Source organism: Melopsittacus undulatus, chromosome 5, assembly GCF_012275295.1.
Source record: "Melopsittacus undulatus isolate bMelUnd1 chromosome 5, bMelUnd1.mat.Z, whole genome shotgun sequence".
NCBI lineage: Eukaryota > Metazoa > Chordata > Aves > Psittaciformes > Psittaculidae > Melopsittacus > Melopsittacus undulatus.
Genome location: NC_047531.1, coordinates 44,740,565 through 45,317,280, shown reverse-complemented (window position 1 = coordinate 45,317,280; position 576,716 = coordinate 44,740,565). Strand labels below are relative to the sequence as shown.

General features: G+C 41.5%; 9 protein-coding genes and 2 long non-coding RNA genes across 19 annotated transcripts; 6 read left to right on the top strand and 5 right to left on the bottom strand.

Moving 5' to 3' along the window:
• Nucleotides 1–62,655: 62,655 nt before the first annotated feature.
• GRAP2 (GRB2 related adaptor protein 2) lies at nt 62,656–104,582 on the top strand. 3 transcript variants are annotated; one of them, XM_031050015.2, is made up of 8 exons: nt 62,656–62,693; nt 88,424–88,526; nt 91,703–91,794; nt 94,424–94,543; nt 96,215–96,383; nt 98,027–98,158; nt 100,282–100,398; nt 103,389–104,582. In XM_031050015.2, the coding sequence occupies exons 2-8, from the start codon at nt 88,449–88,451 to the stop codon at nt 103,566–103,568; spliced, it is 888 nt and encodes a 295-aa protein (XP_030905875.1). In that variant the 5' UTR covers nt 62,656–62,693; nt 88,424–88,448; the 3' UTR covers nt 103,569–104,582. The 3 variants fall into 3 exon arrangements, with proteins under 3 accessions (XP_030905875.1, XP_030905874.1, XP_030905876.1); XM_031050014.2 differs by lacking the exon at nt 62,656–62,693 and adding an exon at nt 69,807–69,877; XM_031050016.2 differs by lacking the exons at nt 62,656–62,693; nt 88,424–88,526 and adding an exon at nt 88,646–88,682.
• Nucleotides 104,583–123,393: 18,811 nt separating this feature from the next.
• Nucleotides 123,394–146,115, top strand: FAM83F (family with sequence similarity 83 member F). The gene is made up of 5 exons (XM_005150335.4): nt 123,394–124,066; nt 127,776–127,943; nt 135,317–135,438; nt 136,027–136,739; nt 142,225–146,115. Exons 1-5 carry the CDS (start codon nt 123,611–123,613, stop codon nt 142,287–142,289), a joined length of 1,524 nt encoding a protein of 507 aa, XP_005150392.1. The 5' UTR covers nt 123,394–123,610; the 3' UTR covers nt 142,290–146,115.
• Nucleotides 146,116–182,595: 36,480 nt separating this feature from the next.
• Nucleotides 182,596–296,968, top strand: TNRC6B (trinucleotide repeat containing adaptor 6B). Its single transcript, XM_031050078.2, has 23 exons — nt 182,596–182,618; nt 203,743–203,810; nt 250,461–250,548; nt 254,166–254,187; nt 255,403–255,747; nt 260,625–262,955; nt 264,229–264,387; nt 267,623–267,801; nt 268,992–269,066; nt 270,331–270,376; nt 277,244–277,392; nt 280,940–281,065; nt 282,062–282,193; nt 282,702–282,797; nt 283,040–283,214; nt 284,623–284,757; nt 284,955–285,131; nt 289,837–289,983; nt 290,234–290,329; nt 292,438–292,662; nt 293,164–293,234; nt 295,029–295,168; nt 296,117–296,968. The coding sequence occupies exons 2-23, from the start codon at nt 203,743–203,745 to the stop codon at nt 296,505–296,507; spliced, it is 5,373 nt and encodes a 1,790-aa protein (XP_030905938.1). The 5' UTR covers nt 182,596–182,618; the 3' UTR covers nt 296,508–296,968.
• A 13,236-nt stretch (nt 296,969–310,204) lies between these two features.
• Nucleotides 310,205–326,134, top strand: ADSL (adenylosuccinate lyase). Its single transcript, XM_005150332.3, has 13 exons — nt 310,205–310,451; nt 313,200–313,403; nt 314,527–314,571; nt 315,329–315,408; nt 317,734–317,905; nt 318,210–318,256; nt 318,663–318,753; nt 319,561–319,630; nt 320,625–320,772; nt 322,728–322,818; nt 323,385–323,474; nt 325,496–325,672; nt 325,990–326,134. Exons 1-13 carry the CDS (start codon nt 310,296–310,298, stop codon nt 326,074–326,076), a joined length of 1,458 nt encoding a protein of 485 aa, XP_005150389.1. The 5' UTR covers nt 310,205–310,295; the 3' UTR covers nt 326,077–326,134.
• LOC115946707 (uncharacterized) lies at nt 325,310–327,593 on the bottom strand. The gene is made up of 2 exons (XR_004080753.2): nt 326,642–327,593; nt 325,310–325,538 (listed from the first exon to the last, which is right to left on the bottom strand). It is a non-coding gene; the product is annotated as an uncharacterized lncRNA (long non-coding RNA).
• SGSM3 (small G protein signaling modulator 3) lies at nt 327,458–361,134 on the top strand. Of its 5 annotated transcripts, none has more exons than XM_031050005.2 (23): nt 327,793–327,886; nt 338,212–338,287; nt 339,321–339,404; nt 341,069–341,154; nt 342,332–342,398; nt 343,522–343,730; nt 343,877–343,984; nt 344,589–344,732; nt 345,112–345,307; nt 345,535–345,680; nt 348,844–349,071; nt 349,984–350,038; nt 353,602–353,729; nt 354,030–354,185; nt 354,714–354,768; nt 355,230–355,279; nt 356,522–356,674; nt 356,778–356,848; nt 357,189–357,237; nt 357,536–357,621; nt 357,965–358,087; nt 359,511–359,571; nt 359,926–360,009. In XM_031050005.2, the coding sequence occupies exons 3-23, from the start codon at nt 339,398–339,400 to the stop codon at nt 360,007–360,009; spliced, it is 2,262 nt and encodes a 753-aa protein (XP_030905865.1). In that variant the 5' UTR covers nt 327,793–327,886; nt 338,212–338,287; nt 339,321–339,397. The 5 variants fall into 5 exon arrangements, with proteins under 5 accessions (XP_030905867.1, XP_030905865.1, XP_030905863.1 ...); XM_031050004.2 differs by lacking the exon at nt 327,793–327,886 and adding an exon at nt 337,242–337,597; XM_031050007.2 differs by lacking the exons at nt 327,793–327,886; nt 338,212–338,287 and adding an exon at nt 327,458–327,531.
• Nucleotides 361,135–365,737: 4,603 nt separating this feature from the next.
• On the bottom strand, nt 365,738–434,333 carry MRTFA (myocardin related transcription factor A). 2 transcript variants are annotated; one of them, XM_031049915.2, is made up of 14 exons: nt 434,293–434,333; nt 392,380–392,445; nt 378,132–378,187; nt 376,519–376,594; nt 375,711–375,872; nt 374,149–374,324; nt 373,527–373,682; nt 372,809–373,059; nt 372,319–372,490; nt 370,940–372,055; nt 369,655–369,786; nt 367,232–367,399; nt 366,764–366,824; nt 365,738–366,324 (listed from the first exon to the last, which is right to left on the bottom strand). In XM_031049915.2, exons 1-14 carry the CDS (start codon nt 434,315–434,317, stop codon nt 365,825–365,827), a joined length of 3,117 nt encoding a protein of 1,038 aa, XP_030905775.2. In that variant the 5' UTR covers nt 434,318–434,333; the 3' UTR covers nt 365,738–365,824. The 2 variants fall into 2 exon arrangements, with proteins under 2 accessions (XP_030905775.2, XP_030905776.2); XM_031049916.2 differs by lacking the exon at nt 369,655–369,786.
• An 8,077-nt stretch (nt 434,334–442,410) lies between these two features.
• LOC115946693 (uncharacterized) lies at nt 442,411–460,007 on the bottom strand. The gene is made up of 4 exons (XR_004080740.2): nt 459,882–460,007; nt 458,323–458,394; nt 451,543–451,606; nt 442,411–442,483 (listed from the first exon to the last, which is right to left on the bottom strand). It is a non-coding gene; the product is annotated as an uncharacterized lncRNA (long non-coding RNA).
• Nucleotides 460,008–491,952: 31,945 nt separating this feature from the next.
• Nucleotides 491,953–517,750, bottom strand: SLC25A17 (solute carrier family 25 member 17). Of its 2 annotated transcripts, XM_005150329.2 has the most exons (9): nt 517,592–517,750; nt 507,401–507,461; nt 506,294–506,360; nt 502,394–502,545; nt 499,824–499,940; nt 498,992–499,137; nt 497,730–497,825; nt 492,993–493,075; nt 491,953–492,542 (listed from the first exon to the last, which is right to left on the bottom strand). In XM_005150329.2, the coding sequence occupies exons 1-9, from the start codon at nt 517,718–517,720 to the stop codon at nt 492,395–492,397; spliced, it is 999 nt and encodes a 332-aa protein (XP_005150386.2). In that variant the 5' UTR covers nt 517,721–517,750; the 3' UTR covers nt 491,953–492,394. The 2 variants fall into 2 exon arrangements, with proteins under 2 accessions (XP_005150386.2, XP_030905827.1); XM_031049967.1 differs by lacking the exons at nt 507,401–507,461; nt 517,592–517,750 and adding an exon at nt 506,447–506,571.
• An 8,043-nt stretch (nt 517,751–525,793) lies between these two features.
• ST13 (ST13 Hsp70 interacting protein) lies at nt 525,794–544,940 on the bottom strand. The gene is made up of 12 exons (XM_005150325.3): nt 544,728–544,940; nt 539,988–540,045; nt 538,691–538,760; nt 538,512–538,582; nt 537,927–537,993; nt 537,254–537,338; nt 535,696–535,806; nt 534,241–534,343; nt 533,319–533,435; nt 532,579–532,642; nt 531,318–531,418; nt 525,794–527,627 (listed from the first exon to the last, which is right to left on the bottom strand). The coding sequence occupies exons 1-12, from the start codon at nt 544,835–544,837 to the stop codon at nt 527,499–527,501; spliced, it is 1,086 nt and encodes a 361-aa protein (XP_005150382.1). The 5' UTR covers nt 544,838–544,940; the 3' UTR covers nt 525,794–527,498.
• Nucleotides 544,941–545,285: 345 nt separating this feature from the next.
• Nucleotides 545,286–565,056, top strand: XPNPEP3 (X-prolyl aminopeptidase 3). The gene is made up of 10 exons (XM_005150328.4): nt 545,286–545,395; nt 547,030–547,146; nt 549,729–550,136; nt 551,911–552,113; nt 552,969–553,031; nt 556,434–556,547; nt 558,914–558,999; nt 559,655–559,838; nt 561,323–561,443; nt 562,276–565,056. Exons 1-10 carry the CDS (start codon nt 545,332–545,334, stop codon nt 562,440–562,442), a joined length of 1,527 nt encoding a protein of 508 aa, XP_005150385.1. The 5' UTR covers nt 545,286–545,331; the 3' UTR covers nt 562,443–565,056.
• Nucleotides 565,057–576,716: the final 11,660 nt, after the last annotated feature.

Sequence of the window (576,716 nt, the reverse complement as noted above, 5' to 3'; positions counted from 1 at the left end):
CATCTTCCTCCTGCTGTTGTAGAGACTACTGTAGCACATGCTACAGTATCTTCCGAGAATTTTGAGGATGAGCGCTGAAGCAGTAGTAGCAATGTGGGCTTTTTTTCCCAAGCATTATGTGTGTATGACCAGGATATGGGATTGTTGTGCTGGGACTGTCTTTTTAATGGGGTAAGAGGGGACCAATCCCTTGCATGTGTGTTTGTGCCAATGGCCTCAGAGGGGTTTAGAGGTGGGGATGCCTGAGCTAGTAGGGCTGAGAGTGAACATTCCAATTACTCTTATGTATTTGTTGACCTGTGCTTGTGATCCTGTGTGCCCTGGTCCTGGAGCTGGAGATGCTGTTACCAGCCCTCCTGCTGGGGCTTGCTTTGTGATGCTTGCTGCAGGAGACGCAGCATCCCCTAAAACCCTTCCAGCAGCCAGTGTCAGCTCCACACCTGAGCAACTAGCTCAGGAGTGCAGGGGTTGTGCTGATAAGTAATTGATAATGAGGAAAGTTTGTCTTTGCTGCCGTTTTCCTGAATGACAAGAACATAAACAAAGTCCTGTTTCCCTGAAAACAGCTGCCCAACACTCTTAATCTGTCTCCTAGTCTGTGCTCTGCAGCCAAATCTCTCCCTTAATTTGCTGTTCATTGTGTGGGAAGTGCTTCCCTGGCTTTTTGCCTGCCTTTCCCATCCTGCTGCCCCTGCCTTTCTCTGCACCCTTGCATCAGAACTGCCCATTTGCTTTAAGCTCCTGGTGGAAATGTCTGCCATGGAAACACAGGCTGACCAGTCTTGGTCATTGTGAGATTGATTCAGACAGTTTTTTTTCTGCATTTGCCTATTCCAAAATAGCTGAACAGCTCCTTTCTCTTTCCTCCCAAAACAATAATGGCTGCTACCACCACCAGCTTAAAGAGCTTTCACCTGATCCTCCCAGCAGCAATGGTTTTGTGACTCTGTGGAGTTCTGGGTCCTGTTCTTCTCTTGTGTGTATTGTGATTAAACATATTGAGGGCTGGTGAGTAAGTTTCAGGCTCTCACCGATTGGTCTCAGTAGCCTTGAACATCTCCTTGGACTTGTTATACTTTTTACTAGGTATAGATTTTCCACCAGAGGTCTTATTATTGTGATTATCAAAAGACAAAAGTGTTTTAAAAGACTCTCTTCTCTTCTGCCATGCCTTATGCTTTTCCTCATGTGAAATCCTTGCCTGTTTGCAGCTTATCAACAGTGCTGCTGCTTTAATGAAAGCAGACAGCATTCTCCCACTCACTTGGATAGAGCTAAGGCAAATGAGCTGACTGACGGGGACAATTCTGTGCTTGTACAGCTCTCTCCCTTTGAGGAGAACTCTTCCAAGACACTAAGCCTTTGAGAAGGGGTCCTCTTCATGCTCAGCCACCCTCCCACCCACAGCCATTGGCTTCCATTGGCATCCATTAGAGGCTACACAAAATGCCTGTGCTCACAGAGAACTCCACAGCTGGAGAGAAGGTGGAAAAACCTACTGGGTGATGTCCAATGGGGACTAGGAAGTAGGGGAAGTTGTTTGTCAGTCACAAGGTAAGGGTGGGAATTTGAAAGAGCTGTGTTTCAGCCTGTTGGAGAGTTGTTGCCACCCCCACATGGGAGAAAAGTTACCCTCAGGACTAAGGCTTTTCTAGCTCAGAACTTGTGGAAGCCTCCCAAGAGCAGGTGCCTCACCTGTTCCTCCAGTGGGAGCCTGTCTTCCTCCCAAAACCCAAATATCATGGTAGGTATTGAGGACAGAACAAACCTGTGGCCTGATCCTCACTGTTCAACAAAGTAAGCTTGCCTGTGTCTTCTCCAGACCACAGGGTTTAGCAGAGCAGGCTGTGCAGCTTTCCGCTTGAGAACTGTTTCAAATGTTTGGCAAATGCAGCCTTGCCATCAAGAACATGCTTCTGTGTGCGTAACCTTAAAAAAAAACCCAAGAAAATAAAGAGCTGTGCAAGGGAATGTGCAGCTCAGAAGAGAAGGAGCAAAACAAACTCTCATGTGTTTTTCCCCCCCTTCCTGAAGTGGGTGTCCTGGTTTCATCTGGGATAGAGCTAATTTTCTTTCTAGTAGCTGGTGGTGTGGTGTGTTTTGGCTTTAGCCTGAGAATAATGCTGATGGCAACAACTAAGACATCTGTGTGTTAAGTAATGCGCACTCTGATCAAGGACTTTTCAGTCTCTCATGCTCTGCCAGTGACGAGTGGCACAGGAAGCTGTGAGGGAGCAAAGCCAGGACCCCTGACCTGAACTAGTGAAAGGGGTAGGACATATCACATATCTCATACCATACTGCACAGCATGTCGTGCTCAGTATAGAAACTGAGGGGTGTTGGTAGAAACTGGGGGGAGTTGGCTGGGAAGGACCTATCGCTGCTTGGGGACAGTCTGGGCATTGGTTACCAGGTATTGTGCATCACTGTTGTTTGTTTGGGTTCTTCGTTATTTTTCTTATTTCCCTTTTAATTATTATTATTTTTAGTGTTAGTATTATATTATACCTTATTTTAATAATGAAACTGTCTCTTTCTTCTGAGAATCCATTCTGGCTCGGTCTTGCTTCAGTTGTGCCACATCTCAAGGTGCCCTTGCATTATAGATATGAAGCTCTGCAAGTGGAACTGAACAATAATGAGGATGATAGTTCATCTAGCTTGGACATGTCACTGAGGTTTAGTCAGCCTATGTCCTGTGTCAAAACTGCTTCCATCTAGAAAAAAATGATGTCTCATTGCTGTAGCAGGCTCCCTTCTGAAGAGAATAGAAAGCCCAACATGCAGACTGGACTCACTTCTTAGGGAAGTCTCTTGCCTCCTTGGGGCCTGAGTTAAAGATGTAAAGAGAAAGCTGGCAGCCAGTCACAAGTGGTGTTCACCAGGGATCAGTACAGGGATCAGCTCTGTTTGATATCTTTATCAACGATCTGAATGAGAGGATTGAGTGCACCCCCAGTAAGTTTACAGATGACACCAAGTAAGGTGGGAGTGCTGATCTGCTGAAGGGTAGGAAGGCTCTGCAGAGGGATCTGGACAGGCTGGCATTTTAGGCCAAGGCCAAAAGTATGAGGTTCAACAAGGAAAAGTGTCGGGTCCTGCACTTAGTCTATGCAACACCACAGGCATGGGGAGAGCACCTAGAAAGCTGCTTGGTGGAAAAGGACCTGGGGTGATGATTGACAGAGCTGAACACAAGCCAGCTACCAGGTACCCAGGTAGCCAAGAAAGCCAATGACATCCTGGCCTGTACCAGCAATAGTGTGATGGCAGGGCCAGGGCAGTGATCATCCCCCTGTGCTGGGCACTGGTGAGGCTGCCCCTCAAATCCTGTGTTCAGTTCTGGGTCCCTTACTACAACAGAGACATTGAAGTGCTGAAGCAGGTCCAGAGAAGGGCAACAAAGTTTGTGAAGGGTTTGGAGGACAAATGTGATTGTAGAACAGCTGAGGGAACTGGGAGTGTTTAGCGTGGAGAAGAGAAGGCTTGGGGGGAACATTATTGCTCTCTGAAACTACCTGAAAGGAGGCTGTAGTGAGGTGGGGGTCAGTCTCTTTTCCCAAGTAACATGCAATAGGACAAAAGAACATGGTCTCAAGTTGCATGAAGTGGGGTTTAGACTGGGTGTTAGGAAAAATTTCTTCACTGAAAGAGTTGTCAAGCATTGGAACAGGCTGCCCAGGAAAGTGGTTGATTTGCTATCCCTGGAAGTATTTAAAAGATGTGCAAATGTGGTGCTTAGGGACATGATTTAGTGTTGGACTTACCAGTGCTAGGTTAATGGTTGGTCTTGATGACCTTAAAGTTCTTTTCCAACCAAATCATCCATAAGCTGAGGCTTACCAAGATATGGTCCCTCTTGGCCAATGACTGGGGTGGAGGTGAATGCAAAGCAAAGGCAGATTTATTGCATGGCCCCTGGGGAGTGTGCTTAATGCAGCAGGTTGACTGCTAGTAGTGAAGTGTCAGATGGTAGCAATCTTTACAGTGGAGGCATTAAGCCTCTTGGGCTTAGTTACCCTGTAGGTCCAAGCCCAGGTCAGCAGTACACTGAGTCATGAACACCAGGCTGAGATTTGGGAGTGGCCTAACACCTTTGGCCTTCAGTTTGGATCTGCCAGTGCCATGTCAGAAAAATCAATATAGCATTGAGCAGTGTCTTCATCAGCCTTTGACTTCTCTGATCTCCTCCTTTAGCCTTCCGAAGCTCAGAGCTGAGATTTGTGTTTACATGCAAACTCGCAGTGCCTCTGCCAGCTGGGGATAAACAGGGTGCTGGAGGCCACCTGGGTGGCTGTCAGACCATCCTTTACCCTGGAAGAAAACCTGCTGCAAAAAAATAACAGATAATTTCATGATTTCTCCTCTCCCTTCTGTAAATACTCATCATAAGTGGCTAAAAGGGACCAGCTGCAGATGATGAATCCTGGCTTGTCATTGCCCTTCATCAGGAGGATGGCCTAGTCAGCACTCAAATATCCTTCCCCTCTGGTCCCCTGCTGCTTCTGTACACTGCATCCTCATGCTGCTCTGAGATCATAAAGAGCATATAGACAGGGATGCAGCAAACATATGCTATGCCTGTGACCATAATCTCAAATGAGCTAGCTGTGTGCTGAAGGGCAGAAGCTATTACCAGTGTACAAGCAGTTGGATAGATGCAAGGTGGCTGTGTGGAGGGGTTGCCATCAGAGGCCTGGTCTCTTGGAGGGAGGAGTGGGCAGTGGGGTCATAAGAGGTCACAGCCTGAATTTTACATCTTCAGACAGTGATGCAGCAGCATGGCTCCATCGCAGCCCTTGTGTTCTGTCCACAACAGTGCCACCAAAAACAGGCATGTCATCTTGAGGGCCAACAGGTAGCTGGGAGCTCTGTGGATGGAGCTGTCAGGGTCCTGTGTGCTTGGCAGGGAAATGAAAGATGTGGCAAATGCTCCTCATTGCAGGACAGAAGGAAATAGTAGTGTGTAGGAGGGATGCAGCTGGCTGATGAATTGCGCACCTGCTTTGGGATCCAATGTAATTGCAGTGTTGATAAGCAGGTTATCAGCTGAAGCACAGCAAATAGATGGCAACTTGGGGGTGTTTTGGCATTTTTGCTTTGTTTTTCTCAAAAGCTGCGATATGTTGTGACGTCCCTTTACATCAGATGCCTGTGCTCCCAGATTGTCCCAGGTCACCAAGGGAGCAGAGGCAGTGTCCAGTTCCCATGCCCTGGCTGGCAGTCTGCTTCTCTTCTGCAGTTAGTCTTTTGGCAGCTGAAATCAAACCATAAATTGCCTGGAAGTTTTAATACCTAGGGCATAGCTTGCCTGCCTAGATCTTTGCCTTTGTCTAAGAAGTCATGACTTCTCTGAGCTTGGTGCTGAGAGTGCTGGATAAGGCTGCTCTGATCACTGCAAGGGAATGTTTGACCCTGCAGCTGGTGCGTTCCCCATGCTCCCTCCTTCAAACCTGTGGCAAATGCATGTGCACCTATTTTTCCAAGCTCAGTTTTTCCCACTAAGTTTTTCTTCTCATATGTAATAGATTAAAGAAGCGAGTGTTTTCTGTTTGATTCTCTTTGGCTGGAGATAAAATATTTTGGCTGGAGGTCTTGTGCCTGGGATTTCATCTGCAGGGGCAGGGCTCCTGCTGTGGCTGAGTGCTAGTGACCTCTAATGGACAGCTCTGAAAAGCCTCACTGGAGGCATGGAGGCCTTTTAGACAGGAGGCTTTATTGTTACGGTAATTTTTATACACAGACACTGTGAATGTGGCATTAGAGATGTCCATCCCTGGATCCCATGGATCCCATTAGATGGATCCAATTAGAGATCCACCCCTGGCAGTGTTCAAGGGCATGCTGTGCAGAGCCTTGGGTGACATGCTTCAGCATGAGGCATCCCTGCATATGGCAGAGGGGTTGGAACTGGATGATCTTAAGGTCCTTTCCAACCCGAACCATTCTATGAATCTATGTCTTGCACATCTTTAAAGCAGTCCTGTTTCTTATGGCTTGTGTACTTGCTTTTGCATTTCTCTTCCTCCTTAGCCAGGAGAAATGCAGCAGCTGAAACACCCCAACCTGTTGATCTTCACAGTGTCATTTTCCTTGGCATCTGAAGAGTGGGGAAGATGAAAGGGATGCAGGAAGGACAGAATGGAAAATAAGCACTGTAGTCAGCTTCTCGGTCCCCTTTAAAAAACACTTTATCAACCGGGGCAAGCATTGCAGCTCCATTGTGTTTCACAAACCTGTTTGTGATTTGAAGCACACAGATCGGTTTAAGTGCTGTTTTTGTTTTTTTTTTTTAACTGGAGTAAAGTTATGTCCATGTGGAAGATGAGGAACCTTTCTTTTCCCCTAAATCAAGGGGGAAAGATCATGACTGTGTGACAACCTACACAGTAACGTACCCTGCAACTCATTTTGCTAGTAAAAGCGTTTGACATCCTGAGATACCTGCTCAAAGCAAGTAATTTGTGCTTACAATTTGATGTGTGTTGGGAGCATTTGATATATCTTTTTCCTATATCCTCTTAAGGCTCCTATTTTCTTTTCTCTAGTACTATTGCTCTTGGTGTGAACTCTAGAGGTGGGCCATAGGTGTGCTTTTTCAAAGGTGGGAAGGAAACAGCACTTCAGCTTTTCCCTATCCTCTTTGGGATAACTAAAATACAGCATCTTATTCCAAGGACAACTGATTAAATTAAAAAATGGCAAGCTTGGACCTAAGCTCCACATCATTGCTAAGTGAAAGCACACTGCAAAACTAAATCCCATCTCCAGAGCAGCACCACAAGCAGGATGTCTGCAGGATTCATTTGGGCTTGACATGCAAGAGGTGACTGAGAAAATCTAGAGGTTTTGGAATAAATAACAATATTTAATTATAGTATTTTAAACCCTATGCTTTGGTTCTTCAGCCAGCTTCTAGTTTTTGGTGCATGACAGGACTAACGCAGAAGATCAATGCTTCTGCATCACTTACCTTCTCTATAGCATCTGGTAGTGGCCACAGGGAGGCCAAACTGAGTAAAGGGATTTTCCTGGGACAGCAGCCCCATGTTTGTCCAGGGAGCTGCACATCTCCTTCCTTTGCTCCCTCCTTACTTGAGGCCGCCAGCAATGTTTACAGGAAGATTAAGTGAACCAGAAGGTTGTTTTATCTTATTGAAGGTTGGCTTGACTTAATGCTTCCCATTCCAGATGAATGAGTAAATGGGGGCTGTTATGTTGTAACCAGAACCTCGAGTTGACTCATTTTTAAACCCTGTACATCAGGTTGGGGGTTTTGTAGGTGATGGTGCTCTCCATATTGGCCCTCAGCAGCTCCCATCCTGCAGCATCAGGGGCTTTTCTGATACAAGTTTGATTCCAGCAACTCAAAAAGGCAACAAAATAGCCTGTGCTTTGGGATAGCAATGATTCAGGAGACAAGGCTGAAATAACTAAAGATGAACGACTCTGTTAGGTGGTTCCTCAAAGGCGGCTATTATCACTTCACACTTGAGGATGTCACAAAGTGAGGGAGCAGGGAGAAAAAGGAGATTGAGGGTGGCGAAAGCAGATATAATCCAGAGTAATGACATGGGGCTGAGCACGGGAAATGGAGCCTGTGGATCAGTAAGGGATTACTGCTTTATTAGCCTCTGGATTAGTGTCTTAGGGCCAGAGACTGCAGAATAGACTGTATTGAATTATTGCTTATCAGCTGGTGCTGACTGACTGACTGATTCGGGTTTGTCACAGTAAGTTCCCCAGTTTGGGGAGGTATTTTCTGTGTTTAGGCTGGTATACCACAGTAAATAGCTTGGAAAGAGGTGGATTTTAGGAACAAAACAGCCATGGGGAGATGAGAAATTATAGGAGGACTCTGGTGAAACAATCACACAGTAGTTGTTCAGTACTGTCCTTTTTCTTCCTTAAATTGTAAGGACTCTCTTATCTGTAGATCAAGCCTCTTAAGACATAGCTGGAGATTTCCAGTCTTTGCTTGCAATATTTTTGATTCCAGCACCTTCCCATGTCCCTATTTAGTTTTCAAAGGTGAATTCAGATTAGTAAAATCTATTTTGGCTACAGGTCTAAAATGTCTGGGGATATAATTTTAACCACAGAAAACTGTCTCTTTATTGATACATGTGTGTGAATGAGGAAGAGAAACAGACGGTGTAAAGAAAATAATCAAGTATGCCTGCAGCCTTCTTGAAATTGTGCTGTGAAGTTGGAGAAGGCAAGGACAGAGATAAAGGTGGTGGAAAGTCATACTTCTTCTGCAGGGGATGCAGCTTGCTCTGAGCCAGCAACAGCTCTCTGTAATAAAGGTAATATCCCTGGTGCAGGGGTATTACCCTTGGTCTGTGGCATAGGTTTAGGCTCTGTGGTATCAAAGATGGTGTTACACTGATGTTTCTAGCCTTTATTTGCAAAGGAAAGTTTCCAGTCATGGACCAATTACAATTTCATGCACTTTGAGGCTTGAAACAGCAAACAACAGGAATTAAGGCTTTTGAGCAGAGCTGATTCCCCCAGGCATCCATCACCAGACATTTCTGAATAAAATGCTGCTCATTTGAACATGTGAAATTTGCTATGATGCAAGCAGTGAAACCTGGGCATACACAGACAAAGAGGGAAATGAAGAGCCACCTAACAGCAAGGTCTGTAACATGCATATTGTGATGTAGAATTGAAGGGAGTTTCTGTGTGAATAATAGTAATTAAAACTGTAGCTCCTGGATGAACCTCTGCAAATTTCCAAGTGTCAGCTAGTGTGGTCCACAGCCAGAAATACAATCCCTCCAAGCTCCATGCAATCACACTGGCATCTGAGGGACTTCACTTCCATAATGCTGTTGACCACAGACTTTGGAGTAAGCGAGTGCATCCTGGGGCTTGACAGACATCTCTCAGAAACCCTACTCAGGGCTCCTGGTCTAGCAGAAGTGTTAGGAGCAGTTTTGTGCTGAGGCTATGATCATAGTGGCTCTTGAGAAGTATTCACTGAGCTTCACTAATTGATACTCATCTTGGAGACCTTTGAGGAAGTGCAGGTGATTGATGAGCTTATGTTGATGACTTACTGACTAACACCAGGGCCTAATATGATAAAGGCATTTGGCTACCAGAGGTACTATATTTTCATTTAGAGATAAACCTAAAGACTTAGTTGTTAGTGATGCCATAACATCTTCCACATGAGTCTGAATGCAATCCTCAATGTTCCACTAAATTTCAACTAGAGAAATTCTGCTGACTTGGCATTTGTTCTATAATACAGCTAGACCAGTTACTCCTTATTTTCTCCTCTCTGACTGTACTATATAGTTTTATTATGTGGTAGTTTACAACTTAGTTGTGATGTGATGCCAGCTATGTCTCAGAGTTAGATTAATGATCCCTGTATAATATGCATATATGTCTGTAAAGCACTTTGGATGAAAGATGCTAAAATGCAGGTTATTATTTTGCCCTTCCCTGCGTTTTGCTTTGTTGCATGCTATTTAGCAGCTTTGCTGCTGCTCTGTCTCAACGCCTCGTTGAATAAAGTGTCCTGAACAGTTTGGGGAGCACTGGCATATTTTATTAATTGCCTTTTACAGATTGGTTTTGTGTCTCTTTTGAAACTTGCTATTTCACAGACATAATGAAAAATGAATGTTTTAAGCTAAAGTTCTAGAAACCAAGGAGGGGTGGGGAGGGGGGGAAGGGGGCTGAGAGGAAAGCTCAGCAAAGTATTTAGCCAATTTTAAGCCAAGCTTTGGATCTGATGTGGTACCAGAGACTCCTGTCAATAGGGATTTAGGGTACAGGAATAATAATAACTGTAAAGGAGGAGAAATGGGTGCACAGTGTTCCAGGCAGGATAAAATAAACCAGCAACCCATCTGGGTCTCTGACGACTTCTCAGAGAAGGGGTTTGTACTCAGAGATTTGTTCTGACAGCAGTGTTTTGAAAATGTTTAGGACTCATGCCATCACACTTCTTTTAAAGTCTGATTACCTTATGTGACATATCCTCGGCTGCTCTAAATTGATACCACTTCATCAGCTTCAGCGACGTCTTGTCAGTGTACATCGGCAGAGGATTAGAGCTCTGCATCAAGCATGCTGCCTTGAGCTGGGTTGGGATCTCATAATAAGTCATTACAAGCCTGTTGAGAGAGTGCTGAAGGGAAGACATAGGTTATGATATAGGTCATGGTGAAGACTGACCCAGTAAATTGAACTTATTTATTTTTGAATTCTTACTAATTCCAGTTTTTCTGCATGATTTTGACTCCAGGACACATTGTCTTCTGAGACAGAAAAACTTCTAGCTATGAAGATCTCTGTTCCATCCTTGTAAGAACAGCATGATATTGATTCTGATGTTCTGACCAGAACCAATGGGAGAAACTGCATTATCAATACCATTATTCCCCTTGCAGCTATCTTTGATACTCATCTTTGCTGCTTGTCACAAGGCTACTGTGCGATATCTTTGTGCTGCAGTGTTTTATCATAACTTGGGCATAAGACTTTCTCTATGAAAGATGGTTTGAAGTGTCCTTTGGCATCCATTAATGTGCAATGTGCTGTAGAAATGTAAATCATGTCACTAGCTGTCAGGAGCACCTGGCCTTCAAAGAGTGTCCTTTTGCATTACTGAGGGAGGGGGTGAGGAGTTCAGCAGGACAGGGCAAAGAAGCTGAGTTTTTAATTTCACTTAGTGGACTCTTGTCTGCAGGCTAGCTTCCAGGACCTGCCCTGGGACTACTGAATGTAAGGGCCACAGTGCTGCTCAGCTGGTGGATATGGAGGAGAACATATCATTGCCCTTGCTCCTGTGACACTGCTTAGGCAGTGCTCTGTCCCGTGGTGGGCAGATTATTCTCACTGTGAGCAGTGCTTCTTGCAAATGCAAACACATTTCATTTTCTGGACTCTGGCACTGTCTTTTCTTGTGGTTTGGGGATCTGAGCTGGAAAGGCTTCCCCACACTGGCAGCACCAGGGAGTGGCATGCTGGGACTCTCAGCCTGGCTTGGTAGGAGTGGGTTCAGACACACACCTAACCATCATGGTGGAGTTCTTCCTGCATTATTTCAGCCCTGAGTGAGCTCAGTTCACTGCACACCATAGTACCAGTCTGTCTTCCAATGAGAAAGTAGTCTTTTCAGGGACTATTGATTTTCTGTGTAAGGCCATTGGCTTACTTGCCCATGCATATACCTCTGGTTTACCCTAAGGTACCACTGTCCAAGCCGATGATGGGCAAATACACCTCCTGTGATGATCCAAGGGCAGCTCACTGTCATTTGGTTGGTGCTACGAAACAACCATGGAGAGCTTCAGTTTCAAAGTATTATGACTTGGGTTTATATGCAGTTCAATTGGCAGCTTGCAAAGGTCAGGCATGGGCATCTCTTAACTCATGCCAGAATACTCTGAGTTTTTTTGTAATTTCTATTTTATTCTTTTAAACTTAAAATACAAATGTATCACCTTCATCCAGTCTGAACCCCAACCCATCATATTCACCCAAGAAGTGCTATTTCTAAGATGTAAGCTTTTTTGTTTTGAAAATCTGTATCTTTCACTGAATGATAACCTTCTTCACATCCCTTGACCTCTTTTGAATCTGTGGCTAGCTGTAGGCCAGGTGAGTAGATTTGCTTCTCAGAACTTTCAGGTTCCTGGTGCAGACACCAGTTTAGTCAATATGCATTACTATTATCTACAGTGAGTCTGGTCATAACTAAGAAGGCTCTGTGAACAAAGAATATTTGCTATGTGGTCCCAGAAAACAAATTGTAGTTTTCTAGGGTAGACAAAGGCTTCAGGCTGTCCTTAGGCTTAAGGAAATAGATTTGAGTCTTGCTAAATGGAGCATTTCTAAGTGACACTGGGAAAGCAAGTGTGGACTACTTCGCCTCTGTATTGTGTATGCCTTGAGCCTACCAATGCATGTATATCAAACAGATAATGTGCAGGTCTTTAGGCAAGAATTCTGAATCACTCAGCCTTGCAAATGGCTCCCTAATGGACTTTGCTTGAAGCCATACAACCTTGAAAGTTTGCTCCTTAGACAGGAATTAAACAGTACGTTTTAAAGGTTAAACTTTAAAGGTTAAACTTGTGTAGACGGGGACAAATGCAGACTGTGTTATGACTGAGGGTTTCTCACCCTGTTAGAAGTAAAGCTCATCAGAAGAGCCTCTTCCCTTAGCAAAAAGGTTTACTACCAGTATTAGCGAAGTCTATTTTGCAAGGAGATGACACAGCTGAGAGAGAGGATTTGAAAATATTCACATTCAAATACATGAAACATGTTGTATTCAGATTTTGCTGCTGTCCATCTGCAACTTCTGCTCATTGACAAAGCTACATAGATTATTTAGCAATGACTGTCACACTCTTGCTAATACTGTATGTGCTACTAATAGGCCAAGTGCTTTGAAATAACTTGAATGTTGTCAGAGACCAGCTTTTATAAGAGCTGCAATATCCAAATTCTGGTATAGCGAGAGATGTATGGTATAACCCTTCCTTGTCAGAGGAACATAGTATGATTCTGAAGTAAATATTTCTGCAAAACTGGGATATTTTCCTATACTCTCCCTCAGCAAGTAAACCCCTGTGACTATACAACTTGCGTACATGCACATACAGCACGGAGAATGGCAATGTCTATGTGGTAATGATTTTAACCAGCTTTGCATCCAATTTTGAAGCCTTCTAAATCTCCTCAGTAACAAAGTCCATTCTCTTGATTGTTTGTGTGATGTGTGGCCAATAAACCGTATTTCTGGCAATTTAAAGATGTTTTATTGGAATGAAACTAATAGCAGCTGCGTTATTTGTTTTCTGCAAATGCTTCTTTATCTCTCTAGAAACTGTGTTTTGCCAGAATCCTTGATGATAAACTGACATAAAGTGTGACTTCAGATCAAATTAGGAAATGTTTTTTAAGCATCTGGCAAGGTCTTTTAGAACTTCTGCAATATTCGCTGTCTGAAGACTGTAAAAGTAGAATTTTCCAGAACATCCAGCACTTACCTAACTTTTCTGATTCATGCCTGACTCGATTTCTACAGAACAAAGTCTGGACCACAGTAAAGCCCATTTCAAGATTCTATCCAAAAAGTGCACCATAGTCTGGTGGTGCTGGGCTGAGGAAGAGAGACTGAGGTTCCCCAACTGCATAAGCCCTGCCACTTAGGTTAAGAAAGCTGGCACTTGTTTGGACTGCACTCTTGCACATAGCTGATGTTGCACACCAGTATCTGAGCTACTTGGGTCCAAACTGGTTATGTGCTCTCCTAGCATTTCCTGTGAATTTAGTGAGCTCTGGCTGAACCCTTTTCCCCTGACAGGGGACTAACGGGCTCTGCCCAAGAAGCCAGTGGATTTTGTAAACCCCGTTAGCCAAGCTGTTTGCTTTTATATTCAAGAAACAGCCTTCTGACCCAGCCTGTGCTCTTGGTGATTGCAGCATGCCAAAGCAGTCCTGGCAAGATGAGGTGCTTGTTTCAGAAGCTTTTGCTATTTCTTTAACTTTTGGAGCATATTTTGTACTTTGTAGGATTGACCTTTTACCTTGCAGAGGTTAGAACTGCTCACTCGGGCAACAGCTGGGGTTTCTTTTGCTGATGCCTGCAAAATCAAGGAGCCTGTGCTTTTCTGTTAGCCTGCTTGCCTTGGTTATTCTGATCTGAAATCAATGAGGGTTTTTTTCGTGTACTTCGCAATCTGAGGTACGAATAATTCCAGACAGACAAACTCAACTTGCCTTTTCTGCTGATTAAAACTGGTAACAGGCTTCAGTTTCGAAGTAAAGGCATGTGATGGAAGAGTACTAAGCATGACGGGGCCTCATCAGGGATGCTAGATTGCTGGAAACTGCCCCACGGTTTGATGGAACCACCTTGGACCTGTGACATTGCTAACACAAGTCTGAGTCAAAGCCATCTGAAATCCATGAGGGCTTGTCTGCCGTACTCTATGAATCACAGATCTGGCCCCCCTATGGCAAGACTTCCTGAGGCAAGACTATGGCAGATTTTCTTTCTTAACCTGCCCTGTGCATCTTTATAATATCATCAGCTGACCTGGGAACCTGACACTCTTATACAGTAGAATATATCTCAATAAAACACATAGGTAAGCAAATGCAATTTAGCTTTTTAAATGAATTTACTTCAAGCTACAGAAAGGCAGGAACTGCCCTTCTAAAAGATCAGTTACCCTTTGTAGAGCCAGCCCTGGGGTAGTGACTCTAAAGAAAAAGGGTTTTCTCTGTCCTTTGCAGAAAGGCTGAAGTGGGAATATTTTTGGTGCCACTGGGAACAGCAGCTGGCCTGTTCCAATTGTAAATTATATCCTTTCTGCACATAAGAATCAGTCTTAATCAATATCAGTGATTTCTTCTAAGGAAAAATGGAAGTCTAAATGCAGACCCCTCCAGATCTCTAATGTCCTGCACATAATTTTCCGTCAAAATGGATTCAGGAAAATGTTCCTTGTGCTTTAACAGTCTCAGAAATAACTTCAACTCATATTGCAGTTCATAGGCCAACACATGGACCTGCAATGTCATGAAAATACTGTCTTTTCATAAGTGTTACTGAGAGGTACATCTTGTTGATGTTGCTAGTCCCCAAAAGCCATGTTATTTTTAAAAAGGAAGCCATACTGCAGGAAATCAATCTCCTTTCCACTTACGCACCAGCTTCTAGCCAGAAATATATTGGCTAGGCTGCAGAGAGAGGGTTAGGTGAGTGCAGAGAAAGTGAAAGTATGAAGGTTTGCAGATTGTATTCTATATCTCTTGTGTCTCAGATGTTGCCCTTCACAGCACTGCATCACATCCCCTGCTGCTGTGCTCTGAGCCGAATCAGAAGCTGTGTAAAAGCTGACTGGAGTACACTTTCATTTAGTAACAGCTGAAGTGTATCTAGCCTGCTTTTTTCTTGCTTTCCCTATCTTCTCTTCCAGAATAAGAGAAAACATGAAATTCAGTGGGTTGCCCTCCCCGAATAATGCCCTGCAACCTCTGTGGATCTGACTGTTTTGCCCACCCAAATCCTAGTACTGCAGTTTAGATGCAGAAAGTCTCCCCTTCCCCCAAGAAATAGGAGACCACAGAAAAAGCTTTTGGTACGTGAGCCAAAGGCAGTGACTGCAGATGTCTCCAAGTCAAGAAACAAGAGGATATCCCCACTGGCAGCGTCTGCACTGGCCAGTTCTTAGTGCTTCTTACTGATGCATTGCTGCTGGTGGAAGTGGTTGGTGCACTGGTGTCAGAAAGTCACTGGTGTCTCTGGCATCACCACCTCTCAGTTATGTTACAATTGATTTGTGTGCACTGCAGTGTAACAGATTTCTCTACCCAGTATGAGGAAGCCAATCTGCAGCTTCTACATATGTAGCCTAGGCAGATTAAACTACAGAGAGAAAATATCTGTGAGAACATGGAGGCGCAGCCACCTCTGCAGGTGTCCACACTGATGTCACTGCAGCCCGACTGCCTGCAGTGGTTATCTCTGTTTAAGTTAGCCTGTGAGAGCTGCAGTCACACCTGCTGCAGGTCAGGCACACCTGGAGGAATCAGAATGTGAACAGACCTGTGCCACATCTGCAGATGTTGGCTGGATCAAAGGCAGAGAGGCTTTGTTCTCCTCTCTGCTGCTGCTGTCACCCTCTGTAGGGGGCACAGTCACCACAGGTTGGCTGGTCACTGATCTCCTGTTGCAGCAGTGAGTGTGATGTGTAGCATAACATGGTCCTTTGAGCCTGGGAACTGGGAAACAGGGATCTGAAGGGAAGGCAGAACTAGGGCTGAAAAAAATGCCAGAATATGGCAATCCAAAATATGGAAGAGAAAAAGAATTCCTTTTTCATTGTTTGCCAGGAGATGATGCGGTTCCAGTGTGGGTTGCCCTCCAAGAGAAGGTGATGTCAGTGGGATCTAGATATGGTTCATTCTTTGCCAAGGGATCCTTCCCCTTGTGGTTCTTGGACCTATTCTTTCAGCTCTACTCATCTCCTATGTTTATACTCTGAGATATACTTCTCACATGGAAGTGTTTTGTCAGGCTAAATTTAATGAGCTATCAGGACAGTGTTGATGGAGGCCATTAAAAGGATACAGTTAGAATCCATCAAAGTCTGTGGAACACAGGGGAGTTCAAGGGAATGCCCGAATGCATTGGAAAATCACCCTGTTGCACTTTCATTAGTCTGAATTGCATTCAGAGTGGTATGTTGTTGTGGTGCAACTGTGTGTGTATATATATTTATATGTATACATATGAATTGTTTCAACAGTGTGGAAAAAGGCATAATGTAGCTGGATATATTAAATATCTATATGGATTTCTGTATCTTTATAAAGTGAGAACATTTGATTTATTTTTCTTTTTTCTGTCTTTCCTAGAATGTGACTAGTGGTAATCTTCCACTTGTCATCTAATTGCAAATGAATTTTTGGGTTTGCTTGGCAACTGAAATTGACATTTTTGCATCTGCTTCTAGGCAGTGCACTGCAGGAATCAATATCGCATGTGACAGTAGCAATTGATTTGTAAGCAGTGGCACCCACACTGAGGATCTTGGGCCTCAGGGATCAAATACCTCAAGAGAGCAGAAAAGTAATTTTAAATCAGGAGGAATTATGTGGAGAGATGATACGCAGGCTAGATTTTGAAGCCTAGTACAACTAACAAATCAGTTCCTTGCTTTGTCATAGACTTTGTGTGTGATCATATACAAGTACTGAAAATGATCACAAGTGTGACTTAATTATGCTGTAAATTTTGCACCATCCAAAGCAGCCCCTTGAATGGCCCGTGCCTGTGGCTTGCATTGGTACTACAGCTGAGGGTTATAACCAAGGCACATCCTCACTGTAAACATGTAAAACAGGCAGTGGTGATTTGGAGATAAACCTGAGCTCAGTGCTGAGCTGTTCGTTTCTCAGTGAGTTGTACCAGGGTGAGCTGTCAGGGACAGGACAGCCCAGCGTCTAAAAAAAGGCTGAAAGGATTGGGTAGAAATTTCCTCAGTTGTCCCCTTTTACTGAAACAACATGTGAAGGTCTGTCAGCAAGGTGGTTCTTGACTATTATTAATGAATGAATGCCAGTGGCAAGGTTATTAGATTTGCAGATACTTTGATTCCTTCCTCCTTTGTCCAGGTGGAAGAAGCTTTCTCTGACAATGTGCAACACAGGGCTGTTCCTCATACTTCCAGTTCTAGTCTCAGTGAGATTGCAGCAGATCATGGAGTTTGGTGGTATGCCCTGGGCTTCAGATGTCTAGATAAAAATCAGGCAATGCTTCTACTGTTCCCAGCACTTGCAGCCCAAGATATTCCTGGCATGCTATTCTCTTGCATACATTGGTACTATGAAGCATGGCCTCTTCAGTTGAAGAGGCAGGGATTAATGAGCCACATGGAAACACTAATTTGCCTGAGTTAGAGAAGATTAGTTTTGCTTAGACCATTAACATAATTAATCTTGAGTCTAGAAATGTTAATTTTGTATTGAAGACTCGCTGTTTTTTTCTGAAATTGTAGTGCAACACTAATAAATGAGAATTTCAAAAATACATATTTTATTTGAAAATGTGATGTCTGTTCTTTGAAAGCATATGGAAGCTACACATATGTAGAAAAAAGATACCTCATTGCTGTAATCATTTTTCCCACTATAGTGCCTTGAGGGAGCCCAAAGTGGTCAATTCCTCTGAGATCTTCAAAGCAATGGCTGCAAACAAGGTTTACTATGCTAAAGAGCAGAAGGGAAGGGAACCCTTCAAACAAGTTGCAGAGCTGGAATCCTTGCTTGCATCCGTGCCTTTCTGTCCCATCACACTGTCTGGGGAAATATTTCTGTCTTTTAGCTTTTCCTCTTTTTCCCCATTTATAAGTCTTTTCATATTTCCTCACATCAAAAAGGAACTGAAGTTAGGCCATAGGAATCATTTGCAGGCATCAGAAGAAGGTTTCTATGGATCTCAAAGTATTCATAGTGAGAAAACTACTGCCTTTCAGGGGACAAGTAGTTAAGAAATACAAGTCTCTTGTTCAACTGGGGAAGGCCATTTTCCTTGCATTTTGTGGAACTGTAACTGGCTTGGACAAGAAACCAAACAAGAAGTGCAATGAGTTCATCTCCACCCCATAAGACTCCTAAGAATGGGTATAAAGTGTTTCTGCAGTTTGCACTTACAACCACAAAATTGTTTTCTGAACTTTTTCTGAACTAACTACAGTTAGTTCAGCTTGCAACCAGATTGATTTTAAAAATCCTGTTTCAAGACTTCTACAGTTACAAATCTATCTGAAAGAACATAAAACATTGAAGGACAGGAGCTAGAATGAATGTGCAGACTTGAAGCTGTTATGGCAAAATCATTTGTAAAAACGGTACTGGGATATTGCTTGTGTTGTTTGGTTTGGTTTGAGGGAATTCAGAAACTCTTCTAGAAACATTTGTTAACATGGAGCTGCTACGTGAACTTGTTCTAGCCATTTTCTAAAATGGAGCATTAAGCTTTATAACCTTAGACATGGGGTTTATTTCCAGCTCTTTGAGAGTGATGGGAGGAGCAGCCTTCCTTCTGACATTGACTTTAATTCATAAAAATTACAGGCATCTGCCAAAAGATCCTGAATTGTGGAGGAGGTGGAAATTGGGTCATGGAGAAAAATTAACATTGAACAAAAATATTTGCCAGTAGTTGAAGATGAGAAAGGGAAAACTGTGTGTGCTGAAGAACAGGCTGTCTGAGTGGGTTTTTTGCACAACCATGACTAGCTCATTACTTCAACAGAGAATGAAGGGAGAGGTCTAACATCAGGGTAATTTTCTTTCTGCTTGTTTGCTCTTCATCTTTCATACATCATCAGATCCCTTTTGATGGGGGTTACTTGAATTTATTTTGCTCAGAGGGAGGCAAGACTGAATTCTTGTCAGACAAACTTTCCACAGGTGCTGTATCTTATAAATGAAAAAGCCTTAGAGAACTTGCTAGCAGCAGCCACAGCAGAAACCTTCTAGCTGCTGCTCTGGGTGGAAGAAGGGAGTTCTGCACTTCACAGGTTTCTTCAGACTGATGTTCATAATCTCCAGGGTGGAGTATGCAATTTGAGAGGTGGAGCTGCTCCACTGACTGGTGACAGCTGTGGGATTGAGGGACTGTCACTGGAGAGCAATGAGACATCCACCTCTTAAGAAGGGAGCCCTGGGGCTATCAGAATAGGGAAAGAGGGATGAGAATTAAATGGGAGATGCTGTCAGCAAAAGTACCTACAGATTTAGTGAGGATTTGGTTTCTGTTTTCATATACAGAAAAAAGCACCCTCAAAGTCTAAGCGCAATATAGTCTTACTTGTCACAGAGTGCCACACTGTCCTTGGCACAGTCCCAAGTTTGATGATTTCCTGATCTATGTACCAGAAAGCACTTAACAGCCCACAGCATACTAAACAGCGGCATATCTCAGTGCAGATTTACAGGCAGAGCAGCTGCTGATTTCAAGAGTCACGTATGTTTTTTTCTCTCCCTCTCCACCTGTGGGTTTTACCTTCTACTCCATTCCTGTGAACACTGCTTTGCAACTCAACAAGAAGATTACACTGAGGAGTAACTACACAAATGGGAATGCCACCTTTATATCCTTCCTCTGCTTCCTAGCGCCAGCTGGGGATGTGTTCAGCCTCTGAGCTAATTAATTATGCTGGTTTGAAATAACCCTGCAGCCATTTATTTCTGTTCGGTATAGTCCTTCTTTGGGATGCAGGAGTGCATCTGGAGCTGGCATAATTCCCCATCTGTGAAGGAACGCAATGATGTCTCTTTTAGAAAAGTTTTACAGCTCTTTTTCACTAGGAGACATGACAAAGAGTACTTGTGGGCAATGATCTGCCATTTACTTGTCACATAGTAACATGTTGCTGTGAGATACCGGTGCATAACTAGGCACTGGTCCAATTTACGTGAGAATTCAGATAAGATGCAATCACTTTGTTATATTAAGTATTTTTAAATTACATTATACTTATGAAAATAACATTAATATTTTCACAAAATAGAAACCAGTTTGTTAATTTAAAAGCTATTTTGGAGATACATATATTTGAACTGTTGCATGTCAGCTTCTCTCAGCAAGCTGTGTTGGCTTTCTGACCGTATCCTTCCAAGTGTCATTAACCATGTGCAATGCATAATTTATTATAGGTGGTCCATTTGAGATCAAAACTTCTCTGCTCTCCCATGTCTGTGGCTTCTCTTTCATTCTGGAAATTCCTAGTATTTTCTTTTTGGCAGTAACGTCTCTCAATTGGAACGCAGTGCATCTTCCAGCATCTTCACTGTGGTCCTTCACCCTAGGGTGCTCTGAAACAATTTTCTACATGATACAGAATAGTCATGTGTAGGACACAAAAATTTAGCTGGCAGAGTGGCATCTCCCCCAGGAACATGAATGCCCTGAGTACCACTGCCATTCCCCAGCAGTGAATGAGTGTATGGTGTGTCATGATGAAAGCAAAAGTCACTTCTTCAGGTAGGCTAGCAAAATAAATGCCTTTTTGTTTCCATGTGGATCAAGAACATCTCTCTATGGACCTGCCCAGAAAATATTTTAAACAATAGTTTTTAGTCTAGTAATTGTTCAGTGTCTAGGAAGAACTGTAAGATTTGAATTCCCTCAAGGCCAAGGGTCTGACAGAGGCAACTGGGTCAAGCAAAAGCTCGCTGTTTCCCTGATGAAGCTGCTCATGTTGTATGAGGAACTGAAGAGTTTTGGTTTTGTGGTTGGTAAGCTGGAGACTCTGTAGAGCGCTAAAACCAATTAAGTGACAATGCACAATGTGTTGCCTGATTTTGAGATGCTCTATTAAAGATGATTGCTACTGGGTTTTATTATTAGAGTTTAGCTTTTTAGAAGGTCTATTGTTGAATAATGATGATTTAAATTATAATAATTACTTAAACCCTGGACATCCTGTATTCTGTTGAAGCAGCTTAGCATATTCAATATTGTACTCATGGTGACGGTAAGAATAGCCTGCAGCACAAAAGGTGATGCTGATAACACACACTGAATTGTGAAGGGCTGATGTGCTTAGCTGAGTGATCGGGGAATTGTCATCCATCAAGCACTGGGAGCAGAGAGAATGAAGAAATCTGAATGTGCAGCATGGACTGTGTATACTCACTTGGCCTTGGAGGAGGCAGAGTAACTTGCCAGCTGCTGCACACCATCCTGAGGAAGGTGCTGGCTTGAGATTGCATTGCTCACTATAGTGTTTCCCAAAGATTGAAAGGCATTGAGTATAGAAGTCAGGTAGATGGTCTTCGCAGAAGCTTTGCTCCTGGGTGAAAGAAGATTTGACTTTGAGTTTTGATGGTGACTTGAGACATCTTTTGTGACTAGCACTCAAAGATCAAGACAGATCTTTATTTTTTTTTTATCTTTCAGAGTGCTTGCACCTAACTGTTTGATGGAAGGAGGTTTCAGGCTGACAGAGGAAGCTGGGTTTGAGGCAATATTATCTGCTTTCCTGTTTAAGCCCCCTGTTTGTGAAGTAGTTTGGCTTGTCTTTAGAAGGCAGGAAGCAACACCTGCTAGGCAGCACATGAAGATAATGTCACAAAAAAGGAATGTATTGCACATAGGGGAAGAGGATGCTCTAATCATGTTGGTCAGAGTGGAAATGGCTCAACATAAACATGATCGTACATTTCAGTGTGCTCTACACTGGGGGTTTGCCACAAGGTAGACAGACCAGCCAGCCTGAGTGCTGCTCGGGGACTTCATCAGCTAGAGGTGATTCTTTTAGATTTGGTGATATTGAACAGATTCTTTTTCATGAATGTGTTCAGATACTTTTTTGCATCTTGGTAAACTTCTGGTATTCATAACATCCTTTGACAAGGAGTTCCACAGTTCAACTATGCCTTAGTTAAAGGGCTACCATTTTGTTTATTTTTTTTGTTACTTTTATTTCTTTGCTTTTGTATTCAAGTCGTTCCCTATCCATTCTCTTACTATTTTACCTGTGATTTTTAGGAGTCTGATGCCCATATTTATCTTTCACAGTTCTGTTATATGATTCTGGTGATGGGGGCAGGATGGGAGAGTGGACAGGCAACAGCAGAACATGATGTAATATTCAAAATGTGGATGTATCATAAATAGTAGAGAGTTGCATAACAATAATCCATTTTGGTCTCTATTCCTTTCCTAATTGGTTATGCCAGTCCACTTGCTTCTTGCTTTTTTGGTTGCTGATGAGCAATGAACTGACATTTTCACAGTTCTTTTGCAATGGTAAGACCTTTCTTCAAAATGGTGATTGTCATATCAAAACTAATCACTGTGTGTAAAGTTGCTCATTTTCTCCATGGATGGTAATTTACCTACACTGTACCCCCTCTGCCTTTTTATAGCACATCTGTTCAGTATTTTGGCAACTCTTTGTGGTTTATCTTTGTCTTTAATAATCTGACTAATATAGGCTTCTCAGCAAAGTTTGTCATTGCATGGTGTGTTCTAGATTGTTTCAGAGTATCTTAAATGGGACATGTCCCAGTGCAAATTCCTAAGGGACTTTTTGATGACCATCTACTGTACAGCCTCTTTTTTTCCTTTCTCTTACTGTTACATGATCATTTGAGGACCGTTGTCCCATGGCAGGTAATTTTCTTTAAGAATCTTGACTGAAAATCTTGAATTACTTTTGAATTTATAGAGAAGGAAGGCTTGAGTTTCCCACAGAGAGTAACTGCTCCAGCTGTGCCATGCCACAACTGGAGAAGAATTGACTGCTATCAAGTAGTTCTTTAGAATAATTTAAGGGAAAATGTGATGAATTTCAAGCTGCAATCACTACAGCAAATTGCACATAAGCATAAGTTGCTCAATCAAAGTTTATTTTCTATTAATAGAGCACCAACAATCAAAAAAAGTTTTGATCTTATTAGTCTGGTGCTGCTGGATCAGCCAAGGAAAGTGAGATTTGTTACTGGAATTTGTAGGACAGTCCTTCTGATGTACTTAAATGGAGAGAGGTGGTGGCTCATCTGTAAACGTTAACTACTAAACTACTTTAACTGATCAGGAACATAGAGTTTACACAGTTATAATCTTAATGCTTGTTCTGTGCATTCAGAATGGGCTCTGCATTTTAATATCATAAACTTGTAGTGTCCTATTTCCTCACTAATATGATCATTCTTTAATTAAAAAAAAATTGTTGAATCATAAATAAGATGAGCAGAGGATAAAGCTTGACCCGCTGATAAACATTACACTATATGGTAGTGTATCACATTTAATGATGGCACTCCTTTCTCCCTACAGACACAGTGTCTGTAAAGCACTCATTTCTTAATACTAATGAACCCAGGTGGCATTGTGAGTGACCCAAGTTTCCTTCTTGGTCTTCTCTGTTGATGCGTGTTAAGATCACTTAGATGCTTATGTGGTATGAAATGTGTGACTGGAATAAAACTGCACAACAGACTTCCAGCCAGAGACACTGACCCCATGGGGGGAAAATTAAAATATATTTAATGAAATAAAAATTAATAATTATCCCCTAGTATATTACTGGTTTGCTCTAATGACAGTCCTATCCATAGAGAATTCTGTGTGATTTTGCTAAAAATAAGCAGGTAAATGAGTGTTGTTGTCTGACATCAGAACAGTATATTGCAATTAACCTCAGTGTGTTCAGTAATTTAGGATGCTGAGTCTCCTCTCTTGGCTAGATAAATTACTTGAAGGCCATCTCCTTACCTAATAAAGAGAAATCATGTAAGTCTTGTCAGTTATGGCACAATTTAGGAAAGTTAGAAAGGCTTGAAATGTATTCAGACTGCTGTATGGTTCAAAGAAGGGCCCTGTTTTGAAAAATTTACCCATAAGAAGTAATATCGATGAAAGAGTAATGTTAAAAGAAAAAATTTAAAAAAAGTGGTGTTATGGGACATGTCACTTTCCAACCCACCTTGGCAATCCATAACGATACAGGAAACATTGTGCTGAGGTGATTGTTACAGGTTCTCAAGATAAATCAATCTGGCAAAATTAAGTGCTGGTGACATGAAGGCAATAGGAGCATTTTATCATGCCAGCACTCTTGTTTCGTTCTGAAACAAGGCACTATAACAAAAAGGCTATTTTCAGTGAATTCTGATGAAGTTGAGAATGACTTAGCACTCCCTGAGTGCTATTTATTACTGAATCAAAACCAAACCAAACCAACCCCACAGCTGTATTTGAGATAATTAAATTCTCACTGATTAGAACATCTTATTCTACTGCTACATGACTCTGTTTATAGAGTGGAGACTTCTTTCTTCTTGTAAGGAGCTAGAGAAGAGTTAACAGTCAGAAAGAGCCTGATGGCTTCATTACATTTGAGACAGGTCAGCACTGTGCAAAGCTTATGTCCAAGATAATGAGGGTCTCTTTGCTATGAGAAAATTCTAAATATAGTGTAGAAGATGGAAATCTCTTAGCAATTTTAGCTAACTCTCAGTAACTCAGTAAGAATGGTAATAACTGAATTTATCAGAACTATAAAACACGAGTGGTAGAACACTTCTGAAAAACATCTTTTAATTGCCTATTTTTCAATACTTTACAACTGTTCAAGTTGATTTTTATAGTCCAGCATCAGTATGCTACTGTCAAGATAAGGAAAACTCTTTATCCATTCATGATGTATTAAGATGTTCTCAGACAATCTTTTTGATAAGATCAGCAGATGGCTTGATGCTAAAAGTTCCTAACCACCAAAACTACGAAGAAGTTTACTTGCAATGGCACTTGGCAACAAAATGAAACTTTAACCCAGTTCAGAAATAGAAAAGATACTTTCCACAGGGCTGACAATCTAGTATCCGTGTGATAAAAGCCCTTTATGAATCACATTGCCTTATTTTTCATTAGCTGTTGAACCAGTATTGCCATTATGGTATTCTAATACAGTGCCTGATTCGCTGAAAAATATTTCACTTGTGTATCTCTAAATGAAGTCTGAATCAGCAAGTCCTCAGTATGAAGAAAACTAAGCACTTGCGTGACATCAGTTTGGGGATATTGTGATCTGTGCTCTAGGAACTGATCTGAAAGAATCAAATTATTTTAAATTCATCTTCAGCTTCTAAACACAGGCCCCTTCATGTTTCATCATCCTATGTTCTTGTGGAATAAACAAGTGAGTTAGATTTGGTCAGACAACTGAAATGACAGCTGATTCAGTTCTTTTTCTTATCAGAAAGGGAGCAACAAACCTGTCTAGAAACTTTGGGAAAAATAACTTTGTTGTGAGGTTTAGTGCCATTTATGCTATATATTGCAAACTGGCTTAAAGCCATTAGGTAGCCTGAATCCCAGGAGAAGGTAAAAGTCATAGAATCATAGAATAGTTAGGGTTGGAAAGGACCTTAAGATCATCTAGTTCCAACCCCCCTGCCATGGGCAGGGACACCTCACACTAAACCCAAGGCTTCATCCAACCTGGCCTTGAACACTGACAGGGATGGAGCATTCACGACCTCCCTGGGCAACCCATTCCAGTACCTCACCACCCTAACAGTAAAGAATTTCTTCCTTTTATCCAATCTAAACTTCCCCTGTTTAAGTTTGAACCCGTTACCCCTTGTCCTATCACTACAGTCCCTAATGAATAGTCCCTCACCAGCATCCCTGTAGGCCCCCTTCAAATACTGGAAGGCTGTTGAAAGCTGGTTTATTTCCCCCCTGGAAACATTCATGATAAGATTTGTATGTACCCATAGGATAACAGAATATGTTTTACATTACTTCCCAAAGAAAATATTTTCTGCTGCTCCTCTAGACAATAGACTTGAAACTTTTTTAGGAAAATATTTCAATGTTCATTTCTGACTTATGACACAAGAGGAAGATATTATGCTTCTCATGTTTGTTCTCTCTTTGTAAGAAGGTAATTCCAATGCCCCCACTGAAAACATCTGCAAAATGGCACGTTTCTTTGTCCATCCACATCCAACATCCAAATGTTGGCTGCCATGGCTTATGTGGCTTGAGAGGAGTTTGGAGGCAGAATTAATACAGAGACTTTGTCATAGGCTTAACAGATCCATTATGACTGAAAATATATAAAATACATTTTCTTGCTAATTAATAAAATGCACTGTGAAGTGACACGGAAGCTTTGTTGGTTATCTGGCTGCTCCTACTGCTGACTATCAAAATGTAAATGCTTTAATACATCATGATACAGGTGATCTACAGAAACATTTGGCACAAAAGCAAATGCCCACCTTAGTTTGAAAATAATGAACTAAAATCAGCCATTAAAATTGACTTTATACAGACTCTTGCAAAGATGTCATTCTGTTTATGATATTGTGGTTCTTACTGGAGCAACTCTTATCAGTGCACCAGGTCTCAGAGTACTGAGGATTATATATTAGCAATGAAGTAAACTGTCAAGATTCAGGAACCTGTTTGTTTATAAACTAAGCCACAAGCATCAGTGCTTGAAGTCAAAGAGAATATGTGTGTATGTGTATATATAAAATATCCTGAACAGTTGACATTACCACAGATGCACAGAATGTAGTTGAAGAGCGTATGCCGTGAAATCTGATGAGCAATCTTGCTGGTGCTGATGAAGATCTTGTGAAGACTGAGCAGTTTATTCTTTATCACTGTGGCCATACCAGTGACAGCACAACTGTTAAACCCGCCAGATTATTTCTATTTTCCCATAAAAAGTAAAACAGTAGAAAACATTCCACCCACTCATCCCACATTGATAAAGCATATTCACTGAGCAGCCCTAAAAGTTAGCTGCTGGCACCAACTGGTCTTAAATGTGAACATTAGCAAACTCAGAGCCATGTGGAGAAGGAAAGGTAAAGAGAGATTTCTAGCCTGCACAGAAAACTCTCCCAAAGCAAGAGTTGTTGGAAGCTGCTTGCATAAAAAGACTAAAGAACAGCTTATATAATCAGAGACTGCCTCCCAGCACCATGTTGTCTAACTATGGTAGAGTATAATACACAGTGTGCAGCTTGTAGGTATGCAGAGAAAGTGTGGTAAATTAAAAAGAGGGGTAAAGATACCTACTTGGTGTACATGGGATGTGCACAAATTTTGTAGGATGTATGTAAAAATTGAGTAAAATCTATTTTTCTCTCAACTGTGCAACAGAAGGTACCATCTGCAGGAATCTCAGAGTCATTATAGCATATGGTAATATTTTTTCCTTCTTTTCTTTAAATGGTAGGAAAAGTCTTAACATGGTTTCTCTCCCTTACTAGGTTCTCTTGGGCACTTTTTCATGGCAGATTTCTGACAACACAGCTATTCTAAGAGATACACGACTGATGTGCAGAAGGACCTCAGTACAAAAAGTTTCTCAGATCTTCCATTGACATCTCTGAACCTGGGGCATGCCCTTTCAGCTTACAGACACCTGCAATAGCAAAACTGCATCTACTGTGGTACAGTTTGGTTGTGCCCACAGGGTACTCTGGCTACTGAACTACAAAATGCAGATTTGCATGTGCCAGAGATACATTCAATTTAAAACTGCTTTAATAGCATGAGAAAGAGGTCCATGTGGGGAGATGGCTTTATTTGACATGTGAGAGGCTCCTTCAGGTGATCCAGAGTGCCATTTCTTCTAATAGCTATCATGTAATTTGGGGCTGCACAAGCTAATGTCATCTAAATTCCTGCACCTGTGGTTTAGACAGATGTGTACTACTATTTCCTTCTTGACTGCTGATTTACTTTAGCTTCTCATTGTAGGCAAACACTATTGTTCTTCATGCACTGCTAGCTGGAGCTTTTTTTGAGGGAAGCGAGATTTTTTTTCTTGTCAGAGATTGCCTCTAAAAGCAATTTCTTCAGTAGCTTCATATGCCATATCCCATTAGAGATTACAGACCAGAGTCAACAAGCATGGCAAGGGATTTGAAGAAAAAAAAAATTTAAATTTATCTCTGGATTTGATACTGTGAAGGTGAAAAAAAATTTGCCTTTGATAATTATGTTGCTGAGAGAAATAGAGCTCAGATAATAGAAAGGCCAATGTAGTAATTGCTTGTAGTACTAAACAGTTGATACAGTGAGGTGTTTGAATTACTTAATGAACTGATTTAAATGTAGCTATGTTTTGTCCTTTGCCTGCATATGTTCTAGCAGAGAGTCCATTTGAGACCAGGTGTTAATTCTTCTCTCTTTTCCTCTTTCTTCTACCACTTATACGAAAATGAGGCTATAATATCCCTCCAGTAAAGTCATTACATTTTTGCACAAATCTATACAGCTTGAAAAAGCTTTGAACATGATAAATCTGGGTAGGTATTTTCACTCAGGGCCCTCATGTTATAGTTTCAGCAGAAAACGCATCCAAAGGTCTCCCACTGTATGCTGGCTGATGCCTTCTGTCTTTCTCACATTGTATCCTGGTGTGAAGCTGATGAGCAAAGCTGAGCTCCATCTGAGAAATGTCTCAGATGCAGGTCTTTTTCCTCTCCTTTTTTTGGGTGGCTCTCATTCTTCACTGGACTCTAGTACTTTTTCACTGCAATGTACACGCTGGCCTATTCACCCAAAATTCTCCCACAGAAGATCTGATACAAGGAAATGCTGCTTTTATCATTCACTTAACTCATCTCCTTCCTCTCTCCCCTCTCATCATCTTCCTTCTCCCTCTCCCAAACACCCATTTCCTTTGATATCAGAGAACAGCACACACACTTAAGCAGGCAAATATGCTATCAGCCAAGCTTCTGCCATTCAAAGATGCTCTATAAACCTACTGAAACAAAAATAGATTGTGTGAAGGGCTGGCTATGTCTTCGGTGCAGGACCTTCCTGAGCTTTGTCTTCTAAAGGAGTTGCAGCTGTCAACTTCTACAGCAGGGGAGCAGGCCTGCTGTGAAAATATCAAGGTTATTAAAGATCAAATGTTTCAGACCTGGGGTGCTAAATTCTTCTGTGCATTTTCAGGAGACTGCGTGGCTTTCCAGAGTGCTGGTGGTGCTTGAATTCATCATTTTTGTCAAAGCTCAGGCATGTGGGTTCCACAGCATTTGTAACCCTGCTTTGTGTGCCCAGACCCCTGTTCCAGCTGTGCATTCAGATTTGTATGCCCAGGTAGGGAGGGAGCCAGGGTGTGCTCTGATCTCAACATCTGAGGGACCAGATTGTGCAAAACCCTACAGGTTGCACCAGCTTCACCATGGAGACACAGTCTGAGACCTGCACAGCAAAGATGAGCATGCCATGCATGCTGTGCTGAGGAAAACATCTGGCTGCAAATTACCCTTGAAAAGTCAGGGTCAATTTATTCCTGGTTTTGTGTAAACACATAGGCATCTAGTTTTAGGCTGTGATAGCTGGGGCTGGGGGGAGGAGAAGCACTTGGAGGAGATACTGCTCATTTTGTTCTGCAAGTCTTCTCAAAAAGAACAAAAGTTGTGTTTTAATTCAGTGCACGAAGCTGGAAGTATTAGGACTTGATACATTTGACTTGAGTGATTAAAAATTTGGATGGTAGCTGGGGGAACAGCAGGGTATTCTGCCATTCTTCCTGGTACCCTCTAACCCTGATTTTGTAGTGAGTGAAGAAGCTCTGGGCCGGCCACGTGGAACAATTAGGTCACTTTTCTTGTGCAGCACCTCTGGGAATACAATTCTAATCAGAGACTCAATGAAGCAGACCTGTATTAGACTAATTGATAGCTGAGCAACAATAGTACTAGGAGTTAAATGAAATTTAAAAATATCCCAAATGGAAAAATGGTTCAGTTAAAAGCCTCATCTGAGATGATTAATTTTTTTTTCTTCTTTTCTTGAATTACGGAATACAGTTGGAGAGGATTTGAACAGAACTTTGTTGCTGCAAGGAATGGATGCCAGAAAAGGAATGCAAGCAGAACAGACCTTTATTATATGACAATAGATGGGTTTAAATCACTAGATGTATTAAGTAGTTTTCTTTTAACTCAAATGGTAAACCTCAGCCATAAAACCATGTAACAGCAATTTGTACAGTATTTCATTTATATGAAGACAAAGTCTGGGAGATCCTAGGATAGATTGTAAATGGCTTGAAGAGGTGAACCATGTTTTCACCTATTTCTTGCTGTCTCTTGGTGTCAGTCATGATGTTTCAAGCCCAAGAAAAATACAGCCACTGGAGAACCAAACTTAATGGTTGGAAAGAAAAGAATTTGCCAAACAGAAGTTTGGCGGTCCATACAACTGCTGATGGACAATATACTTGAGATGTTGATTTTATATGGTTTGAAAGGGGGATCTACACGGGTTCAAACATACACCTATGGGGCACTGGAGCAAAAAACTGCTCTGTTATGCTTTATGTATGTAACAAGTAGTTGTAAGGTTAATGCCTTATCGCTAAAGAAAGTGTAGGCATTCCTCTTCTAGAAAATTCAAAATGCTGTAAGAAAAGATATCAGAGAGAATGTAAAAGGCAGACTCCACAAAAAAACCCTCTCCACATACAAAAGTATTTATGTTGTGAAAATCAGCCAAGACAATCGCATTGCATTTAGAGCAACCATGGTTCTTACAAATTCCATGGTTTGGCAGAAGTTTAACTTTGGCAAAGCATATTCAGCATAAACAAAAAATGCGAGAAGTACTATTATCTCCCTGGGACTCAGTGGGCAGTGCTGCAGTGGAAGATTAGCAGTCTATCAGAATGAAGTGTATTCGTTTTTGGTTAAAGGCAGACACACAAGCCAGCTAAACAGGGCATTAAAAAACAACCATAGGCAGTGAAAGCAAAAACAACTGTTTGCAGCAGTGAGCACATCCTTTTTAACAGAATGTGGGGTGTATAACAAAGCAGGAGAGAGGTTTATTTTATAGTATTGAGGAAAACTATCATCTAATGATCTGAAGGTGTTCAGGCATTTGGTCCTGCAACCAATATCTTCTTCTGGGAACATTAAATAAGTGAGTGAGAATATAAGCTTGTTTCAAAGGGAAGCAAGAGCCTCCCACTGAAGAAGCATGTTTTGCCTCTCATAATAAAATGTCTTCTCTTAAGCCAGAGGTGGAGCTGGCAGACACACTGTTCTGTGAGCTGTGCAGCAGACAAGATTGCAAATAGAATGGGTTCTATCAGAGCCTCACTAAGTGCTTGTGGCTGGCTTTGGGGCAGTTGCTGTTAGCCTCCCACTGCATGTGAAGCCTCAGATGCTATTTTCAAGTTCATTCACATGTTCCCTGTTTGTGAGAAACACAGGTTCATTTGTTTATCACAAGCCAGGAGTGTTAAAGTGTTTGTAAATAGCACTCTGCATCTCACCCACACAGGGCCCTCCCTTTTCTGGGCAAGGACCTCCCCAGTGTTGCTTCCTTCCCTCTAACTGCTATATTGCCATCATCTACTGCTTTAGCACTGCTCCCCATGTGGGCCCTAAAAGCAGGCACCACACTCAAACAGCCTTTGAAGTTGTTGGAGGTACAAACACTAGTGGGGCTCCAGCAGAGGCTCCTGGCAACTTCTGAAGTGTTCAGAGTCGCCTACCTTGGTCTCGGCAAACAAAAATATAAACTCGTCAACTGCAATATAGCTGAAGTTCTTCAGCAATACACTTTGCATTAACAAAAAGGTCAAAGTGATTGTTGATCTGTCTTCACTCACAAACAAGGAGTGAAGGCAAGGCTCCCTGGATTGCTGAACTAAGTGGCTTTCTGCCCAAGTTAACAGGAGCCTGACCTTGTAAAACTGTCTAATGGGCAGAGGGTTAGAAATCATCATAAAAAGAATCCCTTTCTGAGGTAATAAGTGACAGTTCAGCTGTATTTGCACCTCTTTAAGGTGAGCAGAAGCCTTTGTAACAGTGTGGTTAATTTTGGAATTGGTAGTGTGTACATCACAGGCACTAAACCTGACTGCATGTGTTCAAACAAAGCAGAAATCATTGATCATAGTCCATAGGAAGAAAGGGTCATATATTTTTGTCTCAGAGTGATCACTACCTGAAACCAACCGCAACATATGGCTGGTATCTTAATAGGCATGAGAAGCCTGCCACAACCTACCTATCCATGTCCAGGAATAAAATTTACTCTTTACCATACTTGTGTTATTTGAATATAAAGCTGAATGTCTACTGCATAAATGACAGATTTTTCCTACAGGTAGTATCATTTTTACCAAAAGCATACATTACAAATGTTAGCTCCTGGATTCTTTTCCTTTTTGGTGACTTTTCTTGTCTAGTTAGTGGAGAGAGAAAGGTTTGGTGACTTCTTTACAGTAATTTATTTAGTCTTTTTGAAACAACTTGAGACTTAACATTAAATTTGTTTGGGAGGGAATTTGCAGGAATTAGTTCCTTCCATTTCACCTGGGATCATCCAAAAAATTAAAAATCCCTTTCTACCTGAGAAGACCTAAACCTACTTTCCCTACCTACCAGACCCACAGTGAAATCCTGGATGCAAGTGAGAGACTCTGAGATTGGCACATAAACATGTTTCAGAAATCTCTTGTTGTAGCTTTTCAGCTTTGCATGGGACAATTTAAACAGTTGCTGAGCTGATGACAAGGTATGAATTGCTAGGCACTCACCTCAGAAGTGGGATATCTCTTGTCATGAACACTTAACTGTTTAATTCAAACTGAGCAGCATTAATGTGTAACTCATCACTATCTTCTCTATGCGGGTGTTTAAAGCATTCTCTTACAAAAAATAGGTGTTTAAGTGATAGCCTTAAAACTACTGCATCTCACTGTTTTTGGCAAACTGCTGTTTGGTAAGGTTTCTAGTCACTAACTTGCTTTGCTTTGTTTTTGATTAAAGATGCCTGAAACAAAGAAAAAATTTGGATTGAACGGTTTTTAATTTTTTTTTTCTTAATTGGAAAAACTTGGTTTGGATGAGGCAAAGAAAAGTACTTTTGTTTTGCATGCTGAAGCAGCTGGGGGAAATAGCTTCTACAGTCCTGATGCCAGCCCACTGCAGGGAGGAAAAAAAAAAGGAAACAGGATTTATCCATGTTCAGTGGTCTAAAGCCTCTGTGACTGTAAGATCCTTAGCTAGCGGTGACTTAGCGTGATCCGTGGCATCAAATATATTTCAGGAGCCAGGCCTGTTCCAATGGCCTGCTACTTGTGCAGCAAAAATTCACTAAAGCAGGGGAGGAGATTATATAGACAAATCTCACTTGTACTTACATTTGGATTTTATTTACTAATTGCTTTCTTATACCCAATGTTTTGTGAACCTGCTCATATCCAGAAAAGGCAGAGCTGTGCACAGCGGATTGCATTGAAAAACCTGGGCTCTTTAGCCCTGAGATAGCTTTCTGTGGATTTGACAGTGCTGCTTCTGGACCCTAACTAGCTCATCTGCAGTGCAATATTGGAATCAGTGAACTTGCCCTGCCTTGGCAGCAGTTCAGGGCTCCCTGCAGCATACTCTGATGCAGATATCCACTCACAGGAAGTTGGCAGGGCAAATGAATGCTTTCTGAATACCAGGTCCTTACATTTAAGAGATCTGTTAACACTAAAGGAAGATTTAGCTCTGTCTTTGGCCATGAAGTATTTCCCAACAGTTATTTTAGATTTGTTTTGTTTTATTTTATTTTATTTTATTTTAAGACAAAAGGGTTATCTGGGGAAGAGTTCTTCTCAGAGAAACACAGTGCTGTGGATGTGATCTGAAAACACATCTTCAGCCCCAACACTGAGGATGGAAGCATTTGGCTGTTTACACAAGTTATTCTCAGTTCTGCATCTCAAAGGTACCTGGAAATCATTCTAAATGCTTCGTAGTGCAAGTTGCAGAGCAGTTCATTCTGCCTAAACTGTCAGGAAGTTAATGTTTAAAAATCATTTATTTTCTGTTTTCATTTCTGTACCTCAGAAGAAATATATTCTGTTTTATCTAAACAGAAATAGATCTGACTACTTTGCTTGCAAAAATTGCCTGTAATGTAGTTGAAGGGTTTGTTACTCGCCTTTTTTCATTTCCAAAATGAAATAAAAAAGAATTAATTGCTCAGCTGCTACTCTGACATCAAGGAAAACTAACCCATAGAAATCATTCTGACATAGCTTAGAGATGGGCTGGATGCCAGCAAGGGAACATGGGAAAGCTAAAAGCAACATAATTTTGCTTTATGCAGTTATCTTATTGCTGTAACTACTGCAGTAGAGCCTGCTAGTTAGGGCCTGAGTGTCTCAATTTTTTGTTTCTTGCTCCTAAAGCTGTGATCAGCTTTGGTACATCTTAGACAAGGGAAAATTAAATTGGTACTCACCTTCATAAGAGACTTGAGCATCCTTAATATCTCCTGAGGTGGGAAAATGAGTTAAGAAAAAATTGCATACTCAAATCTCACAAATTGTCCCAATAACACCAAAAATCTCCACAAATCCCTGGCAACTTTTAAAAGGACAGAAAACCAGAGCATAACCAGGTCAAGAAGAATAGTAGGACAGCAGGTTCATTTAGACTACAAGTTTCAGTAGTCAAATATGGTTTAAGCCAGAGAGAAGTTATGTTGCTCTAGACAAAATCTTATTGTCACTGCCTACTTGAAATGAACAGCACAGAATCATCACACTTGTCTACTCTTGGAGAAAGCTTGGAAGACTATGCTAGTGGTCTGACTACCATAATTCATCTGTTCTAACTATGGGTGGAATATTACATGAAAGGCTGTGGGTCTGACTCTCACAGTAGGTACAAATCAGACACTCAAACACAGAATTGCTTCTTTAGTATACTGGTACCTAAGAAAATTGCATCTATAAATGCAGCTGAGAGAATGATTTTTCACTGTAGCTCTGTATCCAAGGCCCATGCCTTTGGTCTATTCCTCCCTTCAAAGCAATGCCTACTGGCAAACTCAGGGCTATATTTACAGAGCAGTCACTGAGGATGCTAGTAAAAAAAATAAAAATTAGAGGCACAGAAGTCTTCTCTTTAGACAGAGCAAACCGAACAAATGCCATCTCTGTACTATGCCTATGGACTGAGACAAGAAGGGCTGACTCTGGTGCTCACAGTACTGTGGCAGGGCAGTTTAAAAGGAAGTAAAATTCAAGGACTCTTGTGGCTCTTCTTGTATTAAGGCAGGGGAACCTGTGTTCTGGAGCCCTGTGTGACTGCAGCTGGTGCCAGAGAAAGGCAAAAGTAAGCTGCCAGATCTATTTCAAAAGTTGCCACAGGAAAATATGGCCATCTCAGTCATAACCCATCTTCTGTTTCGTTAAAGATAATAGCCTTGAACTTTACTGCAACACACCACAGGTAGCCAAGCTTCCAGTATGGAAAATGTGGACAAAATCAGTTTTGCTTTCAAAGAGGAGGAATGTCAAGAACAAAAAATGAAGATTTCTTAAGTCTCAGATTACTATAGTTGTACCTTGCTTACAGTGTATCATGAGAGGCAATTAAACCTGCAGGTTTTTTGGCTGCGCTCCCAATTCTCAGTCACTATCTCTTTGTGGTTTTGACTGTGGTTTAACTGCCATAGCTTTATCTAGAGCTAAGCAGCTTGCACCAATTTCAGGTTGCTGCTGCGTATTAAAATTGAACTATACCTTTTCTCTGTTCTCAAGGGACATAGCTAAGGTTCTGAGCAGCTCAGAAATTAAGTTTGTAAGAGGGAAATACACATGGCATTTACCAGACCTCACAAGCAAGATTAACATCGGGGGCTGCTGTGCAAAACTAGAATTACTTTAACTGAGAGTATGGCTAGTTTTCCAGCATTTTGGCAGGAAGAAAAACCCTACTGAAGAAGTATTCTTGTTTGTAGTGTTCTTGTTCCTAGAAATCAAATCAAGTACTTGCAGGTAAGCTGCAACTCAGGTATGTGCAGCTCAGGCAGCCACAGACAATTCTGCTGCTTATTAAGCTAATCAGAATTGTCACTTGCTCCCTTCCCCCACTCATGGCTTGCCTGTTGCCTTCTCACAAAACAAAATCAAGCTCCTCAAAGACTGTTATTTAAATCATGGCTCATAACAGAGTGAAGACCTCATAGGAATTTCTAGATGCTACCACAGTACAAGTAATTATTTGAATAAATGCATTTCCTCATTGATGGCATTTTTTCCTACGATTTTTGCTCTCCTTCTGTAATGGTAATCATGAATTAAATGTATAGAAAAGAGTTTACTGAAGATCAGGATATAAAGCCAAGACCAATAACATAATTTATAATAACCTGCTAAAATGCAAAAAAAAAAAAAAAAATAAAAGGTTATTGCCAGGAATGCAGCAATACCTTTACACATTACAAGTAGGAATATTTATAAGTCAGCTAATTTGCCTTAAAACACCACCATCTAGTTACGCTAATGAGCTGGCTTCACACTGAAGCACATGAAAAGTATTCATGTGCTTTATTTTACAAGGTTCAAATGTACAGGTCATAATCACCACCAAAAAGACAGTAACAAACAGTTTAGAGAAGATAATGTCTTGATTTAATTGAGATTAGTGCCAAGTGAATATGATTTTAGCAATTAGATACAGAGCTGTTTGCTTTCTAGATGCTAGTAATATAAATGGTAGTATGTGAGACTGATGATTTGTTGTTCAATTAATACCAAGTGATGGTAGCTTATAGAATTTGGGATGTATGAGAAGTATAATTAATGCAGATGTTCAGTTACTGCTTTGCTTTTTTATTATTTTGTTAGATTACTTATGCTGAGTTCCTTCCTCTGGCTAGATCCTAGTCTATACTTTTCATGCATGTGTTGAGAGCAAGAATGTGCTAGTCAAAATGACAAATAACTGAGGTAAGCAAAAACATAAAAGTTTTCTTTTTCTAATTTTCTCCATTAAATTCACTGCATTTTAAGATATGTGTTTGCTAAGGCCATGTTACAATGTTTGTGTCCATTACACCAAGGTTTGTGGGACAGAACCCGTATTCATAGGAATACAAGTCTCTCAAACTTATCTGAGGCTTTCTAATATGATATAATGATTATTTCTTTCTTCAGGATAAGTGTAAGGAGACTGCAGTCCTATGTATAGTTAGGCTTTTTCCATTCTTTTGGCTCTTTAATTATTTTTTACTGCAGCAGCTTTTGCTGTGACCTATTGCATTTACAAGTGTAAAAATGAACCTTCTTGTTGCATTACCACCCCCACCCTGACCATACCTTTTTTTTCACAGGCTTTTGAGAAAGAAATTTATGGCGTGCTTTATATGGACAATTAATAGTAACACATTCTCCTATGTTTTTATAGTTGAAGGTAAGGAATAAGATTCAACAGGGTTTTTTTCTTCTGTATGCATTTCCTATATGCATACCTAACCACAATTTTATAGCTAGACTAAGCCTTTAGTTTTGTGTTTTCAATTCCATATCTTCATTAAGAATGTAAAGAGTTACTGAAATCGCACTGAATACATAAAAAACCCCTAAGCTTAATTCACTTTCTAATCACTGAGATTTCCTTCATGTGACTCCTCCTCAATTTTCATCTCTAAGGAGACAAGCATTGCCATGAAAATAGTCTCCTGGTTTCTTGACAGTTGACTTGTTCCCACTACAAATTCTTCTTTCACCCCCTGCCTTATATTTACCATCTTAGTCCTCTGCTAGTGACATCAATGGTGACGTTACAGAGCACTCTCATTGGAAGTGCAGGAGACGAGGCAGCAGAAGGAAGAGGTGGACTGTCCTCCGAGAAGCTGATTTTAGTCCCAGTGAAATAGAAGGCAGGAAAGCACAGAACATACTGGGGGGAAGTTGAACTGCTCCTACATAAAAAGATATTTTAAGCTCATGTCAGCTGTTAGAAATCTATATACAAAAAACTCAGCTTCTGGGACTGCTTCCATTACACTAGCACTATGCAAAATGCATCTTAAAAATATTAATAACTTTTTTTTTCTCTATAAACATAAGAACTTTCCTTTCAGGCTCCCTGGCCTGAAATCCCCTTTCATGTCAGCTGGATCTGATCTTCATTTACATTCTTCTGCCCTGTCTTACTCTCTCCCTACTCCTGCTTGCTTCCAAAAGAGTTCCCCTACTACGCATCCTTCCCAAACCACTCTTCAGCATCTTTTGGAAATGTCCTCCTTGCTGTATTCAAGATCTCTAGAGGCTGAGCTTGGTACTCCACTGTATTGTTCTGTAATATGTAATGTAACAATATACTACTGAGCACAAAAAGCTGGAAAATGTAAAGGATGCCTATGGACAAGCAAAGAGGATAATAATCTGTATACAGCAGACTGCCGATGTGGGACTTTTAACACCATGGGGTAGAAACTTGAAGAACAAAGGTTAATATCACAGACACTTGTGAATAATTGACTGAATCAAACCAAAACTTTTCTGACATCCCTGTTTATACCATTTCTTCCTGGTGGACGAGACTTTACTTTCAAGTAGATATCATAATACATACAGCAAGACCTGGTTTGCTATCTTTACTAGTACTTTATTAAGCAATAACTATCAAAACAGACTTTATAAACTTCAGGAAATTGAAGATCCTGTGTTAACCAGGATATATGCCTTGTTTAAGCTGTGTGCATTTTAAACATCATGCTTTTGCTCTAGGCATCACTGACAGCATTGTTTACCACTGGTGGCTGCTTAACTGCAGAGTTTCTAGAAAAACAGCATGATGATAAAGTGATAATAGAGGGGATCTGCTCATCTTCCCGGAATGCTATCAAGTCACCATGAAAAATAAATACAGAAATGATAAATGGAAGCTACTCTGATCGTTATGAGAATGATGTTTTTCATTCATTTGAAGTTGGAGGAGGAGAAAGGGCAAGGTGGTTACAAACTGCAACCCGTTTGTCTTGTACTGGTGTGTAATGAACCTGTCGGCTCAAGTGCCAATATTTTAAAAATATTTAAGACAGCAGATGATTGCATGTGTAACCATAAGGAATTCAGATGATTAGAACCAGATATTTAACACAAAAAATAATGGAATGTTGGTTTCTCTCCTCTGCCAAAGGGGGTAAGGGAAAGCAGGATATTTCCCCAGCTGCAGGTATTAATAAAACCAGTGCTGCTACTGCAACTAGAGCTGCTTCAGCTTTGAGTTTGTTACAGCAAGAAGACAGCAGACAGCACCCTTCAGTGAACACTCACAGGCTTCTCTGATCACCTTTAAACAAAACAGAGAACCTATTTAGTAGACCTGATCTACTAAAAGGTAACTTTCATGCCTAGACCAAAATTTGCTCTCAAAAAAAGTAAAATCTTTGTACTGCATTTCCATACCTGTTATTAAAAAGATGCATTTTAAGAAGAGCTGTCTTTCATCCAGTTGACAGTTTTATTTCTGATGATAGGACTTCTAATACTTTGTTTTTTATCATATCTTTTGTGCTAAAGCACTTATGGATTAAATTAAATAAGCTGCACGGCACTATTGTGTAATAGGCTATGAAAGGGCTAGACACATCTGAAATGAGAGAAGACACTCTGCAACCACACCCAGAGCATCCCAAGTACCTAAGGAAGGGGAATATAGCCTGTCTGGACATAGCCCTTATTAGGAAACTCATACTTTGTATACCTTCCTAGGTATGGAGACTTTGACACAGATCAGTGAAATACATCTGAGGCCATGTGAAGAGAGGTTTTATATCTCTTAGCTCTGCCCAAGTGGTAGGCTAGGTCTTCATGTGCAGTGAGTGGGTATTGCCCCAGTGAGGTCAGTCAATTCATGGCTGTTTTCATAAGGCGAAGTTCTATCTGACTTCCCCTTGAGGTTGTTGGGTGCTTTGTTTTGGGTTTTTTTCTTTGTTTTTGTTGGGGAAGTTTTTTGCCTTTTTTTTTTGTTGTTTTTTTGTTTTTTATCAGAAATCAGAAACTGATTCCAAAGGCTTCTCTGCTTGCATGCTGGCTGATAACACACAAAGTAGTACCCGAGCATATAATATTTGAGAGGTTTATCTCCCTTTACAGAAAAGATTTAAACTACAGCAGAACACCAGTTGTTTAAATAGGTTGGATGCGCTACTGAAAGCAGCTTCACAGGGAACTAAGGCTTTTTTCTGTAATAGGAAGAAGTTCTGTACTGTAAGGGTGATGAGGCACTGGAACAGACTATCCAGAGAAGCTGTGTCTGCCCCATTCCTGGCAGCATTCAAGGCCAGGTTGGATGGGGCTTGGTGCAACCTGCTCTAGTGGAAGGTGTTCCTGCCCATGGCAGGAGGTTGGAACTAAATGATCTTTAAGCTCCCTTCCAACACAAACCAGTCTATGATTCTATATTAGAATAAAAGTAACTTGTTTAAAGGAGAATGGTGGGAAGAAATAAATTTGAAATAATGCTGAATAACATTCAAGCATGTCAAGACAGGTCCCTTTCACCCAAACTATTCTGTGATTCTATACTGCTAACACCTGTTATTAGCAGAAGATATTTCTGTACTACAGACATGATGAAAGACATACATTCTTAGAGCAGGTGAAAGTGATTCTGCCCGGATAGAAGATTGACAGCCACCCAGGGTAGACAAGCAGTAACTGTGATTGACATATGACTGGAAGCAGTGAGTCACGTAAATGTGTATGATCATACAGGATTGCAATGTGGGTGGGTTAACAGACACAGACATGTAGAAGTGGAAAACAGTTACTTGATGATGCACAAGATGAGTTTGAACATAAAGGTCTTCAGGAAGAACCCTGAAATTCATACTTCCCTTGTCTTTGTTTATCTTTCTTCAAGACAATTATAACAACAATTAGAAAAAGTAGACACACAAACAAAAAGAATAGTCCAAATCCACGTTTTCTCCTTTTTTTTCACAACAAAGAGCATATCAGAGAAGTTCAAATCCTTTTATGGTGCTCAGAACTGGCACAACTTTAAAGTCTTTGTAGTTTAATTCATGTAAGCATCCAAAAGTTTGTCTGATGTTTGTTCCCCCCCCCCCCCCCCCCCCCCTTAGACTTGAAAAACTAGAATAAATCTAGTTTTTCAGGTTGGGGGGGATGGGATGGGTAGCATGGCGGGCGGGTGGGTGGGTGTAAAATCCTTTCAGCATTTCTGTGTTTTGTTTCACATTGAAAAGAAAATGGAAAACTTTGAAATGAAAAATTACTGGAAAAACTGACAGAACATTCTTGAGTCTCTAAAACTATTTGTTTAGGTTCAATTCCAAATTAAGACAATGGCTTGTTATTCTGTTTTGTTTTTACATGAGAATCAGGCTTCACTTGATAGATGCATTATTCCGATAACCCTGTCTGATCATGTCAGGATTAGTTGGGAGAAAAAAGTGAAAGGAGACTGCAACTTTTTTTGAAAGGCAAAAGAAAGTAAATTAACAGTGTTTGGGATCTAAATAGCATCGTATTGTATGGTCTGTCTTAGTGGAGTTACAGGATAGTGGAGTTAAACTAATAAAAAGAACTGATGTAATAACAAAGTGATGGGTAGTAGACATTTTAAATTGATACTTTGCTCAACATCCATTTTCTTATTTGCTGTATGTTTGCAGTTTAACTCTCTAGATTTTAAGTCCAAACTTCTTATTTTTTCCTCTGACCTGATGAATTCTTAGAAGCCAGCAAAAGGATTCTTAGAACTTTTTAAGTGTGCAGAAGCTGTAGAGCCAGTACAAAATTCAACAGTGAAGATCAATAGCAATGTGATCTCCCATGTTTAGAAGGACATCTTCCTGCAATATCAGTAGTTCTTTCCAAGATCTTGTAAAGGAGTGAGAAGGTTGTCAAGAGTTGTAGAGTGCACTCTTGCCCATTAACTACCATTGCCTTCACTTAGACTGATGCATTTGGCAGCAATTGAACTATTTGAGTTCAATACTTGTAGTTTGTTTTGCCTAGACTTGGATGTGTCTATTGAAAGTCTTTATCTGGTCACTGCTTGCATTTCTCTCTTGCTCCAAAACTTTCTTGTGTTCTTCCTTTTCTTCTGTCTGAAGCCTTCCTACTTGTCCACTCTGGCTTATTACATCCTCTTCAGGCTTGAGAACATAAAGTCTAAGCTCCTATTTCTGCACGTCTTCCCTCTAAATCTAGGTGGTGCATACATGCAATAAATAACTGCAAACCTGCAAATACTATTTCAGCATATGTGGAAAAATAATTTTCTTTTCTGGTCTAGCATTACAGCTCAGTGTGGAAGCCATCTTCAGTCAGAGTTAATAAGGAGATATATTAGAACTTACACAAAGCACAAAGGTGAATGAGAGTGCTAGATTTACAGGAGAAAAAAACTGAGTGCTGGCCCTGATCAACAGAGAGATTCCAAGCCACTTACTTTTGAAGGTTCCAGCAAGAAAGCAAAGGCATCTTCAAGAGAGTAGGGAAAAGGGCTAATGTGCTTCAAAATTCAGTATCTGCACGGGTGATGTTGGAGGTCTGGCACTGTGTGGATGAAATGCTTTGCTTAAAAAGTGAATGATTAAGCTGAAAAATTTGGTTTGCATGTGACATTTGTTATGGTTTTTTTCTCTCTCCCAGTTAATCTCCTGAGACCTGCATTGTCTGGGGTGAAATGGGGATTTTATGCTAAATCAATATGTCCAGGATATTAAAAAATGTGTATTTCATGGCTTAGTGTTGGTAATTAGGTAGCGTTATGATTTTGCTCACTCATGCTCTGCATTGCTTGTATATCACTGTTCCAATAAAATATGCTTCAAACTTTATTTCATGCATTAAACACCAAGAAAAAAATAACTCTTGGTACAGAAGAATAGCTAATTAGGCCCCCTATATGATGCATATATTTAAAGGCACAATGTCATGGAAACAATTTTGTCCAAAATGTCCTTCCTCTGTGTTATTTCTTGTAACAATCTCTTTCTTCTCTTGAAACCTTTCCCACCATGATTTCTTTATTTCTTTCTCTAACCTTCCACCTCTTCCTTTGTCAACACTTCTAGCCTGATCATGAATCAGTCATGGAACATCCGTCTCCAGTGGTCTATGTTACAATATGAAACTATATACCTACCATCAAAAAGGGTCTTTTGCCCCCAGATTCTTAAGTCCCCTCCTTTACAACTGATGAGGATGTAGTTTCCATCTCTACTTCTAAACACATATTCAGAATCACTTAGTTGGATTCATGTTTGACTGATCCATCTGATCCAGATCCAGAGCTCACCTACCCCCTTATGATTGTGCATAACACAGGAAATCTCAATGTCCTCTACAGCAACTAAGACTATGTAAGAAAGTGACTCACAAGAAATCAATGCATCTTATTGTAAAATTACTACATTGCTAGTTTTCACTGATTTTGCTAGAACTGTCACAACCTTGCTCCTTTCAGACCCTAAGAATCTTATCTTCTCAGTGTTCTTTGCCATTCTGTGAAGGGTTCTGTATTAGCAATTAGATCTTGCAAAAGAGATCTTACAGTTATCTTATGTGTATGAAAACATCAGCTAAGCATTGCACATAGGTGAAAAAGGCAAAGGGAATGTTAAAAGTTACTGAAAAAAGAACAGAATAAAACAGAAATCATCATTGTAGTACTGTAAGAATTCCTGGTGCATTTTTGACCTTGACAATTGCAAACAACTAGAAAGATTACCTGGAAGGAGAGCAAGTGTAGTTTAAGGTCTAGATTGGTTTATAGAGGAAAAAGTACTAAATGGTTTCATTAGCTTGGAAAAAAAAATTGAGATATTACGCAGATCTATAAAAGATGTGGAACAGATAAAGTATTTGTTATTTATTGCAACACAAGAATTAATAAGCAGACAGTGAATTTATAAGCTGTAATAAATTAGCTTTAATACAAACTGAAAGCAATACCTTTCCCCGCAGCATATAATTGTGAAACTCAACATCACAGGGTTTTGAGGAGGCCAAGAGCAGAAACAGGTTAAAAAATAGACTGAACAAAATAAGAAGATAAATACATTTGTGGCTACTGTATGTGATGCTATACATACACCCTCGGTGTCAGTTCCTCCATGCTATTACATGACCTGAAGCTAGAATGCTGTTTCAGGAAAAGGCCACCTAGAATTTATCCCGCTTCAAGATAGTACTTACGTTCTTCTATTGCTTATCAGAGGATACTGAACTAGGGGAACCTTTGGTCTGATTTTATACTATTCTTATATTCTCTGAATAATTTTGACAGTAAACACATGTACCTATTCCTTGGAGAGCAGCAGTCAGTCCTACCAGGATGGTGGCAAAATTTTTTCAGTCTAGGTGTTGTAGGCTCGTAATGAGAGCATTTTCTTCTGTTTCATTTTAAGGTTTTCCTTCCACTTTTCATTTTGGTAAGGAGAAACTGATCTCAGCCATTTCATCAATAAAATTAATTATTATAGGTGTAAAAGCTGGCACCTACAAATCAAAGTGAGTCTTTCAGCTTTTCTGCTATGCTCAGAATGTCTGCCTCTTCCGATGCTCTGTGCCATATCAGGAAAGACTGTCAGGACACATTAGAATAGGCAGCTCTAGGCATGGTCTACCATCACATCTGTAGTGTGTTCAGGCTTCCTTACAAAGAGAACTTCTGGATTTGCTTCCAGCTAGAGCTCAGGAGTGTTCTGACATTCAGGCAACTGGGGAACATGGCACAGTATGCAAAATTGGAAATGAAACTACTTGGTAATATTCAAATACCAGAAAACCTCTTTACGTTGCCTTACACTAGTGCTCCCACCAATAAGAATTAGGGTCCCTAACATGAGAGAGTACTGCTAATGTCATTGCTGTTAAAAAGTCAGTGTTTCCCTGCTGCTACTCTATTGCAAGAAATCACAGCAGCTCCTTATTTTTAGAACAGAAGTGCAAATTATCAGATATCATTGTGCAGTGCTATGCCTGAATAACTGTTATCTTTTGAGGGGAATTAGTATCTTACAGTGATATTTAATTAGCTAGTAAGTTGAAACAGTAAAGTGCTTCCTAAGTGCTAAGTACTAGTATTACAAAGCATGAAAAAGTACAGAAAAGGAAGCCCTGCTTTCCTGAATTCCTGTAGGCTATGCATGGAAATCAGAAAGGACTGAAGCAGATATCTCAAACCATTTTAAAAAACAGATGTGCAAGCTTTGCCTGTGCTGACTGAGCAACCATAGAAATTAATTCTTTACAAAATACCCTTTTGCAATCAGACTGCACGTCTTCCTTCAGCATCTGCAGATCACACACAAGCCCTTGCACAGCATATGTGGACATCACTAATAAGATTTGCTCTTTATCCATGCCAAGTTTCATTATTCACTGAGAAGGCAGCTTGCTGAGCAGAGGGACAAGTTGGATTGTAGTGGATGCTGCTGATACTAATAAGAAACTTGGCAAGAATATGGTGTAATATTGCCATAATACAATAATGTTTTTAAAACAAGAAAAATAGTTTCCTAACCTCTTTGAAAAGCAGGGGGCACAATTTATAGGAAATTATTTGTGTTCAAGAAGGTGGCAAGTCAGTTACAGCAGGACTTCACAGAACCCACTGAAATAATCATCACAGGCAGGCAGGAATAAAAGCTAAGGCTCAATTTCCTCGTAAGATATCATAAAATATTTGGGAGCATATTTCTCCCCTCCTGAGTGCACAAAGAATTAGTTGTCTTGGCTGGAGAATATGTCCTCAGAGTCTTACAGTGTAGAGTTATAACTGGTTACAATTTGTTTTAAAAGTGCTTCTCTGAGGATAGATAAAGTCTTCTGGGTTTGAATTTTCTTCTTCTTTTTTATTTCTCTGTTCTGCTGCTCTGCAATTCAATTGCTGAAAATCTCATTTACCCAGCAGCTGCATACAGATCCAGCCATGGTCTGTATTCTCTACTGTAAACTCTAAGGAAAGAGTAGCTGCTTGATAATTTCATAGATTTTTTTTTCTTCAGTTTGCCAGTTTCATTATAGATTGTCCTTCCCTATTTCTGATATTAAGGGAAGAGCACAGACATGTTTGCCTTACCTTGAAGATGACTGGTTCTTCAATGCTTTGATTTTTTTTTGAGTAATATGAATGGTATATTTATGTATAAAACAGCTTCCAACATAAATATTTTAACTATCCAGCTGAAATATTTCTTACACTTGACAGATATAAGACATTGATAACCAGATACTAATTAAATAGTTCAAAAATAGTCTTTTTGTGCAGAAACGAGCAGCCAGGCATCCAAAGTAGCATTAAGGGGTTCTTCCCAGGAATGCCCACACAAGTTTATAAATATACATTATTATGCGTTTACTATTAATAGATATAGTCCTGCAAATTACACAGTAATTAACATTTTATGGGGGCTTCATTTCTGCTGGCTGGTAGCCAGGTGCCAGACCAATTCAGTCAATAAGGCCAATCCCCTGTGTTGCTGAGTCAAATATTTTTATTTTATATTTTTATTCATATTAGGAAGCACCTGATAGATTTAAACAGGATTACCCATGATGTAAGACAGTATTAAATGTGAGTGAGTACATGGTACAATTCAAAACAGGTGTCTCAGTGGGATCTCAGAGCGCAGTTTTGCAGTGTGAAATAAAATTTACTGTACCCCAAGGTACCACAACGTCCCAGTAAAAACTGTCCCGAAGTATTCAGAGCTGTATATCATTCTTTGCATATCCAGCAGATCAGCAAAGGACCCAGAGAAAGCTTTAATGCCCAAACTGTGCAGTTTTATCTCTAATATAATTGTTAAATGGCAGTTTGTACGCTTGTTGCAATAGATGTTTGTTAGTGAAAGCCAGGCAAGAAATTACCATGGCCCCTTGTATATGGGAATTTGGTAGACACTCAGCAAGACATGGTCAAGTCCAAGGTCTTTACTGAATTTATACCAGAGGGAAAAGATGACAGATAAAATTGCTACCTTCGTTTCAGTTGATTAGGTCCCACAATTCTGCCCCTGAGGTAACATCCTCATTTGGAGTATCTGACTGCTAACACCAGCAGTTAGCTATTTATTAGTTACTTCAAAGGTGGGGGAATAGAGTGATGACTAAAAATGTATCTGTTAGATATCCATCAACTCTTCTCCTCTACGTACATCACTGTTATCTATAAAATAGGTCTCTGTTGATTTCACATTTTCGAAGAACTTGTCTTTCTTGGGCTGCTGCTGCTTGCCTGGGTGCTGGAAAAGCTGATTTTGATGTGACATGGATGCTGCCTCACAAAAATATTCTGCTGAGATTTTTTTTAATTACTGGGGGGAGGGGTAATACTTTTTACACAGGTGTTAAATTTCCTGGAGTTAATCGGATAGAAAAATGCCTATGAGGCATCATTCAGTCCATTAACTGCAATGCCAACTGCCAATGCCTGGAGCTGAATACTAACAGATTTTATAACTCTTTATGATAATTGACAAAACCAGACAGATTCACAGCTAGGCGTAGCCCTCCTGTTCTTACCTGCTGTCTTCTGTGTTTATATCCCCAGTTGTCTGAAACATGCTTCCTTTTTTAGCAGGGGAGATGTGAATATAAGAAGCTGGGTAGTTTTGCTCATTTATGTGAAAAAGATGCAGATGAGCAAACACCCAGCAAACAAGGATTAGCAACTCCTCCCTCATTTCTACTTACTGCTTTAAAAGGAACATTATTGCGACATTGTCAGACATGCCCCATAGCACATGGAGCAAAACAGGAGAGTAGAGAGTAGTTGAAAAACTAATTTTTAGGATTGAGATTTCCTGAGAGAAATCTTTATTCTTAAGACAAATGTGAAAAAATGCAAAAGGAAAATGAAAAGATTATGCTGTTATTTCGTGTGTGTTCTTCAGCTGAGTACTTCAAATTACACTGTACGAAAGCTTTTGATAGTTTTTCTCATATAGGCAGTGTCCTGAATCATAGTGTCTTTCCTAGAGAAGGTAGCAAACCTTTGTATCTCCTTCACTGCAGAATCCAGTTCAGCAGAGAAGTGTACAGCAGTGTAGAACATTCTCTAAACTGATATAGGTTGTATGTTCACCCACTTTGGATTCTTACCTCCATATTTCACTTAGACTATTAGGACCGTGCCTTCTTAGTTCTCAGCAAGGAGTCTCCAAGAAGATGTTTGTTGAAAAGGGTCATGAAAACTTAGTATACAGCATACTTCTCTGAGTTTCTATTATACCAATATCCAGAAAAGCTGCTGACCTTGCAACTAGCTATGAACGAGATATAAACCCCAAAATCCTTATTACTTGGAGTGGTTATTATCCTAAATTACACTTTAAAGAATAGGAGGTTAATTTTAGTGACTTAATCATATTACATTATATATTAACTAAAAGCTCTTCCCTGTACTTCCTATATAATATATGGTATTTTTCTCAGATCTCCCATGGTGGGTGTTTAGATATGATCATAAAGGGACGATATAGCTAACTATTTAATAGCTTGTTTATCTGTCTGCTGTGTGGTACCCCTGCAGCAGTCTTATTTCTTTGTTTGAAGCTTTTTTACATGCATGCATTTATAAGGCACTTGGGAATGTGAGGATATAAAGCAGCAAATAAGTATGTTTGGAAAGGATATGTTATACTAAATCAGCAAAGGGTAAAGAGCTCCAAAAAGGAGAAGGGAAGAAAATTGGCTCCACCTTAGAAAACTAATATGAGAGCTGCTGAGTAAAAAAGAACAGCCATCCAGCTGGGATTTATTAAGTAGAAAGCTTTTTTTAAAAAAAGCTGTGGAAGACCAGAAATCAAAGATCGCTGTATATTTACTGGCTTTTTTGAAGCATCTGTTCCCTAATATCAGGGTGTCTCACAAAGACTAATCAACTGATCTTCAGAATGTCCTTATGAGTTTGAGATGTGTTAGCCTCGTTTTACCATTGGAGGAATAAAGAGATTATTTGTCCAAGACTACACAGGAAATCTGTGACAGAAATAATAATGTAAGCCTGTATCTAGTGGAGTGACTCAGCCATAAAACTATTCAAACTTTTATCAGGGTAAGAAAGCAGTAAGGGAGGACTGTTGGTATAATTCATGGCAAAAGGAGAGAAGCTGATGAGAGACCCCCCCACCTAAACAGATGGAGAGGGCTACATCATTTCTGGTTGTGGTGGAGAAAATCTACCTTTATTCTTGAAATTTAATTAAAGGCATATAGAATACTATATTTTCTATACCTAACCCTTGCTGGGCATCTCAGATGGTGGGTCAGCTGAAAAGCCAGGACTCTTAACAATAAAATCTGAGGCTGTCTTTTGAGCTTTGTTCACATGTGGTCATCTTATGAAAAGTCAGAAGACTTGTTTGCCAGGGGAAACACCTACATTACAGAAAGTTAAAGCCTTTTAAATTGATAAAATACAGATATAGCTGACATACTAAAGGAAAAAATGTTGTCTTTATTGCTCATGGGGAGTTTAAACTGGAATGTCTAATATTTAAAAACAAAGAACAACAAAAATCATGTTGTTTAAATAAAGCTTTCACACTTTGTGTTTTCCTTCAGCTTTTAATTATACATTGTTAAGATTATATAACTAAATACATTCTCTCTTTTAAAACTTTACTCATTGGGATGGTTGCTGGGTGAGCTGACCGCAATTTTTTTTGCCTAGCTCCTAAGGGGACAGTTATCATGCATTATTATCTGAGCACATTTCATTATCTCTGTTACTGCCACTGTGAATGTCTTTATAACCACATTCAATCTGGTTAAGTGAAATTTTTATGCTAGGTCTTGCACATCCATATTGTAACTGCTATAGAATACTGAAGAAAGCTGATGCAACTTATATTAGCTATATTAACTGTAACAAAGGGTTCTCAGGCCTCCATCCAGATTTTCAAGGTACATCTACCAATTGCATCATCTCCTTCTAACGTATCTGAGAGCTTGGAAAAGCTAAGACTACCATCATTATGCTTACTTTTTGTGTGCAAAAGACTGCAACTAAACTGTACAATCTTTAGGGCTCCACTGATCAAAAAGGTTTAAATTCACTACCTTCTAGAACTTCTCACTAAATAGAATAAAATTACCCTCACCCAGCGCATTTTCTACAGACACAGTTGATCAAAGCTAGCTACAGGTAACTTGTTCATGTATTTGGTCTACTTCTTATTTGCACTGCAGTTTTTCACATAGTCCTGGCAATGTAAGATGTTCTTAGAGTGGAGGCAAATGCAGAGCAATTTACATATGCTTTCAAGTACCTCATCATTTCCAGAGTTGTGTAAAAGGGTATGATTTTGTACTACAGATAAATGCATCCAATTGTTGGCAGTTGTTGAAGTGGACAATATCACAACTTCCTTTCTCCTGTTTTCCCCAGCATGTTTCCTGCCCACTTTTCCCTAGAGCTTCAACCATGAGATTAAGGGAGCTACACTGGAAAAAAACAGTTCATGCTTCTAAAAGTTAGTAGGGTCTCCACTGGGTTTACATAATACAACTTCCTCCACAAGTACATAGCTGGAACTGAGAGGAATGAATCAATTATTAGATTAGGTGTATCTTTCAGCATCTATTTGCTTTGAAAAGAAAAGTTAAAGGGCTACAAGTGAAAGACACATTTTCTTTAAGACATTGTGTAGCACACACTGGAAGCACCTTAATTTTTCAGGTTTTTTTTAGTTTTGGTATGATTATTAATTTTTCCCACTTAACTATAAACAGAATTTAGTGTGGGGGAGAAAATTTAATCATAGCAAAGATTCTGGTGATTCCCATGCAAGTCTGTTTTAAGCTTTACATTGCAATATGGAATTACTGAAATGCTCGTAGGAATTTCTTTTACATTAGGATGATTTAATCTGACATAGAAAATTCGTTTCTGAAGTATCTTCCGTTAGGAGCTACATGGTGTTCCAAATACTTGAGAAATAGATCAGATGAAACTATTTGTTCGAAAATGTTTTAAGTTTCTGGGAAGGGAGAGAAGGCTACAGCTCCTATATGGTGAGGAAAAAGCAAGCTTGGGAGGTAGAAAGCAGAAAAACTGCAGATTATAGTGCCTGGCTGTGCTGAAACATTAAACCCAACTCCCATGGTGATTGGATATCACAGTGCACATGGTATAGAAGCATTAAAATGTTAAGCCCTGTTTGAAGACCTCACAACGCCTAAACACGGCATGGCTGCCAACTGTTGTTTAGAACAGTATAGCTGACATAACCGTGGAGTTGCCTCTTGCTATCCTGCACCTGGATACTACACAGATAAATTTTAGACATTATTGCAGAGGAAGACCTAGCAAGGATTTCATATACTTTTTCTTCAGAATAGCTGCAGCAAGTAGACCATACATCCCCACCAATAAAAACAGATGTAATCTTCTGTCTGTTTGAAATTACTTTGTCACATCACACAAGATTTGTTATCACCTTGTCCAAGAATCGCAGCACTTCTCTTTTTCTCTTGGTGAAACTAGACACCATTATATCTGTTATGTTATACTGACTCCATCTACAATGCAAAGTGTTTAGGACTGATGGGTCAGGATGAAAGGTGCAACAATAGACTAAATTCTGTACCAGTGACTTTGGTTGGTTTGGATGGTATGCCAACTTGAATAGCCATGTCCTGTAATTTTGTATTCAATGTCTGGCATTTAAGTCTTAGAAAAACAAGCCAGAAATTCTGAGGAGGTTTTTTTCTGCTATTAAGCACTGGCTTCTTTAGTGAAGTTTCCTACTGTGACTTCAGTTCAAATGAGATTTACAGCATTTTATTTGAATGCTGTAACAAAATTAGCGCCTAGCAATATTAATTATTCACACGTTTCCCCTCCTTTCATTTTACAGTGTAAATGTTACGTAGAATTATTTACTCATGTTTTTTAGACCTCTGTAATATTTGATATATGTAAAAGCTGTACAAAAATAACTGAAAATGCGCTACCAGTGGGCAATTTCTCTTTGTTTTGTGGCACAGAGCCATACTGATTTAGTTAATGGTAGCACACAGTCATCTTATTCCCATGTTATTTCACAGTGAATACCATCTGACATTTTATTCTGAATGTAGGGATCCATCTGGAAAGTGGAGGACATTTCTCTGAGTCTTGCCTAAACCGGAAGCATTAATTTCTCCTTTTACCTATATATCCTATATAGTTTATATGAATAATGGTAGTTTCTAAACTATGCAAGACATCTGTAGCTAGGATGAAGCATAAAGCAAGCTGTGTTACAAATCTACCATAATCACTCTACTGATCTCTACCCACTTTTTTAGAGTATTTAATCTACAGTTTCTATAGCATGCCTATTCTCCTCGCACTGATCTCTGTACTTTTCAGTCCCAATGTTATTACACAGTTTGAACAAGAGTGCGTTATTCCCTTACTGATGTTCTCTTCTTAGTTCTGCATAGATGCCTCAGTCTTGACCCAAAGCAATTCCTTGTTTTCCTCATTGCGGAATCTCAATGCACTTCCTGTCAAGCTATTTTAAGACTAACCATCAATAGACCCTGCTGTTCCAGTTTTGAATTAAACCTTTCGGTCAAACCAAGTTGTTCCAAACAGTGACTAAGTCAACAGACAAACAGGTTGAGCCAGAGAAATGTTTGCTAGATTTAAACACCCACAATGGAACCCTTTTTGTGACTACACCAGAGAGTCCTAATACAGCAAATTACTTTATTGCTTCCATTTTCCCCTTTTTCAAAAACTACTGACCTATAGATTTTACTTTTTGTATTGTATGAATTTTAACATTTATTTTTAGCAAACAGCATTTTTTTAACATGGAAAGCATTTTCATTTTTAATCAACTAAAGTTTTCAGCACATATATTCTTAAAATTTAAGTTTGAAGTGTTTAGGTTTAAGCTTGTCTGAACCAGGAAATTCTGGTAGGAGCTGAGAGAAATTGATGGCTTGGCTTTGCGAGTGAAGATTTTGGGAAGGGCTTTAACCACACTTATTTCAAGCACGATGACCAAGGGCGAGTGGGATATGCAAATCTGGTTCAAAAAGGGTGCCTTAGGCAACCAGGGAGTGTCCGACCAGGACTGTCATCTCCTGAGTAATCTCGAGCTACCCATGCGCTGGTCCGCCCACATGCAAGGTTGGATCTGCAGCTAACCATGCACCTTGTTACCTGCCAATTCGACCCTCACCTGTCCATACTGACAAGTGAGAGCAAGCCCTGCCAGCCTGCGCAGGGGATTTTTCAGGTGAGGCACAGCTTGGGCAGAACTGGCCCCACCCTTTACACCTGAGGTTTAACTGCCACAGCCTAGCAAGCTAGGACGGTGACAGCAAAGTCCGCAGGTTGTAGGTTTTGTAAGTGTCCTTCTCTTAGATGGAAGACTACACAAGGCTGGATGAGCTCCATCAGCCTGGGTTTGAAGATAGGAGTTTTCCTTCTAAATTCTGAGCAAGACTGTGATTTCCTGGCTCAATCTCGAGCAACCGCTATCGCGAGCCCACCGAGGTGCTGGCAGCATCGCTACGTCTAGGCGGGATTATGACTTAGAGGCATTCAGTCATAGGCCTGCAGATGGTAGCCTCGTGCCAGTGGCTCCTCAGCCAAGTGCACACACCAGGGGTCTAAATAGGGAACGAGAAGCTAAGAGAAATACAGTGTTGGTGAATAGCCATTGATGTGTAAGCCTCTTAGAGGACAGAATAATATGGATGATACAAAACCTAGTTATGTTTTAATTATCTTGATGCCTGTTTGTAATATTTCTACTTCTGATGCTGTCAAGAACTATAGGAAAGGGAAGATAAGGCGGTTTTTAACTGGTTTTGGCAAGCTGAGCAGAGACATTAACATATGCTACAGAAGGCCTCAAGAGACAGGTTGCAGACACTGAAAGACCTCTGGCTTCCTCCTCTCTTAGAATTATAAACCTAAAAAATTAGTATTAAGATCCCTTTCTCTGTGTGTTACTTTTTCATTCCTTATTTCTATTGCTGTTAAGGTTTTGAAGCACTGAATCTGATAAGGCCCTTAGTCTCTTTGTAGTATCACATTAATGAATTCTGGTCCGGGGTGCCCTAAACAGACTGACCTGATGGGCAAATTAACTGGAGTTGCAGTTGGTAATTCAGGTAATTACTTTCGATCATTGATGGGTACAGGGCGTTCAAATTGGTTTTCAGAGGGCTTCTGAAGTTGAGGTATTTTCCTTCACGAATGGGAGTAAGACTTTATGCTACCAAAACTCAAGTGAAGGGCCGTAGCTAGCTGAGACAGTGACAAACTTCTCAGAACTGAGTGACCAAATGTTAGTTGGTTTTTCAGACTTGTTTTGAAACCACATTAAACCACATACTTCCTTCAAGTTAAACAGGGATAAGGTGGAAGCACATGCTACCTTTTACTGAAGAGGGAATAAAAAAAGAGCATTGAAATGCAAATTCTCATGGTTTAGTCAAAATTCTCCTTGGTTTCATCTCATAGTCCTCAGATTTTTGTGCAATCATTAAACAGTCTTGAGTTTATCTCATCTATCAGTATAAAATTAAGCAAAATCATTATGCACAGCTGTACTATAGAAGCATCAGAATGTGATCATTTCATTGCACAGAACAGATGCATGCTTTGGCACCTTAGAGCCAGCAAGAGCTGCATGGATCTTGTATCAGCAGGAATTCACTTCCATATACATCACTTGGGGACATGAATGTGCAATGTGACAGACCCATCAGTACCAATAATTTATCTAATTTACTACAGCAAGGTGGATACTTGGTTCTCTCTGAAAGTCAACGGTCAGTGGCTTCATCAAGCAGCTCATACTGTTCCCAGCAGTGCTACGTTCTTACTAATAATTTAATCTTGTATTTGCAGTTCAGTTCCTAGCAGTTTACCTCCTCTTTCTCATTTTCTCTCACTTCTACTTAAAAATATAATGGCCCATTTCAGCAAAATTAACCGCAATTTCATGGATCACTACAGCAGGAACAAGTTTTATCCGTAATCCATCTATTTGTTCCCCAGAATGCAAATTGACTTGATGAACAGTTCTGTGTCCTATGTAAATAATCCTAGTTCTAATTGAGTGTGCTGTATTTTCAGTGAAGAAGGGGGAAGGAAAAGAAGATTGTTTCTCTGCCTTTGACTTTCTGGTAATTGTTCCAGGATATTTCATTTAAATTTTAAAAAGGTCTATCATAGAAAATACAGGCAATAGACCATTGATTTCTTTTTGAATTAAGATTATGGTGCTCTGCTTGTGCTTCCTTCTTTCTTTTCCTTAGAAAAAGTACTATTCATAATCTGGATTCTCATATAGCATGCTAGGTTACTACCTACAATACACGATTCCTCTATCTAGTAGATACCAGTTATCATACGGGCAAAAGCAGAACATGACTCTTGTTCCTCACTCAGTGTGTCACTAATGTGCAAAAAGAAACATTCCACAATAGGATGAGCAACTGGAAGTTCATTTTCTATCACACCTTTTATGTTCAGATTCTCTTCAGGGATTGCCAGCAGGTGGGATAATTCATATGAACTGGATATTTGCCTCTGTAGTGTGGATACATTTCCAGCATAGAATCATAGAATAGTTAGGGTTGGAAAGGACCTTAAGATCATCCAGTTCCAACCCACCTGCCATGGGCAGGGACACCTCACACTAAACCATGTCACCCAAAGGCCCGATTCAACCTGGCCTTGAACACTGCCAGGGATGGAGCATTCACAACTTCCTTGGGCAACCCATTCCAGTGCCTTACCACCCTTGCAGTAAAGAACTTCTTCCCTATATCCAATCTAAACTTTCTCTGTTTAAGTTTTAACGCATTACCCCTTGTCCTATCACTACAGTCCCTAATGAATAGTCCAGCCCCAGCATCCTTATAGCCCCCCTTCAGATACTGGAAGGCTGTTCTGAGATCTCCATGCACCCTTCTCTTCCCCAGGCTGAACAGCCCCGACTTTCTCAACCTATCTTCATACAATTCCATTTCTTTGCACTATAGAGATGTTAGATTGTAATAATCAAGGATTCCTTGCAGGTTTAGAGCTAAAAACAGTGTCTGGAGATTATGTTGAGAATCAAGATAACAGCTTTTATATGCTGTTACAACTTCCCTAAACTACAAAGTTTCTCAAACAATTTGATTAATTATGAAATAAAAAAAGTTTCTTAAATGCCATTGGTAAAGATGTGGTAGACACTGAGTCTTATTGGACTGCTGACTTGAAGCCATTAAGTTAGCATAACTCAACCTCTTCAGAAGGAACAAACTTACATTATCTAAATTACCACATAGTAGTTGTAGACAAAAAGAAGGAAGTATTCTTCCATACTGTGCATTAAGTAAAGTGTGCCAGTTATTGCCATAGAGTGTAGTGAAGGGCAAAAGCATAAACAGACAAATGTACAGAAAACAAGTGTCTCTTAAACATAATTGCTCAAATATAATCTCTAGCTCAACAAGTCCCTAGATTGTTGCAGCAAACAGTTCCTGGAAGGAATGTAAAGATAAGGCTCACTTTGTTTCTTTTCTTTTTGACCATTTTCTATAAACAGATATTACTGTTACTCTCAGCTAGAGGACACTGGGCCAGGTGAGCATTTTGCCTTATTCTACTGTTGCAGGGCTCTTAAGTGCATTTTATGGCATCTTTAGTATGATTTCTTAGCAAAATCAAAATCCAAAACCAACTTGTTTCTACCAGTGGTATCTGTCAGAACTGCAGGATGAGCAACGCTGCTGGCTGAAACTGCTTCAGCACTTGCTTCCTAACTGATACACACCTGAGGTGCTGCTTAGAAACTTAATTTCTCTGGACTGTCATTGCACCAAGCAGTCACGCTAATTACCCTATTCTCATATTAGTACTCACATAACTAGGAAGTTGTATACACAGATTCTAACTGCCTTCTCCAGTGCAATTCCCTTCATTTATCTAGGATAATATAGTATATGAGTGGTGTTCCCCAGGGCTCAATATTGGGGCCAGTCTATTTAATATATTAGCGATCTAGATGAGGAGATCAAGTGCACCCTCAGTAAGTCTGCAGATAACACTTGGATGGGAGTGTTGATCTGCTTGAGGAAACAAAGGCTCCACAGAGTGATCTGGACAAGCTAGATCAATGGCAAATGCCAACTGTATGAGGTTCAACAAGGACAAGTGCTGGGTCCTGCATTTGCTCCATGCAACGCCACAGTCTTGGGGAAAAGTGGCTGGAAAGCTGCCTGGCAACAAAAGACATGGGTTTATTGGTCAACAGGCAGATGATTATGTGCCCAGATGGCCAAGAAGGCAAACAACATCCTGGCTTGTATCAGAAATAAGTATGGCCAGCAGGACTAAGGAAGTGATTGCCCCCCTGTACTCAACACTGGTGGGGCAGCACCTTGAATACTGTGTTCAGTTTGGGCCTCTCACGACAAGAAAGACACTGAGGTGCCAGAGTATGTCCAAAGAAGGACCCGTGAAGCTGACAAAGGGCCTAGAGCACAAGTCTTATAAGGGGCAACTCAGGGAACTGGGGTTGTTTAGCCTGGAGAAAAGGAGGCAGAGGGGAGGCCTTACAACTACTCGCAAGGAGGTTGTAGCAAGGTGGGTGTTGGTCTCTTCTCCCAAGTAGCAAGCAATAGGAAAAAAGGAAATGGCCTCAAGTTCCATGAAGTGGGGTTTAAATTGGGTATCAGGGAAAATTTCTTCACTGAAAAAGCTGTCAAGCATTGGAACAGACTGCTCAGGAAAGTGGTTAATTTGCCATCCCTGGAGATATTTCAAAGATGTGTAGATGTGGCACTCTAGAGACATGGTGTAGTGGTGGATTTGGCAGTGTTGGGTTAATGGTTGGACTTGATGATCTTAAACATTGTTTCCAACCTAAATGATTCTGTGATATCATTCACTTAAAATTCTGGAGGGAGAAACAAAGACAGAAATAATTTAATTTTCCATTTTTCATCTGTGTAAGACAGCCAGCATAGGGATTCCATGGTAGCAAAATTAATGAACAGGAAGATAGAAGAGACTGCTTTCTGCCATAACTTTTTGGTCCCATTCAACTGTCCTTAACCAAAAATACAGCAACCACGAAAGACCCAAAGGAAAAATGCAGAGAGTAAGAGTAGCCTCTCTTTTTAGTGGGACTACAGTTTGACACCAAACTAGAAGGAAAGTTACATGCTTCTACTCAATAATAGCTGCCACAATAGTTAAATGCTTTGACACTTACACATTGAAAACATCATATTAGGTGTTTTACAATGCAAAGTCTACCAAGAACACATAGAGCACTAGCAAGTAAAAGAAGAAATTAATATTTTTTTTCCAGTAAGCTTGTTTAAACATAACCTAACACTTTCAACTCCTAAACCACAGTTTCAGTTGACTTATGGTGCTGCTGTGATCACACCTATAATGAGATCCAAATGCAAATGTCAGATCCATTGAAAGTTACGTTACAAGAAAAGGACAATATCTGCAGCTAGGGAGAAGGAAAGGAAATGTCTCATGTCAATCATGTCAACCCTTGTGTTCACAGATTTGTTGAAGGGCTCTAAACAATAGAAGAGAGGTGAAACAAGCACAGAGGTGAAGGAATTAAAACAAGAGCTTCCATTTGTCTGTAAATTCCTCTGCTAACTGTATACTCAATACAAGGTGCATTTTAGTCAATGCAGTAATAGCACAAAAAGGGAATGCAACCTCCAAGTGATTTTGATTATGCTTGTGAATTGTTACTTCACAGCTTAATGAGATGTTCCTGCTCCCCTCCTTTCCTTTTATTAGTTAGCATCAGGCTGGGTAGATTTCTGTGCAATTCTGAGCTGAGTCATCAGAGAAGGGTCTGCCTTCATCATGTATCAATTTGATCTCAAGCCCTGACAAACACCCAGCCTCAAGAAGGGAGACAATCTATAATACACTTTATGAGAACAAAAGGTAAAAATATTAAAATTCATAAAATGTGTTTGTTTTCCATCTAAGCCCCCTCCCCACAGCCCCACTTATGCTGCTTCTCTCTGCTAGCTACTACAGTACAGATGGAGGGATATTTTCTTTTAATGCAAAGATAGGAATGAATTTTAAGCAAAAGATCAAAATGGTACCTTTTAAATTTTTTAAAGAATAGAGCTAATTAACCTTTTTATCAAACTACACACATCTTCAAATGACTTAGATGAGAAATATATTGGTTTAATTAAGATTTCACAGGGAGAGACAGTTGCAAACACTTGGAACTGAGAGAAAGTGGGATCTTTACAAGGAGGATGCTTTATGTTTTACAACTCTTTGTGTCTGTTTGTTGCTTGCACTTCAAATGGAGTCCATTTTTATCTGTCTCTCTCCTGCTGAGAGAAGCCAATTTTATAATGTGTTTCAATGAACCTATTAAAAACTTCAATCATGAGATTCCTCTTTTGCCTTTGTATGTTTCTCTCTCTCCCTCACTCACGGAGTTGCACTGTGACATCCGTTATATAGCAGCATACATTGATTTGCTTTGTTTTACAAGGCGATTAGATAATCCTTCTGCAATCATAACCTTCTTTAACACAAAACTTACTACAAGTTTTCCTTTGCTGGGTCCCCACTCAGATTTTTGTAGGTCTAGGATTTTGATGGGGAGGCTATGTTTGATTTGATTCTATGATTCTTTCTTCTGTTTGTTTGGTTTTAGTAAATGGTGAAAAGTTCAGGGGTGACAGCTTGAAGTTCTATATGCATAGAAAAGAAAAAACAACATGAACAATACCAGCATATACTTCCCCCTCACTGGGGGAGCTCAGGAATATTTCAGAGGTGAAAAAAGAATATACTACAATGACACAGCATTACATTAGAAGCATTTGGGGGTCAATACTACACAGGACTTCTACAACAACAAATCACATATATAGGTTCAATTGCAGTTATTTATCCAATACTGCAAGACATTAAAATGGTAGGATGCGCTAGACATAAAATATGTCAAAATAATTGAATTGTAACTAAAACAAGTTACTAGCCTAAAAGATACTCCTCTGACAAGGGGAGGGGAAAAAAAAAACAAAACCAAACCCAAACTGAAATAAAAAATTATGTTTACATTTAAATAATATTCAAATTGAGCCACTGAGACTAAAACGGCCTGAAGCCTCGATACAGTCATGCATTAATTTCCTTTTGCTTTTGTTTGTCAGTTAATGTCAGACAAATCATGTCATAGAAATGAATACTGTTTAGGTCTTAGTTTTAGTTGACAAGATATCAACATTTGATTCCTGCATTCTTTGTTTCTGTTCTTGAGCCAATTCTGTGTGATTAGTGCTACAATGCTGCATATATAACTGATTTTCAGTTTGTCTGCAAGATTGACATCTCTAATGCAAAACAAAAAATGTTCTTAGCTGAAAAGCATATTTTATCTTAGGCCAAATGGAAAGTTGTGTTTTGCCCCAAATATTTTTCATTGTTTTAAGGTGGCTTTACCTTTTTCCATCTAAGACCTGGTTTAAGCTGAAAAATCAGAGCATTTCTTGTTCAAAGCACTTAGACTATTAAAAATGGCAAAAGACTAATCTAATAGAAATTCACAAAACAGCTGTATCCTTTTCTGAAACTTTTTGGATGAAATGTATTATTAACAATACATCTTTCAATATTAGATATTTCACTATTAACAATAAATTTTTTTCCTATTTCTATTTATAATATCTGTGCTCTTTTGAGGGCCACAGATAGAACCCAAATGATCTGGCTGTGTGTTCTTCAAAGTCATCAATAATTAGGATTTGAAACTTTTTTCAGCTGCTTTTGAGCTGCAGGTTGAAAAAATAATGGACCGTTTGGCCAAGATCTGAACCATACTCAAGGAAAAGGAATCTCATCCAGATCCTCAAACAAGGAAGAAAACTGTCTTCAAGAAATCAGGACAAGTGGATCTCACTGACCCAAGAACTCAGTCATTTATTAATCCATTTCAGCCACAGCAAATGGTCCTTTCCTGGCTTGCAGTCTACCTGACAGAATTTAGGTTATGTTTCTAGGCTATAATTTTAACTGATCTGAGATTGATGGCTGCAGGGAAAAATTTCACTTGATGTCAGTTCTTTTCTTTTTCTCTGAAATGCCTGGTGCTAATGGCTGAATCACAGTACCAGGCAGCCCACGGGCCAGGGCTAGGCCTGTGTTTCCTAAGGGGACCTCCTGCTCTCCAGTAGGCACCGGTTTTCCAATTGCCCATGTCCCTTCTACCCTAGCAGCCCTCAGGCAGGAGGAAAAGACTGAAGCTCTGAGGGCAGGGAGAAGGTGGGAGGAAAACAGCTTTTCAGAAAGCCAGCAGCAACAGGATGAGCATAGGGCAGGATAATTCTTGTCCCAGTGTAATTAATGTGTGGAATTAACAATAGGGTTAACATACGTGAGGACACAGGGGAGGACACCCACCACAAAGACCTATACCCCCTGCTTCCTCAGGGACCCTCTGCAACAGTGACTACTGAGTAACCTTTTCCCTGGGAAGTCAACAGTTGCCAATCACCTGCAAAGCACCCACCCCCTTTCTCTTCTCATCCAATCAGAATGCTTTCAACCAACCCTTCCTTCACCCATAGGGTGTTTACTTTCAGAGGGGCTGTCAATCACTCTTCAAGCACCACCCCTCCCTGGCTTCCTGCCCCTGCTGCGAGGGACGGGAGACCCCTGCCATTTTTTGGGGGGGTTGTCAGAAGGAGGTGCTGGCAGGTGCGTGACGGGGAGCGGGTGGTGTGGGAGCAGCAGCATCTTTTCAGCCTTTTTTTCACTTGAGGAGAACACCGTAATTACAGGTTTATTTTCGTGTTGATGGCAATTATGTGATCCATTAATATTTTGCCATCTGAAAGAGCTGTAACACAGCTGTTGACCAGACAAATCATTATTGCTTTTGGTGGTAGGCCATAGTCACTCTGTCCAGGCCACCGGCTTCCCGTGGTGAATCCGTGCTAGTGATAAGGGTGATGCAGTAACTGAATAGGCAAATGTGCCTTTTTTTGTATTCTTGTAAGAATCAGGTTTTCATACCTCCTTTCTCAGATCTTGAAGACAGCACCTGAGATAACACTAATCACAGAATCTGATGTAATCTTGGAATCTTTCTTGTATCAACTCCCCCTTGGCCTGTATCTACACAGGCAGAAGGTGGTATTTGTATTTGTTTGTGTTAGTATACAGAGATACAAGCACATCTTCGTGTGTGGGTGTACTGTATGTATACACCCATGGACTCCAATCACATCAAACAGGATGTGTAGCAGTAGAGGTGCCCCACAAGTTCAAATGCAGGTAGCTTATGACAACTGTCACCTTCTATTAGAGAAGAAGGCACATTTTAGGAGACCTTTGATGGCTTCCTCCTGAAGATCACTACTTGTGTCCAAAGGGGCCAGTGCTTTCCAAACAGACATCTTAAATAACTGAGTGTGGAGCAAGTTATGGGGTGCCCCAGCACATGACATGCAGCTGGAGCAGCAAACTGCTGTAGCATTCAGAGAAACTGCTCTAGAGCAGCTGTAACCCTTGCAGTAGTGGAGTAAAGCCACGCTAAGCAGAGTCCCACACCCAACTTGGTAAGCTGCTGTGCCTCTGAGTTCCTGCGTGGTTTGTGGTTTGCACCCTGCTGACTCAACTACCAGCATTTCATGAGGGAAAGACAAAGATGCCTTGGTGAATACTTGTGTGCCCCACATGGCTCTGCAGACTTCAGCCCTTGCTAAGCTCTTGCACTGAAGACAGGAGGCGAGTTGGTTATCTTGTTATGAGACTCATGGCATTTCCCACTGTTTTGTCTCAACACAGATCCTGAAACAGCAGAGTGCAACTACCTGCCTCAAAGGTACAGATCTGCTTGGCTGCTTGGTTCTTTCATTTTGAAGTTTTAAGGGTAGATGCATTGGCTAAATTAGCATCACGTTTTCTGCAGAGTTAAGCAAGTAAGAGCTTAGCTGCAAGGCTCAAGATTTATTGTGTTTTCCTTTCCGATGGAGGTGCATCAAGTTTTAATCCTTGTCAGTAGAGTACCAGGACTGTGCTCAGAAGGCTGGTATTTATTGGAACAGAGGAAAGAAGATAATAAAAGGGTGGGGTTTTGGTTCTTTTTTTTTTTCAGTCAGAAGCACAAAGCAAAGAAAGATCCAGATTTCCCAGAAACTTTAATGTTGCTCTGACAGAGATCAAACTATTGTGTCTCTGAGACACCTAATATGATCATTCCAGCTGAGGCAAAATGCCTAGAAAGAAAAATGCTTCTGGCAACTGTAGATCTGGCATTGCTAACCCTCCTTTTGAAGTTTCCAGTGGAAAGTGGTGGGGTCAAGAGGGGTCAGGCATGAATGTAATTTCTCCTCAATTGCTTTTTAATGTTCTTGTAAAGCTTTTTCATGTGTTGTACGCATAATACGCGATATTGTTATGAAGCATTTCCTTAGAATGGAGTGCTATAGACCTAAGTTACTTGTGTGTTTGCATGCATAGAAAAAGTTCATAATACTGGACTTGTCTTGTAGTTAACCTGTAAGCAAGGTCTCCAAACATGGTTTAGTAGCACCCTATCAAGACAAAATTTTCTTAGAAAAAAATTACAATCTAAACTCCCCTTAGCGGTAGGAGAAGCTGTCACATTTATATTTGTATGGAGAAAAAACGTTTTATAATGACTGAGTTTTTAGTAAACAAGGCATGACAGGAGGAGTTGAGTTTTGGGATGTGTTGCACCCCAGTTATGTTTTAGCATGGAAGACTGTAGCTGATGCATCTAGAAATGCCAGTCTTAAAATTGTAAGTGGAAGGAGAGAGAGGCCCATGCTTTAGCCTCTGCTCCCAGGTTTCTGAATATGACATAAGCCCTGGTTATGATGTGATGGTGAAATGAGTTGTGGAAAAGTTATGGAGAAAAAGTGTTCCCTTAGTAGTGGCTCAGTGAAAAAAAAAATGCTGGTGGTGTCGCAGTGAAGCAATTCCCCTTACTTTCCTATCTAGTGATACTTAGTCCTGTTTCTTTCTTGCACCCAAACTTGACAATCCCACAGATAAGAGATTAAACACAAAATAGCATTGTGCATCATTCCAGTTTTTATCAAGAAAGCAGAATAACCTGGAGATGGATTGGTAGACAATGTGAAATGCGCACATCTAAATTCAGATTGGTTTTGTTGTCTGAATTTTGAAGTTTTCGTCTTTACCACTCCCCTTTGCACACATCCTGAAATTGTTAAGATTGAGAGATCTGCCTGAGAAACACAAAATGGTTCTTTCATAAGATATAATTTTGTACAGCTCCCAGAGAACAAAGGCTTTTCTGCTCAAGTTAGCTGTGTGTCCTGATCTCTTACACCTTCTTACATTAGTTTGCAGAAGTTACAGTGTGTCTTCAAGCTTGTCTGGTTTTTGTAAGTTACAGCCGTTACTATAATAAAAGACATCACTTTTCTATTCAAGCTTTGTCATCTTCTACCTATTTGCAGTTTCTTTTTTTGTTCCCACACTTATCTTCTACACTTGCAACCATATACCAGTGCCTTCTGTTTTGCAACAGCAGTGCAGATGTAATGTCCTCTGTACAATGTTATACTTTGTCCTTCCCATCAATTTGCAGCTTGACAGTAGCTCTCTGGCCACAAACACAGTATAGAAAAGTTTGGCAGGCAAGGGGTTCCTATTAAGCCACACGTCTGGAACTACTGCTGTAGGCATTCTCTTCTGGTTTACTTTTACTGCGTGACATAATGAAAATTATCTTAATTCCTTTCACTATGTTTCTTCCCTTAGCAGTATTTTCAAGTTCAGTATCTAATATTAGAAGGGCCTACCCACTGTGGCTGAGAAAATGCCATATGTTTTACCAGTAATGAAGTATTGCTATCAACACTTGATATGCCTGTGTCTTTGGGGCTCATTTTAGTTTCTTTAGTTTTTACAATATAATAAGGCCCTGTCTTCCTCTACCTGTCTTCCTTCTCTCCAGAGTCTGGTTTTGGTTTAAGAGTAACATAGCTGTTCTGTCTTCTTTCAGTTCCTCAAATTGTTATACAAAATATAATGATTATCACACACTTGATCTGAAGCTCAGGGCTGGCTGTAAGCCATATTCCAGTCAGTGCAAATGGTATCCATACATCCCTTGATGCCTTTCAAAAATCTTTATTTTGCAACTCCCTTGAAGGAGTCAGTCTTGTCAGCTTGGCTTTCCACCATTCTTTGTACATTTGAGCAGCAGCAAAGGAAGTATATAACCATCTTGGTTAAACGACAGTAATGCTGCCTTTCCTGTATAAGCATTACATCCTAATGTCTACACACTTTTTTGCCTATTGAAGGTCATTTTGCCCATTTGCCCTTAAGACAGGTGAGTATAAATACTCTCACTTTACAGTTATAATCAGTTCTACATACGTGAATGTAATGACAGATGTAATAAGATGATAGAAGGACTAAAGCCATACTACCTTAACTAACTTGACAATCCACAAAAATGAGCAGGCCTCCTGAGAAGGCAACTTTTGGGCTTTCAGTACTCCATCCATTTAAATATCTGTATTTTCTAGGTGTGTCCTACAGTGCAGAGAAGTGAAGTGACTTGCCAGGGATACACAGCAAATTTTTAGCTGAGCTGGGCTTGAAAACTGAATTCTTGTTCTTCTTTTTTATCACTAGACACGGCTACCTTGTTTCTGCATTTTATAGTGACAATTTAATTTTAAACACAATTTCAAGTAAGTGCTTCTTTAAAAGAGAGACAGGGGAGAGAGACTTGCACAAACATCAATTGAATTGGTAGTGATATTAGCTAGGCTAATGAGTGTATTTACTAAAGCCTTCATGCTTCAAGGCACAAACTTATTCCCATAATACAGCCATTCTAGTGGGTTGAAGTCTTTTCTCAGATGCTTCTGATGTTTGGTCACTACTGTCCCATGGATTTTGGACTTACCCAGCTGATTAATCTGGGTGAAAGGAAGGGCATCTTTCCTTTATTTGGCTTTTAGCCCAGGATGCTCTCTCAGAAGTGTAGTTACTGTAAGTATTGTTTCTAGAAGGATTTCCAACAGATGAGAATAAAAAAAGGGATCTTGGAAGGGTCTGAGTTCTTTCAGTACATTAAACTTTTTAAATTGTTCTGCTGATTAGAGAACTGTGCTAAAGTATCATTTAAATAACATCTAAGACTAACCTTTGAGAAATAAACTTGCTAAAGAATGGACAGATTACCCTGGCTCTAAGATCGCAGGTCAGTACTGTGAAGTATTATGGGATGAAAGAAAATTATTTGAATGCCTAAATGAACAGTATCTGCCAATACATGATGAAATTCTTTTTTCTCTCTCTTGGAGCTCCAAGATCCATCCTTCCTTCTTCCCCCGACTTTGTAATCTTTTATACATATGGCTTTATCTTTTCAGAGCAGTGTACAGTACTAATTACATACGAGTTTTTCCCTGAGGCACTGTATGCCTTATGTTCTCTAGACTTTCTAGTTCCCCAATTTATTTTTTATTATCTCATTGTGACAAATTCACCAGTAACCTTCAGAATACAAACTTTAACGCTCATCACTCAGGCATTTCTTTCTTATTTTTAAAAACTAACTACATAAATAACATCATGTTTCCAAGTCATAGCCACTCCAGGCTACAGTTCTGGCACAGGAAAAACATTCCATAACCCTTTAGTCTAAATTAGGATTACTTTACGATGTGGACAGACTTCTAAAATTGTCTCTGTGCATGAATATGCCCTGGTAATGGTTTTTCAAACAGAAGTGTATAGCATATAAAGATGGCATACTGGAGGCATTTCTGTCTGACCGTTTGTATGCGGCATTTGCTGTACCAAGACTATTCATCTGTCACATCCAGTATGCTACCCAAATAGTGGTCAAAATTATTATGATATAGCAATATATCTATTTTATACACAGGCACACATATATATAAATATTGATTCTGAGAAAGGTGACTAAACACTCTATCAACCAAGTGTGCAGATCTCTACATGGGGATAGAACAAACACTTTCTAACTCTGACAGGGTGGTGAATTTACTGTTTTAAGTTGTATCGTCAGGTTTCAAGCTGTATTGCCATTACACTGACAGAAATAATACCATTGTTGAACCATTATGTGCCCGGGTTCTCCCTTCTTGGTAATCCTAATAGCATAACAGATCTCTGAGATTAAATCCATCAAAGCAAACAAAAATCCTGGTGTACTCTACTGTCAAAGAGAACTGAATCTGATCTGAAAATAGTTCATATTGAACAGAAGTTGAATCTTAATTCATCGAAGTCATCAAGTACTTTGACATTCTTAGTAGAAAGGCACGCAATATTACATTGCTGAAAATCATGTAGGCCTTGTCATAATCATGTCATTACCTTCAGCAGCGGCCATTGCAAGTGCAGCACATACATCCTTTGCCTACTGATTTGATACATTGCTATCTCCTGTATCCCAAGTAATTACACCTGTACTACATGCCTAAATGGTTTAATGCTATCTTCTCCTTTTCCTGTAATGAGCCCATTCAATAATCAAAGCCTTTGAATGTTTTTGTTGTCAGATTAACTTTAAATGATGTTCAAGAAAATATTTTTCCTTTCCCATAACATCACAACAAGGCAATTCTCAGTGAGGCTGGTACCACTGCTCACAGTTAGAGTTTCATCATTCAGAGCAGCAGCTGCTTCCCTCTGTTCACAACAGAAGTGAAGGCAAGCATCCCTGCTGAAAGATGGCCAAAGCTCTACTGTCTACTGAGGATCTTGGTGTGAAGTAATAAACACTTTGAAATGGCAATTCTATAGCTGTGGGCGACTCAGGTATCTTGAAAGCTCAATTTGTAGCATAATCTGAAGGAATAAATTAAACGTGGTGAGGTGGGGGGAGGGTTGTTCAGGGATTTTTTTTTAATAAAAAGTATCTTAGAGGTAAATAAAGTCTTGGAAAAATCTTCATATGCTGTCAGTGCAAAGTTTTTGTGATCTTTAAGTAGAATAAAAATCTGGATTAATCAGTCCATTATCAAAGCAATTGAAATGAAAGATCAAACCCAAACTGTCAAGTTTCTTAAAGAACTCATATTTAAGAAAATTTTACTTAATTAGTTAATAGGCTTACTTCTTATTTCCCAGGAAATACATTATCTGCCCTGAAATTAGCGCTGTAATTCTTAATGTACACCGTGCTTCTCATGCATAGCAAAACCACTGAATCCTTACTTTAAATGCAAAACTCAGACCAGCTGTAAGTACACAGACATGACAAGTAACTCTATAGTATATACTAATTAATTTATTTTTTTTTCCAGTGTTTTTCAACACTGTTCTGATTTGCTCCCCTTGACAGTTGAGGTCACTGTGGAAAACAAAGTTGAAGCAATCATAAGATGATGTCTGTAGAAATTAATAACTCATTACAAAAAAACAACTGCAGAATGGGTTTAAAATCTTTTCTTAAATCTCCAGGGCTTCTGGGAGTCAACTCTTTAAGAATCCTGGGTTTTATTATTAACTAGTTCTTTTACAGAAAGACTTCAACTCACTTTCAGGTGCCGTTGACACTGAATGCTTTGCACTGACAGAGGTTATGTCCTCATTGTGAAAAACAGGCAGTGCTTTAACATGCAGGAGATTTACTCCAGGTATATTCATCAGTGTGGAATCTCAGGAATGAGAAAGCACAGGTGACTCTATGGCAGTGTAGCTAGCTGTGGTCAATACAAGACACCTGCCTGGAAAGCACCTCAAACAGACAGCTATATCAAGGTAATAATCCATTGGGAATTTACTATGCAGTAGCTGTCCTAATTAAAAAAAAAAAAAAACACAAACTAACAAAACCAAACAAACAGAAAACCACCCCAAAACCAACCAACCAAAAGAAAACCGAAACACATCAGTTCTTGAGGGGCTGGCAAACTCATAGCAGAAGAAAACCCAGGCATCAGCAAGTTCTCATTCTAAAGAGAAAGGTAAATGAAGAGTGGGAAGTAGAAAGGAGAAAAGTTGAATGGCTTGTTTGAATAACGAACTCTCCCAGTGTATTTGTACCAGGGCATTTGTTTCAGAACAGTTCTTTGGGTAGCCATTGGTACTCCAGAAGAAGAGGTATTTTTCTGGCTCAGTTTCTATCTCTTTGGTAGTGCCTCAAAGTTTCCCACACCTGCTTTTACCTGTGTTATTACTCTCTCACTGTAATAAATCATCAGGGGTACCACTCTCAACTGAAGGATTACTCTCCTCTTCATAGCCACCTAAAGAGCTTTTACCATTCTTTGTATACCATAACTTACAGAGACACTAAGAATGGTAGCACACTTGTAGCCACTGCTTTGAGCATTCTAAGCAGTTTATGATTTCTTCAGTATTTTAGAGGAGACATTAAGGAAACAGGTGATGGGGTAGGTATATCAGAGAGACTTAAGTCTTTTCCTCTTAGTCAATACTGAATGATACGCCCTAGCACATTTCTTGCACGAGAACCACAACTGTAGGTTGATTGCTTGTGGTCATCAAATATCCTTCAGCTAACTGCGTAAGTCTAAAGGCATTTGCCCTGGTAGCCCAGGCAAATTACAGTTTGCTTTCTGCACATCTGACATTTTGATTTTAATTGGGCAGTTGTTGCTTCTGCTCCTAACCTGCTGTGCACTGCTGAAAAGGGTGGATTTCATTGTTAAGTGAAGGGAGAGATACACAGGGAAAGCAGCAGCCAAACTGGAGGTACTCTCCAGGGTAAAGGTGGGGTCAAAGGACACAGTCATCATATTTTAACATCCAGCCTTACCAGCACACCTAACCCATACCAGAGGTGTCCAAAGAAGTGTTATTCTCAGTGAGACACTGGCAAAAAGAAGAGTTCATAATAGGGCTTCTTAATTAAAGTGTTGTGCAGTTTTAGCAAGAGGAGCCGAAGGACCAGCTGTAATCCTTTATTTGGGAGAAACACCAGGAAGAAACTACAGCAGTGTGTGGCCTCTGCCAAGCACTGCTACATGAAGGTTATCAGGATACCAGATACACAGAGTGAGTTTGAATTTAATCCATGATTTGTCAAATACATTGGGAATCCTATGGATTAAAGTGGTTATTTTCTTAATGAGTTACTGTACTTTGAAACAGTTTTCTGTTTGGTATGTTTAATTTTACTTTGTTGTTGTGGTTGGTTGGTTGAAATGGGTTTTAGCTTTTGAGCAGGATGTTCTTTTGGAATATTGTTCCCCTCTTCAGTCTAAACAATCCTAGCATGGAATTTCTAAGGGGGTGGTTTTGAATGCATCAACTTCTGCTATGCCATCTCAATATGCCTAATTGACTTGAGCTTTGAAAGGGCTGAACGCATTTCCCTTGGCTTGCAGAGATGATCAAAATCTGAGCACTTTCAGACAGAGCAGCAAATATACCAGTATCCCAAAATTCAGTGAATGCTTTGGGAATATTTTATTTTACTAAGACTATCACTTTATTAAATACAACTAATTTTGTAAAGCTAAATTAAAAAAGCAAGGCTCATCTTCATCAAAAGGGACAGTCTACTGTAATTAAATATAGCAAGATATGCAATAGTAATGAAACTGAACACTGCAGTTCCTTAACTCTGATAGCAAGCAAAAAAGATCTGAGTAGGAGAAACTGATGGAGAATGGCATAGAAAATGGAAGTGCAATGAGCATCATAAGGTTATGTTTTTTTCATATGTAAGCAGAATTGCAGCTTTGAGATTTTTTTTTAGATGCATTTAGTTTGGATAAAATTAATCCCACTGATCGTGGAAGAAATCACACTAGTCCCTGTTTTGAACAGTTAAATCTTGTCACAGTGCACAGGCCTTGTTTAAGTCTTTTGACAAGTTGTTCTTGCCACTGGCAGGTTTCTCTCTGCAGAGCCATTACCACATTCATGATGCCTCTTGAAGGGTGAGTGCTGCATGGTTTCAACACTTTGCAGCTCTCAGAATTTTCTTCTTCAGACTTCCTAAGGTGTGTAGAAGAGAAGCACCTTCCTGCAGGCTGTATTAGGTACATCACATACAGTGTTTTCCACAATGCTTAGCCATGGGTTTTGGTAGGGTTTTTTTTTTTTTTCATTCTGGAATTTTCTCCTCCTTTCCTCTTTTGCCTTATTTTCTGAATTTTGTCTACGAATAATCATTTTTAAAAGTTACATAATGAGAGTATTAAGCACACAGAAGTCAGCAGATGATTGTAATGCTAGCCTCCTTTTAGTGTGTGTTTTGATAATATGCAGCTGTATAATTGGAGTGTAACACTGAATTCAATATCTTATGAATGTTTATTGAAAGGAAATCTGAAATCATTTAATGCAGATCTTCTACCTAAATGATTTTTCATATCTCTTTGATCTAGACATGCACATAATTTATATCATTGCCTGAATGAGGCTGGCATTCCATTAGAGTAGTCACTGTAGAAAAATCAGGTTATATCCTCATCTTGTATAATTTCAGTTAACCCTGAAATGAGCAAGGACTTGAACTAGACGATCTCCAAAGATCCCTTTTAACCTAATTATTGTATGATTCTATTAACAGCTCTAACCCATTGGGTTTTGTTAAGTTGCACCATATGGGAGAATACTGTTTGCTTCAAGTAGTTTGCCTTATTAATAGGAAAGACAGTGAAAAGGTAAGGAAAACAGATGTAACATAGAAACACAATAACCAATCCAACAGACTGTCAGTATGATATCAATTTGCTGGGAGGGTGGTGGTGTGATTTTTTTTTGCTTTCAACTCTTTCATTGGGTTATTCTTATATGATGACACTATCAGCGCATATATCGTGGAGCATAACTGTAGGAACAGCTATGAATGCAGCAGCTGGCTTCTTTAAATATGTACACACCCATTTCTCAGCCTGGGAGCAAAGTAGAGGTAGAATGATTGTGCTCCCAAGTTAAGTGAGCTGGTGGGACCAAAGAAATTCTCAGGGGATCTGTGGCCTAGTTTGTAACTGTTGTAGATCATTCTTAAAGGTCTCTTCCAACCTAAACAATTCTAAGATTCTATGATTCTGTGCTGTGCCTCTGCCCTTGTTACCTGTGCTATGGTATCCTTGGCATGTCCAGAGTTCACACTATAACCTCATGGGTTATACAGAGCCCTTTTGTGTGGAATCTCCCCTCATTTCACCAGTTTCAATGGCTGCTAGACCTCTATGTACCTCAGTGACTGTGCCTTGGAGTGGACTCACTAATACAAATTGGATTTCCATTTCATTCCTTTTAATCTTCTATGCAAAGTCAATCCAAGCACAGTGGGTGTGCCTACAGTTGCCACCCAAACAAATATAAGAATATATTTTCTCTAAACTTTTTGAACCAGAATTGCTCTCACTTCTTAATAGGATAGAATCTGCATAGACTAGACCCAGGCTTTAGGCTTTCAGGTAATAAAGCATATGAGACTTAACATGACTTACATTAGGGACTGTAGTGATAGGACAAGGGGTAATGGATTTAAACTTAAACAGGGGAAGTTCAGGTTAGATAGAAGAAGTTCTTTACTGTGAGGGTGGTGAGGCACTGGAACAGGCTGCCCAAAACAGTGGTAAATGTGCTATCCCTGGCAGTGTTCAAGGCCAGGCTGGACAGAGCCTTGGGCAACATCAGCACAATATATTGTGTAGCATAACTACAGGAACAACTGTGAAAGCAACAGCTGTCTTCTTGAAATATGTACACACCCCTTTCTCAGCCTGAGAGCAAAGTAGAGATAGAATGATTGTGCTCTCAAGTTAAGTGAGCTGGTGGGACCAAAGCAAATTCTCAGGGGATGAGAATTTAGTGTGAGGCATTCCTGCCCTTGGCAGGGAGGTTTAAACTAGATGATCTTAAGGTCCTTTCCAGCCCAAACTGTTCTATGATTCTGTGAGTATGGACATCATGAATATGTACTTTTTGTCTTCATTGAAGCAATTTTACATGGAGATTCAAGTACTGCCATTCAGTGGTTTGTATGCAAATTGTGGCACTGAGTAAAATGACAAACTGAGAGAGACAGCATCCTTCCTATATTCCCTCACCAAATTTAATTGAGTATAGTACCAGTAACTTACAGAATAGAGGTGCAGTGCCTTATGCAGTAAGCAAATCTTAATAATTTAAAGGACAAAGTAATTTGGACATTAGCAAAGAAATAAAAATAATAATGAAGATCTTGGCAGTGCCCTTTACCTTTGCAACATGCTGAGAGTCTCTTCCTCTGGATGCAGATACATTGTCAGCTCTGTGCAAAACCAAGATTAGCTGGTTTTATCTTGAGGTGAGGTACCAGAGCTGAGTTTGCTTCACCCAACTGTATTCCATCTTCTCAAGAAGTGGTTCATTTGTGGCCCACTGATTCTGTAATCACAGGGAGATGCTCCATACTTCAGTTTAAAGCATCGTGTCCTTGTGACATAACCTTGAGTAAGTCATGAAGTATCTTTTATTTGCCTCTTCACTTCTGGAAAATATTTCCTCTGAAGCATTTCACTGAGATCTTTGTCTACTAGCTATTTGTTCTTAAGAAAGCGAAGTCAGTGTCTTTGTCTAGAGTTCCAAACCCATGTTCTTGAACTGAGGCTCCTAAGCCTCTGAGGGGAGCATGTACTTTGAAATGGCTTAACACTTAAGGATGCTAAATATGTATGAATCAGACTTCAGAGCAAACTGTAAGTCAGCCACTCTGCAAATTTGAGCTTTAAACTGGAAGTATGACCAGAAGTGATGAAGCATAGTGTTAGGCCAGATCATACTTTGAGAGTTTGCCATGTATTCTTTCTATGTCAGTCTTTTAGTAGGTGGTTCACTGTTAATGATGTTTGACTGACACCTACCTGCTCATGCTCATGGGTGCTCCTTGCCACCCACATGTGCACAACACACGTACCTACCCTCCAATTGTACAGAGACCAGCTTATTCACAGCTGTTCGGATTTGTATTTGCCAAAGAAAATGCAACACACGCATCACTTGAAGTATGCTTGTGGGACCTCTGTTCCTCCATTCAGGCTTACTGCAAATGAACATCTTTCATTTATAATCAGATCCCTAGACACGCACATATTCAAACATACTTTTTCTCAGATATGTTCAGGATTGTATGCAGAATGCCCATTCCTGTACAAGGGTAGAAAAAACACTTCACATGATGCTGCATTCAATCAGTCATGCATGTAATCCCATATTCACACACATGCAGAGTCTGCTGTTTTCCAAGTGTGTATTGTAGCAAATAATTTAAATCTCTTTCTTCCCATCCTGCTTAACATGCAAATGTGGATAACACATCAAGATTAGAAATAAATGTAGCAGAATGACTTCAGTCAACCTGAAATGTCGAATGACTCATTCACACCCTTTGCGCAGTGCTCCCTTTTTGCCACATGCAATCTATTGAATAGTCTGAAGGCTGTGCAGTTCCCTGCTGCAGAGCAGCAATCGATCACTTGCTCATTGAAGGAGTGGGACCATTATTATTTTTACAGTGTGTACAAGGGTCATGGAGTGAGGTTTCAGTTAGCCTCATTGCCACGAAGGCACCCACACTGTAGGAATGGGAAATGCAGGATGCCAGGTCCAGTCTATATGTAGGGAATTCTATGTGTTTAATTGAGTCTTAGTTTGCACATTAGTTCGGTAACCAGTATTCCTACATGAGGGTTTGACCTGGGTATTTTTTTCCAGATGATGAGAACTATTCCAATGTGATATAACTCAATTTTGCATGAAGATAAGAAAGTGTTGTTCCTACTTCAGAGTTAGACTGCATACATGTTAAATCATTCAGGAACTGCTGCTGCACCTTAATTTCAAAGGTATCGAAGTCCAAATGAACTAAAAAGTGCCCAGACAAACATGAAGTATGTTCCGCACTTCTACTTAAAATGGTACAATTGCTGTGCAGAGGCAAACCCCAGGAACAGTAACAAGCTGGCATTCACATTTATCTTATAATGAGAAGAAAAGTTGGACTGACTGTTAGAGTTTCATCTTTAAATGTATGAATTATTGTAATTGATTGCTTTTAAAACCCTTTCTGAAGCATTCCCAAATGAAGATGCACATGGGCTGACTTTAATTTATGGAAAGGCTATTTTGTAGCACTTAGGCCTTGTGTAAGGGGTTTGTGTTTAAATGGCAGTTGAGCCTGAAGACCCATTAAGCAGAAAAAACATAGTTATTACAACACAGAGGCTCAGAAGTTAAATATGCAACTGGTGACATTATGCAATGAAGATACCACAGCAGTGCTCATTATACCACATGGCAGGTACCACTAGTAGCATTTCTGTTTCTCTGTCCTTACTTAAACGTGAAGAACAAAGATGGTCATGAGCTGAAATTACATATAACGTGCAAGATAAGAGGGCTCTGAGAAACTAATTACCAGATTTCCTATGTTTGTGTGTAGGTTATCATATCTGAATAGAAGTTGAGCTAGACTTCTATATTTCATTCTTCCATAAAAGCACAAAAGGAGAGGAAAAATATATAAGGGAAAAGAAATGAGGCAAATGTTTCAGTAAACATCAGAACTTGTGCAATTAGAAACGATTTTGTACAAATATAGATTTATGGTTAAAAGAACAAAGAAACACTACCTTTTCTTACCAAGCTAACTGTAGTTCTACTTTTGTGCAAAATCACATCTGCTAGCACACGATGTAAATTTAGGACTACAGAGTTAGCACAATTATCTGTGCTGTCAGGATTAATCTGACACACAAAAAAACACACAAGAAAAATAGTAGTTTCGTCACTGATCTTGCTCTTCTTCCCATTTTACAGAAAATTTTGTCAGCTGGCCCAAATAAAGAAACATGCAGTAGCTGATTTAAAACATAATATTATGTACCCAGAAGAATATACTTGCAGATTTTCATAACATCTTATTCACATATCCCACTGAAATATATTGCTGTAAGTAGAGTCCAATATAGATTAAAAACTGGTTTTACCAGGTTGGGTTAATGTCTTAATGTAATGAATTCACATGCACATGCAGTGTGTATTCATATGCAGACCTGCATGAACAGCAGAATTGCTTGAGATCTTAGTTACAGTACAAGAGCTCAGATTTACAGAACAGTTGGATACCATAGGTTTTTCTGGAAATCTCTCTCGGGCAGTCAAAGCTGGAGATAATGAATTTAGAGTATTCTTACACATATTTAGATACTCCAAAGTGCTTTCCTTGTATGTGGGTATCTGGATGTAATTGTAAGTGGGTTTTATTGTCTGTGGTTATTCAGTTGTTTTTCATCAAGTCTCATAGTATCAGATTCTTAATTCTGCTTGAATTCTTTGCTTTGAAAGTGATTTCTGGAAAGTCCTTCCTGATAGGAAATGTGTCTGAAATATAACATCACTCCACATCCCTGTCTTTTGTATAACTGAGAATTACAATTCTCCATCCAACTTGCTGCTAGCAGAATGGTTCCCTGGAGCTGTTCACAGCTGGTGTGATTCAGAAAGGCGTTGAAGGTCCTTGTAATTATAATGAAGACCAGTTTTAAGATGAGTAGTTCCAGGATTTCAGAGTACAAACATCATCTGACACCCCCTTGGTTCCTCTCAACTGCAGTCTTTCACTAAGAGTAGGTCTTCTCAGTGGGCAAAGATCATAGACAGCCATATCTGCATCAGAGCAGATATATGGACACATGCATAGATTCCAGAACAAATTCAGAGGTGTACATTCTCACATTTGTTCTGATCTATATCCAGTTAACCTCCAATGAACTTCCTATATTAGTGCAAACAATGCTAAACACAGTTGGTATATTTATATATTGATAGGCTATGTATAACAGTTTGTCACGACCCTAAGTTCTGTGAATCCAAAAAAGTACAAAAGCAGATCCCATGCATACATTATGCACATTCACAGAGGAAAAAGGATTGTTATTCTGATAACCACACACTTGCATATTAGCAACACGTATCAGGCAGTGCTGAGGCTTACCACAAAAAGATGAGAAAAATTGAGAGGCAGTTAGATAGATAGGTAAGAGATGTTTTAAAAAGTAGCATGGAAGGAAGTGGCTACATTTTTCATATTTTAGTTGTTTGTCTGGAGGGCTTGAGAAGGAGCTGCTCGACAATTGTGCCAAAAGAGACTGTTCAAAGCAACTTCCCATCAGGCGGCATTCCTCAAGTGTCTGCTCTTTAGGAGCAGTCAGGGAAAATTCATTCTGTGGGAAGCAGTTAATGGAGCTGTATTACCGACCCCTTATTGCTCTGTCTGATAGAGAGACAGCAGGTTCACTTTGGCAGCTCCGGAGCCCTGATCAGGTCAGATCAGGGGCGCATCATCTGTCTGGCTTAATCAGGCATGTTTAGATACATTTATCATGATTAGAGGGGTGCAGCACAGGGAGGGGGAAGAAATAAAGAATGAGATTACTTTTCTCTAGCTTCAAATGTAGTCACTAGGTGCTCATCAAAGGGAGAATTTAAATCCTGGAAAGGAATGTTTTGTTAAACACTCTAGCACTGAATTCAAATCACTGAAGAGGAGTATATTTTTTTCTTTCTTTTGCTTCCTTCCCTCCCTCTACTGCTTCCATGCAGCAAAGACAAAAATCAGCAGCTCATGCAGCCCATGTTGATTTTGGCTTGGTAGGCATGCAGCCCCTGCTTAGCTTATCTGAATTCAAATTCTAATAATGTGATGACAAAATTAGCTATCATCATAGTGGCCGAGATGTCTGACTCCTGTATTTTTGTCATGTTCATCTTTCAAGGCTGCACAAGGTACCGTTCCAATAGCCTCTAGGACTTATTTTACTACTTGCTAGTGTTCAGAAGGAATGCTAATAAACAAATTGTAAAGACTTGGAAGAGGCTCTTTTTTCTGCCCGTAGCAGCACTTCTCTCTCTGCCTTCACCTGTCTGGTTTTTTATTTGGACACTGTACAGAAGAATTAGCCCAATGTCTTATAAAGGCAGATGTACCAAATTTGCTGCTGGTGTAATTTGGAATAGTTTGTGATATAAATGATGGTGAAGATCAACTGATTGTTTCTTAGGAGTCTGAAAGATGTAGTATTGACTCCCAAGAGAGCAATAAGGAGAAATGTGGTTTAGATCTAGCTCAGTGCTGAGGGTGATTAGAGACTAGTCCTACTGGGGGAAGGCTCCAGAACATAGCTTGAGATGCGGGATCCACAGTTTCTTGCCCTGAGAAGCTGATTGTTTTTAGCTCTTAGGCAAGGTAAATGTACTACAAGATTTCACAGCAAAGGCACAAACTGCTGTGTGGTGCTGTTCCTTTACAGTGTCTCGGATATTCTTTGGTCTCATCTGCCAACCCTGAAGAAGCAGTTTATGGATCTAAGTTGAGAACTTGTGACACAGAGCACTACACAACACAGGCATTGCTTTGGCTATGTGTCCTCAGAGCAGCTGGTAACACAGAAGCTGTAAGGTAGTTTCTGTCTGGACTTTTAGGCAGCAATGAAGCAGTTAAAGGGAACCTATGGAAATTCAGGAGAATTGTTTAGCAGTAAAGGAAAAGAAGTCAAAACTTCCCTTTCTCCATTGTAATCTCCTTCCTCCTCTGCAAATCCAGTCAGCTCTCTGACTGCTCAGTTCTTGTGATCTTGTAATGGCTGTCAAGATGATAATCTGGGATGTCACAAGCACGGCTCAGTGTAATCACCCTACAAAGCAGGAGGTAGAGAACCTAACTGATTAGATACAAAAAGCTGCTAGTGAGACACCAATAATTCAAGAATCAGGAGTTATGGGGTGGGGAACATAAAAGGGAAAGCTGGCAGGTTCATAAGGCTTTGAAGGAAATACTAAATATCATTGAGTTTGCCAGTACTTTTTTAAAATAGGAAACTATAGGATCATAGCAATATATTCCTAAGAAAAATAGAAGTACAGAGGTGCTCGTCAGCTGAAATGGTAGGGGGTATCTTTGGAGATGAATTGGCAGAATGATATGAAAAGTTATATGAATGAAATAAATACTAAATTAGCATTGTTGTTCAGGATTTAAGCCACATCTCCTTGTAGTGAATGGTGCTGCATTGAAGGTACCAGGCAGTTGCATGCTCTCCTAGTGCATAAACTGTAGAATTAGAACACTACTTGTACAGTTAAAGCTTATTCCTGTAAGAGAAATGACTTCACACCTTTGGCTGAATAAGCTATATCACATGTGCAAGCACAATAGGCTGTAGTCATACTAGCTAAACTGAATGTGGTTTATGAGGGTAATGGTGACAAGACCAGCACTAGGATAGCAGCAGCTTTGCAGCTAATGCTGTTGACAGAGCTGTTTGAAAATCCTAGGACATAACCAAACAGGACTGCTGCAGGTGAGCAGCAAGGTGTAGAGCTTTCAAGATAACAGCTTTCTTTGCTAACAGGAAGCATAGTAAACTGGGACAGAGCTCTGCCTGGATCAGTTCATGGAGCTCTGCAGAGAAGCTTTTATAGCACTGCCACTCCTGTGCGCCCAGTCCTGAAAGAAGTAACTGCCCACTAATGACCTGTCACTGTGGATAGCCTGAGCAGCTGTTTGGAGAAAGCAAAGTGGCAAGAAAGGATTAATTGCTGTATATGGAGCTTGTCTGAATGTGGGAACATGAATAGATGGGAGATTAGGAAAGACCAGACAGCTTCCATTCATAACATTCAGCTATATGTGGATTTATAGCCCTGATGCTTCTGAATCCACAGATGTTGAGTTATTACTTACAACAAAACATAACAACTGAAATTTCCTTTGTTTCTACACTTTGACTTCTGTTTCCCTTGTTGGCAATGATACTTTCTGGAGGCAAACTAATTAAAAACACAGGGAAGTAGTTTAAATTGAGGACAAATGAAACATAGCCACTTAATCTTTCATATATTTTCAACCCAAACAATTCAGAGCGGGATAAATATTTGATTTGTATATTTGATTGGAAACAACCCTTTTTCCTTTATTTCCTTTTCCTTTTCTTGACATTTTTGCTTTTCCCTTTTGTTTTCTTTCTGGCTGCTCCCATGCTTCCCAGATAGAAACTGAAGGGAATAAAATGCCTTGGAAAAAAAGTATTTTCTTTTGAAAATTCCAACCCAGCAAGAAATTGCTAAAATTTTTTTAAACATGGTATTAGGCAGTTTGCAGAGATGTTTCCGGAGACAACTACTGGGGGTCAGTCACCTAAGTGTCAAAGCAGGTGTAAGTTTATCTGCATCAAGCTTTTTCATTCCAGGGTTTCCCAGACTCTATCACAGCCATGGTTCAGCTATCCCATCCAGATTGTGCCAGTAGTAGATGGTGACATAAGACATATGCAGCAGGTAGATGTGTAATAACTTGTCTGCCTGGGTTGGGCTTTATTCAGTTGTGTAATAGAGATTGGCTAAAACATGGAAGCAGGGGGTCTAATGCCCTTCCCATAAGGTTTGTTTCCATTAATTATGGCTGAGATATATGGATGTTTCTTAATATTTTTCAACAAGCTGTGACACATGTATTACACATCATGAGGAAGTTAACATGCTACCATACCTGTGACAAGAGGAGTATACAGAAGAAAGAAAAGAGTTATTTCCTATCCTATTCTATTTCCTATCCATTCTCATTGTTGGAGCTTGCCATTATTGAGTGTTTTTGTTTAAGGTATAGAAAGCCATGTCTTTTATGGCTCAACATTAAATAGATTTAGTATTACCATGGAATAGTTCTGGATACATAGCAGGAGTCAGACAGTGTTTTGTGACATTGTCAGGCAGCAAGCATTGGTGTCAGCTTACAGCAGCAGTCTAGCTGGGGGGCCCATTAGATCACATCATGGTAGAAAAAGAGAAAATAGGTCATTCTAATGTGTAATGTAATGTAATGCATTCACAAAGCATGAGAATGAACATAGCTTAAAACCAAAAAGCTTTTGAGGATTGGTGTCTCACCTACCTGTACAGAAGTTTATATTCTTGATGTGTACAATGATAGCCACATGTAAAACTTCTCACAACATGACAAGGGTTAGCTGCTTATACCTCTTCTTATACCTCCCTGATCTCTGCACCTGGATGTTTTTTTTTTCAACAAAATATATTAGGAATTATCTTCTTTTTAGAGGGAATTCTCATTGTTTCTACCCATCACTGGTTTGAGTGCTTCATAATTTACAGCCTGTTTTAACTAACAGGTGTTCTAGGGAAATTATTGCCTCAGCAAAGGGTGATGGGTGCAGGAAACACTGCCACTGTCTTCTGCTGGACCGATTGTCTTAGACTAGCACATTGGGGTGATTTTTGTGAAGTACTGTGGTTCCTAGGAAAGGATGTCAGGTTACAGTTCCACACAGTCCATGATGCTGTGCCCAGCAACACCAGTTTGGGAAAGGAGGGTTAGAACAAGGCAGGTACATAGTGAAGCTTTTTCTACTAGGGACTCCCTAATCCTGACACTCTTGAGAATGAGCTTTTAGTGCTTATGTTATGAGAAGCAATAGATAAAAATTTCCTGTTTGCCTTTTCCATGATTTTCATTATTTTCTATTCTCATTGATTTTCCCTTTACCCCCTCTCATTTTTTTTTTCCCTACGGTGAAGCTTCTTAGTCTGTTTAATTTGGTCCTTGTTCAGGAATTTCCCATTCTTTGGTCATCCCTAACTACTTTTTTTCTGCTATTTCTAATGTTACTGTCCCTATTTTTGAGATGGAGGGATGAGAACTAGCTGTTGACTTCCAAGCTACCAGTAGTCAAACAGACACCCCAGGGATTTGTACAGTGACATTATGTTGCTTTTTGGTTTGTGCTCTACCCCTTTCCTGACATTTCCAAACCTGCCTTTTTCTCTTCCACTGAGCTGATGCTTTGATGGAACTACCCACAGCAACTCAGAGGTATCTTTCCTGAGTGGGAATTGCTAATTTTAATTTCATTGCTGTGTTCATGTAGTTAAGGTTGTTTATTCCCGTGTCCATTACTTAGCAGTCATCAGCACTGAGATTCATCTTGCATTTCAACAGTATTTTGAAAACCATCTGCAAGTCTGTGAGCAGTTTTAATTTTTATTACCGTGATTATTTTTCTCATCAGTAAGTTTTGTCATTTTTCCCAGATCATTATGAAATATGTTTAACAGCTCATTCAAGTTGTTCCCTAACTTTTAATCAGTTGTTAATCCTCTATAGGACCTTCCCTCTTATTCTTAGAGGTTTTAGCTTAGGAGGTTTTTTTAAGAGTCTTCGGTGAGATATTTCATCACAAATGATTTAGAAATGCATGTTTTATATAAAGTGATCACCTATATGATCACCACATGCTCAGCTCCTTCAAATGACTCAACCAGATTTGTGCATTATGGCTTCCTTCTACAAAAGCTATCCGAGGGGCAATTGCTATGTTATTTCTCTCTTATGGCCAGTAATTCTTTTATTTATAGTTGTTTCTAGCTGTTTCAGGCATGCAGAAGTTAGATGTTCTGCCCCCTGCATCCCCTCAAAATGCTTTTCGAACACTGGCACTGCATTTGCTGCTTTTTCTGTTACTGCCGAGACAAGGTTAGGTCTTTCATTGTATGCCACAGTTTAATTGCTCAACCTTTACTATTTCATGTTCAGTTTAAATTTCAGTCAAGATTTCTAAAATATTGAACCCTTGGATTTACTCGTGTTTGTTTACCGGTTTGTCCTTAAACCATGTCTTCCAGTTCTTCAGCTTGAGATAGTTCCCCTGGCTCTTCTCTGCCAGGAATACCCAAGTGTAGGGACCTCCTTACGTCCTCACAGAAGATACATAGATGCAGAGAATTAATTTAGCTTTCATGCTTCATCCTTATCTTCTTTGAGCACTCTCTTTACATCTCAATCATCTGTCAGCCTTACAGACACTCTGGCTGTCTTCCTGCTTCTGTTGTCTTTGAAAATAATTTTATTACATGTCTTTATGTCTTCAGCCACTTGCTCCTCAAGATATGCTTTTCAACGGACTTACTATGGTTTCTCATTTAACTCATTTAACAGATCTGTGCTCTTTTCTGTTTTCCTTATTTGGGTAGAACTTGCACTTTTTGTGGGACAGTACCCTCCTTTATTCAGCTGTTAAACCAGCCTGGGCTGAAGCAGCAGCAAGGGCAGGTCCTTTTGAACTGACACCATTGGAAGTATGGAGTGTACCAAATATTTCCAACATTAGAGACTGATAATTGTCCATACCCCACTCTGTCCTGTGAGAGACACTGTTCTGTGCCTCTCCCTCTGTCCCCATGCCCACTCCTGACTGTCCTCGTCCACACACATGGACACATTACTGATGTGGCACACTGTCACTGCAGGGAGGAGCCTGATACAGGTTGAGCTCTCTGTCTCTTCCTTCTCTTGGATGTTAACGCACCTCCTGCTTTCTACCAAAGTGTCAGAGGAAAGGAGAGCTGCTACAAGGTATGGAGTGAGTGTGGCTCTGAGACTTGAGTGGGGGGAGCTGTGTGGGAAAGGTATTAAGGAGCAAAAGGGGTGTTGAAAGGTCAGATAAAGTACTGCATGGTAGAGGAAGAGCATGAGAACCCAGTGCCATCTTGATCGTTACCTGAAACAACAGGGCAGTGATTTTGCAGAACAAATCACTGTACCTCAGCCAAATCTGACCAGCTGGAAACTGAGGGAGGAGATGGGCAAACAGAAGGAGGTGCTTCCCCCCACCCTAGTCCTCCACACCAACCCTTGCAGCCCAGAAAAGATTTGTGATTTTATATTCTCACAATACTGCACAGTATCATGCTACTCTTCTTGGGACTGCTGTTGCACAGGCTTCCCCTTGTGCTGCACAGCTCTGTCATGTTTGGAAGAAGACCCAGGTTCTTCAGGGAGATTAAGCACCATTCTAGTCTGGGGCATTTCTTACCAATTGTTGTTGGTTAGAAAGTCCTGAAAGTTTGTTTGTTCTGTGAATCCAGTTCCTAAGAGTTTTATTTTGTCTGCACTCAGAGGCTTAGCCAGACTGCTATGCATTTCTCTGGGTGGCAGGGTAGACAAAACTTAAAAGCTACAGTGCCGAGTGCTTTAGTGACTTCTTGTCCCTTATAAATTTTACCATCTTATCACTGACAGTCAGTGGAGCTGCACTGTTAATTCCGTAATAAGAGGTTTGTGTTTTTGGAACGAAATATTCCCATGCCCCTTGTATGTGGCTTAGCTGCTGAAAACAAAGCTTTTATCTGTCACAGCTTTTCTAGATAGTGAGTCCTTTTTCCATTGTTTCTGCTGAAATGTCATCTGGAATTTTTGTACAGATGTTCAGGGTTGAATTCAGTCCCTGGTTACTCATCAGTCCAACAGGTTGTTCTTGCAGAGCTGAACAAAGACACAGTAGTTTGTGCTGTATATCTTGATGAAAAACCTCACTGGATTGAGCTGCACACTAGAGATGTGTGTGCTGCAGGCATAAAAACTTTTGTTCACATGGCTCCTTTAAGTAGGCATGTTGTTGCAACTATGCCCTCTTTCTGTGATGATAATTTATGAGATTGAGCAGGGCTGAGCCTGAGCAGTCCTTGAGTGGTAAACTCTTCATAGGTGGTGACCTTCCCTGGCACTGTTATTGCTGAATTTTGACCCAAATTGGTGTAGGGTAATGGTGTTAAACTCTTTTGAGATGCTGCTGTCAGACTGTACTGCTTGCTGACATGATTTAGGCCTCATCTCTTTTAATCTGAAGAGAGATTCTGATGTTCTTGCTCAGGGAATGGCATTCTGCCAAACTTACATACCTACTTAGTGCTCTCAAAGCCATGCTGCTTTTAATTTCTCCTTTTATGAATCTTTTTCAGTCCCACAGAATTGCAGCAGCCTTATACCTATTGGGATCTGCCTTGTTAAAATGGGGAACTGCAGAGAAAATTCCCCTCCGTGCAGAAAGCCATCACAAAATGGAGGGTACTGGTCAATTCACACTCAGCTGAAAAATCGTCCTTTGAACATTGCAGATACTTTATGGTAAACTCTGTACAAAGGTGATTTTCATGCAGAGCATGATGCACAGTTTAAAATTGTCATTGGTTACTCAAAAGCTGAAAGGATTTGAAACAGGCAGTTAAAAGTGGAATCTGTCTCTGTCTGCAAACTGCAGTGCTGTCATTTTGGGATAAAAGGTGCTTGAGGAAGGTACTTATGACAATAAGGAAAAAATTCCTGTCGGTCTCTGTCATGAGGTGGTGCTCGAAGTCATGCACATGCAGAGAGGGAAAGAATGGGCCCTGGCAGGGGAGTTTTCATGAGGCCCCAGCACTGACCCGTGCAATGTGAGGATTTCTGAGTTACAGATAGAGGAAGGAACAGGATCAGAAAAGCAGAACTGATTTGAAGTTCAGGTGATGAAAAGTGGTAGGCTGGAGTTCAAAGACAGGGTTATTGGCTAGTGTTGCTTTTAGTAGTTGGTGGGGGAAGAGCTTAAGGCCACATCATTACTGCATTGCTGATTTATCAACACAGCCAACACTGTATATGGTATTAGAGTCACTTCTAAATCCAGCCGCTAGCAATGAAAAGCACATTTAATCCATGTGTTAGATTGTTTGAAGAGGTATCTCTCTCCTGGTCTCTCCCCAAGGCTGGGATTGCTGAAATTGAAAAGGAAGCAAGAAAGGAGATTTTAACTGTTTCACAAACCCCTCTCCTTTTGAGGGAGACATCAAAACACATCTCCGATAGCATCGTAAATGTTTGGGATATTGAAAAATGAAAGGCTTTCTCCCCTCCTGCGCCCTACAGAGAGAACTCACACTGTCGCTTCTGTGAGTAAGGGGCAAAAATCAAAGACAGAATTTGTATTTAAACAGTTTATTGTTTTTAAGTGTGATGGGTTTTTTTCTTCTCAAACTGGGATTAATGCTCTGCACTTAGGAGTTCCAGGATTCATCCGCAACTGTTGGATCTGATCTCTCTGCAGCAGACCACAGCTACAAGATAAAACACTGGAAAACATCCCTCATGAAAGTAATTCTCCTTTAGTCTTTTTCTTCAGTTCTCTTCCATGAAAGAGTATCATTATTTAACTAGTTCCCTCAATGGTTAATTCCTTTTCGGTTTAATACCCATGTGCTCCATTAGCATGCAAGGGGCCCACACTGGCTGTGGGAAGTTACAGACTGAAGCTTCAAAAATGTCAGTGCAAGAATAGAGGACAGTTCTCAGATCAGGCCTGAGCTGCACCTGCAGTTACACCAATGCCTGGAATAAGAGTGGGGCAATCAGAGGACAAAACTACACCATATTTGCAATCTGAAAAGGTACCCAAAGTAAGAATTAAAGAGCATCAGTAGGCTGACAGAGAGAAAAAGGGGTGAAAATGTTTAGAATAGCTGGAAAGCTGAACACTGAGAATAAAGCACATTGGTAAAACATAGGGTGTTATAGTATTGATGAAAATTGACAAAAACCTAAGGCAGTGGACTGGAGTAGCAGCTGTATAGCAGATCAATACTAAGCTATGTGTTCCAATGTACATGGGAGGCCCCAACACTGAAACTACACCAATTGCTGTAGGACAGGTTCATGCTGAGCGAGCAGAGCTGTCTATGGACTGCTAAAATACTTGCCTTGATGCCGCATAGCTCACATCAGGCACATGAATACAAATTCAACTCTAAGCAGCAAAAAAAGAGGGTGCCAACAATCCAATAGGAAGCATGTGGAAATCTTTTTGTAGTTAAAAATGAGACATAACAAAGCTTAGAACTAATCTCCAGTGATGTTATGGCCCCTCTTGTGGATCACTTTATCTGGGCATTTTCAGTCAATCAAATGTAAAGTGACTCTGCAAGCAGAAAACAGACAACTTAGCCAATAAATACAGTTATACAGTTAGCACATTCAGATGATAGCTAGGATTTAATGAAATATTAAGTATTTTAGTAATAGTTCTCACGTGTGTAAAGGCACCCAAAGAGTCTTTGCTGGTGAAGCAGGCATCAGTCTGTAGGGAAGAGTCAGCCTCCATGGTTGCCATCTACCATCAGCTGGGTCAGGACTGATGCACTGACAGCTCAGTGATCCCAATGATTTGTGATTGGTCCTCAGCTAGACTGAGTACCCCAACTAAACCTATGGTTTTGTTTTTCATATCTGTTTCCATGTTGGTGTCTTCCACTTGAATCCCTGGGCTGCTGCTGGTGCCATCTCAACAGCACTACCTCTGTCTATAATTTTTGCCCCGAGGACTTTCTCCCCACTCATTCCCAGCAATTTGAGTCAAGTTGCACTGTATCAGAGCTTGACCGTGGATCCTTGGTACACATCTAATTAAATCATTGGGGTTGTATGTATAGCAGGTATCACAGAGAAGGAGTGTTACAGTCACCTGTTGATTTTAAAGTGGCAAAAGTTTGGAGCTTGCTCAGTATAAGCACTTTGTATTTCAGGGATCTTGTCTCAGTTCTAACAGGAGACAAGAAATAGCTCCCTAATTAGAGCTGTTCATACAGTTTCTTTCTAAGGCTTTCTGATTAAGAATGCTTTGGATGAAGCAAATTGGCACTTCTCAAGCTGTAAAGTCTGGGTGTCTTTGTGAGGGGTGAGGTTAGGTAATGGAACCTTTGACTTCAGGATAATTTTTCCCAGATAAACCTAGTTTAGTAACCACAAAAATTACTCTTACACTGGAACTGTCTGATGGCCTTCACAAGCCAGGCTGCAGGAGCATCTGTCCACAGTGCACTTGTTTAGTGATGCACTACTTTGCTATTTCTTGTCTTGCCACTGGCAGCCTCACCACCGGGGTGCAGGATGGATGATCCAGCCATAGGAAATCAGTAACTCTTGAGTATAGAAGTGGTCCTGCTGGGGTACATCTGAGTTACATAAGCAGGAAGTGGTGAAGAAGCAAAGCTAGTGTTGCTACTTCCCCTGCCACATCTGCTCTGCTGATGAAAACTGGGCTTTGGTTTGCAGGCTGTCTGGTACATTTCAGGTTCCTTGGTTCCAACACTGAGGTAGGGTAAGTGCATGCCTTAAATTTGTCAGTGCTACAGTTTCACTCTCTGCCTGCTCCAAAATAAGGGAATTCAGCCTTTCTGCAAATAGTTTTTCCAAGCTGAAAGTTGTGGTCGTCCACGCTAAGCCATCACAGATGAAAGACTCTTTCAACCCGAGTATTGCAGCCCCTGTTGAAGAAAAAAAGTTGTTTTTTTTTCATTCTGTCCACAATTTGTCGTACTCTTGAGATAAATAGTAAGTCACTATAGAGAGAATTGCACAACAGTCACTTGCATTACTTGGAACTGTGATAGAGTAGTGGTTAGTCTATGCAGAAAGTTTTTCCCTGCTACCAGTGTATTTGGGTGATGTGCACAAACTTCTCCATGAGATTGCTACAGAGAAAGAGATCTGTTAGAATAAGCATGCACAATAAGTTGTTTGAACCACTGACTTGAGCTAATTATAGTCTCTTAGCTGTGCCATCTCTTTTAGTTGCTAATGTCTTTCCATGTCTAGTAACTAATGTCTACCAAAGACTGGTGCATGCTCATCCTTGTACAAATCACAGCATTGCCTATGAGCTCTCTAGAGGCTAGATTCAGCAGTCCCAGCTGATGCTGACAAGCATATACTTCTTCCAGCTTTGCTCTGCCACCAAGACATAGTATGGAAGCCATCGCCAAGTTTGATTTCAGTGCTTCTGGAGAGGATGAGTTGAGCTTCCAGGCTGGAGATATGCTGAAGGTAAGTGGAGCCCTAGGTATTTCTGAGTGTGCTGACAGATCTTTCAATGCTTCCATTTTCCTTGACAAAACAGATGAAGACATCTATAAACCGGGATAAAAACGCAGGATACTTGTCTCCCATGGGGCTCACTATAGGTCAATCAACAGTTCCCAGGTAATTTGATTCTGTGTCTACATCATTTGATTTTAAGTCCATAAATTATGGATTTAGCTGCCCTGCAGTCGTCCAATACTCAGCAGGGAAGGCTAAGTGTCTTTGCTGGGGCAGAGATGCAGTTCTTCTGTAGACAGATTTTGAGGGTCCTGTCTGTTTTCATTGACTGTATAGGTAGTCTAGGGTGACTACATTTAGGATGACTATGTCTAAAGGCAGGCAGGATGAGTGTGGTCCAGAGAGATTGCTGTCTTCCTTACTTCCAGGTCTTAAACTGTTTGAAAGATAGTTACCATGCATTATAGAATTTACATCTAACTTTTCACTGTAATTACTATTAGTTGCCACAGGGGTTTTAGACAATTGCAAATGGAAGTCCATGAAACAGTCTATTACACACTTAACGGAAGAGTTTAAGAGGTTTTGGGCTGATAATATTATATACACCCTTGTAGGAATTTAGCAGTGGGGGAATGGCTGAAGTAGGGTTCATCATATACAATGCAGAGCATGTGAGAGTCTCTTTAAAGTTGATTTACATGTGTTATGGTAGAACAGTTCTTGTTAACCCTAACGAAGTCCCACAGATGAAGCCACACACACCTCCACCCTCATTATTCACCCACTTCTTGGTCCCAGTATAGCTGTCCTGTTTCGGTTGAAAATGCCTGAGTATAACCGTTGAATACTATTGAATATAACCACCAATTCTAACCATTTCATGATTCTGTTCTGTAACTCCTTTCTAAGGCTTTAACACCTTCACTGTCTGAAGGGATTATGTACAGCAATAGGATCTAAACTCTTGTTTGGCCAGGGATCATACAAGGACCCTCCCTGTATGGTCCCAGCTGTTCCAGCTAATAACCAGATACTGGAGTTCAGCCTTGTCTCTTCCATCACCACCATTTTTTATTTTATTGGCCTTTTAATACTTGAAGCTTAGACAAAGCTGATGGCACCCAGAACTCACGAAGAAAAAAAAGTAGCAGCTTTTTCCAAAGGGTTAAGGGAAGGTTCTGGATAAATCTCTGACTCTTCATTCTGGCTGAACACTCTCATTCCTAATTCCTCTTTACGTCAAAAGTAGTCTCCATGTCTATACTGTCCTGTGATCTTTACCTGATATCTTCTTCATCAGGAGACTATCCACAGGAGACTTCCATCAAGTCCCTGGCTGGGGTGATAGTGTTGGCCAGATCACTTTTCCTTCTGTTCCTCAGTTTCCCTTCCTGTAAAATCATTATAAGCTAGAGCTTCCTTTCAAAGTATGTTGGAAGCTGCTGATGAAAAGTGCCCAGTAGCAGCACAAATTGGTATTCTTATTAGTTGTCACAGAGACTCCACTAGCAGAAAAGTCAGACTGTCTCTTGCTTTAACATCCTTTAGGTAAACAAAATAACACCATTGACACCCAAGCCATAGTAGCAGTAAATTAGCCTAACATCTCTCTTCTAGCATATACACACATTCATACCCTTCCACGAGCCCCCTCCTGCTGCCTGCACAACCTGCCAGCTGTCTTTTCTGATTCATAAAGCAGATAAGATAAACAGTATCGATGTAGAGATTAGAAAACAGGAAACATGAGGCCCTCAACTGGCAGTGACAGGAGGAAATCCATCCTCTCAGCCCCCCCACATCCTTCTCTGACAGGATGACACACTGAGAGAAACCTGCCAGCCCTGCACCGAGAGCAGCGGGTAGGTCTTTCTGGAAACCTTGCTGCCACTGAGGCTGAGCATCATCAGGGTGCAGCTATCAGCTTTGGTTGGCCACAGCAGCAAAAAGAGCCTCAAACTGACACCCAGGGATGGGGAAAGCAATGACTATACAGGTAGGAAACTTCGCAGCTTTCTATTCCCCAACCTTCCAGTATGCAAATGCATTAAAAAGACCTATGTGGCAAGCAAGGCAATGGAGAATCATTCCCAGAGACAGTAACATCCTGTTTCCAACACTAAGAAGTTAGAATGTGGTTAGGCTCCCAAAAATTCAAGATTCGCTTACATAGCAAGTATTATCATTGTTAACAATAGATTTTAAATTAAGTCTTTTCCACTTGCTTTCTCCTTTTAAAACTGTCACAGCTCATGCTCTCAGGCTCCTCTCCAAAACCAGAGAGAACAGAAACATGTTCTATTTCATAAAGCAGAATTATGTCCCAGGAGTTGGAATGTCAAATGAAACACCAAAACCCAAAACATTTTCAAATCACAATGTAAAATCACAATGCAGTTGTATTCCTGTCCTCTCTCCTCTAGCTTAGGGGTATATCAGGGCCATCAGTCAATGAATGGTGAATTTGAGCAGTCCCTGGTCAGCAGTGCAGTCCCTAAGGACCATTAGAGTCAACATTAATATAAGCACACTTGAAGCTGCTCCAGTGTGCACTGAGGACTGGCTTAATGCAATTTTACAGCCTCTTAAGTGTAATAGTGGCTTTAAAATATCTTTTGACTCCTTATTTTATCTACCTTGACAAAGCTCAGGGCAGCTGAAGACTTAACCCACTGAATAATCTGTTGCAAAATGGCATGTGTAACGTCTGTGCAGCCATAACACACACCCGCAGAGATACAGCTGTATATCACTCCATACCCATACATGTCAGAGGAGTTTTCACAAAATTTTTTTCCTCCCTTGTGAAACTGAGGTGCTCTCCAGTACCAACAATTAAACCCAGCATACAGAACTCCTTGAACCCCTGTTAAATCCTTCAGAGATTAATTTCACAGACATCAGAGACATGCAGATGGCATCCCCAGCCACCCGGACAGGCATTCAGATGAAGGGATAAACCTAGCAAGCAATCTGTCTAATTCTGCTTGGCCTTCTCTATTGCTTTGTTCAATCTGAAGTGGTCATCAGCTACTAACCTCTCTGCACAGTGGGTGGGAAGTAGAGGATACGTGGAGTTCTCATCTGTTCTTGGAAGAAATTCTAGGTTTCCGCCAGAATCTTGATTACTTTTACCTTTTTCAGGAGAGACATTTATTCCATCCATCTCTCCATTGCAGGTGTTGAGCTCCCAGGAAGACTGGTACAAGGCTGAGCTCAGAAGTCAAGAGGGCTATGTTCCTAAGAACTTCATTGATTTTCACGTTCCCCTGTAAGTGTCACAGACCAGTGCACCACCACTTCACATTTCCACAGCATGCAGTCAAGAGCATGTGTGCATGCATGCACAGAGGAAGATATGACAGAGGAAGTCCTGGTTATAACATAACACAGTTTAAGGCTGGCAAAGATTGCCATAATGCTATATGCAGTTCTGCCAGCACGCCTTATTTCTACCCTGAAGCATATTCTGTTCTTTCAGAGCTGAATGGCTCTTGGTGCTCTCCATCACTCCCAAGTGACTCCTTTGTTGCTGTTGCTCAGAGGGATGTGGCAGGACCTGCATTTAGATCTCCTCAAAGAGGAGAACAGTCGCTATGTGAAGTCTCGGCAACAGACTGAGGCTGAACACAAAAGGAAGAGTAAGAGACCTCTCTGAAATGAATTATAAAATGTAATTCCCTCCCTCCCCACCCCCCGAATCCTAAGGACATTAACTCCCTTTTCCGCACCCTGCCATCCGCATTTCCACCCCCCGGAAAGTGTGTGTGTTTCTCTCGGTACACTAGAGGTCAGTGCAATGCTACATGAAATGTGACAGCTGGTGTTACTCATGGATTGACAGAGATGATAGACCAGACATGAGGCCCTGCTCCCACACACATGCAGACACACACACAGACACCCAAGCACCCTTCCCTACGTGTCGTGACTGCACACCCAGACGTAGTGCTGCCAGAGGACAGGCATACCTTCAGTTCTTTCTTCCCACTGAGTAGATGGTGTTGTACTTTCAGAAAGGACTGATAGGTGTTTAAATGCATGTTAAATGTGCTGTCCGGCCCTGTGCCAGAAATATGATAATGCATGGCGTTTTTACAACCTTTTCCTTTCAGTTGGCAGAAATGCTTCCTGAAGCCACTCTTATTGTCCTCCCTTGAAAAAGTGCTGCAGCATTTCAGGAGCAAAAAGGCAGAGCATGCACCAAGCGCAGTACTGAGAGCAGTAACACACAGGTGCCCTGAGCAGCTGAACTGGGAGTCACAGGGATTTTGAGGGTCCAAGTAAGTGTCCCCTTTGGAGGTGGCACTTACTGTCCTTTTTGGACATAAACCAGCCTGCTTGGCTGAACTGAAGGATAGTATTAGTCTGCTGTGAAATATGGGCTTCTACTTTAGAGCCTCAGGGGGATGAGGTTGCCCAAGTCAATTGTTCTTGTTCACTCTTTCAGAGGGCTGTAGCATCATGCAGGGACAATAGCAGCTTCTTTTTTCACACACTTTTTTTTCATGATGCTTTTTTTGTGGAAGAGCTGTGAAGAGATACTTCCACTTTGGCACTTTTGTAAGAATAGCAAGTCTGCACTTTGAAGCACTTCAGTCCAGATGCTAGATAGAACCAGATATAGGGAAGAAAGCTGTCTTCTGTTTTTGATGGGCCATTTTTTCTGGTCTTTCTCTTGTCAAGTTATTATTGAGACCAATCAATGCTGATTAAAGTCTGATTTTCCTTTGCTAATGACAGATGCTGGGGAGGGACTCTTCATCAGGGACTATGGTGATATGACAAGGGGTAATGAGTTTAAACTGAAACTGGGGAAGTTCAGGTTTGATATAAGGAAGCAGGTCTTTACTGTGAGGGTGGTGAGACACTGGAACAGATTTCCCAAAGAAGTGGTAAATGCTCCATTCCTGTCAGTGTTCAGGGCAGGTTGGACAGAGCCTTGGGTGACATGGTCTCATGTGAGGTGTCCCTGCCCATGGCAGGAGGGCTGGAACTGAATGATCTTAAGGTCCTTTCCAACCCGAACCATTCTGTGATTCTATGATATATAAGTAAACTGTGAGGGTAGTAAACAGAAGCATAATGAAACTCGAAAGTGGAAATGGTACAGATTATGAAACTATCAGTCCTTAATTTGAATGCAATACAGGCAATGAAGCAATGCATAAGAGCAGAAGACTGCAGATTGTAAATCTTATTAGCTGTGGAACGGACATATATAAGTGTACATGATGACTTTTTTTTTTCTACTGAAAAAATCCTCTTGATGCTGTATTATTTTACTATTTATGGTGACTTTCTTAGTATTACTCTAGTGCCTTATACTATTGTTTGTCTAAATTTACATAAGTATGCTTATGTATTCTGTGTTTCTGGGATTTTGTGATATTATAACTCTTGCAAGAACTAATTTATTAGTACTAAAATTTTCATGGCTTGCTTCTGGTAAAAATTTATTTGTGTCCCTTGCAATATATCCATCACAGTCCAGTAATTTTAATCAGTTTACCTAAAGCAATTTGATATATGTCTGAGAATTATGTGTGTATGTATACGTACACATTTGTAATTTAAAATGGCTTTGACTAACACCTTGCAGTACTGTGTCTCTAATTACAGTTTCAGCTGTGGGTTGCTTTTTAGGAGGTCAAAGCTTACATTGTTCTCTTTGCATCTGCATGTTTTTACTGCTCAAAGAAAATGGTCTGCACCCATCAAAACCCTGTACCTTAGCATGTACAGGGCCACTGGGAGTAGTCATGTGGGCTCCTCTGATCCTTTTGTTTTGTCTTTTCTCCACCCTGCTTATTCACGTTCTCCTTATCCTCAACTTCTTTTGTTCCTCACCTTAAGTCACGTTCCTTATTCATGTCTCCATGATTTTTCCCACTTGGCAGCTGGTTTGATGAGAGGATATCCCGCCACGAAGCAGAGAACATCCTTATGAGCAAAGGAGTTGGCTCCTTTATTGTCCGAGCCAGTCAGAATTCTCATGGTGACTTCTCCATCTCTGTCAGGTATCTGCTACTCACAGTATTTTCCTGCTTCTTTTCCAGTTTAATGGTGTCTTAGTCTCCTTTTGACAGGACTCCTAATGTGGCGTAGCCTCTCAGGAAGTCTGCATGCTGCCAGTCACCGGCAGTGCTGCTGTGTTGTGAATGAGAACAAATTAGGCATCTTATTCCCAAATGTTTCTGCCTCTTTTCAAGTGACACAGTGAATGCCCCATTCCAAAAATGCATCCACTGGTGACCAGCTTCTCTGAAAGTGCTGCAGCAAAGCAGAGTGGTATATAGGACGTACCCCACAGTGCAAAGCATGTGCCTTCCATTTGTTTTAATTCCCTAATATCTCTGGTTACTGAACCCAAGAATTCCACTAGTACCATTAAGAGATTACTATTAAATTGTTAACTTATTTCCCACAGGTCACTAAACAGCCATTGGACAGGAATGGCTTTTAGTTCCTTGCAGCCCAGCTGCATTTCAGCATCTTGTTGTAGCCTCATCCTTCTCAGACCATTTGCTTCAAAGCCAAGCTCTTAAATGATGGCCAGTTTCCTAATTTTCCATCTAACAATTGATAACTAGTTTTAAATTAGTGATTAGCAGTGTTTTTTCCAAGCAGTGTGCACTTTCCGATTCAGGGAGCTCAAAAAGTATTTGTGATGAATGCAGGAAAACATTCTGGTTACATCTACATCAGTAAGCATCAATAAACAAAGTACAGTCAGGGTCTTCTTCTGGCTCTGTTGTCAAGCAGTGTGGCAGATCTCTAATGCGTATGGTTAAACCCTCTTCACCCCACAGAACAGAACAGCTGTATTCAAGCAACTCACTACGAACAGTTCCTGGTCCACTTTGTCCCCACAACCGTGGCCCTGCACTATCTATGTGAGGACTTCTGGTTTAGACCAAAACCATCATAGTACTTAAACAGTTTGTGTAACTGCAACACTTCAGGATAGCATTCAGTCCCTGCCTGGTCATCCCCATTCAGTTTGTGCAAATATAGCCCTCTGAGATGCACATTTTAAGTTCGTGGTATTAAATTACCAGGATGTGCAGGTAATAACTGTGCAGGGCTTTTTTGGGGTTTTTTTTTGTTTGTTTGTTTTTTTGGGGTGTGTTGGTTTGTTGGTTTTTTTTTGGGGGGGGGGTAGGAGGAATGACCAGTAGTAATGATATTACACTAGATACTATGCAATTATAAAACTCAGCGTATGGCTTTATGTGACTGTGTCTGCATGTAATGGTAATGCCCATGGTGTGAATCCAGTGCAGACTGTTAACAGGATGTTAACAGGAACCTGCAGAGACTAGTGGGTAGACTAAAACTGCACTTTTGTCTCCCATACAGAGTATGAAATAAAGCTATTAGCTATTTGTGGCCCTGAAAGCGCCTCTGGCCTTTATTTCAAAGGAGAGGCTTTAAAACCTTATACTTTGTTCTGATAGTGTTTTGTGACTGGACAGCCCTGCAGCACTCAACGTTTGTAACTTGATGAGTCTTTTGAAATACAGAGCTACAGTTAGGCCCAATACACACAAGGACTGTCATTGCTTTACTTTCCAGAAGTCTAGATTTGGCCAAGCAAGAAGTTTTGGTACCCTTCTGGAAAAGACGTCTTCAGAAACAATGTAAGTGCAATCTGGTTGATGAGCTTTTACTTTTCCAATTGGATCCAGGCATGAAGATGATGTGCAACACTTCAAAGTGATGAGGGATTCAAAGGGTAACTATTACTTGTGGACAGAGAAATTCCACTCACTAAACAAGCTGGTGGACTACTACAGGACAACTTCCATCTCCAGGCAGAAGCAGATCTTCCTGAGGGACAACAACCGAGAAGAGAAGGTAAACACAAACTATCCTTAGTAGTTTCTCAGTAAGAAACATTTCTGTAGAAGGAACTCAGCCCATGACAGTGTCTCAGTGTCAGGGGAGAAAGCCTGTCCTTGGAAACCCAGTCACATCCCTACCCTGGTGGGCTCTGAAACATATATTTTTAGTTGATTCAGTAGTAGGTACAGTTATATAATTGAGCAGAATTTTCTGATTCTGTTTTGGATAGCAACAGGCAGTGCTGCAAATCTGCACAGAGACACTTTGCTAAAGCTGTGCTAGGGCCCCAGAGCTGAAATTCTAAGGCACCATAACATCCATGGGAAACAGGATTTACCTTATTAAAATGACTAAATTTTGCAAGAGCAACTACACAGCTGACTGGTAGGTTGTGTCTGAGAAGAATTTGAGTCTGGTTTCCTAGTGTTCCCTAATGCACCCAGAATACAGCTGATTTTACAGTTGAAAGTTTGTCTACTCATAAGAATCATCCATCTTCTGTTACTGAATGAAGACTATGGAAGAACCAAGGGCAGAACCTGGAGCAGTAGCTGGTAGGAACTGAAAATACTGCTGAGAATAAGATAGCAGATATGGAAACAAGCTGTGCTTGTTCAGGGGAGATGTAGTATTTGTTTGAAAAAGCAGGGAAATCCCAGTCCAACGAATGACTGGTTTTGTGCCAGGGGAACAAGCAAATGACATAGTAGAGACTGCTATGCATTGCACGCACTGTACTGGGAGTGAACATGTCCGGTCGCTGCAGTAAGCAAAGTCCTGCTTTATGGGAAACGGATTCTGGTATTAAATTACCAGGGTGTGCAGGTAGAGGCAAGGCAAAAAGTACATGACTTGCTGACGGCAGCATTAAAGTTTTATGGGCTGCATGTGGGTCATTCTTGCTGACTCTGAAAGGGTGATGATGTATTTTTCAGTCTGAAGAAGGGGCTTGTGGTGTTGTTTCCTTCTAGTCCACTTATGCAGAGCTTTAAAAATGCATTAGTAAGGTATAAAATAGAGGCTATGGAACCTATGAGAGAGACATCACAGTGAAGGATTGTCTGGGGAAGAAGAAAAGAAGAGTGTATGCATGTATATCAGTAAAACAACCTGTTTGGGCTGACTGTGAGCAGGAAGAGAAGAGAACAGTGTTTGCTCTGAGATGCAGACAGGCAAATGAAAGAACAGGAGTCAAGTTTGCTTTGGCAAACACTCTGTACATTTGTTATGGTGATGGGCTCAGCAGGGTATGTTTAGCACTTGTCACAGTGGGGTTTCTGTTCACAATTCAAATTTCTAGATGCTGCAGCCATATGACAAAATGATAGCAGTATACAGATTTCAGTGCAGAGACAAATGAAGTCTAAGGGCAATAATTTCAACAAGAGCTTGGGTCCTGTGACAGTCCTTACATCAGTGTCCACATTTTCAGTCCAGCACCTCTCATTACTACCTTGTCTTCAGATAGAGAATGGCTATGACAGAGATAAAATACAGGATTCCTGAATTGTCCTTCTGTTCAGAGGGGCAGGATATTTCCTTTGGAAGAGCCTCCAAGGTGGAGGGTAGTGTTCATGATCAGTGTACAATGATTCAGTCAAGGATGTGGCTGGAAGCAAAACCTGACCTCACTTCTATGATCTTTATTCCATCAGGAGAGGCATGGTAGTAGCCTGGAACGGATGAGCCGGGAAGGATTCCACCTGGGTGGAGCAGCTGGAGAAGATAATTCTTCTACACCCAAGAGATATGTAGAACATCCTATCCCCACACCGCAGCAGCAACAGGTACTACCAAGAACGAGGAACTGGAACGTCAAGCCCTGGCACATGAGACATTGGCCTTAATTGCTTGGTAGCAAGTGAATAGTCACTTTGTCAGAAATCTTCCAACTGAATCTGCTTTAGGAAGCAGGGTCTTCGTATGGGAGCAGCAGCAGAGATGGTGTTGGCTGGGGAGCTCCTTTGGTGTGTAATAAGTGGACTTTCATTTAGCCCTGTAATTTGTGACTGATTGACACCAGTAAAAAATAGAAGTCAGTATACAGTGGCCCTTTCGCTGTGAACCTGGGAGTACTCCCAGGGAGTTTTGGGGCTCCCTCCCAAAAACTGGAAAACAAGGACTGGTGTCACATTTTTGCTTTGCTTAGGAAAGGACATAAAGTATCATCCAGTGAGAGTGCAGAAAAACACTCCCAAATCTTGCAAGCACACACATACATATTTTCAGGAACTTGTCTCTAGTTTGTCATATAAATGAAACCTGCTTCTTTTATTCTGAGTTATGCTACTGACATACACACCACAAAATGCATCACAGGGATGAAAAATAACTATGGTAACCCTAGGAGATTTTGGTTTCCTTCAGAACATTCCTCTTCCCCATTCTATGCCCTTTCTGCACACTTTCATCATGTTTCATCCTTGATGTATGAGGTTTCTTTATTTCTTATCCTTGCATAGGAATGGAGAGGATAACTGCAGTGCTCTCTTCAAAGTTCTTCCTGATTAATTTTAGGGGAAATAGTTTTTGTAGGGTTGGCCCATGTCTCTGGGTAGAGACAGCTAGCATCATCCAAGGAGAGGTCTTGTCCTACGGAAGGGAAGAAATCCCAAACCATCTCCTGTAAAGCATGAGAGCTCCTACATAGCAAGGCCGGAGACAATTGTGAAATGGCTGTTCTCTCATCCGACAAGCCATGCTGCCTGTCAGGGGACTGCTGATGGAATAATGCAGCTTCTGACAAAGCTGAGGGCCTGAGCTCTTCAGAGCACATTCTGTGCATGAGTTACATTTGATACGGAGCAGAAACACTATAGGAGTGAAGTGTCTATGTAATAAGTCTTACAGCTGCAAAGCCAGATGGAGTTCACTCACTTTCTGGCAGGGACAGTTGAGGTGCAAAGTGTGCTCCAGTCTCAGGCAGCCTCAGCAACCTTTTAGGCTGACAAAGGCACAACTGATACCAAGGGAAGTTTTGGAAGAGTGGGTGCAAGAAAGGAAGCAGCAAGATGAAGAGGATGAAAGCTGTTTACAAGCAACAGCAAGCGCAAGCTGTTGTTCTTCCTCCCCTCTGTTGACACAACTCATGAGGCCCTGTGTCACTGAAGCACTGCTGCAACCTGAGCTATCATGATAACAGATTCTGTCACACTGTTATCCTATAAAAAAGCTTAGTGCATTCACTAAGGGCATGGAGGGATGAAGACAATCAGCACCCCTCAGCTGTGCACACAAAAGAAAACTTACTCCCTAGATGTTGTCTGCTTCCTCTCTCCATCTTTCTGGGCTGATCTGTGTTGATATGACTTCAGATGTGTAATCATAGGGCTTTTTTTTTTTAACATGATTTTGTCTTTCTTTTTTGGTTAATTGGGTTACTGGATTCTCAGGCTTGCTCCCTGCACTTTATAGCATGGAGCAGACCAAGAAAAGTAAAGTAATGAGTCCTCAGATAATGAGTTAAGTGCATCAGCATTGCTGCCATCCCATCAATATATGGGACAGAGAAAGAGCAAGGAGTGGGCAGGACTGGGGCATAATTACTCCAGATTGGCAAAAATCCCCTTGGCAAGCATGGTTTTCACCTGTGAGTTACAACAGCCTTAGGTTTTCCCCGGAAGTCCCAGAGGCCAAGAAGTCCCTCTCTGACCACTTTTCCCAGCAGCTGTAGAACACGGCTGAGGACACTCAACTTTCAACTTCTAAGAAGAAAAATACAAAATAGAACAGCCTAAGGTGACCTCTTCAATGAGAGGCATTGCTTGCTGGACTGCAGCACAGGGAAACACATCTAAGATGACTTACTTGAGGGTTGGACCCTGATTCCCTGGCCACCAATGACCCTGGAAGCTCCTCATTTATATATCTCAGCACATATATGACTTTTCTCTTGCTGTTTTCTTTCTAGGATAGATATGGTGGGAGTCTGGACAGGAAAGATGGGCTGCATGGACTAAGGGACCACAGCCATGGAAGTGCAGCAGCTATGCAATGGAGACACATGGACACCTACCAGCAGGCACCGGTAGGTGATGCACCTGAAAGGCCCCATTTGTTCAATTCAGTGGGTCCCTTAGCAACGGCCAACTCTTGGACAATGTCACCTGCACAGAGATTACATCAGGAATAGAATCATAGAATCATAGAACAGTTAGGATTGGAAAGGATCTCAAGATCATCTAGTTCCAACCCCCCTGCCATGGGCAGGGACACCTCACACTAAACCATATCACCCAAGGCTTCATCCAACCTGGTCTTGAACACTGCCAGGGATGGAGCATTCACAACCTCCCTGGGCAACCCATTCCAGTACCTCACCACCCTAACAGTAAAGAATTTCTTCCTTATATCAAGTCTAAACCTCTGCTGTTTAAGTTTGAATCCGTTACCCCTTGTCCTATCACTACAGTCCCTAATGAATAGTCCCTCACCAGCACCCCTGTAGGCCCCCTTCAGACACTGGAAGGCTGCTATGAGGTCTCCATGCAGCCTTCTCTTCTCCAGGCTCAACAGCCCCAACTTTCTCAGCTTGTCTTCATATGGGAGGTGCTCCAGTCCCCTGATCATCCTCGTGGCCTCCTCTGGACTTATTCTAACAGTTCCATGTCCTTTTTATGTTGAGGACACCAGAACTGCACACAATACTCCAAGTGAGGTCTCACGAGAGCAGAGTAGAGGGGCAGGATCACCTCCTTCGACCTGCTGGTCACGCTCCTCTTGATGCAGCCCAGGATACGGTTGGCTTTCTGGGCTGTGAGCGCACACTGTTGGCTCATGTTCATTTTCTCATTGACCAACACCCCCAAGTCCTTCTCCACAGGACTACCATGAATTTCCTTTTTGCCCAACCTGTAGCTGTGCCTGGGATTGCTCTGACCCAGGTGTAGGACCTTGCACTTGGAATGGTTAAACTTCATGAGGTTGGCATCAGCCCACCTCACAAGCATGTCAAGGTCCCTCTGGATGGCATTCCTTCCCTCTAGCGTATCAACAGAACCACACAGCTTGGTGTTATTGGCAAACTTGCTGAGGGCACACTCAATTCCATTGTCCATGTCAGCAACAAAAATATTAAACAAGACCGGTCCCAACACCGATTCCTGAGGGACACCACTCGTTACTGGTCTCCAGCCAGACATTGAACCGTTGACCACAACTCTTTGAGTGCGACCATCCAGCCAGTTCTTTATCCACCGAGTGGTAGTGTATTAAGCCTGTTGGGACATATCTTAGAAGATGTTTCCGAGTCTCAAGACTATTCCAGCCACTTGAATCTGCTTCTGGGGCACTCTGAGGGTAGGACTATTATGTTCTATGAGCATAGTTCTAGAACTGCTCTCAAGGCCAGTCTTGTTTTAAGTTCTATAGAGAGTTGCTTCATGATACTGTGCCATTCTACAGTGCTCCTTCTGTCTTGCAATACATTTGTAGCCACACTGTCTCTTCCACTACTTTTGCTTCAGTCCTGAGAAGATCTGTCATCACTCAGTTCTGCTAGTCACCACCTGGCACAATCTTTTGGACCTACTATGCCATCAAAGTGGGACTCACCTACCTGGCACCCTTACCTGTCGAGCCTCTTAGCACAGTGGATGTAGGCTTATCCAGATATGTCTGCAGACATCTCAGACTGCTCCCCTACCTGGATCCACACCTGGCAGTTGTCCTTAAGTAAGAACCTGCTCTGCAAATTCATAAAGCATGGTGTCTGTCTCTGCCATAGCCCATGATTTCACTGCCGTCAGCTCCTAAGAGTGTGACCTAAGGCACGCTCCTCTTCCTTGAAGAAATGTACAGCTCAAAACAACCAGAGAATCTAGATCCAAGGAGAGAAAGAAAGGACAGCAGACCTTTCTCAAGTGTGAGTGAAAGAAGACAGATTGGATCAGGAAATTCGGAACAAACTGGGAAACAGGGACATGTTTTCTTTTGGCAAAACCCCCAAATTTTTATTATAATCCAGCTCAAAATGTAATGGCTTTTATCCCTCAGAGGCTGTGGAAATGAGTAACAACGTGCCTTTGCCTGGCATACCCCATCAGAGATCTAGAAGCTATAAATCCAATTATAGGAAGGTCTTTATACCAAGCCAAATAACAAGAAGCCATGTCTAAGCAGAGCCCTGAATAGAAGATTTAGCAAAAGTTAGTCTGTCTTCTTGCAGATCTCTTCATCTTGTGCCCAAAAAATATATCTCCCAAACTGTCCATGTCCATGGTGTGGGTGCCAACAGTTTTCCCAGAATAGAAGCCGCTATGTCATTTAAAACATGATTTCCAGTAAAATCTGGAGATTGACTGCAAAGTCTCTTACAAATAAATTCTTATAAGAAAAGAATCTGACCATAATGCTCATTAAAGTGCAACCCTGTAATAAACTGATATACCCAAACACTTCCTAAATCCTTTTGATCTCAGGGAGCTGACCTTGGGCAGAGCCCAAGACCTGCCCCTATGACCCAGAAGTGCCTGAAAGAGCAAGTATCATTCTTTACAGTGTTCACTAGACTCACCTGTGTGCTGGTTCTGTTGATGTATCCCTCATACTCCTCTGCTTGCTGAGGACACACTTCTATATCTGTACCAGCACCAACTCACCATGTAGAGCCATTCACTGAGAGTGTACAGCCCAGCAGGAATCAGGCAGGAGCAGCTCTCTGTACTCCCATACCTGAATTCGAACAAGGCTACTACAGCTAATCTTACAGGGTGAAGGAGCCATGTGAACACTATTTTCTAAGACCTGCTCTCAGTCTGACTTTTCACCTCATGATGCAAACACCCATGAATTCAGTGAGGCTGCTGACGAGCCAAGCACCATCCCTTGGGTGTACCAGTAAATTGATTCCTTCTTCCTGGCATCTTGGCCACTTCATGGTTTAATTGCCAGATGGTCTTAATTTCAATGTAATTTGTCCTCTCTTAGTGAACATATGTACTGGGGCATAAAAGAGGTGACAGGAGGATGATCTTTAAGAGTTCTGGCTCATTTTTTCCTGTCTGTTTCTATCTCCAGAGAACGCTATGGGTCCGTGCCTTGTATGACTTTGATGCTGTGGAGCATGACGAGCTGGGCTTCCGTGCTGGAGACATCTTAGAGGTCCTGGACAGCTCCAACCCATCATGGTGGAAAGGACGTCTGCGTGGGGAACTGGGTCTCTTTCCTGCCAACTATGTCACACCGGTGCCCCTGTGAGGGCGCAGAATGCCCCAGAGGGCCATACTGGAGCTGCTTTTCTGACATGACATGGACAGAGAGGGTGTGCATCCTCCCTTGCCCTCAGGACATATGGTGGTTTTGTTTTTGTCTTAATTTATTTGCAATTGATCCTTGGAAATGTTGGTATGAAAGGGAACTCTTTGAAGAGGGTAGGATTTTTTTTTTCTCTATTTTTCACATTCATGAAGGGGAGGGACCAAAAATCCATTGAGACCAGTTGGATCCTCCCTGTCCTGTCACTTCTTTAGTTAAGTATTGTTAACTTCCCGCAGTTAGGTTTGTTCTGTGGAAATGCACCTCAGACAAGTCAGGCTTCAGTATTCAGGTATCCCTACCTGTTATTTTCAAATCTGGTAGCACTCAGAGTCTCTTAAGGCTCTATTTTGCCTTTCTTTCGGAGGCAGGAGGAATGCTCAAGGGAATGAAACGATCATTGGTAATCACATTAATCCTTCAGGTGGAGGAGGAAAATGAGGGGGGGTCTTAGGCTGAGGTGCAAGGCAGCCTTGACTTTTCTAAATAGTTTCTGACTTACCCCTGCAGTACTTTCTGTGGGTGTGGACTGTATGGATATACTAGATGAAGGGAAAGGATCCTGTAAGCTTTTGTACAAACAAACCAGTGGTGAAGGTATGGGAGAGTGAGAAGCTACTTGCTTTTCTTCTTCTGATAGTCCTGCTCTACTTTCTGCACCCCATAACAGCAATTTGTCCCATTTTGAAGCTGCTCTCTGAGGTACCTAGGCTTGTGTTAGACATCCTGGTTAGAGCAGGTCAGGCCCTTCAACTAAATTAATATCCACTGGATTGAATATCTTCCACTGATTTCTTGTATAAAACTGAACTGGGGAGGCTTTGGAGAGATTTGGTGGCAGAAGTTCTTTCCCTGAGAATGTGGGGTGCTCGCGATCACTGTACACAACTCTGACTTGCTAGGGAAATGCCTTGTCCAACAGGTTAAGCTGTTACTTTACAGTATGCAGAGAATAAATTTGTGACCATCAAGCAGTCTGTTCTCTGTTCCAGTTTCTTTTGAATGAAACAAGGGAAATTAATAGGTTTTCAAAACATTGCTGAGTGAATGCCAGACGTGATACAAATATACTGCAAATGCACATTTAAAATGATCCAAACCCTGTGAAGAAGACACTGCTGCATAACCACTGCTCAGACAAGTTGATACTAAATAAGCTGCCTGAATTTTTCACAACATGTGAGACCTTGGCAGTCAGCAAGGAAGTGATTATTTATCATTTGTGTGATAGAAAGAAAAGGCAAGTGAAAAACTACAAAAAAAAAAAAATCAGACCCAGCAAGAAAAATGTTCTTACCTTTTGTTAGTCCCAGTAGGTGAAAAATAATCCAGGAAATAGGGTCTTGGTAAAGTCCAATTCAATGAAGCTGGCCTAAATAAAGCTGCCAGCTTGACAGAGTATTAGCAGAAAAAATCCATTGCCAATTTTTGAGAGGACTATACTAAAAGCAGATTATTCGTGGGTGAAGTAAAATGAGAATAATTAACAAGGCATATAAGCTCTAAATAGAACAGAATACTTTGAAAGACATATTAAGAGTTTACTCAATGAAAAGATGCCATAGACTTCCTGGGCTGGACTTGGTCCTGTTCCCTGGCAGGAGCTCTGTTATGGAACTTTAGCATCTCCTTTTGAAGTGAAGTCTATGAGGCTTCTTTTGGAACAAGCTACCTTATTACTGCATTGGTGTGAGGGTGTAACCTCAGTACTGCACAGTTTGAAAAGTGGTTTGTTGTGATTCACTCTTTTTTAATTTTTATTATTTATTTTTTTTACTAAGGCAATGTCAAATTTGGAAGAGAGAGGGTTAATACTCAGTGAGAGAGGATTAAGACCAGGGGAAGATGGAAGCAAGGAAACCAGAAAAGGCAAAGGAGGGATATGAATTAAATCTTTCATATTCAAGTTTGGCTGAAACAGACAAAATGGTATGTTCACAATTATTCCCACCATGTCAAATTATCTTTCAATTATTATGTTTTTTCTTTAAAAAAATACTTTAAAATTGGAAGCAATGTCTCATTTTCCTTTCCTCAGCACTCTAAAGACCCTCTTGGTAGTGAAGATGTAGTTGCACAAAATTAATTGAAGATAACGCACTTAGCAGTTTAGTAGCTCTTCACACATCTGAAACCCCTTTGCAGAGATTAACTAATTAAGCACGTCTAAGTAGTACATTGTAAGTACCCCCATGTTACCTCATGATTCGTTTGAGGAAGAGGTAAATTTTCACGTGATTTTTTAATTGATGTTTAAGGAATTAATACTTAAAGTAATTAGCATTAAAGGACTGCACGCTAATTACGGACAACATACCAGAACCACAGTAAAATCGTGATTTCCCATTATGAGCAGTACCTAATGACAGCAGAATTACTAGGATGCAAAGGTGTCATGGCGTCTGTGATAACTATACTAGTGCCATGTTCTGCACTGCCTTGTGCACCTGGCCAAGCTTTGGTTGCAATACCCAGTCTTGCTTGCCTCTGCTTCTTTCCTTGACTGCTCCCCACAGCAGGGCCAGTGCATTTACTGTATGTGCCAATAGCTGGGAGGCTCAGGCATCAGACTGCATTTTTTGTATCCTTCCCACAGCAGAAGTTGTTTCCTCCAAGCAAAACAGCACAGAAAAGAACCATGGCCCTTCACAAACCGATGGAGTCTCTGGACAGAATAAGAAGTGTAGGCAAAGAGGGGAGTTTTGCTGGGATAAAAGTGGTTTAGCCATAGGATGGAGATATTTTCCATGCCCAGTGCCATTTTCTGCTATAGTCCATGAAATAATACCTCCCATAGATCACATCACTTAATAAGGAAAAAGAGAAAGACACACTCCTCTCCTCTACCATATATCCTGCCAACCTTCCTGTTCCTTCTTCCAACAAGTTTTAATTGTAACACAGTCTTTACTAATATTGTGGTGCCTCACACCTGTGCTGTGAAAACCTCAGATGCTATTGCCTATGCAAGAGGCATGTATTAGCAACATATGACAGGAGCCTTAAGATGACAGTGCGGTTTACTGAGGTTACCTGCATTTGTCATTGTTTTGTAAATAACTAACCCTCCAGAACACATCCTGAGAGAGCCCACTGTGAAACCAAAGCAGGAAGGATTAAAGAGGATCCCAGATAAGTATATTTTTGGTATTTTTCTTAAGTAAGAAATTCAGTTCGTGAGAAAAGAAATTGTAAACAGAGATAAATGTAGGAGAAGCATGTGGGAAGGCAAACATTATTATAATAAATGAAATAGAGGAAGCTGGACTCGCACATAGAAAAATAAGTTTGGGCACAACTGAGCTGTGCTTTTTCCTGTCTGAATGAACTTTTAGCTTACATTCTCAGGTGAAAGGTGAGCTCTGCCTTCAGTGGGAAGCAGCAGGTCTTTATTTATGCCAGTGTCACATCACAGGGACAGCAAGGATGTATGGTGGGACAGAGACGTGGCAATGTGGGCTAGGGCTGTACTCAGACTCTTGCTCTGCTTCTGCAGCTCTCTGTCAAGGAGCCTGGGTTATACCAGGCTAGGTATGAGAAGTGTTTGACAATGGTGTTCCTTCTGATGCTGCCCATCTGTGCCCAGTGTAGCCAAGAAGCCATCCCACAGCCACAGTACATCACTTTGCAGTCCTTGGATACACTAGAAAGTCCATCACCCAGCTTTGCCTCTATGCTGATGGAAATGAGATGTCTGCAGACATCTCATTTCAAATACTCATGCAAAGCAATTGGCTTAGCTGCTTTTAAATGAAACCCCAGAGAGATCAGTTGAAACCATTAGTGTTCCCTAGATGATCCAGGCAGTAACATTTACTGGTTAAAGCATATGCATTGACTAAAGAGCTTCTGACACCCAGCCACTCCTGGCTGCTGAAAGCTTTGTATTTCCGTGGGGAGCCATGAACTGAAGGTTTGATAAAGTCTTTAATAGCGCTGAGGAAGAGGGCAGAGCATTGCCAATTTCTCCAGTTTTTAGAGGCAGCTTTCATGTGACAGAATTCAGGGGCCTTAATCTGCATCAAACGCAAAAGAAGTTTCTTATGTAAGCAGAACTGACCGTAGAAAACAGCCAGTGACTTATCTGTGAGCTACAGGACAGCAGGGAAACAGGCAAGTGAGTAGAAAAAGGTCACTGGCCTTTATGCAAAGGGAAAATTCAAAGCACATTGTCTGCTATAATTGTGTAAGTGAGAGCCACCTGGCACACGTCCAGCCTGCTAACATGAAAATGCAAAATTTCACAAATGGTGGGCATGCAGGGATCCTTGTAGCCATACGGGAATAAAACTGGCTCAGGCAACAAAGGGAGGAAGAAGAAACAAACAGAAGATCTCAAGATATCTTGTGGCTTCTCCCTGCTAGTCCAAGCAGGCTCATTTCCACCAGGATTTATGAAGGATAAAGACAGCCACAGCAAGTTTGTTTGTCACAAAAATGGAGAGCAAATCTGTGGGGAAAAAAATGAAGTTTAGGACATGAGTCTGCTATTATGCACTTAAAGCTATAAAACGGTGAGAATGGGAAACCATTCAGTGATATCCTGCCACAGATAAACGAGGGGAAAAAAAGAGTAATAGGTGGTACCTTCTCTACCGATCTAGAGGTCATTTGCATTGAATTGTTTATGCCTGTGCTCTTCTGAGTGTGTCTGACACTGGCTGTAAGTTCCTTGTGGTACTGGCCAGTCCCTCTCCCTTGTCAAATTCCAAGAACAGCTCTTCTGCAGTGGCTCCAACAGACAATAACAAACAGCAGGAACCAGCCTACAGTGACCCTCCTCATCACTGAGTGTTTTGTGCCAGATGCAGCACACCAAAACTTTGGCTGCAAATGCTGGATCAGACGCACACTGAATCAACCTTTTTTTTTTCTTCTTCTTTTTGTCTCCTCAAAATTTATGGGAGGATAAGAAAAAAAAACCAAACCTTCACATTTGCTACCAGCACCAAGGGACTGGGGAGCTGCCCTTTGCTCTGCCCCTTCTCAAGTGATTTCCATCAGAGCTGAAGGCATGCATACCATAGCTCTTTCTGAGCTAGCAGCTTTTTACGTTCACTTGGCAGAGATATGAATAAGAGGGATATGTTCAGCAGAGAATCGGCTCTCTGTAGCTGCATATCTATATATCTGAGCTTGCCATTGTGGTGGCAGGTATTTGCCTGTTATCGGATGAAGATGGTCTGCTAACAACAATGGCCACGATTTCATCAGAGCAGGTGAGTCAATCTAACAGCTCACTGCTACCCTGCAGAAAATGAGCCACTTGGTATCTACCAGGTTAATGAGTTGAGTCAGCTCACCAAGGGCAGCATAAGGAGGGCCAGAGCCAAGGCAGGGTGAGCAGTGGGAATGCACAGCCAGGAGGAGAAAAGATAATAAGACAGAACCTCCCAGTCCTGGCAGCAGGAGCTAATTAGATCACCCCATCCTAGGCTGCAGACTCAGCAAAATGAAAACTCAGTTGGCTTCGAGTTTGCCAAAATGCCTTCACACTAGTAGGGGATATTTTCTTAAAAGCTTGATTGGAAAATCAGTGTGGGGCAGGAAAGGGGGAAAGAACTCAGATCTGCTATAAACACTATATCACCTCCATGGAAGGTCACAGAAAACCTTCTCATTTAAGCAACAAAGCTGTAAGGGTTTTTTCTTGTTTGTGTTGTACATTAAAGCAGAAAAAAACCTAATTCCTAAAATAGTCACTAATAGTAAAATTCCCAGTCATTCAAGCTATTTTCAACATTACCTCTGGGAGGAATGGACCATGCACAACAGTTTTCAGAAGAAAAAGAAATAATAATAAAGAGAGGTACCTTACTGCCCTGTGAAACAGACAAATCAGTGCCACACTTTGCTGATGCTTCTCTTTCTGGGTGGGGTGCAGCTATCAGTCATGTTTATCAAGTTGGAGAGCACACCAGTGCTTACAAGTTTAAATCTTTAGCGTCAGCTGACTGAAATGATAGCTGCATATTCTCATTTAGAATGTTCATGACTTGAAGAGCACAGACATTTCACGAGCACTTACACAGCAGAATGCACTCTGGAACACCAGTCATAAACATGTTGAATTTAGGACTCCAAAAATAAGAGGTAAGGCTTCAAGGCACACAGATGGGTGGTTTGCACTGACTTTAGACAAATTCTGACTAAAAATAAAATGTGCATATTTAAAAGAAGCTTTGTAACCACTTGAACAGCATAGCAAGCTTGTTGTGGTCTCTACCACACAGTCTCCAGGTTAAGGCTGGCAAGAGGGCTGGGTTTAGTGGGTGAAAACTCTGGCCTTGGTTATGGGAAGCTGGAGAACATGGTCACAACTGTCCTTCAGTCTTCTGAAGCCTTTGGTTCTGTCAGTGAATTGAAGGACAACCACTATGATGAGAGATACCATTACTAACAAAAGACTGGTGGTGTTTATTGTCCTTACAATAAGCATTTCCATATGAAGCCTATTTTTTTCTGAAGTGCTGGCTTCCCTGGGTCTAGAGGCAGCTGCCTCTGAATAGCAGCCCATTTTTAGCTGAGGCATGCAGCTATGGTGCATGCAGGCTCGAGTGAGACTTTGGAAGGAGGGGGACACCTGAAAGGACATCTGAGTAGACAATTGGGACTGAGCTTTGTCTAAGTAAGTCACTGTTGCATGTTTTAAGTCCATCGAGCTATTCCCATTTTTACCAGCTGAGGTTCCATCTTCCACAAAGAGATCATATTTTAATTTGATAAGATCTTCATGTAGGGAGCCAAAGGGTGTGGGTAGTGATTTACTCCTCTTTGAAATTATAATTATCATCTTTCATCTACTTAAAGAATCTTTCTATTTACCTGTGTAAGACAGTCTAATATGGTCAAAGCCTCATGGTTTTCTTTTCTCATGACTCAGACAAAGCTGACCACAGCCCCAAAGCTCTTCTCAATGTATTCCTCATATTATGCTTTATTGTTTCTTCCTTCCTTATTTCTGCAGCCTCTAGCTTATTGAAAAAGCTGCTGCAAAAGGGTTTTTCCAGCCATGTCTATAGGGGGGAAATGCGTCACTTAGGAAAAACAGCTGATTAACTTAGAGCTAGTACAGCTCTGTAAATAACTCGAGCTGGTGACAGTGGTATGACTGTTTCACAGTAAGTGGTCAAGCCAAGCATCATGCATGGATGCACACAATCCACACAGCGGAAGTGGAGGAGACTGTGCTTGGTGGAGGCCTCTCTGGTGTAGGATAACAGACCTCACAGGAGAGTCAGAGAAGAACATCTGTGTTGTAAATATACATTAATGGCTACCCCAGGTAAAGAAGAACTAACATTTTGAGGAATGCTGTCCCAAAGAGGCTGAACTTAGCATATACAAGATGTGTTGTGGTCAGAGAGTATCAACTGAGACCAACTAACCCATTTTTAATGCAGCTGTCTTTCCTTCATGCAAAATTCAAATTCATGTTGAGCATCCTGTTACTTATAGCGTGGGTGCAAAACTCTCCCTAATAGGATGTGTGCTGCTAGTATACATAAGGCTTGGCTGGCTCAACACTGCAATCACATCAACCTCCTATTTGCATCCCGCCACTGTCTCCCTTTGCACTCCCATATTAGCTGGAAGCTCTTGTCTTCATCATCATAGCTTCCAGTTCCTTCGGCCTCATCTCAAATGCTTCATTATGATCCTGGAATTCATTTTACAGTGTTCCTAAAGCTCACTGTCCCCATCACCTTCTCTCTCAAGAGTGTGTACGTTTACTTTCCATTTCATTACACATTGGGCATTAGTGTGTTTTCATTATGTGTGTGTGTGTGTTGGGTTTTTTTTTAAGTTTGCTAGTGGTATCTTAGTATTTATTCTTACTACTCCCAGGTTGCCATAAACATTTAGGAAACTTAAATCCAGACCAAGACTAAAGCCCTGTCATTCTGGCATTATGGCAATGTCCCAAAGCTCTTGCAGCTTCCAGCTAGTGATAGAGATGGGTACAGGAAAGGAAACAGGAGTAGCACAAGGAAGCAATGAGGCAGGAGAGATCACTGTAATGGCCACAGCAGCAGGCATTCTTGATGCATCTGAACATCTCAGTGCTCCTCTGGCTTGAAATCCCTTCTAAGACTTGTTTGTATTACAGGACCTATAGCAGCACCACTATGCAAGTAGTAACTCCACTGTTAGTGCTCCCTGGTGCTTCTCCCTTCCCCTCTCCCAGGTTTGCTCTTGATGAAGCAGTGTGGTTTTCCTATGTCCAGTGAATAGGGCAGGGAGGGAGCTGGACCCCTCCACACATGCACAGACATGGGCAGTCAGTTCATGTGAGTCTGGCATGGCCTTGCCAGCACAAATGCTCTGCTAGTGGTCTGGTCCTTTACCCACCAGGTAAAGAGCACTGAGGAAAGAAGAGTCACAGACTGATTTGGGTTGGAAGGGACCTTAAAGCTCATCCAGTTCCAACCCCTGCCAGGGACAGGGACACCTTCCACTAGACCAGGTTGATCCAAGCCCCTTCCAACCTGACCTTGAAAACTGCCAGGGATGGGGCAGCCACAGCTTCTCTGGGCAACCTGTGCCAGTGCTTCACCACCCTCACAGTAAGGAACTTCTTCCTGATGTCTAATCTAATTTCCCCTCTTCCAGCTTAAAGTCGTTCCCTCTTATCCTGTCACTACCTGCCCTTGCAAAAAGTCCCTTTCCAGATTTTTTGTAGGTCCCCTTTAGGTATTGGAAAGCTGCTATAAGATCTTCATGGAGCCTTCTCTTCTCCAGGCTGAACAACCCGAGCATTCTCAGCCTGTCTTCATAGCTTCAACCAGCTTTGCTGCCCTTCACTGGACCTGCTCCAGCACCTCAATGTCTCTCTTGCAGAGAAGGGCCCAGAACTGAACACTTTATTCGTGATGCAGCCTCACCAGTGCCCAGTACAGGGGATGATCACTGCCCTGGCCCTGCTGCCACACTATTGCTGGTACAGACCAGGATGTCATTGGCCTTGTTGGCTGCCTGGGCACAGGCTGGCTCATGTTCACCCAGTGTCAAGTGTCTAACTACACTTAAGGATCTGACTCTCCAAAACAGACTCTGCAGTGTCCCTGGAGCCTCTGCTGTGCAAGGGCTGCTGTGGGGTACCACGTGGGGTGGGAACAGAGCATCCTGTCCCTGTGGTGGAGGGGAGTTGCTGCACACAGGATACTCTGACACAGGCTGCGGATATCCTGGATCAGAGTTAATTACTGATGTCTTCATTTTTGTTCTCTGGCTTTCCCACTAATGTTTCTTCCATATTTCTATGGCTTTGTGTGTCTGGCTGCCTGTGGTCCAGAAGGTCTATTAGCTTCCTATCTTGACATCTTGATAGGCAGTAGAATGAGTCAGATAGACAGAACACTAATGGATAATTAGCATTCAAATGGGGCAGGATCTCACTTCGGGGTTGTGCATGGCTGCTTTTTCCCAACTTCTTGTCAGAAAAATGTTGATAGAACAAAGGCAGCCACCAGTGGTGAAACTGCAAACGTGAAATCAAACCTGAGTCGTGCTTCAGAAGAAGTACATGGGGGCAAGGAGCTCACCTTGCACATTTGCTAATCACAGGAAATGGAGGTCATGAAATGCTGTCCAGAAAAGAGCATACTGCAGAGAACTTGCTGTTTGCTTCCTGCACCTCTCCTCTGCTGTCCAGGGCACTCTCATGTTCTGAGAAGTTTCCTTCTTGGTGGATGTAATGTGTTAAGCACCACTTCTCTCCTGTTCTACAATGATTTTGCTAGTCCCTTATTTTCAGTGTACATTAACGTGAATGTTCACTACTATGTGTATGTGGGCATTTGTAGAAGACACAGTTAGCACCATGTTAGCTTTGTGGGTATTTGTGCTTGTTAGGAGTTTCATAATTTCTCCTGCAGTTTCCTTATGTGTAAAATTGAGATAATAACGTGTAATTACCTACCTTGCTGGGCTGTTGTAAGGACAAATTAACCAATGCTTGTGTGGGTGTTTGCAGATGAAAAGCATGATATTAAGACTAAATATAATGATTGAATGTTACAGAAGAGAGTTTGTATTTATTATGGTGATTGGATATGAGACAAGAGTGCTTTGTGGGTGTTTGTTTCTTGTGCAGGACCAAGTATTTATGGAAGGTGGGAAACTGGAGGAACTGAGTTTGGGGAAGGTGTTAAAGAGATGGTTAATCTTTAACCTTATAGCCTGCTGTCTTTCTTCTCTCAACTAAAGCACTGAACAAGGGACAAGAGAACAGAGGCATGAAAACAGGGCCAAGCTATAGAGGAAGGGAATGAAAATAAAATAGAATTGAAGATCATAATTTCTAAGAACAAAACCATAAAAACTGAATGGGAAAATAAAAGCTAGGGGAAATGAGGACAGGCATAACCTGAAGCCTCAGGGATTCATGTTGTTACATTATCTCAGTGCATGGAATTACGAGAAAGTAAACACCAGTTTAAAAGAGGCATCAAACCAGTTGATGGAAAGCATGTGCAGGGAAAGAAGAGTGGAATGGGAAGGAAGCAGGAGATGTGCTTAATTATCTTTTATTTTCATTTCATTATGTGTATTGCATATGGCATTCTTTTTTTCCCTGTATGCTGTTGAGAGGCACTCCTTTGCAAAGCTTAAAGATGGTGTCAAGTATTTCAGACACTTTTTCCATGTGTTTCCTGGGCAGGCTGGTAAGAGTTAAGGTGTGGATGAATTTATCAGCCTGAAAATGGCCTGTCTGGTTTCATTTGGCTTTCATGCAGTCTCTGGAGAATTAATGGAACAAATTCATTTCCATCAACTCCAGTGAAGCTGTACCAGGAGTGAATCAGACCCACTTTTCCCTGCTAAATGCAGCTGTTGCCCCATGAAACCCTGATCCAAAGTGCATTTCAGGTTAAACCTGTAATGTTTTGTGATTAAACACACAAAAAAATAAAACCAAAACTTAATTTTAGGGTCTCTTAGTGAGTATGGTATGATGGTGTGCAAACTGCCCAGAGGAGTGGCAAGGGGAACTGGACTATGAGAAGGAGTAAGGGGTAAATAACCACTACACTGCAGAATTCAGGGAGCAAATTACCTTTCTTTGAAAATTGTCCTGAGTTGGAATTAAAATCATTGTCAAACATCCCTGCAGGGTCCTATGGGCTGCTCACCTTTGCTCCCTCTTGTTCATCCCCTCTCATCCTCCCTTCAACATCTCTCCAAGACCAGGAGAGATAGCTCCAGTTCTTCACCTGGTCCTTGTTTCACATCTTTTCCTTGCTCCCCAAAACTTATTTTGGGCTGACTCACTCTCACCTCAACTCACTGACCTAAATTAATCCTTTGTGTAATTCAACTGACTAAAGTTGACGTAAATGGAGTTACATCAGAACTGAAATTAACCCAGTCTGACTAAAATAGCACCTGCCTTTTCTACTGAACCATTGCCTGTCTCTTCCCCACCTCCACCCACATATCGTGATTTTAAGATTTCTTTCTCTTCTGCTGCCACGAGCAAGCTGTGCTCTCAGTGACTGGTGTTGCCCTCTGCTCTCCAGCATCCTGTTCTCCTTCATCCCCACAGTACAAGCTGTTGATCTCTGTTAACAGCGATGCCTTGCCTATGTCCCAGTCTATGCAACAGCTTTTCATCTTCTATTGGATGTTGCTGTCCTTCACGAGAGAGATGCACCAGCTGAGTTCAAAGCCTGGTTACTGTGGGCACTTCATATGCCTGTAGAAATTACAGTCTTACTCCAAAGAATTTGCAAGTCAGAGTGCTAAGGTGCACAAAGATGAGGAGGGAAGTCAGATGAAGGTGGTTTGTCAAAGGTAGGACAATGGCAGAGCAGTGGATGTTAAATTCAAAGCTCCTCTTCCTTTTCCATGACTGTCTTTATGCCAGCATAGCATTTCTCATCATCTCTTACAATCCTTGTCTTTGGGCCGTCAGCATTATGGGAGGTCATTAAATGTCTCCTTCACTTTCTTCCTCATCCCCTCTGGCCTTCTGACTTCTTTCAGCTTGCCCCCGGAGCCTGCTCATGTTGCCTAGGTGTTCTTCCCTCCTCTTGCAAAAACCCTGGGTGTTTGCAGCATGCTCCTCTCTGGTTGAGCTGTACTTTGTTTGGCAGCATGCTCCACCATTCGCACCTGGGTATCTCTCTGGGGCAAGGATTTATTCCATAATTACTCTAGCTTATTTATTATCGTGGCATATATATCTGCAGTGTTATGCAAACTGTAAAGGCTTCTAGTTCTAAAGGTCACCATGGGCGTACCTTGTGTTTACCTTCCAAATGCAGATGAGCTCAGAAGGAAAGGGAATGGCAGGCCACCGAGTCGATGAAGGCAGGGAATCGCCCTGATCTAACTAAATTGCCTGGGCAGTGTTCATAAAAGTAGGTTACCTAGTGCTGCAGACAAGCAGCCCAATCCAAACTCACCTTCTCCCAGGCAACTGAGTTAATTCCCCAGCACCGCTGTGCAGTCCCACAGCAGTATACAGCTGCATGATCTGGACACCCAAAGCAGCAAGAGAAATGTCCTGACCCCTTCTTACCGTAAATGTCAGGCCTACCCAGTCTCCCATGCTGGGACTCAGGTATGGTGCTTCTTGTTCTCCTGTATCATAACTGCAGAACGAGAGGCAATATTGAGTGACAGACAAAGCTTCCTGGAGGTGATGAACAGATGCTGTGACGTTGCCTTGCCACAGATGATTTGGCCCAGGCTCAAATGACCCTTGCTGCAGCTAATGACCTTCAGATGAAGCTTAGCTGGAAAGCTACCACATAACCTGTGACCAAGGCCTCCAGTAAATCCCTCCCATTGCTTGTCACAGTGTTACCCCAAGCATTAGCATTTTTGAGATGTAATTTGCCATTCATATTGCTCTGCAGTGCTGAAAGAGGCAATTACCTTACATGAGAGTATGAAATTACCCCACTATTTTCTATATGCAACTTGTAGGAAGAGTAGAAGGATAAATTAAATGTTTGTGAACAACAGCCATTAGCTGCAGTCCTTCCCAGGATCATCCGCTGTCTAATTGTATTTCCTGCCTTACTGTGGCTTAGGTCAGTTGTCAGCATGAGAAAAAAATCCAATCATCACTTCCTCTACTAATTGGCAGCCTCAACAAAGTGGAAGTAGAGCCGTGAAGGCTGGACTCTCTCATCCTGCTTGTAAGAGCAGAGATAATCTGGTAGGGATGGGGATCTGCCACAGGCTGCACTCTTCCCCAGGGGATACAGCTGCTTCTCCAACAGAAGAAAATTAAATACGGGAGGGTGGGGAAGAAGGTGTGGGGTCTGACATGCAGAAACATGTTACTGGGGCAGGTTTGCTGGAAGAGTAAAAGGGAAATTGCTCATGATCACTCTCAAGGGAAGATCTTTTTAAAGATCCCACAAAAGGATGCAGGGCAAATAGAAAAGAGCATGTGAGGAGAATAGGCTAAACACGAGGGGAGATCTATGGATTCTCCATTGCCAGGAGAAGAGGGAAAAAGAAATGTGGATAAGCTCAGAGCTGTGGCTTATTTATATTGGAGCTCCTCCTCCCCCTCCTTTCTTCCAATTTGTTTTGCATGAGGGTGCAGCACGGTAACTTGCTACAGCCTGAAAATAAAGAGGTGTGGGGACAATCTGTCTGAAAAATACCCCTCTGGAGAAAGGAATCTCTTGAATGTGATGATCAAAGTTTTCAGATATTAACAGATAAGAATCATTTATTAATCTGGGTTAGCTCGATCCATTTGGTTATTTTTAAAATTCTCAGACTGAAAGCTATAAACACATTTCTCTTAGAGAAATGGCACTTACTTTAAAATGAGCTGCAAAATCTTGATTGAGTTGCTAAAGAAATGGATCTAAAAACAAGCAATGGGGGAATTATGTATTACGCACTTGGGTTTTGCTTTTGAAAGAATTCAAATCCAGATCTTTCTGCTGATGCTGATCTGAACATTCACTATACAGTATACAGCCTGAATTCAGGTGTCCATAGACCCAGGAAGGGACAGCCTGGGTCACTGCCTCTGTGACACTGTCTCAGGACCAAGACCATCACCATGCCTCAGACTGGGTTGTTTAGAAGCTCTTCCCTACTGAAGTTGAAGGTGGGAATACCTCCTGTATCAAACGTAGGCACTATGCTGGTTTTTCCTTGTGTGGATGTGGGGTGGCTGGAGGGCACCCCTACTTGGAGCAACATTAAAGCCTGCTATAAATGCTGTTCTGCAGTGTCTTGGTCAGGTCAAAATGTGATCTAGCCAGATCACTAGTGTGACCTAGCCAGAACAGAAGCAGGGGATGTTGTCTGGTATTTTTTTTTACGGCCTTAGTTCTGGATTTCTAAAGGCAAAACCAAATTAAACAGCAGATGTCAAGCGTAACTTCCTGTACAGTTTTGCTTTCACACCTACAACATGTCCCTCTGGAAATAGTCTTTTTGGAAGGAGGTCTGGCCGGCTCCTTTTATTTATTTTCTCTGACTCACAGGAGTTACTGGCACCCACTCAATCTCCCTTCACGCTGGCACTGCTGGACAGAAACACTGGCAAGTGAAAGGTCTGGAGCTAGCCATGCCTCCAATAAGGTCGTGGGCAGCTGGCTTCTTTGCATTGCCTCTCTGAGTATTTTTAAGCTAGATACACATCAGTGGACAGTGTACGCTGATCAGTAAAGGGCATCTTCCAAACTGTATAAACACACTTCTGTCACATCTTAAAATCTAGCTGTATCTTTATGTTCATGAATCACAAATCAACTTGTTCCATCTCCAGGTCTAAGCCTACACTTCAGAATTCTGCATCTCCCCTCGGAGGATTCCCTTTTTCTTTCCTATGCTGTTCCCTTCATGCAGTTTTGCATTTATTGTGGGGGCCAAACTGCTTCCTGCCTGCACTTTTTTGTAGTTTTAAGGCCAACTTCTAAATTCTACCCCATGTTCAAGCTTCACACTTCTATTATCCCCCCCCCCTTTATAAAAACACAAGGCTTCCTGTTTTGCAATGGCTTTTTTTAGCAATCTTCCAGGATGGCTAAAACTTTGTGCATACGAGGGCCTCATCTCTGCTTACCACTGCTCTCTATTCCTCCACTGATTACGCAACTTGTCAAATGAATTTGTTCACTCTTGGACACATCATTCTCTTGCGTCCCCTCCAGTGACTCTGTCTTAGCCACCACACAGCATGGGACATCTTGTCCTTGTCATCAGCACATAACTCTGATTCCCACCTCATCTTGCTATACTGGCTGGTGGCCTACTCCATTGTATCAAGACTGTCCCGCTAATTGCTTCCTGCCAGTCTGCTCCTCATCCCTACAGCCTCTGCCTGGGACACCCACCCAGCCTTCCCTCTGTGCTCCATTCCTCTCCCCATCAACTCTCACCTGAGCATTTTCTTCTCCAAAGAGTCAGTAGCAATGCACACTGACAGGCAGCCAGTACACACGTAAGCATACACGATGTGGTAGACTTGTTGCTACCTTAATGTACCAGTATCCCCATTCCTGGTGTTCCTTTGCCTCTAAAGCACACTGTGATTTGAGAGCTACATAATTATCACTGCAATTAAGCACCCTATTTGGAGACTGCATTGCTGATTCCTCACTGTTTTCTCTAGCGAGAGCTTCCACTCAGGATTTGGCTCATGTGCAAAGGGACTCTACAATGGTCCTCTTTTTTCTTCCCCTCCTTGCAGGGGAAACCAAAGTAAACATAGGTGATGTTGGCTTAGGTTTTTAGTTTTTAAGATCTTCCTTGTAGCAGTCCAGTGACGTAGAGTAGTATTTTCTTCATTTTACAGATGGGGAACTGAGGCACAGCAGATGACTTGCCCAAAGCCCCACAGGGTAGTTCAGCTGAATTCTGAATTGCAACCAGTTCTGAGTCCTTGCCTACACAGGAGTTGAAAGATTAAGCAAGAGACCTGGGTCAGCACTATGTCTTACAAGAAACCACCTCAAACTGTTGCCCTTTGAATGGGAGCAGCCAGGGCAAATGGCTAAAGGCCTCTCTGTGCATGCTCAGTCAGCAAATACCTTGCTGCAAGAAATAAGCCCGCAAACACAGTTGTTCCTTTCTGCTCTCTTCAGAGGCCTCTCCTACCTATTTACTCTTGCATAGAAACAACAGCTGAAAAGCTGAGTGGGAGGCCAGAAGCACTTGACTCAGTTGTGGGAATTCTCCAATTCATCAGCTAGGTTTTCTCCCTGAGGCAATGTAATAGACAGAAAGGAAGCCTCTGAAACCATTTCTTCATCCTCTGGATTGCAGTCTGTCACTGCTGCTGCAGGAGTGACACACCTCCCTTCCACCGCCTGCAGCTCTCTGGGCTGCCGGAGGGAGACTGGAGAAGGCAAACACTTCTTCCTCTCCACCCTGAAATCACTTGTTTCAGGCTTTTTAGTTCTGCCAATACTTAGACGTGACTAATGTACCCATTCCTGTGCTGCATTGGCAGCCCTTGGAAATGAAATTTCAGACTCCGGACAAGCAGAGCGCGGGTTGCTGCACACGTAAGAGTCTTCCCACAAACTCCTGGATACTGGCTGCAGAGAAGATAGTGGAGAAGATGCAATCTCCACCAAGCCTTTGCGAGCCTTGCTATGGTGCCAGCCAGCCCAGGGAAGGAGTGTACTGTTTAATAACAACCATGGCACAGGCACCTATTTATTTATTCTTCCACTTCAAGACAGCAAAGCCCCAACACCTCAGGCTAACCTGCAGCTGGATCACTGAGAAATGGAAAAACACTCTCCTGTATCCTCCATCATGTTAGCCATCCTGTTTTCTTTGCAAAACTCACTTTGAACCAGTTACTGCTTTTTATGAAGAAAAAACCCCAAACAAAACAAACCCCCAAAAGGTAATATGGTCGATCAGAAACATATTGGTTAACCATGTTTTGTTTTGGGGGATACCATCCCTCAAAAAAAGGCTTCTACTATAAAGCTGTCAACCACAAAATTATACTTTCTTTTTAATATCTGCCCCTGGCTTTACCCCTGGTTTGCATGCAGATGTTGACTGTTCTGGGGAGAAATAAGGTATAGATGAAGGGGAAGGCATCAGGATTTTATTCCTAAAGAGATGAGTTAAACCCAAAGATTTATACAAGAGCTTGCAGCAGTTTGTCACAAGGGATACTCTGCTGGGAAATTTATCAAAGAATATATCATGAGGTGGGCTATTTAGGGACTGAAATTACACAGGAAGGACTGGCAAGAGAGATATATGTTCAGGACAGGTGCAGTTACAATTAATGCTAAATATAAGGTGTCATATCTTTACCTAACATACAACCTGCACTGCCTTGCAAAGCAAAGCGAAACAATTAGGCCCAAATAACCAGAATATACGTGGGAGGTGTTTGAAGGCAGAAGATTTAAAACACTGTAATGGGGTTGGGGGAGGGTTACAATAAGAGGTAACATTTCCTGATCGGCTAGTTTACATCCTTTGGAAAACATTTTGGAACCAGACCAGAAAAGTAAGCAAGACCTTAACCAGAACTTTGCTTGATACCCCAGCAAAGGCGAAAAGCAGAGACCCAACCCTGTCTACACACACGCAGCCCCTCCAGCAAGTGATCCCTAGGAACAAAATAAGTCGAAGGATTGCTAATGTAGTTCTGCATGGATCTGCAGCTGCCTCAGCCCAGTTCAAAAGCAGGCTTCCCCTTTCTTCTTTCTCTTGAGTGGGTGCTAAGGGCAGATAGGAAGACCTAAGCTACAACAAAAATGACCCTCTTCTGGAGTGGAAACTGGAATTCACTCATCAATCCCAGCCACAGTATTTCCCCCCACCCTGCCTGCCACTTTTCTTCTTCAGGCCCAAAGGGCTGGGTTACCCCTGTGACAGAGAGAACAGTATTTTTGCACAACTCTTTTCTGCCAGTCTTTGAAGTGAGGCTGTCAGCTGGGTGGTCGAGTTGTATCAAAAGAGAGTGAACCATCAGGCCTTATAAAAGCTCCATATAGGAAATGCCCTTGGTTGGAATGTATTGCTGTGTGAATGGGGAAGGAGGACAGGAAACATGCAGACATTGGGAAAGGGCGTCCCTCAACTCTTGCACAGCTCCTTGCCCCCATTTGTCGTATCAACATACAGACACCGCTTTGTCTTTTAGAGTGAGAGATGGGGACTAAACATTTCATCACAACAAACTGAAAAATGCTTTTGCTTGGATGTGGGAAATGTTCACTTGCTTTTAAATATAAAACTAAACATATATATGTGAACTTACTGTTGCTTTCATGTGGGAGCCTTTGCTGAACACAAACGATTACATTGTGCAGCCACAAATGAATAGAGTATCTAGGATTAAACAGATTTTTATTTAGTCACATATGAAATAGCAGAGCTGATAGCAGCCTCTGGTACAAAAAAAAACCCCAATGACCTAACAAGTAATTTAGTGAGCACTGGAACTAACAAATCTGCATCTCCTGTGTATTTGTGTACTGTGGTTGATGGACTAGGGTGTGTAAGATGGCATAAACTTAATTTGAAGTTTTTTAGGCAGATCAGGCACTTATTAGTGTTTTCACTTTTATGGAATATCTGCAATATAACAAGGCGTGAACCCATGCTGTAACTTTCCCTGTTGGGGACTGTGGCAGAGTCCCTTTTTTTGCTCTCAGACTGTTTGTGTTCACAAAACCTATAGGGATGCCATTATGCTTCTGCCAGACTTGTTCAAAATTGGCCAGTGGGCTCAACAGTTACAGAGATGGACTGACAGGCAGGCAGATGTATACACCATGACCATGTAAGCCTCCTTTGCATCAGAAATTGGGCTAAAAGGACCTATATTGAATTTAATTTTTAAAGGTGAGTTGATGGAGAAGCAGACCTCTGCAAAGTACAATTTCAAATTGTAAGTTAATTTCATGCTAGGAAAAGCTACTGCTGACAGGCTGGAATACTAAAATTCTCCCTTTTACCTAAAGGGGAGGAATAGCACAGGATGAGCTCTGATGCCCCACCTCATCCTTGGATTTTTAAGCTAACTCACACTGAGAGCAGGTGATTGCTTATAAAGAGGAGGCAAAGAACACCTCCAGCAGCTCTGCCCCTACTATTTTTTGATGCATGTGAGCACTTAGGGCTAATCACATATGTAAAGCGCTGCAAACGCCTTGTATTTCACAGCTGCCTTGCCTTTATCCCCATTTCTTTGCTTATCCCTGCCAGCTTTGTTCCTGGGCTGCAAGGGCGAAGCCCACTTTTCATCCTTTGTGTACGCACTGCAAACCGCAGAGGGGCCTGGATCTAGATGAGCGCCCCTAGCAACTATCACACAGCACACAGAAATCGTAATTTAACATTACAGCCCCTAGTCTCTCAGCTGGGATATGTGCGTCGAGCTGGGGGTATTAATTCACACTTCCAGCCAGAGCTAGGACCATGGCTGGTTTGCTCCCTGCTCTGACACCAGCCTGCTGAGCGGCCTGGGGCAAACCGCTCTGTCATCTCCCCATCTGTACACAGGATCCCACCTCCTGCCTTTCTGGAGCCGCTGAGCCGCTGCTCTGTAACTGGCTTTGGAGAGGGCTGGCTAGCGGCCCGCTGCAGCCAACCGGCCATGGCTTGCAGCCACCGTGGTGCTCTGGCCTCATCCCGCTCCTACTTGCGGCCCTCCTCCTTTCCCCCATGAGCACCCCCCGGCTGGCTGCCACGGCTGAGAAAGGGAGGAGAACCTCTCTTAAGTACTCTTGTATTTGCACCCTGCGCCCAGGGCTGCTTCTTCTCCAAGCTCTCCGGACAAGGTCCCCGGTATGGGCCGCTCTGTGGGACTGCCAGCCCTGTCCCACACCGCCTCGGGGCCGTCTCCGGGAAAGGGGTAGGGCCGAGGGGACAGTGTGGAGCGTGCGGGGCTGGAGCAGGGCTGTGCGGCCGCCCCACCCGTCGGGGCGGGCTCGGGCAGGCCAGGTGAGGCGGTACCGGCACTGCCTTTCCCTCCGTGTGCAGCGTTCCGGCCGGCCGGCGCTGCGGGAGCCGGCGGTATGGCGGAGTCCCAGGTGCTGCTGCTGGACGAGCTGCACGTCAATGAGAAGGTGACGGATGCCCAGGCCCGTTTCTACTACAGCGAGGAGCAGCGCCGGGCCCTGGAGGCACTGGTGACCCGGGGCGAGGCGGCCTACCGGGAGGCGCTGAGGAAGGAGCAGCTCCGCGACTTTCTTTCCAGCCGGGAGCTACAGGCCCTGCGGAGCGGATGGCGGGGGTACGACGACCCCGCGGAGGGTGGCAAGGTGGCGCGGGGGCCCGGCGGAGAGACTCTCTCGCTGGCCTACTGGCCTGAGTGCTCGGACACGGAGGTGCCCCCGTTGGACTTGGGCTGGACCGACAAGACCTTCTACCGGGGCATCAGCCGGGTGGCCCTCTTCACGCACCCCCGCAAGGAAGAGGGTGTGCCGCACCTGAAGGAGGTGGTGCGGGAGATGATCCAGCAGGCACAGAAGGTAGGGCCCGGCCACCACGTGAGGCTGCTGGCCTCTATGGGGTATCCCTGCCCGCCTTCACACCTGGGTCGTGGCTGCCTACATGGAAGGCTTGGGCTGGGGACACAAGGGGTGGAAGGGAGGCAATAGCTCACCCACCATGGCCAGGCATTCCTCTTTGGCCCCTTCCATACGCACTCCAGTTGGTTGGTGTCCACCAGGCAGGGCTCTCCCTGCAGTTTGTTGCCAGTCACTTGTTGCCAAAGCTGATGCCAGGATGGGGTTAAACACTTACACATCCCCCAACCCCCAGACTGGTTGGTGGTTTGCTTTGTTCTGCTCTACTCTGATCCTCTGACTCAGGGCAAGGCAGGTTATGATGCTGTCATGGCTGGCCTTCTTGGAGAATCATAAAATCAGCTATGTTGGAAAAGACCTTTAAGATCATCAAGTCCAACCTGTATGTGCAGGTATCCCTAGTTAAACACAGGGCAGCGAGTGTGGTTATGGAGCAGTGGTTTATTAGGTTTATTTTTTGTGGTCTCAGCACCATCCAGCCTGGACTGTGAGCAGCCAGACAATATGTGGCTGTGCCTCCTATTTATCTTTGGCTGGAAAGGACTGTTAGTGGTGACAGAACACCCATGGCAAGGAAACAAACTAGCCACGATGCTACAAGAGCTTGTGCTGAATGGGGGGGGGGGGGGGGGGGGGGGTGGGCAATTAGGTTTTTCTAGGTGTAAGTGAAATTTCCTGGGAAGACCACCCAAGAGCAGATCCCCTTCAGGGCTGACATCCCCGCTGGGAAAGGGGGCTAACAGCCCAGCAGACTTATTCCTGCTTTTAGTTTTTCTGCTTTCTGGTTTTTCTTCTGCTAATGCAGCAGTGATTTCCTCCTCCACCTGCTTCATCCCCCCTTTCTTTGTCCTGCCAACACACACTGTACACACAATTTTCACGGACTTGTTGAAACCAAATCTGCTTGGAAACACTGAAAACTTCCAGAGAGGCATTAATTAATTCAGCGGGTGAGCTTCATGGCTCCCTGCTCACAAAAGTATGCGCACACCCCAAAATCCTGTTCAGTGACTGATGTGATCAGTCGTATACAAGAGCCAGAAGCTGTAAAATCCCCATGCATCTCTTAAGTGCAGCATCACGTCATCTTTGCACTGCTCCAAATGCCTCTACAGACTCTACAGACTGTAGAGGCATTTGGGAAAGCACTGGGAAGCTGCTGTTTCATAGCTGTGCCTGGCATCTGGAAATAATTAATTCCTTTGTAGATTTTCATGGTTTTCTCTGACTGGACAAACTGCCCCTCCCAGCCCAAAGGTGGTTTCATGTGTAACAGCCATTTGGGTGTTTAATGGTCCTTTTCATGATAACTATGCCTATTGTGTTCAGCTGAGCTGGCCCGGGAAACTAAAAGTCTCCAGGTAGCAGCTTTTAGTTCAGTAGAGGAGAGAGGGGTTTTGTTGGTTTTGTTTTTTTGAGGGGGGTCTAAACAGATACTAGTAATGTGGCACATGTCTGTGGGTGGCTTATCATCAGTGTTTTACAAACATATGTTAATTAAGCTGCCTTGCTGCAGTGAGATTGGCAAGTTAATGCTTGCCAATCTTCACGTATCTGTGAAGAGCTAGGCACACCTATGGGCCTAATAGATAAGTTTATTATCCATGGGATAGATAGAAGAATAGGGAAAACCTCTTGCAGGGGCAGACACTCATGCTCTGACATGCCGTACTTGGGAACGCTCCTAGGTAATCTTGTGGCAAGGGTATGAGAAGACTTAACAGAACAACAAGGGTTGCCCACTGCACATTTTGCTAGCTTGGAAGTGCCATCTGCAAGGCAGCTCCTCTGCTTTTTGAACAGGACTGCAGTTTGCATGGGTTTAATTCACAGTCTTGCAAAGAAGCCTGAACTGATCCAGGACCCCATAGCCTGGAGGGAACCATCCACTCGTATTGTAAGGCCAGTACCAGCAACTAACGGTTTGTCCAGGACATGGTGTAATTTCTGCAGTCGTTGAACTCACTGCAAATGGAAGGGATGGAAAGAAAGCAACACTTCTGCTCTCAGTTCTTGATCAGTTCTCTATGTGGATGTTTTTGGTTCAAATGAATATTCTTGTTTCTAAATGACTACATCAATACCGCAGTGTGTGGAGGGGAGCAGGAGCATAACAGGCCTGAATTACTGCATAGACTGTTCATGCCTTTAATTATAATCTGCCTGTATATGAAGTTATGCAGGAATAAAATGGCAAAAGTTCACTGTATTTTAATTTTTAGAGGTTCTGGTAATATTCCTTCCATCTTGCTGCTTTGTGCTGGGAAGTGGGAACCAAGGCAGGACCTGAAATCCGGTACTGCCTAGCAAGTTATATGGGCGGTTATTATTAGTATAATGTAGCTCCACTGTAGTTCACCCGTATCAGTAACCTACATGTTCATAATGAGCATGAGCACAATGTCAGCTCTTTTTTCCTTTTTCTAACGAAGAAAAGCTTGCGTAAGCACTGTTGACAGAAGGAGCCTGACAGAGCAGATGTGTTGGTTGCTGTTGGCCGTACATGCAGAGACTCAGCAAACACAGTAGGGGTTTACTGTGGCATCACTTTCCCAAAAGCAATTTGTTCAAGGACATTTTTGAAAGGAAAGAAGTCTCTGGTGAGAATTATTCCCCCCTTCCATAGGGGGTTCTTTCAAATTCAGCTGTGCTTCATCCAAACTTCAAGTGAAGAAAATCCACTGTTCAATCCAGTCTTCAGCTCCATTCACCTGGATGTGCCATCCTCATGACAGCCTGGGCTTGTCACTGTGACCCCAGCACCTGGGAAATTAAGGCAACTCTTCCCAGCATACTGTCAGCATGAGAAAGGGAGAAGAATGACAAAACATCTAAGTTCAGGATTAAAGTTGCCCAGAACCTTCTTGGTTTTGTTGTTACTCATCCTGTGGATGTTCAGGCTTGCCTGTCATGTCAGTGCAGCCTTTTGTTTTTATGTAAAATCTATGCCTGGAAAGAGGCATAGTTTTATCCCAGAAAAAATATACATGTGAAGAGAACGAATGATCATTTTGCCTCCAAATCTTGAATACTCACCCCAATGTCAGACAAATATGAGGTGTTTATGTTTGAGTTCCATAAGACATTCCCCAGCCATTCCCCTGAGAGCAGGCTTCTTACAGGGAATTGGGAAAAAAGGAAAATAAAACTCTTGTTGTCTGGACTATACATCATGGCTGAGGATTCAGGCCTTGGTTCCTCAGCACATTCGTTCTTCCATTAGTCACCTTCTGAGTAAGTGTCAGAGCTGTGTTTTTCACTCTTATTTTCCAGTCTGTTTTCAGTGATGTTCTTTGGTTTAAGTGGATCAGTACAGAGGCAACAAAAGTTTCACAATACAGAGGAAAAATCAGGTACGGGGCATTCCCCAGGCTGCTGAAATACTCCATCTTCCCTTAGAAGAAGCAGAAATCTCAAAGACGTTTATTAAGTTCCTTCCAAAGTGCAGCAGGAGCCAAACCAGAAAATTACAAGATTATCGGCAGTGCTTGGTCATGTACATCCCTGTACTCTTGTTTCTCCTGTATCCTCCTCTTCCATATTCCGGTATCTGTACTCTCCTTTTTTTTTTTTTTTGCACCAGTGTGATGTACCTCCCTTTCAGTTCCTCATATTTTATTCAGTTGTCTGTCTACTCTCTTCCTGTTTCCAGATTATCGCAGTAGTCATGGATGTATTTACAGACCGGGACATCTTCCGTGATATTGTTGATGCAGCATATAAGCGCTGGATCCCAGTCTACATAATCCTGGATGAGGAGGGTGTGAAGCTCTTCCTGGAAATGTGCAGATGCCTTGACCTCAGTGACTTACAGATTCGGGTAAGATATTCAATACTGAATCATCAGCTCCTGCAGGTCAAGAGTAATGAAGCTTGGAATTCACTCAGACAGGCAAACACATGTCTTCCTGCAAGTCATGTCACAGCACTTAGACAGGGGTTGATGGAACGTGGAGGGATAAGAGAGTGGCTTGCTAATACAGAAAGAAAGAGAAAGGAAAGATTTGGACTTTTTGCATTTCACCTGAGACCTTGTGACTTAAAAATTCCTGTTTGGGAAGAAAATTGAGTAAATTCCTGTTTGCAAGGGTTCAAACTAAAGTCCAGTGTAGCACTATGAGTTGTTGTCTGCATGGATCCCAGTTATAGGACAAATACACTCTGTGAAATCAAGACTTTCCTATCCAGCAGTGATCAGCTGGGAGTGAATGAGCTTGCAGTCCTCCTTTGCCTAAGAAGGGGATAAAGGATTGATAGCTGCTCCCCAGTTCTATAACAAAGTATGCCTTCATATAGTGCATGCAGCACAACTGAGTCATCAGCCTAGCTTGGCTGGCAGAAGCAGCCTCAGTAGAATCTCATTCCCTTACATACTTACTGAAATCCTTTGTGTGTTTATAGTTAATGGTGTATTACTTGTCTTTTTCATATTTTTTTGGTCACTGTCACTACTACAGACTTGTTCTGAATACTGACGAAGTTGCTAGGTTGGAAACAACCTATGGGATGCCAGACTCCCCTCTTGTGATCCAACTGTTCTAAGCAGTGGGGGTGGGGGGAGGAATAAAGCCTTTTTGCCTGGAGGAAGGGCAGATCTTCCATAAACACTCAATTAATAGTTAAAAAAACAAATCCACAACCAAAACTCAAAAAGCTTCAAAGATTATACAGGCTCATATTGGTTAACAGTTGGACTTGATCTTTAAGGTCTTTTCCAACCTAAACTATTCTATGATTCTCTGATATTAACAATTTTAGGAGAATCATCTTAGTTCTGGATGAAAATTACTTGCATATATCTGAACAGTGATCCTGTGAACTATCACTCTTCTCTGAGTTTCTGGACTTCATCAAAAAAGACATCCAGCCAAGCAGCTTTCTCATCTCTCTCCAAAACAGAGATAGAAGTTTCTTTCCTCTGTTGTCTTTGAAAGCAAGACTGACCTTTTTGAAGCTTCAGGGGTATTCTGTGGCTTAGGCTTGAATCTCTTTGGTACAGAACTGTGAAATCACAGCAGTAGTTCCATTTGCTCTGGTACCCATTTCCCAGTACTTTTCTGACCATGTCCATCATGTGTAGGAATGATGCTTTCAGTTCTGCATATTTTAAGTCCTGGCTAGAGTGAATGAAAAGATGCCCTGGCATTTTAGAAAAAGTTGCAATATTGTTGGAGAGGTGAGTTCCATTTTGTCTGCCTTCTCTGTTTTTAAACAGGAAGTGGCCCCCTTTTGCTTTTTCTCTACCTCTTTTTCCATAGGTATCTACCCAGACTTCACCCTCCAAAACCAATTATCCAATGACATGCCAAAGCAGTGACTAGGTCCTGTAGCAGCCTGCTTGTGTTACCCTTTCCAAAGAGGTAGAGTTCAAACTGATGTCTTCAATAGCAGGAGAAAACTCTTTCTGTGCTTTCATTCTCTCACAGCAGCCCTTGCTATGTTTTTGATTAGACTCCTGCTAAGCTGAGCTAAAGGATATCCATTGCAAAGGACTTTTTAACATTCTTTTTTTGACCTAGTTATTCTCACTTCTGCAGAGCTCCAACCCACAGAGTGCTGTCCTTCAACTTTCTGCCCTCCTTCCCAGCTATCTCAGACTGTATCTTAAATTGCCCTTAAGGTGGTTGTATTTCTTTTCCAGTGTGGATATGGCTTTAACTAATCTTGCTAAGGTCAGTGCAGTTTATTGCTGTTTATAATACTATGGAAGGTCTGGGAAGAGTCTTCCTGTAAGGGGAAACAAGTCATTTGCCTCTCAGGGAAGATGGCTTCTTTGTATCCTGCCCAAAGCTGCCTTGGAGGTATTTATGCTGCTGCTTGGGTCAGTATGGCAGAAGTCATCACACAGTGATTGCCCTGAATCACGAGGTTTTAGATACCCAGAGAATCTCAAGCAAGGTTAAGGCTTCCCCTTCATGACTTCCCCCACCTCCACCTCATTGATGGAATGTGTTGAAGGTCATTTTGATCTTTTGGTGTTGAAGACCCAGATTTTAAAAGACAGCAAGCTGGGCCTCTGGTCTTGCTCAGGCAGAATCGTTTTGTCGCACACTGATCACAGATGATGCTGGAATTGCTGAGGAAGAATGAGAAACTCTAGGGCAGTTAACTCTATCATTCACCCATTCCTTATTTATGACTTTCTTCTGATATCTACTTTGATGTCTGATTTTTTATTTCCCCCACAGATTTTCGGCATCAGGGAAAACAGTCTTTTTGTGTAATCATTTTGCTTTCTTCTAAAAGATTTTCACCAGCAGACCACTAGTATCCTTCTGCCCTTCCCACTGTTCCTTTGGAATACTTGGACAATACAGGCTATTTCCTCAGAAAGCTGCAGCAATATGGAATACAACTTTAAAGTTTAAAGGCAGGGAAAAGGATCCCAGGGAAAGAGGAAGAGAAATGACATGATACCATGGGCTGTCATTGCTGCAGGGCGAGGATGCTTACTCTGTCTTCTGTCACCACCAGATGCTCGGATCATTCACTGATTCCTGCCCTTTTGTTTCCATTGCTGTGTTCATCCAGCACAGAGTGGATACTTCAACGGTCCTAATACAGGGAGATTTACTGTTAACGCTGGATTTTGCCCCTTTGTCTATATACAGTGCTGGGCATTTTCACAAAATTCCTGGCTAGTGTATCATTTTGGGGCGGGAAAGTATCATGATCTGCTGACAGTCTCCCAGGAGGGAAACTGCTGTAGGAAGACAGTACCTCACAAAACAAAAGACAAAAAGTTCTGAGACTAAATGAAATGAGAAAACCTCAATGTTTGTCTGAAGGCCAGAGATCACTAAACAAACACTGAAATTCAACCACTGGCCTTTTCATGCTGGACTGTTAGTAAGAGCATGTCCTGTGTGTATAAGTCATGTGGCTCCTGAGCTTCCACGACATGGTTTGCCACACCTTTGTTATGTTTGTTAGGCCCAGGTCTGTCCAGTGATAACAAAGTGTCAGTCACAACAAGAGTGTTCTTCAGAGATCACGATGGATCGAAGTACTCAAGTACAAAATTCAGGGTCCCACACAAATTCTCTTTTAGTTGATCTGAGGGTGGCTGTTCTCACCATCTTTCAGTTCTCTTTCTCACTTGATTAGCTTCTGCTAATCAAGACCACAGTAACAGACACTCCTGCTCAAAGACAGGGAGTTCACTTGGAGCTCCAAGCAAGCCCAGGGAATGAGTTACCTGCAGGAAGTTTCACCTTCTTGTTATTTTTTGCGTTAATTTTCCCAACATATAAGGAATTCCTACCCTCACTTCACTCTTAAAACTTCTCTTAAACTCTTGAACTCTTAAAAGCTGCTGCCTAATTTTTGGAATTTCTTGTAAGTATTTGTATATATTAGGGCCACGAGGATGATCAGGGGACTGAAGCACCTCCTATATGAAGACAAGCTGAGAAAGTTGGGGCTGTTCAGCGCAGAGAAGAGAAGGCTGCATGGAGACCTCATAGCCTTTCAATATCTAAAGGGGGCCTACAGGGATGCTGGAGAGAGGCTTTTTATCAGGGACTGCAGCAATAGGAGAAGAGGCAATGAGTTTAAACTTAAGCAGAGAAAGTTCAGGTTAGATATAAGGAAGAAGTTCTTTACTGTGAGGATGAGGCACTGGAACAAGTTGCCCAAAGAAGTGGTAAATGCTCTATTCCTGGTTGTGTTTAAGACCAGGTTGGACAGAGCCTTGAGCGACATGGTCTAGTGTGAGGTGTCACTTCCCATGGCAAAGGTGTTGGAACTGGATGATCTTAAGGTCCTTTCCTACCCAAACCATTCTGTGATTCTGTGATTCAAATACCTCCAAGTTTTACTATTTTGTCAACAAGCATGCCTTTTCCAGAACTGCTCATGGCAAACACGTAGGGTGAAGCAGTAGTACAAGAAAATGAAGGATAGGAGCTATCCCAATGAATTCTGTTGACTGAAGTGATCTGATTTTTCCAGGGACAGCAGAAAGGGGATCTCCACATTCAGTGTGGAATTGTGGAAAAACTGTGGAAAACCAGAGTCAATGTAAGGGTCTGTTGAGTCACTGTCATCTATTGGCTACTGCTTTTGTCTGTTAGTTTAGAGGTTGCTCATGCCATCCATCCCAACTTGAAATAAAGGTCATATATGTCAGCAGTTGTTCTAAAAGGAAGAGTACACACAGGATTCCCTTTTGGAAGTACTTAAAATGCTTCCTTTTAGGGTCTATCTTGAGTAGCCTCCCAGCTCACCCCCAGGCTGTAAGCACTAATGCCCAGGTCTGTCCAGTGATAACAACAAAGTGTCAGTCACAATGCAGCTTTTCTAAACTGGGTCTAATTTATCTCTCTGTGGATTCAGGGTGAGCTTTAAAAGTGTGTCACAATAAAGCAAGAAAGACTGATTCCTTTACTCTTTGTATTAGGATGCTCTGTCAGGCTTGACTGTTACTAGTTCATATTAAGTTGCTGCCAGGGAGACGTTAGTCACTGCTTGTGATGAGGAGTGGTGCAAGCCTGTGTAGAGTAAATGCGGACATTTAATGCAGGTTGCAGCTTCCATAAACCAGGATATGACAAATCTTGCAGGCTTCTGCAAGAATAACAGATCTGGAGGGGTCACTTCTATCTGGTGAACTCTCTGGTCATCCACTCTAAATATTTCTTACTATTGTAACAGTAGTGTCCCCCCCCACACTCCCCAAAATGGCTTCAGTACCTCCTCATTTATATTTGTCTTTCCTCTTTTGCTGTAGTCTGTAGCACATGAACCCAGGCTTGTTTCTCCTCTGTACAGCTTGATGTATCAACCTACAAATGCTCCACGTTTTTTCAAGGCAGAAAACATTATACAAATAACCTAAGTGACTCGGTGTTTATATGACTTTGTGTTTGTTTTCTGCATTTCAAGATGTATTTATGCACTCCTGTGCCTGCTTTGTTCAAGGAGGTTTATGTATTCAGCTGTTTGGTTCTATCCCCTCTGTGTCTTTCTAAGTATTATATGTAGTTCAGTTACTGCAGGAATGCAGGTGTGCTTTATTCCCACCGAAAGAAGATGATGTAACATACAAACGCAATAAAATCCACACTTGTTATATGCTCAGAAACTTTCTGCTTACACAGGCTGGTATTTCTTGATTCACAAAGGTACTGATTTGAAAAAGAGAGTCCTTCTTGTCACTTGCAGTCAATATTCCATGATCTGGCCAATCCAGCATTCAGCTTTACTCAGCAAGGAAAGTAATTATTTCAGGTGATCAGCCAGCCAGCTACAAATGTTATTCTAAATACTGGAAGGGGCACCCTTTATCCCGTGCTGTAGCCAACCTGTATTCAGCATCCCACACATATGAGTCACTGCTAGGCCTTGGGGCAAATCACTTCATCTTTTTCTCTCTCAGGCTCCTCATCTTTAAAACAGGGTAATAATACTTTCAGCAGTGTTGTGAGCATTAATTAGCTAATGCCCACACATGACTCCAGACAGATCAAGGAATAGATGACTGCAAAATAGTAGTATCATCAGTTACTGTTAGTCAGAATTTGTATTGCTACTGCTGTATTTTAATGGGGTGAAGAGGAGCAGATTCAAAAGGTAAGAGTTACAGTTAGAAAAATGCTATTTGAAAGAGATCTGCATTCTTATAATCACTCGTTCCTGTGCACTGATTTCTATAGCCTATCAATATTTAAGCTGTCGGTGAGGTGTATAATCATAGGACTTAGCTCTTTGTGGGATCCAAGGCTGTGCTAGCATTAGCTGAATCCTCATGATTCTCCTGTTCTGCAGATGGAGGAAGAATGAGGCAAAGGCAAACTGACTTTCCCAGAGCATCACAGTGAATACCATCAGAACTGTGATTACACTTGGGACTGTCTGACTCCCAACCCTGGATTTATTACGCTGGATCACAATACCTCTTAGCTTTTCATTGTTAAAAGAATTCTTACAGAAACAGATGGTCAAATGAATAAAATGGTCTATATTTGTGTGTCAGAATGACAAGATAATTTGCTCTCAACTTACACTGACAATGTTTTTTGGGGGAAGGGGTGTTGTTTCATATTGGACATTTTGGCAATGTAGCCAGGACCCATGAGCAAAATAATGCTTGGCCCAATATGTGCAAACCTATCCTTATAGTAAGTGCAGACACACATCTGGTGATGAAAGTTGTGTGACCTTAAATCTGCTTTTTCTCTGTGCCTGGTAGTGCTTTGTTTCATTACTTGTAGGTTTGCTGGCCACAGGGTGTGAGACAGGAGGTTTGGGAAGAGGTATTTTTCTAACTACTTCCATGCACTTAATGAAAAGTTTTTCCTTCCTCCTCTTAAGAGATTTTTGCTGATCTGTTCAGGCCATCGGTAGATGTACCCCACTCCTTTTGTTCAGAAAATGTTCTGTGTTTTTTCACTCTCTGTTGACTAGTGTAGAATCTGGGTGGACACTCTATTTGGGGTTCTTACAGCAAAATTGTAAAGGTCAGGGTTCTCCTTTTGTTGTATCAGACAGGAAACATTTATCTTTTGAACAATGGAATTGTTTTCTCCTCTCTTTTGTAATAATTAAGTTGTCCAGTCTTCTAATTTGCCCAGCTTTGTCAAGCCATGTGTTGATGGGAATCACAACACAAACACAAAAAGAACTTAATCTACACCTGTCTCATACAGTGCCCTCCAAGTAACCCTGTCCTTTACACCTTTGCACAGATGTTGCAAACTTCCTTGGTTTTGTAGTCCTGCTAATGTAACCTGTAGAGGAGCTCATGGGTGCTGTGGAGTAGGGATCAGGATTTAGGGAGTGCTGGCATGACTCAGCTCCCTCTGAATCATTCTCCTGAACTGGGCTGGGCTTTCTGAGCTACAGCATAGGACTGGAGATGCAGGATTACTTGATTTTGAAAGCATTGTTTTGCCAGTGGGATAAGATGAATACCTGAAGACAGCAGGCAAGATTACAAAGATGCTGACCCGTTGGACAGGGCTATAAACTGATGGAGGGGAGTGACTTGCTTTGGCAGGGGATGACAACAGGTCTTACGGCACTATGCTTTTCTTTCTGCAACCCTTCTGATTTCTGGTGGATGATACTAAATGAGCTGTAGTCCCAGAAATAGTGAGATAATGTGAGTGACATGTTAAGACTTGGAGCTGGCAATTATATCATTCTCTGCCCTATTTATTGTGACATTTGGTCTTTTCACCTCCCTGTTAGAATATCCGTGTACGTTCTGTGACAGGAGTTGGGTTCTACATGCCAGCAGGGAAGATCAGAGGCACACTGGCATCCCGATTTCTGATGGTGGATGGTGAAAAGGTGGCCACTGGATCATACAGGTGGGTCACTTTTGCATGAGGCAAAGCTACATTCTTTGTGTAAAGAATGGCCTGTGACTTTGCTTAAGAGTCTTCTTTACATATCATTCCCTTTCTTATTCCAGCCCCTGCAATCCGTGTGGTGTGTGTAGAAGCTGGGGTGGGACAACAGAGAAGGTGGCACAGAGCACAAGCTGCTCCTTAGAGAACAGAACATGCCCAAGCTAGTGGACTATTTCAGTGGACTAGAGATAGTTCCATACTTGATCAGGTGGTAGTCTGCAAGGACTCCCCACCAGCCAACGTGCTCAGTTCTCTTCAGTGAGGTTTCCAATTCTGGGGGCTCCTCCTGTTGGTGCAGTGTTCCTTTTTAAAAAGGGTAAATTGTCCTTCAGAGTTTTAGAGCCTTTTCTTCCAGATCTATTTTGTATGCCTAACGAAGAGCAGTAATAAGCTTCATGTATCTATCCTGACCCATCTTGGCAAGGACATACGGGCAAATGGCACGATGCTGCATATTCCTATATAGTATCTTAGGTATTTCTAGGTCTACGGCTGGGTCAAGAATGCACACAGAAATATAATGTTGGTTCTGTTTCCTGCTTTCAGCTTCACATGGAGTTCATCACACATTGATAGAAACATCCTGCTAGTCTTGACAGGACAGCATGTGGAGATGTTTGACATTGAGTTTCGAGAGCTCTATGCCATCTCAGAGGAAGTTAATTTCTACAAGGAACTTGGTATTGCTAACCCATTCCTTCTTGGAATTGGGAAGCCAGGCCTTCGTTCCTCCACTGTGGCTCGCAAGTTCATTAACCCCAAGTATGGTTTAGTGGCAGGGGCAACCCGTGGTGATATGATGCTCTGGGCTTCACGACACAAGCAAGATAATCAGGGGAACATAGAAAAGGAGGAATCAAGTGAGTCAAAGAAACGGTTAAATCAGTTTCTGAATGACTTAGTTACATTGGAGCAAGAGTTCCCAGAAATTGATCCACCTCTGGAGAACTTGAACAAACTGAATTGGAGCCCTCAGAAACTGTTGTCCCGGCTCCACATGGACCTGAAAAATAAATCCAAATCCAGAGAGTCTATTCGTGATGTGAAGAAAGAAGATGCACAGGCAAATTCAAAGCAAGGAAAACGGTTTGCCAGTGGGCTTTTCAGTCGCAAGGCCAAACGGTCTCCAGGCTCAAGTATTGAAGCCAACTCTTTTGCCAGTGAAGGACATTCTGGAGAAGATCTTGGGAACATGAAACTGGAATATGAGCAGCTCAGCATTGGCCATGCCAGTGTTCGGAGCACTGGAGGCATCTCAGGTACCAGCATATTCTGTCTCCGTGTCCCTTGTTCTGAGTCTGGCTGATAGGTGGTGTTGTTTCCTCTACATTAAATTGCATGGGATCCAAGAAAAGTAGAAGTTGCATCAAATGATACAGGCAATTTAAGTTGAAGGCAATTTAATGGCAGTCTTACTGTAAAGTTGGTACTTCTCATGTAAATATTTTCCCATACTTCTCAGCAAGTGGATATGGGACAAAGGGAGAGAAAGGTGAATGTTTCCTTATGTAAAACAGGTTGTGTGTACAGTTCAGGAAGTGCACTGTCTTCATAAACAGCAGCAGTATGGTTTGGATTGGAAGATCATCTAGTTCCAATCCCCCTGCCATAACAGAGATAGCTTCCACTAGAGCCAGTTGCTTAAAGCCCCATCCAGCCTGGCCTATGTTCATTATTGTCATGACTAGCAGGGTGCAGGCAGATTTTCAGTGTAACCCTTCCTTTCCTTATTTGGGTTTAGTTGGATGTGATTACTGTGACAACCTGAGAAGAGAGGAAAACGTTTTTATGTTGAGGTGAGAGGGCAAGGAATGGAGGAGAAGGTGGAAGTCTGTAGTTTGCTCCTTTGTCACCTTCTGAAATAAGGGGGAAGGTTTTGAAAATAGAAACTAGGGAGAAGTACTAGATCTCAACTTTTCTTTCTTTGCTAATCATAGAATGCATGATTGATATTTTCGCTACATCCTGCTAAGGCTTCATCTCATTGAAGACATAAATGATAAAGATGTCTCCCAATTTATTGGTTCATAGCTAACTTCCCAAGGTTTTAGGTGTTTTATGACAATGAAGTAAATCTATGGACTGTTCAGCCTGGTTATCTTCCTCTCTCAATGAGCTGTGTTAGGTGTCCATACATCCTGTGCCAGCAGGAAAATAAACTAGTTCCAGGGAGAAAATTTTTCCTCAACTGATCTGGCCACAGACCATTCTGTGCTCTGATGAATGTGAAATACAGGCACAGAGAGACTGAATTTCCTTGAGACCGCCATGATGTGAAATGGAAAGACATTCTCCTGAGACCAAAAACAAAAGCAAGGTATTGGGAAGGTCAACAGCAGCAATTGATTTGGTCCTTGGAAATATTTCTGGTGGAATGAAGCACAGACTCAAAAATGCCAAAAGAGCACAAGAGAAAGGAACTGTAAGAGAGTGTGGATTGTGCACTTAAGATTATTTAGGATTTATGTTTGGCATTTTGGGAGGCAGAAGGAAACCTTGGTCTAAAGAAGTCCTCTCTCCAAATCACTTTGCGGCTTGAGCACAGGCAGTGTGTGCTGGTGTGCTGCATTCCTCAGAGCCAGGAAAAACAGTATCTGGGAAGACCCATAGGGAGGTGTATGGGCATTTCCTTTCGGAGGAATGGACCTGAGGGCTTGCACTACCCTCTAGTGACAGAAGTGAGTATTGTGTAATCTCTGATTTGTCAGCACTTCACGGGATCAGAAATGCCCCGAGTTTCTCACTGTCAGCTGTTTCAAAGCAGACAGCCCACCATTCCTGCAATATCATGATAAAATTAGGCCCAGATTAAGGCACGAAAGAGACTGATGTCTCTAGTGGGGCCCCCTGTGGGGCATTACACACTCTGGGCCACAGGGATGTCCCTATTCCTTTTAACACAGTGGATCTGGGCCAGACAGTCTGATGCTAGTAGGTCTGGACCATTTCCCCAAAGCCACTATCATGCGATGCTGTTCAGGTTTTATTTATTGCCACTTCCTGAAGGCTGACACCTCTTTCAGTAATGATGAGGGAAGAACTGAGATCAGGTTCAGGGAAGGTCCAGCACACCAGCCTTCCCACTGTGCAGTTCCTCACCTGATGAGTCTTTCCAAGGAGTCCATGCAAGTAGTTTTTTGTTTTATGCAAACTGAGAATGCCTGTTCATGGTGGCGGTGGGAGACTCCATAGCTTTTGAAGCATGGTGTAAGTAGACTTAGGTCATCTGGTGTTGTAAAAGGCTGAAGGAAGATCATTGCTTGGGTGTTTGTGAGAGTTTCTCTAAACTAATAGTCCCAAAGCAGCACATGAGTAGAGATGGCAGAGGGCATATTAGGAAGAGGGAGGCTCATGAGAAAGAGTTAAAAAATGTGTTACCCAGAAGATCCTGCAGCTACTCAATCAGTAGCACATGCTTCATTAGAATTTAATAAAAATTTCTTGAACATGGGCATGAATAGAATTCCAGCTTCAAGATAAAAATAGGAGGCACTTTGTTCTTGTGTAACTGTAGGAGTGACTTAATTTCAAAAGTATAACTTTTCTTCAAGCAAGTCTAGTAAAAACTGGTGCTGTCGTAGTTTGGGTGACAGAAGGAAAGTAAGAAGTGAAATTAAGGAAGGAGAAGGTGCTTGGTATGCAGTCAGGTTAGGATGCAATTATTCAGAGCTTCACAGTTTGAAATAGCTGCCCGTACCTTTTGTAAAGATTAAACAGCACACTTAAGCCCTGTGGGCCTGCCTGTGCACACATCCTCCAAAGTCACTATTAATTCTCTAGTACCACACAGACACATCCCACCTTGCAAATGCATAGAGACCAGATCCACACCCCAAGGAGTTTGCAGAGTAATTGAAAGACATTATTCAAGTAGGCTAAAAGTCAGGTTCAGCCTTGTAGGAGCAAATGGTGATGAAGAGAATCTGAACTGGGAAGTGATGAAAGTGTGTTCTGTGACAGTCTGAAAATCTGACTCAGTGTTTGCATGCTAGGAAAGGATACCTACAAGTCAGAATCGGGAGTCTGAAAAATACAAGGATAGTAATGTCCCAGAATAAGTATCCAAATGATCATCCTGAGGTGGTGTTCTAGCACACTGCACAAAGACTGTGCTTTGTTTCACAAGATTTTCTTAAACCACATCATCAAATTGACACAGCTCTTGAATTTCACTGTTGCCTGCTTAGGAACACAACAGCAGCAGCAGCAGCAGCTCTGAACCTGACCAGAATCTTGTTAATTTTAAGCTGCTGCTGGGCAGACTCTGATCAGCAAAGACACTGACATCTGTGTGCAGTTTCAGGGAAGTACTGCAAAGGTTTGAAAGCTGTATTCCTTTGGAAGGTGCTGGCTTTTTGTCTTGTTTTCTCCCCTGCAGTAAGCCAATTGGGCGCATTCAGAAGGGTCTGCTATCCCCAGTTGCTCCATACATCGGCCTTCGCTACTCAGGAGCACTGGTTGCAGAATATACATACTTAATAGCAGGATTTTATGTTTCACTTTTGGGTGCTTCTTGCAACAAGGAACAGGACTTACACTGGGCACAACAATACTGCAGAAATAGCTGCTTAGTTATCAGTGGTGTTTTTCAGCCAAAGTGGGATCATGGACAGCTGGTAATAGGAATTTTCAGCCTCTTTTCTATAGAGGAAGAGGAGAATGTTGCTGGATGCATACAAGGAGTGTGTTTGCTCTGACTGTAGTGGGATCTGTAGAAAAAGGTCAGAAGACAAGTATACAGTGAGAAGAATAAAGGAGTTGGGAGGAGAGATTAAGCAGAGAGGAGCACAGATACTTTTGACAGTAAACATGAGGGTCTTGAGTGTGATACAGACAGGGAAAGGAACAGAGGCAGTGACAAAATAGGAGTAATGATAAACTTGGTAGTGACATACAGGGTGGGTCAAAGTGGGGACAGGAGGTAGAACAAAATGACATGGGGAGATGTGGGGAGGAGGCAGTAGCAGGCAAAGCAGCCACAAAAGTGAGGGCAGGTTGTGGTGCAGCCTCCCATGTGGATATTAAGAAGTTGCAGTGTGGAAGAAGGTGGAAAGGAGGGGGAGAGGATCTTCCCCATCTCCTATGGATGAGGAAAATAGATCAAATACCCACAAGCAAGTGACATAAAAAATTATTCACTTGAAGCCCAGTTCAGAGGCAGTGCTTGGGTTGAAAGCTCCCTTATCTTGGCAAGGTTGAAGCTTCGCAGTAGCATGTCACCATAACCTGTGGCAGTTTTCCCTTCCAATTCTCACTCTATAATGGCCATTGGCTCCAACTACTTGGGAGATGTACACATACCTTCCTTCTGTACAAATACATGAGTGGGGTCTGTTCTTGTTCAGAGTGACTGCAAGCCACATGGCAGCCTCTCTCAGTATGTACTGCCCTGGGCTATAGGTAAGCCCAGGGCAGTATATGTATAGTAAATGTATAGTAGATGTAAGTGTGGTGGTTTAAACCAAGTCCACACACAGCTCGTTCACTCCCCCCCCCCCCTCACTCCCCCAACTCCCGGAGAGTTAGGAAGCAGAATCCAAAGAATGTAGCCCCCACGGGTTGAGATAAGCACAGTTTAATGGCTAAGGTATAACATAAATCACTACTGCTACTACTGCTACAAATAATAATGATAAAACCAATAACAAGTGAAGAGAATACAACACCTCACCAGCCACCGACCCATAACTCACCCCACCCTGCCTGACCGAGCACCGACCAATACCTCCTCCATCCCCCCAGAGCTCCAGCCCTTCCGAGTCTCTCTCCCGGTTACATCCTGGGTATGACGTGCTATGGTATGGAATACCTCTTTGGCTAGCCTGGGTCAGGTGTCCTCTCTCTCCTTCCTCCTGGCTTCCCCTCCTCCCTGGCAGAGCGTGAGCTCAGAAAAAAAGGCCTTGAACAAACCAAACACCTGAGCAGTAACTCAAAACATACTTGCTATCAGCAACCGTTCCCAGCCTGAAAGTCAAAACACAGCACTGCACCGGCTACCAAGAAGGAGAAAAAATGACTGCTACTGCTCAAACCAGGACAGTAAGCCTTGCTGAACTTAGAGCACAGATGAGCTCCTTTACTTGCAAAAGCCTCTGCAAACACACTTTATTGCAGTGCTTGAAGAAACTATGCTGGGGCATCCAGACCAACAACTGGCTGTAATGGCAGAGATGCAGGCACTGAAAAGTACAGATACTGGGAGCATGGAGAATGACTCCATAGAATGAGCAATGAAAAAAAGCGAATATGATAAAAATTGGGGCAGTATACTTCTGCTGCTGAAGTGAGAAACTCTGGGGCCTTGGGATTTGTCCTGCAAAAGAAATGGTAGTAATACTGGTACATGAGATGTTTAACACAGAACATGAAAAGACCTCTACTGAGAATGTGTGTGTGTGGGATCAAATAGATGAGGTGACCTGACTTTTTTTTCATACTTCCCCCTCTGGAAAACCTCCCACCCAAGTCATGGCCAGACTGTTTTTCAGTGCCAGCTGGGACGTGAGAATACCACTGAAGATGTCCTGAGTACAGGCCAAAGCCTGGAAATGCTTCTCCAGTGTTTTTTTCCATAGCATACTTTGAATTTGCTCTTACTTTAAAGTCTCTTCATTTCACAGTAGTAGGAAATACTAAGTCTAACACAAGGTGTAAAAAACATGAGACTTTTGAAGCATGAGCCCAGATTTTATCCATTCATTATTTACTTAACATTAATTTTACTTTCACTTCTTTTCATTCCAGGTAACATGGGTCCAAACTCCACTATGAGCGATAAAAACAAACAATCTACCTGTGTGGTATCTTGATTGGGAAGGGTTGTCTGGAGAACTGAAGACTGAACAAGCTGGAACAGTAACCTCTTGATTGCTTTTGAACCCACAGCCATATACTTATGCAGTGGTCTGTAAAGCCACGTCATGGTCCTGGATGCACCTGGCACCCCCAGTTAAAGCACATTTACTGAGTGAAACACAGACTTTGGATAGTTGGTCCCTAAAATGAGAGTGGTGAATGTATTAGTCCATATGTCTGTGTGCACACATATTTTATATATAAAAGCAACTGTGATGACTGGTCTCAGAGCCTGCTCTGTGTCCAGATAAATGCAGGACATTTTCTGACTTTGTTGTGCTGCTACTTAGTCTCTCTAGCTACAGACTGAGAGTGACTGTGTTGCATTGTTCACTGCAGAAATGTATTGGTCTGACTGGCTGGAAGGCTAAATCCGAGTGAAGTGGCAAATTCTGGGTGAAATAAGAATGTTTACAGACAGCGTAGTAATCCTTTGTCCACAAGGAGGCTTCCTGTAGATTCCGGTTGTCACTTACCCACACAGAAATGAGTGGTCTGGGAGAAGGGTTTACCTAGTGGAGGCCAAAAGATTAGTATCTTAACTGTATATAGCAGTCAAACAAAGTGATTTAGCGAGAATGTAGTAAAGAATAAAAATGGATGTTTAACCTGCAGCTGAGACTGGGTCAAGAGAAATGCCTTATAAGGGAGACTGGGCAGGATCTGGGAGCAATAATGGAGCTTTGAGTGGCTGTTACAAAATCCTGTTTGTTGCTAATTCAGCAACACTTTACCATTCATGGAAACTGAATGATTAAGGAGCAGGTCTTTGAGGATTAAAAGAGGAAGCACAGGAGGCATACAAGCTTTTCAAATGTTTCTTTTTTTTTCTTTTTTTAAGTTAACTGTTCCAAACTCTAAATCATACCAAACTCAAGAGCTTTAATCCATGAGAAGCACTGCATGCAGTTAGACAAAAGGCCGTCTAATCTGCTATCCTGTCTCTGGGAATAGCCAGTAACAGATGATCACAGAAGCATAAAATAGAAAGCTTGGATACAGAGAACTTTCTCTGACACAATTCTAGCAGTCCATGGACTTTCTGAACTGGCAGTTCCTTCTGGACCTGGCCTTAATGAATGCACTTAGTCCCTTTTTAAGTAATCCTTTTCTACTTTTGGCCTCCATAGTGTTCTGTGGCAGTGAACTCTGAGTTTATTGCATGGTATGAAAAAGAAGTGTCATCAGGCTGTTTTAATGGTTTTCCTGATGACCCCTACTTGTTGTCTCCTCGCCATTTGTGATTTCACAGAACTCTGTCATATGTCCTCAGTCATCACTTTTTCCAAGTTGCAAGTTCACAGTATACATAGCTTTTCATTATATGGGACCTGACTGACACCTCTGTTCTCTTGTTTCCTGGCCCTGTTCCAGTTCTACCCACTAATAGAGTGTAAAAGTGGGTTGGTTTTGTTTCTTCAGTGTGTAGATTGATGTTTCACTCTGCCTTCTTGCAATCTAAATTACATATTCTGCTGTTGTATTTAAGCCCTCTTCTGATACCTAAGAAAAATAAATCCAATTAGGATTTATTTATTTAGGTTCAAGTAGACACCTGAAAACCAACATACCTGCTTGCCAAAAAAAAAAAACCCAACTATCCAGACATCAGAAAAACACAGGTTTAGTTTTCTTTTTGTTTAGAGAAAGCACCCGTGTTTTTCAGTGCACACGGAATTCACAGCAAAGGCAACTGCTGCACTCCCAACACAGAGCAAGCTGCTCAAAAACTCTTCTTCAAGGTGCTGTGTTGCAGTAGTGGTTGTTACACTGAAACAGCTGTCTGAAATTGATGATAAAGTCTGATTGATTGATTGATTAGCTGCCTTTCCTGGAAGTATATTTAACTTGAATGGCAAGTAGGTCTGTTTTGCTCTGAGTTTACTCTGTGGGATGTCCTGAGAATCTCAAACACCAGAGGTATTGTGCCCTCTCTTAAACATACTCATCCCCTATCAGTGGGTTAAATGCTTGCTACTCTATAGCCATCTGGGAACAAGTTGTAGTTTTACAGCTGGGTCTGTCAGCTCCTATTATCAGCAGTGTTTTATAAAATTGTTCCTGGTAATAAGAGAAAAGAGGTGCTGGAAATGACACCATCACTTGTATTGTAGAAGTAATTTAATACATGACTTATCCTGTTGGCTTCAGGTTTGTGGCTCATGTGCCAAAAGCCACTCACTGTATGCTTGTAGGATTGTCTAAAATGGCCTCATTTTGCCACAATTCCGTTATTCTACAGATGTGTGGGAGATTTTCTTTAATTTTTCTTTTCACTCCCTGTATTTATTTCACTTTGTTAACAGAGATCAGAGAGAAATTTATCTGGCCAACACTGTTCCATTTTTTTTTTTGCTCTGATACGAACATTGTCATCTGGTGCTTCCTTGTTCTCCCAGACTTTAAATGTTTTTATTTATTTTTTTAAATTGTGCAATAAGTTAATTAACTAATTAGTACCATGTTGAGATATATGGGCAGGTTTTCCAGGAAGTCCTCTATCTTTTTGTTTTTATGTCTTTGTTACTTCATCTGGGGTGGAGTGACTTTAGAAGTAGGCCAGGAGGCTGATTACACTTGCCCTTCCTTTCCTTCTGTGCTTATTTATTAACGTGCTTTATTTTCTCTTTCCTATGATGGATATGAGCACACTTTTCTTTAACCTTGTCAACTGACAAGGTCAACTAACAGGATCTCCTTTCCAGAAAGATTCTCTCATCTGGTTTGAATCTGTTTCATTTGTCTCATGCATCTCTCTGTCTTCAGCTTTGTTGCCATAGCAGTTCTTGAAAGTAGCATTCACCTGTTGTTTTTACATTCCTTCTCCTGTCACAGCACTCAGTCTCATGCCTTGACTCCAGGGGCTAGTAGAATTCCTTAGGCTTATTACACACTACTTAATTAGTTAATTTGAGAGAGCGAGCTTGCTTTCTTGCATGATATGTATCTGCTCCTTAAACTCAGTGTGATTCTTTGGGGATGCATGTAGCCTTGCTGATCCAGAGTGGATATTTCAAACACTGGTGGAACTTGTTCTTCCCTGAAGATCAACTGAACTTGGGCTGTTTGGCTGCTCCTATGGCAACAGATCAGAGTCGGAATGAGACAACTGCATTTATTTGGACTAGTCTTGCTAATTGTGGTTCTTGATGAGAGCTAGAAACCTGAGGCTGTGACCTATAAAATGAATCTCTATCGCTCTTCACATAAAATGTGGTTGATGGTGCTGGGGGGCAGAGGGACAAGGAGTAGTGGTTATGAACTCTGTTGGAAGTCTTCCAGTAGTGGCTGAAGTACAGCAGTCTTCAAACGAGCTGTCATTTGGTCCTTGCCCAAGACGCCACCTCTTGCAACCAAGTCACTATCCTCCCAACGGGGTGGGAAAGAGGAGAGACATTTGTTATTCCACTGCCATTTTAAGGAATAAGAATAGCTCTCTTTGGCATCCTGGACAATCCCAAGAAGACGCCAGTTCTCCTGATTTCATTTACTCTGGCTTGTGAACCCAGGTTTGCTGATCTTGCTGACATACCATGGGGCCTACACTTGTCTGGCTGAAAAACCATGGGTCCTGGTTTTGAACAGAGAGTAGTGAAGCTGTGATTTGCAGCTCTTTCTTTCTGGCATGAAATGGTGAGTGGTTCTGAATGAGCCTCTTGGCTGAATGTGTGCCTTCTGGGTTTCTTTGGTATGCATTTGTATATTTAATGTGTATGTGTCCAGTGAGTTACACTGGAGACGTTTTCTAAGTCAAACAAATAAACTACTATGTTACATTGAGATAGCTGGTTTATTGATGTTGCATTTAATTTCTCAGCTACAGTTGCTGCGTTTGGGGTTTGTTTCTTGTTTATTTGTCAAGAGCCTGGACTGCCTGAATTAGAGCAGGTTTCAATGTAACACATGAACATCTCAATGTTTGGCCATGCTTGTTAAAAGATGTGTGGGCAGCTAAATTCCCCACAGGTGCAGCGTCCTGTGGCTTTGAGTGCCTTGAAGAGAGACTAATTCATTCCTGCTCTCTAGTTGCTGGAGTAGGCTGTAGCAGATGTCCACTTCAGTTTTCCTTCATTTTTTACTACCACTGTCTTTCCGACTGAACTGTATCTTGCTGCAGCTATAAATGCATCTGACAAAGTGCCACCTCTATTTCACTTTCCATCTTTCTTACATAATTTGTACCTATCGGCAATGACATTTCATTTATGAAACTGAGTCCCTCTGCTACATTTCGGTTTCACCTGGTACCGTGTAATCCTTGACATTTAAGTAACTCCCAAGTGCTTGTTTCCCCTGTTTGCTTTGTTTGTGTATACAAAAACCTATTTTAAAATTCTTCACCATGTTTCAGAGTAAATCCATCCTCAATGTTACCATTGGGCGTTAAGGTACATGAAAAAGCACTTGCAATAAACAAAACCTTTGCCTTTCTTTCAGTGTTTAAAACCACACAACAATTGCATTTGTACTGTTTAAGAGGAGTCTGTCTAATCCTAGCTCTTTTCACAGGGTATGTCAATGCTCTTTGGATCCTGAACCTCTTTTGTTATATTATTAGCACCACCATCACTTTGTAAGTTTTCTTTTTCTGCACTTGTTTTAGGGAGGCTCTCCAAGAAAGTAATATAAACTTGTCCTTCCCTTGTTTCACTGCAACTTTAATATCACAATTTTCTGTTGTTTTTTGACACTTTTGTCTGTGCTTTTGCAAAATCAGGGAGCAGTCCAGGAATTCACGACCTCTTTGTGTCTCTATACCCTATGTCCCCTGTCCTTAGCCTGCTAAAGAAATGCATATTTGAGAATCCTCATTAATAAGCAAGGCTTAGGAAAAGCACAGTTAGTTGGCTGTAGGAACCATCTTTGAAGAGCAGCAAGGCTGGCAGATGTTTACCTAACTCTTTGCACAACACCTACTTCTGATCTTTCCTGCAAGTCTGGGCATGTGTACTGAGGAGTTAGGGTACAGAAAACCCCAGCATAATGTGCAGCACCTCAGCATCCCAATGTGGGCAAACTTGCCATGCTTTTCAGCAAGACAGGGAAGGAAAAAACAGCAGCTGAGGAGTGTCTGCACAAGAAGTTAGGGGCAGAGTAGCTGGTGTATCCTAAACCGGTAACATGATGTGTCCATGTCTCAAGTTTTGAAGATGTTTCTAATACTGCTTCTCTCTCCCTTTTCAGCCTGTCTGCCTGCAGTATCAACTTCTGCCTTTTCATCTGACTTGTTAGGGTTTGCTTGCTTTTTCTGAAATGTTAAGATATGTCACTTGTAGGAGAACTGCAGGCATAAAACAGCTCTGCTGCTTGTCTCAGGTAGAAAGCACAGCTTCTAGATGATGGGGAGTGCTGAAAGCTGTGATTTCATAAGACACTGGATGTGTGAAATTGCACATAACCAGGAAAACACAAACACAAGAATTCATGCAGAAAGCATAGAGGCAAACTATAGCATGTGAATCATGAGGACTGTAGCTACTATAGAGGGACTAAAAACTAGAACATAAAAATGAGAGCTTACTAATGCATATACATAGAGCAGCATAGGGAAGGATCTGGGAGGTCAGGTTAAGGATACTTTCCATTTGTAAGTACTGACTGTATTTAGAGGGTCCTTTGCCTTTTTAACTTACTTAAAGCAAAAATGCTTCAGAGGACCAAATTTCCAATGTGCAAGAAAAGTATGTTTGCCCAGTGGGCTGTGGCCTGATCAGCATTCTGCATGGGCTTGGGGGTGGATTTGGCACATTTCTGCTGTGGGTTCAGTGAACACCCATGTTTCTTCAGCAATGTGATTTACTGAACTGGAGTGGCTGTTACAGGAAGGATATCGCTTTCTGCAATCAGACTGACAGCGGACTGATTGCAGGATAAAGCACTGATATCAAGACTCTCCAGCCTTTTTACTCTGGCAGGTGTTGTGCCCTTTTACTTAAATGTGCCCAAAGCAGTATTCCCAGGCCAAAGGCTAAGACACAAGACCTGAATGAACAGGAGAACATGGAACTACAATGGAATGGGAACCCTTCCGCAACATCTGCATCTTTTTGATACGCTGGTGGAACACATTAGCCTATGGCTTCCCTGAACTGGATACGGTATAATGGGAGGATGGAGAGTGGGCAGAAAAACGGGGCACACAAGAGAGAGCAGGCTGCTTACTCGGGCTGGATCCTACACCAAGCATAAAAAACAAAGGCTATGTCTTGCATGCCAACAGCATGTGTGGGATAGGAATGTCAGCTGTCTGTATCCACAGAGCTGCAGCAGCCCAGGTCTGGGGTTTTGCACTCTTGGGATTGTGAAGAATATAGGTGTTATACCTGAGTGTTGATATAGGAAGACCCTTGTGCCTGAGGTTCCCCCTAGGACACAAGAAAAGGTGTAAGTGCTGCAGGCTTGATTATAAGGGGCAAAACTGTACTTGCCCCTTCTTGCATTGTTTTGTGCTTAAGACATGCAGGAGCTATTTTATTATTATTATGCTCTGGGTTTTCTGAAACTTCAGCACTAGAGGAAACAATAAGGGACTTCCAGGTAGCTGGGGACCAACTTCTGTGGAGGGGGACACTTCCACAAAGAAAGATAGTTAAAAGAAAAAGTTGCCTCCCTGAGAAATTACAGTATATTTGGTGAAATTCAGTGTGAAATCTCAAGGTGTGGATGTTAGACAACCTTAGGAAAAGGGCATTTATCTCAAGTGTTTGACAAGAAAAGCTATTTAAACTTTGAAAGAGCTATTGGTTTTATTGTTGCAATATTTATGATCCTCTCTTTATAGGTCATGCAACCATTTCCTTAGTTATCCTTAATCTACCAGAAATTCTTTCCCTTGGCTTGCAGTCTCCTTGTGCTGAGCACTTGCAATACAGAGACAGAAAATAGCAAATCTAAACAAAGTGGGATCATTTATAGCCTCTTGCTAAGTGCACAACACATCTGCAGGAGGATCAATTGCTCTGATTTAGCATGGCCATTAGGAGCATTTTGCTGCACTGAAAGGAAGAAAATGGCTCTGTTTAGTGTCCTGAGGTATAACTGTAATAATCATAGACATTAGAAGTGGAAAAGGCCACTAGGTAGTCTGGTCCATTGCCTCAGTACAATGCAAGGCAATTCACCAATGTACCTTTTCTGAGACTTGGTAAATTATTCTACCACTTCTTTGAGATTCTCCTTCACAGTCTAATAAATCTCATAGGAAAGAAGTTAAAAAATAACTTTTTGGAGATGTACAGTAGGTAGACATTCAGGCATTGCACTGAAATAATGACCTGCCTCCTGGTTTATCAAAGTGTCTGCCATTGCCCTTTCACAATGAGGACAATGCAATATATTCGCTTCTTTGTTCTGTATTTATGACTGCAGCATTTCAATAAATCAAAAGTTTTCTGGAGGAAAAAATTGGAACAGTCTCTACTGGTTTCTCACAATTTCCAAACCACTTCTAAAGATGCTAATTCAGCTGTAGAGCTAGTTACGCTTCTGCAAATCCAGATTCATTTCCCTGCACCCAATGGGGTTATCCTGTGTTTACACTGGATTTACACTGGAGTTACTGACAGCACAGTATGACCAACAGCTTCCTCTTTGCATCCAAGGAGACAGACTCACCAGAACAAAGAGAGAGACAGACAAGCACAGGCGCCAACTACAGATGCTGTACCCTGCAGCCAAAAGGAGGGTGTTGTTCCAGGCAGGTTCCATCTTGTTTCAAAATCGTCCACCTAAGTAGTGTTTGGCATAAGTAAGTGGGAATTCAGCTATGCACAGCAGTGTTTGTTAACACAAGGAGACCCTTGGAAACGCTGTAGGGCCTTTCCATTGAATATTGCTGCAAAAGCAATTGCTGCATGAGTTTCTTCTGGAGGAGTTGGGCTCCCTTGATAAACACAGCCTACCTGTCTTCTTGAGCACAGCCCTAGTCTTGAACATCTTGGCAGAGTAGCTTAAACGTAGATTTGCCATGCTCTTTGTGCACTAGCACTACTCGGTGGAAACAGGACCATAGGTTACAATAGATACAAAGACTGGTTTAGACTCTGTAAAATTATTCATGATGGTAAGGAATTCAGCAGCAGAAATCAAGTGTGGTCCACACAGTGTCAGCAAACAGACTAGACCTGAACTGCTGAGGGCTCTTGAGAAGGAACATCTTTCTTTTCAGCAAGGTCCTTGAATCCAGAACAGCAGTCATAAAAGAACATTTTGCTCTTTCAGGGAAATAACAAAGCAGCACAAAACAAAATGCAAGCCCCAACAAACTGTTGACTTTCCCCTAGTAATTTAGGAGTTGCTTTAGGGCAGGATGAGGAGGAAAACCTCAGGATTTTTCTTGCTTTCTCCCAAGTGAGGGAGAGAGAACGCGGTGTTTTGAGAGGGGCCATATGCACATGATGAAATCCACTGGAATCTTGATTACCTTACCTTCCTCATGCAAAAAGAAAATGGCACAGTAGGCCAAATACTGCTGTAGCCCCTGAGCAAATGGGCCTTCCTCCGTCTGTTCCTGCCACAGTTTATCAGTTCCTCCCAAGACTGCTCCCAGGGGTCAGCCTAAGTGCTTTGCCCACACAGCCCCACCTCAACCTCCCAGCTGCTGATCCTGTGGCAGCCACAGGGAAGCTGCTGGCAGATTTCCACCCAGGAGGTGACACAGAAAGCTGTACTCACAACCCTGAACTGATTTTGCTGCCAACCATTGCAGAAGCAGAGCTGGAACAGAGAGTGAGTCATGGGGTTTGCAAGTAGTCAGGTTTGAGTCCTAAAGAAGAAAGAGCATGGCCCACCCAGCTTTGCTGTTCTTTGTTCCTGCAGCTGCCAGAGGCAGTCATGGGAACACTGCTGCTGCTGCCTTCCTCTGGGCTCACCCCACCTCACGTGAGGTGACCCTGCCCATTTTCCTTTGCAGCTCTTCCTCCTGGAGCTCCTACCCATTGTGGTGTTGGTCTCCCTTCTACCTCTCCACACAGCTATGGGTCTTTGCCAGGGACTCCCTGCAGCTGATCAGGGATGATGCAAGGGCAAGGAGAAGCCTGCAGCTGATGACAGCTCTGTGTGAGGGACAAAGTACACCCTTTTGTGAGCGATGTTAGCCCTAGATCCAAGAAACCTCCCAAATAGCTTCCCACTCCCTGGCACATAACATCTTCCCCACATTTTTCCCACCACCATCCTCATTCTGCTTTGCATTGAGATTTTCAATAGCTTTTTTTTTTTTTTTTTTACCTATCACAGTTTTTATGATGGTTTTCTCCTCCATCTTTCTTAAGATGCTTTCTTCTTTAGTTAACTCTTTCTGTCCTTGCATCCTGGCATGATTGCCTCTGGCCCTTTTGCAAGTGTCAGTGTCCTGGGTTCAGCTACAGCAGTCAGTTCACAGTCCAGATAAACACTCGGGGATGGGTTTTTTGATTTTTGTTTGGTTTGGGGTTTGGATTTTCTTTTTAAATAAAGAAATGTAACTCATGCTTCCCCATCAAAGACCAGTTTAGGAAATTTTCAGAAGAAAAGGAAGTCTGTGAAGGGGGAATAAATCATCTAAACCATCATCTAAAGTGTGGGAGTTTAATCAGTCAAATTGTAGCTCTAAATCCCTAATCAAAACTGACAGCAACCTTTGTGAGTTTTTCTTTTTCACCCGGGCCGCCTGAAGGAGGCACAGTTTCCCACACCCTAGGAAAAGCAACTGGTTCCCTCTCCCCAAGTTTTCTGCCCAACACTCTGCACACTCCACCATCCAATCCTACAGTAACTCTTCCATTTTCCCCTGCTCTCCAGGCCCTACTCCTTGTTTTATCACAGGCTTTTCTTGCAAAGTGCTAGTCCTGCTCACTTTCTGTCTCCAGCTCACCAGACCAAAGAAGGACAGCACTGTGCTAGTGGTATTGCTTTCAGTCCTGCTGACAAGCGCTGTGCTTTTTTGCTATGGACAGCTTCACTTCCACAGACTAAGGAGAAATGGCAGCCATCCGGCTTGCTTTGATCTCATTAATAATAAAGGAGAACGAGAGCCCTTTTGAATATGAGGAAAAAGCTTGAGTTAAAAAATTAAACAGCATACCCAATTAATTAGAACCACAGCAAAGCCTTGGTAAGCTGCCATCCTAAATTACTATATAACTCCCAGAAAATAATAATGAAAAAAACATATTTGTATGCTCTTGCTGTCCTAATAAGACTTTGGGATAGAAGGACAGGTGAGAGCTTTCCCTGCTATTGATTATCCACGTGTGATGAGATGTAGGTTCCTTATTCCCTTCTTGCAAATGTAGGGGTGTATATACACTCATAGCTCCTGGGGCACAGGGAAGGAGCTGGCAGGTTATGCCCAGCCCTCTGCTTTCTTCCAAACTTGATTCTTCCGTTCTGATGGGGCTGGGTGACATAAATCGGTACATAAATGAGCACTGACCATGAAACTGGCTAACTTGAGAGAAATAAAAACTCTGGCATAGATCTAAACCTTGGAAAATGGAGGAAGTGCCTGTAGCGGTTACCCTGTGTCTAGCTGTAAAATTCTAAGCTGTCTTGATGATGAAGGTGGACCTGTGACAGTAAAATACTGTAATTGCTTTCACATAGCTACACTTCAGTTTTCATTTAGGTTCAGCTAAAGGTGACTCCAAACAGTTTTGCACAGGCTGCTGTTGATGTGGAATATCATAGCTCTAACCCAGTTGCTGAATGGAGAGGTTAAAAGGTAAATAAAATCTTGTCTGAAGAGCTGCATGACCTCTACTCTCAGAAGAACTGCTCCAGTCCTAGCTAATAATTCCTGTGTGCATGCTGGTTCACTTTCAGCACTGAAAACACAATGCAGGAGTCTTCCTCTGCCAACAGAGTGAAAAAAATGAAGGGAAAAAAAAAGATTGTTTGGGTAAAAAATACCATACCATTCAAAGCATTTTTCCTAATTGCCCTTTTTCCATTAAAAAAACCCACATGTTAACATTGTTTTGCTGAAAATGGCAATATTTAAAATAGCTTCAAGAAATGTTAATGAAGCATTGTTTTAATTTTGCCTTCAGGAAAAAAAACAAAGTACTATTATAAATTGTTCTCCATTTAAAAATCACTGCCATCATATTAGTAATTTCTTCCCTTCAGCTGTGGGCTGACAACCATCTTTTCTCCCCTCTTCCTTCCAACAGTATTATGTGAGCATCACAGCACAACAAACTGAAACTTCTGCTAAGCGCTTTGCCCAAGACATGCATAAACTGCTCTTGTTTCTATTGCAACTGCATGTCTTTCCTGGGTATGACACATAAAAGTAGGTTATGTCAAAATAAGCCTATTATATTGAGCAGTTATAGATGTGAAGATGTCTGTCTGGGGCGTGAAGCTCAGATCCTGAGCACAAGCAGTCATTAAAAATACATTTTTACTTTTTCTTTAAAAAAAAAAGCAGGAATGTTATCACTAAGCACCTGACAAACCTACAAATTTGAAAGTTACATTTTACATTTATCTCCCTAATTTTCTCCCTCTATTTAATTTAATTTTAGTATTCGTTACTTTTTTTTTTTTTTACTTTTTCCTTAAATTGCTCTTTTCTGTTTGTTCTCTGCTGTTACAGGTGACCTAGAAAGAAAAAAATGGGTTGAAATCTGTTCCTCTTCTCTATTTTAAATACAAATCCTTTTTTCCTATCCCCATTTTTACAACTCCCAGGCATATGAAGTATTCCTGCCCCTCTATCTTGCTTATTCCCTGAAAAGCTGTGTAAAGGATGCATGAGAATGGTTGAGAAATCTCACCGCTCAGTTGAAGGAATGGGTAATGCTGAATCCTTAGCAGATATCGTTCTTGAAAGTAGTTATTAGGATAAGTATTTTTAAATAAGAATAATTGGTAGGTTAAACAGTATCAAAATGTTTCCAAATATTTGTGATTTATTCCTTTGGTATTTGATGTCATGTCTGCTGAAACATACTGAAGTCTTCTAGGAAAAATACAGATAAAAAGACAGCTTTCAGGGGACAGAAATAAGCAAGAGAATAATCCAATCAGCCTGTCTTTATAGATAACAAGAGAACATCAACTCTTCTATTACTTTTGTACAAATAATCTTTTTAACAACAGCCATCTTTTCCAGTGCTGTCTGCATTTAGTCACAGATAAAGTACAGCTTTATACTGTACGCTAAACAGCACATTTCATGCCAGAGCATTTAACCATAATGCACATAAAGAGCATCAGCATACATTTTGCTGTGGCTTTCCAAGAACTAACCATCTTAATGGCAATGCAGGTAACTGCCTAGTTATTTTCTGTGCCCACTACATAGTTGTTGCTTAAAGCAGCTGAAGTAGCTGTTGAAAAACCCTGAAGCAGAAAAAAGACAGGGTTAGCATTTTTTCAGTATCGGTAAATATTGAAAAGGCTGGTTTTCAGTATTAGTAGCTTTTAGTGTCCATGTACCTCAACGCACTATCCAGAATTCACTGAGCTACATTAATTCAAAAAGCCTAGCAAGCCTATAAAAAAAAGATGTTACGGCACTGCTGGAAATAATAAACCAGTATCAGATCTAAACCCCCTGACTTTCAACTATGAATATCAAAGCAGTAACTAAAGCTGCTGCTTTGATATTTGGAGTTCACTATAGTGAACTCTGAAAGCAATTCTATAGTGTTTTGTGCCCTCTCATTCTGGCTTTCAGAATTGTCCCAGCTGGACACATTCCTTATTTAGAGAAGTCCATGCACACAGTCTTTTCCCATACTGTATATCCCTGTCAAGTGCAGTTTTATTTGTCTCTCTGGTACCACAGGTAAACTTAATTTTAAAAACGAAGAGAGAATGTATTTTCACAGCACAAGGAGGTGAGATTGGAGTAGTCCAAAGGTTGTGGAATTGACCCCAATGCTGAAGTGTGTCTGTCTCTCAGGCTGCAGTCCCTGTGAGGTTTGATCCTTCAAGACATTTGCAGGCAGGGTCCCAGCCTGCTTCTGCCAAAGCCAAAGGGAGCACATTCATACTGCAGTGTATGTTCCCCTGAGCTTCAACGGTCTTTCACATCACTTCTCCACCGCAGAGCAAAAATCTCCCAAAAATCCTCACCCCAAAGAAGCCAGCCTTTCCCAGCACCTGGAAATGCACCCCAGTGATAGTGTAACACTGACATCCAGTGGATGAAGAAATGCAGTTTCACACTTTTGGACAGAAGTGGCAATGCGGGAAGTATGAAAAAAAGAGGAAGAACTATTTTGTTCATAAAAATTTGGACTTTGTGAGAGCCAGGAACTAGCCTGGGATTCCCCCAAAACCCACAGGTGACCCTGGGTGGGAACTGCTGTGTCATCCATTATAAGTTCAGACAAACCAACAAAATCTGCTTGCTTTCTACAGGTCAAATTAGTTCTGCTGTGCGCAACTACAGGGATGATGAAGCATGGTATTTTTGCTCCTCTAATGAAAATGTCTAGTTTCCTAGGCTTATCCTAAATAAATCACACTGCTTCATGTTGCTTTCCATGTCCTGCCACAAGTGCATCAAACCCTGAGCAAAACAGACAAATTTGCTAAAGAACACCAGTAGGGAGAAAGGAAATCTAAAAAGGAAAAACCATTTTTGTTTTACTTATAACAAAGACAAGGTCAGCATTTTGAATGTGTCCTTCTCTCACAGTGCATGCAATCTGAACTTTCAGTATATTAGTGATTTCTGCTTACAATAAGAAAAATACACGTAGATATAGATGGGATATAGATAGCTCCTCCTCAGTTAATAAAAAATGAGGAACAGAAGTGAGTTGCATCCCCAGTTTATACTTCTATTCCATATTGATTTACACAGTGGCTTTTGCATTCCTTAAAGCACTACAACAACAGGGATGTATATACCTGGTATAAAATCTTATTCATATTAAGAGGGCTCTTTCACCCACCAATCAATGCAAAAATCAATTACTATTGCTGAATGGGGAAGCCATCAAACGATTCACTGCTCTTTACTGACTTGTGTAGCCTGGGTTCACGTGGATCTCGCTTGCTGTCCCTGCCAGCAACACATTGGTTTGCTGTGCTGGCAGCTGTTCCCCCGGTGATGACTAACCTGCGAAGAGCTCTATGGCTCTTCCAAGACAGACCATGTTTTCACTGAACATCCATAGACCCGTTCACCAATATGACAGGCACATCACATCTCTATAGTTCTCTCTTTGGCACCAAAACAGTATTTTCAGCTGCCCTGCTATTCTGCTGATCAGGTTCTAACAGGATTCTCTGGAAGAGATCAAATGAAAACATTGCACTGGCATGCAGCCCTGGGTGAGGTCAGGAAGTGACAGCCATTAAGATAACAGAAGTCTTCAAAAATACCAGAGAATAAGGAGAATAAGCATAAAATTTGGTACAGCAAGGGTACCCTCTCTCTCCTCCTAGTTTATCCTCCACATACTTCTGTTATTTCATGTATTCCTCTTGGTGCTTTTGCTCCGTGTTTCAGACTTCCACGCTCCTCTGGCCATGCTCTACTGCTCTGCTAATACTAAACTCTTCTTTGTTCCATGTGGGTCCTGCTTATACATCTTCCATTTTTGCATCTTCCATTTTCTTCCCTTTCTGAGATCCGGCAGCTCTGCCCCATGCCTGCTCTCCAGACCCTTCCAGCCCCTGGCTAACACTCCTGCACCTCACCCCTGGCTTCACATCATCTCCCAGTAAACCTCTTTACAGCAAGGGTGGTAAAATACAGGCACAGGTTGACCAGAGAGGTGGTAGATATGCCATCCCTAGAGATATTCAGTGCCAAGGCTGGATGTGCCTCTGGGCAACCTGATCTAGTTGATTATGTCCCTGCCCATTGCAGAGGTTTGGACTAGATGGCCTTCCAACCCAAACTATTCTATGATTCCCAGGTAAGTGTCCCCAGACCAGCCTCTGCCTCACCCTCCCACTGCCATATCCCTGCAGCCCTGTTCCTGGCTCAGCCCACTCCATAGAAACTGAGGATCAGTGCTTATTTTTAACAGTTACATTTATGAATGATACTGTAGTCACTGCAAAATTCACAGCTTCCATCTGAAAATTTTAAGTCATTTTCAGCCCAGAGAGTCTGCACAACGAAGATACTATACGTATTCCAGACCAAGATACCTGGAGCACCACAGCCTGCAAAGCGTCAGCCCTTATTCCAAAGGAAAACACAGCTGGCTGTCAGAGCATGATGGACAAAACACCACATTGTGGAACCTGACAGTTGAGCTCCTCTCTGCCCTAACAAACTCCAGACTCCACCCAGGACATATAAAGCCTGTGTTGGCTGGGTGATCAGCCCAGCCTGGATCACCCGCTGTCCCCTAGGCTGGCCTGAGGCCGCGGTGACCTGCCTGCTCAGCGAATGGCAAGCCCTGAGGGAGCACGAATTTCAGCCTTTCAGTACTTCAAAGGGGCTGTGAGAAATATGGGGAAGGACAGCAGGGCCTGTTGTGAAAGCTTAAGGGGTGATGGTTTTAAACTAGAAGGAGATTCAGTATGGATGTGAGGAAAAAACCTTTCACAGTGGTAAAACACTGGCACAGGCTGCCCAGAAAGGTGGTGGATACACCACCCCTGGAGATATTCAAGGCCAGGCTGGATGTGTCTATGGGCAATCTGGTCTAGTTCAAACTAGTTTCCCTGCTCATTGCAGGGGGGTTGGACTGTATGATCTCTGAAGGTCCCTTCCAACCCAAGCCATTCCATGAAGGCCACCAGGAGGTGAACCATCAGCCTCCACATCGCTGTGTTCCCGCACACCCCTGTGGGGACACAGACGGCGCCTCACACAGCAGAGCAACGGGTCGAACCCCGCAGCCATGATGCGTTTTGACTCAGAGCTACCCCCCACCTCCGCCTGTCCGGTCACCCCCTAACGGCCGCTGCGGCTCCTCGCGGGCCCCCATCACGTGCGCAACTGCACGGGCCACGTGGGGCCCGGCGGGTACGCAGTATGGCCCCGCCTCGTCTTCGCGTTACAGGGAGATTGACAGAGAAACCAGCCAAAGGCACCACCTCCTTCTCCTCCTCTCCTTCGCCAACGATTCGCTGTGTCATCCCGCGGGTGACATCGGGGGCGGTTGCCAGTTGGCTGTGGAGGTGTCCGCCTCCCGCCAATGGCCTCGCCAGCCGTATGATTGACACCTTCCCTGTCCAATAGTTACTTCAGGGCAGGCGTGCCAATGAAGGGAAGGGCGGAGCAATGGGAAAACTTTGGGGACGGTCGGGATTGTGGCGTTGTTGCCGTTCCGCTGAGGCGTTGCCTGGTGCCGTTGAGCGACGATAGCAGCGGCTGTATTCATTATCCCGAGTGCCTATCTCAGAGCCCCGCCCTTGGGGCCGGTTAATAAAGTTGGCACACTGACGTAACCTCCCCTCCCGCAGCAACTGAGAAGGGCCTCAAGGAGAGCCGCTCGGTGGGCGGGTCTTGGCACTGTTATGATGTAACGGGCACATCCCCTTGTCCAATGGCTTCCGAGGGTGCAAGCAGCAGCCCAATCCGTAACGCGGAAGGGCGGGGCAAATAGGGGCGGGCGAGCGGGTGCTCCATTTAAGGGGCAAATCTCGCAGCCAACTGGCAGAAGGGAAGAAGGGGTGGGAGTTAGTGAGGGTTGAGAAGGGGTAATGTTAACCCATGACAGTCACCAAGTGCAGCCAATCTGTGAGGGTATAGTGACGCGACAGCCCAATCAGAAGCGCTGGCAGGCGGGTGCTCCGCTGTGATTGACGTGAGCCACGGCTAATGGGCGGATAGATCCCGGAGGCTCTTCCCAATGGGCAGCGTGTAGGGGGCGGAAAGGGGAGCGGAGGGCGAAGACAAGCAGCTTGGAAAGCCAATCAGCGCGGGGGTCGTCGGGGCGCCGTCCAATGGGCGGCGCGAGGGGCGGTGCGGGGGCGTGTCTCGGTGTGTTTGGGTTCGTGCTGCTCGGGGGAGGGAGACGGCGGCGAGGAAAGTTTTTTTTTTTCTTTTAGTTTTTTTTCTTTTTTTTTTTCCTCCCCCCTGTGTGTTTCGGAAGGGGGGAGGGGAGGGCGCTTCAAGCTGCTTCTTCGTGCTTGTTTCCCGGGTTCGTGTTTCGCGGGCGGGCGGGCCGGGCCGCCACAGCACTGAGAAGAAGGGGGCTCAAGCGTACCGCGGCGGCACCTCAGCGGTGAGTGCGGGACAAGCACCCCCACTCCCCCTCCCTCTCCCCCCGAGCGGGCCGCGAGCCTCACTCCCTCCCTCCCTCTTTCTTTCCTTCTCTCCCTCAGCGCCCTTCTCGCCCTCAGGACCCTCCCGCCGCCTCTGAGGGGGCCTTTGGCGCCGAGCGCGCACGCCCCCACCCTCTGAGCTGCACTGCTACGGGGGGCGGGAGGGGGGAAAGGAGAGGACGGGCTGACGGGAGGGGCCCCGAGCGGCGGCTCAAGGGCGCTACTCCAGCGACGCCGGGGCTGCTGCTGCTGCTGCTCCTCCTCACCCTCCCTCTCCACCGCGGCGAACGCTTGTCCCGGGGCAGATGCGGGCGCGCACCGTCCCCTCCCCGCCGCCGAAGGTGTCCCCCGTCCGCTGCCCCCTCCAGTTTTCCCGACAGGGCCCCTTCGGGCCACCCGGCGACACTAAGGCCGCTCCCTGAAGCCGTGGTGCGCAGCTCTGTGCGCTCGGCTGGCTGCCGAGCCCCGGGAAGAGCCGCCCGTACGGCTGCTCGCCCAGGCCGGGCAAAACGTACAACGGCGGAAGGACGCCGAGAAGCTTTTTAGTCGCTGGGGTTGAAAAGTGCTTTAGTGTGGCGTGAGGACAATGCTGAGGTTACGTTGATGCCGCTGCAAACAGCGCTGGATATGTTGAATATAATGCTACTTAAAATGCGTGTATGGGGGTGGGAGGGAGGAGTGACCAGACTCAGAGGTGTGTCCCAGGCTAGGGGATAGAAAAAAAGTTTCCCCAGCTGTTTGCAGCAAAATGAGCGAGTGTTTGTTTCTGGAGACTCTTAACCGGTTGTGGGTAACGCTGCTTGTAGCATGGTATCTCACAAGCTCAAATCTTGCTGCGTGAAAATGCATGTAGGAGTATCTGCTACAGGGTACAACTGAGGCTTGTTGAATAAAACCAAGTTTCAACAAAGTGTTTTTCTAGCCAAAACAGGTATGCTGGCTACTGTAAACGGTACTTCATTTTCTCATTTCACCAATATTAAAAACGTTTGTTGAGATATCTCAATAAAATTAACTTTTTTTTTGCAATCCATAGTATTACATTTAATCATGATTTAGTAGATTTCAGTGTTGTGTTTTCATCCCCTTCAAAAACTCTGAATCTTCCTGAGAAGTAGGTAGATCTTTGGAGTTTGTATTGGTCCTTCTTTGAAAAGTCTGGTTCACTTAGTATTTTTCAGTAATACTGCTACCCAGATGAGTTGTGTTTCAGTTCCTACTGCTGGCATTGCAGAGGTAATACCTTAGATTTGTGGAGTTACTAAATATGCTCACAAATTCAGCTAACTTTGTAGTTTGCCTGCACTGAAGTTCTTCAACAGTTCGCTCATCTCCCATGGTGACTCTCTGATGGCAAGTGCGGCTAGTAAGAAGTTTGGTAGCCTGTGCTTTCATCTGCTGCATTACCTGGGGCCTTTAATTTAAGGATAAGGTCAAGTTTTATTATGTGATCCATAGTTAGTGCCAGGACAGCCGTGTAGGTGTATCTCAAGGAGTGGTTTGTTAAGTGTGACTTTTCAACTGTGTTTAACTAACCTGCAGGTAAAACTAATCAATTCTGTAGTGAAGAAATCACCCCTGCAAAAACTTAGGGCTGGGAAAAGGGGAACAAAGCCCACAGTGTGTGTTAGCTTTTCTGCTGTGAAGTTCTAGGAGCAACAAGGTATAGGCACATCTTTCTGTGTATTAACTAGGTGAGGCTATCACAACACCTTTTCCTGTCATCTTGGTAAGCTGTACTGCGTGTAAATGAGTACAGATTTCATGAGTATGCATTTTTATGTAAAACAATACAAACGTAGAGAATTAGCTCAGAAGTTTCAGTGCAGATTGGTAAAATTCTAGTGGACATCCTTCATTAGTGAACTTGGTCTTGGTTTCTATTTTCTCATAATGTTGTTACTTGGATGCTTAGTAAAGGGAATCACTTCAATTGTGTAATGTGGAAGTCCTCGAAAAAAACCCCAGAACTCCATAAACAGTCATTGTGTCTTTGTTAGACAGTCTAACAGCTCTATAGCTGCTAATTTAGCTGGAAATCTAACCCTTCATTTAAATGATTATCTCAAAAGTTTGGAAATAAAAATCTCGAAACTGTGAATCACAAAAAAAAGCTTCATTTACCCAAGTTTGTGTGACTGAATAGTCCAGTAAAACATTTAGGTAGAATGTGTGTCATGGCTTTGCTTGGCGATGAGTGTTTGATCATTAAAACTTGAAGTTCAAGGATGACTTGAAAGGGAGAGAGCTTCAGGAGAGAATTTTGCATAGTTCTGAGGTAGTGTGTTTTATCTTAGATCTGCCTTCTGTCATAGGAAGTAGAAAACTAGAAATAAAAACGTTTTGCAGAAGTAATGCATAATATACAGGATATATAGAGATATCTGTCTAGAGCAATGGGATGAATAGCTGCATCCAGAATGACAGCAAGAATTGGACTACAGAATAAGTAATTTGAAAATATGTTCAAAGGGGTGTGTTCTTTTATGTTTTTGAGTGGTTGGTTGGTTGGTTTTTTTCCCTCCAGTAAAGCTCACAGAGATTGGATTTACAATTAAGCAGTATGAACTGGAGATCATAGAAGAAGTACAAGGAACTTAGTTATTGACTTGAATGAGTTTATTAATAGTCCACTTAGTGGTTCAGTTACTTCATTCTCCATTTTCTGCAGAATGCTTGGATGCAAAGTCTCTTGTCATAGTCACTTATTACTATTATCATGTTTATTTTCTTAGAATGTCTTTTTATATATAGCTATTTTTTGGTTTGTGCAATAACAGTAATAATAACAATGAACAGTCATTTTCCAGCTTCTTTGCAATGGCTTTCCTCAGTAATTGCTCTAGTGCTGCTATTAGATACACAAATTCTGTCTATACTGAAGATTTACAAATCCTGCAGTACCTCTACTTACAGTATATCTCACAGCATAGAGCTGTTCAGCTCCTTATTATTAGATTTTATTTTTCACTCAGCCTTTTTCTGTGTGTAATTTCTGCATCAGTAAATGTGTCATTGTGAAGAACTGGGAGTGTTTGCTTTCACTGGACAAATTAAGTATATTTAGCATGTAGAGAAGGGGGAAGTACCTCATATTAGCAGATATATACCAGTGATTTTCTTTTAGCTTACAAGATTTTTGTCGTCTCGGTGCTTATAAAAGTATGTTGGCCTGAATTATCCCTGGACTTGCTTTTAATGATGCGTTTGTTGCAATTTCAGAAATTTTATTGTGAAATATTATACTATCTCGGGCAAAGAATAGCAAGATGTCAATCTAATGTCATGTTCTAATAATAAGAACATAGAACAGAGATGTTGAGCAGTTAGTAACATATTTCTTTCTAAGTGCTTGACTAGATGTAGCATAAGATGAATTCTTGTGGTTAGTCTTCCTTAGCTTAACACTTAATGTCTTTCTCCCTTTCAGACAACATATATATGCTACGTTTGCTTGTTTTTTCAGCAATGTGTGGAATATGAACAGAAGAATTGGTTTTAATTTCTTGTGAATCCAGAGTAAACTTTCTGCTACTATCTGCTAATAAAAATAGGGACATTTTTTGGTACTTGAGGCAGCTGTCACTGTCAGACAAGTAGTTGCCTGTTAGTATTTGTGCTTGTGAGGTGACAAGGGTAATAGTAATGAAGATACTCTGTTTGCTGTTCCTTGTTGCTTTCAGCAGATAGGAAAAGTCTCCTACTTCCTTACATTTCTCTGCTTTACTTTTCATACCTACTTTGCATTGCGCTTATTTTTTTTTTTTCGTTCAGGGAAGTAAGCAGCTTTGCTGCAAAGGCTGGGTGTTATTTAGTTTATTTTTCTCTGTTAGAGCAGTAGGCAGTGAGTATGTTAAATAATTTTTTCCTTTCCTTCCATATAGCGGCAAAAGGAGAGGGTGGTTTTGCACTTATTATGGTTTGCATCATGTTGTAGGGGAATGTTCTGAGGTTTTTAAGTTTTCACCAGGATAAGGCTTGTGGTTGGAGTTTGGATGTTCTTCTTGTTTACCATGTAGTGAGCTATGGAGATGACCTTTTCTAGCTTCAGCTAGTCAGTACGGATTGCATTTCTAGGCCTTGCCAGCTTTAGTAGTTCTGAAATCAGATATCTTGCATGTATTTCCTGGTTTAATATCTGTGGATTAGAAAAAATACAATAGTTCCTCTGTGAAAAAAATCTGGGATGAAAACTTATGTTGTCTGAGACTTGCACCGCTTAAAAATTTTTAGGTATCTAGTTAAGAGGGCAAAAATGGATCTGAAAGTAGCATTTACCCAGTTTAGCTTTTAGATCTGTGGAGAAACATACTGCTTGTCAGGAGAAATAGGAGGTGCTGGAAGGCATATTTTATGCTGCATGATACAGGAAACTGGTCAGAAAAAAATGTATAAAGCATAAACTGGTAGTCAGTATATTTTGTCCCTGTCAGGCAGAAGATTGAAGGCTGTAAAGCTAATTAGGGGATAAAAGGATAAGAAGCAAAGTTGCAAAATGGAGAGTTGATAATTTTAGACAGACTGACAGAGTATTAGGCAAAAGGTGATACCGTAATATCGTTTTGCCTGTGTGAGGGGAAGCCCTCTAAGCCATCTGAATGAGTTGTGAAGGAAAAGTCATTGATGTTTTTACTTTATACTTTAATTTTTCCAATTTCATCCTAGCTCTTGCCAGCATTGTAAAAAGCCCCGTAGTGAACAGCAACCTGACAAGGGGGTTTTTGGTAGTGTATTCAATTTTTTGGGGGGTACTGGTCTGTTCTGTATTAGGAGAAATTTATTCTTTATGCCATTTGTGATAGTCTACAAAGAGCATAGTTTTTATGGACACTATTAACTTTCTTCTGTTAAGTTTAGAGATTTCCAGATTCTAGCCTCTTATTTTGCTAGTGGAAAAGGCTTCTTCCTGTTCTGATCATCTTGTATCCTAGGGTTGCAGGATTTTTTCCCTACTGGAGTCTCTTTCTTACAGCAAATATTGGTTGTGCCTTGCAGTTCTCTGTGTTCTTCATATGTCAAAAGTACACTTTGTGAGAGGTTTCACAAGTTAAATTGGAAGTATTATTTTTAAATCAAGAAGCTACATGTTTTAAAAGCTGTATGTCAGCATTTTTCTTTTAGGACTGCTCTATTAAGTCTGCACATGATCAGAACTGAGAAACGTCTGGGCTGCCCTAAGACAGTTGTTACTGACTCCTCTTGCGCTGTGACCTCTCTGCAAAAGTCTTATGGCTGTAGCACACGTGTGGTAGGAAAGGGGTTCACCTCAAGGAAATAAAGGAACTCACTAGGGACTTGGCAATCTACTGTGGACTAAACATGCTTTGATCCTACGGTGATCCACCAGTGTGAGTAGGAGTGGGACCTCTTGTCTTGCTGCTGCTTACAGCCAAGATACACAAATTGCCCAGCAATCCTGTGTCAGATGGCCTAGTTATAAACTTGGATGTCTTACGGGCTGTGTGTGGCTGAAGATGCACAGGTTGTTCAGCTCTTCACTTGTATGTCTGAAAACTTTTTACTTTTCTCCTGGTCCTTTTTTTTGATCTTTAGAAATAACTTGATGACTCTTTCTGAAGACAATTGAAATACATTAGAGGACATTTTGTTTTCTCACTACAGAAAACAGTAGAATCTGCTTTTTTTATACATCAGTAGTATAGCTTTGTGATTTAAAAGTTTTTCCAGAAGTCAGATTTTGTAGAAGGTTAAATTGCCTGTACATTCACTTTCTTTACTAAACCAGTGAAACATTTGCAAATGGCTGAGGTTTGTTAGGGTTTTTTTGTTCTGCTGCTTTTTTTTTTGTTTACTTTCTTTCTTTTTTTTTTAAGTTCAACTTAACCTGCTTCTAAGTGAGAGGCTAAAAAAAGAGCACTTTGGCATAAATGTTTGTCCTTACAGGAAGTTTTACTATTACAGCCATTGTAATTTAAATTCATATCCTTCCGTATGCATTTGAGTTCTGAGAAGAATTTGTTTCAAATAAGCTTTATAACTTGTTCTGTTTGTCAAATAGCTCAGATTCTGCCTTGCTGGATTTTAATTGCATTGTACCAGATGTCTATTTTTGCAATTCAAAATGAAGATGATTCTCTTTTTTGATAAGGAGAACAAGAATGAAAAGAATCAAGACGCAGTGCTTGTTTGGGACTGTTCATCAAGGTACAGAGTTTTCATAGACACTGCAAAAAAAAAAAAAGCAACCAAAAAACAACCAACCACCACCAATATTTAGTATTTTGGAGAATGTTCTCCACTGGGGAGTTTGAAAAGATGGGTACTGTCTTTATACTGGTATTCCTCTGCCTCTCATATTAACATCTTCTTTGTGGTGATTTTCTACAGGCACCGCTCATGCATTTCCTAGCCCGTCAAAACAAAATGAGTTAATAAAGGTTAAATTGATGTATTTATATATAATAATATAGCTGTGCTTTTTGCTTGGATAAATATTCAGATGCTTCAAGATCTGCTCATCTGTTTTCTATGACTGGTGTGGTGACAGTATAAAGACCATGCAGATTTTAGTTGTTTTTCAGTGTTTCTGTTACTTTTATGTTTCTGATGGCACTCCGCTGAATGATAGAAAGAAGAGAAATGTTTTTTGTTGCATAGCAAGACTTTCTCACTTGCTTTGTGAACTATGTAGTAGCAGTAAATTAGCTGCCTATAGCTTTCTTTGCTTGGCCTATTTAATTTTTAGAGTAAGCAGAGAAGCAACTAAAACTGGCCAATAGTATTCTCTTTTGTTGGTAATTAACTCCTCCAGTTCTTTCATATTCAAAGGCCAATTTTCCTTGTCCTTGGCAATTTGTGTAGTGCAGAAAATGGATTCAGATTATGAAAGACTTCCTGTGGATTGAAAAGTAAATCAGCTTGGGGAGAAGTGTCTCAGGAGGAAAAAAGGTAGTAGTCCCACTGGATCAAATACTTTCAACATTGGCTGATAAGCAGTGAAAAACACTTCTGACAGCATAGCATAGTGATGGCCTCAGGGCAAGAATATAGTGACATAATCGGTCTGTTCTGTCTTTAGCTCTAACCCTGTACTTATTCAATGCTGGATAATGTTACTTTCACCAGTTTAGGTAACTAGGTAAACTAGTACTGCTTTGTGTATGGATACTGTATACTAAATTACCTTGCCCCTGCTTCCGCTGGGTATGTTAATAAACTAAAAGTAACTGTAGTTGTATGAAGTTTTAACTCAAAAGATGACTCAGATTTTCAATTACTACATTTTCAGATTGAACTAACATATGAAAGTGAATCCAAAACCTTAGAGTTAGCTTTTTAGATACAGTGGGAGAGCTTAACTCTGAAAATCAATTGTCGTGTGTTTATTGCAGATTGGTAGCCTGAAAGCAGGCTTGTATATTTTTGGTGGAAATATTAAAGATTGGCTACCTGTCTTTTAAATGCCACTTTCAGAGGAAATTATGATTGTGGATATTGAAGAACTGTTTTGTGCCAAACCCCAAAGACTGAAGATTTACGGCCCTGACATCACCCATACTTAAGCAGGTCCAGACCTCTTCTTGCAAGTGGTTCTACAGTTGGTAGTTCTAACTGAGCATGTTTATCAGAGGTTGTAGTGTTGAAGACTAGGGTTGTATCGTTAATAACTTTTATTTTGTGTTAAATAAAGAAGTAATCTGATCATTAAAAAAATGAGTGTATTGTCTTGTTTATTTTAAGAAGATTGAAAGAATATTGTTTGAATTTAAAGCAGATTTTTGAAAATTCCTGTTCTTTTCTTACGTGCCTGAATAGCTGGAAAGTACAATTCAGACTGATGGCAAGCTATAAATATTGATGAGGCTGAACTTGGCAGCTGGTTATGTTGAAAGTTGGTGTTTGCAATTATAGTTTAGAATGATTTCCTTAACTCAGTATTCGGTTTTTTTGACAGTAGTAGTGTTAAGATCTTGGACTTCTCTGCATATATAATCATGTTAGTAGGAAGTCAAAATGTTTTGTATAGAACAAAAACCTCAGTTTTTAATTATTAGAAATGTAATATATGTAGAACATTCATATGAAAAACTTTAGGTGTAAACTAGTAAAGAGAGAAGTAAAAAAAAAAAAGAGCAAAATGCAATTTAAGCTTAATTCTCTATCTCCCCTCGGCCTTCCTCCTGTCTCTGTCTTGGCTCGGTCTGGCTATAAAGGTCTACACAAAGCTGTGTTACATTACCAGGAGTAGTACTGAGATCCAGAGCTGCAGGGTACTGGTGTCTGAGTGTCCCAACTGCTGAAGGAGCACCAGTATTGCCGCACTGGTATGAATTTCCTAACAATGTAGCACTTACTGTAAAAGGTAACAAAACAAAAGGGTAGGTTAATAAAAGGATACTTTAGCTATCCTCCTATAATAGAGGAAGATAGTGAGAACTAAAGAGTTTGAAATGTACAGTATCTTCCAATTCTGTGATGTATTTGAATGATTTTTAGTAGTGCGGTCTTTAACTGCTGAAGTTGCCATTTAAATGTGCCAGTGGATAAAGCACCCTTCCCCCTTTCCTGTGCACGTGACTGCTTTCTACCTTATCAGTTCTAATTTAGTTACTACTGCTGAGTTTGATAAACATACTGTTATATAGGACTTGGTGGCTGTTACTTGTGGCTCAAAAGGAAAACCTTAGATCCTAAATTGTCTTTTGTGGTATGAACAATCTGATGAGATGACTGTTGGGATTATAAGTGGTAAAGGAGTTATTTATAGCTTTCAGGTTTAAAGTTGAGCTGTTGAGACATAGACTTCTCTCTAGTAATAACATTTTGCTTAAGGTGGAGACAAATGTTTAAAGTCTCTGATCTAGTCCCCTCTTCACCTCTCCTCCAAAAAACTAAGGTCCTCTGTACTCTGAAGCCTTTTTGTGATTTTGCAAATGCCCTGAAGCCAAGGCTTGCCCCTATTGTACTGTTGCTCCAGCAGTGCTGAATCCTTGGGAATGCTAGATAGTATACATGGATTGCTGGCACTGTGAGCATGTTGATTGGATCTCCTTTTTTTGCCACTGGGGTACCATTAAGTTACATGATAGTTGTAATATTCATGGTAATAACTGCTTGTGTGCCATTAGGATTCCAAGCATTGCTACCATTATCATGTAGAAGCAGTATTAGCAGTGTGAAATAGCTCATTTTTTGGTGCCTGAAAAGGGTTAGTTTGCAAGACATAAGAGAGCAGGGGATGAACAACTGAAAAGAAGGATTTTTTTTTTTAGAATGATAGTTTCTTTCCAGATTTCCAAAAAAAAATTCTTTAATTATGTTGTCTGAATAAAACTTTAATATAGAGTGAAAAAGTAGCCAATATTCTTGAGTCATCATGTTTTAATTCCTAGATGCTCCACTCATCACCAAAGCTCTTATTATACTGCTGCTGACTGTCAAGAGGACACTGCTGTCACTTCAGAAAATGGTATTCCCAACAGCTTCAGTTTCAGTAGTTTCCAGAAATGCTGTGATAGTGTTGAAGGACTTGAAGAGAAAAAGTAGAAATAGTGCCGAGGATGTTTATTGCATATACATACGTATGTACACATATGTAAATATGTGTATATGCTTGAGCCACACTGGAAAGATGGGGTGGAAGAAAGCACAGAGAACTTTGGAAAACTGAACCAGTTGGCAGCTTTGGGCTGATTATACTGTTAGGTTTTAACCTTGATTACAATTGAGAAGCGATGTGTAGTATACAGTAGATTGCTGAGGTAAAGTAGAGAGAAGTGCCTTTTATGTTTACTGTAGCCTTTAGCAGGTTCTTTAGCAAAATCAGTATGAGCAGGAAAGAAGTGAGTTTTTTACGCTGCTTTTTGCATTAGAAAGTAGCAAAAAGGTGTAAGCAAAATATATATATTTTTTAATAAACTTGTCAATTTATTTTTCACTTAGTAGGAGGAGGAGCATTTAGCACCTTAAATGTTGTTTATGTAAATGTTTTGGAACACTGGGAAAGTGTTGATGCAATATTCTGTCTTCAACTCATGTTTTAAGGCTGCCTCAAGATTTAAAAGCTTGAAACTGGATTTTCTAAACATAAAGTCTAACTTAGGACCATTTTTGTTCAGTCCTGGGCTACCTTTCCTTCTGCTTTTGACACATGACCAGGTAATCAAGTGAATAAAATTTTTGCCTTTTTATAAGATTGTATAGATGAGTTAAATACTACTAGGTTGTGGTTTGCTCATTTATGTGGGCTGTTGATGTGAAAGAACTGCTATGAAGTGGGGCTTGTGTTTTGTACATACAGATTAATGACAACTCCTGTGTAGTCTGTCTAGTCTCATGTTCCCTTAGAAGAGCAGTACACACTAGTGTGCCTGGTATCTATTCCAAGTTACACGTATTTATCTTGTTGTTGAAAGTGGCTGTGTCATATCTACATTAACAGCTGAACTATGTTCCATATAGTACAGAAAACATCAGTACAGGGAAGTTAGTATTGAGCAAAGTGTAAGTTGTGCAGCCAACACTGAGTTAAACATAATGGATGCTTTAACCCGTGTCATGTTTAGAACACTGTGATTTTGTAGGGTACTCAGTGGATTTATTTTTTGATAAAAGGCTGAAGATTTCTGCCTTTTCCCATTCCTCCCAGCTGCTTTGTTTAGTAGGGTCATCTTTCATTTTTCCTTGAAGTGCTAATCTTTCCTGGATTTCCTTCCACCTAAATAATGCAAAGAAATTGTTCTAGACAATGTGAAAGAAAGAGATTGTAAATTCCTATCAAGTACCAGTAGCATCTCTCTTCCTCATAGGGAATTCTTTCTAATTGATTACAAGTTACATTTCCCTCTTCATTCTGATAAGTGGAGAAGAGCTATTGCAGTGACACCTAGATTGTCCTGGAGAATTATTTTTTTTTTTTTAGTAAATCATGACTGTTCTGTGCCAGTGTGCTTTATATGAAAAAAATGAAATATTGTTTTGAAATTTTGCATGACTTTAAGCCAACTTCCCAGTACCCTAATTGGGTATGTGATGTTTCTGTGTAGTTACATCAGTAACTGTTTATTGTGAGCTGATGTTTTTAGACAGCTTGAGGCTTTTGGGTAGAGTGTGCTCCTGGTTGCTTTGTCATAATCATTCCACAGCATACGGCAGAGCTAAGTTTAAAATTTGCTGCTGTCAAACATCTACCCACTTAGCAAAGGGACATTTAAACCACAGTGATGGCAAAGACCCCCTTTTGTCTCCAAATGTGCCCTTTCTAGTCAGAAATTGCTTGAATGGAAATCATGCCCAGAAAGCTCTTTTGTTAGTGTTGGAAGCCCAGGGAAAAAAAATCCTCAGTTTGTGTCAGCTAGTCCGGTGACGGGAACAGTTTGTCACTGAATAATGCTGTATATTAAGCATGAGGCATAGCAAACAAAGATGATGCATTGAATTTAGAAGCATACCACCTGTTGGTTACCTTCACAACAAATCTTTCCTTTATGGAGCCTGAATAGTGGCAACTGGAGTAATTTAGATTTCAGTGATGTTAACTTGGATGTATAGTGGTAAACCAGTAGTTCTGGTCCTCTTTTCATTCCTGGAAGTTGGTTATGTTTTGCAAAACCAAAATTGAATTATTTAATTCTAGCTGTGGTTAAGACAGAATGGTGGATTCTGAATGGGCTTGAGTGTTAGGCAGCTCAGTGCTGCTGATACTTTATTCTTTTAAAACAAGATCAAACACCCCATAATTGGCAGGTAGTGGGGTTAATTTTTACACATAATATTTAGTATTCAGAAGTTATTGTAGGATTATGTAATCAGTTTCCTTGAGCACAATTGTGTGTGTTCTCTCAGCTCTTAAACAAGAAACAAGTTTCACCTCATGTTTTTGCCCAGTTGTGACTAGAAATCTTATTTTTAGAGCTTCCTACTCTTCTGTTGTATCTCATAGTCATCAACAAATTCTTTCACACATGCTGCCAGTGTTTACTCTTTCTACAGGTTTGGATAGGAGTTTGTGTGTGGGGAGAATGTGAAGAAAACACTTTCTTGATGGTAACTTGTTCCTTTCAGTTCTGTGCACCTGGAATATGTTGGTGTTCCCACAGCAACAGCTTATGTGAGGTGACCAGAAAGGAGGTAGTTGTGTAAGTAAAGAACTTGGTGCACTGATAAGAGCAGATGTGGGAAGACGTACAGCATTCTAAAGAACACTGGTAGAAGAAAGCTAGTCTAGGAGTTGCAACTCTGAACAGGATATTCTGCTACTTCATAGATTCCTTAACCCAGCTAAGCTAATTGCTGCACTTCACTGTATTGGAACTAGAAATACATGCAGAAAACTTGGGGTGTTACACTGTACATGCATACAGTTATAGTCTGTCAGGTTAGGACTTAGTATATGTAAGCCAGCAGTATGTAGATATAATGAATTGTCTCCATTAACTTGCAATTAACAGAAACTGAGTCTGATCTTTCAGTGTGCCTGAACTAATAAGTAAGTGTTGTAGTTAGCTCATTAATACTAGGTTAAGAACTGTCATAGTTTTTGGAGAGAAGAGGGAGGTCCTCCACTTTCTTCTGTTAGAGGAATGGTGCCTAAATTGTGGGTGGGTTGTTAATTTGTTTTTCTCTTTCCTCCCCTCTGGCTACCTAATCAAACTGTGTCTGATTTGCTGGCCCTGTGCAGTCCAGCAGGTGGGTTGATGCATCCTAAAGCCTTGGCCAAAGTAGGTGCATATTCTGAGGATTTGAATTAGGAGATATATGCACAATATTTAAATTTATATTCTGACTGTGGCTGAGACTGAAATTCTTCTTGCTGTAACACCTTTGCAGTCCTCCTCAGCTACACATCATGTTCTGTCTTTAACCCAAGCTGTTTTCATTGGTTTCTACTCTTTTGTGCTGCTTTGACTTTGCTAATTAACATTGTTATTGCTCGAGAAATATAAGCCTAAATTTGTCAGAGTAACAGGAAGAGGACAATCAGACTTTCCTTGTCATATATCTAGTAAAAAATAGATGCTGCTGAGAGCCTTCTTTCAGCTAGGGGTAGGAAAACTCCTTTTCTTGAATAAGATTCTGTAAGGAGATAAGACAGATTATTGGCATAATTAGTAGCAGTTCTCTGTCTTCCTATAGAGACATCAGTGGTCCATAAGCATGTGGTGGTTTGTCTGGAACTGTAAATGCTTTTGCTGGATACTAATTCTACAGTATTTTAGTATCTGGCCTGGTTCAATCATTTTCTGGGAAAAACTGTGGTTTGGCCACCCTCTGCAGTATATCCTGTTCTCCAGCTTAAGATCCTATACTGTCAGAAACTGCACAGACCTTTCATTGGTCTTCTTTTTGGCTGATCCTCTTGTTGGACGGAGGTACACGTAAGAAATACGATAAAACTGCTAAGTCAACAACAGCCTTTGACTCCACCTATAAAGTATTGGTTACTTGTCAGCATAGATTAATAATAGTGTATTAAATAGTGTGGATGGGTATTTCTGGGATGTTCTAAGCAGATGGGTAATAGTTAAACATTCAGTTGAGGAATCCTTTTTTCTTCTGTAGTTTTGAAATTAATAGGGGAAAATTGAAAACTGGCAGACAATGTAGTGATAGGACAAGAGATAATGAATTCAAACTAAAACCAAGAGTAAGTTAAGGTTAGATACAAGGAAAAAGTTCTTCACTGTGAAGCTGGTGAAGCACTGGCACAGGAAGAAGCAGTAAATGCTCTGTCCCTGGCAGTGTTCAAGGCCAGGTTGCACAGAGCCTTGGATGACATGGTTTAAGGTGAGTCTTCCCTGCTCATGGAAGGGAGGTTGGAACTGGATGATCATAAGGTCTTTTCCAACCCAAACCATTCTGTGATTCTGTGAATGGAGTGGGTTACTCTTATCTCTGCCTATTATTTGCAATATATTTCAGTAGTAGAGGTATTTTCTTGATCTCCTGCTACCTAGTGAAGCCAGGTAAATTCAACTTAGTTCACCAAGTTAAGAAGTTACTTAGATGAAAGCAGTGTTTTGTTTGTTGTGGTTTTTGTTGTTGTTGTTGGGTTTTTTTGTCAATTTTTAAAATTATTTTTATTTTTTTGTTTACTTTTTTATTTTTGTGGTGCTTTTAGATCTCTTTTTTTTTTTTTTTTTTTTACTGTGAAGTGCTAAGTGTTCTGGCTTCTTACTAATTCTAATGTATGCATTCACTTGCAGTAAAAGTTATCAAGAGTTTGAGTTTTATTAGACTTCTGCCTCCAGAGCCTTAGTTTCTAACAAGGATTTAAAATGCCATGAGTACTAAAAACATTCTCAATTTAGGTGTGGGCTCTCAGGTTGCTAACACTTTTGGGACATCATAATATTAAGCTGGTGATGTACTTAATGTAGATTTTTTCATGTGGAAAAACTACTTGCAAGTGATTGGGAAGACTGCATGTGTTGTAGTCTGCTTTGCTAGCACTTTGCTTGCATGTTCTTTTCTGGGTAAAAAATGAACATTTCAGTTTTGTACCTGTGCATAGTAAATAGTTAAGAACTTGAGGTTGATCTGATGATTAATAATGAGGAAATTGTAACTTGCTGCCAAACAAATAACAAATAACTTTTTCATAACATATAAAATTCACAATGCTTGGTTTAAACAGTGGCATTTATTTTAGGAGGAATTGACATGAGTTTTTTAGGAAACATTAGATTTTTATTCCCACCACCTACCCACCCTCCCATGTGGTTCTAGTGGCAAAGTTTACAGAAACTCTGGTTCTGACAGTAAATCCTTGGAAAGGGATATGCCTGTTCAATATCAGTTTGAGGTTTCTGTCATGCAGCATTATGTAAGGTACATTGTTACTCTTCAGCATCAGGCTAGTATACATACTATTCATGAAGATTCAGAGCAAGCTCATCAGTCAGCAGACTAAATACAATAGATGTCAGGTGTAATATGGCTCTTAAATGCTTTGGTGGGTCATACTATAAGGGCTCTAATTTTTTTTTAATTTATTTTTATTTTCTCAAACCTGATTGTTGGTTTGTGTGGTGATGGTTAAGTATGCATAAGCAGTAAACAGTATTACGTTTTTAACATTTTTCTCTGAGGTGAAGATGCATTTCCAGCAGTGGTGCAGCTTTATTCTGTAAAAGCTTACATTTGAGCCTGAGGCTCAGCAAGTCAGTGCTTTTTGCAATACATAAATCTCTTGCTTTAGAAGAATAATTTCCTAGACTGGGGAGACAGTTGAAGTGGAAGAACAGCAAGGAAAAATGTACTTCTCTACTTAACTCTAACCCTAACTGTAAGCTGTTTTCCCAATCTCCTGACTACTGCACAAATTATAGGGGGAAAGGGGTGAGAGTGGGCTGTATTGCTGCTCTTGTGATTACAATATTTTGTTGACTCTGCATGATTTTAAGGTGGATATGGCTTTTCATAAGTGCTTTGGGAGCCTTGACTTCTGGTTTTACATGTGCTTTATCTACTAATGCCCACAGCTAGCTGACTTTTTTAATTCCTTTTTTTTTTCTCTTTGTTTCCTTTTAGGGTTTTGTTTTTGCACTGAATGTAGCCAGGACGGATCCTTGTGGGCTTTGGCAGCCCTTGGAAACTGTCAAAGGTAAAAATCAACCAAAATTCAATATTGCTTTCTTGAAAGTTGGAGGTGAGAACATTAACCTATACTTGTTTTTTAACCAACTTTAGGATGACTCTTCATCAGGGACTGTAGTGATAGGTTCAAACTTAAGCAGGGGAAGTTCAGGTTTGATATAAGGAAGAAGTTCTTTACTGAGCGGGTGGTGAGGCTCAGGCACAGGTTGACCAGAGAAGTGGTAAATGCTCTGTCCCTGGCAGTGTTTAAGGCCAGGTTGGACAGTGTGACATGGTCTAGGGTGAGGTTTCCCTGCCCATGGCAGGGGGGTTGGAACTGGGTGATTTTAAGGTCCTTTCCAACCCTAATTATTCTATGATTCTGTCATATATCACTGTTTTCATATACTTCCTAATGTGTTATTTTGTTTGGGTGTGAAGTTTTTTCTGGAACTGCCTGATACAGTTTGTTTTTGTCAGCTAAAGTTGATGCACATCATGGTTTTTTTTTTGAAAATTAATTAATGTATTAAAAGATTTGAAAGTTACTGTAATAGTTAAGCAGTTAGTTCCTACAAGTAGTGAAGTTATATTCAGGTTTTGGTGATCTTCCTCATGCCTTTGCTTTCATCTCAGTACCTCTCAATTTGCATTTAAGTGACAAAAATATTCTGTATTTTTCCATATATTAAATTTTCACTTGCTTTTGTGTAATCTTAAACTGGGTATAATGTAAAGCTGTAGCAATTAAATATAACATGGCTAAACCATCTGTTAAAAATTAACTTTTTTTGTCTTTATCTAGATGGGGACTAATGATTGCAATTGTGTGTCAATGTGATTGTGTCAAGTGTAGTCTCGTGTAAGACAGTTCAGTTCAGCCTTGTTCTGCTTTTTCTCAAGTACGCCATGTATACATGATCACATCTTTGAAGAGCACTTGTGTGCCTGTTTTGCTTTATGCCCGTATGAGAGAGTTTCAGACCTACCTTCAGTTTCAGTTTACTATCTGTCATGGTTCAGTTTGCACAGCCTTTGTCCTTCACAGCTTTTCAAGCAGGCCATGTCTAATTTAGACTTTGGAATTCACAGGAATCACTACTGGACTTACATTAATAAGTGCTTTTCTTACAGGTGCACTCTTCAAAAGCTTGAAATGGTTTGGTTTTGGTTTTTTTCCCCCTCTGTCAAACAAAGAACAGTTTTATTCTGTAGTCAAAAGTGGATTGCTGCTGGCAACCTGAAAAATAGTGTTTGCTGCATTAGATAAGGTGCTTATTTCCAGTGATGCTTGTTTGATGAGCAGTAAATTTGAAGACTTTGGTCTTCAAATGGTTTCCAGCTCTCTGTTACTAATGAGGACCTTGTGTTTCTGAATGGTGAAGCTTTCTACCCGAGGGAATATGAATACCTTGTTCACTGCTATTTGGCTCAAGCTTTACTTGCCAGTGTACAGCAATGGAGTAGTGAAGAGATAGTCTCCATATGGTGCTCTGCACTGTTCAGCTTACACTGATTTTATAACTGGTAGCTGCTTCCATCATTCTGACATCACTGAGTGAAATGTGTACATCTTTTCTGCAGAAAGGGGACTCAAACCCAAGTTGGTTAGTTTTTCTAGAGGATGCCATCTGAATAAAAAGATTGGGGGATTTCAGTCCCATCTGAGTAGTTCTCTTGGTTATACACAAGAATGAATAAGATTATTTTACTTTTGACCTTTTCCAGGAGTGGCTTTGATAGACGTTGCATCTGAAAATCCAAATGGAATGTCTATAAACTTTATGTATTATCCCCCGTAATCTGGCATATCATACAAATATTGGAAATAAGTAAATAAATGCCTTTTAACATTGGCCTTTTTTCCCAATCCTGTAGGACACTAGTACAAATTCTGGTTGTCTGTCTGTCCTCTGTGGACGAGATTACCCCGTCCGTGACCTTCAGCCCTCTGCTCAGAAGCTAGTGAGCCTAAGAGGTGGTGTCAACAGCATGGATTAATTGTTATTTCTTCACATGCTGGCGCTGAGCCTCACTTTGTTGGCTGAGAAGTCATGCTCAGTTGTGAGTGTCTCCTACAAAAGTCTGCCAGGTATAGTTTCCCATGGATTCAGGAATCCCCAAATGCCTGCCTTTGGCAATAAACTTGAAATGCAGCACTTCTGTCAGTGGCCATGGGAATCAGGAATTCATGTAATCAGAAAGGACATAAAAATTATATTGTTGAATTGGGCTTATAGTTTGTTGCCTGATGTCTCCTGAAAGAAGCCAGAAGCATATCCAATGGAGCAAAATACAATAGAAGGGTAGTATTCTCTTGTAGCCTGTGGCCTAGGGTCTTCCTACACTAGCTGCAAGATATTGATGGATTTTTCCCCCCTCCCCTTGCGAATTTAACTAAGTTGCAATCTTTTAAACCTTCCCTCTTCTCGCCATCCCATGCTGGTGAGTTCACTCTAACTGAGCATTGTGTGAAATAGCATGGTATATGTTCTAAGCATTAAAGTTGATGAATTACAGGACAAATGAGTGAATAAATTCTTTTCCTTCTCCATTACATTTGCTTTTATACAAATTTCTTTCTCTCTGTTTTTCTGTTTCCTACTCTGATCTCTGAGCTATGGATAGTTCCGCATATTTAATCTGTCATCTGTGGGAGATCTGAGTTATTTGTTCCTGTAGCCTTTCATTTTTATTTATTTATTTTTTGTTTCCTAGTTCTACTGACTTTTTGTTTTCTTTGGTATCCACTGTTTGAAAGGCTTTTGTCTTCTTGCAGGAGTAATATATAAAAACTGATGTCAAAGTATTGCCAGTTTCTATTCTGGGATGTCTCAGAAGCTATACGAGAGAGCAACTAGAATGTATTGAGTTCTGTCTGGGATCAGATGAGGAGCAAGTGAAAGTCTGTGGGTACGAATTAAGGGACAGACTGGTACGGGTGGTACAGTTGTGGGGGTCTATTATAGATGTCCTGATCAGGACAAAGGAGTTGATGAGGCTTTCTACAGGCAACTGAAAGCAGCCTCGCGACTACATGCCTTGGTCCTAATGGGGGATTTTAACTACCCCGATATTTGCTGGAAGACTCACACAGCCAATCATTCACAGTCTAGGAGGTTCCTCCAGTGCACTGATGATAACTTCTTAATGCAAATGGTGGACAAACCAACTAGGAGAGGAGCACTGCTAGATTTAGTACTCACCAACAAGGAGGGTCTGGTTGAAGTGGTGATGGTCAATGGCAGCCTTGGCTGCAGTGACCATGAGATGGTGGAGTTTAGGATCCTGTGTGGGAGGAATAGAATACCTAGCAAGGCCACAGTTCTGGATTTCCGAAGGGACAACTTCGGCCTGTTCAATCAACTGCTAAGGGAAGTCTCATGGGAAAGGATACTAGGTGGTAAAGGGGCTCAAGATAGTTGGTCAGCATTCAAGGACCACTTCTTCCAAGCTCAGGATCAGAGTGTCCCAATGGGTACGAAATCCAGTAAGGGAGCTAGGAGACCAGCGTGGCTAAACAAGGAACTGCTGGGCAAACTCAAGTGGAAAAAGAGAATCTATGGATTATGGAAGGAGGGGCTGGCCACTTGGGAGGAATCTAGGACAGTTGTTAGAGAATGTAGGGAGGCAACTAGGACAGGTAAGGCCTCCTTGGAACTTAATCTTGCTAGTCGGGTTAAGGACAATAGAAGGGGCTTCTTCAAATACATAGCGAATAAAACTAACACAAGAGGCAATATAGGCCCACTGCTGAATGAGGTGGGTGCCCTGGAGACAGAGGATATAAAGAAGGCAGAGGTGCTGAATGCCTTCTTTGACTCTGTCTTTACTCCTGCAGATGCTCCCTGAGGGCCCCAGATTCCTATAGCCCCAGAAGGAGTCAGGACAAAGGAGGAGTTTGCTTTGGTAGATGAGGATTGGGTTAGGGATCAGCTAAGAAATCTGGACATCTATAAATTGGTGGGTAAGGATGGAATGCACCCGCAGGTGCTGAGGGAGCTGGCGGAGGTCATTGCTAGGCCACTCTCCATCATCTCTGGTAAGTCGTGGGAAACGGGAGAGGTGCCTGAGGATTGGAGGAAGGCAAATGTCACGCCAGTCTATAAGAAGGGCAAGAAGGAGGACCCAGGTAATTATAGACCGGTCAGCCTTACCTCCGTCCCTGGAAAGGTGATGGAACAACTTATTCTTGACTCCATCTCTAGGCATATCAGGGATGAGAGGGTCATTAAGAACAGCCAACATAGTTTTACCAGGGGGAAGTCATGTTTGACCAACCTTGTAGCCTTCTATGAGGAAGTAACTAGGTGGAGGGATGATGGCAGAGCGGTAGATGTGGTTTTTCTTGATTTCAGTAAGGCATTTGACACTGTCTCCCACAGCATTCTCATAGATAAGCTAAGGAAGTGTGGGCTTGATGATCAGCTAGTGAGGTGGATCAAGAACTGGTTGAAAGGAAGAAGGCAGAGAGTTGTGGTCAATGGGGCAGAATCTAGCTGGAGGTCTGTGACTAGTGGAGTCCCTCAGGGGTCGGCGCTGGGACCAGTGCTGTTTAATATTTTCATCAACGACCTGGATGAGGGAACCAAGTGTACCCTCAGCAAGTTCGCTGATGACACTAAACTGGGAGGAGTGGCTGACACACCAGAAGGCTGTGTTGCCATTCAGCGAGACTTGGACAGGCTGGAGAGTTGGGCAGGGAGAAACTTGATAAAATTCAACAAGGGCAAGTGTAGAGTCTTGCATCTGGGGAAGAGCAACCCCATGTACCAGTACAGGTTGGGGGTTGACCTGCTGGAAAGTAGTGAAGGGGAAAGGGACCTGGGGGTCCTGGTGAACAGGAGGATGACCATGAGCCAGCAATGTGCCCTTGTGGCCAAGAAGGCAAATGGCATCCTAGGGTGCATTAGAAAGGGTGTGATTAGTAGGGCAAGAGAGGTTCTCCTCCACCTCTACTCTGCCTTGGTGAGGCCGCATCTGGAATATTGCATCCAGTTCTGGGCCCCTCAGTTCAAGAAGGACAGGGAATTGCTTGAAAGAGTCCAGTGCAGAGCCACAAAGATGATTAAAGGAGTGGAACACACCCCTTATGAGGAGAGGCTGAGGGAGCTGGGTCTCTTTAGCTTGGAGGAGACTGAGGGGTGACCTCATCAGTGTTTACAAATATGTAAAGGGCTTTTTTCAGTGATATCCAGTGACAGGACAAGGGGCAATGGGTGTAAACTGGAGCATAGGAGGTTCCACGTTAACATCAGGAAGAACTTCTTTACTGTAAGAGTGACAGAGCACTGGAACAGGTTGCCCAGGGGGGTTGTGGAGTCTCCTATGTTGGAGATATTCAAGGCCCGCCTGGACAAGTTCCTGTGTGATGTACTCTAGGTTACCCTGCTCTTGCAGGGGGGTTGGACTAGATGATCTTTCGAGGTCCCTTCCAACCCTTGGGATTCTGTGATTCTGTAAACATGGCAATTTTTCAGAGGTTCATCTATGAGTTCTTCCAGCACTCTGAGCAGTGACCCATCCTTGATGTGGTCTTGGCCTGACCTGTCTGTCTCTTGGTTTATTTTATAAGCTTTTTTTAATGCTTTGTAGCTCAATTTCAGTCTTCCTTGTTTCTCTGATTTGAAGTCAGTTCAGTGCCTCAGCAGTCCTAGCCAAAGCTGTTTTGGTCATTAGGCGTCAGGCTACCTGTCTAACAATCAAGCTATTACAAAACCATGCTCAGAAGCTCCCAGCTCCAGAACCTCTGAGGTGGTTTCTGAAGCACAGCGTGGTCAAGTACCATGGACAGGGACTTCCCAGCCTGTCCTCTCCCGTCCTCCTGCAGAACAGAGCATGGCCTTGCTGCAGGAAATACTTGTTCTGTGCAGGAGGATCTTGGCATAGATGCGTGATACAAGTCATGCTTAGCATTTGATACCTATGATTTTTGATTATATGCTATAGGCAGGACATTTGGTGAGGACTGGAGTGGTCTGCTTTATCCTCCTTTCTCTCTCCCCGGAAGAAGAAATTACAATACTGAAAGTCTTTACAGTTGTCATGCTTTACATGAGAATATATATATTGCTGAACATAACAACTTGTTGGTTATAAGATGTTATGAGTTGTATGTAACATTTGTAGCTTCATGCCCTTTATGTTTGTAGAATACATTCTTCATTCCTTGTGTCAACTTCATATCCATGAAAGATGTTGTCTACCTATGCATAACATACAGAAGATGTTGGCTATGCAGAGACAGCCTTACCTTATGAAGAAGCTTTAACCTTGCAATGGAGAAGGTGCATCTGGATGAATGATTTCTAAGGATTCTCTTTTTGACCTCATTACTATTTGCACTTCCAGAATTGTCAGTTTCCAGTCATGGAATTTCTGCTTTCAAAGTTATAGTAGAATCAGCAGCTCTGTACCTGAGGTGAAAGTGGAGAGGCTTTAAGTGGCTTTTAAATGCTGGTGCAGTTGAACAGTTACAGCAGCTTGAGAGAGACAGCTGCTAACTGCCAACAGCTCTTGGCTTTAAGAGAGTTCTTAATGTGGTGTGAGCCCTTACTTTCCACATACATGGAATGTTACAGACCTGTTGATAGCTTATATATTGCATTTTGAATGTGAGAGATTCCTGCCAAATTTATGCTGATGTGTTTGATTTGTTAAATTGATTTGATTTGTTCCCTCTGAAAGATGGCTTATCTTCTGGAGTAGAAGACATTCTAATCTTTGTAACCAAAGTCTCCCTAACTGTATTGCATTCTTCCATAAGTTACTTTGCAATTCTAAGGGTGGAGTTCGGGGTGTAGATTTTGCTCTGTTGGGACTGCACTGACACTTTTAAAAAAATTTAGAAACAAGTTACCAGGTAGTGTTGAATATTGGAAACATCAGGAGCTGTTGACCTGGGTTAGACTGGAAATATCAACCTACAGATGAATTAGTTTATCAGTTCCCTGAACTATTTACAGCCTAGAATATGTTTATTTCTAATATGAAGTAAAAAATTCCCTAAACTAAGAATTGAAAGCTACTGTGAGTTCATTGGGAGTCTAATAATTTTTAAAACTAATAACCTTTAGATTGTTTGTAAGCTGAAGCTCTGAAGCTTATATTTGCACAAAAGCTTATTAGTAAGTAAGAATTGCTCAGCTCTAGTCTGTGTGAGTATTCCTTACTGCCTGTACCTTTAATGAATAAACACAATGAATACATTAAATACTCAGCAATAGCAGATTTTAAAATGAAAAAGAAAGTATATTTCTGTTGGGTGGTTTGTTGTCTTTTTTTTCCCATCTTAATTGAGTTATGTCTTGTCCTGAATAACAGTTGTCTTGTTTGTGTAAAACCTAAATTCAACAAATACTTGCAGAAGGGGAACATTGAAGGTCATAGCTTAGAATTGTTATTTATGTGCACTGCAATCTCACACTGGTAAAGGTGGAAAAATCATTGTTTTGAAAATATCTTTCTTTTTTATCTTTTAGGCAGTATTTTGCATTTCTGCAGAGCTTTGCACAGATCCTGTTCCCATGCAAACTGATGAGGGAGAAATACTGGAGGAAGGCAGTCCCAAGGTCAGTGAGGTAAATGCCACTGTGTTTTGGAGAAACAAGAGTTTGCTTGACTGCAATGAGACATACATGGAGTAAATCCTGACTGCTGGTGGTATTTTTAATATGCAAGTAAATAATATTCATTACCCTGGAGTTACTTAAAAAATTAAGTTTTTAAAATGTCAGTAGGAAAGTGTATCTGGCATCTACTAAGGATTGGAACCATGTATTTGGGGACTCTTAGTAAGGGCAGAGGAAACACTTGTAAAGAAATAGGAAGTTTGTATTGTACCTGTTAGACCTGGAACGACTTGTCAAGCTTTCTGTCCTACCCCCCCATGCTCTCAGCTGCCTTAAAGAATGAGGCATGTGGACACTTAGGTGCAGGTGTCACTGTTTGTGGATTATTGACTGGTCTGTATTCAAGTTGTTCTGCTTCTTGTGTTCTTGAACTTGCCAGTATGTGCTCTTTTTGTGAAACTGGATAGTATGTTGCTTTTAAAGATACCTCTGTTTCTTAACATACTGTGTTGGGGCAAGAGTCTAAAGTGTGCTGTTGAGTTAAATGTTGGTTGTGTCCTGCTTTTTGCTTACTACCTGAAGATGCAGATGTCTGGTTAAGAATTACTTAGGTTTGCATAGTGCTTAGCGTATCATTCAAGAGGTTTATAAATTTATTTTGTAGTCCCAGCTATCTCAGCGAGTTAGTGTTAACTATGTAACTGGTCTGTGTTTAAAATAGGGATCCTAAATGTCACAAAAATCTGAATCCTTGTTAGCTCTCTTGTATTTGTGTGTAAGAGGGTAGCTGAAGAAAAGCAAACACTGGAGGTCTAAAAATAAAATCTGTTGTTTCCTAGCTGGAGCTTTTTTGAGAAATGTTGTTATTGGTTTATGCTCTCATAGAACAAATGATGATTTTTAAGCCATAGGTATCAAGTTAGGAGGTGATTAATTATTAGAGAAAGGATTTGGCAATTTTCCTGAAAATACTTTAGGAATTGTGTAAATCTTAACTCACTTTTGAAGGAAGACTCACTAGATTAAGAGCTGAAAAATGAAGAAAAATCAGTGGGTGTACCTGCAGCCATCCAGGGTATTGAATGCATCTCTTGGCAATGATATAAGATTCAGTGGCGGGGGGGGTGGACATGTAAGAGAAAGCATTGTGGTACAATTAATTACTGGTTTTATTGGCATGACTACTGGTGCTTGCTTTTTGCTAGAGAGAATCTGTCTCTGTGTGTGTGTGTGTACATATTTATGTATATACACACAGGTACCTCTGTTTGTATACATATGGATACCTAACTATTTTTTTTGTGCAGTAGGAAGTAGATCGAAGTAACTGGCTTGTGAAACTTACTTTTTTCCTTCAATGAAAAGTATGTTTTTTTCTTTTCTTTGGCATTCTTAATTCTGGGTGTAATGGCAATTTGTATCTATTCCAGCATTAGGTGTTCAGAAAATTTAGTGAGCTTTAACTTGAAACCAAATCTTTTAGACTGACTTTAAATACCTAAGTGCGTGCGCATTATTGCTTTGAAGTAACTGTCATATAGAGAACATGGGAGATCTGGAATCATATATCTGGTATTCAGTGTTACTAATTAAAGAGCTATAGAAGATCAGAATATATTAAGTAAAACAGACTCATGACTATACGTAGTCCCCCCTGTGATATACAGGTCTATTCACCAAAGTGTATTTTTCAGTGTTTCTTTAGTCTGCAAACAATTATCATCTATTTCCTGGTCTCAGGAAAATTTTCTAGTTATAACAGTTGAAGGACGTGCTCTAGAAAAATTAAGGCAAAAAATACTGTCTTGCATCATGAAAATTATGTCCTTAATTTACCAATGTTTACACGATCTGAGCCATTTTCTTGTTTTGTTCTAAGGAATATTTTTTAAGACTTCAGTAATATAGTTTAGTTTTTTTCTCCCCAGTAATATAGTTTAGTTTTTTTCTCCCCAGTTCCTCCAGACAGATGACATGAGGTTTTGTGGAAGAAGTTAGTTTTGTGCTTCAAAGACACTAATATAGATGCCTGTTCATTCATATTTTATTTGAAGCTTTCATCCCCTCTCGCTCATTCCAAAACACTAAACTGTAAATAAAAGGTAAATATATTGTTACTCTTACTGTTCAGATCATTGGAATTTTTTTCTCTAGGTGTTTTTTTTAATACCCATATTAAAGTACCAGCAGCACTTCTGGACATCACTCTTTTACACTCTGTTCTTGAAAATCCCATAATTTATCTATTCTTTTGCCATCACTAGAAATCATTTTTTGTGCCTGTAAATGATATCTAAAGAAGCCATCATCTTCTAGCATTTTATTTCTATGCTCGTTTGAGATGGACTTGCAATGCTTCATATGTAAGCAGCTCCGTTGAAGCTCTGCACTTAAACATTGTAGATATTGAGTCTGCAGCTCATAGGTCTTACAAGATTAGTAAATGCTGATTGAAAACATACCAGCTACTTCAGTGATGATAAGTTTGATTATATCATATATGGCAACAGATTAAGGCCCCATTCTTAGCCATTGTTATGAATAATTCATTTCTAGCCAAAAAGAGATTCTTGCATGTGATGCAAAGAATGAAATTACAGTTTATGGTGATTCATAGCATCTTTTATTGGGTGCCTCAGAATAATTACGAAATAAAAGCAGACAAGCTTTCTATCTTGATATTTCTTCAATCTTGCAGAACTCCATCAACAGGATTAAAGCTATTGTTGCAAAAGGTGAAAGGATTGTTGCAAAAGGACACAAAGGTTGTAGAATTTATTTTTATACTTCTTTCTTGTTTGTACCTACATACAATATAAGTTAAAAAACCCTTTATGTTCAAAAGACAAAGGCCCAAGCCCACATGCTGGAGTGCCTTGATGTCAGCCCTGCCTGGAGCATTTCTGTTTAGTAAATGCCTTTGCTATGATTCTGCTTGATACTTTTTTCCTTTTCAGAATACAAAATGCTCAGGGGTCTGGTAGGTACTTCCTCACAGTTCAGACTTCCTCTTCCACTCAGTTTTGGTCTTGGCAACAAGTGGGAAACCTACATTTTGGCCTCTTGCAGAATGTTCCTATTATCACTTCATTGGTATTTAAATTGAAAAGCACTTGAACAAGCAGGCATGGAAAATTGTCTTTTAGACTGTAGCTGAATCCCTTCCATGCCTGTATTATTTTTTGGCAAGAAGGGTCTTTGCCAAAATGTCACCTAACAATCACTTCTGACACTGTCTTAAACTGATCTTGAATTGAAAATTATCTGTTGTATTTTCCATAAGTACATACTAACTTGAGGGAAAGAGAGTAAATATACTGACTTCAAGAAATATCTTTGTTGTACTGATATATTTTGTCTTTATTTATCACCATGAAAAGACATGCTTATAATTTATCTTTGTAGAGTAAGGCTCACTACATGAAGTTGTGTATCTCGAAGTGTTAATAACTGACTCTTCATAAAGCAACAAAGCAAAGGTTTCCTCTTGGTAATGTGTTATAGGAAAAGCATTAGTGACTGGAGTGATAATCTCAGTTACCTGAGACTGCAGATTTCATGCCCAGTTATCAGCATTTCTTTCCAGAGTCTTCAGTTAAAAGAAAGTCTAATTGACTGAAAAGGTGTCACTCGCTTTGCTTTATAAGTTCTTGCCCAGTAGCACAGGAAGAGGCAGTATGTTAGTGCTGTCAGCAGTCATAATCGCTAAGAAGCCATGGTACTTCTCTTCTGGAATAATGAGGTCGTAACTTGAGGAATCGAATTTTTTGTAGATTGAGGTATACTTAAATGAAGTATTCTGGAGTGTCAAGGATGACACAAGAATCATCTTTCATGCAATTACTGTGACCATCAGGATATAAAGATTTGGGTACTGCAAGAAACAATTTTCCTGTGATGCCAATCTGAAAATAACAAAAAAAGTTATACATGAAGACTTTTAACATGCAGTGGAAAACAGATCATGTTTTATTCCTCGTAAAGTTATTTGATTTGATTCTAGACCTGTTTCAGATTTCCTGGCATTCTAGACGGCATACTATTCTGAGATATCAAGATCAGGCCCTGAAGAGAAAAGATTTCTTCCTGGTTTTGAAAAAGTTCCTCATGTACAGCCAAGCAGGTCACTTTAAAGACTGTGATTCAAACTATTTCACATTACATGTAGTATGATTAGAAAATTTAATCACTGCAGTCAGGCGTCATGAAGAGTGATAATCTTGCTTGGCTCCTGTTAACCTGGCAGCACTGCTACAAAAGTTGGCCTTCATCCTTGCCTTTGCTGCTCTTGAAATGAATGGCAGAAATCCAGTGGCAACTTCCTGGTAATTAAGCTGGAGGAAAGTTACTGATGGACTCAGTCCTCGCTTTAAAGTTTATTTTCCCCACTGTTATTAATGAATAAATTTTTAATTCATTTTGCATTCCTCCTCCCCCTTTAATATTGTGGTATTTGAGTTGTGCTTTCTTTTTGTATACACTTGGGAATTTTTTCTCTCTTTTTTTTTGTTGTTTTTTTTTTTTTGACAATGTATCCTTTTGTCATTCATTGGATTGGTTTCCAGGATTGAGTGGGTTTTGCACATGCTCTTTCCCCTTCTTCCCATCCCTTACTGGGCAGGCTTTTCATTTTAACTGGTTCTATTGTTTGATCTCACAGTTTCTTCCTTGTTGTCGGGCTGTCAGAAAATACTCTTTCTATTAAAATGGCATCAACATAAAGACAGCTGGCACCTGTCAATAGCATGCTGTTGATTCCAGTATTTGTGTAATATTAATGAAACTAAGAGAGGAAACAACCTGTACAGATGTAAGCTTTTCCAAATGAGCTTGGAATCTTTAAAAACTTCATATTTTTGGCAGATATAGAAGTTTTATTCTATAGGGCTGTTTGGTCTACTTTATCCGTATGATCTGCTGGTGAGTATTACACAGCAAAGTATAATTTCACTTTGTAAAATAGTTGGGGGATGTGGTGTTTGGTTACTGTCTTTTCAGGTCTCCTTCATTCATAAAAAAGAACAGAAAATAGTGTTTCTATTTGGAACCCCACACACTTTACTGTTCTTTGGATTGGGATGTGATTTTATGATATTTTGTGGTAGCTAATTTGCCACTAATGGTTACTAGGCTTTTTCCATTAACAGCCTTCGTACTCTGAAAATATCAGCAAGCACTGAGCTTCTTGTTTGTGGCTGATTTCTTTTCAGCTGTTTTCATCCATCTGTTAAGGATTACTGCACAGACAACACTTAAACTTTGTGTCTCAGTTGTTCTGTTGCTGTAAAATGTTGCAGGAGGAAGCTAAATTGTATGCCTTATTTGATGTATTTTTAGATTTTTTTTAATATTGGCAGGAGTTTTGAGCTTACGTTGAAAACTTTCTTCTCAAAAAGTACAGTTAAAATTCTCATCAAATGAAACATTTTCCCCTCCTCTTGTTCATTCATCTTTCAAAGTAAAAACCTATGAATTTGCAGAGAGAGACTTTGACCAAAGTAGTTTAGAAAAATTTATTTATGAGTTATTTTGATTCAGTGTTGAGGAAGGGAGATGAGGAAAAATAGCTAGTTCTGCCCTTTTAATGTTTTGTATGATAAACATCTAGGTACACAAATCTTGGCTGCACATGATTTGAAATAATGCTCAACTCCTATAAGTACAGAAAAGGGAAAAGATTCTGTATGGTATTAGATAAACGTATTTTTATTGAATGTTTTCGTTAGTATTTATAGAAATAATTATTGAAATGCATAAGTAGTCCAGAAATTAGGCTACCTTTTCATACTCTGGTTTGGAAAGTTTCCATACCTTTTCAAAACCAGTTGCAGAAACATTGAGGCTTGCCCTGTTGTTCAGTCTCGATGTCCAGTGCCACTTGTGAAGCTGCCCTGAGGTTACCAGTTAATCCTTGTTATACTTACTTTAAAGTTGCCACCCTGTTTTTTTCTGTCAACATGAATCTTTCCTTGTACATTATTGCCTACCGGTTCTCATCCTGCTTAATCCTTATTTTTCTTGCCTCTTGGTGTCTAATTGTGAGCTGGCATTTGCCTTCTGTTTAAATCACTCTTCAGAACTCTGTTGGCACTGGCTGTGTTGGAGTTGTTGTTTGTTTTTATCCTGAAGCGTTCACACAGAGATTATGTAAAGGTTAAAAGTATGACACTTACTTGAGTATCTAAGCTCTTGCTTTTTTTTCATATATGTTGAGAATAAAGAAACATGAGCTCATGTTTGTAGTATTTATATCTGCTCTGTTACCTGTTCTAATATTTATAAACTTTAAGTTAAACTGAAGCTTACATTCAGAAGGAAGTGTTGTTAGGAGGGAGTGTTGGCAGTCAGGAGGTATCTTTCCTAAAACCACGAGTGTTCCTCTAACTGCATTTATGGATTAGTTTGGCTCAGTTTTTGATAGTGGATGTTGCTTGATGCTGACAGTAGGGCAAAAAAATAAAAAAAGGCTGGTGCTTTTCTTGTATGGGAGTTAGAATTAATATAGTAAAAAGGAAATCTTAGTTGGGTAGTTAAACTTCACACAGCATCCAGAACCTTAACACCTGTATTTCTGGTGTTTATAGTACTCCTTAGTGATACAGAATTGGGTTTCTATTCAGATGTCACTAAATAATTTGAAACATTCAGGCTGAAGGCCTATACAGTAATGAAATGAACAAAATGCTTTGTCACTCTAATTAAAATAAGCTGTTTTCCAGTTTAGTACTGGCTTGGTTCGTGGTGCTTGCAGACTTGATGGTTTCTCTGCAACATTCCCTGCTACCCTTGAAAATTTTGTTGCACAGAGGTGAACTTTGAACCTCAGTGTGTACTTTCTTGTGAGTACCTGACAAGTCAGAGTAGGTTTCAGTTAATTCATGTGGCTGTTGCCTGCCCACAAAGGCTTTTTTGTTTGTTTGATTGGTTGGGTTTTTTGATGATGTTTTCTTATTTTATAGCTTACAATATTTTTTGAATTTATTACTTTGTTCATTTTTGTTGTGTGCTGATGGTGGAGCTTCCAATACTTCTGTTCGTTGTTATGCAGGGTATGTTTCCATAATTTTTCTGGGATGTGAGTTACAGGAGCAGCTAGTCTTTCTGATGCTGACCTACAGCTATACAAAGTTCCTGGACACTCTGTACAAAGTGTCTTGTAAAGGCTTTAGAAGTAGAGAGGTATTCTGACTAACGGGACAACTTCTGCTTTTCCTGAGAGGTAGCTGCTAAATAACTGGTCTGAGCACAAATACAATTTTTTCACGATGGAAACTGGTGTCAGCTTCATCGTGCTCTGCTAGCTTCATTTTTCTAGCCTGAAAATGTTGGTAGTTCCATAGGAAAGTAATTTCAAAACCAAAATGTGCATATTGTGCATTTAAAAAAACACAAACAAAATAATTAATCTCTCAGTAAAGAATGAAATTACTTTAACTCTTAAGTTAATCAAGTAGTCTTTTTTAATAACATGTTATTAAAGCTTGTAAAAATGTTATGGCACATTCCTCTTGTTTTAAATATAAATTAACATAGTCCATCAAGGGGAACAGAAATTTTAGGTTAGTTTTTCTCTTGAACTTTAACACTGTGGTCAAAGAAAGGACATAATAACACTTTCCTACAAAACACTACACAGTTGGACCTTTCTGTGTGTGGGGAAAAAAACTCAACGAACCCTACTTGTGAGTTTATAACTTTGAATTTCAAAATTTCAAGGAGTTGTAGCAAAGAGCTGTAATTATGGTGTGTGGTTTAACCCCAGCAGGCAACTAAGCACCACAGGGCTGCTCACTCACTGCCCCCACCACCCCAGTGAGACTGGGGGGGGGGAGTATTGGAAGAGTAAAAGTGAGAAAACTCATGGGTTGAGATAAAGACAGTTTAATAATTAAAAAAGGGGTGGGGGGATGGGACACGGACACCCTAAACAACAAAACAAAACAAAAAAAAAAAACTCGAAACAAAACGGAGAGGAAAATAAAACCCGAGAAACAGCAAGTGATGCACAGTGAAAGCAATTGCTCAGCACCAAACAACTGATGCCAGTTCCTGAGTATTGGCAGTCCCTGCCAACCTCCCCCTACACACACACATTCCTGCCTTGGTTTTATTGCTGAGCATGACACCATATGGTACGGAATATTCTTTTGGTCAGTTTGGGTCAGCCATCCCAGCTGTATTCCCCCTCCCAGCTTCTTGTGCACCCTCAGCCTGCTCGCTGATGGAGTAGGGTGAGAGGCAGGAAAAGCCTTGACTCTGTGAGCACTGCTCAGCAGTAATTTAAACATCCTTGTGCTATCAATACTGTTTTCAGAACAGATCCAAAACATGGCCTCATACTTGGTACTGTGCGGAACTTTATCTCTACCCCAGCCAAAACCATTACAGTATGTTATCACGGGCTACTGGCTTCATAAAATACCGGTTATAAACAGGGTAAAATTGTTGCAGACTTCAAAAAAAAAAAAAGAATGTGGAATTAAACAGGCAGTGCTACTTGAACTATTACAAAGGAATGCTGTTTATACAATCATATAATGGTTACGGTTGTAAAGTACCTTAAGATAATATAGTCCCAACCCCCTCTGCCATGGGCAGGGACACCTCACCCTAGACCTGGTTGCTCCAGGCCCATCCAGCCTGGTCTTGAACACTGCCAGGGCTGGAGCATTTACCACTTTTTTGGGCAATCTGTTCCAGTGCCTCACTTCCCTCACAGTGAATAACTTCTTTATATCTACCCTGGACTTCCCTGTTCAAGTTTGAGCCCACTGAACCATGTCGTATCGCTACAGTCCCTGATGGAGAGTCCCTCTCCAGCACCCTTGTAGGCCCGTTCAAATACTGGAAGGCAAATACTGAGGTCTCCATGCAGCTTCTATGCCTCAACTTTCTCAGCCTGTCCTTGTGTGGAAAGTGCTCCAGCCCCTTATCATCCTTGTGGCCTCCTGGGCCCGCTCCCACAGCTCCATGTCCTTCTTATGTTGAGGACACCAGAACTGTACACAGTACTCCAAGAGGGGTCTTACGAGAGCACAGCAGAAAGGCAAGATCACCTCTTTGGACCTGCTGGTCATGCTCCCTTTGATGCAGCTCAGAACACAATTGGCTTTCTGGGCTGCAGGTGCGCACTGAAGACAGCTCATGTTTGGTTTCTCATTGACCAACACCCCCAAGTCCTTCTCCACAGGGCTACTCTGAATCTCTTCTCTGCCCAACCTGTAGCTGTGCCTGGGATTGCTCTGACCCAGGTGTAAGACTTTCAGTTGGTATGGTTAAACTTCATAAGGTTGGCATTGACCACCTCTCAAGCCTGTCAGGGTCACTCTGAATGGCATTCCTTCCCTCCAGCATATCAACTGAACCACATAATTTATTGTCATCACAAACTTGCTGAGAGCGCACTCAATCCCACTGTCCATATTTCTGACAAAGATGTTGAATGGAATCAGTCCCAACAACAACCCCTGAGGGTTACCACTTGTTACCTACCTCCAGTTGGACACTGAGTTGTTGACCACAACTCTCTGCATATGACCATTCAGACAATTCTTTATCTACTGGATGATGCATCCATCAAATCCATGTCTCTCCAGTTTAGAGACAAGGATATCATGTGGCACTGTGTTGAATGCTTTTAAAAGTCTGCTTTAGCTTAGCTGCTTGGACATTTTGAAAGAAATTCAGGATCAAGTGTTAAGATTTTGCAGTTGGGTGTACTGTTTTCTACAGAGGCAAGATGGATTATTCATTTGAGACCTGCTTACACATAGTGAAGACAAAGTGTTAAAGTGCAGATACCAAACTGCGAGATGCCTCTGTTTCCTAATCCTGGAATAGTCTGAAGTGCTTTTGAAGCACAAAAGAGAAGGTTAATACAATGTTTTATTTTATTTCCCTTGGAAAATATGATCATCTGCCAAATTGACTTTGAGATCTCGAAGAACTGTTCTTGGAGCGAAATTTGAGCCATGGACAGTAAAAGCTTGCTTTATACCCTTCCAGATCATTGTGGTCTGATTAGTTTGGCTGAGTCACTGACAGGTGTAAACCTCACCAATCTTGTTGACTTCATGCATTTACAAGACTTAATACGTTTCATACATTTGCATGACCCTACAAGGACATTTTGCTTTCAGTTTGTGAACTAGATGGGTGTGAATTTGTTTCAGGTCCTCAACATTTTTTTCTTCTCTCATTGGGTATGGAAGAAGTGGATATGGGGTTTGCAGAGAAGACTTTATATGACACTAAAAATTGTAGTGATGGTCTTTGCCATTACAGTAGGTAAGAGAGTGTGTGGACAGCTAAGGACACTTGAACTTTGCAGAAGGGTATTATGCAGTTTCAGTTCCCTTGAGGGTAAAAGCAACATTAAAAGCTTGTCAACATTTCCAGTCACCTGTTGAAAGTCTGTTCAGTGACACATTTTGATAGTAGACAAGACAGTGTATTGTAAGAAAGGAGAATATAATAGTTGTCTACAGATGCAGTAAGCCTGTGTGAAAATAGGTTGCTAGGGAGTTTTAGTACTCTGAAATCACATTGGTAGTTTTCAAAAGATACGGAGTTTCTACCTGTGATTCCTAAACAAATAACTGAGTCCCATTGTGTTTGAGTGTTTTGTTTGAGGAAAAGTTGCAACGTACGCAGGCAAGAGAATCTGAGGTTCTGTGTCAGGCATGAGAGGGTATTTTAATGGCTTGGTGGTCTGTCAGATACCTGAAGATTTTAATAATCCTGAGCGGTCTGGAAAAATTATATGGGCAAGCATTGTCAGTGGCTCCCTTGTGACTAAAATGAGAGTTTGGACTTACATTTTGATAACTGCAGAAGCTAGAAAGCAGCTGTACACTGTGTAAATAGTCTGTATTTCTTCTCCCTTATGACAGTGGCCAAAAGTGGATGCCTGAGACAGCAGGGTTGGTATTCACTCATAACAGAATTTTCTCAGCCACCAGCTGTTTGTTGCACAGGAACTTTCTTGACCACTGGCAGTTTCTGTGTGTTTAGAATCCACCCAATAGATTTCTCTTAAGTGAATACAGAAAAGAAAGTTAGCTACTTTTTTTCTTCTTGCCTATCTGGTCAGATCTCTTCAAGGCAGAATAATTTCAGCACCTCTGTGTGTGTGCCTGGTTTATGTCGTGTTCAGTCACTCTCAATAAGCAACAGAAGACAACATTTGTAGCAGTGAAGGTGTTTGAATGTGTAGTGCAAAAGTGTAATTTAGTTTTCAATGATTCTGATTATAATCTGATTTCTTGATGTGTTAAATTTCTTTTTTTCTGCTGTTTGCCTGTTGTCTTTTTGTGGCAATGCATTACCTACTTTTCTAAATCTAAATGGAAGAGAGCAGTTACCTTATTTTCTCTCTTCTGTTTTGGGGTGGTTAGCAATGTGTGTATCAAAATAACTTGCCACTTACAGATGCCAGTTTAAACTGCTATAACTTGTTCATGTGTGCCTGCACCGTAAATGGTATCGCCCATAAAATAAGTTGACTGTCATTGGGCTGAGTATGTGTGGCTGTTCAAAGTAGTGGTGGTGAGTGAACTGTTCAAGGGCTTTCAGGTCAGATTTTCCCCCTAAATGGAAAGTGTAAAAGATTTGTTAAGGAAGTGCAAAAGTTTTTTTCAGAGCTGCAGAAGCTAGCAAGAATCCTTGGCTTGTGAAATACCCTTGATCTTTGGTATTTCACAAGCTGAAGAATAATACATATAGGTAAGTAAAAATGGGGAATTACTTATGTCTTACTAGCTTCAGGTTTTCTGGGATCCATTCTATGAGTGTACAGAGCATACTGAGAAGTGGAGGAAGAACAGCATCAGCTCTGGTGCTTGAAAAGGAGAGCACTTCTGCTCACATTCAGAATGCTTTATGCATTTTATGTCTGAGAATGTTGAGCTATTATTCAAAACTGCCTTGGCAGCTTCAGAGTTCACGTTTTCAAATGGCGTTTCTAGACACCCTGTCATAACATGACTTGAGTGACTTAAGTGTCTTCAGTGGTTGGAGGTGTTACCGGCACAACAGTGTCTTGCTGCAAATAACTAAGTAGTTCAAACTGCAGACTCAGATGAATTATCATTTTTATTTTTATATATGTGTAGATGAGCTGCTGTAGTTGAAATATTTTGCAGAGAGGTAATGCAATAAAAAAAATAAGTAAACTTTTTTATTTATACAGTAAGAAATGCGGCTGAAGGCCTGACATGTTTAACATTTCTGAGTGTGACCATTGTTTTCCTGATATTCATAAAGCTATTTGTTTTAAGCTTAGCAGGGAATTCCTGTTAAGCTGCTGGGTATTTCACAGAATGTTAGATAACATAAACATAAAAAAATACATAGAAAATGGGCCATAGGTTATTTGTACAAGTGTAGATGGTGAATTAGAGACAGTTGGAGGTAGAAGCAAAGCTCTAGTCTTTCAACCACTGCTGGAGGTTTGGTGCTTATTTAGGTGAAACATAAATTACGTATTCTGAGTTACATATCTTCTCTATTATTAATGATTGAGCTGCCATTGGTAATCTGTCATATTGTTCTAGAAGGGTGATGCACATTTTAGTAATGTTTTAACTTCTTGGCATTTATATGTTATAACACTTAATTGAGTCAGGGGTTAAAATACCATGAGGCTGCATATAATAAATATAGGTATTAGTATAGTGATTTTAAAAAGAAATTGCATGTGGTGTAAGTGCGTTAGCATTCAAAATTATTAGCAAGGAGTACTGAATGTGATATGTGATTTAGCAGTAGTCACTTACATTAGTAAGTTTTCACTTCTCTTTTTACTAACAGGAAACCCAGTTAGGACTGCGCGATGGTAATAACACTGAAATGCTCAATCTAGATGCTGATGAGAAACTTCAAGAAAATAGTGAGTAGGCTAGGAGATGGTTAACATCTTGTGTTGGTTTTTTTTGTACAACACTCAGCTTTGGCAAAATTGAGAGGGGGGAAAAAAAGGTAGAAACAGGTTCAAATGATAACTTCAGAGAACTTTTAATGTATATCTTGTCTTGAAGACTTCCCTCACTGTGGTTCAGAAAAATACCTTGCTCTTTCTTATTTTAGGAGCTTCTTTTCACTATGAATTTCTTTCTTTTAAGTTGCAGTTTCCAAGGTGTGGTTTTATTTTGATGTTTTCCTCTGTGTAATGAAATTAAAGTTTAATCTAAAACTGGGTATTTTGAGACTAATTTTGCTAACATATTTATGCTGCTGTGCATATTTTGCAATGCTAGCTTAACACTAATTTATTCATAAGAAAATTATTAAGTGTTTGTGGCTAAATTGCATTGATTTTCATTAAAATAAATTAAACATTTAATTAATCTGTTGCTAATGAGTAAAATTTTCCCCGATACAGTTTGTCCAAAGTGTTCATAAAGCCAAACAGAGCGGTGACTCAGCTTTCCTCTCATTTGTAGTAGTGATTACATTTCTGTTAGACCTCAAATTGTCTCTTGAGACTTCTGACAAGTTCTTCTAACTGCTTGGCATTTATAGGGCTTCTACCACTGTTAACAGTAGTGAGTAGTAACTAATTGCTTGGATTTTAACATTAGGTTGTTTAATTCTACTTAAAGTATTAGTGAGACAAAAGACATGCTGATGATTGGGAAGTACACTGGTGTTAATGGAGTTGTGTCAAAACACCAAATTTATCAGTCTTAAGCTGGGTCTGCAATAGACTGGTTTAAAATTAGCAGGTGCCATAAAGCACTGTAAGTAAATTGCCACAATCTGAAGAAAGCAGCTTTTAACACTGGCCGGTCCTTACTGCAGTCCTGTTGTACACCAGATGAGGTTTCCAGTTCTTGCATGCTTGAGAAATTAGCAAATGAACCTGTACACTCAGGTGGCTGCTTCAGTTGTTTTACAAAATAGGAAAAAAAAAAAACCAACAAAAAAACCAGCACAGCTATGAAAAGGAACCATGGAATGAGCAGGAAAAGGGAGTGATAGTAGCTCTCTTGGTGCAGCTGCATTAGTATGAATCATAGAATGGTTTGGGTTGTAAAGGACCTTCAGATCATCTAGTCCCAACCTCCTGCCATGGGCAGTAACACTAGACCATGTTGCCTAAGGCTCTGTCCAACCTGCTCTTGAACACTGCCAGGGATGGAGCATTCACCACTTCTTTTGGCAACTTGTTCCAGTGTCTCACCACCCTCACAGTAAAGAACTTCCATACATTTAATGTGAACTTCCCCTGTTTAAGTTTGAACCCATTATCCCTTGTCCTGTTGCTACAGTACCTGATGAGGAGTCCCTCTCCAGCACCCTTGTAGGCCCCCTTCAGATACTGGAAGGCTGCTATGAGGTCTCCACACAGCCTTCTCCAGCAGAACAGCCCCAACTTTCTCAGCCTGTCTTCATATGGAAGGTGCTCCAGTCCCCTGATCATCCTCGTGGCCTCCTCTGGACTTGTTCTAACAGTTCCATGTCCTTCTTATGTTGAGAACACCAGAACTGGAGACAGTACTCCAAGTGGGGTCTCATGAGAGCAGAGAGAATATGCTTCTATAACTGGTGAAGACAAAATACTTTTAAAAATAAATAGTTTTTCATAATAAGTATAGGATTTCTTGCAAGCATCTGTCTTTTTTTTGAGAATGTTTGGTTTCTTTTAGGCTCAGTGCAGTTTTGGTGGGCAAGAATAGCTAATAAAGGTATTAAATCTTGTTAGGAAAATGTGCTTTCTGACATCAGGATTTAGGAAGATGAGGCTTTGCCCTTGAAACTTTCTGACCTTTCAGAGTGTGTCTGGCTTTATCCAGGCTCTCGAGATTAGGTTTACTCATTAATCAAATCCATTAGGGTATCATTGAAGGTATTTTTAGAAGAGAGTAGTATGAAACTGTAGTAACAGGTGTTGCACTTCAAGAGGGGGGGAAGTAATGGTTTATTTAAGCTTCTCTGGTATATTTTATTTTTCTAAAAACTAAGTATTGAGTGTCTAATTGTGAATAGCTTTTAAAAATTAGATGAAAAGCTTTATCTTTTATTAATAGCAAAACTCAAAAACTTTTGTCAGTGTTTGGAAACTCACAGGTGCCTGGGTTTTAAGGAAAAAAAGGCTTTGAAATAAAAAAATGTGGAGTTCAGCAATGTCTGGTTCCTTTTTTATTTTCTTTTTAAAGTGCAAGTTTTCTGTTTGCTCCTCCCTGCTGTCGAAGGGTCTCTGTATGGTTCCTGGGTCCAGCTGCCAGATTCTTGAAGCCTTCTCCATGGCTTGCCAGGAGAAACAGGTGTGGAGTGGGCTTCCTTGGACTCCTGCTCTTGAAATCAATGGCTCCCTCTGCAGTCCTTTTAAGAGAAACTAAAGTGTCTTACATTCTCTGCCATTCCACCTTCTTTCCCTGGGAGAACTGCAATAGGTACACGAGTTGTGTCTTACCTCTACCTTCCACTCTTTTCTCTATATATTCAGGACACCTCTTACCTATGGATGGTGTAAATCTACAGAGACTAAAGATGTAGAATACACCTTTTCAGAATGCTTGCAGTTAACTGGATCTGTTGTGATTGCTGTATGCTGTGTGTGGCTGAAACTTAGTGAGGACTCTGAGCTCCAGCTTCCTTAAAAAGAAGACTAAAAGAGTGCCGGATGTGATACGGAGAAGCTGAGAGACTTCTGGGGAAAAAATGTGCACAGGACTTCTATGAGAACTGTGGGTGGAGGAAAAATTATCAGCTAACTCTTTTTACTTTTTGGGGGTCTCAGAAATAAATCTGCTGAATGATAGCTGGGCCTAAAGAACTAATTTTAGGGAAACATAGTGTCCAAGCATTCTGATGGTGTAGTTTGCACTCTAGTTGTTTTCAGGAGGATCTTTGTCAGAATAGAGCTCTTTGGATTAAGATGACAGCAGGGAAAGCTGGAAGTAGATACTCTTTATAAGCTTCTTCTAGAATTTTTAGAATGCTAAATAAACTGCATAGCATTTTCTTGCAAATAGTTTAAAACCTGCAAATTTCAGAGTGAAAAATTTAGCTCACTGATGGTGAATTTGTTTAAATGTGCAGGCTAGCAAAAGAAAATTGGACATTAAGGCTCTGCAAAAAGAGGAATGCAAAAATTGCTGCACTAGATCAGGCCTCTGAATTGATCTCTTATATGTGTGTGTGTGTTTGTATAACTTACCCTTTCACTTTGTGAAAATGACCTCATTGCCAGCAACAGAAAAGCTTGTATTGCTACTCTCTTGTAATTCTCTAACATACAAATAAATCTTCAGAGATATGTGAAACATAGAATCCTGAAGGACTTGTGAAATTTGTGGTTGCAATTCATGTTTGTACAACTATAAATTTTTCTTTGTCTGCATAACTATTTTCCAAGTAACTGTATATCCCCTTAAGTTGGTATGTGTTGTTTTTGATGTTTTTTTGTGAGCAGGTTAGATTTTATTTATATTGCAGTAGCAAAAGTGTGATTATTTGTTAGAACATTGTCAAACTGCTTTTTTTTTGTGTATGCCTCACTTGTGTCATTTTGCATTGAGGGAGATCTGCAACCCAAATGTTAGACTTTATTAATGTAAAATCTTCCCTCTGCCTCAGATTTTTCTTTAGTCTGACCGCTCAGACATTTAGAGTGTTTTGGAGGGGGTTTGAGCCTTCACTGTCTGTGCTTTTAGGCAGTATCCTGAAAGAGGGAGCACTAGGGTTCTGCTACAGTCATTTCAGTATTTTTCTGTATTACTGTTCAGTGTAGTTTTAGTTTTTCTTATTGTTTTATTTTTGGCCTTTTGCTTATGTAACTGCCTAAGATATATTTCTTAGACCTTTCCATGCTGAAGTGCAGGTTCTTGCTGGGTTAGGAATTTGTTAGAAGTTTTTTTCTCCTATATATTACCTCTCAACATTAAACTGAGTCTGTTCTTTTATTCATAGGATTTCTGGGAGATTCAGGTTGGAAGGGTTCTCTGGTCTGACCTCCTGCTCAAAGCTGGGTGAGCCAGGAGGTCAGGGCAGGTTATGATGGATTTTAACCAGTCTGGCCTTCAAAACCTCAAAGCAAGGAGACCACAAAACTTCTCTGGGCTATCTGTTTCGATGTTTGTCTGTCCTCATGGTGAAGAAGAGTCATCTTATATGCAGTCTGGACTTGTTTCAACTTTAATGCTCATTGTTTTTTGTTCTGTCACATTGCACCACTGTGGTAAGCCTGCCTTCTTGCTAACCTCCTTGTAGGTACAGGCAAGCTGTTGTTAGGTCTCTCCAAAGCCATCTCTTCTGCAGGCCAAATAAGCCTGTCTTCTTCAACCTCTCCAAACAGGGCAAGGGCTCAGGCTCCCTGAGCATCCTGGTGGCCTATTGCATCCCCTTTATGGATTTATTTCTTGTACTGGGAGGCATAATAAGGTGTGTTAGACTGTATCTGGAAAAATAAGCCCAGATTAGAGGTGATAATCAGTTCCCTTGTCTACTGACAAGACTCTTTCTTAATAAAGCCTGTGATACTGTTGACCTTTCCTGCCAGGGTGCACTGCTGGCTCATGATAAGCTAGCTATCTGTCAGCCTCCAGATTGTATCATTGTCAGAGCCTCTCAGGTGTAAAGCTTTGTGTTTGTCCAGTCTGAATTCATACAGCTCCTGTAGTATTCATTCCTCTTTCCTGTCTAGATCCATCTGAATGTTAGGCTTTCGCTTAGACATGTTGACTCAACCTCTTCACCCCAGTTAACATTCTGCCCCTCTACCCTGCTCTCATGAGATCCCCTTTGGAGTACTGTCTCCAGTTCTGGTGTCCCCAACATAAGAAGAACATGGAGCTGTTGTAGCAAGTCTAGACGAGGCCACGAAGATGATAAGGGAGCTGGAGCACCTCCCATACAAAGACAGGCTGAGAAGGTTGGGGCTGTTCAGCTGGAGAAGCTGTGTAGAGACCTCATAGCAGCCTTCCAGTATCTGAAGGGGGCTTTTGAGAATTCTGGAGAGGGATTCTTCATCGGGAACTGTAGCAGTAGGGCAAGGGGTAATGGGTTCAAACTAAAACAGGGGAAGTTCAGGTTAGATGTAAGGAGGAAGCTCTTTACTGTGAGGGTGGTGAGACACTGGAACAAGTTGCCAAAAGAAGTGGTGAATGCTCCATCCCTGGCAGTGTTCAAAGCCAGGCTGGACAGAGCCTCTGTCTACTAGACCTTTGCAACATGGTTTAGTGGAGCATGGCAGGGGGGTTGGAATTGGATGATCTGAAGGTCCTTTTCAACCAAAACTATTCTATGAGTCTAACAGTTATCTTAAAATTCTGACCAGAGTCCATCCTACTGGCCCTTTAAGTCGTTGGTAATGTTGAATTTATTTGTCCTTGGATAGACCCCTGCAGCACTCCACTTGACACCAGCTTCCAGGTAGCATACAATGCAGAAACCATTAACTTCTGAGCCTGGCTAGCCAGCTGTTTCCTTCAAGTCGAGTTGTTCATCCATTCTAAAAAGAGAGATTTTTTTTTTTCCTAATTCACTAATACTCAATTTCTTGAAGTTCCCATGTCCTCTTTAGTGTCTTGATTTATTTTATTGTTAGCTTTTCTTACCAGTGAAAATGTACCTTGGTAGGTTTATTTTGTGTCTTGAACAATTTCCACGTTCGTGAGTACTTTTTTATTCTGCGACTAATTTTCTTGGTGTTTTTCTCATGAGAAACTTTGTAATTGCCTTTCTTGAAGTTACTCTTTCTCAGCTCCTTCTTTTTCAGTGCTGACATTGTCATGCCTTATCTTTTTTTTTTTTATATATATATACTGCAGATTTTAGTTATTGCAGATGCTTTTGCCTACTCTCTGAAGTGTAGAACAAGCATACTAAAAGCAGATGGGGCTTTCTAGTTACTTTAAAACAGACTGTGCCTAGACCCACAGTCTTACTGTTTCTAGCCCAGGTATTTTGTTATTCTTAATTATTTACCCACTCCAGTTTGAAATTGTAGTTTTGATAGATATGTACGCTTGATGAGAATATGTCTGGAACAGCTATGTCACCATTATTCTTCATGTAAAATTCACATTAACTCAGTTTTGTTGGTGGTACTTCAGTGTCTGCTAGATGTTCCAGTTCTCATTTAAATTTATTGCTTATGCTCTAATAGCATAATTTCCAATTCCTTTCTATGATTTTGTTGGTTTTAAAATAATTACCATTTTATACTTCAGTTTTTGTGATCTTTCCTTTTCTACAGCTTCATGAAACTGAATTTCTATTTTATAGTGCTAAACTAACAAGATTCCCATGCATATACTGTAGGTAGTGCTGCTTTACTCCAAAAGGCTGTATTTTATCCTTCTTCGCAGTACTGGCCACAAGCTATTCCCTTGCTTTACTATTTTTGTGAATTGTACTTGTCTCATAGCAGCAAGAGGCTAAAATACCTCCCGATTTCAGGTTGTGTAAGAGTAAGTCTTAAGCATTTAGCCTCACTCAGAACTACATTGTTCTGCCATGTGACCACACATCTGTATCTGTTTTACCAGTTGTCACACTTGTATGTTAACATCAACAACAACCGAATTAGTGGAATGAATACTTTTCAGCTAGACAGTTTTGAGTCCAGATGTTCTGACACATCCGGTTTTGAGAATCAGGTATATGGATTGAGTTACAAATAGGTTTCAGTGTGTCTGGTATGCTGGGAATACATGGTTAAAAATTAGTTATTTACAAGACTGTAAATCAAAATCTTCTTACTTTTAAAAACTATTTTTAAATGAAAATACTGTTTTGAATGTGGGTCACATTTACATGTTTTCAAATGTGAAATCACCTTACACAATTAATTGACTGTCTGTCTTCTGGATGTCATTACCACCTTATAGTTAATCAGTTTCTCAGTTCATATGTGGTTTTGCTGAGGGCTGTGTCTGTACAGGCAAACAACCCAATTTCTGTAATCCTTGTTAGATGTCAATATGCAGATAATGGTTTTTGTCTGTATTTGTGACCTGTCAGCAACATCAAAGTACAAATAAGTAAATTTGACTCTTGGAGCAGGGAAGAGCAGGTAGGGGTAGAAGGGAAAGTGGCTGCTAGATGTTGGATTGGTTTGGGTTTGGGTTTTGGTTTTTTTTGTTCCTTCAAAGACTGACTAAACCATGTTATCTTTGTTGTGTTTCTCTCCCCTTTCCAGTTTAATGTAGTGGATCACAGATTTTGTGTGTGGTTATAATCTAGTTGCTTTGTTGTGTGGCTTATTGAGTATTGCAGTGTGGCCTGTTAGCTGGCTTCACATGAAGTAGAGTATTTCTAACTGTGTATCTGGATGTTTACATGAAATACTAAGTGCATGTAGTGAATTTTCATATAAAGAAAAGAGTATTTTGCTACCTATGCAAGAAATTCTGCCCGAATAAAGTAATTAAATGAAGAGTGTGTAAATAATTAATGATTAAATATAATGTAAATCTTTTTGGCCAAAGAAATTACTGAAAATGCATGTTTAAACTGTATTTTAAAAGCAAACAATTAAACAGAAAATTTCCTTAGTGCCCTTAGAATCTTTTAACATGTGAGCCAAAGGAAATGCCTACCTTATGTTGTCATTGGAACAGCATCTATTTGAGGTTCCCCTAGGCCTCTTTTTTACCCTGCTAACTAGGCTGTGCGTGTGCAGTGAAAGTCTCTTTTACATATAAAAGTTATTTTTCACAAGAAGTACTCTGCTTTTACAGCAGTTTCTGCCTGTGGTTAATAAGTTCCTTTGAAAATTCTTATTTTTCTCCAGAGATGTTGATAGACCTAACTTTTTTTAAATTCCTGCTTTATATGTTAAGGAAGAAGGGGTAGAAGCCATACTTAGTCAGCATGACAAAGGAAGTCCATAACAGAGCAAAACTCAGAACCTAGATACCCTCACTGATAGTTGTCTGCTACAGCCATTAAATGGTTCTTTTTCCCTTGGAAGATTTTCTGAAAATTGTGCTATAAAATGATACCATAGCAATGGGGTTAGAGATGTGCATATGTTGCTAAGAAACTACATGATCTGTTCTGGACCAGCTACTGGGATAAAGTGGCTGTCTTCAGTTGTTGTGTGTGGAAAAGGGCCACTTTAGGTGATGTGCATTTTGCTCCACCGATTTCTGACCTGCAATGCTTGCCTTTGCAGATGGATCATGAGGATTTTGTAATGGAGGGGCATGGCAAGACTCCACCTCCTGGTGAAGAAAACAAACAGTGAGTCACACGTTTATTTAAAAAGGGCCTTACCATAGCAAATGGTGTGAAGCACTCTTACTTAAATGTACTGGGAGCATTTGTCATTTGTTGAGTGCTCACCCTTTTGGTTCCTTAAATATCCATATGTAAAAGTGGATGGTGGCTGAGGAACAACAACAACAAAAAAATAAATAAAGCAGGATGTTGACTTGCATTAAATTTAAAAGCATAGAAATATGCATTTAAGTTTCAGAAGTTTAATCAGAAGTTGTAAAGGGAATAATTCTGGAAGCTTAGCACTGAGGTAGTGAGTTTGTACGTTCAGCTGTTCTTCACTGAAATAATGTGAAATACGATAAAAACAGGGCCTTCCTTTTGGTGTGCATATGGTAGATCAGTCTTTTTTATAATATAAACCTTCTTTAGAATGTGTTTCAATAAAGAAGCTGGCATTGTAAACAAAATGCTTTTTCAAGGATGAATAGTTTAAGGTGCTGGTACACAGTGCTTTAGGCAAAGGAGCTTGATCAGAGAAGAAAATGACAGGTTTTCATTAGCAAAAGACTTTTTCATATTACTTCAGACTGAAATGCACTAATGGTTGGGACTTTTTCCTGTGTTCTTGTTCAGATGGGAAGAACAGCCTTGTCCTAGAAGTATTGCAGTGATGGTTGTCTTCTGTATTCTTTTATTTACTTAATGTAATTCAATTTTGATGTCACAATAATTATTTTTTTTCCTGACCTGCCTTTTGGAACAAGCAGGAAGATGACCTTTGAGAAATCTACAGCACAGAACTCTTTCTCCTGTGCCTAGTTGGATGTCTCCTTATGAGGAGTTCTCATTGATCAGCAGTACATTTGTTGCAGAAAGGCTGAGGTTTGCCCTGAGATGAAGGCCTTCCTTGCCTTCTAGATAAGCTAGCAACTTTAAGCCCACTGCCTCTGCAATGGTGAGAAACCATTTCTGAGGTAGCCAGAATGAGTTCAGGAAAGTTCTAGTGTTGAACATGCACATTCTTTCCATCGTGGAAGTGAGCCAAACTTCTCGAAGTAATTGCTGCTATTTCTTTCTATTCAGACTGTCCAACTTACTGTGGTACCAAGAGATACAGAGCTTGTTGAATTGGAAACTTTCAAAAAGTTCCAGAAGAAAAATCGGGGCAGAAATAAAAATGGGAGTTAGATATCTGCTTTTCTGAATTGTTTCCTTAGATACCTAGTGGCATAATTCAATAAGTTATTGGTACTGAATCTATAGCTTTGTGTTTGCTGTCCAATTTCACATGCAAGTGGAAGGCAGGATTACTTTACAGTTCACCTGGTTTCTAATTAGAGCTTTTCAAGTGCCTTACATTACCTCTCTTCTTCAAAACTGTGGTTATTAGAGAATATGAGATTACTGATACGCAGGAATTTTTTTTTAACTAACAAATCTGTGTTCCGGTGGCATCTGAAATCTTGTCATACAGATCCTCCCCTAAGGAGTACCATTCCTCATAGTGTTAATCACATTTTTATAGAAGTCTGAAAACACAGTTTTAGTAATGAAACTAAGAGGTGAAGATAAGTGTTTTGTGCAACTGTGGCATAATTCCAGCAAGATTCTGTTGTGGGTATTGCTCTTAAATTTCAATCATCTGAATCTTTTTCTACCCACAGTCTCAAGTTTTCAACTGCTTAACAACATTGTCTGCCTTGGTAGAGCTTATCTCTTGCATTAAGTGACGTTGATCTGGCATCTGAGATAAACAAATGATAATCACACAAAGGATTTGTATTCTTGAGTGACTCCAAAAAGCTGCATTGATTTCACATCTTTTGCTGTTGATCTCAAAAGAAAGGAAATTAAAGAGGAAATTGCCTCTTCATATTATTACTCACTTACATTAGGGATTAGAGGGATTAGTTGGGCATCCGGGTGTGGGTCTACTGAAGGGTCACTGGGGGAGACTGGAGTATCTGACATAGGAGGAGAAGCTGAGAGAGCTAGGACTGTTTTGCCTTGGAATGAGAAGACTTTGGCTTGTCCATGTGTACAGATACCTGATGAGGGGACTGTGGAAGACTGAGCCAAACTCTTTGCAGTCATGTCTCATGAAAAAGCAAGAGGCAGTGGGCATAGACTGAAATACAGGGAATTCTGCTCAAACCCAAGGGAAAAAGGAAATTACTGTGAAATGTGATCACACCTTTGGAACAAGTTGCCCAAAAAGGTTGTGCCTTCATAATCCTTTAAAATATTTAAAACCCAGCTGGATACAACCCTAAGCAGCCTGCTGTAGTTAACCATGCTTTGAGCAGAGGGCTGTGATTGATCATCTCGGGTATCTCTTCCCTCTGCAATGATTCACTGTTCAAGGCCAGGTTGGACATAGGGGGAAGTGTCACTGTCCATGTCAGGGTGGCTGGACCTAGACGATCTTAAGATCCCTTCCAGCCCTGACTATTCTGTGTACCTTTGCTCACTGTTGTCTTCCTAGTTGGTTTGAAATAAAATTGGAGCTTGTTAGTGAAAAGTAGATCATAAGTTTGTAGAATCAGGCGTTTGCTTCAGAAACAGCTGCACTCACTGAAGATGCTTCCTTCCCTTTCCAGTTGTTCATCAGACTTTCTTGAGATTACTGCCTCTACAGCTATGCAGATGTTTTGGGGAGATTTTCCTCCCCCCCTTTGAGTTCTAATTAGCTTTCCTGAAAAGTTGACCATCTTAATGTAAATGCTTTAACAGACAGCCTGTTCTGAGTAACTATATTTTGATCCTTGAGGAAGGATTTAGAAGAGTTTCAGCAGCTGACCTGCAAGCAAGGTGCTGGAGCAGTCTGCAAGTGTTACCCTCCTAGGCGAGCCCAACAATTTCTTAATATTTAACTGTATTCCAAGAGACTCAAAGTTTGAGTGGACATTGAAAGAACAGAAATAAAGATAATTCTGAGAGACTTTCAGTGGAAGCAGTAGTTCTTGCCTAACGCCAGTTTCATGTGGAATTTCCATTGCTGAAGTACAGCTTCATAATGGATTATAAGAAGCCACCACCCAGGGATGACTTCTAGCAATTTATTTCCAAATTGCAACAGTATTTCAACTCAATTTGACTTCAGGGATAAAAACTTGGCATTGCAAGAGTGCCTTCTAGTATTAAAAAACAACCAACCCTGCTTCCATCTCTCAAATCTTTCTTTTGTTATACTGAATAGCTCTTTCACAGAATCCCAAGGGTTGGAAGGGACCTCAAAAGATCATCTAGTCCAACCCCCCTGCATGAGCAGGGTAACCTAGAGTACATCACACAGGAACTTGTCCAGACAGGCCTTGAATATCTCCAATGTAGGAGACTCCACAACTCCCCTGGGCAACCAGGCAGACTTAATACACTAAACTTGCAGCTTTTTTTAAGGTGGTTTTTTGGTTTTTGTTTTTGTTTTTTTTTATGGAGCTGTAGATGATACCCAAGAACTGTGATTTGCTGTTATCTGTTAGCTTTGTGGGGAGGAACTCTCCTGCTAGACTGTATACAGTATCTTTAGATATTTTTAACAAATTATTTACAACATGAATATAACTCATTTCAGTCAAAGCTATTTATGAAGAAGAAAAGTTACACATGCAGAACTCTTAGTTATAAGTGAAATGTAGAATGGGCATACCCATCTCGAGTTCTGCCAAAGATACAGTTTATGCATGGTACCAGTTTAACAAAGCTGGCATGATTGTGCAGCAGTGAGGGCTGCCACTTACTCTAAAACCCACACTTCAGAAGAAGTGAGTGTGCATGGACTACTGGGGCTGGTAATGGCTGTATTGGACCATGCTTCTACTGCAGCAGAGCATCCTGACTCCCTGAGAAGTTGTTGCTTCTCAGTACTCTGTAAATGCCTTCCTCCCCTCAGCTCATTAGTATGTGATGTAACTGTTCGTTACACTTGGCCACGTTACTTTGTTGTGTGGATAATATCTTTGCTAAGAAACCCCTTTCCCTCTCTCCCAAAAGATAAGTTTGGAGAAGGATCAGCATTATTATGTCTAATTGCAGGTGGACATTTTGTTAGAGGCATTCTCTTACATTTTCATCCATTATAGATACTGACCTGAACTTGCCATATTTAAAGAGTAAATATTATCTCTCCACAAAATATTTACATTTTGCATGGCAGTAGCTTCTTTTTGCCTTACCAATTGTAATAAGGCTTTTATTTATCACTTACTAGAGAAAAGATTAACAGGCAACTTTGATCTGGAAGTATCTTTCCAAAACAGTCAAACTTCTGTTTACAAGCAGAGAGCAGCTTCTCTTTGTACCTTTTTTTGAGTAGGAAGATCCTGCTCAAGTCCTTAAACTGAGGTTGTGTTCCTGATTCTAGCAGTATTAATTAGTAGCTCTGCCTTTGCTAATAAATTATTCCCAGTTGTCACTACCAGAAACTAATGTACCTTGATCTATTAGTGAAAGGGATCGTGTAATGAAAAGTTACCCCTTTTTATAAGAAAAATGTTAATGTTTTATCATTTCTGAATAGCACACTGGGAAGTCTGTCTGACAGTAGCTATTTGGACAAGAAGTAAGTCAAGTTCATGCTCATGTTTACTAGCAAGGTAAGCCAAGCTATTAACTGCTGTCTGAAGCAACTCAGCTGGCTATTCCCCACCTGCTGTTTTGTAGTAATGGGAGAGGAAAGTCTTCATCTATCTTGGCAATTTGTACATCTGGAAGTGATTCATACTGTAAGAAAGAGAGCAAACCAAGATCATTCCATAATTGACCATAATAGACCTACTGGATAGCCTTTTTTTTGGCTTGATAATTTAATGTATAGATGCAGAGGCAATGAGACCCTCCAAAACTGCAGCAATGCCAGGAAGAGATTGTAACCAATGGATATCACAAAATAGATTTAAATTGGGTAATGTTGTTTTACATTATTCTCTGACATTTCAGCAGGACTATTGACTGTCTTCCTGGATTTGTGAGACACTACGATTAAAAGAAAGTGGTAGCTAAAACAGCCTAAGCTGGAAAGAGGAATGATAGACTAGTAAAATAGTTTCAATCAAAAAGGACCTACAAAAGTAATCTCATCCACTTCCATGCTCAAAGAGGGGCCAGATTTGAAGGTTAAATCTAACTTCTAAGTTGTATCAGGCTTCGCAGAATTATTCTAGAGTCTTTCTGGACAATCTGTTGTGTTGATCACCCTTATGGTGAAGAAAATTTCATAATATTCAGTAAGAATTTAATTTGTTGCAATTTATGTCCATTGCCTTTCATCTTCCAGTGTGCGTATGTGAAAGTCTGGCACAGTCTTCATTAAAACTTACTTCTATGTTTGCTTGCACAGCAGAATAGTCCCTGTCCCAGTTTAGTTTTGTCATTTTAAGGCTATGAAAAACAAGCTCTATCAGCCTTTTTCCTTGTACTTAAAATTAAGGAGCTAGTTAATGGCCAGCCTTCCTTCATTTTCAGCAGCCTGCCAGTATTGGTTGCACATGTAGATATCACTGCCACAGTGGTATAAAATGAGCAGTCTTACTCTTTGATAATGTTGCTGAAAACTATAAAAAGGCTGCAGTGGTATATCCTGAAGATGTCTGCTTTGGTTGGTGGGAATGCCAGACATTGTTAGGAAGTACTACAGTATTCTTTTGAAGGTTTAAGTTAAAAATTCCATGAAAGACCCTAGCCACAACTTCTGTCTCTATAGCATAAATTACTGTTCTTACCAAATATGAAGTTAGTTAAATGCATGTGTAACAGGGATTTTGTTTCATGTATTAATGAGATTCCATATGACTGAAGGTATTGAGATTTGCCTTGAGAACCATTGCACTTTTTAAATTTACTAACACATCCAACCTGAGCAGTAGCCTTGTAGGGTTTTTTTGGGGGGTTGGTTGGTTGGGGGTTTTTTGGGTTTTTTTTCAAGACTCATGTTGAGATTTTCAGGGTAGCCTCTAAAACCTAATGGAGATTATTAACTTCGTTTTGGGGAATCTAAATTTGACTATCATCCCAAATTGTGTTGAAATTCATGACAAGTGAAGTCTTCCCCTGAAAACATCACCAGTTATATTCAAAAGTAAAGGCGTAGCTCATTTTTCATTGCTGGTTGTTCTGCATGTGTAGACCATTAGAGAAATGTCCCCAGACACTGAAGTCCTCTGTCCCACATCCTGACAAGCTACCACAGAAACACTGGCTGTGTCTGTAGTGACCACACCAGACACTTTTGTCACAGGGTATCACAGTTCTGTTAGCATGTCAGAATATGCTTCGGTCTCAGTGATAATTCAGGCTAGTTCTGGTATTGGCATCTGAGTAGGAGAGTTCTAACTTTGAAGCTGTTTTTTTTCTTTTATGCCTTTGGAGCTTTGGAAGGATATTTGAAGGCATGACACCATTAGACTAAAGATGAAAACTGGTCCAACTAAGGTTTAAGGAATATTTTCATCACCTTCATATTTTATAAGTCTTTACTCCCTGCAGTGGAATGAGTGGCAGGACAAGTTTACATTTGAAGGCAGCTTTACCTGTGTATGTAAAGGGCCCTGAGGTACAGAGGAAAGAATTGCCCTTTGTTGTGCAATTGAGTGGGTAGACATGGATAAGACGGAAGTGGATTCTTCATCTGTAGCAGTAGCTGTTCCAGCCATAAGACTGGTAAATCAATAATGTTGAAAAATGGTCTTGCACCCTTTACAGTACAGTACTTCTGAACTGTGTAAAAAAATAAACACTCAGAATTTAAGCACTTTAAAATGCCAAAAGTTCCATCCCTTGTCTCCTATATTTTACTAGTTTCATGTTATACTTAAATACTTGGGAATTTTTGTACTTAAAATTAAAGGTATTACCCCCAGCAAAACTCTAGTCTGACTATTCTAAGCAAAAAATAGTTTTAAGTTAGGCATTCATGTCTGCAGGCTAGTGTTGAAAGTGTTCTTAGTTGTCATGCCATGGTTTTTACTATTCCCCATGTCACATCCCCTGATTTTTTTTTCTGTTTTTCCTTGCAAACCATAAATTAGGAGGTAGCAAAGCACACAGCACTGTGTGGTTTGTTTTGTCATGAACAGATTCAGGCTTGCTATGTTCCCCAGCTAACCTACACCATTAGCGTACTGTTATTTTGCAAGTGTTTTCTCAGTATGTGAAAAAAACAGAAGCAAAATTACTGTTGAGGGGAAAAAAACCCAAAAAGCTATGGGAGATCACACAGGAAAAAAGTCAACTTTGGAAGTTAAGTTACCACTTATTCTTCCAATGTGTTTAATTTATGCTGCTACTGAAAACTGAGATAGGAAAAAGACTTATGGACAATGTACATTGTAAGTGGGAGCAGTTTGGGATTTCTTATCCCTAGGATTTCATAGTGTGTTCATCCAGATGTCTTGTGTTAAGAAGAGGTTAGTTTGTTTAGATTCTTCTCCCTTTCCACTCCCTCTCCCTTCCCTTTCCCCCCACCCAAGATCTGTATTTATTCTGCATAGGAAGTGTAAAAAGCCTGCTTCTGAATTTGCAGTCTTATCTGATCAAGAGGCTTCTTTACATTTGTTGTCTTTCCAAGACAAAAGTGTATTTTCTGTTCCAGCTGGCTTGATTTATAAGTACAATATTGCAAAATACACAGCATCGATAACATCACATATTATGCTTGATATCACTTGTTTCTCTAGTTATTACAGCTAGGAGTAATTCTGATTGCTAGCAAAAAAAAAAAAAGAGGGTATTCTGATTTAAAGATCTTACTGTACTTTTGAAAGGGAGAGCATTTGCCCACAGATCTATTTCCTAAAAATTCCATAGCATCTGTTTCAGACCCCTCCACTCCCTATCCTCTAGTCCCTTTCCAGGAAGTTAACTATCTACTGGACACTCAATTGATTGCTCAAGTTCATTGTCCAAGAAAGCTTTTTTTTCAGGTCTGGCTGATTAATGGCTGTTCCTTCTTACCAAGTTGCCACTTCCTCAGCAGCTGTCTGAGGTAATGGTCTTCTGATAGATCATTCATATGGATGGCGGGACATTTTCTGTTTTCATCATTTCTTTGCTAGTTAGATGGCAACCGTTGGATGGTATCTTATGTGGGAGTGAGATAACAGACATAAAAACAGCAAGCAAAATCATTTAAGGGCTGTTAATGATTTTTAGTCCTAAATTAGTGCTTTGTCTGTATTCTTAGTGTGAAAATATAATTTAGCCAAACTTCAGTGGTATCTACACCAAGTTTGTGTCGCACGTTTTAATTTGTCATGGATTCACTTTTCGAACAGCTGGCCCAAGTCAGTGGCAGCATAAATGTGTATGAATTACAGTCCTAAAACTTTTCTTCCTTTTGCATCAGATGTAAGTTGCACATTGCGTTTTCCACTGCTTTGTTCTCTCCAAAGAATAAATACATTCATCAAGTCTTTTTTTTTTTGTTGTTTTGAATAGGTTTCTTGCATACACCCAGATCAGTTGTTGAGTCTTCTTTTCAAGGAGATAAAGAAAGGAAGGAACAAAAAGTCTAATGGTTGTATGGTGTATTAGGGTTATGCTCTCTTGTTTTGCTTCCTGTGTCCAGAAAACAGAAAATTTGGTGACTATCTTTTATGGCTTAGAGATACCAGAAGTTAAAGGATAAAAAAGGTTAAACGGTCCTAAGTCCAAGAACTTGGTTCAAAGTTGCACATCCCATCTAGACCTTTCAGGGAGTGACCATTACTGGTTAAAGAAGGGGAGCAAAGAAAAAAAAAAAAGCAAGCTCTTTATTCCCTGTAGAAGATATGACTTACTTTTTATGAGTAAAAATACTGTGCTTTGTGGTCAACATGGTATGAATTAAAAATTTGTTTACAGAGATATTTTGGAGCTCTTGGGCTGTATTGGTCCTCTGGCATGCTGTGATCTGGAAAGCTGGTAGGATTTCTTTTTCTCTTACCTAGACAGATGGAGTTTGCTGAAATCTTTGCCCTTGATCAAAGTTGATCAGATTCAGGAGTCATACTGTTTTTAGGTTAGTGCATGCATTTGTATACTTGTGACAGCCACAGCTTGTAGAATTTTCTGCCTGGATAGCTAGCTGTTCCTTTCCTGACATTTAATACTGAAGGACTGTACATGAAGGCACATCACTTAGGGAGGATGTTCAAGTCGCTTGGAAAGATCAGTTTACAGATTTTTGCAGCAATAAAAAGTGCTTTTATTAGAAAAACAAGTCGAATTAGGGAAATCCACTGTAATCCACTGAAATCACAGTAATCCACTGAATATGCATTCCTTTTGTATTCTGCTTTTACTTTGGGGTGGGGTTTTTATGTTGTTGATTTTTTTAAATTTTATGTAACTTAGCATATTATGGTTCCTTTAATGAGAACAAAGGAAAATGGGTTGATGCCAGCTCCAACCAAGATGCCAGAAATTCCTTTGCTCAGAGGTTTCCGGGCCAGTGATTGAATTCTCTATGCTGAAACTCAAGGCAAGTTAGAACAATTTGAAGAGAGGTACTGGTCTATCTTGCCATAAATAAATAAATAAATAAAAAAAAATGTAAATTCAGTATAGATAGTTTCCTTTTAGGTGGGGGGGAAATAAAGGAAAAAAGATTGAACTAGAATATGACTAACTCTTCAGCCACCAAATCTTCCTTGTCTTTTGTGAAACCTCCCATAAATATTTGTGAGGAGCCTGCTTTGCATGAGCAGCCCAAATGAAAGTGAGTATCCTAAATCTCAGTAGAAATATGTCTGAAGGCTCCATATAAAAAATGGGTCCTGCTGTAGACATGAAAGATAAGATTTTCATTAAATATTCTAGCCTGTCTGGAATATTTAATATCCAGAAAATGCTTGCTGCTGTTTGTTTTAAAATGTTTAAAGTTTTGAGGCTTAAATAGGGGGAAGGAAGGATTTATCCAATGAGGTTATTACTCCTTTTGAAATACACAGTAACAGAGCTATTGTTGATGGAAGGTCAGTTGAATCAATCATTTAACTGGCATGGTAATTCATAGGCTGTAAACAACAATTAGAAAGCAACCACTTGCTGTATACATGGATGGAGTGATATGGTATGCCATTTCCCTGTTTATTTGAAAGAAGTATTATCTTTTCACTGGCATAGATATAATTGCATTAAAAAAATCAACTTTTCCTATTACACTGGTATTTTGGCACTTACAGGATTTTGGAAGCTGGTAAGGGTGACCTGTTAGGATAGGAGTACAGACTCCAAGAAGCTTCTGAAATGATAATAAGGATCAGGTTAAACAAATTCTAAGAATTCTAATTTGCACTAGTTCCCTTGTATGTTATGTTACTGGAAAGTACTCATTTAATTTCTCAGGATATGGTATACAAATTCATTGAGCACTTAGAGGGTGACTTGGCTGAATGGCAAAAGACGTTTGGGATCAATTGTTTCAGTTCCTGTAGCAGTTAAGTCTCATGCTTTTTCTGTATATGTATCTTTCCTGAGTATGTATCTTTCCTGAGTTTGGAGTCTTTTGTTCAGCTTTGGTCAAGTGAAGAGAATAAGAAATTATAATACAACTGTGATAACCAATATGTTAAACTTCATGGACCAAAATTAACTTCCACACTAAAAGAAGGGCTTCAGGAAACAAAAGAATATCGGTTCTGGTTATGTTTGTTAATAGTTAATCATCATGTGTGTTACAAGGTTAGCTGCAGCATATGCTATTTTTTTGCCCAGGTACTGAAAGAGGTGAAAAAAAGTTATGGGAAGAGGTATCTACATAGGGCTTAATATACTGGAGGAGTCTTGGCATCAAATGAGAGCTGGCTGTGCAGGAAGCTGGGATTAGTGCAGTAAAGTTGAGATTCAGTAATGCGTGACGGAGATTCTTAGGAAATGTACTTTCAGTTCTGTTGTACATGGAACAACTTTGTTAAAAGGCAGCTAGAAAGCTTCATCTTTCTCCAGGTTGGAAAGGGCATTTGAGGAGATTGAAGAAGTGAAGGCATAGTGATGGATTATTTATAGATTTTGAACAGCTAGGAAAAAGTATTGTGGCAGGTTGAGGAAAAATTAGGTGGAAAAGTATTTTTTTGCAGAGTTTGGTGAATTAAGTTTTCCTTCTGACTCTTTCTTGAGCACTTCAGTAAGGTGTAGGGTCAGAACTTTGGCTTGGCCTTGAAGTCATGTATAGTTCTTAAACTTTGTATGCTGTGAAGTTTTCAAGCCTTGTATTCTTTCTTTTGTCCCTGGCAAGATATGAATGAGACCTGAGCTTTAGTATGGCTCCAAAGCAGTGTTGCAATGTAAATTTTAAATAATAGTGATGGTATGCTCCATTCCTAGAATACATTGATAGGTGCCTTGTGTAAGGGATACTGAAACTGTAGTAACCTTTTCAGAAACTTGAGTAAGCTTTTCCTTTATCGGATCCTTTTTGTCATGGTATTTTTCTCTGAAAAAAAGAATTTACATTATACTTTTGGTTACTGTAGGTAAGAACCCTGGCAGCTCTGTTTGCACAATTTGGCAACATAAAATGCCTCACTACACACAAAATGTGAAGGTGAGGTGAGAAGCCCAAACTAAACCCCGGGTTTTCCTTAGGAATGAGTATTTTGTCTTTGAAGAACGCTTGAACATTTTGATGTTTTGTAGTCCTGCAGGAGAGGACATCTCTCTTGCATGATGGCTTATGTGCACTTGCTTTGAAGTCTAGTTATGTTCTTCACTTCTTGGAAGTGTTGGGCATTCAGTATCTGTGTTCAGAGAAAAGAATGTAAAAGTGATCCGAACTGTCCCTTATCCATTATGGAGATGCCTGTGTCAAATTCCTAGTTGTTAACCACATCTAAGCAGCAAGATGCTTTGAACTCCTGTTTTTAACCTTAATTTTAAGTTTTCTCTTGAAATACACCATATGCAAGTTGTAAGAAGCATGCAAGGAATAGTTAAGGCTCTTAATTCTGTTCCATAATTTAAGGGATTGTCTGCTTGCTTTTTATTATTGGAAATTGTTTAGCTGTGTAACCTAGTCCTCACACTATGTCCCTACCCTAAAACTTAGGCATTTAACTTCCTCTCAGGAGAGACAAAGTGGCCTTTCTGATCCCTGTTAACTTGAAGAGGTGTGTTTGCTAGGATTGTAATCCAGGACAGTTGGCCCACTGGTGACTGGTTGGGGAGCTGGGGAGGAATTTGCTACCAGTTATCTTGAATCTGTTACTGCACCCCCTTTCTGGGGATGGGGGAGGGAGGTCTGGGGAAATCAAACAGATGAGCTGCAGTAGGGTAAAGGGGGGCATGTAGGCTTCAGTTCACTTTGGTGAAGAAAATCTGCCTTTTTGCCTCTTACACTTCCGGAAGTAAATTCTTCATCAGCAGGAGAAAGGACAGTTGGTGAGAAGGCATTCTTGATATGAGAAACTTGTTAATGTTTGAGGTCTCTGCTGAAGAATTGTGTTGGGAGGAGCTGAATAGGCTTTTTCAATTTCATAGTAGCAGCTATGAAGGACTTTCTAGGGGGAAAAAATGAGTCCTAAATTCACTGCCACATGTGTAAGGGCAATGTAGAAAAGCCCATTTGGTGGAGTCCAGTGTTGGAGGATGGTGAGAGTGCAGCCTTCAAAAGAAGTAAGATATGGAATCAAACTGTAGGACTTTGAGCCCAAACAAAATACTCATAAGACTCATAAGTTTTGCATAAGTACTGAATGATCTCAGATCCTTTTAAAGGTGAGTGAAACCAGATCAGACAGGCCAGGTCTCCTTTTTGAGATGACAGCTGGAGGGCAAAGTTGATACCTTGGTTTGTTGAGTGGACACTGAAGGGTGTCAATGTCAATAACGTTGAAGCCTAATTTATTGATTTTTATCAAAAGCTCATCAGAAAGGATGAGCTGTTACTAGAATCACAGTGCAGCTTAATGTGAAATAAAAATCCCCCATTCCTCTCGTCTCGGTTGAGATATGAGTGTAGAGAATCCGTGACTGTAAGCATCTCTCTTAATGTGCATCTGTGTGTATGTATATGTCTGTTCATACTGGATACTGTCCTCATAGGAGCACTGTGAAGCTTCATTAAAGTTTTTAAAGTGCTTTATGATCCTCAGATGGAAGGTGCTTAGAAATGAAGTGTTTGTAATCAGATAAGTTAGTAGCGCATAACAAGGATATAACCTATTAACACTAGCTTATACAGGGCTGCTAGCATCAGGAAGCTTAATGGTTAGGTTTTAAAGTGTAATTGCCCTCTGAAAAGGGACCTGCAGATCTTGTGTAAGCTGTGTATTTTTATACTCTATTGGATGTTTTCTGAACTACTGTTCTGCTTCTTCTGCAGTTTTGCTTGGGGAAATGCTGCATTTTAAACAAACAAACAAACACCCCAAAACCCCCAAACCAAACAACAATAAAAAACAAAAACCCACAGGAAAAAAATAAGACAAAACCCCAAAACTTCTTGCAAGCCATCTTAACCAGTATGCCAACAGGAACAGATAAAGAATTAAGTATGTTTCAGCTGTTAGCTTAGTGGAAAAACTTAAATTAAAGCATTCATTCCATTTATTTTTATAGTACAATAAGGAGCTTGAAATTGTTTTCAAATAGCATCTTAAAGGAGACTAAACATGGGTAATTTCACCTTGCCAAGTGGAGTCCTTTGCTCCTTATGAAAGATAAACTGGTCAAGGTAAAACATAGGCTTACACTCTGTTTTTAACAGAATGCTGAATAACCTGACATGTTCTATCCATGTTACAGTTATCTAAGAATTGCCCATACTGGCTTCTCTAAATATTTTTAGTTCACTGATTATTTGTTTGAAAAAAGGCTTTTGATTAAAAAAGCTTTGTCCATAGAACATTGAGAAGGTGAAATTTTATAGCAGTCAAGTAACATAACACAGCAGCTCAGGTGAGTGCTGGTTGCTTGAAGTCATCACAGTATTATCAACTTCTTGAGATAAAAGCTTCCAGGATTTTCAGAATGGAGAACTGGGAAGGCTTGGTGAAGTTAAGAGGACTTGTAAGTCTGAGTAAAACAATTTGGCTTTTGAGAGGAACTAAAATTGTCTGCAGCTTAGTGCATACTGTCATACTTCAGTGTGAACATTGTACAGAACATGCAGCTGCAATACGTGCTGTAATGTTAAGGGAAATAGCTGTTTAATAAATGTGGCTATATTTGCTTCTATGAAACTTTGTGTAAATCAGTTTCCTAGCAGTTGGTTTGGATTTTGTCTTTAGAGATTCAGAGCAATTGTGGTGTTCCCTTCAGGTCTTGCCACAAATAAGAATACATTTCCTGAGATTTCACCACATTTCTTAAATTGCTGTGTTTGGATTAGCCCTGCCACAGCGCACCACAAGCTGTTAAATCCAGCCAACCTGGGTGATTCTCTGCTCTGGTTTAGACAGCACAACTTCAATAGCTAGCATCAACTGCTTTTCGTCCATTGGATACTTGTAACACATGTTAGCTATTTCCGGGGTTTCATGAGCCTGCAGAGGTAGATATAGGGGTGTTGCATTGCAGGCTGTAGCCCTGCTAAAGAAATTAATTCACTAGGGGAATCCCCATTTGGGAGTTTCTGTGCCTCACTGTGAGGGAGGACAGTAGGAGCAAAGCATGTCAAAACCTGAGACCTATTAGCCATTCATAGCCTCTTGGTGATGTTTTTGAAACATGTTTAGCCAATGGCTTCTGTAGTATGACAACATATGCTAATGATTTTTTATTCTCATTCATAAGATGTAGAGTTTCTGCCCCTCTCCAAAATCATTCCCATGGGGTGCCCTCACATGACTTTTTAAGTTAAGCTTCATTCTATGGTGTTTTTTCACTGCTAGCATGGCCTTTTTTACTTTCGACATAGTTACAGTGCAAAACTCTACAGAATTAAAAATGTGTGTATTATCAGGGCTCAGTCCTGAAGGTGCTCCCGTGAGCTTCCCAGGCTGCTGTCAACTCACTGGATTCCAGTACCCTCTCAGTTCAAATGTTTATTCCCCATGTTGGGCAGACTCAGGAGCAAGCCTTCTCACAGCAAAGCGATACTTGCGTTATCATATACAGTTTCTGAACTATGTTTTAACTGTTTCTGCACATTCAAGGTAATGTCTGGAAACACCCTGCAGACTTACTGTTGAAACATACTGGGATGTTCAATTCCGACTGAGCATTTATCTGTGGATGTCTGCCTAATGATGGACTTGCAGCCTAAGACTCAAGGCAATAGGGGAGAGTGAGTTGGTTCTACTGACCTACAGGTGTTCATGTGTCTTAACCTAGGGTTTGGGTTTATGTGTGAGTGTCCTGTAGATAGCCTGTTACCGCCTGGGTTCATGGTGGGCTGAAGATTAGTCTCTTCTTGTCCTTGAATCAGGATGGGGTGGTACTGAAAACGTGGTTTTCTCTGGAGGTAAGCGCTAGGGGTCTTATGTCCCCCTTGCACCACAGAAGAGTGTGTGTGTCTAGTGGGACTTCGACATTTCATCATTCACTGTTGATGGGTTCTGCCACCTTAATGTAGAACCAACATAATTGGCCGCTTTTTTTTAGTCAGTTTTAAAGAGCCAGGACTCCGGCCGAGTTCCTCTCTTTCAGTGTTCTCACAGCTCACGTATGTTACCCTTTCTGCTTGCTGCCCTTCGCATGGTGAACGGTGAGGATTCAAGCGGGTGGCGAGCGCTTTATCTTGGCGGGGAGTTGTCCGTCCTCCCTGTGTGCTGGCGCTGTCCCTTTAAGGCGGGAATGGGACGGCCCTGCCTGGATGATTGACAGCCCGCCTGGAGTCACATGACCCGCCTGTATTTGAAGGTCACAAAAAAAGCTGCTTCCTTTAGAGAGAGCAAGAGGGAGCGAGCGGGAGGGAGCGAGCGAGGGAGAGAGAGGAGAGCAGAGCAGAGCGAGGGAGTTCAAGCCAAAATGGCCGACAGAGTCTCTGCTGGTTTCTGAACGTTTGAAATAATAATAATAAAAACCCAACAAAAAGAAATAAAAAAAACAACAACAACCAAACACAAAACCATTTTCGGATTTTTTTTTTCATTTCCATTTCTACCTTGTATGCCTCAACTCGCTGGATTTAAGCACTGCTGCACTTTATGAGGTTAGTGGTACGTTTATATTTTATTGCTCTTTTTCTCGGTTTTACCTGTCTGTAGATCTTTAAGAGCCTGAGCTGACTGTTTTCATCCGTGGTTTTGCAGAGGTGTTTTTTTGTAGCACAGATACTTGCTTCAGACGTTGTATGGTTTTACGTGTGGAGCACTTTTCGTGGATTTTTAGGGCTTTTTAGATGGAGGTGTCTGTAGGAGCATACTGTGGATTTGGAAGGGATTTGTAATTTAAAACACTTAGGCAAATTACAGAAGGTGGTTTGTGTTTTCCAAGCCGGTGAAGTACAAGATAGTACTGAAAATCTTGTTTTATTTAAATTGAGGCTTCTGAAAAAGTGATTTCTTACCCACAGCACCCGAAGCTCTTAAATTTGCTGCAAAAATTTGCATATATATAAAACCGGGTTTTGCATTCTTTCTGCTGCCGGGTCCTATGGGGGACCGATGGGGAAACGTTCTCACCGGGCCATCCTTCCCGGGGAGAAACGGGACGGGGGGAACGCTAAAACCACGCACCCAAACACCTACAGTGCCTGGTTTGGGTGGGAGCGGGCGGTGGAGGATTCCTGCGCGGCCGGGCTGGGCTCCTGCGCGGGCTCGGGATGCCCCCCCAGCTGCCTTAACCCCCTCCCCAAAGCGGTCAGACCTCCCCCCACCCGGGTGTCTGCAGTCGTTGGGACCAAATGGCCCTGCCCCATAAACACGGCATCGAGGGGGTAAAGCGCGTTAGGCGGTGCCGGCTTTAAAATGGTCTCGCGGTGTCCAACCGCCCAGAAGTAAGGTACCCTTCTCAGCTCAGTGGGTCTAGCGGCTGGTAGAATGTGGGGCAGGTATTTAGGAATGCACCCTTGCAAGCGCAGGGTGCGCCTCATGTTTGGTAGATTTTTGCTATGTATTTTTTAGAAAACAACTATTCACCTGCATGTTAGTAAATGTAAGCAAAAAAGCTTGTGTTTTCTAGCATTTCCCCCCACCCCACCCCGTCTTCTTTTTACTAAAAATTTAAATACAAGTTATTTTTGCATCTGTCTCCCAAACGAAGCAGAAAATTAAAGGGAAATAGCTGAAGCTTGCTTTCTGAGAACAGGCCCCTCCTCCTGCATTGTAAGAGTGTGATGTAATGCTCCTTTCTGTGAGATTAAATAAAAAAAAAAAGAAAAAATCCTCCTTGTGGTCTGTGTTGCTCTTCACCCCTTCGTGATCAGCCTTGGAGTGTGATAATTTTCTGTAGATGGATATTTAAGTAGCAGATAATCAAATAATCATGTGAATGCACTTCCACAGTGCAGTGTATGTGTGAATTGTGTATGGTTAACAAGTCAACTTTGTTAATCTGCAAGATGGGTGGTATTTTATATTTCTGTGTGGCCTTTTAATGCATATACTTAAACTCAAAGGGAGGAGACAGATTTTAATGTATTTACTGAAATATATCTGGCTGTCCTCATTATAGTCTTGTGGTAGTTACACATCAGGGCTGCCTTTTTCTCTGCTGGCTAGCAAACATTGAAATAATTCTGCAGTTATTCAGTTTCCCTTGGAAATTAAGGATGTTAATTTAAAGTAGAATGAACTAATAAAAACCCGAGCTCCACACAAATTTGATACAGCGTGTTATGCTGATAATTTTGGTGTTCAGAGTTTAGTAGTAATAGATAACCCAGTTCTTGTATGAAGTCATACATTCTCCCTGTTTAGTATTAACAAACTTATTAGATTCCACCCTTGTACTATTGGCCTGTATCTGTGTGAGGGGATATTATAAAAATGTTCTGTGGTTCTGACCTGATGCAACCTAATGGCTTTTGTTACTCAAAGCTGCCTTGGGCTTAGTGGGGATCTTGATGTAGCCAGAATATGTTGTATATACCTGTTGATTAACAAATTTAATTAGACATTAGGACTGTTTTCAAATACTGTATAAAGTAGAAGTATTCTCAGATTTAGTGCTTACTGGACCTAAACATCAGTTTCATAGTTCATGTGATAATTGCTGTAGCATAGGATGACTGAACTGGGTGAAGTAATGAAACCCCACATTTTGGCCTGTGTCGACAATATCGTAGGACATAGCATTCCAGAATCCGTGCTTGAGAAAAGTACTCACCTTTCTTGCATGTTTTTTGCCTTCGTGCATTGCTGTCTGTTACATGCTTCCAAATTGTGTAAATGTTAATATAAGCTCAGTTGTTAGGAAGGTGAAATACAGTATATTTTCTAAAAACTGCAACTGCTCATAGCTACAGAAGCTGTCATGGATCAGAGAAAAATCAACTATTGAGAATAATAGAAATTATTCCAGTATGGAGTCTGTCAGACATAGAAGTAGCTTTGAGACAGTATGAAGTGAATAGGAAAGACCCATTAAAATCATTCTTCATATAAGTATGTCTTTGACCCATCAGCTCTTAGTGCAGGGTGTGTTGAGGACTCCATAGCCTATGAAAACATGGAATTTTAAAAGTGTGAATCTGGGCAATTCTCAATACTGTTTGCATTCAGTATGTTGTTGCAGTACAAAGGGAACAAAATACTCATTGAAAATCACTTTGAGTCTCCTTAGTTGGAGTTGCAACTTGTATATCAGTTTGAAGTTTGCAGAAGTGTTGGATTGGGTTTCTTCACTGTTCAGTTTATAGTGGTGAAACCAGGTTTGGAAGCTTTATTTAATTTTTCTATTTGCATTTCTATGTCAACTGTTGTTTGTGTCTACAGGAATCAATCCCTTTCCAAAGCAGACTATTTCAGTAGGCTGAAAATTACAGTGAAATCTGTAGTCAGCAGAGCCCTGGAGTTTTTTGCACTTCATCTAAGAGATTCTTGAGAAATAATTGACATTACTGTTAAGCTTCAATGTACAGGAGTCTGCAGTTCTAATGGGGAAAAAATGAGGGAAAAACAGTGGCTAAAATATCAGTATGCTTACTTTCAGCAGCTCTTTTTTTATTCTTTTTCCACCACTGAGAAGGAAATAAAAAGTAACTTCATAAGATCATATGGTCTTTGCTGGCTGGTTTCAGCTAAACTTAACCTTTTGACACTTTTGTCTCATACTTTATTAGTAGATGGCTGAGTAGAGGAGAAAGCATCCAAATCTATAAATGAAGAAAAATCTATAGAGTTAGCATATTGCTGGAAGAGAATTTTTATCTGTAGATATTTATCTCTGCCAAGGAGGTAAGGTCTTGGTGTCTGGATGCTAATTTTGTAACCTTCCTGAAAGTCTTGTATAAAGAGTGGTGTGTATACTGTCAGAGCAAAAGTAAGATGTCTTTTCACTTAGGAGTATCCCACTGAGGAATTTGGTTACATTTAAAGTGGCTAAACTTTAAATATTTAGCTATATTTATTGCTGTAGAATTAATTTGATAAACAGATGTAAAATTCCGTTTAGGTGAATACAAAGATTTATTGCTTCGCAAAGCAAGACAAGTTCAGTTTTTATTTAAAGAAACAGCAGCTTCAGCTGCTAATGTAACACTGGTGTTTAGTTGGTATAATTATGTGTACTATATTTCAAATATTGATCAAACAAGGTATATAAAGTAGGGTGTCAGGATAGTACTTTTTGGTCATTTCAGCATTGTGTAGCCATTGTGGAGATAAAAATTCTATGTACTGAAAATATTTCAAATTTGTTTTAGTAATCATCCCATAACTGTTTTGAAGGGCACATAAGAAATGGTGCCTTTCTGTAATCGTGGTGAATTCCAGCTCCAGAGCTGTACGCTTAGCACTTTTCATTGCTTAAATTCTTTACTTTGTAAGACACAAAATTTTCTTTTTTATATATTTTGGGAGCAGCAGGGATATATGCGAACACTGATAATTTTTGTACATAACACCATCAACACACTTCTGACAGGAGTTCTTGAGGCTCTATGGATGTTATAATTTCAAAAGTTATTTTCTGGTTTGTGTAGAGTATGTTGTCATTATAGTTCGGGGTTGAAAATGATCTGGTGCTACTAGAACTACATATCTGTAATCATTTCTGAAAAATCATATCTTAAGAGCTGGTTGATGTGATATTTGGATATTATAGCACAGGCAAATTGAAAGACAAACCTTGATACTCTTTCACAATATTTTAGTTCCAGGACTACTTTGAATTAGCCTGTTCAGTGATGTGGGAAAGCATAAACCAAGATACAGCTGTGTTTCATTTCATGATAGCACGGGAGTGCTTCTCTTGTTAGGATGGTACTTAAGCTAGGCCTTAACTTCAGAGCATTTTGAACAGCAGGGGTGGTCAACAAATTCTGAGGTAGCTCAAATAAGAGCAGTGAAACATAATAGGTAGTCTAGAAAAAAAAGGCAAAAACCAAGGCCAAAAGCCACAACACTTCAGCTTTTTTTTTTTAATTTTTATAGATAAATACAGTTATCAGCAAATGAATAAGCAGTTGTTTAATTTGTGTCAGAGAGCATTATTTTGACACTGAGCACCATCATAATTGAGTTGCTTTGAATGGGATAGTTTCTTCAGCAGCTAAAAAGCACAAAGGCACAAATATTTTTTTAATGAACGAGGCAGCTCTTTTAATTCCTTAAGAATACTCAAAACCCCACCGTGCATGTTTAAAGTGTGTGTGTGGGGGGGTGTCTCAATTTCCCAGTGTTGTTAGTACAAGCAGAGTCAGGGCTTCCTTAAATACAGGTATGGGTATGACAGCTGAACCCGAGAACTGACTTTAACTTGAACAGAACATTGTCTTAATTTTTTTAATCAAGTAAGTATTTTTTATAAAAAGAAAGATTGGAAAAATACTTCTAGTAGTATTAATATTTTTTTGTGCCTTTAAGTACAGAATTTGCACAATGATAAAGTACTTTCCATCTGTAATTTTATAGTTGCTGTTGAGCACAGCCTCCGTGTAGATGAGAGCATGCAGAATTTGGGCTGTGTTAAGACTGCTGGAATTTACTTTTTTTGTAAGCGTGTCTACACTGTAGTCTGTGTAGATTTTAAGGGGTTTGGGGCTAGTTGACCTATATGAAAATAGTAAAGGTTAAATACATATCCTGTTAATGCCGCTTAACCATTAATTAGAGTTGAGTGCAGTTGTCCCATTTTGCATGTGCTCTGTGGCGAATATACAGATATGTGTTGTCATTGTGGTTCAGTCTATGCTTACGAACTTGGTTATGCCAGAGCCATCCAGTTCTCCAGCACAAACACTGTCCTGTGTCACTTAAACTTTTAAAATAAATCTTCCATGTTTCTTCCACTTTTCCCCCTGGTTTAAATTTTACTGTTTGTAATAGAACACATCGCAACTTAACATTTAAATCCTGATAGCAGTGTTCGTGTTCTTGTTGCAGCTTCTGTATTAGCATTTACATTTTTAATTATATATAATTTCAGTTAAGCAGTCACTCTGGATTCAGGGTCTGATTTAAAACACATGCTTCTAATTCTGTGTTGATACTTCAGATAGACTTGTCTACGAAACAGCTTTCTTTGGCAAGAGGGTGACTACTACTGAGAGCATCAACTAAAATGAGACTGATATGTTCTGATATGTCACTTTGCCAGTTAAATGTAGTTTTTTGGAAGTTCTAATCCTGTAACTCTGCTGGATATTTTTTGGGGCTGTCTTGTCTCTTAATGGACAGAGTTTGAGGATAATAAAAATGAAAATGGATACCTTCTCTATGCAGGGGAGAACAGAAACAACCAAAACTTACCTAACATCCTTTTCTAGATTATTTTCCTGTGAAACAGAAAATAGGAATTATATAGCTTGATCCTCATGTGAATTTTAAAAAATGTATTTTCCTATATTCTAGGGAAGGCTGTATAAACCTTTACATAAATAAAACCTTCCCTATCCTGTTAAGCTTTACTTGGGTACTGCTAGTGTTATTATCCCCACAATTTAATTCATGGGAGCTTCTATGGTAAATGCTAAATATATATATATATAATATATATATATATAATAGTTAAAAATACAGTGCATAGAAATAGAGGATATCCTATTTAGGTTATTTGTATGTCATACTGTATCCAGCTCTCTTTTTCCTTTGTGGATGTCATTACAGGTTCATGCACACTGGTTGGGATCTAAATGTTGAGGAGGTTCAAATTGCCTGTAAAAATACTTGGTTAACCTGAAGTAAAACCCCAGAAGCTTTTTTGAACCTAGTGTAAAAGAAGGCTCCAGCTGTGCTACAGATGTCAGTTATAGCAATATTAGTGGGAATTTTAGATTCAATAGCCCCGTGCTACAGTCAGATTTTCCATTCCTTTGCAGGTAATGTTCAGATTATCTGTTTAATACATTTCAACCAGACCAGACAATGCTGAGAGAGAGAAAGTGAACAAGGCAGTACGGTTATTTTTGTTTTATTTTGTAATCCTGTTCAGAGCAGATTACTGTGGCAGGAATGCTTGCTGACCAATATACTGGCCATGCTATAGTATTTGTGACTGCTTTATCTGATGGAAGCACACTGATGGTAGTGTGATACAAGAAACTAAAAGTCTCATCTGGGTAAAGATTTAATCTTCTAATAAGTTGTTTAGATGTGCTTCTTCCTGAGGGTATTTTTCTCACTTTTATGGGTTTAATCAGCAAGTATGTTTTGGAAGCCACCAAATTACAGTGGAAAGTTTTAGTAAATGACCTGGGATGTGAGAATCCTAAATCTTAGATGCAGGTAGGTGATTTTTCAGCAGTTTGAACCAGTTTAGTCCTCGTTGCACAAAAGCAAACTTAATTTGCATTTAACCACCTTATCTTTGCATAGTAGCTATTCTAGAGTGGCTTTTTTGTATGAAATCCTTGAGTGACTGTTTTTCTCACAAAATAACACATTCTGAACTAATTTACTCTGCTGCGTTGTTAATTGGGAGATATTTTTCTTCACATTTATCACTTCCTAGAAAGAAATTTTATGTCCTGAGGCAGAAAAACTGTAGGAAGTATATTCTTAACAGTTTTCAGGTAAAATAAGATGAAAAAGATGAAAACAGGTGGAGTGTAAACTTTTGAGAGTCTAGGATTTACACTGGCAGCTTAACGTACCATAAAGCTGTGGTTGCTTCGTTCTTTACGCTCTGTGTGGGTAGGCTGTGAATAACCAAACAGGTTAATTTTTGGAATGTCAGCATGTGTTGCTGAAGTTCTGGGGATAAGGGTTTTTTCTCAGGGGTTAATTTAAAAGCAGCATGTATTAGTTTAAAGGTGATGAGCTGTATTTGTATGATTGGATCATTGGAGTGCAGGAAGAACTGAGGTTAGCTAGTGTCAGTCCATTTCATTCTGCTTCAGTCTAGATAATGTGAAGTGAAACTCTTCTAAAAGAAGAGACTCGCAAGTGTATGGTCAGCTTAAGTTCATGTAACTTCCCTTAATCTTTTTCTTAGTAAAATTCATCTTTTAAATGATGTTTCATTCAGTGTTGGGGAACTTGGTTAAGGTCAAATCCTTCTCCTTCACATTCCTTTGCAGGACGTTTTTCTGTTGTTAAATTAATAATCAGAAGTATTAATTGTAATTGTTTTAGCTTGAGCGTTGCGTGCCTTGTGCATTTAATGTTAAGCTGTTAAAACCAGGTTTCGTCATTGGCTCACTGGGTTAATAAGAACAAGGTTGTAGGTTGCTCTGCATTGTACGTTTAATTATAGCAGATAAACTTGATTTAATTTTCTCAGCCTGATTCTTTTATCAAACTTGGAAATAATTAGCTGTTTTCTAACTTTATCTTTTCCTGTTTGTGCGTGTATCATATATGTATGTATATGAATATATGTAATACATGTATGTTGGCAGTTAATGCAGTTAAAAAATATCAGCAGACATGGAGACTTCCTAATGGGACTTACACCATAATAAAAATTGCTCTCAAAGTCAATTCAATTTTTTTGTCTGGCAGAAGCCTGCAAAAACGTAGCAAGTGTCATTCTATAGGGGTAACTGTACTGATTGAAGAGAGGAAGCAGAGAAATTCAGAGGCTGTCTAAAGCCCACACAGAAAGTCTGTGGCAGAGCCAGACTTGAACTCAGAAGTTCCTGGCTAGTGGCCTGGGGCTGAAGTCAGTTGTACACAGCTGTACTGAATTGTGAATAGAATGATGCTTTCTTTTTCCTTTATGGCTTTATGGAAACAAAGCTGATTTAACTGAAATTATGATGTGGGTGAAAAGGTGAAATTGGGTATTGCACCTATCTCAAAAGTTCAAATGCTGGACGTTCTGGTTTGTGTAAGAGCTTGCATTTGTGGATTTCCACTTACCAAGAAATATGGTTAACAGAGCTGGGTCAGAAATTACAACAAATGGTAGTGCAGTGTCTTGAGGTCAGACTAAGAGCTTTTGCTGAGGGCATTGGAATTCAGGGCTTAATAGCTGATCTGTGTTAATACCTTGACAAATATTAACATAGCAAAAGAAAGGTGGCCCTGAAAAGTATGTTGTTTTCTTGGATGTTTTAAAATAGAAGTGAAAACCTAGTTCAGAGGTAATCTTCCTGAAGTAACTTTATTAAACTGAAATTCACATTCTATACTTAAAACTTGTGAAGCTTTTAATGAAGATTTAAACATCGTTATCCTTCAGTGCAGTATGAGAGAAAACTTGTTGTAAGTTCACTGACTGGTGTTTTTATCCTTCTAAAATAAAAACTTAGCTTTGAATAGCTTTCATGGAATGAATGGGCAGTTTTGGCTATTTGAGGAGTTCCCTTTAGGCAGGGAAGTTTTAATGTAAAATATTGTTACAGAATGAACATCTCCATTAGCAGGTATTTTTCTGTACTGTTAAAAACCTTGGCATGGATTAGTAAAACCATTTTCACAGTAAAAGGGACCTTTTTTTTTTCCAGGTAAAATGTCATTAGTTCCAAGCTCTAGCAATAAAGTGGAGCTTGAATATTTTTCCCTTCAGGTACATTAGCTTTATGTGTGTACCATTTCTTGCTAACTGCATCCCTGTGTAAGTACAGTAAATTACTCCCATGGAACCTAGCTAGAAAAAAACAAACTTTAAAAAAAAAAAAAAAAGAAACGAAAAAGACCAGGAAGTAATTTTCACTTTTCCTGCTGAAAATAACAAAACCATTACGTAGTTCCAAAAAAAAGTATGGAAAGCTTAACGATAAAATACTTCACTTCTGAGGGGTTGAAGCACTCAAGTCCTGCTTTCTCTTCCCCAGCTGCAGCAGTGCCTGAGTGTCTGCTGGTGCTTGCAGTGTAGTTGTATCTCACTTACTCAGAAAGAATTGCTACTGAGGCTGCATCTAAAATTTTCCTTGGTAGTTAAAGAAAATCAGAATCATTAAATTGAGAGTAATAGTGATGTACTTTTTTAACTTGATTTCCTTTTTTTTTTTATGTGTCCTGCTAACTGAGCCAGACGGAAAATGCTTTTTCTGAGCTTCCCTTTCAGTTTCAGCTGTTAATGTTTACAAGTCCCAGTTCCATTTGGTTGTGGCTTCAGAAGAGGTTTAAACTGGATGTCTGTCAGGTTTGTTGCACAAAAGCCTGGGCCACTTTAGAGATTGACATTGTTGTGGCAGTTCTTGCTTTATTCATCTATCACAGCAGGTAATACATTGTAATTGTATAGATCTTCCTAGCAGGTCTTCCAGAAATACTGTAACCATGAGTGTGTTGTTATGAGTGGCTATGTTTAGAGTAGAGTTGCTACCCAGTCACCACCTGGAACTGTTACAGACTAGATCTCTGCAGTGGTGAGTGGGAGACCCAGCTGTTGATTTCCTTCTGAGCTGTGTTGCCCTTAATTTAAGCTGGTAGAATTAGCTTAAATTGCAGAATAAAGTTCTCCTTCCTCTCTTAAAAATGACATGTTAGTTAAGAGCAAGCTTATCAAAGGCTGGTTTAACTAAGGATGTTGTTTCTAGTACTGCCCAATGTATTTTTGTAACAATCTTTAGAGCACTAGTAAAAGTTGGTGACTCTTACTTGGTACACTTCCTCATTTAAATCAGCCACATGTAAGTTACACTTGGGTGAATACCATAAGTGCAGGTGGCACTTCCAGCATAGTGCATGAATTTGATTAAAGCAAAAGGTCTGGTCCTTTACCTGAAATTTGGAATTTTATGTTATGTGAGTGATAAATTCTGTGTTACTTTCACTATAAGATCATGCTAACCTTTTTGCTAGATAGTAGCATTGACCATTTTTTCAATACAGTGCCTTCACAGAAAGATAGATGCTTTGCACTGGCAGTATGCATGCAAGCATCAATAAGCTGACAAATTAGATCTGAAGTTCTAATGTTTAAAGGGCTTTTCTTTCAGCAGGAAGTAGTCTCCCACATCAGCTTACACATTTTAACCTTCAACTTTATATAGCAGCAAAGAGTTGACATGTCTTTATGCAGAGCCACCTTTCTGAAAGAGGATAGAAGGTTTAACAGAATAGATTCGAAGTGTAGGATTTTTTCTTGTGAAACACTGAATACTGTATATTCCTGTCATTTATCATACACTGTTTTTGCATAGTGTCTAAAAAAATTAAAACAGCTCTGTTATGCATGTCTATGAAATTCATCAGTGGTAGATAGGAAAAGGTAGCTGCAAATTAATAGGCGAAGTCTTCAAATTACTGTCCGCAGAAGTAAAAATTATTTTTGTTATTAGAAACATACAGAATCTTACGTGAGTGTATATGCTGAATGCTTTAAATGGTTTTGATGTACCTATTTCTCTGTTAGGACTGTTGTTGAAAAAGAGTATATATTTTTAACAACTCAGAAGTAAAAATGTCTGTTACTTTGAAAATTACAGTCTTGTAAGTTTTATGCATTTCTTTGTGTCTTAGGACAGCATTGCTGAGCATGAGAAAGACATGGTTTTTATTAAAAATAAGTTACTAATCTTGTGTAATGCGACAAGGCAAAAATTACCTAAAGGTGACAAACACTGCTTGGGTTGAGAATTTAACAAGACAAATCAACTTACTCTTGGAACTTTAGAAAGGTATGGAATGGTAAATTTCAGTCATATCACTATAGTGTCCACCTCAGTTTTTCCCTTGTGACTTAACATTTTCATTTTCCATGAACCATTGTGGCGGTGCTGTTTTGTAAGTTGGCATTTCAGTGGTTTCCTCATATTAGCTTCTTTTCCAGATTACCTTTTGCTTTACAATTTATTTCACTCCTCCATAGCAGATGACAGTGCCTGTCTGGAAGATGAGTCGTAGCCATGTTGCTCCGTCATCTTAGAATTTTTGTTATGTTGAAGCAACTTTCTGATGTGAATTTCCATATTGTGAAGGAATCTAAGCTTTCCAGAATATAGGTATTACAGAGCTGACTTTGTTTGCGGGAGAAATTTCTTCTCAGTAATGAACAGTTAATTTTAAAGTATTTCCTTCTTGTTTCTTGAGTATGAATTGACACTCAGTTTTTCAAGTAAGACGGTCCTGAAGTAGAGTATTCACTATTTTTTTTTAATTTCTGGTGATCTTAAGCTACTGTATTAGTTGTATTATTTGTATTAAAACCCAAGAGATATTTAAATGGCATTGAAGCTAGAAACTGATCTGGTTCTGTATCTGTCAATGACATAAGCGGCAAGTAAAATTCATCACTCACTGTAAATTATCATTCCTGGCAAGAGACAGGGAATGATAACCCTCAATCAAAATCTCAAAAAACTTGTCTTCTGCACTTAATACAAATAGCAAAAGCTTTCACATGAGCGACTGCTGAGATCGAGTAGACACCAACTCCACAGAAATAGCAACATACTTAAATTGTTTCCCTGGTAGAAGACTATCCTTAGTTTAGACTAATGCCTGAGGGTACAATGAACATTTTTCACTTAAACTTTGTAACATCCTTATTTAAGAAATAAGGAAATGATTGTTTACTTAGCAATTAGGAGGAGTTTCATGTCTAGACAAAGTGGTTTAATCTATGCTTTATTTCCAGATGGTGTGAAACAAAGCAACTTTCTTAAAATGCAGCTAGGGAATGGTGCACAGTATCAGGACTGTAAAAATGGATGAATCAAAAATAGCATATCAGATGAATGAATGTAAATGGTAGCAAACATCCCTGCCTGTTAATGGAGTATTTTCTAGATCTTTTGATTTTACCTCATAACTGTTGTAGCTAATTAATTTTAGATAGGCTATTAAACAGGTATGATTATATGATTAAACAGTATGATTATATTATATGGCCTACAGAATGCTGTTTTCCACACTTTTCCATTCCGATTGGAATGGAGAAGATACATTTCTACATTTTTATCTGAAGTTACTGCATGTGTATTTTAGGCCATCTGCACAGATTCCGGATAAGACACACTACTACTGTGTTTAGCAAAGGCTTGTGTTTTCCCATTTAAATCAGGAAGGCTTTCAATTTAGGGTGACTACTTTATTGTAATGCAGTAGCTGTTACTTGTGAGGGTTTTGTTCCATGGACTCTCGTAACTTTCTGCTTTAGTTCTTACTTTTAACAAAAACGTGAACAAACTAATATTTCAGGTGTTAACCATGTGTCAACGTGATTTATTCTTGGACTCCAGTCTTTTAAAATATGTGTTTATTATTAGGCAGTTGCAGTTTTCTGTGACCTCACAAAGTTCTTGACTGCACTTCTCATACCCTTCCTGATAATGCTTCCTATGGAGAACTGACAGCTAGATCTATCTTGCCAATTACAGCTTGCAAAAAAACAAGGTAAAAATAAAAAAAAAACAGCACAGTACCACCTCTTCCAAACCCCTTAGCCCCCCCCCCCCCCGAAAAGAAAGAAAACCCAACCCAAAACAAACACACACCAAAAAAAGCCCTCCCCACTCTGCAAACAAGGAGCAGTATTGAGATGTTTACTTACATCTCAGTTTCTCTGTTATGCTTAATGGGAGCAAATGATTAAAAACATGAAGGGAAATTAGAAATTAAAGGGTTTGAGGTGCCACGAATTGTTTCAAAGAGTGAGGCACTTTTACACTTTTGTACAAGAATTATGTGCCAATACATTCTACTGGTAGATGTGAAAAAGGGAGTGAGTTTTTTTCATTGCCGTATGTGGCAACTGGTTTTCATTAGCTTTCTGAAGTATACTGTATGTGTCTTCCTACACTGTTGGTGAAAAAGAAGGAATTTTCCTTGATACACATTCAGTCATATCACAAAATGTAGATCTGTGATGCAATATGCTTTGTAATATAATGCTGGCTTTCAGAGTTATCATTTAAGAATTTGTTCTTCACGGCGAAAGAAGGGTGCACAGCTAATGTCAAATCAAGCCTTATGCAATCAGTTGTGCTCCAGAAACACAGCAGCAATTTTAAGTCTTTGAAATCAAGTGTGTAGCAATGCACCTTTTATTTCCTATTATGTATTGGTTGTTCATGTCTTTCCTCCACTGTTTTTGACAGTATGTTGGGCAAACTACTAGATTCTAGAGAACATTGGAATCTTACATTAATTCAGGGCAGTGATCAGTATTCCATATGAATGCAGACTTTACAATTGCAGATAAGCAAAAATAATGTTCTAGGTAAGGAAGAGTGCAGATGGTGTTTGTAGACATTGCATGCATTAGTGAGGTTATTTGTTCCTTTCTGACATTTTAATATCTTAGGTCATAATTTTCTTGGAATGCCAAATCAAAATGATCAAATCTTCTTTATGTCCTCAAAACTCAAGTGTAGTTATATGAGGAGACCGTCTTGGAGAGGCTTTGAATCTTTTGGCTGCTTAAGGAACTTCATGAGTAAAGATTATTTGTTTCTTGTAGTTCAAAACAAGCCATGTCTTGCACTGTGTTGTTGTTTTCATCTTTCCTGTTTTCTACACATAGTTTCTTTACAATTTTCTAGTTTACATTCTGTGTGCCAATGAATAAATTCAGCTTACATCTTAATTAGTCATGAGTCATGATATGAAGTTGTGATGTTTTGAATAATAATTTATTGATCTTGCTTTGCAATAGAAAATGACTAATGAAAAGATGGCCTGCTGGTTGTGGTAAGAAGGGTGAGCAGCAAGCATCTGGCAAACAAATGTTTCCATACCAGGCTCCGCAAAGAATCTGCGTGCTTAACGCATTTGAAGGTTCCCAAACAGTCAAACACTGTTGTTTTTCAGTGCCCCTGAGGTCTTGCTGCTTTAAAAGTAGATACCAAGTCTAGTATATCTCTTTATTTTGAGCAAACTGCACTAGAATGAAGTTTTCTTTAATGATAGCGTATCAAATCCGTAGTAAAACCCACATCTTTCATTTATTCTCTTACATTTTATGACTGTCAGTCTCATGTTTTGGCCTTCAAAATATCTGTAGCAATGCAGAAGGGAGAGAGGATTTCATGCACTTGTGACTTACTTCGTTTCTTGTGCAGGATCTGCAGTCTCTCATCCTCACACTTCAGTGAGACCTGAGCACTGCCTTAACAGCAGGTACAAACCTCAGAACCAAAGAGCATGGTCTGTGAACAAAATTGCTCACTTCAGTGTCATGTGTACATCTTACAAATGTCACTCCATCATATGAATGGTGGAGACAGCTGATCTTGTTTATCATGTAACTTTTATCAGTGTTTAAATCTTCATGTAAAAAGTAGGGAGGGAGGAAGTTGTGTTATTTTGTGTATTGTAAAGCTCATACCTTAAACCGCATGCCAAACCTGATGTGTGACAGGACAGCCTGTTTAATTATACACTTTAAGTGATAAATGTATTTAAGCCTTTTTTGTTGTGAAACACCTGCCTTAAAATTTAGCACTGCTGTTTCACCAGATCATCATCTGTAATTACCCTATAGGGAACAAATATTGAATAATAGCTTTACAAAATAGGGTGGTTTAGTGATACAGTATTTACTGTATCTCTGTAGTACTGGCATGGAAAGTCCTGACTTTGTTATCTACAGTGGTATCTTACTGACCTGAAGCCCAACCATGATCTGTAACAGTGTAGTTCTAAGACTTGTGGAGTGTCTTCTAAAAGTGTGAGAATATGCTGCAACATGTTTATGCATTTTGCATGGGATATATATTATATATAACACTAGATAAAAGCTAGGGATCAGCAGCTAAGTGCCCTGAAAAATGCTTTTGACTGATAACTAGAACCAAAACATAAACTTTTAAATACTGTATTGTAACAAAAGGATCACATATCTGTGCTTCTCCATACTTAGAGAACTGTGTTACCTTATTGGTTATATCTGTAGTAGATGCATTTATCTGGAGAGATACTGCCACCACTGTTCATCTAAAGCTTCTGTGTGGCTGCAGACCAACAGGTTCATTCCTCTTTGGTTCCAAGTACATTTGGACATATCTCAGCAGTATTTGATCTTGAACTTGGTCATACTTCTAAGTGACAGTGTGTCGATCAGGATTTTCAAGACTTTTTTTTGAAGGTTGGATGACTAGTTTAACCCAAGGAAATTCAGCACCTTTTGGGTTCCAGAGAATTACTGGGGTGGGGAAAGCCATTTATTGAAGCCTTGCTGTTAAATCTCATCAGGCCTTTGTTGAAGGTATAATGCTTGAATGATAGAATATACTATGTTAACTAGCTGTTGTCCCATGTACGAGGGAAGAAAACTTGCTTCATGCAATGGAACCATATATCAAGTATAATACTGAATTGTTCTCTGGTTTCATGCTCAAAGAGAACTCAAGGTAAGATTATAATAGTGAAACAGTGATACAAAGCTTCACCTGGAGAGTAAGTTTCTGCAGCCAGATTGTCATTTTGGAAGCGTTAACCTCCCCCTCTCCCCCCAACAATTTGTATCTAGGCATTCATTCTGTAGTAAAAAGAAAATCGTACTTTGTAATTTAAAATATCAAACAAAACCCTGTTTTTCATTTGGCCAACTCTTTGTCAGCCTTGACTGAATCTTGTTTTGATGAGAAGTTTGTGCATGAGTTGTTTAAAAGCAAAACAAAAACCCAACCTGACAAATAATTAAAAAACCAAAAACAACAAAACACACACACACACAAAAAAAAAACAACAAAAAACAACCACTCTGCTGGGCTGAAATACAAATTATATAATTGCTTTATTGACACTGTAACAACAAAGTCCCCTTTTCTTACAGAGGGGTCACTGTGAAGTCAATCTTGCACATGTTTTTAGTGCAGCTTGGTTTTTTTTGTCTTCTGTAGAAAATAGTCCTTCACCAAAGCAAAAGTATTTTTTGCAGTCATGTATGGCAGATTCTTGAATGGAATGTGAACAGGAATTTTGGCAGGAGTTCAGAGCTTGTCACCTTTGGGGTCTCTTTTGGTAGGTTGAGAGGAATTTAATAAAATCTAAAACTTAATCTCACTCCTGCAATTTAAATCTGTGAATGTGGAAGTATATGGAAGCAAATCAACTTTGGTATGTTTTAGCATGGTTAGCTTTCACACCAGCAGTATAAGTGTTACAGATCAGTGTCTTGTTATAGTTACGGTCATTGGAAAGGGTAAATAATTTTAAAAGGAAGGAGTAATGTTTGTGGTCGGTCAAGTATGGACATGTTATAAGAAGTTGTAAGATCACTGAAGTACTTAAGTGATTACAAATATATCAGCCTGCTGAAAACATTTGTTTTGGACTCATAAAGGTTCTTTCGTTGAGAATGGATATTGAGTTCTCGAACTGGTATTTTTTTCTCCCCTTAATTACTGAAAGTTAAGTAGCAGCTTACTTTCATTTGTGGGGTCTGAATTTTTACTTGAGTTGTGCTTCAGCTTGATATTATTTGGTATTTTTTTAGAAGTACCAAAGAATATCACATTCATACGTGTCTTTTCTAGGGAAGTTACCAGACAAGAAAAAACAGATTTTTACTAGAAATCTCATGAGAAAGTTTTCTCTGTTCAGAGGAAGCCAAACTCTGTGTCATTGTGAGAATGCTGCCTGAAATCTAGTGTCCTCTTTGCAGGATTGAGCATGACTGTGTAATGTATTGGCCATCAAGGGTTGTTCACACCGCATTTAGAGTATTAATTATGTCCTTGTTTCTAATGGAGTGCTCCTTAATGGCAAGAGCCACTACTCTCCATATTGCTGAGCTGTCCTGTGACTTTGAACATTGGTTATTCATTCCTTGCTTGGGTTTACTCATGTGCAGAATTAAGTTTTACATACTTCTTAGTGTTGCTGCAATGCTTAATTAATATTTATAAAGGCCTTTGACATCGTGTGATGAAAGGAGCTGTGCAAGTGTTCAGTAGTGGTATTATTTTATTAGTGAAAACACAGGAGGAGTCAGGAGGATGCCAGTTTGTAACTCAGAGTGAGCAATGGAGTCATTTTGTAACCTTGAGCAGGTCACGCAGTCCCTTGTTTTGTAACATATCCTGGGAAAGCGCTGTCTTGTGGCATGTGTTATTAAGTGTCATTCTTAACTCCCCCAAGTCAATTGCAATGGGAAGAAAAAGGTAATCTACAGCTTCACTGAGCTGCTAAACAGGGCTGGTATTTGTGAAGGAAACACATAATTTTTAAAAGTATCAGAGTTGAGAAGGTAGTTGATGTAACAGTTGCATTTTAAAGTCAGCATAACAGCTTGAGCATGTGTTACCTAGTCATAGACCAGACTGAATTTTGCCTGTTAAAAATCTCTTTATTATTCAAGTTCGGTGCACACTGTGCTTAACCTGCAACTTGACTGTAAAGTATATAGTCTTTATTGCATTCGAAGAACTTGTTAATCCATGGTATTTAGCTGTTAAGGGAGTTCTTACTTCAAACTGAGTACAGTCTGTATTTGAGCCTTGTGATTGCCAAGGTTGATAACCAGCTCTTATAGCATCTCGTATTTGCCTATTATGTAACTGTACAAGTATCATTCTCTTGTGTGGGTTTTCCCTCATCTGGCAGAGGAAGGTTATGATTATACACTGTCATTAAAATTACAAGATACCAATGAACTTTTGAAAAGTGTACATCTGTTTAAGACTTAGCCAGCCAACCATTTTTCTAATTATGTAATATGTAATAGCATTAAATGAAGTTATTTGCCATGCTTCATGCATGCAAATGCAAGGTTTCAGGGTTTTTGTTTCATGGTTTCATACAAGATGCTACGCAACTGCTTTTTACTCATTGCAGAAAGCACACAGATATGGTGTAAAACAAGGGATTTCAAAACTGATACTTAAAATACTTTAGGAAGGAACCAGCTTGCCCAATGAAATGTGAGGCATAGCTGAATGCAAGTGTTGGCTTGAAGCATATGCATTATGGTGGATTCAAATCAAAAGCATCTGGATCTTTGTCCTGCTTCATTGCAATCTGGTTGTACAGCTTGTTCCTGAGGGGGGTGGGGGGTTCTTCCATTTAGTCCTGCTTCAGCTCTCAGCTCAGCTGGTGCAAGGATGGACAGAAATAGTGCTTGTCTACTGGGGATAAACAATGGTTTGTAGTCTTCAAGAGCAGCAGTTATTGGGGGGAGGGGGGGGAATCTCTTCATATAACCCTAGTTATAAGAATAAAAGTTACTAGTTTATGTAGCATACTTAGTATACTACTGATTCCATTAGTAATGGAATACCAAGATTTTACCTGCCTAACTCCAGCTGAATATACTAAACGTACGCAGATAGATTTGTTTGATGTTAATTTGCAAGATTTGTGTTTCCCAGACGTGCAAAAGATGTTACGTACTTTTCCTTCTGACTTTAATTTAGATTTCCTGATGGGGATCGTGACAGTCCTAAAACTTTGTTACTAAATATTTGCAGGAAGTAGCTGAATGAATTTTCTTACCTGTTAAAAATAAATATTGCCTCAGGCAATAACTGGAGTAGAAAATACAAACCTTAAATACCTTTGCCAAGAAAATCTGAGCAAGCTGCAAGAGTTGAGTTTTTAATGGTATTAGAAGTTCAGTCAACCTTAACTCACTGGTTCTTCCAGTTTGGCCTACAACAGATGAATAATAACCTTGAGTGGAAAACCTTGTTCTTAACTTCCCGCTGATAAAAATAAATACATTCTTGCTTTAGTATTTTGATTTAGTATAATTAAAATAATGACTTACAGTTTGATAAGTGTTATTTTCATTGCTACAGTGCCCTGAAGCACTGTATGTGGAAAATTTTACAATATTATACAGATCTGGAGGTATGTAATGTGCTTGTCAGGCTATTAATTAACTTGCAAAGAGTGTTTTGGTTTTTATAGCAAGTGAATTTAGAGTGTTTCTTTGGAAACTGAATAAAAGTAAACAATCAAGTGGCTTATAAAATGAAATATGAATTATACCATTCTGATGCTGTGAGGATATCCTTATAATATCCTCAGGCAGGTAGAATTCCAGGCACTTCTTCATTCAGTAGAAGCTGCTTTTAGGCAGCGTGCTCCTATCCATGTTTGGGTGTTTGGATTTTTTCCTCAGTAATTCAGCTGTCAGTATATAGAAACTACTTCATTCATGCATGTATTTTGGGTTTTTTTTTTCTTGATCCCTCCTAAAGTGCCATACCATGAAAGTTAACAAAGCCTCCAGTATTTTAAAGTATGTTAATCAACAACAATAACACTGTAATCTGCTGTTATCTAATGTTTTCTGTATATCCACCTTCCTCTAAAATTTTGTCTTCTATATCTGGAGTTTGTATCTTTACCAGGCTCTTTAAGGTCCGATTTTTTTAATGTCTAAGAAATACAAATACAAAAATGTCAGTCAGAATTCAGGAAATGTTAAAGTTTGTTTTGAATGTAACTATTTCTGTTGTCAAAGATTCTGTATGACCCACTTCCTTACTGTCTGCATGGCCTGGGCTGATGCTATGAATGATGCTCTGGCAGAAAACGCTTCATTTAATTATATTATACTTTTTCAGTATTCTTTTTGAAATGTCACATTCTGACATTAAAACAAATGTCGTAATTGTTGTGCATACTGTGGCATAGTTACCATAGCAAATAGATTCTGGTTTTGTGACTTTTTTTAGTGTTAAAAAATAATTATTTTCTTGGCATTTAAAACAGAAGTTTGTAATCTAAGAGGGTACAGAGCTACTTTTGTTAAAATTAAGTTTACATTGTAGTCAGAAGTTAGCATTTGCTTTTTTAACTGCAGTCAGAAGATTAACAGTAAACAGGGATTTTTTTCTATCACTTCTCGTACACATCTACAAAAAATCGGTTATTAAGGTGGCAGTTACTTGCATCACAACTTGTAACCAGTTCAAAATCCCAATGAGGCATTGGTAAACCTGCCAGTAGATCTCTGAACTTCATTTGTGGAGTCCGTTGTGCTGCAGAATGCAGTAGTGTACTGACACAGAAACCTGAAGTGGAAGGTAGGTCTTTCAGGGGCTTCCAGTGCAGTTCTGCAAAAGACAAATCTGTAATTAGGTGCTTGCTCACTGGACCACTAAGTAGAAAAATGCTTGCCCATTTTATTCTTGGGTAATACATTTTTTGAAACAGGATTCCAGAGCAGGATTGCCAGAATCAGTGATTTAGAGTTGGTATGTATCATGGTCAGTGATGCAAAGTGCACTGGCAGCTGGGTAGTATGGTGCCTCATGGGAGTCAATGCTGGGGCTGACAATGTTCAACTTCCCTATTAAGGCCCTGGTCAGTGGTATAGAATCTACCCTCAGCATGTATGCAGGTAATTCTAAAATGGGCTGAGTAGTTGACACCTCTGGAGGGTAAGATTGCTTTGTAGGGGGAACTTTGTAGGCTGAAGAAAATGGTCTGACAGAAACTTCTTGAAATTCAACAAAGATAAATGGAAAATGCTACACCTGGGGCAGAATAACCCTGTGCATGGGCATCTGCTTCTTAGAAAGTAGCTCTGCAGGAAAAACACCTAAAGGTCCTGACAAAGAAAAAGTAGAATGTGAGTCAACAGGGTGTCCTTGCTGTTAAGAAACCACCCGTGTCCTGGGCAAAGCCATAGCAAGTGTGTCAAGAGAAGTGATTGTTCTGTTCAACACTTACAGGTCCACCTTTGACATACTGTGTCCAGTTTTGGCTTTCATACGGGAAAGACACTGAGATATTAAATAGCCGCTAAGACGATTAGTGTTCTGGAGCACATCTTGCATGAGGAAAGGCTGAGAGAACTGGATTTGTTAAGCTGTAAAAAGAGAAGATTGTACGGGGGCAATGCTATTGCTGTCTTTAACTGCCTAATGAGAGGGTCTAGAGAGCCAGACTCTGCAATAATAAAACAAGAGGCAGCAAACACAGTTTGCAAGAAAGAAATTATGAGATTTCATCAGAACTGGGGGAGGCAGATGCAATGGGTATAGCAGAAAAATGGAGTAAGTTCTCCACAATAGTGGTAGTTTGTGTCTCTGTCCTTGGAGAGACTCAGAATGTGACTAGGTACTGAGCAATCTGCTTAATGATGGGTTTGCTTTGAATGTGGGCTTAAGCCAGACTGCAGATGGAAGTGACTTACAGAGGTCCCTTCAATTGGAATTATTTGTGATTCTGATGGTGATACCAGTAAGAGTATCTTGTATCTAACACAGAAAGTATTGCTTAATTCCAAAAGATGAATTGTCTTAAAAACTAAAAAAAAATAGTTAAAACCAAACTGAAAAGGGCTGTTTAGGGGAGATTCCATATAACTTTTCTTATGTTGTCAAATACAAGTATTTTTTTCTCTTGACATGCAAGCCATTTGAGATTTTAAAACTGGTAAAGTTTGTCTCGTAATATTTTAATACAAAGCAATACTTGCAAGTTCTTGTGTATACTGTACCTGCAGGCTAATAAGCAATCCTTTTAACTGGCATCTGGCACTTTTCCCAGGTAGCCTGCGTTCATTCAATGCGATGTATAGTGAAGTAGGGCTCCTGAAGTATTTCTGTATGCACAGTGAGGCAGGTAGAATGTACTTTTGGGAGAGTGTAGTAAAAAGTGTCTCATATGCAAAGGAAAGTTCAGCAGCAGCTCACCTCAATCTGTCCAGAGCTTTTGTATCCCCCCCACTCCACCCATCTGTAATTGCAGAAATTGAAGGACTTCAGTTAATGGAAAATAAATGTTTTGCAAGGTAGTCTGTTGTCTTACATGCTGAAATTACAGCTTTAGCGAGCTACTTTGCTCTTGTGAGACCCCACCTGGAGTACTGCATCCAACTGTGGGGCCCCAGGGAAGGATATGGACCTGTTGGAGCAAGTCCGGAGAAGGGTCATGAAGATGATCAGAAGGCTGGAACACCTCTCCAGTGACGACAGACAGAGAGTTGGGCTTGTTCAGCCTGGAGAAGAGAAGGCTCCGGGGAGACCTCATAGTGGCCTTCCAGCACCTAAAGGGGCCTGCAGGAAATCTGGAGAAGGACTTTTCACAATGGCATATAGCAACAGGACATGGGGAATGGCTTTGAACTTAAAGAGGATAGATTTGTTTAGATGTAAGGAAGAAATTCTTTACTGTGATGGTGGTGAGGCCCTGGCACAGGGTGCCCAGAGAAGCTGTGGCTGCTCCATCCCTGGCAGTGTTCAAGGCCAGGCTGGACACAGGGACTTGGAGCAACCTGGTCTAGTGGAAGGTGTCCCTGCCCATGGCAGGGGGTTGGAACTGGATGAGCTTTAAAGTCCCGTCCAACTAAAACCATTCTGTGATTCTGTTAATTAGGGTTTGAGAGAACATATTGCCAGGAGAGATCATTTGTAGTAGAACAGAGTTCTTGACTGTACTTCTTGAGGACTGCCACCTCTTCCCTAGTCAAAAAACTGACTCGTTTTCTCTCTAAGTCCATAGCAGAGCCAGGTTGTTTTTTGAAATTTCATGGTCACTGTCATCTTGTAAATGGTTCCATGTTGTTTGTTACTGATTCATTTCTGTGCATACTTTTTGCAGCTTTCAGAACAACAAAGATATTTTTCTTGGTAAACAGTTGTAGATAATGGAGCTTTCTTACATGTATGAATAGTTTCTAGAGGAAAATACAAACTTATTTGATAATCATGTGAAACCTTGAAGTCTTGAGTAGGGCTGTGTCTTGCTGAATGAATATTCTAATATGATAAATTACTGGACATCTTAGTTACAGGCAGTTTCCTAGCTTAATGTTTTGCCATTATTAGGCTATTTTTACCACATTTCACAATTGTCTCAACACATTATCTTTGGCATGCATGAGTGTGCATGCTATGAAATAGTAATGACTGACTTGTAAGAGCTCTAAAGCATTTGAAGGCTGAAGTAAGGGGAAAACTTGCTCAGTTCATACATTGTAGAGCTTTGGCTGTAGCTCTCCATTTCCTTAGAACTTGCCTCATCAACTGTGGCTAACATCTGGAAACTTTAGATCGTACCTCAAAGTCATTCTTTTAATGTATATGAGGGATACAGCAGAGTAATTATATAAAAGGAATGTAAGCAAAGAAATAAGGACTATTAAAAACATTTGCATTTAGTTTTTACACAATCTGAGGTTTTGTTATTGACAGGAGACTTTGAAAGTTAAGTAGAGCTCCTCCCTCCCAAGCCAGTTGAATTGTTGAGAACAAACCTCATTCTTTATGAACATTTGATGAGGTATTTTAGGGCTTAAACTGTCCAGTTCTTCAAAGTAAACAGCCTTTTATGGTCAGAGTTGTTTTCTTTCTATTACGTAAATAATTTTGCATGTGTATGTATTGAATATGCCCCAGAGACTTTATTAGCAAGTCTAATAGTCTATGAGGAGTTTTTCTTTAGAAAAACATGCTTTTTAGTGAAGTCAGTATGCCAGTTTTATATAGTTGGTTATTTTATGCGGCAGCTCCAAATTACTGATGTTTTGCTGTGATAAAGCGTATCAGTTGTTCCAGATACGCTATTTAAAGTAAGCAACTTCTTGCTGTGACACTCTTTTGGTTTTCAGCCAGATAAGTCAAAAAAGCAGCTTACTCTTAACTCCTTGATGAGCAATAATAGTTTGTCTTTTGAAAACACAAGCAGACTGCTTCCAAAATGAGGCTTTCTAAAGTGTTTTCATTTAATACATGGCAAAGTGTAAGTTGTGTGTGTATAAAATCTACAGCTTGCTCTGAGGGGGAGAGGATATGTGACACACTGTCTCTACATGTTACTGTCTTATGTATGTTATGCTTGCGTACATATATGTTACAAATGTGAGAGTTTTGATTTCATACTCTGCTGAAGGGCTGAGTTCTGGTATCTTGAGCGCACTTTCATTCAGAAAGTGTGGGACAGTCCTCCTTTTATTAGCTGGTTGGTTTTAAACTGAGTAGTTTTATCGCTTGCTTCAATATTGCAGTTTTTCAATGATGCTGTAAACATCAGCTTTATTTCAAGCAAACAAGTAATTTTTATTTTTTTATGTATTTATTTCTTTATTTCCTCTCCTTGGAATTTTTATATTCTGAATCTTCAGGGGTGCTATTCTGAACGATTCGGGGGGGGGGGTTCCTTATAAACATCAGAGCTCCTTTGGCCTAAAATAATTTCATATGCCATTTCTGTCAGTTCAGCCTGAAGACTGACTTTTTTAAATGTCTGTCTCTTCTTCAGCCAGCTTTTGTATGTCTAAGGCCTGTCTAGTTTGTGCATGCAAGCATTGCTTAGCAAGAAAGGTGGCTGTGGTGTTGTGCATTTTCAGGTTTTTTGTTTCCAACTAATTAATCCCATTTTTAATCTTTTGATCAGCAAGATCATAACTCTTTACATGGCTCAGTCTAATGGAAGTAATTTTACCTTTAGGAATTTAGAGTCTGTCAATCCTGGGATTTATCCCATGCTGTGTTCCATCTTGCTTCTGTTTGAAGTCCTGTTTAAATGTGCTGGAGCACACTTGCGTGTTTGAACATGCCAGCGTCTTCTCATGCTGTTGAAATAATGGAGTTCATCTGTTAAGTGGGATATGTTGAATGGAAGTAGAAGTAAAAGACTAATCCAGAAACAGTGCATTTAATTTAGCTCATTTTTAGTCTCTGACATCCAGCTTCCTGATAAGATTGAAAAGCTTTCATCCACCTTGAGCAGACTGCCAGTATTCTTTGCTGCGGCAATATGGGCTTGCACCTTTAAGTGCAAGAACTCACTTGGGAGTTTGTAGTATACTTTTTCTTCTATGCTTATGACCCTTAGTTCTAATCAGTTTATGCTTCTTAATGTATTTTTTATATATAAATACTGTTATGCTAGAAGATTGTACCAGTGAAGTGCTTGTTACAGTTAGAATTGCTCAGATGTAAGTGACAGTGCTCATGTCACATATGCAGAGTATGGGATAAAGGACTAAATACAGTCTAGAGGAATCATAGAATCACAGACTGGTTTGGGTTGGAAAGGACCTTAAGATCATCCAGTTCCAACCCCCTGCATGGGCAGGGACACCTCACACTAGACCATGTCACACAAGACTCTCTCCAACCTGGCCTTGACCACTGCCAGGGATGGAGCATTTACCATGTCTTTGGACAACCTGTTCCAGCGGCTCACGACCCTCACAGTAAAGAACTTCTTCCTTATATCTGACCTGAACTTCCCTCATTTAAATTTAACCCAGTACCCCTTATCCTGTCACTACAGTCCCTGATTGAACAATGTAGGATAAATTTCTTTTAAAAGAAAACAGTCATTTTTACTAGTAGATCTTTCTATGTCACAGCTTGCAGATATAACTGGGTGCTGTGTGGAGGGGAAGTAAGGTGTAGTTTCATTCAATTGCAACCAATTTAGCACGTTCCTTTGGAAGAAGATGACTCCTTGCTGCTTGTGCACTCTGCTTCTGGAGTTCATCTTATAATACTCTAAGCTAATGCCGTTTACAAAATGGGGGGAATGGTCCAGGTGAGATTTTGATAATTGAATTTTCTTACCATACAATCATCTGAATTCCAGAGAAGGCTCAAGCAACTGAAGGTTAGAGACAGAGCTTGATAAAGAGAAACAAAGAGGAAGAAAATGAAACCTATTTCTCCAGTGGTAGCAACAAGCTCTTCATGGAATAGCGCTGTTGAAGACAGCTCACTTTTCTCTAAGATATTTCATCTCTGTGTAGACTGAGAGGAGCTTTTGCCTTGGAAGTGTACCTGGCCTTGAGCTTGTTCTAAAGGTGTTTTGCAACACATCTGAGGTGCCAGAGTGTGATGCCCAATTCTGCTGGTATCCAGGCTGTATAATTTATCAAAACACTGAGGAAACTTTCAGAACTGCTCAGGAGCAGATGCTTGTAGTTAGAGTTCACTGGAAATTCTCCTTGCTTTTAATCTTAATTAAAGTTGGATAATTTTTAGATTAACTTTTATGTTTAGTCCCTCGAGTTTTAAGTCCTGTTGTATATTTCTTTTGTATGTATTTTGGATCACTACAGACCTGTCTGTAAGAAAAAGGTGGTTACATCAAGTGTTGTGTCTGGGTGAGACTGGTCTGGGTATGCAATTGTTACTTCACATAAGGTGATGGCACTTGAGCTCTGGATAGTTATGGCTGAAGCCTTTAGAGATAATACTAAGTTGTTAACCTGACCTTGTAGCTGTATAGATAAAAGCTTGTTCTGTTTAAGTGCTGCTGATTCTACAAGTGTAGTTTCAAAATTGCCCCTATTCTGGAAGAAGTTGGCACACAGTTTGGCAACAGATTTGTAAATCATCCTGCGCTTATTACAGTGCAGAGAATAGGATGCACCAATAGATGTTTACTGTCACTCCTGTGTTTTGCTACACTGTCCTGAGTTAACTGTACTGACTATGCAAAGCAAAGAGTGGGGTCAAGAGGAGGGAAGATGACTCACAGGACCAGTATCTAGCATGCATCTTTTACCTATGAAGACCTCCCAGTGTTACATTGTTGTCCTGTACCGGTATAGAAGGAATTGGGAATTGCCTACACTATGGTGCCACTCCTGAGTTTCTAGGAATTTCATTTTTTTGCGTTTTACTTCTGTTTCTTCTGTGCAATTTTAGGTTGAGGTTGACTTCATAGGGTTGTGGGGGTTTTGCGTAGACTAGCGCTCTGTGTGACGCTTTATCTCTACTGATCAAAGTGTGTTGCCAGCAGATAGGATGTAATACATAATACGTCATTTCGTCTCACAGTTCAGTTTATGACAGCAAAAACTTTGAAGACAACTTCGGACCTTTGCCCGTGCCTGAAGCCTATACGTCGTGAGAATAAGTCTTTTTAAGACGAGAGTTTTCTGGGGAAAATGAATGTTAAGATTTTGAAGGAATAAACATCTTCCAAAAATGGTAAATTGTTTTAGGGGAGGGCACACTTCTTGAATACCTATTTTTATTTTTTTCCTGAAGTGGCTGTTTTAATAACTTGGACTGCAAAAGTATTTTCTGTTACTTCCTTAGTTAATTAGCTGAAAAACCTTATTTTCTCTGAAATGGTTGCTTTTGTCTTAGGCAGAAGAGTTTATTATAATAACTTCAATATGGTATTAAGTGTACTGCAGCACAGCTAGTGGGTTTGTTTGGTTTGGGTATTTTCTAAATAAATTTTTTTATTACAACCTATAGTTCCTCATAATTTATAAGCTGCTAATATGCCTCACTTTAAATACTCGAAATTACTAAGTCTGTAATACACTTCAGAAATGCTTCCTAACAATGTTAATTCCAAATTAATGTGCAGTCAGGCCATTTTTAAGATCAACACATGCTTTCTTCAGGAAAGCTAGAGTAAAAAGCTGACTTCTAGTTGCTATTTAGCAAACTTCCTCTTCAGGGTTGTGGTGTGTCCGTGTTCCCATTACTATGTGCTGGTAACAAATACCGGAACCACACCCCATTGTATTACTCTAAATTCACTCTGTTTGGAGTTGATGGATTTTCTCCCCGTGTTGATCTTGTCAATCTGAGCACCTGGTTGCTGGAATGTACACGGCGGACACACACCCTCCACTTTTTTTGCCTGGGCCAGGAGGAATTATCTTTTAGCTAATGAGAGAAGGTTAATATGCAGCATTGTCTTCTGAATGAATTGATAAGGTTCTTGAAAGTTTTGCTTATGTTAAATTTGTCCAAAGACTTAAAGCTGCAAGCTGAGTTTGTGTTTAACAAGCATGTTATGTACAACTGAAAAAGGGAAACCATTGATCATAAAAACTTTAGATGTTAGTGAAATGCATCAGAGAGTGAAAGTGGGAAGATGGCAAGTGTGATACCCAAAATGGCAATAAGCTATTTCCACTCCCCCTCCCCCCTGCTAATTCAGTGAACTTTCAACACAGTGGTACATGGTTAGTGTGACCATGGCATCAGTTCTTGCTCTGTCATTTGGAGAATGGAACTTCATATTTCCTACGTGTTCATGAGGTTTCAGTTACGCTTTGCCAAGAACTTTGCGGTCTTGTACATGTGATGCAGCCAAGTGTTCAGAAAGATCCCTTCCATCTCAGTAGAACTTAGGTGTGTCCTTACACAAATTGAAGCCTAAATTACTAAGCATTGATTATTGTTATATTGTAGTTGTTGATGATGTGAACAATGGAATATTAAATGCACATCTTTACTAAAAGATGTATCACAAAGTCAAATGCGCATAACTAGGTGTTTACTTTCACACTGTGGATCTTCTGTCTTTCACTTCTTTGATTATCAGTGCTGCACATTCCTGTAAGCCATAGCTTACATATGACCTCTTTTTTGTTCTTTTCCATTCCCTGCTCTTCTGGTCGCAAAACTAAGGAAAGTGCTTTTAAGTAGCAGGCTGTGTGCCAGGCAGTTACTGAAAGTCAGTTTGTATTTTGATCCTACCCTTTTTCAGCAACTCTTTTAAGACAGCACTGAAACTTTTGCCTGCTGCAAGAAAGTTTTTTTAGAAGTAGTATTCTTGTAACTGGCACTACAGCCCAAGAGACACACACAGCTTGACAGTACAAAAGTAGCAAACATAATTTGAGGTTGTAGTGATTTTGAAAGATGAGGGTGTCACTGGAGAGCTTTTTCATATTGCTTACAGTTTGTGGCTCGAGGAAAACAGAACATTTTTTGTCTCAGTGCCATAACAATGGGAAGTATACCAGTCTCACAGTGCTTCATGTCTTTGCTGTTAGTAAAATTGAAAAACCTGTGGGGCTTTTCCTTGCCAGAGTTTAGGGCTGGAAAGTGTGCTTTGACATTTTTGTAGAGAACAGAAAAGAGCGAGAACTGACCTGGCTTAAGTAATACCAGACTGTGTATAAAGCACTGTTCTGTATGATGTGGAATGCTTGCCTCAAACTTTTGTTAAATTCAGACTAAACTGGCTACTATGTATGACTTGCATTTGGTAGTAATCCCAGGATGTTGTTACTAAGGACTCATCTTGCCTTTATACATTTTCTCCATCCATGAAGATGGAGAGTCTGCCTTTCTGACTGCAGCAAACCAGGAAGGCATTTTATTATTGTCTTTAGAACCTTTTCTCTTTGAGAGTTCTTTGAAGTCCTCAGTGAGGAAGCTGTTAACAAATGATGTCTCAAAGTGTTTTGGTAGGATTTGATTAGCTAGGTAAATGTCTCTTTACTGGCTTGGCAGTATCTAGTGAAAATGCAAACAGAAATACTGCCTGTACTGCCTAAAGGCAGTGGAAGGAAAAGTCTGAATGATGTGACAGCAAAGCCAACTCTAAGCTGCTTAAACTATGGTCAGAAAAGAGCTTTGATTTGTGCTTAAATATAAGGAATAGTTCAATACAACTATAAACCTCAGCTTTGTTTATAAATCTGTTAGGTTTTATAATAATTTGTTCTGAAAGGTCGTGAGTTATACTTGTTTGTAAAATGCACATCTCTGGTCTCTGATCCTACGCTTTATCCGTCAGATCATCTTTTTACATTAGCTGCCTCAGTCTTAATCTTTCCTTATAAAAAGAAATTACTCCAAGTGAGCTGAAAACTTGGTCTTAAATTTACTTTTTAAGGAGGAGAAGAGAACTGGTTAACAAAGATGTGATTCACCATAGAAACAGTTCAGCCAATAGCACATATGCAGTAAATTAACCATTTTCTGGTACTTTCATATTTGACACGAAGCATAGCAACAAGATGATAGCTTGACAACAATAGCAGCTGCATCTATTTTTTAATTCCTTTTTTGAAAGAGTGTTCTTGTAAAAAGAAATAGATTCCCTGGAAAGTAATTTATATTACAAGTTTCATCACAAAAATTTTGTGGGTGGGTACAGTAGGGTAGAAATTGAATTAGTGATTTGTATAATAAATGACGGGTTTGATGTGATATGACATTTCTAGTCTCTTACAAGCGACATAGCTACAGGCAATAGAATAATGTCTTCCCCCTCTGAAGATAAATGTTGTATTAGACCAGACCATCACACATTAAATTACAACTTCCCTTTTTTTATCATATGAAAAGATTCATGAGGCTGTTCATTAAATAATAGCACAACCCAATTAAAAGGGTTCTTTGACCAAAATGTCTTGAAGATATTTTCTAATATCAGGTGTGTAGTTAATTTATACGGCGTATTGCCATAAGAGGCCTGATCCAAATAAAGGAATTTTCCTTTATGCAGCAAGTGGTGTGATTGTTGCCACACTGAGCTAGAAGGTGCTTTTCTTAATCTAAACTAGACCAAAACCCTCAAATGCAAATGAAGTATGATGATAAGAGGAATCTAGTATCTTGACTGCCTTTCTTGGGGTGAAAAAGAATATAGTATGTGTGGCTCTTTTACAGTTTGTGCTCATACTGTTGTTTTTCATGTTTGGCAGAGAGAAGGAGCAAGAAAGGGAAGAACAGTTAATGGAAGACAAGAAAAGGAAGAAAGAGGATAAGAAAAAGAAGGAATCTGCTCAGAAGGTAGGTTTTGATATTTGAATACTTTCATCCAGCTGGAATATAAATAGTATTGGGGTGGTAAGATGTTAAATTGTTTGTATTTGAGATTTAAAGCTTGTTTTTTTAGAGTAATGTTTCATTAAATTTTATTTTTATTTTTGTTTTCATAATTTTTCTGGAACTTGAGTATTTAACTTAACGCTTTTAATTGCCTTAATGTGTCAAGTGAAGCAAAAGGGTTTTTTAATATAAAATATTAAACTTTAAATTGGGTTTGAACACTTGGTGTATTAGAAGCACTCTATTTCACTGAAAATCTAGCAGATTGTTCTAAGAATTAACTTGACATGAGAGCTTGAGTTCTGCTGCTTTGTCCATGCTTCTCACTGATAAAATCCTTTCTGTCCAGTTCTGGGCTTCCCAGTACAAGACATGTAACCATATGGGAGCAGGTCCAGGAAATGCCCCTAAGATGATTATGGAACAGGAATATCTGACAAATAGGGGAGAGGCTGATAGGGCTGAGACTGTTCAGCCTGGAGAAGAGAAGGCTCAGGGGGATCTTATCAATGTATATAAATGCCTTGTGGAAGGGAGTAAAGGTGGAGGCACACTCTTCTCAGTCGTGTCCAGTGACAAGGCACAAAGCATTGTGCACAAATTGAAATACAGGAAATTCCACTGAATCATTAAGACTTATTTGGCATGTGTGTGACTGGGCAACCACTGGAACAGGTTTTCCAGAGAGGTTGGGTACCTCCAACTTTGGAGATGCTCAAAAATGAGTTGGACATGGCAGTCGGGTTTGTATGTGTCTGGTTTGGATGACTTTGCTTTGAGTTGGGCAGACTCCATGGTGCAGCTGAGGAGCTGGTGTGTGAATTGTGGACTTGGATCTTCAGAGGCTCTCCCTTCCGATCTCACTGATGGTGTGAAATTGACAGAAGAAGGCTTTACTTTCTTTCAGTAGTCTCTGGTTTTCAGTTGTTTCAGTAACAACACATCCTATAAAAGGTCTGACATTGCTCTCCGTTAGACTCTCTAGGTTTCTGCTTAGACCAGACAGCACCAGTTTCAGTTAAGTTTTATCTTATCCGGGGTCATCTTAAATCTGGCTTTTGCACCAATTTCAGTCCACCAGTTTAAATTAACTGCAAATAAAGTGCATTTCTGTTGTCTTTATGCAGCCATTGTGTTGATAAATCCCCAGTTATACTTCAAAAGATCAGTAGCTACAGAATAAGTTTTTTTCAGTGCCTTTTGAATCAGTTGATGCTGTTGAATGTTCAAGTACAAAAAATAGATGTAGGAACCAGGAGGAGGAGACCCTGGTCACTAGAAGGCTAGTGGCTTGATGATTATATCCTGATATTCAGTGATACAAGAGAAACTTGAAAAGGTTATACCGATCACCTTGATAACACTGCTGTGGGTGTTTACCAAGGAATCAATGCTATGAGTAGTACAAAGGAGATTTGCCAGCTTTCCTGTGTGGTCCCTCATCTGCCTTATTCAATATGATTGCATGTTACGGTATTTTGCCAGGATCTTGGGAAGGGTGAACGCCAAGTATGTTAATCTCCTAGATACCAAACTTAACAGTAATACTTGAAGATATCTAGGAGTAGCAAAGCAGGCAACTGAATGGATAGAACATAAATGTGTGTTTGTTCTTAGTGGCTGTGGTAGCTTTCATCTAATAAGCAGTAATGATTTGGGGGTATCTTTTTTTCAGACAATTTGTATAACATAAAACAATTGTTTCAGTTTGGGTCTTCTGAAAAATAAAAAAAAATCACTTCAACAGAGGTTGTGCAAGTAAATTCACTGGCTGAATTCCTGTGGTTGCTGTTGGCAGGGGCTGTTCGGTAGCTTGTCAGAAGTCTGAGTTTGACTCCACCTTCCCATTCACTGTAGCTGCTCCTGCCCTGCCAGTGCTTAGAGGTTGCCCACAGAGAGATGACAGCTGTAAATCTGAGATAGTGTCACATTTTCTCAGCTTTTGTATTTTAGACAAAAAAAACACCACAAAACCATATTATTTTGACTAGGAGAGAGATGCAGTATAGGCAGAAGTCATATGTATGTTTGGAGTTTTTTTTCCCTTAAGCAAACTGTGGCTATGTAGAATTCTTTAAAAGATTTGGTAAAACGAGTAAACCTATCAGTATAACCAAACTAGATCCATGAATAATTTTCCCCATCTTTGTTCTTTAATAGTGGAGCATCAGAGCCACTTAACAGAATTTTTGTTACAGGAGAAGACTTAATTTGACATATACAGGATTTTTCATAAATGAAGTTGAAAATTAATGTCTGGCTTTTTGCAGATGTCATTTTGGTACATGTGCATTTTTAATGTCTTGGAGGGTTTTAGATTATGCAACTCTTTGAAGCTATGATGCGTAAGATTTTGTATGATAGTGAATGTGCCACTGCATATTGCAGTGTTCCATCTTTGCAAAGTAAATGATGCCATAGCAATTCAGTGCAGTTTGTCTTTTTATTCTTTAGCATACAAAGGAGTTCTGGCTTGGTTAGGCTAAACAATAAGCTGCTTTTTACTTGTGCTTTCATTATGCTATACTGTCACTGTGTGCTTTCTAGAATTATGGACTCAGTCAGCAATTTCTCTTAAGAATAGGTGTCATAGAACCTGACACATTGTGATCTTTAGGGTTTTTTCATTATTGTGTAGTGGAACTCATGATCGACAGGTTCAAAACATGCTACAATACACTCGATTACAGAGAATATACCAGTGGTGTGTTTGTCTCTACTGTAGCTTGAAATTTGCTATGGTGAAAGTACAGCAAAACCACATACTGAGTATGTTGGCCAGCATGATGGCTCACTTCAATAATCAATTTGTTATTGCATTCAAGAGATTGTGAAATCTGGTGATTTATAGCTGTTGCAGGTATTTTTGTAACTGTGGTGATGAATCCAGTAAGGTTTAGGATTTCTTCTCATTGGAAGAGATGTCATGGGACAGGTGAAATGAGAAGATGGCAGAGACACAGATCTCATCTCATCTGAGGTTGCTCCTATGGAAATTCCATTTCTACCTCCAGCAGTGTGCTGTAAGGATACTTTCACGAGAGGAAGTTTGTTACCCTTCGCCTCCAAAATCTGAGGGAACTGTAGTGCATGTTTATTTGTGCTTTGGAAGTCTACGTTTGGGATGAGAAGAGCGTATACCAAAAATCATCATGAGTGAAGTAATTACTATTTCTGCCAGTGACTTTCCATAGAATCACAGAATGACAGAAAGGTTTGGGTTGGAAGAGACCTTAAAGCTCATCCAGTTCCAATCCCCTGCTATGGGCAGGGACACTAGACCAGGAGGCTCCAAGCCCCATCCAACCTGGCCTTGAACACTGCCAGGGATGGGGCAGCCACAGCTTCTCTGGGCAACCTGTGCCAGTTTTGCATCAGATATTCCAGGAGCTGTAGTATTTTTGAAAACTTCGTATCTATGAGTAGGAATACTGTAGTTCATCGTCTAATTATTTTCATGCAACAGCAAATACTGTTCTTGTGCTAAGAAATCAAAGTAATGATTCAGCATAATCTATTCAATGTTTTGTGCTGAAGTTCTTAAAACTCTTATTTACATTCTTGCTTTTAATTTGCAGGTCACAGATCAAAAAACCAAAGGTAAGAATCTTTGATTCTAAAGAATATTTTTTATCAATCTGAGCCCAAGACTTGGATCTCAGTCAAAATTGTTGTCAAAAGAAGGGCAGTTACGAATCAAGATGAGGATTGTGGATAAAATAGATTACTTGAATATTTAGTTTTCAGGTTTGCAGAGGTTTTAGCCAAGTAGACATACACGAAATCCACCTGTATAAATTGAATGGAAGACAGGAAAAACACTGCTTGTAGTGGGGTACCAAAATTAATTAAATGGCTTGGGTTTGGAAGCTTAAGGCATCAAAAAGTGCAACAGATAGGGCAGGACTGATGCTAGAGCATCTTGAAAGCTAATTTTATTTAGCTGATCTAAAAATATATTTAATCTTGATTTGTGTGTCAGTTTTATAAAAGATGTGTGGTGAAATTGCCGTTATTGACAGAAAAGAACTAAGGTAGTAACTTGATTTTTCAGCTAACAACACCTTTTTTGTGGATTTGGGCATTGAAGCTGATATAGCGAAAGCAGATTTTGTGATGGTGTTAGTTCCTCAAGGATTTGTTTGTGGTTTTCCTCTTCTCTAATGCTTAATAGCCTTTAGAAACAGCTTGTCTTTGCTTATAGGGGCACCTGGTGACCAGCTGGGAAACTTTATGCAAGCTCAGTACAAATGCTGTATGTAGGACTGCCTTTCGGGTGGGAGTCAACTACTACTGCCTTACTTAAGTGCAGTACAGAGAAGTTGGATTTGTTAACTCTAAATCCAAGAGGGGGGTGGTGTTTTTTCTCCCCTTTGTGGCTATGTATCCCTTAAGCAGGTGAAAACTTGGGATCTGCTTTCAGATCTCCCATAAGGGTAATGCATAAACAATCCAAAAACCACTTGAAGATCAGGGAACAGGGGAGAGAAGCAGAGTTGGGAAGATGGACCCAGTTCTGTTTGACTGCTCATGTTTTTAAATGACTCATTGCCCAGGGTGATATTCTTTGCCAGATGTACATTTCCAAGAAATTTGGGGTTTAGAGCAAAATACTTGCTGAGGATAGTTTCAGACTGGGGTACAGAGTTGCAGATGGAAGCAAGAGGTTTGCTGCTAACTGCTTATTTGCTGCTCTTTGATGAAGTTGCACAGCATTTGAGAGAAGAATGGAATTTTAAGAGTCACAGTGAGTTCTTGCAGCTAGCACAGGTTTAAGTGGAAAAGTTTCTGATTTCCATTCTTCCTGTTTTTCAGTGCCCGAAGTGACGAAACCAAGTTTAAGCCAACCAGTGGCTGCCAGCCCAATTGGCAACTCTCCATCGCCACCAGTCAATGGTGGCAACAATGCCAAAAGGGTGGCAGTGCCGAACGGACAACCGCCAAGCGCCGCCCGCTACATGCCTCGGGAGGTGCCGCCGCGATTCCGTTGCCAGCAGGACCACAAAGTGTTACTGAAACGTGGGCAGCCCCCTCCGCCATCCTGTATGCTCCTTGGGGGTGGAGCAGGGCCTCCTCCCCCAACAGCACCAGGAGCAAACCCAAACAACGCACAACCAGTGACAGGAGCACTGCTGCAGAGCGACAGTGGGACTGCAACAGGCAAGTAATAATAATAGTATTACATGAACGTGTGTGTGTGCATGGCTGGAAAGGGATCACTAAAATTGTGCATAAGCATATCATTATATAAAAAACCTCATCAGATGGCTTCTGGAGAGCTTCTATTTTAGCATATAGACTTTTGGTGTTAGAAGCAATGGCTGCAAGTTTCACTAATAGATGGAAGAGGCAAGGGGGTTGATTTTTTAAAAAGTGTAACGGGTGGCTTGAATTGTATACTGTAAAGCTTTAAGACCACAACAAGGTAAACACAGTGCATGGAGGAATAGCTTTTTGTGGTTGCCACTGAGCGGTTCCTAATAGCTCTTCAAGTTTCTTTGATCACATGAATTTCCTTGTCACTTTTTTATACCATCTAGCAAAACAGACATGTAGATACGAGGTCTGCAGATGCCAAATGGCTGTCACTTTTCACCTAGATGAAGTAGAAAGCTCGTCCTCTTGCTTCTGACTGTCTTTTTAGTAACAATCTTGGTTTTCTCCTTAGATAATCCTTTTTATAAAAGTGGTGACTGTCCTGTTTTTATTTTTCTGTTCACTTTGAATTCTAGAAGATAAATTGATTTAAAGATTTTTTTATATGAGTATCTATGACTGCTCCTGAATTTTTTAGACCCCTGGGGAATTGCAGTAATTGTAATATTTCCTTCTTAAAGTTATGATAGTAGAACAAACAAAATTCCACTCAAGACATCTATCTGCCTTCTAAAGAAAAACTTAGGTGATCTGGGAAGTCAAGGGCAACTTCAGCTCTGCCAATGAGGGTGTTTAAAAAAGAAATAATAAATGCTTGAAAATCAGAAAAAGAAAATAATGATACCACTATGTCTGAGTTGCCTTTGAAAACCATCCAGATTAATGGGATGGTTTTTTTTACCACAGTCCTGGAGAGCATAAACTTTTTACAGTTCTCTGTGGTTCAGAAGGAAAAACTGAAGCAGCTTGAAACTCCAGAATCAAGTAAGCTAGATGGGATAGCTGTCTTTATTAGAAGGATTCTAGGAAAATGAATGATTCCGCTTGGTTTGTGGTTTCAGTGCTTTAATTCCTTTGTGATAAACCCCTGTTTGACAGATTATTTATATTGTTATCTTTGACGCTCCCTATTTAAGGAGGAGGGGATTTTAAACTACAGTGACAAAGTTTTAGCTAATCAGTTAAAAAAACAGATCCCTAAAGAGATGGCTGATTTTGAAAAAAACAGCTGAAAGATTCAGGGGGGGTGGGAAACCCCCACCCCAAAGTCTTGTGACTGTATATAAAATGCTAGCATTATGTCAGCATTTGTATACCTTACAGTGATTGCAGTAGACTGACAAAAGACACTTGATAGCAGTGAAGCATTCTAAAAGTTTACAAAATTTCTCATGAACAGCATTTATTTGCTGTTGGATGTACTATATGATGACTATTTTGAAGTATTTTAGAGGTTCCTTAAAGTTTTGTGTAATTAGTTTGGCACCCAATACTTGTTTTTCCAAGACCAAAATTTTATTTTGATGTATTCTCATATTTTTACATTCAGTTTAATAGTACATTTACAACTATCTGTTTATATTTTATTGATAGGGCAATTTTTTATGCCAGTGGTTAGTTGCTTTACCCTGGTGTATGTCAGGAGTGTTGAAGAGAAATATATGGATCCTTCAGACCTGCCTCACCCCATCCAGCTTTGTGCATCATAACAGATAATTAAGCTGACTTGAATTAAAATTAAGCCAGGTTATTTTTTAAAGCTAACATCAGCCTGCATGATTACCAGTTCAGCTCACTGAATGTCAGTGGAAACATGTGCTAGCAAGTTGGAGTATGTGTGCCAGGGGAGTGGGAATGAGCAGCTGGGCAAGATAGGCCAGGGCTATCACTTAAGGCACTCCATCAAAGTGCTTATAGAGGTATATTGTTGCTATCTGTTTTGCACATCATAAGTGCCATCTGAAATCCTGGCTGTTGACAAATTTGGCCCAGTTCTGTCAGGCACTTTTGCACTGATACTGTGATTAATTCATCCCCCATTAAAACAAAGACAGGTTCCCAAAGGAGAAAACAATGCAGTTTACCTACTGCCTCATGATGTCCTATTTGCCAGATAGCTATAGATGGTGTTGGTGAGGCTTCAATACAAAAAGTTAATACATAATCCTTCTCTATGTGGATCTTTTTCTGTCAGAATTGGAATGCTTCTGTAAGATGGCAAAGCTCTAGTTCCCTGAAAGATGACACTAAATTTACTATTGTCTCATAGCAATAGAAGGGTTTGGGGTGGAGTGTGGTATATATAATTCATCCAATACCAATTATATTCAGGATATGCAAGATGATTTTGGAAAACAAAGCTTATGTTTTATTGGTGAAAGTCTTTCACTAGTTACAACACCCTCTAAGAATCATCACCATCTCTCACAGCAAAACTGCATCCCCATTTCAATACTTTCATTTATTTCAGTTCCATACTTTCATCCTTAAAAGTAATAATTTAGTAATTTTTTTTTTTTTCATTTTAGTCAGATCAGAAACTTGCTTATCTTCAACATGTTTGTTATTGAGGAGGAGTTTAAGGAACCAAGAGCCCTTACCCATTATCTTCAAACAAAACCATAAATCTCCAAAATTTTGTTGCCACTGTCAAATATAGCCGGGGAGGCTGGCTTTATAAAGCAGTCTGTTAAATTGTGATCTAGTATACTGTGTTAGCAAACATCCCCATCTTAATACTTTTAGAATGTCTCCACAGAAAATAAAATGTGAAAAGCTTTATTAAAATGACTTGTGTGATTTTAAATCATCTTGCTACATAGCTGCCTATGCATCAGTCATTTGCTAAATCATTGCTAAGTTCAAAAGACAGCAACAGAATTTGTCTTTGGCTGTCCTCCTTAAGCTATTTCTGTGATTGGTCTGATCAGAATGTTTTTAAATCAGGGTGCAGAAAAGCATTAGTGTATGAAAATATTAAATACCAGTCAAAAGTCACATTTCCTTGCTATTGTTAAGTTTGCACGTAAGGTAAAGGCAACAGAAACGTGTATGGGAGCTGCTTGGTCTTTTGGATCTTGGTGGCTAGGGTTTAATGGATTAAGGCTGACTTCTTCATCAGTATTCAAAGCATACAAAGAGTTCTAACCTTGCTGTGAAGTCTAGATCCTTATTGGTAGCCCTTCATAAGGGGGGATCTGGAAGGCATTCAGTGGATGTTCATTGGTTAAGCTAATAAATAGAAAGCCTGAGACAGGTGCTGAAAGCCAGTCTGTTCATCTTCTGATAACTGTATTAGCAACCAGAAACTGTGGTCTTCAGTTTCGAATATGTAATATAGGAACTTGGGGGGGGGGGGGGGCAAGGGGAAGGGATAGGGATATACATGTTTTTTAAGGTCAGTATTGGACAGATCTTTGAGCAACCTGGTCTAGTGGAAGGTGTCCCTGCCCATGCAGGGGATTTGAACTACATAATCTTTAAGGTCCCTTCCAACCCAAACTATTCTACAGTTATATGATTGTACCTTATTTTCCTGGATGTTGTCATATCAGCTGATATTGGTAGTAACAAAATACATATTCAGGTCTCAGTACTGATGCAGATGTTACTATGACCTCTGTGCTCTGCAGAGTAAGTTAAATTGGTTGGGTGGGATAACTGCGTAAGACTAATATGTTAGGTACATGGTTTTGTAGAATGGAGAGTGTTTAGTCTTCATCACTGGGAATTTGTGGTGAGGAGGGCAATTTAGGGTCCCTTGGTATTAAAAATACATAGAAAAATGAGTACAACCCTATGTAGAAAATAACACTGAAGTACTAATGGACTTAAATTATTTAGAGGATCACAAGTAATTATGTGGATAGCAAGGGAATCTTGGCTGACGTTTTAAACTAATGATGCTAACGTGCATATATGCAGACATCATGCTGCCATCACTGACATTGGCTTTCATCCATTGTGGCACTGTGTTGATTTATATCTGCTTTAAAAATATATGCAAATATCTTGTCCATGTGAAGTCATGCACATAGGACATAATAATAGCTCACCACAGATGAAAGAAAGGTGCCCTATTCATTGTCGTTCATCTGCTAATTTCCTTATAGTGACTCTAAAGCTTACTGAATTTGTAAGTTAACCCTGTACAATGTGCTAAGCTAGCAAAAAGCTAACCCATCAAAAAGTGGACAGTTTTGTGTCAAGAACTGTCACAAATGAGGTGTGAAACTTGGGGAACTTGAAGCAGGTAGAGCTGGTGAGAGAGAAGAAAAAGTGAGATCTCTTACCAGCCTCCATCTAGAGGCAGAGATCAGCTTAGCTGCTCGCAAAACCACAAACTGTGGTTTCTAGGGTAAATATAGCAAATGTGGTGTAATTACGTACTGAATGCAGCTTGTGCATTACTACATAGGAATTGTAATTTATGTAGCTTTGGACTCTTCCAATTTACAGTAACTTTTGGAAACAAATTTATTTGTTTTCCGAAGGGTTGAAAGAAGTTCTTTGTAGCGGAATCAACTTGAAAAAGATATTTGAAGCTGATTCTAAATGTGTGTTCGAAAAGTCTACAACCAGTAGCAGTAATTGTAATTAACTGGGTTATAATTATTGTGTTGAACTTAGAGCTGGACTGTTAGCAGAAGTAGTGAGTCAAAGGTGAATTCAGATGCTCACAATATGCTTAGGGGAATTTTGTTGAAGTTCTTAATCAGTATTTTCAGTGGTGTTTTCCAGCCTAATATTCTTCCAGCAACTTTATTGCATGTTTGAGGGAAGTGTTCTTATTAATGAAAACAGTAGTTAGTGCTGTTCAGTGCTTGAAAATAATACTGGTTTTAATGACCTCCTTGGGTATGTTTTTCCCTTTTTTTTAGATTCAGCAATTGGAGGTGCTGCTGCTTCAAATTATGCAAATTCCACTTGGGGTCCTGGAGCCTCCAACAGCGGCACCAACGCCAACCCAACTCACATCTGGGACAAGGTGATTGTAGACGGGTCTGACATGGAAGAGTGGCCTTGTATTGCCAGCAAAGATGCTGAGTCTTCTTCCGAAAACACCACCGATAACAACAGTGCCTCGAACCCTGGCCTGGAGAAGAATGCTCTGCCAGGAAGCACCACTAGTAACAAAGGAAAAGGAAGCCAGTGCCAGTCTGGAAGCGCTGGAAACGAATGTAATCTTGGGGCCTGGAAATCTGATCCCAAGGCTAAATCTGTTCAATCTTCCAACCCTGCTGCCGAGAGTAACAATGGACTAGGTAATTGGAGGAACTTGAGTGGACAAGATAGAATCAGTCCCAGTACTGGCTTCAGCAACTTTAACCCAAATAGCAACCCATCTGCTTGGCCGGCACTGGTTCAAGAGGGCAATTCCAGGAAAGGGACTTTGGAATCTGATAGTGGTAGCTCCAATGCACAGATTAGCACAGTAGGTCAGACCTCTAGGGAACAGCAGTCAAAGATGGAAAATGCGGGTGTTAACTTTGTCTCTGGCAGAGAACAGGCTCAAATTCATAACACTGATGGACCAAAAAATGGAAACACTAACTCCTTGAACTTAAGTTCACCAAACCCTATGGAGAATAAGGGAATGCCCTTTGAAATGGGCTTGGGGAACCCTTCCAGGAGCACTGACACCCCTTCACAAAGCACTGGAGAAAGAAAGACGGGGAGTGTTGGATCTTGGGGTGCAGCTAAGGGGTCTTCTGGAACTGACACAGCCTCTGGACAGAGCAATTCTGGAAACCATGGGAACAATGGAAAGGATAGAGAGGACTCCTGGAAAGCAGCTTCTGTTCAAAAACCTAATGGGTCAAGAAGTGATTCTTGGGATAACAGTAACCGGTCTACGGGTGGTGGGTCTTGGAACTTTGGCCCTCAGCATGCAAATGAAAGCAAATGGGGTGAAGGGAACAAATTAACATCTGGGGTCTCTCAGGGAGAATGGAAACAGCTGTCTGGGTCTGATGAACTGAAGATTGGAGAATGGAGTGGTCCAAACCAACCAAATTCTAGCACTGGAGCATGGGACAATCAAAAAGGCCACCCTCTTCCTGAAAACCAAGGCAATTCCCAGGCTCCCTGTTGGGGAAGATCTTCCAGCTCTGCGGGAAGTGAGGTTGGCGGCCAAAGCACTGGAAGCAACCACAAAGCAGGAAGCAGTGACAGTCACAATTCTGGACGCCGATCATATAGGCCTACGCACCCTGATTGCCAGGCAGTCTTGCAGACTTTGCTGAGCAGGACTGATTTGGACCCCCGAGTGCTTTCAAACACGGGCTGGGGCCAAACCCAAATTAAGCAAGATACCGTGTGGGATATTGAAGAGATGCCACGGCCCGAGGGGAAGTCTGATAAAGGAACTGAGGGGTGGGAGAGCTCTGCCACACAGACAAAGAACTCAGGGGGCTGGGGCGATGTACCCAGCCAAAGCAATCAAATCAAGTCTGGATGGGGTGAGCTCTCAACCCCAACGGAGTGGAAGGACCCCAAAAATACTGGAGGCTGGAATGACTATAAGAACTCCAATTCTTCTAATTGGGGAGGAGGAGGAAGAACAGAAGAAAAATCATCTTCCTCTTGGAATGAGAATTCCAGTAGCAAGGATCAGGGGTGGGGTGGACGGCAGTCTAATCAAGGATGGTCTTCTGGAAAGAACGGTTGGGGAGAGGAAGTTGATCAAACAAAGAACAGCAACTGGGAAAGTACAGGAAACAAGCCAGTGTCTGGTTGGGGTGAAGGTGGGCAGAATGAGATTGGAACTTGGGGTAATGGTGCAAATACAAACGCTGCTTCAAAAGGTGGATGGGATGATTGTAAAAGAACTTCAACGTGGAATGAGACGGGTCGACAGCCCAACTCCTGGAACAAGCAGCAGCAACAGCACCAGCAGCAACAGCAGGAGTCTTCTGGTTCCTGGGGTCCACCGCCCCAAACTCCAAGTAATGGGCGACCTCCAAACCCAAACTGGAACAGTGGACCACAACCAGCTGCCCCCAAAGAGGAGGAGCCTAGTGGTTGGGAAGAACCTTCACCACAGTCAATCAGTCGGAAAATGGATATTGATGATGGCACTTCAGCATGGGGAGATCCTAGCAGTTATAACTACAAGAATGTGAACCTGTGGGACAAGAACTCACAAGGAGGACAGGCCCCACGGGAGCAGAGCCTGCCTACTCCAATGACTAGCAAATCACAAGCATCAGGTAGTAGTCTTGTTCCTTTCTTCCTCAAGCTCCTATATATGAATGTAACCTGAAAGTGTAAGAGATACTTGTGTAGCCTCCAATTCTCAATAGTTTTATTCCAGAGAGGAAACCAGTTTTGTATTTAAATATTTGCTTATGTTTTTAAAATTTGAATCTATCGGTCCTCTGCTTGTTGTGCTTCAGTACCTGTGATCTGAAAACTGGTCAGCTTGCCAGTGAAAGAAAATGTTAGCTGACAAATGTGCATATTCAATCTGAACTCTGAAGAACAGGTTGAATTATAGAATTGTAGAATAATTTCGGTTGGAAAAAAGACTTTTAAGATCATTGAGTCCAACCATTATCCCAGGACTGCCAAGTCCACTACTAAACCATGTCCCTAAGCACCACATCTGCAAGTCTTCTAAACACCTCTGGGGATGGTGACTCAACCACTTCCCTGGGCAGCCTGTTCCAACTCTTGGGATAAATTTTTTCATAATCTCCAGTCTAAACCTCCTTTGGTGCAACTCGAGGCCATTTCCTCCTGTCCTTTTGCTTGTTACTTGGCAGAAGAGACAGGAGGCCCATCTCACTCCATCTTCCTTTCATGTTGTTGCAGAGTGATAAGGTATCCCCTGAGCCTCCTTTCTCCAAGCCAAATCATATTTCTTTTATATTTTATTATTGGAGAATCAGGGAGAAATTCTTTACTTACTTTTAGTTAAACTTTTTGCTCTGGAACACTCATTTAACACTTGAAATTGGGCTAGTCTGTGGGGTTTTTTTTTAGCTCAAGTTGGCTCTGTTGTATGATAAATACTTAGGAAAATATTCTAAGAAATAAGAACAAGGAAAAGCTACATAGCCTGGGAATATGTTAAGATGTTTCTGTTATGTAATCTGCGACATAAACGTGCTTTAAAGAAAACTGTTTTGTTTTAATACATACTTCAAATAGTTCTTATTCATCATATATAAAAACCTGGGTTAATCTGGTGCTTTTAATGAATCAAAAAAGTTCACCAGATAGGACAGCATTAGATGTAGGGTACATGTTTAACCTGGAGAATATTACTCAACATAGCGGTCTCTTCCTTTTTATCCGTGGAAGTTAGTGCCTGCTCTCAGTGATGTGAACAGTTGTCAATTCTGTTGCACCTGTGTTACTGAGAACCTAAAGTCCTCAACAGAAAGAATGAAGTAATAGATGAATGATGTGGTGCTGCACTGCAGTGAATAGTTCATTGTCTAAATGGTCTGTAATGAAAACTCTTTCTCCTTTGTGCAGTCTGGAGCAAAAGCACTCCACCTGCTCCAGATAATGGTACGTCCGCCTGGGGTGAGCCAAATGAAACAAGTCCCGGGTGGGGTGAAGTAGATGATACAGCAGCATCAACAACAGGCTGGGGGAATGCACCTTCCAACGCCCCGAATGCCATGAAATCTAGTGAGTATAGGCCAGATACCAATTTCTTTGCAGTGGTGCTTTTTAGTGTTTGGGCTTTTGATATGGGTCACCCGTGCAGGAATTGTTATCTGAGGCCTAGAAGCAACACGTTCAATCAGTAAGATTTTGATGGATGAACAATTAAGTGTTTACAAATGACTGGAACTGTCTTTAAGGTAATGGAAAATCTTCTTAACTGAGCAATTAAATGGGCAGCTCCGATTTGTGGAAGTGTTGAAACATGAGAGCATCTGAGTGAGGAAGTGTGTCTTTTCCTCAAAATGTCTTTCCTTCTCTGGCTGCCCACTTGTTACTCAGCATACAAATTTGTTAAATGATAAATAACTTTTCCTGATCATATCAGGGAATGCACAGATTTCTGTGTGGAGGCTGTTAGGTGTAATGCAGCTTGCCTTTGAGTGGATTATTTTTTTATTGTATGGGTGTGGAAAATTGTATCTCTTGAGAACTTCCTTCTGTCGTTGAACCTAAAGGGATTACTGTTTTCTGACTTACCTACCTGCAGCTGTGGTGCTCATAAGTGCGATGATGTCGAAATAGTTAAAAAATATACTTTGAAGATAAAATTTTGCTGTATTAAGAGCTTTATTTTTGTGGAAGTTATTCCTTCTGATACAAGCTGTAGAATTTTTATTTCACTCTCTTTAAGCGAAGTACAACAAACAGAAGCGATCACCTGCTGATACTACATAGCAATGTTACTGCCAAAGGCAATAATACTTGGATGTGAAGTTCCCCATAGGAAAGAATGATAATACATGACGGTTAACTGCGTTTGAGTAATGGTACCCACTGCAAAACTGTTTTCAGTTACAAGTTGCTTTTGCAACATGTAATTGTTTGGAATGAAATGCTCTATTCAGATGTGTTCTATCTGCTTTTTCTCCCTTCTTCCCACACCCGTTGGCCATTTATGAAACAAAACTGGGAAAAAAGCATTGCTTTCTTAGAGTTAATATTATAGCAGCTTTTCACGGATGGCAGTAGTGCTTACTGTGCCTGCTATGCAAACTTGGCACTTCCCAGGATGCTAAACTTTTTCTAGGTGAATCTCTTTTCATCTGTAAAAAGCCACCTACATATGACCAAAATAAGAGCCTCTGAAATGCTAATGATCCATTCCAAATTTTATGGATTTGTTAGTACTTAAGAGAGAATTAAAACACTATGCATGGTCACTTGCTTGCCTGCATGTGTGACACAAGCAGAAAGCTGCAGCATATGTGTACTATTTTGTACATAAGCTGTTTCCAGCTCTAGAAGAGCAAAATACAGGCAGTTTTCCCCTGATGGCTGTTTCAGGTTGGGGTGTAGTAGGTCACCAGTTCAGGACCTAAGGTCTTAATTTTTCTGTGTTCTGTGACTGCTCCCTCAACTCATTTCTAATTGGCACACAAAAGAAAGCAATGTTACTTAAGGGATTAGGGGGAGATACTTAATGTATTGTATAAGTTAGAAGAAATTGGTTCAAAGAGCTTGCAACGGCATAATTTATGGTCAAAGGTAAGGTCAGGAAACTAAGATAAGCAGTGATGGGAAAAGAATTTAGAGCCAAAGAAAGGAAGCCTAGATCTTGCCACCTGTTAAGAAAAAAAAAAAAAGGATTTACATAGTTGTATCAGCATTGCATAGGAATTCTCTGGCAGAAGTAGGAATAAATTCAGTTTTCTATAACATCATTATGTCTCTTTAACTTGAAAGTTTCCTTTGCTTACTATAGCTTTTTTGATTTCTCACTCAACAAATGCAGGAGAGGAAGTGGGAATCCTGCAGACAAGTCATCTTTATACTACTACAGAGATTCATGTTCAAGAATCTCAGATCTCAGAGCTGTCAATGCAGAGAAATAATTAGTCATGTAGTTAAAAGCAGGATCATAGTACTATATTAGAAAAAATAGTGGCTGGAAATAAATTAAAGCTGCAGGGACTATCCCATATATGACATTTCCAGATGAAGTTCTTGACTCTGAGGTCATACTCTTTAAATGTAGCCTTTTCTGTGTAAGTAGCATGATTAAAGGGTCAAGAGGTAAATTTTTGTACTTGGACCAGTATGTTTCCTAAGCAGCCCTCAATTGTAGTACACAAATAACTTCCAAAAATTACGTTTCATGGGAAGTTATTTATGATGGATTTTAAGGTAGCTCTTAAACTGCCGTGAAATGCTGCTGTATTTATTTTCCAGGGTCATCAAGGTAGCGCTCCCCTTAATAGGCTAATTGCAGTTGCAGACTTTTTTTATATTCAGATTTTCTGCCATGTGTGTTAATAGCCTTATCCCTGATTTCCACACTCAAACCCCAGACAGTTGGAGAATTTGTTGTGAAAAAGGCGATGATGATGTAAATCTTTTTTAAAGGATATAAATGCTCAGGGAATAAATATGCAGAGTGAAGAGTTTCAGCAGGAAGGAGAATAGCTGGGCAGTAGACAAGATGAGGATTTGGGCTCTCGGTGGCTTGTTGGCAGAGGTTAGACTTCAGAGTTTCCTGGCAGTTGGTGCTAGGAGAGTAACAGCGAGAAAAGAGACAACAAGCTAAAAATCTTAAGTTGAAATGATACGGTGAAATGGTTGTAGCTTTCTGGTGGTGGCTTATCTACTTAAACAGCACTGCTAGTAAGTCTTTTTAGCGACACTGTTTAAAACAGAAATTCAAACAGAGAAGTTTGGGTTTGGTTTTTTTCACGTTAAACTACTTTTTGGTGTTACATATACGGGAGCACAATGTCACTTCTTTTCCTTCACATTCTATTTAGTTGTTACTCCTTAAAGTTCTGTAGTTTTGTGAAAGGCTTTAGTGCAAGGGACGTGTTAAGGTTTTGAAGCAAGAGAAGAAATAATTGATAAACTACCCGAACCAAATTCCTCAGCACCCTTGGTTTTTAAGTCTCCTTCAAGTCTTTCATTTACACTAGAAAATAATAGACTGCCTTTTAAAGAAATCCTAATGCAGCTGTATCTATATAAGAGAACAGGTCCCTGTGGTTATTATATCTTTATTGCTTTGAAATAGCTGCAAAATATGACATGCTAACATGCCACCAAATCTCTTGGGTTTGGGGATTCATGCACAAGTTTTTAGAGCTGTTAGAGTGAAGATGCTTCTTTTTTAACTAGTTTGGGGTTCTGATGATCTCAGCTAATATTTCAGTAGCAAATCACCACTGCATGATATTGTAGACTGCTTTTGAGCTTCTTTCTTTCCCCAAAGGTTCTAAATCTATGCAAGATGGCTGGGGAGAGAGTGATGGGCCAGTGACAGGAACGCGTCATTCCAGCTGGGAAGAGGAGGAGGAGGGAGGAGTCTGGAACACAGCAGGCTCTCAGGGAAGCAATTCCTCCCACAACTCAACAAGCTGGGGGCAAGGAGGAAAGAAAACACAAATGAAGGTAAAATGCTTGAATGATTCATAGCTACTGTGTTGTCTGAAAGCAATATGACTGATATGTTAGAGCATTATGATAATTCTTCTTTTAAAAAGGTATTACAGAATTCAGCTAGAAAGGTGCCTATTACAGCAGTGTAACAAATGTGAGGTTTTTGATTTGTTTTAATGAATTATACTTCTTGTGATTAATAAATCTGCCAGGAGTGTCAAATTCCTTTAGTATGTAAGCTGCAGCACATTACTAAACGAAACGGAGCAATAAGTATCCCAAGGCTACTGCTCTTATTTTGTTGACAAGTCTGTGTTAGGCTGCTGCAGTTCTCTTTGCATAGCCTACCAAAGTTTGAATTCCCCAGTTCCTTTGGCATGTACACTTCTTATTTGTACTGACTTTTGTGTTTAGGTCAGAACTGTGTTTGTTGTTACTGACCTTTGGCCTCACACAGGAGCAGGAGTTTGGCTATAGTCCTAAGCAAATTGCTTTCTAAGGTCTGTTTGTGTTAAAGTTCTCTACTACAGTAACACTTGGTACTGTATTAAGACTATGCTTTGATTACTTCTAGTCAGATAGCCAGGGCAAATTCAAAAGGCAAGTCCAGAGCAGCTTCCTAGGACATGGAAATAGTTGTGACATGGCATGGAGTTTTACAATTCCCATTTTGCAAAATTATTCTCATGAACTTTTTTTTTCACTTAAAGCCTTCTTTTTATTTTAACTACCAACACAACTATCCAGATTTTTTTTATTTTTTGTTGAAATGTTTTTAGTTTTCGTTTTGATCACCTGTAAATTACAGTAAGGTCAGATTGAGAGACAGGTCAGCCCAGTGCCCATGTGAGAGAAATCACCCTAAAGGGAATAAAATCTACCCCTGTATATGCGGTGGATTAAAGAATCTACTAGGCTGTAACAGAGGAAAAAAATAAGTAACATAACATAAATGGCAGATTCCAGAATGAAGCTGTGAAATATTCATTAGACCCATGAAGTGTTCATTCAGTTTGGTATGCATAAAAATGAACAATTTTATAAGACAGATTATTTGGTAACTGTTTCCAACCATGCAGAAACTTAGTATTTTATTCAGGAAATAAGTTTCTCTGAAACGGGGATCATTTGACACTTGTAACAACAGAATTTAAGAAATCCAAAAGTTGCTTAAGAATATTTGTCTTTTTTTCCCTCTTCAGTGCGCATTAAAAGGAGGAAATAGTGATTCATGGATGAACCCTTTATCCAAACAGTTTTCAAATATGGGCTTGCTAGTAAGTAAATTTTTTACAATATATAATATCCAACTTTTGTAAATAAAGAAGCCAGTAAACTTCAAATAAGTCAAAAGATCAGCTGTTTAACAGTGTGTAACTACTTATCTGCATTTGCTGTGCTAGTACGTTGATTATACTACTTGTAATGGCTGAATATTCGGCATTTCCTTTGCTACTCAGAATGGCTTTTTAGAAAACCCCCAAATCTACTTTGACTCTTCAGAGTTATGACATCTTTTGTTCTGAGTTTGTAATTTCCTTGAAAGTAACAGCATTTGGTGTTTTCTTGGTGGGGTGTATTTTCATAATACGAGCTTCAGAGCACTGAGGGTAGAGGCCTTAGCTACTGGCTGTAGTGTCAGACATCTGTGATTAGTCCAAGGCGATTCATTCTGAATCTCAGCCACCTATCAGAAAAGGAGACTTACAGTCCTGTGCCTTGGCTATTCATATTTTAAATAATATGTAGCAGGGCCTTTTTAGAAGAAAAAGGGCACATTATTAATCAGTACATAGAGATTGATTGGTATATGAACAAACAAATGGCACATCATGAAAAGGCAGATCCTCGGAGAAGTACCTTAAAAATAGTTACGTATAATTTTTTCTTTTTTTAAGAACTTCTGAAATGCTTATTTTAAAAACATCTTACAGGATATTGTGCCAGCTGTCATCCTGTGAAGCAGGCATAGTATGTAATGCAGGCTAGTGGGAGATGATAATGCAGAGGTTCTGAGAGAAGCCCAGGGCTGTACAAACTGTCACTAACATGACTAGGATTAGTTTGTAATGTCTGTTGCCTCCCAAGCTCAAATTCAGTCTGCTAGACTGTAGATGCTTCTGAAAGCTATGGGAACACCCTGTCCCAGACTGCCAACTAACTCATAACTTGGCAGCACTTTTCAAGGTTTGATGGTTTGACGGGTCATGAGGATGAGCTATCATTTTGGCTGCTATTTTCAGTGTTTTGTCTCTCAGCCACTGGCACATGAGGAGGGAGGTTCATTTCACAGAGCAGCTGTCTATCCACCTTTCTCAGCCTGTCGCATGTGTTCATGTGTCTGGTTTCATATGAGTAAACTAGCCATACAACATTAGGGAGTCGAGACGAGCTGTGTCCAGGATGATGTCAAGAATCCTTATGTTTAGTTTAGAGCAAAACTTTGATTGGCACAAGCATGTCATTCGTTCATTTCACCTTTCTGAAACATTCCTCAGCATTTCATAGAAGTCAGAACTGAATTTTTTGTTTTTCTTCCAGAGTCAAACTGAGGACATTCCAGGCAGTAAGATGGACTTGTCTGTAGGTGCGTATAGTTTAATTCAAGTGCATTTGAAATATGAGATGTGTAATATTTTTATGTGGTTGACATGCTGTGTTTTGCAAAGGTTTGATCTTGCTTTTAGCACTCGTCAAATAGGATAGAGTTATAGCAATCCAGTGGCTTGGCTGTAGGCTTTGAATAGTTACACAGCTGATACTGCTAGGCAAGATTGGGATATGTACCTGTACAGAATGGAGGTATAACTTGTGGAAGGGACATTCTGTAAGACTGTTTTGATATGTGTAGTTTGTTTTCATTGTTACTGTTTCAAGAAAGTGAAGATCCCTTTTCATTTGGTGGAAGAGGAGAACTGGGTTTTGGCAGTAGAACATCACAATTACCGTAGGTCCCTGGAGGTGATGTGAGAGAGAATAATGTCTTCTGCAGTTGATTTCTTTGATTGCTTGCCTCAAGCTGTTACAAGTTACTGCTCAGTAGAACTAGATTTTTCATTCTTCATAGCTTCACCACAGCACTGCACGGCTTAAGTGGGATGGGCTGTGCAGAAAACACTGCCTTAGATGGGAGTTGGAATTGACCACTTGGATTAATCCTATTTAATCACCTTTTAATTTGTCATGACTTCCTTCTTTGGCAAACTAAGTAGTGCACTTTCACAGAAATACTGATTTAAAATCTTGGAATCAGATTTGGTTTTGCATTTGTTCTCCAAATTGTCTCTGAATGTTCACTGTCATGTTATTGCAGTAGAAATACCACAGGTTCCTGAAATCTTCTGCCATTTGAGATGGTTTCCCTACAGGATCCCTAAAATATATATTAGAAAAGAGATGATCCAAACCTGCTATTTCGATAGTTGTATTTTACTTGTTATCAAGTCTTTGAAGGCTTAGTAAGGTTAAAAACTTACACAGGATAGCATTTGATACTTATAAAGGGAAATAGGGTTTCATTCCTGTTCTAACATCTGTTCAGCTTTTGATTCTTCAAAAACTACAGAGACAGGAAAATCATCTCATACCCATAGCTATGAAGACAGATCTAGCCCACTTAAAGGACTTTGCCTCTGGACAAAGCTAACAACAATTTTATAGATGTTAATTCTATTTCTGTAACTGTTGGGAACGTCACAAGAGGTCTTAAATTCTTCCTAATTACAATGTCAAAAGCCAGAGGTCTGTAATTCTTATTCCAGTGAATGGTATGTCAAAGTAGCATTAGTATTCTCAGCTCTCATCTAGAACAGTGAATTTCCTGTGTAGATGAGGTATGCCCTATGGGCTCCAGGGGGGTGTGTTTGTGGTGGTTCTCTTGGTGGAAGGCATCCCTGTATCAGTGCAAATCAAGTTTGTTATGAAAATGTGGACACCATTGATTCTGAATCTTATGTGATTATCACTGAGACCTACAGTATGCTGTCACACAGTAACCATTTTACCCGTTCCATGTTTAAAAACGTTCTGGTACCAAGCAGCTTATTTTCAGCTACTTTTGCCTAATAGCCGAAACTGTCTACCTCAGTTTAAACAGGGACACATACAGGCATAAAGAGCTGCTGAAAGCACAGCAGTGACTTGGTAAGAAGGAGAAGTTTGGCTGGAGGAGGTGACTGACTTTGAATCAATGCTTTTTCTGCTGGTGGTTCTAAATTTCCCGTGGGAGACTGTAATTTGAATTAATTACTGGTGATCCCTTGGTGGTATCTCTGAAGAACCACCTGCAGCAGTAGTTCTGAGCCAGGTTGCAGTCTGTGGGATAGCTGGATCAACTAAAACTGGTGTTTACAAGTTTTCAGAATACGTTCTGAAATTCATTGCTGTACACTAGAATAGTGTGGGGTCTGTGATACAAGTTGACTGTATCCAACATTAAGGCTACAATCTATTTACTCCTGAGATATATTACCTGCCATAGAAGTTAGTCTTCAGGTGTATGACTAGCTATGTGCTAAATATTAAGTATTGCCACTTTTCCGCATCATGTGCATTTAAGTTTGATACATTTGATCCTGTCTTTGTGGCAACTTTTTGTTTCATTTCTGGTTTGTTTTTTGTTTTTTGTTTTTTTTTTTAATCTAAATATCAAATAGTGACAGTAGGGAAGCTGTGTGTTCTGCTCTTAGATAAATGCCCCCTTGGGGTTTATGTTTTTACAGATGTCAAGACACTTGACTAGTCTGATATGTTCCCCCAGCCCCAGAAAGTAATGTAGTAGTGAACAATACTTTCCTCTGTCTTCTGTATGAGTGATAAGATGGCCACATGATTGAAATTGGACCTATATTGTAGGACTTTCGGTAGCAGTGGAAGACTCAGTAGCACAAGTTCTAACCCTGCAAATGCAAGCAGTGTAAATATTAATTCTTGATTTGAATAGTAGATTTTAGCGACTACAGGAAGCTGTTCTTGTGAAACTGGCCGTTGTGCTTTTACTGCAGTTTCAGTGCCATTCTGATTCTGCCATACTTCTGTACCTTTCTAGTATTGTTGACAACATTATTCCAGTATTATGTCTTGCAAGAAGTCTGCTCTGATGTTAACCCTCTTTGCATCAGTGCTGTCACCAGCTTTAGTACTTCCTTATCTGCCACTGTTGTAGCATCCTGTGTGATGCTGTAGTCACGTTTTTCCCAACTGAAAACTTCATTTATTGGGAATATTCATTAATCTTTGTACCAAAAGTAGAGTTGTGGTAGTAAAGACTTACATCTAATATCAACTCCATATTTGTTACTCTAATGAAATCCAAATAGCTGCAGTGTCTCTCAGCTTAGAATCCATTACATTCTTAAAATGCATATCACACTTCATAGAGGATTAAGTAGTTCTTTTTTTTTTACAAAGTTGCTTTCTTTCTCTGAATAGTTAAGGATCCCAATAAGAGATGTTAAAGCATGTGTATATATAGTACAACATAGGTTTGGTGAAGGTAACAGATTTTTTTTTGATCTCTGCACTTTGGCTGAGTACAGCGTCTCTAGAATTCAGGCTCCGATTGTATCATGGTTCTCTAAAGATCTTCTAGACAGAGATAAGTTATCTTCTTGGATGTTCAGTTCTCATCTGCCTTCAGGTTCTGCTGTTAGAGAGCAGATCTAAAAATATACAAATGAAGAGGATGGTAGCTTGGATTATGCTGGTAATAGCTTAGTTCTTCAGTGCTGAATTAAACTTTTGGATCCTTTAGAACTTTGTGCTGTCAAGGACCTTAAGGCTGTAAGGCCTTCTGAGGAAAGATGGCTGATGCTCAATATATCCTGTGGTATTATGCCGAAAGGTTGCATACTTTGATCTGTTGCAGTTCTTTAAATTTAGCATAACCATTAATGGTGGCATCCTTGATCCTGGGTAGAGGCATCTATTATAGTTTGTATTCCATTTCAAAGTTAAAGAATGTGACATCTTCTTGATGTTTTTATGTTACTAATCTCTTAAGCTGTTTTGCTCTTGTTGCTTGTTGCAGTTGCTTGTGGAAAGCTATAAACTTTTGCACAGCCTGTGTCTACTTCTGAACTTTAAATGTTGATCTTACATATGAGGTAGGCTTGTTCTTCAACTGATTTTCAAGTCAAGTTTACAACATACCAGGTTATCCTAATGAGACCTCCCAGCATGGTATTTTCCCAATTTATGGATAAATGCACATTGATCTTGGAGTTAAATTTGTGTTTGGGGACCAAACATATTAAAGAAAACTTTGATATGCATGGAGCACCTCAGCTTTGATCATTGTGTTATAAAATAGTTCCAGCTGTCAGTAGGTTACTCTTACTGTGTTGGTCTCAGTCATCTTCTTTAAAAACTGTTGCTTTCATTGCAAGGTGCTGGAGTGACTCTTATTTAGTGACCAAGACAGAAGAGATATGGATCAATAGCATGCCTGAGGCAGGTCTACTTCCTCTTTTAAAATTATTTTTCTGTAAAATCCTTTGGGTGGGGAGCTTGTTTTACTTTGAAAACAGGATACCGCATTTTCCACTGAAATCCCTCCTAGTATGTAGGTCCTGAAGCATGAGGTTTGCTACAGTAAGTAGTTAGTGAGAACAACCTAATATTCCATCGCTTCCTTTCTTCTGTTTGACAGCCACCTTTGTCCTTTTTTTTTTTTTAATATATTAATTACAGCCTATGCAGATCACTGAACACTCAAGTCACCTGTAAAGACTTGGAAATTAATTTCCATTTTCTGTTGATTCAAACACAATTCATGCAGCTGTCTGTTGTAAATACGTTACAAAACCATATCCAGTTATAGCATTCAGGTGCAACACCTTATGATATATACATTGATATGCAACACATACTTAGATACATGATATCTAAGTACATGCACTTGCTCAATAGGCTTGGATGATATAAAATTATGGCAAAAGTAAAAACCAAGTATCTTTAAAATGTTTTTGGTTTTGTGGTCAAGCAGATATATTTCAAATGTGGGAGGTTTTTCTCCCATTTGGGTTACTCTATGGGGTATGCGTGTTCTCATCATGTTGAGTCTGTTATTTGCAAATATTCTAGGTAACTTTGATCAACAGTGGTTTGTTTTCTATCTCCCGGTATAAAACACATTATATATCATTTTGTTCATATAGAATTCAAGTTTTATTTTTTTCGTCTTGGGCTGTGTGAATGTGGTGGAGTTGATACACTTAACAGTCGTCTTTGCCTCACTAGGGTGTGAATGCCATTCTCCAAGCTCTTGTTTCATTTTGCATTTTTCATAGTGTTAATAGTGGGGAAAATCCAAGAACTGATGGGAGTGTTGTCTTTTATGAAGATGGTTAGACTTTTAACCTGTTCTGCATTTCCACATGCAGAGTACTTAGGGCTTCATGTTTATTCATGCACAAGTGTTCTTGCCTACGCAGAGGGTAAAATTCAGACTTTCCAGATTTCAACAGTAGTCTTGTAATATGTAAGGTAAAGAAAGTCTTCAGCCACCTGCATTATTTACAGCTTTTGTTGGCAAGTGCAAAAGACAGGCTCACACAACAGGTTTCAAAGTTGTATTAAAATTTTCTATGAATGGGATAAATGAATGCAGTCATCTCTCTTAGCAAGGCCTTGTTTGTATTGAAGTTTAAGCAGGTGCCTCAGCACTAAATGGCCTGGATGTCTCTGCTGGAACCCTTTAAAAGTAGTACTATATGCTCTCCATGTTATTTATCAAGGAGTTTTACAAAGCATTATGCAGTAATGTTTGAGGAGTTGATTGGATCACCAGGATAACTGAAGAGACGAAAGGGTGTTTCTGTGTCTTAGCCAGTTTGTGTTGGCATCCACCCAGTTTCATTTCAGATAGTGATGCAACTCTCTCTTGCATTCAGTTTCTTTTCAGGCAACTAACGGGCAGGGCTTCCTTGTCTAGAATTAAATCAAGAAAGCATTTTGGTAGTGCGTTGCTGGCATTGTGTGTATGTAGTTGTTAGATGTACGTATTGACAGGATTGAAATGTAGATGACATTTTATGTGACTGCTTCTGCAGAGCCAGTTCTAGCTTTTAAGGATATGCTAGAAAGGCATGAGCTCATCCAGGTCAGTATGACTCCAGTTACAAGCCAAGATTTATCCAGTGTTTTTGTGATAAATGATGTTGAAGGCATCTGAGGGGATGAAGCTGGATCAACTTTGACAGTTGTGCCAGCAGGAAAACCCCACATAATTAATTAGTGGTTGATTTCACATGTTCTTAGCAATAACATATCTATGAATATTAGTAGTTTGTGATTGAGCATTAAGAAATATTCTGGTTTTGAGAAGTTTTCTTTGCGGAACAGGTAAGCATTTTGAAGGTATCGGCGTGATGAGCTGTCTGCTCTGTTTGATAAAGACTGTTTTGTCAGTTGTAGGGTAGGATAGCTATCATCCACTCTTTGGAAGACTCGTGGATTTTGGTTAACTGTGGTGACAGGCTTTTTTAACCATTCTTGGAGAGGTCGTCTGTGCCATTAAATGGAGTTACTTAAACCTAAAAATACCAGTAAAGCTCATTTCTGTCATACTGCCCGTATTTTAAAGCAAAGATATTTTCCATCTACTTCAACGTATCAGTATGTATCTGATACCTTGCAGGTGCCAAATATGACCCCAGAAATGGTTCCTTGGTAGCTGTTTAGTGTGTAAGGTAGAAAGCTTCCTTCAGGAAGCACTGGCTGATAATAAGCTTATAGAGAAAGGTGATGTCTTGTTCACCATGTATTACAGTTTGATTGTCTGTTACTAACATCTCCCTCATGTTCCACTGCATTACTCATTAAACGGTGGCAGAAGACTGTAGGGGATGCTTGAGAAGTATCTCTGTTACTGGTTTTGTAATCATTGCATACAAGCTAAGGGAGATTGGTTGCCTGTCTGGAAGTTAACAGTGTACCAGATGGTCTGTGATGTTCAAGAGTTAAGTTCACATGACTATAGAAGTGTTGTGATCAAATTACATGCATGGTTTTGCAGTTTGAGAAATTATTTCTTGATGCCAGTCCCAGTAAAAGCTAAGCACAGAACTTAAATAGTGGTGTCTCTATAGATACTGAATACCAATAAATAACAGTGTGAATTTCAGAAGACATTGAAAATTATGTGTAAGTGAATATCATTAGTTGAACTAAGCTGCTGTAGAAATGCGTATGTTTATATCTGTGCATAAGTTGTGAGAAATACTTCACATGGAACTCTAAATTGGCTTGTTCAGTCTTAAAAGTGAAGCTGCCTACTTTGATTTTTCAGCACTTCTAATAGCAACTGTAGCTATGCTAAATTATAAGACGGATCTAATTTATACCCTAATCTTAAAGATACTTCCCTTGTCTGTGAACTTACTGTCATCAACCATGATTAATGATAATGGTAGAGATTATTGGCACTAATTTCATCTTCGTCTTTCTTTCACAGGTGGCCTCCCAGATAAGAAGTTTGAAGTAGATAAACGAACCATGAATCTTGGGGATTTTAATGACATGATGAGAAAGGATCGATCTGGGTTCCGTCCATCTAATTCCAAAGACATGGGAACCACAGACAGTGGGCCTTATTTTGAGAAGGTGAGAAAAATACCTTTAGATAAATCAGTATCGACCTCTGTGAGGTCTGAGTTTTTACACTGCTCCCTGGAAATGCTAAAAAATCCAGTAACCTTTTCTAACTCAGTAATAAAAGGTGGAGGGGAGTTATGTTTGTAGAATGAACAAGTATATCAAACAGAGGTGTCAGATGTGCATAGGCGAACTAAATTATTGGGGAGAATAAGGCTTTTCATCCTAGAACAGACTGCTCTTAATATGGATAGAAACAAATTCCTTTGTTTTTCTTGGAAGAGTGAACTACCAGTAGCAATGAAATTCATTACAGGTTTCATCACAATGATTCTTTTGGCTATGACTACCATCATCTACTGTAAAAAGTTGGTTTAGATGTAACTAAACTTAAGTAATCACAGTCTTCCAATTTTTTCTGCTTTCATATCTGTCACTTATTGGAAACACACTTTCTAAATTCCACAACCCCTTATGCTGTATGTCCATGTACTGTAAGCTTCTGTATGACATCTGTTTCTCTGTGACATCTGTTGTATGTTATGGTAATGTTTCTTTCATATTCCTGCTTGTTTTAAATAGAAGCTTTCACTATTATTATCAAACATTAATTGCTTCACATTATGAATTGGAGAGTATCCAGTACATTCAGAATGCTTTAGTTGCTTTTTAAATACAGTTTATCACATGTAAAATGGAAATTTGGTTTAAAAATTCTGAAGGCATGTTACTAACAATGAAGTTTTTTAACTCCTCCATTTTGGTAGAACAGGCCAAAACCCAGTTTTGTCAACTCCCTCTGGTGGCCTAATAAATAAAATCCCACTAGCAGAGCTAATGCAGTCCTAACATTTTTTTCATAGGTGTGTGCTAACATTAGGAATTCATTCAGGATGTGTTTGTTTCTGTAGTGGTAATAGCCACTGTCAGAAATTACCTTCATGAGAGCTGAAAATGTATTTTTAAAAATAAACCTCTAGGAGTTTATCAGACCACAATCTTCATTGTCAAGTGATGATTTGAGTCAGAAGTTTTGTCCTTGTAATTGCTATTACAAATTAACTTTGCTTCTTCCTAGTCACTCACTGTCCCTCTTTCTCTCCTCTTGTGTTCTGTTGCTTCACTAACTGACTCCTGCTGTTGGCTAACTGCTGCTTCAGCTGACTTTGCCTTTCTCCAATCAAGATGGGTGCCTTGGGGATGAGGCTCCCTGCTCTCCCTTCTCCCCTTCTCCCAGCTACAAGCTGTCTCCCTCTGGTTCCACACTATCCAACGTCAGCCTTGGGGCAATCGGCTCAGGGCTCAGTCCCCAAAACTTCGCTGCTAGACAAGTAAGCAGGCCATCTTATAAGATGCATTGTTATAAGGCTGCAACCTGGGCTTAATCCTGGTTAGTTGGTTGCTTGCGTTTGTTTTCCTACTAAATAAATTAATACTGTTAATGGGAATTTCAGCTATATCAGGCCATTGAGAATCAGTCCACTTTGGTTCCTCTTATCAGAATGTATTATATCTGTTTTTGTTGGCCTCTTACTTCCTGAATCATGGGCAGCAGCAAATGTGCTTTTCAGAAGTCATGAAGTTAGTGGCGACTTCATACTTTAATTGCTGTTTTAAAACCCACTTGGAGGCTGTTGATTTGTCCCACCACCCTCAACCCTGAATTTTTGCAGACTCCATCCAATGACCTTGTAGGTAGAAATGTGCCTTTAAAAAAATATAATCATTTTGCATTGTGCCTGTTTCCTTCTCCCTTCCTTGCAGCCTAAGGAAAGAATTGATTTAGCAGCCTTAAAAACTCTTGAAGTAGCAGTATTTTTGTTATTTATACAGGGGAATAGCAGAGAAGAAATGAAGTTGTTAACTGCAGTTTGGAAGAATTTCTGGCTATTATGGTTTGCATTATGCTAGAAGAAAATGTTGGAGGAATACTAGGAAATGAAATATTAGAACCTTAGTATTGCAGCTGGACTAGCTTATGTAGTCACATGCCTAACATGATGGTGTTTCTTTGTGTTGTCTTTCTGTTTCTATGTGACACAATCAGTGTTGAACATCAGATTAAGTCCAAATTTTGCAGGCATGTTCTTGGATTTGGTGTGCAGAACTCTGTTGAGCCTTAGGGGGAGTTGAAAATGTAGCTGCAGCTTCAAGTCTCTCCGAAATTTTAATGCATACTTGACCCCAGTCATTTCTTTCCAGAACAAAAAGTCTGTCTCTTGGGTTTTTTGTTTATCCTCCTACTTAGTGTGATGTCTTGAGTTGTTTCTGAAAGGGAAGATACATTAAGGAAGTGAAATACGATGCAGGTGAATGAGGCAAGTCATAATGCTGCCAGTATAGCCAGATTAGAGACTTTAGTTTTAGCAAAAAGATAGTGGAAAATGCACAGTATTGTGGTAGAAGGGAGGCAAATTTTATGAAACCTTGGTACATAAGGAAGGGAAAGGTTTTGGAGAAGGCCTGCACAATCCCAATTTGGAAGAATGATGGATTTAAGTTGGGTATAGCAGTGCTGGCATGGAGAGGGAGAACAGAGAATGATGGTTAAGGGATAGAAAATGCACTGTTTAGAATCCCAGGTATCTGAGGATCATAGGCATCCTCATGTACAGCACAAGATGAGAAGTGCTGAGGGTCTTGGAAATGAAAGGACAGAATCATGACACACAAGGATCTCTCAGAATACAAGTTTTGCTTTTAGAAGCAGCAGCATGCAACTGTTAGTGTAGGAGACAGTCCGTAACATTTCCTGTGGCTTTCATTGAAAGATGGTATGAAGGCAGGCAGTCTGCTCAGAGGCTGAAATAGTGAAGCAGAATGATGAATTTTCTTTGGTCTTTTTCATGCAGTAGGCTTTATTACAGAAGTTGCTTATAAAACAGTAAATTCTTCTCCTAAAAAAACCCTTAAACAGCAAGTATTCTTGCAGTTAGAAAATAAATTACTGGGAGAAAACCACCGAACACTTTTTCTCACTTGAAGATTTTTCCTCTCTTCACTTTAGTGGGGAAAAAAGGAAAAGAAAAACATCCCAATCCAAAATGCTGACATTTTCATGTCAAAAAGAAGATTTGTAATAAAATTTTACAATTCTAATTTCAGTTAGTAAAAGGCCTTCAGAGGAGGTAATAGGCTTGTGAGAGATACCTCAACTTGACTTGTGTAAAATGATGGCCTAGAATTTTTGCTGTCACAGTCTTGCCATACTGTTAACCCAGTGAATGGTTTTTTGAGTGTGTTGTTTGTACTCCCAGGTTTCCATTTCCCAACATGTAAAGTGCAAAATACAAAACATTAGCTTTGTCATGTGCTTTGAAATAAGTGGATAAACATGACTCTTAAATGTAGAGGAGAAAGAGCCTGCAGATCAGAAATGTAGTACAGCAGTTTTAACCCAGGTAGGATATTACTGATGTAGGGCAAACATCTCAGTAATTCTAAGGGTACTCTGTTGAAGTCAGCACTTGCCTCATTGTTATTGATATGTAGTTAATAGCATAGAAATCTATTATCTTGAAAGATTCATCTTCTCACTACTGCTTTAATTTTGTAGGGTGGCAATCATGGTTTGTTTGGAAACAGCACAGCACAATCGAGGGGCATGCACACACCAGTGCAGCCACTAAATCCTTCCCCCAATATCCGGGCGCAAGTGCCTCCCCAATTTCTTTCTCCCCAGGTAAGGAATTTATAGTAACTGCTTACTTGTAAAAGTAGGGCTACAGCCTTCAGACCACGTCATTGAGGTTACTTGACACATCTGTCTTAATCTTGACTTGATGTTAAGAAACGGCAAACTTAGATAAGTAAAATTCATAGTTGGAAGTACTTAAAACTCAGTGCAGAAGGATTAGCCTTCTTATTCCAAGTTGATGGTAAATGCTCGCTATCAGTATTTTTAAACCTAATTCAGGAATCCTGTGTCTCACGTAGGTTTTTGCAAACTATTATAAAAACAACAAAGAAAGTGAAAGCTGATTTTTTTTCTGATGTTTGACAAGTTGCTTAATTTTTTTCAAGCGGTCTTGTCCTGTGCTTCTTGCCCCCTTGAAAAAGAGAGGCCTTGCATAGTACTCTATGTTGCAATTACATTGTAGAGTTCTAAGACCTCGGGATCTCCAAATGCAAAAGTTAACCTTTTAATTCCTATTTGGTGAAGGCTTTTGGAGATTCTTTTGAATTCTACTTATGTAACTCTGAAATAATGCAGGGAGAAAGCGGGGATTCTTCTCCACCTACTCCTGTCTTTTACTATAGCTTGTTCAGCATACAAAGAGATTAACTCTTTCTGTGAGGCACTGTTTCTTTCCTCTGGTGACTGCCTGAATCCCTTTCTTTTCCCTTGTCGAGCAGTACGTTCTTAATGTGATAATGCAGTACTGTGATTACTAGTTACTTTAGTGCAGTCTCTAGCAACCGACTGGTAGGGGGAGGAACCTTTCTGTGTCTGTCTACATCTGCACATGTAAATACTGTATTGTCAATCAAGTGAGGTATTCACTCTGCTCAAGTCATAGATTGTGCATGTTTAAATGTCATCTGTTAAGAAATCTGTAGTGTCTTTCCCAGAACACCATTTAAGATTGGTGTCATACCTGTTGCTTTCTAGAAATGCTTCATCATCTTTTCTCAAAGCAGTGCATTTCTTGAGGGTATGTAACTGATTTCCATGCAGGTTTCGGCCTCCATGCTCAAACAGTTTCCCAACAGTGGCTTGAATCCTGGTCTTTTCAATATGGGCCCCCAGCTTTCTCCGCAACAGATTGCCATGCTGAGCCAGCTTCCACAGATTCCCCAGTTTCAATTAGTAAGTAACAATTAATCTTGAAGGACAGAGTGTTTATGGATTGTCTGCTGTTCTCATTCTGGTTTGTTCTACTGATCTTGTATTACTTTTGTAACAAGTATCCCATTTGCTGTGCAAGAAAGTACAGCCCTGTTAGAGGGCAGCAGATAAACTAAACCGGCCTGTGTGATTATTGTGAGTGTTTTAGTGAGTTAGTAATGATTCTGAACTGTGTCTTTGTACAAAAAGCAGTTGTTTGTTGATTTTTACTAACGTTTTATTTAGATTTCTAGCCATAGTGGTGGTAATAAAAGGTACTAGTGATACTACTGCATGAGGTTAAAATAGAAACAAGTGAAAGAAATAGTGTTCTTTTGTTGCATTCGTTATAATTGTATTTGACTGTGTGAAATGAGAAACAGTTTACCTAAGTTCTGAGCAAAGCATTTTGGTAGTGACTAGTTCCTGGCAATTACATTTCACTGCTGAGTGCTGTGTTTTCACTCTTCCCACCCCCCTTACCTTGTAGGCATGTCAGCTCCTCCTTCAGCAACAGCAGCAGCAGCAACTGTTACAGAGCCAGAGGAAGTTATCTCAAGCTGTGCGGCAACAGCAGGAGCAACAGGTGTGGCACTGGTTTTGTCAATCATATGAAGTACAAAATGCACTGGGAAAATGCAGTCTGCAGCAAAGACGGCACAGGGTTTAGCAATGTCATCTGCTCTCTTCAGATTGCGCTTTTTAGAGAGCAAGGTCCTTTGGATCCCTTTCAAGTCACTGTTTCTTCATGTTTACTGAAATTCTGTGTTACATGATGTTACATGAATGATACAGGGTGTATATCATTCCCATTTCTTTCATACGCAGATTGCTCGTATGGTGAGTGCCCTCCAGCAGCAGCAGCAGAGGCAGCCTAGCATGAAGCATTCACCATCCCACCCTGTTGGGCCTAAGCCACATTTAGACAGCATGGTACCCAGTCCTTTGAATGTGGGTCTCTCAGATTTACAGACCAAAGGGCAAATACCTGGATACGGTTCAGGTAAGTACTCTGTGGAAAGTGATTTGAACGCCTGTAGATGCCCTGTTAGTATGATAATTGCATTACCATGTTAGCCAGTTACACAATCACAGATGGTTTGGGTTGGAAGAGACTTTAAAGGTCATCCAGTTCCAACCCCCCCTGCCATGGGCAAGGATACCTTGCACTAGACTAGGTTGTTCCAAGCCCCATCCAACCTGGCTTTAAACACTTCCAAGGATGAGGCAGCCACAGCTTCTCTGGGTAACCTGTTCCAGTGCCTCACCATAGAATAGTTAGTGTTGGAAAGGACTGTAAGATCATCTAGTTCCAATCTCCCTGACATGGATAGGGACACCTCATGCTAAACCATGTCACCCAAGGTTCTGTCCAACCTGGTCTTGAACACTGCCAGGGATGGAGCATTCACAACTTCCCTGGGCAACCCATTCCAGTGCCTCACCACCCTTACAGTAAAGAACTTCTTCCTTAAGTCTAAATTTCCCCTGTTTAAATTTAAACCCAATATCCCTTGTCCTGTCACTTCAGTCCCTAACAAATAGTTCCTCCCCAGCATCCTTATAAGCCCCCTTTAGATACTGGAAGGCTGCTGTGAGGTCTCCATGCAGCCTTCTCTTCTCCAGGCTGCACAGCCCCAACCTTCTCAGCCTGTCTTCATATGGGAGGTGCTCCAGGCCCCTGATCATCCTCGTGGCCCTCCTCTGGACTTGTTCCAACTATTCCATGTCTCATAATGAAGAATTTCTTCTTAATATCCCATCTAAATCTATGCTCTGTCAGCTTAAAGCCATGCCTCCTTGTCCTATTGCTACATGCCCTTGCAAAAAGTCCCTCTCAGGATTTCTTGTAGGCCGCTTTTAAGTATTGGGAGGCTGCTATAAGGTCTCTCTGGGGCCTTCTCTTTAGGTTGAACAAGCCCAACTCTCTCAGCCTGTTTTCATAGGAGAGGTGCTCCAGCCCTTGGAAGCATCTTCGTGACCCTCTGTAGTCACTTGGGCAGGGCCATGCCCTTCTTGTGTTGGGGGCCCCAGAGCTGGACACAGTACTCCAGGTGATATCTCATGAGAGCAGGGTAGAGGGGGAGAATCACCTCTCTCGACCTGAATGAATGAGTCCAGAGATAACTATGAAATGTGTATAAGCATTAGGGTGAAGGTTACAAAAACTGTCAACAATTGAAGAAATTGCATTGTTTTTCATTACATGGGAACATGACAAACCTAATAACAAAGCATATCCTGGTGTGGTGTATTGACCTAACAGGCTATTTGGAAATTGCCCCTTGAACATTTCATTTGCTACTGTTGATTTTTTTTTCTTGTACGTTTCATAAGATGACAATGGCTCCCTGCTTAAAGATGTTTAAAAATAATGAATGACAATAGAGTTTTGTTTGTTTGTTTCACAGGCTTTGGCTCAAGTAGCATGGATTATAGCATGGTGGGAGGGAAGGAGGCTGGAACAGAATCCCGCTTTAAGCAGTGGACTATGATGGAAGGGCTGCCCTCTGTGGCTTCACAAGATGCCAATATGCACAAAAATGGTGAGAAGGGGAGTGGCTGTTTGGGGAATGTTCTTGCAGTATCCTCTTTACTGGAGGTGAAATAGCTCATATAAAATTATGCTTCAAGTTAGTGGATGTCTTGGCAATATATCACTTAAGTACTTCTTGTTTAGTATCCCATAGTGATAAAGATCCCACCCTTTCCTTGAGTGTAAATGTGTCTCTTTAATGCTCAGGTGCAATAGTGCCCCCTGGGAAGACTCGTGGAGGATCGCCCTACAACCAGTTTGACATAATTCAGGGCGACCCACTGGGTGGCCATGCTGGCCATGCTGGTGATAGTTGGTTACCTGCCAAATCTCCACCAACGAACAAGATTGGAAGCAAATCCAGCAACGCCAGCTGGCCTCCAGGTACTGCATGAGGGCAGGGGTTGTGTCCTAACTTTAGAGTAGGTGTGCTGGGATCTTTCCTCATTGTGCTTTTTAAATAACTGCTGCAAGGAAAATATTTGCTTGGCCTGTCTGTTTTGTGGTTTTTGTTTTGTTTGGGATTTTTTTACCCGTTAAATTAGAATGTAAATGTTGAATTTCCAGTTAAAAATTGCTGGTGTAAATATGAAATAACTGCTGGATTACCTGACTAGTATTTTGGTTTTGTTAGCTGAACTCTCTGTAGTTTGGTGACTTTACATTTACAGAACTTTTCATGAGAACACTTGTTCATCGAATACACAGTACTAGCTCTCTCCTTGTTTTGACTCATTTGCATTTTGTTAGGCTGACACAGGGTGTAAAAATTCTCATTGAGAGCATGGAATCAGAAAGAAAGAGATGTAAAAGCTTGTTTTTTCATGATGGCAGGAACAGGATTTTCTTGACCTTTTGTATTTTATGTAGCATGAACACACTTCTGGCATATTTGTTCACAAATATGGTCCATTGCAGACCACAAGGTTTCCCTTGCCAGCAGTACTGGTACAATATGCATACAATGTGTGTTGTGCTGTTGTGGTTCACCTTTGCTCATGTCATGTAAAGGAGTGTTGCCATGTTTCAGTACTACTCAGCAATCTTGTGGCTTGAGTAGAAGTTTCTCGAGTTTTGGATTATAGGCAGTAGCACATTCTTTAAGCTTTCTAGAGTTTCACTGGCAGAATTTTGTCTTTCCAGTAGAAAACTCAAGATATCTAGGAAAAATGTGTGTATTTGAATACACGTCATTTTCTATATAAAACATTCATTAGACACAGAGTAGTGTCCTTGAAGTTGCATGGATTAATCACCAGTGCTGTTCAGCAAATAGTGGATGCTGTGATTTTTCTCTGCCTGGAAGACTGTTATGTTCCAAGAAGATACTACTGACTGCAGATTCTCTGCTTTGTATCCCCTCTGATACAAAAATATAAAGCTGTAGGTATATCTTTTGGGTAAATCAGTAGTTCAGACCTTGCATCAGAAAGCCTAGGAATCTGTGTGACCAGTACAACTGAGGAAAGCTACAGAAGTAGGAGTCAAGTTGGACTTGATCTTAAAGTCTTTTCCAACCTAGTTGATTCTGTGTGGGAAGCCCCCAGTGTCTAACTCTGGCAAGAAAATGTTTTCTGATGAGGTAACAGAGTTAAAGAATTAGTTATCTCAGGAACATGTGCTCACCCACATCTCCTAACACTGACTGCTCTCTGTAGAGGTGTATTTGCATTACGTTTCTATTAGCCTGGTGGTTCAGTAACATTTCTGGTAAAGCCTGGTTCTTAAGCTGGAGTTACTATTAATAATGCAAGAAACCACCAGAATTTGATTTTTTTTCGGGACCTCCCTCATAGACTCATTGTTGCTGAACTTGTCTTTTCAGTCACCTTTCCCATATACAGTAGTGAGAAATACAGTACTACTTGGAATATTAGGAGAGGTATGTGAAAATCAGCTCTGCCCTGTTTACAGGTTTTGGAGTAGCTGCTGGTTCTGGCAAGATTCTTGGTAGCAGAAGGCTGTTGCAGATGTGAGAAGCTGAACAGCTACTCTTTGCCCCTCACTGATACCATAGAGCTTTCTTAGTCATACCTGCAGTCTCACTGTCAGTGATAATATTTTCTGATGCTGACTGCCTCACCACTGTGAGAAGATAACTGGAGGTTACAAATCCTGAATATAAACTCGCTAAGTACATCAGTACCATCCCTAATTTCTTGTATTAATTAATAGCCCATGACTGTGACTGCGGTTGTCATGTAACAGATCGTGGGGTTTGGCATGTGGCTTTTAAACATTTATTGCTATATTGCTAGCCCTCTCTTATGATATCCATAGACTATTGGACAAGTGGTGTTGTCTCATAACCACAGCCACTTAAGCTGTCTCATAACCTCTCTAGCTTATTGGCTTCCTCAGGAAGGAAAGCCTAGCTGAAATAGTGATCCACCTTATCAACACCCCTGATGAAAGAATAAAGATCCAAAATTATTTTACACTCCAGGTCCTTTTTCTCTGTAAGCTTGTAGATGAGGCCCACTGTCAGTTCCTGATGTGGAGATACCATTTTAATTCCTAGTGCTGGAAAATAAGTTAGTAACAAAAATGAGTTCACAAGAGAAAACCTCTTGAAATAGGTGCATTTTCCTTTGCATGAATATAGTGGTCACTCAGCATTCACCCTGACTACACCTTTCACGTTTTCCTCCTAAATGCCATCTGCTGCAGAAACTCTGCTTTTCAAGAAAGCAGTTTTGTTCAGCACAAAAATGAGTGGTACCTAATCAAACTGATAATCACAGCTGGAGGTGAGAGCAAGTGTTGCTATGTTGACGAGAACTGTATCTTTGGTTGCATCACACAGAATTGCATACCTAGGTAATACTAGTCTGTAAATTTCCCATTCAGGAGCAGTTCAGTCATATTCTGCAGGCAGTCTGGCTTGGGTATGTCTGTTGTGGTTTTCATGATAATCTTATATTTGAACTTTTTGGGAGAACCTTTCAACTACCGGCGTAGAAATGCATTTCATGTTGTCTTTACTATCTAGAAATAAGGCATGTCTGTAAGGAATGTTGCTGAATGTGCAGAAGAGTAACTGCCAGTCCCAAAGGATAGTTTGGAAATATGTCAGTATGCTGAAGTTCAAGGAAGACTCTTTTCCAAACCAGGATTATATTGATGAGTGAATGTGTTTATATGCACTATGCCTGGTCTTTGGAGGCTTGTTTAAATATTCGTTATTGCTTTGATTGGCGCTTACGATGCACTTAATTTTCAGTCTCACCAATTCTTAGAAATCTTTACAAAGGCCAGACTTGGATTTTTCTAATTTCTGCAAATGAGTTCTAATTTCCAGATCCTAACCTGAGTTCATGGGTTCTTTATCTCAGATTAGACCCAAGAGCTGCACTGTTTGTTCCCTTAAGCATAAGGTGATTCTGTTTGTCAGAGTATTGGCAGTATTTTGGCAGTAGCTGAGCAGATTCCTTCTTGATGCAATGCTGATTGCTCATAATGCTAGAAATGTTGATGCCTCGTATACTAGATGATTTTGTTACTGAAGATTGGGAGATATGATTGAGGTTTACAAAATCAGAAAAGCAGTGAACAAGATAAATGCAGAATTGTTATCCTATGACAAATGCTGGATAGAAAAGAACATACAGCTGACAACTTTTTTCCTTTTGAGAGTGGTGAACTTGTGGAATATGTTGCTTTTAGAACTTCTGGAGACAAATGTTACTAGCCAGTTGAAGCAGTGATTGGATAACTTAGTGGAATAACCCTTTCACAAGCAGGTGCTCCCAGATTGAGTGTATTTTTGGCATCCTGGTAGAAGGACTGTAGATGCTGGGAGAGTGTGAGGGCAGTAGCCTTACAGATAGTAATAGCCAAGTTTGCTTTCTGTCCCTAAATGGTATCTCTCCCACAACTATTAGCAGAATACTGGGCTAAATAAACCACATTTTAGACCCAGTGGAACATTTTTTCCATCTTCTGAGATTCTCCTGCCAGTGCATTAATACTGTTGTTGCTGTGCCAGTTGTTTGAACAAGTAGTATCACATTTTCTTCTGTATTTGTGAAAGTCAGTCTTGACTATGCTTCTTTGTTACAAAGGTGACTGAAATGAACCCTTCCATGCCAGGATTACGCTACATGGTTTCATTACAGAGAGCACATCCTGGATCCTAATTTTAATAATGGATTTTTAATGACACACAAATATTTTGTCATTAATTATTTCAGAACTTCAGGTTGGAAATAAAGGTATCATTCCATATCATGGACTTCTGTCTGCAAGGGTCACCTTTGCACTCTTTTCACACCCAAATTGTCACATAGTATCTGAAGCTCCCTTACTTGTTTTTGTGTTTGAAAATTTTGCTTTTCCATCACTGCTTCCAAAATGGACCACAGCACTTTGTTCACTGAACATCTAATCAGAGAAGGAAACAACTTGCAGATCTTTCTTAGAGTAACTGCAGTTTTTGTATGTTCATACTTCATATAACTCATCTTCTTGTCTTAAAAATCTGACATGCCTGGAGCTATAGTTGAAAGGAAAGAATAAATATACTCCATCTCATTTGAAAGCATGAAGAACATCAGTGAATATATATGTTGCTTTTACCACAAGGCATCTCATCATTACCTCAATACTGCTAGTTAATATATAAAGTGTGTGTGTACCTACAGTATAAAATGTCAGATGTTCTGTTTAAAAACTCTTTAAGGTAGGTAGCCTTTCTTTGAGAACGGTTTCTGTAAGTACAGAAAGTATGCATGCAGAATATAATCTTAAAATATATAGTATAATCTTACATATCTTAAAAAATATATAATGTATTAAGGAAAGGTATAACTATTGACGCCTCATTTAAATGTAGTAAACCAGGAATAGTTGAAAGATTACCATATGCACTTACACTACTTTTTGTAGTATAGACTTGTATTTAGGCACCAGAGCTAGTGCCGTGGGAGGAAATACGAAACAGATTTTAATTAAGAAATGTCTTGATATTTTTTTCTGAGGAGCAGTGTAGAAGACAATTACCTACCTTCCTAAAATATCTTCAACAGTTGCTTCTAGTAAATGGCATTTCCCTTTTTGCATCTAATTTCTTTTTCCCTTCCCATTCCAGAGTTCCAACCAGGAGTGCCATGGAAAGGTATACAAAACATTGACCCTGAATCTGACCCCTATGTGACCCCTGGAAGTGTGCTTGGGGGGACAGCCACATCTCCCATTGTAGATACTGACCACCAACTTCTGCGGGACAACACCACAGGTAAAACAGCGAATATCTGCTATGTGATTACTTTAGTCATTCTGATATTTGAGAATATTCTGATTTTTCTGTCATAACAGGGTAATAGTATTGCATTTGACTAAGATGGAAGCCTGTGTGCTTTTACACTGTGGCTGCGTTTTCACATTGACAGCTTGGCACAGTGGTAGTAGCTCTCTTGAGGTTTAACAGTGTTACAGAAATTCTGTGAAACTGACCTACTCTTTCTCTCTTCTTTTCATTGTGATAGGGTCTAATTCTTCCCTCAACACCTCGCTGCCTTCACCTGGTGCCTGGCCCTACAGTGCCTCTGACAATTCCTTCACCAACGTTCATAGCACTTCAGGTATGTAGACTTCAAAACTTACCTGGACATTTTCCACTTATTCACTGGTTCCTCATTCTTGATTCACTTTGAATATTTAGTCTTTCAGTAGTTTCTGAGGAACTCAGGTTTGAGTGGTTGATCAGATAGTTTCCCTCCTGATGATAAAATACTCTGTTGTAATTGCTTTAAAAACTAGACTAAGAATCCTCTACCCTTCCTCCCACCCCTATATAAAAGTCTTAGTTATGTGTCATGGTTTAACTCCAGCTCACCAGCCCACTTGCCAACAAACTGGTGAGATGGAGGAGAAAATTGGAAGAGTGAAAGTGAGAAAACTCATGGGTTGAGAAAGACAGTTTAATAAGTAAAGCAAAAACTGTGCACTCAAGCAAAGCAAAACAAGGAATTCATTCACCACTTCCCATCAGCAGGCAGGTGTTCAGCTATCTCCAGGAAAGCAGGGCTCAGTCATGCTTAGCAGCTACTTGGAAGACAAACACCATAACTCTGAATGTTCCCCACCACCTCCATCTTCCCCCAGCTTTCTATGCTGAGTATGACACCATATGATACAGAATATCACTTCGGTCAGCTGTGTTTTCTCACAACTTCTTGTGCACCTGCAGCCTATTCACTGGTGGGGTGGAGTGAGAGGCAGAAAAATCCTTGACTCTGTGTGAGCACTGCTCACCAGTAATTAAAATATCCCTCAACACTGTTTCCAACACAAATCTAAAACATAGCCCCATACTAGCTACTAGAAAGAAATTAAACTCTACTCCAGCCACAACCAGCACATTATGCAAGTTAAAGAAGCGAGCAACAGATGCAAAAGGGAAAAAAAACCACATGCACCACATGCACAATCTGTTGACCTGTGTAAGGGTTTGGTTTGTAATTTTTAAACATACCTGCTGCTGTATGAGTTTAGGTGAGTGATTTTATTAATTTTAACTTCCGAATAATGAAGTGCTGTGAAAGAGAGTATTGCCTCAGCTTTTATAGCCATTCGTCATTCCCTGAAACGTGGAGAGAGAGAGTGTGTTTTTAATCCTCTGGGTTTTAAAGGTTGGCCTGTAAATAGTAAATTAGATACCTATCTCAGATGCTTGGTAAGAAGGTCTCTAAATCTTTCTTGTGAAAAATGGTTTCTGCACACACTTCTGAATACGATGCTGGAAATACTTGCTCCAAACAAACCATTTGGATTTCGAACTTCTTACGAATGCAAGAGTTTTCTCTTGAAGAGAGTGTCTTGACAGCTTCTTAAAATTAAAGGAATGTGTGTAAATAGCATAAGTGACAAACGTGGCACAGAGCTACATCTGACCCAAACTTTGTTTTTTGTATCTTACTCAATGAAAGCTGTGTTCATATGTTATTGCAGCATCTTCACAAAATCCATTGAAAGTCCTGTATAGCCTTGAGGGAAAACAATGTTCCTGCTGCCAGTTTGTGGGTTCACTTTGGTTTGAAGCAATATCTGTATATGCAGGATTGCAATGACAGAGTCATAGTCCTGGGGAAAGGGGTGGGCTGTAACAGCTTCTTACCTCTGCTTAAGTTTTGTCTAGCACATAAGAAAGACACAAGAAATTAAAAATGATTGAGGTCATAGTTGAATTGAGGAGACTAGACTAGTGCCTGGCACACATACCATTTTCTGCTCATCTTGTTAAACTACACACCAGCATTTTACAGCCAGAAGGCAGGTAATCTGAATTAGGGATTTAGAATTCGCATATCTGTAAAACAAACTGAATCTAATGAAAGCAGGAAGGGCGTTCAGTTTTATTACAGGTTAGTAGTGACCCAACTTGTAAGAATTCTCATGTTTTCAAATGAAACGTAATGTGGACGTCAAAGTTGCTGTTCATCTTATTAATGATTGAACATACTGCAGCCGGTTACATTATCGTAAATGTCGGCGTATATAAAATAAGCCAAGATGAACTTACATGTAACATGGTGCTTTTTGGTGTAGTAAATTAACTGTTGTATGGATTTGTGCTTTGTGCTTGTCCCTGATACAAATACGGCTAAAGGGTTTACAGCAGTAGTACAGATAAAGGCTGGTTGAATCTCACTGATTTCTCTTAACACATACAATTTATTTAATCTTCCAGCAAAATTCAGTGATTACAAATCAACATGGTCCCCAGATCCCATAGGACACAATCCCACTCATCTCTCCAGCAAGATGTGGAAAAACCATATTTCCTCAAGGAACACTACAGGGCTGCCCCGCCCACCTCCTGGCCTGACCAACCCCAAACCATCATCTCCATGGAACAGCACAGCATCCCGATCGGTCAGGGGCTGGGGGGCACAGGACTCAAGGCTTGGCTCTGGTGAGAAGAATCAACTGATAGCACCATTGATCAGACCTGAGGAGTGTACGTTTTACAGCACTAATGGTTTGGAGGAAAGAAAGTTGCAGTTGTCTGGTAAAAGATAAAAAAAGTTCCTTCTTGAAATGGAAATTTGCTGTCAGTAATGGGGTTGGACAGTGGGTGGGGGTTGTGTGTAGAATTCCAGGTCCTGCTGCAGGGGAAGGAGTAAAGAGGGCTGGAAGCTGCCAGGGGGGAATAGCTACTGCATGCGGCTTTTCATAGATGGTTTCTGAATGTGGGAAACTCCTCAAAGATAAACTCTATTAAAAAGTGAATCTTGATGGGAAACATGAGGAAAGATGTGGTTTTGTTTTCAGGACTGAAGATCAGGCTTTAATGTGTTAGCAGGGCTAATAATGCCAATAATGAATTTGCCTGAGATTTGAAAGACCTGACTATAAAGGAAATGGTTTTCTTTGTATCAAATCTGTCTTGATTATCCTGTCTTCAAATCTGCAGCATCTACTTGGAGTGATGGTGGCTCAGTTCGTCCTAGCTACTGGCTGGTTCTTCACAATCTCACTCCACAGGTATTTTCTGTTGTCTCTGGGAACTTGTTTGCTTTACCAAGATACAGATTGGTGGATTCTGCAGGTGTTTCTCTTTGAGCAAAATCTAAGAAAATCAGATTTCTCAGCATATGTAAGATGTGTTTCTTCTAAACCGGGCTGCAGTCTGATTGTTTTTCTGCTGTAAGCTCTTTGGCTTTAAGATGTTCAGGTTTTGCTACACAACCTTTCATTACCTAGACTTTCAAAAAAATTATTGGAACAGAAAGATTTTTCTTAGAAGTGAGGATAAGTTTCATGACCATAATGTGGGATGGTTTGTAGCTGTTAAAGAGACTGTTCTTTGAGACATTGTCAATAAGAAAGCTGGTGTAACTGCCAGTTTTCATTTTGGTGTTTCTGTAGTGAAACCACAGAATGTTTCCAGCACTCCTGCCAAAAACAGTCTAGTTAGATTATTCCTGTAAGTATTCTTGGAGCTTGTGTCCATTCAGAACGAATTCTGTGGAATCCTTGTTTCAGCAATCTCCGTATTCAAGGCTTTGGAAAAGCCTGTATGATTATCAGTGGCACCCTGAGGTCTAGACAGTGTCCCCTGTTCAGCAAGATAATTCTTGCTTCTACTACAGTTTAAGGAAACATCAGTGTGAAAGGAAAAACTGACACCTCATTCAGATCATCCAAGATGGCACATTGTGCTCCTTTCATAGAAGAGAGGCTTTTCCTTGACCTGAAGGGTACAGTAATGGTGTGAAGAGGCACAGTTCTAAGTCTCCCATGTGCAAGGTAGTTTAATACTGCTTTAGGAACTGTTAATGAAAGAATATATTTTTGGAGGCATTTAAGGTAATAGAGCAAGAAGCAGATTATAATTGTCTCTTCCATAACAAACCCTCTGGGTCAGTACATTAGAGAGAAGGAAGCCCAAAGTTAAGGTAGATTGAGGGGCAGTATCTTCATTTCAAGTTTCTCCATTTTTAACTTGTACCATGTTTGTACTCCCGTACAACTTCCTTTTCCCTGGTTTGAATTGAATTATATAGAAGGTTTGGGGAGGGAGAAAAAAGTAAGTAGCACTTCCTTAAGTATCTGCACATATGGATCCCATTCATGTGTGCATGTTCCTGTGGCATACTAGGAATGGAGTCTGTCTGTACAGAACACTGTGGAGAACAGCAGTTACTGGAGGTAAGTAACAAGCTGTTACTGCTGCAGAAGGAATGTAGGCAACAACTGCTGTGAAAACATTCATTCAGGAGGAATGAACATTGCAGGGTTTGGCAGAAATATCACCGACTGTTTCTGTGACACTGTCTTCATAACCATGAAGATGAAAAAGCACCAAAATAAACTTTCAAAAACCGTTATTGCAGAGGTGGTATTTCCAGTTTTGCAAGGAACTTTTAAATACTGATTGATCTAAATTCTACTGAAATCTGAGTGCTAGAATGGTACAAATGGCTGAGGATGGTAAGAAGTGCAAGTAGTATATATGAATACTGAAAAACTTGTCAACATAAGGACAGTGACAGTGTAAGAAACTTAGGTGTGGAAAACTGGACTTGAACTACAAGTGAGCAGAAAATATAAGTCAGAATATTCCATAAAGCAAAGTCATTGTAATTGTGAGAAGTCAGGGTATACTGATTCTGTTTGAGAATTAAATTCTGTCCCCTTTGTTTGCTTCCCTGTGCTTTCACCTGTTTCCCTTTCTGAGAGCAGTTTATCTTTTAATTATCAAGACAAAGTTACAATTGAAGTCCCTTTGGGAAAATAGTTAGAAACATCTGCCTTATTCTGACTGTTCTTCCTCAGATCGATGGGTCAACCTTGAGGACGATCTGCATGCAGCATGGCCCACTGCTGACATTCCATCTGAACCTGACCCAGGGCACCGCCCTTATCCGATACAACACCAAACAAGAGGCGGCCAAGGCCCAGACTGCACTGCACATGTAAGCGATCCCCATGTCTGTTCTTTGTTACTGCATTAGTCATGAACACAAGATGTCTGTCCAGTGTTTATGCTTTGGAAACTCTTTCCAAGTATCATGATTGGAAGGGAATCTTTCGTTCATTGGGAGAGGAAAAGAAACAAAGATGCTTTCTGTCTGTGTAGCTTTAATTGCTGGCACATACAGAGCTAAGAAGGTGCAAATAGGATAGAGCTATGACCATTATGCACCTAGAGTATAGAATTTTGGCCATTTTAAAAAAGCTTGTGAACTGTTTCAGGTAAAACTCATACGCATAACCCAGATGTGTGGGAGTCTGCTGTAGTTTTGAGATAGACCTGAAATTGATGACTTAAAAAGGTGCAGATCTTAGGGTTTGTGTTCATAAGCTTTTTGTAGCTGAGTATGTCTCTAGTATGTTTTGAAAATTAGGGAGGTTTTGAGACAAAAATATTGGGGGAGCCTGGGGATGGTGGTTTCAGTTAAACTCAGTGAAAACTTTTGGACTATACTAATCTTACCCTGAATTTCATAAGCTTTTAACCTGTTCTTCGTCTCTTTTGTTAGAAAGGTGGTGTATGTGCACTTCCCTCTTTAGATACACTATACAGGCACTTTTTTTTTGCTCTTAGTGTTAATGGTCAGGACCTTAGATTAAATTTAGAAAGGTTTTGTTGCAGGAGTAGTAGCTGAGTGTTGAGGGAGGAAGTTGTTTGGTTTGGTTTTGGTGGGTTTTTTCCCCCTTTTAAAATGGAAGTTCTTGTGCTCTGAATCAGTTTCACTGTTGAGAACAGCTAAAGTTTTCTGTGCTTGCTGCTTTGCGGCAAGCTGATATACCTCCTTTGGTTTGAGCACCTAACAGTGTTGTTTTTCATGCCTTCTGAATCCCTTGCCCTTACCTTCTGGCTCTAATAGCTATTTTCTTCTTCCATGTATCTTGTCTTCTAGGTGTGTGTTGGGAAACACTACCATCCTGGCTGAGTTTGCCACAGATGAAGAGGTTAGTCGCTTTCTGGCACAAGCTCAGCCCCCTACACCTGCAGCAACCCCAAGTGCACCCACAGCAGGCTGGCAACCCCTGGAGACAGGACAGAATCAGACAGATCCAGTTGGACCTGCTTTGAATCTCTTTGGTGGGTCAACAGGGCTTGGGCAGTGGAGCAGTGGTGGCGGCAGCAGCAGCAGTGGGAGTGATCTCACTGGCGCTTCATTGTGGGGGCCCCCAAACTATTCTTCAAGCTTGTGGGGGGTCCCAAGCGTAGAGGATCCACACAGAATGGGCAGCCCTGCTCCCTTACTACCTGGAGACCTTCTGGGAGGAGGGTCGGATTCAATCTGAACTTAGAACTTTCAACTCTGACCTCGTGACCTTTTTTGGAACAGCAGCAGCACTAACTTGACCTTTTCGTTTTTTTCAACTTGCAATAAATACATTTATAAAAGGAAAAAGAAAACGGAGAGAGAAAAAAAAAAAGGTGGGTCATTGACAGACTGTCTGAGCACATAGTTGCCTCCCTTATATAACTTCAGTTTTTTCGTTTGGAATATGAATCCAAAAAAGAGAACATATCACTCTTGAAATACTTGAATCATGAACGCCAACTAGAAAGACAATGTGAAGCAAGTACACATACCATTTAAATTTAAACACAAAAAACTAAAAAAATTAGTTTCTAGTTTTTCACTTTTTCATGTTATACGGAAGTTGTTGCTAAGAAACATATATACTGAAAAAATAGCTTTTTAACTTCGTTTGCACTGGGTGTGTTTCCGTCCTTAGGTCTACCATGTTGGGTTGGGGTAGGGGAGGGTTTCAAAAGCAAAATGGGGTGGGGGGGGGGAGAGGAAGACTTGACGGAGCCTCACTTTAAAAACAAAAGCAAAAACAAAAAAAAATTAAAAACTAAAAAAACCCACAAAAAAAGAACAAAACAGAAAAAAAACCAACAAAACAAAAAAACCAACACTTTGTGATTGGCTGGTTGATCAGTACCAGTGTGTTCTGGCACATGTAACTGCCCACGTGTGCTTGTTTCTGTGTGAGTGTGTGTGCACATGTTCGTGTGTGTGCATTTTTTTTCTCTATATATATAATCTTGAAACGCTGCATTGCTGATGGTCTATGGGCTGGCTGGCCATCTGCATGTCTTGATACTGAAAACAAGACGGGCATGGTGGAGTCCCTGTGGCTGAAGCAGAATCCAGTTGGGCTGGATTAAAATCTGTCAGTAGGTTTTTTTAAATTCATTTTAGCAGGGTGCTATCTCAAATCTGCAGATCATACTGAGTGGTAGTTGCTTCCTGGCCCTTGTTCTAACCCTGTGGTAGAGCAGAACACTGCCGTATCCAAAGGATTTGGTGAGAGGGGAGCCAGTGTTGTCTTTTGAGTAGCAGTGTATTTATTTATTTATGTCTGCATGTGGGGTTTTTGTACTGAGTGAACCCTAGAATGTTTGTTATATAATGCAAGCCATTTTTTTTCTTCCAACGAGGGGAAAAGAGGAGTAAATAAGACATTGCCATTTTTTGTGCAGCTAAGTCAAATGCTCTTACTCAGTGTCTCACAAGCTTCAGTACCTTTAAAAAGAATAGCAATGTTTCTTTTCTCCCCCAGACCTATATAGGCACCCATACTGATTCTTGAAAACTCCATCAAAAGCTTGAAGGTCCAGCCCAACCAAATTAGCCTTTTATTTGATTGACTGCTTGTATTAAAACTGACAAAAACCAAATGGTGTCAGCAAATCGCTGGCTGGCCTGCCTCATCTCCTGAAAGCACATGCAGCTAACTCCTTTCTGCGTCCTTCATGGTGAGCGTTACCTGTGCCAGGCCTTGGTGTATTACAGCGCCAGACCATCACTGACAGAAACGTTTACTTATGAATGTTCTTAAACCAGTGTGTACTTCAAAAGTTTCCTTTTGTTTCTCTGTGTTGTGTTTTTTCCTGTGTATGTGGTTTTGCTTAGGGAGGTATATAACTAGCAAAGACTTTTTTTTTTCCTTAAGAAGTATTGCACCTTTTTGTTTTTTTTTTGTTTTTACTTTTTCTGTACTGTTGCTTTTTAATTTCTGTACTTAAGGAAAGGTTTGGGGTTTTTTTAGCATCAGTATAGTAGTACTCTGGCAGGATAAGGGTGACCTGTAATCCACAGTGATAGTCAATGTGTGCGTGCATGTGTGCGCTGGGAACAAAACTTTTCAGACCTGTTGTGGAAAAGAGTTGTAGCAGACTTGAAGGAACATCTCTTGACATAAAGTGAGAGGTCTTTTGGGGGGGTGGGGAAGGGAGTGGGCCTGGGAGAAGAGGGAAGAGAGATGCCGGTACTTCCTCCGTAAGTGCTAGGACTTCCATGTGGTGTTGTCCAGCTGTTATACTGTCTATCGAAAGTGCCGACATTCTGTACCAGCACATACCTGTCCATTCCAGCCCTCAGCAGTAGCAGTGTGTGGGCTTTATTATCTGGGGGGGAGGATAGGGGTGTCGTTCTTCAGCATTTTCATCAAAGGATATGACAATGTCTCATACATTTAACTCTTATTAAGCATGGGTTGGGTGAGAAGAAGGAAAAGCAGATTCAAGTAACGTAGAGGGGTGGGTGTGTGTGTGTGTATGCCTGTGCAGGGGGTGGGAGGGAAGGGTTAGGGAGTTTGGTGGCTTTTTTTAATTTGCCCTTTCTATATAAACCCAATGTCATAAGGAAGACTGACTGAGGGAAATGCTGCATATACACATGCCTGTAGATTTGTATGCAAAGTGTTACATGACAAAAAGTACGAGTAGGTTTGTATTTGCTTAGTAAACTGGAGTGTGCAGCATACTCTGGCCCCTTCTGAATATACTTTTCTGTCATGTCTCCTCTTTCATTCATCCCACCATGCACAAAGAAACAAAATGTTCTCTTCCAGCTCCTGCTAGTCAGTGCCCCTTGCGTGCACACATCCATACATAGCTTTGTTTCTGCTAGTCTCTGCTTGAAGACCAGCCACGCTCAGACATGCAGAACAGGTTCTTAAAAGTCCTGTGCCAGCAGTACTTCCTAGCGAAGCACCTTTGGCCTGAGTAAGCCAGTATCCGTTCTGTCACATGCTTTGCTATACGTGCTGGTTCATTGCTGTGTTCCACCCTCACTTCTCTCTCCCAACATACCCTAAGGTCCCTTTTCCTGCACTTTGGGCTAGTTGAGGTCATTGCGATACTACGGTGAAAGCCGGGTGCTAGAGCCCCTCTTGTTTACAAGACATAATGAGGGATTTGAAATATTTAAAAAGAAAAGCTAAATTGTTCTTCCATTGTAAGCTTAAAGGGAAAAAAAAACTAAAACATACAAAAAAAAGACCAAAAAGTGCATATATATATTTTAGATGAAGACTAACTCTGGGAGCATTTAACAGTGTTTTTGTTTTTATTTTAACATTTTATTTTCCTGCTTTAAATTTGCAAGCATTCTCAGGAATTCTAGGGTAGGAAGCCAGTTTTTTGAAGATGGTTTATTTAACCTTATCTTATCCTAGATAGATGGCTGTTTCTTGTGATAAACTTTTACAAGTTCCTGAATCTTCAAAATGTTTGAAAGTTTTTACTTTAAAATAAAAATTCTAAAAAAAAAATAAAAAGAAAAAGAAAAAAAGAAGAAATCTCCAACCATTACTGTCAAGGGGGGAACAAGAATTTTAAAGACTGTAAGATACATTAAGAAAACTTCTCAATCTCAGCAACAGAAATTCATTGTAATCTTAAACAAGTTGTGGGAGAAGAAGGGTTATCATTTATAGTGCTTTGTTACTCATGCAGATACGTGCAGTTGCATGGAGAAGTGTGTGAATAGAAATCTATCGCTTTGTTCCCTCTTTATTGAAACTAAATGAAAATATTTTTCCAAGCACCTTTTTAAAAAAGCAAAGTGAAACTATAAACCTAATTAAAATGCAGTATAGTTTAACTGAAAGAGTCCTCAGTTAGGAGGACTAGCAGGAAATACACCATGGTGCTTCTTTAAACCACCTTTAAGTAGTGCTAAAGAAAACCAGTGCTGACAGAATACCCAGTAATGAAGTAGATTTATTATCCTGCCTTTTTCAATACAGAAAAGGGAGGCAATATGTAAAAACTCTAGTAAAATGTACATTAGAAATGAGCTTTTCTGTTTTCACCTATTTGGTCAGTTTCATTGCCCACTTGGAAATTTGCTGCTTGCTTTTCTTCACTCACCCCACCTCCCAGTCTTTCTATTTTCTATAGGGGGGAAATACCTGTTAAACTCTTCTGTTCACCCTATTGCTGCTGGCTGTCAGGGCTTACAGTCTTGAACTTCAGAGTTTGGTGTTGGTTATGGCCAACTTCTGTCTCCCATCTCTAAGGGTCAGGGGCTTAACTCTGCCTGAAATGGCTAGGCTCAAACCACAAAGACCGCACTAGTGCCTTTTTACATGCACCCACATGCCCTACAGTAGGGAAAGGGAGGGAAGATGAGGCAAAGTGAGGCAGTATAGCCGCTTGATGGAAGTAGATGTTCCCATTCTTAAGAAAAAGAGCACACTGTGTTAAGCATGTCATGCAGTGAGTTATGAAACAGTAGTTAAGTTTTTATCATTAAAAAGAAGATGCCAAATTCTGTCCTTTTTGTATCAGTTGCCCAGTGTTTTCATGTTGCACTACATGTACATCTGAGTGTATACGTGTGTATTGAAAATAATGCATCAATAATAATAATGTGCTTTTAAAAAAATAATCCTGTCATGGGTCAGTAAAAGGAAGGTTTATTTAGGGAGTCTGGGGGGTTATTTTATGGAGAGAGTTTGAGTGCTTTGCCAGAGGTGTTCTACCAAATCTACAATGTCCTAAAAGAGAGGAAGCTGTAGGATTTAGTCAGAAGGAGCCCAGGAACTTGACAGTCATTTGGAAGCAGGTTGTGACTGGCTGCCAAAGGGTTGGCAGTCTGGAGCTTTGACAGTCTGCTGCGTCCAAGCCTGTCATAGTACAACAGACTGCTCCTCCTTTTGCTAAATGTGCAGCCTGCAGATGTTAGTGACTGTCTCCTTAGTGACAGTTTTCCTAAATCATTAAAGCAAGATTAATCTTAGAATTCTCCAGCTACAATTGACAGTTTTGTTCCACTCAGAATTATATGTAGCTAACGATGATGTTGCTAGTATGTCTTAGTCATGGCACTTCTGACCATGGCAAGTGATTCCTGAGCACTGTGCTAACCAGATTGATCTTCTGGGGACAACCAGAGCTCAGTGTAGTAAATAATTCTACCATTTGAACTCATAACAACTAAAAGCAGCAACTGATGTCAAGAGTACTTCTGGGCTTTTACAGAACTGTTCCAGGGAGGGAATTGGTGCCATCATCTTGTTTAAACTTACCGACAAAGAAGGTGGTGAAAAGAGGCTGGGGAAAGCACAGCTCAGAATAGGCTATGCTATGGGCATCTCTTTCTAGAGAAAAATATAACACCTGTCACTAAACAGCACTTTTTTTACTTTCTCAAGTGACAAACAGAACTCTTTTTATTGTTTTGTTCTTAGTTTTGGTTCTCCAGGTTATATATTTTAAACATACACATACTCTGCAGGTGGTTTCAGCACACCAGGTTTTTTTCCTGGTTTTGAATCCTCCATTGCTTATTTTGTAAAAGAAAAAAGAAATATGTTTTAGCAGTCTTGTAATCAAATATCCATTTGTTACCAGCCACTTTACCTCACCCTGCAGTGTGTATCAAGCTGAGAATTTTTTAAAGGGTTTGATCTCTTGACTGCATTTCAGTATTTAATTTTAGCAGTGAAATAAAATCTAACCTGTGCTGAGAACTCTGGCATTTACTTTGGAAAGCAGCTGTAGTACTATGTACTTTGGAAGACACACCATCTTTTCCTTATGTTTTTATGCTTTTACCTGGGCAATTGCCCAGCAGTACGGAGAGTGGGTTTTTTGTTAGTTTGGGGTTTTTTTTCCAGTCACAGGGTGTCAGGTTTTCCTTACAGATTTTTTATTTTGCTCCATGTTAAGTGGCTTGTGTAATGAGTAGGAATATTAAGCCAAGTATGTTTTCCCTCTGCAGTATAAACAGGATGTTTTCAACAAACTGGCTGGAATAACCACCTCAAGGATTAAATAAAAATTGAACCTTCACATTAATTTGGCTTCCCCATCCATGAAATTTCTAAACATCTACTCCTTAGAACTTTTACCCTATTCTTTCTTCCTGAAAATGCTGCCACATCTTTCACTGTGTCTCAGTAGTACATCTAAACAATACTGTAGGGTTTTTTTTTTTTTGCTTCACTCTTAATTACATTTAGCTGTTAGGCTTCTAATTTTGCTTGTGTGTATTTTCTCCCTGTTGACTTTCAAAGGAGTATATTTTTGGTATGTGAGAAACCCAAATTTGGCCAAGTCCGGTCCAGGAGATCAGGAGTGATCCTCATGTTATTTAGTCCCACTGACCTTAAATGAATGAGTACTGCTTGGGTAAGGGCTCTTTGTGTAATAAACCCTAGCTGAACCAGGGCCAAGGTAGCACATGAAGATCTGTTGTATTTCCGGTGCAGCAAACATCTGTGTTGCATGTATCACATTCACTGTAAATCATGTCACCTTAGTATCCAGGTTTCTCAAGTGGTTTGAAATGCTGGGTTCGTGGTGGATGGTTATTAGCATCTCAGGGTATGAGTCCTGACTGAGTAAAAGGTAGGTTTTTTCTTTCTGAAGAGGTAAGGTTCCCCTGGCAGAAGCAGCTTTCTTAATTGTAAATATGCATGCATGTATTTGTGGGCAGGAAAGTAATACAAAGAAAAACTAAGTTAAAATGAATTCTAGAAAATAAACAACAAACACCCAAACAAATGCTGTTGAAGTGCAACTTTGGTCCTGAGTCTGAAACAACTGTTGGTTTGTCTAAATCGATATTGCACAAAATACCATTTCTGTTCTGTAGTTTATTTACTACTATTTTAGAGTTACGAACTGATAGTCTTAGATCCTATCAGTTATTCCCACTGTGGTCAAAATACAGATGTCTATAGCCCAAACTCTCTTCCGCTTCCTTCCCTTCCAAGTAGCAGGCTTCCACCTGTGGCAGAAGAATGGCAACATTAATGGGGAGAAATAAGTAAAACTTCCCAGTGTAGACAGCCGGTTTTCCCTGTTGTCCTGAATTCACAACCAGACCTAAAAAATCAAAAATTACACTGTAGCAGAACTGTTGGTTGGGCTAAATGACAGGGGCCTAACTGGAGATTTTTACTAGCCTTGCTAGTTCATGTTCCTCACAATGTTTTGCATAAGTGTCCCATCACTGTAAATACCAGTGTTGTTGAATTTTACCAAAGTTCCCCTGCAGTAGATAATATTAACTAGGTCCATTTTTGTAATTACTCGCCAAGCAGAGCTTTGTCTACAGTAGAATTCAAGGGTCTGTCTACATTGCTGTTAAAACTGAGTCAGGGTCCTGTTTAAAATATAGCTCTCTATTTTGTGGTGTTACGTGAGACTTTGTGATGTAGTAACTATAGCTTCTGATCCTTATATGAAAAGTGATTTAAGGTTTTATCTGTGCTACAAAAAGCGCCACAGCTCCCAGTGGTTTGGAGCATATTTTTAAAACTATTGTCAGGCCAAGACAGATGAAGCTTCATCTGTGTCATGCAGCAGACAAGATCCGTTTGCATCCAGAGTTTGCGTGTGTGTTGCTTTTCATCAGGCTATGCAGGAAAATTGTTCTCTTAAAGTCTCCCAGACTCCTGTGCTGTATAAGCAAGCTTCTAGCAAATCAAGTGCCCTCTGCAAAGAGCTATTTTCATTCAGTATGTGTGACAGTTGGGACTGGTGACATTTGGCAGTGTTATGTCTCCTGTTAACGTTGTAAGGAGAAAGCGAGTTCCTTGACTTGACTCTGACAGCCTTTCTGTTAATGAATACAGAGCACTCCAGAGGAAAAGGAAAGAATGCATTGTGCCAGCCAGCATTTAAGTATTTTTGCAGCAAATATTCTAAACTGTGGTGGGCAGAGGGGAAGAAACTGGAGAAGTTTGCATGGATGCACAATACAAGGAGGCTCTTGGGTATTAGTGTGTTGTTGCATTCACAGAAATAATTTCCTCTTTTTTTAATCTTTTTTGTGTTTTCTTTTTTTTTTTTTTTTATTGAGACATAGTGGAAACTTCTCCTGTTTCAGATGAAACACAACCATAAGCGAACATTGTCTTCATCATTTACTGTTGAGCAGTAAGAGCGGGTTGCACAGCTTGTTAGAATAGCTATTTTAGTGACATGGTTATGATATTATGTGCTTTCTTTCCCCTCCCTCTCCCTGCCAGATATGGCTTACCCTTTCTATATAAGGCGCTGTGTGGGTTTTTTTGTTTTGTTTTGGGAATGTGTGGAGAAGAAGCAAAATTAAGTGAAAATGCAAGCCAAGGTAGAACAGCCTTACTTTAGGGGGTAGCCTTACAACAGAGCTTTATAGTGAGTGTGCTGTATTCCAAAATATGTAAGCCAAAAACAAAAAGAAAAAGCATTCATTTATGCAAAAAAAAAAATTTAAAAGAGGTGTTGGAAGACTTCTTTAATATTTACCTTCTAAAGGTAGAGTAAGGTCTCACCAAGTGATACGTTATTGTGATACTTCTTGCTGGGTCAGTAGGGATGGGTTGGGGTATAAGCGCTTAATGTTTTCCTCCTATGTTTTTACAAGCAGTAAGTTAAATGTGGTATTTATGAATGTGCCTTTGTGAGTATAGTGACTGTCTAACTGAGGAGACCACTTGGGCTGGAGGGGAGACAATGGTCAATTTATTCTTTCAAGAGGTCAGATACTGAGATTGCAGCCCACTGGTCCCTTTTGACAAGCAGCATCTTTGGGCTGGTCTCTACACTGCACAATACGTATTCATATGTGGTAGAGATTGGGGTGGGGGGGTGCTAAGGGATGTCATGTGATGCACAGAAGCTATTGATAGTTTTAGGCTAGTCTGCCATTGCAGGTTGAGTTTGTAAATGTATTGTGTGGCTTCTCTTTATGTTTGTGTGCATGAGTGTGCGTGTGGCTTTATTTTTTGTAAGCACTGGAGAATTGAAACACAGTGATGTTTGAGACAAATTTATACATGTAGAGAAGATGATGTTTTGTAGCTTCTGTTAAATAGTGGGTGCAGGCACACTTTTACCCTCTCTGTCCGTGTCCTGATAAGAAAAACAGGAAAAACATTTTTTTCCATCCCTTCAACTTCCAGCACACTTAATGTTGCCATTTAAATGAACAGGGTATTACAAAAGAAGGAAAAAAAAAGTTTTTGAAATGGTGAGGTAGAAGTGTTTAAAAAAGATAAAAAATCTGAAGTAATTTTTTGTTTCTTCGAAGCTGTTTGTAGCTAAACATGGGAATCTGCAGTGTCTCCTTCCATTTGTTTTTTTTTTGTTTATTTTCCTAATAATTCACCTCTTCGTCCCACCCAAAACATGAGGTGTGCAAGAACAAGAGCTGTTGCTGTAGCCCTTCATAATTCCCACCCTGAAAAGAAACTCCAGTGGGATCCCTCAGCTCTATTCAGGAAGACAAAGAGAGGAGAGACTCTGCAGTTTTCTTTGCTTCGCTCTCATTCCTCTCTAATGGCCTTGAAATGTATTATTATGCAAATGTGAATTTTGATACTGAACTTAAGAAGAGGTTGTTTGTTCTTTTTTCAAAAAAAAAAAAAAGGTCCCATATGTGGTCAGCATTGCTTCTTTATTTTGTAAGTGAATTGTAAACTATGCATTCTGCAAAGGGGGTGTAGGGGACAAAGATAGCTTTGCTAAACTGTTAGGAGTTTCTGTGTCCATGGTATATCTATTATAGTTTGGGGAAGTGGGGAAGTGATGCCTTTGAAACAAAAAAGAGTTGAAAAGAACCTCTCTTTTTCAGAAGTTGGCCAATAGGTAACTGGGCAGAGATTTAGAAGACTAATGTTGACTGCAAAACGGGATCAACTCTGGACCTTATGCAGGGTTGTGAATTCTAGCCGTGCAGTGTTAACCCAGGGCCAGTAGGGTGAATGGGACACCAGCTCTACCTGGGAAACTTGTCTACCACCTCCTGTGTTCTGGCCCTTGTCAAGCTCAGGAAACACGGTGCTATAGGCACTGTCTTTTTGAATTTACTACTCATTTTCCATTACAGCAGTCCTTGTGCTCTTCCAGGAGAATTGGAACACAGCAGGACCTTGATGTCTACACTTTCTTCTCCTTAAAATTTTCTTTGCTGCTCTTTCTGGCACAGCTCACAGTAACAGCACAGCTGTGGACAAGATGGTGGAGATGGTACTTACGTCTACTGCTGATCAGAGCATGATTGAGGACTGCATCTCTTCAACACAGCAGCTACCTGTGCTTTGTCATCTGTACTGCCAGTGACTTGGCATTAATGTTGGCAGTGTGTGAAGTTTTAGGGAAATTAGACTGATGAATAGACAAGGCCCTCTGTTTTAAAGAAATGATCCTTTTTTACTGTGAGGTGGTATCGTAAGAGTCATAACAAAGGATTCACTTCCTCACATCTCCAGAATGCAGTCATTGTGAATTATGTGTGTTCCTTAAAGCTTGCTCAGCTTCCAGGAGCAGTCTCCTCAGAAAAACGTAGATGTCACTGCCCTCTTCGTCATCTTTATCGGGACCCTGTGACTTGACTTTTTCCTTTGTCCATGGTGTACCATGGTACTTGCATTACCCTTGGCATTATCTTAGATGTAATATCATAAACTGAGAGATTATCCTGCCTGTATTCAGTGTTTTCATGCAGCAGTTTTTTTGTTGATGTTCACAGTACTGTAATAAGTAATAGACTTGATGATCACTCTCACATCTGTGCTTGCCTTGCAGATGTGATCTTATCAGGGTTCCACTCTGTCAGATTGCCTTTAAAATAAAAAAAGAAAAAAAAATCTGAAGTTTAAACTCACAAAATACCTCGTGGTACATTTTCCATTTCCCCCTCTGATGTAACCTTTTAAATCTTTTCTTCTAAACTCAATCGGGTTTTATTACCATCTGTTATCTCCTTTCAAAAAAAGATGATTGAGCTAGTGGTTTTGAGCAGAGGACCAGAAGCTTGGAACTCCTGAATTTTAACATCAGCCCTTACTCTTCCCTTGCCTTGGGCAAGTCATTTAACTTATTTGCCTTTGTTTTTTCATCTGTAGAGCGAGGGTGATAATAATACTTACCTACCTCACAGGGGTTTTGTGAGGATAAACTAGTAAGTGTTTGTGAAGTGCTTTAAAGGAAAGAAAAGCATGGTAGAAGTATTAGGAGGTTTTTATAGCATGATCATTTTTTTACATTGTTTGCTTGTGTGGAGGGAGATAACTTTTTTTAAATACTTACATAATGATTAAAGCCATCCGACACTCAAGATCCTACATAATAGAAGTTGATGGAGATTCAGTTACTTGTATTCCTCCTCTGTCTTTATGCCAGTTTCCTTTTCCTGCTCTTCCTTACATAGTTATGCCAGTGTTGCTACAGGTCACATGTCTCAAGTTGTTTGATAAGCTTCAAACTTGACAGAAGTATTTGGAGCTTGCTGCTTCTTTCATCAGATCACCAAATTGGAATTAGTTTGTGTATTTTCCCCTGCCTTCAAATAGCGTTTTTGATAATGTCATCCTTCAAGTGGACACATCTTTTCCTGCCATCAGGAAGGGGAGGTGGTGGTGGCGTGTAGTTCCAGAGAGGGGACTGTAATATGAAGAACCTTGCCACTTTATGCTGCTGCTCCAGGGATGAAGGGCAGAGTAGCTTTCTGTTTCCTTCCCTGAAATAATTTCAGTGTGTTACCAGTCACACTTCAAATGCAGTGTCTCTTCTTGTCCACAATACACAGAAGCCATCACCTGCCAGATAAAATGTAGGAACAGAGGGAATGATAGTAGATGCTGCTTGTGTATATGCCTTACAGCTCTCCCAGAATGTCTCTGGGAGGGTGGTGTGGGAAGAGGTCTGCGTTGGGTAGATCCCACAGCTGTCAGGGAACCTCTGCTACTTTCTCCCCTCTCCAATCATGTGGTCGCTGTTTCTTCTTTCTTGGATGTGTGTCTCAGGGATGTGCATATGAGCCCATGCCTTTTGGAATTTGGCCTTTGAAAGATCAAGAACATGGTTTCTATACCTGAAACCCTCCTATCTGACACTCCCTGGTCCTCTTGGTCCTGCATTGCTCCCCGTGGCCTTAGGAACATCTCTCCACTGTTGCCCTATGCCACCCTCTCCATCTCTGCCAGTACTCAAGGGGAAGCAAATACAGTGATTCTGCAGAGAAGGAAGATGAAATGATACATGTGCACCTGTGGGATTTACAGACATATGTACCTTGGATTTCTGCCGCACCCTAAAACATGCAGAATATCTGATGCACAGTGCTTTTTTCTCTCTCATCTAGAAAGCAGAACAAACAGCAGTATGGTTCTGCTGATGGTAATTCCAAAATGTTTACTTTGGACTAAATGCTAAGTATTTTCCCCAAAGAACCAAAAAACCCCACCTTCTAACAAAAATAACCAAATGTCATCTTTCTGGAGGCGGGGAGGGGAAGGGGAGGAGGAAAAGCAGTGATGGGGGAGCATTCTGATCTATTTTAATCTCCACCAGTTGGATGGAGATGTGAAATGCTGCTTTGAGTTCCACAAACATAAGGGATTATGTTTACAAAGGTGAATGCCTTCTACCTGTTCAGGACTGGCTAATGGTGGGCATCTGATATTTGGTGAGTTTCTCTTCATTGCCAACAAATAATGGGAGAAGGGTGGAAGAGGAATGGAGAAATAGATTCATTTCATCTAGTCTTCTTGGTAAAACAATGCCACCTTCCCTTGTCCTTACAAAATAGGGGGAGGAGGTTGCAGAACAGAAAATCAGTGATGTCCAAAACAGCTGGATTAGAAAAGGCAGCTTTTCTACTTTGCACATAAATAGGTAACAGGAAGGTACAGCTCAAGTCCTCTTGCCTGAAACACTGTCCCCCAGAAGCAGACATTGTAATAATAAAGATAGTGGCTGTGTGTATATTGATTCTATTTGCAAGTTACCTATTAAGTGTTTATTTTTTTTTCTTATACTTGAAATGGCTTCCTTCACTAAACTCTTCCATAGCTCTGGTTTCTCCCCTCCTTCTCTGGTGTGCAGTAAAGAAAATTACAGGACAAACGGGGAGAACATAGAGGAGATGATGCAGTGTCTCACATATCCAGGTTTCATCTTCATTTCCATCCCATATGCTTGTTTGAACTTCCTAAGTTTGAACTTCCTGAGGGGTTTTCCATGGACACAGAAACTCAGCACTTTTTAGAAGGTGCTCTTGTATGGCTGGCTGCCCTCCCCCTCCCCCCTTATCCTCCTTTTCTATATTTTTATTTTACTTTTAGTATAGTGGTACTTAAAATCACTGGTTCACGTAAAAAAAAAAAAAGAAAAAAACAACAGTAAAATGTTTAAACTCTACTAATGTACAAATAAGCTGAAATGTTGCATTTTATGTGTATTTTTGCCATAGCAGGTACTGTATTTCTCATGCTGGATTTAGAGAAAAAAAGAAAAAGAAAAAAAAAACAACAAACAAAAGGGTGATGTTTTATTGGAGTGTGACAAGAGTTATAAGGAATTAAGTCGTCGTCATTTCATTCATACTGAGAGATGGTGTAATACTTATATAAGTTTTCTGAAGGTTTTTCTTTTGGCTTTTAAACAGCTTTTTATTTCGTTGTTTTGTTTTTATTTTATGTTTAATTTCTTTTTTTTTCTGAAAGATATGATTGTATTATGTGCAACTCAGTTGCTTACATTATAACTACAAAATATTTTTGGGTTCCTGGAAAAAAAAAAAGAAAAAGAAAAAAAAAGAAAAGGACTAATAAATGTGTTTGGCTGCTAAGCATTTAATACCCGCGTTTGCTGCTCCTTTATTTACCCTGTGTCTTCGCCGCCATCTTTGCTGCCATCGCACCACGCGCGGCCTCCAGCCGTCAGGGGGCGCCTTCAGCGCTGTGGGCGGGGCCTCCTCCCGACGCGGGGGCGGAACCGCTGCTCGCCCTTATCCCGCGGTGCCTGGGGGCCTTCAGCCCCTTCGTGGCTGTGGTCGTTCCGGCGCTGTGATGGCCACCTGCGGTGCTGAGGAGGACGGCCTGGCGCGGTACCGCTCCCCGCTGGTGTCGCGGTACGCCAGCCCTGAGATGGGCTTCAACTTCAGCGAGAGGAAGAAGTTCGGCACCTGGCGGCGCCTCTGGCTCTACCTCGCCCAGGCCGAAAAGGTAACGGCGGGACGGGGACACCCCGTTCGCTGGCGGAGGATGAGGGCTGGCTCTAGGGGGAAAGCGGGGACTGCCATGGCGGAGTGTCTTCCCCTCAGGCTGCGGCAGGTGCGTGCTCGGTGTGTCTGAGGGGCCGGAACCGATGGGAACCGGCCGGCGTGTCTCCCCGGGAAATGGTAGCGAGCAACGGCCCGGGTCTGCCCGGCGTGAGCGGGAGGACATTGACCAGAGCAGTTTTCAGGCTCTGGCTGTCCTTGGGGGGCGAAGGAGTCGAGGGTAGGGGGGTGTGCAAGCACAGTTTTACACAACCGTTCGTACGCAATCCTCCTGTCATCCACCCATCTGCAATCTTATCTCATGCCCTCCCCCTTGTACTTTTGTCCTTTTTTTGTGAGATTAGCTTTGTAAAAGCTTTGCTAAGCAGTTTTTGTGGGAGGTGTTCAGTGTTCTGAGAGAACACTGGTGACCTGCTGAAGCACTCGGCTGTTTGCTTTTCAGGAGGTGTGGCTGGTGAGAACTCTTTCGTGCAATCCCATTGCTGTCAGTCCGTTCCAACTGGACCACCCCATTCACCTGCAGCCAGCTGTTTGTGGTGGCCCTGGTTTCTGAGATCAGTTTACTTTTGGCTGAAGTGAGCAGAACAGTTACCCAGAAATGCTTATGATGTTTCTGACAGGCCAAATGCCATAAAAGAACCTGTGAGAGCACAAAAGATTGATAGCAGTTCAGCTAGTAGGAAGCAGCAACAGAGAGTATGACCATATGATTGTAAACAGTTAACAGAGGCTACAGAGTTAACGTTTTTAAAATGTAGTTTAAGATAAACTTTCTTGACTTTGGTACCAATGAAGAATATGAGTACAGCCCTTCTAGCTGAGACAGTCAGTCTTCAAGATGCCGTAACTTGACTCCTTGTGACTGGGAGGAAGTCTCATATTAGGTTTTTGACAGTGAAAAAGCTGTAATACATCCCCCCAAAAAAGAACAACACAAAACCACCATTCATTCTGGCATCTTTAGCTTTCAGACTCAATAGTTGCTCATTTGTTTTGTACAGTCCTTCAGTTTCCATTTTTTTGTCTGGAAGCAATCCAAACACTAGGTCTGACTGTTAGTATGAGGGCAGAGAAACACCATGCTGGAGAATAAACAAGCAGTGCACAGGGTCATTATTGTGTTTATTCTTAAAGAATCATACCACTGCAGTGGCCTTATCAATAGCATGCTGCAGCAAATGGGACATTTTAGAAGCTGAAGATGTAATTATACAGTTGTGTTAAATAGGAGTTGCCCTCTGAAATGCCACATGCTCGGTATTGTCACGACTGAACTGCTGGAGTGAGTTGTTGCAGATCTCACCGAAGGTAGAAAGTGTCAGTACCAAGAATATATGCTTAAGAAGCTTTGCCTGTTCAAAGCGTGATTGCCTAAACATTGTTGTATCAATTCCAGCACATAATCACCCCTTCTTCTTCTGTTCAAGAACAAGATACTTTACGCAGCTTATCCAAGATGAGAAAAGCAAGCTGCTGAGACTGCCAGTTTTTCAACAATTTTCCAAGCCTTGAACTTGTGATTCCCCTGTCTCTTGACCCTTGCTTTCCCTGCCATTGCCACCTTAGAGTTTTGTTCCCAGAAAGCAGAGACAGATCTTGCACCCTTTTTGTAGTGGGAAGGAGTTTGCTATTTTTATCTGTCTCCTCATTCTAGATGAGTTTGTTTTCTGATGTCAGCTCTGGACTGCAGGAGGAAGAGTCAGTTACTCTCAGCACCTGTCAGCTCTGTCAGTGGTCAGTTACAGATATAAGCAGTTTCTTAGTGTCATTATTGAAGATACACAATATTTCATTTTGGATGCATTAAAAGAAAATAAAGTAATGAATGAACTCTGGACAGTGCTTACTCCTGCAGTGAATCAGAATAGTAGGAATATCTAACCATAGGTTTTCCAAAAGCTGCAGGAAACTAGTAAGAGAGGGAATGTGCAGTTTAGTGATAAAGTTTTAGGTAAAGAACAGGGCCAGGCAAATAGTTTCAATGACTTACAAGAGAGATCTTCAAGTAGTCCACTTAGAATATGTGAAATAAGAACTGGAAAATTATTTTCACTGGAAACTGGATCAGGCAGAAAACCTTTATGGTTGGTATTCTGTTCCTTTTGTTCCTGGTTGTGTATACACTTGCGGCATTACATTTTAAGTTGTATGAGTACCAATTATCTGATGAAGACCTTGAAGACACATCTGCTTCACATAATTTGTCTTCTCTAGTTCCAGATTCCACATCTGCAAACCATGTTGTCAGTCAGTTTGGTTATAAACAGAACCAGCTTTTGAAATACTTTTTATCCTTGAAGCTTTCTGGCTAGTGAATTCTAATTACCAATGCACAAGGCAATAGCATTTTAACTAGGAAAAGGAAATAATGCCAAGTTCATTGTGGGACTTTCAAACTCTCGTTATCAGGAACAGACATTTTTTTCTCAGCTTAATTTTCGTAGTTGTCACAGGGATGGTACATGACTGAGGAAAGTATGAAGCCCAAGAGGACCATCCTATCCCATTGGAGAACCCTAGAATTTAATGTTAAATTGAATGTAAACCGTAGAATGTTACAGCTCTTAATTATGCCAAATTGCCATGCTTCCCTGAGATGTCATATGGGAGCAAATTACCTGTTTAGCTTCTGTCTCAATTTGAATTGTCTCTTAAAGACAGAGAGAAATAGAAAGCTCTTTTCCTCTTGCAGTCACTTGGGCTTCCTATCACAGATGAGCAGATACAGGAGATGGAAGCCAATCTGGACAACATTGACTTCAAGATGGCAGCAGAGGAAGAGAAGAAGCTGCGTCACGATGTGATGGCCCATGTTCACACATTTGCCCACTGCTGTCCAAAAGCTGCAGCAATCATTCACCTTGGAGCAACTTCCTGTTATGTAGGGGATAATACGGTAACAAAATGCATTCAGTTTCCTGCCTGCAGAGCTGGACAAAACAAAGCTACAGCTACTTACTTGATAACTCTTTATCAACTTTTCGTTATAACATTAAATAGATTTTTTCAGACATTTTTATTAGGTTTACTGTTGAAGTTAATTCCTCTTTATCCTAGCTACCCTAGAAAGGCAAATTATTCTTGCCTTCTTTCTTTTGTGATGAAGGAAAATCTGTCTGGAAAATAACTGTTCCCTAAGCTCTGCTTGCATGTTAAATATTCAAGGAGATAAGAGACAGTGAGTTGCAAAAGCGTGCAGAAACATGGAAAGTGTCAGTTATGCCAGCAGGACAAGAGTTCACTGACTTAGAAAGCAAGGCCACTTTTGATACACACAGCCCATGAGCTGCATGGAACTACTGTATTAGTTCAGGGTACTAAATAAAAATAAAGCTTTCCAAAGCTTTAAATAAAAGCATCCAAGAGAATGGATGAGTGTGTTAAGTGAAAAAGGAAGTACCACTGCTCTATAGAGCTGTAAAATGTTGATGAAAAACCTAATTTAATGAAAACTAAATTTCTCAGTATTTATTTGCTGTTCCCCTGTGTCCCAAGTCATTGCAACTTCACAACCACTTTTGTCCTACAAGAAGCTGCTGCATGATTATTTTCACCCTACTCCTTTGCAAGCCTGTTTGGCTTTTAGGTAATGGCACCTTTCTTGTGACACTTGCACCTAGCTGTATCTGTCTCTAAAGCAGGAGTAGAGATGACTGCTGCATGATCAGTCCACTTACTTTCCTGTTGTCTTTAGCCTATGGTGCCTGCTTTTTGCGCTCAGGATGAATGATTTAGTCTGTCATTCCATGGGCATCCTGACCCAGTCAGTGGAAATGGTATTTTTGCTGCCCAGTATGATTTTTCTATGGATAGTAAAGAAGGAGCAATGATGGGGCCACCATTTTTGTCATAAGCAAGTTCGGTTCAAGATTTGGTACAAGAAGGAAAACAGCTTTCATTTTTAAGAAGAGATGTTTGGGTGGGTAAAGCGTATTTTAACTATGTGTCCTCTCCAAGATAAGTCATTGTGTCTGGTCCTTCAGACAAGGCCCAAACTTCCTTTCTTTCCTTTTCTTCAGGACCTGATTGTCCTCCGTGATGGGTTTGACCTGCTGCTACCCAAGGTGAGAAGGTGATTGTGCAGTGTCTCAGAAGTGGGCAGCACTGACATCCAGTGAATAGACTGTATTTAATTTTTATTTTCCTAAGCCTTGCTGGGAAGCTAGGAGGAGATTGTCTGTTTGGGTTATTCTCAAGTGAACAGTTACCTGCCTTTCTTTTCTCAAGTCCTTCCTGAACGCATCTTTGCCCAGCATGGGTATTATAAGCAACTCCTTGTTTATCTGTAACATGGATACTAGTTTTAGAAAACAACTGCATTGCTTTCAGGGTCAGCTTAGGCATCCTCTTGACTATATTCCTAGGAGTGCATCAGCATTCAAGAAGCTATATAATACAGTTTTCTGAGGTCAAATATAGTGGGTGTGTAGTGTTGTCTATTACCTGAATGTCTTAGAACCCATTTTGCCCTGTGTCAATTATCCACAAAGCAGCTTTATTTCTGACCAATTCCAGGAGTACAGAAAGTACCCAGGGATAAACCAACTGCAGTATTAGGTTGGGCGTGAGGACTAGACTAGTTTGAGCTGCAGTCCAGCCACTTGTATTGTCTCTTGCTTGAGTTTTGTAGCAAGCAGTAATTACGTGCATGCCATGAAAAAGTGAAACACGTGATATTCAGCAATTAGAGGAGTATACAAGGGCTGCACAATTTTTTCCCTCCCCTTTCTCTCATAATGCTGTTATGCTTAAGCATGCTAGCTTCTGCTGTGTGGTTTTTCTCTCGTTCCACCTCTTACCTATCCTCTCTGCACCCACCAGCTTGCAAGGGTGATCAGCCGGCTGGCCGACTTTGCTGAGAAGTATGCTGACCTACCTACTTTGGGCTTCACTCACTACCAGTAAGTAGCCATCAGCCTTTGCTTTCATTTTGTTGACTTTGCTTTGCCTAAATTGACCTGCTATGGCTTTCTTTCATCCTTCTTTTTCCTGTCTCTTACCACTGGCAGCTGGTACTGCTGGACATCATTAAGACATTGCTAGTGGTTCAGAAAAGAAGTATGTTCCTAATTCCAGGCTTGTCTCAGAAATTGAGCTGTTACTTTGACTAGCTGTCAGTAGTTGTCTTAACACAGCTTCATAAAGAACGACTTCCTGGCCAACACAGATGTTTTGCGCTGTTTCAGAGAGCGTGGCTGGGAGTTGCAGTAAGCCTGTCTTTCAGTCACATTTTTTTAGGTTTTTCTGTCAGGTTAGTTTTATCTGCAGCTTAAACAGGTTTGTTCCTGGCTACTTTTTACTACAGCTACTCTGTCTCTATAGCTGAAACTTTCCTCTAAAGGGATGAAAATCCACCTGTTTTCGTACATCCCTATATGGCTCCCTGGGAGGAATCAGGAAAAATTTCTGCTTAACAGGATTATACTGTTTTCTGTTTTTCGGGAAACTGACATGTCTTGTGCAGCATTTCTGACATTGACTGCTTTTAGGATAGAATAGAATAGAAAAAGAAATAGAAAAATAGACTAGACTGGAATGGAATAGACAGGATTAAGGCAGACTAGTGAGTCAAAGGACCATGAGATCTAGACTGGTCTGTTGTTGGTGTAGATTAATCTACTGCTTCATGAAGATAGTTTGCTTTCAGAGGCATAAAACTATACATCTTGAAGTAAACCTGGATCTTCTGCCTTGGTGATATGGAACATGAGAGGCAGGGAACTTAAGCACAGGTCATGTCAGACTGTCTGGCACTTCAGAATTTCTGCCAAAGGAGAGTGAGAGCCTTGAGTCAGGTATCCAGTTAATTTTTTTGCTGTATATGCAATGTCAGCTCCATCAGCTCTAGTCCTAGGTCCCTCTTCATGTACACTTTTTTGGAGGAGTGTTCTCTGAGCTGAGTTTTACCTTGGCTTTTGGAAAGAGAACAAAGGAGTATTCAAGAAGTGTATGCAAGGCAAAGTCATAAAAACTAAGGTGAAGGAAGCATTGATACCTCAGCCTTTTTTGTGTATTTTGTCATCAAGGTCTCTGCCCCATTTATGAACAGGTCCATGTTTTCCCTGGCTTTCCTTTTTCCTGCTTACATATTTGGAAAGCCCTTTCTTGTTGCCTTTCACATCTCACCTCATGCAGATCCTGGTGGGCTTCAGCTTTTCTAGCCCCATCCCTATGGTGCTGAGCAGTTACTCTGTATTCTTCCTGGATGACCAGTCTGTGCTTCCACATCTTGTGTGCTTCCTGTTCATGCCTGAGCTTAATCAGGAGCACTTTGTTTATGTGCATATGCTTTTTTTTTTTGCAATAATGTGAAGGTTGTCTTTGGAGCTTATGTGGATAATTTGAAATATTTCAGCTTCTCAGTCCTCCATAATCTCCCCATTTTTCTCAAAGGATTTGCAAGGGTACAGTGTGGTTGAAGCTTGCAGATACTTATTTCAAAGCGGAGGTCTTGCCAGAAAATGTTAATTACTGTATGTTTGGCCAGACACTGAGGAATCCTGTTTTATAAATAAGAAGGAGCAGTCCCTTAAGAGGAATCATTTAAACTCACAACGTGGACACAGATGTTTCTGCACTGAGAAATTGGCAGGGGTGCTGTAAGCTGGCCAGGATACCGCCTGTGCCCGGGGCGAACAGAACTGGGTGGGAGGACAGGGGGATAGATGCAGCCCCGCCCCGTTTCTCCCATACCACTGGTTTCTCTCCGCGCGGGCCGGCAGGGGGCGCCCTCTGCCAGCGGAGGGGCGGGAAGACGGACAGGTTCCCGGGAAGTCTGGTAACACAGGATCACAGAATGGTTTGGGTTGGAAGGGGCCTTAAGATCATCCACTTCTAGCCCCCATGCACTGGCACAAGGGTGCCCAGAGAGGCTGTGGCTGCCCCATCCCTGGCAGTGTTCAAGGCCAGGCTGGACACAGGGGCTTGGAGCAACCTGGTCTAGTGGAAGGTGTCCCTGCCGTGGCAGGGGGTTGGAACTGGATGAGCTTTAAGGTCCTTTCCAATCCAAACCATTCTATGGTTCTATGCTTTTAATTTCTCAAAAGAGTGATCATATCTTCAGTACATTTACTGGTGTAAGCCACATCTTTCCAATCTCTGCTTAAAGGAGTCAGACGCTAACCAAAAGGGAGCTCTTAACGGCAGACTCAAAAGCAAACTGTGGTCCTTGTGGAGTTGCTGTGCAAATTATCAATGCATCACGTTCTGTTCTTTGTTGTTTTCAGGCCTGCACAGCTCACCACTGTGGGGAAGCGCTGCTGCTTGTGGATTCAGGACTTGTGCATGGATCTGCGGAACCTGGAGCGGGCTCGGGATGACCTGCGCTTTCGGGGTGTCAAAGGCACCACCGGCACTCAAGCCAGTTTTTTGCAGCTCTTTGAGGGAGACCATAGTAAAGTAAGTCAGACAGCCCGGGGCATAGACTTACAGTTTTGGCAATTCTACCCTCTGGAATGCTGTTCTCGTTGGCAGAACATGTTGATTCTGGCAACAGATTCACAAGAGCACTGTGATTCCTCTGGGGCTCACTGACAAGGCCCTGTGTGGAAGTGAGCAGAATGTGGGGATGGGAGGCTTCCCAGCAAGTACAGCTTCTGTTGACAGTAAGCTGAGAACAGCAGAGGATCCTTCTGACTGTTGCTGACCTTCCTGAGTTATTGCATTCTGAGTTGTTTGTTTTGGTTTTTTTCTTCACCCTGAGGTTGAAGAGCTGGACAGATTAGTGACTGCAAAGGCAGGATTTAAACGGTATGTAACAAGCATACTTAGTCACCTATATCTGGCATTAGCAAAGTGTGACTCCTACTGTCTCTGGCCTAGCTTTCTCTCGCTGCCAAACTGACATCTGTGCTGCTGTTGACTTATCTCCCCTTGCCATCTTCCATTCCCAATTGCAGCTTCCTGCAGGAAACTTCACATTCTAAACAGGCTGCTTCTACTTGTTTTCCTGTCAAAACATGGCTGTCAGTTCTTCCTCTGGTTTTCTCTCTGCCATCTGCATGCTGCCTTAAGAAACTGACAGCCTGAATCCAGAATTGTTCTCATCAGGGCAGAGTGACAGCCCTCCATTTTAAGAACTATGTCACTCCTTGTTCAGAGTTTTGCACTGCCACTGTACCCGTCTGAAGAACTCACCTTCTGTGCTTATTTCTAGGGCTTATATGGTCACAGGGCAAACCTATAGTCGCAAAGTGGATATTGAAGTCCTGTCTGTGCTGGCCAGTCTGGGGGCATCTATACACAAGGTGAGCACCCTCTTTGTATACACTGGGAAGAGTGGAAAACATTTTAGATTGTGAAGAGAAGGTGCTTATAGTGCAGGATGCTCTTCTCAAGAAATATTAATTGTTATTCCTTGTTTAGCTGTTCTCTTTGTGATCATGCAAATTCACCCCTGGGTACATATCTAGTAATCAGACCTCAAAGATCTTAAGACCAGTGGCAAATAAAGCAAGTTTACTGAGCAGATTCTAAGATGGGTTAACAAATCCCACACCAGATGTTAGCCTAATCTATGCTAAATTGATCCAATTAAACTAAATGTCTTTCCTAGTGGTGTATGGCGTTTTTATATTTCACCATTTGTTCCTAGTTAATTGCTTCTCTGATAATGGTGTTACTCTGTCCTTGTGGATGCTTTTCATTGATTTATCTCTCTTCCCTCCCTCATTCTCTTGGGCTGTGGTATTCTTCTGTTTTATTTTTGTAGGCTGGCTTGCCCAGTGAACACACATTATCTGTGTTTGCAAATCACTGTGTAATTTTGTTATGCATTTTCAGTGTTCCCTCCTGGTCTGTCTTCCATTCTCTGCAAATATTTGTCATTCTTGGAGTCCTGTTATATTCTCATGCATTCTTCCTCATGTTTTCTTGGGCCAGGAAGTATGATTGCACTGTCAGTCTTCTGGTCAAATTTTTCAGTGTCCCCCAGTTTACTTCTCAGACACAGATGAAAACACTACTCCAAGAACACCAACAGAAGTATACATATACTGGTGTGTGTTAGTTTGGTTCTGTTTGTTAATTTATGGGTTGGTTTTATTTTTTTCTAGATCTGTACTGACATTCGTCTTTTGGCCAACCTGAAGGAGATAGAGGAACCTTTTGAGAAAGATCAGATTGGTAAGAGACCAGTGTATGTATTTTTCCATTTATGTTGCTGCAGCCTTTTAATGATACTTAGAAATGTCAGTGGCAGTGGTTGCTTTAAATTAACTGGGGTTTGACATTATTAGTATTTTAAGTCCTTTTAAAGAAAAGGAAAAAACAGAAAAGAAAAAAAGGGCACTTTACCCAAAAGTTTTTGCATAGTAAGTAATTAAAATCAGATTTGTATTCATGCACTTCCTGAGTTTGGGGGGAGAGCAGGAGCAGTCATGCATGCCCCATTCCCCACAGAGGAAGACTTGTGTCTGAGAAGTATTTAGTGTTTTCCATTCCTCTTGAAGCTGACTGGAGCTGTAGGTTTTCACATTGACTCAGCATTTTGGTCTTTATAAACAGGCAAGTTTGGAACAATAAAATTAGGCTGGACCCTTGCCAGAAGTTTACCAGTGATGTGTTTCTGACATTAATAGGAGGATGAGATTTGACTTTTGACTGGAAGAAAGTTCAGGTCCCTTAAACAGTTGCATAGGATTGAATCGGCAAATGAAGCCTTAGTCATTGAACTATTCTACATTCTGTTGATGGTTTTGATACTCATTCACCAGTGCAACAGCTAGAGTGTAAGTATCTGACTTTGAAGAACAATATTATTGAGCGGATGAAGTTTTCAACATCGCTAGGGGTAGCCTAGAGAGATGGTGCTAACTACCGCATTAAAAGTTAAGGCTATGTGTTCTTTTTATGAGGTAGTACTTCTTCTGTCTTGCAGAACTGCAAAATGTCTTCTCACTTTTTTCTCCCCACATTTGGGTGTTTCTAAACTAAAGGGGAGAAACATGGTGGTGTACTTTTCTTTATTCCGTCTTGTCCTTACAAAATCCTATTTTGAGGCTTTAGTGAAAACATGATTCCTGACACATTTTTCTTTTCCAAGGGAGAACCTTCATCTCTTCTGTCTGAGTGTACTACTTCTGTTGCCCTGCTCCCATCATTCTTTCTCCTTTCACAGGTTCAAGTGCTATGCCTTACAAGAGGAATCCAATGCGTTCAGAACGCTGCTGCAGCCTGGCTCGACACCTAATGACTCTGGTGTTGGATCCCCTTCAAACAGCCTCTGTGCAGTGGTTTGAGCGAACGTTGGATGACAGTGCCAACAGGTTTGTTTAGATCATGCAGTGCAGCAATTTCTGCAGGTTTTGGGCAGGAAGGCCCTTTGATGTATTTAAAAAATACTATTTTTGAACTAAAACTACAAGTTACCATCTTGATGAAAAGCAGTTTCAATAGACTCTAGAGACTACAAACTTGTTTCCTATACAAGATCAGATTAAAGCTGTTGGGGTTTTTTCTTGTCATGATCTTCTGCAGAGTAAACCAGTAGAGAGAGGAAGGGATGCAGAAGCCATGCTTAATAAAAACCAAAGTGGCATAGTCTAACAGTATTCACATTTCTCAAATTTTCCGCCCTGTTTTGAATGTGAATTTTGACTCTGCTCTTCTTCACTTCTTAAAGAATAATCCAGCATTTGATTTGTAAACCCTTAACCCTCCAAATACTCTAAAGAAACTTATTCCAATCTGTTTGTAGTGTTATCCTTTACAAGAAATAAAGAACAGTGAGTAAACAAGTTCAGATCCTAAAGACAGAGCACAGACATTATTTTTAAGTAATGTTTCAGGAAAACCTGTGCAGGTCTTTCAGGAATTGCTCAGCAAACATTGCTTTCTGACTCTTCATTATGACTATTTTGATCGAAATAGAGGAGCAAAGTTATCTACAAGTATTATCAAGAAATGACAGCAATTAAATTCAATGCTTCTACTTCCTGGTTAGTAGTAAATTTGCATAAAGCTCATATTTACATTTGAAATGTTTTAGTTGCAAAGTTGTCTTTTGTTGCAGAATTTGATCTCCTAGAATCTTAGAAGTCTTTAGATTCCTAAGGTGTGGGGCTTTTGGAACAACGAGCAACAGTTTTGGCTATAAACCGGTGTTGAGATTGTTGATGAGAATGGTATTTTAAAAATGTCTCCATAAACTAATGTCTGCCTAAAATGTCATCTTTTCCCAAAAGGACTTTACTCCACAGTTGCTAATATTGTTAAGAAAAGAGCTGCAAAGGCAGCAACAAACAATTTAAGAAATTTGATACTGCTTGATACGGTGCGTTTATTTTCCATTCTCTACCAAGTGTTGAGAGATGTTGTGGGATGCTTCAGATTTTTCTTTCATCTCATCTAATAGAAAGGGTCATTTGACCACTTCATAATCCTCTGCCTTGGATTTTTCTTGTTAAAGCTACAGTGTTTTGAAAGGAGAAAATGCAATAAACCTACAAACAGCAGAATCCTTTTTAAGACAATGAGATAGAACTGGGGGCCTTAAATGTAACACAAACTTCATGTACTAGTATATTTAAAAAGATGACAGTTTAGAATGGGCTATGACTGGTGAATGGCACTGTTATCACAGATGATCATGCTGTAATTGCTGCACTGTGACATAGAGCCTTTTGCCTGATACAGCTCAGTCCCCACTACTCCTCTCCTTTCCTTCCTTTTCTTTTTGTCAGGAGCTTCCTCTATGACCAGGAGCTGGTCTGTTGGAGGAAGTCCCCACTAAATGTATGGATTGCTATGAAAGTTCCCCACTGAGCACAGCCAGGCACAGCGTGAGTGTGCAGCAGTCTTACTTCTGGAGGGAGGGATAGAACACAGGAAGATACTCACAAGTGTGCTAGCTCTCTAACTTGCTTTCCTGTTTCCTAGCCGTGTAATCACTGAATTATCTTGGAGCTTTATATGTGTGCCTTCACCCTTTCTCTTCCTCTCTCTCCCTCTACTGACAATAATAATAATAACAACAATAGTAATAATACAAACCAAACCCACCTCCTTTCTCCCCAGCTTGAGAGCTACCGCTATGTTTTTTAGCTTTCCTGGTTGTGACATTTAAGCATCAAGCAGTACCCATAAGGAGAACAGTTCCAGCTTTAAGGCCACAGTAGTGTTATTTAGAGAATTATTTACAGAAACTAAAGAATTGGATCTGAGGTAGGCTGGAACACGGCCTTTCTTGCTAACTGGGACCCTGGGTATGTGTGTTTCATAGGCGCGTGTGTCTGGCTGAGGCTTTCCTCACAGCTGACATCATTCTGAGTACACTGCAGAATATCTCCGAGGGACTTGTGGTATATCCAAAGGTAAAGGAGGAGATAATGTGTGCAGTGCTACTGCCTCAATAAGGCTGCAACTATGCCAAAGTGTATAAAAATCATTCCACTCAAAGGATTCCATTTTTATCTGCTAGTCCAAATAGTTTCTGAATTTTGCTCTCTATTCTTGCTATACTCTCGCTGTTTGCAGGGCAGACATACAAAGGGTACTTGCTGAAGCCAAAAGATAGTAAATTCAAAACTTTTCACAGAGGATATTTTTTCACTGAGCTGCTACACGGATCTGTAGAACTCAGCATCAAAAGACAGATCTCATACAGTCCTGTCACTTACCTACAGGTTAAAAAAAAAACCCATAACATGAATAATTGTACATCTTTTCCATAGTAATGTCCCTTACAAGATAGAGCTTCTAAGTATTATCAGCTTTAATACCTGGAATTTCAGAGCTAAGTTAACAGAGAGAAATAATCTCTGCATCATTGTCCAGTCCTGGAGATTGAAAGGGAGAGGAAAACTTTGCTGGGAGTCCCAGTTTACAGAATTTCTATAATGCTGTTTCTTATTTCTGTTTTGTTTTTGTTTTGTTCAAGGTGATTGAGAGGAGGATCCGTCAGGAGCTGCCATTTATGGCCACAGAGAATATAATCATGGCGATGGTGAAAGCAGGGGGCAATCGTCAGGTACAAATGCAGTCAAAAATACCTTTGTTCACTGCCTGGCATTTGAGTCCTGAGAAACCAAGTATCTGGGTTTTTGCCCTGTCTCACCTTTCTTTGTTCTCCACCTACTCCCACAGAGTTATTTAATATCACACTGGTGCTGCAAAGCCACCAGGAGAGCAATTGTGGAGATCCATGTTTTCTGTTAGGAATACTGTGTGTTTGAGCTAATCTGGCTCACTGTGCTGGAGAAGAAAGAGACCTATTTTTATACTAGATACTAGTAGACATTTTCCTTTTGTAAATGTCTGAAGGAACTTGGAACACAGGCCAGGCTTCTTTAAACAGAATACATTGGCAGTTGGCTACCTTATAAATTAAAAGAATTAATCAGTGATGTTAACAAAAAATCAAGTAAGACCATTCCAAACCATTCACTCACATGACACTCTTCCCTAATTCAGTATAGTGCTTTTTATTATTAACTTTGTTTCTGGTCCTTCATTCACTTTTCTGTGTACAAGCAAATTGAAATTAAATATTTTCCTTGATAAATAAATCCAGGCACAACTAGATTATATTTCCATATTTAATTTCATAATTCAACTTAAAACTGATAATCAAATTTAAATCTTAATAAAACAGCTTATTTTCACTTACCTTAAGATAGTAATTTTTTCCATTAATGATTATTGCCACATAAGGGACAGAGGTTAAACTTGCAAGATAGCAATAGTGGCAGTGTTTGCTGGAAGCTTTGTGTAGAATATATGGTTCTAGTTCTCTGAAACACTTGTGGCAACTCACCCATGATGTTAGTCAGGAAACATATTTTTTGTTTGTTTTTCCCGTGTCTCTCATGTTTGTCACTGGGTCAGTCAGTAAGTTTCCTAACTAAACATATTAAGGATCACACCATGTGGATAAGTTTCATTATCTTTTCAGCTGGTTCCCTTTCTAAATTATCCCATAGCTACTTGAACAGTCCTCTCTCTTTTGATTAGATTGAAGAGTGAATTTCATTTGTGTTTATTATTGGCCTACCTTCTTTCTTGTGCTGTTTAATTAAAAATCTATGGAGTTTAGTACATTTGTAAAAGTTGTTCATATTCACGTTCATATGTTCCATTTTTATGTGCTGAGAACTCTGGAACAGGACATTTTCTGTGCTTTCCAACCTCATAGCACAGAAGCTCACTTTCTTTTCCCACTACTGAACAGCACCCTTCCCTAAACATTCAGAAGACAGATCTGTTCACATGACACAGGTCAGTGCTGGAGCAAGATAGCATTTGGAAGCAGGAGAAAGGATTATTTTCCTCTTAACTGAAAATAGATCAAGGAAAATATGTAAGAGAAGATTGATACATGGCTGTAAATGCAACCACATGACTGTATTTTAGGGCTATCATGGAGCATCTGATTTTGCAGTTTGGTTCCCTTGTTTTTACAGACTGATTCCACAGGAAGTCAAGGGATTAGAAAGTCTTTCAGAACAGTTATTGTAAGGGTTTTGCCAGTCTTAGTGCCATATAAGAGTTATTCGGGAGAGAATGTCTTAAAGCCTTCAGGTCTGTGAGGTGGGATTCTTTTCCATCAGTTTGTCCTTATGTAAGCCATGGTTTACATAAGCCTCACTGCTTGTTAATTTGGACATATTCTTTTTTCTTTTCCAAATCTGTAGATGTTTTACATTGTTTACAACTGAAAAAAAACAACACCCTATAGTGACACCTGTATCTGCAAAATGTGAAGAAGTGTAAAGGATTCCAGTGTCATAATTTTGTGGCATAATTGAACAGGGAACATATATGACATTCAGACTGGTTTAGTTTCATAAAGGAGATGTGGAAGAATAAAGAAAATCTAGTTTTAATACAGTGGTCTATGAGATACTGCAGTCCAAGCTGTGTCTCATTTATATGCTGTCCAGTGCAGCACCCATGGATGTTTCTCCCTCCCACACAAGGGGTGAACATGTGACGTCAGTAGCACTGGAATGACTTCCTTCTTTTCCCCTCCTCTTCTCCCTGCTCCTACAGGATTGCCACGAGAAGATTCGTGTTCTCTCCCAGCAAGCAGCTGCTGTTGTGAAACAAGAGGGAGGTGATAATGACTTCATTGACCGTGTCCGTGCTGATTCTTACTTCAGCCCTATTCATAAACAACTTGAAAGCTTGTTGGATCCCTCCTCTTTCACTGGACGTGCTCCTCAACAGGTAAGTAGTGGTAAGAAGTTACAGGTCCTGCTGGTTGTAATGCAGCAACATGTTTAATGCTGTGTCCTGTTTTATGCCAGAGAATGTGCATATTATGTACCCCTGCATACTACTAAGGCAGACACATTTCTCTCTTTTATTTTCCTTGGGTTTCTTGACTTTCTTCCCTGTAGGGTTCACACTTTTGACCCTGGACATATCAGGCTGCTATGTGGCTCTGTGAAAGAGACCCTAGTGAGAAAAACAGGTCTGAATGAGGAGGAGAAGGCAGGCCACCTATTTTTGCTCATTTTCTTTTCCCTGTCTTTCTTGAACAGGTGGCAAAGTTCCTGAAGGAGGAGGTTCGCCCAGCACTGATCCCATACCAAAGCAAGATGGGTGGGAAAATTGAGCTGGCACTTTAGATATATTCTGCAAAGGTGTGTGGGTACAGAAAGATAATAAAAGCCTTATTGAACCAGGTCTCTTTATTGTGTCATGTAATTTTGGTTCTCTACAGTACATTTAACTCCCAGAGCTTACAGCCACTAATTCTAGATGGGCTTTTCATTCTTTGCCTGCTGTTTAATCAAGCCTCCATCTTGTATGCTGAGTTACTGAGAAATGCTTGACTGTGGCAAGGTAACTTTATCACAGTCCCTTTCAATGGCCCCTTACAAAGCACTGACAGCTGTTTGAAAAGCAATGCCAGGTGCTGCATGAAATTCATGTGTGAATGACTTGTTGAAGAGCAGGGGTAAGAAGAACAGAGCCCACTCCCATTTCTGTCTTATTTATCTGCCCTGAAACTTCCTCTGCAGGTGCCTCAGAAGACAATAAAAGGTTGCCCTGGCTTTCAGGGTTCTGCAATCTGGGGAGCAAATAGGAAAGAAAAAAAAAAACAACCTAGGAATAATGAGAGGCCATGGAACTTCTTGGTTTATCAAACTTAAGGTCATTCAGTACTCCCTTTGTGGTGTGATACTGTACCTGTGCCTCTGTAGCTTCTGAAAATCATTTGCAGGTATGGGTTAGGAAACAGCCATTGTAATTTTCCAGGTCTTTGGCTGTAGGTGCTTGACACTGAATGGCAGGTGGACCATGGCATGTCAAAGTCATTCCTACTGTAAGAGAGTTTTGACTGATTAAAAAAAATAATAATGCTGTTGGAATTCATTAGATGCCAGAGAAATTCAAGAGCTTTGATCTTATTGACCATGATGTCCTCTCATCTAGATTGCTCTGGCTTTACCTCACCTCTCAGCTATAGCATTCAAAATGTCTCACACATTTGTGGGGTTTATGGTGTTTAAAACATTTTGCCTGTTCATGCTATTAACATTTAATTAGCCATCTGTTTGGAAAGGGTAACTCTAATTGAACATTGGCAATTTTCAAACTATTACTCAAATGGGTAGCCAAGAAAGAAAACAGATAGATGTGAATACTCCTCCTTTTTTGGTCCTCTTCCCTCGGTGGGATTAAAAAACCCCAAACAAACAAACACAAAAACAACCCTGTGCAGAGAAGAGTAACAGCTCACGTATCTTTCTCTCATCATCAGGAAATACATCTTTGTGCAAGGTAGAGGCTGCCAGCTCCAGTGAGGCACTGCACTTGTTTTCCTGGGAAGTTTAAAAAGAACAGTGATGCACAGGAAAATGGCACCCTCTTAGAAACCTGTGGCACAATACAAATACTTTTGGAGACTTATCTTCTTTAGAGGAGCCTGGTTTCCAACCTCGCTCTCTTTTTTCCAGCAGAGGCACCAGCCAGAGATGTAGCTCCCTTTCTCCTTGGTATTAACATAGGTATTAACCTGGACCTGAATGATGGGAAAAGAACTGAGGAGGTTATCAGCATCCTACAAGCACGTCCAGGTTTGTCACCCGGTCGCTGTTGCCCTGCTCACGGTAGCAGTGAGTGCGGCGGGCAGGACTGCCCTGCCTCCTGCGAGGCCGGTGCAGAGCTGACTGCCGCTACCCCACCTGCGCTTCCCTCAGCTTCGTGCTTCCCGTCCGCGCTCGGGGGCCGGCGCCTATCGCTGCCCCCCGGCCCTCCGTGTACCGCGCGCTGCCGGCCCCGCCGCGGCCTACAGCGCCCCGCGCCGCCGCCCGGATGCCGCGCATGCGCGTCGCGCCTCTCTTCGGAGCGCCGTGTGAGGCCGGCGGGTCGGGATCGGGCGCCTGCCCTGTGGGGACAGCGCGGCGGGGAGCACGGCGCAGATGAGAGCAGGTGAGTGCCGGCGGGGCCGCCGCGGCCGAGACGGGGGGTGTCCCTGTCCGAGGGCAGCGGCGCTCGGCAGGCCGCCTCTCGTCCTCCCGGCTGTCAGCCCCGCTCCTTCTCCCGCGACGGCCGGCTTCCCGGCAATGGTCTCAACCACCTGTGAGGCGCCTCACTCACCGCCCGCTACCGCACCGCTCCCCTCTCCGCTGAGGTGCTCCTGGGGCACGGTGGGACTAGGGGGGAACTAACGCTGCTGGGGCTATGAAGGGAGGGCGCCCCCCGGCCGAGCCCCTGGGCCGGCTTCTCCTCGCTCCCCCACAGCGCTGACGCAGGGTCTGGGCTCCGACGAGTGACTCACGTTGTGCGGAGTGTGTTGGTCAGGCTCGGTGGGGCACGCTCTGCTTGTGGCCATCCTCTGCTTGCCCCCCCCCCCCCCCCCCCCCCCCCTCCCCCCACGCTCTGCTCTCTCCTGCCCCAGGGTGCTCCCGTAGGTTGCTTGTTGTCCTCTCCGTGGCTGTGACCCTCCGCAGGTGTCCTCCTTCCAGCTCTGCCATTCTTATTTGCCTTCTGTGACAGGGTTTTTTCGGAGGTGCCCCAGAGGAGGCACAATCTGTCTGTTTCCTGTCAGGCGAGGGGGGGCGGGCGAGGAGCAGTCACGAAACATGGCAGTATCCTCTAGGCAGTGGGTATGAATGGACATACTGCAAGGCCCTGTGATTGTCAGCTGTAATAAATGTTAGAAGCAAGTTGGGAGGCAAATGTAATTTCTTGTATCTGGTAATGCAAATTGGAAGGAGTGAAGAACCACCGTGGTACAGATTGAAATCTCTTCGCAGGCCGTGGCTATGGGCTCCGGGACAGCTGGTGTCTTTGCACAGCTGGTAAAGGTGGGACAGGAGAAATGTCCTCTCCGTGTCTGCTTTGTTTCCTTCCTAATTTCTGGATTTAGGCAGGTACTTCTAAATGAATAGATTTCAGTGTTGGTGTGGGGGGGGGAGGGTTATGTGATGTTATAGCTTCCTATTTCGTGATGTCTCAGGCTCACTCTGCATGGCTTGCTGTGCTGTTTGAGGGGTGAGTGGTGCGAATAAAGTCATATAAGTGCCTTGAGGAATAGAGCATCTTTTAGTCCTTATAGATAGAAGAGAGAAGCAGCTTTGCCGGAATTAAGAACAGTATGTGTTTGGTAGTGAGGGGCTGAATCTTAAAATCACTTGAGAATGAACTACCAGCCTAGCTAGCAGGAGTGGGGCAGTGCTGTGCTTGTGCTAAAATGTTGATCAGAATACAGTTGCTTGCTGGATAATCTGAATTCTAGAGTAGTTTTTCAGCTGCTGCAGGGTCTGGAGTGGCATCCTGGAATAAACAGTCACTGGAAAAAAGATCTATTTCATGATATATTTCTGGATCTGCACATGGTGTGGGGGGGGGGGTCCCTATGCAGAAAGAAAGGTTGGATTCCTACCCTGGAGAATTCACAAAGTTTGCAAAGGAGGGGTATGAGAAGAGGCATGGCATGTAACTAAAGAGGTCAGGGTGGGACTGGTGGTGTATTAGTAATATAAAGTTATGTTAATTCTGTATTTAATAGATTGAAATAACAGGTGCCACCTTTCTTAATTCCTGTTTATGGCAGTGTTTTGATAATGTGTCTTGGTAATCTCAGGAAGGTGTCATTCACAGGGACTTTTCCTCTGATGAAGGGCTAAGGGGATCCCTGAGGGGCATATTTCTGAATGAAGTGCACTGGTCAGGGGATGACAAACGTAATATCAGCTAATGAGGTGAGGGAAATCCTGCATAACTGCTCAGGATTGAAATGATTCTTCAATGCTGGGGTCTCAGCTAAATGTCATTTAGGTTTTCCTTCTTTTAACCTGTTGCTTTCTTTCCTGCAAAATGGTATCTTTTGCAAATATCAGTGCTCTAAAGGACCTTGGTGATCTAAAAAGACAGGCAGGAATCAAAATATTAAACTTTCAAAAATCAACATTACTTACCAAGGTGTGTGGTAGCAGTAAAGATTATTGGTTAAGGGACCCGTACCAAATGAGCTGCCAGTCTCAGTCTCATTCTTAGTAAGTTGGTTGCAAAATAACTTACCATGTTTGGTGTTTGGGATGCTTTACTGGTGAGTACTGGTGAGTTTGTCCCTCCCAGGTGATACTGCATTTGAGATTGTAGCTGTTTTGGAAATGGCTGGGATGATGTCTGTCTTCCTGGCTGTTAATTGCAAATTTATCATCTAAACATGAGAAGGAAAGAAAGCTTTAAAAAATAAATTCTAAGGAGTAATGCAACTTTGTCTTCAGTGATAAGGGTGAGGCTTATGTGTATTTTGGTGTATGTGGTCCTACAGCTGTTCTGTCTAACTCAGTGGTGATCCTAGTTGGTGATCTGTATCACAGTGGTTAACCTAGATCCTATTGATAGGATGTGGAGATTTCACAGTTATCAAGTAGGAAGAGGTAGACAAATAGCTTCATTCTGTCATGAGTATAGCGCCACAAACATCCCTCAAGAGATAGAAAGATGTTGGCACTTCAGGTTTGTATCCTCAGCAACACAAAAACTTGCTTAAACTTCTTTCTATGCCACCTTTCATCACACAGTTAAGGTTTTAGATACATAAAGCTTACACAGGGTAAGTGTCTGGGAGTGCTGGGAAAAATCTCACTTGTGTGGGAAAAATCTCTCAGCTGTGTTAACTGTTGACAACAGGTAGGGAAGAGGAGGATATTCTCCTGCCACTCTTGTTTTGTCTCTGAGGAAGGCCCATCTGTTTTCTAAACTGGAGTGCAACAAGCTATATTGGTAACAGAACAAAACAAGAACTAGGAGAAATGAAAACACTTTGTTTTATGGGATAGGAGGAAAGGAGATAGCATATTTGTAGTAGTATGACTATGAGAACTCTTGTCACTGCCTCGTCAGTGCAGTATTTCTTGGCTGGGAAGTACCTGACAATTCAGAGTTGAGAGAAAATGTCCATAGCCTGACAGGCCTTTTATTCTGGACAAGAGATCTTCCTGATCCCCAGAAACAGGAAATATTGGGGGGGGGGGGGGGGGAGGGTGTTGTTTTGTTGCCCATGTTAATGGTTGTTATATATTTTGCTTTTTTCCTCTGAGTTATCTGTGCCTATAAATTTCTGCTTGAGCAAGATCTAAGTAGTCTTAACATGACATGCTAGGTAAGAGCTTTGCAAACAGTCCTGAGAGGTGTTTTGAGTAATTTTAGCCTCTTCAGAAAGTCGAGTGCTGGAAAGACTGGGTATTGGAAAGACAGAGTGCTGAAAAAGAAGGATCTTGAGTGCTGTGGGATATATTCTCTTTAAAAAGCTATTTTCTGGAGACAAATGAAGTGAGCCGTAGCTTAGAATCCTGCTGGGTGAATCTTGTGGGTTTTTGCTAATACTAGGCCAAATAGTAATGCAACAGAGCTACGGGAGTGTGAGCTGAATCTAACCTTTCTTGTGCCTCACCAAGGGAATGGCAAACCTTGACAGCTATACCTCTGCAAATCCATCAGAGACCATGTCAAGGAAGAGCCATTCTTCAGGCTGTTGTTCCTTTGTCACTGGGAACAGTAGGATGAGACCAGGCTGAGAATTAAACATTCACCTGGGGTGAGCATACAGGGCTGGCTCTGGAGGTGATGGAGAACACCTCAGATGGCACTGCTTGTCACTGCACAGGATAGGAATGTCATATAAAGGATACCTGTCTTTCAATAACTGTCAGTAGTATCTTCCAGTGTTTCTTTGGTTGGAATAACCCTGCATCTCTAACAGAAATATTTCCTTTCAAACTTCTATATAGCAAGCAAAACTGAACAGTTGTCATTACCTTCCACAGACATCTCATAAACAGTTTGCAGACTTGCAGAAGTTTGTGGATCAGGAGGTAAAAACCACTTCTGGAGAGTTTTGGCAAAAATGAGTTTCTGTAGAGCTCTGCAGAAGTCCCCTGGTCCTGCACCACGCTTATTTTGGTGAAAGTGTCTGTTTATTGTGCAGAAATTGACTTTCATGGAAGAGATGTTTGGGGCCACCTTAGACACTAATCAGAAACTTTTGAATTATATTTGCGTAGCAGTGTTTAATGTGGAATTGTCTTTACCCTAAACCTTGACAACTAGGGCAATTGTAGACCTGCCTTTTAGCATGCAGGGCTATTTTTCCCTCTCTGTTGGATGCAAGGGAAATCATGCTATGCAGTGAGAGTGAGCACTTTGCTATATTATGTCCTGGCCTTTTTCTCCAACCTCATTCAATGCAGATTAAAAAAGACAACTGTTGTTCCAGCGCTCACTCTGTTGTCATCCTCCTTGTGTGATGTGGGAGGAGCACACCTTCTGCTTTTCAGGGCTAAAAGTGTGGTAGCTTCTGTTAGCAACACAGGGAATCAGCAGAGCCATAAATAAGTTTGGTTTGGGTTTGGTTGGATTTTTTTTCGTGAACCACATGGGGGAAGCCTTTGTTATCTCCAGGTTTTAGAAGTAGGAGCTTCAGCCTTTTCAAGCTGTGTCCTGCACAAAGGATCAGTTCTTTGCTTTACAGCCAGATAAATAGAAGTTAGTTCTGCTCTGAGAAGAAAGTATCTGTTAGTATGTAGGATAGCTGCATTCTGCATGAGTAGGTGTTGTGCAGGGTGTCATGGTTTGAGCATGTTTTAAGGGTGTTTTTTTGTTCAAGGTTTTTTTTTCCAGCCAGGTGGAGGAGGAGAGGAAAATGGAGGAAGGAGCACGCGGTGCTCAGCCGGGCAGGGTGGAGTGAGTTATGGGTCGGTGGCTGGTGGGGTGTTGTATTCTTTTCACTTGTTGTTTGCTGTATCATTATTATTTGTAGTAGTAAATGGCAGTAGGGGTTCTGTGTTATGCCTTAGCAATTAAACCGTTCTTATCTCAATCCGTGGGGGCTACATTCTTTGGATTTTCCTTCCTAACTCTCCGGGAGTTGGGGGACTTGGTTTAAACCACGACATTTTTGGCGCCCAACGTGGGGCCCGAGGGTTTGAGATAAGAACAGATCTGAGCGGCCCCGGGAGCTGCCGGCAGCTGAGGCTGCCAGGGAGAGCGGCCCCGGGAGCTGCCGGCAGCTGAGGCTGCCAGGGAGAGCGGCACGGGGAGCCAAACGGCTGTGGCAGAGCAGCGGGAGCAGGCGGGGGAGGAGCGGAGCAGGGCGGTAGCTGAGCAGCGGGATCAGGCAGCGGAGGAGGTGAGTCCCGCGGCCGTTCCCGACCCTCCGACGGCCGAGAGTGTCTCCCGGAAGTCACCCGCCGACCCCCAGCAGGATGCAGGAGACCACGCAGCACTTCCCAGCAAGGCAGAGAAGGAAGATCCGGACTCGGGAGAAGAGAAGCTGATAGTCGGAGAGCTGGCAAGCACGGCAGCTACATCAGCCCCAGTGACAAGTGCAGCAGCATCATCTGAGAGTTCTGATGGTTTTGAATGGCTTTTGGGTGCCCTTGGGACCTGCCTGCTGATTGTGATAGGGGTCAGCATGGTGGCACACACACAGAGTGTGTTCTATCCACAATCATTTTGTCTGATCCCAAAAGTTAAGCAGAGTCAGGTTTGGGTCTTGTCTAGGGTTAGACAAGGATATAGGAGCACCAGGAGACTGTCCCCAAGGCTGGACAGTCATGAGTGGCTGGGCATGTGGGACAGTATGGCCAAGTATCTGATCCACTGGGCCCCTCCAGTGCTTTGGAAGCATTGGAAGTGGAAGGCAGCTGTATGGAGTCCCCAGCAGCAAGCTGTAGAACTGCTGAAGGGGACAGTGAATGATTTTGAGCCTGGTGGGCCCAGATACTTCAGGCCATCATTCCAGAGATGCAACATAGAGATGTCTTATGATCGAGGGGTGGACTTAAGAGTGATGGATGGTGTATTGAAAATGTGGGATCTGGGCATGACGTGAATGGTATGGAATAAGGGGTGGATAATGTCATGGTTTGAGCATGTTTTAAGGGTGTTTTTTTGTTCAAGGTTTTTTTTTTCCAGCCAGGTGGAGGAGGAGAGGAAAATGGAGGAAGGAGCACGTGGTGCTCAGCCGGGCAGGGTGGAGTGAGTTATGGGTCGGTGGCTGGTGGGGTGTTGTATTCTTTTCACTTGTTGTTTGCTGTATCATTATTATTTGTAGTAGTAAATGGCAGTAGGGGTTCTGTGTTATGCCTTAGCAATTAAACCGTTCTTATCTCAATCCGTGGGGGCTACATTCTTTGGATTTTCCTTCCTAACTCTCCGGGAGTAGGGGAACTTGGTTTAAACCACGACGCAGGGTTTTTTTTTAGAAGCAAGCTTGACACATCGAACTACAATCAGGAAATCCATCTGTGGTCTGTCTGTCCAATGCAGGAGGAAACAGGATTCTGCTTTTTCACATCCTTATTTTCAAGGCTGAGATTACATGGATATGAAACTGGAAGTTACTTGTTCTGTTCCTTTTGTATAAACTGAAAACGGTTCAGCACATTTGGCTCCAGCAGGGCTCTCTTGTCATTACAGCAGGCAGACTTGCTGGATACTGATCAGTGCAGGGAGCAGATACCTTGCATGGAAGTACCTTTTAGTACATTTCTGCATGAAATTACATTTCCATATAGCCAGGAGTCTACAGGGTGCTTTATTGCAGGAGACACAGAGTTCCAATTTACTTTTTGTTGTCTCTGTTATGTGTCACTCTAATAGTGCCCTGAGGCAGCTGGGAAGAGGCTGCTGCAGTGAGTATGTGATCCCAGTTGGTGACTGGACAGCACCGGGTGTCTCTGAGTGATGTCTCTGCAACATGTGTTTCAGTGACATGATGCTGTCAAACACTTGCCATCCTGCCTGCTTGCCTACCCTGCTCTGCAGTTTGTTTTATCTGATTCACTTTCTCTGCTATGGAAAAGTGGGCTGAGGGCAGTTAAAGTCCCCTAACTTTTTATTCCAGCTCATGTGGTAGAAAGCAAGCATGAAGGCTACCTCAGCACCTCCATCCTGCATTTGTAGTATGTTGCTCAGCACTCAAAGCAATGTAAGGCTGGTTGTGGCTTGTAAGCCTTAAGCAGATAGTTCCTGGAATGACCCAGGTTCACCAACAGTGTACTGACTCCTTAACCAGAGGTTTGTGTGTGTCAGTGGTTGTGTGGGATTCTGCATCATTTAAAAAGTCAGGGTGTGACTTGTGCACCCCCTTATTCAGGTTTGTGGCTGTGGTTTGTTCGCTTACCTACCTGTTTGTAAAGCTGGAGTTTTCTTCTGACTATATACATGCAAAGCAAATATTGACTCGTGGAACTAATGGTATTTGCAGCTTCAGGATATGTATTTGCCTGACCTAAGGGAGAAACCAGTGGGGGAAGGGAAAGTGAAGAGTTTCCTGCTGAGAACCCCCTTGTGCATTTCTTTGAGCAAGTCAGGATTTTAATGAGGAAAGCAAAGCTTTCCAGGTGTGAGAGGACAGAAATGAACTGTCAGATGTGGTGCACAATCTGATTTTTGTCTGATTTTTGAGAGAGGGAGTTCTTAAATTGGATTCAGTCTCCTTGGGGTTTTAAAAGCTGAGCTGGAAGAGGCTGCTAGAGCTATACCTAAGTGCATGGCCTCTTGATGGGTACTGTGGCTCTTGCTTTTCTCTCTTTCAAAACTTATTTTATTTAATAAAGGAAGAGAATAGAGAGAAGTGGAAACCAGTTGACAGTCCAGAGGTGGCAGTGGGATTTACTGCATGCAGTATTGCTTCATGTTCTTATTAAGCATAATGGAAAGCAGTTTTTCCCTGTGCTAGATCACTGTCAGAGGAAATGCTGTATATGCTGTCCCTATGGTAGTGGATGAAAGTCATTCTAGGAAGAATTGTTATGCTTGTTCTGCTCCTTCTGATGATGTCCACTGACTGCTCTTATGTAGTTGTAATATTGTACTAGTTGTAATATTTTCAGCATACAGAAACATTGCTTTGCAAAATGGTAATTTTCTGCAGTCTGCTAGAAGCTTGTTGCTTTTTTTGGTGGCTTATTAGTGGATTCTTTATTTTTTTGTTGCTAAAAGCAGCAGGGGAAGAACACTCCTGAGTTTCTGTCTCAAAATAAAGATCCTACTGAAAGGCTTTGCACAGTGTCATTTCATGCCTAGCTCATTCAGGCACTACCACAGCAGGCTGAAGTGGAGATCACATGGCAAAAGAGGCCAAACAAGTAAAACACAGGCAGCAGGAGATTGTTATCTGGTGTTAGCAAGAAGCTAGGTAATTGAAATCTCTCATATCACAACTGTGTGGAAGGGCAAGTGTGTCCAGAGGAGGCTCAGTATCACTAAGTGGAAGTAAATTTGCAGGTCTCCTTTGCAAACATAAATTTCTAAAGGACACCTACACTGGAAAAGAAACTAATTGGATATAATCCTATACTGTGTGTATTTGCAGCTCCAACAAAGGTGTTGCAGCTGGAGAGCTTCAAATAGCTCACAGCCTTCTTTTTCAGGGACACATGCTGACATTACAGCTGTCTTCTGGCAGGCTGGAATCAGTGGTGGTATGATTTGTTTTACAGGCTCAACTTAAAAGGTAAAGCTGCAAATAAGAGGTATCATTTGCACTTTAACAAAAAATACATTTCTTTCAAAGTGTGAGGACTACCTGTTGTGTGACCAAAATCGCTTTGTACAGGAAACTCAAGTTGCCATTAAAAATGGAAAATGCCTCTCAATTAATGGGTGAAAACTGGTGTTGATTCTAGAGTTCTGATGGTTTGCAGGTTGCCATGAATATTTGTTGAATCTGATCTGTTTTTTCCTTTTTACCCATTACTGTTGTTCATTTCAGAAGTATGGACTGCGCAAATAACACAGCTAAGTAAGCTTTGGCAATTTCATGCATGCAATTTCACAGGCTTCAAGGAAATGCCTTTTGTTACTTGCTGTCTCCTTGCATAGGAGAGTTTGAGAGTTGCTTTAGGTTCATATCTGTCAAAGGAAAGAACTTCCTGTATCAATCCCATATGCCAGATAACCTCCTCCTTGGCTTGCACTGGGTGTTGCATGGCTGTGCAGGGAGCCTTCTTACACCTGTGGTTCTACCAGTTCCTGTGGTGCTGTACTGGAAGCAGAGCTGGGAGCAAGCAGAAAGCAGGGTGATGGAGACCTGCAAGGCTGGCACAGTGGGCTTGGCTCCTTCTCTTGAGGACACCTGGCTCTATGGGCGGTCCTCAGTGCACCACCTCATTGTGCCACAGCTGAAGCCTTCTCTTGGTGTGATTCACGCTTGCCACCCTGCCCTTTTGCACACCCCAGTGCCAGCAGCAAGGTGAGCTTCAAGCTTTCCCTGGACCCAGTCCCAGATGTGTGCTCACAGGAAGGTTTCTATAGGAACCAGGGACAGGAAAAACCTGCCCATCAAGTTCAGTGCTCTAATGCAGGCAGCAGGCAGGGAAGTGATTTCCAGCAAGGAGAAGGCCAGCGTGTGATGACGTGGACAAGGGAAGGTGTTTTCCTCTGCTACACCTGTCCTGGGATGAAGAGGCACTTGTAGCTTCAGCACTCCTGCCCAGCTTCCCAAACACAGTTGTTAATTCCCTTGTTATGGGGTGTTATCTCATCTACATGCCTAACACATGGGCCTGGCTCCTGTGTTAGCAGGCTGGTTCAGCAGTGACTGTGGATGCGATAAAGGTTGATAATGATTGAGGGGATCCCTGCTCACAAGCTTGAGGCATCGAGGATGGATTCAGAGCACAGGTAACAAGAAGCATGGCAGACATACAACATGTCTGAAACTGTGACTGCATTCCTAAGAAAAGTCATTAGAAACAGGGTTAACCTGGGCTGAGAGAAGGCGGGGGAGAAGGACATACTGCAGGCTCAGGAGCAGAGCAGCTGTGGTTGCGGGGTGGTGATAAGCCTGAAAAATACCCCATCAGAAGACGTTCACAATGATGTTGAAAAGGGAATAACTTGTCAGCAACTTTACCTGCTTGGCATTCATGCTGTGTGCATTCCCATGTATAATGAGCTGCAGGTGCTCATTTTGTAGTTCATATGTCTTCAAAGCTACCCAGGGAAGAGTTGGTGCTAAGGCAAAAAGTGGGGCTATAGAAAAGTATAGAAAAACATTTACAGGACTCGTGGGTAAGCAGTTGATGATTGTGTGGACAATGTTACTTCTCAGAAATAAAAGCTGAACTTTTTTCTGTTTCTTTCTGTGTTTTTCTTTTTGCCTTGAGAGCTGGTGTCAGAAAATCAGAGTGTCTGTTCATCCATGCGAGCCTTTCCCATGCAGAGAACTGTTCAAATCTGGGAGGAAGAAGCCTTAACATTTGTGTTCTCAGATAGATCTTTTTATGCTTTTACAGCTGCTTATCTTGGAGTGCTATAGCAAGGCACTTGCAGGCTGCAAGAGCTCACTGGAAAGCTCACTGAGATGCAAAGGTAGTATCACCTTGTACTATTGAGCACTATAAACAGCTTGACAGGGCTTGCTGGATGAATCCCTGGGGTTTCTTCTTTTAGTGGTTTGCAGTCTTAAGTAGTTTTACTGGAATGGAGAAGCTGAAAAACCCATCCCAGTCGTGCAAATGTTAGTTTTAACTAGGTTATTTTCCAAGTAAGCACAAGTGACTGATATATCCCAGTACTGTCTTTATCTGCTTCATAGAGGTGGCTCCTGCTGCCTCCCACATGGAGTTATAAGGTTGGTCTTCAAGTCCAGAATCTCTCCCTCTGATTACTAGATCTTTCCACTGTTTTTGTGGAAAACCCCCATAAAATTCTGCTGTGAACTGGTATCAGGAAAGTCAGCAGGGGATCTATGTAGGCTGTTTCATCATCTGAGGTCTTTTGCCTGATTTAGTTCAGAGGAGCTTGGCTCATTGCAGAGGTACTTGATAACATGCTGTCCACATCCCAGCCCAGTTCATCGCACAAAATCATTTTCAGTTTTCCCAGCTCCCTTCAGGGAGCTGTATTCCACAGCATAATACACTTTGCTCCTGTGGTTTGTGATGCCACTCCTAAAATCCCTTTCAGTGTTATTGCATCTAATGATACATCCTTAAACCCTTTTCACCATTCCAGTCCTTTCTTCATGGGCAGTGTATTCAGAGAATGATGGTACGTTTTTTTTAGTATTGGTGAATAAATACAGGACTCACAATACATAATGGAAAAAGTGATGGAAGTTGACTGGGTTTTTGACATTCTTTCAGTCAGCAGTGCTATTACTGTCACAAGGAATTTGGTGAATGACGGCATGCTCTTTCTAGCTAATGGGTAGGTATGAAACCAAGAGTCCAGTCTCTGGAATTTAAAGTTCCTGTGGGGGAACTTAAATACTAAGGGATTTAGTTTTCCTGTGGGCAAATTGTGTGTGAAGGGTGTGTCTGTTCTCCACCATGTTCTTAGATACTGTCTAAATTCTGTCATCACCAATATGTTTGTTGTTGGTTTTTTCTTCTTGTAATAGGATACTGACCTCTAACCTGTGATACCAGCATTTCTGGACCTGCTGACAAGCTCTGCTACTCAGCCTTACCTAGCACAATGTCAGGTGAGCAGACAAAAATGTACACAGTAGAGGTGAAATAGATGCTTTTATCTCTTACTACTGAGCAAAAGAAGCAGAAAGGCCAAATGGTCCCTCTAAGAAAGGGACTTTTAGGAAAAAGAGATAGTTCCATGGCATCGTGTTTTAGTTTCAGGCATATTGAAAATAATGATGTGTTTGGTGAGAGCCAACAAGGCTTCGCTAAGGGCTAATCATGCTTGACCAATTTGGTGGCCTTCTGTGATGCGGCCACAGAACTGATGGATAGGGGCCGAGCAATTGACATCGTCTACCTGGATTTGTGCAAAGCGTTTGTTGCTGTCCTGCACAACATCCTTGTCTCTAAACTGGAGAGACATCAATTTGATAGGTGGACCACCCTGTGGATAAAGAACAGGATGGATGGCCGCACGCAGGGAGTTACGGTCAGTGGCTCTATGTCAAACTGGAGACCAGTAGCGAGCAGTGTCCCTCAGGTTTTGGTGTTGGGGCTGGTCCTGTTCAACATCTTTGTTGGTGACATGGGCATTGGGATTGAGTGCACCCTCAGCAAGTTTGCCGATGACACCAAGGTGTGTGGTTCGGTTGATACACTGGAGGGAAGGAATGCCATCAAGAGGGACCTTGACATGCTTGTGAGGTGGGCTGATGCCAACCTCATGAAGTTTAACCATGCCAAGTGCAAGGTCCTACACCTGGGTCAGAGCAATCCCAGGCACAGCTACAGGTTGGGCAGAGAGGAGATTCAGAGCAGCCCTGTGGAGAAGGACTTGGGGGTGTTGGTCAATGAGAAAATGAACATGAGCCAGCTGCAGTATGTGCTCGCAGCCCAGAAAGCCAACCGTATCCTGGGCTGCATCAAAAGGAGCGTGACCAGCAGGTCGAAGGAGGTGATCCTGCCCCTCTACTCTGCTCTCATGAGACCTCACTTGGAGTATTGTGTGCAGTTCTGGTGTCCTCAACATAAAAAGGACATGGAACTGTTGGATTAAGTCCAGAGGAGGGCCACGAGGATGATCAGGGGACTGGAGCACCTCCCATATGAAGACAGGCTGAGAAAGTTGGGGCTCTTCAGCCCAGAGAAGAGAAGCTGCATGGAGACCTCATAGCAGTCTTCCAGTATCTGAAGGGGACCTACAAGGATGCTGGAGAAGGATTGTTCATCAGGGACTGTAATGATAGGACAGGGAGTAATGGCTTTAAACTAAAACAGGGGATGTTCAGGTTAGATATAAGGAAGAAGTTCTTTACTATGAGGGTGGTGAGGCACTGGCGCAGGCAGCCCAAAGAAGTGTTCAAGGTCAGGTTGGACAGAGCCTTGGGCAACATGATCCTGTGTGAGGTATCCCTGCCCATGGCAGGGGGATTGGAACTAGATAATCTTAAAGGTCCTTTCCAACCTAAGCCATTCTGTGATCGTGTGATCTTTCTACTGCTTGGAAAAGCTTCACAATCAGTGCCATGCCAGGGGAATCATTACCCAAATTTTTTTTTTCTTCTTACTTGCTTTGTTGGTGAAGCGGGAGCTGTTTCAATGCCTAGGATAGCAGTAGTGACAAACTGCCGAGTGAGTCCTTCCCTTCCTGAAACAGCCTGTACTGAGTATGTGTTTTCCAGGGGAGTCCTTCCAAGTTTTCACTGTTGTGTGTTGATCTCTTTCTGTTTAGGCCATCACACTCCCCCTGCTGGGGGCCCCTTTTCAGCACTCACTCCCAGCATTTGGCCTCAGGAGATCCTGGCAAAATACACACAGGTACAGTGTGGGGTAGGGAGTGGGGTGTTCTCTGGGACCCTGGTGATTTCTGGTGGTCTCCGAAAGCCACAGGGAAAAGGAGGGAAGGGTGCACTTTCACTCCAGTGATTGGTTGTGGATGCTTGTTTGCTATATAAACTTCACACGTTTTGCGGCTGCATCCTGGCTTTTGCAAGAGCATCTTTCAGAGCACAAAGAAACTTGTGTGAATTATTGCCTTGCTGTTTTGCAACTATTACTCCACTTTGAAAATGTTGACACCCTCAGGACGTCTCTGTCATCATCAAGCTACTCAAGATGGGTTGTGCATGGCAGGAAATGCTAGCCTCAAGACTTGTCACCAGGTGGGCAGAGCAGGAAGGAAGGGAGCAGCCGTGGAATTTTGTAACTTACCCGCAGTGTTTCCTGAAAGCAGTTAGGCCCTGTAAAGCAGAGTAAAGCTTACTGTGGAGCTATGCTAGAAGCATGCTTCTTGCATGCTGCCTAGGTGTAATGCTTGTGGGAAACCACACAGGAGGGGCAGGGGCCTTGCAGACAAGGGGAGGTATCTAGGTTTTCACTTCACAAAAAAAGCCTGGTTGTCACCTCCTGCAATGCCAGCCATGAGCACAGATAAGGAAAGTTGAGATTTGGGTCATGAACCTTAATTTCTTTTGGCCTATAATTTGGGCTTGCTTCACAGGTGCAGATCCCAGCTTTGCCTGCCATCTTTCAGAGAAAATCTGAAAGCAACAGGCAGGAGATGGAGCAATGCAGGGAGCTGAATTTGCAGTGTGTGTGCGCAGGACTGCTGTGTATTAGAGACATAGACAATAGAGACCACTTGAGCTGATGTGTGTGAATTTCTCAGTCCATGAGGAGGGCTGCATGCCTCTCCAGGTGGGAAGTTCTGATCTTGATATGGTGCTGGAAAAAGGATTGCTGGGAAAATCTGTGCAGGTGTGAAGGCAGGGCTTCACAACTTCTATGGAGAAGTCAAAATGGGAATGGCATACTTACTTGCCATACTTCCAACTGGGAATCGTGGTGGGAGGCATTGAAAGTGAAAAAGGCAAGGAAGTCTAGTCTAGTCACTCAGAGGGCACCGTGTGCACAGTGATGGAATGGGGCAATATCCAAATGTCTCTGTTAGTTGTTCAGAGCTAAAGTGTCTGTTCTCCTTCTTCACGTCTCCTAGAAAGAAGAATCTGTCGAGCAGCCAGAGTTCCGCTATGATGAATTCGGTTTCCGAGTTGATAAGGAAGGTAAAGCCAGTCCCCTTCCATTGTGTCCTGTATCCAGCCCATTCCATGCTTCAGAGTATGACAGGGTGATTTGCCAGCCATTCTGTGCCAAGTCTCATCTACCCATCTGTAGACATCATTCTGTATCCTACCACTGTAACTGACTGTGTTGGACATGCTGGTCTTATGGGGGTCTGGAGCATAGATTATGCAGCAGAGTCATTTCCATCCCCTTATGCTTGTGCCATGAGTAAGAGGGAGAGCTGTTGCAGCTGGGCATTGAACTGCAACAGCTGGCTGCCTTTGGAAAGAGGAAGAGAAGGGAGTGGGGAAAATAGGAATGGCTTCATATGCTGTGAGAGTACATTTCTAGGGTTCAGTCCATATGGTGCAAGGGCAGAAGTTGTTTGCATGTGAGCACTGAGGCACCCAGAGTCATAGAGGATCTTCTTTGAAACAATGACCTGGAGATGAGGACAGAACACAGTGATTTTCTTCAGCCATAACTTTGATTGATTTGTGCATTATAAAATCTGCAAAAAGATTTGGACTGCATTGTTGGGATGTGTTACATGGTGAAGGACAGAGTGCCTTACGTCAAACCTGTACTTGTGCTGAAGTATCTATTTTAGAAAGCCAGCCTCAGATTAAGGTGCTCTCTCATTGTGAATTTGGAAGTGGTCTTGTTAAAGCTATGTTGGTGATTCAATAGATCCAAAGTTAAAATTTTGCACCTCAGTACCTGCATGAGCATATACCTTCTGCTTGACACCTCTGAGGCTTGCTATGCTTTTGTCAGCCTGATTCACAGATCCTTACAAAACCCTGTAGGATGACTGCTGCCATGATCTTGTTTAATTCTAGCTACACTCTGTTCTAAATCATGATTAAGTAGGGACTAGAAGCCTGCTGACAGCTTCTTTAGTTCTCAAGGCCCCACTGCCTTTTGCTTATGACCACAAAATTTGCTGCATGGAGAAGATAGAAACCAAGCTTTTCCTTTTTATGCTCAGGCTGGAAGATCTGAATGTTTTCAATGTGCTTTCTTTGGATGGCCATCCTACTCCCTGCCCTATGTTCATTCCCTCTCCTGTTTTCCTCACTCACATGTTTTCATTTCATTCCCTTCCCTTTGCTGAGGCAGATGGTGCTGAGCCAAACTCCAGCAAGCTTCTGGGGATCCCACTGACAGAGGAGCCACAGCAGAGGCTCAAGTGGCAGGCTCATCTGGAATTCACACATAACCATGACGTGGGTGACCTCACCTGGGACAAAATTGAGGTCACCCTACCTCATTCAGACAAGCTGCGCTCCCTGGTGCTAGCTGGCATCCCACATAGCATGAGGCCACAGGTGAGGGTGCTGCCTGTTCTGGGCAGGCTTTTGTGCCTGGAGTAAGAGACAGTGGAGCAAGACCACTTTCTCTTGGTTGAGAGGGTGCCAGATTTTGACTTTCTGTGGCTTAATGACTCCTGTCTTTGTTCACCCTGTTCCCATAGCTGTGGATGCGCCTGTCTGGAGCCTTGCAGAAAAAGAGGAATTCAGAGATGTCGTATCGGGATATTGTGAAAAACAGCTCTAACAATGAAACCATTGCTGCCAAACAGGTAGGAGACACTGCCTAGTGCTGACTGGGCACAAGGGAATGGGGAGAAAGGGAAGATTTGCTGTATGAGGAGGAAGGGGTCTGACACCTGTGGCAGGGACAGTTGAGAGGACATACGTGGTTGAAACTTCCTCTGCATATGTTCACACATCACCAAGAAGCTAGATTCAAAATGGTTGGAAGAAGAAACAACACTGCCCGAAGGAGATCTCTGGGCTGTTCACCTCCAAGTCCTGTGTCACAGATACAGCCAGGTTGTTGGTTTCTCTCTGGAATAGGTTTATTGGAAACCCTTCCTTGAAATCCAAGCAGATGAAATTCTTAACTAGTGTGCTTGCTATTCTTACTGGTGAAACTAGGGGTTGAGTTTAGGCAAGTATTCCTTGGGAGATACCAAGTCACTGTGTCTCACATGTCACTGAAGGCTGTTAAACTGACCCCAGGTACTTGGGCAAGCCACCTTCTTTGGTGCATAAGGATGTATGGATGGGTGTGGGGAAGCAGAGTTACCTGAGGCAAGGGGCCATGGGGAAGTGCATAGAGCAGAAGGCAGTTGTTCAGGTAGTGCAAACTGACTCTGTTCTTTTTTTATGGCTCTCTGGCAGATTGAAAAGGACCTGCTACGCACAATGCCCAGCAATGCCTGCTTCTCCAACATGAACAGTATTGGTGTGCCACGGCTACGCAGGATACTACGTGGACTTGCCTGGCTCTACCCAGAGATTGGATATTGCCAGGGCACTGGCATGGTAACCTGCTTTCAGAGTGTCTTTGTGATAGGGATAGTTTTGTCTGTGGTTGCTACACTGGTGCAAATTATTTGAGGCAATACTGCCAGACGCTATGGCCTCCAGATGAGGTGAAATGAAATCCCTTCCACATGGAATATTTTTCCTCAGTAAGGGAGTAGCAGTGTGTATCCAAAGATGTGTGGAGGAATTCAGTCCACTTGTGAGGGAGGGGCATGCATTATACTCAGAAGAAATCCCTTCAGTGGAGACTGCAAGAGAGCTGCTGTAAAGGAGGATGTTCATCACCTAGATACTAGTCTATCTCTCCACATGAGGAAGTGCAGAAAGAGTTCTGCTCCTCTTAGGACATGCATTTCTTCTTTTTTCAAAATCCTAGGTAGCTGCCTCTCTGCTGCTCTTCTTGGAGGAGGAAGATGCCTTCTGGATGATGTGTGCTATCATTGAGGAACTGGTTCCTGCCTCCTACTTCAGCACCACCCTGATGGGTGTACAAACAGACCAGCGTGTCCTGCGACAGCTCATTGTGCAATACTTGCCTCGCCTGGACAAGCTGCTCCAGGAGCATGACATAGGTAAAAGTGTGCCCTAGAAACCATAACATTTCTTGCTAGGGTGACATGTAGACAGATTATTGTTCTTGTTTCAAAAAGAGAGAGAAGCAGAGCTAGGAGCAAACCTCCTGGCCCTGGAGGCAGTGCATGGTCATCGTTAAGCTGAGAGGACAACACTTACGGGAGTCCCTGTTTGCTGGTTGGCTGACTTCTTATGTTGTGATTCTTTTCTGTACCTCTGTTCACAGAGCTCTCCTTGATCACCTTGCACTGGTTCCTCACCTCTTTCGCTAGCGTCGTTCACATCAAGCTGCTGCTGCGTATTTGGGACCTGTTCTTCTATGAGGGCTCTCTGGTGCTGTTCCAACTCACTTTGGGCATGCTCAGTATGAAGGTAATTTCCACTTCCTCTTCCTCCTTTATAGTACTTAGATGTTTAATCCTGATCTTTAGTTAGTTAGAGAAGTTCTTTAGGGAAGAAGGTTTTGTATCTGCTTCCTGTATGTGGTTTGGAAGTGTACTAGGGAAGATGACTTCCTGCTGCCTTCAGAACTGGAGGTTGTGAAAAATCTCCAAGGTACTATGCAGGAATCTGGGATTGCTGGTTTTCTCTCATAATTAAACCCCATCAGCTGCCCCTTCTGTTCAGTTTAGATCCCAACTTGAGGGTTTATCTTAGCTAACCCAAGGCACCTCCTGATTTTGCACAATCTATGAGCAGATATTTAAAGCAGAGATGTGGTCATCTGGGAAGCTTTTGATGGCACTGTTGAATGCTCCAAGAGATTAGCACTGTCCTGACCACATGTGATTTGCCAGGCATACCTGATTTAACCACGTGATCTTTTCCTTTTTATGTGAAAAATGATTTTGTGGTTCAGCTTGCTGTTTGAAGAGCAGAATCACAGAATCCCAAGAGTTGGAAGGGACCTCGAAAGATCATCTAGTCCAACCCCCCTGCAAGAGCAGGGTAACCTAGAGTACATCACACAGGAACTTGTCCAGGCGGGCCTTGAATATCTCCAACATAGGAGACTCCACAACCCCCCTGGGCAACCTGTTCCAGTGCTCTGTCACTCTTACAGTAAAGAAGTTTTTCCTGATGTTCACATGGAACCTCCTATGCTCCAGTTTACACCCATTGCCCCTTGTCCTGTCACTGGATATCACTGAAAAAAGCCTAGCTCCATCATCCTGACACCCACCCTTTACATATTTGTAAACACTGATGAGGTCACCCCTCAGTCTCCTCTTCTCCAAGCTAAAGAGACCCAGCTTCCTCAGCCTCTCCTCATAAGGGGTGTGTTCCACTCCTTTAATCATCTTTGTGGCTCTGCGCTGGACTCTTTCAAGCAATTCCCTGTCCTTGAACTGAGGGGCCCAGAACTGGACGCAATATTCCAGATGCGGCCTCACCAAGGCAGAGTAGAGGTGGAGGAGAACCTCTCTTGCCCTACTAATCACACCCTTTCTAATGCACCCTAGGATGCCATTTGCCTTCTTGGCCACAAGGGCACATTGCTGGCTCATGGTCATCCTCCTGTTCACCAGGACCCCCAGGTCCCTTTCCCCTTCACTACTTTCCAGCATGTCAACCCCCAACCTGTACTGGTACATGGGGTTGCTCTTCCCCAGATGCAAGACTCTACACTTGCCCTTGTTGAATTTCATCAAGTTTCTCCCTGCCCAACTCTCCAGCCTGTCCAAGTCTCGCTGAATGGCAACACAGCCTCCTGGTGTGTCAGCCACTCCTCCCAGTTTAGTGTCATCAGCGAACTTGCTGAGGGTACACTCGGTTCCCTCATCCAGGTCGTTAATGAAAATATTAAACAGCACTGGTCCCAGCACCGACCCCTGAGGGACTCCACTAGTCACAGACCTCCAGCTAGATTCTGCCCCATTGACCACAACTCTCTGCCTTCTTCCTTTCAACCAGCTCTTGATCCACCTCACTAGCTGATCATCAAGCCCACACTTCCTTAGCTTATCTATGAGAATGCTGTGGGAGACAGTGTCAAATGCCTTACTGAAATCAAGAAAAACCACATCTACCGCTCTGCCATCATCCCTCCACCTAGTTACTTCCTCATAGAAGGCTACAAGGTTGGTCAAACATGACTTCCCCCTGGTAAAACTATGTTGGCTGTTCTTAATGACCCTCTCATCCCTGATATGCCTAGAGATGGAGTCAAGAATAAGTTGTTCCATCACCTTTCCAGGGACGGAGGTAAGGCTGACCGGTCTATAATTACCTGGGTCCTCCTTCTTGCCCTTCTTATAGACTGGCGTGACATTTGCCTTCCTCCAATCCTCAGGCACCTCTCCCGTTTCCCACGACTTACCAGAGATGATGGAGAGTGGCCTAGCAATGACCTCCGCCAGCTCCCTCAGCACCTGCGGGTGCATTCCATCCTTACCCATCAATTTATAGATGTCCAGATTTCTTAGCTGATCCCTAACCCAATCCTCATCTACCAAAGCAAACTCCTCCTTTGTCCTGACTCCTTCTGGGGCTATAGGAATCTGTGGCCCCCAGGGAGCATCTGCAGGAGTAAAGACAGAGTCAAAGAAGGCATTCAGCACCTCTGCCTTCTTTATATCCTCTGTCTCCAGGGCACCCACCTCGTTCAGCAGTGGGCCTATATTGCCTCTTGTGTTAGTTTTATTCACTATGTATTTGAATAAGCCCTTTCTATTGTCCTTAACCCGACTAGCAAGATTAAGTTCCAAGGAGGCCTTACCTGTCCTAATTGCCTCCCTACATCCTCTAACAACTGTCCTAGATTCCTCCCAAGTGGCCAGCCCCTCCTTCCATAATCCATAGATTCTCTTTTCCACTTGAGTTTGCCCAGCAGTTCCTTGTTTAGCTACGCTGGTCTCCTAGCTCCCTTACTTGATTTCCTACCCATTGGGACACTCTGATCCTGAGCTTGGAAGAAGTGGTCCTTGAATGCTGACCAACTATCTTGAGCCCCTTTACCACCTAGTATCCTTTCCCATGAGACTTCCCTTAGCAGTTGATTGAAGAGGCCAAAGTTGGTCCTTCGGAAATGCAGAACTGTGGCCTTGCTAGGTATTCTATTCCTCCCACACAGGATCCTAAACTGCTGGAAGTAAGAGGAAGGTGGAGCACAGCTGGACATGGTAGGCACTCTAGAGTGTGTGAGACTGAGCAGCTTCCATTCTCTTATTCCCAGCTAGATCCCGCTGTGCCCAGTCCTAGTGGTGGGTGCAGAATAGTTTTGATTTTGTCTTTCCTTGCTGATTTGGTTTCCTTTAAATGATGAATGCTGTGATTCAGAAACATGCCAGCTAAAATTCTGAGGGCAAGTCTCAGTGCAGTAGAGCATTAGAATGTGTTGTTCACCTTCCAAAGATAGCTTGAACTTTCCTGTTGAATTCTTTTATGGAATTTTTAAGTCTTTTATGGAACTAAACTTTTATGTCTAGTTACACATACCCAGGCTCTACACTGAATATAAATCGCATCTAGCAGGCCCAAGAGCATCGCTGTAGTGCTCATTGTTCTGTGTGGCAAAATGACTGTTTCATTGCAGGAGGATGAGCTAATCCAGTCTGAGAACTCTGCCTCAATCTTTAACACGCTCTCGGACATTCCCAGTCAGATTGAAGATGCAGATGTGCTGCTGCAGGAGGCCATGCGCGTGGCTGGCTCCCTGACAGATGTGGCAGTGGAGACCCAGCGTCGCAAACACTTGGCCTACCTCATTGCTGACCAAGGGCAGCTGCTGAACTCCAGCACAACTGTCAACAATTTATCCAAAGTGAGTGCTGCTCATATATGTTCTCTTATGTATTCCCTTCCAGTTGCTGTTTGTGAGTAAGTAGTCCTCCTGTAGGAGAGGATTATGGCTCCAAGATAACTGTCATCCAGAGGAGAAAAGGTATTGGGAAATTGGAGGAAGGTCTGTACTAATGAGATGCTGTCAGATCTGTCCTGGTTGATAAATCATCAGGTGAAAGGGACATTGACATTGATTTTAGTTATCATTAATGACAGTTCTGATGAAATGTGATGCATTTCATTAATGGAAACTAAAAGAGCCAACTGCTTTTGGCAGAATTTGCTTGGAGCACATTCTGCTACAGAGCAGAGTAGGAACTGGAATTAATCCACTAAAATAACTCTGGAAGGCAGAGTCAGAAAACAGCATGAGAAGCTGAATAAAAAATGCACCTGTCTTTAATCTTGGACTACAGTCTGCCGTTACAGATGATGTAGCTTCTGTTTGTCAAGCCTGTGTGGAAGATGTATTTTTGATGTTCATCTGTGTGCTTATCACAAGGTACTCTAAGATACTCCTGTAATTCTAAAATGTAATCGGTATCCACTTAGAAATTTATATATAATTACATGTACACCTGGTTTTGGCAACAAGTACAGTTAGATTATTTACTTGAATCATGGTTGATTGTTGAACTTCAGTTATGCTTTTGTAACAGTTGAGCTATAAATAACCTGTTGCACATGGAGCAGATCAAGCAGTAGAGGTGATTCATTGCGTCAGAATCAGAATAACTCCTATCTAAAATTGCTAGCTCACTTTCCTCCCCTGTTCAGTGGTAGCTGTCTGGACCCCTTGCCCAAAGCTGCCCAGTGTAGAGGGTTGCTTTATTTTATTTCTGAAATTTGTCCTAATGTATGTACTGCATTCTTTCTCTTCTCTCTCCCTCAGATTGTGCGCCGCAGAACTCAGCGGAGGAAATCTGGCATCACCTCTCTGCTTTTTGGTAAGGACAATCCTGTGCCTGTCATGTGGTGTTGATGGGTGTAGCAGCCTAGGAAGGAAGAGAGCAAGCAAAGCAGGGAGACACTGGGGCAGAATAAGAGGATAGAAGGGTGCCAGAACTGAAGGATGAGAGTGAAGAAATGCAGTTTTCTAGGTGCTTGCTTTGGTCTGAGCTCAGAAAGTAAATTTTAGGTTGCATGGTTAGTCCTTGAATGGTGACTAAGAGTGGGCTGCAGCTCAGCCCATCTGTGATGTCCTTCTTGCACTGACCAACGGGTCAAAATCATATTCTGGCAGACTGTATGTAGTTCACAGGCTGGAAGCTGTTCTTTCCCTATCTTACTCTGGAGCATCTTTGAAAATCTGAGACAAGGAAAGATGGTCTAGTGTGTCACCATCGGAATTTATAAATACAAACATCACTGGTGTTCCCTCTTACTTACTCTGAGAATTCAATGTTGTGAACATTTTTGAGGCTTAATTTTCTTTGCTTATGAGCTAAGCCAGCATATATGCAGAAGGCACAAAGCCAGAATAGGTTTTGCATGGGTTTAATAGTAATTTGCTTCTTTGACTCCATAATAACCCTTTCTATTTTAGGCCTCACTGTCATCACCTCCCTTGCAACTGGTTAGTGTTCTTGAAATTGCCACATTTCACCACAGAAATATTTTTTTTCCGGAGGAAGACACCATACTGAATTTACAGGGTTCAGATAGTGTTCCTGTTGTGGTTGAAGTAGCCTGACTAAATCTAAAACTTGTGCTTTCTGATATTTTCAAAGAGCTTTTTTGATGTTCTCCAGGAAGATGAGCTGTTGTCACAGGCTTGCTACAAGCACATACGGCATTACATATAAAAGTTATGGTAGAAGACCAGCGATGCTGTAAAGTCAAGCTGCAGAAGTGAAGAAATGCAGGGAAGTTGCTTGTGCAACCTGAGCTCAGACCTCCTGTATGTAACATTATCATACACCCAGGACAGATTGAACCGGCAGGGAACTGAACTGCCAGATGCATCTTTCTTGTGTCTCAAATAGTCTCCTTGCCCAAGTTTGAGTAGTTTTATGAAGATGATAGTGAGTTATACCACACACAGAGATAAAATTTAAGTTCAGGCTTCAAAATGTACAGTGGTAGAAGTGAGATGATTGATAGTGTTTTCTCAGTCTAGTGGCGTTTCTGAACAGTGACTGCCATGTTTTTTACATAGTATTCTTCTTGGTATTTAAAACGTTGGTTAGAATAGAGAAGTTGTCATCCTGCAGCAGATAACCAGAATGGAAAACTTCAGCCTAAAAGAGAGGAAGGAAAGCTGGGATGTGATAAATTCACCTTATACTAGATCTATCTATCAACCTTAAGTATAAAGTCTGCTGCCTGTGATAGTTACTGTGTAGAGCTGGTACATAGAGCTCATCTGGGTGGGAATAACAGCTTACCCAGAACTTGGTTGTTCTTTCTTAGAATGAGTGCAGATACTAGTAGTGACTTGGACAGGAGTCACAGAATCACAGAGCACTGTTTGGAAGGAACCTCTAGGAGCCTGTGGCGCAGCCACTCCTGCTCAAGGCCAGAGTCTTGCTCATGCTACATGAGTTTGGCCAGGGCTTTCTCTAGCTGATATGCAAGCAGTTGGACCAGATTTCTAATGAAGGAATAGAAAGAAGAAACAGTGAAAGGTAGTTTGGCAGAGAACATGATGTGCAATCTTGTCCTGTTCCTCTTGGATGGTCACTGCAACAAGGAAATGCAGGACAGCTAGTCCTCCTCTGCACAACTGTGCAGCTAATCGGTCTCTGCAGACTCAAAATAGAGCCTCCTCACATGTTGCTGATCCCACACTGGTTTCCTGTTTTGGAAGGTGTGTCAGGTGCAATGAAGTGAATCTTTCTTCTCTGTCATGTATATTCTGAGGTAGGAGGGTGTGGAACTTGCTTCCCATATCTCCTGCTTGTGTTTGGGTGGCATTGACCTGAGTACAAATGGAGGAGCACAGTATTTTGGCCAGAAGGGACTGAATGAGTACAGAAAGAATCAGTGATCTATGTAAATGAGGGCAGCCCATGGAGCTACTCCGGCTGTGGTTGAGTAATTTCTTCTTTAGTCACAGTCTGTTTTAGCAACATGCAGTTTCTGGAAATCCCCACTGTCTGTGTGATCACCTGTCTATTTACAGTCTTTGTATATCTGAATCTCTAGTGAGACTTCTTATAGGCTGTATATTTTTTACCCCTGGCCACTGAGGAGGAGGTTTTGTTAATTGTCATTGCTTTGACTGGAAGTAAGTCCAGTGCCTGCAATGCCCTGCAATTTTTCTAGTCCAGAAACAAAGTTCTGTTTTCTCTTAAGCTTTGTGCATCTGATTCTCTAGTAATTTGATTTAATAAATAGAAAACAATTACGAAAAATTATTTTAAATCTAATTTTGTGCTTCTATTTGTATTCTTAAAGTTTGGGTCTTTTTAATTAAGATTATTTATGATTAAAAGATAACGTTAATCACTTTTCAGTAAGCAGAAGCTTCATGTGTACATTGCTGTTGCAGTAGCTGTATACCTTGGGCCACACTATGCATATCAGTTTCTACAGTGCTGTTAGAAGATAAGCAGAGAACTAATTTGCTAGCCAATGATTTACTTGGGTCTTGCATTAAAGCTGTGTTTGTATAAAAATTAGGCATTGTTTAAATGTTGATTTTGTTACTCAAGCTACCACATCTTCAGTATATTAGAAGAGGGAGAAAAAACAGATGTATGAAAACACATTTTTTGGTTTAAAGAAAACATGTACCAAACATCATGTACCCAGTTTTCAAGGCATTCAGATACATCAACTGTGTACGAAGAATCCATCCCGTTAGGTATCTGCCTGCATAAATTAATAGAGGTAGGCTGTGAAAACTCCTGGGAGGAATTAGTGATTGTTGAAAGATGCTTTGGTAGTTTTCACTCTGTACTCACAACCATTTCTGTATGCCCAAACCCTTTTTAAATCTGGCTGTCAGGGAGGTCAAGGTGGCAGCTTTTCTCTTGTGGCTCTGACTTCTAGGCTGACTCAGCAAAGTGGGCTGTTTTGGCTTTTCACATGTTTTCTGAGACTCAGGGAAGAATATGCTCTCAGCCTGTGAGGTGTACAGAAATCAGAAGTGGTTCAACTAAAATATGTTTCAGCTTTGAGACAGTTTTGGTTGAAGAGAATTTTTGAAAGTTCCCAAGTTTTGTGTCCCATCATTCAGCTGCCTACAGAGAAATGTCTACCCAGTATAAAGGAGGTACGCAGCTCCTTGATGTAGTGAGTTGCCCAGATGGCCAAAGATGACATCTTCCAGTTCCAGATTTGGTTTGAAATACCAGTTCCTTACAATTTGAGGCAGTCAAATTGGCATAAGCTATTTACATCATAAAATAGATTGGCAGTAAGTACCTGCCTCAGTGTAGGCGCTTTTAATGTCAGGCTTTTTTGATTTCTACAGAATCGATGATTTCTAAAGTTAACAAAAAAATAAATGCCTTATGCTTGGTTTCTTTCCTTGCCTTCCCTCTGGCTCTGTGGGCTCCCCCAGGGGATGATGATCTGGAGGCACTGAAAGCCAAGAACATCAAGCAGACGGAGCTGGTGGCTGACCTGCGTGAGGCCATTCTCCAGGTGGCACGGCACTTCCAGTGTGTGGATCCCAAGAACTGCAGCATTGTGAGTGGGAACAGTTGGGTCTGCACTGCTGTGCATTCTAGGCCTGAGTGTTGGGTTTCCACCACAGGTTGTTCACATGCTTCTGGAGCATAGGCTCAAGGAAGAACATGCCAGGTGTAATAGGTGGAGAGGGAGGGTTGCTCAACCCACCCCTGGTGGAGGAAGGCTGTGTTGGGAGGTTGTCTTCCTGTTAAGAGCAGGAAAAGCTTTGGGAAGAGGGGCATGCAGGCTTTGGCCCATCAGCTGGGAGTCATTTGTTGCTTTTCATTCCTCTTTGCTCTTCACCCCCACGTGTGCTAGGATCTGACTCCAGACTACAGCATGGAGAGCCACCAGCGGGACCACGAGAACTACGTGGCTTGTTCTCGCAACCGCCGCCGGCGAGCCAAGGCACTGCTGGACTTTGAGCGACACGATGACGATGAGCTGGGCTTCCGCAAGAACGACATCATCACGGTACATCAGCCTATGAGACAGGGAGCAGGGCAGGACCAACTTGTTGGGATGCTGCACTGCCTCTTCTGCAGGGAAAGAAGGGAGGAGATCAGCTTAGAGCTCAGTTAGGAGCTCAAGGGAAGCAGCTGGTGTTTCTGGGAGCTGCCAGGGGATGAGGCAGTGTGTTCCTCAGTGTTGTCTTGTGGGTCATTCTCAGTGCAAACACAAAGTCCCTTTCCTGGCTGCCATGCAGTTGAGCAGAAGATTGAGTTGGTCCAGCCTGAGTCCCAGTTTAACACTGCACACTGAGCTGTGGTAAGGCTGTAAAAGAATGCATTTGCATTTTAATTGCGGGTGTCCCATTGGTAACTGGGGAGAACAGAGGTAGTGTAGTGCTTGCAGTACCTTGAAGGCCCCGGGCCATCTGAGAACAGAACATTGGCAAAACAGCTGAGAAGGCAGTTCCTCATTGTGCACACACAGCCAGGTAGCTGTAGACCTCCTGGCACTGCACTCTTTAACCAGTGTTTTCCACTCTCTGTTTTTCAGATAATTTCCCAGAAGGATGAGCACTGTTGGGTGGGAGAGCTGAACGGACTGAGAGGTGAGAGCAGGATGGATTACACTGCGGGAGTGGGGCTGGATGCAAAGCATCCACAGCAACTGCTCTTGCACATTTGTAACAAAGGCTCTGCTGATTACCCAGAGCATCTGGCAGGGACAAGGTAAATGTTAAAGAAGGGTATGAGAGTGGTCATGCAGCCACCTGCCTACTTCTTGCAAACAGCAACTTTGGGTTCTGTCCTCCCGGCACAAGGTGGTTGGGTGCATGTCATCTCTGCTGCTTGCAGGCAGTGTCCTGTAGTTGGCTTCTTTGTGCAGTTACCTTAATTCTTGTGATTTTCAGGATGCTCGTGTCTTTGTTTGGGATGGACCCTTCTTTTGGGATTGGACCCTTCTTTGGGATTGAACTCTGATTTATTCTCAGCTTCCAGTGGGCTCTGATCTTGTCTGTGTAGGGGTTTTCAATGTCTGTGTCAGGCTAACCTCTGTCACTCTTTCTAGGTTGGTTTCCTGCAAAATTTGTGGAGATCTTGGATGAGCGGAGTAAAGAGGTAATTAAAAAAAACCCCACCACCTGTAATGTCATAACTTCAAAACAGTTGAGCTGTCTATTTCCCTCCTTCAGTCTGTTTGCTCTCTTTGGATGGTGAGCACTTGGTGATGTGATCAGGCAGCTTATCTTCCTAAGCCTCTTTGCACAACTTCCTCAAACTGAACGGTTGGAGAACGAGGGCCCCACAGGGCTGCAGGGCATAGCTGAGTGTGATGGCTGGGCTTGCAAGGGCCCTAGAGATGAACTTTGGGCAAGCTGAGAAAGCAGCAGGCAGGTGTGCAGGAGGATCCTGTGGGCAGTGTTGGTGCTGGCTCCCTGCTGCCTGTGCTCTCTTCATTCCTCCTTTGAGGCTGCACCTGTGGATCCTGCTCATGCTTTGTGGTCACTGCAGTGAATTCTCCCTGAGCAGCTGTGCCCAAGGGGCAATGTCTCAGTTCCTTGTCACCTGTCTAGAACAGATACTTCAATATGGGCCCAAGACTGGGGTAATGGATAGGAAGCAAACATCATTGGCTGTTGGCCTAGGCAATTTGCAGAGAAAGTGAAGAAAACCCTGTTCCTCCTTCTCCTCAGCATTTGGAGAGTGAAGAAGGGCTTAAAGGGTGACTTGAGATCCCCAGGAGAAGCCCCTGGAGAGTCACTATTGACATTTCACTTGCTACCTCACTCCTGTCTCAGGGCTAGTTCCTTAGGGGCAGATCACTTCTGTGTATATAAACACACATTGTACTGCTGAGCAGTTCTCCCAGCTGAGGAAATAGGATCTCCCACTCATCCTAATTTTGTAATATCTTTCATGGAACAGTGTGTCAGAGTGATACCTCGAAGTGATGTACCAGCTGGCCAGGGAATTCCTATTTTAGCCCCATTTACCTTGTCTTAAAATGTCCCAGAGACCCTCAGTGCAAGTCAAGTCCCTTACCTTAGCTCAGTCAGCATCACACCAAACCACAACAGTTCCTACATGCTGAATGCTGCCAGGATGGTGCTGCAGTCACCTGTGTGGTCTCCTGGGCACCACATAGGCACAGAGGTCCTGGTGTCACAGCAGATACCCAGGGACTGGCACTGAATGTGGTGCCTTATGCCAGAGCCAGCAAGAGCATAAGGTGTTAAGGGAGGAGGGGCTGGTGGGCACCTGGGAGTGGAAGAGCTCTGTGCAGAGAAGCTGTAGATGAGTGGCACCTCAATGCTCTGCCCCTCAGCGGCATGCTGAGAGCTGCTTCTTGATGTTCCTCAGTACTCCATTGCTGGAGATGACTCAGTCACAGAAGGGGTGACGGACTTGGTGCGAGGGGCACTCTGTCCAGCCTTGAAGTCCATACTTGAACATGGATTGAAGAAGCCATCACTGCTGGGGGGGCCCTGCCACCCTTGGCTGTTCATTGAAGAGGTGAGATGTCTCAGTTCCCTTTGTGGGGCAGTGTTGCCAGAGGGCTGGGATGAGGGGCCTGCCTGTAGGGCAGAGCTTGCTGACTGTCCCTCCGCTCCCTTAGGCTGCAAGCCGAGAAGTGGAACGTGACTTTGACTCTGTGTATTCTCGCCTTGTGCTCTGCAAGACTTACAGGTAAGGCCACTTTAGTTACACCACGTGGCTGGGTCTGTGCCCTGCTCCCCCATGCTCATCAAACCACTGCTGTTCTCCACTTTGGGAAGGCTCATGGGCTGCCCCATCCTCCTGCGGGTGTAGTATCATCGGGTTGCTGTGCCTCTGCTGACCTGGGGCAGGCAGTGGCTCTCGTCCCCTTCTCTGGACTCTTGTATTTGCTTCTGGGTCTGTATCCTGCTCTTTCATGGCTGCAGGATCACCTGTGGGCTTAGCAGTAGTAAGAAAGCTGTTGGGGTACAGAAGAAAAAGGCCTACATGAGCTCCAGAGCCAGCTAGGTCTTTGCTGTGATCTTTGCAGGCTTGATGAAGATGGGAAAGTCCTCACCCCAGAGGAGCTGCTTTACCGGGTAAGTTCAGCCCTCAGCCTAGCCAGAGCCCAGCTCCTTATATGGGGAGGTTCCCCATGGAGGCTGCTGAATGCCCATCTTTAGGGAGGTGCAGAGTCTCCCAGAACTTCTCTGATAGGGAGTAGAGACTCCAGGTGCTGGGGGGAAGGCAGAAAGTGAAGCCATGGGGAGGGCTCGGCTCCCCTGGTACTAACTGGTGGCACTGGGTCAGGGTGGGCGGCTGTGCTGCTGAAGTGGCTGCCCTGCCCAGCCTAAGGTTCAGCTAAGGAGGTGGTAACCACATCTTCCCTCCCTGCAGGCAGTTCAGGCTGTGAACATGACACATGATGCTGCACATGCACAGATGGATGTGAAGCTTCGTTCCCTCATCTGTGTTGGACTCAAGTGAGTCATCTGGTCCTGGCATGGTGGTGCAAGGAGCTTGGGGGAGGGGGCAGGGTGGGCTAAAGAGCAGCAGTTGTTTCAATCTACCTTAGGCCACAGGGTCTTTATCTCACTGCAGCCAAAGAGTGAGATCTGCTCCTTGTTCATAATTCTGGTCTCACTCTTGGCTGGAAGAAGTAGCGCTTATTGCATGAAGTGGCTCATACAAGTTTACTTGGGTTATCCAGTCCCACTGGGACTGTGGGTTGGGATCAAGGCTTGGGCTGAAAACAGGCTGTCCCAAAGGGGTGGGGCTTCCTTCCCTCTTTCAGCTTTGTAATATACCTCCAACCCATTGCTGCAGTGAGCAGGTGCTGCATTTGTGGCTGGAGGTGCTGTGCTCAAGCCTGCAGACCGTGGAGAAGTGGTTCCATCCCTGGTCATTCCTGCACAGTCCCGGCTGGGTGCAGATCAAATGTGAGCTGAGGTAAGTGTTCCTATGGACCTCGCCAGGATCTGGCATGGATTTCCTCCACCCCTGCAGGAGGTGGCTCTCTCCACTGAGTAGCAGCATGTGCTGCCCAGGCATCCCTGCTGCAGAGATTTCCTTCTGTGTGCTGAGGCAGCAGCAACTGTCTAGACAGTTTAATGTGATGCAGGGTGCCCCCCTGATCCAAGGGCTTGGCTTTTGTGTAGCTGTCTTGACAAGCAGGAAGCCTTTGCTTGCCAGTAGTCTTCTGCTGTGCCCTGCACCTACTCTGATGGAGAGACTGCCTTTTCTACCCCTTGCTCTCTAGATCCTCTACCAGGCACTGTGAGTGCAAGCAGGCAACAGGGAATGTGCTGGGTGGACAGTGGTTATCACTGGCTGGGAAGGTGTCAAGTCACTGGCTGACACCTGGTTAAGCAAGGGAGCAATGTCAGGGGCTGAATGTGGCTTTAGTGCCTGAGTTTGCATAAAGTACATCACCTGGAGCCCAGGGCACACATCACGTGGCATGTGCCTGGCCCTCCTGCTTCTGCGGAGCCACATCCAGTTCCAGGGAGCCACAGAGCACCCACCATTCTGGCCCTGTTACTGCTGCCATCCTGCGGGAGCTGTCTCTTGTCCACACCACCCTCTGGCCCCAGTGGAAGCATCTGTAGCCAGGATGTGCACACCTCAGGGTGCTGTGTCCTTGTGCTGCTGCCGAATGGGAGGAGTCCCCTCCACCTCTGTGCTGTGGGCATCCTGCGGGTGCCTTCTCGCAGCATGGGGGCAGTGCTAGTTCAGTACAGCCAAAGGATCTAGTGGGATTGGTTCATGGCTGGGCTTGGTTTGTGTGGAGCTGGAGCAGAGACTGATTCTGCATTGCTCCCAGCCAGCTTCCTGTGGAAAGCCTCGGCTCCACCACTGCTGCAGGAGTCAGAGGAGACCCCCACGCAGGATTTCCCCTGAGCTGGAAGGACTGATGTACTTGTTGCCAGGAGGTCTGAGCTCTGCATCCCTGTCCTAAGGACAGGGTTGAGGCTGTGCCTGCAGCCCCTGCTTAGAGCTGGGCCAGCGAGAGAGAGAGAGGGGCGCATGAACTCCTAGGTGCTACTGGCAGGGGTCTGCTTTCTGGAGAGGAACCTGCCACCCCCTTTGCCAGCTGAGTGCAGTGCAGCAGCATCCGAGCCTGCCCATGCCTCCCTGCGCTGCTGCATCAGGCTCTGTAGGGGTTGCACTTGAGTCACATCTTCCAGCTTCTCTTCCCAGCCTGGGCCTGGCAGGATGTGGAACCCAGAGAGGAGGGGGAAACAGGGAATGAATGGCTGGTGATGCCCTTTCAACACCAACAAACATGCCTGGGGGCAGCAGTTGTAGGCCCAGGCTGGGAGTGTGATCTGGGGTGTGTGCATGTGATACCATCACTCTCTTCCCATTGCAGAGTCCTTTGCAAATTCGCCTTCAGCCTCTCTCAGGACTGGGAGCTGCCGGTAAAGAGGGAGGTGAGTAGGTGGCATCTCATTCTTTCCTTTAGCCAAGGGTTTCACTTTCTGCCTCTCCCAGCTCTGTGCTCCAGCCTATCCTGTGCCTCCTCTTGGGCCGGCACCAGAGGCTGTGGATGGGGCTGCTTTCCCTACCAGGGCAGGCTCTGCCTGTGATGCTGGCAGCGGAGACAGGGGGAAATGGGGCAATGCAGGCTCCTCCCTTCCCCAGCGCTCTCCAAACCGCAGGGCCTCTCCCTGTTTCAGCTGTGCGGAGGTGGGAAGAGCAGGAGGCTGCTTTGTCTGGGTGCCACAGACACAACCTCCCTTTTCTGGGTGTAGAGCACTGACCTGGGTGTCTGTGTCGTCCTGCAGGAGAAGGAGAAGAAGCCACTGAAGGAAGGGGTGCAGGACATGCTTGTGAAGCACCATCTCTTCAGCTGGGACATAGATGGGTGACCCCCGCCCTGCCCCATCCTGGGGAACCTTCTCAATGGCACACATTCCTCTCCCCCATCCCCATCATCTCACCCCCTGCCCTCCCCAACCCCCCCACTTGTATCTGTGACAGAATCCTCCTCGGAGGGCTGCCAGGCCACTGGGACAGATGGCAGCAGCACTGAGGCTGAGCTGCAGACCCGAGGGAGGTGATGATCAAGGGCAGTGCTGCAAAGGAACAAGTGTGTTCTGGCCACAAAAACAAGTGTCCCCTCTCTCCCTCCCTCCCAGCCTTCCCCATCTCTGACACCCCCATCTCATGTTTCCCTCAGCCCTGCCTCCCCCCAGTGCCCGGGGAGCAGCCTGGCCCAGGGCCCCTTGTGCACTGCCCCATGGGCTTATAGCCATGGGGAAGAGACACAGCCCTTGTTGGGTGGCTTTGGTCCGTGAGAGCTGGTGCCGTTGGCAGGTGGCACTGTGCTTGCAGGTGGATTTGGGCTGGTGAAAGACTCATGGCTGTATGGGAGCAGGGATGGCAAATCCCCCCCCATGCCAGCCAATGGCTTGCCTTTGCTAGGGAGAGCGATGGCAAATCCTGAAGCACTTGGACAAGTTCCTCTGATCTGCAGCCAGGATTGAGAAGGGACAACCGGCATCACCCTCATCCCACCTCCCTGGCACTGGTGTGTGGGGTGTTGACAAAGAGGTGCCCGATGGCACTGGCCTGTTACCAGTGTGACAGCCTTAGGGGATGGGCTGTGTCTCCTCTGGGAGCAGACAAAAAACCACCTCTCCCCTAAACAAGTGTTTCTTGCTGTCATTTTAGTCTCTAGGTGATTTTTACTGTTAACCAAAAAGATGTAAATGATCTCCAGGAATGTGTGTATATTTGGCACCATTGTAGCTCAGGATGAGGTTCAGGTTGGAGCTGGCTCAGGGAGATGTAACTTGTCCTCCTCGCCCTGCGGTGGCAGCGGGGACGCAGGTCAGGGGTGGAGAATTGCTGCTTTGTGGTGGTGGCTCTGGATATGGAGTCTGTGACTTTCTACTGAAAGCATTTGTCTGTGAGCACAAACTACTCATGGAATGACACTAGATTCTTACTTTATTTGGTGGGTTTGTAAATAAACTGCATCTTGGGAGAGTGCTGGGCTCTGGCTTTTGTTTCTTGACAGGGCCAGGATGAGATTTAATTCTTTGTTTCTGCTCTTTGATAATTAGGGCCCCATTTCTACACTGGCTGCCATTACATCAAGCTGAGGTCTCCATTCAACCTGCACTGGCACTCTGGGGGGCTCCTCACCAGCCTTGCATCAGACCAGCAGCTGGGGCAGGAGCAGTTGTGCTGCCAGCAGTGGCCTCTCTGCCGCCCACGCCCTGAAGTGCAGCGCTGCTGCAGAGCCCCAGTAAAGCACAGAGGGTGTAGGGACACTGCAGGAGAAAGCCCCAGAGGGAAGTGGGGCTGGCAGAAACCAGGGCTGGGCAGTGGTGGATAGCAGCATTGTCTGTACAACAGCCAGTTCTCCACAAAAACAGGTAGTCATAGATGCATCGTGGGATGGTAATGACACAGGGCCTGAGAGAACTGTGGGCAGAAGCTTAAGGGAAGGTGGAAGTTGCAGCATGTTTATTGATGTGAAAATGAGTGGTTTCAGTCAAGGTAATTGGATTTGATGGATGGACCACTCACTGGATAAGGAATTGCCTGGAGGAGTCCAAGTGGAGACTAGTGAACAGTGGTGTCCCTCAAGAGCTGGTACTGGGGGCAGTGCTGTTCAGCATCTTCATCAGTGACATAGACAGTGGAATTGTGTGGTGTTGTCGACAAGCTGGAGGGAAGGGATGCCATCCAGAGGATCCTGGACAGGTTGGAGAAGTGGGGCAGATAATGGATGCTCAGAGAGCTGGAGCACACCTCTCATGCAAAGGCAGACTGAGAGCTGAGCTTGTTCAGCCTAGAGAAGAGAAGGCTCCAGGGAGATTTTAGAGCAGCTTCAGTGCCTAATGGGGCCTAAAAGAAACCTGGAGAAGGGTTTTTTTACAAGAGAATGTAGTGACAGGACAAGGGTGATGGCTTTAAACTGACAAGAGGGGAAATTTAGATGAGATACCAGGAAGAAATTCTTCATTATGGGGGTGGTGAGGCCCTGGCACAGGGTGCCCAGAGAAGCTGTGGCTGCCCCATCCCTGGCAGTGTTCAAGGCCAGGCTGGACAGGGCTTGGAGCAACCTGGTCTGGTGGAAGGTGTCCCTGCCTGTGGCAGTGGGTTGGAACTGGGTGAGCTTTAAGGTCCCTTCCAACACAAACCGTTCTATGACTCCATGGTAATTCCAGTTTGCCATCTGGCTGAGGAAGGCTGCAGCATCACCTCACCACCACAGCAGCTGTAGGCCAGAGCAGCCTGCTGGGCTGTGGTGCAGGCTGTACCAGCTGCCCGTGCTTCTACCATCAGACCTACATCTAGTTGCAGGGTGGGTTATTTCCATACATGGGGGGAATCTCCCTGCAGCCAAGAAGGGATGAGGCATCACCACTCAAGCATCTTCTTCAGGTTTGAGAAAGGCCCAGAGAGTTCATCCACCATTAGCTGGAAAAGGCGGAGTGGTTGTGTCCTCCCCCCCACGGAGCAGAGACACCTCTGAGCACGCGGCTGTTTGGAATTTTTTTAATAAAATGAATTTTTTTTTTCAAATATCTGTAACTGAAAAAATAATTCAATTTAAAGATCCATTCTCTCCCCCATTAACTTGTCACTTTTAGCCTTTTCCAGTTGAACACTCGCTCTGGATCTGATGCCCCAGCACCATCCGTCTCCAGCGGTGCTGACCACCCCTCGCCGCGTGCTGCATAGTGGAAGGGAGAGTGCGCAATACTCAAATACACGTTACAAACAAGTAGTGGTTACAGCAGAAAGATTCAGGATTACATTCAAGGTAGAGGCAGAACATCAGACTTTGTAGGTTTTCTTTCCCAATGGATGCAAAAATGTACGTCTGGGGGAACACCTCTTCCGACAAAGAACTATTGAACTATTATTCAAACAAATAATAGTAAGAAAGCAGAGAACGGGGCTGGCCTGTGCTGGGCACTGCTTGGGGAAAAGGCTTTCTAATCTTTCCTGGGATGAGGTACCGCCTGCCCCTCTGCCCCGGGGCACAGGGTTGGCGCTTACTCCCCTGGCAGAAGCCCCTTGTGCAGAGGGGCTATGCAGGTCAGCTGGGATCCTCAGGTGAGGGTCGGGGGGCTTCTGTGTCATCTGGGCTCCTTGGGGGCTCATCAGCCCATCAGCCAATTTCAAGTCATTAAATTGGGGTCATTAAATCCCCACAGCCTTTCACCAATGACGGTGGGTGGGTGAAGGTGAGTGTGAGCAGTCGGGAGCTCAGCCTGGCCCCAGCAGCCCTGGGAGGGGCTACACCAGTGCCAGGTACTGGCTCCTCTGTCACAGGCCAGGGTCAGGCTGGGAGTGCACCCTCTGTCTCTAGGAGCTCATTGCACTTCAGTTAAGATCATTCTTTGTTTACTGGTTGCAGCTTTCTGTTTGTACAAAGAAACCCCGCAGCTGGGTGGTGCTGGAGGCTGCAGCTCACTGTGGGCTACAGAAGCAGCTGATTTTGCATGAGTTTGTAGCCTCCCTTTTCTCCTTTAGCATTTGAAAGATTCCTCCCACTACTTTCCTCTGTAAGCAACCAATTACCTCCTGCACTCACCTGCAACCAGGGCTGGGCAGATGCCTTGGGGAAAGCTCTGTAAGGCAACTGCCTACTGCTCCCAGGGAACACCAGGAGAGAACTCAAGAACCAGGAGAGGGCTCAAGGGGCTGTCCACCAGTCCCAGTTATTCTGTTTTAGGACATGACACTATAGCTTGGACAAAAGAAAGCAGGCAGTGTTCCCCAGACACTGAGGGAGGCAGATAAGAGGCTCTGCCTTGCTTACAACTGGGGAGAGAAGGGAGCGGAGGGGGGCAGAAAGGAAGGAAGTTGCCATCAGGCTCCCCCTGCAAATGATTATGAAAGTGGCTCCCCATGCAGTTAACAAGCAAAGAGGGCTCAGGAAAGCAGGAGTTTCGCCCAGGCAAGGCCTCCCCCTGAGAAGAGTGCCAGGTACCAAAGGTGCAAGGGTGCAGCATGTGCCTGCTCACACCTACTCCTCCGCAGCAGGGAAAGGTGCGGACAGTCAGCATCCTCAAGGAGACATTGAAAAGGATGGAGGTTTATCCTTCCATTGCCCGAGCAGGGTCAGCAACTTAGGCTGTATGATTTCAACAACCACCACCTCCAGCTTTGCCCTCCCCAGCTCCCCCAGCCTGGACTCAGCTCAGGGCCCATGCAGGGAGAGCTGCATGGTGAGGCGAAGCTAGGCTGTCTCCCCTGATAAATGTGGCAGTGAGTTACTACTAACCAACACAGGAATTCCAAAGTGACAGGTGTAACAGCATGAGAGAGAGAGACAGAGGTCTGGGTTTACAATGCAAAACCCTGCACAAGGAATAGCATCACTGTGGCTCTGGACACTTTGGAGTACTCATCTGCCCTCATGGCACTCAGCAGCTGCCCTGAGGCACCAGCCCAGGGCCCTCCATGGCAACAGTTCACAGTAAACAGCCATTTGCTCTTGCCTTCCCCCCCCACCGTGGGCCTGGAAGGAAGGAAGAGCAGAGGTCAGCTGCCCATTACCTGCTCCCACTTCTCCCCCAAAAGGGGCCCTTGCAGTTGCACCACTGAGCCAAGACCCTTGTGCCACAAACACTCCTTTTGCAGCACCACTTCCCCTTCCTTGCCCATCAGGGCTGACATCCCCAGCTGTCTCTTTCCACTGGGGCACCTGCTGTAGGGAGGGAACAGCACAACTGAAGGCAGGAGAGATTGCACATGGCCCCGAATGATATGTTGCTCGTTGCCAGCTGTGCCCCATGCACCACAACAGGATACTGGGATGCTTTTTTGTCCCTAACCCCCACCATGAGTGCTGTGGAAGCTGTGGGGTAGTGGGGTGCCTGCAGACCAGGCACAGCCAGAGGTCTGGGGCAGCAAAGGACAGATTTAATATGTAAAGACCTGGATTTTAGCACCTTAAAAATCCGCTTTGCAGCCCAAAGCGAGTGAAGCAAGCAGGTGTGCCTCTGCCGAGCTCAGCAGTATTTGGGAAACCAGCTCAGACACTACCAGGTTTTTGTGGAACCCTGGTTCCCTTTGGCTATATTTGGAAAAGGTGCCTGTTCTGCCCAGCTCCTCACAGCCCCCTGGCAGATCAGACCCTCCCTGACAGCCAGCCAGTGGTGCAGAGGGCAGCCACTGCAGCCAGCACTCCTGCCTTTGTGTCCTGTTCCAGAGGTAGAATCCCCTTCTGCAACCGTTAAACCCACTGTGCAGGGGCAGCACAACCCCCTTTATCTGCCCATCCCAGCAAGGTGAGGGGTGCTTGCTTTTGGAAACAGCTCAACCTGGTCATGCCCTGTCCCACTGCAAGGTGTGAGGGAACTCCTGCCCAGCAACACTGTGCTCCATGTGCTGCCATCACTGCTCCTGCCTGGAGGAAAAGGGGCTGCCGGCTCCCTTCTCTCCCCGGCTGGGTCAGGCCACACAGAGCAGCCCCACAGCTCCTACAGCCTCTTCTGCCCCCAGCAGCCGCTGTCCCTGCTCTGGTCTGGCTGTGACCTGAGCAGCGGATTTGCCTTTGCCACCATTGCCCGCTCCGTGCAGGAAGGACACTGCTGGGGGAGGAGTACAAATACTAGGAGCACATCTCTTTTTTTTCTTTTTGGTTGACTGGCCTCTTCCCCCTGCATGCCCCTGCCCTCCCACTCCCATTCCCTTCAGTCTCTGCTCACAGAGTTACAGGCAAGAATCCCAGTGCAGCTGCAGATCGTGTCCATCAAGGAAGTCTGTGGAAAAGAGACTGGGAGCCGCAGTGCTAAGGGGAGCCAGGCTCATGACAGGCCCCCCTGGCAACTCCAGCCAGTCCATGCTGTCCAAATTAGCCTCAGCCAGGTCCAGGGCTATGCCCCCAGATGGCTCGTGAGCAAAGTGCAATTCTGAGGTGTCCATAGGTGAAGGCGGGTGGTCCAGGATGGCCGAGCTGCTCAGCATCTCACTGTGGAGGTCATCAATCAGGGACAGGGGCTCTGGCCCATCATGGCCTGCCGTCAGCAGCGGGAGGCCGGTGCTGCTCTCCAGAAAGTCCTCCAGCCGGCCCACAGGCACCGGCTGCCCCAGGGACACTGGCACCGCCAGCTCTGAGGAATGGTGGCTGCTGGGCGGTGGGGAGCAGGCTGGGGCCACTGGTGGGTCTTTCCCAGCGGGCGATGACTGATCCTTGAAGTCAGCAGAAATCTCTGTACAGGAAACAAACAGGCAGGCTGGGGTGAGGAAAACTTGGCCAAACACAAGAACTTCTTCCCTTCCACTGACCATGGCAACAGGGACCTCCCAGACTGAGCCATTACTGACCACCAACTGCAGTAAGGAAACTCCTCCTGTATCCAAGCTTGGATTGCTATGGGGAGTTTTCAGTCTGCCTTCGGGGAATTCAAGCTCTGTCCACTATCGCGGAAGAGATGTGCTCAGATCTGATGGAGAAGAGCCACTGAGCAGCTCTGTATCATACTGATTCCTGACAGACATCTCCCTCAGTGCCTTACTGACTGACAATGCTGAAGGCACTGGCAGGGACACAAGAGCAAAAACCTAGGACATGACAGACTCTCCCCTCAGTGCTCTATAAACCCCAGGCTCAGACCCAGTCTCTGGGAAATGCTGGCTTTGCCTCCTTACCTCCACTTTCAATGAGAATGTCAAACAGGTCATCCATCTGCTGGCTGGAACAGCCGTTCTCCTGGGGAGAGCAAGTGCAGGGTTAGCTTCCTATTTACCAGGGGAGCTTCCACCTCCTGCAACACCCTCAGCTGCTGGCTCTCCTCCCTCACCCCAAGATGGGTCTGTCAGCTAACAAGAACCAGCACATGGAGGCACCACACCATAATCCTCTGTAGCCCCAGGCTGTTTCTGGTTGGGAAGGTAAAGTCAGCATCTGCTGTACTACCACTCACCAGACAGTGAGTGGCTGGGGAACTTTACCTATGGTTTACGGTCTGCCCCAGACCCCTCAGAAGGAACTCAGCTAGGAAGCTGCAGTGGTGTCTCCATTCTCTGTCACTGGCCCAGATCAGGAATCTAAGCAGATTTACAACAGCAATATTTCACCTGCTCTCCAAGGAAACCAAGGAGAAGAACTGCTCTGACCTGGGCCTTTGGCTGTTGTTTCATGGCCTCTTCATAGCCTGGTGGCTCTTTCAGTGGGACCGAGGGAACAGAGAGCGGAGAAGTTCCAAAAAGCGACGTGTGCTGTTGCTGCTCCAGGTCCATCTGGGATGGAGAAGGGGCAGCAGGAGAGCTGGGCTGTGATGAGGGCTGTTTAGAAAGAAGGCAGAGGGAGAGATCAGGGGAAAGACCACACCAACTCCTGTCTCACAGCTGCTTTGAGAGACTGTCATCCTTTCTCTTGGTGAGTGCTGCCGAGAGGTCTGCACTGCTCTGCTCTGCTCTGCTCTGCTCTGCTCTGCTCTGCTCTGTTCTGCTCTGTTCTGCTCCAAGCAATGTGGCTTCCTCTGTGTACTCTATGCACTATGGCTGCAGGGGTGGAAGACAGATTTCCCCTCCAACTCACAGCTGGAAATCTTTTGCTGATGTTTCTCATGCTAATGCAACGCCACAAACCGCCATGGGGCTGCTCCTGGATGGGGAAAGCCTCATCTGTCCAAGTGGGGAATTCCTCCAGCACTTTGGAGAGAGAAGGCACTTCCCTTTTTGTGTTCAGCCTACTCTGCACAATATATCCAGGACTCCTCTTTTACCCACCTCTTCCTGCAGTGCCTGCTTTGGGGACAGAAGCCAGTTTCACTAGCAGCCAAGTTTCACAGCCTGATGGTGGGTGGAGGGCACCAGAGCACTCAGCAGCACCAGGGACCTCCAAAGGAAACCCCAAGTGTTGCAGGAAGTGGTGCTCGTGACTCAGCTTTACCAGATGAATTAGCACACAACTGCCCGTAAGAAAAGTTAGAACAGGGATCAGGTCTTTGCCTCTACAGCAGCTATGTGTGATCCACGATGAAGCTTGCTCCCTGGAGCAGTGATCCCCAGGTATTAGATGAATGCCAGTTCCAACACTCATACATGTTGATACTCTTCCCCCTCCTGTTTTCCCTGGAAAGCTGATCATCTGTTCCGTGACCTGCAGGTAGAGGAGTGACCGCAGGCACTGGCTGGTAGAGCTGCTCTGAGGCCTTTACCAGGAGCACCAATTTTCAGGGACTGTTTGTGGAAACCACTGGGGAAGAAGGGCTGCTGGTTTGGAGGTGCTGAGAAAGACAACATGAATATGGTGCGAGACAGCTGCCCTGTGACTGCCTGCAGACCTAGCTTCTGACCCTACAGGAAGGCAAGAGGATTAGGAGAGTGCCACTGATCACCTTTGCATCTCCTCAAAGGTCTCAAAGCAAACCAAGGCCCTGGCCCTTTGCAAAGTGGATATCCCACTCCAACCACACTAGAAACTACTCCTGTCATAAAATGGTTTGGGCTGGAAAGGACCTTAAGATCATCCAGTTCCAATCCCCCTGCCATGGGCAGGGACACCTCACACTAAACCATATCACCCAAGGCTTCATTTAACCTGGTCATGAACACTGCCAGGGATGGAGCATTCACCACTTCTCTGGACAACCTATTCCAGTGCCTCACCACCCTCACAGTAAAGAACTGCTTCCTTATATCCAATCTCAACTTCTCCTGTTTTAGTTGCCAAATTCTTTCCAAGATCTGACACAGAAATGATCCTAACAAGCCCTAAAAACTCCTCATAATATTTCTGTAATTTGATTACATGTTACAGAGACAGCCAAAATCAGCTATGAAGGGAGAAGATGCACAACCATCCCTGGAGAAGGGGTAAAGCCAGAAGTGCCCTCTTTCCTGAACCAGCATTGCACTTCACAAAGAGATGATTAACAGATGTGCTCAAGGTACAGGAATGGAAACCACGGCATGTTCATCAGTACCAGAGAGTAATAGGTCCCATCCTTTCATCCCTGTCAGAGCTCAGATGCTACCTTCAGCAGCAGGCATACTGCCCACACCACCCTCTATGCAGCCACCTTTTCAGTTCAGTAGCAGTCCTTCAAGAAGCAGGAACACCACTGTGAACCAGTTCTGGCCTCTCACCTTTTTTAATTGATAGACAATGCTTGTTTAAAACACCAGCTGCTATTCTGCCCAAATGTAAGACCAAAGGGCAGAAGCTAGGAAATTGTCACAGTTCAGCCCAAAGCTCTTTGCTGTAAAGCCTCCACAACTCTTGCAAGCATCCCCATGGACACTCAATGCTCCCGAAACCTCATGTCTGAGGAGCAATCTCCCTTACAGCTAGTTCAGGAGGAGGAGGGGGAATGGAGAGGCTGTGCCAGACACTCTTTCTGCTGCCATGTTCAAACTCAAAACCAAATGTCTCATGCAGCTGCAAGCTGTGGCAGAAGCTGCTGTGAGATCTCACTTCGCTGTGATGATGGTATCTGACCAGGACTGTGCACGTGTTCCCCTCCTGGCACTGCTACAAACCCTGGCAGCAGGCAAAAAAAACAAGGAAGAAAAGGGAGCAAGGAGTGAGCTACCTTTCTGACAGACTGGTTTAGTCCTCTGGACTGCTGCAGCTGCTTCTGCTGCTGTGTGGGCTGCTGAGGGGTGCTTGCAGGTAGCTGACACGGTGGTTGGCTGGAAGTTTTAGTGGGCGATGATTGTACTTTCTGGAAAGAAAAGGGTATCCATGAGAAGGATATCCATTCCCCAGACACAATGTGGAGCAAGGCTTGTGTTTTTCAAAGGGTTTATGAAGTTTGTTTTTCCCCCACTTGCTATTCTTTAGGGAATTCAGTGATTCGTTCTGTTTCACCAAGCAGAGAAATCAGACTGGGATGGGATTCAGAGTCCCAAAAGAGGAGGTGGTAGCAGTCTAAATCCCTAGGCTATCCATGACATCCCTCGAGGGCTAGCAGACCTGACACAGGACCTGGGCCCTTCTGGAGGAGCGGCTGGAGTTCAGGTGAGATACCCCAGGGTATCAAGAGTGACACCAGATGCTGGTATTTAGACAGCTGCCTGCTACACAGCAAATGCTTAGTGCCTGTCCCTGGTGGCAGACACTGCCATTTGCTCTGCAGAAGGTGCAAGAAATGTAGCATCACAGAATGGAAATCATCTCTGCCATGAAAGATGCTGGGGACTGACTTATGCCATAAAACCTAAGCACATTTATTCCTTCCTGGAAGAAACGCTCAGAACAATTCTGCTAAGTGCTGAGCTCATGCCAGCCATGGAACAGTAGATCATCTCTGATGAAAGACTCTGTTAACACTGAAATACTGACATGCATTAAAACAAAGAGCAGTCAGAAAGCAAACAAACAGACTGCTCCCAGGGTCTGATTTCAGCTCTATCTATATGACATATTTATCATTCTGACTACGCTCTCCAGTAAAGGACATGAGGTGAAATACACTGCTTTTTTTTACTACCACAGGCATAGTTGTTCTGCCACTAGTGAAATGTGGCAGCAAACCCTTGTCCTCCAAGCTTGAGATCGTGCCTGACAAAAGGCAGAAGAGTTTGTGTCTGGAAGAATGCGGAACAGCCTGTGATGCACACAGCCAGTCCTGCATTGCTGTACACAGTTCATCACTGTCAAATTCCAGGCTTTCTGCTGAAGATCTGCTTACACTGCTTTGTTTTACAAAGCCATAATCTACCAGCCCTCACAGTGGACAACTCAGCCATTTTAGTATTTACTGCACCGAATTTCCACCATATTAAGTCACCCTATGCTTGACTCAACCAGAATCAGGAAGAGGGAGAGAGCAAGCCAACTGCCTGCAGCAGGGATGTGATTTAACCCTTGCCCACCTGCAAGGTCGGGCAGCTACTCCCTGCCTTCCCATGGGGAGAGAGGCCCTGCCTCTCGGTGCTCTGCTTGGTCACGGTGAGGACGATGTGGGTCCCTGTGGAGTCGGTGATGAGGGTGGGGGGCGGACTGCCCTTGATAAGGTCGCTCAGGGAGCTCCCTTGCTGTCCAAGGAAAAGCCGCGGGCTGTGGGACTGGCACGGTGGCTCTGTTTCCGTGGCTGGCACCTCCTGCTTCACCATCACGGCTTTCTTTGGCACTGGGCTTGGATTCGAAGTGTCCATTTGGCTAGCGGTTGGTGCAGGGCTGAGTTGGTCTGTTTGGCCACTGGATTGCTTTGCAGACTGGCAACTCAGAAAACCATTTTCACTCTTGACCTGAATGCCAAACGCTACTGGGTTGGAGGCAAGGGCTGTTCCTTCTCCTGCAGCCGCTGGGGCTGGTAGTGACTGCTGAGAGCGCTTCTCCTGCTCCAGTTGTAGTCTAAGCATCTCAACCAGCTGCTGCTTCTGCTTCAGCATGCGGGTGAGTTCCTCGATCTGCTTGTCCTTCTCCTGCAGCATCTGGTCTTTGTCCCTAACTTCTGCATCTTTGCTGTTACCAGTGCTACACTGTTCCGACCTGGGTGCTGCATTTACACTGCAGGAGGCAGACTTGGAGCTTTCTTCCTTCACCAGGAACTGCACTGGAGACGCCTGCAAGGTGAGCTGGGTTAGGGGTGAGGTCACCATCTCTCCAAAGGTGTCTCCAGTGGCTGAGTTCTCATCCCCTGTGCTCATCTGCGAGCGCTCAGAAGGAGTTGGAGAAACAGGAGGAGTTGAGCCTGTGCTGCCAAACTTCATCACACCACCACCGGTGACTGTGGCCACAACTACTTCTGCTGGTGCAATGCCAGTGGTGACCAGGGCTGGCCCTGTGCTCAGCCTGGCAGCTGGGAAGGCTACCACCACTTCGGCAGCTTTTGGGAGCATGGCTGCTGTGCTGGGCTTGGGAGTGGGGGTTGTTTGGCCGGCTGCTCCATTCTGCTCTTGGTAAGCTCTGAGACGCTCAATCAGGTCTGTCTTTGTGCCTGAGACAGGCAAGGCCCTCAACTTCAGCTCTTGCTTCAGCTCTGCTACCTGAATCAGGGAAAAAAAGGGGGGAACATTCAGAGAACATAGACTCTATCCAGAACAACTTAACAGTTACCAGAGCCATGAGGCAAAGGCCTCCTGCAGGCCAACAAACCTGCACCACAGGTACAGACTGCAGGGTAGCAATACCAGCTGCTGTCACTAAATCCTGTCAGCCCACTTCAGCCCTGCTCTGGGGCAGCAACATTGTTCAGTACTGCCCTCAAACGATGGCAAAAAAGGGGATATGCAGCTTCACAGGTATTTACCTTCATCTCATCTAGGTTGGCAGGCAGAGGGCCAGGCTTGCCCACTGCAGCATTACTGTTTTGTCGCATCAGCCCACTGGAACCAGAAGGTACTGAAGATGCGCTGCTGACTGTGGCAGAGAGACTGCGCACAGCAGGAGCACTGGCACCACTCTGCTGCTCTCCTGGAGGCCTGCAGGGAAAGAAAAAACAGAGGCATCAAAACCAAACTACAAAGGCAATGAAGGCCCTTAGTGTCAGCAATCACATAGTTCAGAAACATCTGGGTCACTAGTGCCATCATAGACATTAAACCACACCAATGCCTTTGACTATATCCATGACTGGCAACTGACTCACTTCAGGCCCTTTTTGAGGTCTGCTGCAACCTAAAAAAATGTAAATGTATTACACCCAATCACCACACCTCACCCCAGAACACATTGCCTCTAATAACAGTACTGGGAAAGCAAGTGCTTCCTAAGAGAGAGCTGCCATTTAGGACCCATACTTTGGTGGGGCTGGCAGGATGGTCTGATAGTTGTAGTGCTGCTGCTGCTGGTTGAGGATCTGAAGCTGGAGAAAGAGCTGCTGCTGCTGCAGTATTTTGGCATAGGATGAATCCATGGGAGGAGCTCCCTTGTCCTGCTTTTGGTCCGGGGGAATATACTGATGATATTTAAGCTTCTTGACTTTTGGCTTCAACTCCTTGGCTTTTTTACTGCGCTGAGACTTCTCACTAGCAGACTTGGGCTGGCTTTGCTATTTAGAAAAAAAGGAGGAAGTAAATAAGAATGGAAACACTGAAATAATATAACACCCCATGTAAACCAGAACATACACTGGAATTTTCATTTCAAAATTCTCCAGATTTGACCTCAGCGTCTTTCCTTGCCTCTCTAACTTAGGCAACAGTATGGCCACAGCACCTGCAGCAGCTTACACTGCACCATAATTCAGGTCACCTTTTCCAGCACACCAGATCACTTGCTCATCCAGTGCGGACTCACTCAGATACTCCTGATTGTTTCAAAACATTCTGCATTCAGGACCCATTTTACAGAATGTTAAATATGTTACAACCAGTGTCAGAGGAAGATGCACACAAGAAATCAGCTTTCCCTCCTTGGCAGCTGTCAATATAGTATTTCCAGCTCCAAACCTTCTTCAGAGTAACCATCTTATCTTCCTTCAGATTACAATTATGAAGAAATCAGCCAAAATAGTACCTTAATGAGTGTTGGTGGAGGCTTGGCAGCAGTAAGAGCTGCTCCATTGGTAAGACTAGGGGGCAGAAGAGGTGGAGGTGGCAGAGGTGGGGGTGGCTGTTCAGGTAGGAAAAGTGTTTCACTGGAGTCTGCGCTGATCTGCAATTGGGATGTACCCTGCAGACACAAAAGAAGGCATGATAAATACACATACAAGGAAGAAAACAGTGTAAAGAGAGTGCAGGAAATGCCCACTTACAGGGAAGCGGCACAGGTTTCAAGTCATTAATCTGACTCTTTTAACTCACTGCTCCAGTTATCCCTGAGAAGCAGCACATCTTCTCAGGGGAGAAAATGAACCAAAACCCCACACTTTTACCTCCCAGCTTTGCCCACCAGAATCAGTCACACACAGGCTGTATCAACAAGTGAGGGTTGCTCCCCTTCCCCACACGGCACTACTATGGGGGCTTCTGAATAACCAGAGGACTTCATGAATGCTACACAGAGCCAAGACCCCTTGTGAAATCTCACAGACTATACCTTTTAAGGATCCCTTGGTCTCACTTTTTAGGATCCTCTGCCAGAAATCAGCAGTAGCTGTGAAGCTCCAGGGCACTGCAGGAAGCCACCACATTCTCACCTGAGCTACTGATGTGCCAGTGGTGCTAGGGAGAGGCTCACAAATCCGGGAGTCCATCGGTGATGGGACAGACCCCTGGGACTCATGGCTGGCTGGCTGTTCTGGGGAGAGGGCATCACTGCTGTCCTCATCAAAGGAGGAATTGTCTGCAACCTTTGGGTAGTTCACCTGTCCAACTAAAAACACAAACATCAACTGTGGTCTTTGAAGTGGAATAAGGAATTATTTCACTTGACACTAGATGTTTCATGAAGATTAATGAAGATATGGAGAGAGATGCGTCTGAGCTGTGCTCAAAGCACCAACTAAAAATGACAGAGCACAGCCCAAACTGAATCAGTTGTGTTTACACCCATCTCCATTGTCAGGAGAATAAAATAATGCAGACTGGGGTGAATCACTTCCCTTGCTTCTTAGCCAGACAAGCTCAGGACAAGTGCTACTTAACTCTGCCCAAACCCAGTTCTGTGGCATGGGCACCAAAGAAGGTTAGACACTGTAAGGTTGAGTCATGATTTCTCTGATATTCATCCTGTGTGGTGGAAGGCAGAATGCCTCTTCAAGACAGAATCCCAAACTGCCCTTTAGTCTTCCCAGCAAAGCAACAAAGGCTATGGATTATGTGTCTATCTACAGGCCCAGCAGACAAATTCATGTGAGTGTACATTTGTGGTTTTTAGATTACATTATCTCAAATTAATCCTGGTAAACATGAAAATACTATCATTTGCACCTAACACAGAAACAACAGAAATCCAGAGAGATGTTCTTTGCTCAGTCAGAAGGAAGCCACATCTCTAATGCTCCAGTTTAGAAGTTCATTCTTTCTCTTCCTCAACCACTTCTTGTGCAATGGTGAAGTCAGGCTCTCCCACAATAGTGTGCTTTTCCTTTTTCATAAAAAGTATTCCATCTTGTTCACAGTTGTGTTCCATTTGTCTTTAAAGTAGCTGTGCATGTTTAAGGGGATGAATAACCACAGATACACACAGACTGTTCAGTCTGGGGAGACGGAAAAGAGCACTGCTGAGGCAGTGGGAAGGCTATTCCTCAGCATTCCTTTCAGCCCTTGGAATGGCACTGGCAGGATTTACATCTGTTCTGGTTTATTTTTAAAGGGGTTGAATCCTCTGAAGTTTTTAAGTTCACAGACAGCTTTTGTTTCACCACACCTGTTTATATTCTGTCTCTTCTCCCTGATCTGAGTAAGTCAGTAGGTTCTCCCTGACCAAGGCTGCTGACATGTCAGACTGAGAGAAGGATCTCTAATGAGAGAATCTATGGAATGCAACCTTCAACAGCCTTTCAAGTCTTTAGGGTATGCAATTGCTTTCACGTTATTCTGGGACATCCATGCTCCCTATAATTTAATCTCTTCATAGTACCATCTGGCTGAAGGGAGTTCTGTTTTTCAGAATCCTTGGGGCTGAAAGCTTGTGATTCTGAGACAGAAAAACAAGACCAACCAAGGGGCTGCACTATCTTAGACAGGCAGAAGGACTGATAGGAAATCACAGCTGCTGTGGGAAATGTCCTCAGCACAGATCCTCCTCAGGCCTTACCGATAATGGCTTCCTTCAGGCTTGATTCCACAGGCAAGATGTTCTTCTCCACCAGCTCCATGGGACCTGGCCTCTGCGCTATCTTCTCATTGAGGTCATCTGCCAGTCTGGCTCTCTTTAGCTTCAGCTGCTTAGCCTGCAAGGAGGGTTCAGCCGAGGTCTCTGTTTGGGGAAAAGTAAATAAAATGGTATCAATTCAGCAATGGTCGACCTATTGCACTTCAGCAGTATTTTACTTCTGTGCAGAAAGGTTACTGTAAATAACAGTAGGTAACTACAGAAAAATAGTTGCAGATAACAACAGACAACTACGCACTATAAAGATATGATAGTTATGTGTATTTAAGTTATAACTATAGTAGCCCTTGTGACTCTAGCATAGGACAAATTTATTGCTCTCAAACTGATGTAACTCAATTTTGGCCAAAGATGTGGTACTCAGCAGCAGCACAGTACCCCCTTTCCAAAACTGAGGTGCTTATTACTAATTTCAGCAAATCTGTCTTACTCTCTCTTGGATATTTTGTAGTCTCTTCCCTTAATAGAAGTGCAATCCATGGTCATTCTCTTACATTGTTGCGCAGCTACACGAAACTGCACAAGTTGAGTTCACATAACAGATTCTTCTAAGAATCTCCATTAAGCAGAGTGGAATTCCACCCAAGAAATCATGCAAGAGGCATGATCAGAAGAGCCTGCTCTCAACTGAGAGAAAGACTTGGGGATCAGAGGCGAAATAGAAAGCTGATAAATAAGTATTTATGATACAGTTTATTGTTCATGTTTTCCTGTTTAGCACATGCCATACCTTCCAGAATGTGCATCCTAACCAGCTCTGATCTCTCCGGACGGGACCGGATTTTCCGTTTCAGATAGTCCTCTGTCTGCAGAAAAGACAGACAAGCAAGAACCAATTTCAGGAGTGAGGTAATCTTGGACAGCACAAAGAAGAGAAAAAAGCATCTTTAGTTGCTGCTGAGATCTAAACAAACACAGAACAGAGAAGGGGCATATCTTCTGTTCCAGAACACCCAGAGAATGAGCTTATTCTAAAGATGACCTTCTACTGTAATCGCCTCAGTCAAACTGTGCACTGCTGGCCTGCAGAACAGAAACTGTAAAAGACTTCCTCAAGAGCTAAAACTCTCTTTTCCCCTTCTATGCAACACCACTAATTTGTAAGGGTGAAATTCAAGACATTTCTTTTTGCATTAAAGATAAATGCACTGGTTCCATTGCTCACAGCAAATACTTTCATAGACTGGTGGCTGACTTGTGGTTTGGGCATTCTTTTTTATTGGTTTAGAGATACGTTAGTTGTTAAGTTAAACACCCTATTCAGTTCCTTGGCAGGCAGCATCTAAATGCTACAAGACGACTCATTTAATTTACAGAGCTGCTTTTAGCTGTCTTCGGAGAACATTCTACAGAGCAATGCCCCTGATGACCCCGCCTGGGCACATTACCCTTTACAGAGCTTAGGAATGGGAATCTGGGAGCAGTGGATAACTGACTGGTAAGTACTAGCCATCAGGGTGGGCCTTCAGAGAAAATAAATATTAATCAGAAAACTACACCATACTTGCTGAATTGCTCCACCAAAATATTAACTTAATAAGAAGGTTTTAGAAAAAAAAAGAGAAAGAAGAAAGAAAAGCCTTTGGGACACTGGTCTTAATGCAAAGTCCTCTGTTCCAATCCTTCCACTGTTTAAAGTGTTAACGCTCCTTTACAGATCTTAATCACAGCTGTAATTTATTAACTTATGTTGCTTTCACTTTTAAAACAAACTTTAGCCCAGCAGTCATAACAGGTTTTGGTCCCCTGCAGGCTAATCAGAAAAATAAAACTATCGCCAGAGGCTTTTTGAGGAACAGAAATCATCAAGAAACCCCCAGTTAGCAAAGGTACCACATGAAGTGTGACGCCTGGCTTCCTCTTTCCATACAGCCAGAAGTCTGTGTGATTTTTTTTTTGGGGGGCGGAGGGATCCTCTCCATTAAATTTTCCATGTCTGATGGCCTAGATAAACAAGTGCATGTGCAGGTAACAGAGAAACCATACGGTTTCCTCTAAGGTGGAACTGAGCTATACATGATAGGAGCATTTAAGGGCAAAACCAGACACCATAAAAATAAAAATGTAAAGTAGATGGACAGTGGGGAAGAAGAGCGTCAGTGACTTCCAGAAATAAGACTTCTGGGGAAATCCAGGCATCGTATTCAATGGTTTTCAGGAACAACTGAGGGTTAATCACCACTACATACAAGCTAAAGAACATCGCATCCAATACATCTCATATAGTGCTGTATCACATCCAAACCATGAATGATTCTTTTCTGCATCACATTTATAGCTACAGGATGCCCAAAATACTACTCTTTACCTTCCCAAAACATTCAGGACAATACTGGATCTTACCCTGGCCCGCTCCAAACTCCTTCTTTGTTCATGAAATGCAGCTGGACTTTTCAGAGCTGTTGAGAGGAAAACATTTAGAGAATCAGTGAGAATGACGAACTGCACATCCTTTTGGGCCAACTAAGTTAAAAACACCGCGGCAACTGCCTCTTGCATCTTTCAACACACTGGACCAGGTCTCCAGCTAGTATAAAGCAATGTCAATTAACATACTCCATTTGCCAGCACAGGAGCTACAGGAACTGACCTGGACTTTACGTGGGCTGCTGAAGAGACTAACATGTGCACTTCTAGTAGAACTAACCACTGTTGACAAAGTTGGGTCCAAGAACCTGAGTCAGAAACAGTACCCCAACAACTGCATTTAAAGCCTCAATGCAGAGTAAGATTATCGGGACCCTTAAGTAAGGGAATGACATTGAAACACTGAAGAAATACATGAAATGTTTGAAGGATGTGGGACAATCTTAATGAACTGTTAATTCTCTTTACTACCTTTAAATGTCAAAGGAAGCTACAAGTCTTCCCTTAATCTGCACCTGTGTTTTGTGTATATGCAAGGGCTGGTTTCAAATTCTACAGGTCCACAGGACATATATATTGCTCCATGTCAGAGGAACTGTAGTGAGAACAGGAACCCTTAGACAGGAAAGTACATCTGCCTGTTGACAGAAAACCAAGACGTGAGGAATTAGCAGCAGCTCTCCATATAACAGACCTCCTCACCCCCTCAGACTCAGTATAAAACCAGAGCCAAAATGGATCATGTTTTAGAGAAACCGATCCTCTGCTGTCCAGGACCGTACTAACCCTGGAGGAATCTCTCACTCTGCCTCTCTGCTCTTCTGGAGCACACAAAGCTCACGTCCCACAGTAAAACAGGAGAAAGAGGGTGACCATGGTGTCACTAGCTACTCATGGTCTTCCTGAATCTGCAAGTAGCTTGCTTTTTAAAATGGTCACATTGTGGTTTGCATTCAGAACTAGCTGCAGGGAACATAGTAACTTCTTTTCATATTTCTGAAACACTCAACTCATTCAACTGCCTTGTGAAGTCTCTAAAGTACCATCAAGTTAAAACAGCTAAATTAAGAAGCTTCATCTTTAAAAATAAATTGCCAAGTCTTACGAAGACAGAAATCTAAACTTGTACAGATAGTAACTCCAAAGTATTGCATCTAAGCCCTATGAAACATAGTCTACACATTATTTTTCACTTAAGACCAATGATTAAATACTTCTCAAATGTAACTTCATAACAAAATCTCAAAAGACTATAAAAAAAGAAGCCCTTGCATAAATGCCATGTATGAAAATATTTCTAATGCATATGTAGACTCCTAAACACTTTTGTGTATTTGAGAATAAAATGGAGTAGTCAAAGACAAGACACACGTTCTGTTCTTCTAAGTTCTAATGGAGTAAACAGTAGAATTTAGCCTATAGGCCAGGAATTCTGACTACAGAAATGAAGAATAATCTGTAGAATAGAATAACGATAATTGAAAACTAACCATAGTGAGTACACAGACCCCTATAATGATGGGATAAATAGTTCCTATTGAGATTAAAGATAGTTTTGTACAGTTATGGACAGAAATCACCAGGTAGTTATGTAAGCTGTGAAATGGGAGTGCATTGACTGCACTCTGGGATAAAGGTAGAGATATGGTTTTGCAATAACTGCAAATATAATACAAAAACCTTCCCTGGCTGGCTGAGACATCAGCTTCCGGGCAGCCTCACCATCATACTTTGATAAAGAGCGAACAACAAATAATACTGGGAAATATTCTTTTCAAGCAGCATGACCTGCTTCTGAATATGCATGGATTGAACTTAAACACACATTTCTTTCATTGTATGCATATCATAGAAAAGTGAACTAAAAGTTCAGTTACATCTGGGAAAAGATACCATGCAATAGATAAATTGGTATAAAAATCTACACTGGAGAGAAGCGAAGCAGGTTTCATCTTGAGTCTTCAAAAGCTCTCTAGCACCAGAACGTGCAGACATGGCAGTAATTCTTTACTCTCCCTTTCCTGCTTACCTATTCCGTCAGTTAAGAGGCAGCAATGAACTTTAAGTGACATTTCCCTGACCGTAGCAAATGGTCAGGAAAATCACTGCAGGAGTTCAGCTGATGTGACAGGTAGTCCAGGAAAATTCTTGCATACAGAAGAGCAAAGCAAGAAGAAAAGAATCCCTGAGCAATAGAAACACACAAAAAAGAAAAACTCTCCTTCCAACACATACACATTTAATAGTAAGTAATGTAAAACTGCCACGGCAAGGATCTTGTAAAGAACAATTTCAGTCTCTAATGACGAGTCCTCTGGAAACAAACACTGGGTTGTAGCTATCTGGGCTGGCAACATGACAGAAGACTTCATATTCGACCTCTGAAAATGTCAAGAGGGCACAAATCCTTCGCTGCTTCCCTCAGCAGTCTAGGATGGGGCTGACATGTTAGGAGAGTGTGTCTATTGTAGATCATTATCCTGCAGAAGCTAACACAAGAAGCCTTGCACATTTTTCAGGATTTGAAATGACTACATAGCCCAGAGCTGTGAAACAAGCAATTCTGTTAACTGCATTATAGTAAATGGAAAAGAAAATAAAGATCCTATGAAGAAATCTCAAGCAGTAAGGCTCTGGGTAAACTCTACAGGCGACCCACAGAGCAAATATGCCCCTTCTCCAGATCCTTTCACTGCCCTTCCCAGCTACTTGGCACTGATCCCTGAAAAACTGTCCCTACCCCTGTACCCTTCTGGCTTGCTCAACCCAAGTGCTGTTCAAAATGACCCATATTGACAAAGGTCTACTGTTCTCAGCTATAACAGCTCTTTTGGCTCATTCTAATGGTGTATGCAAGCTTAGCTGGTGGAGCAGCAGCAGTAGTAACCAGGTAGGAAAGGGGCAGCATTTCTATCACTGACACAGAATTTGTGTCCACAGAATTTGGTACTTAAAGCAGCAGATACAACCAGCTATAACCATCACATAGGGCTGAAGAAACTCCAATCACCTAATGCCTTTGACCTCTCAGACTGGATAAAATATCCTGAACTATTCCTTACAGTAGTTCATCCAACCTGTTCTTGAAGAGTTCTCATGAAAAAAAGTGATATTATTGCAAAGAAATTATCGCAGTGCATAGATGTCTTTACTATGTAAAAACCTTCCTGAAGGTACACAGCATTGTACCAGCCACTAGGAAGAAAAAAACTCTATCCCAGCTGAAACCAGGACACTGCCTAACTTATATTTCCCTTCTTATAATTTGCACTCATTATTTCCTGCCTTACCTGCAATCATTACAGAGAACAATTTATCCTCTTCCTATTTGCATCTATCCCTATGTATTTAAAAACTTAGGTTTTCCTACAGTCTTCTGTTATACTAAATGACCAAAGCCAGTTGCTCCAACCTCCCCTCATAGGTGAACATTTCCCAGACCTTTGCTTGTTTACTTACTTTTGCACTCCTTCCATTTGTTTGCCATACTTCTTGAAGTACAGTGTCCAAAATCTGGTACATATTCCAACCTAGGCTTTATCAGCTTTTATAAAAGTGAATGGTTATTAAATAACACTTCTCAGGCCTATGATCCAGCCAGTTTGTCTTTTCTTGTGTAAATAAAGTGCATTAACATGTTCACTTGTGCTTGGCTCACAAACCATGAAAGGTCTCCAGACCTCCTCTGCAGAGCTGCTATCTAGCTAGCCATCCTTCATCTTCAATTAATGCTATGGACTAGACATACCAAAATGTAGAACTCTGCATTCTTTCTTTGGTTTTGCCCAGTACTTCTCAGCTTCTCCCAACACTGTGAGTCCCAAACCTGTCCTCTTCACAACCTCCTAACTTGCAAGTTTAATAAATATGCACAGTTCTCTTGTTTAAATCAAATTATTGAAAATACTGAATAGTATCTATCAGACACTGACCTTCTCTCTCCCCACTCCACCCAAAAGCCCTACTCAAGACATCCTCCCAGTCTATCACCAAGCCTTTATTCCAATACTGTTCTCTCATCAGCTACAACCACAGCTTCAAGTTGTCCCATCTTGCTTACAAAACCATCAAGTAAGCCTCTGTTAAGCAACTTACTGAACCCAAGAAGTGCAAAAAGTGTAACACCCTGACTTCCTGGGGAGGCAGTTCAACAAATATTTAGTGTGGTGGTAGGTAAATAATGAGCTCTTTATCACCCTCCCCCATGTCCCAGTATTTCTGCCTTGCCACTGATGCTCCAGTTGCACTCATACTGCACAAGAAGCTATACAAAGGAACTGTCACCATGAAATATCTCCAGCATTTCCCCAGGGCACTTGCCCCTCTAGTTAACTTGATTCGGCTTTGGCAGCAAAACTTTATGAGCCCCTCATGAGGACAGAGTGCTGCCAGAGAAAAAACAAACTTGCCAAACTACAACAGTCGTCTGAGCTGTTGAGAGTTTTTGTTTTCCACTGTATGCAGAAAACAATTCCTTTGTTTCTCTTCTACTGAGATATTGGAGAATGCAGAAGTAAATTCTGCAATGCCCAGTTTCAGTTAGTTGTACCTTTTGCCTGCCTGATTTTGTTTCTATATTGTATGTGCACAGTATTTTCATTATCAGTGAACTGCGGTTATACTTTCTGCCCTTGTTGCTGTACATAGGCCTGGGATAAAGCATGTCAGCCCTCAGTTATGCTGACAAAACCTTCTGTGAACTCAGATCACAGTTGTTTTGAAACAGTAATTTTAACTTGTATTGGTACACTGGTTTACAGCATGGTTCCACAAATAATAGTGTCAGCAAAGCTGAGCACAACTGCCCTGCCAAAGCCAGAAACAAGAGGCTGGGTTTAAGGGCAGTGCTGCAGCAGGAGTCCCCACATTGCTGAACCACGGCTCCTATGTCTTCAGATTGCCCCATTCACCTTAGGAAAACAGCCTGTTGTTACAAATGGCTGAACAAGCACTAAAAATGGCATAGTGATAGAAGGGATGACAGCATCATCAACAGGGTTTGGGATAGCACAGGCCAGAAGGTGCCCTTCACTGAGTTGTACATACTTTTGCCCCACTTGGACAACCATCTGGCAATCTGCAGCATTTACAGTTATAAGGATGAGCTTTACCCCTCACCCTTAAATGACTGACAGCAGGATGTGATTTTCCTGTCACAGATGGGCTGGCTATCAAGGATCTCATGAAATTCCTACCACATGCATCCTATTTTTTTCATATCTCTGATGCTTGTGGACCATTTTTATGCTTCATCACCAGAATTCCTGAAGCATTAGTATCTTTGTGGTCACACCCTTAGCTACCATGAGAAATCTCCCTGGAGATCAATGATGCAACTGTTTTGTGCCTCCACCCTGCTTCAAAAATGTTTGCAGCTATACACTGCAACTATTGTCCTTCCATCTAACCCCCCAAAACTGTGCAGCAGCACACAGGACCGTCTACAATCATGCAACCTTTCCAAACAGAGATGGAAGTTGCTACTCTTCACTTCAAAGCAATGTATTAATTCCTATAAAAGAGGGTTCAAAACTGCAATGCATGAGTTCAGTGTTCTACACTCCAAGCCACACTCTGAAGATGGCAATGTGTGAAGGAAGGAAAATACTGCTGCAAAGTTTCAGACTGGTGCTGCTATAAACAGACTGAATCAAGGCCCAGGAATCAACCCCAAATCTCCAGTTTAATAGCAGAGACAAAAAGCCAGGCAAAATGGGTCAGACATTTCTGTTCAGGGCTACCCTACAGTGTACAAAAGCAAATTTTAGCCTTGCAAAGCTTTCAAAGATATTCATGTGTAGATCTTCAAGTTCCTGTTACCTAGTGTGAGACATAAGTGGAATCAGAACTGAATTCAGTCACTTTAAGAACAAAACACACCAAGGGAAGGGGACTGATGAAACTGCTGAGAAAAAGAGGTAAAAATGTCTGTCTGTAGTCCCTGCATTTGCTTATGCAGCTGACAGAAGACACCAAGGTTTGCAAGGAACCAAACAAAGGGAAGAAAAGAAGGCAAAAGGATCTTCACAGGTCATCATAGCTCAACTGTCTGGTTTAGGAGAAGCTGCAAAACTTTCTGCAATGGGTAAGATCATTATTGTAGGCTCTCAGACATGTAGGCTGACAGAGGAGAGATAGCACATGAGCTATTCTTGGCCATGTTATCTACATCATCATAGACAGCAAGGTGACATTTTAACTGCAAATAAGTTGGTCAGGTAGCACTCAGTATTCGTAGAAAGGCTACAGCTAAATTTTAAATACTGAGTCAAGCATTTTGCTCTTTGGTTAGGTAAGTGTCTGAGGGAAAGGTAAAATTTTTCTTTGCTATGACAAAGAGAAGTTCGTGTCCTGTCCAAACCCAACCTCAGACACGCTGAGTTAATTCAGCGGCAGAAGGCCTTCTGCTGCAGCTATTCACCCCAGCTCCAAACAGAATTTTAGTTTCTCTCTTGTTTACTATACTTTCGTAAAAAGATGAAATAAAGTGCTGCAAATAGGCTCAACAACTTCCTCTGTCGGTTCAGGGTGGAGCTCCCACCCCATAGCATTTGGTGCATAACATTTGGCAAGAGACACAAAACTTGAATCACAGAGAAAGGCAGTTGGCATTTTCTTCTTCCCTTCATCTTCACCCCACTTTCAAAAAGCATTTCTCATAGCATGGAAGAAGACAGTATTCAAAAAACACAGTCACATGTACAGAAAGATCTGTCATCTTGCTAGTTGGGCAGTATCAGAAAGCAGTATGCTGTAGAAATGTGAAAATACACAGTTGAGAGAAAACAGAGCTCCACCAGCACCTTTTTCTCCTTACACAGCTCCAGAGAATTTCACATCTGGTACACAGACCTGATCATACTTGAGAATTCTTGCTGATGTAACACCCCTGGCATTGGTAAGCCCACCCCTTGAATTAAGGCTAAGATCTGAGTATTAAGTTAAAGATATGAAAAGAAGCCATAACTGGTAAATTGTGATTATTCACACTCCACAATATATAAACTCAGAAAAATTAAAAATTAACACTGACCTAAAAATAACAATCCAAATATTTTTATTAAGGTGAGAAATACTTCTCTGACCCCCTAACAAATGCAGCTTTGCCCTTCTATGACACCCTTCAATATCAGTGTCATTGTGGTTAAAGAATTATGAGTATTTCTAGTCTCAGAAGACGGCTGGATAAAGTTTCTCCTTCATGTTGCAAATGTCTGCCCTGCCAAAGAATGACATTACAGTTACAGTGCTACAGCTTTATCAAGTCCTCCCTATTACATGAGCCTGTACAGCATGCTGGCTCACGGAGCAACTTTTCCCCAGAACTACTACTTTCCAGCTCCCTGAACTGGCCTTGATCTGGCTGCCCAAGCAAATGTATAGGCAGGACTATGGTACCCTGCCCCAGCTCAGCTTAGCTCGCTATGGAGACGTGCACCATCTGAGCTACTTCCAACACCTGAAACAAGCACCTCTCCACAGCCCACATCCAGAACTCAGCAAAACTGTCAGTAACTTTATTACAGCAGTATCTCCCTTACGATGCTGCTGAAGATTTTCATTTAACTGTGTGAAAAGGCTCAAGTGTAGGTTTGTCACAGAAAAACATGCAAAATTATTGACAGAAAGTGCTAAGATTTTTTCAGGGCCCACATGAGTTAAACTCCAACAGATGTGTATAATTTCTCAGAAAGTTCATCCTCGTCAGGAGCAAAATGGAAACTGTCACCTATGGTAACAGTTATCAGATCTATAGGTGACTACAGCTTTGTGTCAAAAAACATTTACAGCAAGTGCAGATAATGTATAACCCACTCTGTCCATTGCCATTAACTCTTAGCATTCAGAAGATATTACCTAGATCCTTAAATGAAAAATAAAAAAGATAAAGCTTCATTACAATCAGGACTCTGCCATCTCCAAGCTGAAAAGGACAAGCTAGACAAGGAACTTCTACCAGGACCTGTTTGATCCATACATTCCTAAACCAGACTTCATGCCTGCTTCTTGGATGGATAATCACCCTTTGCAACCTCTTCTGACAACTTTATGGAGTGCCCAGGCTGGGGGAAGTGTGGGGCCATGAGAAGAAAAAGGAAAGACCATTCCCAGCCAACGAATGACTGTGGGAACACAAAGGGGAAAAAAAAGCTGTATTACATACCAGATTTTACTCCCCTGAATTATTATGTTTCTCTTGCAACTGGCAGAGTTAAATCTTTTATCATTGCAGGGATCAAGGACTAAACGCAGCCTAAGCACGGCCTTTTCTTTCTGCATCACAAAGGGCAAACAGCACAGTTCATTACTAACACAATGAGCTTTCCTGCTCAAACCATGTCTTATTAATCACAGATGTTATAAGCACATGGAAAATAATCACAGACAGCTATCTAAAAATATAAACAAACCAGGTGCCGTTATTAGGCCCCAGACAATAAGGCTGTCAGCTCAAATGCACAGACATCTCCACACAAGCCTCAAGGCTTTCAAATTGTACCTCAAGAGATCAAAGTCAAAAAAGCACCAAATAATTTCTGGGAAGCAAGTTACAGGTAGATGATCAATTAAAATAAAACCAGTTACAAATCTTTGTGTTACATGCCACAAACAGAAATACATCTGCAAGTGCCCTCTACAGCTCTTGTCTATTTTACAAACAAAAGCAGTTTTACAATACCTGCTTAGTGCTCCAGCCTTACTCTCAGAGCATAACATCAAGTATATCAAAAGTCTCACTGCAGCCTCTACATCTGAGGTCCCATTTTATACACAATGAACCAGGAAATAGCAAGGTTTCAGAGGTTAAATGGAATATTAAAGAAAAAGTGTTATTATTTTTAGATCTAAAAGACTTTACAGGTTTGGACATTTTATTAAACAAGTCTGGGAGTAATGATATTTACGGTCCGTAACTCCCTATCCTAAATGAAAGTACAGTTTCAACTTGGTTTTTGGAAAAAAAGGTATGAAAGTAAAGCAATTGCCAATGGGCTGAAGAGCAGACACTAGATGGCAGGGAAGTAAACATTCATATTTTTGTTTTGTTACCGTAAGTATATTCCAAAAACTATAGGGAACATCATTATAAAGACCTGATATGTAAAGCAGTGAGAGAATGATGGGAACATGTTACGCAGCAGAGAGCAGGAAGAGCTCTTCTGGGGTGTTAAAGCGAGTGGTTTATCTGCAATTCAAATATAACACACAGCAATCTTTAAATGTCAGCTGTGCAGCCACTCTGCCACACTTGTGAATCAGTAAACCTCTATATAAGCATAGCAGTTCACCTTCTAACCTAGCCTTTATGTGGAAAATTAAATATTACTGAAAGATTAAGAACTGCACCTGAAGTTAAAAGTCTATAGATATAACTTTAGAAACTTATAACTTACAGGTGGTAAGCATTTCACTTCCTGAAACTGATACCTCAAAGATCCTTGTTTTCTTTTGATGGTAGATGTGCTGGATGCAGAAGACCAGTTACAAGCTTTGCCTAGATGATGATCAATGCTGATATGCTGAAGCACAAACTGTGTTCTGTATCCTTAAATCACTTGCAGTAAATGGAAATTCCTTTTGAATTAATTATAAGCAATGTCTTACAGACCCCCAAAAAAAGCAAATACTGTATTTTAGTTTTATAACAAATACTAAATTTTATTCATTAACCTGACTGCTACAAAACAAATCTAAAAATGCAGCTAGTGATATGAGCAGCCTAATAAGATTATAACCATTAGGCCACCTACTCTATTACAGTCATTCTGAATTGTATGATGTGTTGCAATTGAAATATGGCACACTCCCCTCATGTAGTCCAGAGATAAAATACGCACTCCCTAGGAGGGTCTGAAACCAGTAGCACAAGATTCACAAATCCTGTATTATGAAATATGCTCATGCAACTAACAGGCTGCATGTCCAAGCAGAAAACAGCATCAGAGTGTTGGTAATTCAGACCTACAGCATGGGAACACCTCAGCATCTGTAAAAACAGTCACATTAGAAAACAGCACAAACTCCATTCTTTTTGGATTCTGTGGTGTTTGTTTTCCAGGATGCAGTATACCTGCATATATATTTTGTGTGAGCACAAAAACTGGCAAACACCAGATGCACTGGAGCGAAAAACAAACTCCTACAAATTCTCTGCATGTATCACAGCCTCACTCCTAGCTTTAAGTCCAGATGATGCCCTTTTCAAAGGCTGCCCTTTCAGACAGTCACCAAGCAGTGCTATAAAGCAACAGAAGAAACACGCCTAGAAATTATCTTACACTGTTTCACCTGGTTAGGTGAATCTGATGGTTACAACAACAGCCTTCCTGCTGGACTGTGCCGCATGACAACCTTTCATGCTTGCCTGTATTTTATGTCTGCAGCCAAGAGCCACAGATCACAATCCCAGTGGATAAAACAATGGGCATGTGAAGCTTAAACCTTGCAAAAGAGAAAAAGCACAACAGATTTTGCAAAGCAGAATAGTGCTTTATTCCCTAAATGTCTCTCCCCTAAAATTTTTTGCTGTTTTAGTTGAAGATACTTTCCACACATCTTTCTTCACCAATGCACATTAGCTACTGTTTTAGACATTCCTTTCAAGGGCGGAAAACTGGGTGTTTAATAACCCCCCAACAAAAACTTCAAATAGCTGCAACCTTTAAATTTGACACTGTAAAAACTGACAGCATCTAACTGTTCTTCTATGGCATGACAAAGAGTTGAGCACAGACAGCAGAATTTGTTTAGCTCTCATTTTATGAGGCCAAGAAGATGAAAATCACCTCTGCATAGCTATAAAAAATGCAAATATAGCAAAAAAGCTTGTCAGTTTGCACTATCAGAAAACAGGGCAAAACCTGAATAAATATGAAAACTCGGCTCTCTGTGCTTCTAAATACAGTCCTTCCAGCTCAAATCACAGGTATGTCAGATGCAAGAGAAGATTTGCCTCCCACCTCTTTCCTAGAGGCAATTGAGAATTTTAATCTTTAACTAATGAATCCTGCTACTAGTAAAAGGTTACACAAAGTGGTAACAGAAAAGCAAGAAGAATCACTGAAGTATAAACCCCCATTATTTTGAACCCCTGTCACTGCTTATAAATGTTTCATTTCTTATTATAATACACTAATCTTTTAGTAAAGCAAGCTCTACTGTAGGTGGCTGGTGGGTTGGAAAGGTTATTCAAGTGAGATTAAGTGTACTGGTTAAAAAAATGTTGAGACATTTGCCTTTCCTCTCTATCGTATAAACAAAATTCCACATGGGAAAAAAGTAAGCAATTCCCAGCTCTGCTGTGAACAAGCAAAAGAGAAGCAGTGTGATTCTCATTTTAACATGACACAAATGTGTCTCCTTCCACTCCTTTACAGTGTCCAAAAATCTTGTGTTGATGGAAGCCTAAAATAAAATTTCTCTTCCAGGACACTAAGCTGAATATAACACTATGTAAGACTTACACTGGAGTCAGTGGAACCAAAGGTACCAAAGTGAGCATGCGCACTAGGTAGCTTGTAATGTAATACAAAACCTTTCACTTTTATCACACTTGGTTAATGGATTTTTGCACATCTGTTTGGCTACAAGATCCAGGAACTGATCTGTATTAAAGGCAAATCTAACTGAACATGTAGATGTTCATGCACAGTAAGATCAAATTTGCATAGAAAAAACAGTTGATGCTGAGGAACTGACATCCACACTCTATGCGTAAAGGTGAAATGGGAGGTGTGGTGTCAGGCAAGTTACAGTCTCAATGCATGGACTGAAAGCCTATCAGCTGTAGGCAGAATACTTTCCTCTTTCATCCCAGTTTAATTCAACTCTCAAGCTTAATTTCATGGTGCAAAGCAACATACAGAAGGCAGGTGCAATTAGAAGTTTCACTTCAAAAGCACCTTCCTGACACAAGCTATAATGCTAATATAGACAGAGCCACAACTACTACAAGTCTTTCAAGAGTGTGAAGGATCTCCAAACGAAAAATTAAGTCTAGAAGTCAATCAGCATTTCACATGGAAAAAGTGATCCAGCTCATTTATTTTAACACCAAACTATCCTCTAGATTCCCACTTTTATATTTTTGTTCAGTCAGCATGAAGGGCTGTGTGGGGCTTGGTTCCTAACATACTCAAGGGGGAGACATGGGGCCCAGTACAGCCATGTTTAGTAGTAGATGACAGAGAACAGGATTAAGTACCTACGTGTTTCCATAGATGGGGGTAGAGGGCAGACTGATGAATGGACAACTTGCATATTGCCAGTAGTAAGTAAAAATGTCTATTCTGAACTGTTGAAAGTAGAAGCAAAGCTGTTGGGACTCTGCAATGCCTTCAAGAAGAACACGGCCCCTAGTCATCCTATGTATTTCTCAGGTTAAAAAAGGGACTTCTGCTTTAAGTATCATAATCATTCTCACATCTGATCTTCTCATTAAAAATGGCCCAGACAAATAATATTTCAACCATTTCCCTATGTGTAGTTATTTCTAATTGGCAGGTATGGGGAAATGATACCATGACTTGGAAGAACTAATTCCAAACCATGTTTAAAACAGATCTACTAAAGTAGATTTTCTCCACTGGAGAAAAGGTCTTTTCATGTGTCACCAGTATTTTCACAATGATATTTCACTGAGCATTCTTCCTTGGTCCAACATAAAACCCACATGGAAGAGACTTAAATGAAGCAACAAGGGGCACAAGTCTGCAAAGACTAATTATTTAGGCTGTATTTTAAGCAAATTTAAGACTAACTAATTACTCTGGGTGCCTTACTTGAATTACTTGCAAGGGCCCCATTTTCAAAGGACCCACAAAACAGACCCCTCTCAGGAATCACAAGTTTGGCCAGACACACTTTGAAGAAAGCCAGTACTAAACATACAGCATTTGCATACATACCCACCTAAATCAGGAGACCACAAAGAAGTCAGGAACATTTTCTTCTGGTAAGTATTATTAAAAGGGTACAGGCCCTGGGACACTAGTCTTTCATCCAAAAGTAAGTGTAATTTGGAGAAGCACGTATACAAATTCCCCAGGCAAAAACAAGACAGGCATGATGTACTACGTATCCAGACAGGACAACCTTTCCTTTTTTATTTGTTAAGAGAATTCTAAGTAGGGGTCTCAGAAACATCTTGGGCATTTCACTGCCTTCCAGTGAGCCACTTCAGCTGACAAGAGTGCTGTTGACAGTTTCTCTTCATTCAGAGGGAGTTGACAACAAGTCACATCACTGTGTCATATTACAGTGTACACCCCAGAAATAGAAGCGATGAGAAACACCTCATTACTATGCTGTTTTCAAGTAAGGCTTGTGAAATTGGGGAGAGGAAAGGTTTTTAAAAGAAAATGTACCTGATCCATTGCCTTTTACTAAAGCTGTTCAGTGAAAATGAGAGGACCTCAGAAATAAAACATTTGCTCTTTGGTCATATTTCAAGTTGTTACCTGTAAGTCATCTAGTCCAGAGGTACTAAAGCATGACAAAACGGTATGTCAGTTATCCTTTTGCATTCTAGGGGGAAGGAGGAAAAAAACAAACCAAACCAAAGCCCCAAAGTTCTCCAACACTAACCTGAAAATTAATATATTAAAGCTTAACATTAGGGTATGTGTTCACCCAGAAAATAAAAATTCCATGGCTCCATAGATTTTGCCTTCCCCTGCAGAAAGGGGAAGAGCTGATGCCCATAGGGCTCTTTCTAGATATGTTTTCTAGCTGCAAACATAAACAGGGCCCCTTGTAGGTTAACATCTTGTACCACCGCCTGTTTTCAGCTGGTTTACGGAATAAGTACATACTAAGTTAAAACTGGCGAAGAGTTCTGCAGAGCTGACAAACAAGAACAGAAACTGCAGAAGCAGGAAGCCTGTTAGAAGACTGATTACCAGCATGTGTCAAATATATAAGCCACTTCTAACATAGTATGTTCTCCATAGGACTGTTGTGCACTGTGATCAAATACAAATATTGTTTTCAAGTACAGTTATGTTTACAGCTATTACTGTCTTCCTCAGTACTGGAGATGGCCCTGTACCTAGTGCGCTAACACTTCAGATGGACCAAGTTGGGTGGGACAGGGTGGGGCTGTTACACATGATGTTTTTCATGCAGAAACAGAGAACCTGATCTTTCAAATCGTATGTGAAACCCTTCTCCTCGCAAAAACATGTATAAAAACACCAAGACAAAGAGTTTAAGTGATACTTACGCGGCATGATCCCTTGGCTCACCAGCTCCTCCCGTGTGCGTCGCTGCTGGAGCTTCAACTGCAGCACTGCAGGACAGCAGAGAGAGGGAAAAGAAGGAAACCCATCAGTGTAAGAAACAACTGAAAAGCCATCTTCAGGCACATCTTGTTTTCCTCTTTGGATGCCAAGGCAACAGCAAGCAGCAGAAACAAGAAGAGCCCACCTCCCAGCCCGCTCCCCTGCCCCACTGCAATTGAAGAAGTGGCTGTCAGCAGTCAGGTTTCCGTATTCTGCTGTGGGTAACAGAGAGGAAGTTGCACAGGGTCTTGGCAGGGTGATAAAAATCCACAAAGCCAGGCCTGTTTCTCAATTCTTTCTAGAGCACCAACTTCTTTCCAAACCATTAAGATGAGAAAACAAACAAAGAGAAACACCGGCTGACAGTCCTCCAATAAGCACCAAGTGACAGCCCAGCTGCTAATGCTTCCTGAAAACTCTAATTACCATGTGCAGATTAAATTGATATGACAAAATTATTGGTCATTACTTTAAATTACAAGGCTGATTTCCTTCCTCAACTCAGAATCATCTTGTGAAAGTGAAATACCACGGATATATCCAAAAGCACCCTTATTCTGTAGCAAAAGGAATCCATCATCACTAGAATTTTTCCTAATTATTTTAGCATAACAGAACATACACATGACATGTGTGAAATACATTTTATTTTTCTCTAATGCAAATCTCTGGAATAGTCATCATTTTAACATGTAGATTATAACAGCAGTTCCCCTTTAAACTATACAATCAAAGCAACATTCTAGAGATTGTTCTTACAGCCAAAGACAGTTTCTATATGCAAGGGACCTCTCAAAACTGAAGTAAAAAAACATCACATGAATGTGCGGACACACACATATATCAATTTAGGACAACCGGAGTGAGCATCAATAGATACTGAATCCCATTTGCAATCAAGCTCAAGCTCCTAAGTATTCTCAACATAAAATAAAATTAATGGCACGGCATCTTCCCTGTTTTCATTTCTCTTATGTCTGTGGTGCACTCAGCGTAAGACAAGTCCACACAAAAGTAGTAGAGCCACCCGAGCGCAAAACTGCTCCAACGTCTAACTATACAATCTCATTATAACCCTTATGCTTCCTTTCTCAAGTACTTCGTTTGTCCAATACATTAATCTCATACATTATATCCAAATTTATACTGACACTCCCTAACATAGGGATCAAAGAAATTTAAGGAGAGGATGCCACTTTGTCTATTTACACACATCGTCATGCATTACCTGTTTCCTTCAACTTCCCATTTGCAGTTTGCATTTGACTATAATACATCTTTGAGTGAGGGTTCTGGTCTGTATGAACTTAACAAGGGATCCATTCTCTTCCTTGGTTGTTTGCACAGCAGCTAATCAGCCTCACTAAAATGCACACTTGAGTTCTTACTTGGATTTTTCTAGATCCCACTGGCTCTTGATGTACCGCTTATGACAGAATATACTTCCTACCTGTGGACGGACTTGTGTGAGCACAGTGTACAACCAAGTCACCTCTCTTCTGCTTCCTAAACCTAACTAGGATTTCTTAATATATGCATCCTGGGCAGAAAACTACTGCCTTTAGTACAGAGAAAGGAGAGAGTGAGGGAGAGTGTGCAGAGAGCACCATGCTAATTCTGTGTGGGATCAGCTAAGAGCCAGAATGAGGAGGAGGGAACACAGGAGAAGGAGCAGGCCCTTTGTTTGGCCATGAAACTGCAAGCAGAAGTGGCAGTCCCACACTTTTCCTCTCACCCAACATGCGATCGCACTCCTACTTCTGTGCTAGTGTGAGGGCTAATACAGTATCATAGCTGGCCTGTTCACAGAGCTCTTTATTTGCTGGATTTGTTTGAGGTGATCAAAACCCTCATCAGGTGATGACACATCTACAAAAGAATTTGATCTAACAGCTCGCTGCAAGAGTTGAATCTCTCACTCACCACATCATCTCTAATGTTCCCTGACTGGTGGCTGGACTCAATGACACAATAGACAGCACAGCCCAATCAAAACTTTGTGTCTCATTAGTGAGTTGAAGAGGATGACTGTATATCCAGGTATTTGTTAACACTAACATAAGGTGGGTGGGAGACATCATCCTTTCAGCAGCTGTATGCCACTGATTTCAGCCCTATTATGTAACGGCACATTAAGTCTCTGGCTGTATGGCATTATTTCCACTAGTGAGCCATTTCAGGGACTCATTTCCATACACTAAATTAGCACATATCGCTAAATTTATACAAGCAAGGCACAGACCTATAGCATTAAGCCCATCTCCCCAGCTTTAAGTGCAGATAATCTCATAATTACTTGTGCCTTCCCATTTACACATCTAGCAATGAGTGTTAGCCCTTTTTGCCACTTTGCTATTTACTCACTAGGACCAACTATTTTTCCTCCCATTTCCAACTATACCTACAATTTACCTTTCACCTCAGAGTCAGGGATTTTAAGCTAAAAACTTGCTAATGTGGGTGTGGCTGACATTTTTTGCTCCTTGGTTCATAACTCTGCCCTCACCTGTATTTATGCACATTTTGCACAAACTGTCCATAGTTTGCTTATATTATCTAAACAATTTTCCATTTCTTAAATGTCATTATTTATGCCTCCACTAATCTTTGCTCCATTCGCACTGTTACCATCTTGAATTTGTTTCCAAACTCCACTGGGCTGATCCCAACTAGAGACATTTTTCTGCTTTCTTGGATTACAGTCAGTTCTTAATCCATCTGAGCAGTCCTTCATTAAATTCAAAGGTATTTTTTAAACCCAAAATAAATATACCATGCTACTAAGTTGAAGATGTTATAAAAGTGTTATAACACCCAGACAACACCTCTAGCAACCAACATTCACGTATCCAAATAACAAAATTGCATTTGAGCAGACTTGTTTTCACAAACTGAAAAGCTCAATAGTGTGATTATACTGCTATTCTTATACCATCTAAATTCTTTATCAAATTTTCCATAGTATTTTTCCTGGAACTGATACCAGATGAGCCACTCTTTACTCACATACCCTTTTTCAGTAGTGATGCAAAACATTGCTGATCTTCAGCTCTTCTGAAGTCTCTCCCAGCTGCTCCCAGATTTATTAGAAATCGGTCTCAGCCAGACAGCTAGAGACTTCATCAAATGACTTTAAATTCCCTTCCTGAGTTCAGCTTCCCTTATGAATTTTCTAAATATATCTCATTTCTATATCAGTTACCATCTACTACCCTTTTTCTCTAGCCATAATATGCACCTTTTATTTTTAAACACCGTGTCTCCTCACAGCAAGAAACTAGCAACTGTCCAGAGAACTAAGCTGGAGAATAGAAAAAAGGTCATTTTCAGGATACTTTTAATAAGTAGTAAGTAATTCCTGGGATTTCTGAATACATGTACAAACATATTAAGCACAAATTATAATCAGCACATGATGCACTTTTTTTCCAGTACAGCTTACTTTTGTGGCAGGGAGGAGGGCAACAAGGATTACCTCAGTTCACTTCTGAATTCATTTTGGCTTAAATAAGTACTTGGAGTTCCCAATGCCATTTCATATATTTAGGAGATCACCTGTTTACGTGTGCAAGTGTGTGAATCCTATATATAGATTAACAGATGTCCCAAGCACCAATCCAAGGCTGTTGTACATGGAGCTCAGCCAAAGGTCTAGAATGACCACAGAAATTCAAAGTTACTCAGGCTGGAGTACCTTTCAGTCACAAACCAACAATTTTCTGCTCCTTTCTCCCTGTATTTGGCATTAAAAATAATTTTCAAATTAAGAATAAATCAGGTCATACAAAGGAGAGTATATGTCTGCAGGCTTGAAAGTAAGTTCCATACTGGTACCCTTCTGCTCACCCCTTTCATTCAACTTGTGACACAGTCTGTGTAACATTCTGAGGGCTTTGTATGCCTGTCTGATTTTCCCACTTGACACTGAGCATTATTTATTTCACAAATAAGAAAAATTCTGAAATACAAAGTTTGAACAACGTTTTTGTATTTCTAATGAGCTATTCCAAGAATTAATAAAATATTCCAGAGAAATGTGGGAGCTGGTATAAAGGGCTGCAGTCAGCAGTTTAAGAGGAGGGGTAGAGAACTGAGGAGGGGCAGTGCTTTAAGATACAAATAACATCAAGGTACAGCTACTATCGACAGAGTTACACTGTCAGTGAGCTACAGCAAATCATGATTATTTTTTATTTCTCTTGTCATAAAACTGCCTTAATAGAGAGACCATAGATCTATTACAAGACCAGAGCCTACTTCTGCCTACTAATGGCTGGTGGCAGCTCACAGCAGTATATGCTTAATGCATACAGAGGCTGCACGGATATGGACACTTTCAGGACACTTAACAACTCCAGTTGTAGTCCCAGGGTGCAGTAGTAGTAGGCAGTAGCAAGAACAAATATTTACGATGAGCTAAGTTGTTTTTTGCAGCTCGTCATCTAAATCTGCATTGGCATGCCTGCCTTTCCACATAGATCTCTGAAAGCCCTTCTATTTCTAAACCACACTTGGAGTTCAATAGTGTGACTAGACCTACTACAAAAAAATGAGACTACAGACTCTGCATCTCAGCACTTTAAGAGAAAAAAAAAAGTAAAGTCTCATTTTAAGACTACATCACATACCAGGTCAGGTTTATGAAAAAAAAAATCTTAAATATTCTGCATTTCTTGTTTCTTGAAAGCTCGTGAAAAGAAGCAAACAGCTTTGAACTGCAGCCTGTGGTGAGGCTCTATGCATGTTATATTGCATACAGATTTACTGCAAAAGGGACTCTGCTCACATCTCTACAAAGCCTTTTCAGGAATCCCAAATGCTACTCAAGGTTGCCCAACCAAGGTAATGGTTAGCACAGCCATATGGTGGATTACAACAGAGACAGCACAAGCAGTAGTTCAGAACAGGAAGAGAGGAAGGCTGTTGTAGCCAAATGAAACCTTATAGAGGAACTGAGGGAGGCAGAACTCCCTGGAATCTGGCCTGGGATACCCATGCAAAAAAGGCAAGTGCAAGACAAAAACCACATATTAACTAGATAGGCTGTATGCTCAGACACGATTTATCGATTTTGTAAATTCAGTGAAAGCAGTCTGCTTGACAGAAACATTCATCCTTGCAATCCAATCAATAAGCCATGTGATTAGAAAGAGAAACTACCAAAGAACAAGTGACATTATAGCCTAACTTCATTATCTAAGCTGAGGAAAGTGCAGGCGTAAGTAAAATCAGTAAAAAGCAAACTATGCTCTCTATGCTCATATGGGGTCACAGTCATTTCTTTGCACACTGTTCAGCACCTCTGCATATCCCATTTGAAAGTCCTGTGCTACAGCATCCACTTAACTCCACAAGAAAGCATGAATATTGTATAAACTGGCATGGAAACCTGCCAGTTAGCTCATAGCTCCTCCACCTTTCAGTAGCAATGGAGATTTTTTAAGAGAATTTTCATTGGCCTGGCACTGAGCAGGTCTGACTGGGTTTACTTTGTGAGGGTCAGAGACCACTGCCCGAGGAAACATGGCACTAGGGCACCATTTGCAGCTGACACATATTTTTCAGTCTTTCAGTACAATGTGTAACACCATTAGATGAAACCAACAGCCTATATGCAACCAACTCACTTATAATATGCAGCCATAAAAAACAACTTTGACAACATGGGATATTGCTGAACAAAATCATCACAGCTGTTTGTGGAGAACTGGGGCCTCTAACTGAAATGTCACAGTACCATGTAACTACTGCTCTGATGGGTGAAGACACCTTTCCACTTATCACTTGGACAGTAGCAGCCCTTCTAATTACATTGAGAAGATAATGTTTTCCTAGTTTCTGATTAAATAGTCACACTTGACCAGTATCAATGCCAAATTCAGCTTTGGAATATGCAGCACATCAGCCATTGTTTTCATTCTTTCAGTTATAGCCTACATTTATGACTGAGTTCAGTTCCTTGGAGACAGACATGGTGTAAAAACCCTCCCCTCACACTAAAACTGGTTTGTGAGCATTTTTCAGCTATGCCTGCTTACAAAACAAATGTTGACTCACATTAGCCATTTCATGCTTCAGCAAGAAGCCAGATTAGATTCTAGTTCATACACCAGCAAGGGCAACATCGGCTAAACTCCAGTTGCAACACCTTTCTGTACAGAAGCAGCAAAAGGTGGTTAGGCTTACCAAATCTTTTGTAGCATATACAAGATGCTGTAAGAAAAATTCAGCTCTCATCATTTGTGATCAACGAGTGAGTATACAGTGGTCAAAATTAATTTTGAAAATAACTCAAATTCCTGAGGTCGATGACATATTTTTGTCAGAGCTGTGTTTTTCTGGCGCCATCAACAACACCCCCCATGTCACACAGACTGTGCTAGAATGGGGTTACCAACAAAGAAAAGCCAACTTTTCGTGCCCTTTTTAAAGGCAATTTTCTGAGCCTAACAGCATTTTAATCCATGAACTGCTGATGGGGAATACGTGCTGGCTTTGCATTTAAGCAGACTGTGCAGTTAACAGAGAAGCATTTAAGTGAAACAGACTGTAAATGACACCCAAACTGCTGGGATTATATGACAGTTTGCTACCCTGGGAAGGGGATGCCAAAAAATCATGTCCCTCTGTGGGGTGAAGGAGAAGCAGCGGATACACTGTTGATCCTCACAATTTGCAAGCATCCACTGCATTGTTTGTATAGCAGCCATACAGCTCTATTCATCTTAATGCATTTTAAAGAATTGCTTGGAGCAAGCCTGGGAAAAAGGACAGTTAAGCAGAAGTTTATTTCTTTACTATTTGAGACTATCTCACATTCCACTACCTCTTTTCTCTACTGCAGCCACAACAGCTACTATTAAAATGCAGGCAGTTTCCCCAGCTCTTCCTTAGCAACCATACTGCAGAGAAAATGGAGTTTGAGAGGGTGAAGAACAGAAAGAGAATTTGTTTTGGTCTCTTAAAACTGTTACAAGAACCTTTCACATTAGAAGCAAAAGCCACTACTTTATATTCATGCTGTGGTCTTCTCTTTATGAGAAGTAGGATTGGGATGACTGTCCCTACACTCAAGACGAGGTCTGTGGAGCAGATCCTGAACAGGAAACAAACCAGGACCAGGAGTGGCTCCCTACTGCAGGTCACATGAAAGATGAAAGTGGATTTCTTGAAAGAAATCTTAGCAGAAAATTGCATGTTCTGCTGCAACAGGTTTAGATGTGCAGGTATCTCACACCAGTTTGAGGAGCACTGATAAATTCCTTACCCAGCTATGTCCAACACAGATGACTTCAGGTACAAAGCCAAACAGGATGTTTAATAAAAAAGCCACACAGCTGCATCCAAGGTAGATCCAGTAGAGAGGGCTTAAAACTTTTTTCACAATCACCTTTTATTTCTTACCTCCTTAGTAAGTTTTTGAGAGCATTAACAGTTTGTACATATGAGAATACAGGTACAGTTCTGCCTGATGTAGGCCTAAAACCTCTATCAAGAGATCCTTAAAAAACTGAACAGATCCTTCACCTCCAGAACAACAACTTTCAAAATATTTCACAGTAGATGTGCCAGTAATAATTCCAGGTTGTCATGTGGTCATGTAACACCAGGGTTGTTTTTCTCCATCCAGCAATTCCAAAAGCCTTCGGACTCTCAAATGCCCAGAAGCTTTTAAGAGCAGCTGGAAAGTACAGAAAACTATACAAAGCAACTGGTCATTTAAGAACACAAAAAGTGGAAGAAGAGAGAAAATTAACTACTCTCACTCTCGGGACATGAAGGGCTTGTTTCTTGATAAAATCCCACTCTTCAAAGCTTCTACAGCTCAGAATGCTCTTGGGTCATATAAAATCATTGACATGACAGACAGCTATGACACATGAAGGCATGACACACGCCTGCTGACAGACAAAATATACCGTCTATATGACTGTGTTCCACAAGACTAGTTTTGGATACTGGAAACAAAAAAGAACCCAAGGTGCAAGTCAGTAGCACCTTTTTGCTGGGACAATGCTGCTGGAAGAGAAATGTGAAATAGGAATTTTTTTTTTTATATTCTCAAAGGATGATGACATAGTTGCATGTATTATTTTTTAACAAGCCAATGTTATGAGGCATTAAATAGCTCTCTTAATGGAGACAGATAAATACAGATTCTTTGACATGGGTAATTTAGCAGAATCAAAGATCTCAACCTACAGAAGAGGCTCATCCCCAAAGAATACAGAATCAGAAGCAAATACACAATCAAAAGCAAAAGGATCTACTTCCATCCTCACATATTACCAAAATGTTGCTGGCTCACATCAGATTTGTCTTCTTTAATACTAAACTTTTTAAATCAAATAAATGTATTACTCCTAGTACACAGGTCTTTCCATTGAATGCATAAAAGCCCACTCTTATAATGAAATCTTACTACATCTAATAGTCCATTTCCGTGCTCACTGAAACTGTTAAAACAGGACTTTAAGAAATTAACCTGAAATACATCTAACCTGGTATATTTAGCAAGATATGCAACATGAAAAAAAAGCTTGGCAACAGGAAAAATTGGTTTGCTTTCTGTGCAGGGTACTGATTCTTATAAAACCATTCTGCCCCAGTAATACTGGTTAGATAAAAACTAAGCATGTGAATAACTAGGCACATACCCATATCTATGGAATTTGGCTACCATGCATGATTCAACAAGACGACCTGTAACAAAATGCCTAGGTGGAAAGGTCTACCTAAAATTGACACACCAGTACCATAACAGAAAATATTAGCTGTAATCAGTGCTTGCTGATGCCATCTGTATTTCCATTGTTACTATTTATAACTGGAAGAGGAGCTTTGAAGGGGTGAAAACAGAGAATTTCCCAACTCCCTGTGTAAACTTGAGTCACAGATTACTGATTTATAAATTTTCATGAAACAATGAACAAGGAGGAACTGACACTGCCCTTAACCACCTTGCAGAGAAGACCCTGGGAAGAAATTCTCCCAGATAATTTAATATGATGTGGCAGATGGCGACAAATGAAGGAATAAGAAGGAATGGGAAGATGTAACCCAATAATCAGAACTACAATGTAGATAGTACAAAAGGCAGTGTACTGTGATAGCACAAAAGGCAAGATACAAGGGAAAAACAAGTTTGAACCCTTTTCATTTTTTTCCTAGTAAAGAAAGAGGTACCTCTGCCTGTAATAAGAAAGAGCTCTAACCTTTCAGTTTTCCTCACATATGAGACATGAGAGTTGTTTATATTTGTTCTGAAAAATTATACAGAAGAAAAAAGAAAAAAAAACATGTCTGAAGATAGGTACATCAGAATATGAACAATTTTTCATTTTATTTAAACCTCTGAGTTCAAGGGATAGTATGTTTTTGTGTGCTTCTAATAAGCAGAAAAATATCAAGTCTTGAGACAGTGCCCAGACACATCCATAAAACACATGACTGGACATGTTTATAATACTAAAATTGATGTGGAAATCCTTCCATGCCTCTTCCATCAATAAGAGACATGGTCTAATGTTTTCCCTTCATAACTCACCTCCCATACTGCAATTTCTGCTACAGCACAGTGCTCCAGCATACTAACAGCCTCTCAAATCAAGGCCAAAAACTTCCTCAAATATTTCTCAGAGACTGCTGTTGGCCCAGTAATTCAGCCTTCCTTATGCCACAGGGCACCCTCTACAGATAGAAGAGTTCCCTTCACAGGAATCACCTAATGGTCAAGATACCACAGAACTTCTGTGTAACAGCTGGGATACCTTGACATATAGCTCTGTTTCTGGGTTTCCCACTTAAATGTGGAATAATTCTGTATTTCCAATACCATTTCAGATTCTTAACCATCTAAAGATGTTTGGTTTACTGAAACTAAATGCAAACGGGTCAAAGGTGGTTTCCCACAAATGGTACAAAAAAGGACTCAGAAGTATGCAAATTTAAACACAAAACCAGAAGTTCTTTAGAAGAAGTAATTAACCAGTTATATAGGAAACCTGGAAAGCTGCCCCTTCTCATTTTAATTTAGCTAGTTTGAGAATCAGCCAGCTTTAGTCAGTTGATTGTGCTGACAGTTATTTCAAGAGACATGGAACAAAAGTGGCTTTGCCCAACATGCATATTATATGCAAAATAAAGACTCGGAGTATTCTCTATACAGTTAGCATTCCTGCCACCAGCTTCTGTCGAAGCCCCAGCATCCTCGCTGAGCAAGCATTTCAGGTGGATGCGACAAGGAATTACTATATTTCTTTAATTCATGGTAGTGAGAAACATCTTTGCTGTTTTTCCAAAGACTGTGAAGAACACATGCCACAGTCATGGCATCTGAGGTTCAAATAAAGATCCCAGACTTGGTACTACAACAGTCTGGTACCTTCTGTATAGTTGAAGCACAATTTTATTACAATTTCATTTCTATTTGTAAAAAATTTACAAGCTATGGCCATCATATCCCTCTACATTAAAAAACATCTCCTTCACAGCACCCCAGTATTCCTATTACATACAAAAAACACACATCAAATTCCCTCAAACTCTTTTAAACTCTGATCATACAACACTGACCTACTAGTTTTTATTTTCTCTTTAGATATTTACTTTCTCTCAAAACTCTGAAGTAAAGATCTCCAGGACCAACTTTCTTGGGTTTTTCCACAAGGAAAGATCCACAGCATTGAAAACAAATCCAGCTATGAGGCTTAATGTGGTTCTTAAGTGCTAGCATAGCTATAAATATCTAAATAATATAATTCTGTGTAACAGGTCAATCAGCAAACTAAAAAAACCCAGCAGCCCAGAATGGCCTGCATGACCACTGACTTCAGACTGGTGGACAAATTCTGCAGATGTTTAAAATGCTGCTGCTGGCTCACTCCTCTAACTGAAGGACACAGAGGAGACTGCCGGCTCATTACACACAGTGGGTTCTCTCCAACTGCTAACAGAGGTGGGCTTTTCCTAATATACTGAACAAAAGCAAGTGAAGGGCAGACTCATTTCCTTTCTGTTGCTCCCTCCAGCAAAAAAAGCAGGGGAGATAGCTACGTGGTGACTGTGTTTGCAACCTCTGTAGTTAGATTCACTGTCACATGTCAGTCCTGAAGATACAATCCTCATTTTAAACTGCCTGCAGTCAATGTGACAGCTATTATTAGCAGCAGTAAAAGAAGTCTTTTAGTGAGGCACAAAGGTACTACTAGTTTAGCACCTACTTCTAAAATGTTGTCTTCCGCTTCTGAAAAGGGACAATTGGACATCAGAGCATGAAAAATGGTGTGAACTGCAAGAAGGCTTAGAAGGGCTTTCACATGTAAGTATAACACAGAAAGAGGCATGAAAGTGTAGGAAAGAGAAAGTGAAGAAAAACAGCACTAGAAAGAGCACTCACTAAAATAAGCAAGAAAACCCACAGCTGCTTGCAGGGACAAGTTACATGCTGCTTGTAATACTGATCAAAATACTCAAAGGGACTATGTACATCCTGGCTTCCAGCACTGCCGTGAAATTTGCATAGATGAGTAACCAAAGAACACAGAATCACAGAATCCCAAGGGTTGGAAGGGACCTCGAAAGATCATCTAGTCCAACCCCCCTGCAAGAGCAGGGTAACCTAGAGTACATCACACAGGAACTTGTCCAGGTGGGCCTTGAATATCTCCAACATAGGAGACTCCAAAACCCCCCTGGGCAACCTGTTCCAGCAACCTGTTCCAGTGCTCTGTCACTCTCACAGTAAAGAAGTTCTTCCTGATGTTAACGTGGAACCTCCTATGCTCCAGTTTACACCCATTGCCCCTTGTTCTGCCACTGGATATCACTGAAAAAAGCCTAGCTCCATCATCCTGACACCCACCCTTTACATATTTGTAAACACTGATGAGGTCACCCCTCAGTCTCCTCTTCTCCAAGCTAAAGAGACCCAGCTCCCTCAGCCTCTCCTCATAAGGGAGGTGTTCCACTCCCTTAATCATCTTTGTGGCTCTGCGCTGGACTCTTTCAAGCAATTCCCTGTCCTTCTTGAACTCAGGGGCCCAGAACTGGATGCAATATTCCAGATGCGGCCTCAAACAGAGACACTGCCACATTCAGTTCCTACAAAAAAACACCACTACAGTCTCCATGCATTTAATACTAGAGGGAAATGTAGCAGCATTAAGCTGGGGAAACTTCACACAAGGAAAGTCTGAAGCAGATCTCTTTCTTCTGTCACCCAGAGAGAAGCACTCAGACCCACCTCCAACAATCCATCTGGGCAGCACAGTGTTTGTGCCCTGACAAGTGGAGTGAAGTGACAAGTTTCAGTGAAGGTTATTAAACAGATGTTAAATGTGCAACAGAGACATTATGGAAAATACCCTCAGAACGATGTCAGGCCCATAAGCTGTCTTTCAGAATGGAGACCATGGATTGAGGTCTTTATAAGCATTGCTGCAACAGATGATCCCTGGCCCTACCATGGAGGAAAATCCATTATGGGCACTTCTACTGAAAACTTTCAAACAGGATTAGGTTCTCTGGGGTTTGTTTTTACAAAATATTTTCTTTACAGATGTTTATTTCTGAAAGGTATGAAGATGAGATTGTCCACAAAGCCTGGATTTCCCTAATTTTCACTGTCAATTTGGGAAAGAATCCATGTCTGAAAGCAATATATCCTCTTCCTTATTACTGACCTTCTCTCACATCTCTTGTTAGCTTCATCAGCTTTGTTTTCTTGGAAGAGCACTTACTATATTATATACATAATGAACTTTGACAGTAGGTCATTTCCACAGTTCTTCTACCCATCAAACTGAACATTGATAAGCAAAAACCATTTTGTAGTTTTTACTAGTAATCAACATTTGGAATGTACTTCAGCTATTGTGGGTAAGCTCTTAGTTTGGAGACATAATAGGTTAGTAAATTTTACATACCACCAGGAAAAAATATTGTATCTACTTCCACTAGCCTAAATAAAAGAAAACCATGAGTTTTGTTCCAGGTTAATGCCGTTCAGCAGACTATGCATCCACTTACAGGCCCCCTGCAAGAACATGATTTTCCCTAAGGGTTTTTGCATGTTTTCATTTGATAAACCTAAGCTATGTCAGGACCCATATCCCATTTTCTACCACAGGCTGCAGAGGTTCTTGCCAAGAAATGTGCTGCTTTAACATTTTGGATCAAAATTTATTGATGCAGCAGGTGACAAAATCAGTAATTCAATGCTCAGAAAAGACTGGGTAGATGGGAGTTGGCTCACAAAGTGAAAGACCTAAGCAGGCACTTATTTTTGGTATAGATATTCGATAAGTGTTGATCAATGACTTGCAGGTGTGACAGAACACTGAAAAATCTGAGGTGACTACTGACAGATCTTACAGATGATAGAAGTACCAAGATAAGATTTACACAGGAAACCTGATGTGGATCCAAAAACATGAGCAGAAACCACAACTGTCATTGACCCTTATCTTCTTTAGGCAGGAGAGTCACAATGACATCTGTCTGGCAAAGACTTTCAACAAGCATGTTAACTGCAGAAGTTGTTTCTGGATGCAAAACAGACAATCTGACCTTAAGTATCATAGTTTTGCTTTCAAAAAGCATCTGCTTTTCAGTTCCGGGGAAACATCAGTCATTTGCTGTTTAAAAGTATAACTACAGATATTTTCTTCTAAAAAAATTAACAGCAGCTAATTACCAAATAATGAATAATTTAAAAGCCACACAAATTTTTTCAAGCTTTATTAATATGTTTCCCAGTTGCTGGCATTACCACTACCCCAGCATCACTGCCACTGAATATGAAGCTCAGTTCAACTGTGAAAAAAAAATCAGTTGACAGGACAGGAAAGTACTTACTGCAGATTTTACTTGGTATCATTACTAGTTCAAAGTATTGCCTGCATAAATGATGTTGACAGCTGTACTCATCACACCACACCCAGTTTCTATTCCTTTTGTTTTCTGCATGTGTTGAGTCCTTACATCTTCTTGCTCTTGCAGGCCTGAATCCACAACTCAATTTCTGCATTAGTTCGTGCTAAAGAGAGTATTATAGTAGCTGGTTTTTGACAAATGAAGTAGAACACCGTGTGGTAAACAAGCTAGCCTTTCTCTGTCCCTCTCTTCCTCTTCCTCCTCCTCCTCCTCCCATTCCCAGAATGAAAATAGCTAGGGCTACAGCAACAGCTGGGGATCATTACACTGACAGGAATAGTTCAGTAAACTCCAAGAGAGAAAAACATGTCATATCCAAAAAACTAAAAACACATTAAGGCAGCAGGACTCCAGGGATAATGCTATGGCTCTCCTTCCACTGATAAGGACTGACTTATAAAACCCCTGGTCATTCAGTGTTAACCCTTTCCCTAAGCTTTTCACTCATGTCATAAAGTTAGCAAATACCCTTAAACACCTCTGCTTTTCACAGTTGAACAAGGCACACTGGGAATTAAGCAAAACTAAATTTAAATTACCATCTTACTGCCAACTTTGATCCACCTCACATTAATATATCATTATGTTTCCTTCATAACACTACCTAACTTTTAAGCACAGTCACAGTCATCATGCCACGCATTTGCAAACACTAGTCGCAGCACTAGGCTACAGGGAGTCTAATTACATTTGTCTGGTGCACCTCTGGATTTGCCACAGGAAGTGCCAGCACAGTAGCTCCCCATACTTTCAACATGGTTTTTATGTTTTTCCATATCAGAGCACTATTTATATAAATAACTCTGAATTGTGGGTCATATCTGGCCATAATACAGAGATGCGTCTGTTACATTTGTGACTGTTTTCTCATCTGCGTTACCCATGCATTTGCATGAGACACTGCTTTGACATCCCCCACAGTACCTTCAGGTCCACTCTGAAGTAGAAAGACACAGACCAATCTTTACATGAAAAGGTCACCCTATGTTCCTGTGGAGATGCCTCAGAGGCAGGGGCTGCCCTCTTGCTTGGGATCTCCTTGGTGTGGAGAGCTTCCGAGTCTACTCATGCAGGTTCTTCTGCCCTCTCCTGGGAGAGGAATGGCCACTGATCAGCTCTAACTGGCCAGTGGCATTTGTGACAATAAGGTCTAGGTCACTCATGAAGAAAGCTGTATGTTAACAAGCACTTGCATGACTCTTGATCTCTTCAAAGTACTGAACAGATATTAATAGTTTAATCAAAGGCTAAGCTAACTCAAATTACCTCACATTTGCTGTGGACTAAGAATGTGCACACAGCTACAGCAGATCGGATGGCATGCAGGAACTTGTTCGTGTGTCTGGCCCCTGAGACACAAATCTTGGAAAAAGACAGGTGAGTTTCAGTGTCACCCCCTGAGTCACATTTTTTAAGGGAGGACTTGACCCCAAAAATGTGTTTCATTTAAGAGCAATGAATGAAGAAGTGGGAAAGTTGGAATTTACTGTTGAAACTTATTTGTGGAACTACTTAATTCTAAGCTAAATTAACATGAATGCTAACTGGTTTTTAAGTAGCCTTCTCTCTTTGTATCTCTTATGAGGGGCTATCATACTGTTGTGTTGACTGGTCTAGAAACTGCAAACTGGGCTCTGGTATTTGAAAACTAAATCATTCCAAGGCATTCTTGAATAGAAAACATGTTTATAGATTCCTGAATTCTAGGAATTTTACAAATAACTGCCCCAACACATACTTTTAAAAATACAAGCATATGGTTTTTGACTTCCCCATGTCAAATCCATTTCTATGTGGAAAAGATCACCAGTTCCCAAACTTTAATGTCAAGTCCCAGTTAAAAAGCAAAAAAAAATCAGATTTAGGAGGCCATCTGTTTTCTAGAAGCAAGGAAATAAAACAAAGTCTGTTCCAGATAGCTGCTTCTCATGAGATTCATTAAGGTATGAGCACTGTCGGTGTAATAAAAACGTCCCTTATTTGCCTGGCTTTATTAAGAGGAGAAAGCAGACCAGCACCCGTTCACCTGTGTGTGGTAAAGAGTGAGGAAGAGAAATGCATTAATTTAATGTCCCAACTGATAACAAAACTAAACCGTCCCATTTTTAGGGTACTACAATCATTATCGTTTCAGCTGAATGCTAATTCTGCACTTGAAGAGCTTCCTTAAGGTTTTACACGAGTGCACCTGCTTCTCCACTGCCTGTAAGATTTGGCCCTGGAAAACACAGCGCATGCTACAGCATAAATACAACAGGCACGCCTAGACTGCAGGAGACTTGAACAGAGCAAAGCTAAAGGGTTATTCTTTTCTCTTCTGAAATGACAGATGCTGGAAGCACCTATTTCTCTTCCCTACCTTCCATTTGGCAGCTGGTATAAAGTCGCTTTCCTCATCACATAGAGTACCATGCATTAGACATGGGGTAGGCTGATGATATTGCTAGACTTTGCAGAGTCAACACAGCTTTTTCAATACTCAGGATTATACAAGGATTCAATTACCTTAATTCACTTCAACTTGAGACAGCCACAAACATTTTTTATACTATGGAAAGTATGACAGAATTGCATTTTTGTAGTTCTACATGTTATCCCACTGTAGAGCCTGTGGATAGTGACTGTAGTGACTGGATGAAAGTTGTATCCTGGCACATCCGAATGCAGAGTGCTCACCTTCTGTGAAAATTAATGTCTTGCAAATACAAGGCAGATGCAAGTTCTGACTTCTTTTATTTGGTTTGTTTTTTTCCTCTGAAGATTGATGTGATGTAGTTCTTTGCCTCCAGAGCAAAGTAATCTGGGAATACTGCCCTATACCAATGGATTTATAACTCCCAAACGTGACTTTGAGGACTGTGACTTCAGTTTTCTTTTCTTTTTCCATATTTGTTCAACAAACAGCATTCCAATGGGGAAAAAAAAAGAAAAGAAAAAAGGCAAGTATATTTTAAAAATCTAATAACAAACTAATGCTTGATATATATTAAAGAGGCTTGGTACAGGGAGTGACAATAGTGGGTAGAAACAGTTTTGTTTGGCAGCCTCAGCAGGCCCAGAGCTGCATACAAGAGAAAAATCTTCTAAGCACAATCATCTTCCACACAGTGGCTATCTTTCCACAACAAACATGGCCTTATTTTATCTGGCTTTCTGTCCTCAACTCCTATCACCCTTTACTTTTCTGTCCCAAATACCATTGAAAGACATTTTCCACTCATTTCAGATCACAGTACTTGGAGCTGAAATACCGTATCACCTCATTTCTGAGGCCACTGAGCTCAAGATCCTGGTTCATTCCTGCAAGTTTCCACTGAAATTTCATGTGTAGCTAGATAGACCCAGTGTTTCTGACAAAACATGAATCTTGTTATGTTTGCCACTGGCATTTTATTATGTTCTGCTATTCTCTGCAATCTTTTCCAGGTTCCTGTTTGTTGCTATTTTTTATGCTGCACACTATGAATGAACCACTGTCTGTTTTCATCTTCTCTTTTTCAATCCCTCCAGACCTTCTTCCTCATAGATATCACTCTCTTAAATCTGACCTCTTACTATCCATATAATTTGTCAGAATTGTCATACCCCCATTGAAAATCACATGTATCTGCAGGAGAATACCATTAACTAAAACAGAACCACACGTACATGTATACACCCCACTCCTTTTATGTTCTCCAAACACCACCACACTGAAACTTAAAACATGATATTCTATTTCCTTCAAGGCAGAGTTGCCACTCCAGAACAAGCCTTTACACCTTTGATGAAACAGCCTTAACACATTGCTCAAGAGCCTTATAGACACAGAGGAGGGGAAGAAATTTAAATTCTCAAATTAAAACTTCCAAATGCAAGTGGAATTATCCCAGGGTCCAGCACTGCAAGTCACTGCATACAGAGCTCCAACCTTGTCCAGTGATATGCTTATGAGCGCCCTCGGGGACAACAGGTCACAGGAGTCAGGGGGAAACCCATAATCTGGACTGCTGCCCAGAAAAGAAAAAGCAGGCAGGTTCAATATGCAAACAAATAAACCACAACCCAATTATACAATGTCTACAACAAAGAAAGCAGAGCCTGCTAACCTTCTCGTAAGCTGTGGTATGAATCTTGATACGTGCTTGAATAGCTCTTCCCTTGCTTTGACACAGTCTCTGCAAGCGGCACAATCCCAACATAGGCAGGCTGCAGTGTCTTGGCTTTATCCAACATATTAGAGGAAATCCCTGGACCTGAAGACAGATGCTGTAACACAGGAGGCGTCCCAGGATAGTGGAAAGGGTGCTTAATCCTCACAAGAGACCCTTACCACAGTCCCTCTCTACCAGGTTTCGGTCACTGCACCAAGTGGTAAAGTGAACCAAAAAAAGTCAGTTTGCTGCTAGATTCCAAGGCTGTGCTTGCATAGGAACAGAGAGGTACTTGAGGCACAGACAAATCCTGACAGCCAACATCTAAAGATTAAAATCAGCAAGCCTCTTGGCAAAACTTCCTACTATCTCAAAGCTCAGTCAGAAACTCCACTGTTTCAGCAAGCGGTTATAAGCATTCAGGATCCCAGTATGCAGAGCAGTGCTTATCAACAGATGTGTGGACTCCTTCGTGGGGCCACTTGCAGTAAGAGCCAACCTCATTTACCCAAAATAGTGAGCAGTTGGTTTCTCTACTCACACTACAGACACCTGCTAGACAGGCAATATCATGTGATTGAGCACTACCCTCTCTCCCCCTGCACCTCCCAACTGTAAGCACGCCGTACACACAGCTAGGAGAACACCACCACTCCCAGTGCACAAGCCATGCTGCTTTTTCTCCCTTCCTGTTTAAACAGGAAATAGCATTTTAGCTGTGGAGAAAACTAATAATCTGAGAAACAGAGCTCTTACATGCATTTGCTCTGAGAACACATACAGGTAACAGCAGGCTACTTCTGTACAAGCACACATTCTTGCCTCATCTTTTCTTAAACCCTTTCTCCCTACCTAGTAGAAACACCTACCTGAAGATAATCAGCAGCACCCAATCGATAACCTTCTACTACAAGCACTGCAACTTCAAAATCTGTACTTGCATTGAGGCATTCGTCTCACATAGAGCTTATTTAATGCGTATCATGAACAGATGCCATAGGGTTGGCAAACTTTGATTATACACATGCCCAGCACAGTACTGGAATTGGAAGTGGCCAGAGAAAATGTCATGCTCCATCTGAGCAACAGCCAGGAGATACTCTCACCAGTACAGTTGGTGGCATCATTCGTTTTTAATGTCACTAAGTATGTATAATAAAAGATGCAAAAATAAAAGAGTTGTCCAGTGAATAGGCATACCTGAAAAAATGTATTGTGGCGTCTTTACAGAAAAAAAAAAATGAACAGAAATTTTTGTCATCCTGCAAGCCTGAAGCAAGACAGCCACATGGACATCACAAAAATGAAAAAGGTGTATACTCTAAACAGTATAGGAACAGTCTCCATTTCACCTTCTGCCCCTGCCCCTGTCCCCAGTCAATACAAAAATTTCTCATCTCCAAAAAGTTTGGGAGGTATCCAAGTCACTTTACAAAGCAAGGCTGGAATAACAACCACAAGGAAAAAAGTCTTTAATAATGAAGCTAATCTCGAAGAAAAGTGGTGTCCAACCAAATCTTAAAAGCATGACTTCAACTCTGCCATAAGTTGCACTAGTGGAACAAAACATTCTAATGTGTTTAAGTTAAAAACTAAAAACTAATATACAGAATTGTAAATGTTTACTAAATAATGATGCTAGATGGCACCAGTGATATTTCTGAGTGCCTTCAACAGTACCCTTCTTAATTTGACATGTTCAACCTTCACTCAGGAAAGAATCCAGACTCTAAAGTTCCTGAGGGTAAAAAAATACCTTTGGTGACAAGATCTGTAATGCCATTATTCCTAAATTACCAACATATACTCAACACAAACTCTCATGCTTAAATTTAGGATTTGTAAAAGTCAGGTAAAGGTTCAGTTTCACAATGAACTTTGGCCAATAAGGTCAAATTACTGCATAAATAGATGAGCTCATTTTTGTGTGAGCATTAGCAGTTGTGACTCCAGAAAGCTGCCTTGGGAAGCTGACCTGGCAAACCACAAGGGTGCTAAAGCCAGGATGAAGGAGAATAGAAAGAACCACACTGTCCAGATCTCCTCTTTCAGCAGCAGCACAGAACTGCACATTGGATCAGACCTAGTACTCTGTGCAGACAGGTCCCACAGTTACCACAGTGACTAAATAACAACTACCCTGTGCCAGACTGATTCCTACTTTTTCTGGCAATCAATGCACCATCTGGACGGTGGAAATTACAAGATTCAGCTACAGAGGTCAAAGATTACTGTTACTTTGCCAACCTGAAAGAGGCACCAAGTAGCTAATAATACATGAAATATACTGCCAGTTGGGCAATTTGATCATATAACCAATCCTCTGCTGCTATAATTGACAACTGCAACTTGATGAAGATTTGATCCTCTCTTTTATTTGCTGAGTAAGATAGTCTAAAATTTTGTCCTACAGCATCAACTTTGTCCTACAGTGTTATCTAGTGTCTGAAAGAAGGAGCAATTATTCTAAACCCCAAAAGTTGGGCCAGAACACTCCAAAAAGGAGTTGGATAATGTCCTCCATGCTGTATGAAGACACACTCCACAGGGCCCAGGTTGGAAGATATCTTCAACAGACAAGCAAGCACTTACAGGATACCTCCTTGCAAAAAATAGATTCTGACAGATGAGTAAACACCAAGAGCAAACTGTCTTGCACAAAACACTGACACTACTGCCAGATGTTGATGAGCACCAAAAAGTTAAAGTTTGTTTTGTTGGATACTGATGTACTGATAAGAGATCTGAAAGTCTGATCAGCGATCACATGGACAGAAACAGCAATGCACTTAAAAAGTCCTGATGAGTAACTTTGACACTCTGGAAATCAGCAGGGGAGATGGGAAAGTCTGTTTCACAGCTGAGGTAGTATTTCCAACAACAGATTCAGATGCTTAACCATTTCAGAAAATAGGATCAACCCACACCAATGCATTGTCCAACATTCCATGTCTTGCACAACATTTACCCTGGAACTGGCAGCAGTGCTGTTGACAGAAAGATCACCTTTACCAAAAAGACCTAGACATTTGCCACAGATTTCTGGTTTGGAAAACATTGGGCCCTGTATTTATAATCTGTCCATGAGGCATCCATTGAGTCTTACATTCTTTGACTTTGAAGTATGAAATGAGGTACAGACTGTCGGAATATATTTTTCCTTAAGTTGCTGCATTACTACTTACACCCTTATACAGAAATAAAAAGAAACATCAGGTGTGAAGATGCTTCTGGTGGTTCTGAGGCCTGGTGAGCACAGAATGCAATACTTGCATTTTAATGTCAGTTCTAATTACTTACTATTTTGAACTAATGTGAATTAATTAACTTTTTCTTCTCTCATTTTTCTATCCTCAAAAGCCAAGGCAGCATATAAGCAGCAACTTTTTCAAATTCCCATTCTGTGCTAGAAGAGAAATATGGGAGAGTGAGCCACCTCCAGCATAAGTTCTAAAACCCTGCTGTAGGTATTTGACCTTTATATTCCAAAAGCGCACACAAATTTGCCTATGCAAAGTTAGCATCAGAAGGTGCTACAGCTTAAAGATTTCTGACATCAAAAGGATCACTACTAGTTCACCTTCTCTTTCCTTTCTGCCAACCATGGAGCTCTCTCTTATCATAGCATCATAGAATCATAGAATAGTTAGGGTTGGAAAGGACCTTAAGATCATCAAGCTCCAACCCCCCTGCCATAGGCAGGGACACCTCACACTAAACCATATCACCCAAGGCTTCATCCAGCCTGGCCTTGAACACTGCCAGCGATGGAGCATTCACTGGGAAACCCATTCCAGTGCCTCACCACCCTCACAGTAAAGAACTTCTTCCTTATATCCAATTTAAACTTCCCCTGTTTAAGCTTTAACCTGTTACCCCTTGTCCTATCACTATAGTCCCTAATGAAGAGTCCCTCCCCAGCATCCTTATAGGCCCCCTTCAGATACTGGAAGGCTGCTATGAGGTCTCCACGCAGCCTTCTCTTCTCCACACTGAACAGCCCCAACTTTCTCAGCCTGTCTTCATATGGGAGGTGCTCCAGTCCCCTGATCATCCTCGTGGCCCTCCTCTGGACTTAATCCAACAGTTCCATATCCTTTTTATGTTGAGGACACCAGAACTGCACACAATACTCCAAGTGAGGTCTCACAAGAGTAGAGTAGAGGGGCAGGATCACCTCCTTTGACCTGCTGGTCACGCTCCTTTTGATGCAGCCCAGGATACGGTTGGCTTTCTGGGCTGCGAGCGCATACTGCAGCTGGCTTATCTTCGGTTTCTCATTGACCAACACCCCCACGGCCTTCTCCGCAGGGCTGCTCTGAATCTCTTCTCTGCCCAACCTGTAGCTGTGCCTGGGATTGCTCCAACTCAGGTATAGGACCTTGCACTTGTCATGGTTAAACATGAAGTTGGCATCAGCCCACCTCACAGGTCCCTCTGGATGGCATTCCTTCCCTCCAGCGTATCAACAGAACCACACAGCTTGGTGTCATCAGCAAACTTGCTGAGGGCGCACTCAATCCCACTGTCCATGTCATTGACAAAGACATTGAACAGGATCAGCCCTAACACCAATCCCTAGGGGACACCACTCGTTACTAGTCTCCAGCTGAACACTGAACCATTGACCACAAGTCTTTGCCTGCGGCCATCCAGCCAGTTCTTTATCCACTGCGTGGTCCACCTATCAAATTGATGTCTTTCCAATTTAGAGACAAGGATGTTGTGTGGGACAGTGTCAAACACTTTGCACAGGTCCAGGTAGATGACATCAACTGCTCTGCCCCTGTTGATCAGTTCTGTAGCCCCATCATAGAAGACTCCCAAACTGGTCAGGCACGGTTTCCCCTTAGTGAAGCCATGCTGGCTGTCATCAACCACCTTGTTGTTTTCCATGTTCCTTAGCATGCCTTAAAGGAGAATCTCCTCCAAGATTTTGCCAGTCACAGAGGTGAGACTGACTGGTCTGTAATTCCCTGGGAACTCCTTAATACCAATTATCCTCCTTAAAACTAATTCTGACATTTATGTGGTATCTTAATGAGCCAATTCAACCCACCAATACCAACAGGTGGGATGAGCACGACAGCTGGTGGCTGGTGAGCACAACTGAAAAGGGAGAGAAGTCTTGACACAGGCTAGACTTCGGATCAACTCAGCTAATGTTTTGTAACACAGAATTGCATAATTAGTTTTACCCTGCAAAAATATTCTTTACATTCAAATTAATGAGCAGACAGCAAATGTGGTTAAAACATCCCATGCCAACTTACAATGTATGTGTTTTTTCTTCTTCCACCTCCAGTCCTCCCTGCAGCTTAATTCAGGTTCTGTCTCTGTCTTCCCCCAATAATATTCTCAGATGACACGATGCCTGCAAGGATCTGCATGCACACAGTGTAGTGATGAAATATAAACAATGCATTGCTAAAAAAAGGCAAACAGCTGGAATATATGCTCACTCTGACAACATAAGAAAGATCTCAGTAGAGGTCTAAGCCAGATGAACCCTCAGGAAGAAATATGAACCCACTATATTTAAGATCTGTCTCTGATATTTCTCGCAAGCAGATAAAAGCTGGAAAAATAACAGAGTGCTGCACCTACACCGCTGTAAACCTTTGATGTCTTATGACTCTCTTAATTTTATACTTCAAAACAAATAGAGACTTATGGCACACTGACACTTGTGTCACTTTTTCTCAGCTAAGTATCACATTATATGTAATGTGAGTTTGCTTTGCATACTCCCAGGATCCTGCCTCCCACCAACAGTGACCTTGAGAAAGAGGTAGAAACTCCAAGCTGGGAGCACTGTGCATTCTTGGTTCTCCAGTTCTCAGGAAGAGGCTGAAGCTTACTCTTACTCTTACCTCTTCAACCAGCTGATGACAGCCTGCTCTGCCAGTCAGCATTCAGAAAACTCCTAGACATGACAGGTAGCCAAAGGTAAACCATAATGCAGATGTAAAAAAAGGCAACAGCAGCGGAGATGCCTGAGAAGCTGGACCTTTGCCGTAGCTTCTGAGCGGCTCTTCAGTCCCCCAACCCACTCTGGGATATACCACCACCCCCACTTTTGGCAAGTTGGCTGTCATTGAGCTGTAAATACTGTGAGTTGAAAGCACAAAAATAGCTGCTGCACAGGCTGGAAAACCTATCAGATGATGTCAAGGCGCGTTTCGAGCCCTCCCTTCCCCCCCACCACTTCCTTTCCTCTGTCACTTTCTCATTACCTCACTGTCTCTAATTCTGAAAGTGCTTCTCTCTACATCTTTCAGCTGCCAGCATGAACTTTACACAGCAGCTAGAGCCAATTCAACCCCCCAGCACATCTATAAACTCTGCCACCCACCCCATTCCTTGGGATTCAGCCAAGACATCAGTTTGCCTTTCCCTGAAAACACACACATGAAATCCATGATCCCTATGTGCAAAACACACAAGAAGAATCAGTTCAACCCAAGGAATGTAATGCTGATCTGCATTTGATTAACTCTACAGATCAGCAATTTCCAACCAGCAAGGCAAGTCAACATTATAAGTGAGGTGTGGAGAGACAGCACCCACAATGTCCCATACCCTTCTTCCTAACATACTGAGTCACTCAGCCCTGCCACTCACCCAGGCTCTGCAGACCTGAGGAGGAAGGAGATGCATAAGAATGAAGCCAAAACATTTGCTTTTCCAACCTCTCCCCTACCCAAAGCAAAAACTAATTTGGTCAAGTGTTGTTGGCCAAAGATCATCTGCAAAACAACTACAGCAACGTTGCTACAAGGACAGACAAGAGGGGAAGGAGAGAGAGGAAGGGAAGCAGAGATGTTGGTTCACTCATGGTTCATGCCTCTCCTCCTCCTCCATCCTTTCAGGACCTGTGGTACTGGGGAAGCTGAGGTGATAAAGAGAAGGAAATGGTCTAGAAGTCTTCCTACTCAGGATCATACAAAAAAAAAACCCCAACATTATGCAGCACATGCTCCTAGCATTACTATATGGGAGTACACCTGCTCAGAACACATCATCTACACAGCCAAAGAAAGCGGTGCAGTTTTTACAGACAAGTTGATCAAATTCATCTTTTGGTTTTAGCTTGGCTTTTTTTTTTTTAGTTGGATTTTCTTTTGCAAACCGCTGGCAACAGTTCTGTCAATGTGGTCCTCTAGAAAGCTGCACATACACCCCTTGACTACAAAACAGTGTTGCCTATTAAGAGATTTCCATCCAAGATAAGAAATGCAACTAGGAAATGGATTTCTCTGGCTAATGTAGTGGAAGGACTCTGCCCACAACAGAAGAGGGCAGAATGAAAGCAGAGGAATTAAGAGAAGGAAGTTTTATATCTGAACAACCACAGTCCACCGTCCTTATAGCCCAATAAAAACAAGCAAGTAAGGTAAAAAACCATGCCCCAACACATTTAGTTATTTTTACCATTTTGCTTGATAAATTCTGTTTAAATGTGAAGACTGTTGCATACCTCTTTATAGTACAAAGTTACTAGCCCTTTGTCAAGTTACCATCCCCTGCTGAGCCCCCAGTTGTTGACTGTATGAATGCTCTCACTCTGTTCCAGGGCAAAGTTAGAAAGATTAGCTCACATTACCTTTGCTAAGCCAACAAGCTTCACAGTGAGAGCTCACACATCAAGTATGACAAGTCCAATGTGGAGCAGGTATCTCCAGTAGAGGGGCTTAACTGAGAGCTGCTGCAGCTGGAATTGCAACAGAATTCCCCTGTATTCATTTTGTTCAGCTATTAACCATCTTGCTCTAAAATAATTACTTAAGGCCAAAGGAAGTAAGAGTTACAGTTCCCTGCTCCTACCTAAGAGCCATAGCTTACCTGTTATAAAAAAAATCAAAGGTTTCAAGCCAGAGACAGTCACCCAAGATTCAACAATCTTAATCTTACCAGCCTTCCCACCAACAGTTAGGGCTGCTAATTCACCCACATGCACCCCAAATAACTTTAATGTCTCCAGGTGGAGGCAGATCTGCTCCAACGTATGCAGATGTGCATTTCCCCACTCCCACAACTGCACACAGGCAGAACATCCAGAAGTGCAGGAAGACTGACATGTAAGTACGTATATACTATGCCCAATGAAGGATAAGCAAGAGAACAGACTTTTCAAAATATTTCCTCTTGCAGATATTCAAGGCTTCAATTTAAATCACTATGAGCAAGTAAAAACAGCAAACCCAAAAACATTTGGTTTTGCTCTCAAGAGAATGAAAAAAGATGAAGTTCTGGCCAGATCAAGTGGGGTAGTGAGCAGAGCAGAGAAAAGGAGGCAATCTGAATTTGTCTTAAAACACCCATTTCTTTTTAGAAAGGGATAACTGGGAAAACACAGGAGAAAGAAACCCTTCTCCTCGTGCTAAGGCATGTCTAAGAGTCTGAGAAGTTACATCACTAATTCCTGTGGTTGTGAAGCAAAGATATCCCAAACTTCTCCCTCCCACATCTTTTCAGCTCCTGGCAAGAAAAGGTTCCATCTCTATCAAACCCTCCTGCTGCACAAACGTGCTACCTGCAAACACTTGGAAATGCAGTCTATTTTTAAACCACCAAAGCAAGAGAGGAAACAGCCAGACTACACTCAATGTTCATGCACTGCTTGTGAAAGGATTAGCAAATCCTTAATTTTCTTCTCAATTCATACTAGCAGAACAGGTACCAAGTACACCCTCACTACAGGATTGTTGTGACTTTTGCCCAGAAAGCTCCTGTTGCTTCTCCAAATACATCAGTAATATGGACAATAACAACACTATTGAGGCACAATATGACAATTATCCTTCGTTAATCTGATACAAAACTGCAATTCCAGAATCTAGATTTTTATTAAAGTCTCTATTTACCCTTTATGGTTGCAGAAGACTTCTCAACTGCACTAACAGAGGTGTAATTCTAAAAAGACCATAAAGCGTCCCATTCATTTAATGTTAGTAGTCAATGTTAACAATTTCAGATGTGGGGGCTTTTAACTGCTAATTTCTCTCTAAAAATGGTTCAAGTACTTTGTCACAGTCAGGCAGTAATAGAGGCTTGGATGACATCAAGTAGGAGAGGGAAGTTGTACGCAGCTTCTAAGCCAATTCCATGCTTAGCTGCCACTGCAAGTGGTAGTCTCTTTTTCCATTGTCACAGATGCTCATCTCACCCCACGGCAAGAAACAGCTATTATCAGGATTATTTGAGACAGGAAATAATTGCATCCTTGGAATGCAAAATTCTTGCATTGCCAAGGGTCTATAAATCACCTCCAGTGTCAAATGCTCTAAACTCCTCATTTAGTGCTGAAACCCAGCTACTCCCTGGGTAGATGCCAATCTCAGGCTTTCTTTCATGGCAGCTTCAACAACTGAATTTATGTTTCCAGTATAAAAGGTATAGCATGTATGAGTTTTAATCTTTAGCTACATCATAAAATAAGCCTGAGACAATGTCAAGGAACACAGTCATTTAATCTCATGGGATGGACTGCACTTCAGGAAGATGCAGCTCTGACAGTACAGCCATTCCATCTCCACAGAGTATATCTGTAAGTAAATCGTATTCTGCATTAACCAATCCAAAAGATTATTTCCCTTGAAGCTGTTCAAAGTTATAAGAGAAGACATCTCTTGATTTGAAATGTACAACTCCTCCCAGTTCATACAGCATTTGTACCTCTCTCCAATGATTTGGTCACAATACTCATAGGAACCAGACCAAAACATAGTGTTTTCCCAAACAACCTGAATTGACCTAAAATACAGTTCATGATAAATCCCATTATCTAAATATTTGAAAAGAACCATATCTAGATGGAAAAAAAGCTCACCAAAACCCAGGCTTAAGCAAGAAATAGTTATTTTGCACAGACAGAGCCATAAAGCCAAGAGCTCCTTACAGTGAAACCCAAGGTGAGCTACCTCACTTTGACTGCTTCCTACCTCAATCTAAGTTCAGGTGCATAGGCAATTACTACAACACGTAACTCTGTGGATTTACACCTTAAACTTTGCCTACATGTAGCCATGTAACAAATCTCTGCCAAAGACCTTTCACATATGTGAGACTGCTATTTTTTTATGTGCCTGTGATACTACCCTCACTGGCAAAAGGTTAAGGCAGAAAAGATTTTAGAGGTAGGGAAAGCACAATGAAATACTGCATGTGGTTTGATCTGACGTATGTGGTTACCCAAAAGAAGGGGAATGGGGGAAACAAATCACGAGCCTCCTTTGCAAGAAACATTATTACTTCTAAAACAAATTTTATCTCATATCCAAGAGTTCTGCTAATCCCAGCTATGAAATCAAAACAAAAATTACAAGGTATGGGGAGGGTTTATCCTCTTCTGTTGCCCCATCAAAACCTGCCAAATCTTAGGAGTTTTAATCCCCAACTGGCTTAAACGCATTGAAAGGAATGTAGCTGAAGTGCTTATAACTCTACAGATAATGTACTTGGAACATTATGTTCTAATTTGGGCCTCAGCTTTCTGTTTCTGCTTCCCTCCTCATAAATCTGTGAGCTCACCTGAAACAATATGAGAAAAAAAGAGAAGTCTCTTTGGTCACTGTCCTTCACCAGCTGCCTGGCACTCCCTTAAGATCTTTTGTCGCTTTGGTATGAGCTACAAGAACTCATCAGCCAGGACTGCACATTTACTGATTCTAAACAATTCTATTAAAACCCCTTTGGTTTGACAAACTAGGTTAAATTAAGTAGAAAGATTGATATGTAACACAGAGTCTGTGTGTCAGAAATGGAATTAGAAATCCTAGCATCCTTTCTTGGCTACTGAATCTATTTTATGAATCCAGACACAAGAAAAGAACCATTAAAGAGGGACTACAGAAAAGCAAACAGGTTGATGATTTAATTAGATAGACAAACATGCAACTGAAAAAGATATGGGGTTTATATGCCTGCCAGTTCTTATTATCTGACAGGACTTGGCTGCTCACTCCCCATAGACCTAACAGTTGGCTGAACAGAAGTCACTTACAAACAAATCTTTAGAACAAAAACAATTTTAACATTATAGACATTGCCATATGCTTACTTTTGGCAATTATGCTATAGTCAGTCCAGAGTTTACTATAAACTCACAATTCTCTCCTATCAGAAAATATTTTTTGCCTGAGAAAGACAGCTATTGGGAAAAACTGTCTTTAAGTTTGAACTACAATGTGGAGAGATAAATATGCAGATGAGAGGAGAGCAGCTATTGTCCACCCTGATTTCACGAGGCTTTTGACACTGTCTCCTATAAGATCCTCATAGAGAAGCTGATGGAAATATGAGCTGGATGAAGAGATGGTGAGATGTACTGAAAACTGTCCAAGTGGCCAGGCCCAGAGGGTGCACCAACACATGTTGGAGGCTGCATGGATGGAAAGCAGCTTGACAGAAAAGGGCCTGGCAATCCTGGTGGACACCAAGCTGAACATGAGCCAGCAGTGTGCCCTTGGGACAAAGAAGGCTAAGGAAGGTATCCTCCCCAGCATTAGGAGAAATGTTCTCAGCAAGTCTGAGGGAGGTGAGCCTTCTCCACCCAGAACTGATGAGCACCTTGAGCACTGGGTTCATTACTGAGCTCCCCAGTACAAAACAGACACGAACACATTGGAGAAAGTCCCACAAAGGGTAATGAAGATAATAAGTGCACTGGCTCATCTTTTGTAAGAGAGGAGGCTGAGAGAGCTGGGACTGTTCAGCCTGGAGAAGGCTCAGGGAGATCTTATCAACATATACAAATACCTGAAGGGAGGGTAAAAGTAAGATGGAGCCAGGCTCCTCTAAAAAGTACCCATTGACAGGACCAGAAGCCTGTGCTTCACTAAACTGAATCTCAAGAGGTCCCCTCTAAACTCCAGGAAACACATTTTTTTACTGTGAGGGTGTGCTGGTTTTGGCTGGGATAGGGTTAATTTTCTTCATGGAACCTAGCACTGGGCTGTTTCAGATTTGTACTGGACACAGTGTTAATAACAGAGGGATGTTTTTGCTATTGCTAAGCAGTGCTTACACAGAGGCAAGGCCTTTTCTGCTCTTCATACTGCTCTGTTAATGAGTAGGCTGTGGGTGCACAAGAAGTTGTGATGAGACACTGCTGGGACAGCTGACCCCACTGACCAAAGGGATACCATATGGTGTCATGCTCAGCATATAAAGCTGAGGGAAGAAGGAAAGAGGGGGGACATTCAGAATCATGGCATTTGTCTTCCCAAGTAACAACTGCATGTGATGGAGCCCTGCTTTCCTGGAGATGGCTGAACACCTGCCTGCTTGCAGACAGCAAGCAAGCGGCTGTGTGGTGTTTAGTTGCCGGTTAGGGTTAAACTACAATAGAGGATGACTAGGTACTGGCACAGATTGTCCGAAGAGATTGCAGAGTCTCCATCCTTGGAGATATTCAAAAGCTGTCTGAACACAGTCCTAGACAACTGGCTCTACATGGCCCCAGTTAAGCAGAGGAGTTGAAGAAGATGACTTCCAGAGATCCAATTCCAACCTCAACCATTTTGTAATAGGTAAGTAACCACCCTTTTTCCAGAGGCTTGCTTGTCCATTAATAATAGATATGTAGCAACCTCTGAGTAAAACCAAGCAAAATTCTAAAATGGAAAACTTCATACTGGAGAAATACACATTTTAATATTCTCCTAAAAAATTGCCCACTTCTACTTTCATACATTTCTTACTTATATATTCTTCCTTGGTGCCTGATCTTTTTCCTCTCCTAGACGTATGGCTCAGACACTATCACTGTTTACTGATTTCATGATCTAGTGTTCAGCAGTTTTCTCATCCTACCCATGACTTCATAGTTAGAATTGGTTTTCTACCTTCCTCAGTTTCACTATCACTCACTTGAGTGATGTTACCCAAGATGGATGAAATAATCTAGCATCTTGTTTCACTTCTCATCATTCCTTTTTTTGATGGCAGCAGGTTTCCTATGGAAGTGCAGCAACTTAATTCAGCTCAGTCATCCAGCAAAAAACTCTTTAGAAAGTACAGCCCCTTCTCCCTTCCATTGGTCATGACAAACCAGCTTCTGGTATTTCACCTTTTAGTCAAGCTTCTCCATTTTAGTTTCAACCTCTTTACCATAAAGTGATTGGACCCCAAGAGACAGAGCTGCCGCATTTTGGTTTGGAATATCCCTAAGATAAACACACAAGCAAATGCTGTGTAGATTGCCAGAGCATGTACAATAAATCCAGCCCTCTGTGGACATGTCAGGATTATTCTTTGTGCTACAAGCACACTACACTTAAGTTGCAAAAGCACAACATTTTCAAGATATAACAGATTTATTACGATTATGCTGCAGAAGTGTCTGGGATTTCTGAGTATCTTCTTGCCCTCTCTGTTAATGGAGCATAGTTCCAAGCAGGGCAGCCAGACATCTGGAAATTCTGTGCAAATCTTAGGAAACCCCCATGGTCCAGACTAGGGAGGAGGGGGAAGGAAATAAGTAGACAGTCTGGGAAAATCAAACATATAGTAGTCATACCAAAGTTTACAGGGAAAGGCAGTATCTGTTAATACATCAAATCTCTAGAAATAAGAGCTCCCACCAGTTTAGGCCCCTGGTTCTCCACAAGCAACTCATGCTTCAAGATGAAGTCTGAAAACTCCTATACTACAATGCTTTTTCAGGATGTGCTTCTGCTATCAGCATCTGGAAACCATTGTGTTATATGAATTAAATTATGTACAGCCAGCCTCCTTACAAAAATTAGAGAGAACTACATAAGCATTTGACAATGCCAGGATTATGATGTTAGGATAGCCTTTCCCCACAGTCTTCCCACGCTTTTCCATCTTCCACCCCAAACTCTTTCCTCCTCCTCTCCTAAACCAGTTACTTTCCATTCTTCTCTAAAGAACTAATTTTTCTCTCTTGCTTACTCTCCAAATTATACGCTCCCAAAACTCTAAATCAAGCTCTGCAATCTCCTGTCCTAATTAAATCAAAGGAAAGAGTAGTTCACATAAATAACATTTGCAAGATCTAGTTTTAGCTTCTAGATTTTGCAGCAAAGTTTCCAGTCCCACTTCAAGGCCAGAAGGTTAAACATTTCTCAATGACGCAGGCTCCCTTAGCGAGAGAGTGATGAGGAAGTGGTCCAAAAAACCTCATTCTTCCCAGGCATTAAATCAACAATCACAGCAAACAGTGAGTGCCTCACTCCGAGAAAAACTGGGATGAGTGGAGCAGTCTCTTATTGTAACCAGTCACTTTGTCTGTCACCATAATGCAAAAGCCTGGTACAAGGAGAAGAAAACAAAGCATAACAAAATAAAAGAAGGAGGAAAAAAAAGAAACAGAAATTAGATTGTGCATAGTACATTTAAAGTTATATGGAAATAAAAAAAGTAAAAGCCAAACAACTTAAACTTCTGTAGAATATTGCATTTCTGTTTAAATTAGCTATTCTTTTCTGGTCCATTTAGGTTGCTGGTAACCTTCTAGCTTAAAGATGCTTTGGCTTTGACATGGGCTGAAATACCCCTGTCCAAGACCATTTTTTATGCATTAGACCGTTAAAAACATTCACATGTTCATCTGTGAATTTTCAAGGTAAGGACAGCAAAAGAGGTTTCTCCATAAGGAGCCTACTAACCTGGATCTTGCTCTTGCTTATTTTGAGGTAACACAGAGTCAGCAAAGGTGTACTGCAAAGTGTTTTCTGTTTATTTGAACTTTCAGAGAAAGAACTTTGAAGGCTCTAAGCCTTGGGAGTGTTTTGCTTAAGTCAAGCTTAAAGGTACTTTATGAAGAGCTTAACCAAAAGTTTTGGGAGTTGTAATTCGTAACTGGTGGTACTTCATTGTCACTTTAATAAATCAAAATGACTCAGTATATTTTTAAGAGGCATACATTTAATTTGAGTTGACATCAGTGAATGCAAATAACAAATCTCAAATATTGAAAGACACAGACAAGGAAAACCAGCTTCAATCAGAGTATCTCTAGCAGGAAAAAAAAATCATCTCATCAAGGTCACAGGCTGATCAAGCCAGCTTGTGCTTCATTGAAAGCTGCAACTTCTTTATTTGGGATACACTCATTTCTGAGAAGAAACAATCAGGGCAAATAAAATGGAAAAGCCTATGAAGAACCATAAATACATTTCTCAACCTACTTCTCATACTGGGTGATTAAGTAGGTTCCTAATGTGTTGGGAATCCAGTGCTGTGCATAACGCCTAGGAAGTACCATTAACATTATATAGAGGATTTGAGTTAAAATAAACATCATGATAGAAAGATACAAAAAGTAATAAGCAGATCACATTAGCAGACACTACTTTAGCACTTGCCTACTTAAGTATATTGTAAGTGGATGGAGGTTCTTTTGAAAATGTTCCACATGCATTAAGGTTTGAATCAGTTTAACTACAAAAAGCTATTTGGACAAAACAACACTAATACACATGCTCACTTAACATTGGAAAAAAAGACAAGATTTTTAACAAAGAGAGAAATTCTATGACAGCTTTCTAGTAGGAGTTGCTGGTGGGCGAGAAATTTAGTACTTTTAAAAATGGTGATTGATATATTGGTTATGAAGGGGAATATATAACCCGATTACTTTCAACAGTACGGAAGTGGGCTCTGTGACCCTGAAGGGTAATTCCAGTTCTGTTTCTTTATGACTCCTTACCTACTTAGACTATCGCCAATTTATACTAAGGTTAATCACCAATGGGAGCTGTGCCAATGTAATTAAACTACTTTATTGATTCTATTAGTAAAATTATCTTGACAAAGAAATTGAGAGGAGAGTGGAGCAATTTTTCTTCCATTAAGATTCTAGTTTCACCTCCATAAAGCAGGGCTCAGTCACAAATAAAAACAGAAGTTCACGCTGCCTCAAGGTAACCAGTTTAAGTTTCTTCACTTGAAAAGACAACTTGAAACAAGTGTCAGTCTCTTCTTGGAAGAGCCCTAAGGTCAGAACAGCAGAGGGTGCTGTAAGTCTGAACTGGGGTGCATCAGCTCAGTGTAAAGGAGCATCCAGATGCTACACGAAGCTGTAGGTTATCTCAGGCTTTAGAGACTGGGTTTTGTTAGGTTTGGGGGCAGGGAGAAGTGCTGCAGGAGTAAAAGCAGGTGACAAACAGCTAAATATTAAAATTTATCTATATCAATTTTCACATAACATCAAACAACAACATCAGAGACATTCCGAAAACCTCAACAGTTACTTATAATCCCCATCACTGATCTATACAACTCTGGCCATACATTAGAGACTGACTCATACTGAAGCTTAGATGTAAAATATATATATAATAATGCCTATAATCAAAATGTAGAATGGACATGAATCCCATTATTAAAAAAAAATATATAATAGTAATCCTGAATCTAACCCCTAATGCTAATTTCTGCTATCGAAGAGGAATGGACTCTTGAGCTCTTTATTACACATTAATAATTTCTTAAATCTGGCAAACACTGGCTAACAAGGATTGAGGAGGTAACTGGAGGACAGAATGGATGCATGTCTGCACTGTCTTCCTTTAGGCAAAGCATGCATGGTGTAATCATCATACCAGTTTAGAGAGATTCAGCGTAACACATGTTCAGATATTAATCCAGAAGCTAAATTAGTGGCAGGCCACAAAAGTGACTATGATCAGCCTGAGCCACAAAGATAACAATGATCCATCTGAGCCTATTTAAATAATGATTAGGTAATTTTAATACAATCATGCCTAAAGACCCCAAATAAGAGACTGATTTAAATAATTCTTTCTTACTTCATTTTGCTCATGCACTTGAACTATGTTCCTAAGGAAAGGCTGATTTATATTCATCGTGTAAATGAACAGGTAACTTACAGAACATGGTGTCATCAATTCAATAGGCCCCATTATACATAATGCATTAATTTCACAGCAAGGAAGACTTTGCTTTGATTAAAGTTACAGCTTATAATATCTGACACATGTTTACCTGCTTTTTGAACTTTCACTTAGTTTGCAATACCAGTTGGTGAACGATTCAAAAAAAAAATGCAGTGTGATGATGACAATCTTAGTATGTACACTGAAAACTAGTTCAAATGCACACCACTCCCTTCAAGTTATTTCTCAATAGTTACATTTTAAAGTAAGCTGGAGCAGTAAGAAAGGTTAGGAAACAAAGCTGCCAGTGAATAACTGGTTTGCATCTACCTGTGTCACTGTTTTAGAACAAATGCCTCCTGAGAGTGTGCCCTTGCAAGTTCATCTTAGTACGCAGAAAAGATGAAGACAAGAAGTTACCTGGATTGTTTTCTCCTACTCCCTCTTTCTCAACCCATAGTGTAATACTCACTGTATAAAATGGAGTATTTTCAAAGCAGAATAAAACTTACTATTTTTGAAAGGTAATTTAGCATTTCAAGGAATACTTAGTCCAGATTTCTATAGATTTCCAGCAGTTTCTCATTTAAATTTAAAGCAGTAGAAATAGGTACTATTCACAAAGTGATTTTAATGAACAGTCTTTATTGTATTTCTGTCATTCTTAAAAGAAAGGGGAAAAAAAAAGAAGAAAAAGAAAAGCATCCTTCATATATTTAGTTCCAGTACAATCCTTCAGCTTGGCTAACAAACACCACAGTGATTGGATTAGTTAATAGTTAATCATAGGGATAAAAGGCAGCAAAAGGTCATGTTCAATTCTTTTATGAATGAAGTAACTCAGTAACATGCAGCTTACAGTTGTGCACTCCTCACTCCCTATCTTACAACAGTCAACTCAGAACCTCATGCAGTAGCTCGGGCGTAAAAATTTCCATATTTAAAGCTGACTTCTGGAACATCCCATTTGCTGCTTCGGAAAGAATTCCCTCTGCATGATGACAATGAAGCTCACATAACTTTGTTCAGCCTTTGGATCACATGTAGGATTCTGGTTAAAAGCCAGTGAAGATTCATTTTATCACTACTCAGAATATACACATCTCGGGGAGCCATCCCAGCACGGAGGGAACTCTTTACGCTCCCCAGGAACTTGCAAAAGCTTACATTTCCAAATGCCATAAATTCCAAACCAAAATCAAAAGTTCTATTTTTAAAGTGGTGATGATGAAAGCTATAAAGCCAGGAATGTTCTGCCCTCACCTCCACCCTCCATCCAAAACCTGATTGTGTTTGCTCAAGCAATTACTGCAAACTCAAAATTCCAAGTTGGGGGAAGGAAAAAAAAAAAAACACAAAAAACACACCTAAGGAGACAAAAAAAAACCAACAACAAAAAACAACCCACACACACACACAGACACACAAAAAAAGGAACAAAACCTCCTGTATTTTAAGTTCCACTATTTAAATAAAATGTGCCAAAAACTACAGGAAAAGCCTCACAACCAGCAAAAACTCTTGCTAGGAAATGAAAAAAAAACTGTAAGGAAAAAAAAATACTACTAACAGGTGCTTGAAAAAGACAATATGAAGTTAAAAGGCATTTTAGAGCATGCATGAGAGGTTATTCTTCTGAGTACCAAAAGCCAGCACTTAAACTTTATTTAAAACAAGAAAAACAGAAAACTAACCACAAAAACTGCAGCTTGGACATCTGTCACTTCAGAAAGAGCTGGAGGGGGACACAGCCCTTCTCTGAATACACAGACATGCTGTCCCTCTTTCTTCCCATAAAACATAGTTTAGCAGCTGACATCCTTAAAGTGCTGCAACTTAAATCCTTCATAAAGGGAAGAGCAAGAGCCTGGGAGCTGTGTTTTGAAAGAATGAATGGGATCAGCATCCATTTGTCCAAATTCGAGTTTAATATATCCCTAATCTGCTAAAGCAGCTCAAAACTGTTTTTTCCCCCTGAAAATGAGTGAAGTTTTACATTTTAATTGAAGATGACACTGATTTTCAGTTGAAACGATTGTTCATTTTTCAGAACCAGCTGGATACAAAGCAAATTAGACTAGAGAAGTCAAGTTTTATCCACTATTGAGAACTGAATTATTTCTATTCTCATTTACATTGCAGACTTCAAAACAATACTTCTTTTGTTCTCTAAATATGCATGGGAAAAAAACCCTCTTGTTCATCCAAACTGCACTTCTAACAGTTTAGAACAACCTATTTCTGGTTTGCATACCTGACTTGATCTCTAATACATTCTGAAGGTTTTTTTCAGCTGGTCAATGCACCAAAAACCTAAAGATGTTATCCAACAGATCACTCTATGCTTAAAAGATCTTATTTTCCTTTTGGTATACTCACAGAAAGAAATGAGGATTACACAAAGGCAATTATTAACCTGCAATATATACCAAGACAGTGCAAGCCACAGCATAGTGCACAGATACAAATCAATGCTCCCCAGAACAGAAAAGAAAAAAAAAGGTTTTCAGTACAGCAAAACTTAAAGGAAATGGAATTCATTAACAAAAGTAGCCGTTTGGCCAAGTGCTAACATCCATTAATTCTGGCAATGCACTGTTAGACTCTAAGTGGCCCTAAGTGGCCATAACTCTTCTCCATACATGCAAAAAGCCTGCAAAAAGCGATGTGAAAATTAGGGTTTCTCTATCTGGTTGACTGCACCTGTGTATGTGTACTGCACACATATTTCTGCCCAGCCATCTGCTAGGAGACATAAAAAGAAACTTGTGAACCATAACAACCAAAATAAAACAAGTGAAATTATCTCTGAAAGTTTGTAATTGCCATTTAAGCATAAAATTTGCCTATAGAGGCCAGCAGCAGACCCAAGAATCCCAAAATTTCCCTATGTTGCATGAGTCCCTCATATGGCTGTTCAAAACCAGTTTTAAGTCCAGAGGACAGCCATGAAGATGATATAAGGGGGCTAGAGCACCTCTCATATGAAGACAGCCTGAGAAATTTGGGGCTGTTCAGCCTGCAGAAGAGAAAGCTGTGTGGAGATGTCATAGCGGCCTTCCAGTATCTGAAGAGGGCCTACAAGGATGCTGGACAGGGACTCTTCATCAGGGACTGTAGCAATAGGACAAGGGGGAACAGGTTAAAACTTACACAGAGGGAAGTTCAGGTTAGATCTAAGGAAGAGTTCTTTACTGTGAGAGAAGTGAGGCACTGGAACAGGTTGCCCAGAGAAGTGGTAAATACTCCATCCCTGGCAGTGTTCAAGACTAAGCTGGACAGAGCCTTGGGCAACATGGTCTAGGGTGAGGTGTCCCTGCCTGTGGCAGGGGTTGGAGCTACATGATCTTAAGGTCCTTTACAACACAAATCATTCCATGATTCTGTGATTAAATGTTACTGGATTGTAGATTGTGTCAAAAAAGGTATTCCTCTAGCATTCTTCCTTCTTTGTAAGAAATAAAATGCAATAATATTCATGACTCATTGTTTCAGTGGGCCAAACAAACAGTTTGTCAGAGAACAAAGCCAGGTCATATCAACAAACTATTCAATCCGTATCTTGATGAACAGCAAAATCAGTGACCATTAGCAAAAGAATCTGCAAGATCTCCATATGGGATAATTAGGTAGCAATATGAACAAATAAAAGGCTTCTGTGGAACAAAAAAAGACACTACATAGGGAGATTAGGTAGCAGATAATGGGAAGTAAACAAGAAGCTTTTGGAATCAGCAAATAAGCGTAAAGAAAACAAAGATGCTGAGAAAGTCAAAGGAGAAGTGACTCTTGGAGAAACACACTAATAAGAGAGCTCTCATTGCTAAGAGCTTAGTATAGACCCACACATCAGCTTCGTTTTCAAGAGAATGCTAGGCAAACTGGCACAAGGCTATTGTCGAAATTCTGTTCTTGAAAATTAATGCAGAATTTTGCCTCATTGTGTATGATCGCTCTTTGAATGACTGGGTCAGTAATACCATAGTACTTCAAAGAAGTTCAATAGTCCAATGAGATGTGAAATACAGCAGTTAAGCTTCTGCTCTTATTTTCACATATTTTTATGGGTTTACTGCCTTTTTGAAATGTCTTTTCAGCTTGATTTTCAGTTTTACTTTTTCTTCCTCAGCTGTCATCACTTGTATTGATTTTTTTACCCCCACCATTTTTGGTTTGACAGGTGTGTTTCATTTTTTCTGGTTAATACAATGTGCACCTCACTAGTCATATTGCTTCTTCTTCACTTACATTTTGTTCTGAAGAAACAGTCCCTTCTTGCTTAAGCTATTCTGTTCCTAGAATAGTCATATAATATTCCCCTCCTTCAGTTCTTCTAAAATATTAGGAATATTTTCTCATGTGCATTAAATAAGCACAGTCTAACAACCTTCATGTTTTAAGAACATTTGGTCTATGGAGTGCAAACTGTACAAGCTCTACCAGGATAATTTGTTTACCCAGCTTAGGCCATGATATTTTTCTACTTCTTCTATGGCCATTCAGAAACCTTGAGGAGTTGACTGGGACAACCATTTCCAGGTTCCATCTTTCCAGTAGGGCTTCTGAAGACAAACATCAGAACCAAGAAGCTTTGAGAAGTTAAGTCTTTCCTCATTGGATGATTCTAGCTCTCAACAGAAAGGAGATCCAATTTTAGTCTCTTTTTAAAGTCTTACCTAGCTTGCTCAACAGACTACTTGATTACCTCACTAAGCCAAATAAACAGTAGCAATCAACAGGAGCTGAAGTCACTAAATACTAATTTATTTGGGGTTTTTAATAAGAAAAGTTAATGCTGAGAGCAAATTGCTCAACAAGTAACCATTTTCTTTATCTATAACCTTGTAATACTCTTCCATTATTCAAGACTGATCTTTTAAACTTACTGTGCACATGGTTCCATCCTGCTGTCATACTCAATTTCCCCACCAAACTTGTGAATCCCTTTACAAAAACATTTGTCTGCTTCTTGCTAAATATTTTTCCAGCAGTGGTTGATCTAGGAGAAAAGTGAGCTACCACTGATGGAAGAGGTACAATAAATCTGTATCCCTCATTAGATAAGCTAAGCTTGCCAGGAAATTGCCTCACCACTGCAGAACGCCACTGCATACTCAAGGACTAGAGTTAGCTGACTTAAGCAAAGGCTACGCACAAGTACTCTTTAATGGGAGAAACTCTCACTCTAAGAATTAAATGTAAGCCTTGGAAGATTTTATAATCTGGAAGAAATGAGAAACCCAGCCATAAATAGTTCTGAAAAAAGTAATAGTAATATGAAGGCCATTTCTCTAATTTTAACAAGCCTTACTGTATTCTGTGAATTTCCACAGAATATCATGCACAAATTCAGTTCTAAGAACCGTGAAATGTAAATTCCATGGCTCTTTCTTGTCTGCAAAAAAAATTACCATAATTAGAAAATCTACTAGGAACAAAGCCCATTGAGGTAGAGATCCTTTTCAGGCCTTTCCACAACAAGTGCCATATCAAGGAAAAAAATTAACTTCTTTACAAGGAAGACAGATTAGATACCATGTTGCCATACACACCATGTTCAATACCAAACACCTTGCTACCGCCTAAACCTACCTCCAGAAGTCACAAACTACAAGGGTACAACCAGAGGAATGATGTATTGTGTCCAAACATCCTTTTGAAGTGAGAAAAAGCTGTGTATTCCATATAAGATGTAGCTCTTCTATAACACATCTCTTGCCTTTCCTATCTACAACAGCAGATGGAAAAAAAAACCCAACAACCAACCAACCAACCCAAAATGTACTTTGGTTCTCTAAACAACAAAGGATACAACAAAATAAAGGTCAGACAGGATCTCTATAGACATACACAGTCTTCACAGATACTTTACAGAACATAATACTCTAAGTTAGGGAAATCAACACTGTAAATTCATTAAAAAAAAAACAGCAATTTCTGGAAAAACAAAATAATATGTATTAAACTCTGAAGTTACTGGTTTACTTGTCTGTTTTGAAGTCACTACTTAAGGAAAAGAAAAAGCATTTAACTTTCAGGAACAAGTCTGTCTTGACACTTACATATGTGCTGTTTTTCAGGCAACATTGTACAAGAAATTAAGAGTACACAAATGCAAACTCTAGCTTTGAGGCCACTACTGGTTTGCAGTCAGATCTTACCAAGGTTACAGTCTCTGTTCCCATCCATAGAACAGAAGCCATTCATACCTGTATGTATTTGTTAAGCATCTACACTTCTGTAGTGTAACTACAGAATGTTTCAAAACCTCAGATAAAAATGTCCTACAGAAACACACCATACTGCCATTAACAAATAATTCTCACTCTAGTGAGTCTTACCTGTCAGCAATGCAACTCTCTACATATCTAACAGGTAAGCACAGCCCCACAAAAAAGATTATAACATTTAGCACAACATCACAGACGCATAATACCATTTTCATTGTCAAGCAAACAGTCTTTCAAGATATAAAACAAGTACTGGGAAGTTTCAAAGCAGAAGTGTATTTCCCAAATGACACAATTTAAAATCTCTCCCATGTTATCGGGAATATGTTTAATTGAAAAATAATTAACAGCAAAACGGCATAAATCAGCTGAAAGCTAAACAGAGGAAATTTCTTTAGAACAAGTTTTAGATTTAACTGGGGTTTTCTAATCTTCATGAGGCACTTTAAGTTTAACACTGGGGACCAGCAAATGAAGAACAGAAAGATAATTTCATGAAGTTCTTAAGTGATCAGTATTTAACATCCAACAAGTATCCATCTGCAACTTGTACATGAAGTACGTGAAGTTACCACAGCTCTCTAATTTGTCTTTACTCAAAGTCACGTAGCCTCCTGGTACTCCCTAAATAGTTCAGCAATCATGATTTGCTAGCAAAATTTATCTGTAGGGTATGTTTAGGGTGATACCTGATTGGAGTGTTGTCATCTGCATTTCTGATTCCAGCAGCGTCATGTTGGTCCTTTTCTCAACAGTTAACAATCCCTTAAAGATCTCTCTTCATACATACATAGATAAAGCCTACTGAGAAAATTCAGTCTTTCAACATGTAGTTCTCTGCTTATTCACTACAGGCAAGTTGGAACAGCCCAGAATCAAATTACTCCTAGGAGAAAAATGAATACTCAAAGGGAAACGCAAGATGTGTAGTTAGCAGAAGTAAGGTCCACCCCTTGATGCTCTGTAAGTAAAAGGGAGGGGAGTAGAAAGGGTCAGAGACATTAGAACTGGAATTTTTTTCCCCCTTTTACAAGGGAAGGATGACGTCTTGGGTAGACTTTCAATCCCCTAAGGGGCTCTGCTGATGAGGCAATTTCATTCCAAGGACAAGGAGACCCAGTGTTAACATAAACATGCAGACATCCTCAGCTTTGAAACAACATGGCCCAAAACACACACATCCTGCTGATAGATAAGTAACTTTTCTTCAGTCTTTAACACTCCTTTTTTGTGAATAATCACACTATTCCCCTATCCCTATCAACTCTACTTGCTGACCACTAAACCTGACCTACTGTACGAAAAGAATGGAACTACTTCCAAACAGATGATAGCATCTGTTTCTTAAAAACAAACAAAATGCCCTTTCTCCTTCAGACTTTCCCCATTGCAGATCACACCCTCCAACCACCCTGTCTAGAGGTTAAAAAAAAAAAAAAAGCCATATTTGCCACATCCAGATCATTAGTTTCAAATTATTTGGGATACTGGACAAAACTTTTACAGTCAGGCATTTCATGAGCAAAAGATAAAAACAGAATTAAGTCTTTCCTCACTAGATGATTCTAGCTCCCAACAGAAAGGAAATTCAATTTCAGTCTCTAAAGAGTCTCAAGTAATTTGCTCAACAGATAATTTAATTATCTTAGCAAACTAATTTCAACACTTCTGTCCCCAGAGCAGCTTTCCCTTATTCCCCAGCTCTCCCCAAGGCTCATCATCATTTCTCATTAGGTCATCTAAGTAAGTAACTATATACTTCCACAAAGCCCAAAATTATATTTAGCTCTGCAGAAAAGACAGACCAATTTTTAGATTTAAAATTCCTTTGTAGCAAGTCTGAATCCCTCTCCTGCCACAACAGTACTCACAAAGATGTGTAACCTGGTGTGCAAAACTGCTTTAGTGCTGTTTTCTGACCTCTCCAATCTTAACTAACTTCAGGCCTTCTCTAGCGCTCAGATGCAAGAACCCCCCAACAGCTGCTCAACAGCTGAGTGAAAAGCATGGCAGATTCTAACAACATACCTTCCTTCCCCCACACAAATGCATTTGGGGCTTCAAAGAAGGCAGCAAATACTCATTTGACAGCTTTAAAGAATACAGGAAGATCCTTTACAGTGATGATATTGTAGCATTTATCAGATTTCCATACTTCTTGCACCAGTAGTGTGTTGTAAAAGGACAAGAATCAGCTCATTTGGACTGTTATTTGAATGCCTTATACAGTCCTAAATTCACAGCCAGACTAGACAAAAATTAAAGGCCCAAATGCCCATTCTTGCTGTGCAATCCTTACAGAATGGAACTGCAGTGTTGCACTGTATCCCGAGAATTTAGACATCAGTGACAAAAAGAAGTCACTTGAACACCTACCATGAGTTTCCATATTCATCATAAATAAAGGAAAACACAAATTTTCAGCAGAACATATGTTTATTTTTGTGGTGGAAATGTAAGGGAAAGCAGTAAGAGTAAAGTGGAAAGGAAAGCTTTCCTACAGCATCCAGGAATATCACTTAACTCCTTTAAGTATGCAGACAGGCACTCTCAGTGACCATGAACAGAGATGAAACTTAAAGCATGTTGCTTACTTGACCAGCAAGGAAGATGAAAAAATTGCACTCCCAAATGTCTTCGGACAGAGATTCCTTCATTATACTTTGTGGTAATGTAGACTGTGGCAAAGGCAGAGTTACAGCCTGCAGAAGTGGCCAATAGTATCCCCAAGTAAACAAGTTAGAGAAAACTTGACATTCCCATGAGGAAAGCTACATGTTACAGGAACAAGCTATCACCCAAAGCTAGGATTCAGTGTGCTAAGTACTAGCAGCAACTGACTGTTGTGCAATGGTGCAATCTTTCTTGCATTAAGCAGCCACTTACTGTTGGAAGTAGAACAGACTAAAAAAAATCCTGTTGAATGGCATTCTCCCTTTAAAGAACCAGACCTCCCTTCCCCACTATTATCCTTAATACTTAAAACAGCAAAACCAGCAACAGACATCCTTACACAGACAAAACAGCTGCCCAGATCTGGGCCTGATTAGTTTAGCAAGCAGTTTAAATTCATGAAAAAGGAATGTTTTTTAAATAGCTACCAAATTATATCTCTAATGTTCATCCATAAGATCTGAATCTTGAAACCTTAAAGACAAAGTGAAATAAGAGAGAAAACAGAATGGAGAAACAGAAAGGAATGGAATATTACAAACCAGTGACTAGAGAAGGGCATTAATGTTGTTAACTTGATGAGGAACAAACAAAAACTGTGTGGAGAGCTAACCTGTTAAGGCCACCGCATTAAGCTGTCTTTGGCATTACTTTTTCCAGCTCAACAATTCCCCTGTCACTATTTAAAAGTTTGGTTTTAGTATTTCAAGAGATTACCACTTCTCAGCTGTTTAGTAGCTCCCATCAGCAACAGGCCAGTGATTTCTATCATGCTCTGAATCTCGTAGCTTTATCAGAAACATTCAGACAGTATGTTAAATTTATAGTCTCCTGGGACTTAACTATTTGTCTTAAGACAAATACATCCAAGATAGACTCGTTGTTTTTATTCTAACAACCATTCCCCTTACATACCAGAAAAAACAGCAAGGCTCAGTGGAGCATATGTGAAGGACAACATACAAAGCTATATATTTACTATCTTAGGCCTGTTGTTACAAACTTGGTCCATTTGTTATAGACTTAATTTTCTTCACATGTAAGTCATCACTTGGTAATTAGATGTAACTTTAAGTCACTATTCCATAAACCACTAGAACAAACAAACAGACAAAAAAATTCTACAAAAAAAAAAAGAAAATAATTTGAGAATAAACCTGTCCCTTTAAAACCCTTTATTGGGAATAAAATACCACCCTTGTTGATACACAAACATGCCTAACTTCTTAAATGAGTTCACAAGTCATTTTTTTAAAGGACAGATTAAGAAGTGTTTTTAGGAAAACATTACCATTGCTTTTAAAATCACAGTAGCAAGTGAGCAGCTCTAGAATCTGCAAAGCTTCTGTAATAAGCTATACTTGAAATAAATCCTGAATCTGACTGCATTCAATGTAATGGCAATTCAGGATGGAAAAGTGAAAGAAAGGGAGGGAAATAGTAAAGTATAACCCAAAAAAAAGAATTATCAAAGCAATAATCTACATAGTTCTTTAAAATACAATTATACGCCCTACTAACTCCTTAAAATGTCATTCCTTTCTTTTAACAGTAAATGGACATAGGAACATAGGCACTACATTAGCTCCTTAGAAATATTTCAAAAGATCAGCTCTGCAATTCGTAAGTCAGTATAATCACCAACAGCTTATGTGGCAACATCATGCTTCATACAGTATTCAGTCTTTACAGTAACAGGAGTACCTTCTGATACATAAAGCACATACCTCTAACATGACTTCAAGTCATACTGAAATTCCACACATTCCAATTAGTCTCTTTCCCCCCAGTACATACAGTACTTTGTAGAAGACACTTCAGATCAAGTAAACCCCAGCTGACAAGCTGGTACAAGTTTTGCCCAAACCTGTAATCATAAAATGCAACAATTTATTTGAAAGAATGTTACCTGATCTTAAACGAGCCTAAAGTAAGAAGAAACCAGGACTGCTCTAGGCTTCTAACACAGTGTTTTTCATGACCTCTGAACAAAGGTAACTATGAATTCACCTGGGGAAAATGGGTCAAGAGAGAAGGTCAATAAGCTAAAGGATCAGTTATCGTAACTTCAAATGAAGGTTAAACAGAAGGTCAGTTTTGATTAGAAATTATCAATCTGCATAGATGTGTACTGTTTTTTTCACTTGTTTTTTCCTTTTTGTAACTACATATATCAGGGATTTGCTCTAATCCTGCCCTACAGGTTAGGAAAAGTTATCTTGGCATCTTAATATAACTGATAGAGAAAAATCAAGATACACTGAAGAGCTTCAGATGATTTTGCAATGGCTTTTTTTTTTTCCCTTGTGTGGCAACAAATGAGTCAGTCACTGGTAATCTCTCACAGTTAAAGTTGAGGTCTTGATGAACATGGATAAAAATAAAAGAGAAAGGATGCGAATTTTGGATAGAAAATTCACTGGGATGCACAAAGACAAATTAAATAACTACATCTTAAGTGTTCCATCAACCTTGAAGTCTGAATAGAACCTAATAATTATGTCAAAATATTTTACTATCACCTTACCACATAAGGTTTTCTTTCACTGAAATGACAGAGAATTGTTTCCTATATATCTATTATGTTCCAATACTTCACACATAACAGCTTTTATTGCACTTTAATTTAGTGTAACTTACTAACAAGTATTCAGTCCAGATGTTTAAAGTCTTTAAACCCATCTCTCTAGGGGTACCTATCTTTATTGATACACACACCTACAAGTTGTACCTACAATGGAGAAGACTATGAAGAGGAATCTGGGTCGGGGGGAGGAAAAAAAAATAAAAATTAAAAAAAAAAACACCCAAAACAACCACCAAGAACACCTTGTCTCTTGCTGCTCTTCAGTTCTCTAAGAGCAAGGAAAAAAAAAAAAAAGAAAAAAGGAATTCGCTACCCTAGGACACATGGCAGCATAAGCATACAGGCCTACACTCCTACTTCTCCCATGGGATACAGAATTCCATGATGCTTCACATGCCAAACAGATTTCTATTTTAACTCTCCTAGCAGTTTACATTCCAGAACTGTGGTCTGAAGTACAAACTCAGTACAAATCCATGTAATATTTTCCTACAGACATCTACAGACGAAGTCTTCTGCAAGCAATGTTACACAAAGGGTTAAGCTGTTAGAATCGCTCAGCCTAAGTAGTTATTCGAGCTGTGAGTCAGCAATGCCGGTCTAGAACTGCAAACCGGAGACCCTTTGACACAGATAAGAGACTTGCTGGAAGCTGCCTTTTTACCATCTCCTTCCCTCCCACTGCCATTCGGCTTCAATATTCCTCATACCGTGAATTTGGCAAGTTGTCACATAAGGAGTTTCAATACCCAAGATACGCTTCTACAATCACTTTAGATTGATCAAATGTTTCAGCTGATTGCAGTCTCAACTGGCAGATCATCTCTAAACGTTTTTTAACATACACCAAAGGCACAACAACAAAGATATACCACATTTTTAAAAAGCTTGAACAAGCTCAGCAGCTTTCAACAGCCATACAACCTCTAACACAAGATAACTGAAAAGTTCCCATACATTTAAAATGCACCAGCTTTGTTTCTCATCAGCTCAATGAACCAAGTCTCCTTTTGTGCTGTAACAGTTTGCAGATAACCGTATTTCAACAGTACCTTTCAGTCCCACAATACTTTAATGAATGTACACACAAACAACACATAACAACATACTGCAGCCTAGGAGGAAAGACCATTGTATACCTCTGAAGACAAGGACTGTTCAGTAGTCTAGATCAGGGACTGTGGACTTAATGCCTTTGAAAAGCTGCACCTCCAGCAGTAAAATTCCCACTATTGTGCCAAGCCCTGATAAAGAATCAGCTCTGAAGAGACCCACCTAATGAGTCATTTCCGGGAATATCCTTATTTTCTTTGGCAAAAGGCATGGGCAGAGGTATTCCTTTCCAAATATTTTTTAAGCCCCACTCTATTTTACCTGTTCCAAGTCAAGAAGATTTGCAGCCCACAGTAATACAGCTTCAAGGTTGAGTCCATAATAACATTATCCTGCTAAAGAAAAACTATTTCTGTAAAATATCCCTATGATATCAATTTTTAAACCTATCCAAACAACTGAATCATATAAAGACTTTAATTCTGCGTATCCTTTCCTCTGACCATAACAATACTGCTTTGTCCTTCTTCAAAGTAACCACTTCAAAGTGAGGCTACAAGTTTCATTTTCCTAAGAAGGTGCTCTTACCCATTCCCAACCCCAGTATCGCTTTCCCTGTGGCATCAAGGATAAACCACTGCTTCTCAATTCAGGACCCTTAATCATATCTTACTCATTAAAAGAGAAGAACCCTGCCCCCAGTAAAATCCTAATGTTACCTTCAGGTGGCCAGCTGTCAGGTTTGGAAACAAAGGCTCCTGTGCTTTCCCATGCTGCCTTCAAGCCCTCTAAGAGTTTACAAATTACCTTGGTTAAACTTAATTTGAAATCTCTCCTTGCCTTTATAACTATAAAATGCCCACATCTGCCACTAGCTGAGGTGTGTTCAGATCACAGTCTACCATGCTAATATTCCAATTTGTTCTCTTTTATTTATCAACACCACCTTTAGCTCTATCTGTTCTCTCTTAGAGGACTGCAAACATTAAGGATCAGAAGCTATTTCTTCTGTTTTTGTGGTTTATAGCTTCTCCATTTTAAGGCCTGTAAACATTACTGTAATCATCTAACGATAGATTATGTATATGAACAGAGAAACCCTTTTTATCCTTTTAAAAAAAACATATTTGTGTTTGAAATTAATTAATTCTTCCAACCAGGAAAACACATACACTGTTCAGAGAAGGGCACACTCAATTTCTGGAGGTAAAGAATGGCATGTCAAGTGAGGTATCACTCCAATCCAAATTACTGACCTGCATTTCACATATTCTAAATGACTTTACCATAAGCATTATGTTCTGGCTATAAAGCCACTACAAACCTTGCCAGCATTTTCAGCATGCTGGGCCATGCAACTCTATGTTACGCACTAAATGCAACATATAATGCCCAACACTATAAGGCACCCAGGACTCAACCATGCTTTAATCTATAGTATCTTGCAGGTAAAGTTGCTAGCAAGAATTCAGACTGTAGCAAGACCTTCATATTGTGAAGAGCCCATAACACATACCCCAGTAGGTGACAGGAGATCACCAGGAGGAAGTCATGAACAGAAGCCACCAGTTATCCAATGGTTTCATCAGTCTGTCACAGGATGGGGTTGAAAATACAAAGACTTTCATTGCAGCCTGGCAACTACAAGCTTCAGACAGTTCACAGTTTTCCAAAACCAGGAATTCTGGTCACCAAATGACCCTATAGTTCAGCACCCCTCTGTTACCCACCAAATGGTTAGAGGGATTTATACCATAGTTGTCCATAGCTTTAGAAACGTAGGCAGGTCATTCTCACTCTAGGATTAGAAGGCCTACTGGAATATTTCACTTTTAACACTAGATGCTCTTTCTTACAAATCTGACGGAATCTTTCAGACATTTGCAGTGAGGAAGTTACTCACCCTTGTTAAGCTCAGACCAAAGGGGCAAATTAAAACCTACAGATGGTTATAGTCTGAAGATGAGCTAACACTTTCTTTGACTTTCTGTCTCAGCTTTATACAACTTCTAGTCACCACAGAGCACATGGAATTTGTGGCTGGTGCTTACCTAAAACAATAATCGATAGCATTTATCAATGGAGCTCTCTGGAATTTCCACAGACTGTAACATCAGTCTTTCCCATTGAACAATGTAAATCATTTTTGTCAACTCTGGATGATCATGCAGTTCTTCATGCAAATAGAACATCACAAGAAGCAGTAAGAAACAGGCCTGTCATGAGACCACATACGATGACAACACCACAGTAGTTTCTTGGTGAGGACATGCTCCATGAGACCTGAGTGCACTGTATCACTTACCATTCTTCCTTTCACTGAGTGGAGGGAGGTTGGGGTTTCGGCCATGATGGAGGCTGAGGGTCAGCTCGGGCTGCAAGGAGAGCTCCTGCAGCTCATTGGTAACAGCTTCACTCTGAGGGCTGGGGGCCGCCGAAAGCGACACCAGCACGGGCTCATCATCATTTTCGCCAGCCCCTCCTCCGTCCAGCCCATTTCCAGCAATGACGGAAGGGGGCAGGCACACCACACCGGAGAAATCCACTTTGGCTTTCGTGATGGCAACCTGCAAGACAAACCAGATGAAAGCAAAACAATAAATCTCACATCAGTCCTAACCCATACGTCCAGATCATGATGGCATCTCCGTATTCTGGAGAAACATGTTCTTTAGCAGAGCATTTGTGTTGTCATCATCAATTCAAAGCCAACTACTGACTGAAACGTGCTAAAGTCAGCAGTTCATAAACGTGCATAAACCTCCAACAGCATCACCACAGAAACTACTGATGAAACTACAGATAAGCAGGAAAACATTCTCAACTTTTTGTACTTGAGGAACCCAGTCACGAGAAGACAGAGATCAAGTTGCTCTAGCCTACCCAGAACCTTGCTGAACTCCTGATTACAGTCCTTTCATACCAATAGTAGTGTTTTAACAGGATACCTGTCAATATGAAATCCAGTCAAATAAAGTAATCCTTCATAATAAACCTGGAAGGACAGGTGAGTACAACAAATGAGGATTTCCAAGTAAAATCGATTGCATTTAATTAAAAAAAAAAATAAGTCATTCTCTTGGTCTATTCTCTCTTCCCCATTCACTATTAGTGAAAATGAATGCAAGAAAAATTTTCCACATAAACAAGAAAAGCTTTCCTGTTTAAAACCTCAGCTACAGTAACCAAAATCTGCACTATATAAAAGGACTTACTGAAATACACAATTTTTAAATGTTTCATGTTTCCATAATTCTTAAAATAAGTATTTAAAAGCCACAACTATGTTAAAATTTAAAGTCCTTTCCATTCAGTAATTTAAACAGAAACAAACCAACTGGAAGTCTGGTGAAATGGTTATTGTGTCAACATTTAAACAGTAAAGGACATTATACAAGGACAAACCATACTTTGGTTTGATTAATGAAGATGGAAGTCTCTTGCTTCTTAATATGCTGCTGTTTCAATCACTCTAAACTCAGAAGACTACCACTACATAACTGCTGCACTGTAGTAATTTGTCAAGCAGAAGGTATTTCCAGAGGCTAGCTTTCAGCTTCAAAAAGATACAAGCAAAGCAAACTGCACAGAAGCAAAGTTAAAACAATAAGGATAATCCTTCAGAAATCAATTAGAATGCCTAAACTCATAGCAAGTTTTGAAAATAGTTGTTTATTAAGTATTCAACACTTAACACTCATAATTGAGTGACAATAATAATTAATGTGACAATATCGACACATTAATAGCTGATAAAGTAGCTCTTACAGTCAGCTTCCCCACTTCCATTTCAGATTCATACTTCTGCTGACTTTTTTATGTTTGCTTTGTAATACCCAGAACACAGTTGTAAGTAGTAGTACATTTGTTCAAAAATTTGTTCAGTGTATATTCAAGCAACAGTAAGTATTTACTGGTAATGAATACACATTATTTCATCCATGTTGTCATACATTCATTCCCAGGACCTTATGTCATGATCTGAAGAGAAGCAAGGAAAAGAAGGGTAGATGGAAAAAAGAAAACAAAAACCACCAACCGAAGCTGGTGCTTGTTACAAAAAAACAAATGAGACAAAGCCAAACCCTACTGCTTTATGACATATTTGCTACAATTTGGCTAGAAAGTGCCTACCCTTTCCTCGATATATTCCCTGTCCAAAGCAAACATCAGTCATATCCATTTGAGAGCAAATTTAAACGGTAATCTGCAAAGACAAAAAATTGGTATTCTGCCCTTCTTCTTTTATACTGGATACAGAATGCCTGGAAATACACACCCTTAAATCACAGACTTAGAATAATAAAGTGTGGTAAACTATAATAATCCTTGCAAAGGCTGGTAGGAGTTAAATGATAAACAATATAATTGGCCTCAGGCCCTGTCCCTATAGGATGGGAGACCTGTGGAAAGGGGCTGAAAGGAAGACTAATTGCTCAGTTAGGAGGCTGGCTGTCACCATATTAGAGAAGCCAAACCCTCTATCTACTTTATCAGAAGAGATGTACTGCAGATATTATACTTTGCCTAGTACCACATGATGGTTAGGTTAGCTCATGCAGGAGGGCAAGTACAGCCAGGCCCAAATCCAGAAGGGACAGTCCATGCAGGGATTTGGTATGGCATCATTGGTATCTACTTTTCTCAGTCTACACAAGGAAAGAAGAGTTCCTTCCTCTTTCAAGAGGGGGAGGAAAAAGCTTGACATATCTCAAATATGTAAGATCTGCTTCAACAAGGTAAACAGCAAATGTACTTAGCTAGTTTTCTGGTTCACACTTCAGGTAAACCAGGACCCTGGTGCAGTTTGCCATGCAGCTACACACTAACAGCGCTTGTGCCAGCACAGCACAGAGGAAAGAACTGACTTCCATCACCAGTACATTCGAACATCTAACCTCTGCCTAAGGGAAAGAAAATTTTTCAGAGCAATGTCAAATCTCAGCATGCAACATATCCCCACTTTAAAAAACAGGCATCCAGTGCACAAGACTACAGTAAAAGCTATAATTGGGTGAGTTTGATTTTTATGTTTCCAATTAAAAGTCTGATGAGGACATAGAGGGATTTATAAGATGCTTTGAGGATTTATAATCATCCATGCTACATTATATGGAAGTCCTGCAAAAGGCATGGAATCCTTTCCCGCAACCAACAGTAAGGCTGTTTTTAGACTTCCCAGACAGTTACACCACTCTATAACTGTCATTGTAGAATGATCAATCAGTTAGCTACAGGCATTAATATTTAGAACCCAATTAAAATTTTAATATGTTTGTTTTCCTGCCATTTCTGAACAGACTAGAAACTTTCCCATAAAGAAACGTGCCACACAATCTTCAAGTGACTCATCCAGAAACTAAAGTACAGTATTAAGAACAAGTATTCCTTAATAAGCCCTCAATAAGGGCTTCAGGGTGATTGCCCCCAGGATTTGCAATAAAATTTGTTGCCTAACCAGACAGCAGCTTTCTATCATGGCATTTGCCTACTTCTGGCCCAGCTGCTTCCAGGATAAGAGTGGCTTTGATCCCAAGGATGTTCTACAGCAGCAATACCAGCTTAAGCAACCTTCAAGTCCTCCACTGTCCAGCCACTCAGTTCTATCCCTCCACTGCCAGGTCTTTCACTGGGGAATCAATTTAGCTAACAACAGATGTCTTTCCTAGATATTCAGCAAAATCAGTTCCCCAGTCCTAGGCCATTGCCAACTACACACACAGCTGTGTCACCATAATGCAGGGGCAACAGTGAGCTCTCAGGAGCTAGAAGTGTCCAAATTATGCTGCTATAAAGCACTAAAACACTGCCACAACAACACAAGCATGGACCATACCACGAGGGAGAAGATGGAGCTGTGTAAAAGAGACATTAGACACAACTCAAATATATAAATTATCTTTATCCCTTATTGACTTCTGGAGGCATTTAAGAGATTTCAATTTCAGATACACAAACAAGGCAGAGTCAATTTTGCACAAGGTATAAGATTAAGAACCACAGCCAATGAGAATTTTTGGAAAAAGATTATCAAACCTGCGAGCTACAGAGGTTAAATTGCTCTGCAGCTTCTTTTTAGGTTTATCCTCTTGCCATAGCAGCATCATACCACAGTAAACCTGATTACTTTACACCTTGCTGAAAAAAGTATTCTAGTTTGCACTTACGATACGACAAAATTACTTATAGGAACTGCTCATAAAGCTGCTCATCCAGAATCACCGAAGGATAGCTCAGAGCCTGAGAGTTGAAAGGGAAACAAAATAGACAGACACAGCAGTGCTGAAACCTGTCTGACCCACGGTAAACTAGTTCACTAAAAGAAGCAAAAAGAAAGTTAAAAGAAACCTGGGAGGGGGAGAAGGTACTAGGATTAGTTTCCTGCCATTTCACCTTCATTAATCATCCCATCATAAGGCCAGACAAACACCAACATTGGCACAAGGAAGCAAGGAAGCAACAAAGGCATCCCAGCCCTCCCCCTTGCCAAAATCAAGTTTAGATCAACTTAGCTTTATCATAACACCACATCCGCTGGTTAGACACTGAACTGGCATTGCCAACAAAAGGAACAGTCCAGTCTGCTCATTCCTCAGCTCCTATGGGCCAACAAAGGCTGAACCAGATCAAGGAACTGATCTGTATTAAATTTGACCTGGCCACACACACAGAGACTACTAGTTTTAAGCTGCATTAGTCACTTTCCAATCTGGCTTGCCACCCAGCAACCCAAAAAACTTGGGCTAGCATAAGGAACAATGAGAGACAAGGTAATAAAAGAAGAAATCAGGATAGCTACTTTTGGTAGAAGTGTCACCTTACGGTGTTGTTATATAGTTCAATCAATCCAACATTCACGTTGGACTTGGACACATGCGCTAAGTCTTCATGCATTAGACTTCTCTCAATTTTGGTGATATTTACATGCTTGTGGCATCATCAAAATCTTGACAGTCAGTATTTAAATGAATCAAAGAACCAAATGAACCAAGAAATCATCTCCCCTAACACAAAACCTCAATAACTACAGAGAAACACATGAAAAAAAAAAAAAGAAATTCAGAAGTAGTAAGGAAAGATCAGAGACGCACGTGAAAGAAAAAAAAGAGCACAGTTCCCAAATGAAACAAGGACATCTCTATAAACAGCTTTCCCTTGTTTGCATTTTGGGGCTGTGTTACCAGGGTAATAGCAATTTCCTACCAATATAAGAATTGCTAAGCAACCTCCAGCACCTAAGAGCAGGCGCATGTGTGTACATCTGGGCTATTTTGAGAAGACAGAAGGTTTTTATTTTAAACTTAAGAGCAGCCTTCTGCTAGATGATTATGCCAGCTGAGACCATCCAGCCAAGAGGCAACTGTGGGGCAAAATGGCTTTAAGTGGATGAATCTCTGAAATGAGTGAGAAGAGAGGAAGAGGATGTCATGCCACGCCCAAAAGCAACAATAACCCCCAGGTCATCATGAATCAAAAGAATAACCCAAAAGTAAAGTTAGCAGCCGAAGCATCATATTAGCTTGAGAAGTTATAATAGAGTGAGAGACAGTCCTTTTGTCTTTAGATATTAAAAGAAATGTCACCAACAGGAACACCTTCAAGGTCATGTCATTAAAAAGCAAATAATGAACAACTTCAGTTTCCTCTCAGCTTAACAGGCACACAACTGTTGTTATAATTACTTCTCCAGTTAATTGAGAGTTAAACTGATGACACTGTCCATAACATATATACAATACACTAAGCAACAAGGCAAGCATCACAAAGACTGTACCCTGCAAGTGTAATAGCTTGTTCTTGAGGAACCACTTACAATTAAGAAAGCAAACTATACAGACCACTAAAAAGAGACTGTCTTCAGTTAGGGAATTTTATTTTAATACATGAATTCCACTTGCAATCATTTTCTGCAAAATCAACCAATCATCAACTTCCTTCACTTTCATAGTAAGGGAGGGGAAGGCAAAAGCAGTCAAATAGCTACTAAATTAATTCTGGATTAGAAACAGAACAGTAATTTGAAGGTGTGTACTGTCCATCTTACCATGACCACAAGCCACTGCCCTACAAAGCCAAAACATGCAAAGATTGCAACACATGAACAAAGATGCTGGTAAAACATGGATAAGCACAACTTTCTACATGAGCAAAAGGATATGAATCTGAATGTATAATGTGCCAGTAACATTACAGTAAAAGAGGATATCTTTGAATCATCACCAGAAATCTCTCCTCTACCACCTCCAGCAAATCTATCAGTACAAGAGTCAAAAAACATGCTCAGGTCAACAAGAAAACGGCATGAACAGCTGTAAAGAGATGCTAGGACTAGAGGGTAAAAGATGCAAAGAACACACCTAGTGCAAGGCAATCCACTGCATAATTTCAGCTGTAGACGTGATTTTAACAACCACACATCAAGAACTGTATTTCTCAAGCCCTAAGCATTTCCTTCATAAGATACTGGCATTTGTTTCACTCAGTCCAGCAGTGATAGAAAGTCTCTAAGAGATCTTGAAAAATCAAACATCAATTTCTTAAAGCCACAAATAGCAGGCTAAGGAATGTAGTTTAGCATTCCAGATGTTAAGAAATACTTTTCATGATTCAATATGCATTTGGAGGAACTTTGTGGCTTTCAAGCTGAAGGAACTCAATACCAAAAATAGTTTTAAGAATCATGATGGTATTTATAATAAACAATCCTTGCTCAAAAAGAATGAACTCTCCTCCAGTTTCTGAAGTTCTTACTTAAAAGCATGAATGAGGAAAACATCCTTCTAAGATGATGTTGAGCCTTAAGAAACATTTTCTGCTGAAGTTCAAGTAACAAAAGAGAGCAGAAAAAAAAAGACGTGATGTCTAGGGCTCATGTGTCAACGGGCATTCTGGTATATTTTAGTTCTTAGTCATGATATAGCTCAACATCATAATTAAAAGAGGAATGCAACCTTCTGCTACCAAGCTATTCGTTCCTGCTGCTTCCCTTTTGTCTGATCTAATGAGTGTGCACCCAAGGGGTGACTCAGGTCAGCTAAACCAGCAGATGATTAACTCTGCAAAAGATCAGAAACCATTTTCTACAGGATCAGTCAGCTGGCTGGTTGTGCCCTATGGCTGAACAATCACTAGCTCTGATGCAAAGGAAAAAGCAGGAGTGTACAGCTATGCAGAGGTTTGAGCAGCCTTTATAACAGCAGCTCACTAAAAGCAAAAGTAACTTAACTGCAATGCCAAAGAGAACACTTAAACATCCAGCAGTTGTGCCAACTTCAGCAGTCTGCTACACATTCCCACTCTCATACCTTCCTCACTGTGAAATTAGCATAAATGTTATGGAGACATCATGTACTGGACCAGATGAAAAATAGCAAAAAAGCCACTTCTTTCCAGGAGGATCTGTTCCCCAGAGTGGCTCACCATGGCCACAAAACAGCTATGCCAGCACAACAGGGTGCCATGAAAGGGAACAAGCTGTTTAAGCCTGCACTGGTGCCAAAGAACCACATTACGAACTACAGTCTGTTTAGAACACTGAATTCTGACTGACTTCCTTACAATGGCTGTCTGATACATTTTTTTAAGTTTCCTTCAAGTCAGAGGCAAAGCATTCCTCCCCACCCCAAAGGGGCAAGCAGATGAAGCAATGGATCAGCCAGCAGCAATGGCATGTGGCAATGGATGCCAACAACCAGTGGAAGCAGAGAGACTGCAGCAAACTAGAAAAGGGAATGCTGACAAACTGCAGCCAGATGTGAGCTTTGACTTGGAAATTCTTGTCAGGAAAACTATGGGGCTGAGAAAGTATGAAGAAACTCATGCTGAAAGTGAATTTGGGGCAGACTGGGATGAGAAAGTCACTGTACAAGAGGAGAGTGGAAATAAGACCTCACAAGAAACAACATGTTTCCAAATGCAGATATGAATTTTGGGACAAGAACTGGATTTGCTAGAGCATAACAAAGCGGTGACTTGGGCAAGGAAACATAGCTCAGAGAACCGATGTAGACTAAAATAAAATAAATTTTGAAAATTAAAAAACAAGACAAAGGTAAAGTAGTCATATTTCAGTCAGTTCAGTTCCCAGCACAAGCATTCATGTCAGCACAAAGCAGCAGGCAAAACAGGAGATACGAAGAATCTTACAGGAGTTTACAGCAAGTTCTTTTGCAACTTACTTTTGTGTGTGAAAGGAAATAGTTTTACATTTTATATGATTCAGTCTGATCATGAGCTGTGACTGAGAGCGTACAACCATATTGTATCACTTCACCTCAGTTTGAAATTGTCACCTCTTCTTCATATCTAGTGGCTCTGCAGCCACAGAGCAAGTCAATTCAGTTTGATGTTCTGATGGAATGCTACACTTTGAAACATACTTGCTTTCCCATTGTGCTAGCAATCTGAACCCTGCAACCACAGGTTTATTAGATCTCATCCTCCACTCCCCACCCCTCAAAAAAAAAATCAAACCACGACAAAACAAAAACAAAAACTAGAGGAACAAGGCCCACTGAAAAGCAAAGGCCTTCAGTTATGTTAGGCACAGTGGGAAACCAAAGTCTTAAAGTCTGCAAGGAGTTTTCTGACCCCAGTCACATTCTTTAGTCACAACAGTTGGAATCTGTCTACAAGAAATTAAACAAATTTGAATTGACTTTGCCTACCCTTTCCATCAATGGACACTGGATGTGGAATCCAAATTTCTCTGAATTTATTGTCATCTCCTAATGCAGCTACCAAGCATGACATTAATTTAAGTGGAAAGTCCAGCAATTGAGACTGAGTTACCACATCTCCTGTTCCATTTTTCCCCTACAAAAGCTGACTTTCCACCCTTGGATATCCCCACTATTGAAGAATAGGTAAGATTTTTATTTTTTTTTAGTGATTCAGGGAAAAGTATATATCAATATTACTGCCTTGTCTAACCAGTTTATTGAAAAAATTAAGTACTCAAGAAGTGCTCCCTAACATGTAAATCTAATAAATGTGGGCAAAGAGCACGGTGAAGGGGTGGGAGAATCGACAATGCTGTTCTTTGCCAATTCAAAGGATACTTCAACCTTCATTACCTTTTATTTTAAAGCAACAATACTAGAAGGCAGCACATGAAGGACATCTAAACCAAGACTTTTGTTCTGCTGCTAAAATAGATTAAAACATTTTCTGTTCTTTACTATAAGATTCATTCTGGGACCACAGATAACATCTGAATGTATCATCCTCTGAGTGCTGCCATATCATGGTAAGCTCATTACAGTTTTGCAGATATTATTACTTTACTGTATAGATATAATTGCCTGCCTTTATATACTTAAATAAACCAGCCTAGTAAGCCAAGGATTAGTAACACTGAATAAAGTCTGTAACACAGAACCACCAGCTAACTTGTGACCAGTCTGACATTGCTAGGCAGCAGTGAAAAGTGAACAAATGTGTCATTTACACTCTTACACTATAAAGTCTTTGCTGGACAGCTGTCACATCTTACGCTAGTACAAATTCAAAATATTTCATCTCTAACACACTATTACCCATCGTGTTTAATGACCACAAGCAATTTTCAATTCAGCACATAAGAAAAGGTGCAGGCTAAAGACAGCAAAGAGAACACAATACATACCTTACTCACAGTTCCCACGGGCAAACCCAGCTCAATTCCATGCCAGCAGCTCTCTCCTCAGTCACTGAAAGGGAAAACAGGATAAATACTGAAATCTTAAAATAAAAAAAAAGTAAATAAGATAAAACTAAACAACCACCACACCTGTTTTCTCCTTTAAGAGTAAGGAGCAAAGTCCTTTATCCAGGATTCTTTTTTCATATAATCTAATTCATTTGGCACACACAACAGAATTTGAACTGAAAAGGCTGCCACACTTGTATACACATACCTGTGCTACTTGCAGAGCAGAACTTTTTAGTTTGGGACTGCTGTTTTGTCAGTTCTGAAGAATGCATTACTTGAGATTTACTAAGCCAGAATACCCACAAAATTACATACTTAGTCTTCCCGTCCTTGTACTGAAGTCACCTATCAGGACTGCAATGGGAATCCCACTTTAAAGGAAGGGAAGGGGGGACATCTTGAGCACCTTAAGACAAATTCACAAACATACTGAATTAACACACCACTTTTCTCTGGCAATACAGTTTTAACAGGCATGCACAGCAGAACTTGATTAGAAAATAATTACTTTGGAGACTTTAGAAGACTATTATTGCAAACAGCAATAAAAATGATGAGAAGCTGATTTGTAGTTGCCATACTTTCACTCCTACTTCCTTAGCCACCTTTAAAAAAATACAAATCATTATATGAAGGTTTTAAACACAGTGTTTCCATCCTATTTCCTCCTCTAACATTTTCAGACTTTAGGGCTTTCCTAGACACCAGAAGCACAGAACTGCAGTTGAGATGCTATGATATTTCGTCAATAAAAGAACTCAGGCACCTCCCGAAAAACAAACTTTAGACGGATGGACTCGGGAGACAAGCATTAACATAGCCGGAGTGGAAAAAAAAAATAGAATGAGCTGTCTAATACTTTAGCATCAGAAGGAATAAGACCAGTAAGACTGATAAGTCTCTTCTGAAGAAAGAATGACCACAGTTAGACACTTGGATAATCAGGGCACTGCGAAATTTGAAAGAAGTCCATGATCCCAAACAAATAAAAGAAGGAAGCTGTTCCAAAGCAGCTCCAGGTAATAAACTACACACATACTTGGTCAACTCTTCTCCACTTAACAACTTGCAGGATAAGGTATTTACCATATCGACACAAATTTTAAAATGTAAGGTCACAAAGACAGCCTGAGAAAGTTGGTGCTGTTCAGCCTGCAGAAGAGAAGCTGCATGGAGACCTCAGAGCAGCCTTCCAGTATCTGAAGAGGGCCTACAAGGATGACAGATAGGGACTCTTTATCAGGGACTGTAGTGATAGGACAAGGAGTAATGGGTTTAAACAGGGGAAGTTCAGGATAGATATAAGGAAGAAGTTCTTTACTGTGAAGGTGGTGAGGCACTGGAACAGGTTGCTGAATGAAGTGGTAGATGCTCCATCCCTGGCATTGTTCAAGGCCAGGTTGGACATAGCCTTGGGTGACATGGTCTAGTGGAAGGTGTGCCTGCCCATGGCAGGGGATTGGAACTAGATGATCTTAAGGTCCTTTCCAACAAAAACCAGTCTGTGATTCTATGATTCTATGACACTACTACTTTAGAAGCTTCCCTTACAATCTCTTTCAGAGAGTGTTTCAATTTTTCTTTGAATAAAATGTGTCAGCACACACTATTCATGGCTCTGTCACAAAATCAACATGTCATATTGCCACCTTTTTGCACTATTTTTCATCAGGTCAATATTTGAAATTACTTACAGTCACTTAATTAATTTCACATGAGAATCCATAACAAGTAATTATTTTTTCTTTAACAAAGTAGCCAACCTGATAATCTGTAATTAAAACATTATAATGATGCGAGGCTACAACACCAAGTATATACTTACAACATACTTTGCAAACCCCAGAAGGAAGAACTCAAGAAGTCAAGGAAAGTCTCCCACAAAGATAGGAAAAAGTTAACCAAGAATTCAGTATTTCAATCTGAAGAATGTATCAAGCCATCCCTAATCAGCTGGCAGGTTGAGGCAGAAAGGGGAAGAACCTCTCTGTACACCTCAGTTCTACATTCCTTCCAAGGCACTCATTACCTGCCAATACAAGACACCAGGCTGGACAGACATCTCATCTGGCACAATACAGAAGACCTCCAAGTCTTACCTTTTAAGGTATGCATGAAGATTAAAAATATCTATATAGATATACACAGACACTCAGTGATTTTTTACATCTTTCAAAAACTTACCATTATCCTTCAGAAAAGAGTGTGTGTGTGTGTGTGTGTGTGCGCGCGTGTGTGTGTGTATACATCAAACACACATTCAGAAAACAGCACAAACTATTTCACTAACTTCCTTGTCTTGGTTTATTTACCTCTCCCGAGTTTCCAGCACTCCCATTTACCTTCTCAGGTGTTCAGATATCCTTGCTCTCCCACGCATAACTTGTCCTCTACGACTGCACGTATTTATCTTTATGCCTCTACTAAGAACTGAAGTTTTATTCCATATAATATGGACAATAAAAGGGAAACTTTGAAACTTTCAGTCCTATTTGCCAAGGAAGTTCCTGTTCAATCTCAGGCAATTAAAGTCTCACATCCTGCAATTTACTGCTTAGTCACCTGAACCTTGAGTAGGAGATAAACTAGTTTGCAATGGGCATGGACAGTCATTGACTTTTTTTCCTAATGTGCATGCCAGTAAGCTAAGAGATACTGCAGATGTATTTCTAACATTATCTTTATTCAGTCATTCTATGGAATTTCAATCTAGCTTGAAGATGGAACAACAAAAAACACAGACACACCCTACCTTCAAAACAAGTCAGACTTTACAAAGATTTAGCCTTAGAGCTGTAATGAAAGACAAGCTCTTTACTGCTCCTTCTATATTGCAGTGAGTGAGCAAAGATTAATCACATAACTGAAACATTTTCTGGCAAAATTCCACAGCTAAACGTTTTTGTTATTCTTTGCTTATAGCACAATCAAAACATTCCTCCAACACTCCTTTCTCCTCTCACTATATAGTTGATGCGGGCAAAACTCTACTGTCCTAGATTTTCTGAAGAAAAAAAAATAGCATCATCTCTAAGAAATGCAGAAGTCTCATCTTGCTGATAAACTTTTCCATCCAATGGAAATGTTTATATGTCATCGTTTACATGTTCAAGCCAGATGGCTGCTATTCCAGTGATTACAATGGCTTATAGCCTTCACTGGTGAATTGGAGTTTTAGCATGTCTGACCACCACAGAAACTCACTGATATGATTCGCAAGTCCAATCTGAACACGCAGTGAAGAAATCACATCCCATCTTTCTAACAGCCATACTACCTCTGAGACTGAGGCTTGGGAAAGATTCAGACTCCAAGTGATCTGTTTCTGTAAAGTATGCCTGACAGTACCTATGAGAGCAAATTCAAAGACATGATATTAGGTCTAACATTAACTTGGCCCTACCAATCACTCAGAGAAACCATGCACCCAGGTTTGGGTCCACTGTACACAGTGAAACAGAAATTAAGTTCTGTAGACTTTAATGCAGACTGTAATCACATTCTGTTGGGAAGCTTCTTGTATTTCCATAAAAATGATATTTTTAAAAATAATGATTCAAATAGAGTCTTTCAATGCTTTTCCAAAAGTTTCTTCCTGAAGGAGGAAAAGTTTCCCTGTAACTGACAAAGTGAGTCCTGTCTCACCTTTGCTCAAAATTGTACCTTCACACATCTAAACAGTTGCAGAAAGAATGAGTTCATCATAACATGGGTATGGCTGTGTGAAAAGGATGATCTCATCAGAGTAAGCCTAAACAGGGTGTCAACCATATAGATCAATTCTGCAGTAAAGACATATCCTCAGTGTCTCTACTAAACCACAGAAAGGGTAGAACTCAAGGAACCACAGTATATACACACACCTTCTCTAGTGTGGCTAGAACTAGTCATAATTGCCATGTATTACATGAAGAATTAATTTGAGGTTGAAACAATCTGTGATGTCACCTCTTATCCCAAAACAAAATTAGCTTTACAAAACTAGACATACCATTTCAGTCTCCTGCTCCCCTAATGTGAAGGTACTCTGAAGATGATGTATAGCCCGCACATTTATTTGCCTCACCAGAAGATGGTAAAATATGAGTTTTCTGCATTGCTTTCTGCCAGAGGCTCCTGCATTGTGGTACACAAGCACTTCAATATGCACCCATAGCAATCAGAGACTTCAGCAGCAGTGGCTTCTGACCATGTCCGGGGAGAATTTTTATATCAGTGCCACAGGGCAGCCCCCAATGCCCAGCTGTTAACAAATAACATGCTGGCACATGCAGCAGCAGTTCGCATGCTCCTTCTGCTGTGCTCTACAAAAACCCTGCTTTTCTGGATCAGCAGGGCCAAAACAAGCTGAAATAGGGAGCACAAGTGAATTAAGAAGGATAAGTAGAAGTAGTTGACATGCTAGTTTGTGGTAGGACAGCAAAAGGAGATGGACAGCATGAGGTTAAGGTGCAAAAGAAAATCTCCAATTAAAAGCTCAGCCTTTGTCTTACAAGATTTAAAAAGACTCGAAACTGTGTGTTAAATTTCACCTTCTTACAGAGATGTTATCAATACAGCTGTGTGCCTCAATCCAAAATATTTCTTCACACAAGAATAATGATACTGCACACATACAAGAAAATGGGGGAGGGAAGGGGAAAGGAATGCTGCACAATCTAAATTCACTACTTCAATTTCTGGAATATAAACCAAACTAAATTAAACAATTACAGTACCTTGCTCAGTGGCAACCTCTAAAACTTCATCTGTGTGAAAAGTGTCTCATACCAGAAATAGAAAAGAATCAAAGAAAAGTGAGATACTATTACTAGCATTGATTCTTAAGGTCTCAAAACATTTTATCAGATGGATGACAGATTCCTGTGTAAGCTACATGCATCATATGCCCTCCACAAGGACAGCCTACATTTAAAAATCTCACAGCATTGACTGACCACTGTGGCATACCTAAACCTGGTAATATAAACTGTCTTCACCCCAATGCCATTCATTTCCCTTGAAGAAGCCACTTAACAGTGTTTGCACTCCATAAAGCACTCAAAGAAGGAAAGGTAAAACATACACATTAACCACACACATTATGTTCCTGAAAGACTGAACAGAACATTTGACAAAGGAATGTTTCTGAAATCACACCAACTCATCCATTTTATCTGACACACATGCATAAAAGAAGAATCATAGAAACAGTTTTAAACCATGGTTCCAAAACTGTTCCTTTTAGCTGTAGCTCTGACTAATCTGCTTCTGCACTTCCTCCACTCCAGCTATGCATTCCTTTGGCCCTCCCCCATCTTTTATTTCAGGGGCTGAGGGGGAGAGGAACAGAACATGCACAAATCAAAAATCAGGTCTCTAACCTGGCTCAGCATGCAGCCCCACAGATACACCATTGCTACTGAAGTGACAGCAAATGGTGGGAAGGGGGGAAAAAAAAAAAGGCAGATGGGAATATGAGCCGCTTAAGACAGGGCTATCCACGAAAAGAAATGTCTGTGTAACCACATCCTCTGTTTTCAGCCTCAGTTCAGCAATGTATCCAGGAGGAAATAATTAGATTCGGCTTTCCCAGAGTAGGTGTTTGACGGTTTCAGACCACTGAACAGTTGTTTTTTCTGTTTCCTCTTCAACAGTTTCTCAGGAAAAGACATTGACCCTCATGACACAGTCGATTTGAAAAAAAAAAAAAAAAAGGAAGAGCACTGCATAACTAAAAAAAGATTTAATATTTATTACCCCTTTTCACACAGAGGAAATCAACTGCACTCTTCAAAAGGGATCTTAATCATAATACTGAGTTATCAGTAAGTAAACAGGCACTGAGACAGTCCAATTATATCATCTACAACACAGGAAGGACAGAGTATAAAGACAGAAGACCCTTAAAAGTGCCATCAATTGTGCTCTTGAAGTAAAAATCATACATGGAGACATCTCACACATTCCAAATGAGTGTAGCAATTAATCTCATTATAATGTTTTAACCCATTCTAAGAATTTATATGCTTTCTGCTCTAACATCCAAACCCTTTTTTCCTCTGATCCACCTCTCTACAACTATTACAGCTCCCTTTCCCCCACCAAATACCACACAGTGATGTAATCATGGCTCAATAGTGAAGGAAATCCAGTAGGGCTTTTTATTATTATTATTAAGAGCTATTTTAATTGCCTGAATGTGTATTTCACCTGGAGATCCAAGGATGAAAGGGTCTGTGGAAAAAATGCTGCTGCTTTACTATGCCAGCAGAAGCCAGTTATAAAAAAGTCACAGGCAAGCACTCCTTCCCAAACCCAAGTGTATCTTATTATTTCACATTCATGGGGAGGAAAACATAAAGACTGGTTTTAGAAAAACCCCATATTCTCTCAGTCCTATGGCAAAATATCTCTGTATCCTCTCTCTTTGCATTTTATTTAATGATCTGCTTGTTGCCTGAAGACTGGGGGAGAGGAAGGGTGACTTCTCCCATATGATGTTAGAGTGGATTGCCTTATTTAAATAAAAATTAAAGCTGCTTCTACAGTTGTTGGAATCAGCAAACACAGCACTACTTACATTTTGTACAGAACAATATGATGCCCAAGAAGCTATAATTACCAATATTTTACTCTCTTCACTTTTTCTGTGAAATCACATTTGGTGAGAATGTGGGAGAGAACTGAAAAGGGTTCAGTGAGGTAGTATTTGGTAATTATGGGCAAATTCACCTCCTTGTGAAAAGCTTGTGGCATCTGCTTTCAGCCCTGAGCCTCTTTCTTCTTTCGGCAGAAAGCACAAATCTAAAGAACAGAAAAGGAGTTCACAGTCAGCTCCAGATCATTTTCTTATTTTAAAATCTATTATTAGATTCTATTTAATCACAACTATTAGATCACTCATTTAATCACTGCAGTAAATGGGAACAAATGGGTGTCCCTCTCTTTTCATATTCAGAAATGATTGAAGTATTTTTGGAAATACTTCTGAAGATCTAAAGGCATTACACTTCCAACAGTTCTATCATATGGATTTTAACAGTGCCTTTACAAAAGGCTACTGATGGATGTTGCGCAAGCATCAAGATATACTTTGAAAGTTTGTTTGCATATTTACCCGAAAGTAAAAGCCACACTCAATTAGAAAACACACCTTCAGTAAGTCAGCTGAGCCATGGTAACATGGTAACATATCATTTGACCATGGTAACTAGCCCTGACATTTCTAAGTCAAACTGAAAATGAAAATAAAGACAGAATTGCATACTGAATTTTCTCAATGCCTTTGCTGGCAATGCTGGGATAGACACATTCAGCCCAGAATAGCTACATTTTATGTTTTCCAAATATTGGGAGCTGTGTCTTGAAATCCTATTGAGAAATAAAAGGCATGATCCAGCAACAAAGCTACAGACAAATATTTTTAAACATTTTTAATGCTTAGACATTTTTTATGCTTTCAAAACAGATTTTCTATTGACAACAGACTAAGATGCAGTTTCATGAGAGGGGCTCTGCTATTGTCTGGACAAACATGATACAAGAAAGGAAGTGCTATAAGCAGCAGCAAGCGTGAAACCCCTTATTCAGCCCACTCAAAGTTCTCTAGTTAAGAGCCACAAAAAACCGTATTGACACAACAGAACAAGTGTACATTGATGAAGATCATAAAAATCTCAGGAGGGTATTTCCATTTGCACTCAAGTCAAGTTGTCAAGAGTCTTCCTCCTTGACTGGGGTTACGTGAAATTACAGTCCTCTCCAATACTAAATTTTACAGCCACAGAGAGGAACATCTAGTCCCCACTACACAGACACCTGGGTCACACAGATGTTACCTTAGATATTCATCTAGCCATAGTACAGGCAAACATCTTTTCAGTACGGAAAATTAACTCTGCTTAATACCACCTGGATGTGCGTGGACCGGTGGGTACGGCAGGATACTGCTGCTACACAAACCCTTGTCAACTACTGTCGCCACTACCAGGCCTGTAAAACCGGAAAGAGATCCCTGAACAAAACCCCAAAGCCGGCCTGCCACACGCGAAGCTCTCAGGACACGAGCGGGGAGCCGGGAGCGCCGAGCCCCTCTCAGGTGAAGAGGATGGGGAGAGGCCGAGGGGAGAGGCCGAGGGGAGAGGGTGGGGTGTGGCGGCATGAGGGGGCACGCTCTACTCCCGCCGCTGAGGAGAGGTCCGGGCGGCGGGGTGGGCCCGCGCCCACCCCCCCACACCCCCTCTTTCTTTACCCCTATGGCGACAGAGGTGGCCCGGCAGCTCCGTACGCACCTGGTCACGGTTCCATCTCGCTCCGGCCCCGCCAGTCGCTGGCGGAACCGCCACCCGCCGAGACCGCGCTTAGCCCTGAGCCTGCCACCCGGCCTCGCCACCGCCGACCGGCGCCTCACAACGGCGGAAGCGCCCTCCCCGTGCCTCCCTGGCTCGGCGACACGCTCTAGCCTCCGCCAATCAGAACGGAGGAGAGCGGATGAGCGCCACCGACGCTGGCCAGTGGGCGACGAGCACCTGGGGAAGCTAACGGGCCCGAGGCAGGGCGAAGGGCGGGCACCAAGCGCCTGAAGGTGCCGTCAGCCAATCGGAACGCAGCAATGATGTCATCGGTGGAGGGGCGGGAGCGGGGACTCCCCTGGGAAGGCGAGGAGGGGAGGTAGAGGAGGGTCCTGCCCCTTAAAGGGACAGCGGTGCTCTTATGGCATGTGCGTGTGTGTGCTGGGTGACACGTTTGTCGTTGCGCTTAACCGTTATATTTATAACCTTTGGATTTATATTGTATAGTTATATAAGGGAGTGTTTTCCAAACTGCACAGCAAAGAGCTGGCTGGTGCTGGCGAGTGAGCAGGCAGAGCTCCTAGGTGCTGAGACGGCACCACGGAGCCAGGCAAGGCCCGCCATGGCGTCCTTGAGGTGAGGGCAGCTTAGTGTTGAGCTGGCTGCCTCCTTCGTCCTGCCTCTCCCAGCCCCAGGACAAGCTTGCCAGTGCCACCCAGGCCCCTGATGCCTGGGATGGGCCCAGTGGACACTCCTCAGCTGGGGAACAGAAATTTCCCTGCAGAAGTGGTGGGGAGAGGCTGAGTGCCTTCTTGCTGTCACTACCTGAGCTGTGACTGAATTGGAAGCTTTAACCGATCTGGAGGTTTCAGCTGCCCCTTCACCGTCTGAAAGTTCCAAATGGGTAGCCAGATGGTGTGCTTCTCTTGGAGGAGTGTGTTCTTTATTTAATACGATGCTGGAAAAAGAATCGCAAATGGGTGAAATGCACATAATGAAAAAGTCGCTTATCTGAGGTGGGATTGTCAAGAAAATACAGGAATGATGCCATACCTGAAGAACATGACAGAGAATCATAGTTAGACTATTATATCATTTTAAATAGTGTGGTTTTACCTGCAGTGATATTCTCACCCCTTCATATTGTATCTGAAAGGGACATTACAGACACGAATCGTGACTGAGGCTGTAACAATGCTCTGTGAAGGATTGTGTCACACTGTGAAGCTGAAAAAATCAGGACTGACTGTCAGAACAAAGGAAAGGGGGCACGAGGAAGGTGTACAACAATAAATGGTATAGAGAGGGCATAATTTCCCTTTCCTTATTCTCATGTGTTGTCAAAAAATCAGAGGACATGATATAACTGCAAAGTAATGTATGTGAAGTAGTTAGGAAAAAATGTTTGTGGCATGTACAATTAGCCTATGAAATTCATGACAAGAAGCTTAATGATACAAGAACGTTAAGAAGAACCAAATACTTAGTTACTGCCAGTCAGCCACTATCTTGCCCTAGTTTCCAATGCTGACATTTACAGCTCTTTGCTTTTCATTCCCAGGGATCCAGTTCAGCTCTGGCTGCACACATAAATCTTGATGTAACATAATGCTTCTCCGTGCTCTTTGACAGGGTTAGCCCTCCAGAGGTAGCTTAGTGAAAGAGTAAAGTAAAAAACATTAAATATTCCCATGGATGATGATAATTCTGGGAGCTTTAGGTTTAATGACAAGTCAGGAATATTTACCTTTCTTTTCTCCCATGTTTTCTAAGAATAGCCCTTCAGGGATCTGAGATAAATGCGCCAAGTGGATGAGAAAGCATGGATGTTTTTCTGTTTTACACTGCTGATTTTAGCAACAATAATTCATGGCTTGTTCTTGAAATCATTTGCTTAGGAGACTTGTTAATAGATCTGTTTACAGAGCAGGGGGAACAGATGATGTGTTAAAGGGCATACCACATACTGATGGCAAAGCTTACAGTTATGCCCATATTTCCACTTCAGAAGCCAGAGTCCTACTCACCAGGTTGTATCTTCCTTTGAACAGATGAGCATTTAAGAGATGGAAGCCTTACATGTCTGTATTGCTTATATTTCTGTTTCATTGGTTTGGTAATGTTTCTACTGATTTATGAACTCTACAGATTACTAATTGCTTTCAGTATTTACTAGCATGTTTTTCTAAAGTTCTAGAGGTATTTTCAGGCCTTGATAAATATATAGCAGGGGAAACAGAAAGAAAGAATTCTGCTTGCCCATAGAAACTTCGCGTTTTCACCAGAAATAATGAGAAGTGAAGAATATGTGTTACATGCAAGTTATTCTTTCTGGTTTAGTTTTGAAGGTCTCTTTGTTATTTTCAGTAGATTTTGGTTTCCTTAAAACTTATAATAAATGAACTAAATTCCCATTTCATTAATTGATGCACAAGAACAGTCTGCAGTACTGGTAAAGGCAGTAGATCAAGCATATTAAATTACTTTGATTTCATGTTAGATGAAGGTTTACACTGAAAAAAGAAGACATCAGTGTGGTATAACAGAATACAGCAGAATTCAATCTAGCTACAGTATATTAAGTGTATTTCTGAACTCAATTTCATAATTAAAAAATCAAGTTACCTTGGTGCCTACCATGAACAACTAAGCTTGGAATCCTGCACAGATATATTTGATTTTCCTAACCTGATGTCTCACTCATCATTGACTTAGCATTACATTCAGTTTTTCATTTGGATTTCCTTTCTCTTAAAGAAAAGCAGGAAGAACTAGGGAGGGAAAAAATAAAACCAAAACCAACTCCAAAAGAGAGCAAAGCTAAAACGTGTTCCAGAGAGTGTTTCTAAAGATAAAGTTCTTAAAATGTCTCAATGCTAAGCTTAACCTTAAAGGCTTCATGGTGTTCATCCATCTAAAGATGGCTCTGCTTAAAACCATAAGCTGTTAAAGAAACCGTAATGACCCAACAACTCTGAACATGCCTAACAATGTTTATTGTCTTGACATTAGGCTGATTGACAAATCATCTGTGGAGAAAGAACCTAGTTGGCAAAGCTAACTATTCCTGATTAATTTTTTTGAAAGTCATGAATTGTGCTAACTTTGCTTCTGAGTAGTTACACACATCTTAGCAGCTCAGTAAGATCTCAGGTTTTCCAGTGGTTACATGGGCCACAGCAGCAGATGCTCGTGTGTGCATGTGTACACAAGTGAGATGTGCTGGGGCTTTCCAGGGCCCTGGGGAAACTCCTCCAAAGAGCACTTGGCCAAACAGGGGTGATTGCCAGCCCTGGGCTTAGGCAGGGCCTGTATACCAGCTACCGTGGCCAGGCTCCTGCAAGATACTGACCTGGACAACAAGGGAAGATACCTCTATGGCACCTCTCCCCCAGCAGCTCTGTTGAGCACTTGCATGTAGATGGTTTCTGCTGGGCCATAATTGCCTGCATTCAGACTGGATGAGCTCGTCCACCAGACCAACCACTGTCAGTTACTTGATCAGCTCAGCTTCTGTGTATGGCCTCCAGCCAGGGCTTACACTTTCCTCTCAGGCTGCAGGGCAGAGGTTGAGGAGGAGGGTGTGCCTGACAGGAATGGTCAGGGAAAAGAATAGAAGGGTGCAGAAGCAGGTGCTGAAGTTCAGGCATATGTTTTAAGAGTACACAAGAGAAGTGGGCTGCGGACAGTGAAGATTAGGCTCCTAATGGAGAGCAGAAGGGTGTGAAGACACCCAGGGCAGTACCACAATCCTGCTGTGTTAGCCTCTCTGGAAGCTGTAAGAGCAAAAGTTGAGTTTGAGGTTGTGTTGTGAAACTAGGAAGAGATGGTATGTTCTCAGTCTTGTTTAATCAAGTACTGACAAACAAAAAGGAACAAATGAAGGAAATGTCCAACATGATTCCCTGCCTTCAGAGAGGCTAGTTATTTGGGCTTTTGTAATTGAATTGTGTTCTTTGAATGGTTTTATACTTATTTTCTATGTCCTGCATATCAGTGACTAGTTATTGCCCTGTAATCCCCATGGTACAAGTACCTCTTGAGAAAGTTGTAGGGAGAGGACATAAACATCATCCAGAGATAGTTCAGTGTTCAAAACATCAGAGACAATCTCTTTTCTACTCTTACTAAGAATTTTCTATTTTGAAATGGGTCAACAGTTTCAGTTTAGTAAACACCAACATTTTTCTATTATTGTAAGATTTTCTGGGCAAGCAACGCACCTTCCTATCTGTTGTTTTCAAGAAGAGAGGATTTTGCGTGCTCAGTTGCTCAAAGAAAGAGTAACATACGGGAAAAGGAAAGCAAAAACAGATGAAATCCTTTTCCTTTGGCAAATCCTTTGTCCTTTTGGCAAACTCCAAGCACGAGAATTTCTGATAATTTATTTGGGGAAACGGTAAGTACATGTAAAAAGTTCACGGACTTGTATCAGAATTCAAGCTTAATTATTACAGTATCTTCTATAAAAGAATATATAATTATTAACTAAAGGCTGTTGCTTCCAAGTTGTGATCCACATAAGTAAGAAGGTGTTTACCATAGTAAACATAGTTTAGAAACTTTCGGTTCAAAAGTACAGTGATAAAGACGCTGTAGTTTACGAGAAGAGTTGAAGGTTGGCCATCATCGGCTGGAATAGACGCTTCCCACGTTTCTGGGGCTATTGTAGTATTTTACTGCTTCCCATAGATGGAGCCAAACTCACATCCTCCAACTGCATGTGACTCACCGTCAATGAACTCAGCTTCCCCCAAATCACAGACAACGATATAGCAGGAGTTTGTTGTATATCCCTACGCCCCATTTCCTGACCATTCCCCTAGGCTGACTCCCTAATACTGCTTCACTGTCTCCCAGGTCTGTTTCCACAGTGCAGCGGCAACAGACAGCAACACACAAAAGCACTAATCCAACTCTGACCTTCCCATACAGCTTGAGAAGAAATGTTTTTCAGATATTACAAATACTACCTTTGTAACTACACGTTATATCATAGCTTTGGCTACTGGCCTCTTCTTCTGCATATTGAATGGAGAAGGTATTACACAAGGTCTTAGGAAACACAGTTTAGAGGCCTCTTCCTTCCACTGCCACACTGAAAATGTTAGGCAAAATTACAGTCGACAAGGTTTTGGTACTCTGGCCTTCCACTACAAAATGTTTGTAATCTACAGATACAATGCAATGACTTGTAATAGAAAGTAGTGGCTTCAGAGAACTTAGAGGAAGGCTCTGCGGTCCCTGGCACTTGTGGAGTGATAGCTAAATTACAGCAATTTGATTTTAAAAAACTGCATAAGGAAGACAGACACAACTCTCAGACAAACAAGGATGAGATCATTGAAAGGTAAGGAATGAGGGTTTCTAGCTTTCAGGAGAAAGAAATTGTACCTACCCTTGCCAACAACAACTCAAAGTTCTTTGTTCACTTCCAAGAGCTAAGGAAGTCATCTTCATATCTGTGTTTAGAACAGACAAAAGCCACTGATATTCCAGTTTAAGGAGCAGGAGTAAATATTTCCACATTAATTTTACTTACCTGGCAACAGGTTTCATTACACTGGACTTGAAACTGTTGTGGAAACATCTGAGGCAACTTAGTGTATAGACAGAGTGCCCTTTTGCTAGCCTTTTATTTTTAAGCAAGGGTGCAAAGTAGATAATTTTCTGAAAAGGCCATTACATTTCAAGGGCCAGATTTGTTATCCTGCCATTCAATGTTCAGAATGAATCCCAAAATGTTAATTGTAACATGGACACTATGTGCCAGTAGTATTCCAGTGATACAAATGTATGATGAACATGAGAAAAGGTCTGCATCAGGACTTATATCCCTGTGGTTCTATGCCTAGAGCTGCATTGGCAGCAGTCACCATACTTTATTCCTTTCACGGAGGCATGTGGAGTGCAGCAAGAGCTTGTGACAGTCAAACAGCTGAGGAAGCTGGGAAGGGTTTTCTGGTGCCAGACCAGTGTTTTGGATGGAGGCTCCTCTTCCAGTGGCCTGCTGTGAAGAAGGAAGAGGTGCTGAGCCCACTCTTGTTAAGCACATCCTCATCAGGACTATATTACTTCTCAGCTGCAGTTCTGACTCCAAACATGTCTCTTGAAGGAGTTGTGTTCTCCAAGTTTCTTTCGTTACTAGAGGAAGTGTAGATGAAGGATTTAGAAAGAGGAGATTTAACCCCCACACAACCCCAGTGTCTCCCCAGAGATGCGAGTAATCAGCATGGGGCAAGGAACTGTGTGATACTCACATCTTTACTTTGTTTAGATGTTTCCTGTGGAGCAAGTGACTACAAGAGGATCTTTGGATTTGTCTTTGCAAAGCCTGGATCTGATTTCAGCTGCCATGTCATCCCGAAAGAGCTGACTCATCCCACAGAGCTGCAGCTCCAAGGAACACATGCAGAGGCTGGGAAAGTTCAGAGCTATTTTCAGAGCTCAGAGGAGTTGCACCATGGGGTCCCACTTGCTGGAAAAGGTGCTCGACTGAGACCAAGTTGTCCAGGAGGCTTAGTAAAAACTGGATACTACCTTTACCCAGCAGGCTTCAAAGCGAACAGACCACAAAGACAGGAATTAGTAGAGGAAAATAATCACTGTTCACTAGGAAAGTGTTTCTTTGGCATTTTGATCTTGCCAGTCATCTTCACGTAGCTTAGCTGCATTGAATAGTCCCTGGAGCAGGAATTTGGCAGTGCCCAGATAAAGATGATCCACAGGGAAACTGTGGCACAATGGCAGAGCACACTGATACTTGCCAATCTGACTGCAAGCTCCTCTTGTGCCTCAGTTTACCTTTATCTCTTTGCCTCAAACCAACCACCATCAAACTCTCCCTAGTCTGGGTTGGGCTTGTTAACATAACATTCAGCCTTCCAGCCTTCATAACAAGATTTACAATTGTGATAATAAATATTTTAAAATATGATTTCAAATACATATTAAAAGCAGTGGAGGAGAAAGCTCTGGCTGGAAATTAGAGTATTCTCATTTATGTCTGAGAAAACAGGGTTCAAATTAAAGGAAAAAAGAGCTAGTGTTTAATGCTGTCTGGAGAACACAGCAGCAGCCTCTCTTCAACAGGCCTGATGTTCCTACAGAATAACCAGTCTAGGAATGACTGTCACAGAAATAAAAGAAGCACAATAAAAGGAAGTAAGAATTGTGAAATACGAATCCACTTCTCTAAACAAGATAACAAGGTTTTATTAAGGGACAAAGTCAATAAAGCAAAAGCAAACAGCGCTTGGGTGTGTGACCGTAGCCAGAGGCGCAAATGATTAGTATTTGTTACAGGTTTATATACTTTCACAATTTCATTAGTCACATATATATTCATAATCCCTGCATATAGGCAGGGAACATTATAATTAAGACCAGTAATTTATTATCATAAGTCTCCTCCTCTTGGCATCTGCGCACTGCTCTTCAATAATTGTGGGCAGGGGTCTTGAGGATGAAGTAAGCAGTCTTCCTCATGTGAGTAGGGGTCTTCAAGATGAAGTAAGTAGTCTTCCTCACAGTGTGCTTTTCACCTTTGGCCCAGTTGGACGCCCCAGTAATTACACAACTCACTAAAACCAGCCATATCTGTAATTATTCTAATAACTAACAAAGATTTGAAAGTGTGACCTTCCTGCATAATTTATAAGCAGGACAGGAGTATCCCAAGCTAGCAGATGTTTGGGAGGCTTTGTCTTTGAACTAACTGATAAGTACAAAGATGGTGTGAAATAACTCCTTCATGCCTAGTGGAGTCACTACATCTTGTTATCTCACCACAGACTTACAACTTTGAACTTACAACATTGTTCTTTAAAACTAAAGATACTTTAGAGGACCAGTGTGAAACAGTTAACTCACATTTAGTGGGGCCACTAAATTCCACAGGCTAACAACATAAACATTGTTCTCTTTCTACAACCTAAGTTAAGCTAAAAAGTACTTTAACTCTATATTTTACAGGCACTAGCTTTTCTTCTATCAAGCATGCAAACACACCCCCCCCCCTTTTTCTTCTTTTTAACTTTACAGATTCTTCTACTATATGACTCCGGTTTGCTCATCTTATGTCTTTATTGAGCTTTGGTTTTGTTACTATAAACTTGTATAGTTATATCCACATCTATGATTTGCGAAAGCCAATACATTTATGTGTTTATCACAGAATGAAATTCACGTGGAGCTGCTTTCCATTTTCCCCTGCTCCTGTTGCAGCATAACATTGAAACTGAGCAGATGAATTTGCTCCCAAATACAAATATCGTTGTGTGGCAGAGTTGCCTAGCAGACACCACAGACTCTTCCAGCTGCTGGCAACATAGAAGGAGTGACAGGATCCTGGCCAGGGCTCTCCTGATGGAGCCCACGTAAATCAGAGAAGTTCCTGTGGGCAGTTTGTTAGCAGTAGGGAGTGCTCAGCATCTTTGATGCCAATATTCCACAACTCTTTGTGCTCACATGGAGCCATTTGTCAGAGTCAAATGTCTGGTTAAAGGGTCTGATGATAAAGTGCTCTCTGCAGAGCTGATTTCTTCAGAAATGCCCATGGTGCCAGTATGAAATGTCAGGAGGCGGCCTTGCCTGAAATACAGGGGGGACCATGTTTCAATAAATGGGTACTGGAGAAAGGGGGTGTGTTGGGAAGTACAGATATGATTGTGAGAGGGAGACACTGCTGTGCTAAAGTCCCCTGTGATTATTTAGTTTACAGGGAGACATTCAGAAAAGGGAGCATAATAGAAAAGCAGAAAATACTGAAGACTATAAAGGTGCTCTGTGGTATGCTGCTTGTTCCTATACTGAATAAGGACTCAGTGAACCTGAAAGCTGGCATGTTTTAAAATGGGTAACAGGAAATGTATTTATTACAGAATAATGACACATGTGTACAGGAAATGTATGTACTGCAGAATGGTGTTATTTATCAGTTTCACAGGCCATCATTGAGAACAAGAGTCTGAAAGAGAGCTTAAGTCTTAAATAGGATTAGAGGGGGGAAGAGGATAACAGAGGTTGTTACTTTTATTCTCTCTTTCATGTTTGGGGGATAAAATCCCACTAGCTTCAGAGCATAGAGCGACTCAGAAAGCCCATGACTAGAAATAACTTCTTGTGTGGGCAGATTATCCTATTGTTCTCTTGAACTTTTCTGAGGGTAATCTGCTGGTTTCTGTCATAGATAGAATAGTAGCCTGCAGGGGTACTTCTTTTGGTATGTTTGTTACTGCTGGGGTGTGTTAGCAAAGGTATGAGCTGGAATTTCAAAGACTGCTTCCAGACCACTTTAATTGGCAGAAAAGCAGTGTGACAAATGTAGATAGAGGTGTACCGGCTGACGTGTTTTTTCCATCACTCAAACATGAAGAAAAAAAAATAAATCTGTATTTTGTGACTATGTTTCTTCTTTTTTTTTCTCACAGCAACGGAGTCTTCAGAGCACCTCTTAAGTTTATATTGTCCAGCCTTGTATCTTAGGCATCACCCATCTCCTGGACCATGCCTGTGTCTCTATTGATGTTTCTGCTGCAGTGAAGAAATCTGATCTCTGTTGCCACCATGTTCCAGGCACCTTCAATCTTTCCTTAGTAGTTCATCTGTTGGATCTGTTGGAATATGAGCAGTGGGATCAGTTAAACTGAAAGACCAACCACATGTTCACTCCCTCTGCTATGGATATCAGCAGTTCCCCAGCATCCCTGTTCTCACTGCTGTGTCCATAGACTGATATTTACCCACTGTTTGCCAGTCTTCTCCCTAAGATGCTGGAAGTCTCCTCTTGTTGACTGATCATTTGCCTTCTATGGGTACATCCTCATCAGCATTACCCTGGTTTGACTCCATGGCAGGTTTATCCTTGTCCTGATGGTGCCAGAGGTTGTGGCATTCACTGTCCCTACTCTGGCTGTGTCCTCTAGTGACGTTCACTCCTCACGTGGTATCCCTGTAGACTGCCTGCATGAGATACTCTGAAAGATAAGTCTCTTCTGCCCCTGCTGCCCAGCAAGTGTCCAGCTATCCAGCTGAGGGTGAAGTGAGCCACACAATTGCTGTATATCTGGTCTTCTATATATGCTTAGCATACTATCACTTGCTGCCGTAGATAGGTACATCCTCTGATCCTCATTTGCTCTTGCACCTGAATTGCACTCATCATTCTGGGCTGTGCACTGGGCTGGAGCTTCCTCCCATGTACTTAGTGGGTCACAGGAGCTGTCACTGGGTCTCTGTCAGTGGCTGCACTTTTGCCAGGAGGCAGATAGCAAGCCAGAGATTAAAAAGGATTTGATCTAAAGGGGATATTGAGTATTGCAGGTGTCTGAAGTTCAGAAAGACTTCGAAAGGGTGTTTAATTTTCTCTGGTGAATCCATGCTTTAAAATGTTTAAAATAATCAGATGTATAATTTGGTTGAATGACAACTCTACATATAGAAGGGAATGGCGATAAAAAGACTCGAAGGATATAAATGTCATGAAGGAGGAGCTGTTATGGTGGTATGGAGGGCTCAAGTGGATTTGAGAAAAGGAAAATTTTGGCTCAGTATAAGGGACAAAAATATCAACTAAATAAAGTGATCTAAAATAAGTAACTGTACAAAGCCTAAGAAACCAAACAAAACCTTTCCTCCAAGTAGTTATTTTGAAAGAGGAAAAGTACCAGATACTACATTGAGTTCTCTGTGAGCTTCACTCTTGTTACGGGTTTTTACATGGGAGCTACTCAGAAAATTACAGTGGTGGTGCCTACCTAAAATGGAAAGAGCCAACAATAATCTCTGCTTGATTTGAGCAATCCCCAAAAGGGAGAGGTTGAAACCCCTCCGTAGCAGTAAATTAAAATGGGACAGGAACCTGGCATGTGTAGTAAATGATGCATATAGTGAATGGCACAATCTTCTGTTGGGCATTGCACATAGAGGATGGACACATCATGGTTTTCCGTGTCTAAAATAAAAAGTCTATAAAAAGTACTTCTTCCAGTTATGGAGACAAATAAACTTGACAAGAATGATTTGTCTTCTTACAGAATTGATCCTCTTCTTCTCTTTATTTGGTTTTCTTCTTTCCCTGGTGACCTTTAAGTGCAGAGAAAAAAAAGGTGTCTGATCTGGGTATGAGTCTGGCACAGATGAGGGATCTGAAACTGAGAAAATGTCACTGCTTTTCACGTTGGCAGTGCTCTCTCTTCACTGGAGTGTCCCTGGGGTTTAACGGATGTGATAAAGCATGTTCAGTCTAAGTGGGGAAGATGTTAGCACTTCAGACAAGAACAAAAATAGTTAAATTTATACACTGTATTAGAAAATTGTACCAGTAGCAAAAATAAATGTTTAAAGATGTGGAAATTTAAAGCCCGGTTAATGGTCAAAACCAGAGATCAAGGTTGACCTTCCCAGGCAGACTTCTTCCATTTTCCAATGGAGGGTTTTTAAAATGAAGGCTAGAAATATCTGCATACTCATGGTTGTGCTCTGGTGTATGAGTGTGTGAAACAAGACTGGTTGCTAGATCAGTGGGACAGATGCTGTGAAGGAGAGCATCCTCTTCAGCTTTATGAAGTATTGACTCCTGGGCAAGCAGGGAGGTAAAGAGCTGCTGCACCATGTTCATAGTACATTAACTGCTGGCATTTTCAGTACACACCAAGCCCCAGACCACATAACTCCACTGTTAGATCATGTTGAAGTGCTCTGCTGCTTATTTCTCTCTGTTGCATACAAGTTACCAAGCTGCAGAAGCACTGGTAAAAGCAGTACATGGAAGTTTGAAACTGTATAAACTTTGGGTCTTAAACCAAACAAATGTGCAATTAATGAACACTCTTTGCTCCATGTTTATGCTTTGATGAAAAAGGCCTGAGGTTCCTGCCAGAAAGTGAAATGGCAATTTTATAAGGGCACAATGGAGCACCGGCCAGCGTGTCCCTGCACTGCCCTATTCTGCTTTGCCCTGGCAGGACTGGGCCATGCAGAGCCATCAGTCTGCTCCCTCCTGCTTCCATGTTTTCTGTGCCGAAGGCATCTGGCTCAGTGCTCACCTCTGTGGGCCTTTGGCACTGAGGCCAGCTAGGCATTGCTGGTAAGGAAGAGGCAGGTAAAAGGAAGGTGCTGCCATTACAGCACTCTGTATTTTTGAGCTTTGGGGCATTTTATTTCAAGGGCAGTGCTCACAGGATGCTTTCATTCACATGTATTTCCAGATGTAACTGTGCCAAATGACACGCTTATTTATGTTATCTGGGAAAATCCTTGGCGTGTTTCACAAGACTTGGCGTCCCAGGAACTACCAGCACACACAATGCCTGCAATCTTCCTTTGGACAAAGACCACAGGCTCCGTGTTTGCCATCCCCTCCGAGATAGCAGTAATCAGTGCTCAGAGCTGTTGAGCTGGGTGTTGTTTGTGGGAGAGGCTCCTCGGCTGGCCCCTGGCCAGAGCCTGCAGCCCTGTCCCAGCCCTCGGCAGTGGGAGACGTGCTGTGCTGGCTGTGCTCTGCTCTTTCTCTGCTCAGCACAGCAGCCCCAGGGTGACAGTGCTGCTGGAGACGTCTCTGGACTGCTTCAGCCAGTGCGGGGGGGGGGGGGGGGTGGGGGGAGATGAACTGCAATGCCCCTTCAACTGGCAAAGCATACAGGGACGGGTTTAAATCCTCCCTCTTGTTTTGCCACCAAGTCCTGTACTGTCATTTCCCTCCCAAGCTGCATCCTTCCCTCTTTCTAGCTCCTGTTTATTGTCTTCTGCTCCCCAGATTTCTATCACTGATATTTTTCCCACAGATCCTGAGATTTCTTTTTCAGTTTAACCTCTTTATCCCCTCTACTAACACACATCCAACTTCTACACTGAATGTACCCAGGAACATGTGATTCTGTAATAATCACAATAATACATAAACTGGGTAAAATAATGCCAGTAACATAACAGTTTCCTTCAACTGGGAGGAATAATTCCCAGGAAAGTTCTACTCCATCCAAGGATGGCACGTGCTTTGGGGACATGCCATGCCCACGCCAAGGGAGATGTAGGAACCAAGTTGTTGGTGCTCTGTGTTTTTATTTACAGGTTTATAATCTCAACAGGTGGGGAGCAGAGGGTAGTAAACAGACCAGCTTTACATCTGAAGTCCCTGTTTCGGGGTGTACACTAACAAAGCTTGTTTCCCTAAGTCAGCTTTGGAGAAACGACTGAATTGTTTTAGCTGAAATTTTCCTGAGACAACACAGGCCATGGACAGACACCCAACACAGACACTTTCTGTCTGTATCACTCACCAGTGTTATCAGCAACTTTAAACAAGATCGGTAAGAGGAAGGGTCAGGTAAACTCATCTATTAGTATAGTAAAGGAGTGTTGCAACAAAAAGCCCTTCAGGAAGATGCAGCCCCAGGGATTCAGGTGGCCAGCCTGACCACTCCTGCCTGAGTCTGAGCATGGAGCTCACAGGTCCTGCCTGCCTTCCCCCAGCAGAGCAGAGGGGAACCACACACCCCATACTCTGTGGCCATATGGGCACTTCCAGACATCCCAAAGCCTACTAAGGGCTGGAAACTCCAAACAGATGCCCATAGGTCGTCCACATGACTAAGGTGGGAAAAGCAAATGTGACAAAGGAAACCTGTCTGCATGGCTGCCCTGCTTTGTTCCACTGACCAGGTCTGTTCCTGTGTTCAGAGATAATCTTCACATGGAAAAAAAGAAAGGGGGTGCCTTTCTGCTCCCACTTTTTTCACTACTCAATGATAAACAAGAGTGGTTGGGAAAGTGCCCTTCCTCACCTTCATATTTTTCAGCTGAGTCAGAAATCATAGTATAGTTTGGGCTGGAAGGGACCTTCAAAGGTTGTCTTGTCCAGCCCCCTGCAACAAGCAGGGACATCTTCAACTAGACTCATGTCTTAATAAGCTCTGTCCTTCGAATGCTTCTGGTGATAAAGAAGGAGCAGTTGTGTGAGTCACCAGCTGCAGCAACAAGCAGAGGAAATCTGTGGGAAGGGAAATGAGTTCATGGAGACCCCTGGGAGCTCTGTGTGCCACTGAGGGGACTGATGGACAACAGGCAGAAAGCAGTGAAAGGTAAAGTTTTCAAGTGCAACAGGGAAACAGTCATTGCACAGGATTTCAGGGGTGAATTGGCTTTGCAAATACAAAAATGCCCAGAAGTGGATGGCACCCTCAGTGGTACACCCTAATAAAATCTCTCCCTCAAATTACAGCCAGGGACTCCAGTTCTACTTGTAGTTCAGCTCCAAGAGCATGGCTTTTGGGCTTCCCACTGCTGCCATAGCTGCCGCTCCAGAGCCTCTTGCAGCCCGAGCTCTGCTTGCTCAGTTGGTAAAGAAGGTGCTGTATGTGGTTGTCCTTTTGAAGTCCACCACAGCCCTGAAAGAGCTGCCCACATGTGGACATGGGCTGAACCCCAAGCAGATACTGCTGCTAAACAGCCGGTGATAGAGCTCAGTTAAAATGCAGGAGGCATAGTAAAAGCATGAGTGTGAGCTTTCATGGTGAAAAGGAACAGTAAATTGAGCCTTAAGCACAACATGTCTCTCTTCTACATCATTTAACACTCATTCTGACCGTTCCTGGTGATGCAGACCTTTGATCTGCATGACTCAGCCAGCCCTTGCCTACATGTCTTGTTTTAGCAGGAACCTCTCCAAGAGGCCCTAATAAAGTTCAGTCCCCATGGCTCCAGCTGGTTCTGACTTCTCTAGGCATGCTTTCATCAAGCAAAGCCCTGGAAGAGCTGGTCCCAGTCATTTGGGAAGGAAAGCACTGCTTCAGGCCTAAGCTCACTTGTGGCCTGGAAAACACCTCTAGACTGTTGTTGTTTGTCCTCCTCATCCTGTGTCCTGTCTTGGGTTGGAACTAGATGATCTTAAGGTCCTTTCCGACCCTAACTATTCTATGATTCTATGTTTTATTCCACTAATATCACTCAAGGAATTTATTTACTACTCCATTTCTGTCAGATGGGAGAGGGGAAAACAAAGTTGCAAGGGCTTGATGGTGCAACCATCCATTGGTCTGGAGGTAGGAAGTTTGGTTGGTGATGAAAGCATCAGTGTTTCCTTCCTAAACTGGATTTCCACCCCATGTTATGGTCCCCTGGCCTCTCCTTCTAGGCAGGAGAGCTCTGCCACTGAGAGAAGGCACCCTGCTGCACACCCGTGGCAGCATTGCTGTTTGATTGCATGGAGAACCAGCCTGAGTTGGCCCAATTTAGAAAAATATAAAACAAAATTAAGCAGAGCTTTACAAGAGCACACAAAAAAAAGGGGGGGGAGGGGATGGGGTGGTGTCAGATCTGCTCCCTGCGCTGGCTCATTAAGGGCTTCCATGGGGATTACACTGGGGTGAGGGTGGCCCCACTTGCTCCTGTCCTTGCATCACCCCTGCCCTGGCACTGCCTGGCTGTGGGATGGGTGACACAAAGCACTTGAGCAGGGTACAGACACAAACTAAGCCCTGTGAGATCTGGGAGGCAGGATGTCGTGAGCTGTTTGACTACACAAATGTTGGGTCAGCTCAAAGAGGACAACCCAGCAAAAGGGGGTTAGCACTGGGCTCAGTTCCCCAGAGCCTGCCAAAGAAATTCCCTGGGTTGTTTGGGGGATTTCTCATGTGCCACAGGACAAACAGTGCTGCCTGCAGTCCCCGGGGTCAGGGACGTGAGAACCCGTTCGCCCTTTGTCCTGAAACACTGTGAGTCAGCAGTGTAAAATATGCAGCCTCTCTCAACCCCCTTGCCTGTGTTCCTCTGCGGGTTGAAGCTGTTCATCTCAGCCTGCAGTGTTCCCAGGAGGGGAACCAAATGGGTTTGCAGTGGCTTGGCCACCGTGCCCTGCCTCCTCCAACCAGGAATGTCCCCTCATACAGCTGAAAGACTGCCAGCAGGGAGAGCTCCTGGGGATGGTGCAGATCCCTCATGGCATTGCCCACACCAGCACTCAGTGTGCACTGCAATGCACAAGGCCAGGACGTGCAAGAGCTGGTGGGGCTGAGCCCCTTCCAAAAGCAGCAGACTGACATTTGGTCGCCTGCAAAGCCAGAAAATGTCCCCACTGGCCAAGGCTCCACCAAAGCAGTGAGCACCTTCTCCAGACCAAGCAAGGGGCCAGGGGGTCCCTGAGGTGCCAGCCCTGCACCATGCTGAGAGCTGGGCAAAGCTCATGGTCTGTTGGGGTGACAAGGAGACTTTACTGGGAAAACTGGGATCCACAAGGGCTTGGAGAGAGAAGCTGGCTGGAAGTTGTGTTCGCAGGGCTGGCCAGCTGCTGGCAGTGGCTGCAATGATGCAGATGTTTCCAGACTTAAGAGGTCAAGGAAAAAGTTCTGAAAGATGAGGAGCCCAAGAGCAGGAATGGCCACCGGCTGTGCCAAGTCCTGTTTGAAGCATTTAGGAAGATGAATTTAGGATGGAGGAAACTGAGGCAATGCTCTACAGCCACTCACTCCTGCCTTCATGCAGAGCAGGCACTCAGAGGTGGTTTTAGTCCTGACTTGGCCACTTTGCTCCGAGCAGGAAAATAAGAAGTGTGTTTATTTCTTCTTAAGAGGAAAATAAACCAAAACCAGAGCAAAAGCATCCACTTGGGATTACAGGAATGAAAGATGGGCAATGGGCAACAGGAAAGACTATTCCTAGTACTGGGAAATGAGCTGTTAGTCAACCAGCTGCCATCAGTAATCCTGCATGTTGTGATAAATGGGATTGGACTTAGCGGGGAAGCTCTCTGGCCTGTGCTGGCTGAATCCTCATGGGAAGAGATGGGTTCTTGAGGACAAGTTTGTCCACACTCAAACGTGGTGGCTTCACAGAGCATCAGCTATCAGTGTCCTCGCTTGCTGTGGGGTGAATGCTGTGAACAGTAGGGCCAGGAGATGGCTGGGAATCACCAGCACCCCAAACCCACCTGCATGGTTTACCCTTGAGGGCAGCAAGAGATTTCATGGTGACCTTCTCCTTCCACGCCTGGGAAGCCAACATCATGCTCAGCTCAGTCTGAGATACAATCAGGGAGCAAAACCAGGAGCCAAATGAGCTGAAATGGGTGAGTGTCCTGAAAGCCCTGGGTGTGAGCTTGTACCCACTGAGTTTCCCTTCACCTGACACAGATGAAGAAAAGGCACTGAGGAAGTACTTGGGCCCCTTCAGCAGCATCCATGCTGGCTGTGTGCCTGCTGGAGCCACAACCTCATTGACCTGGGCCAGTGACCAAGGGCTGGAATCCCCTGTGGACAACTTTGTTTAAAAACAAATACCATAAACACATTGGCTGGGACATTTTGTACCAGCAATAGTGTGGTGGCAGGGCCAGGGCAGTGATCATCCCCCTGTACTGGGCACTGGTGAGGCTGCATCACGAATAAAGTGTTCAGTTCTGGGCCCTTCACTACAAGAGAAACATTGAGGTGTTGGAGCAGGTCCAGAGAAGAGCAGCAAAGCTGATGGAGGGTCTGGAGCACAAGTGTGATGGGGAACAGCTGAGGGAACTGGAGGGGTTTAGTCTGGAGAAGGCTCAGGGGGGACCTTAATGTGCTCTACAACTGCCTGAAACGAGGATGGAGTGAGGTGGAGTAGGTCTCTTCTCCCAAGGAACAAGTGACAGGACAAGAGGAAATGGCCTCAAGTTGTTCCTTAAACTGGATATTAGGTAACATTTCTTCCCCAAAAGCATTGGAACAGACTGTCCAGGGCAGTGGTTGAGTCACCATGGCTGGAGGTATTTAGAAGACAAGTAAATGGTGTGCTCAGGGACATGGGTTAGTGATGGACTTGGCAGTCCTGGGATAAAGGTTGATCTTTTCCAACCTAAATGAGTCTATGATTCTACAATTCTATTCTTTGTGGCCCAGAGAATATACAGCTGGGGACTCCCCTTCTATAGAGCTAGCAGCTGGGCAGGATGACATGCTGATTTCTGTATCCCAGAGAGGTTGGGGTGCTGATTCTCCTCCTTTAAAGAAGCCAAAACTGCAATTTCTGTTGCAAAAGTAACTTTGAATAGTAACATCCTTGCAGCAGCCTGGGCTGTCCTTGGGAGAGCTTACATGCTTGCTTTGAAAAAGCAGTGTTTCCAGGCAGGTGAAAACACACCTTTCCCTTCAGTTTTAAATAAATTTCCTCAACAAAATAATTAGTTTGTTCATATTCTGGGGGCTGGTTATGTCGTTTGATTGCTCACACACCAGTTGTGAAGGACTCTGATGCATTGAAATCAAATACATCAAGCAGGGAGGCTTGGGAGCAGAAATAGCAATTTAGCCCCTTTCTAATGGCTGGTGACAGAATCTAATGTGGTCACAGTGTGCTTTTAAAATGCAGAGGACAATTACTGTGTCCTTCTGCCCATATTAAATACAGAAGCTTATTGTGCCTTTCTGCCCACACCTATGTTTGCCAGCTTTGCAACCCAGCCCTGCCCTGGAGGCAGGGGAATAACTGCAAAGCCCACAGCAGTTGATTTACTTGGCTTCACTGGGGTGTATTTTTATCCTCTGCTGTACAGCTCATGCTTTGCTTTCATAGTGCTGCGAGAATCAATGCAAATTTATTACGCTGAAAAGGGACAGGAATATCGCTTTTGGATGAACTGGATCTTGGCTCTCTCCACAAACTGATTTCCACAGATGAAGTTGTTTAGAGAGCTGTGGATGGGATTAATAACAGCCAAAGAGCATTTTAAGCAAGAGTACTTCAGCAAAGAACAGAAGGGAAGTTCTGTGCAAAATAAGCTTCAGTTTTACTGTTTGATGATTTAAACTATTCAACCTCATTGGTGATGTCACAGCTAAAATTACCCATAAATACAATAGAAAACCCTGACAAGTTCCCTCTGCTATTGTCTGGTTGCTCTGAGGAGATTTGGCCGTCCCATGGCTGCTGCCCCAGGACAGCAGAAGAGAAGAGGAACTGCTTTTGGCCAGGAGCTCCCCTCCAGTGACCCATCCTGTAGCTGCTGCCAGAGGAGCCACAGCCTGGCCAAGGAGACAATGGGGAATATTGAGGAGCAGCAGTTTGGCTCCAGGAGCACCTCAGCTGCTCCAGCCCTGCTTAAGAGCAGGCAGGATTTTGACCCTGGTTTTATGCTGGCTGCATCTATGGTGGTTCCACCAACAGCTCCTGAGCTGTTTGGGTCAGCACCCCTTTTCTACAGCACTCAGGAATGGAGGTGCTGAACCTTGTACCACTCACAGGGGCATCCCCATGAGTCCTCTCTTTCCTCTTGGTGTCTGGGGAATGGCAAATGGATCAATGTGCACAACTCTACTGTAAGCTGTGGACTGGAGGGAAAAAGCATGGAACACATTGGGCACAGTTTGGCACCCACCATAGTGCCCTCAGGATGCACCTGGAACAGGATCACCAGAGAGAAAACCCCAGGATTTTTGGGAAAAAAATGAACCACCCGCAGAAGAACCAAGGTGACATTACTCCCTTTCCACAGGGTCTCCCAAAGTGAGAATGAGTCCCAACAGAAGCCTTGGGTGATATGGTTTAGTGTGGGGTTTCCCTGCCCATGGCAGTTAGGCTGGAACTAGATGATCTTAAGGTCCTTTCCAACCCTAACTATTCTATGATTCTAACAGAGGGTCAGGCACAGCCAGTACTGCAAGGCATGGAGCAAGGACAGGGGTCCCTGCAGCCACAGCAAACCCTCACGTCCAAGCCACAGCTCAGTCCTGACCTCCACGTTGTTGCCAGCACGGGGCTGGGAGCACAGCCAGAGCCCACATGTGGCTCCCTGTTCCCAATCCCCAGCACTGCTGAAGGCCTCTCCTGAGCATCTCATCACAGGAGCTGTGATTTTCTGTTGCTGATAAGTGAGTGTGAGCATTGTCAGGAAAGTAATTCTGAGAAGAGGGAGAAGTGGAACACCAGCAGGAGAAAATACCGGTGTGTTTCCCTGCCAGCACTTGCAAGTCCTGCTAAAACTGCAGCCTGATCTCCCGTCAAGAAGAGCTGAATCAGCACAAAATTAATGAAGGAAGAAAATACTGAGAGCTGGAGTGGGAAAACAGATGCGGGAAGAACGAGAAAAGCAGGGGGGCAGCTTTTTCCTTGTCACTTGTTCCCACAGCACCTCCTCCAAGAGCTTTGAAGGCTCTCGCCTAACACCCTCACATGTGTGCTCGCAATGGAAAGGGATATGTTGTACAGAAATGTGACTTGGTTTCCTTCTTTTCTGTCACAAACTCTTGTCATGGTGCCTCCATCACCACCAGCTTTGTGCACACAGTGTGTCTGACACCTGATAAAACAGAGTTGGCTTTCTCTGAGAGCATCCGTCTGGCTGCTTGCAGGGCTGCTGGCACACTGAGGGGATGGAGCTGTGATTGCCTGAGGGATTATGTTGTGGCACAAAGCAGAACTAGTAGGAGGGTGGGTTTGGATGGAGGCAGTTGGAAGCAGAGTTGAATGGGCATGAAGTGCCAGAGCACAGAATGATGGCTGGGACAGGTGAAGAAGGGCTCCTGTTGTTAAGAATGGCTGAAAGAGAGGGGGGCACCTGTCCTTTAGCTTCAGAGCCCGGAAGAAGGAGCCCATTCTTCTGCATAACCCATATCTGTTCTGCACTTGTTGATGGCATTGTTGGATATGCATGTCCATACTATCAGCTTCCGGTTCTGAATATAACCAGTGCTGTGGGTGAGGGGCAGAAAGCTGCAGAGGACAAAGGAGCAGGGGATTGGTGGTGTCTGAGCAGGCATGAGGTGGGCAGGAAGTGCACTGGGACCAAGAGTAGGAAGGGAGGGATGCGCAGGAACCTTTGCATAAGGGAGAACTGGATTTCTCACCCATCCCAGCCAGGAACACAAGGGACTGCTCTGTCCAGATGTGCTTTGGCTCATGGGGATGTAGTGATGGCTTCCCCTGCTCTGCCTGTGCCAGCTCCATCACTCCACACTGCCCCAGGCTTCAATCTGCTTTAATGAGTAACAAATCTATCAAAGAATTAAACTTGTGAATGGTTGGAGAAATGGTCTAGGTTGTGAAGGGAGGTGGAAATTACAGGAGTAATTTTATGTTTAAAATATACCAAACTACCCAGCATCTCTACACATACCATTTAATACAAGATGGGTGGCTGCTGCTGTCTGATTTCAACCCAGAAACCCAACTGAGAACTGAGCCAGAACAAGAGGCTCTTGCTTTGAAAAATCAACCCCAATCCCACAGCCTTTCTCAACCAGCATCACAAATTGGAGGCATCCGGCATTTTTCAGCAAACAGCCCAAATTTCACAAGACCAGCTCTTGCTCCAGATGAGTCCCAAGCTCTTCTGTGTGCTCCAGAAGAAGCCACAGATTTATTTCCCTTTTATTTTCTGACCCATATATGAAGTTTTAGAAGTGGACCCTGTGCTAAGAGTTTTCAGATGTTTCTTTCTGTAGCTCACCATCAGGGTAAGGCTTGCTTGAAAGGAGGCCTAAAGGTGATGGTCCCCAACCCTTCCGCTTGACTCCCATCCGCAGGCTCACCAAGACAGAACAGAATCATACAATAGTTTGGGTTGGAAGGGACCTTCAAAGCTCATCTGATCCAATCCCCCTGCAATGAGCAGGGACATCTTCAGCTAGATCAGGTTGCTCAGAGCTCCATCCTGCCTGAGCTTGAGTGTCTCGAGGGGTGGCACATCCACCTCCTCTCTGGGCAGCCTCTGCCTGTTTTAGCACACTCATTGTAAAAAGCTTCTTCCCCACATCCAGCCTGAATCTTCCTCTTTTAGTTTAAAACCATCACCCCTTATCCTGTCACAACAGGCCCTGCTAAAAAGTCTCTCCCCATCTTTCTTATAGGCCCCTTTTAAGAACTGAAAGGCTGCAATCAGGGCTCCCCAGAGACTCCTTCAGGCTGGAATGGCCTGCCATGAAAGGACTGCCCTGGCTTAGCAGCAAGCCTGGGAAGAAGGGAAAATGGACTCAAGGAATCGGACATGAACCATGAGTAGTGAGTGCAGGGAGGGAGCCCATGAAAACTGCTCATGTAAGTGTGCAGGGGCCAACCTGAACTTGTTCACTGGGTGCACACAGGGGGGTCTTTCATTTCCTATCCTGGATCATATGCTCTTGCCATGGGCAAAGCTGTAGAGAAGACTCCACTGCTGGGCACTAACAGCCAAAGTCACCTCTTGACTTATCTGACTTGGCTTATGGAAGATCCATCCGCAATGCTGTGAGTCCTGAGTGCTGCAATAGTCCAGATAAGGACAAAACCAAGAAAAACGCATGAGTATTTTTAGCTCCCATCTAACTTCTTTTTGTTGGGTTTACTATGAAAAAGGAGGAGGGGGAAGATTACTCATTCTCTGTAAAATTACTAATTCTCTCCTGAGGAGACTCAGTTCAGCTGGCTGACTCCTCCTCAGACCAACCTCACATCCTGAGACTGAAAAGCAGAGAGAAAAGTTATACCCCTACTTTGCACAAATAACTCCAGCCATTGGGAAGGAAACTGTTTTTAAACCTTTTCTGCCTGGTACCCATCCTAGCAAAGTGACATGTGGAAAACTAAACCAGAAACTTCATATATGCTTCCCATTGGAAAGTGTTTAAAGCTTAAGGTTTCCACCCATTACCGTGACAAAAAGGAGTTTGCATGGTGAAGTTAGAAAGAGGAAAGGAGGTCCCTTCTTCCTTTTCTGTTTGCATCTTTTTAAATGATCAACACTGGAGAGCAGAATGATAAAATAAGCACTTGATAGAGACTGTCCTCAGTCCTGCCAGGCCTTTTCTCAGTTAAAGAAGTAATAAGAAGCTATCTGATGCCTTCAGCATAACCAGCACACCAAACCCATGTTTCCAGGGATTCCTCTAATGAAAACAACCATCAATGAGTTCAAACTGTACTTGCATTTCTTGCATTTATTACCTGTATTCCATAGTAGTGATCACTGCAATGACGGATGGAAAATACCGTAAGATGCCAGGTGCATCACACAAGGGACAATCGATAGGAGACCAGGAGGAATGCAGCTTCCATGGTCCCTGCAATTTTTGGCTTATCTTTCCAGACTCCTTGCAGGACAGGGCAGGAGTATATTGCTACCAGTTGTAGTGGTGCTGGCACAGCACGGACTCCTGTGCACAAGTAGCTGATTGCATCAAACAGCTCAGCCTGGCTCATCAGAGCAGCGCTCCCAGGGGGAATTCCTGGGCTTACAACATCTCTGGGCAGAGTTGTTGAGGTTTAGGAGGTCTCCTAAAGGTCCCCCACTGGCTGAGAGGGCTCAGCACATTCCCACATCCACTGGTTGCATCATGGCCAAGAGAAGAGATGTCAAGCCACCATCATGGGTTATTCAAAGCCTCTCCCGGGGGTAATGCTGGGCTTTTGTAAGCACTGCTGCCTGTGGTTACTAAAAACAAGAAACACATTGCATTCACATCTCTCACTGTGCTCAGTGGACAAGGGACTTTCTGCAGCTGCATCTAGAGGGGAGCAGTGCATTGTAAGAGAGCATCAAGGTGTAATTGCTGCTTCATCTTATCAGTAGTACCATCAGGGTAGAGGGGGTGACGAAAGCATCCTTGCTTTATGAGCTGTCAGAGATGGACTTAATTTGCTGTAATCTGCCCTGAACTTGATTTGGCCACATCTCTGCAAGCTGATGGTATTGTGTTAGCACTGGTTGCTCCAAAAGTCAGCATTGAACCAGCTCACTTTTCAAGCTTAAGAGCACTCACGTTCACATGGCATTTGCACTGGCCCCAAAGTGATGAACAAGGAAATTATTTCTATAAAGGCCTCTCCTCTTGGGAAGTGTGGTTGGATGTTATCTCTGTTTTACCGATCATGAGACAGACAAAAGGACCAGATTTTGCTGCAAATCAAGCACATGTTCCTTTTTCTACACAGCATGAGACACTGGTAAAGATTTACAACATGATCTGAACCCAACCAAGACAGCTGGAAGATCACAGAGCCCACACTGTTGAGCTTGGTAGCTCCCAGACCTTCTTGAGGAGCTACAGGGGATCTCTTCACATGGACCAAGCCACACTGTCCGCCTTGTGCTCCTTTTGTATCACACAGTAGAGCCAGTTGGATGTTGGGCAATGGGTGCAACACTAACCAGATGGCCTGGCTTGCACACAGACATCAGTTGTTTCATGGGACTCATCATCCTCACACTAAGGCAACAGCTTCACTTCTGGTCATACAGTGGCCCAGGGGCTCATCAGTCCCTCAGCAAAGAGGGCTGCAGTGAGGAAACATTAGAGAGCAATTCCTCTGTCCTGTGTTGGAGAGAGGCCTGGAAAAGAGAGGCCTTCTCAGCTGACTGAGCAGGGTCTGGGGGGGCTCTGCCATGGCACTGTGGCTGCCACCCCCTGCCAAGAGCGGTCAGATGTCTTTCTGCATGGCATTGGAAAGCAGAGCTTTGTGCTCAGGCATTGTATCATGTGTCACATTAGCTGCTCAAGCAGCTCGGAAGGGACAGTCAAGATTCATTACTGCAATTTTAACATTAACTGGTCATTATGGTGGTAGAACAGCGCTGCAGGAAGCCTTCTGACAAGCACATTCTCCCTTAGCTGATGTACCCAACAGGGTGAGGCTGTGTTGTTTTCCCCTACCTTTACCTGCCAGAACCGCATACCTCTTTCTATGAACAGAAAATGACAGAACACAAAGATCTGTCAGGACAGAATAAAGGAGTTCAAGGTCATTGTGCTGTCCAGTGAACAGATGAGTTTGGCTTTTCCTTCCCGTTTCTTCCAGTGGCAGCTAACCTAAATGCCTCTGACTTTTTGGAGAGGTGGCTGCCTGGTTGCAAGGAGTCAGTTTTCTTAACACAATGCTTTGAAGTCTTCTGTGCTCCCTCAAACAAAGGAATTCCATAAGGACAACCACCCTACAAACTGCACAGGCTTTTACAACTGGAAAATGCATGTTTCCACAGCTATCAAGCCACATCCTTTCATTCACCTCTTAACTTTCCAATGCCCTAGAAAGCAAACTTCTCAGAGGGGAAAACAGGCAAAGAGTGCACTTAAGCAGGATGAGAGCTGTGGTGAGGTTGTAGATGGGCAGAGGAACATGGGTCAGGCTCAGTTCATCAGAAAGGACTCAACTGTACAAACCGGAAAGCAGAGACTGAAATCATGGCTTGGTCACGGTCACTCTCGCCCTGTGGCATTATTTGGTGATATCTCTAAGCCAAGTGCTAGAAAGAAATCGACCAAAATAAAAACCATCACAGGCAGCAACAGCATCTACTTTTGCCAGCCCACGTAACACACCAGTTAGTTATTTCCTTTTCTTCCCACCAAACTGTGCCTCACTTCTTTCAATATACAGTTACTCAACTAAAGCATTTTTTCCCCAGAAGTGTTCAACACAACGGGCAGCATATTCAATTCATTAATATTCTGATATATCATCAAAACAAATGTTGCCTGTATTAAAACAAAGGCTTTAAGTTCATCTGGGGCTTTCATTCACTATAATGACACCAGGGAAAAAAAAGGAACCCCACCAATTTTTACGAGCAGTGTATGATGCAGACAGCGTAGTCCAAAAGCGAGCATCCCCCTCTGTAAGGGGTTGCAGCTTCTCTACGCAGAATGGGACTGACCCTTTCCCCATATCCAGCTCCTGGTGTTCCCTTCTTCCAGGGTCAAAATCTTCAGCTTGGCTGCCACCTGCTGGTGTTCGGCCTCCTTCCTCCCGGCCATACACCAAAAAACGCAGAAAAACCCGGAATACACTAAAAATAAAAATAATACAGGCACTGCTTCCCGGCTTCCCCCATTGAGCCCCCTCTATCCCAGCAGGAATAAAACCGACTCTTCAAGGAGAAAAGGTTCATCATCAAGGTTGCTGAGCTTCATGGCTGACTGCAGTTTTAGACTCAGCTATGGAAGCAGTTTACATCTTGCAGGCAGGAGCTGCAAGGTCTCCAGAGTCAGTTTTCATTTCCAAAAGGTCAGTCAGACAAACACACTGCTCTTTTAAGGCTTCTGTGAGTGTTTCTCCTTCAGCTTTAGGTAAAGTTTATGTGTATTTGCTCCAGGGAAAAGCAATGAGAAAAGAGGAGTTATTACTTCTTTCCCCTTTTCTTTGTCCTCTTCTCTGCTTACGAGGAAGGGAGAACATTCTCCCACTTCACCCTCTAGCACTAAACACACTTCAGTTTTCTTGGAACATTCTGTTTTGTTCCTGATAAATACTTTTTCAGTTTCAAAAGTAGCATATGAAATCTCTGACTTCTGTTTTTCAAAATGTCATAGAAAGAGTAGAAATGAAGCAGGGAGACAAAAGGCTGCCTTCTCCCATGAAAAAAACATACAACCCCCTCATACATTGCCTGCTGCAATGTGGGGAACCTCAAAATCACAACACTGGTGTCAAAGTGTACTTTGATTCACGGCCACAAGGCAAGCCTAAGAGAAGTAATTCAGAAGAAAGGAAGAGGTTTATTCTGCATGCAGGGAGTGACTCTGAGGCTCAGGACTGCATAACGGAAGATACTGAGAAAAATCCATCAAATCAGTTTTCTCACATCAGCATTCATGAAAGGCAGCACTTTATAAAGCCTTCTCATCAGCGAGTCACCGCAGCTTCCAAGGACAGTAAAAGAGCAGTGAACTTCTAACAACAATAGGGCCAGGAGATTCTTTTGTTAGAAACAAAACTCTGTGCCGTGATGTTCATCACTCAGCTGAGATAACAGGACATTTGGGGGGGCTCTGTCATGTCTCTAATCCACTCAGACATGCTGAAATCTTCTGTCCATCACAGATTAAGATCAGAAAGGCCAAGACAAGAATTGTAAAGCAACAACTTTTAGTAAGGAAGCTACAATGAAGCCTAACAAAGCCTGCCTGGCTTTTGCCTCTCATTCCAAGTAAATCCTATCGGGAAAAAACCCAAACCCGTGTCCTCCATCTCTGGATGTAAGCATACAGAAGAGATTAGGTGTTACTAAGAATAAGACCAACGTGCACTGTGACAACAGGAGGATAACAAATGCTATTGACTGCAATTGTCCCAGTATGAGCTGAGCACTGGGGAAGTCAGTGTTTCCTACGGATAAACCAGGACTGATCCCACCATGCTGAGGCAGGTGGGATTTGATCCCAGGCCCCTTCTGCATAGATGCCCCTGTGCCCAGCACACATGTGCCCACCTGGATCAGCATTAGAGATAAAGCTACAAACACACACTGTCAGGAGGATTTCCCTTTGTCAAAATCTGCTGCTCTGAGGTGCTGTTCCCAATGTGTAACTGTGTGCCTTTTCAGTTGTTTCTGACTCAGTTACAACCTAGCGTATCAGCAGCAACTTCAGCAACCGAAATCCAAGTGAAAATACCAGCAACCTGGATACACCTATGGTTTTCTTCAGCTGATCTGAAAAATCACAGCAAGCAACGCTGGAAATGGAAAGCACTGAGTGATGGGATATTCTGCAAGGAAATAAAAGCCTTCTCCAGGCAATTCCACCTCCAAGAGAATATACATTTTTTAGCCAGTGATTGTAAAAAATGAAGACTTGCTGCTGAAACACTGAAGGGATGATGTGAACTGCGTAGTTCATTACTGCTGAGACAGCACCCCCATGAGCCAGACCCCACTGCACAAGTGCCACATGGGGATCTGTTAATGTGCTGGGGATTCACACCTTGGAACCTCTCAGAGATAGTTTTTGCCCTTGCTATCATTTGTACATCTCCATTGCTGCTAGCTACAGAAGCAGGCTCTTGTTTTGCTGAGCTTTCTGATCTGGGCCACTACCAAATTACAGCTCTTCCCTCTCCTCCAGCCACAGTAACTGCACTCGTATCTCCCTGATGAACAAAACAAAAAACAGAGAACAGAATTCTGTACCAGGCAGCTTATTGCGTGGTGCAGCACTGGTCCAAAACAAGCTCTTTTTGTTGTTTACCAAATCCTAAAGCTAACCTGCTTTATCTAGTGCTATCAAAACTTGGAAGCTATAAATATTACTAAGTAAATCAGATCGCTCATGGCTCTCTGCTCTCCTGACCCATGCTCATCGGGTGAGAAACATTTTTCACGTGTGAGGTTAAAATTAATTCCATCCATGGCAACGACTGCATTTTTTAACAGCCCCTGTGCAGGGATATCCCTATCTGAAAAAAAACTGGTTTTTCTGTGAGCACCTGCCTGCTTTTGCTGCAAAAGACCAGCAAAGAACAGGATCAGCCCTTTTCCTTTCTCAGGGATGAGCAGTAAGATGCGTAATGGAAGGATTAATCTGCCCCAGCAGCTTTGCAGTGCAGCATGCTCTGTTCCTCTTGGGCAGACTGGAGGCAAATCTCATTTTTCCTCCCTCAGGTGTGTGTGCCCCAGCTTCCAGGTTTCAGTAACTTTCTTCAGGGCAGCCTGCAAAGGCAAAATGTACAATGGGGTGACTCTTGTAAAGTACAGCCAGCTCTGGCAACAGATACTGCTGTTTAGCAGGATTCAGCAGTTCAACATTATTTAAGACAGGGAGTACACCTTCTACTGTATCAGCTCTCAACCTCTAACCTGAGGCTTAGTGAAGAACATTACAGTAAGCTAAAATGTGTTAAATACTGCTCTACTGCACAAGCAAACAACCCACAATCATGAGAGGCATGATCTGCAACAGCAGAATTCATTCCAAACCTTACAGATACCTGAGAAGCCACTTGCTTTGCAGTATCTAAGGTGCCTAAGGGGTTTCCTACCTTCAATTAAAGTGTGGAGCAGGCAGGAGAAAGAATAGGACAGGATTAAATTTAAATCTTCTAAATTGAGCTAGGGACAGAATTATCCGTGATAGAACTCGGCTAAGACAGAAGATCCTGTCTGCAGCAGTCTTTCGTAATCATCTCTCCCTTCTTTTGTCCCTGAAAATTATATGTAGATAGATAGATAGATAGATAGATATTTTAAAGAGAGGGAGGAGGGCTGGTCTTCAAGATGAAAATATTTTCTGTTAGGTTCTGTAGAAGTGAACTGACACGAGTTTTTGGCTGGAATATGCAGTTACATACTGCCCACACAGCTCAAATGCAGCGCACTGGCAAAACCCAGCATTAAGGCTTTCATTGCAGGTACTTGTGTGTACAGCTTCTTGTGCCACACCAACCTTGTACTCCATCTCTGCATCTGTTTTCAGCTTCAAATGTCAAAATCATGTGGATTAGGAGTCACTAAGAACGCTTGTTATCTCTTGTGCTGCTCATCATGGAAATGTGTCATTAGTTCTCCTACAATCTTTTGGGTTGGAACTCTATGATCTTTAAGGTCCCTCACAAAACATTCTGTGATTCTGTAACATTATTTTTTTTCCAGTGAAATGATTCAGAGTAGCTGAATTGTGTCTTCAGAACACCTCCTGAAGCTCCCCCTGCATTCCTTTCACCCCTTGCATTCCTTCTCCCTTGTGAGGGTGATGTCAGGAAACAATATCTAAACATATTTTGAAATAGAGTAAAATTACTGTATTTTGGGTTCATTTCCAAACAGTATTTCTCTACTACAGGTGACATACAACTTCAATAGCCAGATTATTGTCTTTCATAGTTTGCTTTGATACATTATGCTTCTTTAACCTCAAAGATTCTCACATACATCTCTGAAGCTTCAGATAGTTTTGGGAATTCTAACAGAAATGTTAATCACTTGTTCAAACTACGCCTGAGAAAACTTAGGTGGAGGTACCACCTGTAACATGAATGGTGCCTGCTGATTGCACAAACAACTCAGCCATCTCCAGCAGTCTTTCAGTTAGCTCAGTCTAATGTTTGAACCAATACTGCAAAATTCATTATTAAATACCATAGGTCTATCACTAAAAGGAGACTGAAGATGCTCTCATCTTCAATAGCTTTTGTTTTCATCCCTTTATGAAGCTGTTTCATTACAACTGGTCAGCAGAGTGAATCATGCAAAATGGCTATTCTAGATTTAATGGTCACACAGACATAGCGAAGGGCAGAACTCCTCTCCACACAATTCTGCATTCAGGTTATTTTGCAAGAGTGAGGTATTTCTTTATGCCTGTGAAACCACATTGGCTGACAGGCAAGAACTTCTTTGGCTAGATAGCAAGCAAGCATTTACTTTTTTGTTACAGATACAGCAATCAGAAAAAAAAATGTCCCTGTATTTGCAGGAATTGCTTCTTCTGATACCTGGGAATATAGGGTTAACATTGTGCCTGCTTGCTTAAGCAGTCATTGTGCTTGGTGAAGCAGAACCTAGGAGTCAAGGTTGCTAGAAGGGTGAAGCAGAATTGCAGGAGTTACAGCTGCTAGGCAGAATTGTAGTAGATAAGATTCATAACTTAACAGTTAAGATGTTCTTGTTTAAATAGTATCCCTAGACAGAAAAGGAACAAAAGATAACCAGAGTAACAAAATCTGCAAACTTGGCAAGTTTCTGCTTTAAGATACATAAAACTGGCTTGTACCAAACCTGAGGTTTGGATAGGAGCCGAAACCCTATTGAGTCTGTGTGAAAACAAGAGGTTACTCGAGGTGATGAAGAGGAACTACAGGCCTTCATCCTCATGACCCCCTAACGACCACCACCAGGAGGCACTGCGCAAGCGCATCAATGGGACAAATGCCAGAAAACTAATTATGATATTAGACAGGAATAGGTTTTGCATATGTATTAGGCATGAAACAATTTCATGTTTATGTAATCATTATATGTAATATAAACAGAGTGGCAAAGGAAAGGTGTGCACGCGTTTGGAGGAGCAATCCCCCGTGCGCCTCAACGCTGAACAAAGCATATCGACTATACAACTTTAACGAGTTGTGGAGTCTAGCCGCGTATCACTTCCTGCCACAGAGCAGAAGAATGCAAGACACACTGAACTACAGCTTCTAGCAGCCACACAGATTTCAGCCCAAGAAGTGACATGAGAATCACTCTTCGTTTGCATAAAGCAGTCTCTCAGCTTCCCCACAATGATCCTGAGAGCAGGAATTTCCAAGTGAGGTAGCTTATCAAGAGCCATACTAGTGATTCTGAGTTTCTATTAAAAACACCAAAAAGACAGCAGACTACCTTTCCCCAGGATAACTCATTTCAGTCAAACAAGTATTTCCACTGAAATGCTCAGGATTGTGATTGTTTCTTTTCCACTGGTAAGGTCTACAGTCTCTCCTTAAATTTCACGGCATCTATCAAAGTATAATTACAGTATAATCATTACGCTTTTTTGTTCTCACTTGTCATGTCTAACTCTCATTTGGGCTGAAAAGCATTCAGCACTGAATTAAGAGTATTTTTGTTGTGTAAAGATAATCATCATTTTCTTAAAGCAGACAGTGTGAAGTTTTTTATTCTTGTTCAAAAGACAGCATTATCTGCAAGCTGCATTCAGATTTCATCTTTAACTCAAATTCAGACCCCAAAAAGGGGTCTGATTTAGCAATGCAGTAATCTACTTCCTCCAGCACCCAATTCTTCTCCCAGACAGTCTTAGTGTTAAACTACCACAGAATTTCTCAATACTTCAAATATAAAACTGTTCTTCAGAACAATCCTACTGCACTCTTAATGATGGACACAGCAGGATTTACTTGGACTATATGACCTAAGACTATTGACCAAAACTACAGAAAAAGGACATAAACACATTAACTGGGACAACAGTTATGCCCTTTAAGCTCTATGGTCAGGAAAATGTCTGGGAAGATCAGTACAAAGATAATCACAGCACATTTTTGAAAGGACACACCACTTCTAAAGCACAGGGCAGAGCTGCCTGTCTGCTCTGAGAACATGGTGTGAATTCACATACACTCACAAGAAACAGGGTTACAGAACTTAATACATTTCTGAGCAGGAAGTCCATTTTTTGAGGCAGCTGGAGGTACTCATCTTGAAAAAGCAAGAGGTTATAATCTTCCTATCTAGTCAGCATCCGCATTTGAAATTTTCAGGATTAAAAATGGGTGGATTCAAGAAGGCAGCATGCCTATTCACCGGTAATGCACAATCTAGCAGTTCAGAAATCTCACCACCAGATATCTGGGGCAATATCCCACCCTCCTGTGCAACAAACATACTTGAAGTTAAAAGAAAACCACGTCAAAAACCTTGTTCTTTATGAATTATTTTAATGAACCACGTAAGAATTGACATAAACACAGGACAAGGAAAATAACATAAAACCAGCCCCAGCAGCTGCTGACAGAAGGTAAAGGTAGAAGAATAGCTGAGGATTATTTGAAGGAAAACAAGAAAGCAAAGTGAGACTTGTTCTTGCCATGAATGTCAACCAGATCGTTAAAATCTCATGTCAAGTGCTTAAATAAGGTCTCTGCTTTGTTCCGTAACACTGTGAGTCCACAGAAAAATAAGGAATGGGCTATTCCTGAACTCCTGATACCAGGCCCTATAGAGTGTATTCCAAATTTCTCCAAATAATGGAGATGGAAATGGGTAAAAAGAAATAGAGGAAGTGAGCACCCTTTGTACCCAGTCTGGTCTCAGAACAGCATGTGTTTTCTAGACCCCATAATCTTTGGCATAGGTCCCTTTTTCAATGCCTACGTGAATGCTTTAATCCCATGACTGTGAAGGTTGCAGCAGTCAGTTTCTCATACACTAGAAACATAAGAGCAGCAGTGAGGACTGTCTGCAGGAGCTTTGCTTCAAGGCCTTTGTAGAGTCCCATTAATCCAAAACGCCTAAGAAAGAAAACAAGCAAACAAGAAAACAAGTGTGAATAGCCCTCTATAAGTAAATCAGTACACTACAAAGAACAATTAATATCACAACTAATCACAACCATAAGAATCTTAAATTAATTCCTTATCTAGGGTTCCAGCTATGTTTAATAATATTTTAAAGGGAAAACTCTGCAGAAAGTTGTCTTTTGTGCAAGAAACTTGCTTCTTTTCAAGATGAGAGGTGAACTGATATCCACAGATATCCTTGATACCAGTTACTGTACAGATATTTAGAAGAATTTGTGTTTGTGTACTTGTTCTGCAATATTACAAAACCCAGGTTGATTCAAATGGCAAGTTTAAGGGAGGCAAACCCCCCTGTAATGTAGGTACAATGACATTTTCAACATATTAGTAATACCCAAGTCTTCTATATCATGTTAGAAAAAACCCCCACAGAAAACTCACCTCACTCTCTGTTGAAGAAGGTAAAGAATATTTCTAAGACTGCCTAGAGTTCGGTTCTCTGGGTTCAACCTGTGGCGTCCAAACTGGAAAACAAATAAAGGCAGAGCATTTTGTTTCACTATTTCTCCATGGTGCTGGGCAAAGAACCCAACAAGCGTGAAATCTGGAAAGCCTATCTTAAACCTCTTTTAACATTTTCCAGGTTGTACTAGCCATCAGTGAAGAGCTGAGGACAAAGCTGACACTACTGAACTTTACACAGAAAGCACTAAAATGGTATTTGCTACAATAACTGGTTTGCATTTTAAGATGGATGCTAAGAAATTACACGTAGCCATATATGTTCTCTTTCAATTGCTCTGGAGGAAAGAGTTTTCAAGATATTAAAAGTGTAATTTGCAGCCTTAGTAGGGACATGACATTCAAAACAACTTCTGGCTTGCACAGTTTTCATTTCACAAAGATTCAAAGCCTCATACATCTACAAACCATTATTACACTGAGACTGCAGAGCTGAACCCAAAATTCAACTGCCCAGCAATGCATCTCAGAGCAAAACATTTACATGTGAACTGCTGTGGAAGAATCCAAAATTGTTTGATCCACCTATCTGGGCTAAGTAATACTCTCTTACTCACTGCATTTGCTTATCCACAAACTGTTTTTCAGCAGGCATGATAGCTGCTGTAATTTTACGTCTCAAGAGTTAAACTAGCAATTTCAGCAACTCCTTTTATAGGATTCATGGATACTCTTATCTGACACAAGGCTGATAGAACTGTGCAAGCTGTAACTATGAATTATTAATATACAAGGCTTGCCACATTTACATTTATAACAACATAGCCAAACAGCTTTTGAAGCTATTTTACTTGTATTTTGCTTCTGTGCTAAGAAAGGTGAACTTGAGCAACTGCCTGTGGATGAGTTTTGCCCAGAACTTACTCAGGCAACTGCTACTTTGGTGTAAGAAATTACCACTGACAGAAGGAAGAGTATGCAAACAGACTGAGGCTGTTCAGAAAATGTGAGAATATGCCAGGATGACACAGATCCTTTTACTATGTTTTGAAGACTTTGAAACAGCAGTGACAGAACATTGATAGAAATCTCCCTTTATCAGGCAAATATTTGCTCACAATCCACTATCTTCTCATCAACAAGTAACTCATTTGATATTCATAAATCAGTGCTAAGGATTACTGTCAAAGACTCAGACACACCCCAAAAAATTGCTAAGTAGGTTCCAAGCAACAATGCCAGTCACTGCCCAGATTACTCATAGGCTTCCAAACAACTCCAGGATTAGGTGTTTCTTTCTCCTTTTTTCTCTACCATTGGATGATTTTTGTACTGTAAACAAAGGTTCATCAAAAGGAAAAAAAAAGTTACTTTCTATGTAGGTCATCAATACTTCACTGATTACTGCAGAAGATTTCCCAAAAGGACTGGCATTCTCTGTACTGGAGAAAAGAGGCTTGAGTTTTTATGAGAATGCTTTCACCCAGTATGACTAAGAACATTAACACTATCGTTATTTCTCCAGTGGCAAATTTAATTCATCCACTCTTTACCAACACATAAACTAATGAACAGTTTCACTGCCTAATAAGTAACTCTTGTCCCGTGTATTTTTAATGACTGAAAATTACATAGACATAATAAAAAATGGCAAGGCTGGAAGATGCTGACTGCTATCCATTACACAGGGTAACTGTTCATTGTATGGAAGCAAGAAGAATGCTTTGCCAAAAAGTTGAAAGCAAATGTTTAGTGACTTCTTTACAAAGAACCCTAGTAACTTCCAAATAATAGTAAGCTTCTAAAGGCTTAAGATTGAAAAAGAGACCTGTACTTCTACTTTGATGATAGAACTTAATTATGTTTAAATTTATGAATAATATTTAATGATTCATATTTAATGATTATCATAAGTTTTTTATGAATCATGAACAGAGATTGTATTAGCTTGTGCTTAAGTCTGCTAAAATTGTTTCAAATAACCCCACAACTATACAAAGTGTTGCTTCATGCAGAACGTTATTTCTGAAACTACTAAACCTTTATTTATAACTTTTTAAATATATATATCAGTGTAAGTGACAAAAGCATCCTAAAATATAACAATGCTAGCTTCAGATTAGAAAACACATTAAGATTGGACTAGATAATCCTTGAGGTCCCTTCCAATCTGGTATTCTATGATTGATTATGAAGTAGAGCAAGTTTGAAATGGACAGCACAGGTATCACAGATGCACATTTCCACTGTTCTCACTGGAAGTGTTCAGGGTTTCTGGCTGTTACTTCTTTCACAGAGCAAAGGGAAACAAGTCATCCATAGTGACCGTACAACTAGAGATAAGGTTCTTGTATTCCCCATCATCACATGGAAATAATGGTTTGGCATTGAGAAGTAGCATATAGGCCACTTTATTTCAGTGGAGCACTGTGAGAAAAAGTCCGCCACCAGGCCACTGACAGTTACCTGTGCTCTAGCAGAAAGGCAACTGACCATGGCAAGCCAGCAGCAAACTAGCTGACTTCAGCTGAGGTGGGCAGTACTGAGTACATCAAGCTGTCAGCACAATGTACCAGAGCTGCCCTGTTGTCATGGTTTAAACCCAGTCAGCCACACAGTTTCTACTCCCTCTCCCTTCTTTATTTCCTCCCCCCCCCCCACGCTCCCTGCTTCCCAAGGGATGGGAAGGAAAACTGAAAGAATGTAACACCCACAGGTTGAGATAAGAACAGTCCAGTAACTGAGGTATAACACAAACCACTATTGCTACCACCAATGATAAGAGAAATAATAAGGGAAGAGAATACGATACCACCCGCTGAAACGAGCCCAACCCAGAAGAGAGTGAGCCCTTCCAGGTAACTCCCAGTTACCTCCTCAGGCATGACATGCTGTGGTATGGAATACTTCTTTGGCTAGCCTGGGTCAGGTGTCCTGTCCCTGCTTCCTCCCAGCCTCCCCTCCTCCCTGGCAGAGCATGAGGCTCACAGTCCTTGGTCAGTCTAAACATCAGTATTACCAGCTCTGTTCCCAGCCCGAAAGTCAAAACACAGCACTGCACCAGCTACTAAGAAGGAGAAAAATTGACTGCTACTGCTGAACCTAGGACACCTGTTTTTAAAGGATAATGCTGTCAGCAAGAGACGGAAGAATTTTGTTCAAAAAGCCAAAAGGAGATAGACAGAACATGAAATACTAGTCACAAAATTGCAATCACTTCTATAGCAATTACAGAAAGGAATGAGGGTTGATGTTGTTATATTGATGTAGCCCAGTGAAAATTGCACTATTGTACAATGCTAAGGCTAAAAAAAATCACTCCAACTTTCTTTCCAGTTCTCCTTCACACCAGCAGAAAACGCATCAACTGGCAACAGACTGATGTTGCAACTTCTTCACACAAGGCTGTATTTGTTAAATATTTTTCTGTATCTGTCACTTCAGTAATAGAAGCCTGTGTTACTACTTTTAATTCCTGAGATGTGTCCAGACTATTAAAACAGGGCAAGACATGGAATGAAGGCATTGATCATCAAAGTTATGAAAACTTCAGAAAAGATGACTGCTGACAAAATTAACATGTGGCTCACACATCTACAATGCAGATGCCATTTTGTACACCATTAGGGTGTTGAAGCAGAAAGCTGTGAAGAGAGAGTTTTATCTAGCATCTTTTCAGGGTAGCAATACCACACAGTAAACATATTCAACTCTTGTTAGTTAGAAATATAGCATCCAAACGACTTTTTTTACAGGTTATCAAAAAGCAAAATACATACAAGCCCACTCTAATTAGAGAGAAGAAGAACTAAAATAATTATAAAACTTGGATGAAAACCACTTTTCCAGATGAACAATTAACAAGAAAAATCCCCTATTAGACAAGACTAGACACTAGGCATGGAAGACTCCTGTTAAACTAATTCTCCAAATTCATGCAAGTTTTAGAACATATATAATGGCTTTAACATACAGACAAGTTATGGCTTTTCCTTAGGAAAGTAGCATATTTCATGAGGTAACATTTATTAATATTTAGCAATTATAGAAATCATCAAGAAACAAAAATAGATTAAAAAGCACAGAATATACTTATGTATTGGTACACACTGAAGGTAGCAGCATTATCCAGCATACTTACAAATCACAAGTAAGAATAAATGCAATGGTTTCCATTTCCATTACATTTAGCATACAAGGCCGGACAAGTGGTTAAAGGTACTATTTATGAGGGAGCTCAGCATCCCCTGATGAATCATATTCTGGCTACTGACAACGTCAGGCCATCATCTGAATAAAAACAAACCTATGAACAGAACTTTCCTGGATTACCCTAGGTTATCTGTAAACAAACCGGGTTTAAAGGATCGAATTTTAACTTCCCATTTGACATGATTTCTATTTATATTCAAAGAGGTAAATCTACATTTCTGTAGTCTGGTGCATCATCTTCTGTGAGACACTATACCAATGCATTATGTTATCAATCCTGCTGGCTGCTTGAAACAGATATGCACCAATAATACCAAGTTCTATCACAATCTGTCAGTACAGAATCAAAAAATAGAGGCATCCTTATCAGTGGCCTGCATTGTGCAAAAGGATTTCCCAAACTAAAGGGTTCATTAACATCAAGAAAAACAAGCCATATGAAAAAGGCTTGCATTATACAGAACAAGTCAGAGGCAGCTACATTGGAATGAAATTATTACTTACCCGCAGAATTGACTGCACTGTCTGCAGAGGATAAGTGAGCGTGGTGGCAACTGCTTTGGCTACTGCACCAATGACAAAAGCATCCAAAGATGTGAGCTGTTCAATAGATAAAGAACGTATTACTTCCGCACAGTACTGAAACAGTCAATTCCTTGTATGTATTTGGGGGTTCTGTACTGCTATCTGCTATGGGGTTGTCTAAGTATCTTTGGCATAGAGATCTCACAAAGCATCTGGGTCTTCTCATTTTAAAGAGTTAGTTATACTTGAACCAACTTACTTTCCCCCAACTAATGTTTATTTGTAGCTTCTACCTGCTCACAAGCTTTTGCATTTCTCATTATAACTAGGTTACTAAAACACAGTGGAGAAAGCCATACGACTAGACCAATTTAAAGCACCAAGAGTAGACAAGAGACCAGGCGATAGCATTTAAGCATACCATCAACCAGTAAGTACTTCAGCTTTTGCACCATTTAAATCAACAAGTCACACAGCACTTGTGAAAAGGTGACAGTAAAAGAGTCCTTGAACATCACTCTATAATCCTGAAACTTAATCACTATGCTACCAGGCAGAATTTCAGTCTTGATGACACAGGCTAAAAATCTCCTCCCACAAGAACACTACCTGGAAGCCCAAACTCACCTCCGAAGCCCAGAGCGTTCCACCGTGCATCAAACAGTTACAGCCTAAGATTGATTACAGCCTACCTCAGTCTAACAGAGTGAATTAGTCACTGAAAGTAAGTACATGCCCATTTCAAAACATGCTCCACATTTGCAAAATATGTTGACTGCAATCAGAAATATGCACACTCATGTGGATCATAAGAAAACAAAAGTCAATCTGATATACTTAAGACAATAAAGAAAAGATCAAATAGGGAGAAAAACGTTGTCAAAAATAAGTGACCATTGCTAAGGGAAAAATGTATTGTATCATGGACAAAGCATACCCTAATTTAAGACAGAATTAAGTTATTTAAAAGAAACATGAAAAATAAATATAGCAATTAGCCAGCAGGCAAATAATGATGCAGAGAGAAGCTCATCATTCAAAAAATGTATTGTCCATAATGTAACCGGATAGATCCACCAGGCACAAGTAGAGTGCTACAGCTGCAGTAGTGACTAAAGATGGTAAAAACCCAAGCCTCATTTACGATGCAAGATCTCATGTAAAAATAATCTCACTACATCCTGAGGAAAAATGATGACTTTTTAACATATTGATATGAACTGGCCTCAAAACATACTTACTTGCAGCTGCTTTTTCAAAAGCTTCCGTTTAAAGCCCTCATAAAACATGAACTGTATGGCAGGATTGAAGACCAGAAGCAAGGAGGGGAAAGTACCATTCCATAAAGCTAAAACTCCTTCATCTCGTATTATCTGATGAAAGGCATCTGAAAAGAAAGGGGGGAAGGGAAGAATCATTAAAATTTTGAGTACAAAATTCTGACTGTAGAAGGTAAGAAAAATTAGAGCATAAAATTCAAAGTGTTTAAAAGTCCACTGCAGTCTTTTCTGTAACTTTTTAATCTTCCATTCTAATCTGGAATTTAACAGAAAAACAGTGACAAAGGAGGTTCTTGCACATATCACCATTAACATAAAGCTTATCACCTGCACAGACATCTTGCTTTCTTTAGTACAAGCTCAGCATCAACACTAAGGTCTTCTAAACCTTCTTCAAAATTACAACAATATATATTTACGTTTTTAAAAGGAAGACAGCCTGAACATGTTGGTGAGAAAGAGATTAAAGTGAGTGAAGTTTAATCTGCAAATTATCTGTCCAAACTCAGACCCCCACTACTACCTCACTGGGCTCACTACTCCAATATTTCTATGATACCTGCCTTTGCAAAAGGTGTTTTAGTTACAGGTATGCATACTATAAACTCTTAATTACCATCAGAAACAGCCACGGCCAGTTTCCTGCAAAACTCAAATACAGCAAAGCAGAAGGGAAGCATAGAGATTCCGGAGTTAAATCAGTTATGTGAACAAAAGTCTCCAAACTTCAGAGTCCTTGATGTATTTAATTTAATGAACTTTTCTTTGGTTGAAGACAATAACAGGCGCTTACCTATTATGCCTTTGTAATTGGTCGGTACGATGTCTTCATTTCTGAATTTTGCTCCCTGCAGCTTCAGACGTGTGTTCACCACCCAAAGAGGAGTGGTCAAGAGAACATTCACTACACCTAATACAAAACACAGCACCAAAAAAATTCAGCAAGAATCAGAAGATAATTTCAAATGTTTTCTTATTTGCTTTTACCCTGATTCACAGGCGACTGAAATTACTGGTAGGAAGAAGGAAACGCAACACAGCATATGGGAAAGGTACAGTGGTACTTTTTAATGAGGTATTTCAGGTATCGCCCACAGTCCCACCACTGCACACAGCAGAAAGACATCTCTGCTACTCTTCCCCCAGACTAACACAAAAAACCCCCAAACCAACTAACCAAACAAAACCCAACAAAAAGTCACACCAGATAACAAAATACACCAAATGTGAACATGCTGAATGAATCTTAAGTGAACTTGTTATCTTGCTGCATACTACACCACACTGGAGCACAAGATGCTCTACTTCTTCATGCCCTACTTCACTCCATTATGACTTGCTGTCTGTCTACTTTCAGAAACACAGAGTGATAAGGTTAGAAGGATTATTTTAGAATGAGAGATCAAACTAGATAAATGCATGTAGCTTGATTACCAGAACAGAGCTCCTACACTGCCAAAAGAATGAGAATATCTAGCTTTTAGATTCGCTAAGTACACTTAAGGTGAAAAACACAGGATTCTGCAAATGTTGTAAGTAAGGCTTAGAGTGGCAAGAGGTTACACACAATAACAAACCCCAGCAGTAAAGCTTGAAAGCTGAGTACCAGAAATTAGGATGGGGTAAAAAAAACAGACAAGCATAAGCCTTAAAAAAAAAAAAAAAAAAAAAAAAAAAAAAAAAAAAAAGGAGGTGCTGCAAAATACAGTTCTAAACAAGCAGGGAAAAGGATTGACATCTCTTCTGCAATCACCTGATACAGATCTCTCCTGTCCAGTAATGACCGAGGCAGTTACTTTGAAGTAGCTAGGTAAAAACAAGTTTCTGATCGTTCTTACTAGTATTTCTGTATCACAGAAATTAGCAACTGCTTCTACGTTGGTTGCTTTGGTAGGAATCCAAGTGACAGACTGAGTTACATTGAGATAGATGAGGAACATTGAGATAATACCAGGAACAGTAAATCTGACAAAGGTGAAACTTTACCACCTATGTTGTGCCTGTTTGTTCTTTTTCTTTTCCTTAAAGAGGGTTCAGAAAAAACAGAATATAAACATAAATATATTTCAGTATCCTTCATAAGGATTACAGTCAGCTCTCCAAAGACGTTCTGAGGAAAATCGAGCACTAGAAAAGGCAAGCCACATTAATCTCTCTTAACCAAAGTCAATGTGATTACATTAAGGAGCAAAAGGTTAGAGCACAGTCTATTTGTACTTTTTCACCAAGACCTAGTTAAAGGAAAAAGTCACAAACTTTATTTTCCAGACTAGAAAAGTTTTTGGGGTTTTTTTGTTTGTTTGTTTGTTCTGGATTTTTTTGTGTGGTTTGGTTTGGTTTTTTTTTAATATATTTTCCCAATCTATATTTGCTAGCAGCAGTAGGAATGAAAAGTAGGCAGAAAGAATCAGTAAACACCTTAAGTAGAATTTTTCAATTTATACCAGATATTATTCCACTATAAGGATATAATCTACTGACACTGAAGAAGTCATTTAACTAACAAGCTGTTACCCTAATTCCTGTAGCCTTTGTTCCACAACGTATAAAGTAAACTTAAGAATTTCCTTCCTTACTTTCCTCCAACTATTCAGCCATTCATTGTGCCTACACTGAAAGTACAAGAAACTACCAAAAAGTAAAAAAAAAGCCTTCCCCTACTCACCCCCCCCAAAAAAATTAAAGGTCACAAGCCTTTTATGCAGAATTTTTTTCCGATAGATCACCTTCATTCAATATGGTTGCACAAGCAATTGCTCCTGTGGAATATTACTGGCAAACACAGGCACACAGTGGTGAATTTTCAAATTGGATTTGCCAGAAAAGCCACTTAATGTCATCATCCCTTCAAAAAAAAAAAACCACTGTAGCATCCACATGAGAAGGGATGAAAAATAACATATAGTCCCACTGGACCCAAATGTATCTAGGGACTTTCTGTCACTTTCAGCTGATAACCCTAAAAAGGTCTGAAAAGTGACACCCAAATGCTTAGATTAAAAACTTACTTACCATAATTGAAAATACTTTGGAACTGGCATATATGTTTTCCTCTGAAATAAACTATCACCTTCCCTTGCCATGTGGCTTCAAAATCTCAGTAATGATGCTTAGATACCACAGTAAACACCACACCAGACAAATAAAATACTGTGCATTGTGCCAGAATTCACCATAGAATAGTTTATGCACTTACTTATAAGGCAGGAGGACACACGAGCATATCAGAGCTGTACAATGAAGCAGCTCCACATACAGTGGGAAGTGTAAGCACTTAGTGTGATCTCCAGTGGACTTCATAAAGAAAAATATTAGGTATACTAAAAATCAATTTTGGATGAAATTGAGGTTTCTAAGTCTTACCTGCAACAACCCCAAGAACCAAGTCTTTTCCAGTGGTTGAATGCTGACCTTTGACCCAGAGACCTTTAAGACTATTAAATGTATAAAAATAAACAAAATTGGAACAGCAAAGACTGGAGATAACAGGGAACCATCCTCGATATGGTGCCAACCTAATGGAGAGGAAAAAGTCATAAGGATCAGCAAAATATTTATGTGATTTGGTTGATGTTATGTGGAGGGTCCCAGAGACATAATACGGTATTCTACATGCAACACTAACTATATATGCCTTTATCAATAATGGCAACAAACCATACTAAACTTCTGATGGCACCATAAAAACAAAACCAAAACAAATAAAAATCAAACAAACAAAACCCACAAAAAACAAAACAAACAAAAAAACTTTAAATACTTGTATTTATGAATTTTAATAAACAGGAATAACTGCACTGGAAAGGAGCCATAGGGGTACAATATACTTACAGTGAGAAGCCTGGGGCTCACACACTCCAAAAGTGAGCATTACCACCATATTTGCTCTCTACCAACAGCCAGCAGTGAATTACAAACATCCAGGGGATGAATATATGTTTGCGGTCCGTATGTTAGCATACATACTGATACAATGAGTTCAAACCAAGTACTAAAACTTACAAAGGCATAACAAGAATTCTCATCTTTGTTGAGAAACAGAGTCATCAGTCTAACACAAAAGAAAAAAAACCCAGTAAAGAGATGCTCAAATCTCTAAGGAAACAAAGCAATGCTTAATAAAGCTGGACAAAAAAATAAAAAGACAACTACTCCTTCAATACAAAATAAATTTAAAAAAATTTAAAAAACACACCCCAAACACTTAAGATAAAGAAAGCCTGGATTCTCACATTTTCTTCTGGTTTAAAACCAGAAGACTAATCACTGAAATGGATGTATTTCACCAAGTTTTCCAAAGGATGCAACCTGAGACATAGGGCATATGAGATATGCAGGTGGGAGAAATTTCTAACAAATGTCTTCCATTAAAATCTAGAGCAAATCAGTCAGGTAAGCAAGAAACAGACATCACCTACTGAAATATAACTACATCAATCAAATAGATGAAAAATTGAATACTGCCTTATGATTCACAGCTGTATTATTTTTGAGGTGTTGTAAGTAATCGTCATTGTGTACCATCTAAATCTATCTTAATTTAAGAATGATTTCGTAACACCTGACTAACAAAGCTCCCTTCTCTGGCAGGCCTGAATAGCCTGTAAAACAAGGACAACTCAACAGCATGTTCTACAATACATCCAGAAAGAGATAATGATACACACCTTCTGCACACCATACACTGATACTGCACGGGACAGGTAGAGAACTGGTATCATGTTAAGTGTGTAAGAAATCTCTTCAACAACTAGCAGTAATCATGGAGGCTCTTAGGTATTCATCAGAATATTGAGAATACACAGAATATATGGATCCCCAAGAAGGAGACCATAAAAGATGCAAGGATGGTAAAGGCAGCATCTGACTGTTCTTATAATGTAAATGCCAGTTTTTCATCTTGGATGCATCAAGTGCTTCTCCTATGTAGGTGGGAATACAGCACAGTATTAAGAGTGTCTCTGAAGCTCCAGGCTTAGCTAACCCAACAGTTACAAGTTAACTGACTATACAGTTAGTCATGTGCAGAATTAAAACACTTTTTGCATCACCTATCTTTTCTGTGCTGAAAAAGAGAGGGAGAAACACCCTTTAAGGGCCATGGCTTCTGAGAGGTTTAGCTTGGGTTTGCTTGATTTAGTAAGAAAAACTTCTAATGATTTTCAAATTAAACATGGAACTGTTAGAACAAGTCCAGAGGAGGGCCACGAGGATGATCAGGGGACTGGAGCACCTCCCATATGAAGACAGGCTGAGAAAGTTGGGGCTGTTCAGTGTGGAGAAGAGAAGGCTGCGTGGAGACCTCATAGCAGCCTTCCAGTATCTGAAGGGGGCCTACAGGGATGCTGAGGAGGCACTATTCATTAGGGACTGTAGTGATAGGACAAGGGGTAATGGGTTGAAACTTAAACAGCAGAGGTTTAGATTGGATATAAGGAAGAAATTCTTTACTGTTAGGGTGGTGAGGCACTGGAATGGGTTGCCCAGGGAGGTTGTGAATGCTCCATTGCTGGCAGTGTTCAAGGCTGGGTTGGATGAAGCCTTGGGTGATAGGGTTTAGTGTGAGGTGTCCCTGCCCATGGCAGGGGGATTGGAACTAGATGATCTTAAGGTCCTTTCCAACCCTAACTATTCTATGATTCTATGATCTTGTAGTACAAAACACAAAACCAAGACAATAAGCATTAGTTTATTTTAATGACTTGTCAGTGCTAGCACCTGTAATTCACACAAATACTTCTGCACACAAATAAAACCTAACTTAAAACCTAAACTGCAACCTTGAGAAAAACTCAGTGTATGCCAGTGAACATCTTTCATCTGACCTAGGAAAGGATGAAAGCAAAGCTGTCTGACAGAATGTCCATTAGTTAAATCCATTTGCTTTATCTAGATAAGCAAAGCAGTCTCACTAAAGTGTGATGTGATATGAGACAAGAGTTTACAAACTCAATCAAACAATATAGAATAACAGAATGGTTCAGCTTAGAAAGGACCTTAAGGTCATCTAGTTCCAATCCCCTGCCATGGGCACAGATGCCTCACACTACACCATGTCATTCAAGGGTCTGTCCAACCTGACCCTGAACACTGCCAGTGATGGAGCACTTACCATTTTTTTGGACAACCTGTTCCAGTGCCCCACCACCCTCACAGTAAAGAACTTCTTCCTTAGATCTAACCTGAACTTCCCCTGTTTAAGCTTATGATCTTGCATCATATTTCAGATTTATTGTTGTTTTGGGTTTTTGGTTGTCCCAGACACATCTCTAAAAGTATAGTATCATTCATTGCTCAGCCAGGCCTTCCCAAAATCTTTGGAAGTAACAATGTTCCCCTCTTGCCAGAATTACTGTTTTTTTCTGTTTCACAACAAAAGTAGGATGACCACTTTTTTGCAGTCTCTCCACTTCAATTTTTTTTCTCTTCTTTCTGTCTTTTTTCTTTTAAATGGAAGTTTATTTGCCACCCTCTTGTGACAAAGTGATGAGGGACTGTGAACAAGAAAGATCACCAACTGACTGAGAAGTACTTACGCGTAAAACTACCAATCGCTCAAATTCAAAGCTGGCAAAACGTTATTGGCCAAGCTAAATTTTCATCACCTTCAATGTTCTGGAAGCTCCAATCTACTAAAAGAGTTCTAGGGGTCCACTTAGGAAAATTATTTGTAACAAAGACATGCATACAACTGTTTTCCCAGCCAGCTCAGCTCAGACTGTGTGGCAAATACTAAAGCACAGCATTGCTGAAAGTGAACCACTTTTAGATAGATCTTGAATCTCATCAGGATAAAGAATTACTTCTTGTTTACTTGCACATACTTTGGAGGACAGAAAACTTCCAACTGGGAAGCATGTCTCAATTCTCCTGTTGAAAGTGGCTCAGCTGCCCAAGAGTTTCATCTTAGTTATGAGAAATGGACACACCCAAGACTTCAGGCAGATGAAGCTGGTTTATCAGGTACATGAAAGTACATTTGCATACAAACCTGCATTTCTAAGGAGGCACGGCTACCTCGCTAATGAAGGAAGTTACATCACTGAGCATATCAATTGCATAAGGTGCTCAAGAAAATTAATCCAAATCAGCTAAAGATGAACACATAAGATGAAGCAAATCATATCACACTTATATGAAGACAATTCAGAGTAAAAAACTGCCCACACAGATCTGGGCTAACTATTCCACTTTAAAAGCAAATCCAAATTAGTTTTAGAGCTTGTCTACATTAAAACAAGCAGAAAATTGGTATCTACTCACAGGCCTTCTTCTTTGATTATTTCCAGTAAGACTGCTGGTGTTGTCTTAGACTTCCGCTTCTCATCAACTGGAAAACAGAAGAATTGATCTCTTACATTATTCCAATTTTTAGCACTCATTTTCAAGTCCTTGTCCTTCCTACTCTGAACATACCCCAGAAAAGCATGTTTCCTCTTCCTCATGAAGAACATATTTTACCTATTTCTGTAGCAAAACCAGAAAGTGTCTCCTTCATTTCATCTGCTAACTAAGGCTCCTTCCTTGTTTTATTCTGTGCCAGACTGGCATATTCTGTTGTGCACTATAGTATCTGTAGTTATCTGTTCGTAACTGGATGGTTGCAACATGAACTGAAGGTAGGTTCCCATTAGGTAAGAGGCCAGAATTGGGCCTGCCTAACTGCTCTCAAAATCATGCCTTGGACTCCAGACTAGCACTGCCAGCAAAGAGCTAAGCCTTAGCAAAACACTGTCTCTTCCTTCACTGAAAGCTGCTCAACAGCAACATGGTGTTTGTTTCTCAGCCACAGATTTCTGATGACCTGGCTGATGATCTCCTTCTAGTTCTTAATAGCACTTTAGTCACAGCTCTAAAACATTTGGTGATTCTGTGACTTTTGATTAGTTGGTAGAGCAATAGAACAACTAATTTTATACCCAGATGCATTTGTGTAAATACTGGATGTTCCCACTCTCAGTTCTAACCCCAATTTTTCCCTTTAAACCATCCTCAGGAATAATTCTAGATTAGTTTTCCATGACACTGCTCTGTGTTTTGAAGTGTTCTCAGCAGCCAAAAACAACAACACACATATGTAGTCCCATGTAATCTCACATCTTTATTTTTCTTTTTTTGCTCTTAGATAACCATTTAAAAGCCATGTCTGGCCATAGATCACACAGCTTTTCAGCTAGTTAAAAAGTTGCCCCCTCTCCCAAAAGGCAGAATTACCTTCAGCTGAAAAATAGTGTTAGTGATTAAATGGTGTGTTACACAGGTAAGATTGCTGTTCATGCAAGACAGGCCCCCTACAACCACCCTCACAAGTGTCCCAGCCAAGATGAACAGAAACACCATCATTCAAAGAAACTAGAGTTTGACACTTACCCTGAAGTCTAAGTCTAGCTGTATCCAAAGGAAAAAACACAGTCATTGCAGTCATACTGCCCTGAAAAACAAAATAAACTGGCTATATTGTGTACCACTTGCTTGGACAGAAACCAGTCTACTGAGTAAGTTTAAAAAAAGGATAAACCCATATACAACAATGTCTATTTGAAGTGTTACTTTGGTTCCATGATTATAAAACTTTATTTCTCTCATATCAAGCTAAAATGAAACCTTCAAAAGCTTTAAAGTTTTTTGCCCAAAGAGAAAGTCTGAGCCAATAAACTGGTCAGGAGGAGACAAACATATTATACTTTCTCCACTGGCCTCAGTTCTCAATTTCTAGTTTACACAAAAAAACCCAAAAAACTAAAAAAAAACAAACAAACAAAAAAACCCCCAAAAACCCACAACCACAAATCACCAATGTGTTACAATAACCTTGCTCTGACATGAAGAAAAAACCTAACACAAACTTTTGTTCACTAAAACCTGACAGTACATGTTTCTCAGGACTTAATCTAGCATGGTATGAAATTCCAATTTAGGCAATGAAGATTTGTTTACCAAGACACCCCCTATGGCATGAATTACACATGATGAATTGAATCAGAAAATGGTTCTGGTTGGAAGGGACCTTAAAGCTCATCCAGTTCCAACCCCCTGCCATGTGCAGGGACACCTTCCACCAGACCAGGAGGCTCCAAGTTCCTGTGTCCAACCTGGCCTTGAACACTGTCAGGGATGGTACAGCCACAGCTTCTCTGGGCACCCTATGCCAGGGCCTCACCACCCCCACAGTAAATAATTCCTTCCTTATATCTAACCTAAATCTCTCCTCTGTCAGGTTAAAGCCATTCCCCCCTGTCCTGTCACTACAGGCCCCTGTAAAAAGTCCCCCTCTAGATTTCTTGTAGGGACTCTCTAGGCACTGGAAGCTGCTCTAAGGTGTCCCTGGAGCTTTCTCTTCTCCAGGCTGAAAAAGCCAAGCTCTCTCAGCCTGTCTCCGTTGGAGGTGCTCCAACCCTTTGAGCATCTTCATCACCCTCCTCTGGACTTGCTCCAACACATCCACATCCTTCTTGTGCTGGGGGCTCTAGAAATGAATGCAATACACTAGGTGGGGTCTCACTAGAGCAGAGCAGCGGAGGAGAATCAACTCTCATGATCTGCTGGCCACGTTCTTTTTGATGCAGCCCAGGACATGGTTGGCTTTCTGGGCTGCAAACACACATTGCAAGGTCACATGGAGCTTCTTGTCAACAAACACCCCCAAGTCTTTCTCCTCAAGGCTGCTCTGAGTCCAGTCTCTGTCCAGCCTGGATTTGTGCCTGCACCATCCCAGGAGGAGGACCTTGCACTTGGCCTGGTTGAACTTCATGAGGCTGGCAGTGGTCCACCTCTCAAGTCTGTCAAGGTCCCTCTGAATCCCATCCCTTCCCTCCAGCGTGTCGACTGCACCACATAGCTTGGTGTCATTGGCAAACCTGCTGAATGCACACTCAATCTCACTGTCCATGTTACCAACAAAGATATTGAACAGAACTTGTCCCAATACCAACCTGAGGGACACCACTCGTCACTGGTCTCCACTTGGACATCAAATCATTGGGTGCAACCATTCAGACATTTCCTTATCCACCAAGTGATCTATCCATCCATCAAAACCATGTCTCTCCAGTTTAACGACAAGGATGTCATGCAGGACATTGTCAAATACCCTGCACAAGTCCAGGTAGATGACTTCACTCTCTCTTCCCTTATCTGCCAATGCTGTAACCTTGTCACAGAAGGCCACCAAATTTTTCAGGTACAACTGGCCTTTGGTGAAGTCACGTTGACTGTCACCAGTCACCTCATTTTCTGTGGAAGTTTCCAACAGGATCTGCTTCACAGTCTTGCTATGCACTAAGGTAAGACTGACCGGCCAGTAGTTCCTGGGTCTCCCTTTTTTAAAAAATGGGGTTATGTTTTCCCTTTTTCAGTCAGTGGATCTTCACCAGACTGACACAACTTCTCAAACATAATGTATAATGGCTTGGCAACTACAGCCACCACTTCCCTCAGGACCCATGGATGCATCTCATCAGCTTCCATGGTCTTGTGTGTATGTGTGTGTGTGTTCAGTTTCTTTAGATGGTCTCAAACCTGATCTTCTCCTACAGAGGGCAGTACTTCATCCTCCCAGTCCCTGCCTTTTCCTTCCATGATTTGGACAGTGTGGCTGGAGCATTTACTGATGAAGACTGAGGCAAAAAGTAATTGAATACGTCAGCCTTCTCTATGTCTTGGATAACCAGTTCTCCCATATCCTTCCAGAGAGGGCCCACACTTTCCCTGGTCTTCCTTTTATCACCAACATCACCTACAGAAGCTTTTTCTGTTGCCCTTGATGTCCCTGGCTGGATTTAATTCTGTCAAGGCTTTATCTTTCCTAATCTGATCCCTAGACGTTTTAACAATTTCTCTGTATTCCTCCCAGGCTTCCTTTTTGTGTTTGGGCTCTTCCTTGTTCATCCACACCTCCTAGCATTCTTGCCTGACTTCCTCTTGTCAGGATGGACCAGCATGAAGGATGTGATCCTTGAATATTAACCAGCTTTCTGGGGCCACTGTTTTCCCCAGAGCTTTATTATGTCATACCCTACCAAGGAAATCCCTGAAAAGGCCAAAGTATGCTCCCATGAAGACCAGGGTAGCGAGCTTGCTATGCACCCTCCTTGCTGACCTAAGGATATCGAACTCTAGCATTTTATGATCATTACAGCCAAAGCTGCTCTTGATTCCCCACCAACCCCTGCTTTTCAGTGCAGCAGGTCCAGCACAGCCCCTCTCCTCATTGGCTCCTCTATCACTTGGAGAAGGAAGTCCCCATCAACACACACCTGGAACCTCCGGGATTATTTATGTCCTGCTGTGTTGCCCCTCCAACAGATACTGGGGTGGTTGAAATCCCCCATGAGGACCACAGCTTGTGAACATGAGTTCCTATCTGTCTACAGGGGGCCTCATCCATGCAATCTTCCTGCTAAGGGTCAGGCAGCCTGTAGCAGATCCCCAGTGTAATGTCCCCTATCCCTGCCCTCCCTTTAATCCTGACTCATAAACTCTCTTCATCCACCCCCAGGCAGATGTCCATGTACCCCAGCTGGCCATGGACAGAGAGATTCCCGCTCATCTACCCTGCCTGTCCTTCCTGAAAAGCTTGTATCCTTTCATTCCAGCACTAGTCACAGGAGCCATCCCACCACATCTCTGTGATGCCAATAAAATCATAGCCCTGAAGGTGTATGCACATCTCTAACTCCTCTTGTTTATTCCCCATGCTACGTATGTTTGCATAGAGGCATTTACATGGCCTAGCTGTACCAGATTCACTTCTTCTGAATTCAACACCCTGTTCATTTCCTATGTGATCCAAACTTTAAAGCCTCCACATGGAAAAGCAGGCAGTCACTCTCCTTTACAACAGGATTAAGTATTTGCATATGCCCTTTTCAAGGTCCCTCTGGATCTCACACCTTCCCTCCAGCACACCAACCGCACCACACAGCTATGGAGCTGTTGCCCCTTTCTCCCTGCCATCAGTCAGCTTCCTTCTTCTTTAGTACTCTAGCATTAATATTATACAGCTTTCGGAAAAGATATCTAACTCAAAAAGACCCACGCTTGGTGGAAAGCCTGTTAACACTCTACAGTCATGTTAAATGCATTAAGTGGCTGCTAAAGCTGTGGTAATCTTCTGTTAGTAGCCATGCAAAGCATTTAAACAGTGGCAAGGTATAAGATACAGCTAGTAACACAAGGACTGTGTTTAACTGCACAGTGTAGACTACACAATGTGATTTCAACTTTCCTAGAGCTAGAAATGCCATACATTTAAGCAAGTTTTGGCTCTGGAAACACTCCAGCTCTGGTCCAAGCAGCATTCTCCGATCCCTACAATCAGCACTAGTGGATTATTTTTCAGGTGGTGTTTCCTCACTGAGACAACTCTTGGTTGAAGTCTTAACAAGACTTAAGTTTTTCCAGCTTTCATAACAGCAGGCAGCAGACAGAATCATAGAATAGTTAGGGTTTGAAAGGACCTTAAGATCATCCACTTCCAATCCCCCTGCCATGGGCAGGGACACCTCACACTAAACCATGTCACCCAAGGCTCTGTCCAACCTGGCCTTGAACACCACCACTGATGGGGCATTCATAACTTCCCTGGGCAACCCATTACAGTGCCTCACCACCTAACAGTAAAGAGCTTCGTCCTTATATCCAATCTAAACTTCCCCTGTTTAAGTTTCAACCCGTTACCCCTTGTCCTGTCACTACAGTCCCTAATGAATAGTCCCTCACCAGCATCCTTATAGGCCCCCTTCAGATACTGGAAGGCTGCTATGAGGTCTCCACGCAGCCTTCTCTTCTCCACACTGAACAGCCCCAACTTTCTCAGCCTGTCTTCATATGGGAGGTGCTCCAGTCCCCTGATCATCCTCGTGGCCCTCCTCTGGACTTAATCCAACAGTTCCATGTCCTTTTTATGTTGAGGACACCAGAACTGCACACAATACTCCAAGTGAGGTCTCACAAGAGTAGAGTAGAGGGGCAGGATCACCTCCTTTGACCTGCTGGTCACGCTCCTTTTGATGCAGCCCAGGATACGGTTGGCTTTCTGGGCTGCGAGCGCACACTGCAGCTGGCTTATCTTCAGTTTCTCATTGACCAACACCCCCACGGCCTTCTCCGCAGGGCTGCTCTGAATCTCTTCTCTGCCCAACCTGTAGCTGTGCCTGGGATTGCTCCAACTCAGGTATAGGACCTTGCACTTGTCATGGTTAAACATGAAGTTGGCATCAGCCCACCTCACAGGTCCCTCTGGATGGCATTCCTTCCCTCCAGCGTATCAACAGAACCACACAGCTTGGTGTCATCAGCAAACTTGCTGAGGGCGCACTCAATCCCACTGTCCATGTCACTGACAAAGATGTTGAACAAGACCGGTCCGAATGCCTATCCCTGAGGGACACCACTCGTTACTGGTTTCCAGCCGGACATTGAACCATTGACCACAACTCTTTACATGCAGCCATCCAGCCAGTTCTTTATCCACCGAGTGGTCTACCTATCAAATTGGTGTTTCTCCAATTTAGAGACAAGGATGTTGTGTGGGACAGTGTCAAACACTTTGCACAAGTCCAGGTAGATGACATCAACTGCTCTGCCCCTGTCCATCAGTTCCGTAGCCCCATCATAGAAGGCTTGGCTGTCACCAAGCACCTTGTTGTTTCTCATGTGCCCTAGCATGCCTTCCAGGAGAATCTGCTCCAAGATTTTGCCAGGCACAGAAGTGAGACTGACTGGCCTGTAATTCCCTGGGTCATCCATTTTCCCCTTCTTGAAAATGGGGGTTATATTTCCCTTTTTCCAGTCGTCAGGAACTTCACCTGGCTGCCATGATTTTTCAAATATGATGGACAGTGGCTTTGCAACTTCATTCGCCAGCTCCTTCAGGACCCGCACATAGATTTCATCAGGTCCTGTGGACTTTTGTATGTTCAGGCTCTTAAGATGTTCTCAAACCAGATCCTCTCCTACAGTGGGCCTAAGGTCTTCATTCTCACAGTCCCTGCCTCCGCCTTCCAAGACTTGGGTGGTGTGGTCAGAGCATTTGTCAGTGAGGCAAAGAAGTCATTAAGAACCTCAGCCTTCTCCAAATCCAGGGTAGCCAGTTCTCCTGATAGTTTCCAGAGAGGGCCCACATTGTTCCTAGTCTGACTTTTATTTGCAATGCACCTACAGAATCCCTTCCTGTTATCTTTAACATCCCTAGCCAAGTTTAATTCTAACTGGGCCTTTGCTTTCCTAACCTGGTCCCTAGCTTCCCAGAAAACATCCCTGTATCTTCCCAGGCTGCCTGTTCTTGCTTCCACCTCTTATAAGCCTCTTTTTGCCTTTGAAGTTTCCTCAGCAGCTCCTTATCCATCCAAGGAGGTCTCCTGGCCAAAACACTTGAAACACGTGAAAGGAAACACTTGGCCATAATTACCTGGTTATTTTAATCCATTTAGTCTGCCTCTAGTCAAAAGGGTTGGTTCTGTCCTCCCACATACTTGTTCCGTGCCTGCTCATTCTCAGCACCTACAGTGTTCACAGCTGCACAGCAAGTAGGATTAATAAACCCATCTGACTAAAAACTTACAAAAAATAAATTTTGCTTAGAAGACAGCAGAAAAACAAGTGTAAAAAAGCACCAAAATATACTTCTTAATGACAGCTGCATTACAGCAGCTCTGAAACCAACCTCAAAATTCAATTGCACACACTTATGCAAGGAATAGCCACCATACTAAACAGCCACTGCAAGTTCCAACATTTCCCTGCTCAATTTATCCTGCTTTCACCCTCCTGAAGTGGGATTTATCCTGAATTGTACTCTCAAGGCAATTCATCCTATAGCAACATACACACTTGTGTTCAAAATCAGAAAATGTTAATGGGGAAATAGCTGGGGTGGTGGCACATAGGACAAATAGGTGGACACAAGGTACAGAACAGAGTATTTCAGTTGGACCTACAATGATGACCTTGTCCAACTGCCTGACCACTTCAGGGCTGACCAAAAGTTAAAGCATGTTATCAAGGGCATTTTTCAAATGGCTCTTGAACACCAACAGCGATGGGGCATCAATCACCTCTCTAAGAAGCTTGTTTCAGTGTTTGACCACCCTCTCAGTAAGGAAATGCTTCCTAATGTGAAGTCTGAGCCACGCCTGATGCAGCTTTAAATCATTCCCATGCAACAAGCCTTACAGGCTCAAACTGGTTTAAAACATATATAAAACTATAGCCCAACAGAATGTCAAGAGGTAAGTCAGCTGACCTAACAGATTACTGCCAATAAAAGGTAATTTGTATCCTCTCCCCTCCTTTTGTTAAATTGAGGAAAAGAAACTCAGAGAAGCAGTTACTTTTCTCCTAGTTTTATAAATGGAACAGCTGAACTATATGGCAAGGAGACTGCCAGAAACATCACATGGAGGAGACATGGTTTTGTGGCTGAAAGTAAGAGAAAAGAAAGGGATAAGCAAGACCAGCCCTTTCCCCAGCAACAAAACACCTTGAGATGAGCTGAGATTCTTTACTGAACACACTTGAGGAGAGCAAGAAAAGTAAGTAACTCCTATTATTGACTTCATGAATGTATACTGAAATGCATGACCTGTTGAAAGGGTGAGGCCTCACTGTCTGCCTTCCCACCACCTCCCTGTCAGCACTGAATCTTGGTGCCTTGCCAAGTCAAGTCATGCTATTGCTGGATAATCACTAGGAGAGGTACGAACTGGCTTAAGAAATCCCAGCTCTTGGTCAACTGTGTTTGCATCTCTGCCTCCTCTGTTCTGGTGGCCTAACTTTTTGGGCACCTACACAATGATGCAAGAAGGAAACTAATGTAACTGAATAAACAACTTTTCCCACTGGGCTACCTCTTTGGTCTGATCAGTTCCCTGATGAGCCACAGCATGACATACAACTGTGCAGTAGCCAAGAAGTGGCAGTAAGCAACCAGAACCAATGGACTGAGGCAACTCTTGCAAAAGAAGAGGTGTGAAGCCTAAAGTCTGGTTTTCTAAAAAATAACAATAATTGAAAAAAAATATATACAAAAGCAGCTTGAATACTCTCCTAATATGCCTGTAAAATTCTCATTCCTACAGCTTTTTTAACAGGAAGGTTTACTTTATAGCTATATGCAGAGCTAAGGAATAATTCTGTAATTCAATTAAAGCTCACAGGAAATCAAGCCCTGAGTTTTCTGCTGCTCACAGAATTATTCAGTTGTCTCAGGTTTGACCAGGCAGCTTACAAGATATATGAACTTTGACCATAGGTGAACAGAAACTATCATGTTGTGATCTGGCATGTTCTTCTGACTCACTACCTCAGGACAGTTCTCTGGGTTGCTTTTTCTCTTTTTTTTCTTTAAAGCCTTGCACCACATCTGCACATCAGTGTGCTTTATAATAATTTCAGCAAATGGTGAGACAATATCAGAACAGTTAGTACCCAAGTCAAAGATCTTATCAAAATGTATATTACAGTAGTAAACAAATCTCTAAATTAATAAGTACACCTTTACTATGACAAAAAACCAAAGTATCAAGCATAAGGCAGTTCAGAAAGGACTTCTGTACAAGGGTACTGAAGTCAAAGAGCTCCAAAAAAGCTCTGTCTTCCTTCATAGCAACATCACTGCTGACACATAAGCATCTTCAAGTACAGTTGTGAATTTCTATTAACCTTGTTAACACCACCAAGGGACTTGAGATACCATTTCATTATGCATTTTAAATTTATGGCTGGATTTATAGGTTCGGTTCATAACACAAAATTCCTTCAGAAGCACAGCCTGGTTATAACGATCTGGAGACCAGAGTGAAAACCTAACAGTGAGGGCTAGAAGTTGTTACCAGCTTCTGTACAGATCAGCAAAAGGAGAGCAAGCACTACTTCAATAACAAGATCACTCAAGAGTTCCGTTTCTTGAAAGTGGAAACAAAATTCCCACTGCCTTTGATACTTAAATAAGCAGACATAAAACACTTTGAAGAGCAGACAATAACTCCATGTTTATTTATTATAAAGACAAAAAACCCTTTAAAGTATTTTTGCCTTTAGAATCAGCTCTTATTGTTCAATAACATTTAGTAACTTTCATCCTACAGAAGACCTTCAGAGTTCTTCTAAGGACTCAAATTAGAACAGGAAGTTTGTCCAGAACAGTACATTAACAACTGCCAAAACACAAGTTTAGGTGTTCTTGCCAATCTGGAATAACCCAGGAGTACAGCTGCATCAGCTCGCTTTAAATCCATCAGTATGTCTGGTCCAAAATGCTACATTGTGCTAAAATTCTCGATATATTGGAAGTACAAGGCTGATTTGCTGTTTACAGTCATTTGAGCATACAAGAAAACCTACAGAAATTAAACACTACTTTTTAATTTACAAGTATCATATGAAAAAATGAATACAATAATCCATACAAACCTTCTCTAGCTGCACTGTGCTTGCTTTATGCTTAGGTTAACACCTATGCATTACTTCATCCTTCACAACTTCTAAGTATTAGAGGGCCATGAAGATGGCCACAGGGCTGGAGCACCTCTCCAATGGAGACAGGCTGAGAGCTGGGCTTGTTCAGCCTGGAGAAAAGAAGGCTCCAGGGAGACCTCAGAGCAGCTTCCAGTGCCTAAAGGGGGCCTACAAGAAATCTGGAGAAGGACTTTTTACAGGGGCCAGCAGTGATAGGACAGGGGGGAATGGCTTTAACCTGACAGAGGGGAGATTTAGGTTAGACATTAGGAAAACAGTCTTCACTGTGAAGGTGCTGAGGAGCGGGCACACGTTGCCCTGGGAAGCTGTGGCTGCCCCATCCTTGGCAGTGTTCAAGGCCAGGTTGGACAGGGCTTGGAGCCTCCTAGTCTAGTGGAAGGTGTCCCTGTCCACGGCAGGGGATTGGAACTGGATGAACTTTAAGGTCCCTTCCAACCCAGACCATTCGGTGACTCTATTATTTATGAGACAATTGCAGAAGGCAGATGTTCAGTACAACTCTTATACTGCCCAGCTGAAGATGTCCCTCTACCTGAACTTCTGAAAGGCTTAAATCTTCATTGCTAATTAGATGCACAGCTTCAGATGCTTGGAGGCTCACTGTCTAAGGGAGCACACCTACAGCTCCTATGGTGCTCATTAAACCCCACATCCAAAACTACGGACAAACACACCAGGGGGCTTGCAAGCGTGCTCTTACGGGATGGGTGGCAGAGCTGGGACTCAGTGTCAAGGCACTCTCAGCCCAACCCGTCTCCTTGTGATTGCGCAGAGCCTGGTCCCACCTCAGCCCCTCAGCCGGGCTACCCCGCCTCCACACCCCCGAAGCCGCCCCTCAAGCGCAGGGTCCCCCTCCGGTGGCCCCTCAGTCAAACAAAGGCTTAAGGCGGCCGGTTATCCCAGCATGGCCCACACCCTGACGAACCAGCTGCTCCGCCGGCCCTTCCTCTCCGCCGCCCGGGCACACGCCACCGACCAGACCCCTCGGCCTCGGCCCCGCCACCACCAACGGCGGCGGAGACGCCCCCTTCCCCCACCAGGCACCGCCGCAGCGATCCTGCAAGCCCCGACCCGCTCGCTCACCACGGCCCCCGACACGGCGTGCACCAGGCTCTCGTACGAGGCGATGGAAGACATGGCCGCGGCGCTCACGGGCTTGGCCGCCGGCCGCCCCGGTTCTATAGCGGCACTGCCGAGACCCTCCCGCGCCATGATCCCGCCCGCCGGCGGGTCCCGCGCATGCGCACCACCGCACTACAGGCTGACGGCGCAGAGGGAGTGGTGGTGCCGGAGAGTGGGCGGGGCCGGGCTCTCCGAGCGGGGAGCCGCGGTGGTCACGCAGGGCGGCTGGCAGCGCCCGCGGAAGGGGTGCGGGAACAGTGCGGGAAGGCGCTTAGCAGGGAACTTTAGCACCTAGCTGTGTCACTGCAAACCCCGGGCGCTAAAAAGCAGTGGGATTGGAAGAACGGATACCTTCATGCGTTGCCTGTGTTAACAATCCTCCCCCCCTTATTACCATAGTCACCTATACTCAAGGAAAAATGGTAATTGAAGATAAAAATGAATATTCTCCTTAGCTTTGGATCATGTTACTCCATCATCTTTCATTCTCTTTCTGAACAGAAAAAATAACTTCATAACTTCTTGTTCATATTTGCAGTTAGTTCTTTGACCACAGCTTTCCTGCTGCCTCTTGATTGAGCTCCTACCGCTTACACCCATGGTAGGAATCACCGTGTCGTGCATTATCTAAACAGGGCAGTTAGCACATTACACGTTGCCCAAGAGTTTTACTACCACAGATCCTGACAGGCCATTTCCTTCTGGTAAGACATTTCTTCATAAGGTGGCCCAATAACAGAGCACATGTCTTCACTTATCCTTCTTCAAGGAAAATCCCATGATCTTTTGTGAGGGAGTGGGGCTGTAAAGAACACAGGTTAATCTGCCTGAGGCAAGCCTTTCTGTCTGAGAAAAACATTCTTCCATTGCACTGCTTCAACATCCCTGCGCTCCAACATCAGTTGCTGACACTAGCAACCTATAATGCCACAACTGTCAATTCTTTTATGCAAGACTGACACCATTGGTAGTCCCTATATTTCTTTTTAATAAGATCCCCTGTGATGGGTGCACCACTCTGAGTGAACAGTACTTTGTTTCAGGCATCCCTGATAAGCAGGCCTGTCTGAAACCAGTCCGGCCACACAAACCCTGGGTACTGTGCTAGTCTTCATCTTCCCAGGAATGAAGGAGTTCAGGGCATGTCTTACCAGGAACTAACAGTACCTGAGCACCTGAGCTGGGCCTAGACAGAACTCAAACTGCTACAGCTGCACATACACCAAAAGGGGGCTTGACTATGAGTCAATCACCTTATGCTGTATCTGTAGCTCTCATGAGCACATTTTGCTCTCCCATGCACCAGTGGGCTGCTCAGCAATGACCTTCCTCTTGAGCAGGGATGCCTTTCAAGGTTACACCTCAAGGTTGAGAGACCCCTGACCCCGCATCTTGTACCTATAATGAGGTAAGTGACATTGTACATTAGGCCTAGGAGTGTATTGTATGCAGCATACAATATGTATGCTAAGCCTAATACCTATCCAGCTATAGCTTAATTATTACAAGTATAGTAAATAGTAGAGTGATTGCCATCTAAATTGTTTAAATCCAAATTTAAGCCATTGTCAAATCACTGTTTAATTGCCATTCCATTATTGCATAATAACCATTCCATTACTATTTAATTTTCATTTGGTCATCAATTACTTATCCTTTAATCATTGTTTAATCATTAATAAAACCCTATTAGTTAATCCCACAATGATGGCTTCTCTTAATAATTCACCTCTGACACCCACCCGGCATGGAAAAGACTCAAGCCTTAATGCAGAATTAAGGTGTACACCATTCACTGGCTGTCTCCCATCACTAACACAGCCAGGAGTAGATTAGGTTTTACAAAACCAGGGAATTATGCAAAGTGACTTTGCACAGGCAAGCACAGGTGCTTTTGGAAACAAAAAAAACCTTCAAGCAGGGCATAAACTCATATTACTGCTGTTCTTTGTGCTTTTGTCCCTCTTGTGCAGCAGAACGCTTTCACCAAGAGTCAGTTTGTACTGCAGATTGGATTTCCATCATAAATGTACACCCAAATCATTCTATACTATTACTATTCTACTTTGCAACACTTCTATATGACACTATGCCCTGTATGTATTGCAAAACAGAGTATTAACAGGTAATGCAACAATTGCAGTATTCCAAACCCAATTTACTTTATTTGGCACACACAGACCTAGTGAAGCTGCCCAAGAAAAACAATAGAAACGCTACAGATTAAGTCAAACAAGACATGCCAGTCTCTTCTGCAGGGGGGAAAATAGAACCTACCTATAAGAAATCTCATAAAGACAATAGCTCTTCACAGAAACATCACAAATTCAACAGGTTTCCAGGCAAACATGTAATGCGCGTAAGTGGAGCTTACTGAAGCACAGCAGGGCCAAGTTACCTCTTTTTCCTCCAATTTGTCAGTTCTACCAGAAAGCCTAGAAATGAACCAAGTTAAGCAGCCTCAAATACAAACACATTTTCTGAATGTGAACTGCATTTCAGTAATTTCTTGTTTGCATGATTTTAACTCTGGAGATTCCTGTAGAAGGAGGTAACAGATCTTGAGAAGCATTAACCTTGACAGATTTTCTTTGGCCAGCCCACAGTTTTGCTTCTAATTCATGACAAAGTTAGTGTCATGGTTTAAACCTAGTCAGCCATAAATCACACACTCGCTCTCTCTCACTCCCGCCCCCTTTTCTTCCCCTCCTCTCCCCCACCCCCTCCGGAGGGATGGGGAGGAGAATCAAAAGAATGCAACTCCCATGGGTTGAGATAAGAAGAGTTTAATAACTAAGGTATAACACAAATCACTACTGCTACCAATAATAATAAAGGAAATAACAAGAGAAGAAAATACAACACCTCACCACCCACTGACCAATAACTCACCCCCACCCAGCCCAATCAAGCATCGACCAATACCTAGTCCAACCCCACAGTGCCCTAGCCCTTCTCGGTAACTCTCAGTTACATCCCGGGCATGATGTGCTGTGGTATGGAATACCTATTTGGTTAGTTTGGGTCAGGTGTCCTGTCTCTGCTTTCTGCCAGCTTCCCCTCCTCCCTGGCAGAGCATGAGGCTCACAAAGTCCTTGGTCAGACTAAACATTTGAGCAGTTACTAAAAACATCGGTGTTATCAGTGCTGTTCCCAGGCCAAAAGTAAAAAACACAGTGCTGCACCAGCTACTAAGGAGAAAAACGACTGCTACTGCTGAACCCAGGACAGCTAGTTACTCCAGAAGTCAGACTTGCTGCCTCTGCACTGTCTTACCTTAGGAAATAAAGAATGAACTCTGAACTTAAACAAATTTTACCCTAGTGCTCTTCTTATTCTAACATTAATTTACCAAACCCCCCCACCCCTCAAAAAAAAAAAAAACCCAGCCAAAAAGCATGTCTCCTTTTTTTTTTGCTTAGAAATTCGGTTCATTAAAGCGGAAACATGTTAGGACAGATTTAATTACAACTTTCAAAAGCACTTCTGAATCTGTTGCAAAACTTTATCTTTCAGAAAAGGTTGATAAACAGGATCATACTTCCAGTACATCCAGATGAAAGCAACTAGAAATTAACAAATGAAACTGCATGTGCTGACAGTCTGAATTCATAACATAGTGCAGTGTTTGATCACGCAAACAGGGCAAGATCAGGCTGAAGAAAACGACCATGAAAAAAACAGCCAGCTCCAGAAGAAAGCCTTGTAATCACAGACATATTGAAAAGCCCATTTCTTATGTATGTATGTGCTTTGCCTGAAGAGATTCTGACTGAGCCTCTGGGATGCTGCTGAGTTTCCCCTACACGCTTCATCTAGGCTTAGGGATGTCAGAGATTGAAATGCTTTTCAGTGGAAGTTACTTGCATTTGCCATTATTAAATTAAATTTCCTATTACACTACTTGTTCAACTGCTTTACTAGTTCAGACCAAATCTTCCATAGCCATCTTCACTTTTACATAGACTAAGTAATTGTCAAGCACAAATTTTGGTGCCTTGCTCTGCTCTGTTGGCTAGGGTTTTTTACTTGATAAACATCTAACATCTGTTCTAATTGACTGTTTTTGTGGTCTTGTTTTTGTTTGTTTGTTTTCCCTGAAAAGGCTAGTAATTCATTCCAGTTTGATTTATATTCTGGTTTGAAAAGTTTGCACACAACAGACCAAGGAAACAATAGTATGGATTACAAAATAGTTTCTGAAAATCTGTTTTTTCCTCAAGTACTTTCCCATATTGTAGGATAACAACAAAAAAGACACAGTGATCTTCCTTTAGAACAGCTGTGTTAATTTTTCCTCATGAACTGTTAACAATAAGCCATTGTTTCAATCTGTTTTTTAAAACCTGAAATAAGAAAGCACAGGTGGCAGCTTCTGCTTTTCTTTTCCAGACACTGGTGGCTGAGCTTCAGCAAGAATTTTCTCTAATAGGAGCCAATGCCAGTGGCAGCCACTCAGCAACCTCATTCTCAATATAATACCTTGAGTTTTTTCTTCTAATTTTGACAACCCCCTAACAACTTGTACCTTCAGTCTATTTAAAAAGGTGATTTTATTGAACACTGCACATCAGTGGTTACATGACCTACTCTGATTTTCTGCTATCATACTTTTCTTTCTGAAATGCAAAATGCAAACCAACTCATTTCTAGAAACTTATCCTGTAGAGTGAGAACATGAGTTTATAAAACTAGAGGTTGCAGTAACTGGATTCCCTTCACTATTAACTGGTTTAGACCTTTCTTCCTTTTTACTTAACTTTACAGTTGAGTAGTAAGTACCCTGTCTTTCTAAATACCTTTATACCTATACCAATTATGCTTACCATCAGACTGCTTCAACTGCTGTACTTCCAGAAGAAATTCCAAGATAAACTGCTACCCCCAATCTTGTAATCTTTTGCATCTAATTTATTTACATGTACTAGGAACTTCTATTCACAGAATCACAGAATCCCGAGGGTTGGAAGGGACCTCAAAAGATCATCTAGTCCAACCCCCCTGCAAGAGCAGGGTAACCTAGAGTACATCACACAGGAACTTGTCCAGGTGGGCCTTGAATATCTCCAACATAGGAGACTCCACAACCTCCCTGGGCAACCTGTTCCAGTGCTCTGTCACTCTTACAGTAAATAAGTTCTTCCTGATGTTAACGTGGAACCTCCTATGCTCCAGTTTACACCCATTGCCCCTTGTCCTGTCACTGGATATCACTGAAAAAAGCCTAGCTCCATCATCCTGACACCCACCCTTTACATATTTGTAAACACTGATGAGGTCACCCCTCAGTCTCCTCCAAGCTAAAGAGACCCAGCTCCCTCAGCCTCTCCTCATAAGGGAGGTGTTCCACTCCTTTAATCATCTTTGTGGCTCTGCGCTGGACTCTTTCAAGCAATTCCCTGTCCTTCTTGAACTGAGGGGCTGTCCTTGTAGCCACTGTCACATTTGCACATTAAAAGACAATCCTGAGTTTAGTAAATACGTGCAACACCAAACCTGACAAAGATTGTTACCCGCTTACTTAACAAAAAGTCGTAACACATTCTGCAAATATATTTATTTATTGACAAGATGTCAAGCTTGTCCGAGACCATCCATCTAGAATATACATTTCAAAAGCCTATTTGTACATCAGATAGGTACAGCAGCAACACTTCAGTAGCAAGATTACAGGGTAACATCTTGATTTAGTTCATTGCCAAGATTCAGATATGCAGGAAAATTCTCAATATTTATGTTCAGTAGGACCTCCTGTCAGTGGGGGTGAAGAAAGGTTTGTGTCACATAAAGCTCCTGTTTGTGAGTACCACAGCAGCAGAGTACAACTTACCTAAGCTCTGATTCCCAAGGTTGACAACAACTTGTAGCCCAGTCACCTGAATTTTTTTGTTGCTCCATAGCCCAGACCCACCAGTCATAATCTGACTTACTTCATTTGGCACATTAAAACTGTTCCTGCTCCCTCTTAGTTTACTTGTATCACACCACTGACCTACAACATGTCTTGTAGTACTCAACATGGTGGTCTCTGCATCCAACTGGAAACTGCCACTTATTTTTTTTTTACACCATTTCAGCTTTGATGATCCAGAAATACTTTTCTACTGTCCTTCCGTCACTCCATCATATATGAAGTAAGGCTGTGGCACCTCTGCAAAGCTCTGAATAAGGTTCATGAGACACCTTTCTAGATACATAAGAAAAAACTGCTACCCCTTTTCCATCCTCTTGCTTGAGGATGCCAATCCACTTCTGCACCAGTACCAGCACAATCAAGACTACCCCTTTCCAATGAAAGGGCACAATCCTCTAGCCTCTACCACTATTCCAACAACCCTCAATGCATGGCAGCATGCCTCAGCCTACATGGCTTGCAGGATTTCAGAGGGGCTCTCAACACTGCCAGTCATGCCACAGTCCAAAGAAAGGTAAATGCCAAAGCCGACCTGGCTCCACCTCTACCCTGGCTTAAGCCCACAGCCTCCCATCCCTTTGGGTGAAGGATTCTGCTCAGCAGTTGCTACCAGCTCCCATAACAATACTGTTTGCTTTTATGTCTCACAGAATAAGGATGTACAGGCAAGAGTGCACAATATACACACACAAGTAAGCGTGGCTTGTATGAGCTTTATGCAGAGGCTGCAAAAATGAGGAAAACAAAGTGGTGTTTAAAGCCGTATCTTAAACTACAGATACTACTGCTGGACACTTGCAACAAGCTCTTTCTATGACACAGCTTTACCTTTATGTGGCTTTTAAATACTCATTTATTGACCCATTCTGCTTTTGGTCTATCACTGCTCTGCCTTGTCCCACCTGCCTTCACCCAACTTTGAGACAGTCTGGCTCCTGCCTGTCTGATCCTTGCCTTCCAACAAAGACAACACAAATCACTTTGGCAAACAGCTTTTATTCACAGCTCAACACTCAAGTGAAATACACTTTCAAGCCCTGCACTCTCCACACCACTGTGCAATAGGGCTCACAGTGAAGCAGCACAGCCTGGAGGTGGCATCTGACCTTTCTTTTGCCTTGGGGCAGCAGTTGAACCAAGGACAGCAAAATCACTCAAATACATACACAGTAACAATGCTGAGCCTCTATTACCAGTCAGCTGCTGCTGTATCATCACACTCTGTCAGACCACATCATCTGAGCTGCAGCACTGGATTGGTCAAACAGCACACTACATGACTTGCTTCACATGGCAGAAACACATCCCTGAGCCTGGGTCAGCACGTCTGACATTGCACCATGCTAGCTAAACCATTCATACACGCAGGCAGCTTTGAGAGTCAACTTGTCAGCTGAGCCAGTTATCGCCACAGCACTTGCAAGAACTACCCCTACACTCTGCTGCAATGGCAGCAAACAGCCTGAAGGAGCTGTCAGTAAATACTGAAGCAAGCAATGAAAATAAGAACTTCATCATAGCCACTTATATCCCACATTTGGAACTTATTTTTGCTCACCTCCTGTGCAGTTAGCTTTTTCCATGTGCATTTCTGTTCAAACCAGTTTGGCTGCTTAGATGTCCACATGCCAACTTGGGGAGCTGAGATGAGGTCCAGCCATCTCAATTAACTTACTGGGTAACACTAAAAAAACACACACACACACCCCAAGGGAGTCATTGTACATGCATTCCCAAAAGACAAGAATTTGGCTAGATTACTCATGCTAACACCAAAATGAGGGAGAATCTTTCTGGAGGCAGTTTGTTTTGAGTAACAGCAGCTGATGTGTAAGCAGGCAGGACACAAATATGACCATTTCTACTACCTAGGGGTAACCATACTTTTGACTAGTCATGGGTAGAGACACACAAACAGCTAAGATGGATTAACAGGAAACTGTGGGGAATCAATCTATATTCAAGATACTCTTGACTCATGCACAGCCCATCTGCACCAGCCTTAATGACAAAGTTGAGCTTCCACCTATACTGAAGGGTGACCTACTTCAAGTATCTTCTCTCGGGAACAGCAGATCCAAAAGCCAGGCACACAGCAACACTCAATCGTGACAAGTTCATTTTGTCACGAAGACAAGCATTAAGCATTAAGTTCCTATTAAACCACAAGCTATATATACAGTTTAATTAAAGCACTTCCACATTTAAGCAAAATAGGTTTTATCAGAAAGTTACAGAAACCCAAAAAGCTTTTTCAAAACCATACTTTATTTTTTAAAGGCTAAGAGAAGTATTCAGAACTATATTTCTTAAGCAAAAAGATTCACATTTCATTCTGCAGGGTCATTAGTATGAGAAAAAGCATTTGGGGATTTATTTTTTGCAACTGTTGTCGAGTTCCTACACCAATCCAGATTTTGAACTGGTAACATTAGTTATGGCTTAAGATACAGAATTACAAAAGAGTAACACAAACATTGAGTCTTAAGGGGTGAAAAGGTAACTGGTCTTTTTTCCACAGAAACATCATGTTTTAGCTAAGACAAACAGAAGCAACAAATGTCTTTCACTGGTAGACAAATGAACTGAACATCATCAGCACAGACATCGCTCCAAGGATACCCATGCTGTTAATCCACAAGTGTTAGAACAACCTTCTGTCTGCTCTAATTAACTTCACCTCTTCCTCCGTATCACAAGCTCAAAAACACACAACTATGAAACCATGACAAGCACTTGGTTTTGGGGGATATTTTTGTGGGGTTTTTTGTTGGTTTGTTGTTTGTTAAAGAAAAGGATACAAGAAAAGATGAAAGACTACAGTATGCAGTGAAAGAAGAGTCATCACCTCTAAAGAGACAGCAGAACTTTGGCCAAGAAATTTTAATCGGCAAGCATGTAAGGACTCAAACCCAGAGCTGCAGTTTTGTTGGGGATTCTCCCCTGTGCCGATTTATATCTCTGCATTTACATGCTCTGGATGGCTTGAGCTTAGTGGGACAGAGGTAGTGATGGGAACATGATTCCTTCCCTAAAATTTCCAAATAGGTGAAACCTGGTAAGCATGGCCCCAAGGAAGGGGGAGTGCAACCAGTGGAGGACCTGCCAACTGGGAACAGGCAAGAGTAGAAGCACTCTTATGAACTGCTCTCCCATACCCAGACTGGTAAATACTTTACATAAAGGTGCTGGACAACAACTGAACAAGTAACAAAACCACTGTGGCCTTTGCAATATGTACTTTACGCCCAAGTTGTGTAAAGGACAGGACTGTACCTTTGTTGCAGAGTTTTGGTGATCAAAATATTACATATTTGCAGTACTACCAGAAGTTCCAGTGTGTAACTAGCTTGCATGGTTATACTGATAACTTTAATTACTATATAAAGTCAGTCACCACTTAGAAAATACAAAGGACTTGTATTGCAGACAATTCCTTCATCCAGTTAATTTTTCAGATTTGTCCCACCTTTGCTAACTGTGACTAGGCCAACTTCTCTGTCCTAAAGAGATTAAGACAGACTTCAACTGTTAAAGTTCCTTCGAGTTCCTTCCTCTTTGCTCACTGAGAACAATTAAAAATAAAAAAAATAAAAAAAAAAGAAAGAGAAATCCAAACCAACACAACAGCAGGTTTTTATCTTGCACTCCTGGAGTACTACAATTTCTTACAGGAGTGTTCATTCAAAGGAAACTGTCTGTAATACCGAGGTTAAAAGCTTGTAACTCTTGGGTAAGGAGAGATGGTTGAAACTAGATCATGTGAATGTAGTTTGGGTGCTATAAACCAATCACTGAATAAAGTCAACACTTGGGGCCATAGAACAGTTCTCCTTAGAACACCCCATTTCTCTTCTTAAGAAGATCAGAGGTACCATGGTTTGTTTTATTGCAACACTGGTTAGCCAAATCCAATCCTTCCCATTCAGATATGATTTTTAAGAACCAGGGATTTTATGGCTTACTGCCAAATTTGGCAGACAATTTACTGATGAGATTCATGACCTTGGGATTGTTCTGGTACTTGGACATATTTGCTGGGTTCTGGGCAACATCTTGGAATGCAGCCATAACTTCTGGATCCTACAGGACAAAAAGCAAAAAAATTAGGGCATTTACAGAACAAGTCTACAAAAGTTAGTGGTTATGTGCTTTCAACACAAATCTAGTCTTGCTGAGCTCTTAACATGATGAGACAAGAGTTCTGGGCAAAAGGTCTCTAAAGATAGCCCAATGATATAGTGCATGTTGTTAACACTGCATCAGTAAACACTACTGAACTTGTTACAGTAATAGCTCAATGTATGAGAAGGGGAATAAGGTAAGAGTTCTTCTTCCCTAGAACAGGAGCATATAAACACAGCCACACCTACTGGGTTACTTCTATTCAGGCATTTTCAAATGTGTTTTGAAGGAGGGAGGAGTTCTATCTGTGTAGCATGCATGATAGGGTGACCCTCCACTAAGCAACAGCTGCTACTGTTCCCTTTAACCTCTTTTCCTTCTAACAGCAGAAAATTTAACCTGCTGGACTGTGAGTAGCTGATGTGGCAATGTTTGGCTTTTAAAAATGCAGCAGATTCTCAGTCACATCCCACCTTGTCTGAAAAATGGAAGAGAAGTTTGTTTTTTCTCATCACACTTCCGTGCTGCAGTTGATAATAAATTCACACATACATTAAAATCAGTGGTGAACACAACCCACAACTTTATCTTCTCTATTTAGCATGAAAAAAGTTAATACCTTTTTTCTGTACTTTTAGTGTACCGTTGGCCTCTATTGAACTAGAACTGGTTTTACTCATTTCACATGTGCATACTTTGAACAGTGCCCTTTAATAAATCTGTACAGACTAATTTTACACCTCAGCCTGGAAAAATGCTGATATAAGCAACTTCTGCAAAGATTCAAGTTTTCTTCAATTGAGCTGAACTGCAAGCAATTTATTATTTCTGATACAAATCATCTGCATTAGCTGTAATTTCATCCACTGCTCTTTCTAGCACATTAATGTAGTTTCACTGAAAAATACAATATTCCCTAGACTTTTAGCCCACTGCTACTGCAGATATATTCTTTGGAAACCACTGAAAACCATCTGGTGTCCTCAGAGCTGCCTGTGCTTCAAAATAACACCATGCTGCATCTACTCTAGCATCAGACACAGACAAAAGCTGTTTAACAAGTCAGTTCCAAAACTGCATTTGGTAGGTGTGGGCTCCACTAAAATCTCCCATGTAGTTCTGTCATGTTTTATACATGTTGGAAACCAAGAGTCAAGTCTGTTGTGAGAAGGATTTACAAGCATTTTGTCTCCCTCACAAAACGGAAGCTGCGAAGTCTACACAGAACAGAATGCTTTAGTTCAGAACAGATATTAGATGTTTTCTCCATTTTACAGGATTCTTATGCAAGGAATAAAAATTTCACAGCCTCAAAACTTCTGAATTGCCAATTACAAAATAGGTGACAACATTATAAAGATCATGTCATGTTGTTAATGTTTTCACTGGTATATGAAACCAAACCAAAAAGCTGACAAAGCTTAGTCCCTGGTTTGTGTCAAACTACACCTAAATGAATGTTAAATATTTGATTTTATGGTCCTAAGAATTCACAGCAAGTAACATACTCTGTATTTATGCAACTCCCTGGAAGCCCTCAGTCTTATACTGTGTTTATAAAGATGTGAAGCCTTGGATCTGTTAGACATTGATGAGCAATATCACCAGAATAAAGTTTAAGGCTGAAGATATCAATATTTCCATAGGTAAATAACCAGCATATAAGGTGGAATTGGAACCACTGTATAAATGGCATTGGCGAAAGCCTTCTTCCTAATGCTTTAGTCTTTAGTTGCAAGATGAAAAATACTTTAAGGGGAAACCCAAAATCTTCAAGAAAGAAGGTTTTATACTAATTTGCAGAGATTCTTATCTTTATACTAATGATGAGCAATAAGTGCTATTAAACATCTCTATAGGTAGCTACATCTGGTTCTTTGGTTGCTTCTACAGAAGACAAGTTGAAGTTGACAGAGTAACAGGTCTAATCTTGCTCATGTTCAGGCACACACAGTTGTAAGGTTTACCAACGTGTTACAGACACAGGCGTATTTTAATGTTAGCTCATGGACAATAGTCTTAAAGACAATAAACCAGTAGTTACTATGTATAAAGAGATTAGGAAGAAATGGTCTTTACTCTAAGAATACTCCAGTTTCAGCAATAAATCCTCACTATGAAAAGCCACTACATACTGCCAGTTAAAAAAGATTAGGGATTTGGGAGAGGCTTGTGTGATTCAGTATGTTCAGACTTAGCACCTCAGATAACCTACAGAATAGCTCTCAGCTACCATTATATCCATCAACATATTCCATAGCTGCACTAAGCAGAAGACAAGCAGTAGAAACTACTGTCTTTTAAGACTAGAGCATACACTGCCAATTCAGAGAAGACCAGACCATAGTCCGTTGGACATTATAGGAAAAGGTGGCAGTGCAAACAGGTGAAATGCTGCATAAATCATATCTACATGTGAAGCTGACAGTTAAGGCTGTGCTGGCAGGTTCTACATGTTAAAGCCTGCAATATCGAAAAACACTGTCAACACACATTCTTGCAAGAGTCCTACAATATCTAGGGGTATATATGTATATATCTTTATAAAAATCAGCATGCAATGAAATCTTAAAGGCAAGAAGCAACTACTTAATACTCAGATGCACCTCAAAGCTTTATTTCAGCAACTCTAATTTTAAACTTTTTTTTTTTTTTACAGCAGCATAAGTTAGCCAGGTAACAACTATAAGTCATAGGCTTTATTTTTTTTTTGGATGGTTTGCATGGAAATCAACATTGCTGACTGTGGCAGCTTATAGGTGTGTTTCCAAACACCAGCAAACATTAAGGGAACCCTGGAACTGGTATGGTGGTATCTGTTTTTTATTTTAGGCCATAACAAATAAGGGTCCCTTGTGATGCTTTTATTTAGATGGGGATCATATACATTCAAAAAGCCAAGAACAACATGAAACTCTAGTCTGAACACAGCAATCCAGAAAAAGTAACAAGACACCTTCATATGTGGTCGTATTAGTACACAAATATAACTGTATAGCTCAGATTTTTCCTAGCCCATCTGCCCCTAAAATTGATGCTGTCACATATGTTCTATATAATCTGCTGGAACACTTGTGAAAAAGAAGTCATGACACTGAGTAATTAATTAACTGAGCAATTAATCAAGCCCACAGGGGAAGTAAGCCTCCTAAACATAAATTTAGAAAGTGCCAGAAGCAGAACTATTCTGATACTACTTTGCCTCTGGCAAAATCCAAACACTTGATCCCCTAAGAGAAAAGCAATTCTCCTCTCAGTATTACTGCAATATATTGTGTTGCAACAATATTAACAGTAATTTTTTGTTTGGGCATTCAAAAAAGGAGCAAGTGAATTACATCATGTGGAAAATAACCATTCAAGATACTCCAAATAAATGTAGAGCTTTATAAAACATTGTTTTGCCTATCATGGGTGAGTACGCAGCAGCAAGAGGAGGCATCTTTAATTAAGCTCCCAAATCAGTTTGAAAAATAGCTAACATTGATTCCAGACAGTCTGACGCCAAACACACATGGAATTTCACAACAAAAATAAGCAAGTATCCCATTATACTAGCCAAGTTGCATCTTTCTTCCTTTTCTTAGCTCACAGGTGCTGTTCTTCCCTCATTCAGAACATTTAGCTTTGATTTTAGTAAATACTCACCTGCATGGCAGCAAGGACTTCTGGATCACTGAGAATCTCATTGACACCAGGCATACCTGCCATTCCTGGCATGCCTCCAGGCATAGCCCCAGGAAACCCACCTGAAAACCCAAGACAAGAAGAAATGCATGATTAAAAACACTGAATTCATCTACACAGGAAGGTCACAGAGAGACCAAGAAACACTTCCTCTGCCACACCTCTAAAGCCATGTCTTCCATAAGGCTACAGCTGGTCCACTGAATGGAAAGCAGAGGTTTCACCTCCTCTTTCTGTGAGGACCTACATCTTATTTCATCCAGGTTTTTCATGCAACTGAGTAGGAGCCTTGTCACAAGTGTTCCAGCACCTTGTACACAGATGCTTTTTTTTATGGTGAACTTATATCAGGTAGGTCTCAAGCTCAGGAACGTGAGTTTGAATACCTGGGGTGAACCACTCGGGGCAAAAACAGATTAGTAGTGGTATGTCCAAGGCACATTACATGTTTGGTGGCAACTTCAAGTTTGAAAAAATCATACTTCCAAAGAAACAAGACCCCTGAAGCTAAATGCAGTTTTTGAATCCCTAATCAGCAGCTATCCCAGCTGTGCTGAGCAGCCCACATGATGATCTCTATTTGGTTGCTGATCTGGTTGGAGCATTCACACAGCCTTCCTCAACTACATCTCAATCTTCAAGAGCATTAGTATTTACTATTATTTCTCCCCAATTTATTGTGCCCCAAAATAACATGGAAAGCCTGATTTGTTTATTTATTTATTAACTGTTCAAGGCCAGCTTTTCTAAAAGCTGAACTGCACTAACTCCTTTGAGAAACTATTCTGTTCAACAATAGCTTGTAACCAGCACAAATTTCCTGAACATTCAAACGTTCAGCTTTCGCACTATTGTTTTTAGACAGAATGGGTCCAAGGCACCTTGGGTGATTTAGAAAAATTTTATACTAGTTTTTCAGCACATATTATCAAGCAAATACTGCACCTCTGTTTTTTTTTACTAAAATCCTCTAATGCTGTTATCCATAATTGATTTCTGTCTTCCCTCTACTTGCTACCCAGCAATAATCCTCTTTAAGAGAAAGAATCCAACCCCTCTTCCCGCTAGTGCTCAAAGACTTATTTGTAGATAAGTTCTAAACTTCATAAAATACTTTTCTCTCTGTTTTGAGGACAAATGCTATAAAAACTGTGGTTATAATACTCCACATGGAAACAACAGTCACTTCTGCCTCAAGTACTGGTGCTTAAAAATAAAATACCTGGGAAGCCACCTGGAAAACCACCAAACTGAGCTCCTCCTGCCTGTCGTCTTGCTTCTTCCTCCTGCAGATGAAAGCACATCATTCCGCACAAAGCAATAGAAATGCAGCCTGCTTTCTACTGCTCAGCTGGCTTTAGGAGATAAAAAGAAAACCAGCAGAGACCATTTCAGCCAGGTAGGTTATCCAATAAACAAAACACTTGACTATGTGAAAAACCACTGACAAGAAATAAGTGATGTCTACTCTTACTTTAGTATGTTTTTACTAAATATAAACTGCATGATTTGTTTTAGCTCTTCAACTTACATTTTTAGAACTCCCGCCCCTAACATATGAAAATACTTAAGTACAGTACAAAGAAAAGGCAAGCAAAATGTGTCAGGAAATGAGGAAGTGAAGTATTATCCTGAACTTAAAATCTCAGACTTTGGGAGACGTAAGTACTTTAAGTGAAAAGTATTCTAGGTTAGTCATACAATAACTGACTTCTTGAAATACAGGATTAGTAGAGATTCTAGAGCCTAGTTTTGTCACAAGCAATAAAAGCAGATGCAGCACAATGCCCTCTTTTTCAGATTCCAATATTGGTCTAGTAACCAAAACAGAAAGAGACTCTCCAGTATTTAAAAACAAGGAAAGTAATTATCCTCTGCAGTTCATTTTAACCAAAATAACTAAACCAAAACAATTATGACATTATCCAAATTATTAACAAATATTAAAGCCTAAGTATTCACCCTTTGTGCTCTCTCATGCTCCTCCCGTGCCTTCTTCACTCTTTCCATTCTTTCCTTGATTTCCTTTTCTTCACGCTTCCGCTCATATTTTCGGCGATGTTCTGCAATTTTCTGAGCCTGTTACAATACAATACCAACATTTCACATACATTTCCAGCCTATTACCTCCGTGGTCTTGCTTTGGAGACAGCTGGAACCAGCTGTTTGACACAGGGGCATCCCCATGTCTCTTACAAGAAGTCAGTCCTGCAGTCTCTATCTTCTCCCAACCCTAACCTGTAAACCAAATACAATGCAACATCTGCAATCTGTCGTGTATCAACCACTTTAAAAGAAAATTCAAAACAGATGAGACAGAAAGCCTGCTATCAACAATCTTACATTTGTTACACAGTTCTTCCTTAGAAGAACGCTGGGGTCAAGCACATGAGTAAGCTGAAAACAAGTCTTACAGAGATTATACTGCCCTCAGGAGGCAGACTAATGAAAGTACAAATCACAGCAAGGAATGCTTCCTTTGTAAAAAACATGTTTAGGGTGAAACTTTGATCCATTAGAAGTAGCTTTAAAATAAATAAATTAATACATAAATAGAAAGCCGTTATCAGTGCTCTCTCGTTCTTCTGCATGTCTTAAGTCTAGATTCTAAAATATAGCCTGGCACTTAACTGCTTCAGATTCTTCTGTAAGATTTTTAAAAGGGAATGTATTATTTCATAGCTTGGTTACCTGCCCAGCCCCAGAGACTCAATTTCTCTACACACAGTCATGAACAGCAATGATTGAAGACAGAAATATTTATAACTCAGTCCGGAGTGTCAGATGACACATGAACACATTCCCACAAGACAATGCAAGAATATGAAGGCAGCAAGGTCAAACAAAAAAGAGAGGATGGACCTCCATTGTTGTTCTCACTTACTTTTGGTTGCACCTCCTTCAGCATAGCGCTCGCATCTTCATCATAATCCAGTTTACAAGCTAATGCAAGATCATGAGCAGCCTCCTCCCAGTGACCCAGCAGTCTGAAATTCAGAAGACACCAACATTCAAGAAGGAAAACACAGACTTCACTCTTACAGTTCTTCAACATATTTATAACATGCAGTATTCAGTGTTTTTACCTGCAGTTATACAGACTTATAGAAGTTTAACATCCAATAATCAGGGTACTTTCTATAATCAGCACACTACGATGGCATTAAGAGGATACTTGCTTGCTTCATACCCTTAATTTTTTACCAATAACTTTTGCTTGAAGTAACAATGAGGAAAAAAAATCCCCCATCACCTAGTGCCATTGCCTGCCATAAACAAGAAGGGTCTAATAGGGAGAAAGTACCCTAATCAGGTGAAGCACACCAATAAATATACTCTGCTTTATTAGGTGTTCAGTATAAAACTACATGTACAGTGTTCTGTACAAGTCTACAGCACTATCTCAAGCTTAAGTGGACTCTTCCTGCTCACCACTCAGGGATCCTAGCTAACTGGATGCACCATGTCTTAGCTGAAGAGGTCATAAAGCTACTGTGCATGCTTATTAACTTTTCATTTATAGACTGATAATAAATTTAAGCAAATGATGGTATTCCTAAATGGTCTAAGCACTTCTGCTTGCAGACAGAGGTGTTAACCCAAAAACCACAGTCCAGTCTTCTCACTATTAGGCTCCATGACTTCTGTTAAACCATAAACATTAACAAACTTCTCTCTGAACACTGTTTAAAATGCCCCTTTTTAAAGAAAATGCAGGTTTTTAAGCATTTACTCCTTCCACTTCTAGACACACCATAGGTGTCAATTTTATTATTTTTTTTACTGATGCACTGTGTTTTTTTTTAAAGTTTAAACATAACTGGGGAGGATACACAATGGGCTAATCTCAATTCATTACACTATTTGCAACAAATGCTTCTATTAATAACTAGATAGTTTATCTCATTTTACTGTGTAAAAGAGCTCTATGATCTAATGGAATAAAGGAAGCAGAGAAATGTTTAAGGCTAACACATAAAAACAGAACTAAGTGAAAACAAAAGAACTCCACATGAACAAACCCCACAGTCCTAGAACTCATAATCTTCAGCAAGTAATTAGAAAATGCTATTCAGAACAGCAGTAATCCCTTAGAATGCATGTTAAAAAAAAAGGAGACAAAAAAGATGACAGGATGAACAGGACTATTCATAGATTGCCATCAGTAAATCCCCATCATCCTTTCTTCCCTCTAAGCCACACACTCAGCACAGTGGTTTCCTGGCTTATGGCTACTCCTCTCAGGTAAAAGACAGGAACAAGAGAAGGAGAGAATGCATAAACAAAAGTGTTCACCAAGTAAGTGAAGAGAGAATCAAGTACATGTGCAGTTCATTACCTGTGTGCCTTCCCCCTCCATTTGTACGTCTGTGCCGAGTCAGGATTAATCTTGATGGCTCTGTCACAATCTCTGATGGCAGCATTTGGCTTCTGTAGCTTCACAAAAACACTGTCAGAACAAGAACACGTATTATGTGTACTAAAATAGCAGGTTACTAACTTAAGCTGGAAATAATTCTGCATGACTAACAGGCAAACTAGTGAGAGAAGAGCTGAGTTCAAAAAGATTTCATAGTGATAATGAAGTCACTGAAATTTAGTTCCATCCCTGCCACTGCAGGGGAATCATTAGCAAGAAGCCAAAGAATTCATTGTTTAGACTCAAGCCTTGCCAGCAAGAGTAACTTTAGTGCACAAGGAATAGATATAAAATGCAAAGGACAATTCAATTCCATGGTATCTGGCATCTACAGGCAATAGCAACTAGCAATTTGAACAGAACAGTAACACTATGCATGCCATATTACATAATCTTTAAAATAGCAAGAGAAGGAAAGTATGAGTTATCATACAGCCTACAAGGATCAACAGCTGTCATTACCAGGAACTACAAAAGGAGATAGGATACGAGTCATCAAAATTAAGAGTGGCAAAACAAAAGGCCAACGCAGAAAGTAGTCCCAATCTTTTGTCAGTGACGTAACTGCAACTTCCACATTACACAGGCATATCAGCTTAACTAGTATGGCACTCTAGGAGGCTTGGGCATTTCAAATTAAAAGTTCTCTAAAGGAAAAAGCAAAAAAAAAAAAAAAACAACCCCAAACCAAAACACATTCCTGAATTGACAAAAGATTTGATACTCAAGTAACTCAAGTGAGAAGTTCTGTTCTTCCACATCTACTTGAAAACAATATACCAGCCTGTAAGTTCATTATGAAGGCTAGGTATAGAGCAAGCATGAAGTCACACATTCTCTTCTAGAAACAGGTGGTCAACATGTCAGGAAACTGTCCCAAGGATACACAGCACTAGTGAGACATTCCAATGCTGCTGGCTGCACAAAACCCCTCATCTCCCAAACACACAACACCTCCACCTCACACCCCTACCTTATAATGAATTATTGGCATTATGAAATTATGGCTAATACATATCAAATCTGACAGTGTTCCCAATGGATTACCTGCAGTCTAATATATTTAATTAGCAGTAAGGTGGATGGGTTTAGAAATAGGTGTGTCCTGTTCAAACATAGGACTACTCAACAGAAACAAATGTACTCCATAGTGAATTAATTGATTTCTAAAGAGGACATAATTTCAATTCCCATCTTAATCCTAGAGCAAGCTTCAGATTTTACAAGTGTCTAATTCAACACACTAAAAGCCGTATTACCATAATGCATTTTGGAACATCACTGTTACTTATTTCTGTTACCAAGATTCTTTATATAGCTGCTTCAGCAAATCTGGTTAATCACATGTAAGAGAAAATGCATGAAGTCTGCTTTTCTCTTTCCCTCATGCGGTATAAGTTTACACAGATCCCTGAGCTTCCATTGTATTTAGGTTCCTTAAGGAAAATGAAAGAGCAGATAGAAACTAATCACTCACCTTGCCCTCTTGGCATACAAGATGGCCAAACAAGGATTCAGCTTGATAGCATCTGTGAACAAGTCAACAGCCTTCTGAAGTTCACCTAAATATGAGTACCAATAAAAATTCTATCATCACACAAGCAAAATTATATCAAAATTGCCAAAGCTGCCTTTCAGGGTGTGACATCCCTAGGCACTCCTTAAATGGAATATTATCAACAAAGGTAAAAAAAAAATCAGTTTATCCCTCTTGCTATGTTACTGCAGTACAAAGACCAAAATTAATGCTGGAACGGAGAAGAGTTTTTCCAGTTAAATTTTTATATTTAACTTTGCATGGGATCAAACAGGAAGTCACCTCTATTACACAGCTTTTCACTGCATTAAGATAAGCCACTAGAGACACTAATCATAATATGCAGGGAAGTACTATAAAGATCAATTTGTAATTAAGTTGCTGCAGTAGCTCGTAGTCCATCCCCCCCTGCCCAAAACTAGAGCTACACTGGGAAGTTTTGAAAGCTACCTAAAGAAGCTGTCATGTTCTAGAAAGTTCTGGGCATCCAACAGGACATAGGTTTTCTTTCCCTCAAAAGCATTCAAAATCATCCAAGATATTTACTTCCTTTTTTAAAAAGAGAACAAAACCTAGTGTCCTTGAACATGCACTAAAAAAAAAAAATAATCACCTTCACCAAGAGCATTTATTGCTTCAATCTTCTTCTCATTAGCTTGATCCATCATCTCTTCAGTTACCTAAGAAAACAAAAAACACACAAACCCCAAAAGCTGTAGAGTCGAGGCCAGAATTACCATGTTACAACAGCACCAAGGAAGAGAGCTAGTTTGCCAAATCCAGAACCTTGTCCTTAATTCACATTGAAATCATAGTTCAAAAAATAAAACTGGCAAAAATCCTTTACTTTCAGCTTAGAGATGTTACGCACCATTATTTTTAGCTAGAAAATGCTCAGAAAGTTAAATAATAGCACGTTTCTACATATCTAGTTTTCATGGGTGTTTTGCTAAATTTGTGTGTTTTCTGACCTGATTTTCCCCACTGAACTTTCTGACGGAGTCTAACCTTAAATAAGAGAAGGCTGTGATTCTGAAGCCAGTGAGTTGGGGATTTTTTTAGGAAAAAAAGAGCCATAGCAACAGCTGGCTACCTAGTTAATATAGTACTCATCCCATCTCAGCTGCTATCCTTGACTAAACTCAAAACTTCTCCCTGTATTTTCCACATCTGCGGGAGTAGGAAGCAATGTGCTTACCTCCACATTTTCATCTCCCATTTCTTGTGGGTCATCATTGTCTGGTTCAATTACTCCATCATTGTCAATTTCTACAGGAAAAACAAAAATTAAGATTAAGCTCCATCTACAAACACAAAAAGGATTTCCAGAATCATGCTCAAATTGGTGAAATATGATAAGCAATCTATTTTCCACACCTAAGTCACTCTCTTCACTTTCTGGTTCAGGCGGTTTAACTGGCTCCTCTGGCTGTTCCTCTGCTTTGCCCTGAAAGAGACATGTATTTGTAAGCACATGTTATTTCTGATATTGTATTCCCACTCTAATAAATAACAACACATCACAAAATCCAAAATTAATCTTCAAAGTATTATACTGCTCTATAACTTTTAAGTTACACGTCTTCTTTTTCCTCCTCTCAGACTAAACCTATCATGCATGCAAATAAGTCAGAGCCCAAACCTTCACTCATGAACTTCTATTACTGGCAAAGCCTGTTCTTCAAATTGTGTAATTCAATAATAAAACCAAATAATCCAGATAACACCCAATTCAGGATCAGTTTTGCAATGATTACTAACCAACCCTTCCAATCTTCCTGCCTTCCCTCACACACTCTCTGGATCAAAAACTCTCTCAGTCTATTACTGTTAAGCCAAGGTCCTTTAGCAGTGAACAATAAACTGTTGTCAATGACTAAAATACTGTTTCCATTTGCAAAGGTCAGAGGTCTCTGGCACATACATACAGAATGCTTTTATTTTCAGATATTCTCCTGTCAGCTTCTAACTTCATCACTAATTTCCTTTGAATCCTATAACTTGGCACATCTTGCTTTAACACAAGACATAAGCTGCTTGTCTTCCTATTCAGTGTCACAGCCTATACTCACTATACACACAATCCCTCCACCAGCCAGTGATTCCAGCATGCACTCTTGCTAAATCAAAACAAAAACTCTACTTTCAAAAGAATTTTCAGCTTGGGGAAAATCCTGTTACAAATATCTACACACTACATTTATTCTCTCCCTTAAAAAAAATGAACAAAAGAAATGAAAATCTCTTCTATAATACTGCCTTGAAAAGTTGATAGTTTAACTGTTCATTACCCATTATGCTCACTCATATTTCTTCTCATGCAAAGATTATAATTTAATCCACTAATGACTATGGAACAAATGCATACATCAACAGCAAGAACATAAAAGACATTAAGATTTTGTTTGGCATTTGCACTGCACAGAACATCAGGCATTCAGGATTAGGGAAATGGAGCATGATAATACTTGAAATAAACTAGGGAGCCATCTGTGACAAGTCATGTACAACATGCAATGGGCAGGCTTCAGGCTGAACTGTCACACTCACTCACCCTTGTGGATTCGCCCACCCCATTCAAATGAAAATTGACAGCAATTTTTTTCCCTGCTCCTGCTCAGTAATTTTTGCAGTCTCAATGTTACTTTTCAATGGTAAATTCTTCATATCTCACCTTCCTCGTCTCCTCTGTGGAGGAATTGGCTGGAGCAGGTGGTATTGTGCCTCCCATACTTTTGAGCAAAACAGAGAAGAGAAAAAACAAATCAGATTATCAAAACACTGACATGTATTTTATGGACTCAAATCCTGCTGATAATCTTGGCTTTTGTTGCAACACAAAACATGATGATCCAATCTGCTGTAGAACCAGCAAATAAAAAGCACACATCCACCATGCTTTTCTCCGTGTAACATAATGCACACTGTTGACTTTTTCACCTAGAACTCCATTGTGACTTGTACTCATGAACATCAAACACCCACCCATGCTCACAGGCAAAACCCTGCCTCATCGGCTCAAATAGATTTTGTTCTTACAATACCATTTATGTTTTAAGCAAAAAATAAATACTATTTTAATAGATCTTACTAAAATTAGAATTTTGGAACAGAGGTCAAGCAATTCACGAGAACTATGACCTAAAATGCTAACGCTATTACAAAATTGATGCCTTTTCTCTTGCATACTTCACTATTCATGCCTTCCCTTAGCAACAAGTTAAGAAGCACTCTCTGTATAGTCAGCATTCTTTCAATATAGAATGAACTTCTATACTCTATCAATTTTGGTTAGCAGCCAGAAGTAAGCACAGGCTGAATTCTTCAACTGTTTCATGTAACATCTAATCACACCTAATGGCAGCCTACCACAAGAACTACCATTGCCATCCATCCTCTGCCCTGCATTCCCATCTACAGAGATGTTTTCAGTTGCTCTGGCCATTCAGACTCCAAAGGGAAACAAAACTACATGTCTATCAATAAAACAGGCTCTATACCTTGGGGCACTAAATCTTTTTAGTGGAAAGAAGGGGAAAGAAGGCTGTGGGCAGAGGAGTGGACAAGAGGAACTGAAAGGGTGCAGGATTATCTGCTCTCAGGAATTAATGCAGCACAAAACTATATCCTAAGGATGAGACTCTACAGCTTAAGTCAGGCTGCAGCAGCAGTCCCATTTCTGCTCTTTTCCTTCTTCCTGTCACTATCTCACAGTCAGGCCCCAAAGGAGATGAAAACAAACCTGGATGGGGTCAGACAAGACAGAGATAGAGATGAACTGGTGGAGAAAAGATAAGAAAGGCAAAAAGGAGGTGACAGGGCTGACAGGTGCTGGCAGAAGGCCCTGCAACAAAAGGCAAGCAAACAGCACTACACTACCTCTACTTTATAAGGATAAACTGTCAAGAAAATACACCACAAGTTACAAAACCCAGCATGTTCTGTAACTATTGCAAAAATTTAGATGTCTCTGGAATGTTAACACTACTTTCTATACCACAAGAACTAAACAACTGATAAAGCAGTGTTTATCAGACAAAGCATTACAGAGCTAGGCAAAACACAGTACATGCAGTAGCTTTTTCTCCTGAATTTCTTACCCTTGTAGGCTGGCAATAGCACACAATTCTCTACCAGTATGTAAAAAACCCCGAAGTTTTCTCTAGAACTATAAGGACTCTCTAGAGAAGCCTTGGAACTTCTGCACAAAGGAAGCTATAAATAACTGTAAATTCTGAAGCATTTTAGTAGTGCTGACAAACAATATCCAGGGTAACATAATGCTCACAAGATCCATCTAATGGCTGTTGGCAACACTTTTTTTCTCCCCTTCCTTCCCCCCCCCCCCCCCCCCCCCCCCAAAACAGTAACTTTCAAAGCTTGGCTTACTTGAAGACGACTGAGAACCCTCTAATTCAAAAAGGTCAGCAAAATCCCCAACTTCCAATTGTGTATTTAAGAACAGACCAAGCTAAAAGAAAACGCAGGACTCAAATTCCTTAAAATGTTTTTACTATCCAGTTATCCTCTACTTAAACTAGTTACAATCAAAAAATAATTCAAAAGCAAGTTACTCTAAAATCCCTTTAACCAGTATTTGATTACAATGATTAAATGCACAGCAAGGATATATACAAAGAGAGTAATGTATTTAACCTCAGCTATACAGATATATGAGAGACTCTTGTAGGAAAAAACAGGTACTGAGCCCTATAAACAGCACACACAAACAAAAAACTAAATTAAACCTTTGTGCTAAAACAGAGTTGTGCAATTCCAGTAACTCCTCTTGGGAGCTCTCAGGATTCCATTGCAGCGGCTCTGTACTTCCACTCACCACAGTGATGAGAAGTGCTGCTTTTATGACTTGTTGGAAGAACAGCAACTGTTATATCTGCATCCACTTTCATCACTTACAGCAAAATCAACTTAGGGAGAAACTGGATTACTCTGAATTGCAAAGGGCCAAAATCTATTTGAACAAAACAATATCACTCCCCAAAAAAGGGGAGGAGAAAGCCCCGTTCATTAATTAGGGATTCTGTGCTTTACTTTTAAGGGCTGCTATTGTTTCTTTGCTCAACTGCAAAACCAATTTGAAACATGCTCCCTTTAATAACTCATTAAATAATATTTTCGTGTAATTATGAAAAAACAGGCATGATTAAAAAAGATGTCAGAACACTTTTCAAACATAATCATACATTAGTGTAATGCTTTCTATACCGAGAGCATCTATATAGAAATGAAGTAAAACAACTAGACAGAGAAAAGGTTAGAAGCTAACAAGTGCATAAAAACAGGTAAGGCTTCAGGTTTCTGATGCAATACTAGTCAGGAATAAATCACCCCATTCTGGTTTCACAGTTAGCAGTTAACATCATTTAAGTTAGAATCATTACCTTTATGGAAAAAAAAATACAATCAGTTATCAGAATTTTAATTGAAAAATTTGATGATGGATTTCAGTAGCATTTAGTCATTATTCTGGAATCACTCACAACATTACCCTGGCAACTAAACTCATGTCTTTCATATTAATACAGGTAAGCCTGACAAGAGTTGTAAGACTTGCTGAGTTTATTTCCAGCTTACTGCCATGCTTAGTCTCAAGCAGTTTCCAAAGAAGGAGAAGACCCTATTGTTTTCTATTGCAAACAGCACTATCCTGGAAGGGCAGAGAGAAACACACCACACTTCCAACATTTTGACATTAAAAATAATTTGGGTACCACTCCAAATACCCAAGGGCAGAACTTACCCAAATACTTAGAACAAATATGTAAGCAAAACCAGAAAAGTTGAGCGCTACAGGAGGTTCTACTTTGAAATAATTTTTAATTTCTGATATAATCAGGGAAGATTATGGAATGGGGAAAAAAATAACAAAAGTTCCACAATTCAAAGCCTAATTTTTATACTTATAATACAAGCACCATTCTATTAACCAAATACAAACTAAAAATTAATCTGCAAGTTGGAGCCCTTTCCATTAACATGGAGAAAATTAGAAAGCAAATGATCACCTTTCCATTCCCTAACACTTTATTTGATCAAAAGAAGACAGTGTTCTTTCTCCCCCTCTCAAAATATTCTGTTCACACCTTCAGAATTGCTCAAGAACAGAGGTAACCCAGGGCGAGGCACTTAAGTTTTTTTACACAGTAGCAAATGGAACTAGAGACATGCAATAGGATCAAATAGGTATGTACCTCCTCCCTAGGCATCCATACTACTCTCAGTACTGCAAAACCAAGTGAAGTTAAAAAGGAGTGGTTTTACAACCACGCTAACATTCATGTGCATAGAAAATTAAACAAAACCTAAACAGCTCCTTGTAGTAATTGGCATTATATGACACACTGTGAGATACACGTATTTACTTATACAAATGCACAAAATGCCTCACTAGTTTTTTAATTAATTACAAGTACTATACAGCAGAAAGTACAGTTAAAATACTTTCAGATTAAAATTTAAAGCAAACTCTCTAAAACACACCCCAGTCTGTCACTACACAAAAACTTTTTAACTTCCCTTTTCATAAAAGGTGTATCTGCAATCAGTTCTCCCTACTCAGGTCTCCAAGCAGCAAGGGCTGTGGCTACAGATGCCAGGCAGGGGTACCCTTAGAGAATGCAAGGGTACGTGGATTCCCTGCCAGTAGCAGAGCCCCTCAGCCTTTCCAACCTGGTGCTTTTGGCTGCTAAGAGTGGAGCACTAAGGTGTTTTTTTATATCAAGCAGCATCCGCCAGGCCAGGCCACAGGTGCGCAAAGCCTAAGTGCAGCGAAAACAGCAGAGGCCCGGAGTGCCTCACAGGGGAGCGAGATTTCAACTACCTGATACATCAAACTTCAAAGGACAAAGCACTCTGTTTGACCAGGAGCCACTCCACGCATTAAACTGGCACGTTAGTTATGCTTTCAGGTACCAGGATGTAAACCAACGCCACTCACCTCCCCACAAAACTGGGCTCCTTTTAAGACACGTTTAGCCAACTCTGCAGCATAATGCGAGAATTAGCTCGGTTAAGTATAACTCTGGCGCCTTCCAGCCTGGAAAGCTGAGCCACTGACTGGGACAGCCGGGGGGCACGTTTTTGTAACGGGAATAGACAGAATTTACGAAAACAAAACAATTACAGACCTGTTTAATGATTGTAACGCGGATGGGAATGGGTGGGGTGTAAATCACCCATCAAGCAGCACCCTTCCAGACCCGCAGAGGCGACCCCACGCCCCATTCCCTGCACACGTGCCGCCCCTCCCCCACCGCGGAGACACGCATCCTCCTCTTCCCCTCCCCCTTCTCCCACCGCCTCCCGCGCAAGACCACCCGTTCCTTGCCGCCCCCGCCATCACTGTCCCCTCACGGCCTCCTCTGACGGAGGCGCAGCGCGGCCCGTGACCGACCTCTCCACCCAGTCCCGGAGGAAGGCGAGCTCCTCGGTGTGCAGCAGGCCCGGGTTCTGCTTGCACAACCGCACGAAGGCCCGCAGCTCGCTCAGCTTGCGCGCGTCCATGGCCAGGCACCGCGCACACGACTCACACAGTTACACAGTCACAAACGCACACCCGCTTCCCCTGCCCAACCACCGCGCGGCGCAGTGGAAGCTTCCAACCCGCCCTGCTCACCGCGACACCACCCCCCAACTCCCAGCCAGGCCACGCCCCCAGGGGCCTGGCCACGCCCCTCCGCCGCGCCACGGCGGGAACGTTCTAGAAGTGGGGCAAGTGGCCGGGTCGCGCCAGAGCGCTCTCCGTGGTGGTACCGGCCGGTTCCTTCCGCCGCTGCCCCGCCATAGCTCGGGTTTCTCCCCGCGTCTTTCCCGGGGCGGGACAGGCGCCTCCGCGGGCGCCTAAGGCGGTGTGGCGCTGCTCATTGGCGGTGGGGCCGGGCACTGTGCCCGCGCTCGTTGATGGCGTCAGTGCACGGCGGCGCTGCAGGGGAAGGCCCCGCCATGCGCGGGCCGTGGGAAGGGAGGAGGAGAGGGAGCTGAGCTCCGTGCCCTCGGAGATGGCGCGGCTTCCGGGCTGGGGGTTTGTGGCGGCGGTGGTGAGGGGCTGGCGCGGCTGCTCAGGTCAGACACCGCCCCACTTACGGGCATTGCTTCACCCCACCAGTGCACTGCCGCCGGGCTCCATCCATCTCCCGGCCTCCGGTGACAGACGGCCCAGGACACGCCAAGGGTTATGCAGGCTTAGAGACCGTCCTGCTCACCAGGGCGGGCGAGGGATGAGGCTACTCTCGGCCCCTTTGGCGCTGTGGGTACGAGGGAGGCAGCTCGCTGCGGCAGCGGAGTTGTAGCCCCTGTCAAGGCTGAATGAGGGGGAAGTGGCTTATTGGTTGAAAAATAAAGCAACGGTGTGGAGAGCTCCTCACAGTCTTCAGAATACTGCTTTGCTTAATGCCGGATGTGTTCTGTTGGAAGCTATCGTATTTCTCTTCTGTGTAAATAGAAACTGAAAACACTTTACACTCGTCTTTTGGAGGAAGGCTCGGGAGATCTTAGAGCAGGTTCCAGTGCCTAGAGAGACCTACAAGAAATCTGGAGAGGCCTTTTTGCAAGGGCAGGTAGTGACAGGACAGGGGGGAATGGCTTTAACCTGACAGAGGAGATTTAGGTTAGAGATAAGAAATTATTTACTGTGAGGGTGCTGAGGTCCTGGCACAGGTTGTCCAGAGAAGCTGTGGCTGCCCCATCCCTGGCAGTGTTCAAGGCTAAGTTGGACAGGGCTTGGAGCAATGTCGTCTGGAAGTTGGAACAGGTGGAGCTTTAAAGTCCATTTGAACCCAAACCAGTCTGTGAGTCTATGAAGTCACACAGAAAGCTGTAATAATAACAGTCTCCAGGCTGTTACTCCCATCGATCATCACACAGTGAATGCTTTATGTTACGACTATTAGTTGGCATGCATAAGTAATCTTCAATTAGTGGCTAATAATACAGGCTCCCACAGAAAATTGACAGTCTGTACATTTTGCTGTAAGCCTTTGAGTCTTAATTCCCTGAAAGGCAGGCAGCTGTTTTGCTTGTGTTGCTCTTGCTTATGCTAGCAAAGACTTGATTATCATTTGTTTCAAGAATCCAGTGATGTGCTATGGCAGCATGGATTGATTTTGTAGTAGCCACATGACAAGTGACATGAAAGAGATCCAGTTTCCAAAACATCAGCTGCTAGATGTTAGGAAACTGATTATTGCATCCATCCATGTGTCTCATGATCTGTATCTAGCAGAAGCAATTCTCCAACTGCAAGAGGCTGTAACGGAGAATTTCAAAGCTGGTAAAGCTTGTGACAATTGTATTTAATTTTAGCTTTTGTCTTACCACGTGCACCCCTAGCTTCCAAGTGCACACTTGTAATTCACTTTAGAACTTGCCTGCTTTGGCTGTGTGTGGATTTGGAAGTGGGGTACATAACTGTATGCTTCTGAGGAACCATTTTGAGTTTGGGTATTGCTACTATAAAGTAAATTAAATACATAAATGGGGACTCTCTGAGTATGTTTCATGCAAAAAGAATTGTTTATTTTTCTGAATGTTATATGAATATTTGTTTATTAGTTGTGTGCATGTTGTTCCATAAACTATTGTGGTACACAACAAATTGAGAAGAAGGGATATTCGTGCCATATAATGTGAATAAATGGTATTTAGAGTCAGAACTGAAAAGGTCTTTACCTTGACCTTGTGCATTTCTTTTCCTCTAGTTTGCAAGTCATGTGCTCTTCGAAGGTTTTCCATCCAGCCTGCCCAGCAGAAGAAGATTCCAAACCGGTATCTTGGCCAGCCCAGCCCTTTCACACACCCTCACCTTCTCAAACCAGGTTAGGCTCAGGTCCTGTATGAACCAGTCATTGTTATTCTTTCTGGTCTCTATTTTTCTGAGGTTTCCAGGACAAAGTATTGATTTTCTGCATCATATAGGTGTTTGTGGTTTCAGCTGTTTATGATTACCTTCATTAGCCATTAATTATGTTTAGTAGCTCAGTAGCTCATTTCCTTGTCTGAGATGATACTGATTCCAGAAATAGGCTTCAACGTGTTGGCTTTTACCTTTTTCTCATGGAGTGCTCGTTGTTACTTGCTTGGGTAGTGCAGACTCTTCATGGCAGTGGCATTTCCTGAGCTTGTTGTCCTGCAAATACATATGGTTTATATTAAGGGCAGGCCTTTGTGCAAGATGAACTGCCAGAATCCTTCATATCCAGCGTCTTGTGAGTCACAAAATGAAGGTGTCATTCAGAAAAAGAGACTGGGAAGACACTGATAGATGGACAACACTGGACTAAAGAGCATGCCCCCTTCACAAGAATATTCAAGCAGTGAGGAAAAGAAGAAAAAGAGACTTGTGGCTACGAAGTTAGATGGTATGGGTGAAAGAGACACTGAGGTTGTGCATTGTTTTGAGATTAAGGAAAATGAACACGTAGGTATGAGATGACCGTGATTAAATCTAAAAAAAAAAAGAGATAAAATTGTATTCAAGAATACGTTCCAGGGACCATTCTGGTGCTGTGTTCTTTTTCCATAGATAGGTATACAGAGAGAACAGACTAATATGTAACAGTATACTGGTATGTTTAATTATAGAATGATTCAGGTCAGAAGGAACTTCACAAAGGTAACCCTCTGCTCAAAGCCAGGCTAACTTCAATATTAGATAAGGTTGCTCAGGGCACTGATTAGCAGCTCGCAGTAAGTGAGGCAGATCCTTTAAAAGTACTCACGACTGAAACACTCCAAGTGAATTCTAGTTGTCCCCAGTAATTTTCCATTTAATAAAGGAGCTGTGTTTTCCTTAAAATAATATATTCTTTTTATTGCAATTATTGTTTTAAAAAGCAAAAGCAAATGCCTTTAAGGCAAAGAGAATTTTCAGGCCTCACAGTCGGAAGACACATGGGAATGCCATGTTCTGCCCCATTGCAGCTTCTAAACTTCACTGAACTGTTGTAGTTAGAAGGCTGACTGGAATACAGTGAAGCATAGGAAATTTGCAGTGTAAAACTGCAGAAATGTGAGGTCAGGTTGCTTTGAAACAGTTTCTGTGTTCTCTGTAGTTTTCAGATCTACAGAGTAAACCAAATGTGGTGATTTTGATGTTTGATATGGTTTGTTTTTTTGTTTTGGTTTTGTTTTTTGGTTTGTGGTTTTGTTGGGTTTTTTTTCAGATTTTTACACCAAATAGGTGTTAGGATTTTGGAAAGGTGTAAAGTTTAATGCAAATTCAACATATGTGATTTTCTTAAAACACTTTGTCAAGGAAAAACTCTATGAATAGAACTTGCCCATCCCACCCCACTCATGCAACAGCCCACTTTTTAACTTGAAATTTAACTTACAGTACAAGCTAAATTTCCATTTTTAGTCTATAATTGTCACTGCACAATTCATTAGAGAAAAGTAAGATTATTAAATTAAAAGGTTAACAGTATGAAAATACAATCTGTGTTAAAATTAGGTATTAGCTAAAGTACTGATTAAGGCTTCTGTATTAATTTAGATCATAGTTAAGGAGTCTCACATTTAAAAAAATACGTACTTCAGCAGCTGTTGATTATTCTTTCAACTTCAGTCTGGTTTTCGTGAGTATCTTGGTTGCTGTACTTTGTATCTCTTGTGACAGGAGCAGTTCAAAACGTACTTCCATCCGAAAGATCATTTATGTAATTAGAGTCATAAGGAATATAGCATTTAACTTTGGAAAAATCCAGATTGGTTATTACTGAGAAAAGCTGCCTCTGCCCTGGTGACGATTCCTTCTCTGAATTGGAGTCTGACCCCAGCCTACAGATCGTGGTTTGTTTCTGCCTGGAATCCTGTGACTGGTTAGAGTCTGCAACCTCTGTGTCTCTGCCTGATCTCCCAGTATCTGTAAGACGTAATGTGCCCATTAAGGTTTAGAACTAGTTACTCTATGACGACTTAGTGTATATTTGAATAGACATTCTAGCTTTATCTGAGGAAATTCATGCTCAGCCTCAGGAGGTAATCTTCTGTTCAATGTCCAGGTGCTATAAACCCCATCAGTTTTCAGCAGTCAAAGTTCAGTTTGCCTTGCCCCTTCTCCTTTTTTTGCATGTCTCTAAGCAAACATTCCTCTGGTTTGAATGTTTGTCTGAATCTACCAGGTTTTGTGATTTCTGCCTCTGCACAAAAATACATAACAGAAAATCCAGTTGGTTAAAATACATTTCTGTCTTTGCATGATGGAGGAGCAGTTGAGTGAGGATGTACTGAAGGAATGGTAGCTGAAGAGGTGCAAGGGAGAGTAATAAAAGGCTTTTGAGGGATTACAATGAAGCCATGACATTGAAAGGCATCAGGGAGTAGGTGAGAATTAGGCATGCAACTAGTAAAATAGCACAAGTGCACTGAATTTCTCAATCTGATTTTTTATTCATAGGAGAAGTAACCCCAGGATTGTCACAGGTGGAATATGCTCTTCGCCGACACAAACTGATGGCATTGATCCAGAAGGAAGCCAATGACTGGGATGGATTGGACCACACAGTGATTCTGCTATCCAACCCCACCTACTACATGAGCAATGACATCCCCTATGTTTTCCACCAGGACACTAACTTCCTCTACCTCTGTGGGTTCCAGGAGCCTGACAGCATCCTGGTGCTGCAGAGCATTCCTGGCAAAGCACTGCCATCCCACAAATCCATACTTTTTGTGCCCCGGAGAGATCCAAGCCGAGAGCTGTGGGATGGGCCCAGATCAGGTACTGATGGGGCAATTGCTCTCACCGGAGTAGATGAAGCTTACACCATTGAGGAGTTCAGGCACTTGGTGGCCAAGCTGAAAGGTAACAGAAAATGGAGGAAAATGAGATGTGGTTTGTAAGGTCTAATGGTATGGGTTTTGGAAGGTGATCTGTGATGCTAATTCAAGAATATGATGAACTTGCAGAGGTGCAGGGGATATGACAGTGTGACAAAGGCTGTTGAAACTTCTTGTTAGCTTCTTGAGGGTCACCAATGGAAATAGAGTTTTGAAAATAGTAGTTGTTCCTCCCCTCTTGAGTTCCTTGTGGATCCATTTGAGTGCCAGTTGCACATCTGTGAAATATAAGGAGCAAGTAAGTAACAGAACATCGCAAACCATGTTACTGTTTTAGTCATGTCTTTTGCTGACAGAACTAGAACCAGATAACATGTAGGAAACTTGAAGCTATATTATTCATAAAAGACTTGGAAAATGATCCACACAGGAAGTTTGTTAGCCCACTTGCCTTTTTTGTCTAGATGTTGAGTTATGAACATTGTGGTCCTTTAGATGGGTTCTTCTGCATCTAAGTTCACCATGCAGCCTCAATATTTACAGTCCAGGGTGAACTTAAATGCATTAGAAATGGAAGATAAAGGCTTATGACAATACAAAAAGGGCAAGTGCTTGGGGTATTACACAAATAAATAGAGTGAATTCTGGAGTCTTAAATAGCGTCTTGGATTCTACGTCTTTTGTTTCAAAAAAGGATATATTGAAAATAGAAAAGTCCCAGAAAGGACAATAAGGATGATCAAAACTATGGAGTGTGTGTGAGATACACGCTGAACAAACTTGATCAGTTTGAAAAAGAGAAAATGGAAAGTAAGGTGTGTAAGAGAGATGTGTAAGGTTATGGAAAGTACTAAGTGGATGAGTAGGAATGATTAGTTACTGTTTTTCTTAATTTCCAAACAAAGGGAACACTGAATAAAGTGATCGCATGGTGGGTTTTGATACCTTTTGAGTTGTGGATCATTCATGGAAGGTTTGGAATGTTAGAAGCATAAATGGATTCTGAAGTGTTTAGTTCCACCGGGGAGAGCTCCGTGAAAAGCAGTTAATCACTGTTATGAAGATGCAGCCTTGAACTGAAGAAACCAGAAGTTGGGAGGTTGTGCTAAGGGAAGTACTCTTTTGTTAGCTCCCAGTTTCTTAGGGACTTACTGTAAGCATCTGCTAATGGCTATTGTCACCAAAGAAAGAGGGCAGAAGTGGGCATTAGCTGAGACTCAGCATGGCTTTTCTACTCAATTCACATTTAAAATGTTTCTGTGGGGAGAATGTGGATGCTTACTCTGATGTTCTAAATAGATTTCATATGGGCAAATATGTTTGTCCTCAGTAAGTTCATCTTCTTTGAATGGCTGAAAAAAGCAGATTCCATGTAATGGGTAAAAGGTAAATTGCCTTACTGCTTTGGGAGGGAGGCTAAAAGAGAGACTGATTTAGAACATGCACCAGTGTAGTGCATTGGCTACTTGGCTTATACAAGTGCAATTTTGATATGCAAAGTCTGCATGGAACGGTGCAAAATATATATATTCAGTGATAATTGTAAAAACCAGTATTTACATAGAGGTGGGGATTTGTCCAATCTGCATGCTATGAACTGTTAATCTTCAAGATTTCAAAGAGATCACTAGTATCCTGTGACAGTGAAAGTGTCTATCTGGTCTGTAAATGCAGATTCAGGGGAAATTAGTTTCTCAAATACGGCAACAGGTCTAGTTTAGGAGGAGTGAGTTTGTTTAGTATGGGGAAGACATTCTTCATTTATTTTTGTCTATTTCAGCTTTCATTTTGTGTTCCAGGTGAGTCAAACATTGTTTGGTACGACCTGGGAAAACCAGTGCATACAGAGCTGCACTCTGACTACCTGCAGCCCCTGGCTGAGATAAAAGCTCGGAACAAACACCATGTCCAGCACATCCGACATCTAGTGCAAAACCTTCGTCTCATCAAATCTCCTGCAGAGATTGAAAGGATGAAGACAGCTGGACGAGTGACAGCAGAGGTATGGGGTCATGTGCTCTCCAAATGAACCAGTGCATTCCTTTAAAGGAGAAAGGGGGGAGGGCTGCTGATGGGGTGGTGTGGGTTGGAAGGATAGCTTTGGTCTAATCTGTTACTGAGCTGCTGTGTCTTAACCATCACCTGGGCTCAGCTCCCTCAACATGACAAGGAGAAACAGGAATCTGCTTGGACTACAGCTTCTCTCAATTAGTGTAACTCCTGCAAAGACAAGCCAGCAGCTATTAGACTTTCTTTAAAAGCAGGGGTAGTCTTTTCACTCTCTTCCCAGCTTTACCTCTCCTTCCCCAAGCCATTTTCTTTCCCACTTGTCCTGTTAATTTTTAGGAATTGGGATTTTGTGAACACATTGCCTGTGTATATCTCCGTATTACCCCTTCTCCCTCAAATATCTTTTGAACGCATTGCCCCATTTGAAACAAATCTGACAGATACCTCAAATGCAATTACGTTTTTGTAATTATTATTAAAGTAGATAGCCAAATAGAAAAGAGAGGTACAGCTTGTCTTTTTATGAAGGAAAAGCTGCATAAGGCACTCCTATTTAAATGGGGAAATCCATAGGTGAGGTAACTTGTAAAATGCCAACTCATGGGATCAGCTTCAATCATCTAATTCTTTCTCAAAAACTAGTCAATCAGACTCTAAAGACAGTTTCACAGGGAACAGAGCTTGATTGGTTCTAGTCTTGGCAGCACTCTGTGTTGTCAGGTGCTTCTGGTTCCTATGTCAAGGCCAGCTGATTTTAAGCCCTCCTCAAAAGACAGCAGGTAAAAAAAAAAGAACTTGCTTTAAGTTCAGGTTCCTTTGGTAACTGAAAGGCCCTTCTTTTTCATAGGCTTTCACAGAGACCATGTTTGCCAGCAAATCCCCAGTGGATGAAGCCTTTCTGTATGCAAAGGTGAGTAGCATGTTTGTCCTTCACCCAAGTCATGTGGTTTCTTCACCCAAGGACATGTGGTCATGTATTTAAATGTCAGGGTGAGGAATTCCTCAGTTGTACTTCTTGTACTCTTATTGAAGGAATGTAGTTTTTGTCTAAGTTTACCTGCTATTGATGTCTTTTTCCACTGTATTTAAATGCAAACCCTTCTAAACCATGAGAGATAAAGTTATTTTATAATACAGTTCTATTGTGCAGAATTTAAGTAGTTATAGCACCTGTTTCTAAACCCTGCTTCTCTTGACTCTAGCCTTGTCAGATTACCATAGCTGTCTTGAAGCAGTGTAGATGCACCTCTTGCAAAATAAGGACTAATTGGCTGACACACTTAGTAAGGAATTCTGTAAGGAATTGCAGTGGGATGCATGTTTTAGAAACATCAGCAGGATTTGACCCTCTGTTGTGACATAGGTGGCCTGTGCTGACATGGCATTGAGCAGCAGCACTGACTTGTAAAGAAAATTATTTTAGTTGAAATTTATTTTGCAGATAGTTTTTTCACTCTAGGTCAAGATTGTAAAACCTGCTTTACTACACGTAGGCATCCTGGAGTGTTTTGTTCCATGTGGTTTTGGTAATTATAAAAAAGACATGTTATTTATGTCTTGAGGACATAGATGATGTTTATAGATGTAAGTTCATTCATTTCCATACTTTCATCAGCTTCATCACTCCAGAAGGGTAAAGGTCTTGAGGCTTAGGTAGTGCGTGCTTTCCCCAGTCTTCTTGAAAAACTGTCAAGGCTGCTTTCATTTAGTGAATTCACTTTCCTGTTTCACTTTGTGGTGTACAAGTGTCCTAGGTTCAGAAGTAGCAGTCATTTTTTCTCCTTCTTGGTAGCTGGTGCAGTGCTGTGTTTTGACTTTTGGGCTGGGAATGGTTGCTGATAGCAAGTAAGTTTTGAGTTACTGCTCAAATGTTTGGTTTGTTCAAGGCCTTTTCTGAGCTCGTGCTCTGCCAGGGAGGAGGGGAGGCCGGGAGGAAGGAGAGACAGGACACCTGACCCAGGCTAGCCAAAGAGGTATTCCATACCATAGCACATCATACCCAGGATGTAACCAGGAGAAACCCGGAAGGGCTGGAACTCTGGGGGGATGGAGGAGGTATCAGTCGGTGCTCGGTCGGGCAGGGTGGGGTGAGTTATGGGTCAGTGGCTGGTGAGGTGTTGTATTTTCTTCACTTGTTATTTGCTTTATCATTATTATTTGTAGTAGTAGTAACAGTAGTGATTTGAGTTATACCTTAGCTATTAAACTGTTCTTATCTCAACCCGTGGGGGCTACATTCTTTGGATTCTGCTTCCTAACTCTCCGGTAGTTGGGGGAGCAACGGGGGGAGTGAGTTGACGAGCTGTGGAGTTTGGTTTTAAACCATGACAATTCTTTTTGGTGCCCAGCGTGGTGCCCGAGGGGTTGAGATAACAACAGATCTGAGTGGATTTATAGTCACTCGTCACAATGCTGATTTATTTGCTCTCAGAGTTTTTTCTTTGGATCTCAGTTTCAAAATGTCGCAACTTACTTAGAACCTGTATTTGCTGTGGTAGTGTTTATCAATCATGGGGCTTGGGCTAAGGTTTTTGTTTCACTGTACTTTATGCCAATGACTTGTAATATGGGGGGGCTCCAGCAGCAGGGGGGGATGGACGTGGCCGTGGACTTGGACTTGTACCAGGCTGTCCTGCTGCTCTTCACTGTCCTTGCCCTTGTCCTCGCCTCCATCTGTGTGAGGCTGCATGAAGCCAGGAAGGGGCAGCCCCGGGAGCCGGCAGCGGCGGCTGAAGCTGCCAGGGAGAGCGGCCCCGGGAACCAAGCAGCTGTAGCAGAGCAGCGGGAGGAGGCACTGGAGGAGTGGAGAGAGGCAGTAGCCAAGCAGCAGGACCAGGCGGTGGGGAAGCCGAGCCCCGCGGCCGAGCCCAGCCCTGCAGCGGCCGAGAGTATCCCCCGGAAGTCACCCGCCAAGCCCCAGCAGGATGCAGGAGACCACGCAGCACTTCCCAGCAAGGCAGAGGAGGAAGATGCAGACTTGGGAGAAGAGAAGCTGGTGGTGGGAGAGCTGGCAAGCACGGCAGCTGCATCAGCCCCAGTGACAAGTGCAGCAGCAGCAGCAGCTGAGAATTCTGACGGTTTTGAATGGCTTTTGGGTGCCCTTGGGACCTGCCTGCTGATTGTGATAGGGATCAGCATGTTGACACACACAGAGAGTGTATTCTCCCCACAACCATTTAGTCTGATCCCAAAAGTTAAGCAGAGTCAGGTTTGGGTCTTATCTAAGGTTAGACAAGAATATAAGAGCACCAGGAGACTGTCCCCAAGGCTGGACAGTCATGCGTGGCAGGGTATGTGGGACAGTATGGGCAAGTATCTGGTCCACTGGACCCCTCCAGTGCTTTGGAAGCATTGGAGATGGAAGGCAGCTGTATGGAGCCCCCAGCAGCAAGCTGTAGAACTGCTGAAGGGGATGGTGAATGATTTTAAGCCTGGTGGGCTCAGATACTTCAGGCCATCAGAGCGGAGATGCAACACAGAGATTGACTCATGATCGAGGGGTGGACTTAAGAGTGATGGTATATTGAAAATGTGGGAGCTGAGCATGACGTGAATGGCACGGAATAAGGGGTGGATAATGTCCTGAGTTCAGCAGTAGCAGGCATTTTTTCTCCTTCTTGGTAGCTGGTGCAGTGCTGTGTTTTGACTTTCGGGCTGAGAACGGTTGCTGATAGCAAGTATGCTTTGAGTTACTCAAAATGTTTGGTTTGTCCATATTGCTCAAATGGTTTGGTTTGTCCAGTTTGCTCAAACGTTTGGTTTGTCCAAGGCCTTTTCTGAGCCTCATGCTCTGCCAGGGAGGAGGGGAGGCCGGGAGGAAGGAGAGACAGGACACCTGACCCAGGCTAGCCAAAGAGGTATTCCATACCATAGCACATCATACCCAGGATGTAACAGGGAGTTACCTGGAAGGGCTGGAGCTCTGGGGGGAATGGAGGAGGTATCAGTCGGTGCTCGGTCGGGCAGGGTGGGGTGAGTTATGGGTCAGTGGCTGTTGTATTTTCTTCACTTGTTATTTGCTTTATCATTATTATTTGTAGTAGTAGTAACAGTAGTGATTTGAGTTATACCTTAGCTATTAAACTGTTCTTATCTCAACCCGTGGGGGCTACATTCTTTGGATTCTCCTTCCTACCTCTCCGGTAGTTGGGGGAGCAAGGAGGGGAGTGAGTTGACGAGCTGTGCAGTTTGGTTTTAAACCACAACAGCAAGTTAAGGAAACAGGTGTAGGACATAAACTGTAATAGCCCCAGGGCAGTTAATCAACTGCATCAGCACTAACAGTTTCCTTCTCTCTGAATTGGAATTCCAGTTTGAGTTTGAGTGCCGGACTCGTGGTGCTGACATCTTGGCATACCCCCCTGTTGTTGCTGGTGGCAACAGATCAAACACTTTGCACTATGTGAAGAACAATCAGCTCATCAAGGTAAACCATATGCTGTTTAGTAACTTAAAATGCAGTCCACACCATCCCCATATGTGTCTTTTTTTTTGACTGAACAGGTCAAAACACTTAAATATATTTTTTCAAGTGTGCAGGGCAAAGGAATCCTTTCCTGGTTAGTTTTACTGTCAGTGACAGATTAACTTCACTCCATGTAGTCTCTGTCCTCTTTCACTTACTGCAGTAATTCCTAACAGTGGAAGGACTTGTGAACAAGCTTGCACATCACTTCATTTAGTGAGCATGTCTGCTTCCACACTGGGTGGGTTGTAACCTCACAAAAGAGGAAAAAGGGACTCCTGCAGCAGGCAGAGTGAAGGCACTTGTTGGGTGTTGTCTGCTGTCACTTGCATTGCTTGGCCATGCTTTGCAACAGAAGGTGCAATAGTGCGATCTGGTGAAGCTGAAAAGCATTTTGGACTCCAGGTAGACGAGGAAAGGAGAAGAAGGGGGGAAAAGATCGCATTAAATGTTGAGGGGTGGATTAGACGGCTGTGGGGAGATTAATGTGTCTTGTCTTATTTTGAAGATTCACCTTATTGAACTGAACCCTCTCCAGCTTTCCTGACAATACACCTTTAGATTCAAAGAAGTATTTTTGGGAGCTGTATTCTCCACCTGCTCTACTCATGATGCACTTTTCAGAGGAGTGTGTTTTTCCTCTGTCTTAATGCAGGATGAAACGTTCATTATCTTTTCTTGAAGCTGGCGTGCAAGCAGACCTTGAAATGATCTGCAGAGACAAACAAAAGGATATGGCAGGCTGCTTTTGGCAGAAATAAGCCTCCTCTGTTGTACTGACTTCCAAGGTCAGGCATGCTCATGTAACTCCAGTTACTTCTGTTCAGTTAAATGACCATGACCTTTTGTTTCTTTTCAAAACTGTTAAGTAGGAGGTTTAAACTCATAAACTTTACTTTTTGACTCTTTATTTTCCTTTGTGTACTGCTTCCTGCAGGTCTTGTTGCCAAATAAGCTAAGAAAGTGTCTAATTTGGAAGGTATCTGAAGGCTGCTTATGGCCTCATGTAGACTTTATTCAATCCACCACTTAGTGAACTCAGCTTTAAAGAAAGAGGACAAAATGCACAGAAGGCACTTACTGGATAATCAAACCACAGACTGAATTCCCTGTTACTTAGCTTGTTTAGTTGCTGGAAGAGGGCAGTAATTTTTTATATTTTACTTAAAAAAAATGGGGATTTCTGGAAGAAAGCCCAACTATTTAAATGGATACTTAAAGGCCTGTCTATTCAGTGCGATAGTGAGATCTACTCACTGTTAATCTACTGTGTATGTTTGTAGCACTTAACTGTACACAATGATAGTAGCTAGCACTGGCTATTGTGCTAGCAGTGAAGTTCTGCTTCTTATTTTCTGCTTAATGTACTAGAATTATTACTTGTCATTTCTCACTATGGCTGCTGGCACAGTCACGGATCTGTGGAGTCAATCTCTATAAAAGGCCTTGGATTCCATGCAGTGTAAATCCATAGAGAATTTAGTCTGAATTCTTTACAGATCTCACTGCTCTAATTCTTGTTAGCCCCTTTACAGGGGGACAACAAGGCCATGGGTTTGTTCCTGGCCCTTGGGCTTAAAAGCATGGCTTTTGGAAGATGTGCAGTCAGTGATTTAATTGACAAGGAACAGTTTTACTGAAGTGAATTGGAGGTTCTCTTCCAAAAGTCTTTTCTTTATCAGCAGATGGATTCAGAAGTGTATCTTAGAGCAGTCAAGGAAGTCCCAGAAGAGAACAGGGAAGATGGTACAAACTATTCAATAGGGCATTTATAGTAATAATGCACTGTCAAAGAAATGGTTTTGCTGAGTCCTCCTACCTTGTGACAAGGCTAAATGTTTAGCTCTTAATGATCTTGTGGGTAGCTCAGAAATCTGTGCTTTTGTTGCAAACCCATTTTGTCTCCATCACTAGCACAGAACTTCTAGTGAAAGGAGTCACTGGTGTCATTTGCTAGAGTAAGCAACCCAGATGTGAATGGAACCGATGTTCCAGAGTGCAGTTTAGTTCAAGGAAAACGTCTCTTTTTACTCCAAAATGTTTCCAAATCAGTGTGTTAAGATTTCAGGCTGTAGAAAAGCGTAACAGTCAGAAAGTACCTCGCAGTGAAACAATTCAAGTGGAATAGCCTATTTATGGCTATTCCATATGGAATATTTCATATGGAATATAGAATAGCCTATTTATGGTAACACTTGGGACGTTGTTCTGCAAAAGGAGTTCACATCTCTGCAGCTGCTTTGCAAAAATAAATACATAATCTCCTTTTCTGCTCTCAGTTAATAGCCAGACTGACACACAGGTCATTTTTTCCTGTTATTCTCCAGGATGGTGAACTGGTCTTGCTGGATGGTGGGTGTGAGTCTGCCTGCTATGTAAGTGACATCACACGTACCTGGCCTGTCAATGGAAGGTAAGCTGTGATACAGCTGTTTGAAAGGTCTTTTAGAAGCTCTTAAATAATTGATGGATTGAGTACATGTGTGTTTAATCTCTGTGTGAGTAGCTTTAATGTGTCCCATTCTGTGGTTCTTCAGAGTAATCAAATTATATAAAGTAATTTTTCAGCATGAGAAGCTGTATTCCCCACTGCCTCATTAATTGCTACATGAATATGTGTAATTACTGCTATTTCCAGCTATTACAGCATACGTAAAGTGCAGAGAGGGCTTTTGTGCATTCAGCTGTGGCTGACTTTGGTTGTGTGTAAGAAAGACGAGTTTAAGCTGACCTGTACATGGTTCCATCAATTGTGAATTTGGTGGTGTGACGTGCTGTGGTTGTGTGTTTGATTCCTGTATGTTTTGGTTCAAGTGCATTCTTTTCTCTGCACTAGTTTGCCTTGCTTTGCTTTGCGGTTAGACTGTCAGCTGAGAAACCCTGCCTCTACCCAGTGTATTGGAGGGCATGTTGCAGTGATGCCTTGTCTGGCATTTCATGTAAGGAGCCAGTTGCTTTCCTTTTTGACTTTTCCTGCTCCAGCATTGAACTAAATCCATCCCTAGAATAGCTTCTGGAAGTTTAATTGTGAGAAATGTCCTTTTTTTCCTTTTCTCACTGGTTTTCAGGTTTACCAAACCCCAAGCAGAATTATACCAGGCTGTCCTGGATATTCAAAAATCCTGCCTGAGCCTCTGCTCCCCAGGTGTGAGTCTAGAGAATATCTACAGCCTCATGTTGAGCCTTATTGGACAGAAACTGAAAGACTTGGGGGTCCTAAAGAGCAGCATCACTGAGAGCCACTTCTTCAAGGTACTTGTTTATACTCCAGCTTCTCCCTACTAGATCTTCCTGTTTTCTCTTTGGGTTATGTTAGTGTTTTTAGTTTGCCTTAATAATGTGCTTTTGAGGTGAATCTTAAAATTACAGCTACATGTTGTGCTTTAGCTCCTGTCTGGGGCTGATCTCAGCACAGGACTGGATTTCTCTCTTACAAAGCTAAACTTGAGGATGCATTTCAACCATCCTGTGCACAATTTGGTCTGAAATAACCCCCCATTCTTACATACACATAGTGTGAATATTTGTTCCTCGGCACTTGCCGTTTCACTCTGCAGGTCTGTTCCCATTGGTCTACACTTCTTGTTAGCATAGATGCAGCTTTAAAGTACAGACCATTTGAAGGGATCTATAGAGATATAACAATAACACAAAATTCTGGGTTCAGGGCTGTCAGCAGGCCGTTAGTCGCAGTTTTGTGATCTGTATAACACAGCATAAATCTGCAGTGCCACCAAAAGGTGCAGCCCGTTCTTCTCAGTCATTCCATGGGCTGCCTCTTCTGCACCATTTTTTGTCAGTATTGGGCTTTTCAGAGCTACCTGGTGTACAAGATTGGGAAACTGCTCTGCCTTAGAGCTGGACCTGCAGCTAAAATAGGATTGGTTTGCTGTTAGAGAAGTTTATTTCTGTTCCCACTCACTGCAAACCTGCATGATTGCTGATACCAGTACGAGAAACGTGGCAGAACCAGGTGACAGAATTACACCTTTGGCAGTAGGACAGATTTCTGCCAGATTTTATTGCCCTACAGTGTCAGTGCAATAGCGGTACAAGTTCTTGCCTGTGAACAGAGGCTATCATGCCGTTTTTTTCTCAGCAGGTGACAGCACAGCAAGATGAGACCAGTGTCTGCAGCTCAGTTACCAGTGAATGTGAGGAGCAGGGGCAGAGGAGGAATTCTGATTCCTACTGCCAAGGAGCTCCTCTGTGGAAGGAGGGGGATTTGAGTGGCGGGGTGGTGAGGGTGTTGTCTGTGTTCTATAGAGGTGAATTAAGATCCTGCTGTAGCTATGGAGTAAAATCATCACAGTGTCTGCTCTGTTGTGCATAGGAGAGCTCTTTGCCACATCACATAACAGCTGTGTCAGCTACTGCCAGTTGTCAGGGTCCGCTGATGGGAGCAATGCAGGGCTAGGATGTTTAAGGGATCAAAAGGGTTGGGGCAGAAAACTAAAGTCTTTTCTCATGCTGAGGTGGTGATAGACTTAAGCTGTTCTTTTCAGTGAGGAGAAGAGGCAGAGTACAATATGCTCATAATAGGCATCTGGTACTGGTAGGTTTTGAGGGCCATCCAGGTCCAGTAAATGCAAAGCAGGCCTTTGTAACTAGTTGTGGCAGTATGATTGCTAGTCGAGCACGTAACTATTCTGTCTCTTCTCCCCATCTTTTGTATTAGAACAACAGGTCGGGGTGTGTTTAACTGCCTCTGTGACATTTGTTTTGTCTTCTGCCAGGCGGTTCGAAAGTACTGCCCACATCATGTGGGCCATTACTTGGGCATGGATGTTCATGATACCCCAGATATATCCCGATCACTCCCGCTCCAGCCAGGCATGGTGATAACCATTGAACCAGGTAAAAAGATAGTCAGTGGTGGACAAAAGCATGCAACACTGAGGGTAACAATACTGCTTTCAGTAGTTAGTTGGTCCCTCTGACCAAAGCATTCAGGTCCTTTCTGGTGAAATTGCAAATAATTACAGTATTGGAAAACCTGAAGTTATTCCTCTCCCAAAGTCACTATAGTACTAGAAAAACCCATTTCCCTCCCAGACACAGCCAAGGTGATGAGCTGTGTCTGTGCTGCAAGAAAAGAGTAATGTAGACCTCAGACTGTTAGTGTTTGACCCACAGCAGCACAGGTCAATCGCAGTGCAGAGAAGCAAGGTCAGTTCACTTGTGTTGTGGTTTGTGTTACTGTGACTGAACTACTACCAGTCACTGGTAGTGGAAGTCTCAAGAATTGCAGTCTGCAATTACAGGCATTCACAACTTAGGTTTGCAAATTAGGCATTTCACATTGAATCTTTCTTTCTGCTTGTCACTGGATTTGGAGCTGTCAGCTGGAATCTGATATTTAATGCTTAGCTCTTCTCTCTCTCTCTCTATTCAGAACATTGTTAAAATCATCACTGTGAATATAGCATTGAGAGCAAGGAGTGCAGAAAGGCCAGCTATAATTGTGGGAGTTTCTATTAACATGCCTGTCAGTCCTGAGGAACACTTCCCTTTCTTTGCCCACCAACTGCCATGAGTGAAGGGAAAGAGCAGCTTTCTTTATTAAAAATTTTCTGGACCAGACTCACTTTATGTTGCTGAAAATCCAGCCCTGCTCTCATGGTGGTGCAGTAAGGGAAAGGTATTATCTGGAGAGTGTTGTGTGGTTTAATTCCCTTTCCTCTTTCAGGCATTTATATTCCTGAAGATGACTTCAGTGCCCCGGAGAGGTTTCGTGGCATTGGTGTACGCATTGAAGATGATGTTCTGATAACAGAGGGTGCGCCTCTCATCTTATCTGCTCACTGTCCCAAGGAGATCTATGACATCGAGCAGATCTGTGGCCACAAGTCATGATACTCCTTCTCTGCCTCTTTTATCCTCTTTGGGAGAAGCAGGGCTCCAAGGATGCACATCCCTGTAGCTGTCAAGTGCTGGAGGGTGTGGACAGTCGATGGCTGTTTCTATGACAAAGCAACCTTTTCTGTGTGCATTTTCCTTCTGATTTGATTAGTGCTGATGCTGAGCTGTTGTAGGACATGGGGGTGGATTCATTCCTCTTCTGTGTGGATCCATTTGTTCTGGTGCCCTTGGAGGGGCGAATTTTATCAGTGCCACCAGCAGGGATTCTGCCCAGTCCCTCTCCAAGTGTATAGGTGTAGCTGCTGAGACCGGCCAGCACCCCGTTTTTTCCCCTTCAGCAGTAGTTTCACAATAAATTTAAAAAATAAAGCTTTGATAAATTCTGTTCTAGGGGCATAAAGTGTGTCAGACAGCTTTGATTTTTGTAGAGCCCTGGAAGCAGGGGGTTTGGTAGCCAGGAAGATGGGTTTGGCTGGGAGGTAATTTTATCTGAAGCCTGTGGAGAACACTTACAGTATTTTAAGTGTAAGGATGTGTATGGGCCTTGTGCAGGCATATGCAAAATAGGCCAGCAGCAGGGAAAAACATCTTGTCTGCTCTTTGAGCTTATTAGAGTGTTTGGTAATTTCAGAAAGGACTGATGGGACTCAGAAGGTTGGACATACCCGTTCTTGCTGTCTTCCACATTCTCTTCTGTTTATCCCACATATGTGTTCTGTTCTGAGCCTGCCTCTACCCTGGGAGCAGGGCAGTGTTGATTGTGCTGTGCTCTACTGGTGAGCTGCTGGTTGTCACCTAGATGTGAGGTGTCCAATTCTGGGTCACTCACAGTATCTTTCTGCTTTATGCTTTAAGTACCAGCAACTTCAGCAGTGTATTTTTCAAGACTCTGCCCTGTGGCAAGTCTTCAGTCCTTGTATGGCTTTTATATGGAATTTAAAGTAATTCTCTTTTTCAGAACTCTTGAGGACATGATCACAGCTGCCTTTTGGGTTTTGCCAAGTGCAGTCAGTAACTAATGCTCTGTGATAATATTTTTGAGGCAGCTGCAGATGTGATTAGAGGCTATGATAGATGACAAGAAAAGGGACGAGTTGTCTTTCCTTAACATCAGTCTAAAGCACAGACCAGTGTTTACAGTAGTAAATACACCTACTAGAGGCAAACATGGCATCTGTTTATTTATTGAAAATATTTTGACAATCAGCTATATAATGTATCTGAAAAATGCCTCTTATCAGTGCATGTCCTGTTATTTATGCTTGCTGTTGCATCACATTATGCTTCCTTTCTGATGGTAGCTTTCAGTATTTTTCATCTGTTATTCTCAATTTTCCTTCTTTTTCTTTTCTCTTCCTATGGTGTCTGTCTTTGACTCACTCTAATGTCACTGCTTCCTAATCCATTTTGCTTTCTAATCAATGTCGCTGCCTCTTCCCCAGTTTGCCCTAATTCCCCACAGTAAATGTAGTCAGAAGCATGTGGGGAAGATAGTCAGGGTTCCTGAGGTCGACCTCTGGCTCTGCTGCTATGTAACCTCGAGCAAAATCTGGGGGGTTCTCTTTTTTTTATTCTTCTCAGTGTTTCATTTCACTTAGTGAAGGCCAAATGGACAGTGTCTTTTGTCTGTCATTGCTTTTAGTGGAAGCTGGGTGCATGCACTGGGGTTTGAATTGGGCATTTGAAGGGCAGCCAAGACATGCCATAATTTTGTTTTTCAAACGTGATTAGAAGTAACTGCTTTTACAGAGTTCAGTGTATCGAGTTTCACCTGGTTAAGAGAATCTGCTAATGGAATCTGCTTGGTGCTCATGCATTACGTTGATACATACAGTGTAAATTATTAGCAGGAAGGCATGTTAAGTGTGGATACAGAACTGATGAATACTTTTGATGTTGTTCTGGTCTGTAACACATTTGTGGTTTCAATTACACCTGTTAGAGCCATGTGAACTGAGACAAAAATTGGCTTTTGGAATTATATGAGAGACTTAAAATAACATTAACTGAGAGCTGCATGTGTGTGCTGATCTGCACATCTGCCCATGTACCTAACCAAGTTAATAATTGTACGTACTATAAATAACACTTTGAAATACATACTTAAAACTTATTTTAAAAATAAAACAATATGTAGAAAGTAGTTTGTTAAGCCGTCAAGATACATGGCTACTGAATAGATAGAAACACCTCCAGAAAGAGTATTATTTTCCAGGGAAATTTATAAATTATCTGTAACCTGTCTTGAACTTGAAATAACATTGTCAAGTGGAGGCACACATTAGCTTCTACTCCTCTCAGGAAAATCTTGCAGCTTGCAGACACCATTAGATCTTAGGAATGTTATGGACGAATGTTTCTGCCAGTAAAGAAGTGTTTGTGACTCTGCTGAGTGGGGAATAATGGATTTGCTAGGGCTGCTGTGCCCCACCGTGCCACATGTATTTGATTTGCCGTGCATTGCCCCACATTCTGTAGTACTGGCACAGCACTCAGCCATTTCTGCAGCATAAGCTGCTGCTAATATTTTGAATCTGTTGTTCCATTGTCGTAGTAAAGAAGAGTGTATTTTGCAGAACGTATTAAATTTGAGTCTTATCAACCTGCATTGTTTGAAGGCTTTTTCTCAGTCATTGCAGAGGTGGATAACCAGAGTATCATCTGGGACCTACACATACGCTGCAGCGTCCCTTGAATACAACCAAATCCATGCACATTTTACATGATCTTCATCAAGAAACTGTAAAGATTCCCTTCTCCAGCAGCAGGTACCCGTGTGTACCTCCTCGCCAACTAATCCCATACTGCCAGTTTTAGTCTCTCTGCCGTAGAAGAGATTCCTCACTCCAACCACTTGGGTGCAGGAGCAGCTCTCGGCGGCAGCACAAGTCACCAGCTGCTTCATGAAGGCGTTGGTGTGATCACTGGAAGTGAAAGGGGAGCTGAAGTATATGCAAGTTCACCTGGGGAGAGATTTTATTGCAACTGGTTTTAAGGGTATCAGAGTAAGAGAAAATGAAAGCCAGCCATCCCTATCGAAAAGCTGCTTTGCTTTCAGAGGAAGCCCAGGAGGCTTTTAGCATTGCCATTTCACCTTCTACTAGGGGACTGCTTTGCCTTGCACAGAACTAGTTAGTAGTAAAATCCTGTTGTTAACATATGGTCTGAGCAGAGGTGCTAATTTGCAGGTATGCTTCTGTCATCCAAGTGGAAAGAAATTTGTCATTTTGCATAATTTGGCATTCTGTTATCTGTGAAGAATACAATATGTCTTTGCTAAAACTGAATTTTGCAAAGGAACCTGGTGGTGTAGGAAGAGACAAATTGAGGGAGCATGAAGGTGGAGGTTTTGGGGAATATACAATGCAATGGAGAAGATTCAGGGAAAGAATGTGATCTGGAGCTGTGGGGATGTGTACAGGTGGATGCAAGAGTAAGCAGAGAACAACGGTATAAAATGGCTATGCAGCGTGTTGTCATTGTGGTGCAAAAGCTTCAGGAAACTGGTTAACCAGGAGGTCCTGATCAATTTGTCCTACTCAGGATGGGGAAACAAAGGAGTCAGATTGTATTGATGAACTTGATCTTAACAGTTAGTTTAATTATTTCTTTTAAAAATCAATAGAATTATCATATGAGAAAGTTTTCTGCAGTTTCATGTTATTGATCATGTGTCATATTTTAAATAATGTGAAGGAGAAAAGGAACATTTCTAGACAGAATCTTCATTATGATGGAGAGAGCAAGGCTGAGGTTACCTGCTCTTATGCTACCCAAATTACTGCTGTGAAAATTTAGTAATTACTCCCAGGAGAATTACCATAAAGCAGAAAGAATTAGGGTTAAATTTAGACAAAAATCTATACAAGATATGTGACAAAAATGCTTTAATAATGATGAGATGCTTTAATATTTTGTGTAATTGGATAACAAAACTCTACACTGCAATAAATTGACATTTTATTTCTTTTGAGCTGAGTTGTCACAAATCCCATCTAGGCATCTCTTCATTAGCATGCAGATCTAAACTGCATTGAAGTTTATAATTTTCTGGGATCATTACAGCATCTCTCTTAAATGTGCTCCCTACATGCGTGTTCAGCCTCCACTTGATTAAAAATCATCATTTCGACACTGTCACAGTGCTGGCTCTAGGAGTGGATCTGGCTTAGAAAAATCACTATTTCAGAAGTGTAACATTAAGTTATGTTTTAAAGCAGAATTATAATTGAGATGGACAGTGAAGCATGTTTGCTTCATGGTACTCAATTTCTCCAGCTACTTTCTCCTCAGAGTTTGTCTTGCTGTCTTAACTGGCTGCCAGCCCCAGCCCTTCCTCACTAGCAGCAAGTGGAGCAATGAACCCCTGTCTTCCTGAGAGAAGCTATGGTGCCTCAGCCCAGCTGGTTGTTTCTCTGAAACACCACATGATATTTGGTTAACCAGAACTGGACTCTTCAGAAGATGTTCAGAAAGGAGCAAGGAAGAATTTCCAGGTCCTCCATGTGTGTTACCTTCTCTTGCTGACTCATTCCATGTATGCCTTTTTAACTACCATGACAGTTATCCATTAACAATAGCAAAGAAAATGAAAATGTTTCCTGTATGTTTAAGTCTGATGTTGAGATTTTTGAGCAAATGAGTAGTTAACAAGAAAGCTGGTTGTAGGCCCAGGAGTGAGAGTGGCTCCTGTAAGCTTCAGGCTGTTCCTCCTCCTTGGATGCTGGGGAAACGAGAAGCACTGCAAGGAGCCATGTGCAGTCTCAATTTGTGAGCTTCTTTCAAATGCTGGTTTCCAGCATGGTGTCGTTGGGCAAAACTGACAGTGGTTGAAGCTCTGTTGGTTTTCTCCTCTCAAGACCATGAGCCTGTCGCTTTTTAAAGGATTTCATGGTTCCAGCAGCACCAGTTGGGAAAACTCAGCCTGTGGTTCAATCGTCAACTGGAAGTTTGCAGTCCAGCAAAAACTGGTTGAAATGCAGTATTTCCTAGGGAAATTGGGTCACTGTGTTTTTTGTCAGGTGAACATGAACAATAGCGTGTGAGAGGGAGACAAACTCAGGTTCTTTTTATTCCCAGGCAGAGCAAGACTTCTGCCTCAACGTGCACTTTTGGGAGATAAATGCAAAATGAGATTAGGCCACTGATCCAAATTGAGATTAAGCAGTCTGAGTCTTGTACCAGGAAATATTTAGCAAATGCCAGATAATCTCTTACTATGTGAATCTTTTACTCAGAGAAGTAATGCTAAAGTTTGGGGATAATATACTTTGCTTTTCCAGTCTGATGTGCACACAGAGTGCGATGTATAACATCACTTTTGCCTATGGGAGCTACAACCAGTACCTCTGTAATAAATATTACAACTCAGTTGTGTACAGGTAGCAAACATAGTCATTCAGAGAAAGAGCAGCTGTTAATGGCACAAAAAGGGCTGGGGTTTAAGCTCTCTCAGTGCAGGTCTCATTTCAGGCTACAAAACCTGGTGTTCCTTACTGCCTGTGAGCAGCCTTTCTTGCCTCCACTTGGCAGACTGATCATTGCTATCAAGCAGCCTCTGTGAAGTTCATCATTTGTATAGGCATTTCCATGCTGTTGTCCTCATGTGCCATCAGGATCCCATTTTGATCTGGTAACTGCTTAACATGTTTAACCTTGCTTCTTGGATAGACAAGGTTTGATATGGCATCAGGGATTGAGAAAGTTCCTATCATGGGACTGAAACTGCTGCAGAGCCACATCTGGCTGACTCCTTGCACACTGTGCATATGCTCCCTCAGCCCAGTTGCACGTCTTCTTGTCCTCAGAGGGCAGAGAGACATGGCTCAGGAATCTGCAGTCCTCATACAACCATGCAGCTGCCCCTGTCACAGAGGCCTTCAGTCTCCAACTGTTCTTCTGACTGTTTCCCCTCCAGACTTGTACCAGAGTGCAGCTGAAACAGCCATAGCATCCAGTGTGCTCATTGTAATGACTTTTTGTCAGAGTCCCTAAATTGCTGCTGAGGCTCCTGTGATGTGTTGCAGATACCTGGTATGTATATTGCTTCTAATTTATACCTTACCCTATTCTTTTTTTCCAGAAGATGAGCTTTTTGACAGCTATATAGGTGTTACTGTGGTGACTGTAACCAGACAAAAACATGCCGTTTGTATAGAGATAGTTTTATGTTTGTGGACCTGGTTATCATTAAGAGATTTTTAAAGGCATGCTGTATTTTTTCCCCTTCATTGCAGAACAGAGAGAGGTTTCTCATGAGCTTTCAGCTGCACACTATGAAGTGGAAAAGTATGATTCATCTTCAAAAGCATGTGTGTATTGGTGTATATGTATACAAACAGACATATTATGCAAACAAATGTTGTGACTTTTAGCTAGTTTGAGATTTAGAGGACATTTCTCCAAGCTTAGTTATGATTGTTTAGATATTTTTAATTTCTTTATGCTTTATCTGGATTTCTTGTTTATCTCAGAATTTTCAGGGTTTATAATTCTTGGGTTTTGAATAATAGGAATATCTCTGTAATATATTTTACTGTAAACCACTGACATGTAGTCTTAACATTTCCTCCATCTTCAGGGTTTTTTTTTCAGTCTTATAATGTCATTTCCCTGCAATATGAGGTTTTTGAGAAGACAGCATTCTGTGATTCTCCTCTGAGTGCCTTTCCAAAAAAGGTGAGAATGTGTTATCTGAAAGATGTGATTATTACCCTTAAAATTCACAATTGTAACTGTGTGAGTTTTGAACCCAAATGTATCGTTCTAACTTCAATTCTTAGGGAAATAAAACAGAGAAGTGTAGCAATTAATGAAAAGGAGGATTGTAGTGCAAAGCTAGGTTCCTTATATACTGATAACTGCAAATTAATCTCAGCCATTAGGTATGAGAGCTGTTTTCCTCTGGTGTGCAACCCTCTCTGAAATTCTAGTGAATGTTAATAATAAATTAGAAGACTGATAAGCTGTTTCTCTAAGCTCATTTAAGACAAGAAATGCACCAAATGCTACATTTCCTAAGGAGACCATTTTTAATGAGTCACAAGGTAATGGAAGACTAGATATGCAACTTAGATAGCACCTTAGATATGCAACTAGAATGTTGTATATCTCTGCTTACCAGTGACAGAATGAGAGGGTATGAAGCACCTTTTGATCAAATAGTTTGATATGACTGTGATATTGATATTCACATTCCGATTATGGCCACTGTATTCTACCTCCTCAATTTAGTGCTGAGCCTGGTAGCTCATGTGTGACAGCAGCAGATCCTCAGTAAGGTGTCAAGCCTTGATCTGAAGGATGGAGGATGGAGATGGATGAGATAGAGAATTGTTTCTTTCAGTCATTTGTTAATCACCCCATCATTAAAAATCTACACCTTTTTTGCCTGCCTCCTGCCTCCCAACAAGCATAGGGAGGATAAAAAGCAACTTTACTTTGCCATCATGTTTGTTCCCATAAAACAAGGAATTGTACAGGATATGAGCATAGTCCAGATATTATCTAAGTCTTCCAGCTGCTCCCTGATTCATTCACCTGGGTTTGGAGTATTTGTGCCAACACAAAGTGAGAGACAGAATCCACATCCTGAAGAGTGGGAAAGTAGCAAACCTGTGAGTCAATGTTGCCTCTCAGGTTACATTCTGGACTTAGGATCAGGTGTTTCAGTTTCAAGCCTGGTCTTGAAATTGTGTTCTGTTATATTTGGTCACTTTAACCTCCTCAGTAGCAAACCTCTTCCCTTGAAATCCTCAGTGTCTTTTGTTCTTGCTTCTCATTTGAAATCTGACAGGCTTGATACAAATTGCATGCACCTCCAACTCTTTCACAGCCCACTTGGTAAATTTGTATTGATCTAGCTCTAATATATCTAGTAGGTAACAAACATACTGTGGCAGGAGACATCTTCATCCTGTCACCTGATGTTTTCACAACAACATTTCCATTGGAAAGCTTGCTCCAGATTACATGCTGGAAGATGTGAATGACAGTGGAGTTAAAAGGAGGGGTGACCTTTTACAGGGTCCATAACCCAGATTTGCTCTGAAAGAAGTTTGAAGAAGTCTGGAGGAGACTGACTCAGGCAGCCTGTCCCAACACCAAACAGTGACTGGAATGATGTCTCCTTGCGAGCTTTATTCCACACTTGGAGGGGAAGGGGTATGAGCTTGTGTACACCCACTGTGTGTTTTTCTACATGCTTCCTTTTCAGTTCAGACAGGAAAGCAGATGCACTTCTACTTTCCTCTCTTCAGTAATTAATCCAGGAGAAATTACTATGTCATGCAGCACTTGCAAATTGAGCACACAGTGAAGGGCAGTCTCTGTTGCTTATTTTGAGTTCATTATACCCTCTTTCTTTTCAAGTCAGTCATATCATGCATGATTCTGCAGCCAGTCTGCCTCGATACATTTTGAATTGTGCTTTTCAGGATCTTACATTCAGTCTCTCAGAATCTTCATGTACATAAATCATTCTTTCATTTTATCTGCAGCTAGCTGGACTGATGATAACATATCACATGTTTTGGGAAGTTTCTAGAGGTCACCAGTGTCAAGGACCAACAATTTGCATTATCTCATTTATTATGTTTTTCAAAATAATATTATTTAACTACCACATGGCAACTAGAAGCATTCTTGAAATTTATGCTTATTGCAAATACTGCATCCTCTTCCCCAATTTTGAAATTGTTATATAAGTAAGAAGACTAAAAATACTTCTTATTTTAAAAACCTTGGGAAGATAGAAATAGATTCTTTATTTTTTGCTTTTTCATTCAAGGAACACATTTATAAGAAAAATATAACATTTTAAGTAGAAGATGAACTAATGTAGAAGTTAATAGTATTAAATTTGATTAATTTTGTATCTTTTTAATATACAAAAGTTTTAGACTATCATATTCACAGCTCCAAGCAGTTAAATATCCTAAGTAAATAGATGAGATTAGACAGGTCTTGAAGTGGCATTTGGACTGGAAGTATGATTTCCATATGTTCTACTACTACTTATGATATCCTCATCTGATCTTCATAAAAAGGCCAACTGAAGTACTGCTGAGCCTATGGAAACATGAACAAGTGTTTTCCAGTGTTATCCCAGCAATGTTTTAGTTGTTAGGATAGGACTTCTACTCCCATGAACTCCAGTCTTGATGGAAGTGACTGGTGTTCTCTGTCATACTCTAATGAGTATTTGAAACGTTAAGTATGAACAGTGCATTTCAGTTGTGGGAAGAATGTCTCCTTTACTCAAAGGACCATTCCCCATGTAACTGCTGCTCTATTAGTTGGATATAGTGAGACTGCAAGCTCTCTATGAGCTTTTGCATATGGGGCCAGAAAGAAACTTGCATTTTGTAAGAAAGTAAGTTTTTTGTAAATCTGTATGAATTGCACTATACTGATGGCAGAAGCCGCAATTCCCCTTTTAATTAAAATAATGTTATAATAAAAAGACATTTCTTACTTATTCTGCAATTCTAAAATAAACTAGTGCAATGGTTTTAGCCTGGTGTAGGTAATGTTCATGGAGAAAAGCTTCATCCACTTATTACTTGGGCAATTTCTATCTTCTTGGGAAAAGAGACATGAAAGATTTGACCCCTGACTGCCTTCCAGCAGTCTGCTGTGCATTGTAGTCAATAAATACAGAATTGTTGCCTCTTTTTCACATGCTTTCACTAGCTGTTCAGAGAATGAAATGTTCTCACACTGAAGTCAAAGCCAGGGCACACATATGCACGCTGCCTGGTGCATCTAGTCTTTCATGTGTAGTTTGAATAAAGCACGAATGTTCAAAATACACAAAATTCACAAGCATCTGTGAAAAAATAATATAAGTACTGTTGTTTACAGACAGTCCAAAGGAGTTCTTCAGACCATGATGAGCAGTCCACTGCATAGCCATAATATTCAGAGGATGGAAAAGAAATTGTCCTACTCATGTTCATGTTGCCTGAACTTAAACTCAGAGGCAGTTTATACTGGGCAGGACAGAGAATATGCTTTCATCTCAGAGAAATGTATCCTTGAAAATCATATGAATACTTTGGTGACACGCACCTGTGAATTAGGAACAGAGAACAAATTTTAACCTTGCCAGTTTGTGTACGTCTGTTATTCCTGGCCCTGGAATTAGTTTGATTTGGGTTTTTTTAATATAGTTTTGTATTTGCTGAGGGATGGTTTCTAGAGAGTTCCCTGGTGCTAGTTACATCAGCATTTTATAGGCTGCTCATGTAAACTCTTGAGCTTTCATGGCTCTCTCAGTATTAGCTTTTTAATATAACACAGCTCATATTGGCCTTTATTGCTGTTTAATTTAGGTTGGGTAAGGGTTTTTTTGTGGCTCTTCAACTGCAAGGAATGTGGCCTACACTTGTTTGAAACTTATCTTGTCTGTGTTACACCTGGTATTGACGTCCTTTTTAATTCTTGCCTATTGTAACACTCTCTAAGACCTAAACTTGCCTATATTTCTCAGGCAGATAATTACATAGCAAACCCAGGTCTCCTATTACAGATGGGAACCCAGAACTTTTAGATAGTAACTGTAATCTCTCCTACCTTTGTACCGTTTTTTGGATGTTCCACAGATCCAGACATCCATAGCTGAATTGTTTAAATAAATCATTCTTAGCAAGTAGTGCACCTTATTCAAAGGACACGTGCAAATAATTCCCAGACAAATGTTATTTATTGGCTTTTGAGTTCACGTGCTTTTTGAAGTGATCCCAATATCACTTCTCTCTTCTGGGCATCTGAAATGGTTTAAAGCAACGTGGTTTTTCTCCCTCCTGTGAACAAAATGTGATTTCTAAGTAGGGTGAAGGAAAATGTAAAAGTGTATTTTCTTTTGGTTATTCATGTTTATAACAGCATATTTACTCAACAGGTAGAGAATTTTCTATCTAGAAAGATCTTTCTTAATAGTTATGTAGATAAATTTGTATGGGCAACTCAGATAGTTCAAGAAAAGCCTGTGTATAAGATGCTGAGAGGAGCAAAGCTTATGTTTTCATAGGTCTTATGAGGAAAGGATGCTCTTTCGTGTGCATTAATGTGCTTCATTGGAATTCCTGGGAAGCTGTCCAGCTATACATAGTAAATATTTCACATACCAGTAAAGTGATTCCTCAGCAATTCAAGCAATCAGCACAAATGAGACTTAATTTATGGTGAATATCTGCACCTGTTAAACAGTGAAATAGGCTCCTGACATAAACGATCCTTTCATGCTGTTATTTAGCTAATTTTTTTAAAAGGTCCTATCTTTACCAATTATAATCTTAAAAAGATCATAAGTTTTAAAACATATCCAGGCCTAAAGTTTGAACTTTCATATTGAAGAGGCAATATATGTGATTTTGAGCTAAAATAAATATATTGTAGGGCTCAGATCAGCACCATCAAGGAAAGGCATAAAATGTGCCTATTACTGAATTAGGCATTTGTTTTGTATATCTAATGGTAAAATCAATACATGGTTCCATCAGAGGAGAGATCCATCAGCCTCTGTCTTGCTAGCATCCAATCAAGAGATTGAATTTGCAAGCTTTGATGGGAAGAAATGTTTCTCCATCTTTTGACAATCCATATTACCCTAATTCGGACAGCTTTTACACAGAGCTGCACCAGTTTACTCAAGCATTGCTTTCAATATCATTTCATTAAATCAATGCAAAAGGTTGTGTTGACCTTTTAAATATATATTTAAATCTGATCAGTGGAGCTTAAATCGATAAGGAACTGATTTTAAGCCAGCTTTTAAGGCAAATAAGTGTGTCCACACAGGGTTCCTCAGCTGTTCAACAAATTGATGTGAAATCCAATTTAAATTAAGCTGCTGCAAACAAACCACTGTTGTGTTGTGCACGAGTCCCAGATGTGCCCTCCAAGTTCTATGAGAACTTTCTTTTTAACTTGAGCTGAGAACCTGAGGGAGATGTAGTTAATGGAGTGGAATCTGCTCATCTCTGTCGGGAAGGGAGAGGTGATTATAAACCATGGTAAGAAGCTTACAAATATCCAAGGTTCAGCTGAAAGCTGCATTTATAAACCTGCACACTGCCAAAAGATGGATGTTTCTTACTTTTCTGTCTTGACAGTTATAACTGCAATGAACAAGATGGGTGGTACTCACCAGACTCCAGCAGGAGGAGGCCTTCATATCCCACAGGCTAAAAAGGTCAGAAGTGAGTTTATAGGAAACCCCCTCTATTTTGTGTTTGCTAGGGATTGGGACACTTAAAATTTCCAACCTTCAGCTTGCCTTCCCAACAGCTCTGGTGTTTTTACAGAGTAGAGTATTCCTCTCTCCTGATGCCTCACCAAAGACTTTTGCAGGACTGCAGAAGAGCCCCTTTAACTTCACAACCAGTAGGTCTACGAGGGCATTATAAAGACTTCTGGTCTCGCATCAAAGAAATGGGAGATGGAAAATGAACCATAATCCATATTAATTCATAATGCAAATAAGATGGAATGAAATGGTGTGGTGGGTTGACCCTGGCTGGATGTCAGGTGCCCACCAAAGCTATTCTGTCACTCTCCCTCCTCAACTGGACAGAGGAGAGAAAATATAATAAAAAGCTCATCATGCAAGATAAGAACAGAAGAGATCATTTACCAATTACCAAAAGTTGTCATGAGCAAAACAGACTCGACTTGGGGAAATTAGTTCAATTTATTTCCAATCAAATCAGAATAGGATAACGAGAAACAAACCCAAAACTTAAGAACACATTTCCCCCCCACACCTCCTTCTTCCCAGGCTTAACTTTACCTCCAGTTTTCTCTACCTCTTCCAATGGTGCAGGCGGATGGGGAATGGTGGTTGTGGTCAGTTCACCAGATCTCTGCTGCTCCTTCCCCCTCAGGGGGACACTCACACTGTTCCTCTGCTACAGTGTAGGGTCTCTCTCACAGGGGATGGTTCTCTAGAAAATTCTCCAACGTGAGTCCTTCCCACGGGCTGCAGTTCTTCATTAACTGCTCTAGCGTAGGTCCCTTCCATGGGTGCAGTCCTTCAGGAACAGATTGCTCCAGCATGGGTCCCTTTCATGGGGTTGAAAGTCCCGCCAGCAAACCTGCTCCAGCGTGGGCTCCTCTTTCCATGAGGCCACAGATCCTGCCAGGATCCTGTTCCAGAAGGGGCTTCCCACAGGGTCACAGCCTCCTTCATGCATCTCCCTGCTCCACCATGGACCTCCATGGACTGCAGGGGCACAGCCTGCCTCACCGTGGCCTTCACCATGGGCTGCAGGGGTATCTTTGCTCCAGTGCCTGGAACACCTCATCCCCTCCTTTTGCACAGACCTCGGTGTCTGCAGAACTGGTTCTTTCAGCTGCAATTGCTCTGAACAGTAACTTTTCCCTCTTCTTAAATATGTTATCCCAGAGATGCTAACATCATTACACAGCCTTGGCCAGCACAGGTCCATCTTGGAACTGGCTGACATTGGCTTTATTGGACACAGGGGAAGCTTCTGGCAGCTTCTCACAGAAGCCACCCCTGTAGCCCCCTCACTACCAAAACCTTGCCATACAAACCCAATACAAATGGGTATTTTTAGAAGGGAATGATTACTTGATAATTTCTACACCCCAACAAAATTACAACCTGGGTTTTAATGATTGAGTTTAAAAATACAGTGAAATACAAACATACAATCATAGAATCATGCAATAAAACACACTGTGAGAGAAAGCAGGAATGAAATGAGTAAACAGAAGGGGATAGTGGGGTAGATTGAGGGAAATCTAGTTTGGCACAAGCAACTAATTAATCAGGTAACATGCAAGTTGCACTTATGCAAGCTTCTAGGGGCTATTGGTCCGTCAGCCTTTCCACCCCACTCTTGCCCTGATAAATTGTTGTCTGCCATATTTTCCCTTGTGCTAGAACTGCAGAAAGAAAATTTAACAGTTTTCTTTATACTCTCCAAAGTGTTTCCATTAATTCAGTTTTGCTGTATGAAAGAAGAGTTTTAAGGGCTCTTCATTGGCTTCAAACCCCTTTCTAACCAAGGGCTGTTGTTTGACAGGCATTTGCAGAAGCTATCTTTGCCAGTCCAACCTCTAGCAAGAGAAATGTATCTAAATGCAAATGTAGGTATTTTGTCAGTCTTTATGTGAACAAAGGAAGCTAAGAGAATGGGGTTTTGTTTTTTCTCCTCCAGGGAATCAAAAGGTAGCTGCTGATGGTTTGGCTGTGTATGGCATTGCCAGGCCTCTGGCCTCTTCTTTTTAACAGCTTTC

Excerpts from the sequence above, each read along its gene's own strand:
- ADSL (XM_005150332.3), top strand. The coding sequence starts at position 310,296 with ATGGCCACCTGCGGTGCTGAGGAGGACGGCCTGGCGCGGTACCGCTCC. Across the intron at positions 315,409-317,733 it reads TTGGGCTTCACTCACTACCA|GCCTGCACAGCTCACCACTG; the intron begins GTAAGTAGCCAT and ends TGTTGTTTTCAG. Across the intron at positions 322,819-323,384 it reads GACTTGTGGTATATCCAAAG|GTGATTGAGAGGAGGATCCG; the intron begins GTAAAGGAGGAG and ends GTTTTGTTCAAG.
- TNRC6B (XM_031050078.2), top strand. The coding sequence starts at position 203,743 with ATGGATCATGAGGATTTTGTAATGGAGGGGCATGGCAAGACTCCACCT. Across the intron at positions 267,802-268,991 it reads GAAAGAAAACACAAATGAAG|TGCGCATTAAAAGGAGGAAA; the intron begins GTAAAATGCTTG and ends TTCCCTCTTCAG. Across the intron at positions 293,235-295,028 it reads TTCACAATCTCACTCCACAG|ATCGATGGGTCAACCTTGAG; the intron begins GTATTTTCTGTT and ends GTTCTTCCTCAG.
- ST13 (XM_005150325.3), bottom strand. The coding sequence starts at position 544,837 with ATGGACGCGCGCAAGCTGAGCGAGCTGCGGGCCTTCGTGCGGTTGTGC. Across the intron at positions 537,339-537,926 it reads AATAAATGCTCTTGGTGAAG|GTGAACTTCAGAAGGCTGTT; the intron begins GTGATTATTTTT and ends ACTCATATTTAG. Across the intron at positions 533,436-534,240 it reads TGAAGGAGGTGCAACCAAAA|GCTCAGAAAATTGCAGAACA; the intron begins GTAAGTGAGAAC and ends GTATTGTAACAG.
- SLC25A17 (XM_005150329.2), bottom strand. The coding sequence starts at position 517,720 with ATGGCGCGGGAGGGTCTCGGCAGTGCCGCTATAGAACCGGGGCGGCCG. Across the intron at positions 507,462-517,591 it reads ACGCCGTGTCGGGGGCCGTG|GGCAGTATGACTGCAATGAC; the intron begins GTGAGCGAGCGG and ends TTTGTTTTTCAG. Across the intron at positions 492,543-492,992 it reads CTTCTTCAACAGAGAGTGAG|GCGTTTTGGATTAATGGGAC; the intron begins GTGAGTTTTCTG and ends TTTCTTTCTTAG.
- FAM83F (XM_005150335.4), top strand. The coding sequence starts at position 123,611 with ATGGCGGAGTCCCAGGTGCTGCTGCTGGACGAGCTGCACGTCAATGAG. Across the intron at positions 135,439-136,026 it reads GTGGCCACTGGATCATACAG|CTTCACATGGAGTTCATCAC; the intron begins GTGGGTCACTTT and ends TCCTGCTTTCAG. Across the intron at positions 136,740-142,224 it reads GAGCACTGGAGGCATCTCAG|GTAACATGGGTCCAAACTCC; the intron begins GTACCAGCATAT and ends TTTTCATTCCAG.
- SGSM3 (XM_031050003.2), top strand. Across the intron at positions 354,186-354,713 it reads GCAAGAACGACATCATCACG|ATAATTTCCCAGAAGGATGA; the intron begins GTACATCAGCCT and ends TCTGTTTTTCAG. Across the intron at positions 357,622-357,964 it reads CTCATCTGTGTTGGACTCAA|TGAGCAGGTGCTGCATTTGT; the intron begins GTGAGTCATCTG and ends CCATTGCTGCAG.
- GRAP2 (XM_031050015.2), top strand. The coding sequence starts at position 88,449 with ATGGAAGCCATCGCCAAGTTTGATTTCAGTGCTTCTGGAGAGGATGAG. Across the intron at positions 96,384-98,026 it reads ACAACAACCGAGAAGAGAAG|GAGAGGCATGGTAGTAGCCT; the intron begins GTAAACACAAAC and ends TTATTCCATCAG. Across the intron at positions 98,159-100,281 it reads CCACACCGCAGCAGCAACAG|GATAGATATGGTGGGAGTCT; the intron begins GTACTACCAAGA and ends TTTTCTTTCTAG.
- MRTFA (XM_031049915.2), bottom strand. The coding sequence starts at position 434,317 with ATGCAGATGACAACACTCCAATCAG. Across the intron at positions 378,188-392,379 it reads GAGCCAAGGGATCATGCCGC|CTCTGAAAAGTCCAGCTGCA; the intron begins GTAAGTATCACT and ends TCCTCTCAACAG. Across the intron at positions 373,060-373,526 it reads CTCCACCAACACTCATTAAG|CAAAGCCAGCCCAAGTCTGC; the intron begins GTACTATTTTGG and ends TTTTCTAAATAG.
- XPNPEP3 (XM_005150328.4), top strand. The coding sequence starts at position 545,332 with ATGGCGCGGCTTCCGGGCTGGGGGTTTGTGGCGGCGGTGGTGAGGGGC. Across the intron at positions 550,137-551,910 it reads CTTGGTGGCCAAGCTGAAAG|GTGAGTCAAACATTGTTTGG; the intron begins GTAACAGAAAAT and ends TTTGTGTTCCAG. Across the intron at positions 553,032-556,433 it reads AAGCCTTTCTGTATGCAAAG|TTTGAGTTTGAGTGCCGGAC; the intron begins GTGAGTAGCATG and ends TTGGAATTCCAG.